General features: G+C 39.9%; 7 protein-coding genes across 22 annotated transcripts; 4 read left to right on the top strand and 3 right to left on the bottom strand.

Moving 5' to 3' along the window:
• Positions 1-32499: 32499 nt before the first annotated feature.
• CDO1 (cysteine dioxygenase type 1) lies at positions 32500-42581 on the bottom strand. Of its 2 annotated transcripts, none has more exons than XM_090131594.1 (5): positions 42346-42581; positions 40241-40318; positions 38155-38309; positions 35523-35692; positions 32500-33266 (listed from the first exon to the last, which is right to left on the bottom strand). In XM_090131594.1, exons 1-5 carry the CDS (start codon positions 42522-42524, stop codon positions 33237-33239), a joined length of 612 nt encoding a protein of 203 aa, XP_089987720.1. In that variant the 5' UTR covers positions 42525-42581; the 3' UTR covers positions 32500-33236. The 2 variants fall into 2 exon arrangements, with proteins under 2 accessions (XP_089987720.1, XP_031460653.1); XM_031604793.2 differs by having other exon boundaries at positions 38155-38312; positions 42346-42578.
• Positions 42582-48598: 6017 nt separating this feature from the next.
• Positions 48599-55250, bottom strand: ATG12 (autophagy related 12). 2 transcript variants are annotated; one of them, XM_031604797.2, is made up of 4 exons: positions 54977-55250; positions 54696-54832; positions 53934-53996; positions 48599-53586 (listed from the first exon to the last, which is right to left on the bottom strand). In XM_031604797.2, the coding sequence occupies exons 1-4, from the start codon at positions 55155-55157 to the stop codon at positions 53527-53529; spliced, it is 441 nt and encodes a 146-aa protein (XP_031460657.1). In that variant the 5' UTR covers positions 55158-55250; the 3' UTR covers positions 48599-53526. The 2 variants fall into 2 exon arrangements, with proteins under 2 accessions (XP_031460657.1, XP_031460658.1); XM_031604798.2 differs by lacking the exon at positions 53934-53996.
• Positions 55251-55279: 29 nt separating this feature from the next.
• On the top strand, positions 55280-85248 carry AP3S1 (adaptor related protein complex 3 subunit sigma 1). The gene is made up of 6 exons (XM_031604796.2): positions 55280-55412; positions 57742-57833; positions 59882-59993; positions 68966-69037; positions 76044-76151; positions 84641-85248. The coding sequence occupies exons 1-6, from the start codon at positions 55344-55346 to the stop codon at positions 84767-84769; spliced, it is 582 nt and encodes a 193-aa protein (XP_031460656.1). The 5' UTR covers positions 55280-55343; the 3' UTR covers positions 84770-85248.
• Positions 85249-113731: 28483 nt separating this feature from the next.
• Positions 113732-148840, top strand: LVRN (laeverin). The gene is made up of 20 exons (XM_031604799.2): positions 113732-114321; positions 118374-118516; positions 119347-119486; positions 120670-120796; positions 122152-122306; positions 124109-124222; positions 126301-126444; positions 126747-126812; positions 126944-127009; positions 128008-128177; positions 129621-129697; positions 132348-132487; positions 133842-133897; positions 135184-135337; positions 136114-136208; positions 136877-136984; positions 141263-141433; positions 143321-143461; positions 145490-145565; positions 146994-148840. Exons 1-20 carry the CDS (start codon positions 113732-113734, stop codon positions 147138-147140), a joined length of 2880 nt encoding a protein of 959 aa, XP_031460659.2. The 3' UTR covers positions 147141-148840.
• Positions 148841-151767: 2927 nt separating this feature from the next.
• Positions 151768-162095, top strand: ARL14EPL (ARF like GTPase 14 effector protein like). 5 transcript variants are annotated; one of them, XM_090131311.1, is made up of 6 exons: positions 151768-152739; positions 155871-155952; positions 156503-156654; positions 159300-159412; positions 160402-160541; positions 160867-162095. In XM_090131311.1, the coding sequence occupies exons 3-6, from the start codon at positions 156525-156527 to the stop codon at positions 161087-161089; spliced, it is 606 nt and encodes a 201-aa protein (XP_089987437.1). In that variant the 5' UTR covers positions 151768-152739; positions 155871-155952; positions 156503-156524; the 3' UTR covers positions 161090-162095. The 5 variants fall into 5 exon arrangements, with proteins under 5 accessions (XP_089987437.1, XP_089987435.1, XP_089987436.1 ...); XM_090131309.1 differs by lacking the exon at positions 151768-152739 and adding an exon at positions 152746-152996; XM_090131310.1 differs by lacking the exon at positions 151768-152739 and adding an exon at positions 152746-152996 and having other exon boundaries at positions 156492-156654.
• Positions 162096-163541: 1446 nt separating this feature from the next.
• Positions 163542-320449, top strand: COMMD10 (COMM domain containing 10). Of its 7 annotated transcripts, none has more exons than XR_016461811.1 (7): positions 163542-163621; positions 163764-163854; positions 165376-165486; positions 168309-168464; positions 179494-179604; positions 180222-180332; positions 262126-262144. XR_016461811.1 is itself a non-coding variant. In XM_031604801.2 (7 exons), the coding sequence occupies exons 1-7, from the start codon at positions 163590-163592 to the stop codon at positions 262860-262862; spliced, it is 600 nt and encodes a 199-aa protein (XP_031460661.1). In that variant the 5' UTR covers positions 163542-163589; the 3' UTR covers positions 262863-263373. The 7 variants fall into 7 exon arrangements, 6 of the variants coding, with proteins under 6 accessions (XP_031460661.1, XP_089987764.1, XP_089987767.1 ...); XM_031604801.2 differs by lacking the exon at positions 180222-180332 and adding an exon at positions 262824-263373 and having other exon boundaries at positions 262126-262185; XM_090131638.1 differs by lacking the exons at positions 180222-180332; positions 262126-262144 and adding an exon at positions 319921-320449.
• Positions 320450-321284: 835 nt separating this feature from the next.
• On the bottom strand, positions 321285-428739 carry SEMA6A (semaphorin 6A). Of its 4 annotated transcripts, none has more exons than XM_090131634.1 (20): positions 426832-428739; positions 381058-381195; positions 378828-378945; positions 373387-373447; positions 371502-371564; positions 370583-370684; positions 368382-368472; positions 365445-365564; positions 364367-364455; positions 363269-363486; positions 360115-360246; positions 357273-357428; positions 355653-355829; positions 354811-354951; positions 354637-354717; positions 352482-352540; positions 350993-351013; positions 350805-350855; positions 343779-343943; positions 321285-322845 (listed from the first exon to the last, which is right to left on the bottom strand). In XM_090131634.1, exons 2-20 carry the CDS (start codon positions 381155-381157, stop codon positions 321656-321658), a joined length of 3135 nt encoding a protein of 1044 aa, XP_089987760.1. In that variant the 5' UTR covers positions 381158-381195; positions 426832-428739; the 3' UTR covers positions 321285-321655. The 4 variants fall into 4 exon arrangements, with proteins under 4 accessions (XP_089987760.1, XP_089987761.1, XP_089987762.1 ...); XM_090131635.1 differs by having other exon boundaries at positions 428178-428739; XM_090131636.1 differs by lacking the exon at positions 350805-350855.
• Positions 428740-552979: the final 124240 nt, after the last annotated feature.

Below are 552979 nucleotides of genomic sequence, written 5' to 3'. Positions count from 1 at the left end.
AGCAGATTAAGTCAAGACAAAGATCAGTCATTAAATAGATCTGAGAAAAACACATGTAGAAATGGCACGTGCAGATTGAAGAAGAGATATAAAATGTGTTTCTTGAGGTGGAATAATAATGGGGAAAATAAGACTAATATGAAAAGCAAGCATCTTAGGTGGGATTGAAAATAGGAAGAAAGCTATTACTTCACAGCTGTTGTAAAATTGCAGTGCTGTTCTGCAGAACAAGATACATAAACATCAATGTATATTTTGGAATTTGAGGAGGAAACACATAATCTCTTTACACTTATAATTTGTCTATTTTTTTTACTGCAGTTGAAGTGAAGAGTGTGTAACAGTATATTGCAGTGAAATTCACAATTTTACAATATAATATGATTCACTGAAATATTCAACAAAAAATATCTGAATAGTGGAGAGTGGTTAGAAATGCTTGAAACTTGGATGACAGGTTACAGCACAGAGCAACTTTGGATTTCCTGTGATGAAATCACAGTTAACCAGAGAATAATTTATTAAATAATCTTATACGAACCCACTATTTATTTCACTTATTTACACAGAAAAGAAGTGAAGGATTAATTAATTAGCAATCAAGAGGTGTAAGAATACATTATGCTGCTTTGACTTGTACTACACAAAGTCTACACAAAGAAATATAGACATTGAAACCTAGTAACAGTCTTATCGACTTCTAAATACAAAGCATAATGTGATGGAAGTCTCAGAAAACATTCTTGTACAAAATGGACAATGAAGATTGTCTGCCCAGAATGGTATTTCAGTAAACGATTCTCTCTATGACAAATTGGCTACAACTAAAAGTCTCTAAAAAAGAGCCTTACTGCAGGAGCACAGAAATCTCTCAGTGCAGATTGCTCAAGACTTTGGATTGGAATACTCATCTCAGAACTGAGCTAATGCCTGCCTGCTTAACAAGAATTTGTTTCTAGCAGCCTCTGTTCCACAGTAGTAACATTCTGCCAGAGGAAGAAAGGAATCCAAAACACTTTCCTTTGTTCCTGTTCTAGCCTTAGTCATTTGTTTTGGACAAAATTCAGCTGTCACCCACATGGAAGACTAACCTATGAGGAAGTACAGAAACAGCTGGTGTTTGAGCTGTTATTGCAACCAGTGTACACTGCATTCCTAACCAAGTCCTGCTTTTCTGCTAGATGGAAACATTAAGGCAAATTCTGTTATGAAAACTAATGCATGAGGTTGAAAGAGGACATCCAGCAGGAGACCACAAGACACAATTTCTATAAGAAAGAACAAACCAGGATAATTCCATGCTTCAATGGGTTTGTTGCTGTTGTTGCATTGCCTTAGCATCTCTCCAGCACAAGAAAATAGTAACAGTGGTGGATGGTAAAACCTGTTCATTGTCTTCTTACTAGGGTTTCTATTCCAGAATCATAGTTTCTGTTTCAATGTCATTTTTTTGGTAATCACACAGAATCACAGAATCACAGAATTGTAGGGGTTGGAAGGGACCTCCAGAGATCCTCGAGTCCAACCCCCCTGCCAAAGCAGGCTCCCTACACCAGGTCACACAAGTAGGCATCCAGGTGGGTCTTGAATATCTCCAGGAGACTCCACAACCTCCCTGGGCAGCCTGTTCCAGTGCTCCGTCACCCTCACCGTAAAGAAGTTCTTGCACACATTTGTGTGGAACTTCCTATGCTCCAATTTTCGGCCATTTCCCCTTGTCTTGTCTCCACATACCGCTGAAAAGAGTCTGGCCTCGCCACTTTGCCCCCCCACACCTTAGATATTTATAGACCTGGATCAGGTCTCCTCTCAGTTTTCTCTTCTCAAGGCTAAACAGACCCAGATCACTCAGCCTTTTTTCATAGGGGAGATGCTCCAGGCCCTTCACCATCTTTGTGGCTCTCTGCTGGACTCTTTCCAAGAGGTCCCTGTCTTTTTTGTACTGGGGAGCCCAGAACTGGACGCAGTACTCCAGATGAGGCCTTACCAGGGCAGAGTAGAGGGGGAGGATCACCTCCCTCGACCTGCTGGCCACACTCTTTAATGCACCCCAGAATGCCATTGGCCTTTTTGGCCACAAGGGCACACTGCTGGCTCATGGGCAACCTGTTGTCCGCCAGGACACCCAGGTCCCTCTCTGCAGAGAGAAATCTGTCATTTCTCTGGTAATCATCATCTCACCTGTCCCTTGAAAAGGTGGTTGTTTTTTTGTTTTGTTTTGTTTGCTTATTATTTCCTTAGATAATCCATTTAAATATTATTTTTTTATTGTTTGTCTTTATAATGTATTCTGTATAATGGATACTGTAATGGGACCTATCACATGTAGAGTAGGTAGCTATCATTATGCTAATAGATAATGTAGACACTATACCATTACTGACTATCTATGTCAATCTGCAAAATTAAGTGTATATTCATAGTTGCCTTGAAAAGATCCTTCCTTCAGTGTCTTTTGTTGACAGCTAATACTTTGTGTTCCAGGAATTCATGAGCTGTTTTTTATTTTGTTGTTGTTTCTTTTAGGAGTCTGACAAACATGATTCTGCAATGATGCAGGCATTCTGAAGTAGGGAGAATTTTAAAGTGGCTATGAAAGGGGAGCAAGACTAAGAACACAAAGACACCTATGCTTCAACAGTGAGGGTTGCTTGCAGGGAGGAAAAGAAAGATTAAGTCACAGCTGGAGATGATGGAGAAATTATCAGAGATATGGTCTAGTCAGAAAAAGGCTGTAGAGGAAGCCATTTTGTGGGACAGGTATTATTTTGTGTTCTCAAGCATTTTGGCGCCAATATCTTCGGTTATTCTTTTTTCAGCTTCTTTTTATAACTTGTTGCTATTACTCATTTTCAGTATAAAAATAAGATACACTGAAAATTCACTGTAAGGTAAAAATGTGTAACAATTAGAGTTCTGGATAGAAATAAAGAAGGATTTCAACCACATGTTGTTTTTTGTTTTTAATTTCCTTAGTACATTACAAAGGTACAGACATTTTGACAAGGGCTTCCTCCACATAAAATAAAACAGCTGACATGAAGAAATGCTGCTGTGAAAATACAGGATTTTGAGGCAAATATAAGTGACTCCATTCTGGGTGTTTACTAAAGAATGAAGATCAGGAGGAGGAAATTTATGAGGCCTTCAACAGACAGCTGAAAATAGTTTCATGAGCACCTGCACTGGTTCTCATGGGGTACTTCAACCACTGATATCTGCTGGAAAAGTAGCACTGCCAGACATGCACAGCCCAGGATGCTCCTGCAGTGTATGGAAGATAATGCAGTTAGTGGAGGAGTCAATAAAGACAGATGTGCTGCTGGACCTTGTTTGTATAAACAAGGAAGGATTGGTTGTATAAACAAGGAAGGAATGTGAATGTGGGGGGCAGCCATGGCTGCAGTGACCATGAGATAGTGGAATTCAGGACCTTATGTGGAAGAAAACTGCAACAAGATGACAACCTTGGACTTCAGGAGAGCCAACTTTGACCTACTTGGAGGAATCTCATGGATTAGAGCACTAGAAGATAAGGAGGCACAAGTTAGCTGGTTAACATTCAAGCACCACTTCTTTTAAGCTCAAGATTGATGCATCTCTAAGAGTAAGAAGTCAGGTGAATGTGACAGGAAACCCACATGCATGAGCAAGGTGCTCATGGAGAAACTCAAATGGATGAAGAAAGTTTACAGAATGTGGAAGAAGAAGAATTTTGTCACTTCGGAGGAATATAGGAATGTTGTGAAAGCATGAAGGGATGTGACAAAGCTGAGGTTCAGTTGGAATTATATCTGGCAAGGGAGATCAAAGACAACAAGAACACTTATTTAAGTGTATCAATAGCAAAAGGAAGACTAGGGGATATATGGGCCTACTACTGAATCGTGTGGTTACTCTGTTAATGGAAGATACTGAAAAGACGGAGTTACTAAACACTTTCTTAGCTTCAGTCTTCACTGTTAAGACTCAGGAATCCCAGGCTCCAGAGGTAAGAGAGAGAGTCTGGAAAATAGAAGCCTTCCCTGTGGTTGAGGAGGATCTGTCCAGAGTTCGGCTAGGCAGACTTGATACACATAGTCCCCTAGACCTTGATGGGATGCATTCATGAGTAACAGGGCAACTGGCAGAAGTGATTTCTTTATCATCTCTGAAATGTCATGAAGAGCGGGAGTGGTGCCTGAAGAATGGAAGAAAGATTGTGTCAGTCCAGTCTTCAAAACAGGCAAGAAGTACCTAGGAAATGTTAGGCTGGTCAACATCCTCTCCAACTCTGGAAGACAATGGAACAGCTTATTCTGTATGTCGTCTCCAAGAAAGCAGAGGTGAAAAAGGGGTGAAAAAGGTTATCAGGAATAGTCAGCATAGATTCATGAAGGGGAAACCATGTCTGACCAATCTAGTAGCTTTCTGAGATGTCATGACTGGCTGGATAGATGAGGGGTAGAGTGGCCATGAACCCAGGCTTTTGTTAAGTATGATGGGAATGTGATAGTGAAGCTTAAACCTCTAGACTTACCCCATGAGACTATAATTTAAAACCTGCATTACTAAAGTTAGTGCAACAACACCCACTCTCTCGGTAATTTTTCTTATGAAAATTCTATCCATACACATTTTTGAAATTGAACCATAAGTTGCTATGATGGATCATAGTGTGCCGCCTGGAACGATTTAGATAATCAAGCACTGCTCCATCATGTTGATCTGCAGCAAGCACAGAGAATGGGACAGAGAATGGGACCTGGTCCAGCCTTACCTTGAAATTTCCAAAGACAAGGCTTTGACCACCTCTCTAGGCAATCTGTTCCAGTGCCTCACAACCCTTACTGTAAAAAAAAAAAAAAAAAAAAAAAGACTTTCTTATATCCAGTCTAAATCTCCTCCCTTTTAATTCAAAACCATTTTCCTTTGTCCAATCACAACAGACCATTAAAAGTGCCAGTCCTTTCTTGCTGTTCCCCTTTAGATACTGAATGTCTGCTACCTAGAACTTTCTCCAAGCTGAACAGCCCCAACTCTCTCAGCCTGTCTTCACTGGGAAGGTGTTCTACCCCATGGATCATTTTTTTTGGCACTCCTCTGGATGTACTCAAACAGGTCCACATCTCTCTCATGCTGAGGATTCCACATCTGGATGCAGTACTCCAGGTGAAGTCTCACCAGCACAGAGTAGAAGACAGAATCCCCTCCCTCGCCCTGCTGGCCACACTTCTTTCGATGCAGCCTAGGATACAGTTGGCATTCTGGGCTGTGAGGGCACATTGCTGGATCATGTCCAGTTTCCCATCCACCAGTACCACCAAGTCTTTTATGGTGCTGTGCTCCATCCTTACATCTCCTCATGTACCTCACCTGAGCCTGAGTGCTGATTGTTACAAAGAATCATATGGTCTAACCTTGTTATTTATTGTAAAATTATTAATAAATTATAAATTGCCACACAAAAAAAAAGCTGAGTAAAAATTATTTGTGACAAGGTTATCTGTTATTGTTGATCATTCTTAGCTTTCTTTGTGTGCCAAAGGACCTAAATGTATTAATTCCTTGTGAACATTTATTTAAAATATAAGCAGAACATTTAAAAAACAGGAGGAATAGGAGGAATCTAAACTGAAATCCATTCAGAGGAATCTAGTTATCTGTCTTCAACAATATTGTTCTATTTTACCAGTGTTGAATAGAGAGTAAGTGAAAATCCTTAATCTTGACTAATCTGTCCAAGAAAATAAAATAATAAAATGTAGGGAATATAAACATTTATTCTCTCTCTAATTCTTTCACTGCGAGATGAGTTCTTCCAAGTTCAGAAAGATCACTTACAGGAATGAGGAGATATCCAAAGTTTACTGTGGATTATTACATAATACCTCTAATACTGCTACCTGATCTTCTGTACACCTGCATCTACACGTCACAGAGCTGGGAACATCAAATTCTGTTCTCTGTTACTTCTATATCAGGACACAAATTTTGCAACTCAGTGTATTTCTCAGGGAGTAAAAAGGTGAACCAGCTAATTGTATCATTGCAGGCTAGAGCTATGCCAGCGAATAGGAGATCAGCCTGGGATAGTTGTTTCTCAAAAGCAAAGATATTCATTTTTAAGTCATACATGTAATTACTAATTTTCCACATTGATTGAATTGGAGACGTGTAATTACATAACAGAGCATGATGTGTGGTTGCAATTGCTAATTCATTTTTACCCATGTAAAGAAAATGTAAAATGATGCAGGTTTATGCTTGCTTTGCAAAGTGAAAACACTAATAAAAGTTTAGGAAATAGATGTAATCAGAAACCGTGATCTTGAGCAAGAGGTGATTATTTTGCTTTACGAAGAATCATAGAATAGCTCGGGCTGGAGGAGACCTCGAAGATCATCTAGTTCCGACCCCCCTGCCATCAGCAAGGTTGCCAACCACTAGATCAGGCTGCCTAGAAACTCATCAAGCCTGGCCTTGACTGCCTCAGGGATGGGACGTCCAGAATTTCTCTGGGCAGCCAGTTCCAGTGGCTGTTCCAGTGAAGAATTTCTTCCTAACATCTAACCTAAATCTCCCTTCTTTTAGTTTAAATCCATTTTCCATTGTTCTATCACTATCTGTCTGCACAAAAAGTTGGTCTCCCTCCTGCCTGTAAGCTCCTTTCCAGTACTTGAAGGTTGCAGTGCAGTATCCCTAGAGTCTTCTCTTCCCCAAGCTAAATAATCCCAGCTTACTCAACCTTCCTTTCTAGAAGAGGCTGTCCAATCCTGTGATTGTTGTTGTGCCCTCATGGGGACCTGCTCTTGTGCTGGGGGCCCCAGACCTGGTTGCAGTAATTCAGATTCAGCCTCACAAGGGCAGAGCAGTGGGGGACAATCCCCTCCCTCTCCCTGCTGGGCACCCATCTTCTGATGAAGTCCAGGATACCACTGGCCTTCTGGACTGCTTCTTCCAGGAGTAACACTGTTGTTCCTGAAGGTCTCTCAGTTTGTGCTGAACATTCTAACATGTATCCTTCTAATATTTAGAAAATATTCCCTCCCCTACCTTCTTACCTCTGGAAAAAAAAAAAAATAAATAAAAAGAAAGAAAGGACTCCTGTTTTTGGGGGGCTACAGGAATCGTTCGTACAGATAGAAATCGGGATGTCTATTTGTTTCAATGAAAAAAAAAAAAACAACCACATAAATTCAGTTGTTCCCTGACCCACTTAAGCAACTCAATTTCCCCTGTGACAAGCTGAAATTTAAATAAGTTATCTTTGAATATGTAATGCTAACATTTACATTCCTAGAATTCATCATGTATCATTTGGCTGTGTCATTCAGCTACTCTTCTGATATATCAAATGTAACACCTTTAAAGGCCAGTTGTTCATCTTTCTGATATGATGTTCTGTACTGTTGATAATAATTTGCAATAGTTGCTCCATGCCTAGCAAGAATGTATAAAATTTGTTCCCCTATTTTTTCAGGACCGTTTAGGCATATCAGTGGAGATGTTTGATATGGTAAAACACAGACTGCTGAAAGTGGAGTATGAAGGTTACCTAACATCATGTATCTTTGAAAGTTCATTAAAATGATCCTGATGAAGTAACAAGCTGTGGAATCCACACCATAAATAAAATCAGTGGCAAAATGCCCATTGACAATCTTAGGCTAGATTTGCTACCTAAATATAGAATAGTATAGAAGTTGAGATATGTTACTTGAGATAGGTCGAGATAGGTTGCTTCAGGGTTTCCCAACGGACAGTTCACCATTGCAGGAACAGATTGGAGCACAGCACTGGGACTCCAGATAGTTAAGAGATAACTCAAACTTTAATTTTAACTGCTTGTCAAAGAATCACCTGTACTGTAGCTGAACTTCTACTAGGCAATTGAAGCCTAATAGCTTTGTAATCAGGTTGCTTGCTTTCTGTTTAAGGAAATATGTAAGAAGTACGTATATAAAATTAAAGAGATTTTTCTTTTCTTGATATTTCTCCCTCTTAATCCTGCAGGTGGAGGAGAATCTTGGGTCCTCCTGGAGCAGTGGGATTGAGGCAAGATAGTCTGTCTGCAAATCAGTGTAACTTCTGCATTATTTCACTTCAGAAATTAAGGTCTTCTTTATTTTATGAGTCCTGAGCATTAAGAATAAAAATAGTAACTCCACAACTAGGAAAAGCAAAAATGGATTTAGGAACAGAAAACATAATCTTTGTAAGATATTTAAAATGTTGGTTACAGTTTTTGTTTTTTGTTTGTTTGTTTTTCTTCTATAAAAAGTTATCATGATTAAAATTTCAGGGGGGATTGACTTAATAGCATTGTGTCCTTACTTAGGAACTTGTCTTCCAAGTAAATGTTAAGTGATTTGTCAAGTTCAATATTGGTATCATGCATATTTCAGGATGGAATGAGTAACAAACAGCCTTCTATTCCCATTCAAAACCTCTCTAACAAGTAAGCTTTCGGACCCCTTCTGGATGTCATGCAGATGCAGTATCATCTGGCAGTCATTTCCTTCTAGCACTTGGTGCATACCTAACGTATGCAAATAAAAACAGTGTTCCAGATTGCTGGTGATCTGGTTAACAGTCATTTTCCCCAAGTAAAGTTATCCAGTCTATTTCCAGCCAGTGTGGTCCAGCATGCAAAGCATGCATTATGCTGATTAAGCATCAGTTTTATCAGCAGAGTGTGCATAATCAAGCATGTTTGACTCAAATAGGGAAGCACAGATTAGTTTACTCAGTTAAAAGCTTTGACCTGGCCATTACAGATGTTAGGTAAAGCTAAAGGAATCCACCAAGTCCTGGCTTATTTTAGTCTCTAAAGCAGCATGCTCAGGGTAGACAGAAATTTCTTCACTGGCAGTAATGGAGCATTTGGTTGCCAAAAGCAAGAGATGTGTTCTCCCTTCTGCTGACTTTGCTTTTTTGTATGACTGTCTCTTGCTAGTCTGAAACAAATATGCTTCTAAGTTCTCATTATATCACATGTAACTGCAAAATGTACAAGCACTGATGTCTGTCTTAAGACTAAGTTTTAAGACTAGCTGCAGGGTATAGGAATTTCAGTGAGACATACTCAGAGAAGGAATACAGCCCTTGCTCTAGAGTGGATGAAGCCAAAAGAAGTAATGAACTAAAAAAGTACATGTAGTTTTAAAATATTCTATCAGGATATATTTGCTATTCAAGAATAGGAAATAATTAAAATAGTGTTCTTTCCAAATAACTATAGCAAAGATATGAAATTTTTATGACTGTTAGCTTGAAATCAGTGCAGAGATTTAACTATAATCCTCAAAGTTACAGATCGATGTTTTTCACCTAGTCAGCTATTTGCAGGGATACAAAATGAGGAATTGAGTAGCTGAGACTAAACTAACTACGTACCATTGCAAAATCAAAGTGTGCAGCTGTACAAGCAAATTAGCTTTTTACATTTTGTTTGTAGCAGTTACCTCTTGTCATCTTACTGTTAAATTGTCTTACCTTTTTTTTTTTTTTTTTTTACCTTTAAAAACAGAAGGTTTATCCTTCCTTCCCAATTATTTTTAAAGCACTTGCCACATTCCCAACTGTTACAAGATATTTAAGCATACAGATTGGTTTACTCGGGTGTTTCAGCTAACAAAGGTCAAGAGAATTGGGTTATAAATATGTAAATCATTAATTGTAGTGTGTGTTCCTTTACTGTGGTGCTGAGAATTGCACAGGAGAGCAGAGATTAAATACTTCCCTACATTTCTCTCGATGTCTGAGTTAACTTTGCCTTGCAGTAAGAAGGCATCGGTTCAGCTGCATTAGTTTCCTCTCTCAGCCTGCTGGGTTTCCACTGTGAAATACTGTCACACAAAGCTTTCAGTGATCATGGAGTCATTGAATGGCTTAGGTTGGAAAAGACCTTAAAGAACATATAGGTCTAGCGATACCACCATGAACAGGGCTGCCGCTCACACCTGATCAGGCTGCCCTATCCAACTTGGCTTTAATTCTCCAGGGATGGAGTATCCACAGCTTCTCCGGGCAAACTGTTTGAGTGCCTCACCAGCCTCTGATCAAACAATTTATGTCCAGCTTCTAACCTAAATCTTCTCTCTCTTAGTTAAAAACCATTTCCCCTTATCCTATCACTATTAGATAGTGTAAAGAGTTGGTGTCCCTCCTGATTATAAGCTCTCCTCAAGTACTAAAGGCCACAGTGAGGCCCCCTGGAGCCATCTCTTCTCGAGTCTGAACAAGCCCATCTCCCTCAGCCTTTCCTGATAGGTTCTTTTGACCATCTCAATGGCTCTTCTCTGGACCCTTTACAGCAGCTCTGCATCTTTCTTGAGCTGGGAGCCCTAGGTCTGGACGCAGTACTCCAGATGCAGCCTCACAAGGGGAGAGCAGATGGAGATAGTCACCTCTCTTGCCCTGTTGGCCAGCCCTTTAGATACAAACAAGAATACAGTTGGCATTCTGGGCTGCAAGTGCACACTGCTGGTTCATGTCCACCATTTCAACGAACAGGACTGTCCATCCCTTCTTTTCAGGGCTGCTCTCAGTGAGTTCTTCTCCCTGTACATGTATCTGGGATTGCCAGAGCCCAAGTGCAACACCATGCATTTCACCTTGTTGAACCCCATTATCTTTTAATGGACCCACTTTTCAAGTCTGTCCAGGTCCCTCTGAATGGTATTTCTCCTTCTATTGTATCACATTGTGTGCACACTCACATTGGTATTATCTGCAAACTTGCTGAAGGTACACTTGATCCCACTGGTCCCAAGACTGACCCCTTGGGAATATCACTCATCACAGGCCTATGCCTGGATAGAGCCATTGACCACAACCTTTCAGCCCCCTGGCTGTGACCATCCAACCGTTTATCTACCAAATAGTCCAGCCTTCATATCCATTTCTCTTCAATTTAGAGATAAGAATGTGGTATGGAACCATGTCAAAGGCCATACACAAGTCCAGGTAATTGATGTCAGTTTCCTTTCCTTCATCCACAGATACCATCACTCCATCATAGAAGGCCTCCAGATTGGTGAAGCCAGTCTAGCTCACTCAGATCACCAGTCTTGCATGTGACTTAACGTGGCTTCTAGGTGGATCTGCCTGATGATGTTCCTGGGAACATACTCCCCATTCTTATGAATGGGAGCGATGTTTCCCATTGTCTAGTCACTGGAGACTTTGTCTGACATCTATGACTTTTCAAATATGATAGAGAGTGTCTTAGCATCAGCATCATTCCATTCCTCCAAGACCCTGGAATGCATGTCGTCTGGTCCTGTATGCTTGTATTCATTTAGTCTCAAAAGGTGCGCTTTAACTTGCTCTTCACTACAATGGAAATTTTGCTCCCTCAAGCCCTGCCTAAAGGGTTAGGGGCATGAGAGATGTGGGAAGCCTGACTGCCAGTGAAGATTGTGGCAAAGAACTTGTTGAATACCTTAGCCTTCTCCACATCTACTGAAGCCAGTTCTTGCTTCTGATTTCTTAGAGGTGCCTGTCTATTCTGATCAACATACATGCAGAACCTCTTCTGGTTATTTTACATATCTGTTGCTAAGTTCAGCTTCATTTGTGCCTTGGCTTTCCTCATCCCATCTCCATATGTCTGAATGACATCTCTGTATTTTTCCCAGCCTGCACATCCCTAGTTTCACTGCCTGTACAGTTCCTTCTTATTCCTCCATTTGACCAGTGGTCCTTATTGCCAGTTTCCAGCCCCTTCTTCTTAATTTCTTATGCCAGGGGATGGAGAGCTCTTGTGTTCCCAGAAAGGTGTCCTTAAAAGGCTTCCATGTCTCTAAGAACAGTTTCTCAGGGGATCTCATCCAATAATTTCTTAACCAGATGGAAGTTCACTCTCCTGAAGTTCAGGGTTCAGACTCTGCTCTTTGACAGGCCCATATTCTTCAAGATCAAGAATTTGACCAGGGCATAGTTGCTACAGCCCAGACTGCCTCCAGTCTTAAACTTGTTAATGATCTCCTCTGCACTGGTGAACACCAGGTCCAGCAACACTTCATGCCTGATTGCTCCATTCAGTACCTGTACCAAGACATTACCTTTAAAGGACTCCAGCAGCTTCCTGGATTGTTTGGAGCCTGTTCTGTTGCCTTCCCAGCAGACATCTGGATTGCTGAAGTGCCCTGTAAGGACACAAGTCCTGCCTATCCCTTCTGTGTAGGAGTTCTTGGTTGTCCCAGAAAGCAGAGCTTTGGTTGAAAGTGCTATAATATCAGGTACTGCCAGGTTGTCAGTCTGCCATTTTATCAGGTGCTTCAATACGCATATGTGATTGTACAAGGAAGGATATTGAAGCAGATTTGGGAGATGACAGCCTTGAGTGACTGATCCCACAGCATTTCTTAATATGGGAATAGTCCCACTGAGTTCAGCAGGAATGTTACTAAGCTTAAAGTTAAGACTGAGATTTCTTAGTTGCATATTGGTGTCAATCTGAGTATGCATGGGTAAAAGCCCATGTGACCAAATGTATTTGCAAATTATGGTCTACTACCTGATGTAGTGATGTGGAACCTCTGAGGTATAAGTCAGTTGTGAGGATGTGGGGTGGGTCCTATCTACTGCAGCTTGTTTGCTTTCAAATGGCAGTGGCTAGATCCTGAATGCATTCATATAGTGTTAACAAAGATCAGGCTTGGGATCTCACTGGCAGGGCAATATTGCACTCAGTGCCCCGTTTCTGAAGGAAAGTATGTGTGTGCTCTCGGGCTTTTGTTGCCCCATTACAGAGAATAGACCTTCATGAAAAGCTAGCACTGAAGAAGAAATTTTAGTATGCAAGATGCCTTCTTGCCAGCTGGTGAGATTGGTGCTCAAGAAAAATTCGGAAGAGCAAGCGATGAAAATCTAAAGGATACAAAAAAATGTGAAGTGTGTAGCCTTGGAATAGGATGTGTAGAAGGCAGTAGTTAGAGATGTAGTCATGTTTTGGCATCCAAACTGAACTAGCAACTTTGACACTGTGCCAGTTCAGCACTGGATCTGAAACTTTTGGCAGTGCGCCTCAACTTCACAGCATTTTTAAGACTGGAGACAGAAAGAAAGAGAGCAATAGAGACTTGAGAATTCAGAAGATTTTAGATGCCTTGTTTCTGTTTCTCTTTTCAACTTACAAGAAACTATTCATGCCTTTCTGAAACTGTGGAGATCCTTGTTCTCAAAGATCAGTTCAGGGAAACAATCCACATCTCCTATTTATTTAGAAGTATTATTTATGAGTATTAAATTATATTTCATCCTCAGATTACTGACAAAGAGATAAAGATATTAGCTGTGCTAGAAGTGAGCTATTACTTCAGCTTGGAACACCAAACTTTCTTGTTGAAAGGCAGGTAATGTTTTAGTACCTTCACAAAATATCAGAACTCCTCTGAGTATCTGGAAAAAAATGGTCACAGCTCCTAAGAGAATTAGAAAGACAAAATTAAAAATCTTTGGAGCTAGTATCAAGGATGCCCGATGCAAGGATGCAGATCATCAGGATGCCTGATGCTTCAACTACATTTTAGATTCAAAGATACTTTACAGTTTAGTGAAATAATTTTCCTTGTGCCTACAAGAGTGACTTAACAAAAGTCAGATGAAAATACTACACATATATATCAGATGTATGACATAAAATCGCAAGTTCCTTCACCAATCCAATAACCTTGTGTATAAAAACAAAATTATCTTAAATTATCTTTACAATTCTGATAATTGTGGATTTTTCTCAGATGCCTTTTGCCTGCACTGCATTTGGCACTAGTTTTCCTTTCACTCACAGCTGTGAAGGAAAACACCTTCCCTGCAGGAGGGCAGGATGTGCTTCCCAGTGTTTCTGCCGTGGGCTTTTTGTGCTGGAGAGACTGTTGGAGAGAGGGAGAGATGCAGGAAAAACAGCTGCCCAGGACCTTGTGAAGGGACCCTCTTTACAGCTCTGTTCTTTGTATTGTTCATACTACACTCTAATTTCAGTTCTTCTAGTAGCAGCTTTTATTGCCACTTACTGTCATATTCTGTTCCAATATCACTTTGAGAACCTAAAAAGAGCCATAACTGCTATGCTTTGGAGCAGTGATCCTGCAGGAAGATACTGTGGCATCTCTGACAGGTGTTGCTGAGAGCAGAGATGTGTCCTGCAGTCTGTCAATAACGCATACCTGTTTTTTCCCACACTGTCTTGGAGGAAGAGGCAGAGCAGGAAGAACATTCATTTGTCCATATTGGCAAACCCTATATATCCTATTTGGTACTCTTCATCCTTCTTCTTCTTTTTTTTTTTTTCCTCTATGTCCTGAACAGAATTAACAAATCGAGTTTTTCCTTTAAGCTCTGGTGAACTTTACTAAGATACTCAGAAACTGCATCATTGGTTTTAAATAGTCTTTCTCACTGATGGTTCTCCTTGGCACTGTAATGTCTCATCTTAACACAGGCACAAAAATTTTGCCACTGACGGTTCTAGATCATGTCACTGTCACAGTGTGACATATTAACTTTCCAACAGTCTAGAGGTTTTATTTGTTGTCAGAGATCTCTTTAAATATTGACCTCTTTAAACATTAAACATTATGGACAAACACCCCAGAGCTGATGATGCAGAGATTGCAAAATAAATTACTGTTTAAACTGTGGAATGTGCAACATGACAATTCAGAGCAGCTGTCAAGACCACGTCTGACTGTGCTTTGGAAAGTGGTATTACCAGCCATGATGCTGATGGTAGCAGAGGTTTCAGGCTTACTACAGGAAGCATTATCCTCAAATAAGTATACTTATGGATTGCTTTAGTAACGTCAGATTAATCTCTTATTGACTGTCCTCTGCTCTGTAGAGTTATTACTTCATTAATTGGTTATCTGAATACACAAAAAAATGTGCACTTCACTGCAAGACATACAATTGATGCCTTTCAAGGACAGACTAACAAAAAACATTATACATACGTTGCTAGAAAGTAATGCTTCCTATTTATTTTCAGGGAAATTAAAGCAGATACAGAAAGCACAATAACACTATCTGGTAGATCAAAATTCGCAGCTACAAAACTATGTTTTCAACATAGTCATTGCTGCTAGCTGCACATTTTTGCCAGTGATGAACAAGAGCCTGCATGCCATAGTCAAAATTCTGCATGGCCATCTGGCACATGGCTTGTCTTTCACTGTCACCACTGCTGAAACACACCACCCACCACCTCACGGTGCTCACAGCCACTGTTTGGTCCCCATAAACATTCAGCAAACACCAGTGAATGTCAGTGGGTGCCATTTTTTTCCACATTAGGAGTTCAGTTCCACACTTTTGCTCCGTATACACCTTTTCATCAGCCACCATTCTGTCAGACTGCCCCTCTGCTGCCATCTTTCACACAGCAACAAAACGTAATACAATGCTAATGGGAAGGCTTGACCTCTACTGCCATACAAATGTCTGCCTCTGATGTCATAGGCTTACAGAATAAAGTAGGGGCATTACTATCAGAGCAGCCCTTGTCTAGCTGAGATCGAGGGTGCAATTTTGAAGCGAAACTCCTGATCACTCCCACATACCATGTAGTGATCCACACTGCAGGGAGGTCTTGCAGCACACTATGTGGATTACTTGCAGGTACCAGCAGCCCAGAAGATGCACCTCTGGAATGCCCCTCATGAGTCCCAGCTTCATAGCGCTTCCAGTTCACAAATCAGACTAGTCTGAAGTAAAACTCATTTAAATGAATGAATTGTAGCATATCATGTCCTCAGCACCACCTGTTTTGCTCTATGCATCCACTAGCACTATGTTACACCACCTGCTGATTGTATTTACATAGCTCAAATGATCTTCTTAGCTTGTTTGTGCTAGATCTCCACACCTGGTATTCGTTATTTTCCATTTGGTTTTCAATTAGAGTATCCCTTTGAGTGGGTGTTGACTAATTCATAAAGAAGTAACCAATGTAAAAAAAAAGAAAAAGAAAAGAAAAGAAAAAAGAAAAAAGAAATGTTTTCTGCTTTAGAACGAAAATATCACTTCTCTCTTCTCTCTAATGTTTTTCCTTCTGTTACTGCAAAGCATGTGAGGGAAGCACCAAGGGCCAGGACTCCCAGCAACAGGCAGGATTAAGTTCAGATTGTTTAGGTCACTGTTACTTCACTAGCTTCAGTGGGCAAAATAGACACACATCACAGATAAAGATTTGGAAAAACAGTATTTTGCTACAGGCATTTCAAATTCAGAATGTAAGTGTTGATTTTGGTGACTGCAATAAGGATGCTGTGCCAGAACAAAACAAAACCATGGCCCACCCAGCTTTATTCTGCTTTACAGTGCAAGCCTTTGGTTATACCATTCTAGCAAGGACGAGATGGAACGATCCCTGCTGCAAAAGTGGCTGCTGCAAAAAACAACAATTCACTCCACCAAGCTCCACAGAACTCGAGCCCAAATCCTATGCTTCAGGCTTCTCTTCTCTGCATGTATTCCTCCATCTAACCACAAGTCTATATTCTCAGTGCTGGAAGTAATTAGAAATTACTTCTTCCTCAGAAGTTTACATTCATTTCCTTCTGTGTGAGTCTGCTTTAAATTAAGGGTATGGCTTATACTGCATGATTTTGAGGATGTTTTTCCCAGCCCGAATTCTAACCAGCAGTACTCCCCTCAGCAGATTGCAGGCTTGTTCTCCATCTGAAGATTCAAATATGTATCTATCTTATCTTCAGACATATAACTTCCAAATCCATTTCTAAATGAACACTGATATACTGAAAAAAGCCATGGCTGCCTGGAAGAATATCTTTCTGTTTGGGACAAAGATCTCTCCTGAGCATCTGAAGTTACTTAAATGCCTTCCCCAGACACCCTTTTCCAAATATTTTGATGTTCTGTTTGCAGAAATGTAATACTACAGAAACGTTAATAGGTGTCTTCTTTTACAGAAGAAAAAAGTCCTATGCTTGTCCAAGGATTACCTCCTGCGTTTTCAGTTCTGCTAAGTCTTGGAATTTAATTTATTTCTTCTTCCAGTGACAAAAGACTCATAGGCCTTCCTATCAAATGCACCTGAAAATAGGAAGCATGACTGCTGCAAAGACAATGTTGTTAAGTGAACATAAACTGGAATTTTACTAAGTCTGGTTGAATTTTAAAATTTAAGTTGAAGGTTACAGTCAACTAAACTGACCTTGAAGAACCTGGGGATAAAAGATGCAGGTTAATTTGGCTTTAAATCTTGCAGAATGCCGTAGCAATGGCATGACCTGTCTTAAGGGGAACTGTTGGTTTTACTTTAGAAAACTGCTGAAAATTGTTTTCCTGAAAGCATCACAATTCTGTTATAGACTTTTACCTTGCCAGAAGGGATTAACTGGCATGCAAAAAGATGCCAGATGGCTGAAAAGAAACTAACTTGTTGTATATGAACATAGAACAGTTTATCCTGTAAAAATACCAAGTTTCCCACAAACACAGGGCATAGGACAGAAAGTCTTAGGTTGAATTTTCATGAGAGAATTTATGCTCCCAGGCATCTCAGTGCAGCCTGACAACAGTGGTGTTACTCTTGAGTTCACAACAGTTGGTGAGTTGGAAGGCCAACTGTGTTTTGGGCTGCATTCCAAAGGGGGTGGTCAGCAGGGAGAGGGAGGTGATTGTCCCCCTCTGCTCAGCTCTTTTGAAGCCCCATCTGCAGTACTGCGTCCAGGCCTGGGGCCCCCCGTACAGGAAGGTCGTGGAGCTCTTGGAGCGGGTCCAGAGGAGAGCCACTAAGATGATCAGAGGGCTGGAGCACCTCACCTGTGAGGAAAGGTTGAGGGAACTGGGCTTGTTTAGCTTAGAGAAGAGAAGGCTGCGGGGAGACCTCATTGTAGCCTTCCAGTGTTTGAAGGGAGTGTATAAACAGGAAGGGGAATGAGGGTGGATAATGATAGGACAAGAGGGAATGGTTTTAAACGGAGACAGAGGAGGTTTAGGTTAGATATTAGGAATTTTTTTACCTAGAGGGTGACACACTGGAACAGGTTGCCCAAGGAGGTTGTGGATGCCCCATCCCTGGAGGCATTCAAGGTCAAGCTGGATGTGGCTCTGGGCAGCCTGGTGTGGTGGTTGTTGATCCTGCACATAGCAGGGGGTTGGAACTATTTGATCATTGTAGTCCTTTTCAACCCAGGCCATTCTGTGATTCTATGATTCTGTCCTGCTACTCTTTAGTTAATTACTGTCCATAAATACACATCATTGAGGCTATCCTATTCAAATGATTATAATCTTATACATATGAAAAGTATTTTCTTTGTTAGCTTGAAGCTCTTATTTTCTTATTGCCTCTAGTGCCTAAACCAAGAAGCCTGAAAAAAATCTTCTCTATTACTGCTACTTTCATTCTGTGTGGTAGCACTTCGCTACAGGAGTAAGAGTCTCATTAATTTTGGTGGAACTCCCAGTGGATTACAAGCAGAACTCCTCAGAAACTGGACAACAGCTCAGCAGTGTGTTTGTCTCTCTTCAAATCTAGGAATAGTTCCAAACATCCCAGTAGTTGAAGTTGGTGGCATTCATACATGACTTAACTGACCTGGGACATTATGCAGAGAACTTTATGCAAGGCTGTTTTTTCTGCTGCTTTCTGCTGGTGCTGCCAACAGCAAAGCTGAGCCCACGACAATAAATGCAATCAGCATTTAAAAAAGGAAATAGAACAAAATCCTTATTTTTCCGGGTAAGGAAATCACTAACTAGGGGCTTCATATGGCAGAATCTGCTATATATCAGATCTGAATCAGAATCTAAACTCTGGAAACTGCTCTGTGTCTTGCCGATGTCTCCAAAAGGGAAATGAATAGAATGGTGAAGGCAAAATACTTCAGGAATGTGAATAAAAATGCAACCAACCTATTCACACAGCTAGGAAACACCTCCTGAACACACACAGCCACTCTACTGGACTGCCTGGTGGTCAGAGCCCTGACCACAAGTTCTGCTCCAGCTGAAAAAGAACATTTAAAAGGGTCATACAGCCAGCTTTCTAGCCAGGAGATGTTGTTAAAACACTTCAGTTCTGTTTTTTACATACTGTCAAAAGATTTTTTGTTTTGCCCTGTGTGTTTTCAAAGGCAGAACAGAAATATTTACAAAGGCTCTACTCATGTCATTATTTGACCACTGACTGACACCTCTTCTGCATGCTGGTGAAAGCTCACTGAATTGCAGCTTTGACTTGAAGGAGCTGATAGTGAAACTGAACGCCTCCTCCTCAATTTCAAAAACCTGCTCCTTTCAGTGAATCAAAAAGGCCTTTTGTTGAAAGACTACTAAATTTTGGAAAGCCAGGCAAAAAATTTTAAATGTTCATTTTTGGTTTTTATCTCTGAGAACCAGACCAGATGTGACCTCTGAGCTCAGTGAAAGTACTCCTCCCATTCCCATGAGTGTGTCACCTTGTGAGAGCCTGTTAGTTTCCTTCGGGTATTTTGTTTCCTGCAAAATCAGTTGGATGGATGAAAGGCAAACTTTAAAATGCTGGATTACTTTGTATTTGAGTTATCCAAGGTGGGAGAAATCAAGGAGATATTGCTAAGTGATGAGAACAATTTGTTTTCTGTATATTATTACTACAATATTTCTGTATATTGTTACTACAAACTTTGCCTTTTCAAGGCCAGATTTGAAAACTGAAGAAATAGGCTTATACTTTTGGTTTCACATTATTTAATAGGAAATGATTTTGATGTTTTAAAGCTGTATTTACACTAAGTTGCCTACTAAAGGGATTTCAGCATGTTCCTATAAAACTTCTAGACAACTGACACTTTTAGCTTTTTCCAATATTTTGAGCTCTTACTTTTGAAAGTCCCACTTCAGAAAGCTTTTTACTGCAACACCAGTGCATTCGCCTTTGTCTGTCAGACACACGGGAGCAACCTGGAATTTACATGTGTTGATGTGCTTAGAAAGGTTTGCATTTCAGAGATGGGAACTCTGAATGCTTATAGAGTGCATGTGGTAGAATCAGTCCTGATATCCAGCATGAGACTATATTAGGAATAAAGGTTCTGTGTCAGATATGTTTGAGTTGTTTCTCTGCTGGGATTTATAGAATCCAATATTTCAGAATATTCTGTTGTTTCAGAAGCAATATTGAAATAACAGAATCAGTAGAAATACCAGTATGAGAATTTTTAAAAATAGGGAAAAGCTATAAGAGCGATTAGTAATCTATTAAAAAACACACATTTCTTAGTACTTTGAGAAAGTTTATTTGGGAGTTTGTTCTCTGGTTGATTGGTTCCTAAGTATGCAGACTCTGAAAGTGACCTCTGCTGATAAGGAAAGTGTCCTCTTCCACATTACTAGTGTCATCAGCCTTTCAGTATTTGAAATGTACATGGATCTCTTCACAATCTTAACCTCAAACTTTCCTTTGAAAGTGTTATTCAGTACTGTTCTGTCAGACTTTTATTATAACATTAACAACAACATTTCTCTAATTATTGATTTCACTCTTGAAAAGAATCAATGAACATTTGTGGACATAAGGTTTTGGGAGCAAGATGGTGGAAGAAGAGATGTTTGAGTAGAAGGAATAGATGTATATGGCAATTTTGCTTTCAACTTTAATCTTTTAAACTTAATGCAGAAAATCTTATAAACAAGAACTGTTAGAAATGCTTTCAGAGGAAAATTAGGAAAATAATCCTGCTGAAAAAAAAAAAAAACAAAACCAACTTCATTTGCAGCAATGAAGCCATCACTTTGGTTGGGCCTTTGTAATAGCACTACTATATGAACTACTAAAAAACCAAAAACCCGAAGACAAAAAACAGACAAAAAACACAAATAAATCCCAGAACGCTTCTCAAGAATTTAAAAAATAATTTCCCTCTCTGTAATTAGAATCCTCTTTTAAAATTAATTAAATTAATATTGACTCATGAGTCTTTATCTCAACTTTATATACACTTTAAGTCTGATATATACAAATGCAAATGATAAATATATATGTAATATCATATATATATATATAAACGCATGCATAAACATCCACTTTTGTAGCATTCCCATCATTCCTTCAAGTACAATGTTACTTATCCATCAGGTTTTTGAAATTCAGCCTACTCCAAAACTTGGCTCCCAGGCTGTTACAGGGAAGTACTATCCCAACATTAGAAGCATCAGAAAAATCACTGCAAGAAAAATGGCTGCAAGAGTCCTTAAAAGACATGGAAATAAGTATATAACAATGGCCTCAGAAATACGCGCCGGTTTTATCAGCCTCACTATTGGCCTTAGTTACTAGGATTAAAGTATCTGAGATGGACCTATTTTGTGATGGCTTCTCCTCTCTGTTAATTCTGGTCAGCTGAGCAAGGCTATCTCAGGGTTTTATCTACATCCTCATGTTCTCTTTTTTCATTAAAACTGATTTCTCCTCTTATAAACAAGAGGAGAATCTAACCAAATCTAATCCATTTCAACTTCTAGATCCACAAAACTTGTCATGCTTTTATCTCCAGACACAGTGAGCTCTTGGGGTGGGAAACTTCTTGCTGTGTTTTGTACAGAATCAGTTAGAATACTCCATCTCATCTTCAACTTTTTATGCACCCTGTCGCAAAGGCACTCAAGTAAGTGCTAAAAACATCTGGTCAGTTCTGTTGAGGCCTTTCAAACTTGTATTACTTTTGGGTGGGTTGTTTCTCCTTCTGCAAGATGGTCATTTAAAAAATGTTATCGCTAAATCGGTTTAGCTATTTGTACATTAACTTAATTAGTCACCATCTAAGGAGATAAAACATCATTTTTCACAAGGTTCTTGGCTGGGGGGAATTAACAGTAAGAATTTACGTAATGCTTTTCTTGTAAAACAGACAGACAGAGCCAACTGTATCATGCCTGTACTTTGCCACAAAGCGTATCTTTGTGTCAACAGGGAAATGTGACCTGTCCTCATCTTGCATGCAAAAGTAGTGGCAAGTTTGGAGAGCTGTAGTTGGCCAATTTGGAAGTTAGCTTTGTGAGTATAATTTGGGGTCAGAAGACTGTGACAAAAAGAGATCCCTCATTAGACAAGTAAAACTTATTTTTGTATATATATAGTTATAAAACTGAAATGGGCAATGTTTTTACATATGGTCTACATCTAGAGAATGAGAAGCAGAGACTTACCATATTCTGAACGAAGTCCAAATGCTGAGTCTTGTCTGCATATGCTCGGTTCTCTCTGAAATCAGCAGGAATTCTAACTGAATACATCCAAGGTCAGAATTCAACCCTGATTTGAGCTCAGATCGATATAACTACGTGATTTCACCAGCTGCACATGGCAATAAAGTAGAGTTTAAGCCATCAAATAATTGACTCACAACTTGTTAAAGTTATATTAGAGGGCTTTATTTTAAAAGCAGTCCCAGGAACTGAAAATTGGTGTAAACTGTGTGAAGGACTTCTTGTAAAGTAGGAGATGTTCAGCAGAATGTAGCTTAGCTGCTCTGAGCATTAGCTGTTATTCTAAAGCTGTTAAGAAATCTAGCATCAAAGCTAAAAGAGAAGCAACTAGCGAGTGGTTTTCAGCCCAGCAAGTCTGCTCAATTGCAGTACAATAAAAAAAAATAATAAAAAAAAAGCCTAGCATTTCTAGGTAGATCTAAGAGAAAAGTGCACAAGTTGTACTCTGCTCTCTCTTCCACTGAAAAGAGTGTTTTCTGCTGTGGGACTCCCACTGCCCTGCTGCCTACTGTAGGCATGCTCATAGTTGTTGTGCATAGATACAGTCTTTTACATTTGACTATCTATACACACAGATACAGTCATTTGCATATAGCAATTTGTCATAAACTATCACTCAATGTAATTAATTTTATTTTAAAAATCCTTCCAGAAAGCATCTTCCTTATCTATTTATTGCACTTACATTCTCAGAATGGGCAAAATTAGCCCCCCAAAATCCAAAATTTTCTTTTTCTTGGGCAGTTTAGCTGACGATATAGGTGTCAAGTTAGTATTCTGGGGAGGATAAAATAAAAACAGTCAAGGAAAGGCTAAAATGTTAAATAGATTTTAAGTGTTTGCATCATATGGAACACTATTTAAGTTTCTGTCTTGCCAAGTGAAAGTGGAGAATTTTATTAGAATGTGACATAATATGTGCTCTATTTTGAACTGTATTAAGATTTAAAGTATTTTACTACTGAGGGAGGAGCACTGAGAACTTAAGTAAGTGAGGCTTTGAGTCAGAGCCAAAAGTAATCAAACTGTTTTCCAGCTACTGCTGTGTGACTAGGCCACCAGGGCTTGTGGTTACATTTAATCTTGAGCAGTTCTGGCTTGTTCACACAGCATTCATTTCAGTGAGATTCTACTGACCAGTGACCAACAATAAAGACACTGTCTGAACTTCATCTGTATTGGAGTATGTAAAATATGACTACAGACAAAGCAACACGTCCCAGTGAATGGTAGGGATACTTAACAGATTAGGAAAAGAAGTGAACTAAGAAAATGGTGGAAAAATATTGTGTTTGTTGAAAAACATGATTTTCTCAGCTGAAAGCCAATCAGGAAAGAGGCTTGAAAAAAGTGGAAAACAGTAAACAAATTCCCTTGAGATGAACTAATATTGTACTCAGCAAAGGAAAGTGGTGAAAACAAGTAGTTTGGAACCAGAATATGGCATCACGATCTCCAGCCCCATGCACTAAGGCCCTAGCCCAGGCAGTTTTGGTCCAAGGCAACTCCTGGAAGAACAATCTGTTCCCTGTTTGATACAATATAATTCACAGGAATTAACTGTCTAAGCTCAGGGGGACCTAACAGGTGTGAAGAATATTACTGCCTCACTGACGCCCTTTCCAGCACCAAAAGAGAAAAACCTCACTGTCAGTATCATAAAGGTAGAGACACATCAACACCACTGAATCCAATTCTGCTCCCATGGGAGACTATGGCAAAAAATCAGATTTATTATAAAAGCATTTGTTTGAAGAGCTCTTCTGAATAGAACTATTACCTTACCACAATTTTCCTGTCAATTAGATTATATTTATTATTACCATCATTACCATTATTACCATTCTGCTGATATTACTGTTCTGTAACAGGGTCCAACTCTGTCAGGACCCTTTCTTTAGAACAGCAAATGGCCCTCTCAGCCAAGAATTTCTTCCAAGATACATGCTTGTTGTCTTCATGTGTAAAAGGTCAAGTGCCTCATCCATTTTTCCTAGTTCTATTAACTGGTTTAATAGTGCTTGCTGAAAGATGCCATATTTTGGTTAGCAAGAGTTTCTGGGATAGTGTTCTTACCAACTCCAGAACTGTAAAAACAAGTTACAAGACCCAACCTCATCGTGATTTTTATGAGGCGGTTATCTTCTCTGTGCCTCACGTTTGTCTGTGAGGAAGATATGAAGAGGAGATGCCAAAAGAGAAGTACGGAGAAGCTACAGACAATTCTGGAAGACACAGAGGACACAGAGAAGTAAGCTCCAGTGTCAAGATGCAGGTAGCTAATAAAGAATTTGTGCTTGGTTGCTGTGTCACAGACCTGCAACATCCCCAAAGCATTTAAGAGCCTAACGTGGACCTCAGATCAGTGAGTGTGCTGCATCAGTTCTCTAACAATGCCCCACTAATAAAAAAGAACATTTCCTGTTATAAACACCATCAGTTCAAATGAGATTGCTTTAGGAGATACGTGCTATCTACCTTAATTCATGATGTCCCAACCCTTGTATACAAGACTGCGTACTTTGGCCCTTAATAGGAACTTAATGTTCTTACTAAACAGAAATAAATCTTTACTCTTAATGCTTGACATAAGCTATTTGCAGCACAGTAATAAGGGTAGCAATAACATTGAGAAATCACCACTGTTTTTCACTGTTAAGTAATTGCCCTTTCACCAATCAATATTTCCAGATATTTTCAGGGGAAATATTTCCCTCAGAATCCTCAAAGGAATCTGTCATGGGGAGATCTTACAAGATCCTAGGAAGACTATGAGTTTAATGGAAAGGTGCTAAAAAAATTATTTGGGAGCTTATTTATGTGAGGGATTTTGATCTTAGGACTTTGCGGTCACTGCCAAAAGGACTGTTTGGTCCAAGATCATCAGTTTTTCTTCTATTCTGTATAATACTTCATGTACAGATATTTAGATCCTGATTATCTGAACCTGTAATCACATCTACAATCCCAGAGCATGAGGTAGTATGCAGATAAACCTAAATGCTGACTTAATGTGCTGCTACTCATCCATTAGAAAGAACAAGCTGAAGCAGCTTCAGGACATTATATATCTTAACAACATCATTACAGCATCTGCAAGAAATGTAGTTCCAAGTTGTCATCCAGCAGGTGGACCTGGTGCAACATCAGCATATTTGCTTGTTTCCCATCCTAAATCTGAAGGATGTAGCTGGTGGATGAACTCAAATGTGACTTGACTACCACCCTTTCCTTCCCACTTTAAACCAAGAACAGCTGAAAGGATGTGCAGCTGCTCATGAACTCTGGTGATTTACTACTCCACATGTAACATCAGTAGATACCAGTTTCAGTTTGTCTTTATAGGTAAAGCCACAGACTGCAGTATTCAAATGCATCTTCAGCTAGCCCTGTGACTGGTCTTTGGAAAACAGATAGGCAGGTAGATGGCTGTAGGTAGTGATGACTTTGTCCATTCTAGATCATTGGTAGCGAGTCATGATCTTAAGTGTTCCTCACTGAACTGTACAAGTGTTTCACTCACCTAATCTGACAGCTGATAGCCCACTATTTCATACCTCTGTACCACAGTACAGCCTGCTCAGAACAGAGGTCACAAACCCAAGCTTGAGGCACAGAAAATGTGCAGTCATTTGCAATCACTTCATTTTATTTGAAATGATAGTAAGAGGTATTCTTCAGATATCCAGAGAGAATCAACTGTTCTGAAGAAATGGCTTTTCACTGAAGTGAACATTTAGTGTTCACCTCAAATGTGAGGTGATCATTTAATATTGCAGTAACTCTTTGACTCACTAACTTACTTACAAGCTGCACAACCAGTTCAAAGATGGGAATTCCAAAGGCATTCTACATGTCAATATTTTGGTCTTTTTTTTGCTCAACTCCAACAAGATTTCAAAACCCTGCCTTTATTTTAGTATGATTCCATGGAAAGAACTTTCTGTTTGTTTTGAATCATTTTAAGCCCTGTGAAAAGAACTGCACAAGTGTTTGGGACTTTTTGATGATGAAAGATGCTTTTATTGAATATTGTGACTGTGACTCAGAGTCAAAGACTACTAAAAAATGGTGTGTTACCTCCTGTGGGAATGGGCTTTCCCCGTAAAATAGCATCTGATACTTCCAGACCCTTTTTCAACATTTGTGTTGTTACAATAGAAGTGCAAGGCAATTTAGTTATTCACAAAACCATTTCCTCTCCTTATATTTCAGCTCTCCATGGAAACTGATGATATGTCAGACAGCAGTAGCAATACAGACTAGTTAAGTGGGTGGAAAACTAGCTGCACTTTCACAGAGCTTTCTGCCGTCTATGACAGAAAGTTACCAGCTTGACTGCACTTCAATTTGTTTTCTATTAAAGGGCTTCATATTGCTCTCATAACACAGTTTGATACAGAAGGAATAAGGAGTTTTAGGGGCTCAAATGCTGCAAAAGTTCACGCTATTTGAGTACTGTATGCAGGATTCAACTCATGTGGCATATCTGAGTCTAATACATGATATGAGATCTGTCCATGGGTGGGCAGCAGTGGCAATAGCACATTGCATTTGAGAAGCAACAATAATTTACATTCCTATGCACTTCTTTTTCATTAAGAACTTTGAGTACTTTTCCTGCTTTTGGTATGAGAACATTTACAATTGCAGTATTGCATAGCTCTGCAAAATGCCCTAATGGACTTGCTAACAGTGTTACAAAGACTGGGGCGTCTTCAGATAACTTGAGCTGTTTTTTTAAGTGTGCTGTACCAACAGAGCAGGGACCAGAATCTGAATCATAAACTGTAACACAAGGGTTTTATTTTTCCAAGATATCAGAACCCCAAAGTAGATACTACAAATGAAAGTAATTCCTTCATGCGTTCATGCTGCAACGAAGCAACAAGATGAAGTGCGAAAGCAGAGAGGTGTTCTGTTTGCTTTAACTCATGCAATGAGACAGGGGGAGATTTTTCCTTTCACACTTTCCTTTTGTCTGGCTGACATAGTTTTGACTGCTCCTGGCCAACGTGAAGCACCAGGTGTTGAAGCCTTTCTGAAGCCATGAGTGAGTACCTCTTCCATTTGTCAGTAATCATGTTGTTACTGACCACAGTCTGGTCTTGGCCACAGTCTGAAGTCTCAGGTAATAAATTTAACCAAAATTAAGCACGCATTTCCAGTGAAGGTTTAAAATAAGAACCGTTATGTCAATGGATGCAGAACATTATGTCAGTCAATAACTGCATTTCTATTTCAGTGTACGCTGAGTAAATATCCAGCTGAAGAGGTGATGAAAGCTTCCTCCAGCCTCCATGTTTAAAGAGGGCTCTTCTGCACATTTCCCTTGAAGTGAGCTTTTTCAAACGTCATTTCCTTCTCTGTGCATATGCTCAGAGAAGATCCTTGTAACTGTAACTCCAGGCTCCCTCAGAGACTTTGTCACCACAGTGAAATTGTTGTGTGCCAAAGGTCCCATTGCCTCCCAGCAGGTTTAAAGCTTTCAGTGGGGTCAAGCCATGGCTGCTGTAAGTACATGTTGCCAGACCTCAGATTCACTTACAGAGCACTTCTCTAATCTCCAGAGCTGTTCCTGCTCCTCAGAGCTGCCTGTCCTCATGCTTACGGCAGCATCAGGGCCATCTTCCAGGCAGGTGATGGACAGCAGGTCTCTGCACTGGCTCACCACTGCTGTTTTGCAATTCTTTTAAGGCAAAGCTTCATACCTGCCTGCAGATAGGCGCAGGGGAAGAGACACTTTTCAGCATGTCTGTTTGATCAGAGTGCAAATGGTGAACATGTGATGTGTCTCAGGGGCAAGGAGGAGCATGAAAAATAAAGTGAATTATGAGCCAATGACCAGAATTTTTTATATTTGTGGTTTGGAAGAGGATATATCAAACTTGGAAAAAACTTCAAGTATAGTTACTTTTGACATTGTCTTTCTCAAGGGTCAAGAAGGAAGTGTACCTCAGTTGTCAAGAAATTAGTCTTTCATAGAAAATAAAGCACTAATTTATTTGTACCACAGTTTTGTAGGGAATTGGAAAGTGAAAGCAGAGGTGAGACAGGTCTGGAAGAGAAATTATTTTGTTACTTATTTAAGAAATAAAACAAACATTTTCTGTGTTTGCTTGTAAGAATAAGCAAATAGTTCAGAAGCATTGGCCTGTCCCCATTTTGGGGGTCATCCATTTGTGAAGAAATGCCTAAAAAAATGCTGCTAGGAGCAGCAGGAGTCAAGCATTTGAGATTGATAATTGAATAATGCTTCACACAAGCTATAGGGGTCAGAACTATACTTGAAGGCCCAATGCAACACTCCTTTACCAGTTAGAGGGGCTGGAGCTACTGCCAGTGCCTGAGTTAAGGATGGCAAAGTCTTTCATGGGATAAACTGGCAGGAGCACAATATATATGCAGGCTACTCCAAAAGTAATGCCTCCAATTTATTTTCAGGGAAACTACAACAGGTAGAAAGAGCACAGTAACTAATTGATAGAACAAATTCTCATCTACAAAACACGGGTTTTCAACACAGCCACCACCATTAGCTGTGCATTTTTGCCAGTGATGAACAGGAGCCTGTATGCTGCACTTGTATAAGTCTATACCAGAGGAGATGCCCACTGTCGTTATTGCCACAGCTGAAACACACCACTCACTACCTTGCTGTGCTCACAACCACTGTTGGTGTCCATAAATGTTCAGCAGGCAAGCACAAACTGCCATGTCAGACAACATTCTGTCAGACTGCCCCTCTGCTGCCATCTGTTCGACAGCAACAACATGTAATGGAATATTGGTGGGAAGGTTCAGCCTTTAATTCCATATCACCACCATCTGCCTTTGACATCATGAGCCAACACAATAAAATAGGAGGCATTCTTTTGGAGCAGCCCTCCAAATGAGGCATTGAGCTCCAAATGTTTCTGCTTCTCTCTGCAGAGTCACCATAGGTACATCACCTCTTTTAACCTTGGAAGGGTTATATCCTTGCAACACAGCTTTCTCTTGAGCATGACAGGAGTGTGGAAAATAACTATAAAGATTAGCTAGTGAATAGCACATCTTGTATCCTTGTGGTTTAGGAAAAAAAACTTTGTAATGGAAACAGAGCTATGTGTGAGGTGAATTTTGGTTCTGCTACGTCCTTCTATATGTTGTCAGAGGAAGAAGAAGAAAACCAAACTTCAAGATACTTAAATAAGTGCCATTCAGGTTTAAATAAATGAAACAAAACAAAAAACCAAAAAACTTATTTGCTTACTTTAGGATTTTGTAGTGAATTAAAGACAAAGTAACTGGAGGCCAATTATTCACATTAAGAAACATTAAGAAACAGTTTACTCAGCAAGGGACTCTCTCTTGGAAACAGCTCCTGTTAGAGGCTTCAGGGCTCCCACACTTAACATGAGGAGAGAAAAAGCTGCTCACCTGCTGACCACATGTCACCCTGCCTGGCTACAAAATGTCTTTGATATACCACTTCACCTTCAAAATTTCTAATAATGGCTCCCCAAAACAACAAAACCAACAGACTTTTGCAATTGGCTGAACTGGTGGGAATACTGCACTTCGCTATGCTCCTGGCATTGTCTGGCCTCCCCTCACCCTTCCTTTGAATCTCCTTCACTGGATTTGTAGTTAAGTCACCAAATCACTCTCAGACCGACCTCCTGCTGTTGTCAGCCTGATGGGGTCCGTGGTATTAATAGCTGAGAGCAGTATCTCCTACCACTTCACAGCAACCCCAGCAGATGTTGAACCAGCCCTGCTTAACAACACTTACTGGTTGAAAGCATATAAAACACTGAACATGTGTTCATGATCAAGTGAGAGCTATTTGTCATCCTATGGCATGTTGCTGCCTCATCAGATGGCCTTGCTCTGAGCCCAGGGACTTTCACATGCTGGGATTAATACATTGGCTGTTCAGCCATAATAATGTGTAAATACTAATTTGTTACTACTGGTTTCTGTGTTTTAAGTCAGCACAAGTTACACGAACACATTTGTGCAAGTGAAAACATGATTTTCCTCATTGTATCCTGTGATACGAGGGCTGCTCCAAAAGTAATGTCTTCTATTTTATCACATTGGCGCTTGACATCAGAGGGGGATGGTGGTGGTGCAGCAGCAGAGGTTGAATCCCTCCACCACCATTCCATTCCATTTTGTTGCCATGTGACAGCTGGCAGCAGAAGGGCATCTGACAGAATGGCATCTGTCATGGAAGTGCATGTGAAATAAATGTGTGTCATAGAATTCATTCAAGTGGTAAAGTTCGCACCCACTGACATTTGTAGACCTTTGCTGAACATTTATGGAAACCAAACAATGGATGTCAGCACAGTGAAGTCATGGGTGGAGTGCTTCAGCAGTGGTGACAGTGACAGTGATCACATCCATTGGTGCAGAACTTTATGAGTGAGGCATGTAGGCTCTTATTCAATGCTGGCAAAAATGTAGCTAATGGTGGTGACTATGTTGAAAACTAGTGTTTTGCAGCTGAGAATTTGCTCTATCAAATAGTGTTATTGTTCTCTCAATATCTGTTACAATTTTCACGGAAACAAATAGGAAACATTACTTTTTCAGTGACCTATGTATTTATTGATTTTGTATTGCTTTCCATAGGTGTTAGTTTGTGCTGTCTAGAGCACAAAATATATAGCTATTACTTAGCAATTAGCAAAGAAGTTGGCTGTGGTATGTCTTTGGCTCAGCATTTCTCTTGACATTTCTTGCCCTGGTGTTCATAATGCTGGATATGCTTCCCCCTTGTCTCTAATATGCCAGGCATACGTATCTTATTCTGAAACTGGAATTCCTGCATTATTCTATGTGATGTATCATGCCCTATGTACCATGGGTAAACAGTGTTTGAGCCAACTTGTGTAGAGGGTTTCTATCTATTTTGCTAATATTTCTTCTGTCTCACTTGCTAGGCATGTGTGTGACTAGCTGCAGTACCCTCTGAGTTTCCATATTGCTGATCTCATTGCAGTTAACTGCTTCTCTGATCACTGTTATGCTCCTTGTCTGTCTCTGAGCTTCGCACTTCATCTGACCTGATGGAACCTGTGCTCTGTGAACTGTTGGGTTCACCCTTTAATTTTAGCTAGTAAGCAAAAGCATGGACACAGCTGTGAGCTATCTGCTCTCAGTGACCCTGCACAAGCAGAGCACCTAGATGACATAGCCTCGGCTCATCTCTGATGCTCGCAAGACAAACCATGTCAAATCTTAGCTGGTCAACATTTGTCTTGACAAGACTTTTCAAGGACTGGTTCCTGTGAAAGACAAAAAAATACAAAACAAAACAAACAAAAAATAAAAATAATAATAAAAAGAAACAAACCATGCTACACCTCGGGGTATGACAGAACCCAGAAAAATCAAAGGATTATTTATGTCTGTGGTGTCAGTGCTCTTAACATTACTTCCAGTTTGGGGCCCACTGACACAGTCTCCAGTTCCACCTCTCACAGACAGTCCTCACTGCTACAGTTTCTCCTCTATTTTTGCCTTTAGGACTGCTTTGACTTTCATTTCTGTTCCTCTTTTACTTCCATATCCTTGTTCCCTCCCCTGTGCAAAGCACACAGAGCCTTCCCGCAGGCTCGAAGAGTAAATGCAACTCAAAGTGATAGAATCATAGAATCACAGAATCATAGAATCCTAGAATGGCCTGGGTTAAAAAGGACCACAATGATCATCTGGTTTCAAGCCCCCTGCTATGTGCAGGGTCGCCAACCACCAGGCCAGGCTGTCATAGCTTAATTTAAAAATTGTGACACTGCTTAAGCATTCTTTGAAAATCTGAAAAAGCCTCCCTGAAAACAGGGCCTCACCAAGTAAATAATATTTTCTGGGCTGGTCAAGATGTGTGATTGATCTAAAGAGATTACTGTTAAGACTTACACTGCTAACTGAGTAATGAGCCTTCATCAAATCAGACATTCCACACATTCGCTATCAATGTACTATCTGTGTTAAGTGATTAGCACAGCCTCAGTGAGGGCAGCTTCAGTGATGTTTGTACATTTAAGCAGTTAACTTTTTTTGAGACTGTGCTTTCCTTGTAATTAAATTTGAAAATAAAAACAAGCATCAGTGAACTCAGTGGCAAGTCTCCCACCAGCTTAATTGGCATCAGAATTCTCTGTGTGTTTGAAATAATTGCAGCTTTCTAAATCCTTATTTAAAGGATTATTGCTTGAGTAAGTCTTTTACGGTTATGACCAATGTGGACATTAATAAAGGGTGATGAAAATCTCAGTTACAAAGAGAAAAAGGCTGAAAACCATGAAATCTGTACACAAATCCAGTTTTATTTCAGTTACCTGAAAGGACTTCAGTAGCAGAACACAGAACACTTTGGAAACTGGACATCAGTTGTGTTAAGTATGATTAGTCTTATTAAAACCCCAAATCTCTGCCCAGTTTTGAAAATCATTGTGCATGAAGCATTTTGCTGCTCCTATTTAAAACAAGATCCAACAAATGAAATTGTAAAAAAAAAAAAAAAAAAAAAAAAAAGTAAAAAATGCACAAAACTATCAAATGGCTTAGATCATTAAAGCCTGAAAGAGCTAATAAAAAAAGAAAAAAAATCTGCTAATTGTATCTAGTGTACTACTCATAGGTACAAGTGACTGGAAGCTTACAAGTGTACATGGTTATTAATTACACTGAGAATTTACATACATCTAGGCCTATTACGTAGTGTCAGATGATGTTTAAAACCCTATTTCTGATACTCTCAGTGTGCTAACAGAAGCAGAATCAAAAGGAGGCTAGAATCAGAAAACAAACTACATAATTCTGACTTGGCAGTAGCCCAAGGAAAGGCATCTAACCTCTGAAGTAGTTGATGGCACTAGCTGGCTTAGTGTCCCATGATCACCATTCACTCAGGGAAAATGGGGGTTTGCTGGAAGCTGCCCTAGTGTATGTCTACACACAAAGTATACAAAGAGCCACATGAGTCTTCTGTCCCTGGTTCAACATTCAGCAGGTCTTGTGCAAACGCGTGCTGGTGCTCCTCAGTTGTTCTCCTGTGGCATTGCCATGGCCTGCAAGTGAAAAGGACAGGTTGCTGTTTTAAGGAAAGAGGCACTGACTGTCCTTGTTCATGGTGTGCTAGTTCTCAGTAATGCTCGCAAGGCATTCCACACGTTTTATAGAGGGTGCTGTGAACATGATCAAAGCAGTCTTGTCAGCCATCAGCTCTGAGTGTGACCACAAACAAGCCCTTGGCCAAAGAGGCAGCTGAAGGGAACAGACCCCTCAGGCCTGAGCTCACAGCGGTCTGATGAAAGTGGGAAGTCCAGCCTGAATGGCAGGCTGTAGTGAGAAACTGCCCTCCCCAGTAAGACCAGTGGCAACAAGAAGTGCTGGTGTGCTTTGGAACTGAAGGCACTCCCGGCTTTACCTCAGGGAACTTTCACATCAGAACTCTTACAGTTTGTACCCAGACTGTTGACTGTAACTTCCATGGGCAAGGCCATGGTAGCATAACAACATGCTATTTTAATTATTAGACCTACATAACTTATTTACCTGCAGAATTTACTGCAGAATTAATGAATTGAAACTCCAGTATAGTTAGAAAACTCTAGAGATTTACCTGAGTGTTTTACTTGCAGAAAATGGGAAGCACTGAATGTGCTTTGGTTAGGCAGATTTCACTAGGAAAAGACACATATGTGTGCTTCACATTACACTCTCTGTATTTTTAAATGATAGTTCTCTTCCTTTTGTGTGTCCTTTTGAGATACGGTAAGCAGAAGGAAGCCTGAGTTTCCACCGAGCTTTCCAGAAACCCTCACCCTGGCCAGAAGGCTTTGGTAGCATGAGGTAACTTCAGATGACTGGGTGGCCCAGCCCAGGCACTGCTTTTCCCCTTGCTTGAATTTCATTTACAGAAACTCATGGAAAAGACCCAGTGACTAAGATTTACCTCTGTCCAGCAAGCCAGATCCAATTCCCAACAAAGATATAGGCATTGTCAATTGGTTATAGATCAAGAGTACCAAACAGTCCAAGACTAGTTTTGCTTGTTATCTTACATTTTTCATGTTCAATAAACACTTAAAACAAAAAGGAAGCAAGCAAATACCAAACTCCCATATTAATTTTATTAAACATTTTTCCACATAATTTTCCCTAGAAATCTGAATTAAAATTTTGGGTTTACTTTCTCAAAGACCTTTCAAAACTGGGAGTATTAAAGTTTATGTTTTAGCCATTTGGTAAAGTAATCATATAATATGACAAGCTTCAAATAATTGACATTGTTCTCATTGATTACATAAAAATTCAACAAGATCTTACTTTGGGCTCACTCTATTAAACTACTGAATTTCTGGCTTCTATGAAGGGTGAAATTGTTCTGTAACTAAAAGAACACAGTCATTGAACTTTCTGTATGACTGACCAATAAGAATCTCTTTTTCTCTCCTTGTAAGAGGTTTGGTTTCCCATGCATGGAATAGTGCTAGAAGAAGCCCTAATAAGCTCTCCCAGATGTCCTAGCATGGTCTTCTGAAGCTGATGTTAACATTTCTGTTCTACCCAAATACAACCTCATGTAGTTGCTTAAAAATGCAGGCAACAGCCAATCAGCCAACTCTTTCTCAAATCATACTTTTTCCATTTCAAAGTTTCAATTTTGAAGAATTATATTCAATTTATTAAAAAATGCTTCAGTTCACTGTAAGTTATGAGGCTTAAAACATCTGACTTGAAAACTGATGCTTTTTGGCAGAACAGTTTATACAGGAAATGTTACACATGACTTAAACTGGCTAAAATGATCTGGCCACTTCGCTGTTTTCCATTGACTAGGTTGCATTTACCATCATTTGCTGCCTGAAGGCATGCAGCTAAGGGCCAAATTCTCATTTCTCAGCACAGAACCTATCTCCTTCTGACCAAAGGAAGGTAGGCTGTTTCAGCACTCACACAAATTGGCCAACTGTGTCCACAGGAAAGGGGAAATGAGGTTGTGGGCTGAACAGCCAAATCCAGTGTCATCACCCACATGTGGCAAGTCCTCAGACTTGGTTTTCCCATTTATAAAATACAAGGCTGTGTTACCATACTCTCTTACAAAGCAGAGAACTGCACACCAGGGAGGTGCTAACAGAAAAATTGAGTGGTTTTTGGAATCAGGCTTTATGCTGATGCCAGGCATGAGAATCCTGGGAGCTCCTGCTTGAGCTGGGCAGGTCCACTGCTCCCACATGTGGGGGCAAGAGTGCAGCCCTCAGCCCCAGCTCTGTGCTCAGAGCTGAGAGCTGCTGGGGAGCGTACTGCCTCCTACTTACACAGTGAGTCCTTTCTCCAAACTGGCTGTAGAAGGTCATCTTGACTTTGTGCTTGTGCCCCGTCCTCTGGTCAAAGGTGTTGCAGCTGTCAAAGGGCGGGCTGTACAAATGCAGGCTGACAGCAGTCTCTGTGTGGCTGATGTTCTCCACACGGTGCAGGCCAATTGAGTCTACACAAGTTGTGGCACGAAACAAGAAGTTGAGTTAACAGGCAGATTTACTGAGATCTCAAATGTCTGGGAAAAAAAAAAAGTTATCTAAACTTAAACTAGTGAGCAAGCCAGTTAGGCATTTGTGCACTTTTAAGGGCAACACATAACTGAGTGCAGGGAATCTGACTGCTGATCTCCATCACAGGTTCCTAAACACTTCAAATCACCTTACAGCCCTTTCACACCTCCTATAATGCTGGATTATCTGCTACTGGCTGAGGGCCAGTAGGAATTCAGAAAAGCCTGAGGACAGCCATACTTTCAGTTATTTTCAAGCAAGCATTTCTGAAGAGCTCAAGGTCATTTACTTTCCTCAGAGATGCTGTTGTAGATCCCCTAGAAGCAGGAAAGTTCTTGTTTCTTAAAAACATCAAGATGTTCTACAGGGAGGAAGTTTTTCTATTACTAATCCTTAGTCCAGTTAACAAGGACGTCAGTCATGTTAACAGTTAGCTACTTGTATCTGGGGCAGAGACATAGTTATCTTCTGTTGGAGGCATCTTTTTACTAATTAATCTTTCCAATGTGTTTCTCGGAGCACAACAGCCTTCTCATTTGTCTGATCTTTTGAATAAGGTGACAAATTACTAGTGACTGGCACACTTCCAACCTTAGCTGAATAGCAAGCACAATTGAACTTGTAATAAAACAAGGCACTGTCTGTTGTGTGGCTACTAACAAAGTAATGGTGCCTGCTGGAGCAATGGAGTAGAAATCAAGCAGTCATGAAAATGTAAGGTATGAAGAATCACATTCGCCCCCCAAGAGAACATTTCCACTCTACAATAAATTTGAGGGTTTGAGTTGTGTAGAAGAGACCTTGTATTCATGACCCTGCTGTAGAAACAATTCAGGCTGTTGTACCTGCACTAATTTGTTATATAACACCTACAGTGGTATTGCACAATGTTGGCATATTACTTTGTAAATCCTATGGACACTTTTAACTTTGGTACATTGCAAGTGTAAGCTCCAGGTGTCATTACCATAATTTATTTAGAGGATGTGCAGTCCTAATTCTGTGCTCATGTAATAGAAGATTTCAACTCAGCTGAGTGGATTTTAACCTCAAAGGAAAGTACAACAGTAGCCAAGAAGCATGCAATGAAAACATGAAGAACATTGAAGTATTTAAGGTAATCAACACACTGCCAGTGTTTTCCTTCTAGCTGTTTTTTATCTATCCGCTTTATTAGTCATTTATTTTTAAAGCAAACTGTCAGACAGGAAACACGTCAGAGATCCAAACTGGCCCAGAGAAGAAAATTTCAAATTTGTTTTAAACAATAGAGAAAGTTTGGATTAGTTGCACATGGAGTATAACTCTTTGCAAGGGAAATAATTGCATAGTGAGGAAGATCTACACAAGCATGAGAACCCCTTGGCAGCAGTGTGGGAGCAACCCTTTCATCAGCAGACATGTCAAGCTCCTGTCTACATTTCCTGCCCTGTGGATTTTGTGATTTCAGTTAACACAACATACCTTCAACAAAGAGCTGCAGAGTCCTGCTCTTGCTTCCTCCATGCTTAATACACAACTAAATATGAGACTCTGCTAAGGAGCTTGAGGGCTCAGCCCCACCAGGTGCATGCTCCAGTTTCTAAGCCATCACACAGAAGGCAGATGCCCCCCTTCTTCAGGGCTTTGCCACTGCTTAGCAGTACTCACTGCCCTTCAACATGATGTATTCATAGGATCAGACCATGATAACCAGCTGGTCGCTACCAAATGGCCTCCAGCACAGCACAACATGGTGATAACTATGGGTATGCACAGTGGCACAGCTTTAAGTATCTAGGCAACCATACTGCTGGAGACTTGGTTGTTTCTCAGTACTTGTGAGATGAGGCAGTTGTTTTGTAAACTGAAATGCTCAAGTCTGCCCAGTTGTGCTGACGCTGCACTTCAGCACTATGCTCTCCTGATGGTTTGGACAATAAACCTGGGGATCAGGGCCTTTGCTTCTGCCTGCTCCATGTACTCCATCAACAGCTTTTGTATTTTTTGTCCCAAGATTTCCACTGCTTACCAAAAGGATTACTTCTTTGGAAAAAAATAAAAAGATGAAGATGATTGAACTGTCAAAACTTTAGTTCCCTTATTTCTCATGAAAGCTCTAAGTTTATAATTTCAGATATCTGTTTGGGACATAGCTGATTGGAGTAGAGCAGCTATCTAGCACATCTAAGGATCAAGCAATTGTTGCAGTGACTTATGAAGGACTATTTTGTTGTTTTACTGAATGTAAATGTGCGGTTTGTGCAGAATCTAAAGATCCCTGTTCTTTGACAATCATGCAAGATGCTATAATCATCATACTATTAGGTGCAGGACACTATTTAGAGAGCACACAAACTCTTTTGTTAGAAATGGGACTCAAGGATAAATAGTTGTCAAACAAGCTAATAGAAGAGCTTACCATTAATATAGGCACATTGATTCTCTCTCAAAACTCTCTCTGATTTCTTAGTCATTTCACCATTCCCTTTTTTCTCAGGCCATTCAAACAGAGTCTCCTTTAGATTTCCCTGGAGAATCTTCATAAAGCAGTGTGAATCAGTGTGGTCATGGATGCTGCTACATATGTGAAAAGAATAACCAAACTCAGAAGGATATGCATATTTAAGTACTGAACAGATGGCACAACATATAGTATATCTGGATGTAGCCTTAGACTTATATGCAATTGCACATGGGTCCTGCACAGTGATCTTAGGAAAAAAGAAAAGAACAACAACGCAAGGATATCCAGAGGCACTAGGATATGCCTACTTAAAAACAACCTGTTAGAACCGCACTGGGATAATTTTACATGTAGCAGGATTTAGGGAAAAGTCAGATACTGGTCAACATGTGACCTCACCAGGGAAAAATACAAAGGAAGTCTAAGAAGGACGGAAAAAAACCTCTTCAGAACAGCAACTCCTGTGGGCCAAGAAACAGAACAATGCTTTCCACAGTGATCTCCAGGCAGAGGCCAGAATAAACTTGCAAATACATCTGATATTTGCAGATTCACCATGTTCCCTCCCAAAACATGGGATAAATTAGTGACTGCTACTTAATTTCTATGGATTCTTTACTGTTGGGGTGCACAGGCACTTACTGAATAAAGAAAACAGTGTACTTCTTACTCTGATAAGTACAATCAGCCATAGTAACCTGTGAATTTCACTGGTATGGCAAAAATGAACAAAAACAGCAGGATTTGGCACAGTCTGTGTGTTTGCTTGGTCTGTCTCCTTGCTCAGAACTATGCTTTATTTGCAACAATTGGAGATAAGTGGGCTGGATTTTATTTGTTTTTCATTTATTTATTTTTAATAGAGAACTAACTGTTAAGGCAGCCAGCAGACTGGGACAAAGGGAGAGGTCTCTGTTCACTGGGTTGATGGAGGAAAGGGGAATTTGGTCCCCTCTGAAGCATATTCCTATTAAGTTTCAAACAAAAACTTGGTATTTGTACATTACTGTTTTCAATATACAAACTTCTTAAAGCTTTTATTTCTTCAATAAACGAATTAGCTTCCCTACAAAGTGAGATGTCAAGAAGGCAGAGCTTACTTCAGGCATAGAGCACTTAACAAATGACACATTGTCACAGTCCTTCCACAAGCCATGAGAACAACTTGATCCTCCTCACATAGGAAGCAGAAATCTGCTTGTGGTCTCTGTCTAGCTCTAATAAATGTTTATTCAACTCAAACAGAGTTTGACATAAATCACAGCCTTTGTGAGAACAGCCCAGAAGGAGCAGTAGTGGTGGACTTGATTCTTACATTTCTCTGGGTATAACTTCAAGGCATCCAGTAGAGAATACCATAAAAGTTTGCTATGCATGCTTGATAAAAACAAACAAAAACCTCATCCTCACAGCTCCCTAGATTTTCTATTTATATAAAAGGCCAAGCAGCCAAAAGCTGCAAGTTTTGTTATTTTATGTTGTGTTTTGGCCAATGTTTTGTGAAGGACCCTCCATGGGACAGGTTCTCTCTTCAGGTTGTAGGACCACACAGCTCACAGGGAAGAGGTGGGATGAGCCCACGGATCAGAATTCTCACCCAGATGTACTTTTATTGTCATGTGGCAGAGACTAGATTGAAACAATACAGGAAAGCAAAGGCTGCTTAAACTGGACCAAGCCCTGCTTCTGCAGCAAAGTGAGGCAGATCTCTCAGAACCAGCAGGGTCCATCCAACCTGCCCTACCCACACAACCCACTGCAGTATGGGATTAAAAATGTCCTCAGATGGAAAGGGAGCTTAATTTGGCTAGAGTAAATACTCTAAAAATGTCCATGAGGTAGAGCCTCACAAAAACTAAATAAACAACCAAGTATTCAGGACTGCTATCCAAAGTGAATAATGATCAGTTCTGTACTGCTCAGTTTCCAGGTATTTTTTAACAGCTTGTATAAGGCTGATTATTTTCCTCTTCTCATTTAACAGTGAAAAATACAGTAGCTTTATATCTGTTTGCTAAAGCCATAATCTTTGAATACGAACCTGCCATGTCCTTCACCCCAGCACAAGATCATCAAGTTGAACTTTCCATTTCCATTGTCCACAAGATTTCTTGTGTATCTGCAATATAAAGTGTTTGCTTTTCTAACTGTACTGATATGCTCATGAAAGACAAAATTATATAAACATTGCTATACAAGCAAGCTGCAACATAAAAATCTTGTTATTGAAAGAAAAGTTTTACTTGGAAAAAGTGAAGTTGAACTTTAAAGCTGTTTTTGTGAAAGTACTTTTTCCTCAGAAGGTAAAAATTGGACATAGTTAATATTTAACAGTCATATTGCTTTTGAATTACATGGATAGATCAGGGTTTGGGAACTGTGAGTCTAAGACTAGAGTGGTAGACGGGATCAAATCAAAATAGTTATTGAATGAAATCACTCCAGCAGCTGGCTTATAATTAGAAACAGAAGACTGCTATGAAATAAGAAAAATACATGGTAACATCATTCTACAGCTATTTTTTGGATATTCTTGGCTCTTTCTCGTTACACAGCATTCATTTGTACTAGGCCAAAAAACAAAGAAAAGAAAAGAAGAAAAGAAAAGAAAAGAAAAGAAAAGAAAAGAAAAGAAAAGAAAAGAAAAGAAAAGAAAAGAAAAGAAAAGAAAAGAAAAGAAAAGAAAAGAAAAGAAAAGAAAAGAAAAGAAAAGAAAAGAAAAGAAAAGAAAAGAAAAGAAAAGAAAAGAAAAGAAAAGAAAAGAAAAGAAAAGAAAAGAAAAGAAAAGAAAAGAAAAGAAAAGAAAAGAAAAGAAAAGAAAAGAAAAGAAAAGAAAAGATGTCAGGTTTTCACTTAGAACTTTCAGGACAAGAGTATATACCTCATACCATAGTGTTCTTGTGCTTAGACCCATACCAACAGGTCTAATTTCTGCCAGCATTTTGCTAGCTTAAAGGTAGAAGACAAAATACTTGCTTTCAAAAGCTTTGCAATCAATGTGTATTCTAGAAAGTTATTTGCTCTTGAGGTTTGAGGGGGTTTTCTGAACAGCCACACACTGGTTTCCTTGCACCCCTGGCATGCCTTTCCCACTCACCACATGCTGCTGAGAAGTTCCCTACAGAAGTTCTCTCCTTTCTCTTTGCCCAGTAAATTGTGTGCCATACTGTGGCTCTAATGAATCAAGGCTCATGCCTCTAGCTGTTACAGTGCAAATCACCCACTGATTCTGTCTTAGCTTTAGTCATGATTATTAGCACATTGCCAAATACATCAAATTTATGCCCTTTAGAGATGCCTTGCTTTTATCTAAATGATGCAAGCACAGACACACAGAAACTACCTGATAACAACTGATTCTGTAATAGTTCTTCTTAATCCCACTTCATTGCAATGAAGATGGGAAGCAGATCACATTCAAAGCATAACACTTATGCCGATATGCTGCCTTTCAGCACTCACAATCTTTGTGTGCTTTAGATAGGCATAATTTCTCCTACTATGTCAGAGCACAAGCAATCAATGTTGGCAATGGAATGGACTCTTCAAGTGCTGTTATTTCAGTCAGCAGGTCAGGCTGCCAGGCATGCTGGCATTAGAAAGATTTCTAATCCTTACTTTTCTTAACTCTGTGATTTGTCCCAAACAGAGAAAACACGAGATGAAGAAAGGTTAAAAAAACCCAGACCGGTATGACGCTTCCACAACGGTCAAAAGGAAGAGCCCCTTCGCTCTGCAAGCTTCAAGGCAGATGCTCAAATAAAATCCATCTATTTTTAAATGTAAGAGAAGAGAGCCACCAGCGGCAGGATCAGCCCAGCTGTCGGCGCAGCGGACCGAAGCGCCCGCTAACCGCGCCGTCCCCCGGGGACGCAGCGCAGAGCTTGCCCCGCGGAGCTCCGGAGCAAAACCCCCCGCCCCCCGCTACATCCCCGCGCCCTCCAGGCCCACGGGGGCCCTGGCCGGGGCTGCCTCCATTGGCCGCCGCCGCCCCGCCCGCTCTCCGCCCCGGCTCGGCCCTCCGGGGGCACGACGAGGACCACCTAGCCCAGGTCGGGATGCCGACCCGAGCCCGGCGTGCCGCCCGGAAAGACTGTGGCGGGGGTCGGCAGGGCGAGGGTCGCGGCGGGACCCCCGCTCGCCTACCTGTACTGATCGAACTGGGCGTACTGCAGCCACTCGTCGGGGTTGCTCTCGTAGGACTCCATCAGCGCCTGCACCTCCTCCACGCTGACTTTGTCCTCAGCGAAAAGCCGGTGGAGGATGCGGACCAGCTCCTCCAGGCTCCCCGCCTTCCACATCTCCGTCTGCACCGGCTGCTCCATCGCCGGTCACCGTCCGCCGCGCTGCCGTGCCCGGCTCCGCCGCCCGCTTTTATGTGCCGGGAGGCACGGCGGGAGCTGCCACCGCCCCGGCGGGCGGAGGGGCCGGGCGGCGACGGGCGGGACCGCGGCCAGGCCTGCCCGGCCCTGCGGCGGCACAGACACCGGCGGGCGGGGCTCGGATCCCTGCCGCCGCGAGCCCCTCGGCCGGGGACGGCCGTGCAGCCGGAGCTGCCGCCGAGGGAGGAGGCGGTGATTTCAGGCCGTGAGGTTTGAAAGAACTTGAATCTGTGCGTTGCAACCAGGAGACTCTGCTAATGATAGCAACGGCCGCTGCGTGGCTAAACGAAAAGCATCCTTTCTTTTCAGCTGAAGAACAGGCGAAGAACGAGCACATCGCTTCCCTCGGTGGGATGTTCAGTGCTTGGTGATGTCCAGGTATTTAAATACAGGAAAAAACACTGTGCTTCCACTGTTAATTTCAGAGACTTCAGAACTTTTTGATTCGTTTGCCACAGCGTTGATGGCATCGTTAGAGATGCCTTTAGATGCAAAAGGAGGGGCACTTCGTACTTTCTTGTGTTACAGCTGAGGGGTCAAATTGGATTTACTTACTGCAGTTTCACTCTGCAGCTTACTTATAAAGCTGCAAACGTGAATTCTTTCAGAGTTTTTTTCTTTAACTTCATTACAAGATTAATATTTTTCTAGTATACTCCTCCTCTGTTCTCCTCCCTTTTGTTCATATTCACATCTATTCACAAATATTTTCATTTTGAATATTTCAACATGAGGTGTTAATCCTGAAAACCTCTGAAGAAGTTCATTAATTGACTACATGAAAATCATTAGGACCAATGGTTATGGATTTTTACTCACTGCACTGACAGAGATGGCACAAGGTTCTGAGCTCATATACAGCAGTCGATGCTGTGTATAACCTCAGTCACTGAGGCTATCTGCCAATGACAAACCAAATAGAGTGTTGCAATCCACACAGAAACTGGAGTTGTCCTCACGTTAGTTGCCTTTTTCTGAAAAAGTATATGGCATTATTCCCATTTCTTTTCATTTCTTAAAATCATCAGTTTATACTCCCATAGAAATTAATTAACACACATGTTCCTCAACTATTCACTGGAATAGTGCTCGTCCGTAGGAGGCTTTATTCCATCAAATGTAACGGATGTTGTAGCTTTAAATTTTAAAACAAAAAGCATATGTCCATTTTAAGACTGGCTACTTGAAGCTAGTTTGAAAAGGATATCCAAAGCTACTGAGGCCAACAGCATGGTTGTTTTTGTTTTGTTCCTCTGAAAGATGAGCCCTTTTCCTTTGCTTAACAGTGGCACTCAGTGGTATTTCTCACAGGACACACATAAACACGTTTGGTGCTGCTGAATCTGTGTGATTCTATGGCACCCACAGGATGCCAGCACCTCTATCTGAAAGGTATGCAGATATCAGAGTGGGCATGTACGCTTTGGGCTGGAGCAAGAGCAAGCAAGGGAAGAAGTACAAAGGTCTGAGGATTTTTTTTTTCTGTATTTCACATGTCGTCCTTGTGAAAAGCAAAAGGTTCACGCAAACAGTGAATCATTTTTGCACTTGTTATGACATGACTTCACTGAGAGGCACAGAGGAAAACAGTAAACTATTCCTGCTGATGGTTAGAACTCTGCCTTTGACAATGGGAGGTTAGGCTATAATCACAGAAACACTGCTTCATGGACAAATGCCTAACCACTCAGCTCTTACCAAGGACAGGTGTAGGCACTATGAGCAGTCATTGGATGTGATATCCTACACCAAATGAGACACCAGTTTATTATCCAAGTAGATATTGGCAGCCCACCTCTTCTGGCTGGGCAGCTCACAGGTTTTTGTTGTTGTTATTTTTTGTTTTCCCCCTGACTCATATAGAAATATCTTTGATTACTACTGATGGAATTTATGAATCCCAGCATCAGAAAATTTATACTATGTGTTGGATCTGAAGACATAGCTTGGGACTGAATAATTTATGATCCATTCCACATTTCAGATAAAATCTGAGGGCAAGGTGAAAGCGGGATCCAAGGTGCCTGAATCTTCAGACCACTGCAGCAAACAATGATACTGTGCTTATTCACTCTGTTCTGTTAGCCTGGAAAGATAACAGGACTTCAACCCAGTAAACAGAGTTCACATCTCCTCCATGTAATGAGACTACAACCATATGTTCGTTGCTATTAGGTCTCTGCTGACCTTAGTTTCTTTGCTTCTGCTGAGCGGTAAGAGAAAGTTAGGACCTATAGCTGTAGTGCATGCGCAAGGCATTGCAGGCTTTAGTGCTATGTGTCTCAGTGGCAGCAGCTCTCTAAGAAGGATTAAGAGAACAGAGTGTTTGGTCACAAGTCAGTAATAGAGACAAAAGGTTTATAATCTTCCCCAGCGATACTTGCCTCACTTGCCTCAATACATCGCATTTACAGACCCAAAGATTTACAGTATGGTTGCTACCTTTTTCCTTACCTTTGAGTGAATTTAAAGACTGTGCCCTGCATCTGAAACCTCAAGTGACTCAGCCTATGACACCGGTCCCTTTTATTCCACATGAACTCTTGGATAGATGCAATTTGTACAGAAGATACCTTTTGGATTAGAACCAAGAGGAAACGTAAGCAAATATTCATTGCAAATGTCATTCAAATTGGCATTTGGAAATATATAACAGTATACCATCTAAAACAGCAGTTCCAAACTCTGATCTGGAAGACAAAGCAAAATGATGAGATACATCCAGATGGGCTGGGCCATACTGGGGCTATGAAACAACACTACAGACATAACCTGGCGAGACTGATCCTGCAGTGTGCAGCAGGCTTGCTATGAGAATCTGCGGCTTGCAAAACGATTCACTAAAGGAGCTTGAGAATAAGTCATACCATACATCATGCAGTGAAGTGTAATCAGGCTACAAAACACAGTGATCAGTGAGTGAAATGAGTGCAGTATACACAAAGTCTTGCCAACACATGGGTCACTGCTAAGCAGTGTGTGTGTTGCTGGATGAGGGAAAATGCATGGGAGAGCAGCACAGCATAAGCCGTACAGGCTCCTAAAATAAGTAGTTTGATCCAATTTTAGTGTGTGTGGTTGGTGTGCTGCTTGAAATGTGTCTATGGTGGAAACAAAATATAAAAGACTGACACCCATACCCTCTCCGTGTGAGAACCAATTTAAAGTACACTCCTGTTTCTTTAGATTTCCAGTACTTAACTGAGAAAGCTAAATAAAGTCCTGCCTAGACTTCTCTGCACTGATGGTATTTATTGTGCAGTTTTGTTTGGATCCATTCTCTTTTGTGAGGTTTCCTGTTTCAGAGCTGGAGAGCTCTTAATGCATTTCAATTCCTGAGAGCTGCCAAGGTTCTGTTACCAAGCTGGGTTTGAGGGAAAGATATCTTTCTGCTCTAACTTCATATGGGGACTTTTGCAGCTGGAACAACTAACTGTAACCTCTTTGATTTTTTATTTTTATTTTTTTTTAAATGCTAAAGATTTCCATGCCATGATATTTTCACACTGTTGTCACATAGTCTGGTATATATACATAAATAATATGCAAACAAAACAGTTCCATGAGAAGATGTAGAGCAAGGACACAGACTCCTGCACTTTCCCCTAACTGTTATTATTTAACATTCATCGACTTTGCCTAGTAAGAAAAAGCATGATTAAATTGAGATAAGCAATTATTACTTCCCTCACCACTGTAATCTGCTCGCAAAAAAGAAGTTGCAGCATCTAGCTGTGAGTATGCATTTAGAGCAGGTATGCATGTGATAATTACAAGGAAGGAAAGCTGGAAAGCCATTTTTAAAAATATGTGAGGTTTTTTCTCAAGTTCAAAGAGGGACAATGTTTTTTTTTCCCATATTTATCCACATTTTTTTTTTTCCTCAATGTGGATACAGGGAAACCAATCTCACCTGTGTGAACTGTGGGACTGTGTATCCACCAGTAAATATGCCAACGACTGCCCTCTGGCAGAGGCCAGCCAGCAAAGAGCAGTTTACAGCCACCTTATTAACCTCTTAGCCCCCAGAACAGGCTGGCAACATGCTAACTACTTACCAGAAAAAGCAACTTGATAACCGACAAATTGCATGCATGCCAGAATCTGTGCCTGCAACTCTTCCACCAATTGACTGTACTGACAATGGAGCTTCAGTGCCTCAACAGTTTTCTGGCACCACTGACTCCAGTAACATAGATGTGGTGTGACTGGTTTAATGCTAAGCTTCTAACTTACTCATTTTGGTGCTTTTTTAGTCAATATTGTAATTCATTCAACTTTCCTTAATGATTATTTTAGGGTGAAAAAAAATCCCTAATGAATTCTTGTCTCTCTGGTTAGCAAGGCATCAAGTCAAAGGTTTATCACAACTAAAGATGAGTGAGGAGCTTCTGGCACCTCATGGGTTTATAGCTGTTAAAGCAAGTGCAGACCAGGAACAAAAATAATAACTGGATATTGTGATACTTAATCTTGGGAGCATATTAAGTACAGTACTAGCAAAGCTGAAGTGTGATCTCAGAAAATAAGAGCAATCACATTCAACTTGCTTTGTTACAGATTTTCATTCTCTTGATAATCCAATAAAAAACAAAGCCAAAAAACATTTTTAAATATACATGGCTCTTTATAAAAGGTATCATAAAGTAATAATCATCCTGCAAAACACAGAGTCTGGAATTGAATCTAGCAAAGGTGGTAAAGGATAATAAAAAAGGCTTTTTAAAGTATGTTAACAGTAAAAGGAAGACTAGGGAGAATGTAGGTCCCCTACTAAGTGACGGGGGTGTTCTGGTAACGGGGGATGCTGAGAAGGCGGATATACTGAACGCCTTCTTTGCTTCTGTCTTCAGTGAAAAAGCTCCCCCTCGGGAATCCCAGGCCCTGGAGGTTAGTGAGAAGGTCTGGGGAATGGAAGACTTCCCTTTAGTCAGGGAAGAGGTGGTCCGAGAGCGCCTAGGCAACACCAATGTTCATAAATCCATGGGACCCGATGGGGTGCATCCACGGGTGCTGAGGGAGCTGGCAGAGGTGATTGCTGAACCGCTCTCTGTCATCTTTGAGAGGTCTTGGAGAATGGGGGAGGTGCCTGAAGACTGGAGGATAGCCAATGTCACTCCGGTCTTCAGAAAGGGCAAGAAGGAAGATCCAGGTAATTACAGGCCAGTCAGCCTCACCTCTGTCCCTGGAAAGGTGATGGAACAGATTGTGCTGGATGCCATCTCCAGACAACTGGAAGAAAAGGAGGTTATCAGGAGTAGTCAGCATGGGTTCACCATGGGGAGGTCGTGCTTGACCAACCTGGTAGCCTTCTATGATGTTGTCACTGGCTGGGTGGATGGAGGGAGAGCAGTGGATGTAGTCTACCTTGATTTCAGCAAGGCATTTGACACTGTCTCCCATGACATCCTTATAACAAAGCTGAGGAAGAGCGGGATAGATGAGTGGACAGTGAGGTGGGTTGAGAACTGGCTGACTGGCAGAGCACAGAGGGTTGTCATTGGCGGTGCAGAGTCTGGTTGGAGACCTGTAACCAGCGGTGTTCCGCAGGGGTCGGTGCTGGGTCCGGTCTTGTTCAACATCTTCATCAATGACCTTGATGAGGGGATAGTGGCCACCCTCAGCAAGTTTGCTGATGATACGAAGTTGGGAGGATTGGCTGACACACCCAAAGGCTGTGCTGCCATTCAGCGAGACCTGGACAGGCTGGAGAGCTGGGCAGTAAGAAACCAGATGAGGTTTAACAAAAGCAAGTGTAGAGTCTTGCACCTAGGGAGGAATAATTGCATGCACCAGTATAGGTTGGGGGATGACCTGCTGCAGAGGAGCTCTGCAGAGAGGGACCTGGGTGTCCTGGTGGACGACAGGTTGGCCATGAGCCAGCAGTGTGCCCTTGTGGCCAAAAAGGCCAATGGCATTCTGGGGTGCATTAAAAAGAGCGTGGCCAGCAGGTCGAGGGAGGTGATCCTCCCCCTCTACTCTGCCCTGGTAAGGCCTCATCTGGAGTACTGTGTCCAGTTCTGGGCTCCCCAGTACAAAAAAGACAGGGACCTCTTGGAAAGAGTCCAGTGGAGAGCCACAAAGATGGTGAAGGGCCTGGAGCATCTCCCCTATGAGGAAAGGCTAAGTGATCTGGGTCTGTTTAGCCTTGAGAAGACTGAGAGGGGACCTGATCCAGGTCTATAAATATCTGAGGTGTGGGGGGCAAAGTGGCGAGGCCAGACTCTTTTCAGCAGTGTGCGGAGACAGGACAAGGGGAAATGGCCAGAAGCTGGAGCATAGGAAGTTCTGCACAAATGTGCGCAAGAACTTCTTTACGGTGAGGGTGACGGAGCACTGGAACAGGCTGCCCAGGGAGGTTGTGGAGTCTCCTTCTCTGGAGATATTCAAGACCCTCCTGGACGCCTACCTGTGCGACCTGGTGTAGGGAACCTGCTTTGGCAGGGGGGTTGGACTCGATGATCTCTGGAGGTCCCTTCCAACCCCTACAATTCTGTGATTCCGTGAGAGTTAATAGCATTTTTCCATTTCTGTGTCTCATCTACACATAGGAAGGTGTTGTAACATGACAATGCCTTGCATAATCTTTGTGCAGTATCACTAAAGAGTAATGGGGACCTCAAGATACTCAAGAATGGAATAGGATTAAAGCATATGTAACTAAAAGTGGAATTGGATCTGCAAAATAAGCATGAACTGCAACAGTGGACCAACAGAAGCTGCTTTAAAGTCGAGTGGAGGTTTGCAGAATTGATATGTGAATTTTCTTTCTTCGTTTTAGTGTTAATCAGTACATTCAAGATTATATTAGGGGGGGAAGGGGAAGAAGGGGAAGGTGGTAATTAACATGCGCATCTCTTTTGTAAACATCTTACCAGCAATTCTTCAGGAATTAAAAGGAGAGATGGCATTTACACAGTATGTTCACAGTATGTAATATAATCATATATATGATCATTTTACTGCTAAGACAGCACAGTTTCATATAGCTCCTTTATGTTTTTGAGATGCTTTTAAGATTAGTTCAAGCTTCAGATTATAACTTCATAATTAAGGTAAGTCTCTAAACCATTATCTGAATAATAAATCATACACAATGCCTTCCAGTTCAGAGGGTTTGAACTTGATAACTGTCACTTTGGAAACAGGATAACAATTTTGCACAGCACTGTTTGGCCTCAGAAGACCATGAAGTACAAAGTATTTCATGAATCCACTGTAACAATTTTCCTTTCCAATAAATACCTTTACTTCCCAAGCTTTAAAAATAATTTACTGATTTTTTTTTCTAATTTGCCCATTCAGTTCATTCAATTGCATAAAATCAAATGTAGTGACTACATTGCAAATAATGTAGTACATTGTAATAATGTAGATAAGCATCTTTGGGTGGAACACAATGCTCTTCTATGTAAATTGACACTTTGTTGGCTTTTTTTTTTTTTTCCCTCTTGAAAGCTTGTCCAAAATGTCAATCCTTACTTTGATCCTTTTTTTCCCCCTCCTACTGTAACAATTAATGTTACTTTGGCATAGCCAGCAGGGAGGTGATCATCCCTGTCAGCTCCAGACTTGCAAGACCCCATCTGGAGGACTGCATCCAGACCTGGGGCCCTCAGCACAGGAAGGATGTAGAGCTGCTGTAGGGAATCCAGAGGAGGTAAGACGATCAGAGGGCTGGAGCACCTCCCCTATGAAGAAAGGCTGAGGGAGTAGGAAAGGCTGAGGGAGCTGGTCTTGTTCAGCCAGAAGAAAAGGCCCTGGGGCCTTCCAGTTCTTAGAAGAAACCTATAAATCAGGAGAGAGATCAACTTTTTGCATGGTCTGATAATGACAGAACAAGGGGAAATGCTTTTAAAGTAAAAAAAGGTAAGATTTATGTAGGTTGAAAGTAATGAAAAGCTTAAACTAATGGCTGTTATTTTCACTGAAGGTACAACAGATAGAAAGAGCACAACAACACCATTTGATAGAGAAAATACTCAGCTACAAAACACCATTTTTCCATACAGTCACCATCATTTTTGCCAGTGATGAGTAGGAGCCTGCATGCTGCTCTTGTAAAAATCTGCATGGCCATCCAGCACATGGCTTGTTGCTCACATTGCTGTCACCACACATCCACTGCCTCACTGCACTCACATCCTCTCTTTGTCCATACGCATTCAGCAAGCATCAGTGAATGCCAGTGGGTACTATCTTTCCCACACGGAGGAAGTATACGCCACACCTTCACTTCAACTGCACTTCCATGTCAGACACCATTCTGTCAGGCTGCCCCTCTGCTGCCATCTGTTGCACAGCTACAAAGTGCACAGGAATATTGGTGGAAAGGCTCAACTAACCTCTGCTGCTATAACACAAACATCCTGCTTGTGACATTGTGGCTAACATAATGAAATGGGAGGCATTGCTTTCAAATGAGAGCTCATACGTAGGGAGATACAGCAGCAAGGCAGTTGGAAAAAAAAAAAACACTCTAAGTAGTACTGTAGTATTAGTTACTAGAAGATAGTGTACATATAGTTTGTGAGAATATTCATGCTTTTCTAATCAAATACATATCAGGAACAATTAGGTACCCTTAGGTCCAGCTGCAGATAGGGAGAGTCCTCTGTGATCTGCATTTTCATGGGTTTCTCCACACATCTTGAACAATCCTTGGTTTCTGATTCAGATATGTATCTGTGCATATACTGCTGAATACACTCCAAATCCACAGCAAAGGGTTGTTTTAGGCTAACATTATGCCTCATAACCTACTGCAAGTGAGCGATCAATAGAATTCTGCAAATAATTTACTATTTTAACTATTTCACTTGTTTAAAATATGGAGGTTCAATAAACTTGAGCACAGAAAATCTTTTTATGTGGGTTTTACCTTAATGGACTATTGTGACTCCAGGGGTAGGGATAGTATGCATAAATAAACTAGGGGATAAAATTTACCTATAGATTCAACATGAAGGATAGATAACCCTTTCTCATTAGCTGTAAAAATATGACAAACTATAGTCTGCCTTCACCTAAAGACCTAGTGGGGTTTTATTTTCTTTTTTTAAAAACAAACCTAAAAACAATGCAAACTCTTGCATCATCCCGAAGAGCACATTTGTACCACATCAACTGTTCCACTTGTTAAGATCAAATGAGGTGAAAGGCACCAACAGAACAAACAGACTATCAGCTTATCTTGGGCAAACACACTGCCACACAGGAGAATGAACTGTGAACGAACATTTACAGGGTGGGCGAAGTGGACATATTATGAAAAAGACAGGGAAAAAATCCAACAGAAAATATTATGCAAGAATCTTTGTCCTTGTGTACCCTCTAGTGGCTATACAAGGTTATTCTGTCTTTAGAGTAACCAGCAGGCTGTTTCTTCACCAGCAGGGAGGGAATTAGCATCTGCTGCTACATTAGTCCTGTTACATCAACAGAGATCCAGGAGATCAAGGTTCAGAACAGTGAAAGTTACAAATTATTTGAAGAGTAAGTTTGCAATCAATTGCTGAATGCAACAGATTGTTATCTAAGTTTTCTACCAAAAAAAAAAAAAAGTGGCAGTTCTCATAACAAGTACAACACATACAGGGACTCCAGTGTTTGGCTGCATAGAAATTGCAGCAGATCAGTAGATGAACTGAGCATCGGTTCTTCAGAAGTCGTAGAAAGATGGAAACAATTTGATACATTGATTCCAGTGTCACTTACAGGAGACTTAGAAATTGCACAAGACAGCAACAAATAACTCAGGCTATTCCAAGAGCATGCTTCAAACTGGAAGAGAATGTTGTGATTGAATGCTCAAGAAGTAGCTGATAGCAGGGACCAAGACTGTCATCTGGTGTAACACCATGCAAGCAGACAACTAACATTTACTTTAATACAGCTTAAACAAGCATAAGTGATAGTACTACAGACAAATTTAAAATGAACAAGCAGAAACAAAATAATACCCTCATCTCCACTGTCAAAAACAAACAACAAACACAAACCACCACACCACCCTAACCCTCCAATAAATAAAAGCTTAGCACTCTAGTCAAAGTACCAAGTCCACACAAGAATTAAAAAAAATCCTCATTACAATACATAGTACTAGGATATAAACCAAATTATGTTTTGCTGACTGAACATGCCACCAGGGAAGCAGAAAAACGAGAATACCAAAAGGGGCACAGACAGAGTAGATTAAGCACCTCCTATCATGCAAACCACTTTTGCTAGTGGTTAAACAGTGGCAGAAGTATGAGCCTAGCGATCACTCAACTGTTCAGCCTTCTACTTAGTAATATACAGCTTCCCAGGAGGAAGTATTTGTGGCATTTCAATATGCAGTGTCATTTAAATAAGGTACATATACACTGCCAATGTGAAGGCAGCACAGGTTGAATATCTGCATATCAATTTTCAGAAAAAAAAAATCAAAATGTCTTCTTGAAATTAAATTTGTGATAACACATGCTCAAGATGAAGACTTCAAAAAGTACAGAATACATATAATAGATGCACATGTCCAAAGTAAATGGAATCCCAGGAGGTGTGCAACTCACATTGCTTTAAATAAAAAGGAACTCTTTTGTTCCATACGGCATATACAGAGACAGTACTGCCCAGTTCTCAAGACAATTATGAAGAAGCTTACCTTCATTTGCAGAAACTGAGAGCTCAGCAGCAGAAGAGCTGGCTCTATTCTACAGATAGCACATGTGGTGGTTTGTTTTTTTTTTTTTCCCCCTGGACCCAAAATGAACATTAATGAAAAGCTATGCAATTGGACAGCCTCAGTTACACTTCCTTCATGCTATTCAACTGCATCACTTTTTCTAAGTGTACAGTCAAGCAGAAATCCTTAAATTCTTTTTTCTGTGTGTTGGCTTCCAGAAAGTCAGTCCATCCATTTTGAAGATCACACCTAAGCAACTCTATTGCTTGTGATTCATCCCCATGCCTGGGTTTTGCAATAATGTAGTACAAGCTTGCCATCACTTCCAAAACACTGCAAGAAAATGAAAACAAAAGCCATAAGATAATTCATGGACCAGCATAAGCACAAAGCAAAAAGAAACCATCTAGGTAAATGTGTCATGGAGTACAGCTATTCATAACAAAGCTCTCCACCGTAACTGGAGGCATGATGTACTGCATGAGAAGGACTGCTTTTCCAAGGATTGTATGAAGTAGTGTCTTTTTAAATCTAACACAGATATAAGAATGTCAACTCTGTTACACTAAATTTGTGATATTAGCAGCATCACTAGGAGCAATAACATATTTCAAGTGGCAGAAGTATATTAACAACTCTGTTCAGCATGTTTGGAAAAGATATTTTAAAACAAAAATCACCTCATAGAGGGTCCCAACTTCCTGGTCTGGAGATGGAGCAAAGGATTGGTTTACATATATAAACTGCAAGAAAGGAAAACAACTGAAGAAGTGTTCCTCCTAATTTCTAACCTAAGTCTCCCCTTTTTGATTAGAACAGTTCTCCCTTCCATCACTCCTGAGCTGTGTAACAAGCATAACATTAATTTTGTATTTCAAATATAAACTTAAATAGAAAAGCATAAAGATATTGGAAGTACACTGCTAATTATGAAGTCAGCATAACCCTATTCTTGAGTCTGTTGCAACCTTTCTCAGGACACTTGGGTTCCAAAGGGAGGAAAGAACGGCACTGTACAGCAGTGCAATGCTGCCCAAATGCAGACATTCCTGCACAAGCAATTCGGAAAAAGTAATCAGTAGCACTAAACTGCTTGCAAAAGAAACTCTGAAGAGAACAGACATCAAGATTCACAAACTCAATCCCAAAGACTTCAGTTTTTCTCAAGTGCTCTTTCTGTACACCACGCTTCTAAGCTACACTTGTGCACACAAACCTTTCCCTGGAACACACACACACAGCTGTGATCTGGCAGCACAAGGCTAGGAGCGGAGACAGTGCAGACACGCAAGATGGCACATGGCCCATCCAAGCATGCACCACTCCTGGGCGCTGCTCCTGCCCAGGAACACGCTGTGGGGGGCGCTGTGAGGGACTTTACTGCCGCCTCACACCAGGCCTGGTGCTACAAGCTCAGTCTCTCCAGGGCAAAGGCTCCGTACCAGCTGCTCAGATGCCATCAGCTTCAGGAATTTCTTGATGAAGTCACACAGGCCCTGGATAGTCCGGGTGCGCTCCACGGCCCACTTCTTGGTCTTCATAATGGGGGTGTCACCCACGGCCTTCAGCAGGACGTCAACTGGGAACAGAACGGCCGTTAATGGCGGCTACCCCGGGCCGTCAGGGGGCGCAGCCTCCCGATCTCGTCGCGTTGGCTCTCGCTCCCGCACGTCACCGTGCCGTCCCGCCCCCGCCCTCCATACCCGGCCCACGGCCCCATTACTTTTCTTCTTGGTGTCACCGGCGGGCTCCTCGCTGCCCGGCGAGCCAGCAGGGGAGGCGGCCGGCTCTCCAACGCCCAACGCCGCTCCGCTCTCTGGGGTTCTTTCCGGAGCCTCTTCCCCGGCTCCGCTTCGGCCCTCGCTCTGCGGCGAAGCCGGCGCCTGCTCCTCCGCTTCCGCCATGCCGCCTCCCTCCCATAGGCGGAAACGACGTGAAGCGCGGAGCGGCGCCGCTGCGTCCACGCGGCGTTTTGTCCCTCGCGGGACGCCGCCTTGCCCGTCACGTGATGGGGGCGGGGCGTGTCACGTGCCGCCGGGTCCGTTCAGTCGCTCAGGGCTGCGGCTCGCCGGAGCGCCGCCGGCCCCACCATGATCAAAGCCATCCTCATCTTCAACAACCACGGCAAGCCGCGGCTCTCCAAGTTCTACCAGCGCTACGTATGGGCGGGGCGGCACCGGGGGCAGGGAGAGGGGGTCGCGTCCGGAGGCGTTCGCTGTGTGGGGAGGGCCCGCTTCGCGGGCTGCGGGCGCACAGCCGCGCTGATCGCTCGAGGGCCGCTGCCCGCTGGAGGGGTTCTTTGAGGAACGGCGACTTTCAGGCCGTTCTGTTCCGGTTTTTTGCCCTTCGTTCTGCAAGTAGCCCTGTGGTGGTCCTGAGGGTGGAAGAAAGCCTCGCTCGGAGGCAGACTGCACTCCCACATCTGTAGGGATCCGCAGCCCCAGAACCTGCGGCTTCTGGCTTTTTACATGGGAGAAGTCGCGGTGAGGCAGCTCTGAGAACGCAACATATGGACTGGGTCTGAGAGAGAGGAAACTGCAGCCACAGGGAAGCAAAATATGCATAGCAATGCTTGACCGAATTCAGGGATCGGAGCTTTTAAAGTGACGCTTTAATCATTTTAAAATGATGATTTAATCATTTAAATAATTATTTAATCACAGCTTTTCTTAGTGAACAGGCTAAGCTGTGCTTGAATTGACCTTGGGTGTTAAAATCCAAGAAAACAGTGAATGCTCCCCGGAGTTGTGTACACAAATAGTTCTTTGTCAGCAGCACCCCGGTTTGTATCTGTGGCCAGTTAATTGCAATTTTGGCCATTACAAAACCCTTATTTACTCTTACTAGAAGGAATGGTTCTTGCTTTGCACGTCTCAGGGTTAAAATGATGGCTGTGGCTCTTCAATTTGTACTGCTAGGCTTGTAATTCAAGGCCTGTAACTGATACAGTTCATTACAATGGGTGACTGAATTTAATCCTCTCTCTTCAGAGAGTCAGTACTCCGAAATTCTGTTGTATGTCTATAAACCATTTTCATCTTTCTCAACTATTCTGGGTTACCAAGCTGCCATCTCTGATTTACCATTCCTAATTTTAATGTTCAGATGTTGATAAGCATTAACCTTGTATGTATATCTGTATTTCTGGGTAACCTTGCAGTACTTAAGGGACTTACTGAAGAAGTCTCACTCCCTACCCCAACCAGTCAGTGTAGATGTAATAGTTAAAGAGTATTAATGAAACACCCTGGCAAAGTATACAACTCTGTCGCTCATGAGAAGCAGGTCAATTCCATTCTTGTTTTCCATTGAAATGTAAATATCTTAAATATCTTTTTGTGTCTTTTAATACTGCTGTGCATTTGCAGATTCCTAAGTTGGAGAAGGAGGAGCAGGAGGAAGGGAGTACATGACAAGAGAATAACAGATTTCTTGTGTGAATTTCACTTTCTTTCAGCTTCTTTCATAATTGGAGTTAGAACAAATTCTCAATACATAAAGTAGTATTATATAACTATATAAACAGATGACTTTGTAGTTTTGAAAATGTAAATCAGAAGTGAAACGTAAGAAATGACGTCATTATTCTTCTCCAGAATTAGTTGCCTGTTGTTTGCAACCTTGTCTTGATTATCCCTTTGTGTGTAGTTGTACGTTTCATAATGTATACTTGTGTCCATGTCAAAGTTCAAAATAAGTTTCTGAACAACTTTCAGAATAAGGGCAGGAAACAGAAGTTAATTTCAACAGCTGTCTTGCTTTCTTAAGGAAAGAAGACCCATCCTCTCTTGCCAGGTAACATAGAAAGCATGGAAAAAGAAACTGAGATTACTACAGTGGAAGATAGCAGGCATTCTTCTGCAAAATGAATCTGCTTGTACAGATGTGCAGCAAAAACTAATGTGGAGGAATGATGGACAGTTGCAGTGGGGATTCAAGAAGGGTTTAGTGAATTCAGAAGTGATGATCAGTAAAAGGAAAGAGAGGTAGCAGCTTAAGAGAAGATATTGTTCACAAACCCATTCACAGTGTATTTCTGAAAGACTTATGTTAAGTGGGATTGTTTTTTTTAGCTCCCTGGTGCTTTTTGCCAAATAATGTGTGAAGGATTTTCAGAAGATGTCTGTATCAGTTCATCTTACAGTGGAGATAGGAAAACTCCTGAATACTTAAGAGTACATCCTTTTTATTGAATAAACTGGTTTGGTATCTGGAGAATTTTCTTAAAAACGGGCAGATTTTTTCACAATAATTTCTTTCACAATAATATATTCTTCTGCAACTTGTGTAAATGTCCTTTTTTGTTTTTTTTTTAGATGTTGAAATGACATAAAAACAGTGTACAGCTTGTTACTTGGCACATTTAAGGCATCAGGAGTGGATAGGTACAGGATACTCCTATGCTTTATGTTCTATTTATGTCCTGTGGGTTCTGTGATTGCTGGTTAATCCATTTTGCTTGATAGCAAAATGCATTTTCTTTTATAGAGTGAAGATACACAGCAACAAATTATCAGAGAAACCTTCCACTTAGTATCCAAACGTGATGAAAATGTCTGTAATTTTCTAGAAGGAGGCTTGTAAGTATCAGGTTTAAAACAAATGTTCTACACTTGCAAATATTTCTGTTGATAGTAGCATACTTGTTCTTACAGTTGCAATGTAAATGCCATGTGGCCTGAGATATTTGGCACACTAGTAATAGTATTAGATTGATACCGGTATATTTTTTACTACTTGGAATATACATATGTATTTATTTGTATATGTATATATGTGTATCAAAATTGTTTAGGAAATAAAGCATATTTTTTTCTAGTAGAACAGACACAGTGCTGTATCTAGTCTTACAAGTGGTTCAAACGCAAGATGTGGAAGAAAAACGCAGATGTTATCTAGCCAGTTTCCCTGTCATTCACCTAAAGATTTCTGATTTTGTTTGAAGATGCACTGACATTGGCCAAATCTATTTCAAAAATATTTCAAAGCTGATGCTTAGGCTTTTGCTCCTATAATCTGACTGCACAATCTCTAGTTGTAGGATTTCCCAGCCTGTCTGTTAGGACTCAGGCTTCCTGTATAAACTAGGAAGCAGATGTTTTTGAAATGTGTTATTGAAGCTTTAATCAGGAATTTTTATTACTGCATGTGGAGAAGGGTTTGAGGAAAGCCATACTTGTATCTGCTGTCTTGAGAAGACATGTACAGAGTATTCTTTCTTGGATCATGTTGTTTGTTTGTTTGTTTTAAAACGTGGTCTTACTTTAACTGAGGAGGAGGAATTCTTAAGTGGAAAAGTGGTGTTTTGAAATACTAGTCATCAAGACTGAATTGTTATATTGCCACTGCTAGGAGTGGCAGATAAAGCTCATGATTTCCAATATAAACATAGAGACTGTCTTAGTCTAAGTGTTCTAATGATGGAAAATTTCTAATTGCTGAAAGCTATTATGTTAATGCTGCTTTATGCAGAGTCACAGTTAAATACTTAGTTGTACTGTGTCAGCTGTGATTTCTTTGTCCTAGCCTGGATGATCCCTGATGATTTTAATAAAATGCTTTTCTTTCATTTGCTCAACTTTTCATGCTTTTGTTAGACTTTTAGATGATTCTAAGCTGGAACTGTGCTGACTTGAAAGCTGTAAGATGAAAAAACTGATTGGAGCCTTTTTAAAAAGCTGGGCAGTGCAAAGAAGCTAGGCAGAGGATTATTTTTTTTTAATGACAGGGATCACTTTGTAGTTTGCATTTTGGCCAAAGGCCTTGTTTTGCTTGGTGAAATTGAAAGAGCTTAGGTAGTTTTGACCTGGTATAAAATTAAGGGAGTATTATGAGATGTGTAGCCATGTAGGTCCAGGCTACAAAGTACTTCAATTTTATTTTAACATACTTTCTGTTGCTCAGAGTGAATGTTGATGAACTGAAGAATATCTGTTAATGATGTATGTATCTTCTTCAGGAAAGCTATAGCAGAAGAGTGGAAGGAAATAAGATGTTTTGACATCTTTTCTTCATGTTCAGTAACTTGATGATTAGTGAGTTGCAGAAGGAATAATATTTTTGTGGACTTTAACATTGCGTCACAGATTATTGACTGTAGTTCTGTCTTATTTTTCTCAATATCAGACATCGTATACTACATTGATGATTATGTGGTCCATAAATCCAGTTTAAGGGTTTTTCTGTAGTCCAAATGCCAGTCTGCATTACAGATTTCTTCTAATACTGCTGCTCTCTTGAGAAAGGCAGGGAATGATTCTTCAGCAGTGTTCTCTTAAGCTATAAAGCACATTTATGTCTGTACTGTGCCTGCTAGTGTGTAATGGAAGTTCATTTTTGGATGAACCTGCACAGTCAGTTTGAATTGATTATAATATGATGGTGTGTGTATCAAAGTAATTAATATCCATATGGATAACAATAATGATGTTTATGTGGAAAATGTAACTTGGGCTGTCTTGTTGCTTTGTTTTTTTTCATTGTAATTATATTATAGAGTGGGTGTTTGACTTTTGAAAACCTGTAGCCAGTCATTAACAGTAAGCACCCTTTTAACAGAAATAACTGGGGTCTTGCTCAGCATATCCCTAGAGGCTAACTAAGTTTTGTGGTTTTTTTTCCCATTTAGATTAATAGGTGGATCTGATAACAAACTAATTTACCGACACTATGCCACCTTGTATTTTGTGTTTTGTGTGGATTCTTCAGAAAGTGAGCTTGGCATTTTAGACCTGATACAAGTAAGTTTGTTTACTTTTTTTTCCTTTTTTTTTAAAGTAATTGGATTTCTAAGTACTTTGGAACTTCAGTGTTTAGCAATGTAATTTCAGTGTTTCTGTATATTTGTAATGAAGGAGACTTTCATATTATGAATATATTCAGTGCAGAATACATTTTTTGAACATCTGTGATTTTCTGGACTTTCTTTGAATAAGTGATTTCCCAGGTTTGTGATACAGTAAGGGAAAGCTACTGAGCAATCTTCTGTTACTTTGCAAGGCCTTGTTTTGTCTGCAAATCAAGATGATGCAGTTCAAACATTTGCCAAGGCAATTTTAGAGGATGAGAACTTTGATACATAATGCTGTTCATACATTTATGTGCACGTCTGTGTATTTTTTACAGATACATAACAAATTTAAAGCAGCCAGACCTGTTAGGGTGCAACTTTTCAAAAGAACCATGGTGGTTTAGGAGTTTTCATTCAGATACGCCTTAAGAATTATTGTAAATGCTGTTCCAGACATGCATTCTATTACTACATCAGTGATTTTTTTTAGAATTTGTTAATAAATATTTTCACTAATTATCGTTACTGTTATCTGTGGTGTGAACCACAGAATTGTTTCTCATCCTGAAGTAGCATATGTCATCATAAAATTGGGTGTTGGGTATGTGATTTGCTTTAATGTGATCTTTTATAACTTGATTTGGTGCTGATAAATTTATTCATGTATTTGAACTGTGTATACTTGTATTTACAGCTGCACCATATACATGTGTATAGGATATTATAACCTTTAAAAGCTGATATGTCAAGAAAATTGTTTTATTACTTGATTAAAATCTGCGATATCCTGAGATGTGGGCGTGTGTATGTATTGCTTATTTTACTGTGAGCCTTAGAGGCCCCGTGGTTCCCTGCAAACCTTTCTTGGAGCTGAGTATTTTTTTTCAGTCGTTTACAAGTGTTCAGAACACCTCTCTGGTGTGAAATGCTCTTCTGGACTGTAAATCCAAGAGGGCTTGTGGAGAGAAGAAAAGAAACTGTTTTTCTAGATTCTTATATCATCTTTACTCATAGAAAGATTCTGAATTACTTGAGTTACTGAGTGCCCATAGTGGCCTTATGCCCTTATAGCTGCTTGTCTGCTGATTGCATAGTGTGACTTCTAAAATATTTATGATCTGAAGAAAGAAGCACGTTAATGTTTTATGTGACTTAGGAACGTTTTTTCTGGTAAAAAGCTTGTTTATGAGTATCTTTTGTTGAATCGGATAATAAGGACAGGAAAGACTGTCTAAGTCAGTCAGTCTAACATGCTATGTTTTGCATGGCCATTATTCAGATTCAACTAGCATTTCATTTGTTATGGTATAATGAAATATATATAGTGCTTTCAATAATTTCCAGTTTAATACTGTAACCCAATTTTACTTTAAGGTGCTGAAGCAAGTTTCTTCAGCTTTGTACTAAATATATATATAGTGCTCTCAACCTCTCTGAATTAAGTAGTGCATAAACTTTAAACTGTGTTACTTCTTATGCCACAAATTCTTGGATGGATTTCCGTAACTTGATCTATATATCCACATTTTTTCCATTCAGATCCAGTGCTGAATTAATGCCAGTGTAACTACTTGAATAAAGCAAAAATAAATAGTACTTCTGTTTATAGCAGTACTTGATTTTTTTTAACACTATGATTTTCTTTTTAAATACGTCTCACCACAGTATCTGCAGCTGTTCAGTGTTCCTATTTCTCTAGATCATTATAATTCAGCCATCTGATTGTAGTAGAAAGTATACACAGATTAATTTAACATTTTTAATTTCCATTCTGGCTCACAATCTGTTTAATCCTCTTAGCAATAGCAATCAGAGTTAAATGGATCTTTATCTGGAAAAGCACCTTCAAAAAATTTATTTTTGCACTGCACATGCGGTGCAGACTGGCAGTATATATATACATACACCTGCATCTACTCAAATAAATTAGCACTATTTTTGTGTTCAGAAGTGCTGAAGCATTTTCATGTGTCTCTGTTTACTACAGCTCAGAGACAGTACAGATAACAGTAAGCCAGCTTAAACAACCTCAGCTACACTGGCCTTTCTTTAGACGTGCTCCAGTCCTGTAATCATCCTTGCGGCCCTTCTCTGGACCTGCTCCAACAGCTGTATGTCTTTCTTTTTCTTGGAGCCCCAGGCCAGGATACATTACTCCTGACTGGGCCTCACAAGGGCAGAGCAGAAGAGAACAGTCACCACCCTTACCCTGCCACCGCTGTGTTGGTGCAGCCCAGATCCAAGTGCAAGCACACACAGCTGGCTCATGTTCAGCTTTTCATCCAGTGGAACCCAAAAGTCCTTTGCAGGGCTGCTTTCAATAAATTCTTCTCCCAGTCTGTACACATGTTACCCTGACCCAACTGCAGCACTTTGCACTTGGTGTTCTTAAATCTCATTTTAGGTTCATGTGGGCCCAGTTTTCAAACTTTGCATGGCATCCCCTCATTCTATTGTATGAACTACACCACTCAGCTTGATGTCATCAGCAAACTTGAGAAAGGTGCACTCGATCCCACTGTCTATGTGATTGATAAAGGTATTAAAGAGCACTGGTTGGAAAATGGACACCTGGGGGACATCATTCATCATTGGCTTTCACCTATACAAAAAGCTTTTTACCACAACCGTCTGGCTGCAGCCATTTAAGCAATTCTTTATTCACTGAGTAGCCCAGCCTTCAAATCCATATCTCCAATTTAGAAATAAGGGTGTGGTGTGAGACTTTCACTTGTCCATAAATGCCATCACTCCATCATAGTAGCCACCAGATTGATCAGAAAGAGTCTCCCCATGGCGAAGCCAAGGCAGATCACTTCCTTGGATCACCTCCTCTTCTTACATGTGTCTTCACATAGATTCCAGGATCTGCTCCATGGTCTTTCTGGATGCAGAGGTGAGACTCACTGCCTGTGTTTCCTCAGATGTTTCTTCCTTAAAAATGGGATTAATCTTTCCTGTTTTCCAATCACGGCAGACTTTGCCTGCTCACCATTACTTTTCAAATATGATAGTGGCTTGGCAGTAATATCAGCTAGTGCTTTCAGGACCCTGTAATACGTTTCATAAGGTGCCCTGAAACTTGCTCTTTGCTTACATTTGGAAGGCTTTAGCTCCCCCGGCCCCTGTATAAAGGAGGAACATTAGAGACACAGGAAGCCTGAATGCCAGTGAAGACTAAGGCAGAGAACTTTCTGTGAACCTCGGCCTTCTCCATGTCTGTTGAAGCTAGTTCTTGCTTCTCATTTATAAGGGAATACATTCTCCCTGGCCTTTCTATTTTGGCCAATGTATCTAGAATCCCATCTTACTATTTTTTACATCCTTTGCTAAGGCCAATTCCATCTGTGCCTTGGTTTTCCTGAGCGCATCTTTACGCTGCCAGACAGACTCCCTATGTTTTTCCCAGGCCACACATCTCTGCTTCCATTGTCTGTATGTTCCCTTCTTTTCCCTCAGTTTGACCAGCAGGACCTTATTGAACCATTCCAGTTTCCTGCCTCTGCTTGATTTCTTATGCTGAAGGTGCAGAGCTCTTGTGGTCCCAGAAAAAGTGTCCTCAGAGTTTTGCTGGCTCTGATCCGCTTTGTCCATAAACCCAGCTTCCCAGCGGATCCCATCCAATTTCCATAAAGAGCCAGAAGTTTAGGGTACTAACTGCTTTTTTCCCAGACTGTGTTTCTCAAGATTGTGAACTCGACCAGGATATGGTTGCTGCAGCCCAGACTGCCTACCTGTTTAATGAGTATCTCTGCATCAGTGAGTACCAAGTGCTTCACCTCCTTTTGGTCTAATACCCATGTCAGGAAGTTATCCTCAAAGGACTCCAGGAGTCACTTGGAATGTTTAAAGTTTTATGTTGCTTTCTGAGCAAACATCTGGGTGGTTGAAATCCCCCATCAAGATGAGAACCTCTGAGCAGCTCAATACGTCATGTAGCTGAAGCAAGGAGGCCTCATTCATTGGCTCCTCTTGATCAGGCAGCCTGTAGTGGACCCGGCCATTCTGCCAACAGACATTCTGTTCAGTCTGATCTCTAATTTTAACCCCCAAGAACTTAACCTGATCACGGTTGTTTTTTAGAGGTAACTCTTTGCAGTTTGTTTATCCCTTAATAGAGGGCAACTCCTCAACCCTTCCTGCCTGTCTCTTCTCAAAAGCATGTAGCCCTTGGCTGTGGTGTTCCAGTTCTGTGATTTGTCCTACCATTTTTTTCTGTGATAGCAAGTAGATTGTAGTTTTCTAATTGTGTCTTGCTTTCTGTCTCCTGCTCTTTTTCCTTGATGTGCACATTGCTGTAGAGGCACTTCATGTGTGCTATTGGCTGCATTATTTTCAAATTCTCTGGGACAAAACTGAGGTTTTCCTGTGACAGTGTTCCCTCTCTCTTCCCTGTTACTCATAAGTACATCCCTTTCCCCCATCAAATACAGTTAAAGCTCTATTAATCAGTCCAGACAGATTGCTGCCCAGAACATTCTTGTCTCTCCTAGTCATCTGCATCCCATTCCACGTTGGCATTTCTGATCTTATGGAGAAGCATCAAAGATGATAGCACAGAACCTTGAGCATGCCACCATCTGTGCATCCAGTCACATGATCACGTACACACAATGTACTCCTGGTTCCTTCAGTATTCTCCAAATGACATTTTTGCAGATTGTACCCTGTTGTTACATTCCCAAGGCACCCAGTAAATAGCTAAATCAGTGTGGTCATAGTCTTCTGTCTCCTGATGGGAGATGCTTTTACGTTAGTAACTGAGAAACTTACTATGGTAACAAAAACCAACAAAAACTGGAAAGCATAACATCAACCAGCCAAACAATAAAATACAACTAGTACTCAGTTAGCACTGATAATCTGAGGGGTGGGTAGAAAGGAGGGAGTAGGAGCTAAGAATGAAAAGAACTTGTTGCTTGAAGGTTTTACAAAAAGAACATACTGATAATACAGCAGGTATATTAGTAGATAAAAAAAAAAAGCTAGATAAAAACTAGCTTTTGTTTCACTAACCAGCACTCTCTGTTGCAGGTATGGATAGCTGTAACTTACATTTATTAAAGGAAAGATGGCACATCAATGTATGTTTGGGAAAATAGAGTGTCTTCAGGTACTTGAGGTGACACGTGAATGATGACTTACTACAGGTCGTCCTCGAAAAAGAAAATGATGTACAGAGGGCTGGCTTTATTGTAGGACTATTATGTTCTAAACCAGTTGGAGTTTCAGGAAGATTTGACCAGAGTAATACACTCTCTGAGGAAATAGAATTCATGTTATGTTTGTTATAATATTTAGAAATAAGTGGGATTTCTTGATATGGGTTATCTTACTGATTTTTCTGCATTTTTACACTTACTGTTTTTTGTTGATATTTTATGATATCTAGCATGAAATGTATGTAATTAATTAGATATTATACTTTTTCTGCCAGCTTACTTATATTCCAAGCATTAATCTATATGCTATTCCACTTTCTTATTTGCCTGATTGAGAAATGAGGTTGACATAGTAAAAATGATCTTTGTTTTGATATATTAATAACCACAGGGGTGTCATTGATCTGTGGTTCTCCATGTAATAATTCTATGTATTATTTCAAAAATGAAACTCAAGAGGGAGCTAGATAGTCATTGTGAATCTACTGTTACACACTCAATGATCTGCTCTGCATTTGACATTAATTTCTGTTTCTTTTCCATTTATTTTCCAATAATGTGAAGAAGTGCATTTGAACTGTTTTTTTCTTTCTCTTTTGCTTATTTTGATCTACAAGCCTGCAGTATATGAGATATTTACCGAGCTACTTAATTTCTGGCAATGTTTGAAATTGTTTGCAGTTCATTTAATTCTCAACTAAAATTGTAATGAAAGTGAAGTGTAAAGAAACTGGCTCTTGTTTTATCTACATCAGTTATTTAAAGGTGTCTGAAAAGGGATTGAGAGATATTAGTGTAAAAAAAATCTGATTTCCCTTGTAGACCAAAGCTACTAAATACTAATAATTCCTAGTAGATTCACACCTTATCAGTGCTGGCATTATGCTGAATGAACTTTCCAGGGTTTCTTTGACAAGTCCTTAGCTGTGGAAACAATCTATGGGTCATACTCAGTGGAAGCTGATTTTCCTTTTATCAAAAATTATTTAGTGTGTTAATTGCATTGCAGACAGAGATTTGTGAGTTCCTTCACTGCACTGTCACTGTGCAGTGGGTGAATGTGTAGAAGCTATCATTGTAACTATGGATCAAGTGTTTCTCATGCCAAGTAAGCAAAATGAAACCTCAGTATTGCTGACATGTGGACATACATATTGCTGTTAAATACACATATCTGTGGGGCTTTAGAGAGTTTTTTCATGTGTAATATTGCTTTCCAAGGCAGTAGATGAAAGTCAGTCAGAATATATAAATTCACACTGAAACTTTGTGAAGTTTATGGGGAATATTCTTTTCAAAAGCACTCTAAAACTTCTGGCTCTTAAAATTAAATCCTTTTGGTAAAGATTATGCTTATACTATGTTTTCAGTCTTTTTCCTGCAGCTGATATCAAGCACTGTCCCTGTATCCACATTTTCCTAATGTGCAGGGAAAATAAGAGAACATCTCTGGTCATTTGTTTTGCCGCACTTAGTTGTGAACTGTATAGTTTGTTCTGCTTTATATATATATATATATATATATATATATATATATATTTGCTTGCCTCCCTTGTTTATAATTCATATGAGAGTTATCATCACAACCAATTAACACCTACTTGAAGAAAAAAAATGTGCTTTGTTTCCCTTCTGTAAAATTTAACATAAAACTATTCGCTTTGTTAGTTAACTGTTCTCAGTAATCCTTACTGTCTCAAGTCTGCCTGTGAAAATACTGTGTTGCTAGTTTAAGTTATTTACTGATTATTTGGTACTAAAGAATAATTTTTGTTTAAAATGTATGAAACATCATTTAGATTTTGTCTTCAGTGGTGGTAGTAATTAGCAATGGCAGAGTGTGCTACTCTTTTTAAGTGTAAGCAAGCTAAGAAACTAAAGGATTGGAAATGAAAAGTAACTTTCATTGTTTTGTAAGGCAGACAGCTGGAAATGACCGATGTCAAAAAGCACATTTCTCTGAATCTGTAGACATAAATTTGTATCTGCAAATGCAGACCTTTTATCCACATTTTGGCAGCAGAAATTCAGATTTCTCTAGGGCTAAATAATTAGAAATATGGTACCTCTCCAAGGTGAGATTAATAAATCATGTTGACAGGACAGAGAATCAAAACCAGGAGTTTAATGTCTTCTGTATTCTTTTTGGGTCTGAGCTTAGAATTGCAAAAAAAATTACATGCAGTGACAACTTAAGAAATAATATTAAATGCGTAGTGTGACAAAAAACCCCTTGAAATATATAAAACTACATTTACAATTTTGTGAAATTGGGAGTTTATTTACTAGTCACTGATGAATGATCTGTAAATTCTCAGAGGTGGTCTTTCCCATTTTGAAGACCCTAAACTCTCAAGCTCAAGCATGTGCTTCAAATGGAGTTCTTGCCACATCTCATTTAAATGAACAAGAGCTATCCTTTGCCTAGAGGAAACTGCTTATATCTCTGCAAGACCTGTCTCTGTCTCTGTCAGTACACACTGCAGTCACATAGTGAACGACCTGCAGGAGTTATGGGAGTGCAAGTGTAGTCAATTTTTCATTGTGTGGCCAGGTTGGAGGCTGTAATGATCTTACCTAGCTTGCCTACTAAGGATTCTATTAAGGAGATATCAGAGCAGAGTATCATATGGTCCGTATGAGGCAAAGATTGTGAGTGTACTTGAGCAGCTGCTTGGATTTTTCTGCCCTGCACATGTACATTCTCAATTCAGAGATGAGTTATTTGCCTGGGTAAAACCACTAAACCTTTCTGAGTTCAAGTGGTGGTATTCCTGAAAGGATCTTCAGGTATGATATCACAACAGCCAGCTCTTACTTTGTTCCCTCCTGAATTCAGCAAGTCTGAACAACACTAAAGCTGCTGTATTTTCTCTGAACCGTTCCCGGAAGTCGTAATGCTGACAAACTTATATAGTGCTGACATGCTGCATTAGATGTGTGCCTCTGTGTAGCAGGGTTAACTGTCTGCTTCACTGGGATATGCCTGCAATGTAGTAATTGGTAAACATAGTAATAGTTGCATTCCCAGGAAATCTCAAGGAAAATTTGGAATGATAGCTGAGAAAATTGTAGACTATGTTACTGTTGTAGTTTGACCTGGCAGGTGACTGACTACCGCACAGTCATTTACCATCCCCACCTTCTCAGAGGGATAGGGGAGAGAATTGGGGGGGGGGGGGAAATGAAAAGTAGAACTCATGGGTTCAGATAGAGCTATTTACAAAGACAGAGAAAAGGAAAAGAATAATAGTTATAATAATAATAGTTATGGCTATATATGTATTATTGTATATAACAAGTGGTGCCCGATGTAAGCCAGCTGTCCTAATTCTGTTCCTATGCAACTCCTTGGGACTTTTGCTGAGAAGATCCTTGTCTTAACAGGCAACTATAAACATCGGTACCTTATCAGTGTTGCTTTTCTCCTCAAACCAAAACATAGTATTGTACCAGACACTGAAGAAAATGTTTCCATCCCAGCTGAAACTAAGACATAAAGATGCAATTATTGTCAAATCTATGTCTTCTAGCAAAGTTACAACATACACTGACTTGTGCTTAGAATTTTTCTTCCAGTGTACAAGTAACATTCTGTTAACAGTGATAACCTCCTAATTTCTGTGGATGTTTTTAATGCCTTAAAGTCTATGCAGTGTTTATTTTGCATATTTGCTTTTGTAGAACCTCAAACATAATGGAACTATTGAGTTTCTGTTAGAGCTTGACCTCTGACCTTTTTTTTTTTTTTCCTCTTCAGGTATTTGTGGAAACACTAGACAAATGTTTCGAAAATGTCTGTGAGCTGGATTTAATTTTCCATGTAGACAAGGTACAGCGATGAGTTCCTGTGATATTTCTTGCCAAGTAACATGTTTGATTCAATTGATACTCAGTATTAAAATATGCAGTGATTCTGCTTTTATAGTGAAGTCTAGACATATTCTACAAAGAGGTTATTTTTAAAATTGAGAGCTGATGGAGCCTACTTTTCTAAGTTAAAATGTATTTAGAAGCTTTGTGTGGCATTATTACACATATAATGTTGGAGCTGTGAATATTGTTTTTACTTCTCGAAGTTGGACTTAGATGATTTGTTCTGGTTTGTTTTTGCTTAGATGTTATGTTACTCAGAACGGAAAGTGTCATAGGAGTTTTTCTGTTATGTCTGGCAGTTGCTTTTCAAATGCTGCGTTTATTTATCTTAAAATCTGTGGATCTTTTTCTGCTAAATCTCAAACAGACATTATGTCCTTTGTTAAGCATTTAAAAAAAACATTTTTTGAATATTCCCAGCTATTGGGAATGTACCTTATTTGTTAAGCTAGTTTTGAGAAAACTTACAGTAGTTTTTATTTAAAAGGACTTTGTCATTTCTTGATATAAGTAATACTTAAAATTTGAGAATTGAATAAATATTTATTCCTTCAGTTGCCTTTTGTGCCTACCGTTACTTTCCCTGACTCTGAATACCTTTTTGCTTCAGTGGGAAGACATGAAAGGAAAATAAGACAAATATCACTAAAAGTGGTCTAAAAATAGTAACAAGTATCTGAAATTACTCTTTGAAACTGACTAAATTTATTTCCAAATCATGAAATTATTTGTTGAAGAAGTAGTTATACCTTGACCAGAGACTGAAATGCAAATCACCTTTAGTAGGTGTTTGAGCTGGTAACCTGCCTGTGACAAGTTATTAGGATTTTCAGCCTGGCTGGAATGCTTTGATTGCTTCCAAAATGATAGATTTAAGTTCAAAAGAATTTTTAAAATGAATGATTTGTATATTAGCTTCCGAGCTTAAAGGACCTAAATCATACAATACAGTCATGGCAAGGAGTTTGATCTTTAGCTTTAGCTGCAAAATACAAGGGCTGCTCTGAAAGTGATGTCTCCTGTTTTATTCTGTTGGCCTATGACATCAGAGATGGATGTTGGTGGTATGGCAGCAGAAGGTGAGCCTTCACATCAGTATTCCATTAGATGTTGTTGCTGTGCGACAGATGACAGTAGAGGGGCAGTCTGACAGAGTAGTGACTGACATGGAAGTGTCACCATGTATGAAGTGAAGGTGTGGAACTGAATTACTTCATGTGGAAAAAATGGCACCCAACTGACACTGACTGGTGTTTGCTGAATGTTTATGAAGACCAAACAGTGGATGTGAGCATGGTGAGGTACTGTGCGGTGTGTTTTAACAGTGACAACTGTGGGATGAAAGACAAGCCACACTGCAGACAGCCATGCACATGAAATGAAGAGCATCTTGATCAGCTCATCCATGTAAATTAGCTGATTATGACCAGAGAACTGTGTATTGAGCTTCAGCTCAATTGGCTTCAATGCGTAGGAAACAATGTTGGCAGTGTTAGAATATTGCAGAATCAGTGGCACATAGGTTCCATGAGTGCTCACACAGGCCAGGTTGGATGGGGCTTGGAGGAGCCTGGTCTAGTGGGAGACCTGTCTATAACAGGACGGTTGGAGCTAATTGATCTTAAAAGTCCCTTCCAACTCAAACCAACCCAAACATTCTGTGATTCTGTGATTCTGAATGTGATGAACATGAAGGAGACAAACGCCTTTCTCTCACATTAGCAAATAGAATTTGCATGGAATAAGTTTAAAATTAAGAAAACTGTATTTTTTATGGTTTATAATTAAACTATGGAACTCCAGTGTCACATTTTTGTCAGGGTTACCTTAGTATTACAGTTACTATAGTACTGTGAATAGGTTCAAAGTTGGAGTTATTGGAGTTATTACTCAAAGAAAAATATGACAAGAGCTATGCAGTACAACAGCACTGCAACAAACAGCAATCGGTGTTTCAGAAATTTAGAAGCAGAATATATCAGGATAAATAGTTTTAAGATTTTTTTAAAAGTATCAACTGATGGATTTTTAGAGCTGGGTAATGAGCTGTATAGATTCTGTTTCGGATTAATATTGTTTTTTAAGCATCCTTGAGCAAAAGTAAAATTTTTTGCTTTCAATTTTTTTATTTTTTTTTTTAAACTGACATCTTGGAATAGTAAATATTACAGTGAACATATTTTGTAATGCTAAGCACTGGATATGTGATACTGAATCATCTGTTCAGCAGTAATTCATGGTACTTTACTCTGGTAAAGTACTTTCTGAGCACGTAATGATAAGAAAACAAAAGCTAAATTAAATAAGTTGTTTCTTTATGGCTGTGAAGAAGGAGGAAGATATTACCTTGATTTTTAGGTGCATGACAGAAATACAAGTCTTTATCTGTGTACTGGTCTGCTGTGGAAAAAAAATTATATCCCCGCTTTTTTGTCTGCCTGTGATGATAATAGTTTATTCAGACAAACATTACCAACTTGATTATGAGCTTTTTTGTGTATGTGAGAGAGAGAGAACCTATTGTCTTCATTATTCTTCTAATGGCAATATCTACCAAAGGCTGGATATTAATGCCAGTCATACAAGTATATTGCTGTTCCTGTGCTAAGCAAGTGTACTCAGTGATGTCTTGTATCTCTTTCAGACTAAGTAAGTGGTGATAGAAAAATGTAAATATTAGTGGAATTGTTTTCTAAAATTTCTGGAAATTTGTTTGGATGCTTGTATGACTGCCAGTTTTATGGAAAGTATTTACTGTGTTGAGAAATAGTGTTGGTATGTGCCTGATCTGTCCATTATGACTGATGCTGATGTGAAACTACGTTATTCAGAGATTCAAATAATTTATCTTTTTTAATTGGTTACCATTATATCTTGTGTTATCCTATGTTAAAAAAAGTATAGCTGATTTTTAAACAGTTTTCTGGAACATTATGCTGTAATATTATATGTAATATGTTATACAAACTCTTGATGATGAATGTGTAAGTATGACGAAATGATGAAAAAATTTCAGTGCTCTAGTATGATACACACAGAGCTGAAATGTATACTTACTGAGGCACCTTAAACAGCTACTACCTTAAGCTGATGTTACCTGAGCCTCTTACTGACATCTCTTGAGCATTACCTCTGCATCTTCTAGCAGGCTGTTAAAATAAAATCTGAGTTTCCAAAGTGTTTTTGAAGTGCTTTTCATACTGTAGAATTCAGTGCCTCTTAACTAATACTGAAGGTTACTTGTGGTACAATTAATATTGCTAACATCTGCCTTCCATTTAAATTGTCTGTAATTCCCTGCATCTAACTTTTTCCAGAAATTTGAATTTGTTCCTGGCTCTCCAGCATTTGTTTGTACTAATGAAACTGTTTCCACATCATGTAGTAGCATGCCTGTGCCATAAAATCATAGGATAATTCCAATATGGATGTCAGAACCAGGCTGCTGTCTGGACCTGCTGCCAGCAGGGTCAGCCCTGGCTAAGACCAGACCACTCAGACAAGAGGGAGCCTGTACAGCCCTGGGTAGCCTGTGTCCCCACACTCCTCCACTCCTGGGGAAAGGTTTCCCTGTGTTAGCCCCTTGCCCTCCTCTTGTGTCCCACTGAGAAGGGCTTAGCTCCAGCTACTCACAAGCCCTGCGAGGGCACTGGTGTGCTGGTGGGTGCTCCCAGCTCTGGTCCCCCAGCATCTTTGCACACTTTGACTATTCTAGCCTAACTATCTTGGTGGCTATGTGCTGAATTGGCTCCAGTTTATTGATGCCTCTCTTGCACTAGTTAGTCCCTGAACTGTACTAAGTGTATTAAATATAGTCTAATACATTTGTTTATTTACTGTGTCACTGCTTTAAAGGGAACAAATGATCTTTTTTATTAGTGGTGTCAACAGGGCTGTAATTGCTTACTCTTGTATTTTGTAAGTAGCCACCAAAACTGACATGATGGAATTACACTTATTCTTAAGTGCTCATTTTAATCTACTTATGGTAAACTAGATAACACTGCTTATTCTATTCAGTCATTTTGGAGTAGATTGGAGACAGAGTTCAGTCTGTTGTATCAGAGTTCCAATATGTTGCATCAGTATGTTAGAAAGAAATTGACTGATAGACTATTTTGGGGAGAGAGTGAAAGTATCACTTGTTTTTAAATACCATTTTAAGATGGAAATGAGCAGTCTGGAAAGACCAAGAGCTGCTCTTTTATGTCTTCCTGTTCTCTTCTGCTAGGCTTCCATGGCTTGTTCTGTGAAATTCTCTGCTGGCTAGAGGGAAGTAAGCAGGAACTTACTGTCACTCCTTTCCTTTTCTGTTAGAAATACATATGAATTATCTTCATTCTTTAGAAGAAGAGGCAAGTTCTAAAACTTACAAAAAAAGAATGTTAAGAGAAAATTAAGTTAAATTCCATTTCATCTTTAGGACATAAGGTGGAATTTATTCTCTCACATACTTACTAATGCAGTTTCAGTTATCTTCTAGACATTAAAATTTATTCTTCAACTATGAAAATGTTCTGCTTCTGCCCTCCTTGACTTCAAAGTAATTCACTTCTGAATTTTGCAGCTATTAGTTTGGGCTACTGTTACTGTCGAAGTTTCTTCCTTGACATCACCAGGTCTGCCAAAAAGAGCAAAATGCAAAGTACTCCTCTGTGGTTTGGATTTTGGGACTGTGGTTGGTCTTTTGAATCCAGGTGCATTTCAAAAAAGAAAATACGATTCAGGTCTGTTATCTATGATAGCAGGTGATGATGTTTGCACTGTTACTGTATGTATTTTTATTGAGTGAGAGAGAAGAACCACCTTTACATGTGGTTAATGCTGTGCTTAGATAAGACTAACCTGAGGGAAACACAAACTATTTATCACTCCTACTATTAAGTCTGTATAATGCCCATTCAGAAATGAGAAAATAAAGAAAAACCTGAATGCTATAATATGTGGAACATAATACTTGAAAAATACTTGGTTAGTAAATGACTGATAAAATGAAATATATGATATTCCATATTATGAAGATCTTTATGGCTCTGACCATTTGTTTTTGATGGTGCTTCATCCTCTAATAGCTAGCCTTTTTATATTCTGAGGGAAATCACACATAACTCAGTGAAGCAGTCAAGAAGGCTTGATCAGCCTTTGTTGAAACTTAGAAACGTTGCTGATTTGGAACGGAGTCTGATTGTGACTGAAGCTGAAAATCTGTTTACTTCTGAAACACTTGCACTATCACTTCCCCAAGAAACCATCACATCTATTATGTTAATTGCCTTAAAACTCTGGTTCTACAACATCTTTAGTTAGACTTTCAAGTGAGTACTCTGTCCCCCACCAAGAGCACAGATATGGTGCTGTTGGAATGGGGTCTGTGTTAATGGTTGTTGTTAACTTTTTGGCATTCTGTGTCAGAAAAACTGAGAATTGAAAGACCAGTTTTTTTCAAAGTTGATTATTTTGAATACATTGTAACTTACATCAGTAATTTATGAAATCATTCTTTGCAGGTTGCTAGGCAAACGCAAACTCACAAGGCTGTGTGCATGCATTGTGGCTGCTAACTCTTGTTTGTTAAGGGCTGCAAGCCTTTTCCTTATGTAATGAGTGAAAGTAAGTTTTTAGTAAAAGGAAGTAAATGTTGGTAACACCTTTCAATGCATTTGGATTGTCAGTGGAGTGTATTAATTTTAGATTACCATGTTTATATTATGATGCTAGAAAGCTTTACAATTAACCCCATCACAAGCCAGAAGAATTATTTTGCATCACATGTACAATGTTTTTATTTCATAAAGGTAATTATGTGTACCCTATATGTCTTCAGAATTATAGTGGGCTTGCAAAATTTTACATTATGTATTTGCTGAAGAGTTTTGGTAAAAACTATGTAGAAGCTTGCATTAAAAAAAAAAAAAGTCATAGGTAAAATGCAAATACAGACTCTGAATCAGAGGTTTGTGAATCAAAGCTCACATTCTAAAATCAGAGTTACAGGGAAGACTCACCAATTTCATTAACATCATTGTTTGCCTCACTCAGTCTTTCAGTTTCAGTCCTGACTGTCCATCCCAGTTCTAGATGCTGAAGTCTTCATGTTTGTAGTCAATGGAACAGGGATTGTTTAGTCTGGAGAAGAGGAGGCTCAAGGGAGACCTTATCACTCTCTCAAACTTCTTGACGGGAGGTTGTGGTAAGGTTGGGGTTCAGCTGTAACTACGGATAGGATGAGAGGGAATGACCTGAAGTTGTGCTAAGGAGGTTCGGGTTGGATGTTAGGAAAAATCTTTGAAAGGGCAGTCAGGCATTGGAATGGGCTGTCCAGGGAGGTAATGGAGTCACAGACCTTGAAGGTGTTTAAGAAACATTTAGATGTTGTACTGAGGGATATGGCTAAGTTGGAAATACTGGTGGTAGGTGGACAGTTGGACTGGATGCTCTTGGAGGTCTTTTCCAGCGTTGGTGATTCTATGATTCTATGTTTTATATGTTCAGATGTATTACCTCTGCTTCCAAGCCTAACCTTGGTAATCGTGAGTGAATGGCATTGGGTCTCTCATCCTTCACAGATATAACTCAAAATAATTTTTACATAACTGTTTCTGAAAAATTTGTTAATATTCTAGAGCTTGCTTCTTAGCTTTACTACTGACAAGAAGTAGAACTCTTGTTTTAATATCCTTAGGTAGAAAACATACTAAAAGAAAGATGAATGCCAAAGTTCATTTGGCTAGCATTAATAAGTGAAGTGATATAGCTGTTGAGATTTGTGATGAAAGAACTATGAGCAAAGAGCATATTGAGGTAGTGAACAGCATGTTATAAGCTTTCTGCCCAAATTGTTTCAAAGAATGTGCTAACATTAATTGACTGATAGAATATACATGCTCTTGGATTGATGAATTTAGACATCATCTAAGCTGTGTATAGGACATTTTAAAATTTTCTTATGGTCTTCTTTTTAGGTCCATAATATATTGGCTGAAATGGTTATGGGTGGGATGGTTCTGGAGACCAACATGAATGAAATTGTCACTCAGATTGATGCTCAGAATAAACTGGAAAAATCTGAGGTAAGAATGAAGCAGTGCTGTGTAGTGCTAAACTAAAAACATGATTGTAGTAAATGCATGCTATATAATACTGCTTATCCTTCAAGCTGCTTGCTTATAAATAGTGAAAATTCACAATCTGTCATTAAACTAGTATATCATACGCAATAATTGCTTAGACGAGTTGCTGTTTGGATTTTGCTATGTGTATCTAATAGCAGAACATGTCATTGCTATTGAGATACACCTGTAGTTCTGTGAGTTTCTCTTGAAGAAAGCATTTTATTTCCAGAGTATTTATTGTGTTGGAAATCACTAATCATTACAACAAATGAATTTATATGAAGAACTGAAGTGTGTAGATAACATATTCCTGTCTACTAGTATGCTTCTATCTGCTGAAATAAATGGCAGTATATTTAATGCACAAAAATACTGCAACATAAAATAATAAATTGGAGTGAAATGGACTTGATAGAAATTATAACCCAGTTGTAGGCACTTTAAATTAAATACGAATTCTGTCATGTTAGTAATATGAACATTTGGTTGTTAGTTGAGTGGACTCCAGTGAGAAGATGAAATTCGCTACATGCACCTACTAGTCTGAGTGAGGGACACGTGTGTAACTTGAGGGAATCTCTTTCCTCTTGACAAGTAGGAAAGATGCACACTTCTGGAGAAGAGTGACAAGATGTACTTGTAATTCCATGTTAAGCTTTGCAGCTTGTGAATCTGGATATTAAAATGCTTGCATTTAATACTGTTGAATTTGTGTTTAGGAGAGAAATCTAGAATGAGAAGGGATTTTAGAATTATTTTAGCTATGTGACTAAATGCTACTTTCTTTAAACATTATCAGGCTTGTCATATTAGCTAAAATATCAGCAGTGTATCTTAGCTATGTCTGTGAATGATTCTTATTGATCAGAGTAGCTCTACAAAAGAACATATAATCTGATTGTCAGAGCTTATTTTTCAAATTTGAAAGCAAACTTCTGCTTAAATTGGAGACACTTTCTAAATCTGAGGTCAGCTGAATGGATTGAAGACTCACAGGTGGCATAAATATGAACTAAATGACATTTGAGAGGAAGACACAGAGAAATTTCTAGTTTTGGATTGAGTACATCTTACGAACCAGAAGAGAAGTTAATTTGTCAGCTTTTTTTTTTTTTTGTGGTACAATGTATACTATTCTTCTAATTCTAGAATCTCACATTGCATCATGTTGAGTCTTCTGATACACTTAGTTGTCTGTTTTACTTCCAAACTATTTCCAAGAACAGAGCAACGCTTTGTAAAAAGCTGGAAGAAGCTGTGTACGATACGACATTGTGCCTGGCAACGTATGTTGAGAAAGATTGCATTAAGGTTTTGGAGATGTCCAATACATTTATTTGAAAATCTGCAAATTTAGAATGAGGTGTTGATTACATGGAAATCTTGTTAATTATTGCTATGTTTGAATAATTTCTGAATACATTTATTTTTATTTTTTTGATGGAAGACTAACATGGTATCCCAAAAGCTGAACTTACTAAGCAGCTGTGTTCTACTATGTGTTACTGCACATACAAGTTTCAACTAAAAGTGTTTAATTAAAGTGTTTTTTTCTTAATTATATTTATTCTGTTACCAAACTGACTGGAGAGTCTCACTAAGCCCTGAAACGCATCCACAATATTTTATCTTTTCCATTACCCACCAGTAAGTCATTCTTTCTTTTAAGGTACTTACAGAAGAAAATTAGGCCATAGAAGATAAAAAAAATGCACAAAACAAAACACAAAACCTAGAAGTCATAGCATGTGGAGGGCAAATAGCAACTTACTCTTCTATGTTCAGCAGTGAATTATAGAAGGCAAAGAAGCAGCAGTGATAAACAGAAACACTTGGTGACTAGAATAGAGTGGGACATTTATCAGTCCTGCTCATCAGAAATTCATTTTTTTTTTTAACTCAGTGACTGTTTCTTCTCAAATGTAACAGTTACTGTAATACGGTGATACTTCACATAACCTGATAAATAGTTCCACAGATCATTAATCTTTTGTTGCATGAATCTCATCAGAAATTACGTGGTTGCTATTTCTTTTCCTTTTGCCTTTTTGACCAAGATTGAATATCTTTCAGCATGTCTTTCCTGAACATGTCCTTCCAACATAGTATCAAATTCAGCTTGTGTAAATAAAAAGTGGTAATAACTCATTAATAATATTTTTAACTCTTGTCACAAAGAAATCAAAACTAGTGGATCCCTTTAGTTTTATTTCTTCAAAAAGAATAAAATATTTTTAAAAAGTCAGATTTTTTTTGTTTATTTCGGCCATAGTTCATAGGACTGCCACCTATGCCACAGCACTCTCACATTAGTCTATTCAGCTTCTTTGACCTCAGTTGTGGTTCTTGCATCTATAAAATAGCTGTGTTAAGGTTGAATTGCCTTTATGTTTGTAGCCCAAAGAGATGAATGCAATACAATTGTAAGTGAGCTCCATTTACAGAAATATTCTAAATTTCATAGCGTACCTACCCAACTTCCATAATATACAAAATCCAGCCATTTGATATTTGTTTAGTTTTATATTGGGTTTCAAAACGGACTGTCAATTGGAGTTTAGCAGAAGAATTAAATCATGTTTATTTAATTTACAAATATTTGTAAATATTATCAGCTCAAAGGATTTCTTGATCCTTTCAGCAGAGATTATTTGTTTAAATTACTGTGATGGCGTCCATAGCTTCGATTTCTGATTCAGCTCCTAACATAGCAGGGATGAGCTATGAAGGAAATTGGTTTTTTATTCTGAGAAATGTTGTCTTTACTACATTTCCTTACTTTAAAGTGGTAGTGTTTGTCTGTGAATGGATTTCTGGTCAAGTCTTCTAAAGCCAAGTGATCATTGTGATTAAGTGGGGGAATTTTTGGGAGAGGGATCTTTGGGATTTTATCCAGTGACTCTGAAATTACTGTAGGTAAATCTGTGCTACCTTTTCTCTATTTGGAGTGTTCAACTATGTGTGATTTAGACTTTTAAGTTGGACCTCATTTTTTTCCGAACATCCTGATCTTTTCTAGCTCTTTCATTCTTCTCTCTTACAGACCTTTATCTTTCAGTCTCCCAGACAGGACAGGTAGACAAAGGTATTGCTGACTTTGAGAAAAAATGTACTTTTAACAAAAAGGGAAAGCAAAATGATGTCAAAGGCAATAAATTATGTAGGCCAGACTCAAAAATCATGTGTAAAAATACCCATACTAGTCTATGTAGCCTACTTTTTGTGCTAGTTTCTTCTTGTAGTTCCCTCATCTTTTTATTGGCTCTAGTGTATTTTACTAGCTTTCCATTGACATCATATGTTTTATTTTATTTCTCTTGCTGCATTTTAGAATTTAACTTTTCTTTATATCATTGTTTAAGAAACAAGGAAACATGAACTTGCATGAATTTTTTAAAAAGCTGCAAAACTAATCTGAATAGAAATTGAATACAAGGATAGCAAAATACAGTGTGACGGTACTAGCATTAGGTCTAGCATTAGGTGGGATGATTGGTGGCCCTGCCTGTGGCAGGGGGGTTGGAGATTCATGATCCTTGAGGTCCCTTCCAACCCTGGCAATTCTGTGATTCTGTGGTACAATCAAAAAACCTTCCTGATAGGAAAAATCTAAACTAGGGAAGAAGAATTCTCCTCCAAGTAAAAGCAAACAACTGGCTTGCAAAGAGAAATTAAGTTTTAGAGTAAATTTCAGGTAAAAAAAACTTAAAAAGAAAACTAGCAAATCCAGTTTTATACATGTGAAATGAAATTATCAGTCTGATTTGTAAAGATGATGAAGAAATACCAAAATTCTTCTGTGAATCCTTAAGTGTGTCAAATGTAAAATGAAAAAGGTGGTTCCATGTGCAAAACTTCAGATGTTCATTTGCTGCCCTTATCATCTGAATGGCCAGATTTTGCTTTAAGGTATCTTGGTCCCCCTGGTCACTGAATATAACAGGGAAAGGAGGAGAAAAACGTTTGAAGTTCAGTTTTGGTCATTTGCTTGTTGAAAACATTTTGTTCAACTCAATGGTTTGAATGTCAGTCAACATTAGTGGCACTATTTCAAAATTCATTTCCATTCATTTTAAGTATCTATGTATTTGAACTTCAGCAAGTTTAAATATCTGGATCTTATGCAAACAGGGTTTATTTAATTTATAAATAACTTTGCTCTTGGCTTTTTATGTGGTCTTTCCAGGAAAAGCCATTAAAACTTAGTAAATATACTTCTGTAATTGCTTTTAGTAGCAGTAAGTTATAAAGCATTAGCCAAAACTATTTTTGGGTAGTATGAAACTTTTTACCTAAATTTGGAGTATGTTACAGCACACGAAAATAAAAGAAATTACCTTCTTCTGCCTAATATGTCAACACTTGAAACATATAATCCATGTTTCATTGTAGCAGTAGGAAGCGTGAATTCAGGTTTTATTTTATTTATTTATTTGTGTGTTCTGTGTTCTGCTCACACATGTTCTGTTTTTATTTTTGGGTCTGGCAATGAAAAATAATTAAAAAAAATAAATCATTCCCATCCATTATTCTTTGTGATTCAAGTGCTTAAAATTTCTAAGAGTACGTCCTTAAGTCTTCTTATCTGTTTGGCCTCATTTTGATATACCTTCAGACTTCATTTTGTTTTTTCTCTAATTATGTTCATTTATTTAACCTCACAAGCAGAGGACATAATCATTCCTTTATATTATGCATTGCATCCTTTCATTCTTTCATAACCTTGCTGCTTTGAAGTCATACTTGTTCCAGAAAGAAGCACTAGTATGAAACACCAGCAGCAGAGAGGTCCTTGTACCTCCAGCATACCTCAGAAAAGGATGGCTTATTTTGCAAAGCTTTAGCCTGCATTATTTTGTTTTCCAGTAGGTTGTATATTTCTAAATGTTTATTCTAGTGATAGCTAGCTCTGTTTGGGGTGAAGTCTGAATCGTTTTTTGTTTTTGTTTTTTTTTTCAATGTACATAAGAAATAAATCTGTGATATACAGTGCTTTTTCCAGATGATATGAATTTGATTTTTTTTTTTTTTAAGCAAAACAGTGATTCTGGGTTTACTTTCATATAGTGCTACTAGTGGGGCATTATAAGAAAAGGTGATGATAACGATAAAGAAAATTAATACCCATAATAATAAATAATGACCTAGGCAAACTAGCAACAGTTAATATTTCTCACTTGATATACTAAGACTGTTAGAACAAGATTTGTTACTAAATGTTTCTATTTCAGTCTTTAAAATAGCATTATTTTGCACTTATGGCATTGTTCTTTTGCTCTAAAAGATATAACCATGTTCACAAGCATTTTTTTTTTTTTTGCAGTAACTAAAATAATAATATACAGTATTTCAAGATTCAAGTACAACCTTTGATAAGAAAGGAATTTGAGAATACAGAGCAGCTATGGCAGAAATCTGGTGTATTGGTTATTTGTAATACCAGCTTTATGCAATTTGTACTGTATTTCTGAAATTTCATTAATGTATCTTCAGAAGTTTCATTTCACTTGCTCAAGTCATTTGCTTGCTGTGACAGACAATCCATCATTCACTGCATGATAAAAGCTTGCGTGTTTTGATTTTTTGTTTAAAGTGAAAGTTTTTCTTTGCATCTCACCAAGATACCTGCTGAATTATTTTGTAATAAAGGCAGTTGAAACATGTTCAATGCAATGTTACAAAGGTGGCTCTTTTAATTAGGTACCTCTGTAAAGCTGCTTAAAAACACACTGGTCTGAAAATCTCTCTTGTAGAGTCTTCGTGTAAAATATTTCACTTTCAGTAAAGGATAAATAAGTGAAAGGACTACATAAATGCAGATGTAATCACATTTGAGATAATGTATTAGTTATCCAGTTTTGAAGTTTGAGTACTTATCAGTAATTTTGTTAGATATTTTTTACAAATTTTTGCTCTCAGAAATACTGTATGTTATCCTTTATAGAGTTGACATGAATTTTGATAAACAGCATTCTGCTGTGCATATTTATACACACTGAACAACTTAATATAGACAATAACAGGAGAAAAGACTGCCGTGGTTTGAAAATCTCTACTGTAGCATATGGCAGTGAAAGTCAACCTTGCTTTCCAAAAAAAGATGTAATCTGAAATTTGTAATACTTTTGTTAGGGATCTTTGTTGATCCCCATCCACAATGATCCTAAAAAAATGTGACTGTTGAAAGTTGTGGCTGTCTGAGGGGGACGAAAGGCAATGGTCATATCAATTCTGGTATTCTGAATAATTCTCAATTGTGTCTCCATTGTATCCTATGCCGTTGGGGCGGGAGGCAGGGACTGTAAGTCTGTGTAAAGAGGATAGCTGCAGGTAGGTAAAAATAATGACCAGTTATACCAAAACTTTTATTTGTTCATTAAGAATAGTTAACTTTCATTAAGTAAGAGTAAAGACTTTCCATCCTAGTCACTTAGAAGACATCTCTTTCTCGAATTGCCAGCCATGCCTGTTTGTGTGGACCATGCCCATAACTTAATGATATTTTTCTGGTTCTCATTGTTTCAGTTACAAATTGTATAATTCATTGCTTTTGTTACTACTTTATTATTATTTTCATCTCCTCTATGGAAAACAGTTTACATTGCCCCATTTTTGTTTCTCCTTAAAGGTGTTTTCTAATGCTATATTTTTAAGACATTTCATATAAAAGGTAACAGATTTGGGGGACTTGCTTTTCCTAATACTACTGCTGTGAGGTCCATAGCTGCCCCTTCAAGAAGGAGTTGGAACTGAAAGCTTTGAAGTGCATGACCTGAACACTTGGTGATATAAATGGAAATTGAGGGAAAAGAGGCTTTAAAAATATTTCTTTGCACTTTTACAGATTTAGTTAGCTGTACAGCTGAGAACTGATCATTTGGATTATGTGAGGGACCAAGTGAGAGCAAACTATTTGGTTATGCTAAGAGATTTAAGGTTTCCTGAACTTTCTCCTTAACCTCCTCATCTTTTTTCCCAACATAGGCACATTTGATATGGGTTTGACAGAGTTTGTATGCAGCAGATGGCTTGTGGCTTTTTGGTCTCTGTTCCTGGTACTGAGAATCCCCCTGTGACTGACACCTAGGGATTTATAAGACTCTAGCTTTTCCACATGATATAAATGGCTTAGTTCAAGTCAGAAACTTTAAAATTGATTTTAGTTCGACCCTGGGTTTTATTTTTGAAGGAAGAAGGAGATAATGTACATATCTGCAGCAGAACTGTAGGTAGGATTTAAACTGGAAACCTAATGTTGATTTGACCTTACATTCACTTCTTTATTAAGAGAGTAATAAAAGGGAAGAAGTATTTATGTACAGTCTTCAGAGTTGTTATCTCAGGAGTGTATGAGGTGTCTATCACCTTTTGTGTAGCTGTGGAGGTGGGCACCAAGGAATCAGAACTTATTCTGCAGTTTCATTACACCCTTGTAATTACAATGAATTTCAATGAAGAACTTGAATCTGGAAAGGTTATACACTGAGCAGTAGTTACCTACAAATATTATTTAATAATTAAAGGTAGAGATAGAAAACTTCTCCAGAAGTTTTTCTCCTTTGAAGTGGTATATTTCTTCCTCAGAATTATTTTGTGTCCAAGTGCACTGATTTCCTCAGTCCTTGACACTCTTAAGTAAAATCAAACTTAAAGAAAGACCATCAGTTTCTATTTAGTCTGTCTTAACCAGTTCTGGCATGTAGCTTTGATTCTTGTAGACTGCTCCTTTTTTACAAGGCCTGCAAGATGCCACAGTGTACAACTGTAGTGGTTCTGAAGATCATTTTTACGGTTGTTGTCTTTTGTGAATACTTTTAAGCCTACTTGTAAAGACTAAAATAAAAAGTATAAAAAATAATAATTACTACTAATAAATAAAGTAAATTTATTAGTAATAATAAAAATAAAATATCACCTAAATGCAAAGATTTTATCCTTTTCATTTCAGGCCAAGCCACCTTGAATTACCTCATATTCATATGCTTGTAGATAAGTAATTTGGTTTAACTGACATTGGGTAACTTGTTACTTTGAGGTTACATGTACTGAACCTGTAACCAGCATTAGTCAACTGTGATGAGTGTGAACTCTCAGTATAGATGAGAAACAAAGATAGCACACTGGACTTTAAGTATCTCAAGATTGTATCTTCAATAACCTATGCATTACACACAGGTGGATAAGCCTCCTATTTCTCCCTGCATACATTTCCATCAAGTTGACAGTATATGTTTTACCATATAAGAAGAAACGTGTGAACTGTTTTCTCTTTCTGGATTAATATTTCCAAATAACCCATTTCATTCCAAACACAATTACCATGTGGTCTTTCTAATTGTGTAAAACCATGGAAATAATTGAGAACATTAGTTGTCTGTGCGTACTGCTATTGAATGTTCTTGTATCGAGCTTTTCCTGACTTATGTTTTTCCTCACTTTGTACACAGGCTGGTTTAGCAGGAGCTCCAGCCCGGGCTGTTTCAGCTGTAAAGAATATGAATCTGCCAGAGATCCCAAGAAATATTAATATTGGTGACATCAGTATAAAAGTGCCAAACCTGCCCACTTTTAAATAACATGGCTACTCCAGGTAAAACCAAGGGAAAATGTAATAGAGGTTTACCACATACTTGTTTACTAAATAAATGATATGTCTAACTTTTAGTATTTGAGTAAAACTAAAGGTACTGTCTAAACGTTATTTGAAAAATCAGTGTGTGGGATTGAACATTGCTTTTGTCTTGTTTGTGAAATTAAAGAAATGGGTAGTTCCTGTGTGATTTCTGAGTACATTCCTATGCCCTTGGCATATACTGTTTCGGCTGCTGCAGTATTTTGGAAAAGTATAACCTATAATGCTGAGTTTTTTGTATATTCACTGAGGACTATAAGTAGTGCATTCTATAACCACTTTTGTTGTTTGTCATGATTATTTAAGTGCAAATATTGCATGAAAACGTAAAACTCATTTAAATAAAATCATAGCAAACTGGACTTCTAAATATGTGTTTGTCTAAAATCTACTCTTTGCAATAAATCACTTCCTATTCACTGAGCCAGTTTACTATATATAAATGCTGTTGTAGCAAAGATTAATGCTGTATTTCAGTCTTTGAAGGAATTACAGTAGAGTATTGTATTGAGTACTTTGGCTCTTTACATTTCTCACAAAATCTGTTCTTTATTATTCTGAAGGAAATACTGCCTTTACTGAAGGTTTTCTGACTTCTGTTTACATATAAATGTTGAGAATATACCTAAACAATCTGCCAGACTTCACCTGATGGTCTGACTTTATTCTCAGAGAAAAGGGGACCCAAATGGATGCCTGCAGTTGCTTGTGTGTGTTGTGGGAAGTACAGAATAGGTTGAGATCATTGGGCAGCTCAGAACTGAAAATGTAAATGTATCAAGAAATGTAATAAAGAAAAGGACTCTAGAAGAATATTTAAAAAGATACTTTAAAAGGGCCTCTGTGCCTGATTAAATTCATGGTTCTGAACATCAAGAATTAAATATATGAGATATTTACTATTGTTATGACCTTGGAAAATCTAAGAACTATCACTTTGGTGTAAGTTGCTCAGCTCTTAAACTCTTCTGTGAATTAAAAAGGTAAATAAAGGTAGTGACTGATTTTTATAGTCATGCACTTAAGCTCTGCGTGATGTACAAAAATATTCAAATGAATAATAAAAATATCACTGGGATATTTAAGAGTTCCTGTAAAGTTTCTTCTCCAAAAATATGTATGCAATTATAAGCTTATATGAAAATACAGTAATATTGCATTAAGTACAAGACATTTCAGGACTGGTCTGATATGCCCTGTTACTTTAGAATTCTGGATATTATGTAAGTGAAACATTTCTTGTTGAATGTCAGGCATATCGTATAGGATAAATTTACAATAATATCACATTCTCAGCTGGATAATTTGTAACTGCTGTTGTGCCTTTTGAGAGCATTTGTGGGAGGGAAAGTGAGAAAGAGATTAATTTGGAGTATACTATCTGATGCCCTCGTGTTCATATGGAACATCCTGTTTCTGATTTGTGTCTGTTGCCTCTTATTCTGTTGCTGGACACCACTGAAAAGAGCATGGCCACATCCAGTTGACACCTACACTTATAAGTGTTGATAAGATCCCCTCTCAGACTTCTCTCCTCCAGACTGAACAGTCCCAGGTTACTAGCCTTTCCTCACAACAGAGAAACTCCAGGCCTCTCATCGTCTTTGTGGCCCTCTACTGGACTCTTTCTAGACTTTCCTAGTCTTTCATGAACTGAGGAGCCCAGAACTGGACACAGTACTTCAAATGTGGCCTCACCAGGGCAGAGTAGAGGGTGAGAATCACCTCACTTATCTGCTGGTTGTGTTCTTTTTAATGCACTCCTGGGTACCATTGGCCTTCCTGGCCACAAGGGTGCACTGCTGGCTCATGGTCATCCTGTTGCCCATCAGGATACCTAGATCCTTCTCCGCAGAGCACCTAATCTGTACTGATGTGTGAAGTTACTCCTATGTAGGATTTTACACTTGCTTTTGTTAAACCTCATCAGATTCCTTTCCACCCAGACCTCCAGCCTGTCCAAGTCTTGCTGAATGGTATCACAGCCTTCTGGCATGTCACTTCTCCCTGCTTTGTGTCATTAGCAAACTTGCTGAGGGTGCACTCTATTTCTGTTGGGGAACAATGCCAGCTGTAGGACTCCAGCTGAACTCTGTGTTTGTAGAATATCACAACATTCTAAGCTCTGACAGTCCATCAATTTTCAGTCCATCTCAGTGTCCACTCATCTATTCCACACTTCCTAAACTTGCCTACGAGGATGTAATGGGAGACATTGTCCAAAACCAGTGTCAAGCTGAAGTCAGTGTACACTACTGTCATTTCTTCTGTCATTTACCTAGCCAGCAGCAGTCTTCGTTCTGCTATTAATATTTCTTGTTGTTCTTGACCTCCCTCACCAGAGGTAGTTCTAAGTAGGCCTCAGCCTTTCTTGCTGCATGTATGTGTGCCCTGACAATGTTCCTGTATTCCTCTGAAGTGGACAGACCCTTCTTGCATATTCCATAAACTTTCTGCTTGCAGATGAGTTTTTTCATGAACTTCTTGCTCCTCCCATGTGGGTATCCTGTCACCTTTGCCTGATTTCTTACTTTTAGGTATAAACTGATCTTGAGCATGGAAGAAGGCTTGATATTTAACCAGCTCTCTTGGGTTCCCCATACCCTCCAATGTTCACATGGAATTTAAGAGGTCAAAATGACTTTTCTGAAACCCAGGGTTGCAGTCCTACTTATTGCCCTGTTTCTTCCATGCCAAGTTCATTTTCAGACTTACAAGTTCACATTCTTAAACAAGTAATTCTTTACAGTGAAGTCTTTTCAGGCTTTATTTTAATCAAGCATTTTTAAAAATCCTTACGGAAAATATCCCTGAGGAAAAAACATCTTTGAAGGTGATGGAGCACTGGAACAGGCTGCCCAGGGAGGTCATGGAGTCTCTTTGGAGATATTCAAGACCTGCCTGGACACTTTCCTCTGCAACCTACTCTAGGAAACATGTGTTAGTGTGGGATTGGACTAGGTAGTCTACAGAAGTCCCTTCTATGCCCCGTGATTCCATGCTCATACTTATTTACAGAATCACAGAGTTGTAGGGGTTGGAAGGTATCTGTGGAGATCATTGAGTCCAACTCACTGCTAAGGCATTCCCTACAGCAGGTTGCACAGGTAGGTGTCCAGACAGGTCTTGAATGTTTTCAAAGAAGGAAACTGCACAACCTCTCCATGCAGCCTGTTCCAGTGCTCTGTCATCCTCAAAGTAAAGAAGTTCTTCGTGTTCCATTGACCCTTGTATCTTTGTATTGTTGGTACTGTTTTTAAATAGTCCTCCCCGATATGTTGTGCACAGAGGTAGTTTCGAAGAGACTGTCACATATACAAATGAATACTTAAGCATTTTCCTGGCTTTCCCTTTCCTTAACTTACTGTTAAGGCCTTTGTAAAGCAGAGATACTACTTTCTTTCTTGCAAGAGGGATCCTTCTAGACAAATGGAAAAAGGTCAGAGAGGGTACAAGTGCCGTTAAGGGATTGAGTGTTCTCTGTATACTTGCAGTAATGCAACAAACTTTACCCATGAGGCAGGCACACTGAATATTGATGAAAACCGTTTGGCTATTTTTAAAGAGGAGCACCTTCCATTAGAATTAGCTCAGAAATCTGTTTGCAGTAGTGACATCACAGGCTGTACACGTTCTGTATCTGTGTACTTCCCTCTTCTCACTGAAAATCACAGTTCTGATTATATTTTGTTAAGAGGGAAGATTTTACAACATTAAAAGTGCATAACAAATTCCTCATCTGAGGTGGATGTTACTGCTCTGCTATATTTTGCTGGGTGGAGGAGATGTTCACTTCTTGCAAGGGTGAAATGGGTTCAAGCCAGGAACTTCGGCTGACCTTGCCCTCGTGTGAGCATATTTCTCTTTTTAATAACATATTCCAAAATATGCTAAAATTAATCTTCAGTTTTTCTTATGCTCATTCTGACAACTGAATTGGACCTTGTTCTAACAGTTACCTAATTAAAAAAGATCCATGATTTTAGCATATGCAGGGCATAGAATACTGAAGGAAAAATGTTGGAAATAGAACCATTGTCTGTTTATAGTTGTTAAAAAATGGTTTAATTTTTGAGTAAAAATACATTCCTTAACTTCTGTACAGGGCTTTTATAATTTTACTAAGAGTAAGGTGAGTACCCAAGTACTATCAAAACCAACAAATAGCAAATAATTTCATTTAAATACTATATTTTATTACTTATTTTTATAATTATCATAGCAAAATTGTAAATCCTTCCTGATGTCTTCATTTAATGAAATGATCTGTGCTGCACCTGAATACCTGAATATACATGAGTAATTTTCAGCACTTATTGTTTCTCCTGCCTGCTCATAGAGCTAAATTAAAGGTAGCATTCTTTTCCATGGGTGGACATACAAGGGCAGGCACAATGCTATCAGAACTTGGCTCCCAGTTTTCTTGTCTGCCTAAATTTTGGACTTGTTGAGGTATAGGAGTGTTTGACCACATGGCTCAGCTGGGGAGGAACTTGAGGTCCATGATCTGCTCCAATTGAGCGTGCCGGGGCTGAGCGTTGGTGTCATTTGGGTCCACCCACCCCTGGAAGCAGGGTGACAAGTATGCTATTGCCATGTCCCACTGCCTTGCCTGTCCAGTTTCTTGCCCAGAGACTCAGCAGCAAGCGCACAAGCAAGCTTCCAGTGTCTTTTTCTGGGCTGGCTCTGCTGCTTGGCTTGCCAGCAGGACTGGACAAAGGGTGGAAAGAGTTCCCCTCTGGGTTCTATCCAAGCAGGATATGAATATATCACCAGAGCTGGAACTAAAAGCAGACCTGTAATGATGAGTGTGAGCTGCCTAAATGGACTAGTATATGATGGCCGACAGCATGAGAGGTGGATGTTGGTGGTATGACAGTAGAAGTTCAAAATTTCCAAAAATATTCCATTCCATTTTGTTGCTCCTGACAGATGGCAGCAGAATAGGCAGTCTGACAGATTGGCAACTGACATAGAGGTGCAGATGAAACAAGCATGTGGAACTGAATTCCTCCATGCATAGAAACTGACATCCATTGACATTAATCAGCACTTGCTGAATGTTTATGGAGGCCAAACAGTGGATGTCAGCACAGTGGTGGGGTCGGGTGCTGCGTTTCAGCAATGATGACAGCAGTGGTGCATCACCTCCACTGGTGCAGATTGTTATGAGCATGCAGATTTTCAATTATCAGCTACGCAAAAAATGCGTAGCTGATGGTGGTGACTATGTTGAAAAAGGGTGTCTTATTTCCATGGGAATGGATAGGAGGCATTACTTTTGGAGTGACTTATGTACTAAGCCTCTTGACAAAGGGTAACATGAGTCAATATTATAGGATTGGTTGTCTGGTGAAGCCCCATGTAGTGTTGGAGTTCTCCTGAAAAATCTGAAATGCAGCTCTCTAGCATGAGATGCTATTTCTGAAATAATCTTCAGGACCAAGCCCATCAGGCAGGAATAGCCAGGGCATTTCCCAGGTTAGATTCACCCAAAAAATCAGTAGATGGTTAGTGCTCAACCTTTTATTCCTGGCACTGGTGCAACAAGTTCCAGAAGTGTACAAGTATTACCCCATTATGTGAGTCCCATTGTCCCTGAAAACTTCAGTTCTTAGGAATCTGTTATAGCACATATTAATAGCTTACTGCTACTGTATTATCTTTTTGCTTGTTAGGTTACAATTTATTGAAGTATTCATCTCTAAGAGAATAATGAGGTCACAGGATGCAGATTGATGGAAAAGGTGACAGGGTAGTAATTGAAAGCAACTGGTGGGGATAAATGTTTCAGGTGCACAGTAGTAACAGGTTTGTTTCTTAGCCTCCCCTTTTCCCTGGTCCACTCCTAGTGAGACAACCTGTTAAGTAATTAGCAAGCTAAAAGAGAAGGTTTATAGTACTTCCACACATAGAGCCAAGAGTCTGAGCTTCCCAATCTTTGTTAGAAAATTTCTCTGCTCTCCACCAAAAGTAGGAAAGTTAATCCAAAGTCAGTGTTTGCTTGATATCCAGATTTTTGAGCTTCTAGATATTAATCAGATAGAAATCTGATCAGAAAGAAATGAAAATAAAAAACATACAAGCAACCCAAGGTTCTTGGTTGAAAACAAAAGTAAAAACTTTTTTTTTTTTTCATACTTAAATGCATTTAGCAATTCAGCTGCTATGTTTTTTTATCAAAGTTTGACTATAGCTACATGTAGTGCCTAGACACGGGTCCCTGTGTACTGTGGTGGCTGTGATACTTGTTCTTAGAAAGACATGCTCAGACTGTTTCAAATTCCTTTCTTTGTTTTTCCTACAAGAGATTTTAGAAAAAAATAAATAAAAGTAGCAATTATCTGTCATTGAATAAAAGATAGAAAGAAGTTGATATCCAAGTTCAATTGCAGATGAGAAGTTTCTGAAATATTGAGACAATAATTAAATGTCAAATGGACCAAAAGAGTTAGAGAGATGTCTGCAAGTGTTAGGAGGATTGAGCTGTTGATGGGCAAGCTTGTGTCTAAAACACAAATAAAGCCAAATATGCAGTCAGCAAGATATGTTGGGAAGATTACACCACTTGAAGTGCCAACAAGCAATAATAGAGATGAGAATGTCTGTATCTGAGTTTTCAAAGTGAAGACACATCTCTCAGGCGGATTCTGTGGTTTTTTTTCCATTAGCTGGAGATGCTCCAATTAGACCCAAACATAGAGGAAGAGCTAAGGTAACTGCAGCCTAAAATAAGCAGCCTGTATATTCCTTACAGATCAGTCATTCAGTTGCCCTTCCTTTTCAGCTTGGAGCTAAACTGCATGCATCCCCACAGCACCAGCACAAGGGCTGAGGCTGTGCTACTGCAGAGCTGCCAACTGTAGGTGACAAAAGCAGAGCTGTCCCTGAACAGCAGTGTGAAGGCTGAATGCGGCATGTTCCAAGTCAGGGAGCAGAAGAGGAAAGAAAGACAGTCCATCACCGGGAGTTGTGCTTCCAGCAGTTTTCCACTTAGTCTTTTTACTACATTTAAACACTGTCCCAAAGGTTTAAGAGTTTCAGTAACGGCTAAACAGTAAGGCTTGTTCAGCGCACACAGTTTCAGCATGAAGCCAGTCCAAATGTATTACAATGAGATTCTATTTTTTCTCCAAGTTAATTATTACACCATATGTTTCCTTCACATTAACAAAGTGGCTCTCCCTTATCTTCTGTAGAGTTTCTGGATTCCAGTATAAAATTCCTTCAGTGTTTGAGGAGAGATCTTACTCTTTTCTGTAAAGATGAGAGTTTCAGGGAGGCAGTTCAAGTGAAGTTTCTAGGTGCTCTAATAGGCAGCAAGACTTCTCAGCTTTAGACTTTTAGGCAAGTCTATTAAACAGGGCCTTTGACATGGTCCCCCACCATTTCCTTATCTCTAAATTGGAGATATGGATTTTAAGAGTGGTCTATTCAGTGGATAAATTATTAGTTGGAAGGTTACAGCCAGAGTGTTGTGGCCAAAGGCTTTGTGTACAGGTGGAGGCCTGTGATGAACTGTGGACCCTCCTTGGGGTCCAGTACTCTTTAACGTCTTTGTCAGTGACATAGATGACGGGATTGAGTGCAACCTCAGCACGTTTGCTGATGACACCAAGCTGAGCGGTGTGGTTGATACAGCAGAAGAAAGGGATGCCATCCAGAGGGGTCTTGATAAACTTGAAAGGTGGGTCCTCATGAACCTAATGAGATTCAGCAAAGCTAAGTACAAGCTTTTGCACTTGTGTTGAGATATGTACACCATATGGGAGAAGAACTCCTTGAGATTAACTCTGCTAGGAAGGACTGAGGGGTTCTGCAGTCTTCCAGTACTTGAAGGGAGCTTATAAGCAGGAGGTGAAACAAATATTTATCTAATTGTGACAGGAAAAGGGGGAATAGTTTTAAACTAGCAGAGTGGGATTTAAGTTAGATGTTAGGGGGAAAAGGGAAAAATTTTGCTCAGAGCGTGATGAGGCACTGGAGCAGATTGGCCAGAGAAGCTGTGAATGTCCCAGCTCTGGAGATGTTCAGAGCCAGGTTGGATGGGATGCTGTGCTGAGCCCGATCTAGTGACTGTCAATTCTGCTCATATCAGGAGGGTTGGATCTAGATGATCTTTAATGTCCCTTCTAACCTAAGCCATTATATGGCTTATTCTATTATTCTATTCTCTTCTGTGTTTCTTACTCAGAGCTGAGTCTTCAAATCATCACGTGTTTGGCTTGCTCATGTAGCTTCTTCTTGCTTTGTAGCACCTCTCTGCTTTGCCATGGAGCAAAACAAGAATGTTCTGACCAAAGCATGAAGGACAGTTGCAACTAGAGTTAGGGCAGTATGGTTAGGTTGCAGTTGGACATGATGATCTTTATGTTCTTTTCCAACCTGAGCAATTCTATGATTCTGTGATTCTATGGCAGGCAAAAAATCAAGGTGCTGGTTGGTGGCTCATCTGCACAGGGTGAAGTTAACTGCAGGGCTGCAAGGAGCAAAAATTGGGAAGGGCTGAGACTGTGAAAGAGCTGTGTGACTGACTAAACATTATAGATCCTATCAAGCCACTGAGGACAACTGCAGGCGAAATTTTCAGACTGCATTGGATTATCTTCTCCAGGTGGACAGACTTTTCCACCATAGATGAAATTTTAATACAAAAAACATGTTTATTTTGTGTGGAGTAATTGCTCCAGAGTAAAATGATTTTTATTCATGCTAAAGAATTTGCATGACTTATACTAGTGCATTTGCCAAAATATTCAGGTCCAAATGAAGGTTGCAAAACTTTTTTGGTCTGGAACTGAATGCGCTGAAGCATTGTTGTTTTTATTAGTGTATTGCTTTAATACAACCTTTCAGTTAAATGGTGGTGCATGTTGTGCTTAAGGGATGTGCCTTTCTTATTATGGACTTGTTTAGACTAGCAGAGAGAAGAATGTGAATCAGGGAAGGGATTGGGGGTTGTTGCTGATGCCTGTGGCAGTAAATGGGATCTTCTTGGAGTCTGTTAACTCGTGAGAACTCTTAGGTGCTGTGCAGGAGTGAGGTCAGTAGTCACATGAAAGTACAATGCTTTTGTTCTACAGTTTCCCTCAACTTTTTTTTCTAGTGATGAAAAGGTATTTTGGTAAGCTGCACATAGCCCTGCTTCGTGACAGTTTTGCCAAGATGACTGTTACAGATGGTCGACCGTTACACAGCAAATGACGAATGATGACAACTTTGAGAATTAAACTTCACTTAGACTGGTGTTCTGTGGTTTGAATACAAAAGTCCAGAAAATACCAAATACCCACACACAGCTTCCAATTCCAGTGATTTCTGTTTTCTTTCCTGAACTTTCTTAATGAACAGGATCTAACAAGTTAAGGACTCCAAAAGTTACAGTTGTAGTTCAGTCGCTCTTTAGAATGCACTTCTAATCTGAAAACGTATGAAATCAAGAAGTGTTAATAGCCTGCAAAGGATTGGTTTGGAAAGCTGTAATCCCAAAGTTGGAGTTGTTATTTCAGTGCATTCACTTTTCAATTCCCCCTTTTTTTATGAGGATAGTCCTTTTAAAGCACTTGTGATGTTCAAGTGTCTGTGTAGGTGTGACTAAGAAACTTAATAACTCTGCTGACTTATCCGTATACTTCTTAAGCTTTACCACACACAGCATTGACACCATTGGCACAGCCAGCGAGGGGCTGCCATTCCCCCCGGTGGGCAGCTTGACTTCTTACATAGAGCTTACATGGCTGCAATATCATCGTCCCTGTATAAAGGATACAAGGGATTCTGACCGGAGCAGCCCTGAGTGGGATGGTCACAAATGCTGCTTAGAGATTGACCAAAGGGACAAGCGGACTGCTGTTTTTCTGGAGCTTTCAAGCAGTGTGGTACTCCTCCTCAGTGCTGGCTCTGGTAGACCATACTCCACTGTTTAGAAATAAAGAAGCTGACAGGCTTCAGGAACACAGAAGTATGATATTAGTTTTCAGCCTGCTGTGACTCACTGATATTAATTAGAAGCACATTGTGTTTATTTATACTCCTAAAACCACCTCCTCCTTTAGGAACAGTGAGGTACGCCCTGTGTTTTAGTGAATCACAGAGGCTAGCATTTTCACACTCATCGTTTGGTTATTTAAAAAAGGCATATTCCCCTACCACAAAGTAATTCCCAAATGCAGTCACTTTTAAATCGATGCAAAACATCCTGTTCATCTTGGGAGCTGAGGTATCAATTCAGCCTCAAACAAAATTCTTGAAAGAAAAACAAAAGAAAATCAACCAAGATGATAATCAGTTGCAACTACAGCTCCTAATGAGTGAATCAGAATTTACATGTATTTTGCTGAGATTGTTTACGGCATGCAACTTTTGCTTAAAACCAAGGAATCTCCCAAAGGAGCCCTTGTAGGGGTGCTGATGCCCTGCAGTCAACTGCTATCCTATGTCAGACTGAGGAGGGACTTCAGTTGTTTCTCAAGTCTCAGAAATGCTGTAGTGTACTGCTGTCATGAGCAATGTTGTCTTCTCTATGCGGTGTGTTGAAATAGCTGGCAAAATGTGAGTGTGATACATGAGGCCATGGGAATGGATGGTTCTGTGGGCTGCAGATGAACAGTCAAAATTTAGTTATTTGCTCCGGCTGATGTTTTGGTAGCTCTAACAAGAGTCAGCCAGAACGGGCCAGCTTACAGTCTCTGTATCCTTGTGATAATGACCTTCAGCTGTATAAGGGAGCTAGCAGCCAAATTCAATTCTCTTCCTATCAGAAGAGAGTCCTATATGGTTGATGCTACTGTTTGCTCTGAGTTTCTTGTTCTCTGCTTCTTTGCAGGAAGACTTGTAGGATCTTGGGTTTCTCCCTCTATGGAGCAGGAACAATTTTCAAAGTTAGTTTCCAGTTTTTATGGTTGAGATTGATTATATTTGAATGTCAGTATGTTCCCTACTTTATAATGATGTGATTTTGAAATGCAGTATATTACAGTGTTTTCTTTAGTGTAATATGACCACAGCACCATAAAAACATTTTGTTCCTCCAAATCCAAGCAAACAAAACATGTTCTGTATTTACTTGATGGTTTCAACCACAAGAAATTTGACCTTCGTTGAATTTGCATAGTTTTTCTACAGCTGAAATGTCCAACACATTAATCTATCCTGTATTGGAAGTACTGTAACATATTATTGTTTCAGTACATAGCATCTCAAACAAATCCAGACAAAGTATTTTTATTTTTTATATAATGTGACGTAAACATCTCATACTTTTGAAAGATGAATATTCTTAGTTTTAGGAGGCAGTTAATATCACACAGGTAGAAAGGTGCCTGTGTCTATGGATGCCATTATTTCTTTAGCTAAGAACTTATGTCTTTACATCATTCTTTTTATTCCTCTGACTTTATTTAGTATTTGTTGCTTGTAGGGAGAGGTTACAAGCGAGACTCTTTATTGACTTTACTGACCATGTACACATTTGTTTTTGTTTGCCTTTTGTGGCAAGAAATCTGGAGATGAAAGCACTGACTGTGGAGAATGTGGGTTCCAAAAAATAAGGCTTGTTTTTGAAAAATACAGACTTCCAGCATTGCAAACCATTTGGAGGTCTGTGTAGAATCAGCAGGAGCCATTAGTCAGTGTAGCTTTATGTTGTAAAGGAGAACAACAAACCTGAAAGCTTTGTAAAAATGCAAGTTTTATAAAAAATTTTGGAAGCAAGGTAAGGGATTTAGATCCATGATCAAATGTGTCAGTTTTGCTCCATACATTTCTGTACTCATCTGTATTTTTCTGGGATCTCTGTAGTTCTGAAAGTCTCTTACCTGTTACAGTTTGCATAAACTCCAGAGACTGCAGGGATTAGCAAAGACTGTGGCAAACAAAGCTGTCCACCTCTCCAAGGTTACCTAGAGAGCTTCCTGTTATAACAACAAGCTCAGCATCATTGTGAAACCACAAGCCATATCAAACCACAAATCGTAACGTTCCTAAGTGATTCAAAATATGACTGTGAGTGCAAAGACAAGAAGGTCATGTTTAAAAGGCCATGTTTAAAGGGCATTTGAACACCCAAGAACTGTTGCCATAAGCCTCAGTTCATAAGGTTGCTCTGTGCTTCTCATTCTGATGTCATATTTTCTGCTTTAGGCAGCAGCTTCTGACTCCAAACAGTGAAATTCTTAGAGAACCAGCCTCAGTCAAAGTTTTCCCTTCACCAAGGAAAAGTCCTTGCCTAGAAGAGAGGCAAGACCACTTGTTCACTCTGCTGCAGATAAATGTGCAGAGACTGGAGGCTTTGCCTTAACACAAAGACTTGCAGATCTCCTTCTGCCTACTTAGCAGGGTTGGCTTCAGGAACTTATGAATGTAAAACATACTGAAGAAGATTTAAATCAGGAAAAAAGAAGGGTTGGAGTATATTCCGCTGCCTGAATTTCAGTGCCCAGCTTTTACTCCAGTAGATTTTGAGAGCTAGGTATCTGAGTAAATCTGCTGAAATGTAATGTATGGGAAAATGATTGCTAGAGGTGCTGAGGAAATAAAGTTAAGCTTAAATGAAAGCCCAAGAGTTTATATCTTCCTGAGTATATTGTGTTGTGGCCAGGTATCACAGAATCACAGAACTGCAGCGAAGGGATCTATGGAGATCATTGAGTCCAACCTCCCTGCTAAAACAGATTCCCTACAATAGGTTGTACAGGTAGGTATCCAGCTAGTTCTTGAATATCTCCATAGGAGGGGACTTCATAACCTCTCTGGGCAGCCTGTTCCAGTGCTCTGTCACCTTTACCATGAAGAAGTTATCCGCATGTCAGTACAGAACTTCCTACGTTCAAGTTTCAGGCCATCGCTCCTTGTCCTACTGCTACACACCATCAAGAAAAGCCTGTCCTCATCCATTTCCCTTTCACCTCCCTTTAGATATTTATAAACTGCAAACAGTGTAACTTGATTACTCCCAAGAGATCTTCTGGTGTTGATCACACACTGGGAGAGTTTTGTTCATGTAACTGCAGCAATTACACTGAAGAGAGACTATTATACTGAATTGAGACTATATGCCTAAAAAACACAATTTTCTGCCCATTTTCCTTTTGGACCAGATATTTTCTTTTTGGCAAAGAGTCTGATCACCCATGTATATTGTGCCATTTGTGCAGCCTTCAGTAGTTATCTCTGCTCCATACTTCCTTCACTAATGTGTCCAGGGAGAGGTGGCTGGTTGCTCTGTCAGAGTCATGAAGTTGCCAGGTTGCTTCTCCTGCTGAGGGCCTGTGCTGCCTAGCAGTTTCAGAGTTTCTCCTGCCCTCCTCTTCCTTCAGCAGATTAATTCCTGGCAAGCTGTTAAAAGGTGCAAGGATAAGACAGGCATGCTTCAAGAAACTGTGGGAATGAAAAGAGGCTCAGGAAAGGAGATGCAGAGAGAGGTGATGTGTAGAAATCGTGAAAAGGTATTTCAAGCACCTTGAGCTGATTGTCAATTTCTGTATGGGATTTGAACCATGCCAGAAGACCCTGTATGATAGCTCTGCTTTTCCATGACCTCAGAACACTGAAAAGAGTCAGTGGTCTGTGAAATACAGCAAGCTATAGGACATGCTGTATGGCTTAGTTATTTTTTTGTGGGTTTTGGTTCTTTTGGTTACCAAATGACAATAACAGAATGCAAATCTTAACCTAAGCTTTCTCACCAAGACCTCTCTTCCCATGATTTCCTGTCTGGAAAATCTTTCTGCCTCCTATCAGAGTCTTATTCTCATCTATCGAATCCAAATGAATTAATTGTAGGCTCACTGAACCCTAAGGGACCTCTTCTCTTTCCTGGGTTTACAGCTAAATGAATCTGATGATTATCTCAACCATTTTGACAGAGCAATTTTAGGATTTTTTTTTTTTTTTTTTTTTTTTTTTTTTGAATCCTCACATCTCTCCTGTGGCCTGTGTTTTAAGCAAGAGTGAGCTTATGGATAGAGAGCCAACTGGTGAGCCATATTCCAGTGCTCCCATGGCAGTACATGCTGTGTAACTTTTATGATAATTTGAAATTACTGCTGGTTTAAAGTGTATCTGAGACCTAGGGTAATACTCTCAGTGCTAAAACTAGGAAAATACTGAAAAGAGTACGCCTGGGACCAAGTGTCTCCAAGTGCATGGTAAAGTCAGAGCTGTGGCTCAACTGATGCGCTTTCTGTAATCAGGTGTTGGCAAACTGTCCCTGGCCATGTAGCGTATGCTGCCTCCCAATCAAAAGCCAAAGTTGCTATGGCCTATACTTTGCACAGAAGTCCTCCCAGCAATTCCATAAATTGTTTATGGGTTTTTTGTTTTTTTTTTCAGGGGCAGATGGTTCACATCTTCCATTCTCTCTTAAATCTGTTTCAGGATAAAACTCCTTTATCTTCTAATGACTTGAAGTGAGAAATAAACACACATCCATGATACCAGTTCTATTCAGTAGAGAAGGACTCTGCAGAATGTTCTTTAATCTCATTGCCTTTGCACTGGAAATCTTATGACTATAAAACTTGTTAGCATAAAATATTCATTGCAGGCTCTACAACAGCAAATAACAATTTAAAAACTGATCATAACTTATATTGAGTTTCTATAGTGCTTCCCAGACTAAGACCCTAATTGAGCATGAAAACTTCTTCTAAGCCAGTAAAAAATGAGTGAGAATACCTAAAGCATAGGTATGGAGATGTGAAGTGACCTGTTGGGATGCTGCTGCAGAAAGGAGACAGAAGTGGCAGAAATATCAGACTTCTAGGCACTGCCCAGTACTTGACCATGGGACAATACTCCTCAGCTTACAGGTGGAGGGCAGTGTTATTTCTTGTCCTTTTCCGGACTCAGGAGAAATAGCAGCATTGATTGGTTCCTCTCATTTTTTCCTCCTAGAATGCATTCTTCATTTTATTGCTGTTATAACCAGAAAGTATTTTCAAGGATTTTGGGGCTCATATTATTTCCCACTATTTTCATAGATTGTGACACTGAATCAGTGCAGTAAGTGATGAACAGCTGCATGGGGGCAGGAATAAAAAATTGTGACTGAAGGAGGACAGGAAACTTTTAAACCAGTGCTGCCACTGGAGACATTGTAAAATAAAATTGCACTGACCACAGAGTCAAGATTTGCTAATGTACCAGAAATCATGTGATGACATTCTTGCCTGTGTGTATCACATCTCCAGAGAGCACAGGGTTGGCTGAAGCAACAAATCTGGTTCGTGAAAAGTTAAGGAGTTTGTATACATTTTTTAATTTCATCTTAGTTGAAGGATTTTTTTTTTTTATGACTTTTAAATTCTTCACCACTAATTTAGAACTTTGTAGGTATATTGCTATTTCTTATTTTTATAGAATATATTTTCATCAATTGATCTTAGATTTGTTCACAAGTACTTTTTTGGTTAGGATTATAATAGACATCTTAATAAGCATATTAAATGGTAATTGCTGCAGTTACTAAATTATACTCAGCTATTTTATTGTTCACTGTTACATAACTGATATTAAAATATATAACGCAAGACAATCATCTAAGATTAAAATAAGATTAAAATAAGATTAAAATAAAATAAACAAGAGTAATGAAATCAATGGTGAAATAGTAGAGTCTTTTGAAAGGCCATCTCCAAGGAATAGGTAGAGAATAAGGTTATTGGGAATAATTACATGGATTTACCAAGGGGAAATCATGCTTGACCAATCTAGTAGCCTTCTGTGATGTCATCACTGGCTGGGTGGAGAAAAGTTGATATTGTTTACTTCGACTTCAACAAAACTTTTGACACAGCTCCCATCCTTGTAATGAAGCTTAGAAGGTGTGGGATAGATGAGTGGATGGTTGGGAACTGGCTGACTGGCAGAGCTTGGAGTTGAGATCAGTGGCACAGAGTCCGATTGGAGCCCTGTACTACTGGAGTACTCCAAGAGTCAGTGCTGGGTCTGATCTTGTTCAGCATCTTTAATCGTGTGGATGAAGTCCACCCTCAGCAAGTTTGCTGATGACACAAATCTGGGAGGATTGGCTGACATCCCAAAGGCTGTGCTACCATTCAGTGAGAGCTGGACAGGCTGGAGATTTGCGTGGAAAGGAATCTGATGAAGTTCAACAAAAGCAAGTGTAGGGTCTTGCACCTGGGGAGGAATAACCACAAGCATCAGTACAGGTTAGGGGATAACCTGCTGGAGAGGACCTCTGTGGAAAAGACCTGGGGTTGCTGGTAGGCAACAGGTTGGCCATGAGCCAGCAGTGTACTCTTATGGCCAAGAAGGCCAGTGGTATCCTGGGGTGCGCAAATATATGGAAGAACTTCTTTACACTGAGCACTGGATCAGGTTGCCCAGAGAGGTTTTGGAGTCTCCTTTGGAAATATTCAGGACTCATCTGGACACCTTCTTGTGCAATGCACTGTAGGCAACCTGCTTAAGCAGGGGGGTAGGACTCCACAATCTCTGGAGGTTCCTTCTAAACCCTGTAATTCTGTGAGTCTGTGATGCAGTTATTCGGTAACTCTGTTTTGCTTCATTGATCTTTCTTTATTAACTCAAAGCATCATTTTCATGTTTTCTCCAAAACTAATGCTTCCTGTAAGCTGCCAAAGATCTCTTTATAACTATCCATGTCACTATCTGTCTAATTTATGTAGGTTGCTCTTACAACAATGCCTTCTATTTATTTCCATGCAAACCGCAGCATATATGAAAAGCACAAGAACACTATTCGATAGAGAGAACTCTCAGCTGCAAAACATTTTTTTTTCAACATAGTTACCACCTTTAGCTGTGCATTTTCACTGGCAACAAACAAGAGCTTGCATGCTACACTCATAAGAATCTGTACCAACAGAGGTGACTCGCTGTTTCATAGCTGCTATGATGACATCATTGCTAAGAAAATGTTGCCCAGGCAGTCTATCTTTTGTCAGCTCAAACATGGAAGTCAGAAGGCCAAATCTAGGCTATACAGTGGATATGATGGGCAGTCCAGCCCAGACTGCCAACATTCTCAGCAGTCTTCAAAGTGGTATGGGGCGTGGCATTATTGGTTCACAGGAGAAAGGTTTGAGCCTTCAGCTTAATCAGCATCACAGTGTAGTGTTCTGAGTTGATGGCTTGTGTGGGTTCCAGGAAATCCAGAAGGATCTCCATTTTCCTAACCCAAAAGACAATGCACATCACTACCCACTAAAGGCTGTATCTTGAGCTTTTGTTTCAGTGGGAAATTCACATATTGCCGCTCCATGGACTGCTGTTTTGACTCTGTCTCATAGTGGTGACACCATACCATCTCACCAGTAATGATGCAGTCCAGGAAACAGTCACCTTCGGCTGATAGGTCCTGGCAAACTTGCATTGTGTTCTTTCTGTTCCTGTGTCAACAATCTATCTGGCACAAACTTTGCATTATTCCAGTGTTACCATCATTGTTTCCAACGTATTGAAGCTGAGATGCAGCTCTATACACAGCCCCTTGGTCATAACCTGCTGATTTATGCTGGTGAGCTCATGGAGACATTCTTCATTTCATGATGTGACAGCTATGCATACCTGTCTGGAACATGGCTTGTCTTTCACATCGCTGTCACCACTGCTGAAATGTGCCACCCAGCACCTCTCTGTGTTCACATCTACTGTTTGATCTCCATAAACATTCAGAAAGCATCACTGCATATCAATTGAGTGCAAGTTTGCAATTCCACGTGGAGGAATTCAGTTCCACACTTTTGCTTCAGGTGCATTTCCATGTCAGACTGTATTTTGATAGAACGCCCTTCTGCTGCCATTTATTGCACAGAGCAATAGAAGAAAAGTAAGTTAAAAAAAAAAAAAAAGAAGAAAGAAGAAAAATCTGCAATGCAAGACACCAAATGCAACCCCCTTTGTCCTGTTGTGCTACCTAAAGTCTAAGCTGTGATGTTTTGTTACTTTTTTGCTTTGCTGGAACCAGCCAAACAGTACAGTTTATTTTCATTTCACGAGATGATCTCAACTAATTGAATGGTTAAGATCAGAATGTTGAAGCTATTGGAGAGGGTGGTCATCTCTGAGTGATGCGATAACTAGATGGTTAAGTATGCACATTTTTGATACTCCAGTCATTTTTGTTGTGGTAATCGATTTTATGCAAAAGAGAAAAGATAAGAGAGTTTTGGAAAAAAACACAAGAATTTTCTAGGTATTCTAGGAAGCATGTTTGCATGAAGTTTCCACTAGTTTATTTTTTTGTTTGTTTCTTTAACACCATTCTACTTGAGCAAGCGGATCAGACCAGATGATCTCTGAAGGTCTCTGCCAACCTCAACCATTCTCTGATTCCATGTTAAAATGTGCAATGTAAATAAGCAAGCAGATGCTCAAAATTCCCCCCTCTCTTTTCCTGTTGAAAATCTATTGTCTCAGTTCTATGATTGTTTGGACCCATTCCTGGAAATTTTTTTAAGTTAAAAATTCCAGTAATGCTGTCTTGCTGCTTGTCATCCTCATTCATTTGCAGCTGGAAACAAGTGTCTTGCTGACACAGTATAGATAAACAGCAATTTTAAATGCCTGTGACTTCAGCTGTACATGTTCACAGAAGATGATTTTAATGGTATGAGTTGGAAGTAACCTTACAGTCCATAATGCTGCCAGAGTCAACCCTGACAGTCACTACCTCAGCCTGCCCAGGGCCCCATCCAATCTGGCTTTGATCAAATGCTTTCAGGGTCAGGACATCCACAGCCCCTCTGGGCAACCTGTGCCAGCACCTCACCACAGTCTGAGTAAAGAACTTCTTCCTAATATCAAGTCTAAATCTATTTTCTTTTAGTTTAGAGCCATTACCCTTTTCTTAACACTATGTGCCCTTGTGAAAAGTCCCTCTCCTTTTTTGTAGACCCGTCAGGTTATGGAAGGCTGCAATGAGTTATCCCTGGAGCCTTCTCTTCTCCAGGCTTAACAAGCCCAGCTGCCTCAACCTTTCTTCATAAGAGAGGTGATTAAGCTGCTGATCTTTGCTGCTCTCCTCTGGAGCTGCTCCAACAGCTCCATGTCTTTCTTATGCTGCAGATGCCAGAGCTGAATGCAGCACTCCAAGTATGATCTCACAAGAGTGGCGTAGAGAATAAACTCCCTTGACCTGCTAGTTAGATTTCTTTTCATGCAGCCCAGGATATAACTGGGCTGCAAGTGTTCGTGTTGTTGTCTCATGTTCAGTTTTTTGCCCACTGGTACCCTCAAACCTTTAACCTCAGGGCTGCTCTCCACCACTCATGTATTCATGTTTGGGATTGCCCTGCAATCCAGGTGCAGAACCTTGTATTTGACCTTCTTGAATTGCATTTGGTTCGTTTGGGCTCACCTCCCAAGCTGTCTTTTTCCCATTGGATGGTTCCACTGTCCTTCAATATATTGACTTCACCACTAAGTGTGGTATTGATCCCAAACTTGCTGAGTCTGCACTCAATCCCACAGTACATGTCACTGAGAAAGATATTAAAGGATCCAGTCTCAATACTGACCTTTAAGAAACAGCACCACTGGTCTCCACCTTGATAATGAGCTGTTCCCAATGGTTTGAGTGCAGCAGCTTCATCTACCATTTCTCTTAGGACCCTTTGTTGTACCTCATTAAGTCCCACAGATTTCCACACTTACAAATTTCTTAGATGGTAGGCTTGAATGTGATCTTCTCCTACAGCAGACAGTACTTCTTTTTTCCATTCCATGCATTTAGGTGCTGTGAATTGGGCACTGGTAGTAGTAAGAGAGCCAGCATGGCAACGGAGATGGCAGTAACTATCAACACAGTTGTTGGGCAACAATAGCTTGGTCCAACTTCACAGGGATAGACACAATGTTGAAATGAAATCACCATTCCCCCATGGTGAAGTCTTCTTTTCTCACCTATTATGATCACAGTACTTTATTTTAGGGATGAGACAATGAATTTGGGGAAATTTGAGATAATCGTTGGGATGTAATCCAGTTTTTATTGTTTCTACTACATTCTACCCATGGCAAACAACCATTAAGATATTTGATTCGGTCCAAGATTGTCATTTTATGATGCAATAAAATATGTTGATGTAATTGAAGTATCTATTGTGTGAGTAAAGGGCAAGATGATTAAGTCGTAAAAGTAGCATGGTGACAGAAATGTAGCTCATTTACTTTTATTTTTCTTTTTTAAATGCAACAATTGTGTTAACTGATCCCTGAAATCATTCCCAGTTTGAGAAATAAAATTAATCCAAGTGAGCATATGCTCATACATAGTTGCTCTATTCAGAAATAAAATTCTGTATAGCTGCTTTTGGTCCAACAAGTTTGTTTGGGATATTTCCCCTGGTGTTTTGTTTTTAAAATTACATATTATATGAGCAAATTCTTTATCAGTAGTATTGATTCCATAATTGCAAATAAATTGCAAGTGCAAATAAAGGCAAGTAACAAATTGAGAATGGAGTAAAACAGTGTGACTTGGTGTGCATTCAAACACAGTTATCAAAGTACAACTTAATTAGAAAGGGGAATTAGAGTGAACTGACCAGAGAGGTTGCACCTGAAGATGTAAAAGAGGGGGTAGGATGGGGGCAAATGTTTCTTTGAAAGGTGCTCTGCGTTGCTTTTCCCATTTAACAATATATTTCTTGTCCAGAGAAGCAGTAGCCAGATACTGTATACCCAAATAATGCCACATTAATGGCACTGCTGTCAGTAGTCATTTCTTGAACATGTTGCACCCACTCTGTATCTTATTACAACGCTGGCCAGGGATTACAATGCAGAGACTGGCTGAAAGCTGGTGTGAGATCTCTGTTTTGCCCTCTGTGTTTCCCAAACCAAAATGGATAGATGATGTTGTGTCAAGAAAGGAAATACTTAACAGCCCAATAAACAAAAATATGGAAAGCAGAATAAGAACAAGGCCAAACAGACTTAGGTTTGGTAGAAGGCTTCACTTGGGGTTATTAATGTTTTGCAAAGGCAGCCATCCTGGGATCTGAAGAAACATCTGTAATAATAAGCCCACATCAAATGAGTATGATGCCAGTAAGCAAAACCAAGAAAAAGAAACTATCAGCTCATGATACTGCATGTTAAACATGATTTGTTAGTTCTACCTATGAGTTTAGTGAATCCCAAAAACATCCATATGGGTGACCATTAAGCTACTGCCATTTGAATACAAATGTCTGCCCTTACTTTGAAATATTATTTCTGGTTTATTTCTGGTTTTACCACTTTCCAGAAAATGTTGAGTGTGTCAGTTAAGTATGAGTAATGTTATTCAATGCTCTCTGAAAATATTCTGCCATAAATTGGCCAGTATTTATATCACTTTTCACCAGTCCTGGAATGACTTTCTTGCCTTCTGTGATTCATGCCAAAATCATTCTATGTTTCTATAATTTCATTTTTCTTGTTACTCATACATCTGCATTTTGAAATCTCTTGATTTATGGAAAGGCTCTACTGAGGCTCAAGGTATGTATGCTCAAGCTCTACAGAAATTCAGGGTGTTGCTGAGATGTAAAGACACACACTCTCTGTGCCAAGCTCAGTCTTTGTGTCACCCACTGCACTGAAATAGCCTTTGCTCTGAGATATCTGCTTATAACCTCTGAGGTGCCATCAGCAGAAGGAGAGTATGGAACAGTAGCCATCTTAAAGGGAAAGAGAACACTTTGTTATAGTACAGAAAACAAAGACATTGGAGTTCACATTTTATTTCCAGAGGCACTACTGTGAGCACCTGGTAAGGGGAAAAGTCATGCAATAAGGAACTGAGGGAATATTAAATGAGTAGATGGATTGGCGGGGTGCTTGAAAGGAGTAATCAAAACAGGAGGATTTGATGCTTCTGAAAAAGAAACACTACAAAGCATAGGCTGTTCTTCCCGGAAATCATTTGGAGTGTCCACAAAATGGGTGTGGGTTGGTAATAAAGGGTGATCTTGCTTGTGAAGAATTCAATAGCATCCCATGAGATCCTTAGAACGAAAGTTATTTGAAAATTCCTTTTTGTAAGTAAGCCTACCATAATCCTGTTATAGTTATGTTGGACATCTGCTTGGGCTTTGAGGATTACCTCTTCCTCAGGGCCAGCTTCAGGGTGTAGAACATGAATCCTGTGGGATGCATATTTTTAATTTGGGTCAAAGCTGTGGTTATGAGTGTAGGGTCACTTTATTCTCATAAAGAATGACCCCAGAGAAGAAAGTATGACCCACTCGTAATGTTAGGGTCAGGAACTCTAATTATGGGCAGATCTGTGATTCTATCCACTATTGTTCTTATGTAAGAGCCCTTTCTTCTGTTACAGAAGTTTCCCCTGAAGAGGCCTCCCTCTGTTCTCTTCTTTCTGCCATGTACTTATGTAGACATAGGTGTTGCAGTGAGGCTATTCAGGTAGAATGTGACTGTCTTCTTTCCCCAGACCAAAAAAATATGCAAGATCCATGTACTGATCCACTCAGAACCAGGTGTACCTGGCAAAAGGTCAAGAACATTGTGTGATGCTAACAATAAATGATAGAAAAATATGGAGATCTAGCAGTCTTCTCATATTTAGAGACTGGTGCAAAGTCGAGTCAGTATGAGCGGAGCAGTAAAGATAACATGGTGAACCAAAGATGTCCATCAGTATAAGAGTGAATCCCATCTGTGTCAAAATACACTAAGTAGTGAAGTTCATAAAAGATGCATCAGATGTTCCCTCCAAGTCAGTGAATGGTTTGCCCAATTTTCCATTAATACCTAACTGATACTTTAAACAACAGTAATGGAATGCTATTAAGACAAGCGATAAGAGAAGGATGGGTGCCTTATCTAGTAGGTGGCAATCCTGCCTTCCACCCCAAGACATTCTATGATTCCGTGATTATCCAGTTTGTCATTGAGCAACTTCTTTCTCCATGCTGAGCCCAAAGATGCAGATTTTAAGAAGTGTAGTAGCTGGCTGATGGTGTGTGGCTCAGTCATCACAGCAGATCACCCCAGTGGCTCATTGGGAGTGGGTGGGAACGTGCCGGGGCAGACCTTCTCCTGAAGAGCTGGCACAACAACACAGCACTCCACAAAGCCTGGAGCTTTGAATGCTTTCCAAAATCGTACTTGCTTTTTCCTTGAAAATGGTTTAGGTTTATCTGCCTGCTAGGATTCTCTCTATTTTCTGTCTCTGCTGGATTTGCTAGTTTTAGAGTAAAGAGCTCATTACTGTACTTCACTGATATCATGATTTCTGCTTTCAGAACAGACTGATAACAGATGCTGTATGCATCCAAACTTTCTTAGTACAAACTTGCCTTAATTTTTAAATTAACCTGTCACAGCCTATGGTCACTTCTCATCTTGTGACTTCTGTAGAAACATGAAGAATTTAAGATCATCCTTTCTGTGATTTGTCTTTCTGTCCCTCATGGAGATTTGAAAATTTGATGCTGTAGATTGTTTATTAAATACAGTTTCCCCATCTTGACTCTCTCTAGTAAGCAGCTGGACTCTGTTCAACCAGAAATCAGGTGAAATGAGAAGACACATGCATCGTTGGGCCAATAGTGTTGGTCTAACTCCATGAGCAAGAAGTAATTCACAGTATCTCAGTACATCAGTTCCTCAAATGTTAGCACACCATTCCTCCTAGAGAGATGATAAATCTCACCGTATCTAGCACTCAGGGGACACATACCACATTCCTGGTTCTTTTCAGTAAGCTGCCACAAAAATACCAGGCTTCTGATAGGGGGTAAAGCACTTAATAAAAAACATATTTGAAAATGCTGCCATTCATCCTATGAAAAAATATAAATATACTGATATTTAATGCCATTTAAAAAAAACTTGCAAGTGATTTATTGCAATGTCTGCTTGGTCTTGCCAGGCAGAAGCTCAGCAATGCTGGCACATCTAGAGAAAAGTTAATACATATTCAGGTTGTTTCTAGATGTACTGACAATCAGAGTATGTTAAACTTACAAAAAAAGCCACAAAACCTCCCATTAGGAAGAGAGCTTCACATGCTGCAAATAATTCATGTATTCATTCATGCTTTTCTTATGAATTTCTTTTTTTTCCTCTTGCTGAACAGTTGGTGAGAACATGAAGCACCTCTTTCCCATTTATCCTCCCTTTCAAGACTTGGTTTTGTTAGTCCTACTAATTGCACATAACAGTTTAGAAGCCAGATAATTGATAGAGTTATCAACTATAGAAAGAAATTACTTATAGAAATATAGCCTTCTTAATTCCATCTTGGAAAGCCTGCTGTAATTTTCATCTCCTGCTCATATTCTGGGCAGTGGTTTACACATCTTTTGTGTTTACTTCTTGCTTACTTTCCAGGTTGTTCTGTGGAGCAGCTTGTGTTCTCTGCATATGTTTCTCTGACCCTTCTCAGGGGATATGATTCTTACTGGTTTCATTCCTTCAGACAAGGCCACATGTTTCTTGCATGTTTGGGTATCCTGGTTGCTGGAAGGAAGCTTCTCCAACTCCGAGTGCAGCTCTTCCCACTGGACATGATCACTATGTTCACACTCTGTTTTATGGCTCATCACTATCTCATTTTACCCACACCATCTAGGTGTTACTTTATTGTCCTCCACAAGCAGAAGTTTCCAATGAAGTTGTCATAGAATCATTGAATAATTTGGGCTGGAAGGGACATTAAATATCACCCTGTTCTACTCTCCTTTATCATGGGCAGGGACACCACCCACCAGATCCGGCTGCTCAGCTCCCCAACATGCCCTTGAACACCTTAGTGTTCTATTCCATCATCAGCCTTTGAGTAAAGAATTCCTTCCTTATACCTATACCTACCCCTTCTTAATTTTTAAACTGTTACCTCTTGTCCTCTCACTACACTTTCTGGAGGAGCCCTTCCTCGTCTTTCCTGTAGGCTCCTTTTGTATATTGGAATGGCTGCAACGAGGTTGCTTCAGAGACTTCATTTTTCAAAGCTAAGTAACCCCAACTCCCTCAGTTCACAGAAGAGGTGCCCAAGCCATCTGATTATCTTTGTGGCCCAGTTTCTTGGTTTTGTTCCACTGTTTCTCAGGCAATCACAGAATCACAGAATCACAGAATTGCCAGGGTTGGAAGGGACCTCAAGGATCATGAATCTCCAACCCCCCTGCCACACGCAGGGCCACCAACCATTCCACCTAATGCTAGACCAGACTGCCCAGGGCCCCATCCAATCTGGCCTTGAACACCTCCAGGGACGGGGCATCCACAACCTCCCTGGGCAGCCTGTTCCAGTACCTCACCACTCTCTCCGTAAAGAATTTCCCCCTGACGTCCAACCTAAATCTCCCTTCCCTCAGCTTAAAACCATTTCCCCTTGTCCTGCTGTCACTCACCCTTTCAAAGAGTTGATTCCCCTCCTGTCTGTAGGCTCCCTTTAGGTACTGAAAGGCTGCAATGAGGTCACCCCGCAGCCTTCTTTTCTCCAGGCTGAACAAGCCCAGCTCCCTCAGCCTGTCCTCATAGGGGAGGTGCTCCAGTCCCCTGATCATCTTCATGGCCCTCCTCTGGACCCTCTCCAACAGCTCCCTGTCTTTCTTGTACTGGGGGCTCCAGACCTGGACGCAGTATTCCAGATGGGGCCTCACAAGAGCAGAGTAGAGGGGAACAATCACCTCTCTGTCCCTGCTGGCCACCCCTCTTCTGATGGAGCCCAGGATCCCAATTGCCTTCCGAGCCGCAAGGGCACACTGCTGGCTCATGTTAAGTTTTTCGTCTACCAAGACCCCCAGGTCCTTCTCCACAGGGCTGCTCTCAAGGACCTCTCCTTCCAGTCTGTAGGGATGCTTGGGATTCCTCCGGCCCAAGTGCTCTTTGCTCTCTAATATCCAAACCATTCCGTGACATAAATCTGAAGTCAGGGAGGCCCTGCCAAAAGATCAACAGCTGGTCCAAGGAAACAAGACCCAAATTTACATATGATTTTTTGCATCTTTTTTTTATTCTGTGAGACAGTCAAAGGATGTTCAGTGTTCTGACAATACTGAGGAATATCTCTTAATCAAAGCAGGAGTTAAAAAAATCTTCAATGGCAGTAACAGACTTTATTACTAAAAATGGCAGCCTTTCAAACATCCTTACCTACACAAAAGTTTTGAATATGGGCGTATGATCGTTATGGTGAAAATACTTTTCACAGCATGTAGTGACTATCTTGCAATGACACCTCACTTCAAACCATTAATTAATTTGACTTTCTGATATCAGAGTTTTTGGTGGTACTCCAGTGCTCGGTCAGATTTAATCCTTAGAAAATGGAAGACTGCTCCATGTTGCCTTTCTCTACCTGTTCAGTTAAGACAATCTTGAATTTATGCTCAGTTGTGGCTGTGCCGCCTTGTAACTTGAAATCTACCATGAAATTTGTAGAGTATATTAATTCTTTTTTCAGAATAGGGACAATTAAACAGAAATTTTGATGTTGTTTTCATTTTTTTCCCTCCATCTTTCAAGTCTAATTCTAATTTCTCGATAACTAGTAACACCCATGTCAACTTTGATATCAAAGACAGTCAGCAGGGGGTTGGAACTAGATGGTCCCTTCCAACCCAAACCAGTCTATGATTCTATGATTCCATGATCTTGTAGGAGGACATAAATTATTTATCCCAAGCCCATGGGAAAGCTGAGGACTTCTCCAACATGTCAGAAGTTATAGTCATACTTGGGTCATTGCACTTTGTCAATGAGTAAAACAGTAGAAGTCTACAGCTTCAGCATCTCCTAAGGAATAGGTTAGATTCTGCCAGGAATTACAGTATATCATCATTGTCAAATTACTGGATCAGCTGAAAAAGGAAAATAAGCAAAAATAAAATTACAATCAGCAAAACAAGCAGCCCAAGTTAAATAACAAGTGGAGATTACATGGACTAAAGTGTAGGTTCACATGGATCCATTATGCCTAGGAGAAGTTCTGTGTTCCTGAGTTCTGTGTTCCTAAGTTGGTTCCTAAGTTCAGAGGGGCAGAGCTGTCTGTGTTGTTTTATAGTGGTGATTTGTTTCTACCTCTAGGTGTGTACTGGAGGCTTCTACTGACTTAAACACAAGTGTCCTGTTTGGACAGCTATGACCCACAGTTTGGTTGCTTCACTGCATAATTTCTAAATTATTTGGGAAGAAGATGTTAAACAACACATCTCAGAATACGTACTGTGGGTCACAACTGCATTGCTTTTATTATGTGTTAATTTAGGATAGAGTAGGATTGAATTCTCCACCGCAAACAACAGAAAATAAAGTTCTATGGAAACATTAAAGCAAATCCTGCAACACTCAGAAGGGCCAACATCCTCTGTGGTTTGTGCTGCGTTATTGCTGAGTGGTTCTGCTTGTGTTTGCAGATATGGAATGAAACAACTCATGATTTTCATTTCACTTGCACCTTGTTTTATGGGGTAGGTGTGTGAGCACAGTTTTACTCATCATTGCTGAAGCTGTGTCTGGACTTTTTTTTGGCTTCCTGCAGTGCAGAAGAGATGGTGGAAAGGAAGAAGGACCCTTCCTAAGTACTCGAGAACATTTTCTGTGAAATCCTTTCAGTGATGTGCAGTGGGTGACATTTGAGTTAGTCCAGGACCATGCTGTGGCTATGGGCCCAGGATCCCCTGGTCTGCAGAACCATGGATAGGGTGGTTTGCTGGAGCTGGTTCTCAAGCCTTACATCAACAGCAAAATAATGGATGCTGCCAAAAGTGCTAGGAGTAAAGGGAGAAGCTGTTGATGAACCAAATGAAGAACAGAGAGATGTGAATCAAGTGAAAAAGGAGAAGTATGAGATGGACTGATTGGAAAGAACACAGTGGCCAGGAATGGAAAAAGAAAAGCAGGTCCAAGGGTGTGGATGTGGATGGCTGGGGTAAACAGATGGTAAATGAGAACGATATGGGGAGGGGAGCACAGGAACAGAAACAAGCACATATAGTTGTGTGAGAGGAAACAGAAGATAGGCCAGTGTCAGAAACCATCCTGCTGGGAAGCTAATCGGTAACAGCAGCGAGGGCATGGAGAGGAGTCCACAGCCAGCTGGCAGAGGGACCCCCAGTGCTTCAGTGATGAAAGGCAGAACATCAGTGTCAGATATTTCTGCTGGGACCAGGGACTTTTCTTGGAGGCTCAGAGTTGTTTCACAGGCCTGTAGGGCCAGCACAAAGAAGGCAATCTCTGCCTCCTGTTCATTACCATGCAAAAGGGCCCTCTTGATGGACAAGTGCATTAGCAGGGAGATTAACTTTTGGTTGGGTCTCTGAGGGGAATTCATTCCAGCTATCGCAGCTCCAAAAGTGGCAGCAGCACAGACCTTGAGACCCAACTCAACTGCCTCAGTTCTGTGGACAGATCTGTTTGGTATCAGTGGTGGTTGTCGTGCAAACTGCAAGCCCCCTTTTTTTTTCTCTTTCCTTCCATTTTCTCCTCTCCCTTCCTCTTGCCTCCCCCTTCTTTCCCTTTCCTTTTCCTTTTCCTTTTCCTTTTCCTTTTCCTTTTCCTTTTCCTTTTCCTTTTCCTTTTCCTTTTCCTTTTCCTTTTCCTTTTCCTTTTCCTTTTCCTTTTCCTTTTCCTTTTCCTTTTCCTTTTCCTTTTCCTTTTCCTTTTCCTTTTCCTTTTTCCTCTCCCTCTCCCTCTCCCTCTCCCTTTCCCTTTCCCTTTCCGTTTTCCTTTTCCCCCTATTTCTCCTTCTCCTTCTTCTCCTTTTTAAATTTTACTTTATTTTTCTTTATTTACTTTCGGTGCCGTCTCCCCACACCCGGGGGCTGCCGGGCATCCATCCCCATCCCCATCGCACCGCCCGCCCACCCCGCCTCAGGTGCGGCCCGGCCCCCGGTCCCGCACCCCGCCTCCGCGTCGCCGACCCGTCTAAGACCCGCGCTGCCGCAGGCGGGGTGCGGCGGCGATGGGTGCCCGCGGCGGTTCGGGGCTGTACGTGGGACGCGGCACCGCCGCTCTGCTGGCCGCGCTGTTGCTGTCGCTACTGGCAGCGCTGTTGGCTCTCGCCGCTCTGTACGGGCGCTGCCGGCACCCGCCGCCTCCCGCCCGCCCGGCGGCAACGCCCGGTCCCGACGCCGGCGTGCCCGGAGCCCCGACGGGGGTCTCACTGCGAAGGCTGCCGCGTCACCTGCTGCCGGTGCACTACGAGCTGGAGCTGTGGCCGAGGGTGCGGCCGGGACAGGAGGATCCCTTCGGCTTCAGCGGGCAGGTGAACATCACGGTGCGCTGCCGGCGGGACACACGGAGCGTGGTGCTGCACAGCGCCGGTCTGAAGTCCCACCGGGCGGCTATCCGCGGGCCGCTGATCCAAACGGGAGCCGCCGTGGAGGTGGAGGCGCTGCGGCTGGAGGAGGAGGGCGAGCTGGCCGTGCTGGAGCTGAGCGAGCCGCTGCTGGCCGGGCAGCGGTACGTGCTGCAGCTGAGCTTCCACGGCCGCCTGCGGGAGGACCGCGAGGGGCTATTTCTCACCCGCTACACCGACCTGGGCTGCAGCAGGTAGGGCGCTGCATCTGACCCGGCATCGTGCGCGGGTCCGTCCGCCGGGAGTGCGTGCGTTGCAAGCAAACGAAGAGTTTGTTTCAGACAACAGAAGCCTAAGATCGTAGTTTCGGGGGTCCCGGCTGCTGGGGGTTTGCAAAGAAGGTGCTCAGCGTAGGGGTAGGAAAGGTTCTTAACGAGGGAATCATTCTTAATGATGTTAAAGATGCGGAAAGTGCTTTGGAGGATGCAGCGTTACGGTTGAGGTGTTCTTGGCTCCCAGCCTGCTGATGAATTGACAACGGTAATTGAGCAGTTCGCAGAGCTGCGTCCCACGCACGTTGTGCTTGGGTACCTGCAGGATCCGTGCGTGTGTCACTGTGTGAGTACCAGCAGCACCAAACCCAAAATGAAGAGGAGAGTTCCTCTTGAAACAGAATCGTGTGATTTTCTATAACAGTTCCTACAGTGAGTTGGCTTTTTCTCTCATTCTCAGATGTGTCTGTGCAATTTTTGATTTAAGAGCCTTGATTGTGTTGCCTAATTGACACAATTAAAGTAATCTAAATAGAAATCAAACAGTCTTTTAGTTGTTTAATTCTGCATCAGCGTGCTTTATGATGCCATTTTAACTCAGATAAATTCCCTCTAGAAAATGCTGAATTAGACTACAGTATATTTCAATTCATTCTATATTTGGAGGAGGTGATTGTGAAGAATACATTCTGTAAGCTATAACAAGTTAATGATAGAAGAAGTTAGATTCCAATGGATTATATAGTTCAGGAATGATTTAAAAGTATTCAGTGTCTTTCAGCTCTAAGCTGCCATTACAATGCCCATGGCTGCTCTGCAAGGAAGTCATCACCTCCTGTAGGCAGCGCTATAACTTTCTGCAGGGACTTGCATCTGTCTCTGGCAAACCTTTCCTGTCCGGTTCCTGCACTGGCTTGAGCCTTCAATTTGTAACTGAAACCATCAGTTGCAGCAGACAATGTATAATTTATCTGCAGTCAAACAGATTCTTCTGTTTCTTTGCATGTGCTGGAAGTTTTAGTGGTTTTGTAATTTGTGCTTGTGGAGGCACTAGGGTCCTCTTCTTTCAGAGTTGAGGCACAAAGCTCCACCTCAGCTCTGCTGCCTTGCTGCTCAATCAGACACCCATGCTGCTCCTGCTGGGTGAGCAACCCTATCTGGTTGATGCCAGGCACAGTGCCTTGCCCCAGCTCCAGCTCAGAGCAGAAGTGTGCAGCCAAGGAGGTGTAGGGAGGCAGCTTGCAATGAGAACTCCCTGCTCTGTCCAGAAGTGCAAACCTCACCTCTGAGCAGGACAGAATAACCCAAACTCAAACTTCACAGACTTTCCAGTTGAGAGATTGCTCACAAACAGAGCAGTTCACACACACTGAAGACTGTGTGTTTTTACTGTTACAAATTGTTACTGATAATTTGTACCACCCATCTGCACAAAAGAGAGCTCTGAAGGATGGAAGAGCTGCCCATGCATATCACATTGTCCATGGTGAATGCAGCAGCAAAGGAAGTAAAAAAGGAGGATTAGTATGTTGCTAGCACTAAGTATGTGGAAGGCTTTTCTTCTGAAGCAGGCATCTTTACTCTGCATATAACCAGGAGATCCCATGGCAGGATGAGAGAAGGCAGAAATCTGTAGAAACCATCTGTGTCCTTCTTGAGCAGCACCAGCTCATACAGAAGCATCATTTGTGTGAGCATCATTCTGCATGCAGACCTTGCAGTGCTGTGAACAAGCTCTCGTAGACTGTTCCATGTTTAGTGAGATCACTGCAGAGCACAGTGTGTGTATGGTAGCAGGGGGCTCTGTGAGCAGAGCCCAGCACTGCCCTGTCTCAGGACAGATCAGGTTCAGCGGCTCCAAAACGGACCCACCACTGCCAGCACTGAGATGTGACCGATGCTTGGTGCTGGGAGAGCAGACTGAGGGAAGGGAAAACCACTGCACAACAGCAGCTGGAAGAGTGCATGAGGAATGTGAGAGGGAGAAGCCCTGCAGGAACCAAGGGCAGTGCAGGAGGGCAGGAGGTGCTGCAGGCATGGAGCAGTTCTGCAGGTCAGGACAGGCTCGTGCTGGAGCAGGCTGTCCTGTGCAGCCCATGGGCACAACACAGAGCAGTCTCCATGCACAGGGTCGGGGTGCCTGGCAGCCAGCTGTGGCCATCTCTGCAAAAAAAGAACCCTGCAACTTCTATACAAACACCTGATTCCATGTGGCTGATGTTAATAAGCATTCCAAAATGTGATCAAACACAGTATTTGTGCTGATTTTTAACCACTTGCTTATGAACCAAGTGGTGGAAAGGGGAACTGGAACAGCGCTGGCACAGTAAATTGTGCCTCACAGTGGGGTGCCTGAACTTCTTACCTATTATGAATCAGTGAGTAAGACTATCAAAGTGATGTGACAGAAATCAGATAAAGTATCAGGTTTGGTGTTTTCTTGGGTTCTGTGCTAGTCTGAGCACCATTTCCCTGAGAAGAGAACTACTGGGGATGACCAGTGCACAGATTAGGATGCTGCTTACTGTAGAACCCCCTTACTTTGAGCCTTTTAAGGTTTTGCTAAATGGTTTAGTTGCTACATATTTTTGAAGTGGAACAAATCAGATATAAAATACATCAACACACAAGAATATACGATCAGTATTACAAATGACTTCATTTTAGTGAGAAAACACCGTTAGGATATATCCATTTAATGCAAAGCATACCATTTTAAAGAGATAAACACTTTTACATGGTCATGCTCTTGATACCTGTTCAGTTCCTCCATATCAGCTCTGAGGGAGGCACAAGTGTAGATGCTGCTCACACTCTCAGAACTGGGTTGATGAGGCCTGCTAGGATGGCAGCAGCCATGTATCAAAATACATGGTCTCACAGAGCACAGATCAGATTTGTGTGTTGCTCCTTGCTGTGTGGATGCTGCTCAGGTGATCTCTGACTTGTTTGGGATGACTCTGTGCCTTTGTAAGTGTAAGCTTTTGTGTGTGTGAATCACTACAAGGTAGAAACACCAGCCCTGTGACAGCACTGGTATCACTGGAGCACGAGGTCTATGCCATTCCTTCATGCCCAGATGCTGGCACTGCTTGTCTTGGCTTTGAAGAGTTGGTGGTGTGAAGACTGTGGTTGCTTGCCTGTTCTTCCCAGGGTTAGCACGTGCATCACTGCTTGTTTGTTTATGTATGTAGAGATGTTTCCTAAGAAGTTTCTGTTGTTGCCCTTGGACTGACAAGTGTAGAGCTCTGAGAACTGTTACACTTTTTTTCCAATGGTTGGTGAAGATGCCTTGATAGGAGCAGTCCAGATCTATAGCTCTGTTTTGAAACATGGACCACTGGGCATGCTCGTTCCATCATCACTTTCACTGGACATCTTGATTACAGCCACTGTGTCACAAAGATCTGCCCCAAATGAGGCATAATTGCACAGTGTAAGGTAGAAAATTACCTCCCCATGTGTTTACCCGGGTTTGCCAGTGCAGTGGGACAGCACTGTTCTGCTGGCACTGGTGTTCTTCTCCATTCAGTGTGATGAAAGTGTACAAGTGCATGTAAGCACAGGTACTTACAGCCATTAAATGTACAATGTTTTTAGTTAAAATGTGCCACTGAAATAAGAGAAGATGCATTAGAGAGGTGAGCAGGTGTACAGAGAGGTTATAATTATCACAGTTGGGCCCTGTGTCACTTTTGAGCTGTGTGCAAAACTTCAATCAATGCTCTCTGAATAAGCTAGGCAAATGCTTCAAAAATATTTTAAATATTTAAAATATGATATCTGGAAAAGCTCAGCGAGGAAAAAAATAAACAACCATGACTTGACTGAAAAAGACTGTTTTTTTCCAAAGTGAGCTGTCTGCTGGGTGGAGAGTTTAAACTGGGACTTGAAATGATAACCAGGCATTTTGCAAACCTGCTTCATCTCTATAGTTAACTCTTTTGGTTTGCACCTGGCATATTTATGTGCCATGTCTTGGTTTTGATTAGCTGTGGCATGCTGGATTAATCTTATCTGTATTTTCCTTACAGTATGCTGGTTGCATCCCAACTGGAACCAGCGTATGCCAGGACAGTTTTTCCATGTTTTGATGAGCCTGACATGAAGGCCACATTTAATATCAGGATTGTCCATGACCCAAGCTACGTGGCTCTTTCCAATATGCCTGCTATTGGTAGGTAAAGAGTAAATGTCTTATGCTTGTTTGTTTGCTCCTTAATTTACCTTAAAAATTGTGTGATTTATATAAGCAGATGATAACTCTATCATCTGACACAATAACATTCTGTTGCCTTGAAAGACAGTGCGTTGAAAATGTGTAAAAAATCTATGCCTGTTAACTTAAATATTCAGAGACAGTTATTCATAATTGGTGTATTTGACGACAATAACCATCCTTGCCAGCTGTGATGTATTTTACTCTGGTTGGTGGAGGCCACAGAGGGTTTGATTCTTAGCATTTACTGTGGTGTCAGCCTGTCTTTCTTTATGACATCTGCTTAAAGCAAAACAGCGGCTCCAGTGGTTGTGGCATTAAAGGATTGCATTTCATTCTAGGTAGCTTTTAAGATGTATTTTCATCATATGTAAAGGTGTTTTACTTTGCAGGGAGACTACAGCCCTCTGTCTGTGTTAAAAACAAGGATAACATGACTATAACATGACTTTGGAGATGCTCCTCCTGTCCCACGGTTTGTCCACATTCTAAAACTGACACAGCATCTTGTGTTTCCAGGACTTCTATAAAGAAGATCAAGAATGGTTTTTGGGTGTTTCATGAAGGGTCATGGCTGATACGTGGTGGTGTAGCAAGGAGTTTGGCTGCTTGCCTTCTACCAGAAGGATATGATGTTAATGCAGAAATAAAGCATATCAAAACAGGTGTGAAAGCAACAAGCAAAAACAGTCTGCAGGAAATATCAATTCCTGGTTTGTCACAGAAGGTTAATGCCTTGAATATTTCTTCAATATTTTCTTCAGTATTTGCTCTAATATTTTTTCTAGATGTATCTGAAATGAAGGATGAAAATGGAAGCCTGTGGAGTGTTACCACTTTTAACACTTCATTGAAAATGTCAACTTACTTAACTGCTTTTGTGGTCTGTGATTTTGACTATGTCAACACAACAGAGCGAGGAAAGGAGGTAAATACAGGGTGCACAACACACCATAGAGTTTACTGCACAACTTGGCTCTGCCATGCATCATGTGCTTCAGAAGGTATCACAGACGTTCACTGTGCGTCCCACTCCAGAAGTGTTAGCTTATGTGGCAAAACTACTAACATTTGTCCTGCAGATAGTTCTGCAGAAAGCTCTCCTTTTCAACAATTAGCTTATTGTCCTGCCCCTATTATTACATAGAGGTACACAGGCACAATTCCACAAGAAGGTGTGTTTTGTCTGTTAAAACTTCAGAAGGTACTGTTCAAAATCAGGATCTTATCATTTCTTTTTTCTTAGTTGGAAAAAAATTTATCCTTTTCCACTGCTGTGAAAAACCAGTGAAGCTATGTCTTGTTCTTCAGGGCCCTTTGAGGACTGCTGTTATGACTTCAGTATGTGAAACTTGTATGCTCTAAGATTTCTGTATACTATTTGTACTACAGTGGGCACATTTTTTAAGCCTTCAAAAATGATAGTTTTGTGTTTGAAGCTTCTTCACCACTGGGTATATGGGTTTTTCTTTATCACTGGGTATTTCGACTTTGATTGCTTGTACCTTTCTCTTGGACTGATTGGTGCTGACAGGAGACAGATAAGCATTCAGATGAGTGCTTTTCAGAGGAAGAAGGCAGTTGCCTCTTCAGGGCTGTGTCAAAGCAGATGGCACAGAGAATGAATGCTGGTGCTGCTTAGAAGTGTAGAGGTGTTCTGCTCAGCGCTTCTCTCTTTTTAGCAGCAAAGGAAGGCCAGCTGTCATGTTTAGGATGTGAAAAAGATGAAGAAGTTTTCTATTTTCAGATGGGAAAAACTCCCTGAGTATGTTTCCCTTCCAGTAAACTTCACCATTTGGATTTCATGGCTGGGATACATTGACTTAAGCAATGTGGATCTGACTAGTTTTACAGCATCTCCTAATTAATAAAAGAATAATTCAACATCTGTAGTAGCATTCAAATCTTGGCCCTCCTGAAGTGCTGGAGCTTTAGATTCTAGGCCATGTTTTGATAGGCCCAGTAATGTGTGTTGGGATATTTTTCATATAAAGCTCATTGCATGATCTGTGTGTACAGGCAGCATTTTCAAACAATGATTCACAGATGAGAGGCAAGGAGAAAGAAAATATGAGGCTTGTGGGAAATAATGCTTCCTTGTTTTGTTGCAGATACGTATCTGGGCTCGGAAAGAGGCAGTTATGAACGGGTATGTTGACTATGCTTTAAATATCACAGGCCCAATATTTTCATTTCTTGAAGACTTATTTAACATCAGCTACCCTCTGCCAAAGACAGGTGAGATTATTTTCTTTAATGGGCCACAAATGGCTGCTGATGGTATAACATTTACAGAAACAATGGGTTCTCTTGCAGTAGAAAATCTGTCTAACTTTATTATCAACCACTGTAGTTAGAATAAAACTAAGAATTACTCTTTTTACTTCTTATGGAAAGTATCATAGGCAGTTGGTGCTCCTTTTAGATGTTGTTGTCTTAGTAATCATGCAAAGTAAGCAAGGATTGTAGGCAGTTATTTTTTCACTTGTGCATTCTTCTGTTTAGCAGCACTGTTGATAAGTCAATTCATTATTATGAAATATTACTGACATAGAAAAATAGTATTACAGGCTTCCTGACAAACAAAACTTTAGCTTCACAGAATGATGTAATACTGTTACAATCCCTGCATAATGTAACGCAATACCAGCTGCATTTCCCACTTTCTCTGAAGTCTTGCTTAAAATTAGGATTTTATCATCCAAGAATAGCTTCTTGTAAGTGCTAAAGATTTCTGCTATGAACACAAAATTAAAAATAAACACACTCAAATTTAGGGATGTTTATGAATTTGCTTTGGGCTGCTTTTAATACAATTATAAGAGACATCCCTCACCCCAAGTTGGCTTGGCTGTAAGCCTGCAGTGATATGCCTGGCTAAGATGCATCCTCCTCTGCTTGGGTTTAGCACCATGTGTATGTTATTTGCATAGTTCTTGGACTGTGTCTGGCCTGCTCCTGCTTCCAAAGTGGTCCCATACCTTTTGCAGAATTTGTTCTCTGCTACTGAGTTTAAGCAGAGATCCTTGATGCCCATCCAGGACACTCCTTTCCTCCAACTCCCACATTTGAGATGGAGAGCTGCTCACTGTGCATAACACAGGAGTGCAGAGGTAACAAAGCTGCAAGTAAGCTCTTTTTCCCCCCTCAGAATAATTATTTGGCTAAAGGCAAAGGTGAGTGTCATCTTTCACAGAAGGCAAGAAAAGATCATACAGAGGAAGATCTCTGAGAGCCAGAAATGATTATGCTCTCTCCTAGCATGGGTAGAGTACAGCCCTCATTTTTGTTCGGGACATTTATGTGCAGTATAGATTTGGGCTCTGTAGGAGCTTGTCGTATGGCTTCCTGAAATACTGGTAATCATAGATGAAAGTGATGACAAGAAGAGATTTCACTAAGCATTTTCAAGGGTGCTGCTGTAATCTAGCAAAAAAAAAACAAAACAAAAAAAAAAAAAAAAAGGAGGGGCGGGTGTAAATGTAATGCCTTTTAATTGCACATTGAATTCTAATCCAGCATAATACCATGTAAGCATTTTTACTTCCAAAAAATTTTAAACACATTTTTTTTTCCTGTTTGAATCAATTTAGATTTGGTTGCACTGCCTGATTTTGGAGCAGGCGCTATGGAAAACTGGGGACTAATGACTTTTGAAGAATCAGCATTGCTGTACCTCCCAAGTGATAAATTCACAGGCAGAAAGATGATTATTGCCTTAATTGTGTCACATGAGCTAGCACACCAGGCACGTGGTAAAAAATTCTGTACATCTGTTTGTCTGTAATGTTATTTCCTTCCAGTTGGTGATGATGCAGTCACTGATTTCTGAAGAGAAACAGTGAATAACTATATGGGATATGAGCACTAAAGAGTTGAAAGAGTATTCATATGATCATATGTTAATTGATAAATTAACACTGAGAGCAGATTTTATCTTATTCTATCATATGACAGACTGCATACCAGCTGCGTATGAGTTGATACAAAACTAAAAAATGGACTACTTCTGTTTTGTTGCTTTTTAATGCAATAACTGAATGCTACTCTAGAAAATACTGTAGGGGTATGGGGGATGGCAGTACTGTCTATATGCTGTGTAATTAGTACTGCAGTGGGAGAATTACTGGACTTTGTGTTCATAGTGGGAGTACACATACAGGTTGCAAAAGGGATGTTTTTCTCTAAGAAACCTTGTGATATCATGGAACAGATACAGTGTTAATACATTTTGTACTTTCATGCAGATTTACGCAGTTTTTGGTGTTTGGTTTGGAATTACAATGCAACTTCACTGTAACTTTTCAGACCTTCAGATAAGCATACTGTATTAATTGAAGGCCAGTAAATTACGAGGACTGCTTGAAAGTAATGCCTCCTATTTTACTGTGCTGGTCCTTGACATCAGAGGCACATGTTGGTGGAATGGCAGTAGAGGTTGAACCTTCTCAACCAGTATTTGTTGCTGTGTGACAGATGGCAACAGAGGGGCAGTCTGACAGAATGGCATTGACATGCAAGTGCCTATGGAGAAACTGTGTGCCATGGAATTCCTCTATGCAGTAAAGGTTGCACCCATTGACATTCATCAATGCTTATTGAATGTTTATGGAGACCAAACAGTGGATGTGAGCACAGTGAGGTGGTGGGCGGAGTGTTTCAGCCATGGTGACAACAAAAGTGGGTCAGCTCTGATGGTGCACAATTTTATAATTGCAGCATGAAGGCTCTTGTTTATTGCTGGTGAAAATTCATGGCTATTGGTGTTGCAAGTTAGTGAGTTGTAGCTGACAACATGCTCTGTCAAACAGTGTTATTGTGCTCTCTGTATCTGTTGTAGTTTCCATGCAGATAAATGGTAGGCATTACTTTTAGAGTGATCTACGTAAATGTCAGCAGCTAATAAAGCTTTATTTCTTAAAAAACCTGTAGTCCAAATTTTTAAGATTGAACAGATAAAGTACAGATTCTCAAATGATCAGTTTTCTGTTTTTTTTTTTTTTGTTAAAATTGCAGCTAAGTACATATATTTTGTGCAAGTTTTATTGCTCACAAGGATAGGGATTTGCTGATTTTGGAAAAGATCATTTCCCTGGTTCTGTTTATCATCTCCTTGACAATTTCCTTTTGCTAAGAACATAGAAAAACAAAATTTATTGTTTTATTTATCAGCGATTCTTTGGAAAAAATGTGATTTTTTTTTTTTTATTTATTTGATTTTTAAGAAATGTCCCATTTCTAATTGTAGCCTGATGTTATCTTTACTTTTTACTGGGAAGTATTTAAATAGAACAAGAGACTGGCATGATGCACTGATGTGCACATGGTATGAAATTGTAGATTAAGCATTTAAAAAATAACTGACTTCTGACTTTCACCAAGAGGCACCTTCTTTTCCACTAAATTCTCACTATTTGCAGGAATATCCATCATTTTATTCAGCTGACAAACACACATCAAAATGCTTCAGTGGGGATATGTCTGTTTAACCTACAAGAATGGAAATAGCATTGTAAGGCGACATTGAGACTTTTTTTCTATCTATTTAAGTGGTTTGGAAATCTGGTTACAATGACCTGGTGGAATGATCTGTGGCTTAAGGAGGGCCTGGCATCTTACCTTGAGCACCTGGGAGCTACTTTTGTTGAACCCAAGCTTTCACTGGTGAGTAGCAGTGGCTATGGGACTCAGTAAGATAAGGCACTGAAGTTCCAGTATTGGAGGAAGGAAAGGAAGATGCAGGAGATGTGATTTATTTTAATCGTGGTTTTAGCAACTTTATTCTCCTGGAAGTGACCAGCAGGTCTTCCTTTGAGGGTTCTCCTCTGCTGAGGGCTGTGATCATGCCACTCTTTTACAGCTGAGCAGCTGTGATTCTGCACTGAGAAGAACTGAACTGGACTGATTTTTTTGCCCCAGATCTTTCATTTAATAGACCCATCTGTTTCTTCCTGGATGGTTTCCCTTCTTATGTTTCCAGGCTCTTTGGACACGTATAATGGGCAGTGACTAAGCTAGGACATTTTACTCCATTGGCTCCATGGATGTTTGGTTGTGGATAAGGCAAAAGTGGTACACATAGTGCACTAAGTTGACAAGGATGAACGTTCCTTCCTACTGTGACCAAATGGGCAAATCCCACAGTGAAATGCAAAACTCCATCCATTGTTAATCTGTGCAGCTGGAGGATAAATGCTGCTGACAATAGCCATCAGCTGAGGTGCACTTGGAGGAACAATCAGAGATGTATTTGCATGAGGCCCTCAGATTCTGAAGGAGGAAGAAGCCCTTGGGCTGGTGAGGCCTGAGACTGCAGTTTTTGAAGATCTCCAAGAAGGAAACTCCACTGAGATTATCTGAGCAGCCTGTGCCAGCTCTCCATCACCCTCAAAGTAAAGAAGTACTGCCTGGTGTTCAGATGGAGCCTCCTGTGCTCCAGTTCTTTCCTGTTTCCTCTTGCCCTGGTGCTAAGCAGACAGTGCCCAGCTCTGTCCTCTCTGCATCCTCCCTTCAGGTAAATACATTATTGAGCCTGTTCATCTCCAGGCTGAAGAGGTTCTCTCAGCCTCTCCTCTTAAGAGAGGTTCTCCAGATCCTTTGTCATCTTCATGGCCCTTCAGCACTCTCTCCAGTAGCTCCATTTCTCTCTGGTACTGGGTAACCCAGATGTGGGCCCTGTGCTCCCTATGTGCGCCTCAACAGTGCTGATCAGAGGGAAAGGATTGTTTACCTGCTGGCAAGGCTTTGCCTGATACAGCCCAGGACACCACTGGCCTTCTTTTTAGCAAGGACATGTTGCTGGCTCATGTTCAATTCAATATCCGCCCAGGATCCTTTTCTGCAAACATGCTTTTCAGCTGCATGGCCCTTGGTATTTGCTAGGGCTGGAGGTGCACTCTGTTCCATCATCCAAACCATTAATGAAGATATTAAGCAGGACTGAACCCCCGAGGCACACCACTACGTGCTGTCTTTCCACTAGATCTTGGGCTGCTGATGACCCAGTTACAAAATTAATCTGGAACATTAAATGTGCTATCTGCTAACAAAGAAAAAAATGGTCAACAAATTCAATCCCATTAATTAAAAGCCTTTTGTCCTTCTTGACAAGTGGATGTGCCAAAAAAGTATCTTAAAAATGTATTGATTTTCTTCACCTACCCCATATGTCAAATGTCCAGTCATAGGACAGCTGGGAGAAATTAAATCAGCTTTTGATGAAAGGAGAGCTTCACTACTTTATGAAGAGGAGTGATTTTTCTCACCCATATTTCTTATGGGTGAGAGCCAAAATGCTGCACAGTTAAGCTTTGCTATAATCATTTAGTTTTTAGTTTATTGTTTAGTGGTGCAGCAGGAGAAATATAGAATTTAGGAGGAAAATGTGGAATGCTAATGATGTAGAAATGTATATGACATACATGTTTTCAGTTTTCAGTGTTTGTTCATTTGGTGTTTAATGTAATTGACTTTTTCCCTGGAGTTTACAGTGCAATTGTCTTTGTCAGGTCCAAGCCCACTGTCAGCTCAGATTAACAATTTTCACTGCCAGAAGTAGGTACTGCTGCATGTGGAAGATGTTAGGATTTGTTGTGAGGCCCTTTTACCTCAAGGGGGGTAGAAGGGAGGGGGAAAAGGATAATTCCTTATTAATTGACACACTATTCCTACTAGTGCTAGCTACTTAATACATCTTCTCTGCCTGAGGATTTTCAGTTCAGTTGGGTTTTTTCTTCTTGCAGCATGAAATCTTTTATGATCACATCGTACAACCTGTCTTAAGTCAAGAAAATGACGTAGAAGTTCGGTCACTCTCTGAAAGTGAAGACAAGGTCAATGGATCATTTTCATTAGTTTCTCTGTTTGACAGCATCACATACAACAAGGTGAAAACATATGGAATAATTCCTTTTCCATCTTATTCTGAACTAATATCATACATATCACATTTGAGAAAAACAGAGAATATCCTGCTGAACTGCAATGCTTCGTTGTTTTGTCATGCAAAATTTATTTCTGCTGCACACACAAATTTATTAGATGTTGCAAATTTCTCTATGGAAGAAACAGTGAATGTTTTTTACCTCATAGGAATAAACTGACTTTTCTGAAATATAATTTGAAGAAATACTGCATGAATAATTGCAACAATAACTCATGTTTTCTCATAGCTTTTTTTGTATTTCAGGGGGCTTCTATTACATGGATGCTTTCTGGTTTTCTGACTGAGAAGTTGTTTACCAGAGCTTTAAATGTAAGTTTGGAAAAATGACATCTTCATCTTGATTTATAAGCTTGAAAATGATGACTGTATGAATTTCTGTCTGCCTTGCTGATGTTTTTCACTGAACCTTTGTGAATTCTGATGTGTCTGTTTTCCTGCAGTCGTATCTGAAAGAATTTGCCTTTTCAAACGCCAACCAAGATGATCTCTGGATCCACATACAGTTGGTACTCAATTTATTTCTAGTGTTTAAATCGATGTCACTAAGTATTTGTAGAATGTTGTAGTGGAATTTGGCTATCACTTTAGCAGTCTTTCCTTCACATAAAATTTGCTTTGCCAGCTCTCTTGCCTTATGTCTTCACAAGTGTTTATTTGGTACTTAACTGCACTTGTGGTCAGTGCAGCCAAGTACAAGGAGCAGAGAAATGAGATGCCAGATTAGGGTACAGTGGATTTTTGGGTCCATGGATCACCTTTGTTTAAATGGAATTGCATAGCCTGTGTTTTTCTGGAGCTTAAGTTTTGCAAGATTGAAGTGTGTGATGCTCTGGACTTGGTGATCAGGAGTGTTGATGCATCATGATCCTGCATGGTCTATACTCAGGGCGGTAGATCAGCATTTCTCCCTCTGCTGGTCTTATCAGAAATCCGAATAAGAAAACAGGTTCTAATAAAAAAATTCTCATTTCCCTACCCATTTAAGGAAGTCTTCCACTGTGTTACAGAAAAAAAGTCTTAGGTTAAGAAGAAGAGTTTCACAACTTTAGGTATGCAAGACTGTCACATGTTCTAAGCCAACAAAGACTACTAATTCACACTGGCTGGGACTCCCGCTTGGTATCTAGTTTAGTGAGCCTTTGATCTTCAATTTGCTCATCACACTGTCATTTAAAATTGTGTTGTTTGCTGGCATGTGCATTTGAGTAAAACTAACAAATTAAGTCTGTCATAGCCATGTAGGCTTGTAAGTATATTCATGATAAAAAGAGAAATGTTGGCAGTCAGGTTATCTTATGTCCCAGTTCCTGTTTGCTGTCAGGATAATAATGTCAATAATGTTCTTTACACTTTTTTACATTGGTTTTGTGCATGACTCAATATCAGCAAACTACTAAGCAATTTCTTTCTCTAACACAATAGATTAATTCCTTGAGTCTTGCTGAAGCAGAATCAGTAAGTGACTGCTTGTTATAAATGTTTCTAATTTCCGTTTCTATTGAAGGTAGTAGATGCACAAGATGAAGTTCAGTTGCCAGCATCTGTAAAAAAAATAATGGATTCCTGGACTCGTCAAAATGGATTTCCAGTTTTAACATTCAATATAACAACCGGCACAATCAGTCAGGAAAAATTTCACAATAAAAAGCATGAAAACAGTACGGATTTTTACAAGTATGTTTAATTTGTATCCTTATCAGAACTTTATACCCATGTTTTGTTTTATTTTGTTTTTCTATTTGCAGGAAACTTCATAATGTTTTGACTGATTTCTTAATTTTTTGCTTTGTGGCATGAAGTAAATTGTGTTTCAGAAGTTTGCTGTGGTTTCTCTGAGGGTTGCTTTCCTTTGCAATAGTGACATTTCCAGCCACATAACAGCTTTGTAAGGACAGGCATGGGCTGTGAGTTTTTGCCTCGCATTTCTTCATTATTCATCTTTCGCTTGTTCAGACTGAGGATTGGGCTGAACCATGCAGCAACTTCTTTCCTGTCAACATTTTCAGTCACGTTGTCATGGCAAAGACAGTGGGGTTGCATAAACTCTTATCTAGATTACTCCTTTCTCAGAAGGCCTTGAGTACTTGCCATGAAACTGACTGACAGTGAGAATCACAGAGTGCCTGGATATTTCTACAACCATGCTTCATGTTTAGATGCCTAAAAACAGTGCTGGAAGGAGCTGTCTCTGGTCACCTGCTTGGGAGCCTCATGGCCAGAGTCTGAACTTTGGTAAAATTCAGCTATTATTGTAAGCATTGGGATGTATGGACAAAGCCTGCAGGGCGTGTTCTTACCCAGGGAGATATAAGAGAAAGGTAACACAAGGCAATTTTTCCTGTATGTGGTTCTGTTCTTGCAGACAATGAAAGGATGGGGATTTTGATAGAGTTTCCTTTGCTTCCAAGCACCAGGAAAGGTAGAAAACTGTAGATTAAATTAGTTTCTAGATAAAGCCAGATAACACAGATTAGGAGTTCCAAGTTAGAAATGTTGTTTCCATTACTCTAGTTACAGCAGTACTTAATGCCACATGAAGTTAAGCTCATCCATGACAAACATTTCAGAACTTTTCATTTTCTTGAACAACTTCAGGCTGTCAAAACTTTCATCTCATTTCTCTGGGAGATTTAGATTACCCGAGACATGAAATAAAAGCTGTTAGAATTATAGTTGTTTTGCTTGCCTGGAGCCATTTTTACCACATGCACTTCTATAAAGGAGCTTTATACTCTCCAGAAATCAGATAAAGTGAGGAAATTAAAAAATATGTGGGGAAAATTGAATTATCTCCCAGAGAAACAAAGCAAGATAAAGCTTTGTTTTAAAAAAACAGGGATGAAGTGGTACTCCAGCAGATCTAGCAAAACCTAGCACAGAACTGTCTAAATTTAGGTGCTTATTTAAATCCAAGCTAAAACTCCATTCTAAACAATGAACCTATGTGCTGATCCAGCGTAAGCACAATCATCTGAAGACATTTTCTGAATCAGAGAGGAGAAAGGGAAGATTGGAATTCTTGTAAGAAACAGATTTGCAATCTAGTTTAGTGTCAGCAGTGAAGGTTTCTGTAAGAGTAAGAATTAATGATATTGCCTTTTTTTTTCTTTCCTTAAGCAATACTTGGATTGTTCCTATTTCTTGGATGAGAAATGGATCATCACAGCCCTTAATGTGGCTTGATAACAGCAGCAGTAAGTAATGTTTTTAATTTTTTAAACGTGCTAAAACCAAGATGATAAAAAACCACCTAATACATCTATGAACAAAATATTATGTTAACTTTTCATTATATTAGAAAAAAAATCAGATTAATAATTATTTTTCTCTGTGTATGAATGCCTGTCATGAATAGATATTTCCTTTTGTACACAAATACAAACTCTAAGCTGCTCATTCTTCTCTATTACTTTTGCTTCAGTAGATCCCGTTGATGTTAGTGAAAGTTCATGAGTATTGGTAGGATCTCCGAGTTTGGCTGTGATACCTCAGAGTACGATCAAGCTCAACTGGTAGATGTAAGGACTGAAAAAGATTAGAACTAGTTATGTGAAATGACCCATATTTATTGAACGTGGATATCTGTAAAAACAGAAGAGAGTATTTTCTATGTAATTTAACTTGTTTATGCAAATCAAGTTCAAACTTGGTCTTACTAACAGACTAGAACTCTAAAAGGTTTTAAAGGCTTATAATGAAGAAGTGAGTTTATAGGTGTCTCCAATCAAATAAAAAATTCAGTTATTTCTCACAATTCTTTTTGATATTTCTTTCCAATAAGCAGCTGTATTTTTTTGATGAAAAAGAGGTAATCATTAGAATGAATTCATAATTTTTCTTTGGTAAGTCAGTCTTGAATTGCATCAGATCTTCAATCATTTAGAAGTAGATGCATAGAGTGATATGTTTGTTGAGTGCTTAAAAAACTACAATACATTGTCTGCATTTTTTAATATCTCTGCCCTTTGTTTGCAATTGTCAGGAGCTACTTGCCTTATCTTTCAGGCAATTTAAAAAACAATCAGTGGATGTTCCAGTGAGGTGAAAAATCAGAAAATTTGCAGGCAAGAAGTATGAAATAGTGCTTGCTTGGAAGGACTAGTGCTACATGGTAGGCTTCTATCATTGAAATAATAGCAATTCCATTTCCTCACACATCATGTGCATTAATTAAATAAATATCATGTTGCATCTGCCTGAAAGAACTAAAAAAAAAGTGGAAATTCAGTTGTTAAAACACATTCTACTTGTATTTGAGAACCATCCATGAAACTTCCCAGAGCCTAGACTAGTAGCTTGCTTTCAAGTGCAGATGAAAAATTTTGATTTCAGTTTTGACTTTTTGATGTAAAGATAAACCAAATGGTTTCTTACATGGGTAGGAGTGTTGAGGGTATTTTTCACTTCACTTACCATTTTGCCTCAAATTTTGGAATAGTTTCTGCAGTGGCATATAGGAATACATCACAAGGAAACATCTCAAAAGTGCTGTTACGTATGTATATTTTTGCTGAAAGGAGCTCCGTGGGAACTAATACTTCTTACTTTTGAGCAAGTGAAATTAGGCTGCAAGTCTCAAGCTGGGCTGCCAGTGATAGACAAGCATGTTCTTGCACATCTCTGCTAAGCAGTGCTAAAAGCCTGTCCTGTTGGTTTAGGACTTCTCTGGTAATCTCTAAATGCTTACCTTATGCTCATGTTATTGTGTTGGTCACTGGCAGGAAAAGACATGATCCCTAAGTGATGCATGTCTGTGTAGAAAAGATACAAAATGCCGGCAAAACTGTGCTACTGTGGTAGAACATATTTTTATTTGGCCTGGTGGTGGAGGCTAGGAATGAGCTGCATCTCTCAGAGCATGGTTTTGCTATTTTAGATGCATCTGAAAATGATAGTAATGATTAGCAGAACACTGAACTAGTATATGGAAAATACTACTAGTACCATATCCTAGCGACCCAGTCTTTTAAAATGTGTTAGCTAGTGTCTGACATTTGTTGTTTTTTCCTCCTGTTGAATTTGTGAAAATGACAAAATATGAATCCAGCTCGATCAAAACATATTGGAGTTTGAACCTTCTGTTCAGAGAATTGTCTGGACTACTCATCAATACTGATTCACTGTCTTAAGAGAGTTTGCTGTCTTCTTAAACCTAGGCCGATCGTGCTCAGTTAAAGCAGCATGTTAGTCCTGTTCAGGCAGCTTAGAGCCTTCAGGAGGCCCTTATTGGAGCTTAGACTCTCTGGTCCCCTGCAACGTCCTGTGGTCTTTCAGGGGCAAATAATCAAACAAGCACCTAATGTAGGCAGTAGTGAGATGAAATGGGAATGTGAGAAGGAGCCTCTAGTAAGTATTGTAACTCAAGAGGGCTATAGGACTTTCATTTATAGTATTTTTTTTTCAGTTATTTGCCTGTTGCATGAATTTAGCTGTTTTGCTTTCCTTACACTAATGCTGGTAGACGGTCTGTTCTCCTGCTGGGAGCTGAGTGCTGTGTTTTGGAGTAACATTGGAACTGGCAGGCATGCTGAGGTTGGATGCCTAGGCACACAGTGGTGTTGTTCCTCATCCAGGCTGGTGGTTTTTATATAGTCTTTCTGAGCACTCCCATCTGCCTGCTAGTCAAAAGGTTGGAGCTGCACATGTCTTCAGCCACCCCTTTGCCATCTTCAGGGTGCTCAGTTCCTCAGGGATCAGGTGCTTGTTGAAGTCCTTCTGCTACACAGAGCACCTGGATTCTGTGGGATTCTGGGTACACCTCAAACTTGCGTCTCAGGGGAGCATAAATGTAAGAGAATTTAGCATCATGCAGAAAATGAAATTCTTTCTCATGTCACTTTATAGAAGTGTTTCCTGAAATGCAAGTGTCGGAATCTGAATATGACTGGATCCTACTAAATGTAAATTTAAGTGGATACTATAGAGTGAACTACGATCAGTTAAACTTGAAAAGATTAGTACACTTGCTTGAAAATGATCCAAAGGTAAGATCATGTATATATATATTTTTTTCAAGCTTGTAAACAGACTTCTTTCCATGTATTTCTCCCTGCATTTTTTACCAGTAATCACATGATGAAAACCTGGAACAACAAGAACTTGTGTTTGTCATGTAAGAATAAATGATCCACTATTGCACAGCTGAAATCAATGGCAGTCTTCCAGAGTGGAATAGGAACAGGCCCAAATGGTTTCACAAAGGTATTAAGTTGAAAAATAACATACAAGAGATGGCATGCTGTCTTCCAAGTTATCTTAATAAGTCTTTTAAATTTCACTCAAAGAATTGTCAGTATGGGTGTGCGACCAAGATTTATCTGCTACTAGGTAACCATGGAGAGGAAAACTGGAAGAAAGTTTTTATTTCCACCAAAGCACAATATTTCTGTTAATGAAATGTTAACAAAAGCATCGATTTGAGGTGTCTGTGCATTTTGTGATTCTTCTGATGTTCCAGTCAGTTGTATAACGCAGAGAAGATTTCATGTCACTGTGTGGGCTGGCAGTAAAAGACACACGTAGCAGCCTACTCGAATGTCCTTCTGTGGTGTTGCATAGCATTTAATGTTTCCTGGCCCAAGCCTGAGAAGGGGTTCTGGTAATCACGTTGATTCATTGGATTTGACAACAAAGCTGTGCAAGTTTAAGCACAGTCTGAGACTCTCGAATACGTGTGATCAGATGACTTCTCTGGAAGGTCCAAACCCAAGGCCTATGAGAGCACATCGGGGTGACCAAACCTCTCGAAGGTCCATAAGCTTTATTTCTTCTGAGTTTTTCTTCACAGTAAATCTAAATCAGGATAGACTTATAGTGTGCCAGCTAGGGGCCAGCTTAATAGCTGGTGGGAAAGTTGGCTAGAGCAGTAGCTGAGCCATACCAGAATGGAAACAAGGAGGAGGGGAGAAGTGACCAGGACGAGCTGTACGCAGAGGCTCACCTGCAGTCCTTTCTTGATCATGTAATCTGTGATTCAGATACTCTGCTGTGGACTAATCTGAAACTTCAAAAGGAAAAAAACATACCAGAATGATATAACGAAGTAAATATTAGGAAATGTACAACTTCCTGATTCTAGTTTTAATTCTAATATGTAATAAGAGGGATCCTCAAGTTTCACACATAGGCGTATATTTTTATATGTAAGCACTCCTAAAAGCACATAAACAATCTCAGCTTAAAATACGAGATCAATTTTAGCATGTTTCGTAGAAGATTTTGGCTTGTAAAAGATGTTAGTGACTTTGCCTTACACTTTTTATTTCTTTGTCATACACCTTTTTATTACTCTTAATGATGTGTCTAGGTCTACTAACACCACATTGATGCCTTCTGCAGGCTATTCCTGCTGTCAGCAGGTTCCAGCTGCTAGATGACATTTTTGCATTGACATGGTATGTATGTTTTGCATATGTCATAGAAAATGATTAAACTACATGATCTAATTCAACATTCGTACTTCTGCTTCATTCACTCCTAACCATATGCACCTCTTATGAACAACAGATGTTCAACAAAATGATGGAGGACTACCAGTGTAGAGTGATTTCTTTTGAAATTACTTTTAGTTTGTACCTTCTCTTAGCAAATACTTTAAGTAGACGAACTGTCATGAGTGCTATGAAGACTAACCTAAATTTGTTGTAAGGGAAAATAACTTCTAAATGAAGGTAATGAATTTTCCTACATTTACTCTGGAGAGCCTCGGCTATGCTCTCCTGCATGACTCATAACACCTCTCTCATCACCCCCATGGATGGATCAGTTGGTCATTCACATCTTGGCAGAAGAAGACCACAAGATACTTTTGGTGTGGGTGCTGCAGTTCAGTAGAAAATCACTTCGTTAAAAATAACTTGGTGTTCTGTTAGTTTTCCTGTCAGTCTCCCCTCCTTTTGAAAGCAAGGCAGTTCTCAGAGGAGGTTCACATTTAAAAGCTGTGGGACTGTGCTGCTGGTGAGCTCAGCAGTGCTGTGGGGTGCTAAAGATGAAATAAATAGATGTGTGTCATAGTCATAACAGAGATGTCCAAAGCATCAGGCACCTGGGATTTGGGAGCTCAGGGAACAGGTGGCTGAAGCACACTCCAAAGCCTGCAGAGGTGGTTCCAAGAGCAGGAGGTCAAAATGCTAGCAGTGTTTCTATTCTGGAGTTTTCTGTTCTGGAGGAGTGAGGTGTGAATTGGCTTTTTCGGGGAAAGAATGCAATCCATGCTGGCTCCCTGCTGAGGCATGGAAGTGCCATGCTGAAGTTGCTAATCTCTAGGGTAGTGTGCATGTGGTTTAAACAGTTTCATTTTTATAGTAATGTTTATCCCATGAAAGAACGTGTATTAAAAATGTCTTCTTTGCCAATAAAAAGACAAGTGTATTATAAATGAAAACACTCTTTGAGTGAGGCTGACGCATGCTGGAAATTTGCTATTCCTTATGTTGCAGACACTGCCAGAATACATACTGCCATAATTACCCCATTACTAGGCACTATGGTTCAATGTATTCATTAAAAAATTCAGCTTTTAAATGACATGCCATAGTTTGACATTTATTTCAGTATTACAGTGCCTTTTTTTCCCACCCTGTATCTGTATGTTTTATCATCATAAATAAATGGATATTCATGGTAGATAGTTAATGTGAATAAGCATGTTCAAATATGAATGGTTTTTGTCTTCAAATAGGTCTGGATATATTGAGATTGAAGCTGCACTTGAACTAACAAAGTACCTTGCCAGAGAAAATGAACTCTTTGTATGGAATGTGGTATTGGTAAATCTAGTGCCTGACAATGTGGAAAGTACTCTGAAAAACTATGAAGTATACCCACTTTTGAAGGTATCAACTTCTTTTGTTAGTTGGGAAAGATACTAGTCCATTTAAATAACAGTGACTAAAAGGGATGCTTTCTAAATTCTCATGAAAGTACAAACATGATGGGTAATATCTTGTATAAATGCATTTGCATGATTTTGCCAACTTCTTTAAATAGGAGGTACTTGTTTATATGTGCTAGTGAATTATAAATATCATTGCTTTGTGAGCAGTTCTTACTGTAAAGCAGGAATTTGTTTGCATTCTTAGTATTAACCTTCATTTTAGTTCTTTCTATAAAACAAGTTCAGAAAAAGCTATATGATGAGAAAGAAGGAACTGTCTTGAGTAGTGTATGAGATTGTCTTATTCCATATTTAAGAGATTATATTTTCTTTTTTTTTTTTACTTCTATTTCACTCTACTTTTTTTTTTTTATAGTAGCAATCTCAAAGTAGTAATTCTCTTATATTCTCAGTACAAGTTTGTTCAAAATATGTGGGAAAAATATTTTTTCTTTTGGGAACTTGTTTTTTCTGTCTTTTCACTGAGAAGGAGCATTTATTTTCTTTTGTCAGCTTAGATGTGTTAACAATGTGACATAAGTAATTTCCCCATTAGAATAGCGTAAGTGCATTGAATTTCATGTTATTTATTTTATATGTTTCATTTTAATGTTCTTTATTGTCAAGAAAGTAATAGTAATGAATTGATAGGAATATGAGTAAGTAAAGAAAAACATAGTATAATAAAAGCATGCATTTAAATGAAAATAATTTTTCTTTCCCTTCTTTTAAAAGAAATACCTTTTAAAGAGAATGTTGCCAATATACCATTATTATGCAGGTTTTATTCGTAAAAATGTTGATGCTTTGGAAGGTGACTATTTTGCTCAGTAAGTATTCTGCTTTTCTCAAAGCTTTGATAACTGACACACTGTAGTAGTTTGTCTTCGCAAATTTAAATGCAAGATATAGGAAAATGGTCTACTTAATTTGGGTGTAACAGAATTGTTGTTCTCACTGATCTATAAATGTGTTACTTATTTGTGATGATATTGCAATGAAAATGCAGTATGTCAGGATTGTTTGGGATATTGTCAGCATATTTAGTGAGGGTAAGAGATGATCCTTTAATAATATGCGCTTGTTTTTTGGAGAATAGGTTTAACAAATTGCTGCTCATTAGGGAAAAACTTATAGCAATGGTTCAGATGAGCTGTATGCATCAATCACTAGAGCTTTAAAATAATTCATTTTGTAAAGCCACATCCTGTTAGAATGGTTGAGACGAGGTGCATCCAAAGCAACAGCACTATAAAAAATGCAGAAACCTAATAAAAATTACAGTATGTAGATAGCCTCGCTGACATCCAGGAATACTGATGTCAGGAGGCCATTTTTGGCAACTTAATTTTTCAACTTTTATTAAAACTCAAGTGCTTCTGTAGAGGTTCTCCCCAGTTAACAGCACAATGTGCAGAAACTGGGGTCAAGCACATTTTGAGTACTTCAAATGTGGAATACACATCTTTTACTCTTGCTATTTTGGCTTTCCTTCAAGAGTGTATTTGGAAAAATTTTTTGCAACAGCATGCTGGCTGGGTCTCCAAGACTGTTTAGATCTGTCATCTGAACTGTACACCAAGTGGATGGACAACCCTGAGTACAAGTAAGAACTATAATGTTCTCTGAGAGATGTGCATGTGCGGGGGATGTGGGTATTGAGGGGCTTTTACAGGGGCAGGTTCTCCCCAGGCCTACAGAATTTAAGCAAAGCAACAACAAAATCTCAAAAGAAAAATAATAAATGCAAAGTTCCATATCTCCTGCAAATTTCAGCTTTATGTTGATTTCAAAATTATTGCTGAAGGATGCATATTTTTTCCACGAAGACCAAGATCTGCTTAGCCACAGAGCAGATGAAACTCAGGTTGAGACTAATATACCATATTGTCCAACCCCTTTGCCATACCTCAGCCTTGGGGGCATCACATGTACTGACTCAAGTTCTAGGCTTCCCTAAATAGAACAGAGTGAAGCAGTGTTGGTATGGCACTGACATGAACCCCATGGTGAATGTCATTCACGTTCTGCATTTGCATGAACAGGAGCTGGGAAAGGCTGTCAGTTCTCATACAGATCCTGGAGCCTAGTGGCTAGGTTTCTGGTCTGTGAGAATGAAGTCGGGCTTTACTAGCATCAGATATTCTGTATTAACATATTGCATTGTTAAAGGAATCTTACAATGTATAGAAATCCTTATTCCTTTCCTCCCTCTCTCTTCTGATGTTTTTATTTTTTTTTTCTTTCTTTCTATGCTATAGCCATATAATATTGGCCTGGGTGAGTGAATATTTAAAGTTTATTTATTATTTTTCTTTATTATAGTTGCAAAGAGGCTAATATTTTGTCTTACTCCTATGTCTGCTGCAATGTGACTGGCTATGTGCTTGTGTTTATAATTTGGTAGTAGTGATTTAGTAATCATCTCATTTTAAAGAAGATTTAAAACGCTGTACTTTGGTGATAGAGCAAAAAATTTAATTAGACTAAACACTCCTGTTGTGTTTCAGAGAGGATTTTCCTACTATCCCACAATAAGGGAAGGAATGCTATGTGGAAATCAATGCAAAATACCTCCTTCATTAAGAGTATTTTAAATCTTTTTCCTCGTGGAATTCTGTGCACCTTATCTGAGTTCAGGAGCTGAAGAGTCTGTGAAATATTAGCTTATCTACTTTTAAGTTAAATTGAGAAGATTAATTTTGCTATCCTTCATGACACTGAGATAAGTTTGAAGATGCTTTACAGAACTTTACATGTTTATAAGCATAGAGAAAAAAACAACAGTAGTTTTATGAAGTGAAAGAAACAAACCACATTTTAATGAGAAAAAAAAAACACATGAAGGAGACAACTTATTAGGTTTCAAATAAAAGAAACAGTTCCTTTTCAGTTAAGGAGGAGCTTTTACATACAGTGGGTAGGAAAAGGACACAGCAGACTTCATAGAAGGATCCCTTTAGGTGGTCTTATGTTCTCCATTTTGAAATCAGAACTCCTAAAGGCATATGATAGTTGCTTCATCACAGGTGAGCACCAAGTGTGTTACCATACCCAGTAGGATTCTCCAAATATATGGAAGGCATATATTCCATATATGGAATTCTTCCTTTCAGATAAGGTGATCATCTTTCATCTGAGAATTTCCAGCCAGTTTCTGACTTCCCAGAACATCATTGGACTTGTTATGGTGTATAATTTTCACTTCTGTGAAAATTGTGTCTCAAGAGCCATGACTCCCATTCAGTCTCTCAGTTTAGCTTTTTTTTTTTTTTTTTTTTTTTTTTGCTTATAGGAGTGAAATGGAGCTGGCTAAGTGATTTTGGGTTACTGGCTCATCTTTCTCTTTTGAAAGAAAGAAATGAGTCTGGAGAGAGGGATAGTGTTCCTGTACATTTCAGTTACATCCTAAAGGTAACTATGAAATTCTGTTGCCATCAAAGTTTATGAAATGATTATGACACTTCTGCACTGACTCCAGGAAAGTGGTATAGCACCATTCTTTTCAGGAGGTTGTTTTTTTTTCGCATCTTCCTGAAGGTTCACATGACAGAATCCTGGTAGAATTCTCAAGCTACATGACTACTTCCAAGTAAAAAAACACTATGAAATTAATAAGCTCAGCACTTCAATTAGCATAACCCCAAGCTCCATGAACAGGACAACATAGACCACTTCAGGTCCACCATAGTTGTCACCAGCCAGTAGACCACTATCCCATAGTATGCTGCCTGTACAGCCTGCCTTCATTGCTCAACATCAGAGCCACAGCCAAAAGAAATGTAGACTTCTATACCCAGTAACCAATGTCTTCTTGAAACTATTAAGACTATATAAGAAAAGCCACATTTTAGGCAAGGCTGCTTTCATAACACATCTTGAAATGTTGAGTTATACTAACTGCATACCCTACACATCATACATGTGCCTTATGAGGCTTCTTCCTTCAAGATTACAAAATGATTCTCAAAAAAAAAAAAATTGCTTGCCTCTGTAACTCAAATAAGATTTCTCCTAGAAGATTTCCTTGCAGAAATATCCCTTACCTTAGCATAAATACTCAGTTTCAGCCAGCATCATTGTTGGTGGGAAACTCCCTATTCTTCAAAACATACCCAAATAAATAAATCCAAGTAATTTCTTTGTAATTTTATATTTGTAAGTTTTATATCCATACCAAACATTCCAATGCTTTCTATTATGCAGTGAAATCAGGATAGAATTCCACTTTTTACATGGGTAGATATTAATAGGATAAGGGGGAATGGTTTTGACCAAGAAGAAAGGAATTTCAGATTAAATGTTGGGGAAATATTCACTGAGAAGGCGGTGAGGCACTGGCACTGCTGCCTGGAGAAAGTGTAGGTGCCCTGTCCCTGGAATAGTTCAAGGCCAGGTTGGATGAGCCTCTGGGCAGCCTGATTTAGAGGGTAGCAATCCTGCCTATGGTACAGGGGTTGGAACTAAATGATCTGATGAGGTCTGTTCCAACCCAAGCCATCCTTGAGTCTATGAAATCTCCAATACCCACCAGGACAGTTAAAGTCCGTGCTGCTTACTTTTACAGTTCTTAAAAGTGATGTCTGCATCAGTCCTCAGAAGCAGTGAAATTGCTTCTGATAAATTCTTTGCAGTACCAGACAAAGCATCATTGGGAATGTCAGTAATCATAGATAGGAAAAAGTTAACTCACCCAATTGACAATAGAACCTCTAGCTACAAAACACTATCAGGAAACAGCCTTCTTCCAAGAGACATTCACCTGCCAGAGGCTAGCCCTTAAATGAGCCCATGGAGGGGTGGACCCAGTGAATTGCTTGCACCTGTGCTTCTTTTGCCAGCCACACCTTCACCAGTTCAAGCTGTGACATAAGAGTTCCCTTACCGTCTGTTATCCAAAACTCCTACTAGACTATTATAGTCCCTTCCCCTTTGGATGTTTTTGTCCTCTAGTCTTTCATCTGACTAGTATTTACTTCAGTATTGACCCCATTTCTGCTGGTATTGACCTCATTCTTTCTAGAATGGCCTAGTGAAACTAGGAATTTTTCTCAAATTATTTTTAAATTTGAAGAAAGACTTCTATGACCAGAAAGTTGGTTGCTTTTCTATCTTCTGGTGTAAGATAACTTTTACACCCTTACCATCTCAATCTTACTTAAGTAATTCTATGCAGATTAACAGCATGCAATGGAGAAGTTAAATGCTTGTTTTGTAGCATTGAGATCCATCCTGCTGCCATGGGGAATTTGTCCACCTTACCATTAATTTGAGCTATTTTCAGATAGCTTGCAATACAGAGTAGTAGATAAATTGCTAATACTAGAATTGCTAATGTTTTAATGTTAGTGGCATGTCATTGCCACAGGAGAAGCTTTCTGTTCAGCCTTTGCACATGAAGTGTTGTATTACATGGACAGTGATTGCATTTATTTTCTGTTATGAAAGACACTGCTGTGTTGAGGAAAGTAAGTAATAGAAGAGTGCTTGTTGCATGGAGAAATGTCACTTCAGCTTTTGTTTGTGTTGCCCAAGTCTTTCTTCTTAGAGATGTATCACTGAAGAAAATCTTGTCTGGGATGATGCTTATATGCAGTTACACCCTCTTTAATGGTGTGATTGCTGTACCGTGCTGCAATGTGCAAGAGTAGCGTTGATTGCCTATACACAAACTGGCTTGACCCAACTGTTTTTTAAAAAAGTGTTTTTTTGCCTTAAAGCTGCATGTTTTGTTAATGCTTAAACTGTAATCAAAATTAGCAGTTTTATTTAGGTTGCTATTTTGTAGAATGATGATAGAGTGGCATCCTTCAACTGAAAATAAACATTTTCTTGTTATCACTTTATAACAATACAGTACCTTCTAATTATATTTGCTTCACAGAATTCCATTTTTAATTAGAAGAACCGTCTGTTGCTATGGCGTTGCAGTGGGAAGTGATAAAGAATGGGATTTTGCATGGGAAATGTATAAACTTAATGACTCCACAACAGAAGATAAAGACATCCTCCTCTCTGCCATGAGCTGTGCCAAAGAATCGTGGTTACTTCACAGGTGCTCTTGATTGAAGCATGTCTCTGGGGTACTGCACCATACAAACCTGTCAGAAGTTTGCCTGCCACAGAACCACACATCTGATATACCAGTGGTAGAATCTTATGAATTTTCTTATGGAAAAAATATGATAAACAGTGCAAACATACATGATCCTTTTGCTGATATAACAACTTACATGTTGTTATTGACTGAGAAAAGGACTTCTTGAGCTGGTAACTAGCATGTCATGTCTAACACCACCAGTGGACCTGTCAATATAATTCCCCTTCTGAAGTGAAAGTATACCTTCAGGTGTTATAGCAGTCTGGTAACCAATCCCGTAATTGCATTTTGTATGAAACCTCGTTCCCTTTAGGTTTGTTTCCTGTCATTTTTTTCAACTTTGAATCTACTGGCTGCCCATACGCTCTGCATTGTAAGAAACAGTGCTATCATAATTCTCCCTGATATTTTTCCCCACTACTTATGATTTTATATTGTCTTCCCATATCTCCGATTGCCTTCCTAGGCTAAAATCTCATAGCCTATTTAGCCCTTTGTAGAAGTGAGATCACTCATTCCTAGGTGAAGGACAAAAATGAAAATAGACTTACTAGTAAGCTGTTTGTTCTTTGACAGACTGACAAGGAGAAATCATATTTAAATTTCCAGTTTGGAATATCATATTTATTATCTTTCACTGACATCCTCACAAGATCTTTTCATTTTGTCAGCAAAAAGATATTGAAGATGAGTTCTCTATTTTGTCATGCCCACATTACCCAAAGAATATCTCTGAGGACAGAAGTTTGCCAGTGATAGTCTAAAGAATGATGATCCAACCACTGGCATAAATACGATGAGTCTAATGCTCTGAAAGTAGCTGAGTTGTTTCTCCTGCCAGCCACCTTGTGATGGTTGAGTAGGAAGAACAGATAAGGCTGAAAACACAGCCAGTTGGATTGAGAAGACATGTCTGAGCAGAGCTATGCTGATTTTCTACCTGACCTGTGGTCCTTTGGTGATTTTGTTATTGACACAGGCTAGCACTGGTCCTTGTAAAGCTGTAAGTTATATCAAAAGAAGACAGCAGCTCAGGAAGTTTTGATGATCTCTTTCCTCTGTACGCAGTAGTTGTTGACAAAACAATCTCTTTTTCTAAACTTCAACCTGAAAATCTTTTAGGCTGAGGAATCTTAAACTGTGTTGTTCTCAGTATAGTTTGTCCATTTGGTTAAGCATATTCGTGGCATGCAAATGGAAGAAACCCAGCTCATCTGCTCTACCAACTGGCTGCTTGTAATACTCTGACAAATATCTTTTTCAACAGCGCCAATAGAAAGCAGGAGACTGTAAAGTTATACAACAAAAAGAAAGTTATTTATTTACTTTTTCAAGATATCCAGGCACCCACTCTCATTGATGTTAGTGTCAGGTAGTTAAATGTTTATGAAATCATGACTTAGCCTACTTGAGAGCACCTTAGATACCTTATTACTGAAACAGAATCCTTCTATGTAACTGCATTTCACACTTCTAGCTCATTCTCCAGGCTCTGTCTATTTGGAATTTTCTCCAGAGTCTTGGGAGCAGTTTCCCTTTCCATGAGGTTATCTGATTAGAGGGGTTGTCCCGAGTCCTTCTGTAAGATATACAAAAAAGCAAATATCTCCTGTTGTGCTACACACTGATTTTACTGAGAAGTGGAGAGCAAGTGGGCAAGAACAGGGAATTTCACCAACATAAGAACAAAATACAAGCAGAGTACACAGCTCTGAATGACCCCAATTTTGGTGTAACTGTCAACATTTCAGAATTTGGGTAGACAGAAATCTTCCTGAACTGATATGTAATTCCAGATTATGGCTGTTAAACAGAAAGTAATATTAACTTTTTTTCTAACAGATCCTTGCACTATTGGCTCAGTGATACACAGTTTTCTTCCAACTGTACAGCAAACATCCTTGAATATGTAGTGTCTAAAGATAATGGGCACCGTATAGCCTGGGAATTTGTTACAAAAAATTGGTCACTTTTAAGTGAAAGGTATGGTAACCAACCTGTTATGATTTCTTTTTATTTCTGTGTTTCTTTTGCTCCAGGTGCAAATTTTCCTTCCAGAGACAACATAGTTTGTAATGATTAATGTTGTTTCTTAAGTACACAGACCACAGTCATCATCATGTCAATTACAGAATGCTTTGAAATTAGTCTACTCATGACTATCCCTGTATTAAACTTTCTGGAAAGTCTGATCCTTACTTACCTACTTAAATGGGAAGCTTTCCCAAAAATCCCAGTTGTGAGATAATGAAAGATAAAAATCTGGCTCTTGCAGTACACTTTAAGATGTGCTTTGTGACAAGTGGTGTGGGAAATTAGTAATCATGATGTAAGAGAAGGCATTACTTATGTATCTCTATGACAGCTACTGTGCAATATATAGTTTCCCACTTTTTGCAGGCAGCATTTCACTCAAACAGAACAAACTTTTAGAATAGAAATAAACTTGTTCTTTTACTCATCTGGAAAAGAAGAAGAGTGCATGGCTGTGATTGTTGGCTGTCATAGCACAAGTGTTCTTTTGAAATTGAATGATAGAATGGCAGCAGTCCATAGACTACATTCAGTAGATTTTAGTGTAATTATATACACTTGCAATCAATATAATTAAGCTTGAGCAGAACATGAGCAATTTAAGTATAGCAAAAGGAAAAAGGAAAAGCCACTTGCCATGTAGGTGAAGTACAATAATATTAGCAATTACTTTGACCTGCACATAAGCAACAATTTCTTTATCTCAACATTGAGTGTCAGGACTAGCAAGTGACAACTACCACTAGCTGGTGTTGGGGCATTCTGTTTATGGGATTGAGACTCCATGACAATTGTGTGATTAAAAGGATGATAAAAGAGAAGTCTTTAACGTGAGAACCTAAGAAAAAATTTAGAGTAGTTGGGGTAGCCTATGATCTGTAATTATTATAGCCTTTCAATGTCCTTGAGGAGAACACTGTTTAGACTATCATGTATTCATTTACATATTCCTTTGTATAAGCTGGTCACGTGAACACATGCAAGTGCTCCTACTGAATCATGCTGTTCCTGTGGTCAACAGCATCTTGCTCTGTGCACTGGCCCTATAGGCAAATAGTTTCAGAAACAGTAAAAGCAGCTAATTGATGTTGGAAAACTGGAAGTCAGGAGGGTGACTGAGAGTTTTAAAAGTGAACAGACTTGAAGGAAAGTGCTGAAACAGAACAATTACCTCCATGCTGTGAGCATATCTTTGATCTTCACAGATGAAACTGACTTGAGTTTTTTCCATGTTTTTTATCCAGGTTGCCTGTAATATAGTGTGAAGTAGTATAGGCTTCCTGTGGGCAACTGGTGAATCTTTTTAGTTTTTGTTTGATGTTCAGCCAGACAGTTCCATAAGCAGGAGAAAAACACATTGCTTGGAAATCCCCTGAAAATAGAAAACCCATATAATCCAGAAATGGGTTCATCCAGTAGTGTTTCATAAGCACAGGTGTAAAATGCAAAAGTAAGGTCCTAACCTCTTTTCCAAAGGCAGCTCATACTCTCTTCGTAGAGATGGTGGATTGACACACACAGATTTTGAAGGGATTTGAGGACCACTAATACTATTAATTTCTATTTAAAGTCCTAATCCACCCAGCTTGGATGTTAGCTTTATACATTGTCCTCAGGACACTAACAGAAATGCCAAGATTTTAGAATTGATAGTTCTTATCATTTCTATATGGATTTGACTTTATGGGCTCATAAAAGTTATCTTTTTAAGTCAATTATTCATTATAGTTGAGAAAAAAAGAGCAGATTATATCAGGAATGAAAATGAGGGGCAATTGGTCTGTTTAATTCTGCTCAAATGTCTAAACTGAACTTTAATGGTACTCCCCCTTTTAATAGGCAGGGAGTATACAATTGAAAACTTCCACTTAATTGGTACTTCCAATGATTAATAAATAGTTGGAGTATTATTAAATGAGATGGAGTCTAGTATTTTTCTAACATGCTGATGGAAGGACCTTTATCTCAATTTTACAGGTATGGGAAGGAATTATTACATGCCATATTAAGAATCATGGGAAGATTTGTCAGTACAGATATACAGATCCAGGAGGTAAATGAGAAAAGAGAGTAGAGTTTCTAAATACAGCTTTAATTTTTTTTTTTTCCCTTAAAGAAATTCAGGTAATGTATTGCATAATATTATTAAACTTAAACTCAAAAAAAAATAATACCTCCTCATCTGAAAAATAAGTGTACTAATGGGCACCCACAGCTCTGCAGTCTATGCGTGTAGTTATTAAGCATGACATTAAAATGCTCCTTTGTGCAGGATGCATATTGTCCTGCTCTATGTGGTTGCAGCATAGGAGGTTGGTTGCCTGAACAGAAGGCCTACACATGTGGGGTGCTGAGCTCCTTTCTCTTTGGCTTCATATCAGCCCAGATAAGTCCATGGACAATAGATTCTATTTGGGCTCCTGCTCATCTGGAAAAACCGAGTGGATTGGTTTGGGGATTCCTGCTGAAGGGTGGAAGTCTGTGGCAGGTGGCTATAACCTCTCTTTGGTTTATTCACCACAGTAAGACTTCCAAATGTTAGTGCCTGTGACAAATGCATAACTATCACTGCTTGTTTCACTCCCTTTTCTTGTTTCTTCCAGTTCAAGTCTCCCCAGATTATTTCAAAAAATATTCTTTATCTTCTCTCTGAGCTGCTGCTCAGCTTTTGTGCTGTCTCTATATCACATAGATCTCTAGGTAGTATCTGCCCAATATCTGTCATTGTAGGAAAAAAATTATTCCCCTTTTAAGTCATTGATAGATGCATCAGCAAATAACAGAATGGATGGTTAATGAAGAAAACAATTCAGAGACCTAGCTTCTAAAATAAAATAAATCTCTCTCGGACATGCATAAAGTAGAAGCTTTTCATCTTTTATTCTTCAGGAAAAAAATTTTGCTTCCTGTGATGGCAAAAGCAGTAGTCCTGTGTCAGCCTTCCAGTTAGCTTTCAGATTGTAACAGAGTCCCAGTATTATCATTTCTGCTTCATTTTCCTCTTTAAAGTCTATCATCTGTAGAGATGACCTTCCTCATTATGCCCACAAGAAAGTTAATAAAAGGTTGTTGGACATCTGTCTCATTCCTCACATTGTACATTCCTCCACACTATCTATGTATGTTTCTTTGCTGTTCTTCAGTCCTCTCTTGTCTTCTGCTCTTTAGATTGATGGGAGAAACTTCTTGCTCTGTAACTGTAGAGAAGGCAGCACAAAAGGATTCTGCTACCCAACTAGTCCTAGACATTGTGTGGTATCACTAATACTAATGAAGCTGGCTATAATTTGAAGATTTTTACAGAGATGATGGTGAAAGGGCACATTCCTGGTGTGTAAGGAGCTTTCCTGTCCAGCACAAATCACTATGCTTGCTCCCATCCACTCTTTTTATATACTTCTCTATAAAACATCTATCGGATACACAGCTGTTTCCTCAACCTGAAATTGCATCGACTAACCTCATACATTTATTTATTCAGTTGCAGGTTTTCTATAATAATACACTCGAAGTGGATGAGAGAGAAACTGCTACTCTACTACTGCAGACTGCAAAAACTGAAAATGTGGAAAGGAAAAAACTTCTAACTAGAGTTGCTGATTGGCTAGGTAAAAATATAGCTGACTGACTAGGGAAAATAATTGCCAGTATATTTTAGAGTTTGATTCAGTAGCACACTGATATTTTAAGATGTAATTAAAGATAGAACAAATCTTTATGATGTCTGAGATTATCTTCCCAACTGGAAATTCAGCTGAATCAATTCAAAAAGAAAATTAAAATTCTGATTTCAGATCAGAAATAAGATATATGCAGGTTGTGCTGAAAGTAATTCCTCACATTTAGTACAATGGAAACTACAGGAAATACAAAGAGCACCTCAACACCATTTGATAGAGCAAATTCTCAGCTACAAAACATTATCTTTCAACCTAGTCACTACATTAGCTGTGCGTTCTTGCCAGTGACGAACAAAAGGAAGCATTCATAAAAATCTGTACTGGCAGAGGAGACCAACTGTTTCACAGCTGCTATTATGGTGTCATTGCTAGGAAAATGTTGCCCACACAGTCTGTCTTTCATCAGCCCAAATGGATGTGGGTGCAATAATACAGTCCAGCTAAGACTGGCAATGTTATCCAAGATCTTCAAACAGGCATGGGGCCTGGCATTATTGTATTGGAAGAGAAAAGTTGTCTTCTTCTCTGGCCTCCCTCTGTAAGTTCAAGCCTTCAGCTTAGGTGGCACTGCAGTATAGAGGTCAGAATTGATGGTTTGTATGGTTTCCAGGAAATCCAGAAGGATCACCCCTTTCCTATCCCACAAGACAATTCACATCACTTTACCTACTGAGGACTGCATCTTGAACTTTCTCTTAGATTGCAAATTCACATTTCCCCACTCCATGGACTGCTGTTTTGACTCCAGCTTGTAGCAGTCACAGTACATCTTGTCAATGGTAATGATGCGACTCAGAAAACTGTCACCTTTAGCTTTGTTTTGGGGTATTACAACATTACCACCATGATTTCCAAAGCATTGGAGCCAATATTAAGCCTTGTTCACAGTTTCCTGGTCATAATCTGCTCATTTGCATGGATGAGCTGGCTAAGACGCTCTTCATTTTTTGTGGTGTGACTGTTCTGCATGCCCATTTGGAACATGGCTTGTCTTTCACATCACTGTCAACACTGCTGGCATGTGCCATCCAGCACCTTATTGTGCTGACATACACTGTTTGATCTCTGTAAGGGTTCAACATCAATGAATGTCAGTGGGTGCAATTTTTTCCTCACAGAAGAATTCATTGACACACTCTTCATATACACTTCTGTGTCAGATGCCATTCTGTCAGACTGCCCCTCTGCTGCCATTAGTCACACAGGAGCAACATGGAATGAGATATTGAAGGGAAGGGTCAGCCTCTACTGCCATGCCACCAACATCCATCTCTGACAATGTGGGCCAACATAATAAAACAAGAGGCGTTATTTTCAGAGCAGTGCTCATATATTTTCATATTACATCTAGATTTACTTCCTACTGAATAAGGTGTTCATAGGGATATGTTGCTAGTGATACCATAATGTACAGATGCAGTCCTAAATTCTTTTTTATGTTTTTCCCTGAACCTCAGAAGAAAGGGTATGGTTCAAGTTTTTGGCAAAAGCCATGATAAAGTGGGAAAAATTTTATATTCTATTTTGCTTCTGATCTACACTGTGGCCTTGGGCAGGTCATTTAATCTGTCACTCCATTTCTGTTTGTAAAGTGGATGAGGGATAATAAATGCAGTGAAACATAAGCTCATGAATGAATTCAGATCTGTGGAACGAACTAAAGAAACATCAAATTTTAATTATAATAAAAAATGCTTTATTATTAAAACTTTATTTTTCCTTCTGTAAAGGTTTGTACTTAATATGTCTACATTTACATTTATGTTTTATTAGGAATGTGCTTTTGAAGATACCCTCCCAGCTGTCTCTATTACCATGCATTAATCCCTAGGACAGTCTAGGGGGATCTGTGAACTGGACTATTTTTAAAGGAATTAAACCAGGAGATGATGAGCTCTTGGTATTCTGCTAATGGACTCCATAATTTGGTGGTCATTTTGTCCATGCCACTAAGATGCAACTAGCTTAACTAAACTCAGAAACATCACCAAGCATTTCCGTTCTTACTGCAAAGATCTGCCAGCTAATATAGATCTCGCTTACACAGTGTTTCAGGGGGAATGGACAGACAAAATTTAGGCCTCCAGAGAATCAGAGTCAGCAAAATATATTTGCTTTTATATGGTGTCCTCAGTTCATGCAATTTATTTCTTTGTATGGTAATAATAATATGACAAAGCTATCTGTACTGGTGCTCTGGTTATCTTAGCAAACAGGGTTGTGTGGGAATTTAAGAGACCCAATATTTTCAATACCACACTGAGGAGAAAGGAATGAAAAACCAGCCTTACTGTCATAAAGACATTTCCTCTGTTTACAGGCTAACTACATGTAAGGTAAATACTGCCATATTAGCTGCAATGAATCTTCTGTTCTCCACTGGTGCAAAAAAACCCCCTGTAGTTATTGTGAGGATACCTGAGAATCCCAGGGAGAATTAACAAGTGGTACAGCCAGGTTTGTGCTGAAAACATTTCACTTCTTAAACAAGCTGAGTGCAATCTTGAGGGATTTCGTTAAGCTGATTCAGACAGCAGAGCTAGGCTACGATGAGCTAGAGAAGTTTTACCTCAGTGTTTCCCTGTAGTCAATCAACAGGTTTACATGATTAGTCAGTAAAGGGGCTAAACAAAAATGAGAAAGTTTTTACTGCAAGATTTACAGACTAAAGCTTCTGTAAAAAAAAAAAAAAAAAATTAGCCTGTAAAGCTTTTATGTTCAAAGCATTTCCTTTTAACCAGGAGTAAACTCATCCTTTCCAACCATTCTTCCATTGCCTTATTATTTTCTTCAGGTCTTTTTCTTCTTTCTACTGAACAAAAATACAAATTAAAAAAGCTGATGTGTAAAGAAAGATTAAACAATTTTAAATAATTATACACAAAGAGTGGTCAGTGACTGGACATCACTGACAGAGGTCAGTACTGGGACAAATGCTCCTCAGAATCTTCATCAATGACATTGACAATAGGATTCAGTGCACCTCAGTAAGTTTGCAGATGTCACCAGGCTATGTGGTGGAATTGACACGCCTGAGGGTTGTCATTGATAGGAAAAAAAAATGATGTTGGGAAAAACCTTATTTCTGGCTCAACTACTGCTCTCTGCTCTGAGAGAACGTAAGTCAAAAACTCAGCTTGTTCTGCCTTTACAGCATGCACACATGACCAACCAGGAGATCTGGGAAAGTTGATAATGATGGGGAAGAAACTGCATGGTGGAAGGAGTAAGGAGCCTGAGAGAGTAGCTGAGAGGAGAGGATGAAAAAAGATGAGAAGATCGTGGGTCCAAAGAGAAAATAGTATGATGAAGCTGCAGTAAGGTCCAAGGGAAATGAGGAAAATGGGGTAAAAATTGAAATGTTCAGTCTCTACCTTGTGTGCTATGGTTTCTTACCCTAAAGTAACTCAACTTGAGGTATTTCAAAGGACTAAGTTGTATTCTCTGTTGTTCATCTAGACCCTGGTCAATAATACCAACCGATCTGTCCCCAGTTGAGCATGGGTCACCCATATCTCCTCAGCAGTGTCCCTCATCTGGCTTCAGCTGCCCACAGGCTGCAGTTCCCTCACAGGCATCCTTCCTCCAGCATAAGTACCTCTTCCCAAGTGCACATCTCCAGCTTTGTTCCTGAAATCTTCTGTGTGTCTCCTCTGGTTCATTTTCTCTATTTTCTTCTACCCTTTGTGACTGCCACTGCTTCTTAAATAGGTTTCAGTAGTGGTGCCACATACACCTCTGACTGGCTGTAATTTTGTGTGATTAGCTGTTTTCACCCATTTCTGAGCCGTCTGTTTACATCTGTTAGGAGAGAGGGCAGTTCCTGGCCAGCCAGCCATCGCACTACCTAAATCCTGGTGGTTCTGACCAGTACAGTGTCAAAGTTTTCAGTGCAGCCATCACTGCCAGCTCCCGACTGCACACAGCATCCAGCTTTCCTTTTGTCAGGCCTTGTACTAAGAAATTCTGTATTGCTGCTTGGGCCCCTGATGCAAATATTCTCTCCCCACTTACTTCTTCATCACTATGAGTCAAGCTGCTCTGGGTAGGAAAAAGATCTAAACAGCCATTTAAGAGTGCAAGCCCTCTTCTCCTCTAAGCCACCCGGTGTTTCCGTCCCACTGCCAAGTTCAGGTTCATGCCTCTTCCTCCCTGGCACTGCAAGAAGTTCTTGGGGCAGATGAGAAGAAAGCAGCCAGCTGTGGAGCATGAGTGGTGGAAAAACAATCCCCACACTACCTGGCTACTTACTGCTCACAGACATGTCAGGAGGACTGGCCTGATCACACTGGGATTGTTCTAAGTCCCAGAAAGCATGGGTACAGTGTGAATAAAGGAGACAGGATCTAGTAAACAGTGATGTAGCCTCACCACAGTCCCATTATATAGGGTCTCATATTTGTCAAAAAGAGCTGCCACCTCCACATTCCTTGATGTGAAAGTGTATGGGCTTCTCTGGAGCAGGAAAAACAGGCTTTTATCCTTTGGTGCCATTTTCTGTTTTTTTTTTTGTGTGTTTTTTTTTTTTTTTTTTTTTTAACATGACGTTCTCTGGGTGAAAGACCTGAAAGGATACAGTGGGCTGAACTTGTACAGCTGCCATATGCCCACCTTGATACGGTATCACTACTTCTGCTCAATGGGACTGGGGAAGAAAACTGTGAAGAGGAAAGGGACCTGGGAGTGTTAGTTGATGCCCAGCTGAACATGAGTTGACAGTGTGCCCAGGTGGCCAAAAGGGCCGGCACCGTCCTGGCCTGCATTAGAAATAGTGTGGCCAGCAGGAGCAGGGAGGTGATCATCCCCCTGTACTCAGCACTGGTGAGGCCACACCTCGAATATTGTGTTCAGTTTTGGGACCCTCACTACAAAAAAGACATTGAGGCCCTAGAGCGTGTCCAGAGAAGGGCAACTAAACTGGTGAGGGGTCTGGAGCACAAGTCCTATGAGGGGCGGCTGAGGGAGCTGGGATTGTTTAGTTTGGAGAAGAGGAGACTCAGGGGAGACCTCATTGCACTCTACAACTTCCTGAAGGGAGGTTGTGGCGTAGAGGGGTTTGGCCTCTTCTCCCAGGCAACGAACAGGACCCGGGGAAGTGGCTGCAAGTTGTACCAGAAGAGGTTTAGGTTAGACTTAAGATAGAACTTCTTCTCTCAGAGAGTGGTCAGGCACTGGAATGGCCTGCCAAGGGAGGTGGTGGAGTCGCCATCTCTGGCAGTGTTCAAGAGGCGAGGAGCTGCGAGATATGGTTTAGTAGCTTGTGGTAGCAGTGGCAGTGTGAAGACAGTTGGACTAGGTGATCTTATAGGTCATTTCCAACCTTGTGATTCTATGATTCTATGAAGTGAAAAATCTCACAGGTTGTGACAAAGGTAGGGAGAAAACTGATAGTTACCGTCACGAGCAAAACAGGAAGATGAGTATAATTCACTGCCAACTAAAAACAGAGGAAAAGGCTGAGAATCTAAACTGAAGCAACCCCCTGCTCCCTCCCAGGCTGAACTCCTCCTCAGACAAGACGGAGTGATGGGGAAAAGAGGCTCAGAGGTCAGTCTGTGCAGGTTTCCTTTCACTGCACCTTCCTCACGCTCTTCCTGCTCTTGTGTAAGACCTCTCAGCACCCTGCAGCACTTCAAGTAATACCCACTGGCTTTTCTTCAGCACTGCTTCCCAGAGGTAGCACATGCCTGGCTGTGGTGGTTGGCCATGGCCTGCCATGAGGCTGTAGCTGTCAGTTGGAGCAGTTGGCAGCCATGACAGGTCTCCCATGGTGCATCAGACCAGCCTTTCACAACCTCTTCTTGGTAACATTTTAGCCAGTATAGTTGTCTCCTGGGCCTTCCTACACGTCTTTTCTGTCATATGTTCTACCCTCTCAATGACTGTTGCTAATTTTGACATCCAGAAATGAGAAAAAAGATAGAAAACCCTGACAAGGGGTGTGGGTGGTGCAGCTGGAGAGAAGAAACATCGTTTTTCAGTCATAACAATGAGCCTGTGGTGATCTTTCCTGCCTTTTTCCTCTAAACATGATCATCTGTGTTACATTTTAACAATGAAACCACTAAGCACCAAGGAAACTATTTATCAACGGATTAGGTCCTCACAAGCTCATTTTTAACACAGGGAAATGTGATTTCTTCTTCTCAGCTTTTGTGTTAGCTGCAAGATGCAGATGCACTAAGGTGCATGAGGAGTACTGCCCCAGGAAGTATCCAGCCTAATCTGCTGCTGTTCTTCCAAAAAAATGACCAGCAGCAATGTGTTTCCAATTGGATGCAACTCTTTTATTTATTTATTGGAATTTAGTGGTGGAGGAAATTTGTGCTAGGGAAAGCTCACTGAAATTATTAGTTCAATATGCCTGCAGAATAAAACGTGTGCAATAGCGTCAGTCTGAAATGCTTGAATAATGCTCCTGTATTTTGAGAGATGAAAGAGAAATCTGGAATTATGTCAGGCATGAAGTTTATATTGCAGCTCTCACTGAAGCACAGAAAGAAGTTGCACAGGTTGTTTTTTTTTTTTTGTTTTTGTTTTGTTTTGTTTTTTTTTTTAGATCTGTGACCAAGAGTGCTGGCAACATGATGATGCTTCATTTGTTGCTAAGCAGTGCTTGCTCACAGTCATAGACTTCTCTGTTTATCATGCTTCCACACCAGCAAGGAGGCTGGTAGAGCACCAGAGGCTGGGAAGGAACACAGTTGGCCCCAGATAACCAAAGAGATGTCCCCTACCATATGAGGCTGTGCTCAGCAATAAAAGCCTTGGGGCAAAGGAGGAAGTGGGTCCTGCTTTCCTGGAAGTACCTGGCCATTCGCCCTCTGTTGGGAAAAAAGTGAATAAATTGCTTGTTTTACTTTGCTTGCACACAAGGCTTTTGGTTTCCTAGTAACCTGTTTTTATCAACCCATGACATTTCTCACTTTTGCCTAACAGATTCTCTCCCCCATCCTACTGTGAACAGAGCGAGTGAGTGGCTGTGTGGTGCTGAGGTGCCAGCCACAGCTAAAACACAACACTAAGCTTTTAAGTAGATGCTTGTGTATGCTGTCACTGTTATAGCCCCGACCATCTTGCACAGGTCATGGGTCCCCAGTGAAGTGAGCTGAGCAAGTGACAGCATATATGGAAGATCTTGTAACACAGAAGATTAGTGTCATCCATTAGCTGCAGGGAAAGGTTATACAAAGAACAAATATGTTGCAAAGCAAACAACTGGATAATGGCCAGAAAGCTTATAAGCAGTTACATACATCTTGATGTTTCTAACTTCGTCTACTTTTCTTCTCTTTCTCTCCTAATGTTCCTTTCTTCCAATTTCTCCCTTTCTTTTTCTTTCTCCCTTTCTTTCTCTCCTTCTTCCTTTCTTTCTTTTTTTCCCCTTCTTTCTCTCTTGCTTTCATCATTGTGAGATTTTCCACCAGCATCAATCTTTTAAAATGTCACCAACAGTTTGAATTTATGTACATAACCTCTTGGCCTAACTCACTCAGTATAAACTATTCTGACTGGATTTCAGGCTGATAGTTAATAGTTAAAACAGGAATCATAATTAATTCATAAAGTTCAGCAAAAGTTCAGGAATTGGTACATAAGTATTAATAAATGCAAAGAGACCAAACTGAAGAAAATGAGATATTAAGCATCAGGTCATTTAATAATGTGGTTTTTTTTGGTTTTGTTTTTGGTTATAGGGTTATGAATACCTGTTTCCTGCATTATATAAGGTATAGAAGAATCTGAATACTGGAAAATGTGTAGGAGAATAAAACAAGTTATAGTTTTTTGTTTGTTTCATGCTGTTATAGGAATACCTTGGAGAGTTTATTTTTTCCCCCTGAGGGATTTCTATTTTATTTTTCATGATAAGGAAAACAGCATGTAAACAAATCAAATTTATGTGTAGCAGCCTTTAAATCACCTAGCTAAGATTTGTTGCTAGAATGTTACATCAAATTTTGGTTTTAACAGTATTTGGAGTGAAAAAAAATAAAACAGTAAATTAATAAATTCACTTGCCCTTAGACTGGTTAGTGAAATGATCAGAAAGTGGATGGATATAGCTAATGTAGTTGAAAAGACATTCTGAACTATTTGTCTAAGCAGAACAGGAGAGTTTATGAGACTTGACAGCTTTGTATGTTCTTTAGGGTTTGACTGTGTTATAGGGAAGAGTAATGGTAACCAGCAAAGCATGTACCACACTGAGAGTTGGCATCTGGAGGTAACAGGTGGAGCCTCAATTTTCTCCCCTGGTAAAACGAACAATACTAAAGGACAGCAAGCTGAACTGGGAGACTTTGATGTCACTGTAGCTATTAGGCAACATATTTATTTGCTGACTTTTGCCTGTTGGAGATGTTACAAAATTACATTTCACTTCTTCTTTGCTCTAGAAAAATCTTAATTTTTTGTAAAATGCTACAGTAACTACAATTTTTGTCATTTACTTATTCCCGACCTCCCTTTAAAAAAAAAAAAAAAGAAAAGCTTATGCTTTTACTCACATATGACAAGTGGAAGGTAATGCATGAGGACTCTTGTCCTGATTGACTTATAGGTTGTTAATTTCCACTTTTTTTTTGACAAGTACTATTTAAAAGATAGTTACCTGGCACGATCTTCAACCTGCTTCTCTGGGGAGTGTTATTTTGATTATTTGTCTTCTGTTTCAGTCACTGTGGGACTAACGTCATACTCTTACAATCAGAGGAATTATACAGCAAGAAACCCACACTGTGCCAGCCTCTTTCTCAGGTAAGTACAATATTAAATTCTTAGTAACTTCATTTATCTTTTGCTCTCTGCTCTGATCTGAACATATCCCTTTCAGAACTCTAGGTATTTGGAAGGTGATTCCAGCAGACCTATTCTGCCTATGCAGGACAATCAGATGATTGTCTCTTAGAATTCAGCTACAGGATTCCTCAGTTCAAGGGAGGCAGAAAGACTCTTTGATTGAAAGGGAAAACTCATGAGGATTTGATTTATTTTATTGGGAAAGAGTGAGATGTGCTGTCTGGACTCTGCTCACAGGACGGACCATTACTCTCTCACCACACTTATGAGTTTTTCAGGAAACTTGCTGAGCTGGAAGAGATGAAGCCTATTTCTTTATCTTGTCTGTGTTTTCTTGCTCAACTAAAGGCCATCTTCTGAACATAGATACTCAAATGGGGCTATAAGAGAAGGCAGGCACTATTTAATAAGTGGCATTTCCACATCTTGACAGATCAGCCCATAATTAATTCTAAGGAATATGAATCTATTCACCTTCTTAATTAAGCTGTCACCAGATTTTCTACAGAGGTTTCAAGATGCATGTGTGAATGTTCAACAACATCTGTGGAGAACTACATTATGAGAAAGATGTGACAACTGAAATGTCTCAGTCTAATCCAGGAGTGAACATATGCAGCTTGAAAACAATGTACAATCACTCTGGCAAACTCTGCAGGGGTACGTACAAGCTTTAGGCTGTTGAGATCAAGCAGCCTGGAGTATCTGAATGATGGTCAACACATTTCACTAGCTGAAATATTTGGACAGTGCGAGGATCATAAATAGGAATACTGAATTCTTGAAAGAGCAATACAGGAAAACATTTCTCTTATGAAAATCCTAAACAGACCCAGTTCCTTCCAAATCCCGACATCTTCTGAAACTGTTCCCTGAATAAAAAACATCTGTCACTTGGATAAGGCCAAGTCTCTTTTAATATAATGCAGACTCTGATTTTCCTCTTCCCCTAATTTGCTTTTAAAAGCTTTGCTTTTCACTGTGCAAAGGGTCTATGCTGCAATTGCTGTGTCTTAGCCATAAGCTTTAGTCACAGCAGTGCTTTGAGATATGGATGGTCACTTTCAGGAAGATTTAGCTATATTTAAAAGGTGTAGAGGAGCAGAGATTCTGTGGGAGGAAGAGTGCAACTGATGGCTGTCCTCTAAAGACATATTAATATGAAATATTAATGGTAATTACTAGCTTTTAATGCATTGCCCCTGGATTATCATTGCAGCTAGACACAGCAGACCAAAAGCTCACTTATATTAGATGGATAAACACTCTATCAGGTAAAATCATCCTTTCCTTTGGATAATTAAGTTGTGCAGACTTTAAAGTGGATGTCTCAGAGTTTCCCTCTTTTCCTTATCCCCTTCTGGACATGATCTGGAAGAAAAATCAGTCTACAAGTATATGGATCTTACATAGTTTCCTAGTCCCACTCTGCTTCATTTTTTAATATCTTTCCTGGAGGTTAAATTTTAAAACTTCCCATTTATAACATGTACAGTGACAGAAATATACTACATTTTCTATGCAGAATATTTTCACTGAGGAGATGCAAGAGTATTTGAAATATGTTGTTTGGAAAATGATGCTGGCTTTTTCTTTTTCTGTCAAGATTTTAAATATGCTTTTGATATTGGATGTTTGGCTCCAGATAACTGCTAGGACTGCTTCCAAAGAGGTTGAATATTTATGACACAAAAGGACACTGTGAATTCTGTGTGCTTACATTGGTATGTGCTGATGGCTATACTTCTCCTGACCCCTGCACACTGTAATTTAACAGGCAAAGATGACATTCATACATACTGATAAAGTGTTGGATGCATGACTGGAGAGGAGATGCAGGAAGCAAATCTGTACTGGGAGTCGAAGCTGAGTGCATTTGGAAAGCAGTATTAACCTCCTGTGAATATCTTTCTTGTTTTATATGTGGATCTCTAGCAAAAAATAACAGAGAAGCAGGCTCCCCCAGATAGCAAATGATGATCTCCCATTTATAGCTTTAGCTGTCTAATCCTAAAAAGATATCTGAGTCCCAGGGCTAAAACTTGTTCCAGAGCACCCTGTTGTGAGGTGTCATTCTTCACATCACTGGAGAGGAGAAAGGGAAACTCTAACTGGAACTAAGCGCTGGTGTTTTAGCTTTTTAAAAAAAATAAAACAAACTTCCCTCCTGCTACTACAGTGTCAGTTCTTTCTCATTGCTAACCTTGCTTTTGTTGCAGAGAGGAACTAAATGCCTAAACTCTTCTCTTGCTTTTCTCAGAGATGTACTGACCCTCCAGCGATGGAGGGATAAAGATCTTCTCTGAGGCAGGGTTTGGGCAACAATCTTTATGCGAAAGGTAACCAGGCAGAGATCACTGCAGTACTTTTCAGTGGGAGTGACTGGGTAACACCTAAGGAAGGCTTTCAAGAACACCAAAACAAAGCTGATGCTGTTTGGCATTAATGTTAAAGGCACTGAGCTGTTTACGTTGTATTACATTTTAAGTAAGAGTCTTCACAAACGGAGTAAAAAGAAGTAGTTGTTATCTATCCTGAACAGCTGCCACCACCATTTCTTTGTGAGAGAGAGGAGTTGGTTGGTGTTTGGAAAAAAGATCCACAGAACCCATAGACCTCATGAGTGCTTTGATAGCAGAGTGAGGCACTTTTTTTCTATTTCATCTAAAAGCTGCACATTGTATTTCTAAACAAAATCTCTCACAAAACTAAGGGCTGAGAATAAAGAGCAGGAAATTTTCTTCTAGTAATTTGGCTTTAGGCTGAAAACCACTGTTTTCCTGTGCTGTAACCTGCTGGCCGCCTCACCTTGGGAGCCTAGCAGGAGGAACTGCTGCTAGCACAACAGTGTCACCTGCTGGCAAGCGAAGTGACAACTCATGCGTGCTGTTGTCTTCACTGAATGCCAGACTGCTTATATGCTTCATTGTGAGAATAATGCTCTTCACGTTTACATTAAAGTGTCAACGCTGTGACGTGGTATCAGCAATAGAGTCAAAGATGATGAAATTTCTTTGAATTAACAGTTGTGTTACTCAAACATACGAGATTTTCTGAATTTTATTTAATGATTAAAAACAAAGTAGCTTGGGTGATTCAGCCTTTGTTTTTTGTATTAGGTGTATCATTGTAATGCAATTTTAAAATCAAGCCTGATACTGAGCCACAATTTGTTCTGCATTTGATATTGGTGAAGAACACACAAAATTCTGCTGTGGATATCACTTACTGCCCTCAAAAACTTCACTTACAGGCCAGTAATCTCACACTTTTGTGTGTGTCTAACATGCATGTATTTCATAAAGGCGACATGAATGAGCACATGGAAGAAAATGAAAAGAATAGCAGCACTGCCCAGAAAACATCTGCAGAAGAATCTGTCTGTCCTGCTGCAGACAAAACGACAGCAGAACAACTGGTATGACTTCTCCAGTACTGTTTTATTGCCAAGATCCTTACCATCTGCCTTCAATTTATTCAATAATTATAAAAGCTAAAAGCTGGAGTCAATAAGAAAATACCACTAATAACAACTGTAAAATAGTTGAGTTTGCAGTGCAGTAATTTAGAGGGCTAAGCACTTCCAAGCTCTAATGAAATAGAGAGGAAATGAAGTATTCTTAGAGAGAGGGCTATCTCCACAGGTTATTATATTTCCAACTTGAAATTGCATTATTTATGATCACAGACAGCAATGATGCTGAAGTATATTTTCTGCACCAAAAATTTACCCCAACTTCAAAGGAGAAATGTTTGAATAATGTAGGAGACAGCCCAATACATTTCTATGAGACTTCAACAGAAAATACACAGCAGTGATATCTCTCTATGTTTCTCAGAAGCTGTGTGTCTCTATTAAAGATGTTTAGTTTAGCTTCTTCAATTTTATTCATGCTTTTCTCTTAGACATCAGGTACCTACTGCTCCCTTCCTGCACTAGCTGATCCTCCAGATATTTCCCTTGCCCTCAGCCTGCTAAGACAAAGCATATCTATATGTACCTTAGGGAAAAGTGAAGATAAGGGCTAATCTAGTCAATATGTTTATAATTATACATATTTTTTAATATTATGGATAAACTGAAGAAAAAAGTACATGATTTCTGCCTCCCCAAGACGAATTTCAAACCATGCTACTGTATCAGAGTAAGAATCTATACGCAGAGTCCTATTAGGTTTCACATCCTATCAAGGCAATAGTCAATTAACAGCTACACAAACAAATAGTCCTAAAACCATGATCTTAGTTTTATGTATAGAGCTTTGTCTTGTCTTCCTACCTGTGTTAAGTTAGCAAAGATACTAATCTTAATGCCATCTGGAAGCCAGTGAGGGTGTTTGGTAGCTAATAAGTCCTTGCTCTAGTTACAAAAATTATAACCTTGCTCTTCTCTTTTTTTTTTTTTAGCAAAAAGTTAAGAAGGAATTAAAACACTTAGTTTTTCAAAATCCAGGACCTCAGGTAGCTAACTTCAATCCTGAAACTAGAGAGCAGAGAAAAAAAGCACGCATGTCACAGACGAAACAAGACTGTTTTAATAAACCCAAGTAAGATGTGTTCATTTATTACAAATTTTGCTTTTAAAAATGGTTTTAATGCAGTTTACTGAATATAAATGGAGTGAATAAGAGCATTAATATTTTTCAGAGATTTCTTATTACATATGAAAGGTGCACAGGGAAAATAAACTTTTTCTGTGTGACTTAGAATTTCCTATTTCAATTAGGATCTAACACTGTTATTTTGCCTGAGCTGCAAGGGTGTTGAAAAGGAAATATTTGTTCTTGGACAGGTGTTTTCCACATTTACTGGGTTTAGGCTTTAAAAATGTCAAAGCACTCTCCGAGAATCACTGTTTCTTTGCTCTTCTAGAACTCTGAATAAGTATGACAGGCACGGCCGGCTGCTTGGAAGTAACATTGATTTATGCGACTGTCTGGACAAGAACTGCCTGGGCTGCTTCTATCCTTGCCCCAAATGCAACTCAAATAAGTGTGGACCAGAATGTCGCTGCAATAGGAAATGGGTTTATGATACAATTGAGACTGAAGATGGGAATGTGATCAATGCTTTCCCTTTTCATACTGATCCCTGATTTTGTTCCAATAGGTTTGTAGCTGAGTAAAGTTACTCTTTCTTCATGTTTTATTATAGTGAAACTCCGCTTTTTTTATTATGAAATGTCTGTCAGAGTTGTTTGCACTTCTTTCTTGATGTCTACTCAGCACACTTTAACATTTCATGTTAAGTAAAATTGTACTGAGGCTCTCAACTCTGACTCAGGCACATTTTGCAGTGGAGGGGTGATGTCACTGCTGTATAATCAATGAAAATTACATAAAAGAATATTATATAATTTAATAATATTGAGATGCTATAATAATGAAATAAGCAAGAGAGTTAGGCACAGTGAGACAAAGAGAATAAATAGGAGGCTTACCCGTGTTGTAGGCTCGCTCAGGAAACTCCAGTGGAGCGGATCTTCCAAAGAGAGAGAGAGATCCTTCCCCACTGGTAGTCAGCTCTTAAATGGGTCTAGCAGAGGTGGAGCCAGGCTCCACCCCTTCCTGCAGCACAGGTGAATTGCTTTCACCTGTGCTCCCAGGGCTGACTCATTGCTCGCCTCAGGTGATTAATCAGAGGTTCAGGCCGTGACTCAGCAGTTCCCATACAACTGCACAGGAGGCTTCCTGAACTAGGGTAGACCAAAGAGCAAATCCCCTCCCTGCCTACCTCATCTGCCCAAGTGCCTGTAGAAGGGTTGATGTCATAGGTGACTCCCCTTTGTGGGGAACTGAGGGCCCAATTTGCCAGCCAAACCTCACCCATAAGTAAGTCCACTCCCTCCCTGGGGCCCAGTCTAGTGAAGATATCATCTGTTAGCCTCTTGCCTAAAAACTGATTAAATTTATCTTCCTGTTTATTTCTCTTGCCTAGTGTTTTTGCCTAAATTTTTTTGTGAAGGTAAAGATGTTTTTGCCTCTACTAACTTCATATATGGTTGGGGGTCCTTTTGATTTGAGATCCTTTTGATTCCAAAGACTCCACTGAGCATGTTCTGCTAGGTACAAACTTGAAAACTCAGATAATTAAAGATAGCTATGTGCAAAACCTTGTTGTTTGTCTTCATTTCACTCTACTAGATTTTAAGCTAATCAGTTAGATGCTGAAGACAAGCACTACTGAACAATTTGTCTATAGTTTTAGAGAAGAAGTTTTCACTGCTAAAAAAGGATTAAAAAAATAAAAAATAAATGATCCCCCTAAAATCAGCAGGCCTTGTATATATATAGCTCAAACTGGCCACAAAAAAGCCAAGCCACTAAATGCTAAGACTTTTAGGATATGACAGTGCATTAAAGTGAAAGAATACCTAAGGCTTTATCAAATGAATCAGATGGGAGTTTTGAAGGAGAAAGCAGACCCATGTCTATCTGAAATTAAATGACAAAATCACCACAACATACTGGGACACCTGTATGTTCAGGCTGTGCAGCTGACCACCTAAATGACTAGTCCCATGTGAGCCTGCTTCTGTACTAAGAAAATGGCAAAATGATGCTGATTTTTCTTTCATCCACTGTTTGCAAATCTCTCTTGTAAATCAAAACCAACATTTGTTTATAAAACTCTTTTTATTTAAGGACTCCATAAGTGTTAACCTACAATTATATACGTATACTAATATCTCTGAAATGGACACTAGCAATACAACAGATTTTTATCACTGTATAACAGGCAGAAAATGGAGATCATTTGTTTTTCCCTAAAGTAAGGTCCCAAATATTGCAATGAAGCATTACAAGATTCCTGTCCACATGAAGACCTGTCAGTATGTAAGGTACTACTCAATCCTATTGCATCAGTTAAAGCAAAATGACTCTTGCACCAGTACTGAACTTATTTCAGTACATGCCAGCATTTGTTGAGATAAGAATGCCACAATTTGCCAGCCTCTGAACTATGCAAGCACAGAACACAGTTAAAAACAAAAACCAAAAACCAAACTAGCTTTGAACTCTTTTCCAGATAATTTTCTCTGGCCTTTTACTATCTCGCATAAAGGCACAACAGAACTCTATATGCATCAAAAGGAGAACAGCATACAGGTTTGATTAACTTCAGTGGGAAAAGCAGAAGAGCTTGAGTGAAGAAATACAGACCGACAGTTCCTCAATAAATATTTGTCTGATAAATATTTGTACGAGCATCATTACAGTCCCTACAGCTTTACACTTCTTACTTCTTAATAGTAATGCTTATTGTAGCTTCTCCTTCAATACGTTACTCATAATCTTAAGACATTTTAAAAGAAATTACACATGCTTCAGTGGATTATTTTGTTCGGTCTCGCTTGGGAAACACACATTACAATCATCAGACCAAATGCTCTTAGATGCACAGGTGTAGGCTGTGCAGCCTCGATTTCTTCCCTTCGCGTGACCAGATGCAAGCATTTAAGCAGAAACATTAAAAAACAGCATGACAAAATACAACATAAAAATCATAGCCGCCCCTCGCAGGAGACTGCAAGCCGCCTTCCGGCACGCCCCGCCGCGCTGCTGACGTGGGGCAGGGCGGCAGTGGCGGCAGCCATGGCGGCGGCCGTGGTTCCGCAGACGGACAGGTAGGCGCATGGAAGCGGCTGTGGGGGCAGCGCCGCTCCCCGCCCGCCCCGGCCTGAGCGCCGCTACGGGGTGAGGGCAGCGCGGCGTGGCGAGCGCGGCGGGGCTTGCTGCAGCCTGATCTCTTCCTCTGCTTCCGCACAGCATTCGCAGGGCCGTGCTGCTGCTCAACGCTGTGGACTCGGGTCGTTTCCCGCGCCTGCTGTCCCGCCTGCTGCAGAGGTTGCATCTGAAGGTGGGCGGTGCGGCTCGGAACCAACGCGTTTGTCGCCTTTGCCGTTCATGTATATGCTTATTTGCCTTTTTTTTTTTTTTTTTTTTTTTCATTGTGCATTAAGCATAAAATCAGCAGTTTGGTTTCTCTGCGATGTCCCGAGACATCAAAGGGAATTTAAATATGGAACTGTAAGAGAAATGATTAAACACAAGTGCTTTTGTTGAGGATTTCTTTCAACTGTATTCTATTCTCATATCCCTTTGTTCTGTGTTTACTGAAATATGAAGTTTGTATTATGCTCACCTGCAGGCTGGCGCTAAAGCAGTGCAGGGTGGGAGCAGCACAGGTAGAAATAAAAGATTGCGGCTGCGACTCAGGGATTGTGAGGGTTCTTTCAGTACTTATTTCTGTTTCTGGTTTCTCCCTTCCAGAATTGCTGGCTTGGATGCTGCTGTTATTGCAGAGAGCTGTCTCAGTTGTTCTGAGTGGATGCTAGTTTGTTAAGAAAGCATCGCTAGCTTCTTTGGTGCTCAGTATCAGATTTATAGCTTTTAACATGAGCGAGGTTTGACAAGAGTAAGCTAAGTTAAAGAGACATCTCGTGGATCTTCCCATTGCCTTCTCAAAGTACCTGACCTGGGCAGGAAGGCCTTGGAGCTCTTCAGTTAATTTACTTTCCTAACAGAGCAGGTGCCTGGAGCTCTGCATCTGCTTCTAAAAGTTGATCATTCAAAACATTTCAGTTTTGAAACTGTTCCTGTGGACATTGTGATTGCTGACGTTTTGGTGTAATTGCCTTATCTTGTTTATTCTGTCAGCTCATTTGCGTTTTTTTGGTGGAGCTCTCCTGTTTTGGCCTATTAACTAGTCAAAATGTGGTATTCTGATGTTTGCAGTGTAGTATTTGCATTTTAAAGGATGTCTGTGTTTAAATTACTGTTTAATTTATTACAGTAATCATGACTGCTGTATTTAAAAGTACAGCACACTTATAGTAATTTTCAGTAACATGGTATAGTATGGACTGTATTTAAATCCAACTTCCAAAGCAGCATGCTTTGACTTAAGGCTTTATTTTCTCTGTCACGGAACAGTCGTTTTTCAAAAGAAGAATCTGAAGTGGAGAAAGCCTACAGAATTAACTACACAACAGCTTTTGCTTCCTGTTTTCTTTGGAGTCTGATTCAAGCAGTGCACTTCTTATTTATGGAAACTTGTTGCACGTGATGATCTGATGCAGTTAAAAGAGAAATGTTTTCTTAGTAGCTCTCAAGCATAAGGAGAAAGCTTTTTTTTTTTTTTTGTGGTGTATTTCAAGTGATCCTGATAGAAGCTGCAGTATCTCATAAGAAGTTAAACCTGAATTTCAGTGAGATAAATTAGATTTTTTTTTCTGGTGGAAAGCGCTTTACTTTATTTCCAGTTAAAAAAAAAAAACTAGAGAAATGTAATGTTTATAAAAGTGATGAGAGAGCTTTTGTTTTGGCAGATACATTCATGGTGGCTGAAGAGAATGTAGTAACCATTCTTGTGTTTCAGGCTGAAACCAGCTTCAGTGAAGAGGAAGAAGAAAAACTTCAAATAGCTTTTTCACTGGAAAAGCAAGATCTTCATCTAGTTCTTGAAGCCATATCATTTATTTTGGAACAGGTACATTGTTTTTTTCATTTTGAATTGATAAATGCTTTTCTTTTATCAGACTGTAGATTTAAAAATACAGATGTCAAGATAAAAAAAATATATTTTGTAGGAATGTGTCTGTAGTATATTACATGTATTTTGGGGGACATGATTTTCCACTTGTACACTTTACTGATTTGTATGGAACTCACTGCATTTATGGGGTGATTTTCCAGCTAAATACAGACACCTGTGTGACTGTGAGGAAGTGTTGCTAATTGTGAGGTATAGCCTTTCCTCTTACTTGCAGGTGAACAGGCATACCTGCTATAGCTCTCGTGTCTGAATGAGTAGGTGACTGCATGTTGTACAGCTGAGTGTCTTGTACAAGGAGGATGTTTTCTGCATCTGCTGTGGGTTGCCAGTCAACCACCACTGAGGTGGAAAACCATGGTAAACAAGGTAGCTCAGCAACTCTGACAGTTGCAGTGTTGCTGCTGTAATTTTGTGCAAGTGTGGTAAGTTTTTTGTGCATGGGGCTTGCACGCTGTATTAATCAGGTGTGCTGGGTGACTTGAGTCTTTCTTGCACCTGTCAATTTAATGTTAATTAACTTAGGATATTCCACAGTATCAAAGAGAAAGTGTAGTCCTGCCTGCACCTCCTATCCAGTAAACAGTTAAAAACTGTGGCAAGATCCAAACTGGAATTTTGAATTTTTGCCTCAGCACAACCTCTGTTTTAATTCACTTGGCTGCTTTATTTGTATGACAGTAACTGGAGATGAGTAGAAAAATTAGAAAAGCATGTCTTGGGACTTACTTTCTTAAAAAAAACAAAAAAACCAAAAAACAAACAAACAAACAAAAAAAAGCCCGAAACATATTAATTAGTCCAAAGAAGTTTTCTATATGGAATACATATTGTATAAAGGCTCTTCTGTGTTTCCACTGATAGCTACTCTTTTTAGAATTGCTGCTTGTTCTTTCAAAGCGTGGCCTTGATAATAGACTTTTGATCTACAGGCATGTTATAAGATTGCTGTATGTGGTGTAGTGTTTTTTTTTTTTTTTTTTTGTTTTAGGTATGGAAGAATGATGGAGTCCTGTTGTTGAGGTGGTTTTTTTTTTTTTTTTTTTTTTTTTTTTTTGAGTGGAGGGCACAATGTGATATAGAGTGTTTATCACAGAAATCAATGCTGTGGCCATAGTAGCAATCTCACCTTTTCTGGCAAAGTACTGTCCCTTCAGAATATTACTGTGATAATTTAGCTTTGCTAATAATTTGACAGTGTGAAGTGGGAGAAGTTGTCCTTTTTTTGTGGTCACAATTGACTTTAAAATGCTTGGGCGCTACCTACAGTGGAAGCATAGGGAGGTATACTAACTATATAAGGCCCAGTTTGGCCTGATTCATTGACTAAATGGGGTTGGGGGCCCATGTCCTGGGAGATGGGGAAGGGTGAAAAGGTAAAAGGTAGTGAGATGGGCCTAAAAACCAGTGGCAGTTAGCTAAGGGAGAAAACTAATTTACTAAATCTGATAGCGTAATGCAAGATAACACAATATAATATGATTGAAATTGAGGTTAAGAAGTCAAATAAAATGAGAGCGTGTTTTCAAAACAAAAGGCCTTACTCTAATGCTGTAGGCGAGATGGTTAGGGAGCACACACTGCAGTGACAAGCAAAAAGAAGGGTACAGTCTCATGACTGTGGAGCAGTTTTATCTTTCCCTCTGAATGGAAAACAGAAATGGAACAGTGAAAGTCTTCTGGGGGTTGGACTAGATGATCTCTGGAGGCCCCTTCCAGCCCCAATTCTGTGATTCTGTGAGATGTAGTTCTCTTCTCTGAAAGGTATCCTGGAGCTATTGACAATCCACAGAACTGGAATGTTAACTCCCAGTGCACTACATGATGTTATGATGTGAAACATCAGTCACAGAAATCATACAGCCATGATATTCTATCCCTTATTCCATATCACTGTGTCATGCTTAATATGTGCACAAACAATGACTTACGTGCACTGAACACACGCATATACATTGGAATTACTGATTGCACTCCGCAACATCAAATTCCCTTAAGATAAACATTGAAGATCCCCATTTTTCTCCATCACCTACTAAGTGAACCCAGGTCCCTGTGCAAAAACAGTTCTATGGAGAGGTCTGCCCTTTCCAGAAGTTGGAAGGACACAAACTGCTTTTCCCAACATGCCACAGGGTACCACAGGGACCTTACATTTACCTTATCTCCTTCTACAGTATGTAGGGAACTGGATTGGGCAGGTCCATGTCAATTGATTGATCCTCTGGTGTTGACTAACCAGGTGACTTTGGCCAAATGCTTTTCCCAGTGCTTAAATGTTCTGCCACTCATTGCTTTCAACATGGTTTTTAACAACCCATTGTACCATGTACCAGAAGTTGGTACGCGATAGGGGATATGGTAAATCTCAGTGCCATGTTCTTTGGCCCAAGTCTTTACAAGGGAATTTTTGAAATGAGTCCTGTTATCTCAGTTCCTTCTGGAGTGCCATGTCACCACAGGAGTTACTTCTGGAGACGTAATACGGTGTTGAGTTTGGTTTGCATATGTAACTTTTCATAGTTCGTCTGTCTTGAGTCATTTGTTTTATTGCATTTTGAGTTGTGATTGGGAAAGTTACACTCTTCCATTTCCTCTGTGAAATGGTTAGGATGTACACAATGCTTGCAGTCCCGCTGTAGAGCTGCTAGTAAAAAATCTTGTGTGCATGTGGAGGCCATCTGTAGTATTGTAGAATTGGTTTGGCACAATTTGTAGAACAAGACTTCAATGATAGCAGTTATTTTTCCTTTAAACAGGCTGTTTATCATAATTTGAAGCCTGCTTCACTGCAACAACAGCTGCAGAGCATTCACCTGGACCAAGACAAAGCTGAGGCATTTGCTAGTGCATGGGCAGCTGCAGGTCAAGAGACAATTGAAAAGTTCAGACAGAGGATTTTGACCCCTCAGAAGGTAATTCTTATTTTTTTAAGAGATTAAAGCTATATAGTTGTGTTTTAAAGCAAGGTGTCTAACATAAGAAATCTATGACAGCACAAGGTACTGAAAACAAAAAGGGTTCTTACTAAGTAGTGGGTCATGTCATCATTGTAATGAAGTTGTGTTGCCTCAAAGAGGTGTTTATGTGTTAGTTTAGCTGCTGTAACTGTTTGAACTGTGCAGTGTAATGTGCCCTAAATCTAATTTCTGATATGCTTTACACGATATGAACATGCTTGGTCGTGGGTGTCCATCTTCTTGGCTTGCCTGAGCCACATGGGATGAACAGGAATTGTCTTGGCCACACGTGAAATATGTGGATAATGTGTATATGACTACTAAAACTTATTTTTAGTATACTTGAATTAAAAAGCAAAAAGCAGAGAACAAGGAAACCATAAAACTTGTGGGATGTTAGGATTTGTGAAACTTGTGCATCAGTTCACTGGAAGTGGTTGCTGTTCCTAGTAGTTCTCAAAGAGGTCAACTGAGATTTTTGATGAAATATTTCTCTTCCTGTGCTGCATCATCAAAAGTAGTTTTTCACAAATGGAGTACTGACAAAAAAAAAAGTGGTGACATGAACAAAGTGTGACTGTTAGCTGAGAAAAATATCCATCACTCAAAACAGACCTTATGAAAGTGTAGTAAAAATATATGATCAAATTTTAAATTGAGATGAATGTTTGATGGCAACTCTGTACGTTCCATTTGCAGATTTGCAGGTAAAGTGGTTATGTTGTCTGAAGGGGAGTTGCAGATATACCAAAAAATTCTTGATTTTTTTGGGAATCTTGAAAGCTTTTCTCAAATTCCTGTATCAAAACAAAAGCAAGGCTGCATGCTTTATGCCAACACATCAAAATGCATGAAATTATAACTATAACTTGAGTTTGCCATAATTTCTTTTTGAATGCAGTTACTTTTTAAAATGTAGCACAGATAAGGTGATTTTCACCTTCAAGATACATTTAACTCATTTGAAGGAGAGGTCGAATCCACCAAAAATGCTAAATCTGTGAGCCATTTTTAATCTGTATGTTCTGGCACAGTTTTTCCCTTTGATTCCATAAAGGACTTGATCTTTGCTTCACGAATCATAAAGTCTTTCTAGCATTTCACTCTGACTTTAGCTCCCTTCCTTCAGAAAATCAAATGGTGTCTTCTTAATCAGCATCCATACTTCTAGGGATCTGGAGCTGGTGATGATTCAGTCTCTTAGACTTTATTCATGGTTTGATGATTTGCATGACATTATCTATTTTTAAAGCTTCTGCATGAAATTTTCCTGGATTTATGATGCTGTGATATTTTATCAAATGTGAGTTGTCAGTGGCAGTTGCATAATTTTCTACTAATCTTACAGGTCCATCTTTTTTTTTTTTTTTTTACAGACCATCACCAGGGTGTCATCAGTAGCTGTATCTGATATGTTGTTGAAGGTTAAAGAAAATTGTTTTAATTTATCTTTTACTGTTTCATATGCATCAGGATATTTAGTTGTCTTTAAATGGCACTGTAGAAGCCATTTCTTCAGTGACATTATACTAACTGACAGTACCTGTAATGAAAATGGCAGGTCGAGCTGTATTTGTAGCATCAGTATTTTCATTTATTGCCAAAGCCTTACTTTCCAAATTTCCTGCATTGTATTTTCCTGTTTCTTTGATTTGCCTGGCTCCAGTCTAGTGAGGCAAACTGATCTTAGAAAAATCCATTTTTTTTTTTTTTTTTCAATCAGGACAAATTATATCTGCCATGCTTTCCAAACACTGCTTAGTAAACTAGTGTTCATGAAATGATTTTGGTTCTTTTTTCCAAATAGATTTACTATCTCTTAAGTAGCTTTTATAATGGAGTCTGTTTGATTTTTAACATTTTTTAAAAAAAATACACAGCCAACAAGCAGCACATGCTCATGCCGTGAGTAATACACACAGGTTTTGATGTGGCTGAGTGCAAGTGGTGGGTGCAAGAGAAAGAATCACTGCTGCAATGGGCCCTCCCTGTGTCCTGGTTTCAGCCCAGGCAGTGTTGGTCACACAGTACTGTTTGTACTGAGTGATGGGTGCATGCCTGGGTCTGGGCCAGGCCTCTTGATGAAGAGTTGTGACCATAGTGGCATGAGGCTGGGTGTGAGCTGCATTGTGAATTGTGCCATGCCACACCAACGCTGTAGGTTGGACATGCCTGCACTGAGTGGACCTCCTGTAAAGGTAAAGTGTGCTCCTGAGCACTGGTAGTTGCCTGGCATGTCTTATTTCTCTGTAATTAGTGTGTTTCAGAGCATCTGACACTTTGGATTTTCTAATCTGGATAATTAATGAAAGCGTTCATGCTTCAAATGTGTCTGTTGCCAGTTAAAACTAGGGCATGTGCTGTTGAAGTCTGATCCACTGTATCTTTAGGCATAAATGTATATGTCTATGAGCAGGTATAAAAATCCTTTTGTTTATTTGTGATAAGCCTTCAGGGGAGTGTAAATAGGTTCCTGTCAGTGTCAGACATGATCAAATGATTCAACAGAACTGTTGAACATTGACTTAATTGTTCTTCATTTTTATCTTTTTTTATCTTACTAGGCTAAGATTTATTTATTTTTTAATCCTTTCTGTAACCCCAGTTGTTAGGGGTGAAATGTACATAGAAAATTTTTATAAGGAATATATGGTACACTGACAAAATAAGAGCATAGTACAAGCAACTTCTAGTCTTTTAGATGTAAAGGCACATTTTAAAAAGACAAAATCTGTCAGTTGCAGAGACTAAAGATATTTGTAATTAGGTTACAGCTGATGTTCTCCAAGGTATTTGAACTTGATCACATGGAAAACTGGGTAATTTTAGGCACATGGAGATTCAGAAACTGTGGATTCTTGATGTGCAAAGTTCTATTAATTCAGGAAACATAGCAAGTAAATGGCTTATAATGTAAGTTTGCAAAAAAAATTACCTGCACATATTTTTGACTTGTTTTTTTTTGAAATAATACTCGTCAGTGTCAAGCACATAAGTCCCAGAGTTTAAATTGTCTGAGGTGCAGTGTGACAAGCATGACTTTCTGTTGAGAGAGGTGAGTAATTTGAAAACCAAGTGAAATCATGGGAGATTATAAGGTGAACTTTTCAAAACACAACTTGTGTGGGCAGACTGGGAAGCAATTCTGAAGAAGCTCTGCCAAGCAAATGTCTCAACAGAATTCTCGGACATAATGTTCAGTGATCTGTTTTTTGCTGTTGAGTATTCTACTTATAAGAAACAAGTACAAAAATCTTTAATTTATTTGTAATTCTAACTGTGTTAGGACTTTGTACCTTTATCACATTCAGTGACCTTATTGGGATAAAAATGCTTTGTTTCTCTACCATCTTATATAAATTACATTTTGGTAGCAATATTGCAATTCATACGAAGTTGTAAACTGTCATTTGTAATTATATTTGCACAAAAGCAACTGAGAAATTGTCATTTCCTTTTTTAAATGTTTGTTATTTTAGAATGAAAGCATGTTTAAATATGGGCATCTGCCTCTACAAATGCTTCACAAAAAAGTTGAAGATTGTTTTATTTTGTTTTTTTTTTGCTATTCTGGATGGCAAAAGTTGCAGCTTGAGTGTGAATGTTGGACTTAAAGTATAGTTTGAGGTTTCAGCAGCTTGAATTTACTTCCTCATCTTGTTTTATAAAACACCTTTTAAAATTCTAATCCTTTGGACTTCAGTTTAGTGAAAAACTCTGAAGTTCATGAAAGCTTTTCCTTAGGCAAAGGATTAAATCTCAGTTATTTTTTCTACTAATAAGGCATGTATAGGAAAATATTTAAAAATTACATGAGAAAGTGGAAGAACTCACGATCTCACTACATGGAATTCATAAGATGACAAGTGTAGTAGATGGATGCATGATCCCCTCATTTATTTCAATCCATATTCTTTAAGTAATAGTGAACTAGCACATATTTGCTGCATTATCTTTAAGCAGTTGGGGAAGACATTGTATTAAGATATATTGTTTTAGTAGCTAACTTTCTCTAAATTGTCATAATTACCACTTGACTTTTTAAAAGAAGTTGATATACTGAAAAACACCTGGTATTGATAGGATTTAAATGAAATTTATAACTTGGATTTTAAAATTGATTTTAGAAATTATATTAGATATAATTCTCCTTAAAGAATCTAATTATACTTTACAATGTGTTTGTGGTTAAAACATTATTTTTAAGAGTTGATCCCATAAATGTGCCCCCCATATGTGTGGCTTGAGTGTACTTGAGAAACTTGCACAGGGGCATGTAAACGTTTGTCTCACAAAAGGAATATTTTACATGTAAAAATAAAGTGGTGGCTCTTTTGTCATAACAGCAATGTGATTGCAAGATAGATGAGATTTGAAGGGACCTCTGGAGATCCCCATTCCCCATGCTCAGGCATGGCTGCCTGGAAAGGATTGCCCAGGACTGTGTCCAGATTTTCAAAGGCTGAGAATATGCAAGGAGGGATGCAGTTAGGTTCACTACCTGTTTGGCGTGAATGGTGTCTTGCAAACAGTTTCCTTGCATTTGTGTGTATTTTGTTTCTCTTAAACCAGATTCCTTTCTTACTGGAAAGGTGCAATAGCATTCTGATTCTGCCCTCATGGAACAGTGTAGCTGGTAATGCACTGGCTGATAGCTTCATTAAAATTAGAGGTGAAATTGAGTTTGTTGTTAAAACAGAATAAATATTTCCTGGGTGAGGAATATTAACCTCTTCCATGACATATTGAAAACTGCTCCTAATTGTTAGAAAAAATGCTCTTTTTTGAGCTGAGGTCTTTGAACGTTTTTTTTTGGTGCAGTCTGCTTGGTTGATAGGAGCCTATTGTCCTGAGAGATGAATAAAAAATGTAGAGTTAAAGCTTTATCACCTAATATTATTTATTCTTTTACTTCATCCTTTCATTTTCTTTCACTAATCTATTTGTAGTCAGTCTTCAGCTGTCCAGTGTTATTAATTATGTATAGTCTACTGTTGAATTAATTAGTTCTATAAGTCTTTCCTAGTATGGTAGTCCCTTTACTGTATTATTTCTGCTGGGTGATACATTCCTTATCGGTTTGGAATGATGATGATATCAGGGTTTGGGTGTTTTTTTTTTTTTTTTTTTTTTTTTTTTTTTTTTTTGTTTGTTTGTTTAAAGGTATTCTTAATTTGACCTTTAGAATGATAGGAAAGCGATAAGTCTGATCTAGTTTTTAAGGTACCGTATCAGATCAGACATCAGGACACACTGTTTGGATTAAAATGTATTTATTCCTTTCTCCAAGGAAGAGCAAGCTTTTTGATAAAGTTCATTCTGAATTCTCATGGCAGTTTTTCATTGATTTCTTTACTGTTCTCTACTGTTACCCTTCCAAAAACAAAGTCAACCAAAATAAAAAAAAAAAAAACAACAACAACCTTACTATGTTCTGTATACGTTTTTTTTTTTTTTTGCTGCTGTGTAAATATATCTGTTCTAACAGGCAGGTAGAGCTATATTCCTCATAGGCTTCTTGTTTTGGAGAACTGTTTGCGGTATTTCTATAATATACCTAATAAAAATGAAAGAGTCCTGTGTTGCCAAGCAAGGGGAAGTTTTTTAAGGCATTGAGGTAGCCTTACTTAATATAATAATGTGTAAGAATGCAACTGGTGTAATTCCATACCTATAACTCTTCACAGAGCTGTCAGTTCTGTATGTTGATGTCTGTTTGAGCCCTTATGGGAAAAATTCCGAAATGAATTTTCTCTAAAAACTGGTCTTCTTAAGGGGTTTATTTGTAGCATGAGTATACTGAATTCCCTCTTCTAGATGCTGGCTAGTCTGTAGAAATTGCATTCTGAATGATGTGCATCTTAGGGCAGTTATGACAAAGAAAAGAATTGGGGCTGTGTGTATTTTGGGGAAAAAATTTCATTCTGATGTTGATAGAAGAGCAAAATAAACAGGAATACAATTTAAGCAGAAGTAAGGCATCTATAAGGTTCTGATTAATTTTTGCTCCTCTAATCCTTCTTACAATGACAAGCAGAGGTCACAAGGCAGTGTAGTCCCTATGGGTATTGTCACAATGAATTGTGAGACAACTTGCGTGATACAATGCCATCACAGATTGTGGCAAAGAGAATTCAAATGATGAAAGATGGAATAAAGACTCAGTTTTATGCCTTCTGAGATTTATTTTGAAAGATGCTACAGCACAGCTGAGTTTCTTTAATCTTCCGCTCATCTTACAGTGTTATTAGGTACTTTAATAATGTACAGTTTTTTAGCTGCTGCTAAAAATATTTTAATGAGGTTTTGCTATCTTTCTTACCCTCTTCTTTTCTCTACCAAGTAAGTGCAAATTATAAGGGATAGGAGATACCATTTTGAGAAGATTTAAAAACATCTGAAACAATTGTTCTATTTCTGTGCACAAAATAGCCATTTTAAGTTTAAATGAAATGCTATGCTGATCTCATTTAGCATCTTGTGTAATGCAGACTAATTTTTTCTTTTAGTATGTAAAAATTCTTGAAAAAGATGGTCTGGTTCTGATTTCAGGGCATGAAATGACAGGTAATTTCTGGTGTATCTTTGTGGCTAATAAAAATAGGCCTTATAACTGTTAAAATCTGCCTGACTTCATTTTACCGCCAGAAGTTTTTGCATCTATTCTTCTGCTAGGCAGAAGAGTCAGTCAACTATTTTTTTTTCCATTTGGATACTTCTGGTGTGTACTTTTACTGCTTCTCTGAAATTGGAGGGTGGGTTTTCCTCTTTAGATTGCTTATTTCTGAGCTATAAATCACCCACTTTCAAATAGTATTGGTTACGTATTCCTAACAATATAACAGTTGAAGCTTAGAGTTTGCAATTTTAAATTATCTGTATTTACTCTAGACTTTATTACAATAGACTTTAAATTAGAGTGTTCTAGCACTGATGTAGTGAAGTTGCTGTGCATAAACTGATGTAATGCTGTTATGGATGTACTACATTTGGTAGACATAGATGAGTAGAGTACACTCTGAAAAATACTAATATTACTTGTGTATTGATTTGACTTTGAATGGAAAAAGCTGTATAAAAACAAGCAAGAGCACCTTCTCCTTTAGGATACAAAAGGCGTAATCTCCTATTCAGTAATATCTAAGGTGTGAAATATTATATCATTTGGAACAGACTTCTCAAAATAAGGATTATAGTACTTGAAAATCAAACAGGTGGAGCTTTCTACCAGCGGAGCATGAAACTAATTTCTGCATTAATTCAACCTTCCTATTTTTTTTACAGTAGTTTGTGTTCCATAGAAGATTAGTATTTTCTGTGATACCTCTAAGGAATGAGTCACTAATAAGTTTTTATGGCATTCTATGATGTGTTTTAAAACAAAACAAAAAGCACCACATCCCTCACCAAAAACAAGTCAAACCATCAAAAACTCATGGAAATGAAGCCAATTGCACTGCTTTAGCCTGTCCTCAAATTAATCACCTTGTCTGGGGGGGGGGGGGGGGGGGGAAACAATACACGTAAACTACACTGAATGGGCTGAGTATTGACTCAGTGTAAGGAGACATGATGCTCAGATCTGTGCCAAGACTTGGTTTTTCAGAAAGAAAATCAAGGTTTATTTTCAGTTATGCTCAGGTTAGTAACGATATTACTAGAAGCTGATTGGCCTGTACTGGTTGGTGCATTATGAACTGGATGAATAAGGCGTAGCATCACACTACAGTTTTGTTAGTACACCTTTCTTCTCAGTCTCAACAGTGTGATCAGTTACTTTAAAGGTTGCTCTTACTGGCTCTTGATTCTTACTGCGGACAGCAAGAACAATTTGTTTTAAAATTCTCATCAATACAAATCACTCAAGTTTTTGAGAGGCCCTTGACAGCTTTAGGCTAATGAAAATTGTTTGCTATCTTGAAAGGCACATGTTGTTGAGAGTTTTGGTTGTTCTTTTTTAAAAAAAAATCAAACAAAAACTAAAAGCCAACAGACAATTAAGATCTTCCTTTCATATAGCAGTGGAGAGCAGTGTTCAATATGGATCCTTCAAATATCACAGCACCGAAATTACTGAACAGTCACGTAGTTGACTTTTAAACATTACCAGGAGTAATGCGAGGAACCTTTGGGCAGCAATGCCAAGAAGTGAAGTGTTTGTGCCACATCAGTGAGTTTTGATGGTAGAAGTGCTGGGTTTTTTTGTCATTTCCATAACTATTTGTTACGATATTGTGTGACCTTCTGAAAGCTTCACCCTCTAGAAGCAAGTAATTTATATAAAAATTCAAGTTTCCCGTTTCAAATTAGAAGTCTTTGTGGGTGTAGAGGAAGGCAGGAGAAGTTATTTCAGGATATCTCAAAAGCTTAAAATTGAAAAATATCCTCTTTTCTCCCTGAAATTCTCCCTAATTCAAACAGCTTTATGCACTCCATCCTTACAAATACTGGCTCCACTCCACAAGTTTAGAATGGCAGAAATTGGAAATACAGGGATGATCTTCAGATCATTGTGTTCTCTAATTCTACGACACTTCAAGTTCTCCCTTTTTTTTTTTTCTCATTACTTCCACTTACATTCCTTTCCCAAATTAAAGTCCTTAACAATGTTGTTCTTTCACAGTGAGGTTGTTTGTTAGTCTCCTTTCTTCAGTTCTCAGTTCTGAAGTTGTTGCCCTAGAGTGTGCCTATTTTGAATATTGCTTTCTCAATCTAAAGGCATTGATTCTGATAGACTATTTTTTGCAAAGTGGGTTGTTTTCTCCTTGATATCCTTAGTCTGAAATCTTTTGCCAGTGAACATCTATTTTATTTATCATTAAATAGTTGAAGATACTACCATAAAAGTATTTTCAGTTTAGACAGCCAATGTAGAAACTTGTTATATTTATCAGATCACTTGAATTTCTTCTTTGTTTCAATTTTCATTTGTAGAAATGTGTGTGGGCAGTCAGAAATAAAAGATGAAGAGTCAGATGCTCTTATATTCAGTAGCTGACAGCTAGCTGTTGTGGATCTGTCCTTGGCACAGGCATAGGTGGCCTTAGAGAAGCAGTATGTCAATAGGGAGTGCACTGCTTGTTGAGCTTTTTTTGTGGCTAATACTAACCACTGGAGGGGAGGGTGTTCCTAAATTCTTCTGTACTCATTAGTCTTGTCTGTTATGGTGTCTTCAGAAGCCCAGACAGAAAAGAAATACAAGTGGGAAGCATTGTTATATCTTTGTTGCTCTGAATCTTTTGCAATGGTGTTTATGGGGTGGATCTGAAAGATTTTCATTTGTGCTTACTCATGTTTTTATTTACTATCTACCTTTTTTTTTTTCCCCTTCCTTGTTTTCCAGCCTGCACCTGCTTTTTGTTTCCTGAACACAACCTTCTGATTAAATAATTGTCAAGAGATACCAAATGAGAGCTTACAGAGCGAAATGGTGCATTTTCAACAGTGTTTAATGTTGCAGCGACAAGATAGCTTGCATATTTCTAAATAGCTGCATAGAAATTATGAAAAGAAAAAGCTAAAAACATAATTTTAATTCCCTGCTAGTTCTGAAGAAATTGTTCACCCCTAGTACATACTTTTTGCATAATAAGTGTCAGTGTTATCTAAGATGCTGGGACTTTATAATCTCTCCCAGTATTTGTTTTATGTGGTTTTGTATTAGAAATGAAAATAAATTTAAATTCCTTTCATCTTTTGACAAAATTGCCCTTAAAATATGTACTTCGTGGCATCCAAATACTGTGCCTTGACATAAATATCATGTGGCAACATGTCCCTGCTCTCACAAGATTAATTGACATTTCAGAATGCTGAATGTCTAAGTAATCGTGACCACAGTCAAATACACATTGCATTTATATTTCAAGAAAGTATATAGGAAGGCCATTTTGAAATTTTAGGCAGCATATTATCTGTTAATCAGAACCTGTTCTTCTGCAACTGTTTTTAAAACAGAAATAAAAATGGCTATGGGAAACAAAGTGATGGTAAAGAAAAGCAGTAACAGAAAGGGAGTTATGGCTGCTAGCTGTGAACTCAGACCACTGTGCTGCCTTTCATTTTCTGTCCTGTCTTTCGTCTAGAGATTACTGTCACTGCAGAGAACAGGGCACGTACTGTATATTGGGCTGGAAAGGCTGTATATTGGGGTTTAACAAAAGTGGCTGTCTTAGTAACAATAAAAGTGAGCTGCAGTATTTACTAGCAGAAAGGGGAGAGTAGACTAAAAAACTTGTATGTCGATTAACTTGCCAGGTTGTAAGACTTTGTATTCTACTTTTGAAGATTCAAGAAGGCTAGGTAGATTATTTCTGGTAAGCTTGTAGTTCTGTTCATATGTGCTTTGTGTGCGCTATAACTCAATAATTTTTGAGTGTCACTTTTGTTTGAAGATGTATTTCATTTAAAAAGTGTTTTGGAATGTGTTTTTTGAGGGGCTTTCTATTCAAATGCTGATGTGCACTTACTCAGCTTCTTAGCTTTTTGGTAGAATCATGTTAAAAAGCAGCCCAGAATTATTTTTGCTGTAAACTTCCATATGTGGTAGCATATGCAATAGATCTGTTGGTTAAGAGATTACCATTTTTAGGTAGTTAACAAGTTACTGGAAATTTATTAATTTTCTGTAAAATAGAAGAAAATATGAAATTGAATCTTCTACTCAGATCAACTTTGCAAGGAAGAATGCATCTTAGTTTGGTTACTTCATTTTGTTTTATGGATTAGTTCCAGCACATCTAAGATATTTGAAGTTATTTTTATTTGTGAAGGCCACAGGTAGCTTTAACTGATAAGTTTCGCAAGAGGTAGAAGCAAACACTACTTGGAGTCCTGGAGAATTTGCAGGATGTGTATTCTATAAGAGTGCTTAATACTTACTTCTAGAGCGTGACTTTCACTGACAAACCATTGATGGATGCTATAAATTGACCTCCCTGTGCTTCTGTACTATATGATTCTAATCTACGTTTGTGTTTTATAGCTTGAAACAATTGGTTGGCAGCTTAATCTTCAAATGTCTGCATCCATGCAAGCAAAGCTGAAATCTCCTCAAGCTGTGCTGGAGCTGGGTGTGAGCAATGAAGATTCAAAGGTAGGACAAATGTTTTTGACAAAGTTGGAATGAACTGTGATGACGACTTTATGTTAGAAGTTTTGAGGAATCAGTTGGAACTCTTGTAATAATTAGTCTCTCTCCAGTGTTTTCATATTTATAGTTTCTGAAATAACCTCTTAAATGATTAAGCAAATGGAGTTGTGAAGTGCTGATGTAATAGCATATACATTAAGTAGATTGTGGAGCTTACAGCTGTGTTAGCAACTGTGGGCTGTGACATCATGGAAAAATGTTATGAAACATGGCTATATTGGATCTGTAAAATATATTACTAGATACCTAGATTCAACTTGTGATTGATACTCCTTGGAATTGCTGCTCAGCTTCTTGCTGCACTATACTGTGTCTAGTCACTTAAGATACCACTTGTCACTCCTAGCCTTTTTTTGCTAATAATGTTTTTATATGAATGATGACAGTGGTCCAAAGCCACAGAAAGCCAATGTTTGGAGATTGTAAAGTAAAGCCTTATATTCAAAATTTTTAGTAATTTGTGGTGTTTCAGTGTCAAAAACAATGAATGAAGCTTTATTTATAAAGCTATGTCATATATTACTTAGCACATAAACATTTATTTACCTTATCTTGCTAAGGTACATAAATTGGAGCCTTCTGTGGTGTCTCTGACTGTTAAGCAATGAAACAGTCAGTACAAAAGAGAAGAAGAATCAGAACTTCAGCTTTTGTGCTGCATTTAAATTGAGGTAATTTTACAAATGCAATGGAATTCCTGATGTGTGATAGGATACAAGAGAATACAGCTTGTATTTGTGCTTTTTGTCAGGACTTTCAATAGAGTTTACTGCAGTCTGTTTTTTTTTTTTTTTTTTGAAAAGTACATCCAGGAACCAAGCAATATTTTATGTTCAAGCTGCACCGAGGAGATAGATATTCAAGTCTGTGACTGTAATTATAACAACACGAGAAAGATGTGGTTTCCATTCCAAGATGTGACAGAGATAGTTCATTATTTTCTTTACAAACAGAATTTGGCAAGTGGATTTTTTTATTTGATTTATTTTGTGAGTTAGATACTTATGTCAGAGTTAATCTTCAGTAATTACAAGCCTAAAGTAGGCTTGTACCTGGCTTTTAGACAGACCAGTGCAATATGAAGAGCATCTTGCTGATAAAATATGTTTCAGACACTAAAATTTTGATGTATCTGTTTTGAGGGTAACTGTTGATTTTGTTTTGGGTGATTGATTACATTCTGATAGAAAGCAAGTTTAAAATTGGATAATATGTACTCATAAGCAGAAGAGCTGAAGATGATTGATTTTTGTGCAGTATTTGGTATCACTGTGATGCTTCTGTGTACTGAGTATTAAATTATCTGGAAATCTGTAGTATTAGGTACTTATTTTCATTTTTCTCCCTAGACTTACATATGTGTCTTTTGAACAAAAGATTTGCATGAGCTTAGTGTACAGGTTCATAATGATTGTCTTCATTTTGCACAAACCTTTTTTATAAAATTACTCATGGTTAGAATAATGTCATTTTTTTTCAAATGTAAAGGAAAATGCTGTTGTAGAAGTGCTTTTGTGGGGTTGGCTCAATAGGGGGCAGTAGTGCTCTTTGTCACAGATTGCCAGCTCTGAATATTTTCAGATAATATTCAGAATCAGTTCTGAAGATAGTAGTTGTAGAGGGCACTAAGGGTTTACTTTTCTAGTCTGTATATAACAGTAGAAGTTTGTCCTATCAACTTACATAATTAAAACCTGTTTAAAAAAATACTGAGCAAAGTAAAAGAAATTTGTCACTATTCCTACTAATTGAAAGTAATTTATACTAATGCTGATGTTTACTGCAAGTAACTACAATTAAAGACCGTTTAAACTATTTTTTGTCAGAACCTGACATTTAAAATATGTATTAAATTATTTTTCCAGTAGTGTTGATCAAAAAATGTGTAGATATACTGATATTTGAGCTTCATGTAATGAGTCAGAGGATCCAGTATTTGAGATGGGTATCTCATGTATATTTTGTCAGCTTCAGATGAAATACAGAAGAGTTACAGGTATTATAATTTTGGAATTCATAATAAAGTTGGGCTTTGTTTCTTTCAGGTGATTTAAGCTGCTAGTTACATTTGCATTGCCCAGTATATACTCTGCTTGTGATTAGTAGTAATTGCCATAGATCATGTGATCTTTTCTAAAGACCTTCTTGATTGTAAAAATTTGCTGTTTGTTTATATTTGGATGTTGAATTCCTTTTGCTTTGGATCTAATGTATGTTTTACGTATGTCATACAAAGCTTGCCATCGTAAGGGTGTTTAAGCACTGGAATGAGAGGCTGCATAGCTGGAGTTGTGGGATGATGACAGTCTGACCCAGGCATGCATCCAGCCCTGCTGCAGGGGAAGTTGGATCTGGGGAGCTGCCAAACCCTGCTTCCCAAACCAAGTTGTTCTGTGATTATAAACTGCTGCACAGCTTGGTGGTTGATGAAATCATAGAATGGCTTGGGTTGAAAAGTGTCACAGTGATCATCTAGTTTCAACCCCCCTTCTATGTGCAGGGTTGCTAACCACCAGACCAGGCTGCCCAGAAATTTGGTATGAGAAGGAAAAAAAAGCAAGCTGTGATTCAGAATGCAATTAGCAGTGCTTAACTACAACAATTCAAAATTTATGATGTTTAATAGTATTTCTAAATCTGACAAAATGGAATTTCTGTGAAGGAGACACATAAAACAAGCTAATATGATAGGGAAGTTGCTTTTATTTCCATTCTTATATTTAAGCAAATAAAGAGAACGTTTAGAAATAGCCACTTGCAACCTGATGTGTTCACTTTTGGATGTGTATGACTGTTCTCTTTGACTGTGTAATTAGGTTTCAAGTTTGTTGAGCTGAAGCACTAGCAGGATCATTTTTTGGCTGTAGGATGAGGTAGCCAGTAGAGGGCGTAGAAATTAGTTCTGATAATATGTACCAATTATGATGTAGATTTGCAAACAAAGACTGATCCAGAAAAATAAGTGCTGTGTATATTAGCCTCTCTATTTGTCCCAATGGTTTGTTTAATAATTATCTGTGTAGTCACACAGTTGTATGTTCTTTCCCACTGTTAATACAGCAATTCCCTTGGCCATCTAGGAAAGAGTTTTCTGACCAGTTGGAGCAATTTCTCATAGCCACAGAAGCCATATACAAAGATTGTGGTAGAGCTTGTAGAAAAGGTCTGTGGGTTCAGAAATGTCACATTATCTGTGCAGAATAACTTCCCAGAGAAATGCGATTAGTAAGAGTGTGTTCTGCTGTTCTTGTTCATTAGGAATATGAAGTAAGATACTTTATCATGTAAGATTCATTACTGTGTATTTTTACAAATTATATACAGTTGGCATTTATGCTTGCAAGTTGTTAGGATAAATTAACTATTGTTTCCTAGTGTTGTTTCTCAGGTCTTTTTTGTAAATTGGTTTCATTAAATACTCAAATTTAATCACAGTTTTTCCTATGGAAGGTATTGCTCTTTTCTTTTTTCCCTCTTCTTTATTTTTGTGTATTAACCACTAAGGACTTCCTGATAGCCTGTCTTCGAGGGAGTTATTTTTCCTTTGAGTGGGAATGCTATGAATAGATTCCTTCTGAGAGTTCATTACTGTTTATTGTATTTCTTCTTTATTCTGACATCTGAAGAATGTTGTGATGTTTTGTGCGCCAATGGAAGAAAGAAATTATAAAAGTGCTGCTTTATTAAATCTGCCAGTGCGATACTTCTGATACAAAGCATATGATATTAAAATATTTCTGTAATCATTTAAATTTATTTCATTTTAATTTCTCTTGAATCTCTGGATGCTTTAAAAGGAGAAAATGACTGTGGAAATCTTTGAAACTTTCTTTTTACTTTGCAACTGTTTATTGAAAATAAAAATGAGGTTTGCAGTTGAAACTGAAATTATAATAGATATTTGTTTGACAGAGGATATGGAAGTCTGGACATCTGGACATCTTAAATTTATTTTTTTTCCTGAAGTGAGAGGCCCCAGCTTTCTCTTTTTTTATCCCCTTGTGGTTTTAACAGACTTTCTGTGCAGTCAGGACTGTGAACAACTCTAGGCCTTAGACGTATTACTCTGTTCACTTCAGTAAGTATGCTGCTTATCTTTCTAAGCTTGTCATTGTGAGTGTTTTCCTCATCTTTAACAGCAAAGCAGAGTAGATGAGAAGCAAAGCTTTTCTTCAGTTGAGCTAGATCTATCCATAAGCTCAGGCAGTAGATTCAGTGCAGCCTGTATAGCATGCAGGCAGGACCTGCATTTTGATGGATGTTTAAGGAAGCATGATGGTGCTTCCACTTCCCCCTCAATTTAACCCTTTTTATTCTGAATGGTAGCACTGTTGGCAGTGGCACATTCCCACTCAAGAGGCAGGAGGAGCAGCACTGAGCATTTGTACATCCATGTGTTCCCAGCATTTCTCCTTCTCAGGCCTCTGCTTTCAGTATGAATGCATTTAGATACTTTTTCCAAAATAGAGAAGTAATTTGTCATGTCTTGGGGGAAAAAAAAAAGGGACGGGGGGTGCAATTAAAAGACTCAGTGGTGTTGGAGGCACTATGATGAATTGCAAACACTAAGTTGTAACTTGCTTCTTGTGTTCATCAGCCGTTTTCTGTTCTAATTAAGGTGTTATCGCTTTCTTTCTCAGCAAACAAGGAAGCTTGCATGTACATACTTGACTTGAATTTAGTGTTTGTGTAATGCAGATTTGCAAGTCTCTAGCAATTGCCAGAAAGATAAGTAGGATAGGTTTCTGTCTGAATGCAAAAATGTTTGAGGGTGAGATTCAAGGGTTTTTTCATTCCAGTTGAGAGGAGATAAGTGAAGGCCTAGATGGCTTCAGATAGCATGGTCCTGGTCACAGTCTTTTTGAACTTCCATATACAAGTGAGATTGCTCCTTTTGGCAAGGAAGATTATGAAACCAATTTTGTTCTGAGAACTAAAATCTAATGAGTTCTCCTGCTGATAAGAAAGCAGAAACTTCCCTAGGACAAGGTTTCAGAGCACTGGGAAACATCTTCATATTTCTAGGAGCTGTGGTGATAATGATTGTAAAATCTTGGGCATGTGGAACAGCTCAGAAAAATGAGCTTGAAATTTATAACTTGCTTCCAGGCTGTCACGTCACTACAGAAAGCTGCTGGAAGTGTCTTTGCTCAATCTTTTAAAACCTGAAATTCCAAACTTGTAATGCACAGCAATTCTTGCATTGGACCGTTTCTCATTTATCTATTATCCTTGATCAAATTCATTTAATTAGAAGAAAAACTGAAGACAGTCCTGAATTTTCAAGCTGCTGAAAGAGCTTTTGTTTTCTTACCAGCACAAAATGGAAGACTGAATAACCTATATCCTGTAAGCTGTGGGTAGCATGGCATTTTACCCAAGAGCCATCTATGAGGTGGTGTGACTCCTGGAATATGTGCTCATATCTGGCAATTGTAGTGCAGCATGTAGTTAACTATTGAGCTCCATTTGTGATCTTAAATGACTGAATTCACTAGCTTATAGTGAAGATCCGTTTATAGGCATTTCTACAACATCCTTATGTTTTGCCTGGCAGTAGACAAAATTTATGAATAAAAGACATAACACATGAATTTACAAACCCTGTAGTTGATGACAGCCTCTGCAAATGCTCCGTATCCACTAAAATACTTACAACTCTGTCTGTATGTTTTTGTTTAAGGTTTAAGAAAAACTTGGTCACTGTTGACAATGTCATGAAACAATGTCCATTTATAGTTAATACTGGTACTCTAATTCTTTTGTACAGGAGTATACTGAATTGTGCATAAATGTGTAGCTTTACCATTGTCAGTCCAATTGAGGAGCTGAAAAGTAGCATAAATATTGACCCACTGCGTTGTCAGACAGAGTTTAAATTTAAGGTGGAAAATAATCAAATTTTGCCTGTAGTTCTGCAGTGGTTTTGCAGCACCTTCAGTACTAATCCCTCATTGCCTCAGAATGCCCATAGGCTGTGTCTTCATTTTCTCAAATCTGCTAAAATGTGGCATCTGTCCTGTGCTTGGTTCTTCTGACACTAAGGTAGGAAGATAAGGTACTGTAAAAGTTGACCTTTCTCTAACAACAGGGCTCTCTTTTATGAAAATAACTGTTCTGCTTATGTCCTCTGCAACAGCGGCATTTACTGTTGCCTACTTCAAATGGAGGTGAGGCAGGGGAACAAAACATGTAATCTCCACGTCACCAGCTTTCTAACTCAGATATTTACAGAGAATACTTCTGTTTTTAGATGTAGTAGAATCAACGTTTTGCTGAAGTTTTAAAAGACAGTAATTTCAGGGGTCACAAAGCATTTAGATATTAGTAAATCAAATGAGCAAAATTTTGTGGCATTAAAATTGGATAGGAGTAGTTGTCTTTTATACTACTTAGCAATTACTCAAGCTGAGAAGAGGTGGAATAGGTTCTTTATAAAAGTTGGAGATTTTTTTTGAAGTATAATGTAGTGTTGGGAAGCTCTGCAGACCTCTAAATGTGGTGGTATCTTTTCTGGGTGAGACTGGAAATGCTGCTTGGTTCTCTGTATTCAGTTTCAGTTCTTCCATATTTAAAATGATGAACTTATTACTGTTCAGCAATTGCAACTTGGACAGACTTATATAAAGTACTGCTGTCTATTAATCCTTTATTTTTCCTTTGAGGGGTTCTAAAGAAGATAAGTTGTGAGAGACATGGGAGTATTTTTATTTAATTGAAAAAAAAAAAAGAATTGTCACATGTTTTCTCAGTGGACTTATGCTTCAAAATACTTCACGTTGTCTAGAGCCAGCAGTGTTTTATTTCCTTGTATCTGGTTCCCCTTTGAAGTGGATGCCTTCAGAGTTTGTTGGAAGAGATAGTATTGTCTTCTGCAATCACCATTATCTCTTGTGTTTTTTTTGTTTTTTTTTTTACTGCACAGGTACTTAGGGTACAGCCAATTTCTTTGCTTCATGTTACTGTCATGGTAGTTTGGGAGTAGTCCTTCCCAGGTGGAAATGGAGGAGGGAGTCTCATATTGACTTATCTTCTGGTAGGTCTACCATGTTTGCAGTACCCTAAGAAGTTAGAAGGCCTTTACTTAAAGAAAAGTAACATGTGAAATGGAAGTGTTAAAAGTAATTTGTGTATATGCAGATTGTTTTATTTGAAGTTGTGTACTGTAACTTGACTATACCTCCAACTTCTGTAGCTGCGACACAGAAGTGCATTTCTGGGGAGATGCTCCAACAAAAGGTAGGTTAGTGACTTTACTAAATTAGACATGAACTGCTGAAGAAAACTGACAAGAGTTTTATTTTCTTGTTTTCTGGAGTATTTCATCTGTTGCTTCTTTGATTAGTGCACCAAAAAAGCATACCTACATGAGCTTCTTTGTCTTCTTACAGCATCCCATGTATAACATCTTGACTTATGAGATTTTTTTTGTTATACTTCATAGTTGTGTCCTGAATTGTATGTATGTTTGTCAGTTCTGAGCATTAAACACGTGGATTAGATTGGAAACTGATGATTTTTTTTCTTGTGATAGAATTTTTCAGCCTATTATGCAGTGAAGGGTAATAATGTACAGGAAGGCACAACAGACATGAAGCAGTCACTCAGCCTGTGAATGTCTATCTTGGGTTGCTTGTGCAGCTTCTGAAAAGCCTAGCTGCAGTCTGACATTTTAACTAATGACATCTTAAACAAACATTTAAGTTTTGTAGTATTTCGGGCACTTGTTTTCTTGCTGAGTGTCATGCTAACTAGGGGTTAACTTCTGCTTTAGGAGAAAAAAGCCAGCAACCCTAATTCACATCAAATGGGTCATTTTAATCAGTCACCATTTTTTTTTTTAATTCCTTTTGACAATCAGTAACTTTCTTTATCTTCTGTAGTAGTTGTCCTAGTTGCTCTGTTTCTTTCATTTTGTAAAGCTTTTTCTTTTTCTTCAGCTTTTCTGAATATTAATTGATTTTCCTAGAAGGAACTGTGTGTCCTGACAAAATAACGTTTCAACATCAAATGCAGTTAAGGAAGTCCTCACACTGACACTGTGTGTGATGTCTGCTTTGTACAGACCAGAGTTGACACTTGAAATTATAGATCTCCACTGTGTATTTGCTGGCAGTCCACTGTAGGACTGACTATAATGACATGCCTTTGAAATCTTTCTGACTGTTCTTAGCTGCTATAGGATGTCTATTGTAACTGACGGAAGTTATCATTTATTTTATAACTTCATTTATTTATGTTACACAAACATCATCTTACTTTTACAGTGTCAAAAGCAGAAAAGTAAAGTTGAGCTGAAAGGATTAAAACTTGGTGAATAATTGTTTTAAATAAGTTGTAAAACCTAAGAATGCTTAGCAAAATTGATTTCACTTGCTCCTCAATTTTCTTACATGTAGTGGATTTTGATATTTTTTTCCAACTTGTTTTCTGTCTTCTCCATCAAACTCTAACTCCCCATCAGAGAATGAACACTGGAATGGCCGTACAGAGCTTCATTTTAATTAACAATTTTATATGCAGAAAAACAGCATCAGCTTGAGGGTCTGCAGTGTGTTGCTGGAGTGTGGACTATCAGGTGAGCTGTCTGCTGCATCTGGAACTTGTATGACCTGTGGAAGAGACAGTGGGGAATTCCTTGTCTTGGGGGCCAGTGAGTTCAGCTGGGAGCAGCTGTCTGCACTTTCAGTGCAGAACTGGTGTTGCTAAATTCACAGGCATGGGTTTTAATTGTGCAGTGCCTTGAGTGCTTTTGTCAGTATGAAACTAAATAATTGAGATTATGCTTGAAAATACGAGTACTTGGCCATATTTCCCTTTCAGAATTTTTCTTTCATCCTTTCCATCATAGTGCTAGCTACAGAAACCAAAAGTCTGCTGTTTGAAGGATTTCAACAAAGTGTCTATACATTATGATGAAGTGAGGACATTATTCATGAAACTTTAATTCAGGTTGGGAAATTATGAATTCTATTCAAGTGTTTTTACGATGCAGCTCCAAGGAGATAGCTGATTTATGCCAGAATGTTTTGCCAGGTTCGCACATAGACTTCTGCACATTGCAAAGCTGTGCAGATCCTGCATCTGGTTGCTTTTCCTATATCTTTGCTGTCCCTCTAATGTGTTTTTGGATAACACACATACAAGTATTTTCTTCTTAACTGTATTAACACCAGGACCAGAAAGGGCTATTTGGGAGTGGAAGGATGGCAAGGGCAGCTACCAGGCAAATCCACATCTTTTCTTTTTTGGGCTCAACTGCTTCCCCATTATTTTAGCTAATTTTTTGTCAGTGTGCAAACTTCTCAGATTGCCAGATTGGGTTTCCTAGAGAAGTAATGTGCATATTCTTGAAAGATTACGGAGTGAGCATCTCCTGTGTTGCTAACATCTGTCCTGCTTAAGGGAATAAACACACAGTATATGCTGTCAAACAGGATCAACACTGTGAATTTGACATTGCACAGGTGTCTGTAACAAGGCTGTGACTCCTTTTCCAGTCATGCTTTGGGTGGAAAAGGGTAGGTCACCACCATATACAAGGGCAGCAATTTTCACTCTTTTTTTTCTGTTGTTTGTAAATGAGAGGAGTCTGGTATCTGGAATGATGTGGCATCTAAATTTGGCTTTATATGAGTGTTTAGCTAATTTCAAAAGCTGCTATGACAAATGACCTTTTTTTCTAGATAATATACATGAAATATGACCGCTTTTACAGGAAAACCACAGCCCACAGTGTGTCCTACAGCTCCTGAGAAAATCTTTTTCACTGTGATTTTTATGAAATCACTGCTAATGAAATGACATATTTTGAGGAATGCACACTTGCTAGCAAAGCAGTAATAGAAAGAGGTTTCAAGGGGAAAAGGGAAATATTTTTTTTCCATAAGGAGACAGATATACTAAGAATACATTTTGAAGCCTTTTAGTAATGTAATTACAATACAAAAATATACAAAAAAAAAAATAATAAACATGCTTGTCTAGCTTGAAATTTATGCATGAGATGAAACTGCTGGTTTTTCCTGACCCCTAAAGCTATGTTTCTGAACTTGTAAATATGTAGTCAGAGTAACTAAGCTGTTCAGTCACCTCATGAGACAGAGTCATACTGGTTGGTCAAGTGGAAAAGAAAATTGTATTGTGATGCTTTCTAAATGAGCTTATGGAGTTCTCAGTAAAGGGCATGAATCTTTCAGCTCTCTACATAATGAAAACTTTTTGAGAATTGCTTTATAGAGTATATTGCTTTATATAGTGTTTCTAAATGCTTTCTTTCCTTAAGAGTGTCAGGATTAGTCACTGAGTTTTTCAGTAAGAACTGATAGAAGGTGTTTTGGATTACTACTTGTGCATAAATGCAGGAAGCGGGGTTTTAATGAAGGTTGAAGAAGGTGGATTATTTTTGTCCTCTTTCCTAGCATCAACAGAAAGAGTTGGGAAATGCTTATACTGGAGGATAAGTCATGAGATTCAGAATCTGACAGCAAAGCAAGTTTGCAGGGACCAGATCTGTAGGCAGCTCTGGTCTGTGAATCTATTTTTTATTAGGTTGGTACTTTATTAAGGGACATGGTTTAGTGGGAGAATATTGGTGGTGGTAGGTGGACAATCGGACAGGATGATCTTAGAGGTCTTTTCTGACCTTGGTAATTCTACAATGCATGGTTCAGCACTTATGGGTGCACTTGCTTCCTTCATGAGTTGCAGAAAGATATTGTTCACTGTGTTGGCATAGCAAAATCCCATGCTCAAGCTTTCTGGAGGATGCAGTATGATGCAGTATGTTAGGGGTCTCCCACTGGTGAGTTAGGTATGCTCTCATACCTAGCAGTCCTAGAGGTAGGTTTTCAGTGTAAAACTGAGTACAGAATACATTAGGTATGCAGAGAAGTTCAGCTGTGTGTTGTCTTCCTCTTCCCAATGAGTCCTAAATAAAGGAGTTTGAAAATCTGACTGCATGCCCTTCAAGATAAATACCTATCTTTGTCCAAAAACAAGGGCATAAACATTAAAATATTTAATGCAGACATATGAAATGATTGCTGTAAAGGAAAAGGGTCACTCGAAGATTTAGAGCGCTTAAGAGGAGAAGGCTGATTTGAAGTTGAAATTTAAAGGCTAAAAGAAATGTATCTGTAGATACAGAGAAATCTCTCTTACAGCAGGCAAAAAAAATCCTGAGCTGTTTTCCCTTATTTCTAGATCATTTTGCCTCTTTACTTTTACCCTTCCTCTTTTCTACCGTACCATCTTCACAGAAACAAACACTTAGGAAGTCTTTGATAAGAACACTATAGATTCCAGAAGCTCTAATATATATTTTCAAATACACGTTTCATATAACTGGTATCACTTTATTTTTTCATCGTCACTTATTCTTTTTGAATAATAATTGATTAATATATTGTTACAGTTATTTTCCTTTGTTTTTCAGACGTGCTGTACTTATCTTCTGTTGCTAAAGGTAGTGTAAAAATAGTGTAGTACGGTATTACTGCAAGGCAGATGTTTAGACAGTGTTTAGACAGCTTCATAGTTCCTGGATGGCAGTATATTCCTATCAGTTGTACTTTTGGAGGCTAACATTCAGCATGTTCTTGACTGAGCCTTTTAGCTTGCTGTTACTAGACACATTTCAGGTTTAGAATAGAAGACTGTTGGATGAAAACTAAGCTGGCTTGCAGATAGTGTGATAAATCTTCGAATCATAGAATGGTTCAGATCCCATCATGATGGGATCACCTACTTCCAGCCTCCTGCCATGGCAGGGTAGCCACCCACCACATCAAGCTGCATAGAGCTCCATCCAACCTGGCCTTGAACACCTCCAAGGATGGGGCATCCATAGCCTCTCTGGGCAGCCTGTTCCAGCACCTCACCACTCTCTCTGTAAAGAACTTCCCCCTGACATCCAACCTAAATCTTCCCTCCTTCAACTTGAAACCATTTCCCTTTGTCCTGCCATTATCTACCCGTGTGAAGAGTTGATTTTATGAAATCCTGTCCCAAAAGGGATGGGAGAGTTTGAATGCTGTAGAATCTGCATGCTGGTATTGCTTATGGAAGCAGTACACAGTACTGTATTGGTCTACCAACAGGTCTAATACAGGTGCAGAAATCTTTTGCCTTTGTATGTGTATGAACTATGTTTATACACTTGTATTTCCTCACAGCTTGAGAAAATTAAGTTATCTTTTGGCTTTTTGGAAATAAAAGTTTATAAAAGGTTTGTAATTATATGGTGTCCCTCTTTCTCTGTGATAGGCATCTAATTCTTATTCTTGCATTAAAATACTCTTTGTAAGTTTTCTTAAAGTATTTCTGACATCTTTACTGAATATCAAGTACTTGGTTTGGAATATGTCAAGGGGAAAGTCATTGCCTGGAGAAACGTTCTTTGTTCCACAAAATTCCTTTAATGACTTAAACTGTTTTAAAAATGACTGATTCGTTTTTGCTGATTGTTACTAACAGAAGTGCTGCACTTTTGCACAAATATTGGCTATGAACATTATTATTTAAGGTCAGGCCTTGCTGTCTTTAAACAATGAAGTAAGAAGGAAGTGGTGCTTTTAGAAACTGTGGAGAGGTAGAAACTGGCTGAAATGATGCACCCCAGAGGTGGAAAGTGGTTGGGTTTCTATGTACCCCCAAATCTGGTACAAGGAGCCAGCTGTGTAGTCTTCTGAAGGTGGGATATCAAATAATCGAGAAAGTGGTGGCTGATTCTCATCCCATCTGTCTTTATCCCTCCCTCCCCAGATCCATGCAGGAAGATGTATTCTGTACGGAAAACCATTAGCAGAGAGTATAAGCTAGAATATAGTAATGTATTAGCAGAAAGATGAGGTGAGATGGCCAGAAGGATTTTTGCAGCTTTTTTTTCATATTGTAACAAAATCCCTGTTTAGTTATTTAACTTACAAGTTGTGTGATGTGTAAACAATAATAAAATGTTTTTTTTGTTGTAAAATGTTTTGTTTTGTTATTCTGGCTGCTGTCTATGCAGACCCTAGAAATCAGTTTGGAAAGAAGCAGGAAAAACTTAACCAGAAAAGAGAGCATGAGAAGGGTGAAAACCGGCATTTGAAACAGGCTTTGCTGATAAAGGGCACAGCACAGCATGGGGTTGCATTTCTTTGGCTTTTCTTGTTATAATTCTTATCAGAATGTTTGAGATTACTTTATCCTGGAGATATAATACAGGCTCTAAACATTAACACTGCATAACTGTGATACTTACTTAGATGAAAAAAGTCCAAAACACGTCACTTGTCAGGTGTCTTTCGAAGCCAGCACAAAAGCATTAAACTGATTGTAGAGATAAGCAGATACGATAAAAACATTAAAAAGAAAACAAAAAACACCTCCAACTGCTCCAAAAAGAACCACTCTCAAACCCTTTTTTCTTGCAGCTGTTGAGAAATGTATTTAGTCTTCATTTAAATCCATAGAACCCCCAAACATTTCATTTTCATCTGATCTAGGTCTCCCTGCTTGAGCAAGGAGGATGGACCAGATGACCTTAACCACTTTGTCATTCTGCAGTAGGTGGAAGAAAGACTGCAAAATAAAATTCACTACTCCTTCGGTTGTGCCAGTATAATATTTATGAAGTGACAGAGCAAACCAGAATAGGAAAATGAAGTAAAACCATTATACATGAAGGTTTACTAGAAACTGTGGCTGCTTCAGTTTCGAGTAGAGGGAGCCCAATAAAAAATGCACTTACAGAAGAAAGTGGACTGCGGTATGCAGGTAGTTGCAAATGGGAATGCTGTGATCTACCAAGGAAAGTACAGCTTTAAACTCTGTCCTTAACTGTTGTTAAATTGTTGACTTATCCTTCATAGTCACTAGACTCATGCTTTCCAAAAAGAGTGTCCTGTCCCAGATCTTGCAGTCAATTTAAGGCTAGCATTTTGGTTCACAGCTGTAGATGAATGTACACCCTTATTTAAGAAGGGCTCATAGTTAACATATAGAGACCGGGAATATTGTTGGTAAGATCTAAAACATACGTTATTCATTGGAAGGAATGACAAATGTGGAATTTATTTAGGTTGATGAATTTGCTTTTCTTGTTAATAAAACCAGTGAGATGAAGGGAATTAAGTATTTCAAGAACTTGTAATTTAAAAACCAGGAAATTGCCAAACTTTTTTTAATCAGTCATGTTTGTACATGTTTGTCTGAAGTGAATTTGATTGGATTCTTCTGCTGTTATTAGTTGTGTCATTTATATGTTCAGTCTTTAAATAATATAATCTCTACCCCAAGCAGTTCAGAGTCAGGAAGAGTTTTTTGTATAAAGTGTGCTTGTAAAGCTGGTGAGCTTATCTCTTGGTTCTGTAGTTGTTTTTAAGGTCTTTTGTTGTTGTTGTCATGAACTGAAGAATACAGTACAAAGAGTTTGATTTGTAAGTGATGTACATAAAACTAAAATTTACCAGGTATAAAATTACTAGGGTAAGAAATTGAGAGGGAGAAAAATAGGATAGGGAGGAGAAATTGTAGATATTGTAGAAATATCAATATGGAACAAATTTAGAGTAGATACTATACATATTAGTAACAAATAAAATAAAATTGTTAAAATAGTTTTGATTAAAGGATCAAGAGTGACAGGGAATGCATGGAATTGACTGAGACAGGAAATGAAAGGCTGAGGAGCATAACCTGACTTAAGCTGCAGGAATTAGCTTACCACTTTGTTTTCTCAACTAATAATTTATGGGAATCAAGCTAAGGAAATCATAGCAAAAAAAGATGTTGCTTATGATGTATATATAGAAAGAGGATACGAGAAAGCTGCAAAAAGATAAAAAGTAATACAACCACAGCTGAAACACGGAGACTCTGGCGGGAGATGATGGTTATTGTTACCAAAAGGACTTCAGTAACTAACATTTTAAATTCGGTTTTCAAGTTGCAGGGAAGAAAATCAAACTGAAAATGGCAAGTTAAATTTGGAAGGAGCAGTTTTTGTGGTTCTGTGGTTGGAATGTTTAAAAAAGATGCAAGTTTTCACAGGGAGCTGCTTTTAAATAAAATCTTAGAAGTAGATATATTCTGGAAGCTGTTAGGGCTTGAATAAGGGTTGGAGATGATTGGGCCAGATGACCTGGATCTCATTTCAGCCCTTTCTAAAAAAGAATTCTGAGGTGGTTTGTTAAATTTTCCATTTTGATTAATGTGTTAAATTGTTCAACTGAACTTTCATTAGAAATGTTACTTACCTGGAGTTTTACAGAAGTGATGTAGGATTGCAGATCGGTCTTTCAGTGAAATTGATTTCCATTAAAATTATTCAGTCCCTACTGGAAAGTGGAAAAAATAATGAGTTGTTCATAGCCTGACAGACTTGGGCCCTGTGTCAAGCATTAATTAGTACTACTATAGTTATTGTAACCTGGCATAATCTTAATTACGTGAAACATGAACAGTAAGGAGCTATTTGATGAGAATGAAAGTAATAAAATAGAATACAACCAGTGAGTGAAATAAAGGATGAAAAACAACAGTAGTACTGTGTCTGGAGTCCAAATTTTGTGGTATTCCTTGTTTAATATTACATAAAAGATAGTACATGTGCAAATATTTGTGATTGCAGTTGCTCTGCATAGAACTTGTAGGGCAGAAAATATTTTGGGTCTTGGATTCACACCTCTTGTCATTTTTATGATTATTGTCTTGGTTTATTTTAAGAGTATTAATACAATTCATACTTCCATTTACAAGAAAGGGAGCAACGAGGGCCCTGGGAACTACAGACCCTTGAGTCTTACCTCTGTGCTTAAGAAGATCATGGAACAGATTCTCCTGGATGACATGCTTGATCACATGAGGAATGGGCGTCTGATCCGAGACAACCAGCATGGCTTCACCAGGGGAAGGTCATGCTTAACCAATCTGGTGGCTTCTATGATGGAGTGATGGCAGTGGTGGACAAGGGAAAGGCCTGGACTTGAGCAAGGCCTATGATGTGGTCCCCCCACCACATCCTTATCTCCAAATTGGAGTGGTGTGGATTTGATGGGTGGACCACTCGATGGATAAGAAAGGCCGCAGACAGAGGCTGGTCATCAATGGCTCTATGTCCAGGTGGAGGCTGGTAACGAGCGGCGTCCCCCAGGGGTCTGTCTTGGGACCGGTGCTCTTTAACATCTTTATCAATGACATCGATGATGGAATTGAGTGCACCCTCAGCAAGTTTGCTGACGACACCAAGCTGAGTGGTGCAGTTGACACAGTGAAAGGAAAGGATGCCATTCAGAGGGACCTTGACAGGTTAGAAAGCTAGGCCCAGGTGAACCTGTTGAGCTTCAACACGGCAAAGTACAAAGTTTTGCACTTGAACTGAGGAATCCCAGGCATCCGTACAGATTGGAAGGGGCGGTCCTTGAGATCAGCCCTGTGGAGAAGGACCGGGGGGTCTTAGCATGAGCCAGCAGTGTGCTCTTGCAGCTCGGAAAGCAAATGGTATCCTGGGCTCCAGCAAAAGAGGGGTGGCCAGCAAGGACAGGGAGGTGATTGTTCCCCTCTACTCTACTCTTGTAAGGCCCCACCTGCAGTATTATGTCCAGGTCTGGAGCCTCCAGTACAGGAAAGACAGGGAGCTGTTGGAGAAGGTTCAGAGGAGAGCCACAAAGATGATCAGGGGACTGGAGCACCTCCCCTGTGAAGACAGGCTAAAGGAACTGGGTTGGAGAAAAGAAGGCTGTGGGGTGACCTCATTGCAGCCTTCCAATACCTAAAGGAAGCCTACAAACACGGGGGGGAATCAACTCTTTGAAAGGGTAGGTAACAGCAGGACAAGGGGAAATGGTTTTAAGTTGAGGGAGGGGATATTGAGGTCGGACGTGAGGGGGAAATTCTTTACAGAGAGAGTGGTGAGGTGCTGGAACAGGCTGCCCAGAGAGGTTGTGGATGCCCCATCCCTGGAGGTGTTCAAGGCCAGGTTAGGTGGGGCCCTGGGGTAGCCTGGACTGGCATTACATGTGGAAATTGGTGGCCCTGCATGTGGCAGGTTGGGTTGGAGATTCATGATCCTTGAGGTCCCTTCCAACCCTGGCCATTCTGTGATTCTGTAATCCATTTTCTTTGTAAGCTGAGCGCTATTTCAAAGCAAATCTTTTTTCTTTGAATCTGTAATCTGTCTTCATATTCTACAGTGTAATATGTCATCAGTAGGACATGGAGATTGTACCTTAAAATCAGTTAGCAGGGCAAAAGTGATTAAAAGTGTAACGTTTTACATGCTGACATTAACTTCCTGTGTTGTTCTGCATTCAGAAAATAATTAGTATGATAGGTACGTGCATGAGTAGTTTTCCTAAGAAGGTCTGAAATTCATGATTTTTAAAAACTTGTCGCTTTGTGTCAGATGGTGACTGAGAACGAAGAGGCTGGGCTGCCTGCTAGGAGAGGTTTAACAGTGTACAAACTGCAGTCTTGTGTATATATGGTTGTTTTTGATACCAGCTGCAGTATGAAGACTTATAAAACCAGACTGCACAAGCCAACTATTAGACAGAATTCACATTTAGATTTCATAAGGTGGAAGGAACAAAAAGATTATAATATGTTGTGCTGATAAATGTAGTAAGTCTAAAAGGCTTGTAAAAAGCTTTTTTTTTAAATATAGCTTTGGTATTATTTTTAGGCTAAGTCTGGAAACAGGGTTTTGCTGGGATTTTTTTTTCTTATTTTAGTAGTGGTGTTTTCCCAGTGCATGTTGCTGCTTGGTTTCACATAAAAGCTGTGTCCTTGCTTGCAGTGTGCGCTACTGATAAAATATGTTGTGGTTATTGTAGAACATAGCATAGGAATAGTAGCACAGTTGATTTCTTTGCTTATTTCATATAAAAATTATGATTTATTTAAAAGAAAATATCATGCTCTGGAACATCTTACCAGTTGCTTCTAATATGTGCCCCTACCCTCTGAGATCTTATCTGTTTTTTTGATCCACTTCTTAAATTGGACTTCTGAAAGGTATTGGAAATACAAAATTAACCCTTTGTTTGCTGTAAGGAAGTCTTTGCAGCGAAGCAGGGATCTGGACATCCTTTTTGTCTCTAATGGTGCTCTCAAAGGCAGGACAGGTTTTCTAGGTGTAACAACCTATTCAGTAGCAGCCAATTGTGAGTTAGTGGTAGAATTATGTTTTTAATAGAATGCTTTTTTGAATAAAGCCTGCAATTCTCATATATTGTTTTTAGTATGAAATTTCTATTACTGAATTGGTTTACAACAAAAGAGAAGTATTTGAATTCTTTAACCTGAAACGGACTTGTGTGTGTGGAGGTGGAACATTAGCCAAAGATTGCGCAGCATTTTGATGGTGAATTTAGGAACACAGTCCAAGCACTGTCTACTGGGCTACAGGATTTCTTAATTCTGGACCTTCCCAGTACAAGAAAGACAGGGAGCTGTTGGAGAGGGTCCAGAGGAGGGCCACGAAGATGATCAGGGGACTGGAGCACCTCCCCTATGAGGACAGGCTGAAAGAGCTGGGCTTGTTCAGCCTGGAGAAAAGAAGGCTGCGGGGTGACCTCATTGCAGCCTTTCAGTACCTAAAGGGAGCCTACAAAGAGGAGGGGAATCAACTCTTTGAAAGGGTGAGTGACAGCAGGACAAGGGGAAATGGTTTTAAGCTGAGGGAAGGGAGATTTAGGTTGGACGTCAGGGGGAAGTTCTTTACAGAGAGAGTGGTGAGGTACTGGAACAGGCTGCCCAGGGAGGTTGTGGATGCCCCGTCCCTGGAGGTGTTCAAAGCCAGATTGGATGGGGCCCTGGGCAGCCTGGTCTAGCATTAGGTGGAATGGTTGGTGGCCCTGCATGTGGCAGGGGGTTGGAGATTCATGATCCTTGAGGTCCCTTCCAACCCTGGCAATTCTGTGATTCTGTGATTCTCAGCAGAGGGGAGCAAGGGTATTTATAATGTGATATATATATTGAAATCTGAATTATTGAATGCTATCATATCACTCTGGAACAGAAAAGAAGTATGTCTGAGACACTGTCAAGAGCTCAAAGGAAGAGACCCAGGCATTCTTTTATTCTCTTCTAGTTTTGTGCTGTAACCACTCTTCACATCTGGATTGTATTGTTGCAGTTTACTCCTTTGTGTTTTATTTGGCAAAACAAACATAGTACTCACAGCATACTGGTAGGTGTATGGGTTTTGACAATTATGGTAGTAATGGCATAGTTAGAAACAGTGTAAGAGAAACTTCAGATTTGCATCTCAGTGTGGCTGTATTATGTAAAAACAGGTTCTATAGAAAAGTGAAGGAAGAGGTTGATAAAGGATTGAGCTGTGCTAGTCCTGAAATTACCACAGTGCATTCCTTTCCCGGTTTTGTACTACCCATTTGTGGCTGCAGCAGCACAACAAACATACAGGCTTTGTTTGAGCTTTGTGTGGTATAGAGGTTCTGGTACCTTCTGACATAAATGAGCAAATGGGCATAATTTTTAGTCTAGAGTCAACCTAAAGTATAATCCTGTTTTTGTATTCCAGGCATAGTTCACTTCAGTTATTTATTTATGCTCTCATAGGGTTATCAAAGCAATAGAAAATATTTCGCAAGGAGAAGGATTCCCTACGTGATGGGAATCTTTGTGCATTATTGTTCATCTTACCGTTGATTTGTTTCCATGTTTGCTAAGGCCCTGTGGCCAGATCCTGTACTTAGCTATACTCTAGGTACTCTACTACCACTGTGATCAGTTTTCTCTGTTTCTGCTGCCAATTTCTTTCAACACGATCATCTGAAAATCGCTTACTTTTTGAAAGTAAAAAGCTTGTGTATTTTATCTATATATGTATTTTTTTAATGATCAAGAGATTAATTATTCCTTGTGTTCCATTGTCCCAGCACTGGCCTGATTTATTGCACCATGCCCATGACACCCATGGCTTTGGAAAAACCATAAAAATTTCACATGCCCTCTGCTCTTCACCCATGTCATTTTGAAGGACTTGCCTAATCAGGCAAGTGACAGGGAGCAGAAATATGCTTATGGATAATTAAAATTGTGTTGTTTTTTTTCCTTCTTGGAGTTACGTTTAGTTCAGAATAATTCATTTGCATTTTGGGAAGCTAGGTTTTGTAATTCAGATTACCTCAGTAACCTGAAGTCTGTGTTTGGAACATTGGTTTTAATAATTGACACTTATATTCATTCCCAGAATACATTTTGGCCCTTTTGCAGAAATGAAACAGGGAAATAAAGCTTCTTCAGTGCAGCAGTTATTATGAGCACAGTATGAAATCCACATGTGTTTGTGGAGGTGATGTAATAGCTGTCTGTAGGAATACTGTTTTACTACCAGGAGGTAGTATTAATTGGTACTTAGGGGGAGGTAAGCCCATGTGTTTCATGAAGTATTAGTGTTCAAGAAAAGAATACATGGTTAAGGGAAGTTTTGAATAATGTGCGGACTGTTAGGTTGAAATTAACCATTTTCTGAGTGAACAACTATTTTTTAATACACTTTCACTATCAAGGAGCCATACACCAGAAGGAAGTTGCAGCAACAGTGGTGTATTTGGTGGAGAAACCCAAATATATCTTTAATTTCCTGCAAAATCATATGTGTAGTGCATTGAGTGGAATAATTGCATGCGGTACTGCCTCAAAAAAGCAGTTTTCTCTTGTTTACCCCCTTATTGTGTCCTCCTCAGCTTCGGTTACATAACTTGTTAAAATCTCCTGAAGTGCATTGCTGGAGGACACATGCAGAGACTTTCTTTCCTTAATGAAATACTACAGCTGAACAACAAGAGCTGCACAAAAGATTTTAGTGTGACATTGTTTCAGATGTAATATTTTTCCTGGTGTTCAAGCATCTATCTTCGCACATCCTGTGTTTTTTTAAAGAGTGGTAATGTAAAAGGTTAAGGAACACTTTCACCTAGAGCTGTGTGTTTCTGATGAACTCCCATTTTCCCATAGCAATTTCAGTAACCACATGCTGTTTTACAGGAAGAGTGACTTGAGGATATTGCCTGATTTCTCTACCTCCCATGGTAAACCTTCTGTTTGTTTTGTGAATTTAGTAGTCAGAGGTGCATGATAAAACTTGCTGTCTCTCACTTAATGACACTTCACAGCCAGTAAGGCTGCCAGACTGCTGTACAACTTTCCTTTCTACCACAGTAAGCAATGTGGGGGATCATAAGTTATTTTCTTTCCTAATCCGTTATATTGACTGTAACACTTAAGTCTATAAATAGATAAGCACAATAAAATGAAAGGAGTAAATGGAAGATCTTCACAGCTCTAAATGGTCTAAAGAGAAGAAGCAGCTGTGGGAAAAGTGCAGGAAGAACCAAGTCAAGAAAATGGAGTTTTCAGATGAGTGAAGCATTAATTACAGAGTTGGGAGAACACGTTGAGCTGCATTTATCATAGTAAGTTTTATTGGAAATATATATAATTTTCTGGAGGATAAAATCACACCAGAGGAGCAAACTGAAACCAAGTGTTTCAGCTTTCTCTAGTGGCACCAGTTAACAAAGTTGGGACACTTAAAATAATTTGTGTTGTTCTGTGCAGGACAGTACTGAATCAGAAGTCCTTTAATAAGTGGCTGACCCAACTGCTTTAAGGGTAGGGGATGAATTTTGCTCACATACTGAAGTGACCTACAGTATCAGTTATTTTCTTCTGATTATGGAGTTTTTAATTTCCCTTGTGTGTTTTTAGTTTTCGAGTATAGAAATTCTCTTTGAAATACCCTCCTCCCTGAAGAATAGTCAGACATCGAGGACTATTTTAATACTTTTGTTGCCTTTTATTTCCAAAAACTTTTACAAAAAAAACCCCATCACTGTTATCAGAGAATCCACGAATGTGCCCTAATTTGAGGTTTGTGCACAGATGCTATATACCTCACCATGTGAGCAATATATGACTCAGTGTTAGAGGAGCAAAAGCAGATGTACTTTTGGAGGAGATAATTACAACAGATGTGTAAAGTGCTCATAGTGCTGCAGGCTTTAGTATTTTTAATGTGAAATTTTCAATTTGCTTTTTTCTCCCAGGGTTTCAGGTGAGAATCTCAGGTTTCATTTCTTTCAAAGAGGAGTGAGCTCTCCATCAACTGGGACGTAAGTCCCTCTTCCCGTTGTCCAAAAGGACAACCTTCAACCATGGTTACTAGATGGAAATAGAACCTGCATGCTTGTTTGCAGTGCTTCTTTTGAGGGCAGATAAACCCACATTGCTGTTCTTAAATTACTCGTAGGAATTCAGCAAGATTAATTCTCTGCTGGAAAAGAGTAAACCTTTTATTGAATGAAGAAAATGGTTGGTAAAAAAAAACATGGAATTTCAGTCATTCTGACTTCTAAAAATTGAGATTTCAGTTTTGGGATTCTAGCTGCATGTTATTGCTAATTTGCTTCAAATAAGAAAAAAGAGTATTAGAGTACATTCATAAAGTATATTAAAAAATAAATGAAGATTTGAGCATCGTGACATCTGGAAGTAGACTACTAAAACCTAGATGGATGGTATTCAGATGTTGTCAAGTCCAGTATGGTTTTATATAGCTATCTGTTTTACTTTCATTTCCAATCCAAAATGGTCATAAGTCTTTTAAATGTAAGCAATCAATGCATGAGTACCTATTCCACTGGGAAATATCTTCATTGTAATCTGTCAAAATATGTTGGAGATATTGGAAAAATAACTCCCTCTTAAACCATGACTGAAAAATAAAGTATTAGTAGTTTTAGATGGGTGAGAGTAAAGCTATGTCTTAGATGTGAGAGACTAAGATACTACAAGTTTGAGCTGCACATTGAAAATAAAAAGGGGATTGCTCTGAAAGCAGTGCCTCCTATTTTAATGTGTTGGCTGATGACATCAGAGGTGGATGTTGGTGGTATGGCAGCAGAGGCTGAACCTTCACATCAGTATTCTGTTCCATGTTGTTGCTGTGTGACAGATGGCAGCAAAGGGGCAGTCTGACAGAATGGTGTCTGACATGGAAGTGCAGATGAAGTAGTGGTGTGTCATGCAATTGCTCCTTGTGGAAAAAAATGACAGCCATTGACATTCATTGATGCTTGCTGAACATTTATGGAAACCAGCTAATGGATGTGTGAGCACAGCGTGGTGATAGGTGCTGCATTCCAGCATTGGTGACTGCCATGTGAAAGACAAGCCATGTGCTGGATGGCTGTGCAGATTTTTATGACTTGCACATGCAGGCTCTTGTTCATCCCTGGCAAAAGTGCACAGCTAATGGCGATGACTGTGTTGAAAAATAGTGTTTCATAGCTGAGAATTTGCTCTATCAAGTGGTGTTATTGTGCTCTTTTTGTAGTTTCCATGGAAATAAGTAGGAGGTATTACTTTTGGAGTGACCTACGTATACATAAAGAAAATTGCATTTAAAATCTGTTTATCTCAGTGCAGCTTCTTTGCAGTTTTGGGAGCAGTTTTGTTCTGAAGAGCTCATATTCACACTTGCACATTTGGGCAGCAGATAATGCTCTTCCATATTCTGAATGCCTGCTTCAGATGTTTCTTCCTTGTTTGAGCCACTGCTTTCTCTGTCCTACAGGTGGTAAAATGTTAGAAAATTAACTTTGTCATCCAGCACCACTAGAAACATGAAAGAGACAATAGTGCATTTAAAATGTTCCTGTTCAAAATATTTTCAGTACAATTAAAAATCAGTTTCTAATCAAAGCATAACAGAAAGTTAAACTGACTCCTGAAAAAAGCAGTGCATGAAGCAGAGCTGCCTTCAGTCAGGTTTATCAACACACCTAAGCTTCTTATCTCAGTGTGCACCTTTTGCAAATGCATACATTTGTTTCATACTTACTTCTTCCAATTACTTTAGCAATTTTCTAAATGCCCCTAAGCATTGGTTTCTGTATGAAAAAAATCACTCTTCTACAGTATGTGCAGCTGAAGTAGAGTTATAGGATCATTAGCTGTTTTCTATTTTAGCATGTTCTACAGTATTTCAACTTAATTAATTTCAGAACTCTGTTTAAAAGAACACAGCTATATTTTGTATCCATTGAAGTTTTCTCGTTGCTTTTAAGTTTTCACAATATGTAAGACAGAAAACTTTGTAAAGTTTTGCACCAAAAGTAATATAATAAAAACGTTTACATAAGCTCAATAATGAAAGAAGAGTGCAATTTTGCAGGTTGTTCCTTGTGTATTTTTTAAGATTGCATCTTTGACTTCCACGGTACTCTTGATAGCAGTGAATGAAATATTTCTCTCAAATAGCAAGAAAATACAGTGTTCAGCACAACACTGATTGTAACTTTGGTATTCTAATATTGTTATTCTGGATTTTATTCTCGGTTAGCTTCCTGTCAATTCTCTTTTTGTTGGTAGGAAATGTCACTGAATATAACTGTTCAGTATTTTTCTTTGTATCGTGCTCTTGTACTGAGCTACTTGTTAGCAACTAGCTGTCATCTCTGTCAGGAGTTGTGTAGGATTACTGGAGTCTGGATGCCGTTTGCAACACACCATTGCATTGTTCTGTTGTTCTGTACACCACTGTTCTTTGCATCTCCTGTATAATCTATCTATATAGATATATACATATATATCCTATATTGTTCAATTTTCCATTGTTCTGTTCACCATTGCACCACAGCATTGTTCCATGCTATCTTGGAAGCACTGTGTAAGTCTTTACGCCAGAGGGCTAGTCCTTGGCTGATGTACCATGCTGTCTAGCCCAGTGCCTCATACAGTGAGGTTACTTTTCTGGTGCAAGGTTCTTCTGTGCTGTCACTTTGTGTGCTTTTAGACTGTGCTCTTTGCTGCAGCATTCCTGCTTCTGGGATGAGTTTTCTTCCTACTCTTTTCCATCCCAAGAAAGAGGAGTAGTGCGAAGGAAGAGTAGCGTTAATAAATGTTTTGGTTCAAGCTAAAAACTGAGCTGTGACATTTGCAGTACTTGAGACTTGTGCTTAATCATGGATAGCCGTGTTTGTCGCACAGAGAACCGAGCATGTGTATGCTAAGGTTATTAAAAGGCAAGGTAGAATACTGAGAGAATGTGGCACCTTGCTGTATGTTCCTTCTCCTTGTTACACACTATTGTATTCTACTTCCACCATAGTCTTATCTGAGAGTAATTTCTTAAGCTGAGTACTGAAATAGTGTATATATGAGATGCTACAGGATCAGGGACTATGGAAAGGCAGGAACCTTGCAGTGGAAATGCATACTGCAGATAATTTATCACAGCTTTGTGATGGCCTGCTTCAAATCTGGATTCAGGGCATGACAAATGACTTAAGAAAATAGAACCTGTGATTGACAGTCTGTCAGATGGTGTTGGTTGTAGTGGTCATCTTAGGGTGTGGACATCTACTCTTAGGGAACTAGACTAAGACTGTACTTTACATCCCTGCTAAAGCTGTTGGGTATTAGTGACTTCAGACAATGTTAATGGTTACTGTGATCAGATAAAGCTGTCCTGTAATTGTGTTACTGAAGCCTCAAGTTATTGAGAAATTGAGGCAAATGGAGCATGCTATGGATGGTGGAGCTCAGTTCTGGCGCTCTGCAGATCCATGCTCTGATTTAACTGACTGTAAGTGCCAACTTTGATTTCCACAGCATAGGGCACCCGGATAATGTCAGTTTTTAAATTTCTGGTTGTTCTTCTGTAAATTCTAATTAAAGCAAAATGTATTTTCCTGTAGCAGTGCCTTTATGATTTGTGTCGTTTGCCACAAGTTCTTCATATTTTCTTAGAATTTAAGAGTTGGACAAAAGACTGTGACACTTTCAATGTCACTTTTGATTTAGAAGTTTGCTGTATTGTCTTATCTATTTTCCTAAATTTTCTTCTTTTTTAAAAGACTGTGCCATTAAAATAAAAACTCCTTTCCTCATCTGTTTCAAAGCTAATGAGAAAGCCCTACTGGGAAAATTATACATGGTCTCCACATCAACAAGAATATCTTTCCCAGGTCAGCAGCGGGAAAAATTGTGGTGAAAAAGAAAATTGATAGTTAGTTTTTAGAGATTATTTTTAAAGGTAATTTTGGGGTGTCAATTTTTTAGAGAAACATGCTTATTCAAATTGTCATTATTTCTTATTCGTTATCACAAAATCCTTAATAATGCTAATTAGTGAACTGAGTAAATGAAATAATCATATAATTTTTTAAATGAGTGATTTCTAGAAAAGCAGTCAAAACATCATTATGTGCTGAGGCTCTTGTGTCCTTCAAAAAAGGTTAAAATACATTTAAACAAAGAATGCTGTTCAGCCTCAGAAGACAAATTGCAGATTGAAAGAGAGAGGTCAATGCTCAGGACGCCTAATACACCAGCTCTATGTGAAGGGCTGTTTGCCCATAGAATTGAAAAAGAATCCAGCACGTATGCTGCTTGGTCTAATTATAACGTTACAGATGGCCATTACATAAGGAATGCCTCTAAATCAATATTCGCCACGCAGAGAGGCTTCTAAGTATACCTGATGCTGAAAGAGCAGCAGCTCTCTCTGTTTATCTCCAGGAGCATAGTGCTTGAAGAGAAATGCATATTCCCTTCGCAATCACTGCACACCGTTGTAGTCTCTCTTGCACTACTGGATATTTGCAGTTGATTTTCTCTATCTGATCACTGGTTTCCCTTCTACTTATTTTTGTTTTTACTTTATGCATGCATCAGGACTGGACTGTATATTAGAAGGATTTTATTGAAAATGAATTATGTGCTCTATTGTTAGAAGTGAGAGTACAGTGATGCAGAGACCACAGTGTGACTGATTTTTGTTGAAGGGCGGTGAACCTAGCTGGAAGAGGAGTAACATACAGAAGCATTAACTGCCCAAATGAAATTTGCCTCTTATGAAAGCTATCATGAGTTTCTGCTAACAGAAATAATGAGGAGCAGTATGTTAGCACGGTATCTCCAAGTATGTGCCTTAGAAAGCTGGAAGGAAAATTCCCCAACAGTGGTTGAAATTGGAACAGTTTAAGTTTAGGGATAACACAGGATTAGACATGGAATGTGTCTATACTGTTACAATACTGACTAGAAAGCAGCCCCCCACACCCCCTGACCTTTCTTGTATGGCATGGGTAGTAGCTATGGAAGATGCTTATGGTTTTATCAGTGGTCCATGCTGTTCATGTTTTAAGCTAAGACTGGACTTCAGTGTCTAATCTCTATCACAGTGCACACATAAAATAAAAAATCATATGCTAATTTGCCTTCTAAACCAGCATTCCAGGTTTGGCTTTCACCAGGGCTTGTCTGTGTGTTCCTACAGATGCTGTGTAAGAACTGCATGAGATCTGAATATGAGGTGCTTGGGCATGCCTATTACTATGATGCACATTCATAGTCTAAATGGAGTAATGTAAGTATCATGCCTGATACTGCCTGGTTATTACTGAGCAAGGCCATTGCTACAGTGTTGTGGATTTTTGGCTGTGGATCTTTCATAGCATATGGCTTTTCACAGTGTTGTACTCTTCCTTAAGAAATGTGCAACTTTTGGGCAGGACAGACAGTATTTGGGATTTCACTGTTGCTGTGTTTGGAAATAACAGCTGTTCTGCTAGATTAGTGTCTGTAGGTCCATTTGAATATTGCACATTTAGTATTTAGATTAGATTGGTAGGATTTAGCTATGAAATGGATAGCAGTAGAGCTACGCTACTGTTTGGTGATTAGTGGTGAAAAAACATAGCAAGTTGAAGGAAACTTGCTCTTTTTGGGAGTTACTTTCAAGCAACCCTTTTAATTCAAATAGGAGCCTTATTTTTAATATGCATTAACTTTTTAGACTGATATTGGTAAAATGCAGTTTTTGTGTTTGTGATTAATGCCACATTACGTTACAAAGTTATGTTTCCGTATGGTTGAAACAATTGTGTAGGTTGATCAGGATACTAGGACCTTGCTTATATTAAGTAGCATGGTTAGAGTGGTTTTCTAGTTGATTTAGTTAGCTCTAAACCACAGCATGGAACAGATGTTAGTTTATTATCAGCTTGCTGTGGAGATAACAGTGTGAGGATGGAGGAAATAAAGAACTGGCATACTGGTAAATTACGTAGCACAGTGTGAGCTATAAAGTTGCTGTTTGGTGTTGCTGTATTGCAATGTATTGCAGATGTTAAAAATATTCTAGCTCTTTTCTTAAGGCTGACAAAAACTGCTTTTACACATTTAAGTACACTGGTGGTTATGTCAGAACACATCAATGCTTTAGCTTTGGGGAGAGTCCCTGAGCTGAGAAGTACATCAGAGTGAAGAGGTTTTTATAGGAAAGTGCCTGCACATAGACTTCTGCTTCTGCATAAGAAAAGAGAAAATGTAAAAGGAATGGCAGTCGTAAAGGTGGTATCTCAGCTGGAATATTGATAAGGAAAAGTCTGTAGAAAGGGGGACTGCCAGGATCTTCTGTCCTGCAGCAACGGTGCCCATTTTCTATAGATAGGAATACTATGAAATACCATACAGAAATGTGTCTTGTTTCTGTCTGGTTTCTTAACCTGGTGAAAACGTTTCCAGGGTTTTGTTAATCTGATGATGTAGCTCCAGTTTCTAACTGTGCTTCTGAACATCCATTTTGTGTGTCTATAGCTTTAGCTTCTTCCTTCCTCTATCCTACATCCTTGATTTATTTATAGAGAGCACTCTCATTACCTCCCAGCCTACTTTTTACCAAGCTAATTTAGGCAGTCTCTGTTAGCATTCTCTTTGTACTAACTCCTCTTTGCTTCCCTGGTCGTTCTAGTAGCTTATCCCTGCATATGCTTCAATCTGAATTCTTTCTTTTTTTTTTTTTTTTTATTTGAAGAGAGATGACCAGTGAAGTTCACAGAATTCCAGTTTAGATTTTACCTGTTCCTTGTAAAATGGCTTTAATGTGTTTTTCGTTTCATTTCTGCTGAAAATGCCTCCCTTGATACAGCCACAGATTGCAGCATCCTTTTTCACACTGCATTTATCTGATTCTTTGTATTCATTGATTAATACATCCAAGTTATACTCCTCCTTTGTTATTTCCAGCTGATGGAAATTCTTGCTGTTTCTTGCTGTTTCCAGAGTGCCTGACCTTGACTTTGTGCGATCGCATTTTGTCGCTGCTATCACTTTAGTATTTCAAGGCAATTCAGTGCTTGCAACGTTCTTCTTCTGCCTTGATAGAGGTACCAGTTTTGCTTTTAACCAGCATCCAGTTTCATTACTGCGATCCAGTTTTATGTTCTGTTTTTGTTATGTGATTAGTTCTCGGAATGGTTTGTGAGTATGCCTTTTCTTAATCTCATTCCAGCCTGATAATTTCATTCCACACTGTAAGCTCACCTAGTAAGGCTCTCTCTGTATTTTGCAGTAGACTTGCTCCTTTCAGTCTTAATTACTAGTGTCCATGCAGTTTGGTATAGTAGGACTTACAGAAGTCCCTATTTTTAAGGTGTTCATTTCCATGATCTAAAACTTTAGCTTACCTCTACAGTATAAGTTAGCCTGGACTAACTAAATCCAGCCTATTTTTGGTATGTAGGATCTGTCCATTAGAACAACAAATGACTTGATGTGAATGCCTAATGAAGAAAATGAAGTTCTTCAGTGTCAAAGGAACTGTTCACAGCTGTTTCTCTGTGTTTCTCTTGAACTTGTCTGAATGTAAAATGTGTGTGCTCATAAGTGCAAGCTTACTGTCTAGGCCTGCTTTTAAAAAATGCATTGGGCATGTAATTGGGAACCCCAGTGATACTTCATTTATGGATTCTAAAAATAAACTAAGAACTACACTGAGTTCTGTTTGGTGCTTGCTGCATGCTGTGAGAAAAAGGTAAAGGATTTTGCAAAGTTTTTATGAGATGCTAAGTTTTCCTCTGTATGATGAAAAAGAATTTCAAAGAGAGTAGAAAAAATTCCAGTTCTGCTTTCCTAATAGGCCAGTCTTGGGATTACAGAGTATCTTAATGAGGTATACTGGAACCTGCTTTTCTTGCGCAGAAACATATCCTACAGAGCTGCTGGAAAAAGTCTACAGTGACGTGCAGTGACTTCCTTACCAAACATGATTGTTAGTCATAGATCCTGTCTGCGTCAATCTCGCTAGCCTTCATCTTGATAGTACCTGACTGCCTCCTTTATATTTAAAAATAGAAACGACAGCCTCTCCCTCAGTGTTTTTAGCTCAATTAGTTGGGAGCTGCGAGTGTGCAGCACTCTAGGGAGCAGCTAAATGCAGGGCTTGTGGCTCTGCTGTTGTGAGGGTCTATTGTTCTTTGCCCAGGAGCCAGTGCTGCTGTGTGAAGGCCTGGTTGCCGAGCCCTGCTGGCACAAAGCAGCATCCCGCCACGACCTGGTGCAGGCAGCCCCAGGGCAGGGACAGCATGCTGATAGCAGCCTGGAGCTCAGAATGCAGCATCCCCCAGAACAGTGCTCTGTCTAGGTGACAGGCTCAATTGTGTGCAAGCTAGGTTTCTGTAAATGTTTTTGTTAACATTTGCTTTTCACCATAATGATTTCAGTAAGTCGTGGTGCAGATCAGAAATACGTTATGGGGTATCTTTTTTCCCAGTTGCAGTTAAGGATGTGAGTGAAAGCGTGCTGATTACACATAGCTATAAATAATTTTCTTCTGTTTCTTAGTGTTCAGTGACACCGCTGAAAATGAGTGATGCTCTGCAGCAGAGAAGAATAAATACTTTATTTGCTTTGAAGAATATAGATGCATCTATGAAACGCTCATTGCAGTGATTACTTGACAGAAACTAATGGAATAGAAGTTGTGCCAAATAAAAAGACTCCAGTTTTGTTAGAACTGAATTTTATGCAGAGGGAAAAGATGTAGAAATTCTTAGGATCATGCAGATATCTTTTCCCTCTATAGGCTATATCGATCCTATCCAGAGTAAACAAAGAATGTGCTCTGTTCTTTCTCAGTATTCCTAATTCTTATTTTTTAGCGCTGGAAATAAAGCTTACTGTTACTCTCTGCTCAAACTTATTGCTTCTTCATTTGATGTAATTAATTTTTTAATGATATATTTTTATTGGAGAAGATTGCTGTGATTCAGCATAAGAATGCTAGTGACTTATAATCTAATAGAAGAAACAAACTGCTGATAAAGTTGCACATAACCCTCATTAATATTCTGAAATGAAAGGTAATGCAAGGTTATGTATTTTTTTAATAACAAAAGCTATTTTAAAAGTTATATTTTAATCTTGATACCATCAGGGGGTGCAAATGCAATTATGCAGAGCTTAAGGACTTTGGGGAACTTTGCTTTTAGGGGGAAGTGTTTAAAAACAACAATTCTGAGAGAGAAATTGAAAAAATGTACATAGTGTGTATACACACACATATATATGTATACATGTATGTATACAATCTATTTCTGTTCCCCATACTCCACCAATTATTCATTTTTCTTGTCACATCAGAAGGTCTTTAAGTAGCTGTGTAGTATGGCACTTCAGTATTGAGAATTCTTCTACTCAGGGCAGAGTGCAGTGCTTCAGTGCAGCATTAGCAATTACGAAATGCAATCCAAAGAGAGAGAAGATGAAAGAAATGAACTTGTAAATTTTCTCATGGGAGACATGGCCCAGAGCACAATGGGGAAGGCATTACAGTGATGCCAAATAAACTTCTGGGATATTCAAGCTCAATTTAACCTTCAATTGTAATGCTTCTTTTGTGAAAGCACTCCCAGGAGTAGCAGGGAGTGAGCCAGGCCAGCCATATCTTCAGATAAGTTTGTTTTAGCCACTGCAATTGAATGCCAATAGATGAATTTGGGAATCTGCTCAACTTGAAATTTAATTTAATAAAAAAAACAGAGAACTATAATATGGCTTAGGCTGAAAGTACTGGTTTTGATAAACTTGTTATGCCGCACCTTAATGACCTCCTCCAAGCAGAGGTCATTATGCCTTTGTGTATGTAGGTTTCAGATTGAGAAAGGCATTTGAGTAATAGGGTGATCCTGCATTGCAGAGATACTCCTGTGCTGAACAGAACTCAAGGTAAAAAGTGGAATTCTTATTAATGAGTTGTCACTGTATTTTGTAGGCACAGTCAGATATTTTTTGGGTGTTTCAAATGTGCTGGGAGTTGGTGCACAAGTATGTAAATGTGAGGTTGCTCTTTTTTCCTTCCCCCTTATGGGTGTGAAATTTGATATGTCTTGGCTTTGCCTTTTTTAAGACGGGGGTGACACTAGACTTAAGCACCCCAAGATCTCTTAAATTAATTTTAAAAGATCAATTTCCTCTTTGTTGTGATGTGCTTGAAGGTGATTATTTTTTATTGTTATTTATTTATGCTTGGACAAGGAAAGCTTAATTCACCTCGTTTGCCAGTTACCGTTATTTACAGTAAAAAACAGAGCTAACTCATTATCTCTTTTTAATACAGTAACATCTGGCAAATGTCATCTAGATTGTAAGATGAAACTCAGAAGAATCGCTAGAGGTTTTGGGTACTGTGATCTTGGCTGCACCTTTGAGGGACCATGTTGGCATCAGATGGATCCCCTCCTGACCAGAAGGGGAAAGAACATACAAAGCAGCAGGCTGTCTGGATTCAATATCAGAGCTTTAAACTAGATTTGATGGGGGAAGGAGGTGTACCACTGAGTGACAGAGAAAAGCCACTTCAGGAAGCGGTGGGGGAAAACCTCAGATTTTTCCCAGGGAATTTTGGGAGGGCTCCTCTTGGAAGTCATGAATAGGTTGAGAGCTTGTACATTTCTACAGGGATATTGCTCAGATGTCATCTGCCTGAGCTTGAGTATGGTCTTTGGCATGATATCACACCACATCTTCATCTCTGTATTTGAGAGACAGGGATGTGAAGACAGGACTGTACAGTGGATAATGAAGTATTTGGATGGTTGCAACCAGAATGTTGTGGTTCATGGTTCTATGTCCAGGTGGAGGCCTGTGACAAGTTGTATCCCCCAGTCAGTCTCGGGACTGGTACTTACCAGCATCTTTATCAATGACCTAGACAGTGAGATTCAGTGCACTCCCAGCAAGTTTGCAGATCGTACCAAACTGAGTGATGCTTTTGACAGAAAAGACAAAAACCTGTGTCATCATCAGAGGGGCCTTGACAGTCTCAAAAAGTGGGACCACAAGAACCAAGAAGGCCAAGTGCGAGGTGTTGCTCTTGGGTTGGGGCAATCCCAGGTATGTTTACAGACTAGGAGAAGAAATCCTTGAGAGCAGCTCTGCAGAAAGGGATTTGGGTTTCTGGTGGATGAAAGACAAGAGACAGCAGTGTGTGCTTGCAGCTCAGAAGGCTGACTGTATCCTTGTCTGCAACCAGAGAGGGGTGGCCAGCAGGGTGGGAGAGGTGATTGTCCTTTCTGCTTTGCCCTTGTGAGGCTCATCTGGTGTATGGCATCCACACTTGGGGTCTTCAGCACAAGAGGGATGTGGAGCTGTTGCATCAGGTCCTGAGGAGACCATGAAGATGATCAAAGGGCTGAAGGGACCTTTCATGAAGAAAGGTTGAGGGAGCTCAGCTTTTTTACTGCGGAGAAGAAAAGGTTCTGGGGAGATTGCATTGCAGCCTTACAGTACTTGAAGGGAGCTTGTAAGCATGAGGGAGACTCACGTTTTATGTAGGGAGATATGACAGGAGAAAGGGCAGTTGTTTTAAAGTAAATGAGGGGAAATTTAGGCTTGCTGTTTGGAAAAAATTCTTTACTCCGAGGGCGGTGAGGCGCTGGCACAGCTGCCCAGAGAAGCTGAAGATGCTTCATCCCTGGAGATGTTCAAGGCCAAGCTGGGTGAGGCCGTGGGCAGCCTTATCTAAGGGGGGGCTGGAACTCAAGCTGTACTGTGATTCTATGATGATTCTCTGTGGAAAATAAAAGAAGATATCTTGGAAGTTGTATTTAGAAAAAAAAAAAAGAGAGTAAAAGAGTTAAAAATGTGAGCGCGTAAAGGAAAGGCTGTGTCATTAGTAAGCTGGAAATGGATGTGACACTGCTACAAGACCTTTTATTTCTACTCAAACCCCATACTCTTAGGAAGAATTCGACTCAATAGGTAGCTTGCAAAATTTGGAAGCTTATTTTGGAGTTTTAATAAATGTGAAAACTATTTTTATTCCCCTGAGAGCTTGGGATTACAGAACACAAATAACTTCCTAGACTTACTGTTATTGGAAAGTTATACTGTTAAAACTCAGAAGAGGAGGCCAACTGTGTTTTTACATGAGTTAAATTACTGTTAGAAAGCATATGTAAGTGCTGTCACTCTTTATGTAGCTGGGGGAACTTACGTTTCTGTCTTGTGCTACACAGACTTAAGAACCTAACGTTTAAAATATTGACCATCATAACTGTATTAATAAAAATCCACCCAAAAAAGCGTGTAATTAAATTTCATTCCTTGTTTGACAGATCTGTTAATACATATCAGCCTTGGTCTTGCTTTCCAGTCGTCATGCTTAGCTGATAATTCATACATTGTTTCCTTAAGTATTTGACAAAGAGAAATGCATTTCAGTGTAATTGCTGAAATATCCTGGTAGAGGCTTGTTCCTTACAGGTAGGTTACTGTAGTTACATAGGTTTTAAATTCATCTAAGTTTTGTATACTATAAGTTCAATATGCAGATAGAAAGTACTTACACAAAAAGAGTTAATAAAAGTCAGTCTAGCAGCAGTGTATTAATTTTTTTTTATATGTATTATAGGTGTATTTTGTGTATGCATTCTGGGTTGACCATATGGTTCAAGTTTTCATTAGTTCTTAAGGTATTTAAACACTTGGCACTTGTAGACACTGTTAAACATTCCTATATAAACATCCTGCTTGTAAAGGCTGACAGAAGAAAAGACTGTCTTCCAGGTTGCTCGCTAAATTATTGAAATTCCTCTAGTTATACGTTTCTTACTGGTTCTGAAATGTGCTGTAACATTAGTGTCATGATTACTGTCTGCCATTCAATTGCTGCTACTATCAGTGATGTAATTTCATCTTTCTGCCACAGAATTAGATGCAACTGCTTATTTTAATTGACTTCATCGCTTGATGTTGCTGGAAAGAACTCCAAGTCTGATTACAGGGAAGTAACCACTTTTTAAGGTTTTATTTTAATTAATCAATTTCAAAGTTTGTATGTTACTTGAGGAAGAATTACACAGTGTCAACTTGCACCCTTAGCAAATTTGCAGATGATGCCGAACTGTGTGGTGTGGTTGATGTTCCTGAAGGACAGGCTGCTGTCCAGAGAGATAGCAACTGGCTTGACTGGTGGGCCCAGGTGAACCTCATGAGAACTCAAGAACCAAGGTCATGGCAGTCTCTGCTATCAGTGCAAGCTGGTGAATGTAATGGTGGAGAACACCACTGCCAAAAAGGACTTTGAGGTATTGGTGGATGGCAAGCTGGATATGAGCCAGGAGTGTACCCTCACAGCCCAGAAAGCCAACCGTACCATGGGCTGCATTAAAAACAGTGGCCAGGGGGTCAGGGAGGTGATTCTTTCCCTCTGCAGTGTGCTGGTGAGACCTCACCTGGAGCACTGCATCCAGATGTGGAGTCCTCAGTACAGGAGAGACACGGACCTGTTGGAGGATGTCCAGAGGAGGGCCACAGAAATGGTCCCAGGGATGGAACACATCTCCTATTGGATTGGCTGAGAGCTGGGGCTGTGCAGCATGGAGAAGAGAAGGCTCTGGGAAGGCTTTTCATTGTCTAAAGAGGAACTGCAAGAAGGAAGTGAACAGACTCTTTAATAGGATTCATTATGATTAGACAAAAGGAAAAGGTTTCAAACTAAAAGAGGGATGATTTAGATTGGACATAAGGAAGAAGTTCTCTACAGTAAAGGTGGTGGGGTACTGGAGCAGGTTGCCCAGAGAGCTCGTAAATGCCCTGTCCTTGGAGATGCTCAAGGCAAGGCTGGACCCGGCTCTGAACATCTGATCAAGCTGTAGATATCTCTTTTTATTGCAGGGGAATTGAACTGGGTGACCTTTAAAAGTTCCTTCCAACTCAGAAAAATTCTGTGGTTCTATAGAATTGTATTGATGTGGTATGATGTTTCATACCACAACTAGACGCTCTTGTTTTAGCCATGATTTGTGGAAGTTGGAAGAACTACTCTAGTGTTGTTGTTTCTTTACAGTTGTCTTTTAATAAAAGATTTCTTTAAAAATAATCAACTTAAGAATTTGTTTTAATCTTTCAAGACTTTAAAAACTGTGTTCAAGTTTTAAAAAATTTCACTTTGTAAATCATGAATAAGACATCTTTATGCATTGCCTACACGTGACACTGAGCGAAAAGAATTTTTTTTTCTGGGCATCATTTTATTTTATTTTAGATTGTAATTACAAAAATATTGGTGAATTTTCTTTTGGAGAACACCAAAAGCTTTTGTTGTTAATTCCAAGACTAAACGTGTTGCTTTAGAGTCAGAACGCCTTTAGAGTGTCTAGGTTCGAGGATAATAGACTGGTTATCAACAAAAGATATGACTGACCTCAAGGTGAAAGAGATTTGTCATTGTAAATGGATGGCTGCAAACAGGTTTGTCTTGTGTTTTCTGGTCTCATTTGTGACGTTTGCTGCAGCATTAAAGCATGCTGGCAAATGTTTCAGTTGGCTGATAGTGATATGTGCTTTCTTCCTGCCATCAGTTTTTTGGTTCATAAAAGCAGACATTTTGTTTTGCTGTATTAGATTTTTTTCTCTCTCTCTCCTCACCCACAAAAATAACAACAAAGGAAAAAAAAAGCCTCAACACCAAAACAAGAAAAAATAGCTCTTTCTAATGCACATTCATTAGTATGTAAACTCCTTTCTACTGTGACAGAATTACATTTGAAATACTTATTTTCCATGGTAATTTGATCCAAACCTTGTCCTTTACAGATTTTAGTAAGAGAAAGGCAAAAGTAAAACGCTACTTGCAGGATGCTTGTTTGGGAAACTGCTACAGGTAATGGCTAGGGATTGTTTCTCAAATGGTTGTTCAACTGTGAGAGAGAGAGCACTTCCAAGCGCTCTGTTCTAAGAAGGAAGATTCAGTTGTTGTTTCGTAAATATCTAATTATGGATTGTTGGGGGAGCAGATTGTAGAATTGATACACGTTTAATAAATTATCCTAAATTACTTATTCATATAGCATTTTAGATTTCCAGGCTACAAATTCAAGCACACAAATTAGAGACCAGGTCTGCTTATAAGTATCATAATCCCATACTCTCTGTATACAGACAAGGTGTTTTTTTGCAGTGTTTATCTATTATTTATAAAAGCTGTAGAGTGAGTGAGGTAAAAGCAGGAAGAGAAATAACAGCCTCATGGTACAACTGAGATGTTACTTGTGAATGCATGGGAAAAGTTAACTCATTTTTCAAAAAAATAACTAAGTAAATTAAAAAGAAAAGCCTGAGGCAGACGGCTGCATGAAGAATTCTAGCCCAATGCTGGTATTTTTGGCAGTACTGCCAAACTGTCCTGCAACTGAGTGAATAGAAATAAAATTGTGTGTGTATTCTTGAGAAAATTGGGTTTGCATGAGATGTTGCGGAGTATATGGAGACATAAGATAGCTGGAATGTATGGTGTATACTCTTACTGGAAATGCATTTATTTGTTTTGAAGATCAGTAGGTAGAAGGACATTTTTAACACATTATTAATGCCTTGGCAGTTTCTCTTAAGTTGTAAATAGAAACTTAAATCTTACACAGAAGCTGTTGCCTACATTTCTGGTCCTGTTGAGGTCAGTGTGTTGTCCATGCTAAAACTCATAAATGTCAATCTGACCATTTATGTCAGTTATATTTCAGTACATCTCTGGTAGAATTTTGTTTGTATGGATGACACTCAGAACTTTTGAAAGTGAAGCTACCACCTATGTATATGTATAAACATAATTTCCAAATTTTAAGTATAGATGTGTCCTTTTGGAATGTGTTCTATTTTTTTTTTCTTAATATGTTTTGTTTTGTACAGAAACTTCTCAGATTTCACCTATGAAGTATTATCAACAAGCCAACAATAAATTGTAGGCAATGAATGCCAGTATATATGTTGTTTTTTATTTTTACTGTGGTCATGATGGTATGTTTTTTCTTTTTGTTACTGGTAGTTCATTTAATCATGCAGTCTGAAATTATGGTATTTATGAAACTAGGTACTAATTTGAGGGCAAGGAAGAAATTTCTCTTATTTTTCAAGTCACAAAATAAATACGTAATAATTTTAAAATATTTAATAAGACTCATTAATAGATCACAGTTTATTTGCCAAACCTTTAGCTTGTTAAGCAGACTTTTGTTTGGTGCTGTTTGACAGCACTTCCGTATTTCATGTGGAACACATTGGGAGTGGCTGAACTTCTTGAACACTGAAAGCAGTCCATTTCCAGTGGATGGAAGGGAGAAACTGTATGGGAAAGTAGGACTGTGTGATCTCCTGTGGTGCTGTATTCCGTGCTTTGATAAAGAAGTGTAAGGATGTACTAAATGGGATAGCACTCAGCATTGCCAGATTTGCATTTTGCTCCTCATCACTGCAGAAATTCTTTTGGTGATAATTTCTCTAGGTACAGATGTAGGTGGATGTGGCTCTTTTGGGTGCAGTGTATAACAATTGGGCCTTGAGTATTGCAAACATTGTACAGATGGCAGGATAGAGATGATGGGCTGGATATAAAAATACGTGTGCTGGCTGTCCTTAGTGTGCTGGAGGCTGGCTGTGTTAACCTACTTTCTTGCAGTGTTCTCAGTAAAGTGAAGAAGGTGGCAAGTGTAAAGGGAGTCTTTGTTTTCACTACCTGTGTTTGTCCTTTTTAACTTTGAGTGTAAATGACAGATTGCAGAACAAATTCAGATTGATTCTGAGATGAATTGTGCTTGAGCCTTATCCAACAGATACTTCTTAACTGTTCTTCTGCATTTCCTGATGGCAGAGATTCTGTAATTTTCTGTCACAGTCTCTACTGGAGCAAATAATCTGTATAGCTGGAAAGATTTCCTTTCTTTCTAGGTACAAATATTGACTCTTAAATCTCCCTTACACCAAATTAGTCTCTTTGCTGTCTTTCAGCATATGAACTGACCATGAAATACCAGTCTCTTTTCTAACAGTTTCCTATGTATGTCAGAATATGAACTGTATGCCCTTGATCATCTCTTTTATTCTTTTTTTATTCATTTTTTCAATTTTTTAAATGCCATGTTCTCTTCACTTTTCTGTAACTTCATGCTGCTGCCTGAACTCTCTTTGTTTGTCTGCATTAAAAGTAAAGTAGATGAAACTGAACACACCATGCAATCTGATGCCTCACTTCTACAACAGGAAGAAAAAAGAACAGTACCTACTTGTGCAGTTAGTGCACTAAGGAGGGCAGCAGCGCCCTATTGTTGATGCAGCTTGTGATCTGCACTGAGTTCAGAATCCTTTTTCACAGATTCAGAGCTGTTGGACAGGATCATCATAACTGAGCATTAGGTTTCTTTCAGTGCTGCAGCAGAAGGCATGGTGGTATGATTCCCTTCGTGGTAGTGGTGGCTTTTATCTGTTTCTGTCCACGAAATCTTGAAACCATTTTTCATTCTGTAGCAAAGGAAAGAGGGGCATGGGGTGAAACTGATGACATTTTCGATGCTCAGTATGAGAATTCTGAGAGGTTGATCTTTTTGTTCTTTCTTTTCATGATTTTTTTTCACTCCTTTCCATGCTCCTCTCCCAACCTCCATATCTGTGACGCTGAATAAGAGGAGATTAATGTCCAGCGTAGAGAGTTCTGCAGACTGACTGCAGAGGTCGCTCTTCGGTAGAGAAAAAAGAATTTAAAACACAAGTTTCAGGAAAGAGAGCCATAATACAAATCTTTCCATTATAAATTCTAAGAGAAGTATAAAGAAATAGCTTAGAAAGAAGAGACAATTCTCAATTAATTGAGTGGGAGCAGAGATAAGTCTTTATTCTTAAACTTAGGGAGGAGAACCCAGTATTTTTGTTTTTTTAGGACATATGTTTCAGATCACATTTTCCAAATAGATGTATAAAAAGAAATAAGTGCTTTAATATGCAAATGTACCATGTCTGTATGAAACTGTCATTAAAAATAGCAAGTCATTAAAAATATCAAGATTTTTCGGAGCAACTGCTATTTTCTGTATCTTGTACAGATTTCATAAAATCATAAAATAATTTGGGTTAGAAGGGACCTTTAAAGGTCATCCAGCCCAGATTTCATCTACTATGAGTAAATGATTTTCAATGGCAGCAATCTTAGTAAAATAAAATGATAAAATGTTTGGGTGTTATATGGATACTGCATCACAGAGGGAAAAAAAATGGGGGAGGGTGGAAATTGTGAGTGTCAGTGTCTTGCTTGGATTATATTTCAGATGTCATTTAACTATAATGTCAGTGTGGCGATTTGTTAGCTCACCATAAGCAGTGTGCAGTTAGCTTTACTTGTGTGAATCCATGTACGTAGGTCACTCCAAAAGTAATGCCTCCTGTTTTCTTCCATTGAGACTATTACAGATACAGAGAGCACAACAACCTCTTGATAGAGCAGAGTCTCAGCTGCAAAACACTATTTTTCAACATGGATGCCAACATTAGCCATGCATTTTTGCCAGTGATATATAAAAACCTGCAGACCACACTCAAAAATCTGCTCAGCTATCTGGAACGTGGCTTGTCTTTCTCATCAGTGTCACCACTGCTGAAACACATCAACCACCACCTCACTGTGCTTACATCTGCTGTTTGGTCTCTATAAGCAATCAGCAAGCATCAATGAATGGGTGCCATTTTTTCCACTTGGAGGAATTCTGAGGAAAATTGACATCATCTACCTGGTCTTGTGCAAAGTATTTGACCCTGTCCTGCATCGCATCTTGGTCATCAAATTGAAAAAAAAAATGGGTTGGCTGGATGGTCGCACTTAGAGAGCTGTGGTCTGTGGCTCAATGTCCATGTGGAGTCTGGTGATGAGTGGTATTCCTTGAGGATAAATGTTGGAACTGGTGCTGTTTAACAGCTATGTAGGTGACATGGACAGAGGGATCATAGAATGACCTGGATTGAAAAGAACCTCAAAGAGCATCTAGTCTCAACCACCCTGCCGTGGACGGAGTTGCCAACCACCAGATCAGGCTGCCCAGAGCCACACCTAACCTTGCCTTGAATACCTCCAGGGATGAGCATCCACAGCCTCTCTGAGATTGAGTGTAGCTTCAGCAAGATTACAGCAAGCTGAGTGATGCAGTGTACACGCTAGAGGGAAGGGATGCCGTCCAGAGGGATGCGACTCCACAGGTGGGGCCATGACAATCTCATGAAGGTCAGAAAGGTGAAGTGCAAGGTCCTGCACCTGAGTTGGGGTAATCCCAAGCACAGATACGGGCTGTATGGAGAATGACTTGAGAGCAGCCCTGAGGAGAAGGATTTGGGAGTGTTGCTTGATGAAAGACCCAATATGAGCTGACAGTGTGTGCTTGCAGCCCAGAAGGCCAACCGTATCCTGGATTGCCATCAAGAGAGTCATGACAGCAGGTCGAGGGAGGTGATTCTGCTCCTCTACTCTGCTCTCTTGAGGCCCCACCTGGAGTACTGCATCCAGCTGTGGGGCCTCAGCACAAGAAGGACATGGAGCTGTTGGAGCAGGACCAGAGGAAGGCCATGAAGATGATCAGAGGGCTGGAAGAACACACCTGTGGGGACAGGCTGAGAGAGCTCTGGTTCTTCAGCCTGGAGAAGAGTAGGCTTCTGGAGGACCTTCCATGAACTCATGCTAGCTGGGCCTGATCCTGTGGCTGTCCTGCATGTGCTGTGTGGTTGCACTCAGGATGACTTCTTTTATTTCTTCCCCTGGCTCTGAGATCTGGCTGACAGGTCTTTAAGTTCCCCAGATCCAACTGTTTGTGTAGACTTGCATCACCTTAGCAAGTCTTTGATCTTCTGAGATCTCTCTGGTTGACTAGGGCTGCTGATAGGTGGTGGAAAGCACTTTGGCAATGATGTCTGCCAACCCACTCAGCACCCTCAGGTAGATCCCATCCAGCTTCATGAACTTGTGATGGTCAAGGTAGAGTAGCAGGTCTCTTGAGTATTTCTATCTGAATTGTGGAGAGTTTATTCTGCTCCCCACCCCAAAATTCAGGTAAGGATGCTGAGTACTCTGAGGATAACTCATCTTACTAATAGTGATAGATGTAAAGAAGGCATTGAGAACCTCAGCCTTTTCCTGTTCCTCAATGGTGACATTCCCTGCTGATCCAGTAAAGGATAGAGATTCTCCGTAGCCCCTTCTTGTTGTTAATATATTTGTAAAACATTGCCTTCTTTTTTTTTTTTTTTTGTATGAAAATGGTTTCTATTTCAATCAAGGCCTTTTATTGAACATCCAAGTAGCCTTATTTTTGGTTTCCTTTTAGGAAATCTTTGAGTTTCCTGTCCTTTAAGGCTTGTTATCTAGCCATAATCACTGAGACTGGCGTTCAGGGAAGGATAAAGAAACAAAAGCATTGTTCTTCTTACTAGTGTAGAATTGTGTTAAGAATCGGCATAATATTTATTACAAAAATAGACTTTGTTACAGGAAATTCCACCCTCTCCTCCCACCCAAGATTTTGCCCATATGCAAAACAGATTTAAAATAAATTAATTAAAATATAAAGCAAACAAACAAACTGGCATATGATTCTGGCATACTTTCAGTTTCAGAGGAGTTCTGAAATTGCAGATTGAAGGCAAAGAAAATCTCAGTTTATCCTGGTTTATAATTCATAATTTATCATTATAAAAAAACTTGCCAAGATTTGAATTTTCATGAATTCTGAATAGGTGCATTTTAGGTTTTTGAAGATTAATAAAAGGTTCTCTTCATTTTTCTTGTTTGTTCATTGAATGCTTTGAGAATGCTGTCCTGCAAGACCATATGGAAAGTACTTAAAAAAATAGTGAACAGACATGCTACTGTTCTGCATTTTTAAGCTGCAAAATGAAGTCTCATGAGTCTGTCTCCCTGAGAACACTGTCTTTTTTAAAAATCAGATCTTTGTCTTAGTCCCTTGCTTTCTTTGGTGGTAAAATACTGTTGAACATTCCATCAGGATACAGTTAAATGCTTTCTTTGCAAATTGGAGAATACCAAGGTACCATCTTTCCTTACCAAGGAATATTTAATATAGACAATGTATAATTTTATCTAGTTCAGCACAGAAGGCTAATTCTGAGGTAGACTTAAATCATATTTTTTGAACTATGTGATTCTTTTCTCCTTTATTATTATTATTTTTTTTTGTTTTCCATGATTCCTTTTATTCTACTTACTTGTCATCAAAATCATTTGATGCTGAGGAATCATTCTTGTTAATTCCTCACTTCCATCGTGAGTTCATCGTCTGATCTTAACCTGCTATTAACTTCATTATCACAATAGCTTCTGTTACTATTTCTGAAATAGTTATGAACGTACTGAATCAGTGACACACAGCTTCACACCTGATGTGGAGCTGTCTCATCCTGTGCAGTCATTGATTGCTGTGGGCAGTTAAGTCACCATGACCTTGCTGAGTACTTTGCCAATGCACGTATAACTGTATGTGGCTGCTGCCTGATGAGTTGGCTTCTGCTGGCAGAAGAGTTAGTGGGAACTTTGCTCTCATCTGCAGTAGCTGCTGTTGCAGTCCCTTCTAGCATTTCCCATGGTAGAATGCGATTTGAATGATCTACCTAAACCACAGAAGATAGAAAAGCTGCATGTGTTTCATGAGTTCACAAGTAATTGTGCTGTAGAGATTTCCCATCTTTTTCAAAAGCAAGTTCAAATAAGCTCTTTTTGGGAAATCATTGAACAATAAAAGTTCAGAACATACACGATGGTCTCAGTAATGTAGTGATTCAGATGATAACTCTAATTCTTGTTGTATAGAAATTGTTTCTCTTACCAGTTACTGTGTGCACAAGTGTGAGAAAAAGAATAATATCTTTGTTGCAATGCAGGGAGATGCACATGAATTTGAGAGAATGGAATGCCTAAGAGGTTCCATGAAGTTATTATGCAAATGTTGGCCTGGAAAGTTTGTATTTTTTCACAGAAACAGACAGCAAAGAGATTTCATATGGGTTTCTGTTATGACAGCTGTTATGCTTGTGGTTTCATTTTGTGAAGCTTTGCTATTTTGAACAATACCTTATTTTTTCAATTCCCAAAGTTTTACTCAATTGTGGATTTCTAAAGAGTTGTTCAGCTTTTTCTATGAACTGTGCTATTCCCAGATGAGAAGACTGGGCTGGTATATCAATACTATATATATTATTCATGCTGATTCAGATCTAAAATAGTTCAGATGTTGGAGTAACACTTTTTGTTGTTAATGAGTGTATGTTTGGGAACCTAGCTTGAAAGAGAATCATGTGGAAGCATTGATATATATATTTGGGGATGGCTCAGTAGCATCCTCTACTCCTTTACCATGTTCTGCTTTTAAAGAACAAGCCACACCAATGTCACTTTTCTTACACCTCCCTCCCCTAGTTATTCAATTCCTGTTATTTTTGTTAATGTAATTCTGATTTAGCAATCAGATTCAAGAGTTGCTAAATCATGTTCTGAAATTGAAAGTAAATTAGTTTCTATTCATCCTGTGGGTTAGCGGCATGGCTTTTAATTGTTTTCATAGCAGAGTAATAGCAGAGTTATAAACTGTAGAAACCAAGGCCATGGCACTTAAGTGTATTTACCACTGCAGCTTTCATAACTATATATTTGAATGTTTATGCTGATTATGTGGTGCACTTTGGCACTAGGAAATAGCATGTCTCCTAAAGCAAAAGAGAGTACATGCAGAATAAAACCAAAAGACATCTCCTAGCTGTGTGATGCAGTTATATCCATAATTACCAAACCATGCCTTTACTCTGGGTGGTTCACCTCTGCTGTTGCTGTTAGTTCTCCAGGATCTGTAGTACAAACCTGTAAACATTTGGTCTGTTTTTATAATCTACTGACATTTTTTTCTGTGCAGAAGTTTTCTCTCATCCTGAGTTTTTTTGTGATTCTTCCTCTGACATAAGATCAATCTTATTTCCTACTTGTCACTGTATTATAGTCCTTACATAAACCAAGCTGGTGTAGTTGATAATATAAATAGTCTTTCAATTCCCTGAAATTCCTAGAGTTTTTTTCCTGTTTTTGTAGTGACTTGAGTAGTATTTCTCACAAGTGGCTTGCATGCAGCAATTCTAATGAGATCTTAGCAGAAATCTAATGCTATGACTTGTGAGATGTTCAAGGAATTTAAGAACTGGACTTCTGCTCCTGTTTGGATGAGTCCTTTTATGTAAAGTAATAAAACTTGCATCAGTACTGTAGGAGTCAGTGTTAATCTTCTCATCACTAGCAGTTTGAACCTCTTATTTGTTTTCTTCTAAGGTTGAAAAAATGAGTAGAGATATTGAGGGTAATTTCATTCCTGCTTATTTCAAGTGCAGGATGTACTGCTCCCTGAAGATCCCTGGCTAAACAAAAAGCTGAAGATTAAGCTCACATAGTATATGATGGAATGCTGTTTGTATAAGGAAGAGAAGTTACAAATGCCCTAGGCTGATACAAATGCCCTAGGCACAGTACACTTGTGCATGCTGGCATACACAAATGTAATCCATTGATAATGACACTTCATTACTATCAATTGATTATTTTTTCAAGTTTTTGTTTTTCAACTTCACTAAGAAAATTAATTATTCACTCAATAGTATAAAAGGACTACAAATCTGTTTATCTCTGTTAGCTGGGATGCAAGTCCTCTAATTTTTTGATTGTTGCCCTGTATCTTAGAGAAGTATCAGGCTCCTTGCCATTCAAGTCCTGATCTCTTCAATAAGGTTTCATTGTTTTCTCACATGTACTCATGTGGGAGCACCAGTTCAACACTAGTCCAACACTAGTCCAATACACTTACTTAACAGTATACCTGTCATACTTTTCCTGTCTTCCATGGGACTAGTGACATATTTGATTGAAGTTATATTCCCTATTGGAAAATGGATTGGAAAATAAAAAATGCTGTGTTTGCCTCAGAATTTCATGGAAACTTGCATTCAGTCTTGACTGGCAAATCAATCCATTGATCACTTTGCTAGAATGTTGGAGATTTCTCTTCTTTTCTTCTTCTTCTTCTTTTTTTTTTTTTTTTTTTTTTTTGACGTTAAACGCATATTCTTCAAAGGAGCTTAAGGTCAGCCAAGTTGTTGCTATAAACAAATGACAATATTAAGCATACATAAGGGCTAATTTAGTAGCTGTTGTATTAGCATGACAGTGTTAAAAACTGTAACTAATATACAGTAGTATTGCTGCAACAGAAATAGCATCTGGTAAGTCCTTGTACCTTTCTGCACTTTCAAGGTGATAATTTCAAATTATGTTAGGCATTTGCTGTATTTCCAAAAATCTGTCTCAGAGCTGCATTTCAGTAGACAAATTGCATTTTCTTCGCGTGATGCTGCAGTGCATCACCAGCCCTACACTCAGGCTTTCCCTACAGAAACTTCCGAATGAAGTAACAAAACAAATGACTTCTTTTTCATTTCCTCTTATAAAACAAATCCTAATATGAAGTACACTTTAAATATATCACAGTCTAATTAAAGAAGTCAGGCTGTTTACTAAGATATGATTGAAGCCATTTCCTTGAAGGACAGACAGAAGATGTTATATTTGGTCTTAGGAAAATAGTGCATGAAGCTGGCAGTTGTACAGAAGTGAGGTTTGTGAACAGTGGTATTACAAGAACTTCTCTTACAAGATAAGCATTAAGACATGTTAGCATATGTTTTCCATGGGTATTGCAGTTCAAAGGGGATGTTCAAGCACTAATGTCCCCTAAATGATTTTATGATTTTATTTTTTTTATTCTTGGAATTCTTAATTTATTTGGTATTCTTTATTCTTAGCATTTTGTATGCTTAAAGGATGTTGATGATATTAAAAGGTGGGTTGTTAGTAAGTTTATCTTAATTTCATGAAGCCTTTATGTTAAAAAATACAGCTTTTCTTTAATAACTGTATTTTTCCTAATTTCTAGCAATCGGCTTTTAGTCTGCTCTTCAGCATGCTGTAGGTCCCTTAGTTGTCAAAGCAAAGCTATAACTTATTATATAGAGTTACAAGAAGCTGAAGCAGACTGAAGAGTGCATGAAGCACCGTTATTACTTGTTGCTGAAGAACATATCTCTTTGATTCTGAAGAGAAGGATGCAAGTGGTTGCAAATCCAAAGAAATTCTTCACTTGTGTTGAATGGATGGTATTGAATGACTGGTGTCAAGTGTCATCTACATTTCTTCAGGACACCAGCTGCCTTTCCAAGGATGTCTTGTGAGCAAGGCTGTGAGTGCTGTGATATATGAAATGAAAATGAATGAGAACCAAGAAGTCCAAGCTTATTTCTGTTCAGCCAGAGTCCTGTGGAATCCCCCTGTGATTCTCTGGAGCAGCTGGTGGGGTGCATGGCTGATGGCAGCAGGCTTTGGAAGCAATCTTGCTGCCTAGGAGAATGTCAAATTTTTATGTCCTTTTTTTACAGGATGAGCAATACTTTGTAAATGTAATGCTGTTCCTACTTCAGTAAGTCTCAGCGGTCTCTCGTGTAAGGAACTGTAATTCCTCAATCTTCCTTATGCACTCAGCAACTCCCAGACCTCCACTGACTATGCTGACGCAAGGGGATTTCATCTTAAAATTGTTGAGCCACATGGTCCTGTTTTGATGCAACTGATTGATAAAAAGTCGATCAAATTATATTGCATGCAGGTTTTTTAGTGGAGATGAATTTTAGATCGTGGTTGTCAGGCAGGAGTGAAATTAGTTGGTCTCCTGAGGGACGCAGGACAGGACTACAGAGATGACTACACATGAATAAAAGAAATGCATTCATTTCTACCTGAAGAAAATGGTATCATGCAAGTAAAGGAGAAGTACTCTGGGAGTGGAAAGTTTTCCCCAGATCCAATGACGGAGCAAGTGAATGAGGAAAATAATTATTGTTTCCTTAATTAATTTTATTTTCTTGAGAAATATTGCATTTTCATTGTTGTGACTTGTGTGACTTATTCAAAAGCAGTAACTTTGGTGAAAGGTATGATTCACCAAGATGTGTAATTTTTTTTCTACAGTTGTGCCCCTTGTGTTTACCAATGCCATTTAGTGATGGTAATTATAGAACATTGCTGGAAACTGTAAGTTATAGTTTGGATGAAAGTGCTGTAATTTTAGAGGAATTATTATTTCCTATAAATCTCATTTGAAAATTCAAGGATGCTGCATCCTGTTGGGCTTTTGGGTGTTTCTATTTTCAGTACTTTTGTGCTTCTTGAGTCATATTGATTTCCAAATGCTATAAATCTGTACAAAACAGGAAGAGTGTAATAGCCTTGTACAGTAGCTGAGCCATTTCTATTTCTAATGAGAATATTTATTAAAATTGAACAAGAACAGGCTTAATGTAGTAAGAAGCTGCAGTTTCTCTTTGCAAGCTAAACTAATGCTTGAACTGATTCCAATTGTTTCTGTACATTCTTAAGTCTACGATTCATTCACCTTGAAGGAAAAGTAGCAGAGAAACTTTCTTTTAATGTCCTCTCAAAGCCAGTGCTCTCTGTGCAAGTCAGCAGAGATGAAGTTTGGCAGTAGCAAATTGCTGAAGAAGAAATTGTTTTCCATGTTGTCTGTGTTATCTTTCATTATGATAACTAATATTCTGGAATGCCAGCTACTTGTAATTAAGCTACTTTTTTGTTACCCTTGTTATTCTAAAATACAGGTCTTGGATAGATTTGTGGTTGAGGAATATTGCTGACAGTTCAGATTCATGTGTTGTGTGAGTGAGGATGCATGCAATATTTTATGTTTTATTGTTGTTGTGTTTTGTTTTGTTTTGTTTTTAAGAAATATATCAGCAGTAGTTTCCTCTTCTAATATGTATGGTCCTTCCTTTTTCTTTGGCAAATGCCAAGGGGTCCCTGCCTTGTTTGCTTCTGGAGGTTTTAGGTTCTGAGACCTGATGTTTCCAAGTAGCTGTTTGTTTCCTAACAGTGATCAACAGTCTGCCAGATTTCCTGCACAGACATTAACTATTCTGGTGGAAATGGTCCAGTATGGTTTATTTTTGTGCCGTTACAAGGTTTTACTCACTTCTTCCCCTCAAACATGTCTTGTCTTCCTATGGAGGACAGCAACAAACGTCAGAACATTGGTGCCACTGCAGGCTGCAGCCAGCACTGTCCCTGCACATCCAGCTCCAGCACGCCAGAAAAGCTTTCAGAAAACCATGGCAGCCTGGTCTAGTATTAAATGTGGAGGTTGGTGGGCCTGCCTGTGGCGAGACGGTTGGAAATTCATGATCCTTGAGTTCTTTTCCAACCTGGGCCATTCTGTGATTCTGTGATTCTGCTGGCTGTGCAGCTCCCATGCTGGGAGGTAACTGGGCCCATGCTGAGGGTTCTGTGCTCTAGCTGTCAGCATCTTACAAATGGCCAGTGCTCTTGAGTGTTCTGAGTCACATGGCATTAGGTTTGCTGTACTGATGGAATTCTTGGTTTAAAGAAGAAAGAGATCAGCTAGAAGGTTACACATGTAAATGTAAAGGGTTTATTAATCGGGATGATGTAGAATGGTTTGAGCTTTGGCCAGGCTGTTATCAGGTACCTGAGTTATTTCTGTAGCTCCTCATGAACTTCAGTCGCTCGCATACAGGCACATCTCAGAATACATTCAGGCATAGGTAAATGTTGAGCAGTTTATCCAAAAACACATAATACGCTTACAACAGCGGAATATTAAATCTGAATCTCTCAAGGCACAAGTCCTGCCTGTGTCAGCCTCCACCTGTCACTGCTGGTCCCTCCTCAGGTACTGCCCTTGCAGTGCAGTTGTGTTCTCAGTGGGTTCCTTGCTGTCCTTGCCCTCTGCTCTGCTGTTCCCTCGCTATGCTGAGGGCTGCCCCTCTGGGAAGGCACCACAGAAGCGTGCATGGGGCAGTACCGAACAATGGGGAAATGGGAGAATGATGTAAGGGCACTGGAAGGAGAATGAAGTAATTAATGCATTCTGTATTCAGAAGTGTCTCCTCAAGGAGTCTGAATAAGTGGATAGAAGGATTAGGCTTGTGAATTAAGGGCCTGCCAGGAAATTTGTTGCTTTGAAGACCAAGGAAATAAATGAATAAAGGCTTCACTAACTTGGGGTTAAGATTATTCACTGATGCTCTGTACCTTTTGAGAATGTATCGAATAGCTAATTCAAAGCCCCTAGAAACCAGAAAGCACGTGATTTAGTGTGTCAAGCTTCCACTGTAGAATTTTTCCTCTGCATTTCTGGAAATGCCTCGCTGCATCTCCATAGCCTCTGCAGATGCCCCATCAGCACTGGGCACAGAGCTCCCAGCTCTGTGGAGCAAAGTCCTGACACGTCTTCCTCTTTCTGGCAAGCCTTGAGCCTTAAATACGTATGACAAGTAGGGGCTTTTCCCAGCACCGGGCTTGCTCTTCACAAATTACACCAGGCTTGCCTGGGGTTTCATTCTGAGATGCTCCTTTCACTTACTCCTTGCTATACTTTTCGAATTCATTGTCATATATGCCAGTAGGCTATTAGTAATTCCATGACACGAAGGCATTTTTGTTCATCTCTAGGGAACCTTTGTAGCTGAATCATTCCCACACAATCAGTTCAGTTCAGCCCTGAAAGGAGGCATTCTTGATTCCTTGGGATAAATATATACTCTTTTCAAATCACAAGATGCAGCTCTTCCAGGCTGCTCTCACTAATAACTCCACTAGTCACCACACTGAGAGTTAACAGAGTGAATGCAGCTTGAGAGTTTGCAAATACGTGCTGGAATGTAAATGTGTGAATACAGCATAAACAATAACACATTGTTCTAGTTCATTCACATCTCTATTCATGTATCTTATAGCAATTTTCAGGCCCCTGAGAACCATCATCTTGTCCAGCCTCCTCCCTATCACTCTTGTTTAGCTTCATCAGACTGTGGCTTTCTTCAGGAGTTCACCTCTAAGCTCCAAAGAACTCATAAGATGGACAACCTCTACTAATTGCAGAGATTCTCTTATTTGTGAGCCCTTGTTGCTGACCTTTTCTCAGGGACTGCTGACAGTTCTCTGATTTCATAACCCAAGGCTATGATATGGGGGTGACAAGTACGTTATTTTTCATTGCCTGGCTGTCAGAGACACAGTCTGTGTCAGAGACACCACTGACATACTTGAACCACATAGTCTAAGGTCTCGGACTTACGAGACTTGCAGTCTGTTTTTAGCCTCTTTACTTCTCATAGGTAAACCTGAAAGAAGACACTAGGATTCTCTGCATAAAGCTTTCAGTTCCTAGTGTAAAACTGCCGAAGTTCCCTTCCTTCATTCCTGTGTGTGTGGCTCAGCAAGTCCTAACAAGCTGCAATCCAGACTGAGGAGCATCCAGGAAGGAATTAGCAATGGAGGTGCCTTAAGGGGAAATCTTAAGGGCAGCCAATTCAGGAAGAATGCTTTCGCTGAACTTGACTTTTTACTACTTGGTGATGCCAAAGCATAGCAAGGGTTTGAATATTAACTTCTGGATTGCTTTTTTCTAGAGTGTTAGATATGCTCTTCCTCTCCTCGTTTTCTGTTCTTGATTGAGTTACATTTTGGGAGAGCTGTAGTCTCAAAAGCTTTAGCATTTTGTGTTACTTTATCCATGGTGTTTTGCTGGCTTGTTATGAGAACAGTGCTTGCCAATGCTCTCTATTAACTTCTGTGGTTTTACTTACAGTGGTGGAGCTTTTGGTGAATTTAAAAAACCTTTTTACAAAGCATGCTGAGATATATTTTTTTCTGTATTGGAGTGATAATTTTTGTTATGTTTCCTCCTTTTAAAAAGCTCTGTCTTCTCAGCTAATTAAATTATATAGGTTTTCGGTTTTCTTTCCTTTTTTTTTTTTTTTTTTTTGTTTGTTTGTTTAATAGAAATATTTTCATTTTCAGCTTTTTAACTTTGAGATATTTTGAAAATTAAAATTAAAATGAAAAAGCCAAAAGAAATATGTCATCCTATCTTGGATTACATGTTCGAAAATAGGTTCTTGAGCCTCAGATGGGGAATGTATCGGGAAAAGTTTAATTCATTTAAGCAGAACAACAAAGGAAGTTTGTTCAGCATTATACTTCATTCTGACACAATTCTATTCACATTTTAATTTAATTACCTCATGATCTATGTACACTTGAGTTAAGATCATATTAATTCCCATTTCTTTATTCAATTTGCTGCATTTAAAATAAGACATTTTAAGAGCATCTGACATTTTAAGTTGAGGGGTGCTACGTCATGCTCTTGATCTATTATCTGCTGATTGCTGGACTCTAGCACGGAGATTGCATTAATAGAACATACTTTATTTAAAATAGTGTCTGAATGTATTATTTTTAGTATTTTTATATGTTATTTATATTTATTATTATGTGTTTCGGAAGTTTAAATTTGAACATTCTTCTAAATCATTGCAATAATCTATACTGTCAGTCCAGGGTAAGTCATCAGAAATTGTTTCGGATTTATTCAGGGATCCTTAAAGAATAAAACACGCTGTATCTCCTGTTTGCACAGAAAGGTATCTTTGTATCTTTATTAAAAAAAAAAAATGTTTAGGAAGCACTTTTTCTCGGACTGTCTCACTAACTTCAATGTTATAATGGTCAGTTCTACATAGATTCACTTATCTGAATGCTTTTTTCAACAAAATGAGCCAAGGCATTTTAATTAATGGGCTGGAGGTTTTCAGTCCTCAAAGTTGTAAAGTGGAAGTGTTTTGCTATACTATTTTTAATTAGGAAAATTAAATTCTTCTTAATCTTAGAAAACATTTCTCGTGAGGGAGAATGCAAGACTGTTTTGTTCTGTTGACAAATGAAATAGTCTAGAAATTCATTAGAATTACTTTTGTCAAGCTAAGTACTTCGAACATGTCAGTATGCTTCCTCACCGTACTTGGAATTCAGTGCTTGAAGAGAGTTGTGGCAACAAAGGTCACCACAAGCTTCACCAGACAGTTTTTTGGTGGACGTCCCACTTCAGGAAGAGCGTGAGTTCTTTTGGAATTAGTTAGAATTTTATTTTTCTTCTTCAAAGGTTCTTCTCTCCAGTGGGTCAGGGATTGGAAACCTTCAAAAGCCAAACCAAAAAAAGATGTCTTAATGAAGGTGGAACAACCGCATAAAGAGTGTAGATATCTAGCAATTCAGAGCATGCTGTTTCAGTGTGACTTTGCACAATGCTTTACCACTTTATTTTTTCCCCCTTTTTTTTTTCCCACCAGCATACGGGGATGTTCTCTTCCATTTTATGCATTTAGAAGAAAAGGAATGGAAAATGGAGGAGACAGAGTTTTAATACAGCAAAGATATTCAGCACTTTATAGCCAGTTTGGGCTGTTGAGCTGCTTAATCCAATTTCATAAATATTCACAATTGAGTGCAAATTCTAGCCAAATTGCTTGTTTAAATGCATCATTACTGGACACCTCACCACCTTTAGTACAGTGTACTTCTGCTTCTTTTCAAGGCTTACTTAAGAAAACGTTATTTTTCCTGGTTACTGACTGTGCTCAGAATATAACTTACCTGCTCTTTTAAAGCTGGTTATATGTTGTTCACACTGCAACAGATTAATTTTTATGTAGCTTTTTCCTGCTTGTTTAGTCTGTTTTATATAATACTTAACTATGTTAAGTACTGTTTTATGAAGAGCTGTTTATTCATTGATTTTTAGATTTTACCCTACAAATTTACTAGTTACTGGCTATTTCAGACAATAGGGCTCAAGATTTCTGGATACACCATATCAGGTGAAGCCTTTTGGTTTTAACTATAGTGGAAGTGTTTTAATAGTAGTGGAAGTAAAAATAGTTTGGATTTTGTGTTTACAGCCAAATTTTAATTGGCACATTGGTCCCATTGGGAATACTGCTGCTGTGATTCAACCCACAGCATTGTAGAGTAGGACATCAAGTCCCAATAGGGGAACAAAAACAACAACAAAAGATTTTATAGCATCTTTCATATTCATGTTATATACTTACAGAACTCGCCAGCAGAGACAACAGCTACTTACTGTGCAGTTTCTTTTGCATCAAAATGCAGTTGTCTTGATTTTCCTGTTTGTCTTTATCAGGGAGGCTGAGGACTGTAACAACAACAAAGCCTTGCTCAGGTCTAATGCTAGGTATGGGAAAATTGCATACAGATTGGGATGTTGGTTTCTTGCCAACGTGCATATCAGACTCTGAGATAACCTGGATGACTTTGTACCTTGCCCTGTGTGACAGAGGAGCAGATGTTTGGGAAGCTGCCACCTGGCAGTGCTGGTAGCCCTGAGGGTCTGGCTGGCCACCAGGCTACCAGCTGGTACGTGAAGTTGTCTTCATGGCCAAGGATGGTGTTGGTTGGGAAGCACACAAAATGTTGGTGTCTCGATTCTGCAGCAGCTGTCTGGACAGATTGTTGGAAAACTTCTGCTGGGAAACCTCAGTAGTCTTTTGTGGTGTTCAAACCCAGGGAAGCAAGCAGAGAAGCTGCCAGAAAAGCAGACAGGTTTTTAGCTAAGCTTTTTTCAGAATTAGGTTTTTCTGCAGAAAATATCAAATTCAGCATTTTCTAACAGTGTTGCTGTACTGGATCAGTATTAGCCAGCTGTATTAAAAATTTAAAGCCTTTCAGCCTGAAAAAGAAAAAAAAAATAAGGAAGTCTTCTGGTGAAGTCTAGACTAGATCTTGAAGCTGAAACAATCATGATGTCCACAAGAAATTTAGGTTTTGGATTTTTGATCCATTAGAAGGAAATTGAAATAGTGTGAACAGACTTGAGACTGGTGCTCTTTAGCATCTTCATCAGTGACCTAAGCATTGTGTTTGAATGCACCTTTAGCAAGTCTGCTCATGACACCAAGGTGAGTGGTGCATTTGATACAGTAAAGGAAAGAGTGCTGTCCATTACTATTTCATGTTTAGAACTTAGTGTGAATTAATTATTTGTACTTTAATTACTAGAATACCAGAGAAAGGCAGTTGGTACTGCAACTGTGTATGCTGTAAATCTAGATGAGACCTACTTTCAATCTAAACAAGATCCCTGTGCATCCTTGGCTGATTCTTCACAATGATTACCTTGAGCACAACTGTTATCTTTGTGTAATGTGAATTAAATGGTGTATCCATAAGTACATCAACAGTCAACAAATAAAAAACAATCGGATTGCCACTCTCATGGGATTATCTCCCTCTTTCTCCTCCCATCTGTTTAAGGCTGATATTTCTGTTTGGAAATGTCAGATCCCAAAGTGGATGTTTTGAAAAGTGAATGCTGTAAAGTTAGAAAGCAGATTTATCATGAAAGAAGGAAAGATAACCTAGTAGGAGGAAGAGGTGGCAGGGAGCCAGAGAGCAGAGGCCCGCTTCCTGCCCTGCGTCATTCTTTTTGTCTATCTCCATGCATGTCCCTTAGCCTTTAGTGCTGAGAAAATGCTAGGCTCTAATACAATGTCATTCATTGTCCTATGAGTTGCAGTTGAGATGACTGTACAAACACTCACTCAGGTGATTAACAGTGCAGTAGATTTGCATTTAGAATGAATAATGGTATTGAAAATTCAAAAATCCAAAATACCATAGATAAAACTGAAAAACAAATTATTGTGTTGTAAAACATTCCCCAGCAACTGCAGGCAGTGCACAGTGGAGAATAAAATATTCTTACCATTTCAGGATGCAAAGAGACTTTTTTGGACTTCTAGATTGTTGTCACATGCTGGTACAGCTTTTACCTTTTGTATCAGATCTGCAGTGTACATTTTACACGTTCTGCTTTTTTGCTTTTGTTGATCTCAGAATAAATGCCCTCGTGCGTCGTATATAATCTACACATTGCTCTTAGTGGTTCCATATTGTGTTAGCTTGTTTTGGCCCGAGGAACACTGCTTCTATCAAAATATTTCTAAAAGCATACCTTACTATTAAAAATAATTTGGTAAGGCTTGAACCTAAGTTGTCTTTTCCATAAACTTAGCATGAATTTGCATTGTGCCTTCTATTTCATTTTTCCTAGTGCTCATCTTCCTTCATGTGTGAGTTTACTACTCCACGGTTCTTTGTGCAAATGTGTATCCAACAAGAAATCAGAAGCAGGCTTTGTCATATGGTTTGCTGTATAGCTCTTCTTTCTTCTAAACCAAAGAAGAAATTACAATGTCAGGTTGGTTTCTTTATTTTTTAAAAGTTTGCTTGTTGGAAATCAGAATGTGCTACAGAGAAGTTGTCATTTTGTGAAGTGATTTTTGAGGAACGGCAAACTTCTCTTACTATTTAAGCAAATTTTTTGTTAAAAAGAATCAAACTTGTTTTCAATCAAATGCAGATTGTTTAGTTATATACAGTCACTGAAGTGTGAAAGGATATTTCTTCTACAAAATCTCCTAAATTAGGCAGTACCATTTAAATATTCTTAAGATATCTGTTTCAGAATGAAGATACAAGAAGTAAACCAAAATTAGAATCTGTTGTTTATCTGAAACAAACATCAGAAGACTGCATTTAAAGAAAAGATTGAATAAAGAAAGCTTTTGTTCTTTTTGATAAACAAGCAGTATGCGGTAAGAGATGAGATATTACGGAAACAGCTATGAAGCCTGCAGATTTCTCGTTTGGACAAAAAATGACTGAGGATATTTTTGTTCTCTTGTGTGGAAATCAGTCCTATGATGGCAGCAGGATTAAATATTCTCCCTGTGCTCATTTAGCTGCAGATCTGCCCGTTTTGGGACTTCATTCAAGTACAGAAATAAAATCAAACTCCTCCTCAGATTTTTGAATGCTCGTTTTCTGTTGTGTCTAAAAGAATAAAAAAGTAAAGCATGGATCAACGAACCCATATTTCAAGTATTTTACAGAACAATATGGATTGTAGGGAATGAATCATCTGAAGATATTTCACTTCTTAAAAACTTAATGAAAGAGGTAATTCACGGAAGTAACCTGCCGTGTCTGATCATGGTGACAATTTAGAGTATTCCCTGAAGCTATTACATCACTGTGTCTAACATGGTTTAGGAAGTTTGATGGAAAATGAGGTCTAGAAGAGATCTACCGGTAGTCCAGGGGATATTGCACTCAGCATCTGGGCAGACAGTTTTTACTTTACAAACTATCAAACATAGGAATGCAAAATTAACAAGTAGAGTCACAATCTGATGTAGTATTCGCAGTAGTACAAAGCTGCTTTTAAGATTTTGTTGGCTTGATGAAGTTAAGGAGTGTATTGCTGTTAATGATAAACTGGATTTAGAGTTGAAAGCTTTCCGAAGTGTTGGAGCACATTGCCAACAACACTGCCAACAATAGGCAGAGACCAAGACACGTAGGATGTCATTTACTTCTTGAGCCTTGAAAGTCAGAATTAGGACTCATGGGCTTAACTGCCAATGTATAATAGACTTATGGCCTATTTTTAATATGTATTGTATTTAGCGTGCATTAAGAAACTAGGACTCTCTTATACTTCTGAAACTTGCTCTGTTTTAACATATCCAGTGATAACGTTCAAAAGTGGCTTCTGATTTTGGGTGCATCGTTATTCAGATAACGAAAATCTAGAACTAAGTGATTTCTTAGGCCACTGATTAATTTATTTTTGTTACATTGCTGAGTCATACAGTTCCTTCATAACTCCTGTGATCTTCATTATGAAATTGGTTGTGATTTTTGGTCCCATTACTTTGATTAGAAGCATCTTCCAGGCTTCATTGTCATAATATTTAGGACCTTTGTTTGAGCTGAATATTTGGCTAATTCATGTCCATTTGGTTTAGTTCCAGTGTACTTTTAGCTAAACTGCTGGTGTATTACTTGTGTGTGAAAGAATGTGGAGGGCTGATAAAAACCATCTGCAAGCACCTAAATCATTAATTGGGTTTGATTTCTCCCTGTTTTTGTGTCTGTTACTCTTCTGTACCCTTGTGTGTATACACAGAATGCAAGGTTTGGTGGGAGTGCAAGAGAGATGTGATGATGGAGTGTTCAGTGCTCCTTAGGATTTGTATTCCCTTTCATTTTCTAGATGCACTGCACAGCTTCATGCCTGGGGATATGGAAGAGTAAATATAGTATTTCTCAGCTCCGCAGGCATGAGATTTACAAAGATTTTGAGTGTTGGACTTTCTAAACACTTGAAGCAGTAGAATTCTGAACAGATACTCAACGCAGTGGTAAAATTACTTCACTTTTCAGAGAATACTACATTTTCCAACTCAGACGATGTCCATGTCATCAACAGAGATTGCTGTTTGTTCAGTTCCTTTTATTTGGATGAATCTCTGAATAAATGTATTATGCATGAGCTTTGCAGACGCACTGTGAAATCATGAAGTGTCCAAATGTTGAGCTGTTCTTTCTAGCACAAGTGCCAGTAAATGTGCAGAGCTGCCAAGTAGTAAACTACTACTGTACACAAGGACTAAAGCAATATGTGCAGTCAGCAGGTTTCTTTCTTTCTCACTGCAGAGAGAAATGAAACAAACACACAAAAAGAAACAACAAGAAAACACCCAAAGCTGCAAGTGAAGAAAAGTTTAAGAGCAAAGGTGGTCTCTGAAATCTGTGTTTCGGACTGTGACATAGACAGCTGAGATGTGACAAGATCTTCAGCTGGAACCCTGTTGAATGTTGTAAGTCTAACAAGCATGAGCCAGTGTAAATTTAGGGAACTGTTAGTGCTAACATAAACAAGCCACTGTTTCTGAAAATGCTGTAGAAATTGCTGGGGGAGGAAAAATCACTTTGAGCATCTTAAAGTGTTTCCCTGTATGTAGTGCATGTATAGCCTTTATTTCTCTTTTTTGTCTTTTTTCGCTCTTGCCATACACAGTATGCTCTCCTGCACCAGACACCAGACTTAAATATTGAATGTTAATTTATGACTCAAGATTAATAAAGGCTGTCATAAGAGCAAATTATGTTTTTATAGTGTTCTGTTATTCATATCTTTGTTTTCTCATACCAGGTGAATAATGACCTTGACTGTTATTTATTAACATAAAAAACGCATTAGACACGTGTCATATAAATTCCTTTATTTCAAGGGTTTGTTGTTACTTGGAGTGATGTCAGTTGGAGTGATGTTCATAAAACTGCAGACTGAAATGAGGGAATTACATTAAAGCCTATGAAAATGTCTTTTTTCCTAATTAGTTGGATATTTTCACATAACTTTAATACTGCACGTAATCTTGCTTATGATAAAGATAAAACCCTCAAAATAACAAAATTAATCTGTATTTAGACAGTTAACACATTTGGATGATTAAAAATTATTCTTTGTTGTGGCTCATTCAGTTCTGGGGTGGCTAGGTGACAGTGCTTCCTACCCTTTGTAATAATTACACAAAGCTAAGCAATGATTAAGATGTAACATCTGCATTTTACCAACAATTCGGCGTTCTTCATGCACTTTTTACTTTTAGATAAATATCTTCTGTTATTTATTCATCTCTGAATGATAATGAATAATACTGATTGATTAGTCAGCTGAACCACTTCGAGTTGTGCAGGTCTAACCAGTAGCGCGTACATAGAGCTGTTTGTTTAACATATTCTCTCACACAATTGACAACTAGTTCATTGGAGGTTATTATCGGATTTGACTGGATTGGAATTGCTTTTGATTACTCTAATATGATGTCATCTCAAGACATACAGACCTTTGAAGCGTATATAGACATGTTGAGGCGGAATCTTCCTCTGGGGCAGGCTTCTGGGAGGTTTCTATAGTAGAAAGTTTTATGAAATAAAAATTTAGATGAAATAAGAGATGAAACAGATGCGTTGAAGTGATAACCTTGCACAAGGTTTTGGCACAAGGAAGGGAGAATGTTTTACTGTATAGAAAAGGAGAAGGCATTTTGCAGAAAAGAGAAAAAATAAATTACATCATTTTGCCTCTGTGATTTTCAGTAGTTAATCCTGCTGCTATTTAAATGTATTATTTTTTACTATAAATATGGTTAGTGGTACATCTATTAACAGCTAGTGATTGATACATTGGTGTTCATTTTTTGGTAGAAAAATGAGTTTTTTTCATTATTTCTTACATTTGGAATGCGATGTGATAGTATGTACATAGTCTGAAGAAACTAGTTGAATCATACTTTCCCATTGTGTAGATATGTTTAATTCAGTCAGTGTTCTGAAATCTCAGTGGAGACAACAACTTTTTATTATAAAAGAGTTTTACAGATTTTGGAATGAAAATGCAAAAATGAATGTGTTGGAAAAGAATAATGAAGAAAATTATGGATGATTGCAGGATGGCTGGCAGGAGATCTCTTCCTTTCATACCAATCACTATAAATACTGCATATAAACATATAAATATGGCTCATTTTTTTTTTTTCAGAATCAAGATTTGATTCTTAACTGTATATTGTTGACAACTGAAAGGCAGAACTCATACTTTTAAAAAATTTGCTTCCATTCCATACTGTATTTGAAACTGTTGTTTAAGCATCTTCTTTCTGGAATAAAGTAAAAGAGTCTCAGATCATGGTGTGTACGCATAAAGAGAAAATGTATTTCTTCAGTGGTAAAGAGAAGCTGGACTAAGAGTGCAGAAAAACTGAAATAATGAACAAGATGATTTGGTAGTTCAAACAAATCCTTTATTACTACATGATAAAGCATATGTTTTTCCAATGTGGAGTGGATAAAAGGTGGTATAACCACAAAAGCTTAGTATGTTCCCTTCAATTAGACATAGTGTGACAATGACGATTAATGGATGGAGGGAAGACATAGGTAGGAATACAACTGTCGTTGGGTCACACTAACTTTTTAAAGGAGGCTGATCTGTGAGGATGTTATCTTTCCATCAGAACTGAAGTGTTGATACATTCATGGAAGATGTAATAGTCCTTTGGAAACAATTGCCAAACAATACGAATGTAAAAATTTTGTGTGAATTTAAGGAAAGATGGGGAAACTTGTGGAAAAAAGCCTGCTGATGGTTACTAAATAGATAAATGCACATGAGGCTCAAGAAACACAATCAGAGTATAGAACAGTGTTTGGTGGAAATTAGCATAAAGAAGAAACCTGGAAAATAAATTTTTCTGAAGAGTAATAATATCAGTATATAATGATCTGCAAGTTAATTTTACTTCTTTACTTTTATTCAAGTTAGAGGAACACCATCTACACTGGATATATTCTGCCACAGCCCTTCTTTTTGTATCTCCATAACACAAATCTGAGTGGATGTGGATGCGAAGTGGGAACATTATGGTCCAGAAAGCTAATAATATTTTAAAGAATGCTTTAAAATACATTCATTTCCACTTTCTTGTTCCATATCTTTGTTCCATACTTACTGGTGTTTCATCCATGGCATGAATTGCTTTGAATTAGTAAGGTTTTGTGGTAGACATAGGCTGGGCCAGTTGAATCTATTACTTTAATTCTAAACAAAAATTATCATGACAATTTAGTATTTCCAACAGGTTTATCTGTAATACAGACATGCATGGCAGATTCTTTCTGTAATGCATTTAGATAAAATAATAATTGATAATTTCTAAAAACCTGCAAAGTTTTCTAGAGCATTTAGTTACTTTCAAGTTTGATGATAAATTTTTAAGGGGAATTTCATTGTGTCTTTGCAGTCTCCTTGGGTTAGGAGTGGAGTCTAGGATTAAATATGCCTGTGTTTTCCAGAAGCTTTGATTTTGTGGTATGGCTTCCTTCTCCAAGGCCATATCTCTGAGTTCCTTGGAAACATTAGAGATTCCAGGGGGATGCTCTAGTTCTTTGAAGTCTTGCAAAGTCCTCTGTAACATAGGAAGTTGCATTTTGTGTCCCAAGTTTCCTCAATCACCTTTTTCCCATTTAATGTATTTTTCTTGCTTCTGTCACTTCTCTTTGGGTAAAAACAAATGCAACTAACTGTTTTTAAAATAACATCACTTATTTGCATTCTCATGCCTTCATAAAATATGTGCATCTCCGTTGTCATAAAAGTAATTTGGGACAAAAGGTTTGCATATTGAGAAGATGCATATTGTCAGTCATCTAGCTTTACAGACACGTGATCTCCTCATGTTAAGACTAGCGTTCTGATTCCATGCTAATAACCTAATTGTTATTAATATATGCTGCTTGTTTCTGACCTGTTTTGTTTAGAATGCACATTGGTTTTAGTGTGCATGACATTTAAGGGTTATGGATTAAAAAATTAATTTTTCTAAAATAAAAAATACCTCATACATTTTTAATAGGGGTTACGGAAGAGCTACTCTGTATTTTCCCTCTAGCAAGATGGTACAGTATTGAATTAAGTGTCAGTACTTCTGTGTCTGTGTAAGATTTAATATTCTAGGCAAAGATATTAATAGTCTTTTGAAATGGACAGCTAGGTTTCCTTAAAATTATTTGTAAATTAATTGGGCTTTTTGAAAAATGAATAATATTTTAAAATGAGATTTCAAAATTCTAATTCTTTGATATAAATATTTTTATATTGTATATTGTTTTTTCAGGGTATATAGGAATGGATGGAAGAAAACATTACTTTGTGATCTGTACATTTTCTTTTGGAATGAGAGTCTTGGTAGTGTAGAAATTCAAATCTTCTGTTAAGTAAAAAGTATCATAGCTGGGCTCAAAAATAAATAAAAATATCCCAGCAGACAAGCTGCCTCTCCTCTATTTGGACCAGTACTGTTTAAATGACACTGACAGTGAGGTTGGGTGCACCCCTGGAAGTTTGCAGGCAGTACCAAGCTGAATGGTGCAGCTCATTCGAGAGAAGGAAAGGATGCCATCCAAGACCAGAACTAGCTGGAGAAGTAGGCCCACGAGAACCTACTGAGATTCAACAAGACTAAGTGCAAGGTGTTGCATTTGGGTTGCAGCCTTCCCAGATTTGTGTACGTATGTATGTATGTATAGATGGATGGATGAATGGAGAGCAGCCTTGTAGAAAAGGGCAAAAACCTTAAATATGAGCTGGTGATGTCTTCTTACAGTCTGAAAGGCCAGCTGTCCTAGGCTGTGCCAAAAGAAACAAGAACAGCAGATTAAGGGAGGTAATTCTCACCTATCAGTTCTGTTCTTGTGACACCCTACCTAGAGTACTGCATCCCAGCTGGAGCCCCCACACATGAAGGATGCAGAACTGTTGGAGTGGGTCTGGAGGAGGGCCACAAATGTGACCAGGGGGCTTGAGTACCTCTCCTGTGAGGAAGGGTTGAGGGAGTTGGCTGTAGATGAGAAGATTCTTGGGAGACATTTCAGCCTTTCAGCACAGAGCTGACGGGAAAGATGGACATGGACTCTTCATCAGAGGGTGTAGTGACGTGACAGGGACAGTTTTTATGATTATAAAGAGAAGTTTAGATTACATGTTAGGAGGAAATTCTTTTCTCAGAGAGAAGTTAAACAGTGGAACAGATTGCCCAGACAAGCTGCAGGTGTGTGGATAGGTGGGAAATAGGTGAAAATTTGAGCAACCTGGTCTAGACAAAGGTGTCCCTACTTACAGTGGTGGGGCTGAAGGGCAGTTGGAACTAGATAGTACTTAATGGCTCTTCCAAGCCAAGCCATTCTATAATTCTAATTAAAAAGAGCATAATTTGTGGTTATGAAATTAGGTGCGAGGCAAATTATATCTCTTACACTCTCCTGGGCTTTTTCAGAAATGCCATTTTTAAAACTTCAGCTTTTGATATTGAGAATCAAGAGGGAAATTGTCAGGAGAATGCAAGGCATTTCGTCTTTCAGGGGAAGGAAGAACTGAACATGGGAACCACAGTTAGGTGAACATCAGACTTTATAGCCAGTCAAATGTCATGCCATGCTGTTGGTGGTGCACGAACCTGTGGACAACATTAGTACATAATAGGTAAATTTGCAAAGATTTGGGAAGTTTGAGTAGATGTATCTTTTGTATACTCTTTTTTTCATCTATTTTTGTAACTCTTTCACATTCTTTGCTGTGCCCACAGTCTTTGAGATCATGAACTCAACCAGGGCTACAGCTCAGACTGCCTCTCAGCTTAACTGCTTTGATAATCTCTGCATTTATAAGCATTAGGTCCAGTAATGTTTCACCTCTGGCTAGTCTGTCTGCACCAGGAGGTTATTCTTGATGGACACCACAAGTCTCCTGGGTTGCTTGTAGTTCCCTGTGTTGTTTTAACAGCAGGTGTCCAGGTAGTTGAAATCCCCCATCAAGGTGAGACCTTGCAAGCACAACACCTCTTGATGCATTCCATCTGAAGTTTGTAAAGATAGGTCCTAGAGAATCCTAGATCATGGAATCTAAAACCCTGAGCATGCCAGCATCCACACAGCCATTCATTGTACTGGTTCTTTCTCCTGCCCAGATCCCAGTCTCCAATCAGGAGGATCAAGGAGAGCACAACCTGCACTCTTAATCTCTTCAGCAAATTCCTAAGGGACATAATGGTTTTTTTTCTTATTCTTTAATTTTCTAGTTGCAGTCTCATGTGATCCAGCTTGAAAGACCAGCAGTGGATAGTAATCATTTGGCTTTATCATAGCTGTTATTCTCCTCCTTATACCATGGATGCTGGTCCGTGGCAGATAGCAAACTGCTTTGACTGACAAATTATTCATTTTTTTGTTGCTTTTTCTCCCCCTACATTCTGTGGGCTTTGGCTTACAGCTGCCAGTATAATACTTTAGAAACATTTGGACAGACCTTTATTGAAACTCAGGTATCACCAATGTGAGAATTACAGGGCTTATGGCCAGGCTGTCTTTTTGTCTTGCCTCCTAGATCATAGAGTGACAGCAGGGCTGATCAGCCCCTGCTGCACTCTCTTGATCCTGATGTCTTTCTTTTTCAAGGCCTATATTCACATTTGGATAGATTTGTGTTAAAAAATCGCTTTCCTTGTAATCCTCAAGTCACGGTTGATCCCCATGCATTTTATAGTCTGTAAGACCATGGCATAAATCACTGTGGTCAGTAAAGAATTGAGAGTGCTTATGGCAAAGCAATATTTTGTTCCAAAATTACTGCTGTATATTGTATTGTCAACTGCAGTCAGTCAACTGGAAGGAGTTTAAGAGCTGTTTGTAGTCAGCAACCAAGAAACACTCAAAAAAAAAATTCAGGATTCTGGGATTTTATGAAGCAATCAGTGTAAATTGTCTTTCATTAATTTCCTTAGGTGATATGAATGATCATAATCTTAATTGCAGTTTAAGCATAATTTTATTTTTCATTCTGTGAGTTTTGAATATGAACCTCTGTCAGTGTTTAATTTGTCTTGTTTTGTGCAAACATATTGCTTGTAAAATGCACTCGAATTATACAGGATGGTACAAATACTAAGGAGATGATGCCATACTGCCATTTAGTAGAAGCGTAGAAAATGCAGTACTTTCTAATAATGTTTATGATTGCCATTAGAATAATGGTCTGGGAGACTCCTTCTGATATTGTTTCAGAATGTTGAAGGATTTTTCAGGGAGCTTTTGGGTAAGAGCTTTCAGCATGGTGATTTATAGATTCATTTTGATGCTGACCTTCACCTCTCCTGCTTCTTGTTTTGTTGCAGTCTCTTTGTATCGCCAGATACTTGTTTGCAGATTGTATTTTTAATTCATCTATGAAGAATTCGTGCTCAGTCAGTATCTGAAAAAGAAATTAGATCTGATAGTATGGTTTTACTATTTAGATTATGCCATGGCATCCAGGCAAGATTTTACAGAAAAAAAAATATAATTTTGGCTAAGCACTTGCAATTCTTTCACATTATTTGGAACATATGTCACTAATACAGTAGCAATCTCTTTACATATATACTGGCTTTATTCTGAGAGAATGGACTATGCAACTACTGTGCAAAGTGAGCCTACCAACTGTGTTCTGCACAGTTTTTATCACTTGATGGGAATCTAGCACATTCTGTTTATGTGACTACTGCATTTTGATCCTGACTCCAAAAGCTAGGTGATGCTCTGAATGGTGCCTGGAGGCATAACTGACTAATAGCAGCAGTCTTCTTTTCTCCAGCAGCTCTTGACTCTTTCTCTATTCAGTCCTCTTTTGCCATTTATGAATGTTTTGTGCTCTTCGAAATACTTCTTGCACTGCTTAAAAATCGTTAATCAGAACTCCAGCTGCAGCACTTTTAAGTTTTTCATGGTAGGCAAGCAAGCTGTCAGTGAAGTGTTTGGATCTCTAGATTAGCAATTGATTCAACAGCCTTGTCACTTGTGAATTTCACTGTCCTTCTAGCAAGTCATACAGATAATCTTGTTGGCTGCTGCTTCTACTGGTCAACCACTTGCCTGTGCATCCAATTCCATGTCTTTTATCAGTGAAAAACAGTGGATTTCTAAAATATGGATTACCATCTTCCAGAGGTTTTAGATCTTTGGATCCAGTTCCAGCAAAAAATATTCAGAGAAACTCAGTTCTCGTGAATGGATTGAAATTTTATTCCTCACCAAGTCTTTAGCTAAGGTCACTCTTCACCCAAAGTCACTCTTTGCATGAGGTAAGCTCTATAAGGAGATAAGATCCATAATCTTTAAGGTAAAACTAAAATCACCTGTTGTAGTAAAATTTAGTGCTAATACTGTCACAGATAGAACTGAAGTTAGGTTCCCCATTCTTTGTCCTCTGTTTAAAAGTAAATAAGTCACAGTCTTCTGTTTCCTGTAACCTCCTTGGTGCTAGGGGTGTGCAGACCTGGGCCCCTCTTCTAGGTGAATATCTTGAGTGCCAGGCCCATGACATCAGAGGTGGATTTTTGTGGTATGGCAGTAGAGGCTGAACCTTCCCACCAGTATTCCATTCCGTTTTGTTGCCATGTGTCATATGGCAGCAGAAAGGCAGTCTGACACAGAGGCATCTGACATGGAAGTATGAGGATGAAGAAAAGGTGTGAAATTGAATACCTTCGTGCAGAAAAAAATGGCACCATTGACATTCGTCAACGCTTGTCAAATGTTTATGGGAACCAAACTGTGGGTGTGAGCACAATGAGGCAATGGGTGGTACATGACACCAACATGAAGGACAAGCCATCTTCTGGATGGCCATGCATATTTTTACAAGTGTGGCATGGAGGCTCTTACTCATCACTGGCAAAAATGCATAGCTAGTGGAAGTAATTATGTTGATAAATGGTGTTCTGTAGCTGAGAATTTACTCTATCAAACGATGTTCATTTGATGCTCACTGTATCTAGGGTAGTTTCCATGGAAATAGATGTGAGGCATTACTTTTGAAGTGTCTTACATACTTTGTTCATATGATGAGATGTTTTAAGATAAAAAGTCTCTTTTCTTGCATATAGAACCATTGAAGGGTAGATTTCAGAAGTTCAGAAGAAAAAATATCCCCAGGAAAAAAAAGGCATGTAAATTCATTCCAGATCAGGATCTTAAAGTTTCATTCATTCCTGCAACAAATGTAGCAGTTGTTGAATGGCTTGCACTGAAACATATAATGCTTTGTATTTTTACTCAAGTTCTTACTGATACAGAGATGCAACTTGTTCAGTTGTTGCCCCATCTTGAAGTATCAGGCTGTGTACTGGCACTTTATATTTTAAACCTCTGTAGATTTCTGCTTTTGCAAAACCATACCACCAAAACTGAAGTACAGCATTCATCAGCTTGAGAGCTGGATTACTAGCTGTTAATTTAACTGTTGGAACTGCGCTTTCCTTAAAGACCCAGTGATCCCACCCTGCCTTTGCCTGACAAATAGATTTCCAGCTGGTTTATCTGCTTATTTGTAAGATAAACAAACGAGCCCAAATAGAAGTGATTTCCTTGTGCAGTGATGGGTTAATCCTTTAAAAATAATGATTCCAAGCATATTAGACTATTTGTTCTCATTAAAGCAAGTGGAGAGCAAATTAGCTAATTCATTCCTCTGCATAGGGCTATAGAATTCTTCTGTGTTCAGCAGTCACTCTTCCCATTCTTGAAAACTCACGGTATCTCTCTGTGAGTATGTAGTTAGCTGTTAATTCTTTTATTCACGAGTAGGACAATAGAGTTCCTCTTAATTTGCTTTTTCTGAAGAATGCTGTCACATTAGATTTCAGCCAAAGTACCTGACCAGGTTAAGCAATATGTGACTGGTTTGTTAATCTCTATATAATTACTCAAAGGAGAAGGTAAGTTTTTCTCTTTTAGGATAAATTTTGCTTGTAGGCAAAAGGCATGCCATGTGATCCAATGTTTGTGTTAAGTCCCAATACCTGGAACTGGCAGAGCAGCAAAGAGAGGTGGTATGTTGGACCATATATGGAATGTTTCAAGGCTTTGCAGCCTCAGCTCAGTGCTGTGACTCAAGCAGACACTGTAGTTGTAAAGAGTCTATTCATACCTGTGATGCTGTAGCAAAGGGAGATGAAGGCGCACAACTAAAAGAGGTGTGAGTGCCCTATGTGAGATGCTTCATTTTGAAGTATTTGAGGATATAGATGGTATAATAAATTATGAAACAATCATCTCCCTCTTGCCCTCTCCTCCCCAGCAGGTAATGTGTCAGTTTTGACTGTAGTACTGCAGTTCATCTGAATTTGCAGCCCATGTGATAAAGTATAGTTGCTTTTAGGTGATGAGCTGTTGATACCTGACTGACACAGTAAAGGATCACTGACCTTGAAAATGACTTTTTAGTGTGTTGTACAAGTGAAGAGGAAGAATTTTAGCTTTTCAGTATCTGTTTTATCTCTTGATGTATGCCTAAAGTGAACTTGAGCTAGTTCAGTCTCCCTTACTTTCTCACTTTTTTTAGGAAAAAAAGGGCAAAAAAATAGACAGTTGCTGTAGAGAAAAGAGCTTATGAATCATGAAGAAGAAAGACAAAGCAATTCACTGTGCATACATACACATACCCTGAATAACTACAACATCACAGAGTAATGGAAGACTTATAGTGGGGTTGAGATTGAAGATTTTCCCTGACGTTGTTGGAGATTTTCTTCTATTGTATAAATAAAAGCCGGACTTGATGCTTGCCATTTAGCCAGTGGGGAAGAAGCTGTTCCCTTCACCATCGTATTCTTTTTTGTTCATTTAAGGTAAACTTCCTACTATATATAGAAATTGTCCTTATACATATAAAACTGCATATACCATTATTTCACAGTTGAAATTAATTTTCTTTTTTCTTGTCATTTCTGCATAGAATTCTTGTTCCTTTTTCCCCTTTCTAGGACCTTACTTACGCCCTATAAAAAAAGAAGTGCAGCTTTTTTAGACTTAAAATTGAAAGTCAGTATTAAAAATAAGCTATTTCAGTATTAATTGACATCAGTTTAATCTGATCAGGGTATTTTAGCACAAGCATTGCAGTTTTTTCTGTTAAATTAAGTCCTATGTAAAGAAGAATATGTTTATATTAAAAACCACCTCTTAACAAAAAGGAGGAGAAAACTTAAGTTAAATTTCATTCCATAGTAGCTTGTATTTCAAGGACAAATATTTTACACCATTTCCCTTGTTTTTATATTTTTCTTTTAAATTCAAAACCTGTTGTAGTCAGCAGATATAGTCTTAGCATTTTCCCCATTTTAAAGGGACAGAGAAGAAAAATATGAACACGTCATTTAAAATGTTTCTTAACTTCTTAGATTACAAGTGTAACTATTAAAGACTAGCCCATATATTCTACTTTTAAACCATACTGTTATCAGTGCAGACAGGTCTTTAACCAAGACGTAAGCTTTCATTGTTCTCGAGTGACATATTATCTTAAACATAACTTTAAACATCATTTTACAAAATCCTTCTTAAAGGCAAAACAAAATTTGCAAACTGACCTGTAACACATTTCTGTCTTAAAAACTTTAAAAATCTGAAAGACTTCACTGATTGTTTAAATATTAATCTCACTTCTGTGTTTGTGAGGAGGTTACACTATATAATATGGGTTTTTATTCCTTGCTTTATCTTTCCAGTTGTGTGTCATGCAGCATTGCCTACAAAGGGGCAGATGTAATTAGTTCAGACTTAAATAGGTTTGTTTTAAGAGAAAAATATGAAAAATATCTTGGTTTTGTATTCAGTGGACCTTTGTAGCAAGCCTGAGTTTTGTGCTCCAGCCATTTATAGAATAATCCAAATCTAGTGCAGTATTTCTCATACTGCTTGACACATTTTAAGGTAATCTGTATGAGCTGTAATTCAATAGCACAGAGACATGATGAAAATAAAAAAGAATTTAATACCCTCTTTCAAATTGCTTATGTTAGCCAAAACTTTTTTCTTCCTTTCCTGAGAGGGTAATCCCTCTGTATTTATATTAATATTCTGGCTTTGAAAGAAACATTGGGTTAGTGGTTTGATTTAATCTTCAGTGTATGTGGAAACACTTACAAAGTACTTGGACTATTTTCTATCCATAGTAGTCTGTCCAGCTTTCTTTGTAAGCAGTAAGTAAGAATTCACACCACACCACTGTATAAAGCTACTAATAATTTTTCAGAAAAGTGATGAAGTCATGAAATTTGATTGTGTGAAATCCAAACTGCAAATTTTTGCTGCCTTAAACCACATGTAAATCTTAGTGACAAACTGGAAAAGAGATTTTTTTGGTGGATTGTTTTATGATGATGTGTTTGTTTCCTTGTTGTCCAGTGGAACAGTTACTGCACCTTCCATTTTCGTCTGTTATGCTGCAGAGAAAAGAAAGCAAAACATCAATTATTTCTAAGCTGCCATTAATAAAAAGTGAGTCTTGATTTTATAGCCATAATCAGAGAAGACCAATCTGTCCTTATACGTAGGTTGTTCTGAAAATAATGCCTCCTATTTATTTCCATGTAATTTACATTGCAAAGAGCAGAATAAAAACTATTTGATGGATCAAATTCTCAGTTACAAAGCACTGCTTATCAACATAGTCACCACCATTAGCCATGCATTTTTGCCACTGATGAACAAGAGCCTGCATAGCCATCTAGAACATTGCTTGTCCTTCACATCGCTGTCACTTCTGAACATAACCACTGTCCTGTGCTCACATCCACCTTTTGGTCTCCATGAATGTCCAGCAAGCACTGATGAATGTCAGTAGGTGCCATTTTTTTCTGCATGGAGGAAAACCTTCACACCTTTGCTTCATCTCCATTTTCCATGTTGGACACCATTCTGTCAGGCTGCCCCCCTGCTGCCATCAATTTGTACATTAATTCTTTTTCCATGGCAACAAAAAGTAAAGAAATACTGGCAGAAAAGTTCAACTTCTACTGCCATACCACCAACATCTGCCTCTGATGTCATGGGCCAACATAAAACAGGAGGCAAAACTTTTGCAGCGGCCCTCATATTGTTTCATATTGTGTATCATATCATGTATAACATCATCTTCTGTGAAAAAGAGAAACTTTTGTATCTAAGTTATCTGTTAAAGGCTAAAGATCTCTTCCAGTTTCTAAGTTTCTTGTGGCCTAAGAAATGCTGGTGTTAGCTTGTGTCAGCTGCTGCAGGTGGCCATGTCTGTCTGTCCCCACTCTGATGTCAGCATGTAGCCCAGATTCAAGGCGCTGCTCAGCTGGTTGTGGTGAGGAAGAGATATTGATGAGGAGTAATCACAGAATCACAGAACCACAGAATCACTAAGGTTGGAAAAGACCTATAAGATCATCCAGTCCAACCATCCACCTATCACCAATGGTTCTCGCTAAACCATATCCCTCAACACAACATCCAAACATTCCTTGAACACCTCCAGGGAAGGGGACTCCACCACCTCCCTGGGCAGCCCATTCCAGCGCCTGACCACCCTTTCAGAGAAGTAGTATTTCCTAATATCCAGCCTGAATCTTCCCTGGCGCAGCTTGAAACCATTCCCTCTAGTCCTATCACCGGTTATACGGGAGAAGAAGCCGACCCCCAGCTCGCTACAACCTCCCTTCAGGTAGTTATAGAGAGCAATAAGGTCTCCCCTGAGCCTCCTCTTCTCCAGACTGAACAATCCCAGCTCCCTCAGCCGCTCCTCATAAGGCCTGTGCTCCAGACCCCTCACCAGCTTTGTTGCCCTTCTTTGAACACGCATATAATACAGTAATGTATTTACTTCTTAATTTTGACTACAACAGCAAAATGCTACATCACTTGAGATAGTTTCACAACAAAGGGCAGCTAGCTTCCACCACACTGCTCTTTCTGTTCCTTGTCATTGAAAAAGAGGGAGAAAATGCAATGGAAAGGGCTTCTCCAGCTTGCATCCAATGCTACACCATGGGGATCTGTTCTGCACAGTGCCCATGGGCTGCACAGGATCCATGCTCCAGCATGAGCCTGTGCTGGGCTGCAGGGCTGCTCCATGCCTGCAACACCTCATGCCCTCCTGCACTGCCCTTAGTTCCTGCAGAGATTCCCCCTCTCACATTCCTCACTGCACTCTCCCAGCTGCTGTTGTGCAGCGGTTTTCCCTTCCCTCAGTCTGCTCTCCCAGCACCAAGCATCAGTCACAGTGAGTCCCTTTTGGAGCCACTGGTCCTGGTCTGTCCTGAGACAGGGCAGTGCTGGGCTCTGCTCACAGAGGCTTCCCTTGCAGTTCCCCGCTCCTGTACCTTTTTCATAAACATAACTACACTACTCTATTTCTCAGAGTACGGTGAAAATACTAGTTGACTTCATAACACAAAAAATGCCTCACTTTTCAAGCGATGTGCCATTCTCTGAGAGGGCTGTTTGTGATCCTCTGGGGGATGAGACTGGTAGTTAGCATCCGCTGCCCTGCATGGTTTTTCTCCCCAGTCAGCAGCTGAGATTTCTGTGCTGCTCCCAACATAAATGACTGGGAGATCAGAGACCTGCTTGCTGACAGCACAGATGTGCTTTTAGCAGAACGGCAACAGCAGAAAGTGTTTTGTCTTTATCTCACTACCTAACAAAATCCATATTAGTGACAGTCTAAGTGACCCATCCCATACAAAAGAATTAATGTACAAATTGTCTAATCTTGATGTTTTGAAGGTATTTAAGCAGGTTTTTTGGGAAGGGTATTTTCACATCAGTTGCACTGATTTCACATGTAACTGTGTTTTCTTAGATCTTTCTTCTGATTGCCAGTTTCTTTTATCTGGCCTCTTTTCGTGTTCCTCAGTACAAACAATAGATACTTTTAGATTTTCTGGTGGTGAAGATACGCTTTTGTGGTAAAACAATGCAACGCTGCAGTATCTTGTTGAACCAGGTAGGCTTAGGAGCTGACACTACTGAAAGATAGCAGCTTCCTCCATTCATCTAAAGCCTTCTTAGATGATCCTCATCTGAACGATTATACCATAGAAAATCTCCCTCAGAGAGGTTGCTTTAGATGTGGATACAGACCACAGTAATCTAAGCTTCGTCTCACGGACACAGGCCCGTGGGGCAGGTCATTGAGCAGTCTGGATCACAGTGTGAGCTTTAACTAAGTCCAGATTTTTCATGCCCAACATTAGAAGCGTGTCTTATGAACATGAGAGTTTAGAATCTCGTTCTTAATCATGCCAGCTGTGAGCAAACAGTGCAGTCTGCAGTGCTGAGCTGCTCTTCTTAATGTAGAAGTTTTGGCTGTTGTGCATCTATACACCATCAAGCCTATCTCGATCTGCAGTTGATGCTCTAAGGCTGAGCTTCATTGTTCTCAAATACTTCTCCAGGTTGCAGCTGTTGTTTTTTGAGTCCCTAATCTAAGTCTTCAGATGGTAATGTTAGACTAGCGTTGCACTTAATATTTACACTGATTTCCTTACAGTGCCCATGAACATATGTTTATATGCCTTTATTTCTGTGGTAAGTTATACAGCAAAATAATAGAGCAAATAATTTCTTCTTAGGAATAGAAAGAGATAATGGTGAAAACAGTTCTGAATAAATAAGAGAGTTCTGATTGTTCCAAACTTGACACTGTCTAAGCAATATGCAGCATTGAGGGTGTGTCTTTCCAAAGGCTGTTTTTTCCATTAGTAGAAGAAAATAAGAGTTTTAAAGTACATCTTTTCTCGGACATTGTATTTGGCAAATATACCTTCATATGTTCCTCATGAATCCTGAAATTACAGTCATACATTTGTGCAAACAGATGCTTTATGCTGCTAGCAATTAATCCTGGGCGAAGACTAGTGTACACTATAGACGTACATATGATCTCCAAAAAAGGGAAAAATATCTGAGGGTATATATAAAATACAGAGCAGACAGAAGGAAGTCAAACTTTCCACAGATCTTCCATGAGCCATTTTTCATTCCTAGAACAGAAAGGGACGTACCAGGAAAAAGACCTGTTGTGATGAGATTGCACTGATATGCATAACACCTGTTTTCCCCAAAATATGTTTTTGTTTACTGTGATGTTTTTGTAGAAGAATTTTTTTCAGAGGAATTTCATATTATCTTTGCGTAGAAATGACAACTCTGCAAGCCTAAGTTTTTGCTCTGAAGAGATTTTCCACGAAGAAGCATTTTAAAAAAGCAGCCAACATAACTGGATGTTATTAATAGGAATGTGAATTTCTATACATTTCAGACAGAGCAGCATTTTGCTTGGATACAGCTGTTTGGAACAAGGAAGAAAGCTTCCTATCTCTCTGTACTTTAAGTCTGATATTTTTTCTGACTAACTGTGTTGAGGTGAAAACTGTAGTTATTTTTTCCCACAGGATTTTTACCTCAAGGACTGTGCAGCAGTGCAGCTAGTCATCAGGAGATGCTTGTGTGTGGTGGGAGGGAGAGTGGAAGTGCAAATGTGTGGCATTTCTTTTGCTGTTTAGATGTGTATGAAAGGTCTTCTGCAGGTCTCCACATTCCTGCAGTTTGTTACTGGTCTGTGCAATGCATTTATTTTAAGTGCTTTCCGTGAATGCATGCTTAGATACTGTTGTGTCTGCTGGAGTAAGGTTATCTGTGTATTTCTCCAAACATGTAACACTTGATGAGATCTCAAGAATCAGCACAGAACTTCATGTAGGGAGCTTAAAAAGACATCGAGAGGGGAGGGAAGGGCATCCTTAGGATGCTGCTGATTTTGACCTTCATAAACGCCATGAGGAATCTGATTTATTTGTGCTTATTTGAAAAAGAAATACTACTTTAAAGGGGAGAATGCTGTAAGTGCACAGACTGTATGTGTTCAAGAAAAGAGATGGTTAGTATGAAAGATGCTCTGTTTTGTAATAGTTACACACTGAGACTTGAAAATGCATGTAATTCAGTATGTTTTTCTTTTGCTACAATTGACATTGCAGATGGAAATAAGCTTGGAAGAAGAATAAAGTTTGAAGTTCACTTTTTTTATGATTGTGAAGGAGGTGCAATTTTGAAAATATGTTGGTATTTAACTTCCAGTGTTCTGCTATATTCCTTATCTAAATTACATCCATCTATTGTTGTAGGAGTGTTAAGTAGTTTTAATTGCTGTTTCTTTTGTGCAGAGAGTTAAGGAATAAGTGTGCTTTCAGGTCTGTTTTCACGCATCTGTTTTTCTTACCTTGCTACAATTCATCTTTCTGACTGAACAGCTTAATCTGGCTGATAAATTCTGTGAGATACAACTTACAACCCTCTTTCCATCTGTATGTGCCTAAGCAAATGCATCATTCTCCAGGGTACAAGAAAATTTAAAGGAATTCTGAACTAATGCAGTGCAGATGCTGATACGTCCACAGGGAAACCTGGACTACTAAGAATCAACAAGGATGCATATGCATATGAATTTGGCTGTAAAAAGCTTAGTTGAATTATCTGTCTTCTTCTGTTGCATCTGGGACATTAAGGATGTCTAATGAAAATAAATTCAACAGTGAAAAGCAAATATGAAAATATTAATCTGTTGAACATAGATTCTAAGTGGCCCAAGATAGTATTGAAGGTTGTATTAGATATGGAGATGGAGATATGTGTTGCTTCAGCTGCTACTATTAACAAGCTTGAATGTGCCGTAATTTTTTTTACATGTGCTCAGTGAGCATTATTGTTGTCAGTAGACATTTAGATGTACACCAGCCTGTCCCTCCATCTGTTTGCTTCAGAATACTTGGCATTTATTTTTCAATGTAGTAAAAGTAGTTATAGCTTTGCAGTTGAGAACTATGATAGCAATATCAGTTTTTCACATTCCAGTTAGCTTCCAAACCAGAAGTATGCTTTTTTTTTATAACTCCTAATGCCTTGCTGCATGTATTGCATGAGGTGGGATAATTAAGTGTGTAGGATATGGCTGGGCAATAAAAAGGATTGCAAAACACTGTCATTAGTAATAAGACCTTTTGGAGTATTATATTAAAATAGAAGTATTTCGAGCATTAGATTAAAAAGCAAGCAAATGAACAAAGCAATAAACCCACACTTTGATTTTAACCAGGAGTTTGCCTCTGTTTTGTGAGATATTCTAAGAAGGATTGTTTTTGCAAGATTTCCACTGAAACATTTTGTGTCAAGAAACTATTCGTGTTTAACATAAATTGTTAGCCAAGGCAATGTGAAATTGGAATGTTTGTTCAAAATCGTCATTTTGTCCTGGTGATCATGTTAAGCTAAAAAATTTACCTAATGATGTGGTGGTGGCTGTTCATTGTGGTTATTTTGTAGAATTATCTCTACATTCAGAATGACTGCTTTGGATAGGACAGTAGATAAATGTTGACAGGGAGCGGGAAGTTTTCATCTTCCTTTTCTTTCTGTCTCCACTGATGCCTCCCACCCTTTTCTCCTCCTACTCCGGACAAGGAAACTTGGTTTCAGACAGCTGTTTGAAAGACCAGTGAAAATGTTATGCTTTTTGAAATTATATCAGACAATAAATGAGAAGATCGATGAGAGGAGAAAACAGTGCTATCAGTTAAGCTTATTAGTTTCACGGGTAGTCTCAGGGGGCTGTAAATCGGTACATCCCTGGGATGAGATAAGAGGTAGAAAGAAATAATATTCCATCTAGATGTCAAAGGTCAACGTGGCACTAGAATTTAATTTTAACACTAAGAAGTAGTCAGTAGTGATATGTGGCCAAATATATCAAGTCATACATCAGAAAACGTTACTACCATATTCCCTGCAATGGGCTCAGAGTGAAGCAAAGATTTGTCACCATTGTAACCAAAATGATGTCCACCATTCACGCAGCAGTAGTCAATGCAGTGTTCTGTGAACATAACAGCAACTTTATTTAGCTGAAGCTGCAGATCAGCTAACTCTGTAGCTGTGCTACTTGAGCATATTGCTCCAGTGCTCTCTCTACACCACTGTTCTTGGTTATTGAATCAGACAAAAAGCTTTTCTCCACAATTAATATTCAGCATTTAAGTTCATAAAATAAGCATCTGTCCTCAAGTATGTTTCTGTGATGTTGTGAAGCTGACATCTTCAGCAGTAAAACTCAAAACTAGGAGATGAGATTTTTACTGCCACAAAGTTTGGGATATAATGTATTAGAATCACTGAGACTGATAGTAGGAATAAAGTCTGCTTCTTTCACAGTACGATAATAGCAAAAATAAAATGAGATGGCAGAAATGAGGGAAAAAAATAGAGTGAAACTGATGAGTAGAGGTGTAGGGGAATACAGAAATTTATCAGGAAAGAATAAAAGTGAATGATATATGTGATAGAAAAATAAATTAGACATCCAGGAAATTACAGTTTTCTTATGTATATTCTGGGAAACACATAATAGGTCATACACAGAATCTGAAAACCTGCATATTTAGATAAAAGAAGGCAGCTTAGCTCCACTTTTCATAAATAGGCTGAGACTCATCTGCACACAGAGACATTTAATTAAGTCAGTAAACTGAAAGTGATGTTTTCATCTTACATTTTAGTTATGGATGAAAAAAAAAAGATAGCATTTGGTAGTTTTGTATCTTTATCTGAGCAAAATTTCTTGAGGTAGATTAGGAATTTGCCTATGCTGAGTTCCTTAGTAATAACCTAGATATATAATCATTCTAAGCACATATTTCCGAAAAAGTACAGAACTGCATTGTAACCTAGTCCTGAAGCACAGGTGCAGATGAAATTAAACTTAGTAAGAAAGGTGAAAAACAACAAGCAGAACTTCTTTAGATACAGAAGGCAAAGTGCCAGGCAAAGAAGAGGGTACCCACCACACCAGTAAGTGAAAAGGGAGAGCTGGCCTGCTCAGATGTGGAAAAGGCTGAGGTACTTAATTAATTCTTTGCCTTGATCTTCACTGCCAGTCAGGCTTCCCACACTTCTCATGTCCCTGAAGTTTTAGATGGTGGAGCAAAATTCTTCATAGAGTAAGAGCAGAGCAAATCTGAGACCACTTCATAAGGCTGAATGTATACAAGTCTATTGGGCTGGATGGCAAGCATCTCAGGGTCCCAAAGGAGCTGGCTGAGATGGTTGCCAAGACGCTCTCCATCTTATTTGAAAAGTTGTGGCTGGAGAAAGTGAAACATCACTCCCATTTTCAAAAAAGGGAGAAAGGAAGACCTGGGGAACTACAGGCTGATGAGCCTCGTGTCTAAGCCTGGAAAGATCATGGAGTGGGTCCTCCTGGAAGAGGTGTTAAGGCAAATGCAAGATGAGGAGGTGATCTGAGACAGCCAGCACAGCTTCACCAAGGGCAGATCATGCCTGACCAATCTGGTGGTGTGCTGTGATGGAGTGACGGCATTGGTCAAAGGAAGGGCCACTGATAATGTATACGTGGACTTGTGCAAGGCCTTTGACATGGTCCTGCACCACATCCTTATGTCTAAATTGCCAGAGTAGTTGTCAGTGAATATATGTTCAAGTAGAGGCCAGTCACAAGTGGTATCTGCCAGGGATCTATCTTGGGAACAGTGCTCTTTTACATTTTTATCAGTGACATAGACAGTGGAACTGAGTGTATCTTCCACAACTTTACTGATGACACCTTTCTGAGTGATGCTTTTGACACAACAAAAGGAAGAGACACCATCCAGAGGGACCTGGACAGGCCCAGAATTTGGGCCCATGAGAACCTAATGAGGTTCAGCGAGGCCAAGATTTTGTGTTTGGGTCATGGCAGTCCCAGGTGTGTACAGACTGGGGAAGAACTCCTTGAAAGCAGCCTTGAGATAAGGACTTTTGGGGACAAAAAGCTGGACATGAGCCAGAAATGTGCTCTTGCAGCCCAGAAGGCCAAATTTGTTCTGGGTTGTATCAAAATGGGAGATGGCCAGGGAAAGGGAGGGGATTGCCCTTCTCTACTCTGCCCTTGTGAGGCCCCAGCTGGAGTACTCCATCCAGGCATGGGTCCCCCAGCACAGGAAGGATGCAGAGCAGTTGTAGCAGGTCCAGAGGAGGGTCATGAGGATGATCAGAGAGCTGGAGCTCCTCTCCTGTGGAGAAAGGTTTTGAGTGAGTTGAGGTTGTATAGCTTGGAGAACAGAAGGCTCCATGGAGACCTCATTGCAGCCTTCCCATACTTGAAGGGAGCATATAATCAGGAGGGGGACTGTCTTTCTACATGATCTGGTAGTGATAACACAAAGGGGAATGGCTTTAAACTAAAAGAAGGGAGATTTAAGTCAGATATTAGGAAAGAATTCGTTACTCAGAGAGTGTTGAGGTGCTGGAACAGGCTGTCCAGGGAAGTTGTGGAAGTCCCACCACTGGAGGCATTCAGGGCCAGGTTGGATGGGATCCAGTCTGATCTATTGGTCGTTTCAACCCCCATGGCAGGGGATTGAAACGAGATGATCTTTAAGATCTCCTCCAACCTAAGCCATTCTGTGTTTTAATTATATTTGTTTATGTTCTCAGAGAGCAAAGGAAATAAGTGATTAAAGTGATAAAATAAGAGATTTATTATAAAATAAATGATAAAATAAGTGGACATCTGAGCAAAAATAAGGGGCCACCAACCTGCTCAGACATAGGTTTTTCTTGTATCTGTGATATGCTGATTTTGTAGTCTGCGTAGAGGTTGTAGTCAAGTAACAATGATCTTTCGACACTTCCTCAAGGGATTAATGCTAGTAAGAAGTACATATTATGAATAGAACATTTTCAGCTGTTGCCACACTTCAGCTCTGTGCTTTGTGACATTGGTCTTTGTTGAAAATTTTACATACAGAAACAGATCTATTTGAGTGGAGAATTGGGTGCATATGCATAATATGTCTCATAAAATATTGCCATACCCTCTCTCCCACTGACCCACTCCAGACTCAGAAACAGACTCGCAAAAAAATACAGACTGCATGTTTTCATTTAGATCTCCTCAGACATTCGCCTGACACAGTTAAATGTGAGTTTTGTTTTATTCATCAGACTGTGACTGTTAAATAATAAGGGGAGAGATCATAGTCTGCTCGTATGTCTATTGATTGTTTTTGCAGTTTCAAAGTAACCTGAATTAAAATGATACACTTCTTTTGTTTGCCTACTATAGTGGGTAGCTAATACCAGTTCCGTATGCTTAGAAAAAAATATGAAAGACAAGCTTTTCAGTGTATTTTATTATGTATGAGAAGTTGATCTTGCTTGCTGATGTAAGGTAGAACCAGAAGATGTCAGTCTTGGTGGATACATGGATCTTGGGGAAACAAGATCTTCTGGGTCATGCTGTGCTTGGGTGAAGTGTCACACACACAGCCTGCCTGTGCAGGAGTCATTGTAGTGAAATTTAGCAGCAATCTGCCAGAAACCATGCAGGAGAAACTGTGGCTTTATGGATTGGAACTGATAAACTTTAAGATATAGATATTTCTTCTATCATGAACCTTCTCTTTTCAGTTTTACGTTCATTCAAATACCAAAATCTTTCAGGAACTTCAAATGCCTAAAACTTAGACTAATCTATTTGCTATTCATGTGTTTTCTCTTTTTTCTCTCCCCCCTTTCCTTTCTGAAGAAACCACTTGTTTGCTTTCTCTTTGCTTCTTAGCTGGTGGAATGAGTTTAAAAATGCTTTTACTTCCCTGTCACTGCATTATGCTGCTTGGAGGGAGAATCAGCTGGAATCATTGCAAAGGGAACTGCTGTTCTAGTAGTTTTATTTTGTATTCACCATACAATTCCCAGAATTGCATTGTTCTTTCCCAGAGGGCGAAGACTGGTCTCTCATGCAAATCACTGGTCCTTTTCTAGGCTTTTGTAGCCTTCCTTAAATTGTTGGAAAGGATCCTTCTTTCTGCAGAGTGAGGAGAAGGAATTGCACCAGACAGGCTGGCCCCAGTCATTTTATCCCTTTCCTGTGTCTTACAGTTTGTTTTTGGAACGGGCACCAGACAGTACCTATCCTGCGTTCCCAGGACTTCTGCTGCTTTTGTGAGCTTGAGGAGCCAAATTCATCAGCTTTATTTGACTTGAGACTTGCATCAGTGTTAGACTGCACAGAATCTGGCCCACAGCCTTGTCTGTATGCGAAAGTGTCTTCGCTAATTTAAGCAGGGTTGTTGAATAAGCATTTTTTTAATCATTTAAGTGGTACATTAGGTTGGTACAAGTTCAACTAAATTAGCAGGAGTACATTTTTGCAACTAATGATACATTGAGAGTAGACAGGTCCACAAATTCAGTTTTTCACAGATTAGTATTAATAGTAGTGCAACTGTGATCCTTAGAAATGCTTCCAAGCACTGTAAAGTCTAGCAACAACACAGACAATGTGCAGTAGTACTTACACATTTATTTTAAAAGAAGGAAAGTGACAAAGCAAACTAGCAGGAAATAGGTTAGAAACAGCCTGGTGGATTGGTACTATGATTGAAAGTAACAGGCATTAAACTACCTATTTCAAGCAAGCAAGTTAAGCAGGATAGAGGCTTTAATTTAACCCACTTCTGCAGACATCAGCACATGCATGCTTATTATTACTGCCATCTGTTTTATTCACAGTCGTTTCCATCAGCTGTGATATTTTGCTTTTTTTAGTGTTTCAGGCCTGCTTTGAAGCTATTGTGTTCTTAACTTTGGCTGAATCTGTGTGTAGCAATGTCAGCATACTGAAATTGTAACTGTTAGATTAATGAATGTAAGTTATTAACTCTGTGCCTAATGCACAGTATGTTAGTAGCTGTGCAAGTTCAATCAAATACACCACAGATTTTTCATGATGTTATTTACCAGATCTTAGATGGACTGCTGAGCAAGATGAATGTAATCCTTCATTTTTATCTGTGATGTACAAATTAGGTAACAAAATCATTTTAAACCGAAATTTTATTACTATTCTTTGCAGCAGGAGAACATATGTATTCATGGACTTGAATTCATCACTAAAATGGAATATGTGTCTTTGAGGGACGCTGTAGTGAGTGGAAGGAAAATTAACTGTTGCAAACATTACCTTTCATAGAGCTAAAAACCCACATTGGGGCTTAATGAATTTAAAAAAAAAAAAAGTTTATTCTTTCCTTTCTTTTCTTTTTCCTTCACAGAACCTGAAGAAATTGTTTGTGGAATTTAGTCATCAGGAGCTGTTTGAGTTCTATAACAAGGTCTGTAGATTTTACGATACTGTAGTTCCTTTGTAAACACCTTATGCTGCTCAGCAGGAAGTACTGCCTATATGAATTAAGTCTAATGAAACTGGAAGGAAAGTGGATCCAATTTTAATTAAAGCTGTTGGATTTGTTTGATCACAGAAAACATTTTCAAGAAGACTGCATTCAAATTTGAAGTAGGCAGGCTTTGGAGTTATTGTAATCATACCTGGTGGCTAAGTCTAGAGGAGCAGCTGATGATTAACAACGAAGAGTTCTCTGAAAGGAGCATCTTCGTCTTACGCTGAAATGCCAGGCTCTTAGTCTAGTCAAAATAAACTCTTATTATTTTTTTACCTTATTATTATGCGTTGGAAATTTGCAGCAAAACATCTGTGCATATAAAAAAGGCAGTATTTAGACAACTGTGTCTTTAAAATTTGAATATTTAAGCTGCAGCAATGCATTCTTATAGCTTTGTGTAATAAAAACAACCATTCACAAGTACAAGGTTTTTTGTTGCATTATGATTAGATTTACTATGCGTAGTTGAAGACATCGGAATGTTTTTTTTTTTTTTTCTGTTTCCATGTTTCTAAATAATATCTTATATGAATAGAGGTTCTTTTTTTCCTTTTTGTTCCTTTAAATAGCTGGAAACCATACAAGCACAGCTGGATTCCCTTACATGATGTTTTTGAAGACTTATTTCTCCACCACACTCCTGCCACCTCATTATTTTGAATTGAAGATAGATTGCCAAGCTGTGTTTACTGAAGGATTCAGTGGGTTGCTTCCTGTAAAATTATATGGCTTATCTCCTCTTAAAGCAGTAACATTAGCCAAGATAAATCATTGTTAAGAGCCTGAAGATTGTAATGGACATTCTCTTGTTTTCTGAGCAATTATAAAAAGTGGCTTATTTATAGAAAAAGAAAGAGAATGCTACCCTATCTCAGAGTTTTGCTGTTGCTCATTATTTGGTTGGTTGTTCTTTTTCTCTCTTAGGTGTGATTCTTGATAATGAATAAAATCTATTTTTTACACATAAATACAACATAAAGCTTTGGTAGTAATGGTAGTAAGAAACTATAGTAAGAAAGTACACAGCTGATGAAATTTCTGTCCTTTTAAATTGTTATTCTCATGATAAGTAATGCTTACTGCAAATTTGTCAAAATAAATTTTAGATTTACAAATGGATTGTGCTTGTCCTGCTTTAATTTTATTCTCTCTTTTATTTTTAATTTTAAATGAAAATTGCTAAATAATTGATGGTGTCACTGATCTCAGTTTACTTTTGACGCCAAGAATAAATATAGCCTCTTAGTACTGCATATATGACGATAAATAAGTAAGTGAAGTTTAAGTGGGGAGAGAACGCTTGGAATATATATTGAAGAACACTAAATAGTCTTACAAGAGTATTTCTGAGCAATTTGTTCATCCTTCCTAACATTGTTCACCGCTGATTTTACAGGTAACAGGAAGAAATAAAGTAAGTTGACTTAAAGGCCAAGTTAGTCATATTTTTACACATTAGTTTCAGATGAATGGAAGTTCACAAACAGGATGAGAAGATAAAAGTCATCTTAGTTCTTGTTTGTTGCCAGCCATTGACAGGCAGCTCCACCATCTCACCTTGGTGGTGAGGGTGCAGTGTGACTCTTCAGGCTCACAAAAGGTGAAAGGAAGAGAAAATCTTCAGTATTAGCATGTCTCTCCTTTTCCTTGAGGGATTCTCCATTGCTCTTGAAAGGCTGTTTGGAGCATTTTGTGTTGCTTTGTTAGAGATTGTGCTGCCTCTTTAAATACAGGATGAGTTTGGACTGCTTGCCTTAGCTGTGAGATATTAGAAAAGATTTAGAAGACTTAGATATTAGTAAGGACAGCCTGTGTATGAGTGAAAGGCACCAAAGAGAAAAAAGAGGTTTAACATGGTTCTCAATGGAAATACGCTATGAAACTGTACCATTCTCATCAGGTAATGGTGTTACTTATTGGAAAGAAGAAATGAGTCGTCACTGCACAGTGACCTGTACATTTTATAAGCTTGGCTGCCAAAATGCCTAACCTTCTGGAGATATAACACTCCCACTCACAGCAGCTCATCCTCAGTCTTGCTATTCAGCATCAACTTGCTCTGATCATCTCATGTGGCACCAGCTGCTATGTATGTGCAGGTGAGGATGTCTCCTGCACCTTCCTCAGAGCTTACCACCCTGCTGGCATTAACTCACAATTAGCACAGGTCAGAAAGTCCCTTTCCCCCCTCTTGATGTCTAAGTCTTGGCTTCTCTCTTGGTCCTGTGAGGCAGTCTGTTGTGTGCTGGAATGCTGCTTGTGAGTGCCTGTGTTCCCTGTGAACCAGGACTTAAATTCTGGAAGTGGGTGGCATCCTTCCCTGTAGCAGATGTTTGGATCTTGATGGCCTTTAATGTCCCTTCCAACCAAAGCCATTCTATGATTCTGTTGTCCTATGAAGTAATGTCTGAAGTAGTTTAAGGATGTCCCTGTGTGGATGCAGGACATTGTCTATGTGAGGTTAGGTAGTCACCCATAAATCTTAGAGAAGGAAGTGAAGGCAGGATCTGAAAGGAGTGTGAGAATCATTAGACAAACTAGCAGGCACATCTCTGTGAAAACAGTAGAAAAGAAGCTACAGACAGAGCTGGAAGAAAATGAGTATTTGGCACAAGAAGAAGGAAGGTTTGACAGAAAAATGGATATGCCCATGGGTGAATTTTGGGACTTAGAAAGGTACAAGGAAGGCAGGAAGAACACTGGGAAAGACAGAAAAAAATATATATTGATAGAAAATAATAGAGAAAAGGAAAACAGCAGGTTAGAGAAAACAACTTCAGCTAGTAGGGGAAGGAGAAAGTAGAGAAACAAAGTAAACCAGAGTTAACTCTGAAATCTGTGTCCAAATACTCAGTGTAACTGCATCTAGTATTCTGGACTAATCCATAAACGTTAGACTCCTTACACTTAGCCATAGCTAATTAAAAGCCTAGGCTGGAAGAAATTTTTAATCTAGAGTTAGTAGAAAATATTTTTAAAGAAACATCAAAGGGAAAAATAGAAAAAAAACAAAACGTAAGATTGTAATATTTGTAAAATGAATGTAGTTTTCATCCATTCTTGTAGGTGGATAAAGAGATTTATGATTTCTTAAGCAGTGGTTAGTTGTGCTTTTTTACAGAATTTTTTACCATCAGAAGCCATAACTAAAGCCATGGTAAACATAATGGTAAGAAGTATGGATCTTTCATGAATGAGCTCTCAAAAATAAATGCTTAGCTTGGGAAGACTTTTCTATGGATAATGTGAAGCTTTAAGGTTGTATGGTAATAGGTAGTGGTGGTACAACTAGTATCATCTTCAGGACTAAAACTGTCACTTATTTAAGTGCTTCTGAATTAAGGAGAGAAGATTGCCAACTGTGAAAAAGCCAAACGGGTTGTGTTAGTTGGACCTGTTTTGAAGTAGGGATTAAATCCAAAGCTGTACTTCAGAGGAGATGGAAAGAAAAAGAAGAGCTTTATCCTAATCAGAACTGAATATACGACGTTGAGGTTGTACCATCTGCCTCAATGTTCATGCAGGAAATTCTCAAATTTTTGTTTATTTTATTTTCCGTACTGAGAAAACAGCTTTGAAGAGTGTTTTGAGGGGGTGGCTTTGAGTTTTTGCTGAAGGAGAGAATAAGTTTTGTCTCAGACCTTGTTGAATTCAGTGTCATCACAAAGCACTGGTCTGTAGTGTCTCTTGGGTGTAATGGAGCATTTACATTATCAAGGTAGTGCTGAGAAGGGAAAGTTGTGCAGATTTATTGAGCTCTGAATTGGAAATCTGAATAGTTAAAAATTCCTAAATCTGCTTTGGTATATTCAGGTGCATTTTTAAAACATTTGGCCAATCTTTGCTCAGACATTATAACATTTCCCTGACTGTACTTTTCTCAAAGCTGTAATATCAACATGTGCTTTAACTGAACCATTGACAGAAGAAAGAAATATTTGTTTTTTGGTTTGGTTATAAATAACCATCAGTATTTCTTGGACATGAAGGCTGGGAATTCCAGGTCATAAATGCAAAACAGTGTGAGATCTGCATAGAAAATATCACCATACTGGGACAGAGCAACCATTTGTACATTGCTTAGCAGAAACAATACTAATAATGTACTAAGGGTTATAGGGTACAAATCTTTGCCCAGTTCTGCTTCAGGCATAAATTTATTTTTTTCTCAACAAAATAGGAACTGTCTGGAAACTTTTGCATTGTGATGGTTCAAATAAGTTCTTTAGGAAGACAGAGAAATACAACTTTACTATCTCAAATTTTGACTAAGCTCAAAACCTGCTTTGGTTCAGTAGAGCAGGCTTTTAAATTCCACTTTATTTCCTGGGTTTATTGACACATCAGCTTCGAGTTCTGGCTTGCAGCCTCTTTTCCCTTGCCTTACAGTGTGTGATTTTTAAAGGCTCTGAAGTCATGTTCTTTCAAAGCATAAGTAATTTACTAAACCATTACCATCTTAAGTTGGTCAAGGGAGAAGAAACGTCTGTTGTGATCAAAAGGTAGACTCTGTTACTCTGTCCTGGAGCACTTGTTCCATTTCATATTCACTAATTTCCAACTGCGGCAGTGACATTTCATTGTTTGTCTGTATTGACATATCATAATTTTTCAATTATGAATTCACTCGTATTTCAGTGAAGAAATGACAAATGCCTGTTGCCCACTAAATAAATATTACATCACTTGGTAACCATTCTGCAGCCCTTGTTTGACTAATGAAAATGAACAGCATTTGAAGGCATTGTGAAAAAATTCCTTTTCTATGGATCAGTCACGTTGATCTTCTGAGTAACAATGACTTCATTTAGGTGGATGAACTAAGGTGCTTCTGTCTGATATGCTCTTGATAGTGTCTCATAAACATAAACTGTTAAGGCGCCTTTAGCTGCAACTCTCGTATAAAGTGATTTCTCATTTCCATAGTATAATCAGTTCTCTTGGAATTTCATGTGGCCTTCCTACTGGTGTTGATGAGATGTTATATGCTATCTTTGAAGTGAATTAAAGCATTTAGATCTCTTTGTTCCTTCAGTGTTTTTTTTCTCATGCAGTTGGAGACTTTATCAGTCTGTTACAAGTCAGACGTGTCCATGTGTACTGAGCCATGCATTCAAGAAACTTTTGTCCTTGACACTGACAAGATTAGTTACATACCTTCTGTGACATTTTTCCTAGGTTTTGTATATTTATTGAAGTCTCAAGAAGCCAATATGGAACTCTAGTACACTGAATGTGTAATTGTCCTGAGTGGCTGTTCACAGAATGATCTCCCTTTTCTCTTCAAGTGGGTCATCTTTTCATTTACCTTCTTGTCATCACAGTTACCTAGACTGTCCCTGTACGGTGATACAAAACACTGACTGAAGGAAATCTGAAAGAATTAATATCTGTCTCTAAAATGGACTTCAGAGATTTACATTTCCAAGCAGCTGGCCTCTGTCAAATAGAACTACTGATGGGGTTGGATGTGCTGGAGCACCAGACCCTGCCATTTGAAATTCTTTCTGGAATTCAGAACAAATTGAAGGGAGGAGAAGCAGCACTCCGTGGTCATTGTGGTCATTGCTAACAAGACTTCTCTCATCTATCTAACTAACTATCTAACTATCTATCTAACTAACTATCTTCTAACATCAGAATGTTTATCATTGAGGGCTACTATGAAGAGCTTGGTTTGTAATTTCTCTTTCCTATCCACAAGTGCAGTAGTGTAGCAACTTAAAATTGCATTTCATCGGCAGAGCAGAGTGTGTGAGTAGTTGCAGTGTTAGAATGCCCTGTTTTTTCCATCATCCACTTTTTTGTTTTTCTCCTCCAAAGTACGCAGTGCAGATTTGGGGGAAGTTGGTGGAAGCAGTTTGACTTACAGCTGCACAATTAATATATCCAGTAAGCATTTTGAAGAGGGCTTGCTCTCTCGGATTTGTTTCTATTTCAGAAGTGTTTGAAGTGTCCTTCCAGGCAGCAGAGAATGAATCTCAGCAAAGTGGGGAAAGGACCATGCTAGCTGTTCCCCAGCATTCACTGCTGAGCACGGGAGTACAGCTTAGCAGGAAGTCTTAGTTTTGTCCTCAGACTGCCAGTATTGCCTTTTTCCTCAATAACAGTGAATGAGGAAAGGATTAGAGAAGCTGACTGTGCTGGGCCAGTCTAAGAATGTAGTCCAGAATGAAAGTTATTAGCTTAGCTCTTCAGCCCAGAAGGGATTCAAAATTCTTCATGACAGGCAGTGTGTTTACTCCTATCTCTGCATGAGGAATGAAATCTCTGTCATGTCCTCTTCTGCCTGAATAAAATCATCCCTGTTCCCCCACATGATCGTTGTAGCTTGCAACAAACTAAATAATCTTTAGAATCCAAGTTAGGACAGCAGGAGTGAAATTCATCAGATCAATGCAAAAAAAAGACCATAAGCATGAGCTTATCCCTATGGTGCTGTGTGCACTGCCTTTCTCTTACAGGATGAATGGCAGTCATCCAAGTTTCATAGAAAATCAGGATAATGTACAAAATAAGTAAGGAGTGAAAAAGGAAAACTAATCAGAGCATACAATTTTTTACGCAAAATAATTGAGTATATCTCTGAGGGTACTTGCAATGAAACATTTTCAGTTGGGCAGCATACACTGCATGCACTCTTCACTGCAACACGCAATAAGAACATAGTTTCCTTTTAATTTACTTCTACAACTGGACTGCAACTTCCCATACCCTTTTGGCTGTCACCCCTACATCTGCATGTCAGAAGTTTTCTTGGTAGCCAACTGATTTCTTTATCTCTGCAGTGAGCAACAGAAGTACTTTGAAGACCTGACCTTTATGTCAGGATGGAGAATACAATGTTCTGTGTGAACTTATGCTCAGCTGGGCAGTGGATCTCTTACCTTACATTGCCATGAACAGCTCCAAACTGAGAATGCAGAGCACCTTAGGTAAGTGTTTAAAAAGGCCAGATGAACACAGTTTTGGATTGCTAAATATCTTTCTCATCACTGAAATGCATAAGTTTTGGCCACTGTCATAGTTTCCTTTTTAAATGAAAATTTAGTTCAGGAACAGATTGTCCAAGGAGGTTGTGGATGCCCTATCCCTGGAGGCATTCAAGGCCAGGCTGGATGTGGCTCTGGGCATCCTGGTCTGGTAGTTGGCGACCCTGCACATAGCAAGGGATTGAAACCAGATGATCATTGTCATCCTTTTCAACTCAGCCATTCTATGATCCTATGATTCTGTGATTCATGGGCATCCAACCTTTTGGCTTGCCTGGGCTGCAGCAATTGAATAGAAGTTGTCTTGGGCCACACTTGCTCCAGAAGCAGTACCTCATACTTATTTCCATGGAAACAACAACAGATGCAAAGAGCACAGTAACACTGTTTGATAGAGCAATTTCTCACTATTTTTTCAGCATATTCACCACCACTGGCTGTGGGATACATAACCTTGCTTTTGTGAAACTAACATACCAGTGTGGTTCACTGGCAGTGTCTGCAATTCTTAGTGAGCTCTCAAGGTGTTCATTGGAGATCTTTGATGAAATTTTACTCTTCCTGTTCTTCATCCTTGACAATGATTGTTAAAAATGTGTGTATGGCCAAAAAGTGATGACATGAATAATGTGTGATCGTGAAGCAAATCATATTTCTCTCTTCTTAGACAGGGATTATGAAAGTCTGATATAGAGATGTGATCAGAATTTTGAGTTGAATATCTGATTGCAACTCTATAGATTGCATTTGCGAATTTGCTGGTCATGTATTTATATCAACTGGAAATGGACTTGCAGATGTAAATTGATGGGGTTTTTTGGCAGTCTTGAAATCCCAAGCTGCAGGGTGTGGCCAACAAGCACAAGGGATAGGATGCCATCCATAGGGACCTAGACAGGCTGAGCAGTGGACCCAGGAGAACCTCAAGAGGTTCAAAAGCCATGTGCAAGGTCTTGCACCTGGATTGAGGCAAACCCCGTTCCCAATACAAACTGAGAGGAATGAGCACAGCCCTGCAGAAAAAGACCTGGGGGTACTGGTGAATAGGAAGCCAGATGATTCTATGATGATTCTATGATGATTCTATGATGATTCTATGATTCTGTGACTCGCAGCCCAAAGCTGACCATATCCTGGGCTGTATCAAAAGAATAGTAGGGTGAGGAAGGGGATCCTGCCCCTCTGCTCTGTGCTGGTGAGATCTCACCTGGAGCACTGCATCCAGATGTGGAGTCCTCAGTACAGGAAAGACAGACCTGTTGGAGCATATCCAGAGGAGGGCCACAGAAGGGCCCAGGAACATCTCTCCTACGAGGACAGGCTGAGAACTGAGGCTGTGCAACATGGAGAATAGAAGGCTGCAGGAGACCTGAGAGTGGCCTGTCAATATGTAAAGGGGGCAATAGGAAAGATGGGGACAGACTCCATAGCAGAGTCTGCTGTGGTAGGACAAGGGGAAAGTTTCAAACTCAAAGGGCTGATTTAGATGGGGTATAAAAAAAAACTTCTACAATAAAGGTGGTGAGGCAATGGCAGAGGTTGCCCAAAGATGTGGTGGATGCCCCATCCCTGGAGACTTTTGAGGCCAGTCTGGATGGGACTCTGAGCATCTGACAGAGCAGTGGCTGTCACTGTTCATTGCAGGGGAGTTGGACTAGATGACCTTTAAAGGTCTCTTTCAACTGTAAGGATTCTATGATTCTATTTTCAAATTCCTTTACCAAAATGAAAAGCACAGCTGCATATCCTTTGCTGTTCGGAGCGCTGTGTTCAGCCAGTGTATCAAGATGCACACAGTGATGTGCCCTCACTTGAGTCAGCACTGCACAGCACTGCCCTCCCCGTGCCCTGCTTTCAGTCCACGCAGCGTTAATGGCGCTCTGACTGCGGTTACTGCTGAGCGATGGGTGCGTGCCCAGGTAAGAGCCTCTGCCTCTAAATCATGGGGAGGGGTTGGGTAACACGGTGAGCTGTGATGGGCTGCATGCAGCCTGCGGGCCATGGGTTGAACATGCCTGATTTAGTGTAAATGGTTAATATAAAAGAGAAGCCAAAGGTGGAGGTTTCTGTATGTTAGATGAATAAAATCTACCCTTGAGTAGCTTCCTAGAGGGCCTGGATATGAATGGGTACTGGTATCTGAGCAAAAAGGTCATATCCCTGTGGTATAATGATTTCAACATGTTGAGAGAAAGGAACTTTCCTATTAATCAATCTTTTTCCAGTGTACAAGGTCAGAAAGAATGAACTGGGAACCTCATTCTGTATTTCATAGCTGTTCCTAAATCAAACCGTGGCTGAAGTTATGACTGTGCTTGTTATTTCTCAGAGTGCTCCCTTCATCATAGCTATCTTCGGTCAAGTGAGTTCAGTGGTTTCAAATCAGTTAGTGCTTCAATTACATTGTTATTCTTCTGCATTAGCAAAAACAAACAAATAAATAAATAAAAATTAACAATTAATTCCTTCCTTGAAAAATTCAATACCTAAGAGCTTTGTCATTCTTCAGACAAAGTACTGATGTCTGTTATAGAATGAGATGTAAGAGATGAAGAGGTAGGTATCCAGATAGGTCTTGAGTATCTTCCATAGAAGGAGACTCCACAACCTGTCTGGACAACCTCCTTGATAGTTCTCCTGATGTACTGCTGACCAGGCAAAGATGGCAGAGATTTCTTAGCATAATCCTTTTTCCCTTGAAATGTCTATCTTTGAAAGCAGATCTTTTCCCCAGTTTATTCTATGGTCAAACAACTGTAACCATGCAATGGACCTGAGCATGAGAAAGAATAGGAAGATACAACTGTGATAAACCTAACACTTTTTCTTTAGTATCTAACATACTGAGTCTGTTTGGGGAAAAATCAATTTATTAGCAAAGATGACGAAAAAGATAAACAAACTTGAAATTGAATGTATCATTATATGCAGGAGGAAAATATGCTTTTATTTAACTTCAGAATACAGATTATCACTTTAATCTAAGGAAATAGATTGGAGACATTCGCTTTTGGGAAACCAACTGGGCCAAACTTCAGAGAGCTGATATGCCTTCAGTCCCAGTGACTGACAGGACTGTAGGTGTCCTCTGGGTCCCAGGGTCAAGCCTGGCCTTGAGTGCTTCCAGGGAGGGGGCATCCACAGCCACTCTGGGCCACCTGTTCCAGTGTCTCACCACCCTCACAGGAAAGAATTTCTTCCTTGTATCTAGTCTAAACCTACCCTCTTTCAATTTAAAACCATTTCCCCTTGTCCTGTCACTATGTACTCTTATAAAAAGTCCCTCCCTGGCTTTCCTGTAGGCCTGAGCTCTCTCAGCCTGTCACTGGAGGGAGGGTGCTCCAGCTGTCTGATCATTTTCATGGCCCTTCTCTGGACCTGCTCCGACAGCTCCATGTCCTTCTTGTGTTGGGCTCCAGAACTGGAGGCAGTACTCGAGGTGGGGCCTCAAGAGAGCAGAGCAGAGGGGCAGAATCACTTCCTTCAGCCTGCTGATCACACTTCTCTTGATGCAGCCCAGGATATGGTTGGCTTTCTGGACTGCAAGCACATACTGCTGGCTCATGTTGAATCTTTCATCAGTCAACATTTCCAAACCCTTCTCTTCAGGGCTGCTCTCAAGCCATTCTCCATCCAACCTGTATCTGTGCTTGGGATTGTCCTAACCCAATTGCAGGACCTTGCACTTGGCCTTGCTGAACTTCATGAAGTTAGCACGGGCCCCCCTCTGAGGCCTGTCTGCATCCTGTTGGATGGCATCCCTTACCCTGTGCGTGTCAACTGTACCACTCAGTTTGGTGTTGTCTGCAAACTTGCTGAGGGATCACTCAATCCCACTGTCCATGTTGCCTAAAAAGATGTTAAATAGCACTGGTCCCTACACCGACCCCTGGGGAACACCACTCACCACCGATCTCTACTTGGACTCTGAGCCACTGACTGCAACTCTCTGAGTGTGACCATCCAGCCAATTCCTTATCCATCCATCAGTTGTCCATCCATCAAATCCATTTTTCTTTTATGCTTTTTCCTATTTGTAACATGTACCCTGACCACTTTTCAAGATGACTGGGAAATGCCATTTTTCTGGCAAGGATCCTGAAAGGTGAGAACTAGCATCTGTGTTGGTGTACACTTTTGAAGGACTCAGGAAGGATCTTGCTGAGATTTTGCTGTACTAGCAAAAAATATAATCTTTCCATTAACTGCAAATGCAGTCTGTTTATTTGAGTACTAGTACACAGTAGTTTTCAGTCATTCAACAGAAAAGCAAATATGTACAAGCTTATTCTAGAGGAATTAATCTAGATTATTTTTAAAACCTATGAGGACTGACATGATCATCATATCCAAAGAAACAGGAACAGAACTCAACAGTTCAGTTGGAAAGGACCTGTAAAGATCACGAAGTCTGACTACCTTACCTCTTCAGACCTAACCGAAAGTTACAACATAATATAGATGGCATTGTCCAAATGAACACCGACAGGCATGAGGCATCAGCCACCTCCCCAGGAAGCCTATTCCAGTGTTTCATCACCCTCATGCTAAAGAAATATTACTGATGTCCAGCTTTGTGCTGTTTCTCCTTGTTCTGTTATTGGTTTCTTGGGAGGATAAACTGGTGCCTCCCTCTCCATTTCCCCAACTCAGGAAGTTGCACAGAGCAATGAGCTCGCCTCTTGGCCTTCTCTTCTCTGAACTGGACAACCCAAGAGTCCTCAGCCTCTCTTCACTCAGCACTCTTCTCAGCCCTGTTACCAGATTTTTTTGCACTCCTCTGGACACTTCCAAGAACTACATCCTTTATCAGATTGTGGAGACAAGAAGTGCACTCAGTATTCAAGGTGAGGCCACACCAATATACAGTGAGAGAATCACCTCCTTTTGCTGATTACAGTGATGCTGCATTTACTGCAGCCCTGTCTCACTCCAATTGTTGGAGGAGATGGCTTGATATATATACCTGGAGTGACATTAAGACAGAAGTGGGGTCAAATATTGTCCTACCAATTTATGGCAAATTCTAAGTAGTTAAGAAATGCAGGGAAGATGGGAAAATTAGCAACAGTAAAGAGAGGAATCCTAGTCACCACCATGGATCTATCAGCATCCCGTTCTTCCAGGGCTGCAGGTCGGTCAGCGATGTCTCACTGATCTGCATGGCTGCAGTTTGGTGGAGGAGGTACCAGTTCCATGTCTGAACTCTTTATGCTTTTCACATGCTTATGTGTTGTTTTGATTGTCAGCAGCAACAGCAAGTCATGCGATTGCTACGTGGCAGGCTGTGAGACATGTACTGACTCCATGGCAGTCATCCCCATCCAGATGCCCCCCACAGGTCAGCACGCCCTGCCCTGAGAACTTGGTAGACAATAGCCAAAAACCAGTTCTTTCTGATCGCACAACCAATAAAGATGTTGAACAGAACCTAGAACTGAAGTTAAAGCATGGTGCTTAAGAAGTTGCATATATTGAAACTAGAAGAAAATGGCCAGCACATAACACTGGGTGGCAAAAAAACAACCAAGAGTCTTGTCTGCAACTCCTATAAGATTTATGATTCATAATCCTAGTTTGAGCATTTCTGCAATACTGAAAAAGCAAACACAAAGTAATGAAAAACAATTATGAGTCATTCCTTTACCTCAGAGGTGATTAATGTGACACAGTCATGTTAAATTCTCTGAAGAGACATCAGCAGCACTTTTCACTGATGTGTTTTGTAGGCATAGATTTGATACAATTCCACAAGAGATTTTAATTTCCTGCTAACAGCTATAGTTCATGATCATAACTGAGATAAACATAAATTCTAGCTGCTGAGCTTGTAGGACTGGTACATTTTTTATCAGCAAATGATAAGGATACAGAACATCTTCAGTTTTATGATACGAATAATTCCATATTATGAAAAACGTGAAGAACTGAATTGAAATATTCTCATGGAATATGCTATGAAGGATCTGATAGCAAGATATTAAGCTAACAAGTTGCCTCTGCACATATTCCAGGCAGTCTCTGTATATTCAAATTTAGAACCTGAAAATGAGCTGCTTTTAATGAAACAAACAGTGGCACTCAGAAATCTGAATGGCATAATTGTCTGGAGTGAATTTGTGATACACTGTTTGTCTGATTGAGATGCTAAGTCTTTTGATATCTGGTATCCTGCAACATGATTCTATTTGGGTGTTCATGTACCTCATTTTCTTGTAGGTAATGCAAATCAACCTACTCACTGCCAGGATAGTTAAATGAGAAATACTAGTAAGTTTAAGGACAGTTGTTGAAGAATCCCTAAATTCTGATGCTTCTAACATCTAAACCTTCTAACACCTTACCTGAACAATATTCCATTTTGGCTGCATATTCCCTTCAAGGGAGCTTTAACCTTTTCAGGAAACTGTACCTTTTAATTTTGGTGTTTCCATGCTTGTTTGTTGCATCCATGTTTGTTTGCCTTAGGAGGCAATGAAAACCCTTGTTCTGCTGAAGAGTTTGCCATAGACATCTCTAGGTGAGTATCCTTTTGTATCCAGTGACTGATGGATTTCAGTATCTTTCCCTACATGTTGTGTCTGAGTTCTGCTCCTTGCAGGATGAGTACTTCTTCAAGTATTATGCAAAATGCTTTGCATGCGATTGCACATTGTGTAGTATATACTATTGAAGAGAAAGAGGTGCTTCATTCTTCAGGACCATGACAATCTCAGTAATGTAGGTGACAACAAAGGATGAGTTGAAAAATGTAGAGGTTCTTTGTAAAGCTGCCAAATAAAACTGTAAAGCATAAATAGCACACTTGAATAATACATTTCAACACCATGTTTTTAAGCAATACTGAACCTTGGTGTGGATAAGTGTATGTTTACCTACTTACTGGTGTAGCTGTGCATGGGACAAAGTTATATTTTGTGCCTCAGTAGTTTCACTTGATGCATATCATTTTGGTTGCCAATCTAAGAACTCAAGACTGTATTTCCACATCTCCAGCTTCTAGAGAGAAGCATGTCTTTGCTTCCACAAAGGGGTGCTTTGCTGTCATTTCCAGCTAGCTATCTAGTCCCTAGTACTTCAGTCGTAAAAACAGTCCAGACTTCTGATTCCATTTTTGTGTGTGGTAGGTTAATTCAGCTCTTTTATTGCCTTCCTGAGCATTAGCAAATCACTGGTTAATGTAACCTCATTAGGATATCAGCAGAGCCCAGAGATTATTCTCATTGTTCCTCCCTCCAAAAACTAAGAGTTGGTTTTATGGGTACAATGGATGGAAGTATTTTGCAAGAGCTACCTCAAACCTTGTCTTTACCTGTAATCACAATGTCAAAGACTGGTCATACCAATCTCATTTGTGATGCAATGAGCATAGTTACATTCCCCCTAAAGTCACATTGTACAGACTTGCTACTCAAAGCTTAAAACATATATTTTCCTCAGGACACTGAATATCATTCAGATAGAGCCTATCTCCCTCCATTTCAGCAGTATCAGAGCTAGGTGAACTCTTGGCTGAGGGCATCTAAAGACACGGATGTATCCTGGTACTTAGTTTTTCTTCAGAGAGATGCATCTGTATTGAATTAATTGCTGGCAATTTATGGTCAGATTATTCCTAAGAAAATATCAGAAAAGATCAGTGATGTCAGTGTTTACCTGACACTTAATGAACTGCTTTTTTGGACATAGTCATTTTGGCATTTGGAAATGGATCACTCATTTAATGACAAACTTTTGAGAGCACTTCAGTGGCTTGTTCCCCACTTGACCAGCACTGACTTTATCGTTTTTCCCTCTCAGCCTATTCCACTCTTTACAGTCTATCTTCCTTTTTTTTTTTTTTTCTCATCATCACCCTATGGATACCAGTTTCTGTATCCACTTTATAGGTACCTTTAACAGAAAGACTTCAAAGAAGGGATAATATGTGCCCCATTCTGTGAGGTGAGCTGTTTCTCCATCTGTGATACCTGCTAGGTCTTCATTCCCACAGAGAGCTGCTGACACTTCATTTCTCTCACTCGAGGCATATCATTTAGTACATTTTGTATGCCAGCCCTGATTTTATTGTGTTATGACCTTGTCTTGTTCTCACATTACTCATTTACATAGTTCTTATTTTCTATCAGAATTATTTTTCGGGAAAGCATATTGTGATAGGTTTCTGGGTATAAAAATTCTAGGCAGTCCTGCTCCATTTTCTCCCAGTTATCCACTTCTATATTGTAAATAATCACTAACATGCTAATCATGATGCAGTGATTTTTTTGAGGTCTTTGTTGAGGTTGTGGAGGTTGGCGGCACTGCATGTGGCAGGGGGTTGGAGCTTCATGATCCTTGAGGTCCTTTCCAACCCTGGCAACTCTGTGATTCTGTGATTTGTTAATCTCAGCTCTTGGACAGGCAGTTCCTGCCTTGTCTGGAGAGCTGTATGGGAGATGGGAAGCATGTGTTCTTTTGTTTGCAAAACTAATTCTCCAATCTGCTGTATTCAGCTATATAGTTGAAATTTTTGCAGCATTAGTTTTTGCACAACTTTTATCTGTAACCTTTAATCTGATTGCTAGGAAGGTTGTTCTTGTTTTTCAAGATTGCAGCTATCAGATGTTAGACCATCATCATTCCTGTAGAAGCTCCCTGTTACAATGAAGGCCATCTCTATTGGCCTTCATTGTAACAGAGAGCTTCTACAGGAATGCCTTTAAATATGGTGTCTACTAAAGATATCTCATGATTTAATTTCTCCCAGAGAGACATTTCCAAATTACTGAAGTTATAAACTACAGGAAGCTTCTCATAAAAGAGACACCAATGGCTGCTTGAACTAAGATTAAGCTGCACCAAATTTCAGTCCCAAAGATTTTTTGCTAAACTCCTTGCTAAAGTTTAAACCAAAATCTGATGGTGAAGTTGAATTCAATCATAGCATAGTTACTCAAAGCTCACAAATGTGCAGAAATTAGCCCTGTTACTGAAGTTTGAAGATAAGCAAGAAGACTCCATCTGGGGGAATGTCCAAGAGGGATAGCTTTTGTATATAAAGTAGGCTTGAAAGTGCTTTGGGGCAGATCTAAGCTTCTGTTGCTCAAGAACATATATTTTCTTCAGCTGCTCAATTAATAGTTTTTTACTTACATTCTAAGTAATAACACTTAACACTAATCTCTAGGATCTGTTGCTGATTTGGAGTTGGAAGTAGGATTAGAGATTGGAGGACAGAGAACTTTTGTTTGAGAGGATCTCACCATCACTGAGGTGCTATCAAATTATTAACTGTTGTGTGTATAAAGTGGAGGTAGATTAAAAAAATTCAGTGTTGCAGGAATCTGGCAATCTCCAAAATGTTGACAGAAAGCTAATGGAGCAGAGAATTAAACTGTTACAGGATTTTACTTACTCTTTTAAGATGAATTGTAAAGGCATTATGTCAGTTTAAATAGAGGTAATACTCACGTTGCCTCTTGGATCAAGAAACTCAAATGGTCAGCAGAAGAAAGAAGCAGATGAAAAATTATTTCCTACTTTGAATCAGTGGGCCTTAACACAGTAAAAATGTTTAAAGTTAGTATGTGACATACCGTTCCCTGACAGTAATAAAATCCATGAGCAAGGCAGTATTTGTTTTTTGATCCATAAAAGCCAGATTATGCAAACTACAGCTTCAGTGTCTGCCTCATTAGATAAAATGGAGCCCAAAGTGGAAGGGAAACAAAATGTTTGTTACTTCGGTGCGTTTTGTTTTTGTTTTTTTTTCGTGCACATATTCTTTCAAGGGAAAGTGAATGGGTTGGATTCTGAAGATTGGGCTTGATGTCCGGGAGAGTAGAAGGAAATAGTTCAGCTGGCAGGGACCCACAAATGTCACTGAGTTCAGCTGTCTGACCATTTCAGGGCTAACCAAAAGTTTAGGTATGTTTTTTAGGGTGTTATTCAAATTTTTCTTGACAGGAGAGGGGCATCAACCACCTCTCTAGGAAGCCTCCTCTCGTGCTTGACTGCTCTCATGGGAAAGAAACTGCTCCTAATCTCCAGTTACTGAGGGAGGGGTAACTCTGTTGACTTCCATTTCAATCATTCCTCTTCTTGAATACCTGCTAGTGGTATTTAAAAAAAACCAAAAAAACAACAACTGGGAATTTTGATTGTTACAATATAAATCCTAGGACTATGGCACTTAAATTCAGTTGTGGTTCACATTTGTTCAATGAGCTTAGAAGAATCTATTTTTCTAGCAGAGATTATGCATTTGTATCCAGTCTTATTAGGGGATCTTGGTTGATGTCACCTAAGATGTTTTAAGGAAAGGACACCAAAGGAAAGTTCCATGACAAATCAATGGAAATATGGTAACTCAGTCAGGTCAGTGCAATTATATCTAGAGATGGGGTGGGCCATGAAGATGTGGTTTGTGAACTACCGTAATAAAAGCCTTCTGTGAAACCATCTCCTGTGCTGTGCTGATGGAGGGTCTGTTCAGTCTTGGCAGGCTGGAATGTCTTTTCATTGAAACCAAAGTACTGTTTTGCCTGAAACAGTGATTTGTGATCACCATTTTTGGTAGCTAATGGTGACAAACAGTTCACCATTTAAATCTTTACAAAAATTACTTAACTTCTTCTCCTTCCTACCACTGGTTCCGATGTCTAAGAGACTTATCTCTTAAGAACCTGCCAGATCTTTTAAAAGAATTTTAAAATTATTTCAATTCTTTTTTTTTCTTAAAAAGCTCATTCATAGAGGGTTTAGGGTGGAACAGTTTTTACTGCACTTGATGTTATTTTTCTCCTCTGAGTCTATGTATGGGAATTTCTTAACTTCTGAGATAGTCCTGCATGTACAGCAAGAGAGCAAAGTAGTCCTGGTTCTGAAAAGGGCCTTGTGGGTGCTATTACCTTGTGAGCAATGCTAAATTAATACTGTTTGGCACTGAGATTGCTTTCTCACTTGTCAGATTTTCCAAAGGAAAGAGTCAGAAGTAGGGCTCTGACTACTAAATCTCATCTAGGTGCCATTCATCAGGACAATGCTGTACTAGGAGCTGCCAACAAGCTCATTCTTAAGGTGAGTTCTACATCCATTAATCTCTAGAGATAGCACTGTCACCATTCTTGTCCAGATCCTACACAAAACCAACGAAAAACTAAGGTGTATATTGGCCATCTGCAGAAGTATATCTACAGTTGTACTTCAAGAAAAAAGCTTGAGATTTCAGATTTACACTGGCTGTGCTTCTATTTCTGCCCCTTAGATGACCCATGTTATATAGTGACTGTATATCTGAAGCCTAAAAGTCCAGCAGTCGTCAAAGACCCCATCAGAAGTTTGTTTTCTGCCTCCTCTGATTTCCTCTACAGAAAGAAACTGAAATTGAAAGGTTCCCCTGCAAACAGGGAAACCTGTTTTAATTGCCTGACTTTTTAAAATAAATCATTATAAAGTAAGACATTGGATGTAAGGAAAAGTCTTTTACAGTGGGGGTGGTGATGCACTGGAACAGGTTGCCCTGTTCAGTGATGTGGTTGATGTTCCATCCCTGGAGATATTCAAGGCCAGGCTGGATAAGACCCTGGGCAGTCTGATCTAGCTGTGATGTCCCTGTGCATTGCAGGGGAGGTGGACTAGATGGTCCTCAAAGGTCCTTTCCAGCTCGAAGGAGTCTGAAATTGTATGATTATAGGATTCTAAGACTGCTATGTTCAGCAGATAGGATGTTTTGGAAATGAAGACTCCATGCTGTGATGTCTAGTTAGTCCCTGTAAATCTAACCAGCAATCTTAATACAGTGCTTGTTTGTCTTTAATGGGAGAAACAACAGCTCAGTTTATTCTCACTCATATCTCAGTGTTAGCTGTTAAAACCCCAGGCTGTTACAAGGACAGAAGATAAGCTAGGAATGCAGATGAAGAAGTGCATGAGTTCTTCTTAAATGCATTTTATCGTCAATCTATTAAAAAAAAAAAAAAACACAACCCTTCCCCCCGCCCTCCTCCCAACACAAAACAACAAAAACCAATTGATCAATCAAACAAACAAAGAAACCCACCACTTTTCCTGGAAAGATGCTGATATGCATTGTCATTAATATTGCATCTCTTAGCAGCGAATGGGAACACGGAGGAGGCTCATCTGTCATCTCCTTCACACATTGCAATGAAAAGATGATGTACAGTTGCCTTGGCCATCAAGAGGAAGAAATGTTTTTCATGCTGTGCAACTCATGGGCAGCTGACAAAGTTAAAAACATGGTTTCATGTCTGCTAGTCAGATTACAGACTCAATAATCACTTATTTGTTTTTGATCCAGAGCTTTGGGGGAACTTTCATGAGTAACTTTGCAGTGATGGTCTTCTGGATTTGTTACGCAGATTGGCAGCTTAAACAAGACATTACTCTTTCACTTTTGGTAATAGGCACATCAGGAGCAACAGTCTAGTGAAGGAATTAATATATCTGTGTATCGATATTTACTTTGTTGCTACATTTGCATGCTGTTCTGTGAGCATTGTTTTGACTCAGACTGAGCATTTTTCAGTACAATGTGAAGATCTGGAAGTTGACATATACTCAGATTCTTTGCTGGAATCAAATTACCCAGGTTATTTCAGAATATCAGAAATTAGACGCACTCATTTGTTTCTTTTCTGAACAGATGGTGGAGTAGAATTTGAATCAGTGAAGTGATAGTGGGAGAGAAGATACAGTGGGGAAAAAAAAAGGGAACTGAAGTGAAACTTTTCACACTTTCCAGCTTTTTGCTGATTCCCAGCTTTTGTTTTTATAGGAAGATCCGGCTTTCAGATTTGTCTCCATTACTTGGGTAACTATAAAATCAGATGGATAAAATCTGGAATACTTTGCATTTTTACTAGGTGCTTAATGGGTACTCATAAAGCTTTAGACTTTCACCTCTCTGACTTGAGTTCAGATCTATTTTAATGGGCTGATTGTTTCCTGTTCTATCTTCTCTGAAGTGACGGTACTAAAATAAGGATTAATTTTCCCACTCTTTAAAATGAGATAACTGCATGAATCTAGCACAGCGCCTGAAGAAGATTCATCAAAGTCACCATCACTGGCAAAAACCATGTCCTGGGTGAGAATTCAGTATATTTTCATATCATCCCTTTAAATGGTTTCTGTGGAGTTGTTTTTGATTTATGGCTCTGTGTTGTTCACTGTTGTGGGATCACAGACCTGCCTATCCCAGAAAAATTACCAGCACAAAGCAGTCCTGGACACAGGACTTTACTCCTGCTCACAGGAGAAAAGACAGAAGTGAACCCTATAGTCTCCTTTGCTGGGTTTAATTTCATTCTAACAGCAGCTCTTGTTCTTAATGCAGGGTGTCCCAAAAGGACAGAGGAACATGAGTTAGTGCACCTTGAGCTGTTTTGAGCCTGCAGTTCTCTCACTGACATCAATGAAAAGCCAGAAATGCATTGCTGCAGATTGGATGGATGAAAGACTTCCCCAGCCCCCAGGCCGTAAACCATTAAATGTTTATTTTTGTTGGCTTTTATTATTTCTGCTATATTGAATCGCTCCTCTTAATGTACCATGCACAGAGGATGTGGAAGGCTGAGCAGGGGCGCATGTTCCCAGGTTCAGGAGGTTATGAGCTCAGTCATGCTGCTTTTCTGTGGGCTCACTTCAAATATGTCACAGGTGGGTTCAGTAGGTTGGGTTGTGCCAGCCCTTAGCTGCTTGCTTAGTGTTTTATTCATTTTCTGTTTTCACATCTTACTGTGCTCTCTTTGCTGCTAAGTGCCAAACAACAATACCCAAATTCCCATTCAATATCACCTTATTCCTCCCAGGGTCTCATAGAAGCCAACTGGGTTGCTCATAGCATAAGCATTTGATACAAGGTTATCTGAATTTCTTACTCTGGGAGCTTTTCTCTTTCTCCACTTGTCTGTCTTTCCATCTGTGCTTTAAAACTGTGCTTCTGGGTCACATAAATGTGTGGGACCATTAATTAGACTTTGGCAAATTGCTGTGTGGGGTAAGCAGTCTAAACATGGCTACAAAGAAGACAATAAGCTCCCAGGGACAGATTCAGCAAACCACTTACAGCAAACGCCTGAGCAGAGAGATTTGAGTAGCCCAGCAGATTTCAGTGGTTTTATTGATGTGGTAAAATACCTGGCTGCACAGGAGTCTAGTCAGGGGACTGTCAGAGCTTTGCCTGGCTTTTGGCAGCCCCAGGGGCTGGCCTGCAGCTCCAACCTGGTGCAATTGCCAGCTGTTGTGAAGCAAGATTTCACATCAGAAAGTGCAGATCCAGGGGTTTTCAGAACCAGCTTAGAAAACAAAGAAATGCGGGACTGTAGTTTTTGCATGTCTCTCTTCTGATGGATGAGCAACACGGTGAGGGCTCTCTAGCTTTGTGACCTGTGATGTGCTGGCAGGTGCTGCCTCAGGGCTAGAGATCTGAGTCAGCTCTGCTTGCCCCTTGCTGCTCTTCCTGGCAATTTGCTGAGCTGGGACAGTGAAGCAAAGCTGAGCTGGGACAGTAAACTGCAGCAGTCTGTATGGCAGCAATTGGGAAATATGATTGTGGTCACTTTTATGTTGGTGACATCTGGTACACAAAAAGGCATAAAGAAGGAGGGAAAACATGCACAATGCAAAAAAAAAAAAAAAAAAAAAAAACCCCAAAAAAAACCATAAAAAAAAAGGTCTCAACTGAAGGTGCAAAGATGCATTACTTAGCTTAACCCACTGTATCACACATACATGGTCTGCCACCTTGCAGATCCCTTAGATAGCTTTCCAACTTATTTTTAAGAACTTCTAATAATACTTCACCAATTAGAAAGCTTTTTGCCCTTATAGTGAAGAAACTTTCATACCATTTTATCCAAACACTTCAGCATATCACGGTCACCTAAAATACACACAGTGCATCAAACTGTAGGTGTTTGTAGGATACTGTAAATGTCTCTGCAAATGTAATCTCCAGCAGATCTTTGTTGATTCTCTGATTTATTTAACAGGAACCCCTGCTGCCTTCTCTTGTCTCTGGTCCCCCCAATTCCACGCTCACCTTCAAAAGGTCACCCCTCAGCTTTCTGCTGAAAGAGCGGAGGACAAAATTGGAAGCATTTCACAAGAGGTGAAATTGCATCTTTACCTCCTGTGGGTTTCATTTTCACTTAAAAAGCCCAAAGACACTGAAATCACTGGGGATCTTCCCGTGAGCTCAAGCTCTCAGGGTAGGCCCTTCAGGAGTGGTCCTGGTTGGCCATTTGGAGGCCCATGGCACAACCCCTCCACTGAGCAAAGCTGCTGTCTTTAGGTTCCTGTCCTCCCCATCCTTCAGAGTGGTAAATCTTTTCCAGGGAAACCAATGTGAGATCCCTGGTTGATGGGCATTTCCTCAAAATGCCTCAATATCTAAGGCAGGGAGCCAGTCCCACTTGATATTTTTTAAATCAATATTTCATTAAGCAATGCTTTTATGCCATTTCAGTATTCATCTATAATAACTAATACAAGCCTTTTATCTGTGCGTATCAAAGCATTTTATGAAAGTCAAAAGCATAAAAACTCTGTATTAAAGACGAAGAAAAATGAGGCATGTTGAGGGATTATAAGCTTTGCCCAATTGCCCAGCCAATTAACGGATTAATTCTTAATCCAGTTCCATATCCACTGGGCAACGCTGCCAGATTTTATCTCCTAAATGTAAATTATTCTACATCTGAAAATATCTTATCAAGTTAATGACATAGTCATCTTGCAATTGAATTAATACTCTATTTTTAATTGACTTAAATAAATGTGTTTGATGAGGCTGTTGTTTGAAAACATGTATTTCACTTCAGCACAAGGTTTTCAGTTCACAATGTATGTAACACTCAGTTGTTTGGCAATGTTTTTAATTTCCTTTCTTTTAATGCCTCACTCCCCTCGTCTGAAAACACAACTAGGAGAGAAGTCTGTGTCACACAGAGGAATTATTTCTAAGTTGTTTTATCACTAATACTTCTTAGAAGAATACAAGTGGAAAACAGTGTGTATACAAACCTAATGTTGTCTAGCTTTTCTGTATTTTTATAAGAGGTTGGCAGCTTTATATTTCATAGCAGGAAAGCAACCAAAGCAGAGAGACTTCACCTACACAAACACATTTTGTGAGATAATTATTCAACTAACATTACAGGGCTGAAAAACACTGAGACTCTGCAGCATCTGAAGACTGAATTCATTACATCTTAAACAAGACAAGATTTTCCTTTGGGAATTTTATGTCTGTCTCTTTTTTTTTTTTTTTCTCCTGTATATGCATATATTTATATATATACATATATATAGTTTACCTGTTCAGAAATGAGGCAAGGAGAATAGATCAGCTCAGATCAGTTCTGCTGAAGTTCATACTTTTGACACTTCATTTTTTTTTCTTCTAAAGACAAAAAAAAAAAAAAAAAAAAAAAAGTCTCTTGCTATTCCAAACATAACCTACTTCTCTTTATGTAGGCAGGCACACGCTTCTCCCCTCAGCTGAGACACGAGACCCTATTCTTAGCTCCTCTTTCATTTACGTTGTGCCTGAAGGCAAGATGAGCAGGATATAACAGCTCTGTACTTATGACTGTTTTAATCTATGCAAAATTAGAGCTATCTGTTACATGATGGGCCATTTTGAGGATATGTGAAAGGATGTTAGAAACCTATTACAGAAAACCCTATCTAAGGATATATAACCATGGCAAGCTAGAAAGGAACATTAAAATTGTTTGGAAATATTTAAAAACAGACACACAAAAGGGTATTATAACCAGTCTGCTTGTTTGTTTGGTGGCAGCCACAAGTCAGGAGTGCTGTGCAACAGAAGGGTCAGTTCTCCAGATAATGCAGTTCGCACTGACTTGCACAAATCAACAAATGAGCCCTCGCATCATTCATCATGCAATTTCTCAAACGCTGCTTCAGTGCTACCTTTACCCAGCCTCAGTTCTGCACCTTTCCTCTCCCTCCAGTCTCTGCATGAGGATGAACAGAGAGCAGAACAAGTGCTCTCCTGGGGATATGACCTTCATTATACTAAAAAAAAAAAGAAAAGAAAGAAAGAAAATGAATTGAAAAACATCACAGAGAATCTGATTCTTTGTAAAGCAGTCCAGATCCTCGTTGAAAATTCGGTCCACACAGAGTTCTATTTCAAATGCCCTTGAGGAGCCCACAGTGTGCTGAGGAAAAGGAACACTTTTGTAACAGTCCTTTCCCCATCTCTAAAACTAGGTGTCAGCAATAGTGACCATTGCTTTGTTGTTCATTCTGCAACACTTGGAACAGTGGGTTGTTCTGTAGGAGCTCAGCTGGTTACTGGTAATTCTGGGCAAGTAAGTGACCTTGGAAGACGGTGGACCACCTCTTGGATGCTCTGACCTTAAGTGTGGGCTGGGGGACACATTACACTGCTGGCAACTCTGTGGAACAGCAGTTTTTGTAAGCGCAAAAAGCTGTGGGAGTTACTGGGTGCTTTCCCACTGCACAGGGTGCAGGAGCAGCCCTCCCTGAGGTCTGTGTGGGGCACAGCACCCCACAGAGCGGGGGGAGCATCTTCTCAGGTTGAGCATGGCTCATTTGACTATCTGCCTCCTTTTTCTTTGCTGTCAAGATTTGCAGTCAGGGTAGGGCAAAGAAGCAGCAAAAAGATGATTTACTTCTCTTTTGCTCTCCCACCTTTCCATCAGGACGTTGTGCGGAAGTTAGCTGGTGATGGACTGCAGCTGGCCCCACCAAGATCAGGGCAGCTGCAGGGCTTGACACAGGGCTGGGGGCGGGGACCAGCTTGGCTTAATCTGCTGTGCTGCTTCAGCCCTGATGCAAGCAGCAACTATATTCATTCCGAGTTTGGGAATTCAGAAGTAATTTCCCCTGGGTGATGAGTCTGGCAAAAAGCTGTGATGGCTTTCCTGACAGCTTTTAAGGCCTTCAGATGACGAGTATCTGAACTTTGAGTTCTGGGCATTTGAGGAGTTGGAGAGGGCCTGATCTTAGGCCTACATAAATCAGGGGGCTAATTAAGCAATCTGGTTTTCTGCAATTGTGCATACCTCCATGAGGATAAAGATTCTGGCTTCAATCAGCATTTCTGGCTGTCTCTGAGGGTGAAGAGAAAGCATGGATTTCATCACTGCAACAAGATTTTCTGTAATTAGAACTATTGGCATGCATTGCTGCTGGTGCTGGAGCAAAACTGCCAGCTAGTTGGATGTCTCTCCTTTGGGTACCAGTGGTAGATAGAGGTAACTTAATAACTGACCATATTCCTTTGCACAGAACAAAATTATTCTCTGGTTTCTACTTTTTTTTTTTTTTTCCTTTCTTTTTCTTTTCTTTTATTATACCATGCAAATGCCTTGCACTGTCAAACAGCAAACAAAATTGTACATTTACAACTTACAGCTCTGCAGCCAGGGCACACACTCAGCCCCGAGCCCCTGGAGGGACTGAATGGAAGATACGACAGTGCTGTGTAAAGACAATGATGTTGTGGTACTTCAGTTTCCCAGGAATTACTTTCTTATGCTGTGTGAAAGCCTTGAGGTGAAGAACACTGGATGCTATGGTGCCTGTTATCCCATAAACAGCTTTCTTCCTTCCATACAGATCTGATTCAAGCCTTTTGGATGGTGCTGGAGGAACCATGCTACTGGAAATTATTTGAGATATTTCCTGGCAGATAAGAAAAGTGAAAGCATCCCTGAGTGCAGTCAACATCTAGAGTATCTAATGTTCTGGAATTGATGTGCCTCACAACACTTTCTTAAGCCAGTGGTTCCAAAATTTGCTTTTGATGCTAAAAATATCTGTGCTGCAAGAATGCAATCTCCAGGAAGTAACTTTATAATAGATTAGGGTATAGCTCAGCTCTGAAAAATAACCACACATAAGAATGTATGAGGCCACAGTTACTGTGTTTCATAATTAGTTGGGATCTGTACATGAAGCTGTGATTTCTCATTGTATTTGCATTGTCGCCAGTAAAGAAAATGTTATGAAGGACTGGGATAGGAATGGGATGTTATGATGGAATGACGAGAGCAGTCTGCCATTTTGTTCTCTCTCCCAGTGATGCCATTTTTTTTGAGACTAACAAGTGAAAGGTAGTAAGAATCTATTTCAGTCACCTGAAGTCAGCAGATGTGACAATTCACTGAGTGAGCAGAGTGTGTGAGAAGGTGCTGCATTCACAGTCAATTTTCAGTGCAGAACTTTGTTGGAATTTCTCACTCCCAGGAAGATATGACTGTTTTGTGGAAAGGCAGATGTTTTCTCTCCCAGGAGTAGCGGCTGTCCAGACACAGGAAGGTGTCTGCTGAGGACCTAACTGCTAATCTCTGATGTTTCTGTTTCTAGGTAAGAACCATTCACCACTTGCTAACCCTCTCAGACTGTCAGTGCTGGGCAAACATTGTCTCTGGTACCAGTATTCCCTGATGCTTGGGCTCAAATGTGCAGTTGTTTGCCTGGAGGATCTCAGCTGTTTAAAGAGAGAATGTCTTTGACTGTCTTGGTGACACTGAAGCACCTGTCTTGGGGCTGAGGAGCTGCAATCAGCCTGGACCACAAGCTGAAACAAAGATGGGCTCATTTCCCTGGTTCAGACTGTACAGCCTCACAGGCACACACTGCCTCAATGGTGTGCCCTCCGGAGAGCACAGGTTGCTGTCAGAAGTATTGCTGTGACTTACACAGTGCACAGGGTGGATGTTTTATTGCCATCACGGAGATGGAACCTGGCAGCAGATTAGCTGTGGCACCTCCAGGCTCCTCTGTCTCACCAGCTTTGGCCACAGCACCTGGCTCCTTCTATGGGGGCCAGGCTGTGGTGCTCCCTGCCAGCTCGGGCCCTGATTCCCCCACTAAAATCTATCCTGAAACATCTGCCTTCATTTACAGGAGGGACAGCACATGTTATTTCCACGAGGCCATGGAATGCTCGAGTTAAAAAGAAATTATGGACTTGTGCCTTGTATAAATTTTCCAAATTAGGCTGCAAAGTAGGATTGGGCAGGGCCGGTAGTAATGGCAACTGGAAAAAAAAAAAAAAAAAAAAAAAAAAAAAAAGGTACTCTGTTTTCTTGTCAGCATAGCTCAAAGTGCTGCCTTTTAGAAAGGAATTATATTTATCCTGGGGATTTTACTGTCCCTTTAGGAAAAAATATTAAAACTGCTTAAAAAATATGTTTTGCATGTTAATGTGGCAGTGTGGCTTTCCTGAAAAGAGACAATAATCTCCACTGGTGAACAAGCAAAGTGATTTTAAAGCATGGAAAAAGAAGAAAAAAAGAAAAAAAAGGAAAAGAAAAAAAAAAAAAGAAGAAAAGCCCAGTTCCTGGAATTAGTTATTGAAATTGGTCTTGACTATTTATTTTATTAATCCTAATTAAATATTCATAACATTAGGTCACTTTCAGCTGTCATTTTGTCATTGGTAAAGATATTAAAGTTTAGTAAGTAATTTTTTTAATTAACTAGTCCATGCAATTACTTCTGTCAAAGCCTAATTGTAATTTTCCTGGCAGATTATCTTGAGATATGTCTATAGGACTACATATTGCATCTGCATTGACCACTACCCTACAAATTTGTTCTTATTATTCTTCATAGGTGCTGCTATACCTCAATAATGAGCCTAGGGGCAAAGCCTGGTGAACACGAGATAAACTTGTCATGTATGTACGGACAAGACTGGAGCTGAGAAGTGGCTCATTCAGCTTTTCTTTCTGTGCTCAAAGTACTGTAAAATATTCCTTTATCCTGAAGAATAACTGGTGCACTTCTAAAAGACAGTGCCAGCTGAACTTAATGTGTTGCGTCTCAATGAAGAGATAAAATGATGGATGCGTTTGAGAGGACAACTAGCAAAACCTTCAGCTTGAAAGAAAAGCAGAAGTCCACACTGAGTATGCTCCGTTGCTGATTCATTAACAAACATTAAAAAACATATGTTATTTACTGTTATTTTACGTTACTGAGAGCTCATTGGTACAGCAGCCCTATTCAAATTAACTGTGGAGTTCTCAGAACAAAAAGAAATACCTTTTGAAAGGAAGCTGAGGCCAACGTGCTGCTTACAACCACACAGCAGCTTGACACCACTTCAGCCGAAATTTCAAGCTGAATATCCACTCAGCAGGAGATATATTCATTTTAAATTAAACATGCCAGGAATCAGACTTCAAAGGGAACAAGATGAATTTGTTGTTTCCACACTGGAAATCCCTCTGTCTCCATCAGTGAATGTTGGCTCTGTGTTTTTCCTACTAAAATTAATTGCTATCCATGCTAAACTAGGGCAATTAGGGCCTGAAAGCTCCTGCGCAGTGGGACTTGGTGGGGGAATGAGGAGGGAGACAGGGGAAAAAATGGGTGACCAGCAGCAAACCAGCCTTTATCAGGCATGGGAAAGCAACATGGCCATGAGAGAGCTCAGAAAAAGGAGGTCTGGTCTGGGTCTTCTTCTTTTATTATTTATTTCTAGCTATCGTTGCAGAACACAGGAAATCACACTTTAAATTAAACCTTTGGTTGCCCTTTATGTGAACTTGAGATATGTGAGAAGGAAGTGTGAATTTATTAGTAAAAAATAAATTGATTTGTACTACAGAGTAAGCTTTCATAAATAAGGAGAGCTGTGTTTTGCTTGTCTTATGCAAATTGCATTATAGTATCAAGGTCAACATTGTTTGCAAACGTACAAGCAAATCTCATGCAGGAATTACTGGGTAAAGTGCAATTCCCAGGAGTATATGGAATTTCACAGTAGATCATAAGAGTCATCTCTTCTGGCCATGAAACACATACTTCCCTGCAAAGCCAGCAGTCCCAGGAGGCAGACAGGATCTCAGGGCTGTGCTGTGCCTCCTCTCCCTCCCCTCTCCCAAGTGCCTGAGAAGCACGACAGGTGAACCTTCCAGGGCTGCTTTATGTTCCCAGACATGGCTTGCCAGTTTATTACACTAGCCACGTCTGTGTGAGTAATGTTCCTTATGTGTTGTCATGCCCGATGCTGATGAATACATGTATAGATATACATACACATATATTTCAGCTCCAAAGAGCATCCCAATTAATTTGCCTCTTACAGTCTTTTGCCCCAGGACCAAGAGCCTGTTGTAATTGCTTTCCTTGCCCCTTGAACCAGAAGACAGAGAAGCCATGCTAGTTAGTAAATGAAACTCTGTCCCCTCCACACCTTTACAATTACATTTATTCCAAAGACATCAGCATTAATTTAGGGGAAACAAAATAGAACAAAACAAAACTACAAACAAAATCAAACTCTCAATATTCTGAAATTCCAATCACTTTCAGGGAAGGAGGAATGAGAACTTGGAAGCAGTTGCAAAAGAGGATTTTATGTTATTAGATGTTGTTCTCCTACCTTGGATATTTAATCAAATGCCCAGGCCTACTCTCACATAAGGTGAAAGATTAATCATCACACTTATTAATCATATTCCTCATCTCATTTGTGCTGGAGCTACCTTTTCTCTTTCAGTGAGGAAACTACTGTCTTTGTTTCCCAGTTCTCCTTTTCTGAGGGCTTACGCTGGGGTCGTAAGTGAGCACTGGGCACTCACAATTATTGCTTATTTTGTATGTGATGAGTTGATCACAGGGATGAGCTTTTCTGTTCAACCCACTGTTTTTAATAAATATTTTACTTCGCTGTACTGAAACACTAATTATGCATTTTCATGAGCAACTTCACATAAATCTTCTTAATAACTCTTAGAGGAACCAGGGCTGTAAAAACACTGTGCCTGGCAGGGCACACAGGTCATCTCGTGTTTTATTTCTCTTTCTCCTGTTGACTACTTTCATGGATTGAATGGAATGTTTAAGAATGAAAAAGGTGCTATTCTAGATTTTGTTCATCTCAGCCAGTGCAGAAGTTGGATGTGACTGGAATGTATATGATGTGCTCATGGGCTGATTACATTTAGTTTGGGTAGATCCTTATGATAAAAATTGCGCCCATTTGGGAAATATTCAAAAGAATTCACATTTGTGTTTGGATGTGTACCAAGATCACATTTGGTGTTTTCCATCTGAAATTTTCATAGTAAACTTAGCATCATGTATTTAAAGTTAAAATGTGTTTAAGGTCTATCTTGATATGTAAACATTAACAGGATTAGTGTTGCTGTGTCTTATGAGCCCAGAGTTCATAGAGCCGTACAGGAGTTGGTGGGGCCAGTCAGTGAACCCTGTGTGAGAAGATCCACTGGCAGAGAGCAAGGACATTGCCAAAGAGATGAGAGCAGGTTTGCCTTGATGCTCTTCACGGAGACACTATGGGCAGGGAGTGGGACCACGGAGCCACCTCTAACAGAGGCACTGCAAAAAGGCATGTTACAATAAATTGATAAAACCAAACATTAACAAATTCTTAGCACCAGATGGTGTTTATCCAGGAGTTTTGAAAAAAAAACAGCAAGCACCACAAATAAGAAATTTCTGCATTGCAAACTGTGTGTCATCTGGCACTACATTCAGCTCAGGTTTAAGAGGGATTGAGGTGGAAATGCTTTGAACAGCGCTCTTCATGGTCTGTGAAGACATGGCTGCAGGTTAGAGAAGGGACAAGAGTGCTGAGAGAAAGATCAGTCCTGATAGCCAGAAGAACTCTCTGAAGGATTTAGTGGTTGCATTTGTTTGTGCTACGCAGCTTTCAAGACAATGCACAAGAAGTGAGAAAGGCTACTGAAGAGCCACGTCTATTGTGACACAGAGATAACCCTGAGAGAGAGAGTTCATAGGAATCACAGATTAGTCTGGGTTGAAAAGGACCACAATGACCACAGTCTAGTTTCAACCCTCCTGCCATGTGCAAGGTCACCAACCAGCAGACCAGGCTGCCCAGAGCCACATCCAGGATTGGGAGGAAAGATCATCTTCTACCCCAGGAGGAGGTCCCAAGGCACCAGTTCTGGGCCTGGAGTTCATCATCTTCCTTGGTGGCCAGGAGAAGGTGATACAAGCAAACAGTGACAGTATTTACAGATGTGCTATTTGGGATAAGCAGAGCTGGCACTGGCTGTAAAAAGATGCTGAAATAACTCAGCATACCAAACTCTCTGTTGGGAGTGCCATGGGAAAAGTGACTTCATATACTTATGAACTCTTAGCTCAGGAAGAATGCAGAACAGCTTGAATCATTGCAGAGAGCTTGCAAAAAAACATCCCATAGCATTAGGGGTGTAAGCAGGTGATCACATTTGAAGCCAAGAGGAGTACTAAATGTGCAGGGGCAGGCCCAAGTGGGCAGTGTAGATGCAGGGGACTTCTGCCCACTTCCACATGCCCCTGTTATGCCAGCACTGCTGGCTCATGGGCTCAGCAGAGCTCCAGCCTCACTCTTCTGAAGGCAGTCCCAACTACTACAGATTTCAAGGGCCTGAGACTGGTCATTTCTACACCAAGGAGAATACAAGCAAGCTGGTGGCGGGCACTGGGATGCCTGCCATGGCTCATTTCTGTGGCTGAGGGAGCAGGAGATGTACCCAGACAGCTTCTAGATATTCGTTTTTTGTCTGCCTGTGCTTGTTTTACATGTTGGGACTTGAACCTGAATCAGTTGCCCTGCAGGGTGCTCTATCTGAGCTTCTTCCCTTCCCTAAGAATATTGCTACTCTTCTCCCTGAAGAAGAGAGACTTACACTGTCCTTGTATAATCTACATGAAAAATAAAACTGCACACCAAAACAAAACAAAAATCAGAAAAAGAGGAATATTAATAATAAGTGTAACTACTTTTCCCTATTATTATTATTTATATTATTTATTGCCTTATTATCCAAAACATTAAGAATGATGCTGTTAATAAGAGTGTGTTGGTTACAATAGCTTTTTGCTTTTATCCTGGTGACTTTCCCTTTTTATCATGAGAGCAAGCAGAGGATTTGCATCTATTTGACATTTGAAATGTTCTGCCTGTCGTTGATTTGCAGCTCTGTGCAACATGATCCAGGCTAAGCCCATTTCAGTTCCTAGGACAGGTGCAAGATTAAGCATCAAGCATCTCACTTCTAAAATTGCTTGTAACTGTTTTCTCTTCCACAAACATCTGCATAGTTAGCAAAAGCTAAATTGTCTCAAGAAGGAATTGCTATATCAGAGCCTAGTGCTACTTGTACCATGCTTTACGCAGTCAGGCACTTCCACTCATCTTTCTTTGCTGGAGGTAAAGCAGCAGACTGGGCTTTCTCTCCAGCCAAAGACAGTAAAATTGGACAGGACTGCATGGTGAATGGCTGCACCTTGGAGCTGGGGAGAAGCACAGGTTTCATGGTGCAGCACCACTGTAGAAAGTAGGTTTGGAAAAGCCAGCTGTGGATCCTGGCTAGAAATACAGAGTATGGCCTTAAGGTAGTGTTAGCTTGGCAGAAATATCATGTCTATATATGTGCCCTGCACCAGCTCCAGCACATGTGGGTGCACATTCCCTCCTGAGATGGGAGGCAACAATTCACCCACCCATTGGGGCTGGATGCTTACAGGGATGGAGCCCAGCTCACATCACAGGCAGTAGGGGCTCAGGGATGTGACTTTTGCACCCTGAGTGATTTGGAGTGAAGCACCTGATGCCTTCACCATTAATTGCCTTAATTAGTCCATTACCTTCCTCTAGGGATAATTTTGTCGAGAAAGAAAAGACGTCATTCCTTGAAACATCTGACTGATGGAACAGAAACTGTAGTGTCAGCTTTAAAAAAAAAAATTCTAAATTGAACTATCATATTGACAAATTAACACTTAATCCTATTGTTCTAATTCAATCATTTGCGTGTGCATTAGGATAAGAATGATTTGCATAATAGTCTTCAGTCTTCTGTTTATAAACAACATATTTTGATATTTGGTTGTGCTAAGTGGGATCAAATTGCAAACAAGCTGGCAAGCAGTCCCTCTGGAGTTGCACTGGCTCTGGCTCTGCTGAGCAGCCATTCTCTGTGGGCTACCTTGCCTGGTGTCAGTGTCCTTCCTTGGGAATCTGAAGAACAAAGCAGAATCCTGCTTGCCCCAGTCAGAGTGGTTAGACTGCACTTGCCTGTGTTATCACAGATTATGCCACCAGTTATTTTTTTCAGCAAGCCAGCCTTTGTGCACAGTGTTTGCCTTCCTCAGAGCACAGTAAGTCTGTCCATGGGTTGTAAACTTTTCATTAGACTGGCAGGACAGACAGTTGTGTTTGTAGGGATGCTAACCAAAGAGGTGGCTGCGCCACACGTGGGGGAGAGCAGGAGGTGTTCATTCTGATGACTGGAAGGCTTGGCAGGGCCAGGCATGCTGCAGGTCTCCCTGAAATTTGTGCCTGAGCTGTGGGTTGGACCAGTGTCTTCTGAGACTCTGTCCCTCCTTGCTCTGTTGCCAAAAGAACTCTTTCTTCACCAGCTCCATTAAGCAGAAGGATCTCACGCATCTGTCATTCCACCATCCTTGCACATCACTTCGGTGTTCTGCTGCAGTTGTCCTTCCACTTTGCCTGCTTTTTCAGTTCCCTCTGGTAGGCATTTTCATTTTGTTGCATAGCTATATTTTATATACAGCCTGGGACACTCTATGGAAATGTTGCATTCAGTTCCCGTGTCTAGTGGATAACATTTTCCAATTGATTAAGTAACCAGATTCATCCAAAGGTAGAGGTCCTGTGTCACATACTATGCATGACTTCAAGCACTTGTGATGCTGTAGCCCATTGTGGCAGATCAGTGACTTCATATCAACAGGAAAATTGCCTTTTCTCCTCTCTTTTCCTTATACTATTATTTTCTGATGTCCAGATGCTTTTCAGGAGGATGTTTTCAGGGATCTGTCATTCCTCTAGCACAGCCTTGTAGTTCTGAGAGTAGTGCTATGCAAATTACTGAAGTAAAAAGCAAATCTAGACAATAAAGACTACTTGCTTTCTAACTCATGGTAGACTTGTTCAGACTTTCCTTTTTCAGTTGCATTCTTTTTTTTTTCTTTCTCTCTTTCCCTCTTTTTCTCTCTTTTTTCTCTCTCTTCTCAAAAATCTCTTTAAGAGTTTTTGCTTCTGCTGAGCAGGACATGAGATCACACCATATGCAGACATCCACAGCATGTCATGCTCTCCAATGTATTTTAATATGTGTATTTTACTAAGATGCATTCTATGTGTTTAATTCAAATTAATACTCTTTGCAGAAAAAGCCCTTGTGGGTGTTTTAATTTTCTGGCAGCTATCAATAGCCTGAGGAGTACTTGTTGGAAGAATGCATTTCAGTGTTTTATCCTCTCTACTGCTAAATTGTATGCAAATTCTCTGATTCTAAGCAAACTCAATTTTCCATTTGGAGGTGATGATAGTACTTGTGCTGCATATGATTGCTTCTGTGAATTCCCCCATGCCAGTGCCACAGCAGGGCAGGAAGGCAGAGGGTCTCTTCTGAAGGCCTGAATTTGTTTGACACATGCTGTGTTCAGTATCTCTGCCTTGCTGCCTTGCTCAGGCAGGGCTCTGTTTCCTTCCCTTATTGCTACTGTCCCTCTCTCCATCTCCTGTGCATCTTCTGTATCACATGAGGCCCCACCTCCCACCTCCCAGCCCCCACCCCATCCCTCTGCTTCAAGCCGTGACAGCTCAGCAGCTCTCTTACCCATTGCCTTATATTTGAATAAAAGCCATAATGGTGTGCTCATACAGCAGCAGCAGATGCTTTTCTCCTTTGGGAACCATGATGTTTTGAGACCCCCATAACATACAGGCTTTTGGATACAGTACATAAGTCAGTGTGATCACACATAATTTCTCCTCTGCATAAATAATTATGCATAAATTCAAAGCAGTATCTCTTACTAATGTAAGGGGCTATTTTTTTTTGTTGTTGTTGCAGGCCCTTAGTTTTTTTTTTCAGAGGCTTAGTCAGTCCTATAAAGCTTCCAAAGCGCCCTTGGCAAGATAGCTTTACCAGGTGCCTGTCTCCTTGCTGGGCACAACCAGAAGCATAGTGCAAGCACTTGGTGGGACACTGGGCCTCACTGCTGATAACCACTGCTGGCAGCCAGCGAGCTGCGCTTTTCTGCTGCTTTGTTTGCTCTCCCAGATAACAGATCATTATAGGAGAAGGCAAGATCTGCTTCCGGAGTGGAGTCGGTGCCCTTGAAAACACATCTGTACACACTCAGCTTTTCTTCCCTTTGGTCTCCACTGGTGTTTGTTCCTATCTCTTTCTTTCCCTCCTCTCTTGTCTCAGCTAATCCATTTCACAGCTTCTTTGTACTTGGTGGGCTGCAGATGATTGCTATTGAAACCAGTTGATTTGTACCAATTATGAGATGCTTTCTGTGGTGCTCCAAGATTAATCTGCATTAATGTTGAGATCTACATCTCTGCTGACTGCTTAGGGAGGTGTGAAGAGTCTGTTTAGCTGTTATATAAAGAAATACATATTCAGGTGGTTAGCTTAATCGCATAATCCTGACAGACATCTCTGATACCACACGCCGCAGTTGTGTATGAACAGGCACATGCGGAGGGCAAGATGCTGTGTTGTGGGGAACATGCTGTCAGTGCAGTATCTCAGGGCAGGACCCCTTCCCCTGGGTGTGTTTTGCAGTGGAGATCCAAGCCCAGCAATGGGGATGATTTGCATTTGTGGGAGAAGCGCTGGCTAAAAATCTCTCTAAGAATTTTAGTCATGAAAACTGCCACCTTTGATTTTCAGAAAGCTGCTACTGCCTTACCATCTGCTCCTGGTGCCACTTCCCTCCCTAGAGGACACTCAACAAAATAATAATATGGTTTCCTGCATGAAGATGGAGATAATCAATAGTGATCCTTCCCATGGCTGCAGTGCAGTATGATTGGCATGGTATATAACAGCAGGGGACTGTAGGCTTGAAAGGGACAGGAGCATCACCCTAAGCTCCCTCGCTGCCCTGCTCACCCTGGGATAAATCCCAGCATACTGACAAACTCAGAACCTCTCCCCACTGTGCACACAATGTTGCTCTGCTGATGCAAAACAAGAGCAGGAGAGGCTGACCTACTCTGGAAAAACAAAGTGCTTGCTTATATTAAATACACTGGTGATGCATTTCGTCTTCCTTTCTATTTTTTTAATGACCTCTGTTGTATTGTCAAGGTCTGCAGTGATCCACTATCTGAGTGCCAGTCAGGCAAGCTAAATATATTGACCAATTTATTTTATATATCCAGGATGTTATCTGCCCACAAAGGATGCAGGCAATTTGTTTAATGCAAGTATGATCAACTTCTTTGGGCCAATTCTTTTATTTAGGTTTTTGCTTCACTCAAACCCTAAGTATTCCTCATCAACATTTCTGAGATTTCTAGAAAGTATAACATCAGCATTGAATAATTACAGTGAGAAGCCTAGTGCCTCTACGTATTTTATCTAAATTATTCAAGAATGCACTAGTGTGTTGTGCAGCATGAGTGAGCTCTGAGCCTGTACGTGCGTGAGCCTGCCAGCATGATGGAGTAATGGTGCACAGAGCTTCGGGAGGAGCTGCTCTTATTTCCCTTAAGCTGTCACTGTTGACGGTGAGAAGGCAGAAATATTTGTAATTTCTTTTTCACTCTGGTGGAGGTATAAAACAAGCCAACCCACCACCCTAGGATGCTTTTTCTGTGCTACCCTGTCACAACAGAGGAATGAAACTGAAATGCCTCACACAGTTGCATGAAGTAGTCTTTCTCTCCTGTCAGAAGGCAGTCAGATATAGCATCCAATTCCTGCTTCACACACAATATTAAGCTATTTTTGCATTTGGAATTAATTGTGATAAGTTGACAGAGCTCCAGAGATTTCTGAAAAATAAATCAAACATGTTGTCAGTTTGCTCTGAATTTTCCACACCTCTCCAGTGCATGTTGAAGCAAAGGCCTTTTAAGCATGTTGTAATCTGGTAGCAGACATTTCTCAAATTAGCATTTTCTGTAGCACTGTGTATGAATTAAAACTTCGTTAATATTTATAACTAAGATGGTTGCACCATACATTTGACTGTACACCGCTGTGTCCATTTGCATGGATTTATTATCAGCAAGTAAAATATAGATGGTTTGGAGGATTTTTCTAGCTAGTGGTATGTATTTTTGCATATGTGGACACTACTGGGAAAGAAGTCTTTTCATTTAAATTAGATAGATTGTAATTCACCAGGGCTTCGCTCTGTTTCCAGGGTTTAAATACATCTTAAAGTAATTCTTTCACCAAATCCTCCTCACAATATAAAACCAGATAATGAAATAACAGAAGTTTCAGAAAACCTTTGTTGAATTTAGCATAAGCACTTCTAGAATGTCTGTATATTTCTGCTGTGTGTAAGTGTCGCAATTTGTCCCCTTATTTTCCATAATCTCTCTTCCCCCTCCCACAGGCTATTGTTTTAAGGAATTTTACGCAATTGGATCTGTATGCTCAGCTCATGTACCACACACTGGGTAATAACATGAAAGCAGCCTGTGCTCGTGGAGGTAAACTGACTTTCTGTTGAGAGCAATATTTACAGAGATGTAAAAACTGCAGCCAGCACGGCCATGTGCATGAGAACAGACTGAGCTCTTTCTCTCAGCACTTCCTCCTCTACTTTCCAAGCTCCATCAAAGTTCCGTGATTCTCCTGCACAGTGGTGCCACAGAATCACTGCCACTCACTCATCCTCTCACCTCAGTGTGGCCCAAGGCGAGCTGCAGTGGGAGGGTCAGCTTGCACAAGCACGACTGAAAATAAGCATTCTGCTTCACATGTCCATTTCATAGGGATGCTGGTGTCCAGCTGCACCTGCTGGCATGCAGACTAGCTTCAAATTTGAGGTGAATGTGGAGGGAGACTCCCCCTGCTAAAAGGTAAAGGTGGTGGAGACAGAATGTGCCCATTTTTTTCCCTCCATGAACAGCTGGTTGACTGGCCAACGCCAGAAGGCAGTGCTTGGCCTTACAAAGCAGGGTTTGCCCTCCAAGGAGCTGGGCAATGTTTGTTTTGCTTGATAAGTGCAGGACTATCTCAGGAACATGCTTCAGGGGGAGGAGGGAAGGACATAGACATTTCAAAGGGAAGACTGAGCTCTTTTGCAAGAGATAAGCCACGGGCTCTGCCAAAGCCAAGTGCTATCAAACCAGCAGTGGAGAAAGGCCAGGAAAGGGGAGAAACAGAGATACCTTTCATGTTTTACTGGCTGTGTGTTAAGCACATTTTCTCTTCATTTTCAACACACATCTTCCAAAATACTTAATTGCTTTATGTGATTTGAATGTTGCAATTGAATGTTTCTGTGCTGATGCATCTTGGGTTAGAGATAGTTTGAGAGTAACTGGACAACAATATGTTGTCCACCAAAGGGCTGCCAAATCTCTACTAGAACACAGCTGGTAACCAGCTTCTGTGTATGTAGCTTTTTGTTGTTACCCAATCAAAAACAGTGAAGAAAGGCCTCCCTTAACCATGACAGCTTTCTGACACACTTCCAGCTACATGTTTTGTGCACATTCGTGCCCCATCATGGCATCATTTGCCCATGGAGCCTTTCCCCAGGACAGGAGCTGTGAGTTTCCTGAGCTGGCAGACCCAGAGCACCAAGTCTGGCAGACCTCTGGGCTTGTGTCATGCCTGTGTCTCTCCCACAGGCTGTGGGAAGCAAATAGCATGCTGTTGGCTACTCTCTTATTTGGCTCTCTCTGGGAATGTGCAGGCCCATGCGAGCTCAAGTGGCCTGGTGTGAACTGCGGGGTGGGTTTTGTTCTTGATGGGTAGAAGTGTTGGTTAGTGCAATCCTCACTCAAGGGACATGGCTCTGCATGCACTTTCTTGTGTGGGGTGAGTGGTGGCTGCAGGACTCCTGGCATGGTCACAGGTGTAGGCTAGGTCCAGCTGTGGGAGAAGCTGAAAGCTGGGCTAAAGCTGTACTCGGGACATGTAGGACTACTAGGGAGAATGGGGATCCAGGAGCAGCTGTTTGCAGAAACAGCATGGCCGAGGCCAGTTACTGGAAGGAGAGAACCAGGACCAGGTCATCCATGCATTTCCTATTTAGTTAAGTGCTGTGTTCCTGTTGGGAATATGTGATTAGCCTTGCTGTGGATTGAACCCAAGGACACAGGTGGCAGCAAACTGGCGTCTGTCAAGCAACCAGTTCAGGAGCTCCTAACACTGGGACTATTTCAGCAAGTTGCTAATTACCTGAATGCAAGAGTAGTAATCATGCTTATCAGTGTTGTTACAAGAAGGTTGCAAGCCTGGATTAGCATTCCACATAACACTGACAAATTAGAGTTATGGACTGAGAAAAGAAGGTGCAACTCATTAAGGAAGAATGTGAGGTGTAGCACATAAAGATTATACCAGCTGCACAAGCAAGGGCAGAGGAAAATTTGGCTCAATATGACTTTGAATAGAACAGCTGCATGCAGGCGTGGTACAAACTGCAACCCACCTGCCTACAGGATGTACACAGGACCATGAAACAGCAAGGCAGGTTTCTGCTTTGCTCAGCAAGCAGGTCCTTGAGCCAGGGCACACAGTTCTGGAGGCTGCACCTCAGAAACAGGGTTGCTGACATGATTATACTGTGTGGATAGTAGAGTAGACAAGAAAACTTGTAAACTTGTACAAACTATGCTCCTTCAGCCAGAGAAGAAAAGCCCAACTGGAGATAGGATAGCCTTGATATACAAAATGAGGCTTGCTGTGGAGGGACAGTGTGCTCTAAATGTTCTGGGAAAGGCACGAAGAACGCGATGCCACAGGGCTAAGCCTTGGGAGAAGCAGGTGGGGAAGAATGGTGTGTACCCTGCAGTCTGCAGTTCTCCATGACTCTGTGGGCAGAGGAGTGCTGTGCACACACTGGGCAAAAAGTAGAGAGTTATGAACTCCTTGTAAATAAGTAATTAGGGCACTTACTGTAATTGAATAGCATAATGAATAGTAGTAATATAAATGAACTGAAAAATATTCTAGTCGTTCAGAGAAATGCATAGGTATGCAAAAAACATTTAGTGGTGTGTGTTACCGTGTTTGTGAGTGAGTGTAGTTATCAGAGAGATAGAAGGAAATCTTAAGCTTTCCACTCTGGTGTTCTCTATGGCAGATTCAATTCCAGCAATGCACTTTACAGTATTTTGTTACAAGGACTATCAAAGGTAGATGAAATATATACTGTTCAGATGTAGCTACAGTGAATGTAAGCTGACAGAGCACTGTTGCAGCCAGCAGAAGTGTGCCAAGTCCCGCTGGCTGCATTACCTAATGCATGCACAGGTCAGATCCTGCTCCATCCCTGTATCTCTGTGAACTCAGCAGGTTTCACTGGCAGTAGGAAAACCCAGAATCCTGCCTATAACCCCCTCAGCACTGCTCCTCCTTCTTTCTCCCAGGCTGTGAGGTGGGACAGTGTTTTCCTGCTGCAGAGGCTGTTGTTGAGGTTACTCCATTAGAAGGACCATGAAGTGACCGGGCATCACAAAGGAGGAACCATTTAATTAATCTGTCATTGCTGGGTGTCAGAGAGTGAGCTATGACTTGGTTTCTGCATGGTGAGGTGTGAGGATATTATGGCTCATAGTATGTAATTAATATTTACAAGAGAGTTACATACATGGATCCCAAATTAACATGGGAAACAAATATTCGTGAAGTATAACCCCAAGGAAACCAGAGCATCTGGATAATTAGCCACTCCACCTTTTTCTTTAATTAAAAAATGCCCCATTAGCATTTTGTCTGCTGAAGGCCTAGTTCAGCTTTTCTTGAACTACATCACACCCTATTTATGTTTGGCTGTAATTAGATCAGTATAAGGAAGGATGCAGAAGTTGGTCCTGGAAGTGGCTGGGTGGAAAACCAGAAGATGGTCCTTTCACCTGCAGAGAGAACATAGCTGCATCCTGAGGCCAGGGACAACATTGCAGCCTGGGTCCAGCTGCTCCCCCCTCCCCCCCAGATGCTCACCAATCCAGATGTGCTATGGGACATTGCTCTTCACAAGGGTGAAGAATGACATGACTGAGTTGGCTTTCATCACATGTGGAGCTGTATTTCATGTGCTTGTCTTTAATATCACAGCCTAGAGTAACTTCCATGATAATGGTTTTATTTTGCATATAATCACCTGCCCAAACTACAATTAGAAATTTCCGTAATCTTTAAATAGTGCATCTGCAAAGCAGAACAATAATTAATATCTGAGGGAGTGAGATATTAATAGGTACAAGTGAAGAATAAAATACTTGTTTTTACATGACATTTGATAAGAGATGGGGAGTCAGTGGAGCATGTAAATGTATTCTTTACTGTTCTTAAAAGAATTTGTGCTCCCTAAGGATTTCACCACCTACTAGAACTGCTTCTGTTGGCTGCAGAGGATCAAAACCATCTGGCATCCTGTGGAAGGCTGTGTGCAGGTGTACTACAGTGCCTACATCCTGGGGTTGCACAGGACCAGCAGCATCTTAAGAGATTTCAGAGCAGAGCAGGGTTTAAAGGAGATACATTGAAGAAGACTTGCAATGTAGGGTAGAAAACCTCCTTCTGAGGAGTCTCTCCTTTCCCTAGGGTGCAGTTTCAGCACTGGCAGTGTTTCCCAGAAGAGCATCACTCTGCTCCCTTTGTTCTGGTCTGTAACAGCACAGTGGGCCATGTGTATGCAGCAGCTCAAGTTACAAAAATTAGGAAGGACTCAAGTTGCTGCTGGGTGTGTGTAAACACACACGCATGCATATGAGCCCTGAAACGTATACTGAATTGCAGAAGACTGAAGAACAAACATCTACAATTCTGAAATGAGCATTTCCTTCCTTCCTTCCTTCCTTCCTTCCTTCCTTCCTTCCTTCCTTCCTTCCTTCCTTCCTTCCTTCCTTCCTTCCTTCCTTCCTTCCTTCCTTCCTTCCTTCCTTCCTTCCTTCCTTCCTTCCTTCCTTCCTTCCTTCCTTCCTTCCTTCCTTCCTTCCTTCCTTCCTTCCTTCCTTCCTTCCTTCCTTCCTTCCTTCCTTCCTTCCTTCCTTCCTTCCTTCCTTCCTTCCTTCCTTCTTTTCAGAAACAGCCTGGTAATTGCTGTGTAACCCATAATTCTGACCTAACAGACATGACTCAGGTTCAGAGCTAGTTCAGAATAGCTGTGGGATGTAAGGCACCAAGAACTGTAGTCAGGCTGTTCCACAGAAGTTCTGAAAGCACTGATATTTTTCCTTTCTTCTGTTCAAATTTATGTGCACTTTGGCTGAAGTGTTTCAGGACTAATTGAAACACTGCTTGAAATTTCTGCTTTAAAGCTCTCCATCCTCTAGGTTTTCCATGCCGTGTTTTCTCTGAATAAATGAGGCTCATGCTTCTAAGTAAACGAGGTGTCTTTGAACTGCTCTTGTTGCCTGGTTTGCCTGTGTGCTGTTTCAGGCTAAAAGCTGTCTGTGTTTACGCATGGCTGCGCTGGAAATTTCGCCTGCAGCCAGCTCATACATTCTGCCCTCCAAGGGAATGCCCGGGGTATGGCTCCCTCCAAGCCAATTCCCTGGGGCAAGTGATGCTCCACTGCTGTGCCCCCTCCCCACCACTCTACGAGAGGCACAGCGTGCTTCCCAGCAGAAGGGCAGGACCCCAGGCTTGGCCTCACTGTGGGACTGGCTCTGGGCGTGATGCAGCCCCGGCAGAGAGACATGCCTCACCAAGCCACAGTGCTTTAACATGCACTTTCCCAGCTCGGCTTTGTATGGTTAAACAGAGATTGAACCCTATTATGTGACCTCTCGGGTCCTTGCCTGTCAATTGAGCTGCTTCCCACATGCTGCTTTCCCCATTTACAGCTAGCACCAGACCTTACCCTCTTAAAAAAGCATTTTGTGATTGTGACCTACTGCTATTTTAAGTGAAACTCTGCTGTTACCAGCTATTCAGTGACATTTGTGACCACAACCTGCATTTTCCCTCCTTTCTCTGAAGTAGCCTGAAACCCAAACCTGAGATTTAACTCCTTGCCTGTGTGCATACTGGGAAATTGTTGTGCTATGAAAGTAACACCTCATATTTTATCATATTGGCTCATGATGTTAGAATCACAGAATCAAAGAATCACAGAATGGCCAGGGTTGGAAGGGACCTCAAGGATCATGAAGCTCCAACCCCCCTGCCACAGGCAGGGCCACCAACCTCCCCATTTAATACTAGACCAGGCTGCCCAGGGCCCCATCCAATCTGGCCTTGAACACCTCCAGGGATGGACAGGGCACCCACAACCTCTCTGGGCAGACTGTTCCAGCGCCTCACCACTCTCTCTGTAGAGAACTGCCCCCTGAGAAGAGGATATTATTGGGGGATATTAGAGGCAGATGGTGGTGGTATAACAGTAGAGGTTGAATCTTCCGGCCAATATTCCATTTCACGTTGTTGCCATGAGACAGATGGCAGCAAAGGGGCAGTCTGACATGATGGCATCTGGCATGGAAGTGCAGCTGAAGCAAAGGTGTAGAACTGAATTCCTCTATGAAGAAAAAATGGCTCCCACTGACATTCATGGATACTTGCTGAGTGTTTATGGAGACCAACCAGTGGATGTGAGTGCAGCGAGGTGGTGAGTGCGTGCTGTTCATCACTGGTGAAAGTGCATAGCTAATGTCGTGTTGAAAATCAGTGAAAAATAGCTGAGAATGTGCTCTATCAAATAGTGTTGTGCTCTTTGCATGTGTTGTAGTTTCCACGGAAATAAATAGGAGGAGAGACCTATGTACAAGGCTTGGTTTGCCTTGCACTGGTGCACAGTACTCTTGTTGAGCACCAGATCTAGATTCAAGGCTTTCTGTGCAGACTGGCTAAGGGAAAAGAGGTATGGGGATATTGCCCTCCCATACGTGTCCCTGGGACATGCAGGCTATGGGCTTTCACTCCCAATATGCAAAGGATGGGGAAGAAGAAAACAGCTGGCCTCATTGCCTCTCCTTGGCTGCTCCTACACATGCCTGTACAGGGAATCGTGAGCTGCTGTGTGCTCTGCACTGCCAAAGTGCCCATGTTGACATTATGGGAGTTTTCATGTCGTACTGCAGTATGCATTTTAAATATTAATAATATAAAATTAACGATGTGTACACTTCTTATTACATGCAATGCAATCATTTACAAAACCTAAGCAAGCAAAGCTTTTATGGTGAGAAAATTGCAATTACATCAACGTTTGCAGTGAATCCTGCTCTTTTCAGTGACTGACAAATTAATATGAATATATTTTAGATATGTAAATACTTTTCCTCTGAAAGGTACAATGAGCAATCCCAGCATATAGATTCCTAGAGTCATGTTTATTACTCATTTTGCATATCTACAAGACATTAATGGTAAGAGAAGGCACCGCTGTTTTGAAAACACACTTTTTGTCTGTCCTGATAATTGGTTCATCTGTGCTGCACAGCAAACTCCAAAGGAAAGTCATTTATTATCAGCAAAACTCCTGATGAGGGGTTTTTAGTATCTGATCTTTCAGCCACGGCCACTGTATTTGTGCACAACATGAAATAAAGTCAGAGCACTGCAGCCTGCTGGTTTCAAATGGCATCTGCTCTCTCCTGAGCTCTCTTCATCCCCTGATGCCAGAATTGCGTGACAGCGTATTGGTGTGTCAGAAGGACGCAGCCATCCCACTCTGGTATTCCCTTGGCATTGCTGCCAGTGGAGGAAACCTATACCGCAAAAGCAGAGTAGACTGGTATTTGCATCACTGTGCAATTTATTGCCTTGTGATTGTGTAATGAAACCAAATCAAGACTTAACCTATGCATCACTCCTCCTAAAGATGCCTTCTTTATGCCTGTGCAAGTTTAGGGTAGGAGAGGTATACATAACATGGCTCCTTTGGGTCTGAACTGCCCAGCTGCACTCCTGGCCTCTCCAGTGAGTGCTCTCAGGGGTATGGGATTGTGCCTGGCCTGAGCGAGGAGCAGTGAGGCTGTGCAGGACTAGTGGAGCCTATCTGTGCTTGGGGAGATAACAGGAATGCTGTGACCATAGATGTGGATTGGAGCTTCAGCCCTTGCGTCTGTGGAAGCCTTTTGCCAGGGTGCCAGGATGAGGAAGCAGGCTTTCCTCTTGGCTCAGCCATTAGCAGTATGTAAAACCTGAGCGGAGACTCTTAATCTTTGTTCTGCATTTCACCTCCTGAGATTTCTGATCTGAAACAGCTTTGATGGCAGCTGTAGCTTCTCACCAGAGCCATGGCCACCCAGTTTTAAGCTGGATGCGAATACTAAGCAATCCTTGCCTGACCCCTTTCCAGCAGGCTTGGTATGGATGAGCTATCCCTGCATCCTCCCTGGGATATCTTTCTGGGATAGCAGGATCTTGAGTCCCCAGTAATGGTTGAAATGTGGCATTCAATGGGAACCATCATGATATGCTCACCAGCTGATCTGGGTGACCTTACAGTTTCTGCAGGTACTGATGTCAAAGACTTCGTACTCTCTTTGGAATATTAATTAAAAACCAAATAATGACAGACCAAGTCCTTGCCCTGTGAGAGAACTTGTCGGACTGGACCTCATTTGTGCTGGATTCAGCAGAGAGGCTCTTTATGGTTTGTTTTTCTTCACAGATAATGCAAAACTGTTTTGAAACCAAAACATCCATGATTAGGCATTGCTGGTGTTTGAAAGTCCTGTACAACAGTGTCTGTTGATAGGAACTTCAGCATAAATGAGAACACAGTCTCAAGGCAAAGCCTTTCTTCATTCTCTTATCACTCTTACAGATACACGAGAGTGTCAGTATAGGGAGTGCCTCTATCAGGGTTACTCACAGTCACAGCAGTCTGAGTTGTGGTTAGATGAAGATGGACTCACAGGGAGGAGCATTCACTACTGCTAGTGGTTGTTTTTTTTTTTTATAGTCAACCATTTTCTTTCAAGACAGCCCAGCTGAGGAGATGCTGAAGGCCTGAAGGCTGATATAAGCCCTGCTGGGGACACTGAAAGCCCACATGCTGCTTATGTCAGCAGGCAGAGCAGGTGGAGTATGGTACAATGGTAGGTGGAGGCAGCATGGAACATATAGGGATGGCCACAGGCAGTGCCAGAGGGTCAGGAGGAAAGGCACGGGCCTTCCTGGTGCGTCTCCCGCTCACAGCATAATTAGGATCGCATAAATGCCGTTGCTGTTAACAGCCACAGCAACGACTGTTGAATCAGAATTGTCCCCCTGCCACCCGCCTTTGAGGTGTTTGCACTTACATATCACTTCCCATTAAAACAGTCTGTGGGAGGCACTGGGGTGTCAGAACTGGGTGATGGAATTGAATTAGTTTGAATAACTGAATAAGTTTCAGATCGAGGAGTGACAGCTTGTTCATATACATTTTAAATGCCCAGCAGCAGCTGCATAATTTGCTTTACTCGGGTTTGGCTGTTTGCAGCGACAAGGCAGGCCTCAAATCTGCCAGCTTTGAACAGTGCTGCCCTCACCATCCCTTCCTTCTGGGGATGAGCTGAAAGAAACTAATGCAAATAATCAGCTTATGCATTTTTCTCTTTTCTCTTTCTTTCTTGGGTATGGGGTGATTTCAGATTGCCTGGGAAGTGCTGTCACCACCCCGTGCAGAAGATGGCATACATTCTGGGTCTGCTAATCTCACATAGCAATGAGAGGGGAGGGGTTATGGAAGAGCCTTCCTTGTGTCTTGCTCCGAAGTCTCTGCCAGCAGAAGAAATGAAGACCAAACAGGTTTTGAGGATAAGCTTAATAACCTATTGGTTGCTTGGCACTCATATAGTACCTTTAATCCATGGTCCTTAGAATGCTTCAGACACGTCAATAAATGATAAAAACACAATAACTTTGTGTTATGATAAAGATATTTTGCTCGTTCATAAGCATAAGGAAAATGCATTCCTGGAAAGAATGCACACCTGTCTGACTGGCATTTATTATTTGCAGAGCTTGTAAGACCTCCTACACGTAACGATGTTTACCTTCCTGCTTGGTAGCCTGCCAACAGAAAGGCTTCGTCTCTCCAATAACTGTCTCCATCCCTGTGATTGGACTCATCTGCAGATATTTTCTTCTATATGTTACCAGTAAGTGAGATACTGACTATAAAGTCTTCCTCCTGCAAATGCAAAATAGGTGATAGCTGGCCACGAATATCAGAGCCACTGTATCCTCATTCTGCCCAGAATTTTTGTTTTCTTTTAAATACAGCATTGTTACCCTTTACTATCTGCAGACTATATGGGCAAGTGTTTGAGGTTTTTAACTGAAGCCAAAATTTCCAATAGGTTTTTCAACTTACTGACAGGAATTCATGCATAAAGCAATGCAGAGGGAGGAAAGCTACCCAGAGCAACCGGGCTCATTCCTGGAGAGCCCTATAGATATGGCGTATGGCAGGTGGGTAACAACAGTTATCATGTGGTAATGTGGCTGTTGCCCTGCTGTGCAGGTAGATTCAGAAAAGGTCTGAAAAATCGGTATGACCTTCAGGACTATTCTGAGAATGTTTTGCTGTAATCCTATGCCCTAAATAAATGCACCTGAATCTGCCTTGTGAGTATTTCTACTCTGCATCAGAGTGATTGAAAATGCAGAAATTAAATGGAAAACTACACAGAAGGAAAATACCTTAATGCACAAAGGTCTTCAAGTAAGAATGGTAAATGAAGTACTTAAAACAGTGTTATTTGCCATTCCTTACCACATAGTGGCACCTGAAATGTTATACTGATGAACTATTCTAAGTAGATGGGTTAAGTGTGGTTTCTTGGACCTTCTTGGAAAATGCATGGTTTTTAATTGCAGAGACATTACTTGCATTAATGGACATGGCAGGAAGTGGGTGAATATGTGTTTATACCTAAGGCTGTCCAACATTTTCCACTGCAACAAGCTGCTTGTTTGCAGTATTACCAAGCACTGTTCATTGGACGCCCAAGGACCTTGGCCTGGTGGGACAGGGAGCTGTGGTCTGGGCAGCCACAGTGAGACATTTTCTCCTCGTCCCATCTAAAAACCCTTTGCACATTCCATTTTGAAGTTTCAAAGATGCTTTGCAGTAGTGTACTGGGGGATTAAAATGGTTAAAATGTTTTAAAATTAAAATCCTTTTGATTCTGGCTTAACCACACAATTCAGAAGATAGGTAAAGGAAAGAAGGAAACTTTTTAGCATTTGACAGAACAATTTTTATGTTCTCATATGCAGTCAGGCTAGCCTTGTACTTTACCATATAGCTTTGCATTCCTTTTTTGCTTTCTTGGTAGTTTGTCTCTCTTTCTTAATGTGTTATTCAAATCACTTTTTGTTTTTCTTACAGAAATCCTCTTTTATTTCTATTAAATATACAGTACTAGGAATACATGTAAATATACAAATACCTGATAGGAGGGAGCCAGGCTCTTCTCAGTATTCTGCTGTGACAGGACAAGAGGCAATGGGCATGCACAGAAACACAGAAAATTCTGCTTTGACACAAGATTTCATCCTGTATTCTACATGCAGGAAGTCTGCTGGAAGCAGTGACCCATGGAGAGGGTAGCGTCACCCATGCAAATACTCAGAACCCACTTGGGCATGGTCCTGGGCATCCTGCTGTGGGTGATGCTGCTGGAGTGGGCAGCTGGACTGCGTGGTCTTTGGAGGTGCCTATCAACCTCAGCTGTTCTGTCAACACATCTGGGTTCTGTAATGTGCGTAAAAATACAGTGAAAAGTAATGATGCCAAAACAAGTCCAAGGACCTCTGCTCCTCTCTGCAAGCCCATTCACTGCCGGGCAAGTCCATCTTCAGTTCAGGCTCAGTCAAGGTCACAGCAGGGACCAAAACCATACTGAGATGAGAGGAAGGAGGAAGATGAATTGGTCAAGATCCAAGCTGCTGGGACTGGAGACCTTCCGTGCCCCCTCAGCATCTTCCCCAGCAGTGAGGCAGCTCAATGGGCAGTTGAAGAGAGGCTGTCCCACCTGTGTCCAGCTGGCGGCTGAAATGGGCAACCTGCAAGATATTTCCTGTCCTCTGCCAGCCAAGAACTTCAAAACCCTCTGTAAAAAATAAGTAAATAGAATGGCTAGGGGAGGACTGTCATAGCTGCTTTTACAGCAGCAGTGCAGCTGATGGCTGATTAAAGAGGTGGCTCACCGAAGCCCAATTATAATCTAGCATCTAATTGCTCCTGGCTAGTGCTAGCCCCCCAGGCAGGAGGCAGCTGGCTGCCTGCAGTTCTCCAGCCTCTAAGGAGAAGGGGAAAAACTTTGCTGGCTCTGTGGGTTTTTCTCTTTGGCACAATTTGGAAACAAATCACTCATCATTTTTACTGTTGTAAATGTTATGTTATTTTTTTCCCTTTATGTGAGGCAACCCCTAATTAGCTGCATGAGTAAGACCATTCTGTCTCTTAAATGACTTAAATTCCAGCCTCATAAAGTTTTTTTTTTTGTGGAAAGAGAGACATTTTTAGCCCCATCTACTCCTACCCTCCTGCTCCCCTACAGCATCGCTTCCTTTGTGATCAGTGCTGCTGGAGACCTGCACACTTCACATCTCAGAAATAGGTGGTGCTGCCACCTGTATCCAAGCCCTGGAGGCAACGATGGTCCTTGAGGGGTACCCAAGAAGCCCTTGGCTCTCCTGACAGAGTGACATGGAGCTACGATAGGACCACAGGACTGCTTCGCATCAGATTCCTCCACTGCTAGAAAGCTTTGTTTTTGAAGGGCCTAGGAGAGGAGGAGGAAGGACCGGTGATGGTCAACTCTTTAGCAATGAACTTCGAGAAAAAATACTGCTGAGAACCACTTGCTGTACCAAGAACTGAATGTATGCAGTTAATTTGCAGTCCATTCTCAAGCTGAGCATTTTTGTTGCTCTTGCTGTATGGTTCTTTTTCTGTTGCTGATGGCTATGGGTGGAAATGCAGGGGTGAAGGGCTGAGACCTCTCCCTTGGGCACATGGTCTCCCTCTCTTGCTCTCAGACTTGGATCGGCTTTTCCTTTGTTCTGCTTCCACCCTGAGGGAAAGGACATCTCTTGTTCCTTTTGCTTGAGACCAGACTTACCCGCAAGCCTGCCCTACTTGGAAATTCTTCACAAAAGACCATTCTTTTCATTTGAAAACTCTTTTTTCCTCTGCCCTCTGATACTGCAGGTTCTGGGACTGCACCTTCCCTCAAAGCTGTTCATTAAACCAGGCACTGAGGAGAAAAGGGCAACTCCTGATGGACATCAGTAATGGGCAGTCTAGACTCCTGTGGCGGCCCTTGTCCCCATGATCTGCAGGTGGCTGGCAACAAGCTGGCTTCAGCCCTCATTTTACTTGCTCACAAAATGGGCCATCCAGCCAATTCTTCTGTACCACCACCACCACCATAGACTTCAGGGCGGGTACTACAACAAGAGCTAAACTCTCATTTTGCAGAGCTGGCCCAACAGGCAGATTCCCCACCCCCTGGGGTTACAAGTGAATGTCCCAAGTGCCAAATCCTGTCAGTGATGACTCTAGTGTTACGGGGTGCTAAAGGCTGTGAAGACATCATATGTGAGTGCTGCCTGGGTGATGCCCAGTGGCCTTTTACCTGTTTTGTAGGAATCGGAAATGGCCATGCCTTTATGGTGGGGTTTGTCCTTTCTCTGGTATCTCCTGCTTTAACTTCAACAGGATGAAGTCACAGAATCCAAAGACACGTATGTTATTGGTCTTAGGCCAATTATTAGTGTGCTTCCTGGCAATGTAGCTAGTAGTTTGATCTCCACATAGATTTATTTCGCTTACTTTTGTAGAAAAACTACAACAAATAATTTTGAATTGCATTTATTATTCAGAATGCCATGTCCATTTAAAATCAATCTGGACACTCTTAGGTCTTCTACCAGTCAGCCTAATGCACTTCACATTTCAAGTATTAGGGAAGGCATTTTAATCCTGCTAGAAGATCAGAGCCAGTGCATGCGCTGCATCCTGCCACAGGATACAGCAGATCCCATTCCTCCATCCTCAGTGCTTCCACCATACTGGTGAGGACGGTCAGTGAGTGTCACTGGGAAGCCAGTGCAGCCATGAAGGGCAAGTGGCACATCTTCAAGGGTAAGGGAAGTGAGTCCTGCAGCTCTGCTGGGCAGCTCCTGGTAGATTCCATCCTGGAATGGGGGCTTTTCTCTTGCAGGATCTGTGGCTGTCTGCCCTAGGTTGGTTTGGGGAAAGCTCAGCGTGGTTTCCATGTAGTGAGGAAGCCTTATTTAGGAGGAACCATGAGTAGAACAGCTGTTTGGGCCGAGTTTTATGGCCAGGAGTTCAGTGGATGAAACCATGCCTAAAAGGTCAGTGCTCTTTGAGATCAGTGCCCAGTTATACTGCTGACAGTAATGCATGCCAAGGTGCTCTGTTCTCTGCCCAGCCGCTCTGCCACGTCTAGTTCCCTAAAGCCCAAATTTCTGCAGTGGCAGCAAATGTTGACCCTTAATTTGCCAGCTGCTTAGGCTCTGCTGGCCTTATTAAGGCAAGCTGACATTTGAGGATGTAAGATTTTTCCCCTGTTTGCCAATAGCAAGACATGTGTCAGGAACCTTTTCCAGGACCTGGGCATGTAACTGTGTTTGCTCCATTTTACCACTGTTCCAAGCCCTGCTATCAGGACAAAGGAGGAGGGAAGGCAGCAGTGAGAACATCCTGGCCGCTCAGTGCTCCAGCTCAGCTTGTTCCTCAGAGACAACATCCAGCTAGCTGGGGACACTGAGGAGACCCAGGATAGCTGCTGTTGCTGACATTCTTCTGGGTCTTTGTAGCCTGGCCTTCCAGAAGCACACCCATCCAGGACCCTGATCAGCATTGCTGATTCCTTCCCTCTGTATTGTGTAGCACACAGATAAAAAAAAATGTTGGGGTAGGCACAGAGTCTGTCTGAAGACTGAAAATTGGCTTTGCGGATTCAGAATCGTTGCTTTTCTATTCCTTAGAGTCTTGGTTTGGATCAACATTTTTCTGTTTAGAGAAAACATTTGATTATCAGAGAGAAAAACGTCCTTGAAATTGTGGGTTGTTGTAGAATGGAGCTGTGCTATTCTTGTCGACACCATCAAAAGGTAAAGTTGGCCAGCAATACCAAACACCAGAAGAGAAGCACACACACGAACACACACATCTTTGAACTTCCACAAAGGGATGGAGTGTTACATTTTGCAGTGTTTCCTAGGAAACTAGTTTAGTGTAAAATGAACTTTTTGTCTCCCCTTTGCAAAATTGTTTGAACCACCGTATCTCACAAAAGGCTGCTTCGCTCACCATAGAAGCAGCATTACAAAAAGCTCAATCTGCTGTTTTCTGCACCAACAGAGGCAGTCCTTTTATCAGCAGCCTGAATACTTCAGCTTGTATTTGTTGAGAATTGATAAGATTATGTCATCATTTCTAAAACCAAAGAAATAAAATCTTGTTTTCTTTCATCATTTTTTTTTCCTTTTCTTCTCTCTCTGATTTTTTTTTCCTGCAACGCGGAGTGTCTTTCTCTACACAGCAAGGTGACGTTAAGAAAAGATCAGAGAGGGCCTTTACACTGCACGTTGGCAGAGGTGAATGCATGCCTCATTTTTTCCACCTTGACTGAAGAAGAGGTCAGACCAGTGTCCCCACAAGATGCCCTGCACCCTGGCCAGCGTGAGGCAGAGCTTGCAGAGAGCAAGCTGGGAGATTGCCCCTATCAGATCCCTTCCCCCAGAGTCAGCATACAGCCTCCTCCCTTACTTCTTGGAGGGTGTGCACTGGGGCATGCAGCTACTGGCTCCCTGTGCTCTATTGCACCTTGCTTCACCAGTGAGTTTGGTTCCCTCATGCAGTCCTTGTCATCTGTAGTTGTCATAATTTCCTGTCATAGCTGCTCTTCCTCCTCCCCTTGCAATACTGCAGGGTTCAGCTCTGTGGCTGATATGCTTTTACTCCAGCCTGCTAGATTTTTCTTCATCTTAATATATTATTTATGATGCTATTATTCCTTGCAGTGGACTGCCAGCCACATTCTGCCTACAGTTGCTGCCCTTCCAAAAGCATCACGGCCAGCAAAAGAAAACACTGATCTAATTGAATTAACAGTGGTGCTGTTAGCCTTAATAGAGTTTGTCATGAAACGCTAAACAGATGTGACAATGATCTTGGTTAGTCATATTTTTGTCCCTGCTCCCAGACATGGTAACTGTTAGCCAGATCAGTGGGGAGGATAATTCTCCTTTGCTGATCTGTAACTGTGCTTACCTGGACATGTGGTAACCGCTTTGGATCGATGACTGAAATAAGCCAAGGCCTTGAGCACCAGAAAGTTTTACATTCTGATAATAAACTTGGCTAATTAAAACAAGACGCAGATGGTACTGCCACCGAGCAATTTTCACCTCAGTTACTCTGACTCCAATTATAGCCTTTCCCTACCAGCTTACACTGTTTAAATGGCAAAGTCGGGGGACAGACGACTATTTACCTGTTTCTATTCATGCAAGGAAGTCTAACACATCATTTTCCTGCACAACACATGTGATGCTGTTTTCAGTGCTTATTCTGAAAACAAAAGCATCTCCATTCCTTAAAAAAAAAAGGAAAAAAAGTAATAAAAAGACCACTTAGAGACTCGTTAGCAGGCACATGCATTAACAGGAAGCATATGCATGTTACTCACACAATGTGTTCCTCTAACACTTGTTGGTTAGAGCAGGTGCCATACTTCTGGGAAATTAACTTTAATTGGATAAATAGTAGAAAACTGGCCTTCACTAAGCTCGTCCAACAGGCTGTCTTATCTTATTATTTTCTTTAGATATTCCGAAAAGTCTGATGCTGCTCCTTTGGGTGGCTTTTGCTTCTTCCCAGAGCAGACTGCATTCATAGGGTAGGGCTGGATGAACAGCTGCCAGGAACGGGTGAGCTTTGTTTGGTCCTACTGTAATGCAGGTGGGGGAGACACGACTGCTGCTTGGGCTCCTCTGCATTGCTCTAAATGAGATTTGCAAGCAAGCTGTGAAGCAGGAATCCACATTCAGCCCTGGGAGAGAGCACAAAGCAATCCTGCCCTGGCTGACTTTGTGACAAGATGAATGAAGTGGAGTCACACCCCAGATTAGATCTCTTGGCCAAACCGCTGTATTTTCTCCAGTGTTGGTGCATCACTGCTGTGGCACCACCTTGCATGTAAAATCATTTATTCTGCTGGTAATAAATGGCACTGAACTGCCCGTGCTTTTTGTGGGTTAGAAGCAGGGCTCTGCCTATTCCTTTTCACCAAAGGATCTTTCAGTTGCAGAATATTCTCTGCTATTGAAGCTACAAAGGAACAGGACTTGCAAAATTGTATTTGAAATTACACTCTGGAGCAGTCTAAAAAAGTGTGGGAGAGTGGGGAGGAGAAATAGGATTTCTTTACGTAGACCTGTTGCTTTTGAGTAATTCAGCCAGGCTACATTTTGTATAAAAATATTTTTTCAAATTAAAGCTGATTGTAAAGGAACTTCTGTGCATCCTCAATTAGATGCTAAACGAGATCAAGATGAGTACCATTACTGTGATGAACAGGGTGACATTAGCCTGTTTGAATTGCTCAAAGCACACCTGCTCCACCTGGCTATTTTCCTCTTTGACCAAGCCAACCACAGTGAATTTCTGTGGGGTAGTACAAGCATCTCCTTCAGGGGATGGATCTCAGCGTCCATTTAATGCAGAGGTTTTTCTCCCCTGCAAAAAGCCACAGCACTGGATCATCTGGAGTGTTGATGACACTTCTTCCCTGGAAGAGCTGTTGGTGCTCAGCAGAGGGATCCATCCTTGTCAGCATCCTGCTGCTTTGCAGGCCATGGCCCCATTAGGGTGGTGAGATCTGATGCCCTGTGTCCTTCCTTTATCCCTGTCCTGCACTTCTTCCTTCATGTCCATGCTTAGACATGACTTCTCTCTCACCAGATGCAGGTGGATGAGCCTTGCAAAAGAGACAGCCAGTGCCACTGCTGGAGGCTGACTTGGTCACTTCCATTAAGCCTGGCATGATCTATGGGAATAACTGAGACCATCTGGCAATGAAGCAGACAGTTGGCGAGCACCTTCAGCAGGACCAGGGAGTATTGAGCTCAGAAAAACAAAAAAAAAAAGGAACTGGGAACAACAAAGCATCCATCTACAGTTGCCTATAGAATAACATTAATAGTACTACAGAGGTATTGTCACTGAATAGTTTCCCTAGGTGCTGCTTGGGTGATGTGTTTCAGAACTAGCTGGACAAAGTAATATCAAAGGGGCCAGCTGTGGGCTGAAGAGAACCTGGAGAGCCTTCCTTTTCCAGTCTGGAGCACACAAGCCTCATGCACACCTGTGGAACGCTATGAGCCAGACGCAGTGTCCTTGGTCTCCAGACTAGGGTCCATTGCTGGGGGAACATCAACCCCACGTGCCTCTGCATGCTAGCATGCCTGGATACCTCTGCTGGAAGGAAAGCTAAACCTGAGGTGAAATTAGAGATGTCTGTGGGTGAAGCACTGAAAAATTTTGGTGAGGCTCAGTTCTCGCTCCTCTCTGCTGCCCTAAGGCCACCAGCTGGTACTGTCTTCAGTGACTGGTGAGTCTCAGGGGAGAATGGGAGATGGAACTTTCCAGGGCCTCCTGATTTCCACTGATGAGAGAGTGTGCCAAGGCTTTTTGAGATCTCTTTTTAAATTCATGGTCTCCTGCTCCACAAGAAATGCTAGTACTTCACCACTTTCTGCTGAGCCTGACTCATACCATCTGCAGTGTGAGATGGGTGAAGGCTTTTATGAGCAAGGTGTGCCCTGGCCATGCAGCAAAACCCATGTGCGACCTCAGAGTACAGGGGGTAAATTTTACAATCCAATTCCTTGTTTCTAGGTGATCACAGAAAGCTTGTGTCACAAAACAAAATCACCAAGGCCAGCCACTGACATAGCTGAGTGTTCAGCTGCTGTATGTAAGCACAAAATCAGCTCAGAGAATAGAGGTATGTTTTAATCACTGACAGGACTAGAGAGATAGTATGCACTTTGTTATTTATCTGTTTACTAACATCTTGCAGACTTAAAGTCTCAGGCAACATCCTCTAAATTAGGCCTACAAAGTGCAATAGATCTATGCCTGCTAGAAGAAAACACAGACTCTGGCGTTATTAATGTGCATAATCTGGAGATGAAGTCACATCTATAGGATGATCTATTTTGGTGAGCCACATGTGCTTAAATCCCTGCCTTGATCTGTTAAACCACCAAGTTTGCCATAAATATTTGATAATGAACAAGCTAATAAAATGTGGGATATCAATAGAGGGAGAGCAAATGTGTGATTCAATTTTTAATTACCATCACTTTACTCTAAAGTCAAGTTATTTTCTGTTAGAGACTAAAAACAACAGTTTTCTTTCTTGAACCTTTTAATAAAAATGATGGATCCTCACAGAAACAAAGGAACTAGGGCACAAGAAATAAGGTAGAACAGTCTGGTTTTATTACCATATGTAATCAAGAGCTTTTGTTTCCCCTTTTCTTCATCTTCTTTCCTTCCTTTCTCTTTTTTTTTTTTCTTTTTCTTTTCATTTTCTTTTTTTTTTTTTTTCCTTTTCATTTTCTTTTTTACAACGTACATTAAGGTGTGAATATGATGTTACGGGGATGTGGAAATGAAGGAAAACTGGTGACATCACAATACTCTACAACTTTACAGCAAATGAGAGTCTGAATCTGTTGCATCTACCAGTGTATAGCAAGGGTGGAAAGCAAAGGCACACATAGGCTTATGAACCCCCTCAAAAGAAAGGGTGGAGCGGGAGAATGAGAACAAAAGATCCATTTAATACAAAATGGGCATTTCAAGGTCAAATGAGTAGCGGATACAATGTATGTTACAAAGGCAGATCGCCACAAGAGCTGTTGCTGTGATTATTCATTTCTGTGTTTTGACAGAACACTCTGCCAAGTCATAGCAATGGACCCGTGCATTTGGTACTCGGGGGGTTTGGAGCCTGGTGAAAAGGCTGTGAGTCGGTTCTTTCCAAAAATGACCTTGCTACCTATGGTTTTCAAAGTTCTTCTTTTCTGTTTGCTTTTATTAAATCAACAACATTGCTCTGGATACAGATCTATCTAATCCAGTCTGCATAGTTCACTAAAGGTGAACAAAACTGTGTCATAAAAGAAACCATGATGAAATGAAATCACATGCAAGCACCCTTGTTACACACTTTGGTCTAAACCATTCAGACTTTATATATATACCATCTATAAGCTAACGGACTTGAAATCTGTCTTTTCAGTCATTCAGAAACAAAACCAAAATCCTGGAAAGCAAATGCGAGTATAAAATTTTAAAAAGCAAATTGAAACAGAAACAACCACCTTACTCAAACATACTGTTCAGTAGATATATATATATATATATATATATATATAAAAAGCTTAGAAGCGATCCCCATCGTTTGTCTACAGTATGTTGACACAGTTATCATAACAAATTAAAAACACATCTACTTTTTTTTTTTGTTTGTTTTGTTTTTTCATAAACTGAAAGAGTGGAAAAGGGACTTACTTACACGCCCGCGCGCGCACACACACACGCACACACCTGTGCGCGCGCACACTCCCACATAGCTACATGCACAGTCGCACCAAAGAAACAAAGGAAAAAAAAAAACAAACGTGTTTTTTTTTTTTTTTTTTTTTTTTTTCCCCAGGGGAGTACATGCAGCATCTTCGCAGAGAAGCAGGTCACTGCAGCAGAAGTCTGCCTGCCCGGCTTAGCTCCGTGTGCCCGGTGTGATGCAGGATATGCTGCCGGGCTGGTTGCAGGGCACAGCCCCTTTTGCCCCGGTGATGGATTCTGCAGATGGATGACACGCTGTCCCCAAGGATGAGGTGTTGGTGTTTCCTCTGCTGCCACGAGAGCGGTTGCTGGGCGGGGGGAGGCAGGAACTGCAAGGCAGTGCGGAGGGAGAGTGCTCTGGGGAGAGGGCTTGGCACGGCTGGAAAGTGGAACAGACCCAGAGGGGATGGCACTGGCCTGGTCTAGCAAGGGTTGCGGGGTGATGCTGATAGCCGCCGCATTCTTCTTCGAATGCCTTTGTTCCAGTTCTCGAGCGGGCGCAGAGGAGGGAGAACCAATAAATATTTGCATTACTCCAAGGGGAAAAAGAAAAAGGTTTTTTACATAGTACAGCTCACAATTATACACAACTGAGGGTGTAAGGCACAAATTTACATGTGGAAGAAAACAGGCTATTCACAGATATATTCCCACGAAAAACCCGTGTGATAAGACCATAATTTATGCATGGTAACAGCCGGCATATTAATTAGTTCACACTGTTTGAGGATTTCGTTTGCCGTCTCACATGCAAGGTGAAATGAGATGGCAATTCACAAGCTGGTGCCGTCACGGAAAGTATTAGCTACTGACAAAGCTATGTTGATAGCAATGGCGCACAAATGTGCAGTTTTTAAAGTTTCTCTTGCAGTTGCATTACAAGTTATGAACCTGTGGTATTTGTTTGTCGCTGTCTTAGGTCAGAGGCCAAGCCAGCTAATTAGCTGAGAGATTTAAATAGATATCCCCGTTTTTTTCAGCTAATCAGACAGTCCAGGCACAAAGTTCAGAATTCCAGCTCCAACTTAATTAACTCAGTGAATTTATTGGAAAAATAAAAGTTTTAATTACTCCAGTTAACGGGTTTCATGTTAAATAGGTATAACTTTCAAGGTACTTCTCTGAAGAACTGCTCACAGGATGATATGTGGAAGTCATTTCCTTAGGAAAAACAAAAGTTGAACAATAAATAAGAGGAGTTACTTGCGTTAACAGTCACGTTACTCATTAAAAGAGAAAGGTAGCAGAAATCTATGACATAGTTTGCCCAGCATGGCATTATAACTGCTGTAACCAAATGGCTGTAACACTGGTGGGCATTTCACAGTACCTGCACTTAGTAAACTTCTGCCATTGTTAAGTCACAGTTAGCTTTATCAATGGATTCTTTTTTCTTTCTTTTTTTTTTTCCTTTTCCTTTTTTTTTTTTTTTTTTTTTTCTATTTTTATTTTAATTATGTTTTTAATTACTGGTTTTGCTTTCCAGAGCACTCTTTCCCAGTTCAGGAATGCACTTTGCAGTTTGGGGGGGGGGTGAAATGTCACAGTCATCTTTCACCTGTGTGCTTTTGGCTCAATGTTTGTGATGGAGAGCTAGTCCTTTAAGCAAAGAACTGAAGGTCTGTGGGGGCGAGTCCTGCGATTGCAAACCTTCAACCATAGGTCATATGGCTCGGGTTAAAAAAATATTCCACTTTTCCCAGAGAGCAGAAACAACACGTCCTCACTTGCAACAACCATCTTCTTAGAGGAGCAGTTTCAGAACACTGGCTTTCAAGGGCAACTTCTGCTTAACTGCTGTTCTCCCCCCACCCACCCCACTGTGATTATGTACACGCATCATTGGGCTTCATGGATGTGGAGAGCGGAGCAAAGGAAGGTTTGGGAGGTACATCTGGCTTTAGCGAGGGCGTGCGTTTCAACCCTGACCTGGTCAGAGAATTGTACGTGGTGAGACTCGGCTGTCGTGATACAGTCATGGCCTGTGCCTGTGCAGCGTGGACTTGTATGGAGTCCACCCGCTGCGGAGCTGGCGGTGGGTTGTCACCCCTGCCAAAGCTCTGATTTCGAGAGAGGTGTGATGAGTTAGAGGAGTTGGTGTTGTTTCTTTTGAGGGTCGACACCTGGTGACTTCTTGTAAGTGAGTTTGTAGGGTAGTTTCTCTTGTAGTCCACGCTGTAAGCAGAAGAATGCATATCTAGCCGCTTGCTCAGGCCACTCTGAGACAGGGAGGTGCTCGGGGGTCCGAGTGAGGCTTCCCGCTGAGGTACCTTTGGCGGCATGCTGTCAAGATTTTCCACCAGGTTAACCCCATGGCTGGGGCTTTTGCTACTGAGATGGTCCTTGATAGTTTTGTACTCAAGAGTGGCATTCTGGTCCTCCACAGACATCTGAGCCCCATCACTTATTTTTGGCTGGTCAACATACTCATGTTGGTAGCCTTGTTGGGCAATAGGCAGAACCATAACACTAGGAATGTGGCTAGGAGAAGCCCTGAGTGGCAGGTCAGTTGGGATCACGGGTGAGGCCATTGGGGGGATATCTTTTGTGCAGGCATTGATGAGGTTCTGGTTTCTTTCCCACTCTCTGCTGCCACGGCTGGGCTTCCTTTTCTGCTGCAGGGTTGGGGTGGACTCTGGGGTTGGCAGGGCAGCCAGGTCCAGATGATGCTGGTCAGCCTTGATTAGCATCTTGGTAGTGCTACCTGGTGTAGCCAGCTTGCCATTGTGCATCAAAGGTGTGAGGATAGCTTCAGGCTTTGGTTCTTTGGACTGAGCATCTCCAAAGAGGCCACTGAGCTTGGTAACACTGCTCATGGAGCCGCGGCGGGAGTGGGTCAGTTCCTTCTCCTTTTTCTGCACAACAGCCACATCTCTGCGGCGATGGTCACAGATACAGTACACTACGATGCCCGAAAAGACGGCCCCCATTACAAAAGCTAGAATTACTGCAATGGCCAACAGGGTGACCGGCACCAGCTGATCATGACCCTTCAGGTAACTCTCACGAATCACTCCTGCAATAAACAGCATTACAGTGGTTAGACAAACCAAGAAGAGGGAAAAGTCACTTATCTTTAACTTTATTTGAAGGAGGTTTGTTCATGTTCTGTAAATGATTTTTCACCAGTTTGCCAAAATTTAGAGATATACTGTACCTGCCTGCTACTTCTTACATGAGCAGCTTTGGGATTTCAGTTCTGGAGCTGAATATGAAGTCCAGGAGGGGAGAGAGAATTCACTTATAGGGCATGTGGAGTCAGTTTGAAATCCGTGCCCTGGGCAAATACACACTCACCTTGAGAGGTCAGAGCTATTACTGCTCCTCCTCTGACATACTGCTTATTCCTCCCTTCCCTCCATTCAATCTCTGTTCTGCTAATACCATCTTATTTTTACTACTTATTTTTACTAAATTGTTCACATTGAAAATCCTGTGAAAGAAAGAGAGAGGAGAGAAGCTCTGCAAACATCAGAGAAGCGCATCCCACATTGTTTAAGGCTTCTTTCTTTGAGTGTCATTCTTTTATCTTTGTCATATGTTATAAAAGTCAGTGTCACATGCCTGAGCTTCAGGAGGATGCTTAAATAACTATGAAAGAAAGAGCACTGCGGGAATGTATTGAGCCTTCTAGAGGACTGTCCTTGCTATTTTCATTTTTAAAGCTCTCCCTTGTTCTGGAGACATGAATAGGCTTACCTCGGTACTGAAGCTTATACTTTTCTGCTCTGACTTTGAGGGTCTCTTTTTTATGACCCTGTGCTCTGGTCAGAGATTATGGTCAAATCTTACTTGGCCCTCCAAGCCCTTGCTGCCAGAGAAGGCATCTATGGCAGAGTGTTTCTCCTCAGTCTGATGACGCTAACACAGCATTAATCAATGCCCTGAATTTCTAAAGAAAGAAACTTTCTTTTTTTTTCTGACATAGTTGGGCACCAAGCCAGCAGCACTAACAAAAGACAAGCACAGCACCTCTAGTTTGCTTTCTAATTTCTGGTTTTGTTCTTTATGCTTAACAAGGTGCAGTCATTGCCTTACAAGGAACTGAAGGAACATCTCTCCCAACTCTTTATCCAGAGAGTGTCCAAACACCAGGGCATTAAAAGCTCCGCATGCTCTAAGGAAATGACAGCGTGTCCTATTACAGGAGAGACAGCAAGACAGCAAAATTACCTCCAAGGCACTCCCAAGTCCTTGCAAAGATACAAAATGTCCATGTGACAAATCACCTCCTCCTAGAGTAGCATCTTTTTACATACTTGGCAGACAAGATATCAGTGGCCCAGAATTAGGTTCAAATGCAAAATATTCCTCAGCAAGCTATGCTAAAAAAAAACACTGAAAGGCTGTCACCATCTCACAGAAACCTTTGATAAGCATTTTGGCTAAGTAGAGCCATTACTATAGTATGTATATTATATTATACCATTACTATAGTATGTATTTTCTGCCCCCATTTAGTTATTGAGTTTAGTTGGACATGAGATGTTTATTACAAGGTAGGGACTTTAATACAGCTTTTGAAATCCTAAATTCCTGTTTGTGACATCACAGGCAGTTGCCATGGAAGTTATTATGCTGTCACAGAGGATTGTGATTTCATAACAATAAAGAGCAGGAGCAGATGAATCACTCAAGAAGCTTAGATTCTGCAATCATACAAACGTCTTCATAGTCAAGGAGTAAGGGAAGTAAAACAGACCTCTGGAAACAATGTATAAGTAGAAATCATCTTCAGATCAAATGTTCCAGAGAACATTTTTAAAATTGTGTTTTTAAAGCACAGCTGCTTTTCCATAGTCAGATGTTTCTACTCTTTGTCATGAGTGCTAAGCAAAAGTTGGTAGAGCCTGACCCTGTGATTTAAATCCACACACAGAGCTCCTATATAAAACCCAGAGGCACAGTGCAGCGGTTAGAGTATTGTCAGTAGAAGCAGCATTTCACTGCTCTGAAGTCTTAACGTTTTTACAGTAACAAAGCTCAAAATACCTGATCAGCACCTACCTAAATAGAGAAGTACTGACAGCCATTAAGCCTGGCTGTGTCTGGAAGCAGAAACCATCCGTGTCCCTAGAAGACACACAAGACTTTTTCTAGCTTAAGGATTTCTGCCTCTTTACCTATCATTTGCAGAAGCAACATGGAGGCAGAAGATGGGAGCTGTGTATTCAAGCCTCTCTGGATGGTTCTGTAGAAGGACTTGAACTCATGTGATACATGCTATCAGAATGTTGCTCTGCTCCCTACAACAGAGGAAAAATGCCTAGCCACTGGGATGGAGGTTTCCTTCAAATGGAACTTATAAAAGTCAGGAAGGAGTTACAGCTGAGAAACCAGTTTGCTCTGTGGAAGCTGTCCTGCTCTCCTCAGAGCCCAGTGTAACCATGGGTGGATGGGTGCTCCATGCCTGGCACTTCCTGCAGCCCTCAGGCTGAGGGCTGTTCTATAGCTGACTACTGTAAATCACAATCCCTGCATACAAAAGCAGCACGGACTCTTGCCATCAGTTTTATATAAATGATGGATATGAAATCATTACAACGAATGCGTCAAAATTAGCACATAGCTCAGCATGAGTGACCATGCCCGTTCAAGAAAAGAGTAGCTGAAATGCTGCAGCTCATGCAGCAGGTGTTTTACAAGCAAAGATTTAGAAGGGCTTTTGATCAGTCTGATTCCTGCTACGTCCTCTAGTGCTCAAGCCCTCCCAGAGCTTATCCAAGTTTAGGCTGGATATCAGGAAACCCTTCTTTACAGAAAGGATTCTTAAGCACTGGAATAGGCTCTTCCCTGGACACAAACTTAGGTTAATGAGGTAATTTACTTTTTATGATAGAACACATCCAAGTTTTTTTTATGAAAGTATTCCTAACAACTTCAAATGAAATGATTAAGATGGGTAAGATCTGACCTGCATTAATGATTATGAAACTGAAACAATTATTAAAAAGTATGAGGAATGTTCAGCATCCTATTATCAATATCACAGGGGAGTGTAACCTAGTTAAATATGTTGACTATTGCTGTTGTTGTCAACCAACATCTCAAGCCCCTTCCACCAGTAGTAACTTCTCTCATAGTATGGGATGAATAGGCAGGAGTATGATCCCAATTACGCACCCAGACAGTGCTGGTTTGAAAGCAAACAGAAGAGTATTTTAGCAGTATGATTGTTTTTACACATCCTGCAGCTATAAGGAGCTACACAGTTTGCAAAGCACAGTTCAGCTTCACTCATTAGCACTCGTTATTGCAAGAATTAAACTGAGAAAATATAACTGAAAAAAATATGAAAGGCCTACAGTTTTGGGAGTCACGTAAAGTATTTCAACTACTAGTTTTGGGGAAATACCTGCAATTGAAAAATCTGATAGCTACGTATTATCTGACACCCTTCTAAGACACTATGTACTGGAAAACTGCCTGGGCTGGCTCTGTTAAATGCTGTGGAACCAGAATGTAAAAAATAAATCATTTTATTATTTTCATACGTATTTAGTAATAAAACCGTTATTCTATGTGAAATGCTATTACTTTTTACTTCTAAAATATTCTGCCTAGCATTTTCTTGTTTGCATTCTTCCAAACTGGGAAAATACATTGCTGATTTAATTTTACCCTGTTTGAACTGTTCATTCATACTGCCATACTATCAAAAAACTGCTTGTTTTTGGCAGTACAATGGAGGCAAATCACCACAGATAGCACCCAACTATTTTCTATTTACAGAGTTCCAACAGCTCTCTGTCTTTCTTGTAGTGGGGGCTCCAGACCTGGACACAGTACTCCAGAAAGATAAGTAGCATTAAGAAGATGCTAAGAAAAATGTTTCCAAAACTCCATAGAGTTTCAGTCTGAAATGACTTGTTGAATGTCTGTAGCTGAAAATAAGAGAGAAAAGACTAGAGTTGATAAAATAATATGGATCTACTGTACGGTAGATAATTGTAAGCATGAAGGAGATGAGGCTTTTTCTTTTCATTAACTAACAGAATATTAAAGGGTTAGGACTTCACCTAGACACCTGCTAAATAACAGTACAGGATGTGCACGGTGCTGAAAATGTCACTGCATCAAAATGCTGATGTAACTATTCTGTGCATGTTCTGGTTGTTCTAATTCTAACAGGAAAAAATATTCTGAAGGCAGAAATGTAATTAGGATGAAGTAATCACATTAGAATATAGTTCATCATCCTAAAGAATACATGACATGAGCATAAGGGAAGGGGAATAATGAATGCCAATATTGCAAATTTCAATAATGGAGGACAAATAATGAAATATATGGCTACTAAAGCATTTACTCCTTTCCTTGCTTCCTATTTCAGCAAAAACTGTGATTTGCTGAACTGTAGCAAATTCTGGTAATGCAGTGCTAATCCAAAACAGAGACAAGAGAGAAAAGGAGATCCTATCAAATGAGAGATCCAACAACTCAATTTTCAGAATGAGAATGACAGTATAACAAATGATTAAGCTAACAATTTCATAATCAAGTATAAAAAAGTGAATATAAATTTGTCAAGAATAAATAACATTAGCCTAGCCAAACTTTCTTCCTTGATGGGATAAATGGTTTTCTTTTTTATGGGGAAACTTTAAGTGTGATACATTCTGGCCCATTTTAGCAAAAGCAAATTTGAAAGTAAGCTAAAATCTGCAGAAAAGCTGTTGAAAAGTATTGGTGAAATGTTTACCTGGAAAGAGATATGAAGTAAGAAGTCCTCCAAAGGATTCTCTGTTTAGACAAAGGAAAATCTAAATAAACCTCGCTAAGCTGTGGTAAAGGGCTTTGAATGTACTGCATTATTTCTCATAACTGATGAGGAATAGAGATGGCAAACCCTCAAGAAGAGCTCCAATCTCATTTTCCTCCAGATCTGCATAATGGTCTATGCTTTATAGTGAACACAAACAGTAATTTTATAACCCTCACAACTTCTTGATGAATGAAAATAAGTAACTACTTCCTAATTTGAATAGCTTGACTCTGGTTTAGCGATACAACAGGCCAGATGCTGCCTTCTTTTATAACCAACTTAAAATCAGCAAGAATAACAGGAGCAGGGCAGAGAGCAATATCTGGTTCCACAACCACAGGTTCCTGTACATGAATAACCTCATTACCTGTCACTAAATATAATGCATTTCTATTTGAGTCCTACAGTTAACTGTGGTATGGATACAAAGACCCTCTGTTCCAGAAATGATTTATGACCTTAAGAGGTGTGCACTGGACAATGAGGTGACCACATGCCATGTGCATCAAGAATGCTCTGTGATCATCTCTGCAGGAGCTGTCATTGCCTAGTTTTCCAGCATTGCCACTGACAGATGGTAATGTAATAATCCAAAATGGTGGCACGCATGAAATTGAAACATGGAGGTGGGAAATGAAGAATGATGTTTTGGCAGGGAAATGGGAGAATAACTATCAGGGAATAAGGTAGCATTTAAGTCTAGACCAGACATTTACAGAAGTCTGGGAGTGGGTGTCTTTGTGACTTAAACTTCACCTCTCTGCCTAAATAGGAATCAGCCCACTTCCATCTCCAACACCTACAGAATCACTTGAGAGTTTCCACAGAGCAAGTCATTGTTCCACAAAGGCACAATGGTTTCTTTATTGTTGTTATTTAAGGAGAAAACCTTGCAGTTAATTTCTTTCTTCTGTGTAAGCTTTTCTGTGTGCTGTGTGACTCCCTCTGCTTAGACTTGCAGGAATGCTGGAATGGGCTCATAGTGGATGGAGGTTTTTATGGGCTTCTGAATGTCTTTTTTAAATGCCACTGAAAAGGTTTTCAGCATGTGTCTCCAGGTGTTAGAACTGTGTTTACAGACAGTCTCATGCTGCTAAAGGACTATTTCAGCCTGGAAAATCCCTGCAGGTATTAACAAGCCTTCTCCTTCCTATTTAACCAGAAACAGGATTAAAAAAAAAAACAACAGATGAAGTTAAACTGGACACCCAGAATTAAAATGAAGTTTGAAATAAATCAACCATACCATAAGGCCAATGATTTGATGTTAGCCACATTATTGGAAATACTTTGCTGGAAAAGGCAAGTAACTTCTTTTCTTTATCTACCTTCTGCTACAAGGCCTTGTTCTGCAGACTCAGTGCAGGTCTACCCAGTATTCATTTTTCCTACCTATCTTTTTCTGAACTGCCATTGTTAACCGATAGAAAAAGTATTAACTGAAATACTTATCATTAGAGCTGCTGGCAAATTTTTTATTTGTTTGTTTGTGTCCCTCATAGTAAATCTGTATTGTTGATTTGTAAAGGTCTGTAACTGTTAAATTTTGCATAACTGCTGAGAAGACTATCCATCTCCTCATGATTCCAGTATCTTCTTATGGCTCTCAAAGACAGCTACCTGAAGCTGGTTGAGATATTAAGCAAAAACAAAACAAAACAAAACAAATACAGAAGCAAGTGGCCCAATGATCACTGTAAGTATGAAGAGAAAGTATTCTTTAGAACTATGAAAAGATTAGTAGATAACACACAGGAAGCCTGAAAAGGATCTATGCAATCAAGTCAGCCATAATGCCCTCTGTCAGTATGCTTTGGCCCTTACGCAGACTTATTTCAGAAGCAGTCCCTCCAGGACAGGTTCATCTATTCATCTCTAAGAGTGGTTTTATTTCTTTGTTCAACTGCTTCAAATTACAGTACTTCTCTCACCTGATAAACGACTGTCAACATGAAAAAAAAAAAAACCACCAAAACAGCTGCAACTTAGTAAAAAGGGGGAGATAATACATGCCTCACTTCTCAATGGGAAGATGGAGAATTTTAATTCCTTCATTTTTAAAGATATATAAGCTACTAAAGAAAGGTTGAAGAAATAACCACATGCTTCAGTAGAGGCTAGGGGCTGACCTCCTGGAGAGAAGCTCTGTGGAGAGGAACTTGGGTGTCCTGGTAGACAACAGGCTGGTCATGAGCCAGCAATGTGCCCTTGTGGCCAAGAAAGCCAAGGCACAAGATCGAGGGAGGTGATCCTTCCCTTCTGCTCTGTCCTGGTGAGGCCACATCTGTTGTACTGTGACCAGTTCTGGGATTCTCAGTTCAAGACAGTTAGTTCAAGAAAGACTTCTAGAGAGGGTCCAAGATGAGAGGAACTGGAGCATCTTGCTTTTGAGGAAAGTCTATGGGACCTGGAACTGCTCAGCCTAGAGAAGAGAAGGATAGAAGGGAATCTCACCAATGCTTATAAATATCTAAAGGGTGGGAGTCAAGTGGATGAGGTCAAGCCCTTTTCAGTGGTGCCCTGTGACAGGACAAAGGGCATGGGGCACAAATTGGAACATAGGAAGTTCCATCTGAACATGAGAAAAAACATCTTTACTTTGAGAGTGGCAGTGCACTGGAACAGGCTGCCCAGCGGCTGTGGATTCTCCTTCTCTGGAAATAATGAACACTCTCTTGGACACTTTTCTCTACAACCTGCTCTAGTAAACCTGCTTCATTAGGTGAGTCATACTAAATGATTTCCAGAAGTCCCTTCCAACCCATACAATTCTGTGAAATTTCTCCTGCATGTCCATATGAGAAAACACAAGTCTTGAAATATTTTTAAAAGACTTTACAAGACTTTGTGTTCTTATGAGCCTGCAACACAATTCTTCTATGTATCACAGATACCAGACAAAACCTATACCTTGTCATATGTGTGAATTTTTAGCAATTAAAAGGGAGAAGTACTTCACTGAAAGCAATTAATATAGATGGAAATCATAGGCACTGAACCTGCAAATTCATGCCCAGACATCTTTCCTTCCCCACTGAAATGAAGGGGTGGGAGAACTGAAAATGATTGGAGCAGCAAGTTCCTAGAATTTATAAAATCGTGCTACCTTATAAGCAATAATTGTAAATAAACCAATTTATTAAGTTTTCATGCATGAGAGCAGGTTTGAGTTACAAACCTCCTGAATCTATGATGCAGTGATGAGAGCCATCACACTCTTGAAGGCAGCCCAATGTTATTTGTCCCACTCAGTATGAAGGGCAGCTCTTGCACTAGGAAGAGCTTGAGAACCTTAATCCCACTGGCAGGTAGCATGCAATGGCTGATCATTTTGAACTTTCCTGATTTCAGTCACCTTTCATCCTTTCCCAGTGAGCAAAGATAATTTTAGACGCTTCTTTGTGATGGAGAATAAGCAGATATAACATGTCCCTTAGAACAGTAAAAGAGGCATTTGCAGCAGATGAAACAAGATGTATAAAATCCAAATGTCAAGGAAAATTAATTCTTTTGTAGCTTGTCTCAGCAGAGGCAAGCTTTATACTGCTTTGCATCTTAAAAACATAAGTTTATTTTAAAGTCTGCTGTATTTCCTCTAATGACGTAAAAGAAGCTCAAGTGCACATTCTGAGACCTTTCTCCTATGCCTGGGATGAGCTTAAACATACCCAGCTGCTCTTTATTAGTTTACTTCAGGGATTTTTCACAGCTGGATTAAACCAGATTTACATATGTTTGGCTGATTATGCATGAATTCAAGGCTCCAGAGAAGTTGTAGCCTGCAAAGTGAATCTCTCTTCTTCACAGTTCCCATTTCACCGCATGCAGTTTCTTTGAGGGCAGAGAACAATCTTGTTTTCTTTTTTCTGGTCATTATGCATTTCTGGGCATTATACATTCTGGGCAGCCCAGTGCCTTCCTGGAAGAAGTTTTGTTATATGCCCAGTCAAGGAAAGAGAAGCTGTCACTGAGACATTCTGTGGTTTTGCTTTTCCTTTCTTACAGCCTGTTTTGAACTATGACCTTTCTGCACAACAGGGAGAAGTGAAGTTTGCTGAATGTCAACAAGAGCAGCTCTGATCAGCAGGCTGAAGCACGAAGCAGCCCCTTACTGGGGCTAAACTCCAAACACTATATATGACACAAAACCAAAAATCGTTTCTGCTTCAGCTCTGATCTTCTTTCAAGACACTAAAATGGAAATGCTAGTTTTAAGCTACTAGGGTAACTAAGCACATCACAGCTGAACTATTGAAGGAATCATCTATTAAACATCCAAGATTTAACTAAGATTATGCCCTATATATATATGTCCTATCTTCTGAGGTTCTTGATAAAAATTGTTCAAGTCATGCAACTAGGTCACCAAACTAGCAATGTCAGGAATTAAAACATGCTCCCAGTGGTCAGTTCAAGACAAGACTGCTTTTTCTAGAAATATTTACAGGGCTGAGGCTGTAGGCAGAAAATAGTTTATACGAGTCTGATGTGAGGCTTATCTTTTTCCTTTGAGTTTTAGTCCCCATAGCCTCATGTGACTTTGAATAAGTTAAGTGACTGCAAAATTGCAGTGAGTTAGAAACACTGGTTATAACAGTCAGCAAGACTGATTTTACCTCTTTTTCTGTACATCACAACTCTTCCAATATAAATATCAGATGTCTTATTTTCTCTCAATTACGTTACTTCAAATCTGCAGTACCTCCAGTAAAGCAAGCTTGGTTACTCCAGCTACATCCTAGGGTAGCAGGAAGCATTTCTTAGTGGACATCTTGTCCAGATACTCTCATCTCTTACTTAGTTTTGTATCTCCAGTCTTGGCTTCTTTCATGCATTCTTCCCTTTGTCTGTCAAATTTATAGCTCTCCGCATTTTTTTAACCCAATTTTTATACTATCTCTCCATCTCACAGACACTGAGTGTACATTTATACAACAATGCCATAACTTTACTGATGCTTCCCATCTGTGCATTGTTTTAATGCCTGCAATGACGACTGTGGCCAAATCTGCTGGATGAAGCAAACTCCATCTCAGAGTGTACAGTATGGCAAGTAGGTACTGACCTGGCTCCAAGAGCTGCCCTGGGGCCAGCAGCAATCTTGCCACAGAGGTGTGCCCAAACCTATTTCATCTCCAGCACACCCAGATGTCCTCTGACTGTTAGTAGAGGCAGGTAGATATGTTGCATATCTGCTTTATGGAACATCTCACAGGCAGCTGTGTTCCTGCACTACAAATACTCCCCTAGCATTCCGCTTGATTCTGGTACTGTTCCAAATTCCCTTTTTTTTCCTGAATTTACTTCAATGTTTGTTCATTTTCTGCTTGCACTCTTTTTCTAAGACAGTATTTCCCACTGCTGCAGGCAAACCAGGCACTTGCACAGCTAGTTAATCATCATGAAGGTAGGTGTTAGAACAAGGAGCTGACTGACTCTTCTCCTATCTGCAGAGCAGTTCTCTAGATTGTTTACTGATCTATAAACAAATTTCCATGTGAGAAGTTAGCGCTTCATTTTTTTTCCCCTGGCACTTGGGAGTGTAAAAAAAAAATTATCACAACCTTTGTGATGTATGTTTTCTTTCCTTTCTAAAAACAGTGTAGCTGAGCCCAAACCTTCAAGGGAAGCACAGCTGATGCCATCAAGCTGTCTTACCGTGAGTAAGCAGAGAGAAACTATACTGTCCATCCAGGTCTGGATGCTGGGTACGTACAAATGCCTGCTGATTTTGATATCAGTAGTTTAGGTAAACCACACACCAAACTGCACAAATACCCCTCGGGACCACTGGATGTGGGATCACTGGGTCTTACTGGATGAGTGCCTCAGGGCATTGCCTGCAGCTTGGTCATATTTAGACAAAAAACATACAAAGTGCAGCAGGACTGTAAGACTTCTTTAAGACACTGAATAGAGACTACTGTTTTGTAGAGATAAAGCTGAATGCTATCTGCAAAAAAGAGCAGAGCTCTTTATGTTCTATATTATGAGCTGAGATTGCACAATCTCTGGGCAGGCTCTGTGGTGAATGTGAGAGGTTCAGTGGGGAGAGCACGCAGCAGAAGGGACAGAGGGCAGTCCTGCTCTGTGTCCTCCCTCTACCACCATCTGACTGGGAGTCATTCAGCAGTGAACACACACGGGGAATTACTGAACTGCTTGATGGGAGCTGTATGCTAATGGCAGAAATAGAATTTCTCCACCGCAAACCACAGGCTCAAAGCAAATGCCAACAGCCCTTCCTGCACCAAATGACACGACCACTTCTGTTAGCTTCTGTAAAGAAAAACAAGTGGATCTCGGTCTTTACCCAGCTTTATGACGTGGTTACCCTGATCAGCTAGCCAGATTAATGACTCTACATGTATAAGAGGAGGGAGACAGGTGCTCTATTTTTTTCCACAGCTCTTTGTAAAATAAATTAATTACATTAACCAACATGAATGAATGTGTTTTAGACTGCAATTGCTTTTTCAGAATTGCAGCTATGCTTGATTTAGATAGGAACTCAGTAAAGTTTTATGGTTTTAGGAATAAAGAAACAATTGGAAAATACATACTTCTTGGAATACTTGATCTTGCTGAGGGCTTTGGTGTATGGCCTTTCAGGAGGTGTTTCTGTGCACTCTTAAACAGACCGCCTGAGCTGTTACTGGCTGTCTGAGCAATCTTCCAGCCTCTCCAAAATAACCCTCTAAGAACATTATAGTGAATAGCACTAGCTTTGTAGGGTTTTAAAAATGTCTGGCTTTTTTTGTTTTGTTTTTGTTTTTTAAAAAAAGCTCCTCTTTTATTTTTACTACAGTTGTGGGTAAGATGGGATGGAGTGCAAACAAGATGCAGTATTACTGTCAGCATGCAGCTGGTGTTACTTTCCAATTAAAATAATCCTTGCTGGGCATATGAAAGAACTGCCTAGTTTATGCCAGTCATGACAACGTTACCAAGTTGCACTTCCATCTGAGATTTTATTTCACAGAAAACAGCAGTCTTTGGTTGTTGTTGGAATAACTACAGTTTAATACTCAGGGCTGAGCATTTTGGTAGGCATGGGAAGCTGGGACTGATCTGGAGGCTATCCATTGGGATGCAGAGTTTCAGAGCAACTGCAGGTATTTTTCCTGGCCGACACAAAGCTGATGATAAATGTGCTGTTGGCCATTTCAAATGTTTGCTGTGTTGTTCAGCTGTGCCAAACATGGCCCCTAACGCTCCCCTAGCAATTACTCTAAGAACTGCTCTAAGCTCTTCTAATGTCAATGGAGCTGTTAAAATCTACTTCTGCACAGACTTTGACTTATTCTGATCTGCTGGGGCAGGGAGAGCTGTCAGACTATCTGCTAGATGGCTACACTGCTTATCAACTGCAGCACTGATATTCAGGGTACATGGAGTTATCTGCGTATTTAGCAGCCAAACTGTGACAAGTCTCTTCTGGGTATGAGCAAACTGAGATTTTTCAATAGCTTAGAACTTGGCTGGTGAAGCTATTTTTTTCTCACAGGGCTGTCAGAACACACATTTTTGATACAGTAGTAAATTGACTCTACCTGCTTCAAAACTTCTCAGTAAAATGCCCGTAAGACTCTTTCTTCCTTCATAACATATGAATAAGAGCACATTTTCCCTCTCTTTCTGAGATACCAGCACAGAAAATCTTGGAACATGAATGAAATCAAGCAAAAGTCACAGCAAAGTAACTGGAGACCAAAGATTATGTTGTCTCACTATTAGATAGCTCAGAGTAACACACGTCTGGACACCTGGCTGAACAACAGATATTCACAGAAAAGACAGCTTTCCAAATATGACGACATTTGTTATCTGTATTGAATGTTAAATAAAATTAACACAGCAAAGTCTAAATTATGCTCTCTCCAGGCTTTTTTAATTAACAGCATGCTATTAATCAGTAAGTACCAGCCTATTCTGATGGAAAAAAATATAAGCTAATAAGTTTGCTTTTTTTACACTCTTAAAGAACACTAAGTGAAAAAAGAAAAGAGCCAGTCAGGATCCTACAGACAGAAAGGAATACCAAGCCTGTTCACTGAGAGGTTATCTACATGAGAAGAAATTATGTGGTGCTTTGTTACAGAAGCATGTAATTAATAAACAGCTTATAGTCACAGATTATCTTGCAAGTGCTCTGAACCGGGACTGTCAGTGCTCAGGTTGTTCAAAAATTACTACAGGACATCTTACTATTAACTAATACAATTATTGAAGTTATGTACATCCTATGTAAGAAAAAATGAATTATTCAAATATCTTTAAGAGCATATTGACATTTTAATTATACACTGGCATTAATTTAACACCAAAAGGCATTTTAAGGCTCCTTTTGACTGCAAGATTTTTTTGCTGTTAAATCCCTTCACATTTCAAATCTCCTGCTTTAAGACTAAGTTCTTTCCTGCCCATTCAGCATGTTTGCATTGCCAGGCACCTCCCTGTACTCAACATACATGTCCCCAAAATGGAATGCAGTCCATCAATTATTACTTGCTGCTTCCAGACAGAGTAGAGGCCCTGTAGGGCATAGCCTGGAATGAATTCCCAGCCCTTGATAAATATGTCAGTGCTACAAGAGTCAAACAAAAGCATCAGGCAGTCTGTGTTCCTCCTCCAAGCTGTCCTCACCGGGTGGCTGTGGATGAACGCAGCTGGGAATGTTGTCTATCACACAATAGCTCCACTGCCCCGAACTCTGAGCAGCTGTCTTGACAAATTAGACATGGCCTCTTTTATTGAAAAAGTAGATCAAGGTTCTGGGGCAGCTTTTCTCTGTTTTAGCAAGACAGGCTTCCATTGTTCATTGCAGCCTGTAAATGGATAGCCTGACTTGAAATCTATGCAGGTGGACAATTGCAGGTCAAGGATACCTGCTGTTTCCTACAGCCACATTTGACATTTGATGAGCTCTATTTTAAACTTTGCCCTTCTTTTATTCGGAGGATTCAGTAGTATGGAGATGCATTTACAAAGAAAAGATCTGTTGATAGTTTTCATAATGGAGTTTCACATTTGCATTTCTCTCCTGTTATCAATAATGTCTTCTTGTCGTTGGCATTCTTTTTGCTACTAAAAAAATTATATATCTCTTGTCTCTCAGTTTAAATCCTGCTCTCTGTGTTTACACTTCTGCAAGTTAAATCTGAAACCCAAACTCTCAATGAAACATTGAAACATTTTGATTTCTGAAAATCACTTAGGCACAGTGATGAGGAGTCATCCTTTCCTTAGACACACGTGTGTGCTGGAATACATGATGTAAAATGCTTCTCTCCTTACACTTTCTGTCCTACAGAAAAGCTGTGACTCAATGAGCTGAAGCTTTTTTTTATGTAAGATTTGAAATGAAGACTAGCAATTGAGAAAGCACACTAAACCACTGCACTGCATTCTATTACAACCCCTGTTTTTAAATTAAATTGGCCTTAAGGATATGGCTCTGCTAATGGATTTAGTTATTGTCCTTTTTTTCCCTCATGCTTACTCTGCTCCCTGTTTCCTTGCTCTTGTTCTCCTTAAAACTTAAAAACTATGAAGGAAGCAGGTTTGAAAAAAGTTTGTTTCTATTCTCAGAAATGTTTCTTCCAGCATTATTTTTCAATGACTATATACACAGTTCCCATTTTATTAATTAATACCGTTTTTGCCTGTGTTTGAACTTGGGGATGCAATCTGAGATGATTAGCTGCCTCTGGCTCTGGAACTGACAGAGACATGCACGCACAATGGAATAGACGAAGGATCAGTGTCACTCTGATCCTTCTCTGGACAGGTCTGGTGCATTCCCTTAATCCAGACTTCACAGCCCTCTTGCCTATGTCACAGGGTACCTGTAACTCCAGCATGGTGAGGTTATCAACATTCTGGCATATTTACAAGTAATATTAGCCTGGTCTTGTGATACAGATATCTGGCCACTAAAAACTCTGCTGAGAAATCTGTTTTCATTTAACTGTTAATAGTAGTTATCTGGTAATGATCTGGTAAGGAGCAAAAGTGGCATCATACAGCAGAGGGGCCTGGCATGCTGTGATTAGTCTCTGAGACAAACAGACTCTGGACAAGTTGCTTATTATAGCCATTCTAGAAAAGTATGATTATTTTTTTTCTTTTAATACATATATTAGCATTTCACCTAGGCAGCTAGAATATGTGACAAACATGAATCGGGTGTCCTGCAGAAACAGGTATGTTTACAGTAAGCTGATGCTAATTCACCTAAAAAGATTTTAAAAATCAAACCTATATGGCTTTGTTTAGTATGTACTCATCCAATCTGCCACTTTTTAAATCCTAAGGGCAAAAGTAATTAGGTTTTAATCTAGATGTGAATGTGTAAAAATGAACTAAGTCCATGTAAGTCTTCTGTACATGCAATCCCTTTGCACAGCATGGCAGCTTCAAGTAAGCAAAGCCCTCACTTCAAATCTCAGCCAAACACTAATGAATCAGACAGGACAGATTTGCTACTCTCTTTCTTATAACATTCATTAGACTGCAGAGAGGAAACTTGACTGTACAGAAAGTGAAGAATCAGATCTGATTTTATCTTCATTGTTTCCTAAGAATTTGAAAGTGTTAGTGAATGGCAGAGTACTTGCAATCTGTTTTATGTTGTGGGGACAATGGTTTGAGACAGGCGAAAGAATAGCAGTATTTGTAAAGCTTCCTCCATATGCTTTGTGTAGACAGGGCTTCCTGAGCCTCATCTGGGCAGAGCTGACTACGGTGCAATTCCTTCTCGAATCAGTCCCTTTTTTAAAAGCAACCATTTCCTTCTGACCTTGGTGTAACTGCGACATGGACAAACCACAGAGACAGCATTTGCTTCACCTTGAAAATCCAAATCCTCCCCCTCAGACCTGCAAACACCAACTCAGAATGTACTCATGACAAATTCTGTGCTGCTTTAAACCGTCTTTTGAATTAATACAAACTGCTGGCAAGGTAACAATGAACTCTGCCTCCCTCCTCTGATAAGAGATGTTTTGAACCTTTTGGGTTCTTCTGCATGTCAGCACACAGTAACATTCTGTGTAAAAGAAAACCTCTGCAAATGAAGTTCCTGGTGCAAAACTCAGCCTTTCCACAATCAACACTGGCAGATTAATTTATGCCAAAAGAGTCCAAAGCTTTGCACTGCTATAGAATTTTCCCTCTCATTTCATGATGAAAGGATCTTGTTAAATCAGCACTTTACACTTATTGTTGTAACCGTACCTGAAATTTCATACAATTCTGTCTCCCTGGAGCAGAGTCCCAACATTTGCAGACTCTCCAGATAGCTCTGTCAGCACTTAGTAAATCTTTCAAGTAGTGATAACCTCAGTAAAAATTAGTAACGCTGCCACTTGTGTACCATACAAAACATCACCTGGAGGCAGTTTTTGGAAGGATCAGCCCCTGAGCTTCCCAATAATACATCCCTCTCCAAATTATTGACTAGTGCTAACGATACTGAATTCTGTACCACCTGAGGGCTGTAGTTATTAATTGTTTGATGTGAAATAATAGACACTAACAGATACCATATCTACAGGAGCATTCTGGACATCCAACCAGCAGCTATTAACAGTATAAGCTATGTGCATCACATCCTGCTTCTAATCAGTTTTTTACCATTGGCATGCTGGTACTGAAATTGATTTTGTTATGAAAAGGAGATACCATCTCATAATCTTCACTTAATGAGCACTGACACAAATAAGAATACAAACATTAAGGCTGCTAAAAATAATGCTATACTTCTATCGGTCAATGCATAGGCAAACCATGTCCACCTGAATGCTGCAAAAAAGAAACTGTATAAAGAAATCATAATCTAAAACCAAGTTATGAACACTGTCAATAAATGCAGGCTCTGTACACTTGGGGAATGAATGAGAAAACTGAGCAGTTGGCTATATTTGTGCTAGCAAATCTGGGACTGGAAAAGCATGAAACATTCCTAAAGGTAGGCAAAAGGGATAGGAGACAGCAGAGAAGGGCCAGCAGGGTGATGAGAAAATCACTTTGTTTTCTTCACACAGGCTTCTCCACCAGCGGTAGGTATGATGTACCTAGGTCCCCTATGGTTAGTAGAATGACTACAGACATAGCTACCGGGGCACTACTGGGTGTACAGGTAAAGCCTTGGAGCTCTTCGCAGGAGGAGCTTCATGACTGCCAAGGGTGGGAGGGAGGCTCAGTACAATGGCAGCAGAAGGGAAGGTTAGACTGCGAGGTTAGGAAAACTCTACCGACAAAGGTGAGAAACACACAATTAAATCAAGACCAAAGCAATTAAATCAAGGGTAAAACACAGCAAGAAAGGAAACAAAACATAAATATATTCTAGAACATAGGTTGTTTTGTTTTGTTGTGTTGGTTTTTTTTTGTGGTTTTTTTTTTTTTTTTTCTGTGGAGGAGATAGCGAAAAGGAAAGAGGGTACGGTCTGCCCAATCAGAGCTGTTTTTTTTTTTGTCTGTTTGCAATGAGAAAAGCAGATTTTTTAATGGCCAGAATGAAAATGCCAGTGGGATAGCAATGCATAATTCCCACTCTACGGGTTGCTCTACACATTTCCATCTTAGCAAGAAATGTGAGGTAACTCAGAAACAACAATCCCAGAGTATATTTAGCTACTAAGACTGTGGCACACGAATGTCACATTCCCATGAGTCAACCCTTTTAAAGAGCCCCCTTTTCACGCCCTCACAGATATTCCCCAAGATGCCTGCACTGAATTAAAAGTGAAGCATATGGATGGATGTGACATCATCAAAGCATCCGTGTTACAGACAGAAAAACAGCAAGTGTATTTTGTACTATTAGTACAATTGGTAACAATTATATGTACAGGAAAAGAAAGCAAATAGTGTCTGAAGGATTAGACAGAACCAATGAAGAACACCACAGAGCACTTTGCAAAACAAAGAGAAAATGTTAAAAACAATTTTTTTTTCTGTGAATGTGCAAAAATAAAACACAGAAAAAGTGAAAACAAAACCTTGATAAAAGAACAGCAAGCTTAACATTTTCTGATTTAATTTTGTGCAAGAACTCTTTCCTTTGCCCTTTTAAAACATCTAATTGATAGTAATTTTAGAGCCGTCCAGCTTTGGCTAGGCAAGGCAAGGAGTGACAACACACAAGTAGATGGTAATGGCAAACAACCATGCGGTCACCTCTGCCGCCATTGTTTCTTTTGCGTGTAGACTGCTTCCAGCTTTGTCAGTATTCATAATAAGGCACTAAAGAATGCATGATATTTAAATGACCCTGTCATGTACTAACAGAGCACTTTGGTAACCATCCCTGAGGAGGGAGCTACTGAATTTTAGCCATCTCACCAGTCTGTGAATTGAAGCAAATATTATTCAAATTCAACAGATGAACTTTTATTAATATTTTCAATGCATGCTCCTCTGAAAGCTGCTGCTGGCATACAAGATGCTTTTAAGAGACAGCTTTCCAGCTACTAAGCAGTGTTTTGCATAAGATTTGAAAAGTAAAAATCCACACATAACAAATAGTGGCATTAAAATGCATACATTTTTCTGTGTTCTTCTGGGTATATAAGGGACCATGCCTTCCACTATTGCTGGATTCTGACCTCGAACCCCTGACACCAGCAGAAGGGCTGGGTGCAAGGGTCCTTTCCTCCCTTCCTCACCAAGTCTGCCTAATGACATCTGAGAGGAGAAGAAAACCACCACTCACTTTCAAAGAGAGAACACTATTTTCTAAGAAATATCTTCTCACTTCAAGCAGTTGGAACAGTAGGTGTTACTGAGACTGGAGGAAAAAGTTAAAAAAAAAAGAACTTTATTTCTTTGGTTGTCAGCATTATCACCAATTTACTGCTCAGACAGAGTGGAGAAGGAGGTAAATCACATTGCCATCTCTGAAGAAAGTTTATCTACTTTCTCTTTTCTACATACCTGACACCCAGAAATAACTTTTTTCTGAACTGCAGCTGAAGAGCCAGAGCAGAGGAATAGGGTTCAGATTCAAAGAAATGAGGACAGTCTCTCAGACTGAACTTAAGTAAGAATCTGGAATCTGACCTTTGTTCTTCAACACCCACAGATGATCCTCCCTTATATTGCGGTTTTGATAAGCAAAGGCAGCTGGATTACTTTCGCAGAGGCTCTGCAGTCTCTGCAAGGTACAGAGGAGCCCTGTGCTTACCTTACAGGTAACCCTGATTGAGTTCAAAAATTCACAATTTTTTTTCTTTAGATTTGCAGCTAATCTCCCAGAATGTCTACAGGATCAAGATTAGGAAAAAAAAATCTGGGAACGGATTTTCTAAAACTGAGCTGAAAGAAAAAAGTTAATGGCAGTTTGTCTCTTTTTTGCAGGAAAAGTGAATTGCTGGAAGGTGGGACACAGGTTCATATCTTCTGCTTGAGGGAATTCAGATCTCTGTGTTCCATTTCCTGCCATCAAGCTTAAACACCATGACTACTAGATTAATGATCACCATGGCATCCCAGGAAAATTTACTGCATCTTCTGCCTAATTTCCAGTCTCCTTGGCTGAAAAACTGCTACAGGCTTTGTCTCTGCTGGGCCAGCCAGGTGATGCACAATGCTCCGTGGCCAGGAGCTGCAAAGGCTCTGTGAGGAGTTCCCTGAGAAATCCAGGACATCCCAGGACTGCTGGATCCGCTGTGTGTCTGGGGCTGTTGTGAACACCAGGCTCAGAGATCACAGTCCAGACCACTGCCAGCTGTTCCTGCAGCTCTGCTGAAAATTGAACTGTTTTTCAGTGTTAACGTGCTCATTACCCCCTGTTGAAAGTTTCTGCAGTGAACACAGAGAACTCGACTCAGTGGGTCAGACAGAGGGAAAGAATATGATTTAGTAACCTACTAGTTTGGGCTGACAATTCAAAGCAGTAGGCCTGGCATGCCAGTAGCCTCTCCAGGAACAGCTGATGCTTTCATCTAATGAGTTTTTCATGTAAAATGCATGAACAATAGAGACTGGAATCCACATTTCAATTAATATTTTAAGTGTTTTTTATAAAGTATTCATAGTAGAAAGGCCTGAAGCTCATGTATGCTCCTGCTCCTGGTGAGTGCCCTAACCACACAGCAAGTGAGTTTTGCTTATATCCATCCCCCTCCTGGTCCATTGAGTACTTAATTAGTGCATACAGAGTGAAACATCTTCAGCAAAGAAGAAATTGAAAGAAGAGATCTAAGAACACCCTGGAGAAGAATAATAAAGACTCAAATCTCTCTAGGTAGAGGAGATATTTGAACCTAGGCCCTCTATTTACAAAGGCACCATTTTAACCTCATTCAGATAGGAATGGGAAGCAGTGGGAAGAATTATGGAGGGCCATGACGGAATTACGAAGCACCACCATGCTCACTCAGAAGAAAAGCTTCTCCTTCACTAAGCAGGTTCAAGTGGCAATCTGAGGCAATTCTCTGCTTACTACTTTATTTACACAGCAAAGTGGGACTAGAGGCCAAACAGGGCTGCCCCTTGTCTCAGGCACAATGGTGCTTGGAACATGGAATTATGAATCTAAAGCAAAGCACCCTTTTTGGGCTTTCAAAACACAACAGAGAAATGCTCTCTACCAGCAATCACTGAAGTATCTTTTGAAAATGATAATCTCAAAGGTGTTTCATGCTCAGGTCCCACTGAAGACAGTGGGACTATGGGGGTCCAGTGGCTAGGACCTGTGTCAGCATAACTCCACCAGTTAAACTGTTATAGACCTCAGAGCTTCAGTACCTCTGATGGCCAGAGTGAGATGGAAATAATGTGAAATTAGCTGAGACTTGCTGTGCTTCCCCAGGAATATAGGAAAAAAGACAGTATGAAAATACACGCTTAGGAACAGTGGCAAGCTATGCATCTCCCTTTGACAGACAGTGAGGAAGATCAAGTTTAAAGAGAGCTAAGTCCCCATTGTTTCCCATGCACTGGCACAATACACACAGCAAAGGCACACATTTCTATTTGTTTTGTGTGGTTTCCTCAGGCAGTGAATTATCTAGGACTGAGTTTGAGATTGGCTATTTAGTTTCAGACTTTACGATAAGCTTTTAATTATAGCACAGGAGTTTTATTATATGTTGCTCAGAGCCAGCTGGAAGCACTTACACTTCAGTCCTCCCCCCCTCCCTCCTCACCACAGGAAGTCATTTCCAAGGCCTTACCCTTCTTGTCTTGATGATTATGGGATGAAACTGCCACATATGGATCTGTATTTTCGGATGAACCAAGCGGATCCTTCCAATCCAGCATGCGTCCCCTAGCATCATAACCCTGTCGAGCCCAAGAGTCGGAAGAGGTGGTGCTTGGAACTAGTGAACTGGAATGTCCTGTTACATTATAAATACAGGTAGGGAAGACAAGTCTCAATTAGTCACTTACCACACCACCTTATGCTCAGGAGCACAAACTTTGATCTTCCTCGTGTGTGAACCTCTTAGACTGAGCAAGGCTTCAAAGGCCTTGCAAAGAACTTCCCAAGGAAGCACAGAATTTGGACCTTCCCCAGTGGCTAGTCTGATAGTGTCAATGACTGTGCATATTCAGTTGGCTGCAGCTTAGTTCATGGTTGTGTTTTTGCCCAGCAGTGTTAAAGGTATGCAGAACATGAGGATGCTTTGTTTTAGTCAAACATCCTTTAGCTGGATTCTGCACATGAGCTTGAACAATGCCAAAGTGTCAGTCCTCACTGGCTGGTAGTGACTTAGGTTGAAAAGCAACTTCAAAGACAACTTAAGCATTAAAATGGAACAACTTCTAGCATGGCCCAAACTAGAAAAGCTACAATATAGATGTTCACTAAGGGAACAAGAGCTTCCCAGAAGCGGCACACTGATGCTAGGGCATCAGACTCAGGGTGGGGCTGGAAGATGTGCTGGGTTCATGCCCACTTGCACCATCGCCATTGGTACTATCTGAGCTGGTACTGTAAAACAGCACTGAGATAAAGACTGCTAGCACAAAGCTGCACATTATTTCTGCTCAAATTAACAATGAAGAAAAGGCCTTACTATGTCTATGTAAAACTGGCAAAGAACCCATAACTACTATGGTCTCCACATCTCACTTGGCTGGTAGACCTGTTAGGACAGAGGCGTGGCATTGTTTGCTTGCTGTAGGCGCCTGTGAATGCCTGCATGCTCATTCTGAAGAAAACTTAGGATGTGATCTGCTTTGCATTTGTCACATAGGCTGCTGGAGATCAGCACACACCTCTAGACCAGAAGAGAGGATTACAGTCCAGTGATGATGAGTTTTACAGCTGCTCTAGACATTGTTATGGCTGAAAATGGCTGAGGAATTCCTCACTGGTTGAATACACCCTAACACACAGCACACAAATAGGACATATGCTGCTGTAAGCACCAAACAGTGTTAACACTAGTTTGGCTGGGGCATAAACATATTTGAATCTTTGTAAACTTGATCCCAAGAAGTAGGTCAGCACCCAAAATGCAGTGTGCTTGAAGTTTATGGTCTCTGAATGCTGGCTCCAACCAGGATACTTCAGTGTCTTGTCTGCTCCTTGGCTCCTGGGAAAGAGGGCACTGAAACTCCATCCACACCACATTTTGACTTTAAAATCACTTGCTTCTGAGAGTTCCCTTTCACTATGTGCACCAAAATGTCTTATCTTTAGCAGGACTCAAACTGCTTCTGTCCTTGGTGTGGAATAATTCAATATTCCCTTACCTGCTTTCCTGAACGAGTAGAATCAGATCATTCAGACAAAAAGGCAGATAATGTCTTTTTAGATAACACTGGACAGACTAAGAGTAGTTCTCCATTCTCCTGCCTCCTTTTTAATAGCCTAGCAACCTAAACTAGATTTCAGTCCTCCCCATGGGGAGGAGGCCAGACATCAAACTACTGACTGTTCTAGCAAGGCCTCTTCCCCTCTCCTTCCCAAAATATTACACTTGTCAGAAAAAGCATTTCAGGTTCACTGGGGCAGAATTATACACAAGGAGCCCAAATTTGGAGCAGAATTTACAGAGCTAGAAGTGAGGAGATTGTGCTTCACTGTCATTTTTAAATCATCACTGGACACACATAAAGCTTCAGGATGTTGTACCTTGAAAAGGCTGCTTTAGATGGATTTTCCATTGGTGCTTTAGCAATGCTGGCTTATACTCTCAGAGGCATGTGCACAGAGAGCTAATGAATCTAAGGTTCTCCTCTAGCCATCAGAAGTCTAAATCTTGGCCACCAGCGTGTCCAAGTTTTGATGCAAGCATGCACTTCATTTTATCTAGACCTTTTAACAACTTTGTGAGGTTAAAATGTTGATGAAATCAGCAAAAAAAAAAATAATCTGTGGCTTCTGCTAGGATGCTGCTGTGATTTAAAAGAAGTCCTGGTGAATATTAATGATTTTGGAAGGCAAGAAAATACCTGCAGCTCCTCTGCACTTTTGAATTGCTACACACTTCAAACAGGACACGGACAGAACAAACTCCTGTAACTATTATGCTTTGTAGAGAAGGTTGGTCAGATTCAGTATTCTCACCATGGAATCTATCTTCAGATACCACAGCAAATCATAAACATGATTAATTGGGCATTGGACCTCAGTCTGAAAGCTTGTGTTGACAAGGGAATTGTACTACTTTTTATCTCTTGTGGTAGGAAGTGTGGTGTCTCTAGCTGTCTTTCTTTAACAGCAAATCAGAGGCTGTATTTTGTTGAAAACAGAGCTTTTAATGTTGCTTAAATAGGAAAGAGAACCCAAATATTATCCACTTTTAAAAAGTTCCTATAAGCCACAGCATAGCTGGAAACACTGATAACACAGCAAGATGGATGACAGACCGTGATCCAAACTTTCTGCTTGCATCACTGAAGGTCTGCAGGGCTGCCTGTTTCCAAGAAGACAGGTAGAGGCCCCATGGGCTGAAAACACGTGCCCTTTTGAAGCAAGGAAACGCTGGAGCGTGAAAGCTTTCACTTCTACACCATTTCACGCTTGTCAGTTCCTGTGTTCATTCCCAAGAAAGAAGAGGAACAATGGGACAGAGAACAGCCCATGAGATTTCCTTGTCTTCTTTTTCCTAATGACTAAGTCACATCTCCAAATTAATACCCCATTAAATGACCACAATAATGTGTACAATATTTGATCAACCTACAAATAATGCTGCACTCAACATAAGAAAGCAATTAATCAGAGCTGGATATAGAGGTAGAAGAAAATCTTGCCAAGTAGCAATCATATTTTATACCTGCCTTTGATATGCATTTTTATGCCTATTTTAGATGTGTTTGAGGGTCAATTTTAAGAAAAAGCCATAAGTATGTTTAAACAAAAACATTTCTTAATACAGCAATCTAGAGGAAATACATGCCCAAAGGACACATTTCCAAAAAGAAAAAAAAAAAAAATCCTCTAGCATATGCTGCAAATACATGGAGAATTTCATTAGTAATGAAAAGCTAAAGCTTTGTGAAGATACTAATGTGTGCCAGATGGTAGTTAGGTAGTGAAGGATTTCACACAAGCGGAGAAATCAGTCTCTTTGCTCTGTTACTAATGTGCAAGTATAGTACACGCTGAGAAACAATCCCCCATGTGAAATCAAGATCAACTTTCTTCCATTTGGTAGAAGCAGTGAAAGAGCAGATTAAGCTTAACAACTTTCCTTACTGGTGCAAGATCTGCATTCTGGAAGCATTTACTACTGGGCAGTGCTACCATGCCAGCTACCATAAGCAGTATCACTGAGTCTCGTAAGCAGCTGAACAGTCAGTCCCACTGGGTGAATTTCACCTTTGAACCGAGTGGCACCACAAATGTATTAGGTAGTTAAGTTTCTCTCATAAACAGAGAAAAGACTGAAGTGGCAGGCAATGTACTCCTAGCCCTTTCACATTCAGTCACTATTAAGCCTTTACAGTGTACTGTATAGTTTGCAATATTGAGTGGATCTTCTTTTTTCTTTTTCCCATTCCACCATTTTTACCACTCTGACTGTGTAAACTGGTTTTGCTACAGTTTTAAGAGTCGTTCCCTCTATGGCCAGCATCTCTATGGCTGGTACCTCTATGTTAGTATTAGCTAGAGTTTCATGTATCTAAAAACCACAATCCCGCCTTTGTTTTAAAACAATCCATCTGAAAATTGCAGAGACAGTCCTTTTCAAACTGCTTTGTTCAGAGAAAATATGCAAAACTAAAAATAGACACACTTCAAAAAAGAGCTGTTTTAGGTTGCTTCCATTGTTTGCAAAAACTCTTCATTTGGAGTGCTGTAAGTAATAGAACCAGCATAAAAGCTCCTAGGGTCTACAGGCATGGGTAATGATCCAACAGGGCTGTGCTTCTGTAACTACAGCTTGTTTGGAAGTGCACTTGTAAAACAGAAAGAGATTTTTTCAGCTTTAAAACAAAGACAGGGATTCAATACGTATTTGATGGTTGCTCTAATATGCACAAGTCATAAGGATCTCAGAGGTTAAGACGTCCGCACACTATCCTATTAACAGCTATAGCAACCTAATTAGACAATTAGTAGGAAAGGCTAAATCAATACTACAAAGAGAGAAAGGGATATGGCTAGGGGGTAAGATAAGGGCCCAATTCACTAAGAACTGAATGTTTCCAATGATAATTGAAGCTGCTTACAATTTCATGGAAGAATCTAGGCTAATCTCTTTGTTTAAACATGCGTCTTTTTCACTATTCTTCTCTGACCTTCTGCAGCAGATTTTAGCCTGCTATCTTCTTCTTGAGTGTCAAAAGAGATATAATTGAACAGCCACCTGAGCGGGCTTGCAGTTTGTTACTTGTTTACAACCAACCATGGGAGACTGCCCTAGAAAAAGGATCCCACCTGCCAAATTCAGGAGGAGGCTAATGTCAGGAATACAGCGATAAAGGGCTTGATTCTCCTTTCAGTTACACTGCTACAGAGAGGCAATAAGTCCACCAAAGCCTGATGATTTGTGGTGGTGTAAATCAGCTGAAAGAGGTAATCAAGCTGTAAGACTTTTTTTTTGCACCTGGAGCTTCAGATGCCTTTGGATATATTTAACCCAGCAAAAGCACTCTAAGCATTCACTTGATTGGCATCCTGGTATATCGCAGTTCTGAGGTTTAATCTGAAATACCATTTAGTTACATATTTAACAGTAAAAGGCACCATTTATAAAATTTTAGTTTCCTCATGACAAAAAAATATAACTCAGAGCAGATGTAATATTTAGCAAATGTGAGCATGTTTACCAAGACTGATTGACTGTCTAGTGCTGGAATTCTATACGCTCGTGATGTGGAATATCAATAGAAGTGACTAGCTCTTTTTGTATTTTGTCTTGATAGGTGAAAAGAAAGACTGACTGCAGAAATAGCAGTATTTCAGCTGAACCCATAGGAAGAAGTGCTGTCTTGCTTAGTGACCATGTATCAGGATCTACCTGTGAAGAGTCAATGAAAAAATCTGCAAAAGATGCCATGAATGGTAATCATTTTCAACTTACATTTGGCAGTGGGATCCTATTTTATGAGCTGGATTCATTCATGCAAGGACAGTAAACTGGACTTCTTTTGTAATCTATGTTGCCTAGGACTGCAGCTTTTTTTCACCTTGCCACTCATTTGAATCATTTTTCCCCCTGCTTTCTCAGTCAGACTAAAATATCAACTTTGGATTAAGTCTAGGATGGGATACGGGTTTGCAGCCTACAGGTATAACTGTGCAGCCTTCAAACACAGTAGCAAAAATGCTAAGACACTTCTGGCATATTAGCAATGGGCTCAAGGCCATTTTCTCTTTCTTTAGATTCAGCAGTATGGATTTTATTATTACTACTTATTCTTTAATTACTGCTCTGTGCCTTGGTTGTATAGCAATTTCAGCTGCAAGCTGTATGTACAGACGAAACAATCAGTCTTTCATGCATTATGAAGTCTCAGCTTGCCTTTGATTTTGTATATTTCCCTCATTGGTTTTCATTATCATACTTGTAAACAAGTCTCACTTGCGCATTTTCCATTTCCCGATTAAAAACAACATGGGAAATTTTATTTTTTTCTTTATTTTAAATGCTGAACAGTACTGGTGTATCTCCAATTATTTACATCCTGTTGCACTGCGTTATCATTGGTTCTGTTTGTACCTACATATTTTGCGTGCACGAGGTGAAGGGATCGATCTAATGTGCATCATCACAATTTCAAACTGGTCTACCTCTATTTACGTTCAGCTAAACATATAGTTATTTTGCCCCAGCTCTAATGAACATTTAGTCTTGAATAGCCTGGATGTAATTTCACAAGTAAGTTCTCATCCCACATGGAAATTCAACATTGACTTAGTTGTGAACAAGATCACACATCCTTGTGAGCACTTATCATTGTTCAGATTGCTGATAAGGAGAAGCTATTGCAAGACAAATCTAGGTTTGAATTTGAATTCATCATTTATTCTTCAGTAATTCCTCCAGAAGACACTTTGCACTCCCAGTGCCAATGTAATCCACTTCCAAACAAAGAACAAAGTGGTGCAAAGTACTGCATCTGCAGATTAACATCTGCCTGGAGGGAAACTGCTACCCTAAGCTGGCAGAAATGCTTCTTTTCAGCTTTGATCACCTAATTTGTTGGGTGAATTCTGTTTTTTACAGACCAGGTACCATGTGAGTATTGTGATACTGCAAGAACGGATAACATAAATGATTCACTGCAGAAGTGACCAAAACTTTTGTAACTGAGGGTGTAACCCACTCTCAACTGACATGGGTAATGATTAATTTTTCTTAAGAGAGGTCTTTCTATCACCCAGGGACAGTTCCGATCCTTTCCCAAAGCTGTCGTTGACTAGCTGCTGGAGCAGTCATGATACCAGCCTGAATACCTCATGAGTGGGATGTGAGCTATCTTGTTTTTTCCAGGGAACAGATAATATGCATCACTATATCCAAGTCTTTCTTTGTCTGTGTATTCAGATGAAGCAAGCTCTTAATCATGTCTGCTGGAGTGCCAATAAAATAAACCATCTTAAGCAGTTTTGAGAGAGGACAAGAAAAGAGGGAATGCAAATCAAGAGGCATAACTTATTTTCACTTGTGATTAGTGAATTAGGCCCTCAGAGGCAAGACAAAACACAAGAAAAGGTTAATGGCTCTTTGACTAGAGGAACTACTAGTTAACACAAGGTTCCAGAGAGACTTTTTAAAAAACACCCATAAACTGACCATACACTGTGTTGTAAGACATTTCATGATCAGGTGAAGCAGTTGAAATGTCTATGAACAAAATAAATTGGGAAAAAAGAAACATTAAATAAGACGAAAAATATGAAAATACTTAAAAGGTAAGTAAAAAGTCATTCCTCCAAAATGGATTTGCTGTCAATAAATAGTAAAACTACGAACTTTCTTACCATTCAGGGCTACGAAGGAATCTGAAAGACAAATAACAGGGAAAAAAATCATTATCTCTCTCATTTTTTTCCTTTTTAGTACTTTACTGCTAGCAGTCTTTTATGCTTCAGCTGATGTCTGTATGTATGTGATTACTACGCCAAGAACCTATGCAAAATGAGTATTCAGAAATACCTGAAAACAACAACACCTGACTTTAAGTGCATTCATGGCTGGACCCACACAAGTAACACCAAACAGGAAGGTCAGCTTTCTCCCTGGCATGCTTTTTTTTTTTTTTTTTTTTTTTTGAAGGTCAAGTCCCATTCCAGTGTAAGGCACAATAAATAATGCAGCCAGTATGATGAGTTGATGATGAAAAAACTCACATGATCCAAGACTTCACGAAGTAGTAAAACCAGCCAGATTAACATTCAGAGTTAAAGAGCTATTTAAGCAGGGTATTTGTTCTGTTGCTAGCTGCACAGAGATCTTTCTCCATGAGCACAACTTACTTGCCCTTTCTAAATCAATACTTCCCCTTTTATGTGCAGCTGATATCCAATGGACTCCACTCCTGTCTAACCTATTTGCCCAAGAAGAGCAGAAATAAGTTGATAGTTGAAAAGGACTAAGTTGTACCAGCTGGGAAATGACCTAGTTTTGGTGCTATACTGTTTCACAGAGAGGACAAGAGGGATTGTGTGTATACCTCCTTCAAAAAACTTAGAGACAGTGTAAGTGACCCTATCTCAGGGGACAGGCAGAGGGAGGTGTAGCTGAGAAAAAGGCATGTAGAGGTGGAAATCCTCATAGACCCACAAGCACAATTATCACAATTGTAACTGAGGCTTGAACAAGGACAGGTTCTTTGTTCAGTACTTGTAAGCATTTCAGTGCTAAACATAAATGTTGATGCTTCCAGCTCTTGCTGTCAGTATGTAAGGTTTATCATTAAAATTTCTTAGGCAGAAACAGTGGTGTTCGACTCTTAAAACTGCCACATTTTCTAGCCTGTGTGTAAAATTCACTAATATTCACAAACACAGCAACTCCCACTTACTGATTCAGAACAAAAGCTGAAGATATATTTCATTGTCTCCCTGATCTGCATAGGAGTGCAATTCAAGTCACAGTCTACACCAAGAAATCAAGCTCCTTCTTCTACATGAACAACCCAGCTACCATGACTGATAAAGACAATGAGCAACCAATTCATTATTTCATTGCTGTGATCAATATCCTCTAGAACGGAAGTCTTCTCATTATATAAAGTCCAGTGTTTGAATAAATCACACCAACTGGGCTATTTAAATACATCTAAACAACAGTTTCATTTCTGTCATCTTTAACTTCATCTGCATCTGCATCTTTAACTTCAGTTGCAATCCCTTTTGTGGCTTACACCGCTATAAGAGAAAGTCCAATGTCTAACAGGAAACGGTGATTTTATGGCATTCAGAAAGATGCTGTTACACATGGTAAAAAGAAGGCAAAAGCTTTGCTTACTTTGGCAGTCCCCCAGGCCATCTGTATTGCCATGCTCTATGTCCTGCTCAAACACCAGCCTAAATAATAGAAAGAAACATAACAGCATGAGTAACAACTGTCACAGGCACTGCCAGAAAAAAAATTATCTCATCTGCAACTGAAATAAAGACACACCATGAAACTGGACATTTCTTTGAAACTTTCCTAAGGTGTCAAAAAAACAAAAGAAAAACGGAAACATAGGCCTTCAAATTATTTGTCATCAAAAGTGATTCCTTGGCTTCTTCTTTGAAGAAAACCCACTGTGTATCTTTTTGTCAAGGGAGGCAAACATTCATATTTTTTTAAATTGTTAACTATAAAAAAAAAAAATGTCATTGTCAGGAGCAATTATGATCCTACCTTGACTTGTCCATACAGCACCAATATTTTGACATAAGAAGGGAGCTAACCTATGGGTTAGGTACTGTGCTGGGACAACAATCTGCATTTTCAAAATTATTTAAGTATTGCATTGCAAAAGGTCACAGGTCATAAGGTCCAAAGAACACAAAGTGAATTACAGTGAATCTAAGGGCCTCGACTGATAAATATGTACAGGCTTTCCAAGCTGGCATGCCCAACTTAGGCATTTAACGTGTATCAGACATTTTGTGAAGCTGCTTTTCCAAGTTCCAAATATGGTAAAAGAGGAGTGCAGGAACCTTGGAAAACCTCCAGTACAAGCTTTGTCTACATCAGTTAGGATCCTGCTGTTGAGGTATAATTATCCTTGCATACACACAATTCCCAGAACTGTGTTCTTAAAACTCCTGCTCAGTTGTCACCTACTCCAGGAAGGCACCTGTTATCTTGTTGGATAATTTAGAAGTTCATCAGAAATCTGAAAGTTGATTTGCACTTTCTTCCTAAGTGCTGTGCAATGGTAGAGAGTGACCTGCCTCGCTCACCTGTGGACTGCAACAGCACAAGTTACATTGCCTCTCTCTCACAGAATCACAGAGTTGCAGGGGCTGGAAGGGACCTCAAAACATCATTTAGTCCAACCCCATGCTAGAGCAGGATCCCTAGAACGACTTGCAAAAGTGTCCCAGTGGGTTTTTAAATATCTCCAGAGAAGGAGACTCCATAACCTCTCTGAGCAGCCTGTTCTAGTGCTCTGTCACCCTCAAAGAAGTTTTTTTCTCATGGTCAGATGAAACTTCTCATAAAGCAGAAAAAACACTTTTGACGATAAGGTGTGTATGTCCCCTAAAACTTGTCATGGCCAAGTGCAAAAGTCTCAAGTACTTCAAGAATGCTGAGAAACCCTTATGTGCACAGAAGTGCACTTTAATGTTATTCTACAAAACAACCAGTTCCCACTTCTGTGATAAAATGTATTCAGACAGATAAAACTATAATATCCACAATGGACAAAACAACTGGAATTTAAACAGCTAATTAAGATCATGGAATAAACAAAGGAAATGTAACTCATCCAGTACAGAAGCAGTTTAAGCTGGATTGGCTGTGAGGCTACGGTGGTTGTGTGATGTTTGTGCGACACTGGAGGTAAAGCTGTACCCTCAGAGTGTCAGGTGTAGCCCAGGAATATGATGTTTGAAACAAATCTGCTCTCTATAAGAAGACTTAGGTAATCGTATTTAAACAAAACTTCACAGAGTTTCTATTATTATGAAGTAATTAAATTCTACTGTTAAGCAAGGGGAAATCCAGCCCTTCTCTGAATCTACTTCAAGCTTTCTCTGTGCCCTGTGATTCCTCTTAGTAATGCACAGTAAATTAGAAAGACTGGATTTGTTTCCAGTGGACAAATTGCTACGGTAATCTAATTTGGATTCTATTGCCTCTTTAATCAGCTGTGATGGCTCCAGTGTGGGCTGGTCCAGACATAGCCATCCAGTTTCCCCTTTTCAACAACACGTGGGCTTTAGTACAACTCTTTCATTTTCTTCTTCCTCTTCTTTCAGCAGTTACCAATCAGCTGAGAGTTCACACCAAAAAAAAAAAAAAAAAATTGTGAGAAATTTCAGAGGATGCAAACTGGCCAGGAACAAACACTTCACACATTTTTCTTCCCTGAGAGCCCCACATTTCAAAAAGCTCAGTCCAAGTCCCCCTGGCGCCATTGCCACTGCCTCGTACTTTTCCAGCAGGAATCATTACTCACTTAGCACCAAGGACCAGCTGTGTGCACGCCCCACTCTCCTTCACCCAGCCGCAGTAGGGGTCTCTGGATGCTATGCAGGCCCTTGAGAAAAAAGCAGAGGAAGCATTCTGAAATGCTCTCATGCCTGACACAGAGACTTCTGACAAGAGATTAAGTGCTGGCCAAAGTACGTACTTTTTGCATTTGCCATGACGCTCACACCGCCCCAGGGGAACTTTGATGACACAGGTGGAGAAGGCAACGTAAAGGGCGCTGCTGGGTTTGTCAAGCTGCATAGCCACAATACGCTTGTCTTCCATGCCATCGTAACTGCACCTGATTTGGCAAAGTGAGAAAATGTCACAAAAGAGTTCTGCTGGGAAGCCATATGAAAAACTAACGGCTCCTCAATCTGAAAAGGAAACAAAGGAAGACCACCAGAAACAAAACCTGAACAAGACAAGGTGAAAGAATAAATGGTAGCCACTAAAAATACCAATAAACAAGACATACAATTAAGTATTAAAGTGCATGGTTCAATGGAAGGAGAGGTGAAGAGACACTGCAAAGCAGACATGCTTTCTAAGAGCCTTTCAGTTTTTATATTTATTCTTCTTCAGCACTCAAAGTAATTGAAATTTCTGCATGTTTATGGCCCACTTCAGTGTCCCTTCAAGCATATTTAAGGAAGGCTAAAATGCCAGAAATTTCCCTTGGAGATTATCTTGCTGGTTGATGAGTTATTTGGAGGGGAGTCACACTTTTTATAGGATTAGAAAAATAATCTTCCTCTGCAGAATTTCTTTTAATTATCTATCAACTGCTGCATAGAATGGGCTATTGTCTATACATACTGGGTGAATAATATTTTAATTCAGTGTAGAGGCTGATAACCATACATCCCTCCAAACAATTTAAAACTACTGAAAAAACTTGGCTTCTCTACCTACTTTCCTTTTCATGGGACAACTTAATCTCCGGGAAATCAGAAGTGTCAAAAGTTACCCATACACGAGTAAAAAGAATCAGATACACACTTTTCAGGATTGTAGATGTTCATCTCCTCCAGGAAAAGGCTGTCATTTAGGAAACCGCTGTTTCCTGTCCGTGCCAAGAACTTCAGGATGATTCCCTTCTCTGATCCCAAGAAAACCACAGTGTAGTTCTTATATGGCCCAGCAGCAGAGTCAACAGCAATTTTGGTGAGACGGTATCTGGAATAACAATACAGCATCTTGCATCATAGGGATTAGACTGCTGCTTATTTTATCACTTTTTCCACTTAAAATATCTGTGAGACAGCCTTTGGGGGATCATATAACATATTTAAGCACTTTTTCTAGCTGAATAACCCTGTAAGTCAACACAGACTGCACCAGTTTGGCTGCCCAAATGGTAGGGAATTTCCGTGTGCTTGTGTGCATGTCCAGATGTCAGTTAGCAAACATATCTGCAGAAGCAAACCTCAAGCAGAAGGCTGGAGAACCATTGAGAGGCTGAGGCAATTTAGGAATTATCCTTCCATACAAAAGTAAAGTACTAACTTGATGTCTTTTACAGGCAGGGAAAAAAAATCAGCATTGTGATTTTTATTTTAAATTTTTTAATTTCAAGCTCCACAGCATTAAGAAGAGGAATAATTATAATGGATCTGCATTCAATTTTTTGTCAGGAAAAGCTGTGTCAGTGCAATGCTGAGAAGCTAAATTTCATTTTCTTTGACTAAACCACTAACCGATTGTACTACCAAAATGGTATCTGACTGTGGGATCACAGAATTTATTGAGAGTGAGTGCCGATGATTTCATACCATTGGTTACTTGGTACTGGAGGTCAAAAAAAAGCACTGTGCAGAGCATGTTGCTCTCATCTTTGACCAAACATGCACAACTAAAACGTAACATGGCAATATTGCATGGCAATGCAGCTAGGTAATATTGCATCAGGACTTTGTGAACCCCACTTCTGTACTGAAGTACTGAAGTCTTGATACAAAATTCCATCCTTGTACAGAGGAAGAGAGGAAAACAGGGCAATTTTTTTCAAATTGCTCCATTTACAATTGAAGGGTAGATAAGTAGTTTAGTGATCACAGCATGACATGAGAGTGGGAACATATTTACAGGGGGAGAGTATGGAGTATTTGAGGCTTGCTGATTTATGAATCTTTGCTCAAATCTCCATTATTATTCTCTTGTAATAGAAAGGATACAGATTAGTTTTCACTGTACACTTCTCTAAACAGTAATACATACCAGCATATAACAGAACAGACATCTTCATATCCTGTGAACATATCCTGGCAGGCGTGTTTGTATCCTGTGTATGTATCCCTGGGCTATCTGTTGATCCTTGCCTGAAGGTTTCTACAGAGCTGTCTCAAACACTGACCCATAAGCCAAGAGACAGATCAACCTTTCCTGTACTGCATTTCCTCCACAATCCAGTTTCAGCACAGCGAGTTGGAAAGGATTAATTTTTTTTCTATCTTGGAAGCTGCTCAGGGAGTTCTATGGCATCTGCTCAGCACTACCATCTTTCCTACCTGGAGTCAAGCCCAACTTACCATGGAGGTCTACAGAATTTGAGAGTATTGTAAACAAGACCATTAGCACAACCTGACAGTCACGAGGAAGAGTCCATTCGATGGTACTTACCTAACCATTGTTCTCAGGAACCAGGGTCGATTGACAATGGAAGGTACAGCCTCATCCATCAGTGGGTGTGTTTTGATGAAGTTCAGAGTATCATCTGGGAACTCACTAGAGGTTGCGTATTTTTCTAATGATGTAGAGCCAGCACAACAACCTGGTCTAAATGAAACAAGAACGTAAAGTGAGAACACTTACTTGATACATGTGTAAATCTCCTTTCTGTAACAACTGTCATGACACCCTCAGTGAAATCTGGAATGCACTGCAAGAGTTTAAATGAAGGGCTGAGAAGTATGTTTGACTTGTTCAGACCCTCATGGAAACCCCAAACCCTGCTCTAACTGCCACTCAAAGGTTCTTCCATGATGCACCTAAAAGCACAAACACATTTCTTTAGCAGGAGTTTGAAACACATGGATTTTAGTCTGTTCACTCACATGAAGCCTAGCTACTGTATGTTTGTATTTGACTTGATGCTGTTCACTGGCACAGATATTCTCTGATCTGTATCTTGCCTACCTGACTATTCTTCGATAAAATAAAATTAGTCTTTAGCATACAGAAGGAAATTGCTTATATAAAATGGGTGGAAGGATGCTGCCTTCAATACTGTTTGGTAGAAAGAGGACTTGAAGAACAAAACCCACCAAACACCCATGTGAGCATTAGTTTTATCTTTTAAGTAGGTCTGGACAAGAGAACTTAAATCTTATAGCACGTGAAGGACTTCCACTGAGACACTGTTGAATCATTTTGGACAATTTAAATGCAAATCTACTTACTGCATTCCTACAGTCTGCCCTCCTCTTTGAGCTAACTTAACCTTCCTGCCTCAACAGGTAATGACTACACTGGAAGCCTCCTAATTCTCTGCCTATTATTAAGATTTTGTGGATTATTTTCTCCAGAATTTCATTTGATCTAATTTCCTGGACCATTATGATTCCTCAGCCTTTGAACTGCTGTGAGATGAAAAGACAAAAGATGGATCATCCATGTATAAACACTCTGCAGAGTTCAATCTTCATCTGATCTAAAATGGATAGAGCCATTGACATCAATGGAGTAACGCTACCTTGAACATATCTGCCACTCAGATTTAGATAAATGTTCAAACCTTAGGTAATAAAATGTTATGTGGGTAGGAAGGGACTAACTTCGTCAGTGCCTTTAGTCCTGCACTGTTCTTTGTGCTTGCCAGGTCCAAAATATTCTGATTGTTTTGTAACTACACATAGAATTTACAATAGAGGATAAATCAAGGCCATCACTAGGTCCTTGCAAAGGCACTGATTCAATAGGTGAAATTCTCTAGGGAGCAGCCTATGCTTTCTGGCACCACAGTGCCTAGGCTTTTTCCATATCTAATCTAGAGGCTTATTCTTCCTAAATCCTAATCACATGATTGGATTAACCCTATTTTAATCTCAAGAGTGGCTCAGTTGAGTAAACATAAAATTGAGTAAATCCTTCTCTTCATCTCAGCAAAAAAAGGAAGCGAGGCCCCTGAAATTTTCCAGCATGTCTCTGAGAAATGTTAGGATCAACAGGAGCATTAATGTTTCTGCACCATCTTAAGATGTCCAAACAGGAATGACCCTATTTCAAAGTCATCTTTTGCCTTTCTTCTGAATTTCAACATGAGTTACAAGTAATGATTATTTTATTTAGCAGACTGATGGCCGAGTATTGTATTAAACATTTCACTCATTCAGTTCACATTATCTCCTACTGACTTAGACGAAGCAGTACTTCCCATCTTCAGCTGTTAGTATGCCATTGGACTGTCTCACAGACTTACGTAACTTTCTCTTCTCCCTTTCCACTGACAAGAAGGAACATTATTCTTTGTTCTTGTCCTTCTTCCTTGCCAATATTCTATGCAGGACTACCATTTTCAGATAAATGACCTTAGAATTCTCAAGCCATCTTACTCTAACAAAGTAGATCATCAAGTCAGTGAGTTGTTGAAGCACTGCAAAAAGGAGTAGAAAACCAATGCAGGCAGGTGCCTTTCCAGGGTTCAGACTGAAAATAGACACCGAACTGATGAGATTTTTCAGGAAATTCCAGGTTCTTCTCCTGACTGACAGCCTCAGAATAAACACAGCACGAGGACACTATACTTGGCAAATCTCGAATATGATGGGGCAAATCTGTACTTATGTAGAAGCCTAGTTGCCACCACAAAGCTTTAGACTATTATTTTTAATTTATGAAAGATATCACAGATGATATAAAACATATATTAAAGTGGTAGCACTACTCTAAAATAAGTGAATTTCATCTATTTGTTTATATCATATTCCCAGAGTAAAATGCCACTGGTGAAAATGGATTAACAAAGGGCTGTCAATAATAACTAACAAAATAGATGCATGTAGGAAATATGAAGGGAGTATATAGATCTACGTGCAAACAGGAGAGAAATGAAATTGGAAAAACAACTCAGAAGGAATGAGATAAAACAAGTCTCCATTCTAATGGAATGCTGTTCCTCCTACTCCTGTCTTCCCAACCCAGATACATTTTCTGTGTCAAATAAATTGTATGTTAGCCCAGAATTAGTGCAGTCCTTTCTATGAGATATGCTCTTTACTGAACAGTATGCAACAGGTAACTTGTACCACTATTCAACTGGCTTTTATTCTGACCAAGTTCATCCAAATCTGGCTTGCTTTACATTACACAAATCTGGCTTTAGAGGGAAAGTTCTCACTTCTGCACAAATGCAATTTAACTAATATTTCACTTCCACAATATATATCTTCATTCATATCTGTACTCAGATTGTCAAAGACGCTGCACGCAGCAGCAAAACAATATTACTACACATAAGGCATACCTGGGTTTGGGCACTCTTTCATCAGGAACCGGTGTCCATGTGGAGTCTGGAGACTTTTGTTCTTTGAATCTCCCAGTGAATACACTGGCAATGTCAAGCATGTCATAGGCACAAACTGCAGAGCCAGGGATGCTGCAAAGTGATATTTCCCAGAAATTGTTACTCACTCTGCAGTTATGCATAAAATCTTGAGTGAAAAACATGCTGTATAGAAGTCTTCCTGTCACAGGCTACTCAATTCTGAACTCTGTAACCTCTGAGCATTGACAGGAAAAGCCAGCTCCATGGAAAAGACTGAAATGTACCAATCAGCAGACAGCTCCTGCCAGCATAATTTGTTTCAAAGCCTCTATAGAGAAAATTAATTGCAATAATCTTGAAAAGGGAACAGAATCTGGAAAACTCTGTGTATGACTGGTAATGCATGAGGAGTAGAAGCTACTCTCCTTTAGAGCTCATTATTTGGAAATTTAAGTTCTTGTAAGTCACAACATTTTCTCAGCATGAATTCTCACAGTCCCTGTCATGCCTCAAAAATACCTTGTAGACAGATCAGAAGTTGGAGCTGATCAAACGGGAAGTGTACTGCACTGTGCCATTTACATTTGCACATTATTACTCCATCCTCTTATAGCCTCATCTCCATCAGGTTTTCCCAGTGGAAAGAAGTTAACTGTGCTCAGCAATTTGCTTAACTCAATCACTCAGTGAGGTATAAAGAGCTTGCAGAAGCAAACACAATTGTATTTTTAGATGATAAAGTCGTACATTTGCAAGCAACTGCATGGTAACATTGTCTAAACATAATTACAACCTTACCTACTTACTTTCTGTAAAGCTTAGGATTTTCCCATGGTCACTCACTTGGAAGCATGAATTATTCATTTATCCATCTTTCACTTTTTACACATTAACTACTGTATTCATGTCTGATTTCTCTGCTTGATTTTATCAGATAAATAGCATGAACCGAACTGGCTGAACTCTTTCAATCCTGCTTTTAGCTAGTAGGCTATTACATACCAGAGAGAAAATGTAGGAACTGTAATACTGTTTCAGAGAATAAAGTTAAACTTATAAGGGTGCATAAATTGATAAGAAAGTAATTGTTTGAATATTAAGAGATTCTGAAATGCTTATTTACTGAATGAAACAACAGGTAGGAAGACAATAATAGTCCAACTTTGATCTCCACAGGTTGGGTGTTTATATGGAAGGAAACTTACTTCAAAGCTTTTCACTAACGTAATACTACACAGCGATAGTTATAAGGAGAGGCAGCCACTTGTATTTTGATGTAAGGGTCAGTCAGGGGTGTACTTTGCAGCAAACAAGACCACGTCCTAAGGCACAGCAACTCTTCAGATAGGTCTTGCATATTGCTAAATTAAGCACTAAATCAAAAACAATCCTAATATCTCCAGGCTTACTATTTAGATGTGCAGAGAACTGTCCTCAACATATGTTTCTGAAGTGATGGAGGAATCACTACTGAGAAGGCTGCAAAATCCTTTTCTATGGGGGATGGCAATTAGCAGGTCCATGGTGTCATAAAACAATATGGATGGAGGACTGTGGGTCACAGCCAAGCAAACTCTCATGCAATTAAAAGCCATCACCAGCTCCCACCCTGTCTGATAACAGATTGAACTGTGTCCATGTCAGAGGTAGGTCTGTTTTTGAGATTTCCCCAAGGTTACGTGTCTTCCTGTCATCTCTAATGCCTGGCAAAAAATGGTGCCTATAAACAGGATCTTGATTTTATAACCAAATACTTAGATTATAAAATGCAGGGTTTAAAGTAAATTATTTTTCATGACACACCACAGGAAACAGTAGCAGAGTAGAAAGACATCTCAATTTATAGGTAATCTCAGGATACAGTATATTTGCTGCCGCTGATTCTCCATTTGCTTGTTTTTATTAGGATATTTTGCATAAGAAGAGATTAACTTAATCTAAAATTTTATTCCATGGTGACAATTTTTCTCTTGAAGTTCCTATTATTTTGATGTCAAAAGAAGTGATTAAAAAATAGACAGCTGTGCTTACTCTCATTTGAATTCAGCTTTGTGCACGATCTTACTATGGCCAGGCTTTGACAAAAGGTGGCAAATGTGCAGTAAAACCAGATGAATTTCAGCAATAAAGTTCCCCTTTCAGCATTCAAGTATTACCCTGTGAATCAGCAATATATCTTTTAACTAGACTATGAATGCTTTTCTAACTTCTCATGAGATTCTGATAATTAAGATAGTTACTATTATAATAACTTCTGGAGAAACAAATATGATCTATAACAGCAATAAATTCTTAACATGTGAACTGAAGCATTTGGAAACTACATGTACAATGAAACAGGTGCTTGAGGAATTACTTCCCTTACTGGTCCCTCTTTGCTGTGTTACAGCTCTGCTTAAGCAAGACTGGGACTCCTGAGTGTCAATTCTGCAGCATGAAGACATGGTGATGTGGTGAGGAAGAGGAAGAGTTTTTGTTTAGCAGAGCTCCTCCTTTCCCTCCTGCTCTCAAAAAAAACCCATCATGGGTGCAGGTCCAAGGAGGTAAAAACTCATAAGACTGGCTGGCTAAGTGTGAGGAGTTCAAGTCATCCCTCTATGAAAACAAATGGCCAGAGAAGGAATTGACACACTCTGAAGCTCTATCCAGCCTCTCTGTTTCTCTTGTTCTGCTCTGGAGAACTTCCTCTGCCTGCAACAAGGCTGAGGTCCGTGGCTTTCCCAGGGGACAATATAAGAGCCAATAGAGATCCAGAGAAAAAGGATGCAAATGAGACAGACCCAGTCCTTTCTTCACAAGAAAGGAAAACTGTATTTTCTCTTTGTAATAACATTCTGTGAGTTATACTCTGCAAAACTTCTTGGCAGCTGGTCTGAATTATTCTCACGTAAAGAAAATGTCCAAGGAACATGTCCAGATAGTAAATGTTTGAAAGCTGTTCTAAATTATAAGATATAAAATGTAGTTTAAGCAATGCCAGAGTATCTTAAAATGAAACACAGACTATCAGTAAGTACATGGTACATAATAATTACACTGTATGAGCTATCACTTTTTGGATCTTTAAAGAGTAAGAAGAAACTGCAATGAAAAGTAAAACGTAAAGGAAACAAAAGATTATTGAGCCTATTACCTGTTATATGGAGTGGAGAAGGTTGCTAAAACAACATCCCGGCCATTGAAATGGATAACATCTGTAACTGCCTGCAGTATGTTGAAGTAGAAGTGTGAATCACCCGGAACTGAGCAGTTCAAACGAGCCTTGAGGAAGGAAGTCCACTGTTTTTCCAGCACTCTCTGAGATCCTCCCATATCATTTTTGCAAACCTGAGCCACCCTTGGGAAAACTACCTGGAAGGAGTATTGCAAGAATATTAGAGAAAATGAAATATTTAACTCAAAGACTATAGGAATTCTGCATTTGAAACATTTGAAACGACACAGCAAGGTGCTTAATTTAATCCCATGTTTCTATAATCTGTGACAATAAGAAACTGAGAAAAATTCAGCTTTGGAACAACATGTTATGGATGATAAGGCTGTGGCATTTAATATACAGCCATAAATCCTTCAAGAGATCTGTTCTCAACCCAAATAAAACTCATTTCCATACAGACTGCTTAGCTTTCTATTTCCCCAAACAATAGCACATTTTATATTCACAGTCTCTGCAACCCACACTGCCTGCTCTGACTCTTGTATTTTCAGCATTTAAAAGCTATGCAAATCTTGCTGGGCTTTTATTCCTCCCCTTCACCTTTGTGACCTTGGTCAGTTTCTCTGACTGCTTAGTCAGAAACCTATTGTGAAATTCACAAAAATGCAGTAAATGTTTAATTATTTTTTGAAGAATGGCAGACCACAGAATTTCTCCCCTTGATTACTCAAATTTAGATTTCCTAAAGACAAATACTGCCTTGCTTTAGAAATCATTTTAAAGCACACTGAATGTAGTATATTTGCCTTGTGCTTTTTATGATCGGGAAAAGCGATTCCAGCATAAGTCACCACTGTCAGAAACCACCCTGTTTCCTTTCAAGACAGTACAGTGTTTCACTCCTGCCCACCTTTTGGCTTGAGCCATAGGAAACTTCTCAAAATGATGACCCTGTCATCATGATTTATGGTTTTCATTTCAAGGTCATTCCTAATAGCACCAGTCCAAGAATAGCATATGTTTTTCTCCTCCTGAATGTCACTAAGTCATCTGAGGCAATGTTTTCACCCTTACCTTTCCCATGCTGTTGTACTCCACTGCTATTTCCCGGAAGAAGAAGTAAATATAATTGCCGTAGTCCACTGCTTGGACAAAGTATGGTTCTAGGAAAAAGACAAGACATTCCATGTGCAGCATATAGCATGCAAGCACTATGTGTGCAGAAAGAAGCATTCACATTAAGTGCTGAAAATTTAAACCCCATGTGAGGCAAGCCTGTCTAGTTTGCAGAACTGAGAGGAGCTCCTGCTTGGAATGCAGCACCACTGGGGGCCAGCCTGCAGAAAACTTCTGCAAGGCTGTGGAGTGTTTGCCACTGCACATCTGCACAGCATGGTGGGTAATGAAAGGCGAAGAGGCAATGTGTAGTGCATGCCTGGGGCTTCAAACACAGCTCTTTATGGCTGCAGGCTGTATTGGAGGGAATAACAAGCCATGTTAGTGTTTCTGCTCATACATGTCTGCAGCAACAAGCAAAGTGGGACTGCTAATGTCAACACCTGGCAAAACATTTCTGCATGCAGAAAAAGCCTTCAAACTATGGCTTAACTCACTGTTAAAATCACTCTAAATGTTAACTATTCATAACGCCTACGTGAAGCTAAACAGCACCATTCTTAACAATGAGGGCATTTAGAGCACACATTGCCTAATTCAATGGCAGCTGCACAGTACCTAGGGAATATAAAAGGAAGGCTTTGTGCAATATTCCTATAATTTTATTTTTCACTGACGAATCTTAATGTTGCAGGACAAGTTCTCCATCCTTCACGAAGCCCAGACTGGTAACTAATATGCTGCCAGGGAAGGGAGTGCTTCAGACACAGACTGAGCACACAAAGTACACTGAGCCCTGAAAATTCCAGCCTTTGCATCCAACAGCTGTAAATTGATGACTTCAGCTTGGAAAGCTCTTTGGGTTATATTCAAGTCTACTACATCTCATTTTACATCAAGTCTGGTAGCTTGGGGTGGGGAGGAGAGGAAAAGCAGATAAATAGATCAGTGTAAGAGATGCTATTTAGCTCCTCTTTCAGGAATCCAGGACTGTCATCAGAGATGCGGCTTCTCCTTGTTTTGTTTGTTTATCTACCTTTCAACCACTTTGAGTCATGTTTCACTGTCCGCAGAGTTGGGCTTTCTCCAAGGCTCCGGTATATGACTGCATCTATTGCTAGGAAGTCGGTCACTGTAGCAGAATACAGCTTTCCCTCTGGGGAGGAAGAAAAGAAGAAACAGGGTGGGGAGTGGCAGGAATACTGTAATTACTTTTGCTCACTAATCAAACGAGAATCTTCTTTAAGAAAACTGATGTGAAATAATCCAAATAGGTAAATGGGATTGAAAATAAATTTTTAAACAGAGGTATGCTGTGGGAGAAGAAACCTCATGAAGCAGTTCTTCACCAGCTTAGCTAAGTCATACTAATCTGCCCTACCCAATTTATCCACAAATGTCTCTAGCTCAATGCTCATAAATTCCATCTGTGCATGTGAGCAAAATAAATATGGAGAAGCCTCAACAGAAATTAGTTTTAACCAGGAGAGAAAAACAGACAGGTCTTGGGGACTGCCAGCTAACTGGCACTTATTCGAGTTTTTCACTCTGTGAGTACTTCTGGGCCAAAGATCACTAGTTAAAAATTCAGTAGTGTGCAGGGAACTAAGGCAAAGCAGAGATGCGATGAGATGAAGGAGGACTGCCTACCCATGTTTCTCTTCTAAAATGGTGGTTTAAGTCATTTCAGCATGATTTATCAATTTCTCTGTCTTAAAGAATGCTGGAGGACTAAGAAAGTACTACAGACCCTAAGGACAACCGAAAGGTGCAAAACTATATGAAGGTAAATGCATGAGCTTTATCTGCAGTTTAAATTGATACTGATGGTCAGCGCTGTTCACAGGTCATGATAACTTGGTACTGATTTCCCTTCCCTTTCCAAGGCAGACCTTGGAACCATGGCGGCTGGTAGGAGAACAAGAGTCCAGCAGCTTGAATCCTGTTGTGTCTACAAAATATCAGAACAGCATGCATCTAAGATAACAGGTTTCCTGGGGCCTTGACGGTGCTTACTGCATGTGCAGAGAGCCCCTTATGATAAGGAGCTATTCTCACTGCATCTACAGTTAATGTTTAATTTCAGCTTGGGATTTAAAAATTATTTGGTAGCAGGACTTTTCTCCTTGTTCTAACCCTGCAATTCCAGTCATCATTTAATAACAGCCTTTTTTTCTAAGCAGAACTTGAAAAAAAAAAAAAGGAAATAAAGACAGATACTAAAAACAGTTTAAAATAGTATAAAAGGCTGAATTGTTTAGCTGTGGATGTCTGAACTCATGTTAATACAGTCACACATTTATTTTTTTTCCCTGACAAGTTGCAGAAGACCATGTGACTAATTACAATTCACACATATCAGCTAAAATAGCTACAAGCTGCAAGAAGAGCCATATTCTTGTAAGCGTTCCCAGCAGACTCAGATGAGCTGGATTTGTGCCCTAAACTGCTCTGAAACTGCATTTCACTGCACTCTGAAGTTATCACAGAGAGCAGTATGTATGCTGCATCAAACTAATTTTATGAAGCTAGGAGACTTACAGGGTATATTCAATAATAATTTATTGTGACACTACCATTTTCAGACTGAATCATCCTAAGAGCTAGTGCATTTATTTCTATATTAAAAAAAACAACACTATTTTCAAATAATGTGAGGACTTCTACATCCACAGGATGGGACTCGTCTCACCCAGTTCAGCTGCATGTAGATAAATGTTTGCATTACATTGGTTATAAATGCCTTTTCTGGCCAGTGTAGTGAATAAAGCATGCCAGACAGCTGATTCAGACTACCCCAAGGAGCAATCTGAGACACTTGGGATGCATCTTGTTTAGAAGGTGTGCCTTTTTCTCTGTGGGTTACGAATCACCTGCTACAATCAAAGAATTTCTAGTTTTATGATCTTCTGACTGTAATTAAGAAATTATACAGTATCACCGACATCATGACCACCATGGTTTTAAAACAAAAGACCCAATGGTATACTGTAGAGGGAGCAAGTAATTTTTTTTACAACTAGCTGTAAAATCTCTCCTTTGTAAAGCAGACCATGCCAGCTCAAATGCAGTAGCAGCTAATGCAGCACTTATGCCATGGACATGATCTTTAGTGGCTGCAGTATGTTCGAACTCCTACACCTCAACATCTTGGGAGGAATTGCTAAAGTACTTCCAGGTAAATACCCAGGCCCTGCTTGCAGTACACCTACTGAAAAGGACTGACGTTATCACAGGTGGTTTCTGTATTATCTTTATCATCTAATTTTACAGCCAAATGTAAGAGAAAATCAGAATGGTTTGCACTAATAGAAGTTCAACAGAGAAACAATTTAACTAGGAGTATATGAAGAGAAATACCAAAATATCTTTTCACAATCAACAGCTCAAACTAACAGCACTAATAAGTACTCACTATTTTACCTCTCAGAAAAAGCAGAATCAGAGTATTCTTCTGTATACAACCTAATCATTTACCAACAGGTCCTTTGTTTACTACAAGTGGTAACAGAACAAGATGTCTTCTGGTTTAAAATAAAATCACCTTTCCTTTCCATCTAGGAAAGGAGCCATCAAACTCTTTTTTTCTATCATGAAGACTAAATTAACTTCAGAGTTGTTAAACAGCATATCCTGCCTCTTCCTCATCAAAGTTCACATAAGCCTTGCCCTTGCCTTTCACAGCAGCAGGATGCAGCCAGAAATGGTGCCTCACTCTAGTCTGGCATTGTATTATTATGACTCCAGGAAACACTGAAATACTGAACCAAGAAACTGAGGCTTCACGCAATGCTGTTTGCGGTAGTGAAGCCAGTCCCAGACAAAGGCAAGGCTTCCTGTGCGTGTGAGTTCCTTATGGCCCTTATTTTTAGTTATTATCCACTCCCTCTGCTACCTTGGCATTTGGACTCAATGGCAAGCCTGGGCTGCAGGAAGGAAAGCAAAAGAGATTATTTCAGTCATTCTTCTTTACCCGCGAACAACGCAACGTTGGCATGCTTTGCATCGTAGGGGCACCTGGCCATTCCACTGAACTCATCACCCAGGAACTCCAGTGTATCCACCTGAAAAACAAAAGGGAGCTCCTCAGATATGGGAGCAAGACTTCTTACCCAGGACCAGGCTAATGGTAGCTTCATTTCTGGGCAGGGAGCAAAGCCCTTTCTGCAACTGCCCTCCTGGCTATGAATGAAGAACATGACAAAAAACACAGTGTTAAATAAAATCAGGCTGAAAAATGTGCATCCAGTAAGTCAGGCACTCTTTCAGGCCTAATCACTCTCACTTTTTACACACATTTTACAAAAGTTCTTCAGTCAATATTTTATCTGCACACAAGCTTCCTGTTGAACTGCAGCAGGCTACGTGGTCTGTGGTTCTGGCATGGATTCAAAATATATTCTCAACAGTGATCCAACAGAAGCGCTTTTATACACAGCAAAAGACTGCAACCCATAGCAGTCAGAAGAAACAACACTAGGACAATTATGTGTGTGTGCATTTCTCCCCCCAAAGTCCGGAGATCCTTCTGGTCTAGTCACAAAAGCGGTGCCTCTTCATACTTAGTAGGATGCCCTCCAAGCATCAGTTGAGGCTGTGTTATGGAGAAATCCTCTTACCATCAGGCAAGAATTAATCTGTGCAGAAATTGTAAAATCTAAGGCTTAAGTGTAACTCCTGGGAGACAAATTCACCCCAAGCACTGGTAATTATACAAATACACAGATCAACTTTACAGTAAGTTCAAGAGGGTTTAGCAAGCTCTGTGGGAAAGGTACAGCTCTTACCTGCTTAAGATTTTTATACAGCAGTATTTTGGGAATAAGCATCTCCCTAGCATACTCAAGGAACATGATGAGCTCACGCTATGTGAACCACACACAATACAGATTCACAGAGCATGAAAAATAACCCATCTGGCAGCATCAGCTACTCCCACCAGCTTCTAGGTTGAATGTTACAGCACCTAAGTCCTCTGGTGGATGATCTGTCAGCATTCATTTTCTGTCATGTGCCTTTTCTGTTCAAATCCATTGTGAAGGGAATTAGTTGTGCTTCCTTGAGGACAGAAAACACTACAGATGATATGGAGGAGAAATGCAGTTCTGTGCAGCCTTCCCTATACTGAGCCTTGTACTGCAGGCTGGTCTACACTTTCACCTTGTGCGTGGAAGGATAGCCCTGTTTTCCGTTAGGCACAACTTTAGTGATCTCTCTCTGTAACCCAGTAATAGAAAAAAAGCCTGAGGAAGTGTCAAGGTGACTTCCTCTGACTGCCTGGGTACAATGCAGCTCAGTGACAGGTGAGGAAGCCCGAAGGGGCCATGTGTTGTGGGGAATGAAACACCTGCAGCAGGGGTCAGGAGAGCCATTTATGCCAACGAAATCTGCATTTGTGTTCAAAGGCGGCTTTCTAGCAAGGACAGCTTGAGCATGGGCCATGAAGCAGTAAAATGGTGCTGGACTACTGAATATCACCCTGAAGCCAGGAAACCTAGTTGCACACTAGGAGCAAGATACAAGGAGAGGAAGAATAAGACAGACAGAGGTTACAAGAACACCAGCTACCTGTACCAGATGCGTGATGCAAGCTCATACATGAATAAATCTGATTCTTCCTCTAGAGACTGAAATAAAAGACTATGCTGAACTTCTCTAATGCATTTCCTAGACTATAGACAATACACTGGCTAAACAAAGTAAATCAGCACTGCAGAAAAAGCAAGGAAGAGCAGCAGTCACAGTGAATACCACTACAGAAGCTGCTTTCCTCAGTGTTAATGTCTTTATACTATTTTTCACTTTGACAGCACTGAAGAGAATAAGAATTCTCTGCTGTGGTTTTGTCAGAAGAAGCACTAGTGAAGCTGAATATTCTTTTTTTCTGAAGGATAAGAAATAACCTGTGGGACATAGCAGAGCCTGAAAAAGCAGAGCCCAGATACCAAGGCCTAACTGAACTAATTTCACAGCTACTCCAAAGACATCCACTGATGAAGGTTGTATGACATAGGATTGCTGCAAGCCTAAAAAAAATGGGAAATATTTGAATAGATGGCTATGGAGTTGAAAGATGTACTGCTGAACAACACACTTCATGCTGTGCCAGCACTGTTACAATAAATCCAACAGAAGAAAAGGTCATAAATGAAATCTCACTAACAGATCGCATACCTTATAGTTCCTGCAAGAAGGGTTGAATGCATTTGTTCCACAGATAAACAGTGTATCTTCGTTTCTTTTTAGGAGAACCTTAATGAAATTATGGCATTCATCCTGAAGAAAAACAACAGAAAGTATTTAAGCTACTCTACTTGGGTGTCTGGTTTTATTTTCTCAGTGTGATCTTTCACTGTCAAGTCTAAAATGAAATTGGCTGGTAGTTACTGCAACATTCTAGGCTTTATTTCAACTGTGTTTTACTGACAATGAGTGAGATGCAATTTATTTCTATTCTGGTGGTTAAAAATGGTTACAAAGAACAGAGGATATAATTTCCATGTTGTAGTTCAGATTTTGCTGTTAGCTTAGAATTTTGTTTGAACACTGTTGCTTTCCTCAGGAGTGAAAAATCTGATCATCGCATCCGTGCTGCTGTAAGACAGTCTCAGTGTATTTGCCTAAAGCAGCTGTAACAAGCAGGGGATGTTCTACAAAGAATCAGAATCAACATCTAACTCTGACCTCATGCATGTTATTTGTGTTACACTAAGGGAAGACTAGTATGAGAAACAATCCTCTCCCTACACGCTGACATGTCATATAATCTTTCTGTAAGCCCCTACAGGAGATGGACCACAGCACTTAGCTTTTGAGGTGATGTTAACCTAAAACGCTATACTTGGCATGATGTTCAAAACCTCCAGTGCTCTAAGCTTTTCAGGATGTTGCTGTGCCTCCTGTCGTAATGCTTTATCACATTAAAAGTAAACTATTTTTTGCAAATTAAAGCTTTCAGTGGGCTGATGGAAAAAGCAATTACTGGCAAAGAAGTGAATGGCATGATCCATTCCACATCACAGACAGCAGCCTGAGATAGTAGTGAAGAAACTAAACTAAAGTGGCAGATGCAAAAGAAATGAAAATTGCCTACCTTATGTTTTCCCTTCATTCTGCATGTGTCTACATCAGTTTGTCTAGATTTCCATGTCAATTTCTGCAAGGATCAAGAAAGAAATCAATTAGAGCCCAGAGGTTGTTGCATTTGATTTCAGAAGTAGAAGTCCCCTGGGGGAGACTAGCTGTTGAACATATACTCATTAAAAGCATTCTGCACCCTTTCTTCATGATTAATTCGCTGTAACAATGAAAGATCAGTGATGTGAAGCATTCACTTAATTTTGTGTTGCTATCTATTCATTAGACCAGGAACCTATACCCCCTTTCCCTCCCCACCATTTTTTTTTTCTTTTAAATCCTAAGGCAACTGAATTTTGCAATAGGCTAAAACTTATAAGTACTTTTCCAAAAGCACTAGATGTTCTTTTCTTTTAATTTAATACTATTACACAAATCAAAATAAACATTTATGGACTGTATATCCTGATTGGAATCTTAAGTGGAGTATCTATTCCAGGACATTTTACATTAGCAAAGAAATTATAGTGAAGGCAATTCTCATCATTTCAAGTTAGCTAGCAGTCTGAGAGAGTGCTCTGTTTATCAAGATACTGCTGATTTCATCTACCAGCATTCTTTCTCTGGAACACTTTCAAGTAAATTCCAAAAATGCCAACCTCCTTTTTTTTTTTTTCTTTTCAATGAATTCAAGAAATGGTTTAATGTGGTAGGTTGATTAACTATAATAAATATTTATTTAAAATGTGGCTTAAGATAGTAGTAACACCTCAGACATTATTCTTCTTCTGACAATAGTTCCTACCCTGAGTCACCCTCCATTCACTGAGGGCCCTAAGATGAATAAATGAGCATGAATGTAATAACAGTATTGCTTTTATTTCCATAACAAGCCTGTGACCTCCCTATTTGAAAAGCAACAAGACATAAGCTAATCTTCAGCACCTTTCATTGGCGTATCGACAAATTCTCCTCTCCTACAGTGGAATCTATGCATTGGCCAAACTGATATGGTCTTCTGCTGGACCAAAGGCTATGTCTGTCACTTATTACACAAAGTGAGTGTAATGTGAAAGAGCTGAAGGGAGATTATTTCTATAAAATTTATGCTCATATGCAACGCGGTAATGCAGATAAAGCTCTTTTTCATTTAAATGCATCTTGCCATGGAGATAATGTGGATACATCTACAAAGTGCTGCTATGGTAAGATTTTATTTACAGATTTATGTACAAATTTCTGTGCAAATATGTTAATAGCGTTTGCTTTTTATGATGAAAGCTTCAGTATATTTAATTGGAATAGTATAACCATTATACATAGGTTGCTCCTGAAGTAATGCCTCCTATTTTTTCCATGGAAACAACAGATACAAACAGCACAATAAAACTGTTTGATAGATCAAATTCTCTGCTACAAAACACTTTTTATCAACATAGTCATCAGTAGTAAGTGATTCATATCAATTAGATGATGAAGACGCTCTTCATTTTGTGGTTTGACAGCTGCACATGGCTATCTAGAACACGACTTATCTTTCATGTTCCTGTTTGCCTTTGCTGAGACACACCATCCACCACCTTACTGTGCTGATATCCACTGTTTGGTCTCCATTAATGTTCAGCAAGTGTTGATGAATGCCAGCAGGTGCTATTTTTTCTGCGTGGAGGAATTCAATTCCACACCCTTGCTCTGTACACAATTCCATTCTGTTAGAGTACCCCTCTGCTGCCATTCGACGAATGGCAACAACATGGAATGGAATATTGGTGGGGAGGTCCATCCTTGACTGCTATACAACCAACAACTGTCTTTGACACTGTGGGCCAATATGATTAAAAAGAAGGAGTTACTTTTGGAGCATTACCTTCAGTTTCTGGAAGATGATAAAAACTACTTACTTTGCTAAAATAAATTTCTTCTGTATGTGATGTGTCCATATCAACAGTATAAATATGGTCCCTGTAAACAAAAGCAAATGAATGCAGAGTCAAAAGGTGTAGTAAAACCATTCATTTTCCATGAGGAGACATATCTATGACAAGATAATCCATAATTCTTTCAATAAAGGATCATAGATCTTACCAGGGAACATTACTGACAGCATTACCTGTTTCTCCCAGAAAAGCACTTCCATATATAAACTATATTTCCTTTCTTTAAGAAAAAAGAAAAAAAAAAAGGAAATTTTACAATACTTCAAAGCAAGATTATCTCCTGAAATGGATTATATGAACAATTAAAATTTTGGACGGAAGATGAGCCTTATATAATTTTATAATTTCTTCTCAATAGGACTTAGAGCTAATGCCAGAATGCAGATGTTTTTTCTGTATCTGAAATCAGTTGCAATCTGTGGTAGCCTTTGTCACCATTCCGGGCTAGCACTCACTGTGCAATATTTAGCCATTCTGGGTTAAAAAAGAGGGTAATTTTTTTTTTTTTTTCTTCCTAATTTCAGATGTAATAATTTGGCTGACAATATGCTAGCCAAAAGACTGACAACCACACAGCTCTTCCCAGGAATCCTCTCTTCACATACCAATAGCCAAACCAAACTGTAAAATACTCCTCTCAACAAAATCCACATTTCTTGCTTGCATTTGCTTTCCTGTTTTTCTCAGAGCTTGCTTCTCCTTATAATTAGCTGCCAATTTCTCTTAGGAAAGAGTAAATAGACTCAGTCACTCAGGTAGAGAGATATTTTTAAACATCCTCTCCTGCTACTGGGAACACGGACATTTCTGTATGGAGACTACGAAAAAGCACAACCCACAGCACCATACTAACGGCCACGTGAATTTGGGAATGAAGATAGAAGAATACTGAGCATCACTTTTTTTTTTTTTTTTTTTTTTTTTTTTTTTTTTTTTTGGTAAGCAGCACTGACTACTTTTAACAATGCAGGAAGCTATGCAGATAGTGAATGATCTGTGGCACATGAGAGGTTTACATAGGAGTCTGCAGAGAGCAGGATACAGAATGCTTCCATTTTGGAAATTTCTGCTGTTAAGCCTAGCTTCACTTCTTTGGGTTTTGTGTAAATAGTGCTATCTCTCAAGCAAATCAAACACAAAACACTGCCATAACAAGAATTAGCAACACTTCCCTCGCATGGAGAAAAAACGCAGCATAGTTGGAGGGAACCTGCTTTTAAAAACCTCCTGCCTGCTATGACACTTGAAGTTATTTGCTGCATAAGATGCCAAACTGAGGAGCTGTGGGTTTCCTGCTCCTCCAGACTCTGAAAAAACAGAACTGTCATTTTCTTTCAAGATGAGTTTAATGCCTCAGTTTATTATTGGCCTGATTTCACTGGCATAGCAGTGGTCAGGGCTGGACTAAAATTACCTATTAGTTTGGTATCATCTTCACAGATGATACCACACAGCTCCCTTTTAATGTACCTCTCTAATGCTGTTACTCCTACTACATAAAAGTGGGAACAAAGTCTCTTGAATTGCAAATTAGGTGCTGCTGGATTTCTAAAACATTCTTCCAGCACAGCTCTTGATTGTAATGATCAGTCTTAGTTTACATGGGGTATGATTTTTTCTTTTGAAACAGGACAATTAAAAATACGGTTGGGGTATTCAAAAAGAGGCTCGAGTTGTTTAGCTTCATGCTCCATAAAACATCTCCCAGGGGGCTTACTTTCTGGTTTAAGAAACAGCTGAAAGGAAAATCATATGCTAAGTTATGGGATCATCAAAAGGAGGGTCAGTATCAGGCAAATTACATATTACTTTCTCATGCTGCATTTGAAATAAAGCTGCCGACAATGCCAGCAGAGAAGCAAAGTGCTGTCAGATGGTGGGGAAGGTTCTCCAGCCACAGACAATACAGGATTGTCCGTGCTCTCTTTTTCCCATTGCTGCCCAAATCCTGCTATCTACTAGCTGTGATATGTGTACAGCTCGTTGCTAATTAAGTTATTCTAACACAAATTGACCTAATCCTAGAGCTTCCGTTTTTCCCACCTCCAGTCAGCAGAACTGAGTTTTGTTGCCATGGCATGGTCTTGCAGAGGAAGGGAATTTAAATAATGCCACCGGCTGTGCGTGACCCTTGGCCACTCAGAAAATGTGTAACAGCAAATGAGGAGGGAGCTGTCCCGATGCTCCACAAGCTCAGTAAACTCTTTCGTACACACACAAGGATGATAGATAAAGTGGACAAAAGCGGTCACCACACAAGACACTGGGAGGAGGTGGCATGGCAAAAAAAGCCTGTATTTGTGAATGTGTGAGAGATGGCAAGATGTTAGCCTTCCCATGAGAAAAAAGAAAACAGCTGCTCGTATACAGACTGTACCTCAGGCATCCTAGCTGCAAACCAACATGGTTTCAGGAACTTTGGTTGAGTCATGTTAATTTATCTCTGTCTGATAATACAAAATAACGCCTTTCCAAAGTGACATAGAATTATACTTCAGAGTAGTCAACACAGAAATTGCACACCCATATGACAAAAGTGACAAACAGACAGAAATTACTCTCTTTCTCAGTCAATCGGAAATAAAGTTTCACCTGAGTCTCTCTTCTCATCCTAGAGGAGGCTGCCTGTAAAGCAAAGCTATGTTTTCTAAAACAAGCACATAAACAAGAAAAAAAAAAAAAAAATGTCCACAACAACGGAAACACCAAAACAAAAACTGTCAACGTGTAATTGTTTGTTTTGACTGCTTTTCAGATAATGGTACAAATGTAAATTTAGCATGACTATATTTTGATGAGTGAAAAAATGGTATGAAAGCAACACCTGGTATGATATTTAAGGGATTTATGTTAGCTGCAATTATCTTGCTATCAAACTCTTTGAGAATCAACTTTGATTGTGTACATGCTTGCTTCAAAATTTATATGTATACAATCTCTAACTGTATTACTGCCTCTGAAAGTGATAAAATATTGCAATTGTAAAACCTCATTCATACTATCAAAAGATGACTCATTTTCTGAAGTTTATAACTTCAGATAAAAATTACCTTAGAATTTTAACTTATATCACACAAGTTTCTCAGCCCAGCAGAGATTTTATTCAGTAGCATGTGGAGGGGGAAAATAACATACCAAAGGGTGTCTGAGGACCAAAGGAAAAAAATGTAAGATTTTTTGTGCATGTGTAAGTACAAAAGAGACTACATCTTCATGATTTTTTTGGTAGGTGAGTAGGCTCAAGGAATATAGGAATATAAGAGCATTCTCATTATGGTAAAATGTATTATACAAATGCATAGCTACAGAATATGTAAGAGTGCATAAATGTACACCAATACATATTCTCCCCCATGTATTTTCATTTTTTATATAACCTGTGCAGTAGTTTCATATACCAAAATGCTTATGCGGGTTTTCTTGCTGTAAAGCTGGTTGCTTGGGCAGTACAAGTCTAATTGTGTCAATCTTTCATTCTGGGAACAAACTATGAGTACAGCAGGGCAAAATCCACTAAAGCAGATTTACCACCTTCTCCCTGCAAATGATTTCCTCATTTAAAGGAAAACAAACAAGGAAAGCAAAGGGAAATCAGCTTTGAAAAGGAGGAAATCCTGCCACCACCTTCGAAACATTTTCAGCCCATCCCCTGCCCTTGTGTGCTTGTTATCACACTGGAAGCGGCAGAAAAGCCATGCCCTGAGCTGGGGCCTCACAGTGGGGCCAGCGCCTCACTGCAAAGTGAACCTGAATCCCTCTTGGAGGAAAGGAACCATGGTCCTGTGTCCTACAGCCAGTTCTAGTATTTGACCTACACACTTTGCCAGGATTGAATGCAAGGAGAAAATGAGGGGCGGGTCCTGGTCCCCTCTGGGAGAAGGAAGCAGTTGATAGTCTGTCCGGGGACACCAGGAAAAAAAGCAGTATTGAAAACAGCAGAAAACAAACTGGCAGTAATCAGAAAAAAGGAAAAAAAAAAAGTGTTCTCGCTTAAAAATGTCAAACTCTGCAACACTTTGGTTTCAAATCCTTATCCCTTGCTGTTGCTTTGTGGAATAAATGATATGGTTGGGGAAACTAAGGAAGGAAGGAAGGAAGCGAGCAGGGCATGGTATTAAGCTAGAGCCCCAAACTTTGGGTGCACATGGATGAAATGTAAAGTGAAGTTTGTGAGAAGCCTGAGGAAGCTGTGCTTGGGTGAGCAGTTAAAAGTGCAGTTTTCAAGCAGCCAAAGAAACAACCATGTAAAAACAGCACCAGTGACTTAGCTGCTGTAAAGCAGGAATTACTCTCTATCACAGGCCACATCTGGTTGTACAGAAAATGGGAAGGATCTGATTGATATGAAAGACAGACAGCTCCTGGAGCCTTGGGCTCTGAGGACAGACTAGTGGTGAGGGGCTGCCTGTTCAGCAGCTGTTCCTTCACCTGCGGCCATCCCACCCACCACCTCTCCCATCTGCAGAAACAGCCTGGCCTTCTGTAGCTCGCAGAAGGCTGCATATTTCTGAGGAGCAGAAGGACCAGAAAAATGAAAGGAAATAAGCTTCTCCTGGAGGGGCAGCTTTCCCAAACAGAATCTGGGTCCAAGAGCACCTGAGCTGGGCTTCCGACCCTTGCTAATTTTGGCCCTTCCTGAATTCAACCTGTTTCCATCAGGTAGCTCCCACTTGGGGATTATCAGCCTCCTTTGCTAACAACAGGAGTGGAGAGGAAGTTTCTGTTGGGTCTGTGCCAGGCAGGCAGCTGTATAAATCGGTGTAGTGCCACCAAAGCTGGTAGTGCTACGCTGAGCTAAATGAGTGGCTTGACATGCAATTTTTATAAAGAGGTATTTGTATCTGCACTGAGTAGCAGTCCAAAAAAAATCCAAAACACCAAATTCAATTAACCTTTCTGTGTACATCAACAGAACAGCAGCAAAAATGTGTTTCTCCCCCACCCCCACCTTTTTGTTGTTGCTTTGTGGTACTGAAAATAAGCCTAAACTAAAACATTAAAGTTTAACAACTGTTATTCAAACATGCATTTGTGCACTAACAGAATCAGTCTCTAAAACGTATAACTAATTGTGTGTACGAGTGAAATTACAGAATGAAGATGGATTCTCTCCTCCATGGCGCCAAACAATCTTGCAAATTCTTTCTTCCAAGACTCAGATGGAGGTGGAGCAATGGGAAAGAAGTCCTGAAAGGGATGGCTCAGTTTCTAGAAGAACTGAGCCTCAGCTGACTGACTAACAAAGTGTCCAATACATCTTACTAAGAGCCTGCAAACCTCTGTCTGAGTGTGAGAAAATCCTAAAAATAACATGCCCAGCAGAGAAAAACTCAGAATATCCTTCCTCTTCTCCCTCCCACTCTGTGAGAAGCAAGTGAGGAGTGGTGATGCCGAGGACTACTGACCTAGCAGCAACGTAGAGGGTTCTGTTCATGACCGTGACCAGCTGGATGTCCAGCCGATGCCTCTGCGTGGTGTTCCGTCCCGGCTTGTGACCCACAAACACCGGATACTGTCTTGTATCTGTGGGAAGTGAAGAAGAACAAGATTCCAGAGAAAAAGCAAAAGTCAAAATAGAATCACATGCTAACATGGCAATGGCTGAAATCTGTGGTTTCTCTTCTCCCAGCATCACAGCCTAGGGCGGGAAGGTACTAGCACAGAGGGCTAAGGCTGCAAAGGAGAGAGTCATTTTTTAGAAGACAAGAACTGTGAATTTCTTCAGAATGTAAAGCTACTCTAGAGCTCTTGGCACATAGGTACATGGCACTTTCTCACAGTTTTTCTTTCACGGCTTGCAGACTCTAAATGCTGGCTCCTGGTTGCCAAAGTGTATCTAGCAGGACAAAGCTGTTTTACAGTGGCCCATCAATCATCACAGTGACTGGATTAGTAGTGGTTAAAACAAAAGACTTGGCTCTGAATGGTTTGAATTGTCAGCTCAGTGGGATTTCCTACAGGACTGGACTGATATTGTAGAGCAGCTGCGGGGATTTCTGAGAAACTGTGGGTAACCACTACTCAAACTTTTTTAAAATGAAAGTCACTGCATATTATTTTGGCAACCAGTCTGATATTGCAGTTCTTCTGGAAACTGAACAATAATACTGACTGGAAGCCTTCTATTGATCTCATGCTATTGTCAAGCAAGCTTCTTTCCCCTCTCTACCAGTCAGCACAAGAATTTAGTGAATATTTTTGACAAAGAGCCACTTTGCAGTTAGGTTGCAAATGAATGCATTATCATGATGTCTAGATGCGACAACTAGGGAGCTATACAAGTAAATGCAAAGACAAGAGGCGAATAAATCTCTGATGAACATAATCATAATACAGAAGTGCCACCTCTGTATATTCACAGAAGCACAGACTGGCTGAGGGACCCCTGAAGGTCATTTGGTCTAATTCCCTGTTCAAACAGAGTCACCAGAGCTGGTTGCCCAGGACCACATCCAGGCAGCTTTTGAACATGTGCAAAAAGGGAGAATCCAGATTGTCTGGGTAGCCTGTGTAATGCTTAGTCATTACACAGATCTGACTAGATCAAGCCATACATGAGCCTTTTCGCCATCAATATGTTTCCTGAGAAAACTGCAGCTATTTGAGGGAGCCTGATTCTTCAGAAACTCAGTTACTGCACTGATGTTTTTCAGCAATTGTCCTCTAAAAGTATTCTCTCTGTCAAGTTTGATTGAAGCACTGACTTTGGCAGCACAGCTTTGGCAAAGCTGTTGAGAACATCATGTGTGAGAAAGTCTGTAAATCAGATGCTGAGAACTCTTTGGGAAACAAATTAATAGAGTCCAGAAGCCTAATGCTTCTGACCAAGATGTGCAAAATGCCAACTTCTAACTTTCAGGTTCTTCTCTATTCAACTTTGGGACTTCAGAGTACTTTTCTCTGGAGTAATTGCAATTCAGTTGTGGCAAATGTGAAGAATCACTTATGTTAAATCTGACTTGCATGGTAAAATCCATAGAAAGCTCTCCACCTGTTTTGTCAGCAAATCTCAATACTGACTTGCAGCTGTCTGTGTGACCCTTGGTTTTGGAGACTTTGCCAACAATTGTTGGTTAGAAAGAAGGGGGTTTCTGTTACAAAAGATTCTTTGTCTTATTTAAAAAAAAAAAAAAAAAAAAAGAATCTACATTTCTAGCCAAAAAGGCCAAATGCTAAAGTGGAATACAGCAGAGTTCGAAGAACTAAGATTGGTTATTTGTACTAGCTCAACCAATTATATTTTTAAGCTCTTAAGTTATTTTTGTGTGCTACTAAGAGGAGCCACCGGTTATCCAGACCTACAGTTTCACAGGGCAGGTGAATAACTACTTGATAATGGAGGGGGAAAAATGTTTCCTTCACCTGCTTCTGGATAAAACAAATATGTGGTCTAATTTGCTATAAAAGGATCTGTTTGAGGAGGAAAAAGGTTACAGCTTTGGAGAATCAAACAGCCCACCATCCAGCTGTCATAAGTCAAGATAAGACGTTCTTGTTCTTATTATCTGAGAATGTAAATTGGTTGATCTGGGAGGGATGAGAAAAAACAACGTTATTTATTTACAGCATAACAAAATACTGTCAATTTGAAGTCTACTGATTACTTCTAAGCAAATGAAGGCCTCTTATACTTACAGTTGCCATGCGAAATACTGATCGGCTCAGAATCTTCTGGGAAACCAGCCCCAGCAAAGTGTAGCAGTGTGAAATATAGCAGCAAGGCTTCTGACCTCATAGTAGTTCAGCTGGGAGACTTTACTTCTTCACTTCACACTGTGGAAAATAAACAAAGGCTTTAAGGGATTCAATTTCAATCAATGCACAAAGAGATGCAAAAAGCATCAACAGAAAGAATCATATTTGGAAAAGACGTTCAAGATCATCAGGTCCAACTTCCAACTACGTTTCTCAAATACCTTTAGGGATTGGGATTCCACTCTCTCCCTCAGCAGCCTGTTCCAAAACTTGCCTACTATCTCTGTGAGAAACTCTTCCTAATGTCCAGTCTATACCTCCCCTGGTACAACTTAAGACTGTTTCCCCATGTGCTATCAATGGTCAACTGAGAAAATAGACCAAAACCCTCTTTGCTCCTTTTGAATAGATAGAGAGAGCAATAAGGACTCTCCTCAGCTTCCATTTCTCCAGACTGAACAGCCCCATTTCTCTTGATTATTACATATATGTCTTGCTTTCTCTTTTCTGTGTGTGATTGAGCAACTCGCTATCTTTCTTGCAGTGAGTGGCCCAAAACTGAAGACAATAATAGAGAGAGCTTTCCATCTCCTCAAGCCTCTTTCTGTAACTGAGGAGCAAAAGAAATTGTCCAAGCAGGCCATTTCCCCTCTAGCCCATACCCCAGCTCCATGCTGCAGTGGGTTCTTGGTTGAAGACAGGCTTTAGCATCTGTGTAAGCTGTTTATATGCAACAGAGAAACTTCATGCCCTGCACTGATCAACAGCCAACATGAGTTTTACAGCAAATACTGAGACTGTACACTCTTTCGTTTGTGTAATTAGATGATGACATACACAATAAATAACTAGAAAACACACTACATTATTCTGGTTAAGAAGAGATTGAGGGTTATGCTTCAGGACTGATTCATATCCTGTGGAGCAGTGAATCAAGTGAAGAAACATAGAAAGAGCTTGATGGAGCATGCAGAACATGTCAGTGGGCTTTGGCAGAAAAATATGTACCCATAAATTTAGATGCCATAAAACCAATACTCCAACATGTGATAAAATAGGGGAGAGGAGAACTGTCTAAAACCAGCATTTTTCCCTTGCGTTCCACCAATGCATTCACTCATTTACATTTCATGTACAAAAATATCCCTAAATCTTGAATGTGAAAGGAACCACAGGAGCCTTTAGAAACAGTGAAAGAAAACACTGCATAATACAGTAAATAGCTCATAATTCCCAGGCAAATTTCACACAGGCATTGATCTGTAGGGAAAATCGGGGTAAAAGTGGGGTTTTCTTTTCATCCTTCCAGAGTTTTAAACCTTTGATGCTATCTGCCAAAGATTCCTTTTGAATAAAGGAATTTTTACAGTAGTCTGTCAGTCACTCCACATTTACGGGCAGAAAGTCAAACTTCATAACCTACACAGCCTTTGAAACTTAATTTGGAAAACAATGTGCTAACTTGCTCTTCTAAAGCATCATTTAATATTAGATAACAATGTCTCCTTTCTACCAAAAAGCAAAGCAAAACAAAACACCAAAAAGGGCTTTACACGTCTTCAGTGTTACATTTTCATTTGTAATTTCACAGACATAGCTGATTTCTCATCTCATATCCAATTCAAAATGTCACAATAATTAATTTCCCTTATTATATATTTGCTTTTAAGTAAATTTTCTGCTCCTCTAACTACACTGGAATAGAAAATCTGTTGCAGTGCAATATAGTTCATAAGGACAAATGATTTATTGTATTCTGTGACTATTACTCAAACACAAATTGGAAACTTGGCTGATTCTCTCTGTCTATTAAAAAAATAACTGAGACTGAATTAAGCTGAGACTAAAGAAAAAAAATCTAATGTGAGGCAATGACTGACATGAGCGAAGTGTCAGAGTGATGGCAGAGAATTAAAACAGCAACAATAAATACAGCACAATAGAGAAATGTCTGTCTATTATACCTTATGTGAGAATGCATGGTGGGAGATAGCACATGCAAGCCCCAAGAGAAGCCTTTCTATCCAGCACTGGCTGGGTAGTAGCTGTGTGTGATTACTGACACAGTTACACCTGCCTGCAGATGCTTTCTTTGCCTTTTTGCTCCATTTGTCTCTTTAATCACCTTTTACATTTTGCCTTTACTGCTAGTACTCCAGTGCACAAAGTTTCTTTCCATTTCCATATCCAGTGAAACCTCATTTGGGCTCCTTGGGGATGCCCAAAGTACAAACTAGGAGAAGTAAATACAGTACTTTGAAATAGTTCCTTTCCAAAGGTTTGAATTAGAGCTAAGACCCACATTAGGTGGTTAATTTCTTTCTGTTCACACAATTCTTTGAAGTGTAATTTTGCCACCTTTGAAATTCTGCCACTGGAAAGTGACTAAACAAGGTATCCAGTATTAACACAAAAATAAATTTGAATTATTTTCTTGAAATTATTGCAGACCAGTGAAAACCTATATTCTGAAACGCACATGACCTTATGCTTATTTAACGGGAAGAAACTTATTAAGCAATTCAGTTCTTCTTCTTGAGCCTTATTCACTCACAGCATCAGCCTGCAGGATGGCAATCCAGAGCACCTTGCTCACAGTGAGCCTGACTCTGGAGGAGAACAGCTGCTTGCTGCTACTTCCTGTCAGCACATCCTCTGTTATCTATGTGTTCCTACCAGGAAGGCATTGAGGTGCTATATGCATACTGTTGCCACTTCAACCTACAGCCTGAAAAACTTTTCTTGTGGGTGATTTTAAATCATTACTCTCTTCTTCTCATTAAAATATGCTTACTATTTCACCTAAATATATACCAGAGACTGCTGACAGGCAAGTGAACAGCATCTAACAAACTTACGGTCATTTTATGTACAAGTTATTGGACCAAATCTTTTCTCTTTTACCTGAAAACTATTAGCTAACAAATGAGCTGTTATATGCCTCCTAACAGAGATTAGATCAGTAGGTTCTGAATATGGAATTCCCTCTCACTCTTAGGGGTACCTCCTGTGGAGGAAAAGAGAGGAGGAGAAAAAGAAGAGCAGTTCTCTGTTGCTGTAATATTAACATTCTTGTTGGAATTCACACAAACCAATGCCAAATGCCTGCTTCTATCTGCCTGCATTTGGAGTAGACTGCAAATCTGTATCAGTATCTATGTCAATTTAAATAACACTGAATAGAACACAAGCTACACCTAAGGTAAGTTTTTGCAAGAAAATTCAAGCGTAGTGTTATTTTTGCTGTTCTTACAATGGTGGAAAGATCTGCACAGTCAGAGTGGAATTTCAGAAAAGTGCTGATTAGAGAAGGTTACACTTATTTTTAGGATGAACATCCTTTTCAGCAAGTCCTCAACTCTGGTTGGGCTCTTGGGAGTGATGCAAATGTTCTCAAGTGCAACTGTGCGTAAGCACTAATAAAAAAGGCTTCTAAGCACAGAGGTGGAGGAAGCAAGAGTAGATATGTGGTGATGCTGGGCGAGTGCAGGTACCATCTCAAAATAAACATTTTGTATATGACCGTGGAGAAAACTTCAGTCAGTGTAAACCACTATAGTTCATTTTGACTTTCACTAAGCCATGGCTGCCCAACCTTTGGACTTGTCTGGACTACACCGGGTGAAGAGAAATTGTCTTGGGCTGCATATATGTAGACTGCTCCAAAAGTAATGCCTCCTATTCAGTTCTAAGGAAACTACAGTTACAGTCAACACAGTAACTATTTGGAGCACATTCTCAGATACCAAACACTATTTTTCATTATAGTCACCACCATTAGCTATGTGCTTTTTGCCACTGATGAACAAGTGGCTGCACAGCATACTCATCAAAATCTGCTCCAAAGTAGGTGACACACAATCACTGTTGTCACTGTTGAAAGATGCCACCCACCACTGTTGGTCTCTATAAAAACTCAGAAAGTGTCAATGAATGTCATTGGGGGGCCACTTTTTCTGTGTGAAGGAATTCAATTCCACACCTTTGCTTCATACACATTTTCATGCGAGAAGTCCATCTCACACAGCAAAAGAATTAAGGAATATTGGTGGGAAGGTTCAACCTCTACTGCCATATCACCAATATCCACCTCTGATTTTGCGGGTCAATATGATAAAATAGAAGGAATTGCTTTTGGAGCAGCCTTTGTAAAATGTATAAAACACTAAATGCATATAAGTGACAAAGTTTATTTTAACTGTTAATATTTTTATCAAAACATTAAGAAATGAGAGCAACAAAAACATAGAACTACTGGGACATTTGACCATGTTTTGATGTAACTATGACATCACTCTGTTCCAATGGCAGTGGTTCCAATTCTTGGTGTGTTCTCACAGTGTTCATCAGAGATTTTTGATGAAATTTTACTCTTCCTGTACTATTTTGTCCTTGATAGTAATTATTCAAAATGCACACTACTAAAAAGTGATGACATGAATAAAGTGTGATTGTGAAGTGAGGGATATCTTTCTCTGGTAAGGTCTTGTACAAGTCTAGAAGAGAGACAAGAACACATTTTTGAGCAGAATATCTTATTGCAGTTCTACACATTCCATTTGAAAATTTGCAGGTCATGTATTTAGTCAACTGAAAATGGAGTTACAAATATAAATTGACAATTTATTCAGCAATCTTGAAACCTATTCTCAAATTCCTGTATCAAAACCGAAAGCAAGGCTGCCTATTCTTTGTTCACAGGAATGTGTTCAGCCAGTGTATCTAAATGCATACAATTTTTTGCCATAACTTTAGCTAGCACTGCACTGCCTCCTTTCTGTGTTCTGGTTTCAGCCCAGTGCACAGTGCCAATTGCACACCACTATTTGATTGTTGTTGAGCAATGAGTGTGCATAGCGATGACAGCACAGGCCTGGGGGCTGCTGAAGCTGTTATGGTCTGTATATGCCCCGTGGTCTGTGGGTTGGACATGCCTTCACTAGGCCACCTAAACTGAGAAAGAATTGGCTCTCAGAAACCCCATTCTCCCTGTTCAAAATTTGCTTGTTGCTCCTGTAAGGGAAGCTAGTAGTGACAGGAAGAGTGAGTTGTGGCACTGTTCTTTCCTTAGCAGACCCCTGGAACACAGCCTAGGCAGTAGATGGTTTATGCCTAATGCATGACTTGTAGCATTTAAGCTGATGGCATAGACCAGATTTCTTTGAAAAAGCCAACTACTTTTTCCATTCCTAAGACCAATATAAATACAACTTCATGCAATGTACTTCTGTGCTCAGATTCTTCTTACTGAATTTGGTGACTTCAGATATCTATGTAATATGACTTTTTCTTGTTATTCTATGTTCCTTCCTTTTTGCCATAACATGATTAAGTATTAATAAACTATAAAAACTCTTAATACACATGGAAATCAAAATTTTGCCTTCTTAGCTATAATATTTTCCTGCTTGTATAGTGCAGCCCAAAAGGGAATCAGTCAGCTCTGAGTAGGATACCAGTACAGTGCAATTGCTTTACATTTACTTAAGCTTACTGAAAACTTCCTCAGAAATATGAATCTACACATGTATGTATAGATACATATACACATATATGTATAAATACAAATATATTATACAGTCTCCCAGTGTATATGCGTGACACAACAGTATAAATTTAGTAAAAATCATGCTGCTGATGTGGAGGAGTTTCTGAAGTTTCATGAAGGCAATGATCATTCAAATCGAAGAGAAAAATCTGATTTTTCACAGCTATACTCCTTGTCAGAAACCATGTCTATCTGAGCCAGTGAGAAGTCAACGCAATGAGCTCTGCTTTCTGCTACCTGAACTTCTCAGCATTTGGAAAACAACAGTCTGCATGAAAATGGATACAGAATAACTGCTTGGCTGAGGAAATGAACCTATGGCTACTGCAAGGCTACTCTTGTAAAAAGGCAATTGTATTTGCAGCTAGTAAACTCAAGCAAGGTTAGATCCATCATGCAAAAAGCCTTACAGGAAAGTGCCAACTCCCTGTTCTATTCTATAAAAGCATAAAGCCATATTTGATCTGAAGCACAAATTCAGCAGCAATAGCAATGACACATCTATAAATAACTATCAGAAGAGACACTCTTCCATGTTAGAAAAACTCCTATCTTTCTGCCTTGGCCTCACGCTATGTTCTGGTACTCTTGTAAAACCCCAAGCAAAATCAGAGTATGTAACCGTGTCAAAACTTTCCCATGACACACTAAGCCTGATTAGTAATGGACAGATCTTGTTATATTCATTTCTTACAGACTTTCTTTATATTGTGATGGGATGTGTTCACGCAGAACAGCTGCACTTCAATCCACAAATTATTAGACTTAATGTGAGAATTACCAGTTAAAATAGAATGGTTTTTGTTAGGCATGAACCAAGACCAGAAAACGTAATGGCCATGAAAAACCATGACAGTCTTAAAATCTTTTATTTCCACAAACATATGGTAATAACTTACCCTCATTCAACAGCCTGGAATCATAGTAAAAAGGGATAGTATTTAACCAAACAGCAAGGAAACAAAGAAATTGAAGATGAATTTGAACTACTGCATAAGAAAAAACATATGACCAGAAAAAAGTAGCAGCACCCATGGACTGATCCAGAAAATATTCAACAAATAGCCCATCTTATTACATTCATCATCTCTTACACATTCATCATCTCTTACACTAGGAAAAGCAAAATGACTGGAAAAAAAAAAAAAAAAGACGAGAGAAAATGAGTTGTGTAAGAGGTAAAAAGTAAATGAGATTTTCTGGCAATAAGAGCTTTAAAAGCATGCAAGTGAATCAGACACTGTCTCACTGTAAGAGACTTCGAGATCTACCCATTCATAATAAAAAGCACATACTGATCCACACACATGCACACACATGCTTTGCCATGCCGAAGCCAGGGTGCAGAAACCAGCCATCCAACCTGAATTCTATTCCCTACTACAGTACAGATCAGCCATCTGACATTGACAAGAAACCTTTGCCTCCTCTGGCTTACCAAGCCTTTGAAAATCTGAGTGGAGGATGCTCTTACTGCTATTTACTCTTTTACATTCACAGTTCCTAGAAAGTGAAAGACAAGAGTTCTTTGCAAGTTGGTGAAAGGAATTAGTAACAACACAACAACAACAACAACAGCAATACAGGAATACAACCTGCAGGCTGCAGCTTTCATACAAGGAGGGCACCAAGACAAGTGCTGTGGAGCTGTTCTGGAGTGCTTTTGTTGTCTGTGCCTATTTGGATGGTGGGCTGACCGCCCCACAAGCACCTCATGTGGCTGCACCTGGCAGCCGAAGGAATTGTGCAAGAAGCCCAGGCTTAATAGCACCATGGGATCAGGCAGATGTGAGTGAACAAAAGCTCAGCAAGTGCTTGGGGGAGCTCTGAAGACAGGAGAGACAAGTGGCTGACAGCAAGATACATCACAGAGTGCCAGACATGATAACTGAATTGGCACATGGCAATTGAGTTGGCTAACTCAATTTCTCTTGTTGTTGTCCTAACTAGTCATTGCTGCTCAGCCACCTGAATGCTGGTACAGATGGCCACAGAGACTTAATGCCAGCTCTGTGCCCATCACCACTACCAACATCTTTTTGTGACCAGCAGTGCCATTCATCTTTCCTCTCTTGTCCCACTCCTGTAATCTCTGGCTGTTCATTTTACGTGGCACTCTAAAAAAGCACTCTAGCACTCCAGATATCTGGCCCTTATACCAAGGAGGCTGGTGTGTGAACGTATTGGGCAATCACCACATGACAGCTCAGGGCCTTCCCTGACAGCACCCAAGGGAGGCTCCCACCCCTCCAAGATCTCTTTTGACCCTTGCTTATGTGTTGAAGCACATCTCCTCTAACTTTCTCTGCATATCGGAGAGTTTTCCCCAGCTGTAAGAGGAATGCATGTGTGCCCTCTGCTACACATGCTTTACTGCCATTTTAATTGGATTCAGCACTGCTTACTCATTGCCCAGCTGCTGTGGGCTGCATGCCAGATGTGACAATTAGGCCCAAGGGAAAGACACCAACGAGAGTGATTTTGCCTCATATAGCAATCAACAGCATTTACCTTTATTAAAAAGAATAATACAAAACTTTATTACCAGTTGGATGAAACAGACACAGGAGCCATGCAGAACCTCCCATTATAATCTGCCAAATTTATGCAAAGTAAAGTACTTTTTCAGTGAGTTTCAGGTATCTGCTTATTTTGTTCAGGTCTATGCAATCATGAGTTCTCATCAGCTTTCCTCTTCCTTTTTGCAGCATTACAAGGCCATATATCAAGCACTGTAATGTCAGCTATGATATGTAGCATCATTACCTCCTGCCTCAGTAAGTGATAAGCTGAAAAAATTTGGACAACCCTCAGGCAGAACTGATGAGCTTCGGCCTGCAGAATGGTAGTAGCAGGTGTCAAGTCAGTAGGCAAAACTCAGCATGCCTAATGCTATCAACCTGTCTTGTCAAGATCAACATTACTGTTTGATCCAGTGCAGTATGAAAAGAAAACACAGAGAACAAATGGAGGCCTAAATAGGAGAAATCTTCTGCTGACCTGGGCAAGACAACCCTGATGAATGCAGCGTTAATAGGATGCTGTTGTTCAGAGACAGAACAGTCAGATGGAAGATGAACATCTCCCAGATGGAATTAGAAGCATCTCAGGCCTATCGATTTTGGTTGTAACCTTCACTGTAAACAGTCCACAGGGGCCTCATCAGCCACCTGTTCAGTGATATTTGCATTGAAATATAGAGCCAAAGCAAATGAGAAAATAGCCACGGTTCCTTGCTGAAGCATCTGCTCTTTTCCATCCCTCTTTCTATGCATCACCAGGAATAGCAAAGGTACATGTTTTAGAGGAAAGGGTAACAACAGTGGCACAAGCTCTCTCAGGCAGCACCAGAAACAATGAACACACCATTTGTTATGATGTTGATGGTGGTGGTAGCAGTATTATATCATGCAATATTTCACTTTCTAATAATTGCTCAATTTTATACTGAAATCATGCTTGCCAAAACTGGGAGGAAAGCCATCTGTGCTTGGAAGATGACTGCCAAAAACATTTGCAATTTTATTTTGGGGTTATAAACCTACAGAATGGAACAAAGACAGTGCCTAAATAATCCTTCTCACTCACCACCCCCAACTATGTACAGCAACAGACCTAACCCTGAAACAGCTTAGCTTGTCTTTTCAAAGATGTCTTTATTATTTTTAAAAGCTTCACATTTAAGAGACAAAAAATTGCTCTATTGATTATTTGTGGGACTTCAGCAAACTTCTGTCAAGGTTTTGAATAGATTTAAGGGTTAAATATAGCAATCACTGCCTTTTGAAAGGAGAGAATGCCATCTCTAATATATAATCTGCTTTTTCATCTCAGCATGCTTAAGAGAAAGCAGATACACTACCAGCAACACCATTACTTTCCCCAACCCTCACTTTGCCTGGGAAATATCAATGCCCATCAGCTGATCTTCCATTTTCTCAGCTAATAGATGGAACAGAAATTATATAGCTATAGGTAACCCAAAGCTACAATGGGAGTAAAACATGGCCTCCTTTTGTTTTCCTTTCCTTTTAGGTAACAAAGACAAAACATGGAACCTGCTGTGTTTTCAGAGCAATACTGACAATTGTCAATGATTAAAACTTTGACACAGCCCCACAGACATTGTCCCAGCTGCCATGTGTCTGCTGTAAATGTAACATCAGTTCTCCTAAATCAGTCCCTCCAGCTCAGCCAGCTTTTCAGGACAGGTTTCCTCAGTTCCTCAGCATTTGCCTCCTTTCACTGCTGGTATGTACTTAAATGGATTCCAGCCCTTCTTCATCCTCTAACCAGAAAGAAGCCTCAAATTACAAATCCTCTTATGTCTGTGTAACAGATCAAATTGATATATAAGAGCAGAGCTTAACACTGAAGAGTAACTTAAGATCCCATAGAACATATTGCTGCGCTTAAAGCACTTAATTGCTGCTTATCATAACAACAAAACCCTCTGTATTGCTTTTGTTGGTTTTTTTTTTTGTTGATGTTTGTTTTTAAAGCAAGAAATGTGATGCTAACTCCTCAAGCACGATCTCCAGCTGTGTTCTTCAAGAAACTTATTTGGAATGAAAGTGATGGGCACCATTTTAAAATGACAAAACAGCAGAGAAATGCAGATCGTCACATGTAAGTCAGCTGTTAAATAATCAGACCACACTGCTTAGCTTTGTTGCAATTGGTCTAGCTTCAGCTGTAAGTACAGTTCTGAAGAAATTGACTCAATAACACGCCTTCATTTACCCTGAGTGAAATAGAAAATTCTGCCAGGCTGTTTTCCAACAGGCACCAGTCCACCTGGGTACGAAGCAGTTTGAAACAGGAACAAATTGTTCCCCTGCCCTCAAAACGTGAATGAATTCTACTGTAACACTACAAACGCTAAGAATGGACATTGACATCCATGGATTAATTGCTCCGGCAGCCAGTGCTACGCTACCCAACAGTGCTTTGCTCAAGAGGAGCCTCTGGTCAGCTCAACACTGCTCTGCATTGCAGCATTATAGTCATGGCAACAGCGCAGTCTAGGCCAGACCTCAGCATCCCCTGCCGTGAAGGCTACTCAGCACAAAGAAATACAAACACAGTGGCCAGCAAGCCGACTCTTACGGGGAAAGAGAAGAGTCAGGCTTTTCCCCTTGGAACTCAGGCAAATTCATCTCGCAAGTAATGTTTGTCCCTGACAGATAAGAGCTGTAGGCAAGCAAAGAGCTTGCAGTGTATATTTTTAACTTTAGCCCCCAACTTGTTTATGAAATTAGCTTTCTCAGGTTTCTCTGCACCTTTCAGTAAAACATGAAATTACTGCAAACATGAATAATGTCCATGAAATGAAGTGTTATCTCTGAGGAAAGATTTAAAAGAGCTGTTGGAAAAGCACATGTGCAAGGGAATGAAACTCACAAACAGCCTAGTGAAGGAAATACGCAAATTGGGTGGGAATATGTAATTCAACATGATGTGCAATGCCTCTCTCCCTTGGACATCCACACATCTATACACATCTTTGTATGCTTAGGCAGTCACCAGAATTTAAAAGACTTGTCCTTCATGTGAGAGGGTCCTTATTAAAATGTTAGAAAAATTTCACAGATCTCTGTCTTTTGTGATTATTTTCATTGTCCACTTTTCTTTTTTTTTTTTTTCCTGATATTTTTGGAAACCTTATAGAGATAAAGTAAATCTGACTTTGAGACAAAAAAATCTATCTAGTTTGCTTGTCCTCTGAGATGAGCATGATGCCTGCACTAATCCAGTTCCTGCCATTTGCTTGTTATTGCTGGCTGCAAGTGGAAGTCCCTGGGCTTTATTCTACCTAGATTCATGCCCAAACAATTCCCAAATTTTATATAATAAATAATCCTAATGGCTTTAAGGACGAGTTAGTACAAGAAAGAACCCTATCCTCAAGAATGTCTTATGAGTAAAGAGTTCTACTCAGTGGGGCAATATGACACATTCTTCGCTCATCTCTTCACTGCATTATATCAGGGTTATGAAAAAGAAAACAGAAGGTAAAGCAAGAAGCCAACAGATACGTTAAAGAATATCCTATTTTCAGGATACTGCTGAGACAAACTATATAGTCAGTTGACCTGGACATAAGGTTAATTACTGTAATTCAATTTATTTTAAGGGAAAACGCTATATGGAGATATCATCAATTAACCTCAGAACATAAAAATCACAATTCCTGTGATTAATAGAGCAGCGTGAGATCACTTTAATTACTGGGAGTCTGTTACTGAACGGAAATAGAGAATTATATGACGTGATTTCAAGGGCAAACTTAGAATTGAGGCTTGTGGGTCAAAAAAAGTAAAAAAAGATTACAGTTAGAGACAGATGAGCCCCTGCACACACACATACATTGCTCTCTTCTTCCAACACACATTTACTCACATATTGAAGAATATAGCATCCTTACATGTTCAGTCACACCTGCTTCTTGGCACATCATGAGGGAATTAGAAAAGAGAGTTCGCATTGACAAATGCGTGTACTGCATGTTACAAGAGCGATAGCTCTGTTATTATGTGCTTTGCTTCTCTGGAAAAGCTGTGGAGAAAGAGGTTCAGTGTAGCAAGAGAGAACAAGCCCACTGAGTATGACTGCCTGAATAGGGTGTGATGGATGAGCTTCCTCACAGATAGGAAAAGCCTCTAATCTGTTCCCTGGCTCACTGGTGGAGCATGGCAAAGCCATTCTCTACTTCTCCAGGAAATATTCTCTGTCTTTTCAAAACCACGTGCAGAGTTTTTTTCAAAGGACAATCCAGACTGTCACCTGCATGAGGCAGCAGTCTGTTTCCAGATCCTGTGCTAGGGCAGGCTCAGTGACACAACACCGAGACAAAGACATTTCTATACTGCTCATGATTCGTACAGCTATTTTAGGAATGATTGGATGCATTCAGATTCCAACAGCAAATAAAGAGATACATGTAAAGATAAGCCACTTTCACAGCACCAGCACTCAGCTGATAGTTGATGCTGGAAACATTATTATTGATACTCCAGCCAGTTTTGGAGAGCTGAAGAAGAAACTCATCATGTGCAACAAACAGAACGTAGGCATCATCCTCATGATAAAACCACAACCCTGTTCCCAGGACAGGTGTCTCATCCTGGGATTCACTGAAGAAAGTCCGTCTCTACCTACAATATCACTATTTGCTTGGGCAACTCAAGACCTATTCCCAAACTTCCTGCTCTTTTTTCCCTCACCCCCAAACTTCCCTCTTTAAAGATGGGGAACACAGGAACAGCAATGGTTCATTAGCTGAATGCACCGATGTGAATTTAGCAAGACTGCTTGATGAGGAGGCACACACAGTTATGCATTTTCTGCAAGTCTGCCAGGTGTTTTTGAACCCAGATGAATTCTTCATATTTTGCCTGACAGAACAAAAATTCCTGTGTAGTATGGGGAAGAAGACAGCATAGCTGGCAAGCTGCTGTTGTTATTTCTTACTCTGCAGTTCTGCTGCTTATGTGTTTTATATCAAATGCTGCAGTGAGAGTTTCCTCTAACTTTGAGTTGGCCTCAGTAACATGGACATTCCGCTGATCAGCTGCCAGGAGCTGATCTGCAGCCAAGAAACAAATTCCTGCCAGTAGAGAGAAGAGAAAAAAAGTACAGAAAGACATTAGACCAGAAAATCAAATTATTTTCTAATGAGACTGAAGACTGAACGCACACACTGTGCCTGTAGAGATCCAGTTTGCCATTGAGGTGTAGACTCCACTCTGTAAACCCTACATCAAGACTTGCCTACATCTGAGATTATGCTTCCTCATATCACAGAGCAGCAATTCTCCAGCTTGCAGCAGAAACACACAGTTAGCATTTACAATTAAAGGGCATTGACTTGTTTTTATTTATACCACTAGTAATGCTGACCTTGTTGTCTGCTGGATTGAGGGCAGCAATTGGAAGTGATTCCCACTGGATTTTAGAGAAAACTGTGGCTGCTGCTCAGCCCACACCATTCACATCAGCTCATGAGTGATGTTACTTTACCATTTATAAGCCTTCCACCTACAATGAACGGAATTTATTAACACTTGCAATCTTATGAAAGTACACAGCCTTACATAATGACTCATACTGCTAACATCATGGCTTTTGGGCTATGCCTTTACTCTGAAATGAGGAAATGGAAATACTACATCCAAGTTTCCTGTGGAATTTGAGGTTATCCTTATACTGTCAGAGGAGTAATTGCTTTCTTTGAGTAACCAAATAAGATGCTTTTGGTTCTATTGCACACTGTATCTCTTCTTATTAAAATTTACCTATGAGCAATTAAAAATAGAATTTCATGGGGATTACTCTGCTGTGGTAAATGTCAACACATCAGCTTCAAGTAAAGGACTAATTGCACATGCATGTGCCTATAGTTAAACCTGTGCTTGTGACAAACTCAATTTCACAGCATATATGGCTATTGACAGTTGTTGTCTGTTGACAATTTCTGGTATTCTGAACAACAAGACCACCTATGAAATGGTACGTGATGGCTCAGCAAAAAACTTTCCAATCCAAATACAGTACATACCACACATCTACAGAAGAGTTTGACACTGGAAAAAAAGAAAAAGATGAGTGTGAAATTCAAAAAATGACAACCTGGGCAGGAGTTTTCTGAAGCAGCTTTTTGGAAGATTTCTCAGTGAATTGGCATCCAAGCCATATGAAGGACCTCCTTCAGGCATTTGCCCTCTTATGATGGAAAAAAATTGGTTTTAAAGAAAGCATTTAACCTATAAAATCTTTACTGGCAGTTCAGAGATGTTCTATTATCTGACATTTTTGTCATCTCAGGGTTCTCAGCAACAGTTTTTCCTAAATAACTGTCACGGGAGCACAACAGAGGGAGAAATAGCTCACAACTTCCCCACATTCTCAAAAACTTCAAGGAAGCTCTGCATTTAGTATACTTACCAGTAAGCTTCTTACTCTTGGACTCAGATACACATCCAGATGTAGAACCAGTGGCACTCTCTAAATATGATGATTAATAATTCTGAACAGCAACAGTGAAAAATTTAATTTTGGCTATGTTCTTACCCATTTCAAAAGTAGATAAAAAAAAAAAAAAAACAGGTTGTCAATTACTAAACCACCTTCTTCAATACTGTGGCCCACCACAACTTCCCTCCTTTATTTGAAGTCAGAAATTACATTTGTTTGCTTTTTGCCTGACAGAACAAAATTGCTTTTGTCAGCAAATAACTGTACTTTTTTTTTTTTTTTTTTTTCCCTGCTTGTGTTTAAAGGATTCTTTGTCCCTCTTCAACATGAAGAAATAACCTGCACAGGATCTGCCTGGAGGATCATGCAGTTGTGAAGTTGTGAGAGGCAGCAGGAGTACATGGCTAACAAGACTAATTTTACAACTGAAAATGCTATATAAAATGTTTTCATAAAGAACAAAATTTATTTGTGAGAGTGAAAGCTCTGATGCCTTACTTTTATGGAGCTCTTCATGATCTCCTTCCTTCATCAAAGTTATTTCCAGGGACTTTCTCTTGTAAAAAAAACCTTGGCTTTCCTCACACAAGAACAGATTTGGCTTTTCCTACACAAGAACAGATTACTCCCCTTACTCACACACACCCTTACGTTCCCCAAAAAAACTGAGAACATTATTTCTGCTGCAAGCTCATGAGGACAGATGGTATCTTCCCTCCTTATTTTGGGAGAACTGTAAGAAGATCATTAATATAAATATTTTTTTAAAAAAAACAATTACCCAGCTCTTGATGACCAAAGCATGATTAAACTTGGAAAACAATTTTTAACATACATTTTGATAAAGCTGCCTTACAACGTTCTCTTTTCTGACTGTTGTTCAGCCCTGAAGCAAGGTGTTATAGGGAAGAATTGGGATAAAGAGATGCAGTTTGGTAAAGGAGAAGAAGAGGAAGCTGCTTCCTTCCAGCAAGCTCCCTGTTTTTCCATCATGGGAGACAGACCAACTGGCTTGCTCTTTCTCAATCACCCTGTTAGGCACACTGCTTTCCCTTGACCCAACAAACATAATCCCTCTGCCAGGAACCAAGCACATAGACCCTGCTGTGTACTCTCTGGGGCAGGACACAGTGATCCAGAAGAACTCTGCCTGACTAAAAATGCAAACAGTCATAAAAATCTTTTCATTACAACTTCCACTGCTCTCTCATCTCTTGCTGTGAATGCTTAGAAATGCACAAGGTCAAACATCTTAGAACAAAAACGCTAAGCCAACACATGCTCCATAGGCTTTTCCTGCCTAGACTTCTCACAAACAGGATTCATTGTGCTGCATGAACCAACAGATGCAACTTCTCTTAAAAATTTTCCTTTCCAGTATGCTGCTCTCAATTTATCTCTATGTAAACACAGACATAAAAGTATGTTCTGTTTTATGGCAGGCCTGAAACAAAGGTGCTCTAATTAGCAAACACAGATTTGACTTCAGAGATAACACAGTTCTGAATGCTAGAATAAGAAACCCCTCCTTTCAACTTTTCAGCAGCAAGCGGTCTTCCACCTTTCTTCCTTCACCCTTTCCTCTTTGATTCTGCAAATCTGTACAACTGATGGATTGATGATTCCACACAGAATCACAGAATTACAGAATGGCCTGGGTTGGAAGGGATCTTAAGGATCATGAAGCTCCAACCCCCCCCACCTCAGGCGGGGCCACCAACTTCCACATTTAATACTAGACCAGGCTGCCCAGGGCCCTATCCAACCTGACATTGAACACCTCCATGGATGGGGCATCCACAACCTCTTTGGGCAGTGTGTTTTGCCCCAGGAATGCTATATGCTGTGCATATGTGTGTGTGAGGGAAAAAAAAAAAAGGCCTTGCTTTGAAAATATTTACAATCCACAAAGACAAAGGACAGAGGTTTTTTTCCCCTCAGTTTTTACAAGGAAAAGGTTAGATGCAAATATAAGTCTTTTTTGACATCATTTTTTCTGTAAACATTCTAATTACCAGACTGTAAAAAAATATAAAAATACTGATGAGAGTTTCTTTAGCATAACATCTGCCATAATAATCGACTTCCAGTATCCTAAGCTGCTGCTCAGATCAACAGAGTTTTGGGCCTGAACAAATGCAGTGAGTTGCTGGCCTCCACTCTAACAAGAGTCCTTCAAAATTCAACCACCACTCACGTGCTTGCATGGATGAGTTCCTCAAGATAGATGAGCTACTGTTTGTAGTTTCTATTTTGGCAGGGACAAGGCTTTGGAACACTGTTTTCCTATTCAGAAAGCACAAACACAATTCCTTTCACTGGCAATATTCAACTCATAATCATATATTTGTCTAGCGCTTCCATCATTATCAACAGATCAGTCAGCTGCCATTTTTTTTTTAGCTGTAGCTACTGAAGTTATCTAAGTAGCAAAAGATTTGTTAAATCTCCTCTTTTTCCTACAAAGCAGACTGCAGAATCATCGGTGCTCAAAAAACCTGGGCAGGGCCTGAGATTGGGTTTGCACAATTCACCACTTTGGGTTCAATAACAAGAGAAATGATGCCCCACATTTTTTCAGTTGTCCTATTGAAGTTTTCCTTTGTTCTGCCTAAACAATCATGTTAAATTGCATTTCATTATTAGATTCCAACAGCTCAATACTCCAAACATCATAACAAATTCACACTTAAAAGAAAAACTGTCACAATGCTAGGACAAATTTAAGGTTGAACATGCAGTTATCTGGTGACAGAACTAAAAGAATATGGTTTCAATCAGCAGCCATTAATTTTTCAGTTTCAGTGAGACAATATTAAACAATACTTTGTTGTTTAAAGAAAACACCAGAGACAAAAAGAAAAGAAAAAATACAATCCTGTACATTAGAGCTTTCAGTTAAAGTCAGCCAGATCTTGTATGATATAAACAGCAGCAGCAGCTCCCTTGAGAATGCAATGTAACACACAAAACACTTCATTGATGTCTCCAAGGAACCAAAGGAGGATGAAGGTCTATTTTATCTAACAATTCTGATCTTCCAATTGCTTTCTCCATAATCAGCACTTAGCTTCTTCTTTAACCATAGCAGCAGCAAACAGCCCAGCTACTCACTGCTTTGACTTGCACTTAATACAGCTCTGTAATTTTCACATCTAAGTATTTTCCTAAATTCAAAATGATGCTAAAAATATACTTTATGGAGCATATTAATCTACGCTTTTGATATCCAAAGGCAGTGAAATCTTCTGAAAGACGTATCTCAGAGGCAAGGAATAAACAACACCTGATCTCAGTTTTACACTGCTTGCCATTTACCCTTCCCCCTCCCCTTATTTTGCTGACAGCAAGATGGACAATACATGAAAATTTGATTCTTGGTAAGCTGAGTCATGCAAATTAGCCTAATGAAATAGATGACTTTGTGTATGTACCCTTGATACCAATTAAGCTCAAGTATCCACTCAGGTAATGACTAAAGCAATACCATGAGAGATTGTGTAGAAGAGTCACAGCTATACTTGTCTTTCTGAACAGCTCTTTACTCAGCACTTAGGTCTATCTCAGATCCCCCTGGCCAGGAAAGCGAGCCAGCTTCCAAACAGCAGACAGAGGCAGTTAACTGCTTAAGTCATGACTGAAGCAACACAAAAATTTGCTGCTACTTTACACAGTTTGGACATAAATGTATAAAGGAGATAGGCCTTTGTGCTTCCAGTTTTGAAGGCAGCACACCAGTGCTCTGCAAGAGGCTGCTCTGACTCTGTAATTATAGCTATCTTAATAATGATCTGTTAGATGGCTACCTACTGCTCATGCCCAGACAATTTAATCACTATGCATTCAATTGTAGAGAACTAGCTATCCTCTCTGTCATGTGAAACACGGGACATGTTGTGTGAAGGCGGTGCAAATGAGCACCCCCTGAACTTGCTAGCTAGTATACTTTCATTATTTAAAGCCTCAACTATAAAACAGACTGGTGCTTACTACAAAAAGATGGCTCACCTCAGCCGTATTAGATTAACAGTCACATCGTACCAGTCCTATACGTACATTATTTATTGAGCACCAGCTGTGTGCTCAGCACTGTACATACACAGAGGGATGCACTCTCCACATCTGGGAAGCTTTTACATTCTGAAGTAGTGGAATTTGGCAGTCGTTCTGCATGCAGGCAACCTATTAACTTCACTTCGGGGCGCAGTTGCAGAACCTGGCAGTAAGGAATTCATATAAGCCAGTACAGTATCCAGAGGTAGGTGAAGTGAGAGATGGAGTGCTCCTGCATGGACTTGTGGGCTACCAGGCCTTGTGGAAACTACTGTGAAGATCAACACAGAAGAGCTATGAATATACCTGAGCATATGTGAAGATGCAGAAAGTAGATACAGTACTAGAAACTGCAGCACTCCTTTGTGCTGGTGACAGCTGCTTCTCTCCACATCTCACTGCTCGTGCTGCCTTAATTTGTCCTCATACTGTAATGTTTTCAAGGCAGTGCTGATCCAGCAATGTACATCAACAGAAGAACTGATGTGCAATGCTCTCCAGTGCCAAGGAGTTATTAAAACTCTTAGGTAAACACTAGAAGCCGGTCTAGTGTGGGATGGTGACATGAATCACCACCACAACACCTCCAAGACACATTTTATACTTGAGATGAAATCCTACCCTCAGATTCCTACAGTGAAGAACAGAAGTATCTGAAGGTATAGTTGTACTTGCACGCAGTGAACAGAAGAATATGGAAAAGAAATGGAGAAAAGCAAGGCTGAAGTGAAACAAAGTGTGTAGACCTGGGTACATGAAGAGAAAGGGCTGATTTAAAGCTAAGCTGCAGGTTCAAATAGCTGGAGAAGGCTATAGAGGGAGGGCTTACACATCACCTGAGTATGGAGGGAGAGAAATGACTGGTGGTGAGAATGGGAGACAGAGAGAAAAATATAAAAATGAGAAGGACATTTTTAAATGAACACAGCTGTAAAAAGATTGAGAGGCAGATGGATGGATGCAAATATGTATAAAGGAATTTCGAAGTGAAGGAAGGCAATTACAGGCAAAGGGAGAAGAAAGGGAAAGGATTCAGAGGAAATTAATGAGAAAAGAGGAGTAAGAGAAGGACATCAGCTGGATGGGCAGAAATTAAAGAAAATCATTAGTGCTACTGTTGTATGTTGTACTCATTTTCATTTGGAATCTTGGCTTTGAAATTGGATCTCATGGACATGAGTTGTTTTGTTCTCTTACTAACTCATCGACTTTTTAATCTTACAGAAATAATTAAAGGAGAAGGATGGTCACAGTGCATTCTTCTGCATGTTGACTGATGCCATCAATTAACTAGGCAAAACTCTGCAGTCCTGCAACTGGTTCACAGGCAGACTGCAGGTCCCAGCACCATTGCTGCATACACAGGTTCACAGCCTGGACCAAAAAGCACTTTCTCATTGTTTCTGTCAGCTTCTTTCTAGTCACATGTCAGTGCCACTCCTTTTTATCAGCTTCTAAACCAGAAATACATGAAAGCACATTGAACAGTTCCTTATATGTGCCTTTCCATATCAGCAATCACTGCAGTTGTATTTTGATAATACACAAAAGGAACAGCAGCTTTCAGATAATGACTGGGAAGGCAAAGTCATCCACCAAATAACAATATCACCCTTGTGAGACTTAAAAAAGCTGGAGACTTACTGAGCTGACTTAATTTTGCCTGTGATGTAAATTGTCCTCATGTTTTATAGATGAAGAATTTGGAATCTGGGCCTAGATCCTTGTGTGTATCCATGTGTGGCTTGTTTTTACAGTAATGGTGTCTGCTGCCTGCAACACATGGTCTTGTTATAAAAGCTCGGGAAAATGTCTTCCCAAAGACTACTATTATCCACCCTCAACCGAGGCGGCATAGGAGAGGACTGACAAACACCCCATGAGGAGGGGAACAGACTGCCTCCAAGTGGAATGGAAGGACAGAGATCGGGGAGAATCACGGAAAATGGGAAGGGAACCTGGGAGAAATCAGGGGGATAGGAATAGAAAGCTCAACACATCGTGTACCTAACTTGTCTCACAAGAGCAAGGAAGAGAAATCTAAAGATAATAGACTTCCATATTCATACAGCTGCAAAGACAAACATCCTTCCCATGAAACCATTATAAATCCCTAATCCTCAGGGTTGATTTAAAAAATTGTAACTCAGCTGTTGCAATTTGTATCAGACTGGAATTTGGCAGTCCCAGACATTAAATCAATTCCACATGAGAAGGGGACCAACAATACTCCATTTTATAGTCTGAAATTGCACTTTCAAGGGTTTTAGATGCTTTCTACACTACTCCACAGTGAAAGAAAGAGTAGGATAACTTTTAAAGCTAGCGATCATTTCAGTTCTCATTACAGCCAATGAAAAGATTCCCATCAGATTTAAAAGACTCAATCAAAAATACAGGCTTTAGAAACTGCTTTACAAATTGTTCTTTTAAAAAGCAATCAAATGAATAAAAATAGTTAAGATTTGGGTGTCTAACTCCAAAACATGTACAGTGGATATTAGACATTTGTATATTGCTTACCAACCTGGCATACTGTTACACACCACATTGCTGTAGCTTGCATACAGTCATTCATTGATTTCCACACATTTTTAAACACATTTTTTGTTTTTCTAATACTGCCTCAATTTAACATCTCCTTCACAGGGTTGATATTTCATACAGCAAAGATCAGGAGCTATGCACTGAAACTGTTACAAATACACAAACCCTGGGTCTGGATCCTGAAAAATGTAGGCAGACGTAACTGCCATTTAATTTAATAAACTCAGTGGGAGTGTAGCCAGCAAGTCAGACCTTAGGAAATTAATTTCTGCACTAGCTAGTCTGCTCGTTTATATTATAGGATGTGTAGAGCACTGCAAAACGCAACGTACCAAATTCAGCCTCGCACAACCCTACAGCAGGAATGCTCTGTTTATTTATATGGAAACGTTACTACTAAACAAGCACTGGAACCAGTGAAGGGTGGTGTGCTAGGAATTTGTGTCTTGATGCTGATGTCTTTAAAAGGGCAGAGCTCCCCATGTTCCCTTCTCCTCTCTGGAGGCACCAGAGAAGCCGCACTCCTCTACCCATCTTCCTGACCCCATGAAACTCACAGCACAGTCAACCCAAGCCCTCAAAAGTTGCTGTGGGAGAGCTGATAGCCACACGTGCACAGACAAAGTGATCACAGAAGCCTTTTTCCTCCGGATGCTAAAAATACAGCCATTTGCATTAATTGCACAGAAGAATTTCAGCCCTGAACTACAGCGGGAATTGTACCCCTTGCTGCTCAGAGCTAAATTTAGCCCTGGAGACTGAATGAGGCTCAGCTTCTCTCTGAATCGCCTCAGTTCTGCAGGCTTTAGACACTTTCTTCATGCTGTCCTCACACAGTTGTTTGCATTTAATGAGAAACAGTTGAGTTTCCTGTGAACTTGTGAGCAAAGAGCCCTCTCCATGAGCTCTGGGGTCCCTGCTTGTCTGCCTTTAAATAGATGGAGCTGACCAGATACTGGCTGCCACTTGGCGAAGAAAGGGCTGTTGTGCCAGAGCACAGCCCAGGAGCCCAGCAGCACAACACCCATTGCCACTGCAGCCCTGCTTGGTGTGGGGAGGTGGGCTGAGCACACAACAAGAGCTGGTTGTCAGTGTCAGGAAGACATCATCGTAGAAAAATCCTGCAAGAGATGCTAGCGGGTGGACAAACATTTGTTACTTTTTTACAGGGATTTTAAAATGGGAAAGGTGCAGGAGGAGAAAACACCACAACTCTCCACAGAGGGATCTGGCAAAATCCCAGACTTGGCAAGCTCCTCCTGAAAAGCTAAGTGTGCCAGTGCTTCCTTCAGGTACTACGACAGTGTCGACAGCAAGATGTTCTCAGCAGCTGAGTAACAGCTGCACAATACAAGCAGCAACTGAATGGTTGAACAGCTCTTTATAAAGGCATGGTGTGATAAAAACCTGGTGTTCTTTTGTGCTTCATAAAGCCTCTACTTTGCTGACTTGGAGTTCAAATCTCATGGGCTATTAGGAGAAGGAAGAAGGATGATGGATTAACATGCAGGGGAGAAAAGAACATGCTGGAAGCCAAGCCTGCACTAGGAGCTGTGTTACAGCCTCAATACCAAGCCAGAAGCAGTTTTCATGTCAACTGGAAGGTAAGTATTTTGGCACAGTGATCAAGCCTTTAGTAACAGTACATCTTAAGCCTGATCTACGTGATGAGACTGAAGCAGAGCACTGTCCCCTCACTAGGTGTGCTCCCCAGAAGGAGCAAACATGGGAGATGCAAAGCAGTCACCAAATGGCAGTCTTACAGCTTACTGTCTAGAGGTTGGAAAATGCTTGTTTTCTTCTTCAGGTCCCAATCTTTTTTCTCCATAGAACAAATAATAGTCATACAAATGAGAGGTGGGAAATCCCAACTAGGGCAATGAGTCAAACCTTGTGTGGGCAAAGGCAGGTTACTTCTGACTCGTTTCATTCATGGTGTAGTAACGGTAAGGTGGAAAAACAAAAGTTTCAGGAGACTATGGCACCATGGCAGAGCAGGGCTGGAGTGGCGAGCCAGAAGCCAATGGAAAGACCTGGTAATCAAGTTTATTCTTCTCAGGAGCTCTAATGTCATCTTCTTTGTGCTCAAGTTTTCTCCAGAAGGGGAATGTCAGCCACTATACTGAATTAAGATACTGCATGGATGCCACACTGGTAGATCCCAGTCCACAGTATGTTAGCTTGTGTTTGCCTTCATCTTCTCTTGAGAATATTGATGTTTGCTGAGAATCCCAAGACTGCATGAGGCTTTTATTAATTCACCTGCAAATCAGCATTGGTGTACAGTACCTGCTCACACAGAAGTTACAAGTGAGGCTTCATTGATTCTCATAATGCACTTCAAGATAATCAAATGAAGGACACTAGGCAAGCCTATGTTATTGTTATTGTTCCCTGGAAATTCCTCCTTTTCCTAGTTGGCACAATTCTCCCTCTTCCTGCTTAATTTTAATCTCTTTTAGCCCTTGAGATACAGTTTATTGCTCTGTCTCTAAACTTAGGCAAAACCTCTTCGCAAATAAGTCTCCACCAGCACAGTTGAGTCCGTGTTTGAGTTTTTACTGTAAATTATGGGAATTAAAACAAGTTATCCTGTAAGTAATATAAAAATCCAGTTCTCTCATCCCTGTTGCAAAAGCTTTTTATAGAGCTCTCTAAAAGAAGACTAAGTGTTTGAAGGTCAGCAATTGGTTTTGTGCCATATGTACGTAAAGCTGAATATCCCTATGAACACTTGCACAGATTAGCAGGGGGAGGGGCAGGTGCAGGATCTAGTGAGAGAAGGTTCAGAATTTGAGGAAAGCTTGAATTAAATGCTGGCCTTGCTAGAGCAAACTGTTAATTAGTAAGAATTAGCTTAGACTGAAAATTCCACATGTGTTGGAAGCAAAATCAAACAGTGCAGCCATTCCATCTATCACTCCTGTAAAAAGAATTTTGATAAGGAAAAGAACAACTGCAGAGATTTCATCTGAAAGCAGCGATGCTCTGAATGAATAGATGGGGTACTAAAAGCATAGTTAAAATAAATGCTAAAAAAGAGATTACTGTGGATGCAGCAAAGGGTTAATAATTATATATTGAGGTGATAGTCCATTTACATCGCTTTTGTCAGCAAATAAATACGATGTTGTCATTACAGGTTCAAACACAGCAGTTATAGCACACTGCTGGTATCTTACACATGACTGTATATCTGTGACATGAAAATCTCTAAATTCTGTAAGCCTTAAAGAAGATTGATTTATCCATGCAGGAATTCTCAAGTGTAACTTTATCATGCCCTTGTTAGCATGCTTTTTGTTTTGTGTAACCTCCATTACTAAATTAGCATTTTCTTATTTCACTGAGCTGCTTTTCTCTGCCAGATTTCATAAAACCTCTTTAACCTAAAGAACTGCAGCATCCAAAGATGCACAGCAGACCTGAGATTGGTGTGCTGCAAAACGCGATCCTGGCTGACATCTGCTCACCACCACGGAGTGACTGTTGGTGAAGCTTCAAGCTTCTAGTTTCTGACAAATATACACCCTGGGAGATGCAGTGAAGAATACCATGCTAGTAGTTTAGCAAAGATATGGTGTGAGCTCCTGCTGTTTAAATTTTGCTCTGCAGGACAATTCCATCCTCAGCTCCCAGTGAAACAAAGGATACTTACCCACCTGCTAGCAGCTCAATTCATACTGATCAACGGTGTTGGTTTCAGCAGTGCAATTCCCTATTTCCTCCACTGTGAGAACAAAACAAGATACAGCCTTCTTCTTACTGGAAGTCAATGGACAGCTAACCTCTAAGGTTCTCATTACAGAGCATATGTTTTTAGCCTCTGAAGTGTTTTGGAGGCCTTTTCTCCAGAAATAATAAATAATGAATACAATGTAGATATCTATAGCCCTTATGTTCCATTTTATTTGCTATTTTTCTCTTGGTCTAATGACTGGGGGAGCATAGTTTACAAACGACTAAAGTGCAAAAATCAAGTGGAAAGTATTTTTTTCTTTTCCAGAAGCACACTCATAGAAGTTATGATCCTTCTCAGATCGAGGAATGTTGATGGGCCAGCAGTATGCTATTGCAGCCTATAAGGCCAACAGTATCCTCAGCTGCATCAAAATAGGGGTGCCCAGCAGGGACTGAGAGGGGATTGCCCCCCTCTGCTCTGTTCTTGTGAGGCCCCATCTGCAGTACTGTGTCCAGGCCTGGGGCCCCCCAGTACAGGAAGGATGTGGAGCTCTTGGAGTGGGTCCAAAGGAGGGCCACTAAGATGATCAGAGGGCTGGAGCACCTCTCCTTTGAAGAAAGGCTGAGGAAGTTGGGCTTGCATGACTTGGAAAAGAGAAGCCTGTGGGATGGTACCATGGCCTGGTACTTGAAAGGAGCTTATAAGCAGGAATGGGAGCGACTTTAACATGCTCTGATAGTGACAGGACAATGGGGAATGGCTTTAAACTAAAAAAGGGTAGGTTTAGATGTTAAGAAGAAATTCTTTACTCAGAGGGCAGTGAGGCAAGAGGAGCTGTGGATGACCCATCCCTGTAGACACTCAAGGCAAGGTTGGATTGTGCCCTGGGCAGCCTGACCTGGTGAGGGCAGCCCTGCCCATGGCAAGTGGGCTTTGAATTGGATGACTGCTAAGGTCCCTTCCAACATAAGACATTCTATGTTATCTGAGAAATCACAGCATTGTGACTACAGACCTCTTTGAGCCTAAGAGGCCTTTTATTTTCTTGAAGTTTATAAAAAGTTGTGCAGATTAAACAAGAGGAAAGGCATACACCATCACCTTTTAGCAAAATGTTCTTTCAAAGGCAGTGAAGGTGATGACAGGTTTGACTAAGTGCCAGCTGCAACTGGCACAACTTTAAAGAATGCAAGAGAGCGTGCTCATTATTATTATTATTATTTCTTTCTGGCCAGACCTGAGCAACTGTATCTTGGATACACTCCCTGTTATAGTACTGAAACAGCCCTGTCACCAGGGATTCCAACCAGACTGCCTTGGAGAACCACTTGCCAACTGAATCCAGAGCATGAAAGGTGATCCAACTCTTCCAGTTTTTCTCATTCTGCATCTCATTTTCCCTTTTGAGAATTTATCTTCAGTCAAAGGATTAACTCCATATTCACTTTCCCCTTTGTTCGTCATTAAAATCAACAAAACAAACTGGGAGTTATTGAAGCATCGGAGTTAATATAAAAATGCTTAAACTACTACAGCTTTCCAGATGGAGAAGCAGTGTGTGCTGCTCTTAGACACACACCCCATCTCTGCACCAGTACTTTTTCTGAGTTCCAGGTTTCAAAAGAGGAGAGAAAGCAGCCATGATGTAGATCAGTAAGCAGAGGTGGGTCTGCATCAGGGGCAGCTCTGTCTGCTACCAGTTCAGATGGCTGTCAGCACAAACCCTGCTGACAGGGAGCAATGATGGAGACCCAAAATGTTTCATCCTCTGACAGTCAACACTGCTCGAAGTGGCTGAGCAAGATCCTGGGACAATGTAACAGTCAGGGAGAGTTTTGTCACTGACCTCACATGTGCAATTATTTCTCTGTTGATTTAAGAGTGATGCTAACTCTGATGCCAACAAGAAAGCACCCAATTTTAAAGGTAAAGAACAGGAAAGCATGCCCCCTTTTAAGATAAAGATGCTTTTGGTGGTATTTCTTCTAATTTTATACACAGGCCATCACTTAACATCCTGAAATAAAGAAAAGGTACATGTCCTGCGGCTAAGACCTGTAAGTAACTAGTTCCTTAGTGTGCTTCTTCTCAGACATAGATAACTAACACTTGATGTAGCTGCAAGGGCAGGAACCACCAAGAATGAAACTACCAAAATGGCTCTGCTCTGGTTTTGATATTAGCACATTCTGGCCACATGAGAAAATTTTCGAAGATACAGAAAAATGAGTTCAAGTCTCTTCCTTCAGTGCAAAAACTTTTTGGTTAGATTAGTGGTAGTTGCCTTTGTCTTGGAAAAAAATGAGAAACAGCTGGAATTGGGATTCCAGATCACATCCTGGACCTCTTCCATGTTTTTCTCCCATTTGCAAAAATAATACCTCATCTCTATGCCAGGCTCATTGTTTATGAAGAAAATATCTTTATTAACTCAAAGATTGACTGTGCAACACATCAAGGAGCCCGTAGATCAGACTCTGAGTGGAAGACAAAGGCATGCAGACAACATAACAAGAGGTAAAGAGACAGAAACTAAGTAAAAGAAGGAACAATACAAAGGACCAGGCACCACTGCAGTCAAGATGTAGAAAAGAAGACAGCTGCAATTACAGAGAAGGAAGAATAAAGTCTTTAAATGAGAATTCTTCAGAGGAAGAAGAGATTTTGTTGAAATGCAATAAAGATTAGAAGCTTGTCAACACTGGAATCCATGGGAAAGCGAAGATAATTGAAGAAAGATGTGAATGTGAAGTTTATTCTTCAAATATAGTAATCCTCCAAAACATGCAGAGTTAAGCTGAGGTAAGGCCACTTCAGAGTAAGATCATACATATAGGGTTCAATGGATTCTAATTAAACTGTGATTGTGAGTCCTGTCTATGTCCTGAAGAACAAGTAGATACAGAGAAATGAAGATACAAGAAGATGAAAGATACAGTGAGAAGTAGACACCTGAGAAATTGTGGTTTGGGAAAAATAAAATCCAGATCTTTGACATCGTCATCTGTACTTAGTTTCTCAGAATATTCACTGGTAGGAATAACATTTGGCACTGCTGGCAAATAGTAAAAAATTCCTGCTGAAGTTTCAGAAAGTGATCGCATCCTACAAAGTTCCTGTGAAGATGATGAGGTCTGCTGTGTCTAATCAGCTCAATATCCTTTGTGCTACTACAGGAAACAACGAAAGCAATGAAAGTATTTCAAGGAAGGGCACAGGATATTCCACCTTCCTTGTTCCTGTTATTTAGCAGTTTAGCTGAGGTGGTAAGATTGCAGGACATGCACTGGGCTGTTCCTTCACTTACAAACCTGCCTCCCACCCAATCCTGTCAGCAGCCACTTGCGAGTTCCGCTGTTTCCTCTCCAGCTACCATTTGACATCCACCTACACAAGCTGTTTGCTTTCCTTGATCCCTCCAGATCAAGGGAAATCTCAAAAGCTTCCCGAGATCTTTTTCAGCCCTATAATCACAAGAGGTCTCTGAACAAATAAAACAGAACTAATTTCTCTCAAATAACTGCTGTTGATGACACTGGTATGGGTAAAGCTAGTACAAACAGCAGCCTTATCTGGGGTAACTCTTCCCACTGCTTCCACTCAGCGAAGTTTGGAGCCTCTGTTTACCCTAATGTGTTATGCCTCTGGTCACATCAATGCAGAACCCAGTCCTTGGGAGTGCAGGCATGTAAAAAATGCTGAGGTCTACAGCAATTAGTTTTCAGATGAAGTCTAGCAGTTTTGCATTTTGAGCGCAATATAATAATAACAATAATAATAATAACAAAAATAAAAACTGTATTGTAAAATTAAAAGAAGTTGAAAAAAAAGGCACACAAAAAAAATACCTTACCCTTTCTTGTTTCACAATAGAGAATTATTCCCGCTTTTAAACTATAAGCACAGTTAGCATGTTCTCAACCAGTTCACAGCACATGTTTTTTTGGTTCAGACCCTTTCAGTACTCTTATCCAACTTTCAGTGGCATACCAGACACAACTATACAGCTGAGCTGCAAAAGGACATTCTCTGAAAAGGAATCTTCTGATCTGTGTGCACAGCCACTGGGCTGTGTCCTTAACTATTTCTTCCCAAAGCACCAGGTACGGGAAATAAAGAAAGGGAAGAAGCAGTGAGCAGCACATCTCTGTACCCTACTGATATCCAGGCAGAGCATAGCTAACCCTTGGCTGTAACATGGATCTCACATACCTCTTTCTAGAACATCCGAGGCTAGCCCCAACCAGAGGCTGCTCTGAATGACACAGACTCCCACAGGTTTCTGCCAGTACTGGGGATATTACAAGCTACTGAAGGCAACAGAAACTATCTTGTATAGAGTTTACAGTCAGCCTGTTGCTTTCTTTCCCCCTTCCTTTCAAATCATGAAAATTGCAATATTGTTACTTTGCTAAAGGAGAGAGCTCAAAGAGCTGCAAATTAGTTGTGTGAGAATATATTCAATAATAGCTACTAACTATTGTGATTTCTGCTAAGAAATTCATTCCAGCTAACTGACTTTATTTCAGAAGTGTCCGTACACAAGATTGGCAGGCTACCAGTGGTTTCTATGTAATGTGAAGAAGTCGGATTTTTAAAATGACAAGTAATTATCACATACTGTGTTCTATAAAGAAGAGAAATTCCACTTCGCACTGATTTAATATATCTACTTTATCCGAAGGCTATATACTGTTTTTGAAAGTGGGAGCAAAATGTTAATTATCGCTAACATCCACAAGCCTGTCCGATTAATTTGTGATCATCACCAGAATAATATTTCTGTTTGCAGTTTTTATACTCCTTTTCAGGCTGATCCAGAAGAAATCACATAAATGAGATAATTTCCTGCAGTATTCCATAGGAACACACTACTACTGACTATTCCTGGTAATGAAATATGTGAAAACTTTATATACGTTGATTGATAAGGTAAAAAATCAGTGAGTCTACACCAAACAAAGGAGTGTTTACAAACCCCAGCAGAGCTCTGTGCTAACCAAGATGTAGTGCTCTTGTACAAATCACTGGGAGCAAATTGATGAACTTCAGCATGCTGAGCCATGACAACTCCTCCTACCTGCACTCCAGAGCCTGCACGCACAGGGCTAAAGGTGCTGTCTTTTCAGTTTGCTCTACAAGAGCACCTAGTTGCTGTGGGCACAGAGCTGCTGCAAATCCATTTAACAGACAGTGAATGTACTGGCAGTGAATCTGCTGGACATATCCCTGTCTCTTTAGCAGATTCTTTTTAATAAGGCCACTGCTAGATGTAGTGGTGACTGTACAGCCTACTCGGATTGACCTTCCCTTCTCCTATTTTTTGTTCTTGGTCAGCCCTGATTTAGCAGCTTTGGTTCCTACTTTCAAACATAATTGGACTGACATTTAGACACAAGTTCTCAAGATTGTGCTGTCTTTTTCTTTTAAAAGAAAGAAAAGGGTTCACTGCAGATGATACTTCCCAGAGAGAGTCTGATTGCTGACGACAGCCTAAATTACTGCCCTTCAAATGCTCCACAAGTTGTAAAAAAGCTATTTCCCAACAGTTGAACTCTTCCCAAATTCCCTCTCACACTGCCCTAGCACTGCTGAATTTTTAAAGTTGTTCTCAGACCCCTCTCATAAGGACACATTCAAGGTAACACAGAGATGCTTTCTTTCTTCTTACATTTTGCTTTTAAATAAAGTACCAAATGCTTGTTTGCATTTTCCAACTTCTGCTTGAATAGCCACAGGACAGATTCTGCAGTGACCTTGCTTTCAAGCCCCTCAGCCTATGAATAAAACTGTTTAAAACATAACTTAGATCCAGTAGCTGATTTACAAGAAAACCCTCACAAAACAAGCCTGGCTCCAAAGTCATGCCATTAGTTCCATGCTCTGTTTGCTCACGGGGAATGTCTTCTTGTTTATTCTGAGATAGCTGACAATGAACGAACAGTAACACCAAAGCTTAAAAAGTCTTTATTTCTGTGCTCATCGCATCATCCTTTGTGTTGACAGCTGACAAAAACTGACATCTTTTTCAAGATAACTTCAGAATCACCAGAAGATCACTGCCAGCTCCTGGACAGGACAAATTTATGTCTTTACAGTAAAGTTTTCATATGTGCCAGTACTGGTAGCTCCTGCAATTTTTATCTCAAGGCTGATGATGCTTTCCTTGATGCTCTGGCTCCTGTAATTGTGTTATTAAGTGAACTTCCAGCAGTACAGGAACTCGGTGGTTCCTCTGAACACTTTACAGGTTTCCTAGTTTCAATATATGGCAAATCTGGACAGTGGAATTTGGCAACGTTGATCTCATAATACTAGTGACACCAAGAAAATAGCTTTCATGTCTAGATGTTAGGAAAGATCGTACTTGAGAGAGTCTTTATGGAACATCAAAAAGAGAATAAGAGCTCAGATTACTCCTTTATTATTTTAATATTCCTCCCAATCCAAAAACAGACAATCCCACAGCCTTTCTCCCCAGTTCCAGAGGTCTACAGGGATTCTGGATAAACAAGAGCTGCAAGATCTTGTTAAAGGGCAGGCTCATGCTGCCTATCCTTGCAAACAAAAGCAGAGATCAGTGCTCTGCCTTTCAGAAGCTTGCTGCACAGTTGCCATATTTCACCAAGAAGTCTTGAAAATTCAACAGTTCTGACAATGATGATACTTCCTCTAAACTTTCATATATACAGACAAAGCTAAACTGTATATTAGTCACTAACTATTTAGTCACTAAACTATTTAGTCACTAACCCCACGCCAAGTCTGTAACTGGAGAAAGCAGAATGAAAACAACCTATAAGTGCCACATGGTTAGCTCGACTTTTCCTTTGCTATTTTGTTGACTTGATCTTGTTAAAGAGCCAAAGTAGCAACAGTCATTTTTTTTTCATTCAAACTGCATAAAACATCCTCAAGAAACTCTTTTGCCCACCAGCAGATGAAGGCCCACCTCCCGAACTGTCCAGACCACCAAAGAATTGGCATGACCATGCTGGCCATTGAGAAGAGAAGTCCACCTACTGGGCTATCCACATCAACAACCATCCAGAGAAGAGTCATGAATAGAAGCATTGCTGAATGCTTGTGGCATTTCATGTTTAAACTAATTTCTGACTTTGTACGAATTTTTACATGCTTTCATGAATATCTACAATACTCTAGCAAGATAGCATCTGTCAACAGAGGTGGATAGAAAAGGGAAGAAAGGAAAAAACAGTAACTATCTAAAAATTCTAAGTCTCAACATGGCTCAGCCTAGATTTTGTAGGTGTATTAATGCTTTCCATTCTGATACCTCTGAGTCACATAACAAGGAGAGAAGCAGTCTGCTTCCATTCAGAGGCATTAAAGTCTTCTTCTCTGAGCACTGCAAAGTACAGATGCTTGATAAAAGAGGAATATGCACACAAAAATCACCTGGCCATCAGCCCTTAACTCTACCAGGTGACAGAATCTCTTTTAAACTTGTTCCCTACCTTAGGAAAAAAAAAAAAAAAGTTTTCCCCCGAAAATCCACTTTTTTTCAGTCTTAGCTTTGTATGTATTCTTAACAGCGACTCTTATCACAAAGGAATCACTCCACTGCAAACTGCTGGTCTGTTATGAAGGAAAGCATTTCCACCCCTCTCCTCTACTTCGCCACTCCTACCCTGCAACTGTTCCCTTGGACTCTCAGTTTCCAAAAGCCTCTTCCTTCATTAAAATATTTTGAGTGAAGCTTGAGCCCAAAAAATATGGTCAAGATAGCAATACCTCAAACACCTTTGCTGTTTTGCTGTGGAAAAAAGAAAGAAATCAATTTTTTGGAAATTATTCATAGCTTTTTTGCAGTTTTTCCCACAGGCTTTCAGAGCAGGCATTAACCTGACATACAAACTTTTCCAAGCATTATTAACACTTCAGAGACACCACAAATATTGATGCGGATAAATTCTGTATCATTTATTCTCCTCTAACACATCCTTCAGCAGGACAAGACAGCTTCCCATCCTTTAACCTGCTGAGAGAATATGCAGTGAGTTCTAGCAGATTTAACTTAAAGTGATAAAATGTAAGGATTTTCCTGCAGGTCAGGGAAACATCTTATCCTTAGTTTTCCATTTAGTCTTGCTTGATCAGAAAAATGTTCAATATTTTTGTATCTTAATCTATGATACAAAGGTATGAGGAGTTCAAAGCAGAGAATGATAGTAGTGACTTTAAGATGCTCTATTGTTTTTTAAGCCACAGCCAAATTCAGTGTCTGTGTTTCACATCCACTGATCTCAGTGGAAGTACTGCATATGCTCTCAGGAAATCACAGCTTCCAACACAAGTGTGCTACATTTTATGGAGTGTCCCATCTCTTTCTTAAAAAGTAATGTCTAGTTAGAATTAATCCCCTTGTCATTCAGTGGCTCCTCTGTTTCTTCTGAACACCACAGTTACAGACACCTCCTTTACTTATTCTCTGAATTTGCGAGCCCTTCTCACCTTGTGCTGGTCCCACTGAAAACCCAACGTCCCTTCCAGCACACACTCTACCTATTTCCCAGGCTATCCAGTGTCTATTGAGATGAGCTTGGGACAGATGCCAACAAAGTCTATGGTGCATAGTGGGAAAAACTGGTTGCTTTCAGTCTTCTTAAAGAAGGGAGACCTAGTCAAATGAGACCAAATAGCCGGGAGCCTTCTTTATGCACACATCCCCCTTTTTTCCCCCATACACAATGCCAGTTGCTTGACAACAGCTTTCTAACCAAGGCTTTGTCTGAAATGACTGCAGGCTTGCAGATTTACTACAGAAACACAGATTGAAGACAAGAAGAGGTGTGAATGTGGCTCAGAAGCAAGAATTTTTCTCTAAATCATACATCCATGCAGCAATTGTAGCACGTAGATGCTAATACAACACCTTTCCTAGCTGATCTTCCACCATGGGCAATCCAATTCTGCAATCGCTGCGCCCAGGAGACCGCATCAAGCAAAGCAGATTCAGTAGAGGCACGAGGATAAAGACAGAAGGCAAGTCAACAGCCCCCAAATTGGCATGAGCGTAGGCAACTTGACAGTCAGCTGCATCCTTCTGCTGATTTCTATGTACGCGTAGATCTTCAGAGATCAGCAGGAGTGGGAGCAGAGTTACTTCAAAACATGGAAAACTCCCTCTGTGGATGTTCTGCTTTGAAGTCAAACAAAACAAAGCAAAACAAAACAAAAAATCTAATTCCCTCCAAGTTCTAATTGTTATGACTTCAGTCCTTGGGATTGAGTCCATAATGACAGAAGTCACTGCAAGATGGCTAGAAATCCCTTCTGCATTGTGCATTCTACCTGCTCTGGATCCAAATATGCCTATTTTTTAAGAAGATGAAGGCTGAAAGATGCAGCATCTCAGCAATACACAAATGAAAGGGCTTGAAGCAAGCACTGAACTCACATTGGACTGACCTGAGGTAAATTCCAAATGTGCATCTTCTCTCAAGAAGTTAGAAAATTGATTGGAAAATTTTAATGACCTTTGGTAAGTTTGGTCCACATATTTCTATCTGATTCCTAAAAATAAAGAATTACATGAATTACTACTTCTTCTAAACACTGGCACAGCATGAAGTTGCTGCAGTTTGCTCTTCATCTTGCAAAGACTTTTTATATATTTCTAAGTTCTGGAGGCTCTTTAAACATGAGAGTATATAAAGACATTTTTAAACAGCATAAAATATACTTCACACGAGTAAGGGGAAGTGTGAGGACTACTGCCAGAAACTATTTAACAGCTTGGAGCAAATTCTATCCTCTTGTTTGAGCAGGAGAAAGAAAAAATACAGCTTGAAGGAGAGGAAATCTCTTTCCATCTTTCTTTCTCTAAAAAATACAGCTAATCTGTTTTAACACAATCTGTGCTTCCAGCCATCTTTCCCTGTGGCTGTTAAAAAGCCAAGCAGGAGGAGGACACGGTAGACCAGGTGAATGTTAAGCTGGGACAATGTTTTGCTAATATTCTCAGTCACGGTTTCTGCTCAACACAAATTGCATTAATTTACATTCAACTGGTTCACTTGTATAGTTTGATTCTCTTAGCTGTCCTGTAGATCTGACCAGAACTGTGCAACCACTGAAACTAAACATGAGTTTATGTTCTGTAAAAGCAGGGCTAAGACATGAAAAACATGAATGAACCTTGTTAGCAACTCTTTGTGTAGGCAGCGTGCCTTGCTTTAATCAAATGCATTATGGCCCTTACCCACTGATGTGAAATGACTCCTAGGGCTCTTCTGTACACCAGTTTGGATAACCCACTTTCAAACACCTCTGTGTCTGCATAAGAAAGCTGAAAGCTATACAGCTTCTTATGCTGTAAACAGCAAGACAGCATACACACAAAAAACACAGCGCCTTTGAAGAGTGTGCCTTGTGTCCATCATTTCCTGTTATTGCTCAATGTTTTCACTACGCCAGTCATCATCTGGATGCCTGAAGTGTCTGCACTGAGATTTTAAAACACAAGAGGGCAGGGTACATGCAAAGGAAAAAGCAGAGTGCAGTCTCCTATTAGTTTTCACAATGTAACAGCCCAGCTGAACAAGCTGCAAGAAAGCTTTAAAAGACAAGCATTGCCCTCTTTCAGCATAAAAGCATGTGACCAAGCCCAGATTCTGTTTTTCAGACTGTATGCTCTTAGTTAGCTTTGCCCCTGGACTTAGAAACAGTGTCAAAAGTTGAAAAGCCTTTTTCTCTTGAAAAATGGAGCAATTTCTAAGGCCGCTGTGCAACAGCAAGGACAGTTTTCAGTATTTCAAACATATAATCTAAGGAAAACACAGCTAAGTAAACGCCACATGCTGCAATCCTTCAGACCCATCCCTCTTTGTGTAAATGGATTTTTGTTCGATCTTACACAAGACTGTATTATTTTAAATGCAGACAGTTGTTACAGCAGGCTAACACAAGCAGTTGTCTGAGAAGTACAGCTGTGGAGCAGTAGGACAGCCTGATGACTGCAAGGCTTTCTGCTGCTGAAAAAATCTCCAGCAGCAGATTCTATAAAGTTACAATATAGGTGCCATTACATAGCAGAACAACACCTTATTAATATTTTGATATTAACATGAACACGAGTCCACTTCTCTCCTACCCAAGATTTTAAATTTCAGAAATTAACAGCAGCTGCTGAAGTCAGCAGGAGTTATGCCGCTATTAGGATGAATTAGAGCATAGCCTTTCTTGACAAGCTCCATATCTAGTGAAATAAATACAGAATGTCTGAAGCAAAACTGTACCCTCATTCTCCTGTGTAATGCAGACAGCTCAAAAGTTATGTCTTGCTAAGACATATTTTTGTGCCTTGGCCCAACCTCTCTACGCTTTCTTACACAAGTAATGCAATTGGTTCTGATGACACAGAGCTTACAGCAGGAATCTAAATATTCAGATTTTAGGAGCATGGCATAAAGGAGGAGATCAGGATTAGTCCTCCGAAAAAAAACCCAGAGATGTTTTTTCAGAACGTAGATTCCGAAAAGTTCTTCAAGTTCTTCCACTGTGACAACCATGGATACATTCATCTGTTTTAAATGAAGCTTGATTGCTGAACTTCTATGGGAGAAAAGGATCTAAAGAACTGATTTGCTATTGAAGGTAAAGGAATGCAAGCATTCTTACAGACCTCTTTACCTCTCACTCTGACATTAAACAGCCCACATCTTCCATCCTTCTGCACACCACCAGCACTTATTGTAGCAATGCGTTACCAGAAAGGCCAAGCTGAGCAGCTTTTCTCACATGGAGCACTGGAGGTGGGAATGAATGGTGATTTTGGCAGAGAAGATGTCACCTCCAGGATTTTGGCTACAGGAGAGAGCTTATGACATCAACACAGATATGCACAAATGAAAACAGTCAGTGAAACATCCAAAAAGTGAGCTGACAAAAAACCCAAGTACTCAGTACAAGAAATACAATATTCAGTACAAGAAAGACGTAGAGCTCTTGGAGCAGGTCCAGAGGAGGGCCACTAAGATGATCAGAGGGCTGGAGCACCTCTCCTGTAAGGAAAGGTTGAGGGAACTGGGCTTGTTTAGCTTGGAGAAGAGAAGGCTGCAGGGAGACCTCATTGCGGCCTTCCAGTACTTGAAGGGAGCATATAAACAAGAGGGGGAATGGCTGTTTACAGGGGTGGATAGTGATAGGACAAGGGGGAATGGATTTAAACTGAGACAGGGGAGGTTTAGGTTGGATATTAGGAGGAAGTTTTCAGTCAGAGAGTTGTGACACATTGGAACAGGTTGCCCAAGGAGGTTGTGGATGCCCCATCCCTGGAGGCATGCAAGGCCAGGCTGGATGTGGCTCTGGGCAGCCTGGTCTGGTGGTTGGTGACCCTGCACATAGCAGGGGGGTGAAACTAGATGAGCATTGCGGTCCTTTTCACCTCAGGCCATTCTGTGATACATTCTATGATTCTATGAAAAGAAAACAAAACTTGTGCATCAGAGAACTGACTCCATTAGACAATGCTTTTTAATTGTAGAGTTTTTATTTTTCCTCTGTAGATTCTTTAATACTGTTGTATAAAACACTCAGAAAAACATCCTGACAAATCAAAACTGCATTATTCTCACAGTCACCAGCCTTCTCCCTATACCTTCAGGCTATTAGCTCCAGGTTGGCTGTATACGCCTTTTGGACTACTCATACTTTTGAACAGGAACAGGATTTATTTTATTTATTTTTAATCTTGGGAAAGGAAGCGTTCTGGCAGTATCTTTAGGTCTTAGGCTTAGAACAGGATAAAGCAAAAAAGACGACACCACCCTACAATACACACGTCTCGTGACGGAATTAATCAGCCTATCTGAACATGCCGAACTTCCCTACAACAAAATTAAAAGGAAACACCTTGCAGATAAAAATGAAAAAAGTGTAGTGGTGCATGCTAAAATCTTTCCTCTTCCCACGACGGCTGTTTAAGGATTCAGTTCTTGACTTCTTTTTAAAGAAAGAGCTATTATACTCAAATTCAACAGTAATTTTACCAGGTGAGACAAAAAGCACCCCAAAGAAGCATTAGAAAAATGTCTGTCCTCTTCCTTTGTTAAAACTGAAACTACTTTCCTTCAAGTAGAAAATTTTATGCCTGAAGTGTTTCTATAAAGGAATACGTTACTGGTTGGACACAGTTCTTAAAATCATGTTATATAATCACCTCCCTATAACAGATGACAGTAAATTTTAAAGATCATTTTTTAACTTGGGCCATTTCTCACTGTTTGTTGAGATCATAAAAATCATAGAATGGCCTGGGTTGAAAAGGATCCCAATGATCATCTAGTTTCAACCCCCCTGCCAGCCTCCAGACCAGGCTGCCCAGATCAATAAGTTGCAACTGCAAAAGCTGAATGCTTGTAATTAACAAACACAAATTATTTAGAAGTAGAATGAGTTGAACTTTACTGGAAATTTGTAAACAGAGCATCAAATCCTGTTCTTACAAAAAAATTCAAAAGTTGATTTTGATACATTATGACCTTCTTTTATTAGAGAGCTATGATGAAAAGCCATTACTATAAAGACTATAACCCAAGGTCCAAGATAGCATTTAAACAGCCAGTGTTACTCTCTGTATAATAAAAAAGGCATTTTGAGTCAAACACCAGGCGGCATTTAGCCATGCTCCTGGAATTAAGTATTGCTAAAGACATATGATCGTGTGGGACTCAACCTGTGCGCTGCCTTCAGATGATGGGCACTGGGCAGCTCGGTGGCTGTGCTGGGGAGGACCTTCCCTCCATCTTGTCCCTGCACTACTATCCCACTCAAATCAAGCCTTAGCCTTCCAGAAATACTCAGGCACTGAAATGCGACTCAATACATGCAAGATTTCCAAAACAGACTCCAAGAAAAATTGCTAAAAAAGGACACAAATATAATACTTCTCCAATAATAATCATCTTATTTCTTTGATGGAATCAGTATACTAATGCTTGAAGATGTTAAACAACTAGGGCCAACCATAAATAAAACTGACAGGGCTAAGCTGGACTGTGAGTAGAGTAAGGGTTCGCTGCTGAGACATTCAGTAGAATTTCTTCCTTACTCTCTTACAGGCATAAGACTGAGCTTCTACACTGAGAACACAATTACTTACCATTCATATTTTAATATTTCAGGGGCAAAAAATAAGTAAGCAATATATTCAGCGGGCGGTGACACACTGGAACAGGTTGCCCAAGGAGGCTGTGGATGCCCCATCCCTGCAGGCATTCAGGGCCAGGCTGGGCGTGGCTCTGGGCAGCCTGGTCTGGTGGTTGGTGACCCTGCATATAGCAGGGGGTTGGAACTGGATGATCACTATGGTCCTTTTCAACCCAGGCTATTCTTTGATTCTATGAAAAATCTTTAAAGTTAATAAGCATACAATGATACATTACAGATCCATTTAAATTCATTTCCATACAGATTGATCCTATGCCTAATCTGAAACTAGCTGATGTGTAATAAACTCTGAGGAAAAAAGGACCAAAAAAAAAAAATTAAATTAAAAAACCCCAACAGCTGTATTTGTACCTCCAAAGCTTTTGACCTCAATGTTTCTCAGTACTCAGAATTTTCTAGGCAATCACAAGCTCCCTTCTAAATGCAACTATAAAATAATATGCCTAGGGCATATTATTTTGCCCTATCAGATGTCAGTCTGCTAGATACATATCCATTTCGGGTTTAACAGGAAAAAATGTGGGATTCATTTTGTGTAAAATATGCATACACAACACAGTATGCAAAAGCCAGACTGCAAAAAAGAAACTACGTGAGAGTTCAAAGCTGGAAATACAGATTTTCTGTACATACACAACCACACAAACTTTATCTTCATTAAAATTCATGCAGAAGTTTTGAACTTCAAAGTTGTTCAGTTGGTAGGAATCCTGAGGGTGGATTACAAATAATAGGCACATGTTCTCAATCTGCTTGTTGATCTCACTTGAAAAATTGACAAGACTAGATAGTAAAGTCCCAGAATGAAGCTTTAAAACTTGTCTTTGAAGGCAAACTAACCATTTGAAAGTTTTAAAAGTGACTAATTTTCAAGATTAGTTCAAATTATACTGTAATCTTTAAGTTAAACTGCACAGCTAATTTTAAGATCATACTTTGATGAGAAATTTTAAGGCTTTTCTTGTGAACAGAAAATATCTATCAAACTTATCTGTACAAGAACCAAATAGTTTCATTAAAACTAGCAGGAAATCACTTAATACTGGAGACATTATTATGTAAAATGGAATAGAAATGGATTTGAGATATCTACTCAAACATGTGCCTTGTGGAGGTGATGATTTTCTCTCTCTTTTTTTTTTTTTTTCTCAATGGGAAAAGAAAAAGGTCTCTGATTTCCTTGTGAACAATGTTTGCATTTTCATACTATCTGCAACCAACCACAACTGCTAACGATTAGCACAGGATGAAAGTCAGGCTCTTCCAGCTACTTTCTTGCTAGATTAATTCTTGCTGTTTACTACTTTACCACTTTTCTCATTTGTCAAAAAAGCCATTCCCAACTACTAACAGCTCTGCATTTCTGAAAAAACGCACGTTTCAGTGCTGAATTTGTAGACAGATACTGAAACGTAATTAAAAAAAATGCAGACAATGTCAAAACAGAGCTGAAAGAACACCAGCTCTGACAGAAGATTATTTCCCCTTTGCTACTTTGTAATTTAAGCTGTTCTCCAGCTAGCAAAAGTGCGCTCATTGTCATTTTATTGAATTTAAGGTAACAATGGAAACAATACACATTAACTCAGTCTCAAACATGATGTCATGTTTTATGAAGATAGGTTAAAAGAGAATGTAGAACAAATTACCTTGATTGCTTAGGAAACCCTAAATCCCTTAATTTACCCAACCATTTATCAACAGAACTAATCAAAAGCCTTTCTTGCTCTCACAGGGCATAAAGGTAGCCATTAAGTCTCTGAAGTGCACGATTTTACCAGCAAGACAAAACAGAAAGCAAATCTTGGGAGTAAGTATCAGCTGGATGTTCACATAACAAGGTCCAGGGAGACATATCCAGAAGTTTCCTCTTTTAATCCAACTCTGAATAATGCTGGATGCTGTTCTCTGTTCCTTCAGAGCTCTACCACTGCCAAAATAACTGCAAGGCTTGCAAGTCCAAGTATATCTCAAGCCTTTCCCAAGGCACCCCAACACTATCTGAGGCACTGAAACTATGGCAACCGAATAAGAAAGCAGCTTCCATGATTAATAGATGAAGATGCCAGCGACAGTGCCTAGCTAGGCCATATTTCAGGAATGCGAAAGGAATTAGCATAAAATCCATCACATTCTACCAATAAAAAGTAGATTCCAAAAGGTATCAACAAAACCACATTATTTTTTTCCTAAGAGAAAATATTCGACAGAACTACAAACTGTTCAAATTCTCATTAACATCTCAATGAAATGCTGCCCCAAGTGCAAGCAATGGATAAATGTCCACCAGCAACAGCGAAGGAACCAGAACAGCACATTTCCAGTCAGTCTGTCAAAGCTGTACATAAAAATGCTCAATGTATAGAACATACAGAACACCTGAGTGAAGGTGAGCAGATGGAGATCAAGTAGAAATAACGTTTGCTGCAGTTGGGAATGTATTTGGACGCAGTTTTTCTCATTCTGTTGAGGATTCACATAAGAGCATATTTTTTCCATTTGCTGAACCGGAACCCCCTAGTACATCTATTACGTTATCTACACATTTTCATTACTAGAAGGCCCCACGAGTTTGTCAGGGTCACGACAAAATTGATGAGAGGTTAAGAATACCTTTTTTAGAAGCAGATAATCAAACTCCCACTATTATCTCCAGAAAAAAAAAAATATCACAATTACACTCCCCATCTACTAGATGGTCTCAGATTGAGGCAAAATGATGTAATAAGAACATTCCTTATTTCCAATTGCATCAACATTAAGTTTCCACAAAAGGCTACAGAGAAGTAGAGTGTTTTTTTTCCCTTATCACTAAGGGTACAACCATGCAGCCATGAGATGGCTTTACCTGGGGAGACAAGGAGCAAAAGGCTTCCCATTGGGAAGACAGTGCACACACAGTGCTGGGCACCTGCCCTGGAGGTGCTTCCCTTCAGTATGCCACGAATGGTGTAAAACTGTGAAGTTCCTCATTAGCAGTTAACAGTGGTTAAAGAAAAAAAAAAAAAGCATGGGGTAGTCCACAACATACGAATTTCAAGGAATTTCAAATATCTGTTATAAATACTGTATAAAGAAATGACTATTATAACCATACTTTTAAAGAAAAGGTCATTGCGGAATGCAGCAAATTACCATATGTCTTCACTCCAGAGACTCTGCTAATAGCTGGTTTATCTTCATCTTACATCTCCATTTCAGCCAATTCAGAAACACTTTGGGGACTGGGAGGAAGAATCTTTCCAGATAGAAATGGCTCTGAATTTGCAGAGTATAACTCATCCTGTCTTCTTACTGGTAAATAACTACAGTTCCATACTGGCTAACAGTTAACTATCAGGAGTATTTTGGCAGTGAATTATGAGATAATTCATGGTGGGTTTTTTTTTACTGATTTTCTTCTTTATTTTTAGAAGCTATTTTGTAAAAGGTGACATCTGCTTTATTTCTTTTTTTAACTACAGTGGACCTAAACTTTAGATTCCCCTGGACATAAATTGTGCAGCTTCATTTACATTCTTCTGGCTCACAAAAGCTGAGAATATGATAAATTTATGACGTGTGGCATAGAACTCCAATCCCCTTTTTTATTTCCTGTGCTCCCACCATTAACTCGTAGCTTTAATGAGTCTGAAGTGACAAAAATAGCAAATGCAGCTATGTATGTCTTTTAATAAACCATTTCTAAGACTTTCTGAATAACTTGATGTTTTAGGATAGTCTATTTATTTCTTTTTTCCAGTTCCCATATCACTATGAATTTTGAATCTTTTCCTATCCAGTTGCTAAAATAAGAGTAGCAGGTGGACACCTTGAGAACTCCCCGAGGACATGCAGGACATGCAATATGTATAATTACAACACAGTAGGTGGCACTCTTCCCTTTAAATCCTAAAGCAGCGCCTGAGCCGTGCTGCCATACTTGTCATGTTGCAGGCAAGACCCAAACTCAAAGACTAATTTCCTGAGACCAGTTAAATAACCTTTAACGCTGTATAAACATCAACATTCAGCTATTTCCATGGCTTCATTCTCTCAGAAGACAGCACACAGAGGAAATAAAGACACTGGGCTGTTCAGTTTGCACTTTAACCAGGACGTGACTTCTGCCTTTGCAGACCCTGTCCAAGCAGTTCCTTGCTCAACAGATGGATGTGTCAGGTTCAAAATGGACACATTCATATGTAGAGGTTTTAAATCCAGGCTTGAGTTTTCTTCCAGCTGCTTATTTTTGCACTAAACCCTGATTCCGGTTGTTTTGCGTTGCAGGAACTGACACAGCTGCTGGCTGCCTCTTATTACCTATCACCCTACTCCTCACTCACCTCAGGGTGGTCTGATGCACACAATTAATGGTGCAGAAGAAAGCATTGCTTACTCCTCTCTCTTTTTTTTTTTTTTTCCTCCGTTTCCCTGCACAGGCAAGGCTTGCCACAGTCTGCTGTAGGCCTGTGTTGGATGCTGCTTGCTCCAGAAGATGTGGACCAAAATCTGCCTGAATGCTGAAGGTTGATCCACAGCAAAGGGAATCAGACCACAGTTTCAGGTCCTCACCAAGTATAGATTCCCACCAGAAAGCAGGGGGAAGCACACAGTGGAAGAGTGCCCTATTTGAACATATTTCAGCAACTGCCTTTAATTTCATTCAATTACTCCAAAAAAGCAGAGCAGAGTTGGGCAAGCAAGACTGGGAAGGACAAGGGCTAAAGATTTACTGCAGCATCTGTATCAAATAAAGATAGTGAACACTTCTAATCTAGTACAGTTCAACTTTACTCTAGCATATTCTCTGCCTAACAGAAAAGAATTTTATTTAGCAGAATTTACCCTGTTGTTTCTTTTCAGCACTCTGGTATAGTGCATGGGAATCAGGTACAAAGCATTTGACCGGGAAGTGCAACAATGCGTCCTTGCAAACAAGTTGGATGCAAGACATATATTAGCTCAGGCCAATTTAATCCAAAAACATTTTATGTCTCTTCTGCTGCAAACCATGTGAACTCTTTTCATGTGTATTTATGTATGGCTCTTCAAAACAAGATGACAAGTTTCCCCTTCCCTTCACAAAACACTCACAAGCAAGTTCACAATAGCCTACTTCCTTTTCAGTGCAAATAGTTCTATTCTGGATTTAACACAGGTCATTAATCTGATCTTTCTGCTTTTTTTTTTTCTCTCTTTTTTTTTTTCCCCACTAAAAAAAATGAGCAAGGACAACTCCTTCTCCAAAACCCGTTCTATCTCCTTCCTCACTCTGAACAGCAATAACTGCATGCCTTAATTTGCAAACATTACAAAGGGACTACGGTTGGTACTTCCGTCTTCAAGCAGCTGGAGATGTTAGATAATATATTTCTTGCAGACATTAGCATCCAACTATTTTTTTTGTTCAAGAATGACAAGTTTATCTTATAAGGTTGGTTTTGCCACTGGAAGTCAGAATAACAGTTTTGATGTAGGCTAATTCAGAATACACAGAACATCTGTGACCATATGATTCGTTTTCCTTTTAAGTACTCATCCATGCTTCAAGCACTTGATTCCCACTACAGGAAAAGCAAACACTGCAATTATACTTTATGGTATTAATTGCTATTTTAAAATTCATTTCGCATTCAGACAGAAGCTTCATGTGGGCATTCCGCTCCTGAGATAAACTTACTTGAAAGCCAGAGATTTTATTCAGTGAAGAGTGGAAGGGAACCAAGATCAACATTTTTATGCATAGGAAATTGTTGGGCTTTAAAGAGAGTTAGTGTATTTTCTCTTTGCATTATATCTTCGGATAAGCTGCCACATGAAAAACAGTTTCCTTTCAGACAGAATTATACCCTAGACATTGAAACGTTCAGGCAACTGCAGTTTTTTTTTCTTTTCAGTGGCAAACCTCTCAATCTTACTGACCCTATAGCATTTCCTTTCAAACACATATGAAGAAATTCCGTGAAGAAAAAGTTTGCTGTAGGAAACCCAATTTTCCTTACAACACACTAGATCAGTCTCATTAAAAACAAACAAACAAACAGAAAAGCCACAAAAGTTAACCAGAGTACTATCATTTTGCAGTCTGATAACAAATGGCAAAGGAAGCCCTGAATATTACAGCGGCTGCATAAATCCTACTGTCAGAAAGCTGCCATAGACTTGTCAAAATCTCTACAAGTTCTGCAATAGACCCTCATTCTGCTGGACTTCCTCACACTGATTTACCAGTAAAGCTGCTGACATGAGAACACTGAACTGCACAGCAAAGATAGTGTAGCAAGAGGCACGATTTCCCCACCGTCTTTGAGGTTAGCTTAATAATTAATACAGGTGCCAGATGATACTGAACAAAAGTTAGCTCAATCTATGGCAATTAGTAAACCACTACACATAGCCCTGTGGCAGAAAATAGTCGTGGAGATTCAGCTCCTCACTATTTACTACACCTATAGTCCATGTGTCCACCCCTTCGAAGAACATCTTGCGAATCCTGGAATTCGTGTGCTTTACCACGGACTACTTAAAGCCTTTGCTTTAGTCGAACAATTTCCCGTCCACAACAACCAAAGATGCGTGCTGCACAGACCCCGCTACACGAACGCAGGTTTACAAACTTACAAAGCAGCAATTTGCTCAGGAGAGGGGAAGGAGAACAAATTTCCCTCCGACCAAGCGGTCACGGTTAGCAAAGACACCATCGGCTGTCCGCGGAGCTCAGCCCGGTACTCACCCGGCTCGGGGCTGTCAGGACATAGTAGCGTCAGCGGACAGAAAGACATCGCCGCCGCGGCGGTCCGCGCTCGCAACGCTCCCCCGCCTGCAGCCACCCCAGGAAGCACCTCCCTCGGGCAGGAGGGGCGGAGGGACGGCCGAGTTCTTGCAGGTACTTTCTCCGGCTCGAAGGAAAGCCAAACTTTCCGGCCACCCTCCTCGGGAACGGCGGCAGGGCCCGGGGCAGCGCTGACCCCCTGCCTCGCCCCGGACGGGGGAGCGGCGCGTTCCTAGCACGCCTCGCCCGCAGCCTCTACACGGGCTGGGCTGGGGGAAGCTAAACCTTCTTCTCCTCTTCAACAGCGGTACGAAGCTGCCCGCTGCCGGCCGCTCGGAGCCGCCTGCCGGGGCTCCCTGGACTCACGCCGAGCCAGCTCCGAGAGAGGCTGCGGCAGCTCGTTCGTGCCGGCTTGCCCTGCTCTTCCCCCTTTGAAAAACTTTATCCGCTGTTTCTCGGCTCCCCGAGGAAAGAGAACGAAGGAGCAGCGGACAGAGCCCTCGCCCTGCCGAGAAGGGGGCGGGGAAGGGCCCTGCCTGGGACTCTCTCTTTTCACCCCGCCACGGCAGCCGGGCAGCCCGCAGCCCCTCTGCGGGTCGAAGGTCTGCACGGCAGGGAGGGCAGCCCGCGGCCTCAGCCCACCCTCGCGAACAAAGCCGCTGTAGCACCCGGGGAAACCGAAGTTTTCTCGGTTGCCGGCCTCTTCGTTCAGCCTTGAAAATTTAAAATAATAATAGTAATGCCAACAAACAAAAATCCCATCCCCGAAACACACCGCCAAGCTCACAAAACCAGAAGACACCACCACAATCCCGCACTGGTGAGCGGAAACCGTGGGTTACGCCTCTGTACGGAGCTCCCGCACTGTGCCTGTAACAAAGACTCCGGCAGCTCACATCCCAACGCGGTGACCGCAGGCAGCGCGGATCCGGCCCCTCACGAAACCCCCCGCAGCTGAGGGCAGGGAGCGGGGCTGGGAGCCGGAGAAGGCGGACGGGAACCCGAACACCGTGCATGCAAACGGTGCCGGTGGGCCGGGGAGCGCCGGCGCGTTCAGCAGCCTAGGGGTGGGGAAGAGGAAAAGAGGAAAAAAGGAAAAGAAAGACGAAACCACGAGATGCCTGGAAAGTGGCAACGGCGAGCGCAACGCGTGCACTTGCGGGCGGCTCCTCGCCTAATGCCATCGGCGCTGCCGAGGCAGCCGCAGCCGCCGCCCGCCTTCCCCGCCGCTCTCGACCGGCCGGGCGAGGCGGAAGCCTTCCTTCCACGCAACCCAAAACATCGGATACGGTCGGGGAGTACTGTACCTTTTCGGTGCATCTATCTGGGCAGCTAGAGGACAGAACTAGCTGATGGTGTGTCCCATTTAGTAATCCATTTAAGGGGATCTCTCTGGGAAACTGGAGCCACTCTCTCCTTTGCAATCCTTTGTCATTACTACATATGTGCTTCCCAGGGAATGAAATATTTAATATTTCTACTTTCTGAATTGCAAGTGCAATTTGTTCATTTCCAATGACGGGCGAAAAGAAGGAAGAGGAGTGAAAAAAATAAAAAAAGAAAAAAAAAGAAAAAGAAAAAAAGCGTTCGCAACTCCTCTCCAAACCCAAATTCCACTACGACTCCACTCCAGTAAGTCCCCTTCAGCCGTGCCTCGGGAGATAAATAATTTCGGGGTCTCGTCCTGCTCCCCTTCTACCAAAAGTGCTCCCGGTGCGAAAGCTGCTCCAGGAAAACTCCGAGCCTGGCGGCGCTCGCCGTGCCGCGGCAAGAAGGCGCAGTCGCTGCTCGCCCCCAGGCTGCCGGGCATTGGACTGGAAGCCGCTCGCCCGCCGCCGTTACCCTGCCTCCGCCCGGCTCCCACTCCCAGCCCCTGGGACGCGGCTCCGGAGGCGGAGACAAAGCCCGGACTGGATCGCACCGGGCTGCCGCGCCCCGCCCCGCCCCGCCCCGCCCCATGGGCACGTGCCCAGCCCTCCCGCCCCGCCGTGCCGCGGGCGGTGCCGCCGAAGGGGCGGCTGCGGTGCTGTGCCTCGCGGGAGTGATGTCCTCGCCGGCACCGTCGGTCGCAGCCGCCGCCGCTGCCGCCGCCTCCGATCGCTCGCTCGCTCGGCGTCCACGCCAACGCTGCCCGCCGCCAAGGGATGCCCGCCAGCGATTGGAGCATCTCGGTTTGGCGGCGTGGGCTCTGTTCCGGGCGGCCCGGCCGGGGTCTTTGCGGCTCCGCGGTGGGCTCCGGGAGCGGCGGCAGGGGCGGCTCGGAGCCGTCCGGTGCTGTCCGGCAGAAAACTCGGCAGCGCCCGGTGGCGGCGGGCGGTGACATATCCCCCTCGTCCCTGCGGGGACCGTGGCTGCAGCTGCCGCTGGCACCGATCTCGGCCGTCTTCATCTCTTCCTTTCCACCGTTCCTCCACCCAAATCCCGCCCCGGCGGCCTCTCGCTGCGTTAATCCCCGTCTCGGAGCCGATCCAGCGAGAGGCAGGAGCGAGCGTCGCTAATATGTTAATCCCCCACTCCGGCCCCGCGGCCGTGCACCCGCAGCCGCCTGTGGTCATCCCAGCGCTCCGGCCGGGTCGCACCCGGCTGCCTCGGTCGGGTGTGGATCCGACCCTCCGTCCCCTGTCGCTGACCTCTGCGGGCTCGGGGTGCGGGGACAGAGCCGTTCCTTGGCAGTGGAATTAACAACGTTTTGTAACCGTGTTCCTATAGGTTTCGCTGGAATAAGACTGCGAGGAGAGCCTCCGGTGCTTCCGCGTGGAGGTATCTGCTCCCCGCAGAACTCGCTTGCAAGTGCAATTGGTTGAACGTGATATCTATCTATCTATTTGTCTGTCTGTCTGTCTATCTATCTATCTATCTATCTATCTATCTATCTATCTATCTATTTTTCCTCCAACCAGATAAGTGAAATGATGGATAAAGCAAAGGGATTTACTGTCAGGCCACAAAGTGTGTCATTAAAATTAAAATAATTCTTTGTTTATGGCAGCTGTTTCCCTCGCTTTTTATTTTCAGATAATTAAAGGACTCTGAGAATTTGGTTTTGGTTCAGTATTTGATTTGGGATCTAAAATTATGCACATTCATTCAATTTCTAGTTGTTAGATTACAAGGGAAAACATCCATCTGTGTTGAGGAAAAGTTTCTTCTTTCAGACAGTTTATACTGAATGTATACTTAGGATGATTTTCTAACCAAAGGAACTAAGACGTCATGTATATTTTTTTCCTTGCCCTGAAAATCAGAAATAGAAGAGGGTTCTGCACTAAGAGAATAATTGCTGGGAACAGATAAATTTCCGTTAAGCAAACTTATGATAGATCTGAAAGCAATTAGAGAAATTGGACTAGTACAAATAATTTCTGGGTACCCAACCATGTGTCAGGAAGATAAACCAGACTGAATGGACCTTGGTTTGCCAAAAACCCTAACCCTTTATCTTCCCAAAGGAGGCTCTGGATCATCTGCATCTCTGCATCTCCCTGTGTCAGGAATTGAGAACAGTGATAATATGGTCTGGATTTGTGGGAAGTTTCCATGGTTATGTTATCCTCAATTGCTACATACATTTTGAGGTGCTCAAGACTTCCACTGACTTTGCTGTGGTTTGAATTGCAAGCAGATCTCAATTGAGCCCTAGTTGTGTGCTTCACGTATGTACTGCAGTATTTCTGCAGTAGTGAACAGCTTGTTTTACACTTGGATTTCCTCATTATTCAGAAAGGCTCTCCAACAGAGAACATTTTTTCCCTCTACTTATGGTTTTGAAAAATACATACTGGATTTTTAGTTTATGGAAGGAGAAATCATTGAAAAATCCCGTGTTCCATGCGTTGGTATGAGCTGTGGCACCAGTTGTGAGCAGTTTCTGTTGAGGTTCCTTTACAAAAGTTCTTTAGTTCTTTTCATTCATCTACTTTCTTTCCCTGTATTTAATTTCCAAGCCTGCACTGATTTATTTCATCATTTAAAACACACGCTGCAACCGTTTTCACTTATCCTTTATAACTTTAGTCAGCTTTCCTGTCATTTATTCCCCTACTGCTCCTTCTGCTCTTAACTTACTCAAATAACTCTGCAAAATCAGACAAGTGTTATGGCTTAAAGAAACAACCCTCTTTTCTTTTACCTGACTCCTCATCCCCTTTCTCTCTCTGTGCCCGGTCTGGTAAACTATTCTCCTCATGTTTTCTCCCACACCAAATTATATTGGGCTGTTTTTATAGAACAGTCTTAATTCTCCATGCTGTCAGATTTTCTGAAAATGCAACACAGCTTTATCTGATTTTGCCTAGACTACTCATAGTGGCCCGAGGAAGGGAATTATTACTCTTATTGATAGGAGCATATTTTTTCAGTGGCTGCTCTTTGGCAGCTGCATCGGTGGATTTTCCAGTCTCCATCTGGTAAGGGATTCTTGGTGAGGTCTCCGTGGAGCTGTGCATTATCTGAAAAATTTGCGCAAGCTGCAGAGTTCTTCCATCCACTTCAGCTCCTCTTTGGACAGGATCTCTACCGAAGTGTCAACTTGAAAATATTACCTCTGCTTTTGCTTCCTAATCATAGAATTATAGAATGGCTTGAGTTGGAAGGGACCTCAAGGATCATCAAGCTCCAATCTAATCACATACAATACAAAGTTCTGGGCTGCATCAAAAAAGGGGTGAGGAAGGTGATTGTCCAACTTTACTCAGCTCTTGTGAGGCCCCATCTACAGTACTGCATCCAGGCCTGGGGCCCCCAGTACAGGAAGGACATGGAGTTCTTGGAGCGGGTCCAGAGGAGCTAAAATGATCAGAGGGCTGGAGCACCTCACCTGTGAGGAAAGGTTGAGGGAACTGGGCTTGTTTAGCTTGGAGAAGAGAAGGCTGCAGGGAGACCTCATTGTGGCCTTCCAATACTTGAAGGGAGCATATAAACAAGAGGGGGAATGGCTGTTTACAGGGGTGGATAGTGATAGGACAAGGGGGAATGGATTTAAACTGAGACAGGGGAGGTTTAGGTTGGATATTAGGAGGAAGTTTTCAGTCAGAGAGTTGTGACACATTGGAACAGGTTGCCCAAGGAGGTTGTGGATGCCCCATCCCTGGAGGCATGCAAGGCCAGGCTGGATGTGGCTCTGGGCAGCCTGGTCTGGTGGTTGGTGACCCTGCACATAGCAGGGGGGTGAAACTAGATGAGCACTGTTGTCCTCTTCAACCCACATTCTATGAATATGTTGACTTGATGTTGGTGGGATGCCTGTACTGTTCTGGGGAAGGGCACTTGAGTCTCTTTGGCTGCAGGCAGCTATCTCATGTAGCTGGCTTGTGTGAAGTTTGATTCCAAGCAATGCGTGAGCCCCATGCTGAAAATGCACTCATTTTCTGCTCTACCGATTCTGTGGAAGTTCTGAGGAGCTGGTGTGTCACAGTGATGCAGTGATGCATTGCAGTTGTTGAACACATCCACATTCATTTTCTTCCCGAGTTCACATTCTCCACTTTCTGCATTAGTTGTTGTGATTAGATTAAACTTATTTCCTTCTAGCCCCTATTTCAGAGGTTTGAAGTACAGCAGAGTTTTGTGTTGACAAGAAACAACCCACAAGAGTGGTGAAGCAGAGGATTTTGACATAGTCTGAGTAACATGAGAGACCCCAAAAAAGGTAGGAGATGGCTCTGATGTCCAGGAGGCACTCAAAGCAAGTAATGCTAGGAAGAACTCCTTTTTCCCTCTCCCAGCAACGCAGGAAATGCCTTTACAGGAGGGGGGTTATATCTTACCAGAAATAAAAATAAAAATGCTAAGGGCAGATATATCTTAATATACAGAAGCGCTGACTTCTTTAGTCTCACAGCAACAATGAAGGCTCATCATCAACTGTAAATATGATTTTTGTAGAGGCAACATTATTGAAAGCCTGGCAACGTGATTTCTCCTACACAGAGAAAAGATGTTTGTTTTAATTTCTTCAGAGGAATTCCAAGCTCAGCTGTACTCTGAAAATGTGGTTGGAAGTGGGCAGTCTGCACATAGCTGTTCTTGGGCATGCAGTTAAAGAAAAACAGCATGGACCCATTCCTTGGTCTTTTAGCATAGGAGAACAATGGCTCTTTTTCCCAAGCAGCTCCTGCAGGGGCAGGGACATAATCCAGGATTATAATGTTTTCCAGACCACTGTTGACAAATAAAACAAGATTAGATTAAGACCAGGTAGGTCTTGAGTTTATTCTGTGAATATGATTCTTAAATGCTTGTGAATTCTTTCTGTATCCAAGCTCATTACAAAAATAACTGGTTTTGTATTGTAGGATAGGATGCATGGATTTACTTTTCTTAAACTGTTCATACATTTTCCCAATAAAGCATACATACCAGATGACCATCAGCTGACTGAGGAAATACTCGGTAGAGACACCTGAAGTATGTGAAATTCATAAAAGTAATCTGGAGTATTCACGAGAAATCTACTGAAAAGAGTCCTTCTGTGCCAGTTCTGTGAAGGGTGGTGCTTACAACTATGGAGAATTTTGGTAAGTGAACCAGGTTGTGGCTGCACTGGTCAGTGTCTGCTACATTGTGCCAGAAAAGTCAGCAGAAATTCATTTTTTACCTTAAGCAACTTTCACATTTTGCTGTGTCATCTAGTTCCCAGAAGAGACTGTTACATGACCATGAAATAAGAATAGAACATTATGGGTAGTGGCCTCTATGATGGAGCTATTCTTTACTAAAAACTGAAACAACTGAGCCTAGAAGATCAGTATGGGAAAGTGGTGAAGAATTTAACACTGTTAAAACTAACGGAAACTTACATAGATTTGTTATCAAATTACTTCTAACACATATAGGTCAGATCCTCCTGTGGTGTAAATTAACATAATCCTATTAATGTCAGTGCATCCGTATCCATTCCACCTGCTTGCAATCTGTTTTGTCAAATCTCACTGGGAAAGGATTGTAGGATAATTTTTAACTACCCTATAGTGCTTTGTAACAGGAATATAACTGATATGTTGAATTCTATGGGTGGGAAAATTATTTGCTATTGAACTTTGCCAGACTTTTCCATAATGGGAAGCTTACTTTCTTCATGAAATGGATGTGGGTGATCTGTGGATGATGTGGGAGTCCTGGTGAATGACTGGGGGACTTGATGGATGGAAAACTGGACATGAGCCAGCAGTGTGCTCTAGCAGCTCATAAGGTCAGCAGTACCCTGGGCTGCATCAACAGAGGGGTGGGAGGGGATTGTACCCTCTGCTCTGTCCTTCTGAGGCCCCATCTGGAGTACAGCTTCCAGGCCTGGGGCCCCCAGTCTAACAGTGCTATGACAGAGAGAAATGGCTTTAAAGTAAAAGAGGATAAATTTGAGTTAGATGTTAGGACAAAATTCTTTATTCAGAAGGTGGTGAGGCACTTGAATACATTGCCCAGAGAAGTTGAATGAGTGCCCCGTCCCTGGACGTGCTCCAGGTGAGGTTGGATGGTGCCCCAGACACCCTCATCTGTGGGTGGCAACCCTGCTCAGGGAATTAGAGGGGCTTTAAGGTCCCTTCCAACCCAAGCCATTCATTCTATGATTCTATTATCTCACATCAGTCCCTTCTAGATAGAATTTCTGAGAGGAAAGTTAATTAATCAGAAACTGTCAAGGGAGCATATTAAAAGACTTTCCATAGTACCTTTCCCACGAGTTTCATTATAGGAGAAAGTAGCATGATCCTCACTTTCTTCATGGTGGTTTAGTTCAAAGTTTGGTGCTCTCTTTATTTAATTCCCTTTTTCATAAATGCTTTCTAATACTCCAGCTTTTCCACCTTTGTACTTAGACATTGCATCCATTCTGAGTACAGCGAGGAACCAAACAGAGTAAACAACATTTCTCAGCTGTTTCTCTTCATTAAGATTAAGGTTGGACTCTAACTCTTGAGTTGTCTTCAGGGCAAGGAAAGAGGTGTAGAGGGACTCCCTGAAAACATGCAAAATGAGTACTGATTGGAAAGTTAAGCCAAATTCATACTGTTTTCCTGGGATAAATTGTCTGTTCTCATCAGGACTCCATAGAATCAGGCTTTCGTTCAAGAGCTTAAGGAAAATGGTGAGAAAAGAGATTTACTTCGGCTTTGCCTGTGGATAAGATAGTGAATGAATGTGGTGCAAATTGAACTACTGCCATGGCTTCCAGTGCAGCAATGAATGCTTCGGATCTAGGTGGAGGAACTAAGAAAAATGTAAAATTACTATAAGTGAAAAGACAGCACTGGAAAAAGTAAGCATTAAAATAAAAAATGTTTTAAATACACTTAAAGGATAAGACTGAAAGCAAATCCAATTTAAAATAATAAGAAGTGGTTAGTTTAATAAGTCAAAACCATTGCTTTCAGTGTCCTTTCAGCTGAACTGAGCCCTTAGGAGCACTCAGTAAGTGGAATTGCCAGGCAATACAATATTACCAAACAGAAACCTTTAATGGTTTCAGTAGCTGAAAGAAAGAGGCTTTATTCCAGCCTCCTCCCCAGCACACACACTTTAATTCATAACATTAAATCTTGTCCAGCTGACCTTTTTTTTTTTTTTTTTTTTTTTTTAACCCTCAGATTGATGGCAGTGGGAAGAAGAAAGGGTCTGCAACTGTGCAACTGATGGAGGAAGGAAGAGGACAAGGAGGAATATAGCAGCCAAGACAAAATGGAAGAGATGAAGAAAAGTTTCTGGCTGAGAAAATTGGTGAGTCAGGGTGTGCAGTAGGGGGGAGGGAGGGAAATCAGAGAGGAGTAGTGAAGGTAAGGAGAAAGGAAAAAAAAGGGAATGAAGAAGAAGGAAAATACAAGGTTAGTGAGATGCCTTAAAGGAATTAAGAAAAAATGGGGTTGGTTAAACATTGACGATGAGCAGCTGATAGAAAATGATCCTTTAGTCAGGCTTTAGGCTTTGTGAGATCAATGAACTAAACCAGCAATAAATGAGAAGTTGAATTACTTTGTGTTTACACTTCCTTTTAAATTAAAGTATATGAATATTATTAGATTCTAAAGGACAAATTAATAACAGGTACATTATGGCTTGCTAAGACACAGGAAAGTGTCTGAAGAATCTGCTGAAAGACAGATGAAGCATTTGGGAAGAAAAGAGCATGCTGAGTCTTTGCAACAGAAATTTTCATTGGTGTTGGTCACCTGTTCACACAGCCCAGCGTGCTATTTGGTCCTTATTTTTACTGGGAAAAGGGACACGGGGTAGTCAAGAAATAGAAGTCTCTAGGATGCAGGCTGGGGAATGGATTGGCCTGAAAAGGCAGTGGGGAGACCCAGAGCCATTTTCCTTTATCTGCTTCTCCATAATCCTTTTTATAAGACCAAAGGTGAGATGATGATAGTTCTAGCAATAGTTCACCTAACTGGCACAGAGAGGACACTCTTTCTCTTTTCCTTGTATTGCGTTATGCTACAGAAAGTAATAATAAGAGTGCTAGGGGCTTAAATTCAGTGGTCTGGATTTTTCCAGATAACAACTTGTACTCTGACAATGGTACTTATGTCTGGCAGGGCTTTCCTCCACAGAAAGTTGCTCTGCAGATGGTATGGGTAGCTGCAGAGTTAGATGCTTCCTGCTGTATGCAAAGCTGATAGCTCTTGGCCCATTTTAGGATGACAGTGACAACAACATTACTGCTATGTAATGGCAGTAACCCCTCCCTCCCTCTGGGCTGATTGCAGTCTGGAGTTTCCTTGTGATTATTAGAGCTAAAAAGCATTGCCTAATGAAGCCTGCACTACTACCAGGGAATGAAGGAAGGAGAGTGGAGACTTCCTGTGTTTGCTTGTTCTTGGCAATCATTAGCTGCTCAGCCTCTCCTGGGTGTGACAGTCCCAGGTAAATCACAGCCTAGAAATTCCAGCTCTGCTCAAGTAAGTTTCAGTCACTCCCCTATGCCTGATACTAATGCAGCAGAATGGAGAGGAAGTGAGTAAAAGCCATTTGGAAGATTTGTAGCTAATCCAAAATGAAGGGCAAGAGACCGTGCAGAAACTGCTTGGAGAAGCCTGCTTGACTCACCATGACAGGGATTTTCATTGCCAGGAAACACATATTTGATTTCTGAATCAAACCATCCTTCCTCTAAGCCTTAGCACCAAACATAGCGTATTGGGATGTACTTATCATTGCATGTTTGGCAGTTTAGTAGGAAAAGGATACTTCATAGTTGCAGAAGTGATAAGATCATATATATTGAAGAAGAAATGTGGACGAAAGTGTGACGTAAACCACAGCTATCTTAATTCATGCGCTATCAGTGATGAAACTCCCATTAGCTGAAAAATAATTCATGATTTAGTGCCAGGGGCATAATTTATTCTTGGTAACTAACTCTTTGTTCGGGATGTCCTGAAGACAGCATTATTCCTCATGCTTGGAAGAAACTTCCTCTGTGTTTTGCTTGGATTTTATGTTTGACCCTGTGTGGATTATGCATCTGTGTTCATAGAAAATCAGCAGAAGACATATGTATATTTTAGTATCTACTTATATCCTATTTCGAAGACATAAATAATACACACATAGTTGTTGGTTTGACAGTATTAAGCATTTGCCCAGACCTTTATTTTGCTGAAATCTGTAATTTGGATGTTCAGTTGGGTAAAAATCAAAGTTGATTTATAAATAAGCTGTATATGATGAGGTCTAAAGCACATGGGGTAAAGAACTCTACAGAAATGTTCAGGAGTTTTGTCACTTTTGTACTTTAATAGGACCAGTCTGTCACCCAGGATGCAGAATCCTTAGCACTAACCATGCCTCCTAACTGGTTCAGCTCTCAGCCTCATCAGTGTCAGTGGCAGAACTGCAGCTGACCTCACTCCATGTGGTGTCATGTACCATGGACTAGACAAGAAGACACGTACTACTTAACCTTTTCCCACTAATGAAATGAATATCCCATTCCTGCCTTTGGGGGGAAGTGTTCTCACAGTGGCTCTAGTCAGATTGTTTGTATGGTGTCAGACACTAATGGGTGGATTATTTATTTATTTATGGTGCTACTCAGAATTTAAAATATAGTTGCATTACGTCAAAAAGCATTTCTTGGCAGTTTGTGGTTATCCTTAAATTCTCCAGCAGAGTTATAGACCTCCATAAGTAGGGGGCTTATAATGAAAACTCTATAGTGACCTTAATGATAGTGGCAAATGATAACATTCAGGTTGCTAAAATGTCTAGTTAATTAATGTCTGTAGGATTAGAAAATGATGAGGGAACTTTTTAAGGTCTCTATCCTGTGATAGATTCATATCACTAATAACAATGAAAGATGCACAGTAATCTAAAGATACTGCCGTACTCTTCCAGAAATTGGTGCCATCTCTTATTAATTAAATTGAATCTAAATCTCCCAGTGCTTCTTCCACTCATTTCATACATGCTAATGAGGGTAGGCTTCTGAAGCTGGTGGTTGGAATCATTTATTTAGCAGTGGGAAAAATAACATTAGGATTCAGACCCCCTGCTGACTTTGCACACTGTTGTGCTAGATTTATATTGGTCTGCTCAGGTCTAATAATTAACTGAATACATTAAACAGAGTGCTTGTCGCTGCAAGGGTTACAAGGGACTTCTTGTTTTTCTTTCTGGTGTATTCTTTGGTGAGGAGATTAGGGGAGATGGGCCCATTATGTAAGTCTCTCTTCTCAGTATCTCATCCACCAGTTCAAAGTCCTCTTTTCCAAACAGAAACCATGCCAAAGCTCTTATCAATCATTAGAAGTCCCAGCAGTCACAAACTAACTGATTTTTATGTGAAGTGCAACAGTCCTTCCTTTTTTTTACATGAGAAAGTGAATCGCAGTGTTCTTAGCAGTTCAAACTCTACATTGCACAGTATGCATGATTAGCAAGGACAGAAAATACAGGGCATTTGGCAGCCAGAGAAACATCCCTGTAGAGATCCTCTTTGGAAAGAAATACAATAGAACAAGCAAGCTGGATATTCCAGTGCTGCATATGTGGCTGCAAAAACAAAACAAAACAAAAAACAAAACAAAACAAACAAACAAACAAATAAACAAAAAACCAAAAAAAAAAAAAACAACTGGGGGAGTCCTGCAGATCCACATTTAACTTTGAACTGTTAGGCTGAACTTCCAGATCTGGGATGAGAAAACAGCGTGTGCTGTTCTGCCAGACAAAAGCTAGTGTTACAAAGCTGAAACACCACAACCACTGCCACATTATAGCCGAATGCCCTGTGTCCCTCTAGGTTTGGTGGGAAAGTATTAGAAGCATTGCTGTATGGCAATGGGCAGTGAATGAGGACTATCTGCCACTGTCACATTTTCTCTGTCTGCCAGTTGTTGGATGATAGACAAAATACACCAGACTGATGCCTCCTATGGATGAGTTTACAGTGTGACACAGGAAACTCCATTAGTCTTAATAACCTGGCCTGTATAGCTGCACAGGTAATTAAGTAAAACTGGCCTTCTCCTTGAAAAACCCCACCTACGCTGTTAGGCTGCTCGCAGGCATTTGACACACTTGCAAACACAATGGCTGATAGAAGAGAGCACTTTTGAAGAACAGGTCTATGCTTGATGCTTATTTTTGTGCAAGTGGGTCTCCTGCCTAACTGTTCTCTACAAACAGGCTGAGCATTTCACTGTTTTTTAACAAGTTGAGTGGAGGGTTCCAGCACACATTTAATAATCTTCAAGTTATATGACTGGAAGATCAGAATTGAATTAGTTCAGTGGCAAATGAGGAAGTTAAAAAGAAATAGAGATTATGTATTGTATTCTTGTTTGTAGTGTGATTGGTGACATGCTGGTGAAGTTTTGTGAAAGATTTCACGATTTCTTTGAGTTGATTTTGTACACTGAAGAACACCAATAGTAGCTGATGTTAGAAAAGCAAGGCTACACATTACTTCAAAGATGATGAATGAAAGTAGAGATTCTCCTTTGTGTATCATGAAGGAGATCTCAGTAAATTTGCTTACCTTTATTCCATATTTCCAGATTGATACACTTCCTTCCACCCAACAGCTGTTGTTGGTGACCCATTTTGTGAATAAAGCTGCTCTTTCCTTTGGAGTTGTAATTTGTCTTGGAAGACTTACCTAGAAAGCTCTCTTTTTGAATTAGCCCTAGAAAGAGAGTGGAGCGTGGATCACCTCTATGCATGGAGATAAATCACAAAGAGTATTTATCTCAAGGACTCAATTTCATATTACAACTTTCTCCTTGAGAGACGATGCTTTCACACATATTTTCTTGTTTCTGGAGCTTACATTCCAACAACAGTGCTAAATATGATTTGTTTATGGCATATATTATGTCAAATGCTAGTGTATATAAATAGTGAATATCAAATAAATCAACATTTGGAAGAATTAAGTGAAATATGAAAACAATCAACACTGATAAGAGAAAGAGAGAGAGATTTCTATGTGAAGGCAGAACTTTTCTGTCTTATCTGCTTTTGATTTGTTTTGCTTCCTTTCTTTCACTTCTCACAGGTAATAAATGACTATTCAAAACCATGACCTCTTTGTTCAAACCCTGGTAGCTACAGGACAAAGTTTTTACAATGAATCAGTTATATGCCCACAAGAAAAAAAGTGAAAGAAACTCAAGATAACTCTGTTACTTAAAGTATGTGTATGGAATAGGGAAATAGAGTCTTTATGTCTTTTTGTTCACTAATCCTTTCTTTGCAGTCTTAAGAGTCAGTTGCCCTATGTGTTTGCTTAAAGGTATCAATGAGTACACCCCTAAAGTATGAGGAGAGAAGGCAGCTCTATGGGTGAATCAGAGACAGAAGTTGCTATGGTGAGTTTGTAAGAAGTTTTAGGAGCCTGAAGATCTTCTTTGGATGATATCCAACCTTGGGATGCAATTTTTTTTTTTTTTTTCTGGCTGCAGTTTGCAGGATTCAGAGTCTAAAATGATGGCTGCTACTTAATACATTAAGGTTGTACTGTAAGCTCCTTTCAAGTCAAATGTCTGACTCCTCTCATTTTGGGCCACATCTAAGATGGCACCATTGCCTGCTAAAAATTAAATGGCATTCTCTGTTAAAAGAATGCCTGGTGAAACTACATATTACTTACTTTACATTAATTAGTTACACTGCAAATCTACTTCTGTGCACTGTTTAACTTCCGCATCACAAAGAAAAATGCTGTGCAGAGATTCGCTCAACAAAATATTGTATGAAAATGATGCATAAAATACGTATGGCAGCCAGGTGGAGTTAGATCCAGAGAAAGATGTTTATACAGTATGCAATTAAGGTGCCATGACTTTGCTTGTGACTCCATATCTGAGGCTAATAAGATACTAGCCAGTGTGATGATGAATGATGCTGGTTACCTCTATATTGCTGCAGATGGGATTTAATTTACAGTGTTTCCTGCTCCAAGAAACCACGCACAAAGTCTAGATCTGAACATCTAAACTTATAAATGCTGGAATTTTGTGTTTCAGACCCAAACTGAGCAATAAAGCTGGACCCAGATCCAATGTGTGTTTTTATCAAAGAGTAACCCTATCCAAACAAACAGCTTAGAACCATTTCTGCAACTCAGATATATTCTAATCATTACCAAATCTGTTTATTTTGTGGATTTGAATCCCTTACATTCCTTGGCATGATTCTCGATTTCCAACTCTGTAATTTATCATTAGTATCTCAGATGGGATAAATGCTCACTTCTCTCTTCCTCCATTTTATGAACACACATAAAGTAAGTGACGTCTATGAGACGTGTTCTCATCTGTAGCTCTTATAAATTCTTTGTGCATTATATTGTGCTAATGTGTTCACAACAGGTGTTGTGAATTCACCTGTTTATTCAAGGAGCAGGCCACTGTTGCTTTGCTGATTTAGATCTCCTCCTCCTTTCTGAGCTTTTTTCTATTCTTACAGTATTCATACACATCCTGAAAAGATGAGATAGTCAGTTCCTCTCTAGGCCCTCAACTTATTTCTTCTTTTATTGGGGAAGAGAAAGAGCATGGCTGTGTCTGTGATCAATAGGCGTTGCAGGAGAAGATGTATTTAATTTCCATGACATATGTGATGTCCAGCAGCCCTGGGAGCTGGGATGCTGGAGCTGTATCTGGCACAGGTCATTTGGATATGACCAGAATGTCAGCAAGCTGGACTGACCTCCAGAAAAATATTTTTAACTGCAGCTAGTAGCAAAACATGGTCAAACTTTTGAAGGGTTTAGTAACACTACTGTAGGAAACATTTAAAGGGGCAGAACCATACTGTTATTAAATCAAACATTCCCACCTAGCTCCAGAGACATTCATGTCCCAGGTCTGCAGTGTTTGGTTATACTTCTGCTGTTTGATGTAGAACCTTAGATCTTCAATTAATATGCAATACAGCACTCACTGAGACAATGGCAGGATCTACTCAGCATTTTGGCAGCTTGTGAAACTAAAATAAACTCTAACCTTTGCCAAATACAAAGGATGATAAAAGCACAAGTTGCTCTTTCTAGCTGAATTAAAATAAACCATCAATGGCTTTGTAGTCCTCATCCTTTTTTACTACTTTACTGTGGTAACCTTCAGCTGGCATTGTATGGTGCCTATAAAATACTGAACCCAGAATTAATAAATAGAACTGCAGCAGCAGCCAGGCAAGCTAGACGTGCAAGCAAGTCTGCCCTTGACCCCTTTTCATCCATTAAATTCAAAGGGAAGCATATGTTTCAGCAGGATTTCTCTAGGTTTCTCCTGGAAATAGGGAAGGGAGACCAGTGCTGCAGCAGTCTACCTTATACTGCCTTTGAGTTCAGAGGGGCAAGGTCTCACTGAGGCTGTTGTCACAGAACAGTTCAAGGTAGCACCACAAGGTCTTTGCATGTGCATCTCTCAGGGCTGAGGAGCTTCAACAGCCAGGAACAATTACTGTTTGGAATCTCTTTTCCTGTAAAATGATTTGAAAATTCAATCTTCTGTGTAAAGAAGATAAAATATAAGGTTACTCTTTACAGAGGAGTTGGTGCACGATACAGGAAAAAAACAAAAGAAAGCATCAAGAAACCAAAAGGCCTAAAACATGATTTAGAGTTTTTGTTCTGTATTTTATGAAAGCCTTTGTGTGTGGTTTTGACAGGCTGTGACTGGGATCATCCATCTGTATCAATTGTAAAACAGGACAACATATTTATGATTGCTTTCCTCTCATTTTACTAGACATGAGGAAAAGAACAACTCCCATTGCGTGTTATTTTTAGTCACAAGGTCACAACAGTTCCACATTTCTCTTACTTATTGCAAAGTCCAGAATCTTTTCAGGGAAAATAGGTGTGAAAGACCCTTGTACACTTCTTTAAACAGTGTTTTATCTGAGTTAAACAATTTATGTGGCAGGGTTTTCTAGCCTGATACATCTATATCAAAATGTTGTTTGAGAGAGAATGGCATCAATAGGTCCCCTTGCAGATCAAAGAGGGTGATAATGCAGGCAAGCTGAGGAAGGCTGGCCCAAGAAAACTGGGGTGGGCAGTGGGTGACTATGCATCTGGAGGTTAACATGATTTGGATTTAAGCCTGGATAAACAGGTCCAGGAGACTGAGGAGGAAAGAGAGGAAGATTTCACAAGTCAAGAGTCAAGAGGCTTGTACTTGGTACAAGCTAGATTAATGCTCTCTCCTTTCCTTTGGAAAGCTTTCAGAATCAACGTGTTGGTGCTGTAGTTACAGGCAACCTTGTCCCCTGCTTTGGGATGTGGGTTCAGCTGTTGCGTTCACAACAGAAGGCCCTGAGCTTACAGGCCCCAGGAGAGCATAGCTGCCCCTGCATCTCCACTGCTCTCCTATGCCACTGCTGTCCTTCACACAGCTGATTCAAAGAGACAAGCACAAGGCTGACAAGACAGAAGCAGGGACATGTACCACCTTGGAACTGCAATAAGCTCTGGCATGTTGGTAGAGTGGGTGCTGTGAGAGATGTAGGCTGCAAGTGTCCACTAGGGGAAAGAAGGAGCTAATGTCAGGTGAGTCTACATAGCACTGAATTATAAGATGAAACAGGCATAGATAGCATCCATATCTCTTCCTCAGTTTGCTGAAGCCTATTTTGAAGATTGCTTTAAAAAAAATAATAATAATCTAAAATGATTTAGCAAGTATATAACTGGTTTCAGGACCACTATAGGAGGATTATTGCCTGAAAAGATGGGCCTGTAACAAGTTTCAAAAGAAAAAATATATCCAGACATAGTTCTATTACTATCTAATTCCTGTTAGGTGACCTCATCAGAAATCATGCTGCATGGAAGCTAGTGTAGGCATACAGCTTGTGCTGATTTATTTCCCTATGGTGATATGAAGTGAGGTGCAGGCATTTATGGAAAAATATTTTAAGATTATTTTTATGTAAACTGCACGTACTAACTATCTGTGTACCCCCCCTGTAATCTTAAAATGTACAGGCAAGAAGGAAAGTGACAGACCCATAATGAGAGGAGGCAATATGAGCTAAATCTGTGGCCATTTCATTCTGTTCACCTGTGCTCTGTTGATTTGTGGCTTTAATTTCCTACATTTTATTTCTCCAGTGATTTTAAATTAGCTCCTCTTCAACTTAAAAAGAGGCCAGATTGTCAAGCTCTCCAGTAAGTTTGCTGACCAGAAGAATCTCTTAAGAGGCTCACAGTAAATCCAGTGGAACAGTGCATTTTGTTTAAGTGCTTGTCGTTAAAGGTTGGAGTGCATAGTAGGCTTGAAAAGAATTTGGAAAACCAATTCAAGGAGATACATTATTTCTCACATGAGTGCACCAAGCAAGTGCATGAAGGGTTATAAGAAAAAAACTGCAGCCATGGGAAACAATCGATTCACATTCTCATCTTTTTTTTTAATTAATTTGACTTATTTTTCTTTGTCACTTACACACTGCTGGTAAGATATAGCTTGGGTTTCACTGCTTTGATAATTAGAACAAGGAATTCTTTTATGGCAGTGATTCTGCCTATATAGTATTGCTAAAACAGGAAAACAAATCTAGGAAGACTTGAGAAACAAGGAAAAAAAATCATGCAGAACAAACAAGATATTGCTGGTTGACTGACACAAATACATCCTACATCCACTGCATTTGCAAGGCCTGAAATTAGTCACTGAGCACCATTTTGTCAGCTTCACCTTAAAGAAACCTTTATGACAAAGCTGTGAACTCTCCAGTACAAAGCGTTGCTCACAGAACTACCACAGTCCTCCATCCACCATCACGCGCTCCCACTGACACTGAATGATATCTGGCACAGACCCTCCTGTTCAAGAGTCCACAGCTCCCTCACAGCACTTCACAGCATGTTCTTGCTGGGATGATTGGAGGAGCTCTGGCTGTTGCTCTGGTGATTCCAATGACAGGGTTGCTAGTGGGCCAGGCTCAGCACATCCTCACAGGCAAGAACTGGCTGTCTGACTATTTTTTTTTTTTCGCTTTCCCAGTGGTACTGTAAAACCTGCCTTCTCCTTGAGGTTTTTGGGGGTGATAGATGTGAGCAGCAAGAGCAGCCACAGTGGCAGTGAGGCGCAAAACCATTTCAAAACCGATGCCACAGCCTATGGTTCTCAAACCAATGCCTTCAAGCTGCTCTTTCTGCTTTCCCTACATGGCTCCTCATAGCTGACAGCTGCTAATAGCTGCTTTTCTGTCCTTCATTGCTGCTCTTTGAACAGCCATTATCTCCTCCTTTTCTTCCTCTTCTTGTTCTTATTCTCACTCCTATCTTCTTCATGCTCACTTTCTCTCTCCAGTGCTCCCCAGTACCTAGGGGACAGGTTGCATGGCTGTAGCAGCAGTGTATGGTACATCTCTGGCTTCTCAGTCTTCCGTTGTGGCACTTCCTACCCACCTTTTTCTGATGGGTTGTTACTGCTGCCTCCAGCATTAAACCTGGCAGTAACCATGGGGATTACATGAAAAGAATTCTAGTTGAGATGAAAGGCATTAAATATTGCCCTATTAGTACAGCATCTAGTTTGGCAAAGCTTTACACTTAATCAGAAATGCCAAAATAATTGATGGCTGTATATCTGTGTATTTATTTATTTAGTGGCAATTACAAAACTATAAGAATTGTTGCTTTGTTTCAAGGTACACACATTATTTGATGCTTCAGATTATGAGCCTTTTCTACCTGACTAAATCTTCAAGGTTTAAATACTGCAAAATGGTTGGATTTGTAAATTGAAAGAAACAAAATTAAGTTTAGCTCAACAGGGTCTCAGACCTTCTGCTTTATTAAAAAGCAACAGAGGAAAGTATGCCTGCTTCTACTTCAGTTTTTTAACCTGAATTATTGTTCATCAATTTTGTATGACATTTGTTTTGATCGATGAGTCAGTCAGTAAAACACAAATGACTCTGTAAAACAGACCCTCAGCCAAAAAAAAAAAAAAAAAAAAAAGTATGATTTTTTTTTTTTTGTTATCCTTTCTTGTTATCCAATGTAGATATATGACATAATGTCCAAGTATGAGGAGTCTAAAACAGTTTTCAAAAGCCAATTTGTTTGTGTGTTGTAGAGAGGTACAGTTATAGCAATAGTGATAATGACAAAGCTTGAAGTACTGGGAGATCTTATCAGAGCTTTTGTCGTAAAATAATCTTATTGAAAGAGTTACGCTATTATAGGAGACTAATAATGTTTGGAAAGTGTTTAAGGCAGGTATGAGAGACCTGGGAGCTTGTTGAATACGTGCAGATTTTCAAAAGTAGAGTCTCTGGATCCTATTTTATAGAAGATGGCAAACCTATTATAAACCTTTTGAAGCAGGAACGTATATATAGCTATAGAAAGGTAGTTTGGAAGATACTGAATGAGAGTCAAGAATAAACCTTGCACAAATAGCTCTAATAATGGAGAAGAATATATGTTGCATCTTAGCCCTTCATTTATGGATATTTTATCTTCTGAATATTAATTATAGAATCTCCTATTCTGTTCTTCAGAACAGTAAGAATAACTTTGTCAGGATATGCTTATTCTCAAGGGTAATTGCCTAGAAGAGAAAAACAGAAAGAAGATATGTGCAAAACAGAATGGATTACAAGGAAGAAAGGTACTTGTAGACCGTGTATTTCTACACTGTGCTTCAAAAAAATCTTGTAATAGAATCACCTAATGATTCAGGATCTAAAAAGCAGCCACTTGTGTATCTTATTTACAGATAATCGTTATCCAAGGGACCTGGATAAATATTAAGAGAACCAGTCTCAGTCAAATATGATGTTTAAAGGGAAATTTTTATGTTAAAAAGGCATGGCTTTTTTGTACATACAAATGTATGGGAATTCTGAAGACTGGAAAAACTTACCAGACAGTAACACATGAAACAATTCTTTCTTTTTCTTTTTCTTTTTCTTTTTCTTTTTCTTTTTCTTTTTCTTTTTCTTTTTCTTTTTCTTTTTCTTTTTCTTTTTCTTTTTCTTTTTCTTTTTCTTTTTCTTTTTCTTTTTCTTTTTCTCTTTCTCTTTCTTTTTCTTTCTTTTTCTCTTTCTCTTTCTCTTTCTTTTTCTTTTTCTCTTTCTCTTTCTCTTTCTTTTTCTTTTTCTTTTTCTTTTTCTTTTTCTTTTTCTTTTTCTTTTTCTTTTTCTTTTTCTTTTTCTTTTTCTTTTTCTTTTTCTTTTTCTTTTATCTTGGAGAGGTTTTGTGAGCTGTGAGTTTTAATCATCATCAGAATTTTAGTTTGCTGAGTAATGCCACTAATATATACTTTTCCCATCCCAATATCCTTATTCAGTTTTACTTACAACCTCATAAATCAGAAGGTTGCAGTGATGATTTTTTTTCCTCCTTAACCTGAGACTAAAAAATGGTTTGGCACTCAACTGTGAAAGGAAAAAATGAGAGGTAAACATAGGGACACGTATAGAAACAGGAGTTTCCCCTCCCCAAACTTACATGATACCATGAAACATTACAAACAGAGTGGGTTTAACAGGATAAACATCAGCAATTAGCCAAGGCACTCAGCGATTTTAGTCCTGACCCCTGCATTTCTATTAACCCTGCTAACAGTGTGAGTGATTCACAGTGTTTTTGTGTAGAGAGAAGGTACAACAGTGCAGTCCTGGCATAAAACCTGTCTTTCTCGGTAAAACAATGCGAAGTGGCTGTTGCTGTTCTATGCTTCCTGGCATGAGCTGGCCTAGCAGAAATACCAGGTCACAAAGATATGGCTGCACAAGCACTGCTTCTGTAAGGCTGTTCCCTGCAGTCCCATACAGAAGCCAGCTTCTCTGCTAGGTGCTCTCTTCATGAGTTTTGTCCCATAAGTTCCAGGCAAGACAACACAGAAAAAATCTTTGCATCAAAGACCTTCACAGAATGCAAAGGAAGGCTTACTCAAACATTCTGCCTATTTCTAGGCATGGACCCGCCACAAAACTCAGATTGCATTCTCTCAGTGCACACAGGATGCACAGTATAAGCCATGTGCTGCAGCAGATATTTTTAATAATGATTACTGTGGAAATTGGAGGGGAAAAAAACCCAATGTTTGGGACCATTTGGAACCAAAAGAAATGTAGATCTTGAAACATAGAATAGTATGAAGAAGATAGTCTTGTACTCACAAATCTGCAAGACCACAGCCATGGTATCAGCAAATTTAATAGGGCAGAAAGTCTAGAAAGCTAATTTTTCACTCAGGCACAAACTCTTGATAAAATGCAGCAGCACTGAAATTACATAACTAGACATGCATAATGCCCCAAACTATATAGGAATGTAAGATATTCATGTTGTTGTTTCTGAAGATGTTGAGCATGAGTTTAAATTCTGATACCGTTACCTTCAAAATGATCTACGGCATTTAAAATCATTCATTTCCTAAAAAAGACCAACATTTAGGGTTCCTAGATTTAAAAAGATTAGAAATCTCCTAATTTTTCCGTCAATTCCAGAAAACATTCTGTCTCTGCCTAACGCTACAGGTGGTCTATTATCTATTTGTAAGCCTCCCACAGTTCAGTCAGAAAGCCAAACAGAACCATGTGAGTAAGAAAATTACTTCAACAGTGTTCAAGAGGTAAGGTATTCTGCCAACATTTTCAGCAGGAGACATCAGCAAAAGGGCCATTTATCTTGCAAGAAACTTTGTACTTCATGCAAAGTATCTGAAAACATCAGTATCCTCAGGTGCATGAGTCAGCTAACCAGGTATTTTAAACTTCTATGTATTATTAACTTTTTTCAAAAACAAACAAACAAACAAACACAAAAACAACAACGACAACAAAATGTCCTTTCAAATACGAGGAATGGGAAGGTTTGTATGGTATAATATGAAGAACAAGGGCAAAGTGGTAGATAACGCTTTGAGCAAATAAATAGATGAGATACAACCACCCAAGACAATATATATTACCAATTGTCTGCAGAGTTAGACTGTGCCAAAGAAAATAATTGGTTTCTCTTTAATTTGCAGCATTAGTCTGGTGTGCTTATTGTTTAGGAGGCTACAGGCCCATAAATTTTCCTAAATCTGGCATTATGCAGTTCAATCCAGTGCACACAGAGGAAAATATAACCCCCAAACACTCAAATCAATAGGCAAAGAGATTTTACTAAGAGAAAGCAGAATAAGAGCACAAAAACATTTTTTTTTGGAAGTGTTTGTTTGAAGTTAGCAGACATGGCCTGTGCAATCTGATCTCTTGCTTGCAGCAGTGGTAGAGCTAGGAACAGGAAATGACTAGGTGCTCAATGGTTTTTTTGGCTGATTTGGGTTGTCTTCCTGCAGGATGCAGCTGTTCACCTCTTCTTTAGTGGAAGCAGATGGAAAATGCATGTAGCTGATCGGTACTACTGACAAAGGAGTCAAAGAAATGTTGTTACTTTTTGCCCCCACTCCTTTTTGATTCTTTTATTCTAGCTGCGACAAGCTGATCCATATGGGAAACATTAAATTATTTAGAATTTCAAACAGAAAATGTCTGAATGTTGATCAAAAATTCCTCTAAAATACAAAAAGAGTGCTGAACTGAAGACACATATTATCTATTTCTTCAAGTAGCAATAAAGCCCTTGTGTTATTCTTAAGGAACTGTGGGAGTTCTGACTGAAGCATTTATTATTTTTGTGGATACCATTTCTGGATAAAGGGAAAGAAAAATACCTAAATTAAGCTGTAGTGAGGTGCTGCTTTATAGTTGCAGAGGTTCTGGTAGCGAAGCTTTATATAAATATGCTTAATGAAATATTTGTAAAATGCTTTCTCAGTAGGACCCTAAGAGATTATTTTAATCTGCTGCATTGAAAATAAGACAGATCACTTGATTTCACTTTGGGAGAAGATGTGAATTTATGAAAAATTAAACTTCATAGCTACGCTGTCTCTGGGGCTTATTGATAATGCCTTTCTCAACTGAAAAGATGTAGGAAAACAGAACAGTTCTAGAAATAAAGGGACGTGATATGTCTACCTCTCCATAAAGAAAAATATGAATATATTTTGTTTTCTTACAATGCTTTGACTTTTGATTTCCTACAAACCAAAGCAGAAATTTGTGGAGAGCTTAAGTCACAATGAAGGCTGCTGACAACTGAATGAGGAAAGTAACAAATTTCAGCGTAAATGCAGTCTTAACTAAAAATGCTAAGAACTGATTGGTAAATGAGATTTTCTATCTTTAAAAAACATTTTGCACTCTAAAGCAAAATATCTCAATAAGATTAGATTTGCTTGGATCTCTATGGCTTTCTTTGTTCATTCAGAAGAAAGTTGAATGGAACTTAAATAAAATAAAAATTAAAATAAAACAAAGAAAAAAATGTGATAATTTTTCATGTATTTTCCCTTTTACTAAAGCCAAGAGAGAAAGGCACCTGGAACAATTATTGACAAAGCACCTGACATAATTATTAGCTTTAATTATATCCTTTATATTCCTTTTAATTACTTGGAATAACCATCAAAAACAGTGAAGTATTTTAGAAACAATAATTCATTTACAAACGAGGGTCTGAATTGTTACCCTGAGAAATTTGAAATTAGTTGACTTTCATGTTGCATTATTTCTTTTCTTTTTAACCTTGGAGAAATGGGACTGTAGTCACCTTCCCCTTTTCTCCGTCACTGTTTAAAATCTCTCTGCAAATCATCTGGGGAGAGAAAATATTAAGAGACAGGCCAAGGCAATAAATAGGAATGGTGTTTCTTCTAGAGTGCTTTTGGATTGGGAATGTTTCTCACAAATGATCATGTAGACTTGATATATTCCTGGAGATACATACCTTCTTTGTGATAAAAGGGCTATTTCAGAAGAGCAGAGAAATCGAAAAACAGGAGCAATAATTGATAGAAGGACAACTAGGCAGATTTAGGGAAATTATGTTTGATGAAAACCTTGCTGAAGGCAGGCCAGCAGTGAGCTTGAGTACAGTCAGGGAAGTTCTCCAGCACATTAGTGCAATAGTGATAATACTGGAAGTAGTAATGTCTTGGCACTAAGTTTGGTACAGGTTTACATTTTGGTTCAAAGCATAATCAAACTTGCCTAAATTTTTTTGGATGAGAGACAGGCTCTCATCCATTTCTGGACCAGAAACACCACTTAAGATTTTTATTGTCTGCAGTGTTTTTCTGTTTGCTTTGTTTGAAACTAGAAACAACAGGGCATTTAAGCAAAGGAAAAGAAAAGTTAACCAGAACAGGGAAATCTCAAAAAACAAACAAAAAAACCCAACCAACCAAACAAAAAACCCCTACACTTTTGTATAAGTAGAAAGTGAACTGAGCACAGCAAAACAAAGCACACTCCATCCTTCTCAATGAATGGCCTGCTAATGAAAGATAGGAATTAACAGCCAAGAAAGCTAGTTTCTAAATAAGAACCAGTTTCTAAAGGTGCATTCAGTTCCATTAAAATGTGAAAATCTTCAGGGAAGCCAGTGCATGGATACAAAATACCTATGCTACAAACACAGCGCTAGGACTGGTAGTCTTTCTAATATCACAACAATGCTTTGAGAGTGTAATTGAGGTCTAAGTGATGTTTTCACAGGCAGAACTCTGTGGTAATGAGTACTATTAAAAAACACGAGCAAATTATGTATGTATTTATTTATTTATTTATTTATTTATTTATTTATTTTACTTTTGAACTAAGAAAATTGCAAGAAGAAACTGCTTAGAAAAGTTTAGTGACTGTTGCAGAGAAGGCAAGTTGATACCAGCTAAGTCCTGCAGTGTTGTGACAGTGTAACTGAATGAACTTTTTGAATATAGGTCATTGTAATTAAATTACAAAATTTAAAGTTATTAATTAATTATTAATTAATTAAAGTTATTCATACCTTGCAAATATACCAGCAAGAATTTAGGCACCACAGTCTGCCTCACTGATCATGCATTTAAGCAAATTCTTTCTTACTGGTTGTATTTTACTTTAAATGGTCTTTTAAGATGATTTCTCACGTCTTTACAAGATCTTCTTACTTATCATAGAATTTTAGAATCATTTTGGTTGGAGAAGACCCTTAAAATTTTTAAGTCCAACTATTACTTAACACTACGAAGTCCACCACTAAACCATGTCCCTAAGCACTACATCCACAAGTCTCCTAAAATATCTCCAGGAATAAATGATTCCACTTCCTTGGGCAGACTGTTCCAAAACCTAATCAAACTTGTGATGAAATTTCCTGACATCTAACCAAAATCTCTCCTGAGAAAAGAAATAGACACCCTCCTTGTTACAGCTTCACTCCTGATACAGCTTCACTTTCCTGATACTCTTTCCCAAGCCTGTACTGCTACAACAGGTTGTTATGACTCAAATGCAGCATCTGTCATTTAACCTTGTTGACGTCATGTGCTTGGACTGAACTCATCAATCCAGCTATTCCAGATCCCTCTGTAGAGCTTTCCTACCCTCAGGCAGATCAGCATTCCTGCTCAACTTGGTGTCATCTGCAAATATACTGAGGGTGCACACAATCTCTTGATCAAGATCATTGACAAAAATGTTAAAGAAAACTGGCCCCAGTTCTTAGCCCTGGAGAACACCAATTTAACTCCATTAACTGATTTAAGTCCATTAACTAATTTAACTCCATTCAAAACAACCGTGAGAGCCTGGCAATTCAAGCAATTTTTGACATCCATGCCATGAGCAGCCAATCTCTCTTGGAGAAGGCTGTGAGAAACAATATCAAATGCCTTTCTGAAGTCCAAGTAAACAACATCCACAGCCTTTCAGTCATCCTTTAAGTGGGTCATGTTTCACAGAAGGAGATCAAGTTAGTCAGGCAGGACCTGCATTTCATAAACTCATACTGACTGCGTCTGATCACCTTGTTGTCCTATACACGTCATCTGATGGCACTCAGGATAGCTTGCACATGACCTTCTTTGGCACTAAGGTCAGATGCATAGGCTTGTAATTCCCTGGATCCTCCTTCCTCCCCTACTTGTAGATGGGTGTCCAGTCAATAAAACCTCCCTGGTTTGCCAAGACTGGTGGTAAATTATTGAAAGTGGCTTGACAAGAACTTTGACCAGATCCTTCAACACCTTCATGTGGATCCTGTCCAATTCCACATATTTGTGGGGCAAAGTAGTGTAGTAGTTTGCTGACAATTTCCTGTTGGATTATAAAGGGTTTTGTTCTGCTCCCTGACTGTCTTTGAACTCCATAGGCTGGCTGCTCTGAGAACCATTAATTTTACTAACAAAGACTGAGTTAAAAAAAAAAAAAAAAGCATTAGGTACATCAGTCTTTTTCTCATCTCTTGTCATAACCTTTCTTCCTGCATTCAATAAAGGATGGAGATTCTCCTTGGTCTTCCTTTTGTTGTTTATTCAATGATAAAAACATTTTTATTGCCTTTTGTTGCAGTAGCCAAGTTAAGTTATAGATGAGCTTTGGCCCTTCTAATTTTCTCCCCGAATAGCCTCAAAAGGTCTTTGTAATCCTACGGAGTTACCTATTACTTCTTCCAAAACTCATAAATATTTTCTTCTTTCTTACTTCCTGACTTCAGCCAGGCTGGTCTTCTTCCTGCTTACTTGTATTTTGGCCTGCTCCTGTGCCTTCCGTCCAAATTTCAATTTTGAAGAATGTCTATCTTTCCTGGACTCCTTTGCCACCCTAAGAACTTTTGTCAACCAACTTACTGAATGGGCCATACTCTACTTAGCTGTATTTTATATTAAATAGTCATCTAATGCTTATTTGATAAAATATCTGATGTCAGCGAAGCAGAAATTAGAGTCTTAGTATGACAGATGGACATTCTTGCTATTCCTACTTTACCTTAACATATTTAAGCATAAGTAGAAAACTGATGTTAAAGTCTACTCTCTCATATGGCAGGTATCAGGAGAGGAGGGGAGGACTTGAGTAGATAAATAATTTGTGATCTTCTCAGGCAGGGAAGGAAACCAAAATGGATCTTCTATGTGTAGGAACAGCTGTGGTGTGCTCTGTCCCTCACCATTTCAGGGCAAACACAATGGTTAAGCCTTCTGCAAGACTCTGTCTGGACTATGGGCCCTCACAATACATTGTGTTGAGCCACTAAGCAGACCACAAATCTGGGCTGCTGAACTCAGAAGGGCTTGGACATGGAAGAAACTGCTGCATGATACTGTCTGGATTTCCCAGTCTATTTGGGAAAGACAATTAGCTAAAGTTTGTGTCAGTGCAGTGCTCAAGTCCTGAGTACTTTCCAGATTTAGGCAACAGCTGAATGACATTTCTGATGACTGCAATTTGTATTTATGCAGCTAAAGCCTGTCTTAGATCCCTAAATGCTTTTCTAGATTTTGGCTTATGGTATGTGGAATAGAAATCATTTCTTACAATGTGGCTTTACACAGCAGAATCCTAATCCAGCCAGGATAGTAGGAGGTACTTAGGCAAATACAAAGAATTCCCTCAGTGCCTGCAGCCAGTAGTGCTGCTTGCAGGCTATTTTTTAATTTATTTTAAAGAAGAATAGTAATTTCATACTGTTATTAAATCTGAAGCAGAAGGAAGTCTACTGGGAACATTTAACAAGCGATGCTTCGGTGCATTACGTCTGTTTTCTGGGCAGTAATACCTTAACTGTTGGAGATCTTCTCTAGCCTAGCTATAAAAGAAGCCAAGCCTGTCATAAAATGTATTATGCTCATGCTCAAAGCAAGTTATTCTCAAACACATCGCTGGGATCATTTTCATCTGGTTTGCTGTTAGCACCGGGGGAAGATATACAATCATAGAATCACAGAATTGCTAATGTTGGAAAAGATCTTAAAGATCATCAAGTCCAACCACAACCTAACCATACTATCCTAACTCTGACAACCCTCCACTAAACCATGTCCCTGAGCACCATATCCAAACAGTTTTTGAACACATCCAGGGATGGTGACTCAACCACCACCCTGGGGAACCTATTCCAGTGCTTAACAACCCATTCTGTAAAGAAGTGTTTCCTGATATCCAACCTAAGCTTACTCTGGAACAACTTGAGGCCATTTCCCCATGTCCTGTCACCTGTCACAAGTGAGAAGAGACCAACTCCTCTCTGCTGTAAGCACCTTTCAGATATTGGAAGAGAGCAATAATGTCTCCCCTCAGCCTCCTTTTCCCCAGACTAAATAGCCCCTGTTCTCCTTCAGTCTCTCCTTGTAGGGCACATTCTCCAAGCCCTTTACAAGCCTTGCTGCCCGTCTTTGGACCTGCTCCAGCACCTCCATGTCCTTTCTGTACTGAGGTGCCCAGAACTGAACACAGTACTTGAGGTGAGGCCTCACCAATGCTGAGGACAGGGGCAGGATGACTTCCCCAGTCCTGTTCACCACACCATTCCTGATACAAGCCAGGATGCCATTGGCCTTCTTGGCCACCTGGGCATACTGCTGGCTCACATTCAGCCAACTGTCCATGAGTACGCCAACGTCCATTTCCATCAGGCAGCTTTCCAGACACTCCTCCACAAGTCTGTAGGTTTGCCTGGGGTTGTTGTGACCAAAATGCAGGACTTGACACTTGGTCCTATTGAACTCATACTGTTAACCTTGGCCAATCGATCCAGTTTATCCAGGTCCCTCTGTAGTGTTCTTCTCCCCTCAGGCAGATCAACACTCCCTCCCAGTTTGGTGTTGTCTGCAAACTTACTGAGGGTGTACTCAATCCTCTCATCATTAATAAAGATGTCAAATAGAAGCAACACCAGTAGCAAGCCCTGGGGGACACTGCTCGTGACTGGCTACCAATTAGATTTAACTCCATTGACAATTACTACATTATTACTACATGACCATATACTATAGAGTAGATTACTGTTGTAAAAAGGTCTTCCTGAAGAGGTTTAGAAATAGATGTGCATTATTAAAATATTAGTTAATGGTTTTCCCACACTGGAAGCTGTGTTTCATGTTGGTAATTTTGCTTTTATATTGCATGCATGCTTTTAAAATGTTATATGGACTAATGTGGACATTGAGGAATGCTCAGCCTCACAGGTCAGGTTGAACTGAAATGGAATTCTCAGCAGCTCTGCATGCTCACTACAACTGAGTACTCTGAGATTTGTGTGAATATTTCTTATCTCCCCAGATTCATTTGTGATGTTTGGAGAACACATCTCACAGTGACTATAGCTAACCTCCTAGAAAGCATGAGCACACTGTGACAAAGGGGAACTTCCAAATTGTTGACAGCTGAATAATTTCACACAGTAGCTAGCAATGAATAATCACTTCCTGAGATGATTCAGGAGCTACTTAAAGGTTATCTAAGGGGAATCTTCTAAGAGGGTAAGTTTGAAGAAGGTAGGTAAACAGGAAGTGCTATCACTCTGTTTCATAGCTCTTCACAGGTAAGGCATGCATGAGAGAAAAACAAGTAGTTGCTAATGATAATCTAAAAATCTACCTATAGCTGTGCTGGCGATTGCCCTTTAGCAATGATATGGTTAGTATAATTCCTTTAGTAAACATTTGTTATCTGTTGTGCGAAAGGTATTTCATTTGTTTTAAAGTACTGGAATTTTTTCTTTGGCATGTAATACGGGGGTAGATGAGGTTCAGATCATGTGAATGCAAATATCTCTTGCATGATTTTCTGTACTTGATGTCCAAAACAGGTTCTGTGTTCCTAAAATCCATGTGGTCATTTTCTTTGATATATTAAGATAGGAAGTCCTAGCAAGTCCCTTCCTAGTCTTATAACAAGGTCATATGCACCATTTGAAATGCTTATTATATATACAACCATGATTCCTCTGGGACAGGATGGAGCCTCCTGAAAACTTGTATGAAACTAGCACAAACTAGATGCCTGTCTTTGTGTCAGTTCTCACGTTTCTTACATGCAAACCAACCTCAGTCTAAACACCTCAGTGGAACATTCCTTTTAACATCAGAATATTGCCAGTTTCTGTGCCCCTTGCCCATCCCCAGAGTTAGACTAACTCATGAATACCTTTCTTGATTTTCTTATCTTAAAGCAGAAAAGATGGAATGCATAGAATTCACACTGCATTGTCTTTTTCATATACGTTCAGCTATATTTTTTCTATTTATTATTTTAATTTTCCAGATAATATGACAGGGTATTATACCAAAGAATACTACCTTATGTTAGTTTCCATTAGCCAGTTAATAGTTCATTTCATTTACATTCAGCTGAAGAACTTGTAAATGCTTGTCCTAATACAAGTATTTGGAGAGATGTTCTCATTTCAGACTTCATTCCAATTTGCAAGCTTATCTGTAAAGACAGAACTCAATGTTCCCTGAAGACTCATTGGTCTATGAGACCCCTCAGACCAGCGTGTCTCACTGAGAAATGAAGTACTACAGGCAGATACATGTCATTATATCATCTTAAGTTACTAACAGAAACCTGACATCTGGCATGTGAAGGGAAATTACAGACTTACTGTTTCCATTTTTAGAATTAAAGTCAGAAAGTGATCTGTCATCAGAAGCAACATGCCAGTATCTAGTCTGATTTGCTTTTAAAATGATTGACAGCTTTACTTCAAAAGAAAAAGCCTTTCAAACTTATTATCCTTTTCATTTTGAGAAAGCACAACTGCTTTCCCACCTCTGAACACACCCATATTTGACAGATGGTGGGAATCCACATTTTTGAAGAGGCATTTACAGCCCCTTACTAAGGCAAAGGTAAGTGCTAATTCCTTTTAAGGATTGCTCCTTATCTGAGTTGCCCAGGTGGCTTGCATTTGCCTATTGTATATGCCTTTATTTCCAGGCCATTAAGACCTCCTGGAGAGAGAGCACACAGGGTCTGCCCTGAGAACTGTTCATTTTTAGGGGTGTATTAGCATATGTTGATGATCCAGCTCATTCACAGTAGGCTGTTGCTTGTATGGCTACAAATTGCCAACTTCCCTTTGCAGGAAAAAATGTCAAAGTCAACCCTCTTCTGGATGCTATCATCATGTGCTCCCACTGATGCCAGTGAAACAAAGATTAAGTCTCTCAAGTTCAGGAGTTTGCAAGGTACTGTTACATCTATAGATCAAAAATAGATGCATTTTTATACCCGAAGTCAGTCTTCCAAAAAGATTTGGGTCCATGAATAAGGAGACAGATGACAACCACGCTTGAAAATGCTTTGTGTCTCTGTTTTCCTTAGATTGTAGGAGGCAGATTTCATTTGGCAGTGAAACTGAGCCCCTAAAATGCTGCTTGTTTGTTTCCAAGAAGAGGAGGAGACACCTTTGTGGAACTGCTATGCAGTAACAGAGCTGCTGTTTAATTTTGGGGTAATACATTCCCTATTATACTCATTGTTCTGCATTTACTCTATTGCCTGGTACTGTAATACACTGCTCTCAGTATGCTAATGGGATTTCATGGGGCTGCCATCACCAGCTTGATTTGTAACAGGAACCCAGGACAATAAAGGCTTTCAGAGGATTAATGTGAGAAATGGATGCCTCTGTAGAGGAGCATCAGTGCAAAATGAAAAACAACACTGTCTTCCATTGCTTGTTACTGCCATCTCATTTTCACCACTAAATAACTAGTGCATTTCTCTCCACAATGAACACCAACAAAAGGAAGACAGCCTTCATCAACAAAGGGCGTACTATAGGAGGGAACAGACAGGGCAGCATTCCTCTCAGGCATTTCATAAAATCACCTCCCACTGTTTGCCACCCCTGAGCTCCCTCAGATTTTACACCACTGAGCATCTCCTGACATCCTGCAGCTTTCTGGCAGAGAATTCAGATTGGGTTAACAAAAGCTCTGACATTTTAGGAATAGGTTTTGACGAGTATATGTATCTCAGTAAACTCTTTTGTCTACCAACATAGCTTGGCCTGATATAAACTGCACTTGATACAGCGTTCGCAAGTGTACTGTTGACTCAGAAACAGCCAGACAGCAGCAGAGTGTTGTGGTCTCAGGAAATGGCTTTGTGTTTTTCACTGGACACACATTATCATTGCACATTGTCCCAAAGTCACTGGCTGTTCTCTGAATTACAGAGTGCCTCTGCATTAATATGGGAATTCATAGAATTAAAAGAAGATAAGTATTTTACTAATCTCTTTCTTATTAGTCTTTCTCATCAATTATGTTGTTATTTCTGTGCAAAAACCACAGTGAGGATGGAGAAAAGGGGAGCAGTAATTAATATGCGGATATTTCCATGGCTGACAGCCAGATTAATCTTTCAAATGCCTTTGGCAGGCCAAATCTCAGGTGTGATCGAAAACATGAGAATAGAATCAGCAGGCACGCAGAGGCAGTGCAGAGAGTATAAGGACCACAGGAAGCCAGCAAATGGTTGTGTCACTGTGCAGAAACCAGCATTGTCCCAGATCAGTTTCTCAAGAGTTCAGGCTGCCCTGGAGGCCACAGCCCTGTGTTCTTCCTTGGACTCCTACCCTGCAGTGTGGTGCAGCTGTAGTGCAAAGGGACTGATCGGGAACACAGCTACTCCTTCTCATGTCCCTCTAGAGCTATCTACGTGCTTTGTTCACTCCAGGTTATCTGCTACTTTACAGATTCCAAAGTGCTATTTCTGAATTAAATTTTCTTCCATTTAGCCTGGGAATTGTTTAGCTCGTTTGTCATCTATGCCATTTATCTATTTCTGTCCAAGTGTTCTGGCCTTGGGAAACTCAAGGAGCTGTGAGTTAGCAGGAAGTGGCAGTCGTGTCTGATATGGATTCTTCTGGTTTCCATCTGTCCACTGGAGTCAGAATGTATTGATCCATGACATGGGGATCATGAGCTACCTCAAGTTTGCTAGAGGTTGGGCTTGACCGTGATAAATACAACATCATTTTTGAAAAGTACCTCTTTCTTAACAAATTAACATGCAAATAAGTGGACTGGGAACTGGGAGAACATTCCTGACACTTGTCACAGCAAAGCCTGCTGGAAGACTGCTGTAGGTAAATTTTTTATTTCTGGTAACAATGCAGTGTGTCAAGTTCTCACATTTCTAGTGCACCATGGACAGATGTGCATGGCAGGAATACCTGTAATATTCTGTAGGAGTTGTGCTGTGGAGTAATAACAAAAAGGTTACCTTGTGATCTATCTCTGCCTCTTTGACCTTAGTCTGCTGGAGAAATTCTGAATTTAATGTGACTCCGTTAAACTGGATTAAGTTCTACACTCCCTTAAAACATAATCAACTGACTTGCTTTACAGGTGTTTTGCTTTAAGTAAAGGATTATGCTCTAGAGATGACTTTTTCCAGAAGATTGATTCTGCCTCATTTTTTGCTCATCAACAGCCTGCAATCAAGATTCAAATCAAGGCATGAGCAAAGAATTCAAACCTGTAGCTGCTTTGCTGTTCTCCATAGTTCTGATATCTCTGTAGCTTTTTTCCCTTTATTGCATGAGTGTGCATGCATGCATGACGACTGAACAGCGCAAGCCAAGAAAGCTTTATTTTGATTTGGTGGTGTGAATAGAGAGGTGACAGGGTTTGCTGACAAACCCAAGATACTGAGGGTAATAATGATGGAGCTACCTGTGCAAAACTGTAGAATTGTATGAGACTTTATACTCAGGTGTTAAAGTGGCAGATGAAATTTAATGAGGTAAATATGAAATGATGCACACAAGACCTTGCTATTTCTCTCCTTGTGATTTCTTGTATAAATGATGCTCTGTGAGCTGACTCTAATGATTCAGGAATAAGATTCCCGAATTTATAACAGGTGTTTTTTTGACTTTGTCAGCTTAGTGGTCAAAAAAGGTTTTTTGAAAATTTTTAGGAAGGTAATAGTGAAAAAAAATCAGTGTCTTAGTAGCATCTTATCACTATATAAATTTTTGGTGGCTCCTGTATCCCCCAAGGTTGTTTTAGATCTAGAAAACATTTAGAGAAGGGCAAAACAGGACAATCAGAGGTGGTGGATCTCAAATACACAATAGATAATTCAGTGGTGGAAATTAACATTTCATACATTTCATACAGGTTCAAAATAAAACTGAGCAAGGTACTGCAAGATAAATACCTAAAGCCTTCTAAGCATATGAAAAACCACCTCTAACAGCCCAAATACCACAGTTCTAATTTAGTACTGTGGATATTCTATGGAATCTAAAATTTTCTCTTCAAATATGTTAAGATTTTTATAAGATTGAGTCAACAAGGATTTGTCAAATGCTTGTTCTGCTTGAGGAAAAAAACGTGCAAGATGAAGAAAGAATACCTATGCTGAAAGGAACACTTCACTTATTAAATATGTACACTTAAAATGAACTCAAAGCTGCATTAACTTCATTGTCTTAGGCTTGCACAGGTTGGCCGCTTTGGTTTTCTTCCTATTTGTTGCCAAGTGTTCTTTGATGTCTGGCCAGGAAGTACTAACAAATACAACTCCAATGATTGCTTGCTGCATAGTTTTTGTTGTTGTTGTTGTTTTTTAACTGTACATTCATGGAGAAGTTATTTTTTACCTACTACTACGAATTATTTTTGTAGCTTCTGTTATCCTTTCTATGTAGGTTGCTCTGAAAGTAATGCCTCCAATTTAATTCCATGGAAACTACAACAGATACAAAGAGCACAATAACACTGGTTGATAGAACACATTTTTAGCAACAAAATACTATTTTTCAACATAGTCATTACCACTAGTTTTGCATTTTCTCCAGCAGTGAACAAGACCATGCATGCTGTGCTCCTCCAAATCTGCACCTGCAAAGGTGACCCACTGCCGCCATCACCAATGTTGCATTTTCACCAAGGATAAACAAGAGCCTGCATACCTTGCCTGTGCAAATCTACACCAGCAGAGGTGACCACAGTCACAGTTGGTGCTGCTGAAATGCAGCACCTCACTGTGCTAACATCCACTGCTTGATCTCCACAAGCATTCTGCAAACATCGATGAATGTCAGTGGGTGCCATGTTTTTTATACCAAGGAATTCAGTGACTCACCTTTGCTTCCAAGTAGTCCTTGTAATTTGAAAAAAAAGAAAAATGAAAAAAGAAAGACGTCTACTAGTAGGTATTAGTCATCTTTTGTAAAATGAGGACTGCTGTGAAAGTAATGCCCACAATATCATATGTAGATATTAGAGGGATGGCAGCAGAGACTAAACCTTCCAGACAATATTCTGTTCCATGTTGTTGCTCTGTGACAAATGGCAGCAGAGGGGCAGTCTGACAGAATGACATCTGACATGGAAGTGAATATGAAGCAAAGGTGTGAAACTGAATTCCTTCATATGGAAAAAAATTGGCACCCACTGACATTCATTGACACTTGCTGAACATTTATGGAGATCAAACAGTGAATGTTAGATGGTGGGTGCCATGTTTCAGCAGTGATGACAGTAACAATGGATCACCTCCGCTGGTGCAGAAGCTCAAGAGCATGGCATGATGGCTCTTGTTTATCACCATCAAAAATGCACAGCTAGTGATGATGACTATATTGAAAAATAGTATTCTGTAGCTGAGAATGTGCTCTGTTAAATAGTGTTGTGCTCATTGTTCCTGTTGTAGGAATAGGTGTGTGTGTCTATTCCTCCAAAAGGATTCTTTATGCCAAATGCTTAAGATTACACTGTACCTTTAGAGTCTGTAGGCTATTCATATCTCTGGAGTTGGCTCTTTTTTGTTTAAGTTAGCTACAATTAACAGTTATCTCAACTAACACTGCTGGCACAACTAACATTGAAGAAGAGCTTTAAATTAAACTTTAAAGTAATGTTGTTGGGACAGGGGATCCACTGGACTCTTACTGTTTACGTGCCAGCAGCAGCAATAAATACCCAGAGTCAGATAAAAGATCAGAGGGCAGCAGGAGAGCACATTAGAAGCAGCATGAGGGGGACCCAGCCACTCCAGCCAGTAAAACTGTCTCATCAGAGACGTGGCTTAAATGCCTCCACAATCAAGAGGAGTTAAGAGATAAGTTAAGAGCTGTGCACACTTCTGCAGAACATCACAGAAAAACTGTGGGATGGCTCCCATGACTAGAGAGATGTAATGGAAGGACAGGCAAAGGAAATGAGGATGTCAGTGTCAATGACCAGGTGTGCACCATGAAATGGTGGAGTTCATGATCCTTAAGTTCAGTGCTGTAAGTGAGGGTAACATTTGGGCTGCCTGGGACCTCATATTCATCGTGTGCTGGGACAGCTTGGAGGAAAGTTGTTCTCAGTTTTATGAAACCTCAGAGTACCTTCTCTTCTTTGCCACTTAGATGGTGCAAGAATGATGCCCATCATAGCCATTACCTACACATCGTTCTCTGCAGCTCTTTTTACAGGGGAAATACTGGAGGCTATAAAGGGGCACAGTAAAGTCAGGGAATTGTAGCTAGAGGTAGCTCAAAAGCCATCCTCACTAGCTGAGGATAGCTCTGTATCCTGAGTAGCTGTGACTCTAGACAGTGTCCCACAATACAAGGAAGAGCAAATGCCAGGCTTCCTTGCTTGGGCTAAGCAGATATTTAGAAGCTATATCTAGTTAATAAAAAACTAGATATAACTTATGGTACACATAAAGTACACTGGAATTGGAGAAGCCTAAAATTCTGCAGACAATCAATTTTAAATATTAGTTTCTTCTAAATTGATGAGTTGTGATGTATATTAGCATATGATGTAAAGCCTAGTAACTTATTAACACCCTTCCCAGTATTTGTCAATTAAAGTAATGAAAGGCCTGAAGTGGTGAAACAATCAGATTCTGGTTTCTTCTGTAGCTGTTTTCATCTTTGTGAAACATCCAGCAAATAAACTGTTTCTAGGGTTTCTACCTCTTTCTGGATACTCTGCACTCAAATCATCCAATTAATGTGTGCAGCCCCACAATTAGCACAGAGCATTTGTGCACCCACTCCCAAGGGATGCTTTCCTAAAATGTGTATTGACAATGTCATGCCTTAATTCAGCTGTATTAAAAATAGTAAGTGCTTAAAACAAACAAACAAACAAACAAACAAACAAACAAACAAACAAAATGATACCAAAAGATGGTGGAAGAAGATTCTCTTCAGAGCTAATTGTGTTGGGCCACGCTCCGCCGTTTCTGGTACATTACTATCAAAAGTGGAAGATACAGTCATGCACTACAAATGAGGGATGGCAGTAGCTGTTCTTTTACACTGGACAGCAATTACCCATTTCCATCAGGAACCATTTCTGGACTGAAGATCAGCCCTCACCTCACCTCACTTTCCTCAGAAGACAAAAACAGTGTGCCCTACTCATTTCATCAATTCATTTTACCAAGCAGAGGATGTTATGACAGCTATTGGCAATACTTCCAAATCAAGTAAAAAGAAATAGGCTGAAATCTATTATCTGTTCCAGAAGACACGCTGAACCTCCATCAAAATTTCCTGACAGATAGAATTTTCTGCATATATGCAGCATATATGTGGTAGCTTTTCGTTCAGTCTATCCAATATATCTGTGAGATTCATGCTTTCTTTCTCCTCTGTAAGAAGTGAGTACATTACAGATGGATCCCAAGTTTCAAATCCGTCTCTTGCAAGAATTATAGCAAAACTTGTTTGCTGACTGTCCTGTCACTATCTTAAATTCCACTTTCCTGAAGTCACCTATTTGTCATGAATGACCAAATGAATATGTAATGTAGGAATCTTAACAATTCAATGTGACCCCTGGTCCAGCCCCTGAATTTTTAATACCCCATTTCGTGCTTGAACAAAAAACTTTAACCTCTCACATCCAAGACTCTCCCCACATTCTACAATTTGTATATTGTGCTCCCACCCCAAATATTTTCCTTTACAAAATCTGAGTGTAATAATTCTTCCCCTGCTGAATGATGCACATATCAGAGCCATAAGGATTTAAAGTATGTGTTCTGTTGTAATTTTGACAATGATGAAAGTAATGCATTATTTCACCTAAGGTTTCCACAAAGTATTTGCAGTGGTTTAGCTACAGAGAGGTGATCTGTTGGCATTTTGTCCTACAGCTAAGATTATAATTAGGTATAAAAGTACTCCACATTGGCATAACTTATTCCAATTCCCTTGCAAGACTAAATTCCATGGTTTTACATACTTTTACATTGCATCTGTCCTTGAGGGCAATGTTGCACTTTAATATGGTTAAATGTATTATTGTACCAATAACGTAGAGTTAAACATTAAAACTTTTGTGTGTGGACAGACCCTCAGGGCTCAGACAGACAGTGAAGTTACTGCAGCTCAACAAGTTGCAGCATATCAGCAGAGCCACGGTACCCAGTCATGCACAAGCATTTCATTAGTCACAGGTGTGAGGTAAAATATAAGACCTTAAACCCCCGATTTTAATCACTCTTTTTCTCTTATTTAACTGGTACTGAAACTATGACATACTTATAAACAAGAAAGAAATTGGACAGACTGAATCATAAACTTGATCAAGCATAAACTTGATCACTTTTCAGAAAGCTCAGAGACAGTATAGACATGGCACCCAGCTGATCCACTTGAAAAATGATGGAGGAAAGCAGCTAGTATCAAAATTGCTTTTAAAGTGAATTTACTGAGTTTTTCCTCCTGACTGTCACAGAATGCCTTGGGTCGAAGGTTCAACCCCTTTGCCACAAACTGCTGATAACATCCCTGGAGGCCTTAAACACCTCCAGGGATGGGGCACCCACAGCTTTTTTGTGCAGCCTGTGCTAGCACATCACCACCTTTTGAGTAAAGATTGAGTAAAGAATGAGTAAAGCTGAACAAACCCAGCTCTCTCTTTCTTCATAGGAGGGGTGCTCCAGCACTTAACATCTTCATGGCCCATGTCTGGACCCACCTCAACAGCTCCACATCTCTCTTGTGCTGGGGGCCCATGGTCAACTGTAAAGACCAGGTGTGGGATGCACAGTGGTTAGTGCATGAGAATGCTATAATGCTAGGCCATGCTTTCAGTAAGTGTCTTGTGTCCAGAGATCTCCTGCAGTGCCTAGCCTGACATATGACCCAGTTAGTTCCCAACTGTGTAAGTCATCAAAGAAATACTAAAATAAATTCAAACTGTGTAAATGACTCACAGCTATTCCTTCAAGATTAGTGTGACATGCTGAAACTCCTTATGCTGATTTAAGACTCTGCTGATAGCACTTTATACAGATCAGAGTCTAGGCAGCATAATCTGAAACCAAAAGGTAAAGCAATACAGACCTTATAGATAATGAATATATGATCAGATCATTGCCATCAGTCTGTGATGGTGGCTTTGGTTAAACTCTATCTGTGTCCTGGGAGTAACCTATCACACAGACATCTACATTCTGCAGACAGAAGGGATAATCTGTACACATGCAACACACTTAGGAAGACCCCACATATAGTGGTTCAAAGCAGGAAAATATAGCAGCAGTTGAAACATTAACTGTCTCTAATAGTTAGAATGGCCCTAGTGTCTTAGTAGTTTAGATAAATAAATCACTGTGATGGTGGTATCCTGCCCTTACACTGGTACTGGACCAATTCTTCTTCTGCAGAACATGGGTGTCCCTCTGGTTAGCACAAGTACTGTGTTAGCCACTTGCAAACTGAACCACAAATGTTCTCAGCAAAAAAAAAAAAAAAAAAAAAGACAGCCACAAAATAATTCCTATTCTGTCTCCCTCTGATTCATGTTCAATTTTCTGCTTAAAGTCTTCTTCTCTAGCTCTTACTCTCCCACCCTGTGATCAAGCTTGAAAGAAAAATTGCAGATTATTACTATCACTTGCAGTGAAGCCAAAATTGTGGACTGCAGGTTTTGAGGTTTTATTTTACTCTTTTTTTTTTTTTTTTTTTTCTACTCAACAAGGCTGTTCTACATATTCTAGCAGAATCCTTTAGTAAGGCAGATTAAGAGCTGCTGACAGCCTCAAACTGATATGAAGTAAAAAGTAATGGCACATCTTTAACATGCTGGGCTCACTGCTATTGTGCATTCTCAGCATTTGGTGCAGAAATTTCTAGCCTGAGTTTTCAATCGAGCTTATTCTTAAATGCTTTAACTTTTCGTCAATGCTCTTTTTTATATTTATACATTCAGACATTCTTAGGTACTAAAGCATTATAATACATATTCACGTGATAACTCCAAACATGGTGATGGCTTGTTTAGAATTTGAGAAATGCAGTTTTAAGACTAAATGATCAGTATTATTCAGAAAATTACTTGAAGATGTTATTTGAGGCTGGCACTGCAGAGTTGTTACTCTTACACAGATATAAGTCTGCTTAATATTGTAAGTCAGTGCTTTGATTTTTTTTTAAAGGTCAATTTCTTGCAACATAAGTGAGCTGGAGCAAAGACCGTAGGGTGAATGTGGTAGGAAGAAAAAATGATAGAGATATCTACTGATGCTGTGTACAAGCCTGCACAGTTGGAGCCAGCTATTAAAATCATTTTGAGGCTACCAGGCATGTATTTTGTGACAGAGAACAAAGCAAGTTCATATGAAGTTAGGCCCCTCTAATGACCATGTGAAATATCTTGACAATTAGTTTGTGTCAGCATTGATGTGAAAGCTGAAACGTGTCACTATCAAAAGAAGACTCCAAAGTTTGCATAAGAACAAAATGTGATCATTCTCATATTAATCACAGATCAATCACAGAATGGCCAGGGTTGGAAGGGACCTCAAGGATCATGAATCTCCAACCCCCCTGCCACATTCAGGGCCACCAACCTTCCCATTTAATACTAGACCAGGCTGCCCAGGGCCCCATCCAATCTGGCTTTGAACACTTCCAGGGACAGGGCATCCACAACCTCTCTGGGCAGCCTGTTCCAGCACCTCACCACTCTCTCCGTAAAAATTTCCCCCTGACATCCAACCTAAATCTCCCCTCCCTCAACTTAAAACCATTCCCCCTCATCCTGCAGTTACCTATCCTTTCAAAGAGTTGATTCCCCTCCTGTTTGAAGGCTCCCTTTAGGTATTGAAATGCTGCAATGAGGTCACCCCACAGCCTTTTCTCCAGGCTGAACAAGCCCAGGTCCCTCAGCCTGTCTTCATAGGGGAGGTGCTCCAGTCCCCTGATCATTTTTGTGGCCCTCCTCTGGACCCTCTCCAACAGCTCCCTGTCAAATTATCAAGCTACAATACAGTGACTAGTTCTAAACAACTAGTCTAAACAACTTCAAGCAAGATTGTCATGGATATGGGAATAGGAATGAATTAATATTCAAAATTATACTGGGGCATGTGGGGGTTATTTTAAAACAAAAATAATTTCTATCTATTAAGACACTGTAGGCATGGGAAACATTCCAGGCTAATGACGATCATTACTAGGGAAAATGCAGTTGTTGATTTAGAGTGAAATCATTTATGTGTAGTATATATTTATTCAGTCTTAATCAATATCATAGTGATCCAAATCATAATTAAATATTAAGCTGAGAGCTTGAGGTCACAGACAGCTCTGTTGTGTTCTACTTCTAGAACTCAAGGCACAAAAGGACAAATCATGGCAGATAAAGTCTGGATGGCCTCCCTTCTCTCCTCACCTTCCTGCATCCCAGTGTTCTCCTTGAGGACTCTTCCCACAGAAGAACAGCCTGACAGGTGCTCCCCACAGCACGCTTGCTGTGATCCCTCCAGCAGCAAGCAGCAGGCAAGCCACGTGGTAGAACTGAACCAGGCATCCCCACACCAGCATGGATGTCCCTTTCTTCTGGGGATATGAGGGAAGGAGGAGCTCATCCAAAACGTGGGAGGAGAAGTCAACAATGGTACGTGAAAGAGGAGAAGCCAGAAACAATTTCCCTGATTTTAAACGCAAGGGAAGCCTTTCCTGCTAGTCGGGTCTTTTGGCGATAATAGAAAGCACAAGCCTGAGGCTGGGAGGAGGAGGAAATCATCCCCTTATGGAATTGCACAGGACAAGAATAAAGGCTTGAATCTGAAACCATGGATTCTTTTGCCTCTTCTCCTACCTCCCACAGAGAAATGGGTAAAGTGCAATGAGCAGTGTGTGTATCAGCTATTGCCACCAGAGAGCTGCCAGATGTCTGCTTTGCAATTGGAAAACAAGTTAAAAAAGAAAACAAAATGGAGGGGAAAAAAAACCAACAGAAAGGCAGCCCAGAGACAGAGGGGTTGGTGGAATTTGATAGTTAGCATCAGATCCCAAGGAAATTAGCTAATGCGTGTGTTGAAACTAGAAATCCTCCATTTGTTGCAATTACTCAAAATCTTGGCTTGCAATTGAGAATGCATTTTGGAGCCTGGCATAATTAAATGGGGAGTGGGAGCCAAAAGGGAAATTGCAAACTCCAGAAAAGGAGAGTTAAGAGACTAAAGTCATACCTCATTTACATATTTTGCTATCATTTCAGTAAATTTAGCTAAATTATATCAGACCAGATTGAACCTGACATTAAGCAGCAGTAGCCCTACTGGCTTAAAAATTTAATCCAGAGATGTGCTGAGATCAGAATTTGGTCCAATGTTTGATTATATGTAAATTTCCTAGCATGACAAAACTGGAATTTGCTGAAAAACTCGTGAATTAGCCTCCCTGTCACTGCATGGAGCAGCTCAACAAGCACAGTTTGGCTTCATCCCCTCTTTTCTCTCTGCATCGCAGCCATCCCAACAGCCCCAGGAATTAAAGAACAACCTTATTTCAGATCTGCATTGTGCTGACTTTTAATTTTCTCTTGCTGACTCTTAAACTAGTGCAGGCACTTGGAATGTGCTGTGGTGCATCTGCATCCAATCCTAATGCTTTGGCTGGGAGAGAGGAGGAGGAGGAGGCTGGGCTCTGCTGTCCACCAGCCAAGTGATCTCCAGGGCTGACAGAAGGCTTCAGTCTGCTCTGGGTTTTCCTTGAAGCAAAGCAGGTTTGGCGTGTATCTGACACCAGTTTTGTTTTCACTTTGATGCCATACAAAACTTGTATTGCTACATAAATCTAATGCTAGAACTAGTTGGAGAGTAGATGCTTTACCAGTTCTTATCCATGAGATTTCGGGATTTATCTTAAACTCTTAAGCATAAAGAAAAATGCATATGAACTCCCACAAACCAGAAGCCTAGCATTTCACTAGCTATATTTGAAAGTCACACTGTAGGATGAATTTTCAGGGTTCCTACAAAGAGCAGCATTCTTTGAATTCTTGTGCTGAAAGGTTAAGAAAAAAAAATCCTTTCTTTTTTGCCATAGAAAAGACTCAATCTCTACACACTAATGTTTATAGCAGCTGAGAGTTGAAGTTTACTACAAGCATTTTTTCATTGCTGTTTTCAGTGGTACGGTCTGATTTCTTTCTGGCTTAGCAGCTTTTCATATTTGTTTACAGAACTGGGAAGGGAAGTAACTTTCTAAATATTATAAATGGTTAACTCATTGCATAATGTATATTTTCCAGGCTCACTGCCTGTTCTTGAGTACTGAAGAGACATTACAACTGACAGAGTTGTCTCTTCTTCCAGAAACAAAGTGAATTAGTAGAAGTTAGATAAAAATGTCCCATTCTGTGCAAAGGAGGGGAAGGGACACACAACTTTGTCTTACCAAGCACCCAGTACAAGCAGAAAGAATAAGATACATTTCTGTATCATACAATGAAAGCTCTCCAGTCCCACACAGAATTTATTGTTTGTGTTACTATTAGTTAAATGGGCTGCTATTTTTTTTCTTTTCCTTGTCTGTATCCACTGGATTGTTATTTTTGCTCAGCTGGTGTTTCAGTGCATTTGGTGATTAAATCTCCAGTAAAGACTTTTGCAAAGCCAGCATTCTCCCCACTCGATCTTTATAGCACTGTACACTTGGACTGTTTTTGTGCTAATGGGAGGGATGCTTTTGTCCTATTATGGTGCACATTAAAGAATAAGTATATGATCTCAAGGCAAGGGGACTATAAGATTTTTATCAATTTTTCCAAGCCCAAAGGCCTAACCCCACAGCATTTAGCATTTAGAAATTGTTATCAAAGCAGTTGCAACATGAAAAATCTGAGATAAAAAGATTTTGGACTGTGATCCAGCATGCAGCAACGCTGAAATACACGTTAGGAGAGCCTCTGTCCCACTGCACAAAAAACATTGTCAGTCCTTCTCTCTCAGAGGTAGAGGAGAAGGAATCTATTTCTGCTATTTCAAAGGCCCCTTCTTTAGTGCAAGACACTCCAGCTAATTGCAGGCATGCTGAGGGAGTAGGTGGGCAAAAGAAAAGAAAAACAGAAATATGACAAAGCACCACCTGCATTATTGTTGTGGTTTAACTGAACAGGTGCTAAGCATCACACAGTCAATTGCTTACTATCCCCCTTCCCAGTGGGATGGGGGGAGAACTGGAAAAAGAAAATAGAAATCAGGGGTTGAGATAAAACTATTTACTAAGACAGAGAAAAGAAAAAATGATAATATTGTAATTATATATAAATATATAAATGTATGTATGAATTTATGTAACAAGTGAAGCACAGGAAACTGCTCACCACCCCCTTGACCGACGCTCAGCTTGCTCCTGAGCAGTGGAACAGTGCAAGGTGCACTCCTACCCCCTTCACATCTTCGTCTGCATGCTGTCATATTGTATGGAATATCTGTTTGAGCAGTGTAAGTCAGTTGTCCCAACTCTGTACCCTCCCAGCTCCTTGGACCCTTAGCTGTGAACAGCCTTGGCTCTGTACAACACTGCTCAGCAACAACTGTAAACATCAGTGTGTTGTCAACATTGTTTTTCTGCTAGAACCAAAGCATAACATCATATCAGACACTCTAACAAAACAATTCCATCTCAGGTGAAACTATGACAATCATTCGTAAAAATATATGCAGAGTGCAAAACTGCCTTGTATTTTCTTGCATACTAGAGGACTTCAAAAGTCCCTCTGCTCTGAGAGCCTGTCCCAGTTATGGAGCTATCCTCCTTCCCCAGAGTTTCTCCCTTTGCTCAGTCACCAATGCTACATGGTGCTGGTTAGCACATGAAGCTCTGGGGAGCAACTCCCTATACTATTCCATTAGGAGAAAGCAAAAGGGCTATAGCAACATTCACAGAATTGCAGAAAGCTTCTCTACAATTCAGTGATAACACAACGTAAAAACACATAAGAAAATGATACTATTTTGCTTTAATCTGTAAAACTGCTGAAGTACTAACTAGGATGTAACAGAATCAACTGTAGGTCATTAACCTACCTTAACTACTGCATGTTTTGTGGTTCCTTTATCTGATGATTTTAATCCCACTGCTGTTCAGAAGACATGATGCCCAATGCCCACACTGCTTTCTGCACCATTCTTGCTCCTCAGGAGGGTTGTATGGATGGACTCCTCACTATCAGGTTTTCAGCAGAAATAGCAACTGAAGCATATAGATCTCTTTTTGTTGAAAATAAATGAAAACAAAAACATGAAGAAAATACGTGGGACCAGATTTTATGGACATAGATTGTCATAAGCCTTTTACAAGTTCTATACAAATTGTGAGATCCACAGTAGTTTAGACAAATAAAGAAAACCTCTTGGCGTGGCTTAAAACTGCCTGCTCGTACCCCTCACCTTTGAGATTTTTGGCTGGCTGAGTTTGCTGCAACTTGCTTAGCCTTTGTTCTTGGGTTTCTTTTTCATATATAACACAGCCAGAGGTTTTGGGCACTGAGACAATCCACACTTGGGATAAAAAACTTCAGACTACGTTGCTGAATGTGTAAAGTAACAACAGTAACAAAAGATTTCAGCCTTTGCAGTCTGACAAGAGTGGATATTTGACTTAACACTGGAAAATGTCACAAGCAGAAATGTAAGGAACAGGGCCGTTCAGGTCCATCCATGCTCCACAGACACTCATCTATGCCTGCCACATTCCACCTTGGTGGAATGTGGATGAACAGGATGGTCGGAAACAGTGGGGATGTTTGTCCACTCAGAACAGAAGCAGTTGCATTAACTCAGCAACTAAGAAAAAGCAGACATGTTGGAAAGAGGCATCCTTCCATATTAGCAGTTTTTACTTTCAGCCCCAGATCTGCATTGAAGGCATCTGAGCTTGGCTCCAATGAAATAGGCTGCCCCGAGGCTGATCATGACCCTGGGCAAACCATGCAAGTGTGGCAGAGGTGACAGGCCCTGGGAGATATCTCTGGACACTGACTGCTACTCTGACAATGGACTAGACACCTGTGTGATAAATGCTCACCACCTCTGAACATGCTTTTCTCCCCTACCAGGGCCACCAGAGGAGGTGGTCTTCACAGTGGAGGGACTATACTGTTAGAGCTGCGTGAAGCCAAGCAGCAGCTCACTCTTTACAAAGAGGGTCCATGGCATCTCCAGCTGAACCCTTCAAAAGTTCACAGCTCAAGTGAAGGCAAAGTCCATCCGTCCAGTCTGATAGAATGCTTTGCTGAGTTCCTTTAGAGGAATATGAGATCCCTTACATCTGAGCAAACTGAAGATCTGCCCAGGTATGTGATTTTCTTCTCATCCGTGTGCTGGCAAAACTTAATTAGCTGAATAGTGTTGATTGTCTATGGGCCAAGAGAAATGCAGACTGCAGGCTAAAGCCCAGCCATTTATTTTGAATTTGAGACTTATCTGGAAAGCAAAAGTCACAGAAGTGATCATGGCTGCTCCTTGAACTGGTAGCCATAATTGCTTCTGCTCTTTCCCCATTTGCCTCCTGGACAACAGGCTCAGTGCCAGAAGGTCAGGCAGAGGATGCTGGAAAGTGTGGTGTTCCAATAGCAAAACTTCACACACTTTGTTATGTCCCACCACCTCTTCTGTGTTGTACACTTTTTGCCACAAAGGACAATGTATGGTGGCTGTAGTGACATCCTAGTGCTCTTATGCTGGTGAGTATATTTGTGCTGAACAGTGACTCCTTAGAGTTGGAATAACTGGGATCATTTTCAAGTTTGACATAAAACTGTGATTACAACTACTTGTGGTAATTAAAAACCTCTTGTTATACACTTGTGCCATGTTTATACTATGCTGATGGGATCACTGTGACTTTTGTACTGAATTATAGCTGGTCCCACAGACAACATGCTTTTTCCATGGAAGGTCTGGTTTAAACCCAGTTCACTCCAGTGGTTTTGGATCAGCCTGAAAGAAACTTCCAATCTCTATAGGCAAGAAGTGAAGAACACCATATTGCATTAATTTTCCACAAATTGCTTAATAAGGAATTGGTCTACAGTAGTAGGACAAAAGCCTTTCCTTTTGTGGAAAAAGCTACAGGACCACCAATGAACTCTATTTTACCACTCATCAAAAAATCTAGCACTGCTGTGCCAACCATAGTAGTACAGCTGCCCTAGGCAAATAAGCACATCCATGTTTACAATTGGCCAGCCTTCTCTCACACGCTTGTGTATTGCTTTGGCAATTCTAAGTATCAGCATATCACATCCACTGTTCCCATAAGAGGAGGAAAAGTCACAGCTCAGTTTACATCTGTATGTCATATCCCTATGGATACCTCCAAAAGGCCATTGAAGGAGCTAATGAGAAAACAAATATCAACCATTTATAATAGAAGAAAGCCACAGCTTTCTAAGAAGAAAAGCAGCAAGCACCATACATCCTTTGGAATTACAAATATACCATCAGGAAATGATACCAAAAGACTGAACAAATGGTAATGTTATTGTTAGTGAGTTAGATCCACAGCAATTTTCATTGTTGAGGAAGATGACCATGGACATTTTTACTATGTGAGTATTTGGTCTCTCAGTTGTTAACAGTGCCAAGCTGGAGCAGGTACTGCCACTGTTGTGGAAAAGAACCAGTCTGAAGAGCTTGAAAGTGAAGCTATCTATGCCCCGTAAGGGTAAGGCTGTATGCAGCTGTTCTGATGTAAACGGGATACTGAATGAGTACACACTGGTCCTCTTATATCCATGATGTTGTGGAACTGGGATACAAGCAGACTAGAAAGGTCATGAGAAGAAAAATACAGCGAATATCTGCCTGCAGGTTTTATTAGCCTGACTTCCTAAGGAAATAAGACTTGCATAACAGCACTACTGTCCTGCCCTCAAATAACTTTTGATACTGTTGGCTTACTTCATCTGAATCTAACAGAAGTATCAGCCTCAGATATATTATTTTCCTCCAGGTTTCATGAAAACTGGCAACTAGACAGGGAAAAGACAGCTAAATTAGTCTTCCCAACGAGGGGAGGGTTCCGGTGTGAATTAAACAATTACCTGCTCTGTTTTGCCTGCCAGCTGGCCAGCCAACATGGCCAAACAACCTCAAGCCCATCGGGGAGTAATGAATCAGGCTTATTTTCACTTGATGTAGAAGAGGAGGGAATTTTCACTTGGTGGAAAGGAGTGAAGAGATATGAACATGGTGCCTGAGGGGAGGTGTGGAAGAAGCAGCAATAATTAAGGAGGAAATAAGTCTGAGGATACATGGAGGAGGAGGAGGAAGCATGGGCTGAAAGGACTCTAGGAACATTGTGAGCTGGTAAACCAAGATTATGGAGGAGGGAGAGGGCCACAGTGGAAGGACTGGGAGCTATTGCAGTGCAGGCAAGTAGGAGCACAGTCCTCTGGAGACCAGGGCCTAATTAGTGCTGCAGCTCACAGGGTGGCTTGTATATACAAAACTTGTCACAAATACATTTCTAGCCTACTTTCAGAAATGATAAGCACCCTGAGCTTCTATGGATTTTAGCAGGCAATGTGGGTGCTCACCATCACTAACTCTCAGGTCTTGTCTGTATAATTTCAGTTGAATCCACAGCAGTCATACCTGGCTGCTCTGGAGTAGGAGAATTATTAGATCATTATGGTTTCTTACATCCATCAGAGTAAAAGCAGATCTGCAGGGGCTATTAATTTACATATGCTAATAAAATAAAGAAAAAGAAATGCACCACATAAGCTGTCATCCTAATTATTGGAGATCCAAAGACTGTGTGGTACTGGTGGATACTCAATTCTTATTTTTCTAATTGTTTTAAAAGCACACATATATAGATTGAATCAATTAAAAATAAATGCTTGTGCAAAATCAATGCTAAGTCATCCGCAGCAAGATTTTGCATCCACAGCTGTATTGAAAGCACTGTGGAATCATAAGGGGCCATTCACACCTAACTCAAGTTTTATGTTGGTGTAACCTCACTGACAGAAGCATAAACTAAATAAATGAAGAAGTAAACAAAGCCAACAGAGCAAATGAGCCTAGCAAGAGACCTGCAGAAAAGAACTTATCCTCTTCTCATTGCTAAAAGTCATTGTCCCCAGAGACAGCTGATCGAGCCTCCATATCAAGATTTCCATTGTTAATTATTTGCAGCTTCTTTCAGAGACATTCAATCCCGTGACTAACCCCACAGCTCTCAAATGAAGATGTGCTGGGAAGAAATCTCTCAGGGCTTAGAGACCTTTGTTAGAAATTTACCATCAAAGAAGTCTGGACTTTCCCTGTAGTCCTTTCCCCACTCTTTCAGGCTTTGCCTCCTGTGGTTACAGCTAAATGGTTCCTGCCAGAGTGGACTTTTCCCAGGGGGTTGTGTTCTTCTGATGCACAAAACTGGCTGTCACCAAATGACATACACACATTACCATGTATTTCACAGCTATCTTAAAAGCTCTGCACTTGAATCTGCCTTTGCCTTACATGCTGAATGCTGGGTGGTACAGTTCATTTTATCTTTAAGGAGCAATATTTCATCTTTTAGGGAATCCTGTTGGGGCTAGATTTTTCAAAATGCTTTGAGGAATGAAAACTGAGTTGTGAACTGCTCCCTGAGCACCTCTAATTATTTTAATTGTCCCTGCAATTAAAAGCAGAAGAGTAATTCTTCTGATTTATTCTTCTATTTAATTTGCAGGTAAAAATTTGTTCTACGGCTGAATTTTGGAAATGAGCTACGGCTTGGATTAGATCTGCCTAGATTACTTTATATGTGGGTTTTACTCTCACAATCAAAAAGCTTCCATCTCTGGAAATTTAAGGCAAGCTGTTATGTTTGCTCTTTGGTTGAAAGCATTTTTGTTTCCAGTAAGTCTCCCAGTGATACAGCTCAGCACACAGAACACGAAGCCAGCTAAGCATGGAAATGCATGGGAGCTTTTGTCAAAATATTCACCACCACACATCACTGCTTCAAAGTTTCCCCTACCAAGAGCTGTTTCTAAGATGTGTGTTCTCAGATTCCCAATTCAGGACGGCAATTACGTTTTTTTTTTTTTTAACCTACTTTACAGGTAACATAAACATGCACTGTTTTTTCATCTATTCAGGCAGTTGAATTGGTGTGCCCTTTTCATCAGCCTGCCAGTCTGGCAACTTTTTTCCTATATAAACGTAAACATATTGAAACAACATCAGTGATACTGGATTTTTTTCTTGCAAGTTTTTTATGCATCTCTGAGAGTTTGAGAAGACTAAGTCATATGGGAAATTTAAAGGAGATAAGTATTAATGCATACATTTTAATGATAAATAAACACTAAAACGTGAGGTGACATCCCTAGATAGCATAATAGTTGTCTGAAAACTATGGGAAGATAACCAGTGATTCAGTTTATACTGTCTTGTACAACCTATGATATCACGCTGCCTACCCACAAATTACTGGAAGAAGTGCTGCTGAATATAGCTATGTTTTCATCATTTTCACCTTGGCAGAGCTCATGCCAATCAGATCTCTATTAACTTTCCAAACATGAGATTGTGATCTTAATTTACACCTCCTTTTAATTTCTGAAAGTCGTATACATTCTTAAGCCATCTCTGCTTTAGCACAAGCAAGTTCAGAATAATGTGTGGAGACTGCAGCTGCACTGGTCTCCTCTAGACCATTAGGAAGCTGGTCAAGAAGCAGTGAGGTGCTTTTGGTGTGGGTGCCCACACAGACTCCTTACTACAGAAGCTGGAGAAGCCTAGGTCTAAGATATCTTGTAGTAGCTTCAATTTTCAATTTAATTCTTAACTGGAAAGATGGCCATAGATATATAAATGCAGCTGCTTTCTATGCTTCATTTGCCCACCAGCCATGAAAACAGCAATACACTCTTCAGTGCACTTTGAGGAAGATGCAAACACATTCTGACTGGATTTGCACTAGTCTGAAATGTGGATTTAAACACGAGGGCCAGATGCTCATTTCTCAACAGAAATACTTTGACTTACAGCAGCCAAAGATCTGGTCCTGAAGGCAGGCATGGGTGCACATGCAGACCCATCACTGTGAATTTCTAATTATATTTGTAATTCTTAATTACTAATCTTATTCTTTGATTGTGATTTGAAGACCTCGCAGTTGCTGGTTATCCAAGTCACCCACTCAGCCCAGAAAGTAGCATCATGTACTGGCACATATCTGTTTCTAAACACTTGCAGTGGACACTTGCTGAATGGGTGGTAGATTAAAAGATGGTTAATCAACAACTACCTTTGCCCTCTTTCTAGAAAATTATTTCTTCCAGATGACACATGTAAAGGAAATAAGCAATACTAGAGAACTAAATAATTAAAGTTTTAAATTATTCATCGTTGGGGGTTGGACTCGACGATCCCTAGAGGTCCCTTCCAACTCTTATAATTCTGTGATTCTGTGATCATTAATTACTAAATGCATGCTTTTGGAAGATTTCAAAAACATTTCTACTATGTCAAATGTGGATCAAAAATGGTTTGAGAACTACATTTTCAAAATTGCTTTAAACTTCTATGGAGCCTGAAGATAAGGGGCTGATAAACTGGATCTGAAAGGGGGTGGGGGAGAATAGTGAGCCTTCTCATGATAAGGTGTGGGTTGGGATAACTATACTAGTGAGACAGTGTGCTAGCAGGGGCCCTCAGCCTGCTGCCCTGAGAGGTGCTGTCAACACTGCAGCACATACAAAACCCTGTGATGATGAAGAAGTGACTTCTGGGGCAATAGGAGAAGGCAATGGGGAAGCCCAAGGGGAATACCTGAAAGGAATGAAGGAGTTATTCTCTAAGAAAGTGACAAGACCATCCACCCAGCTGAAGTGCCTCTACATAAACCAGTGCACACAGCTTGGGAAACAAACATCATGATAAGATGGAAGCTACTGTGTTACAAGACCACAATATAGTTGTTATCACTAAAACCTGGTGGTATAATTCCCATGTCTGATATGTGGTTGTCAATGGCTACAAGCTGTTCAGAAGGGACAGGTGAGGAAGGAAGGGGTAGGGGCATTGCCATTTACATCAGGAAACGAATAGAATGTGAAGAGCTGTCCCTAAAGAACAATCATGAGCAAATTGAAAACCTATAAGTGACAGTTAAAGACTAAAGCAGCAAAGGGAGCCTTGTGATTGCTGTCTACCTACAGCCACCCAGTCAAGTGGAGCCTGCTGATGAGGCCTTCTTCCTCCAGATACAGAAGGCATCATGATCACAAGTGCGTCTCCTGCTGGAGGACTCCAACCATCCAGACATCTGCTGGAAAAGTAGCACAGCGAGCTGTAGGTAAACAGGAGGCTCCTAGAATTCAATGAAGAGAGTGTCCCGAGTCAAATAATAGATGGTCCCACCAAGAGAAATGCAATATTGCATGTGCTGCTCACCAATGCAAATGAACTGATTGGTGACATCAGGATTGGAGGCTGCCTGGGCTGTAGTGACATGCTATGGATGAGTTCATGCTCTGGATAGATATGAGTCCAGGAGTAAAATCAGGATGCTAAATTTCAGAAAATCTAACTTCCATCTCTTTGGAAAGTTAGTCAAAAAAACACCCTGTGAAACTGCAGAACAAAGCTGGCAGGTCTTTAAGGAAGCATTCCTTATTGTGCAGAGCCCTCCATCCCCAGATGCAACAAGTGAGGAAAGGAAAGTCAGAGACTGGAGTGGCTGAACTGGAACCTACTGGTCAAACTGAAGAGCAAGAAGAAAATGCACAGGCAGTGGAAAGAGGGACAGGTACTGTGGGAAGAGCATAATGATGCGTCTAGGCTGTATAAGGATGAAATGAGGAAAGCCAAGACCCTTGAATTAAACTTGGCAACAGGTGCCAAGAAGAACAAAAAAGGCTTCTACAGGTATCTCAACCAGAAAAGGAAAGTTCAAGACAGCGTAATCCGCTAGTGAGTGACATGGGCAGGTTGGTAGCAACACACAAACAGAAGGCTGAGATACTCAACAACATTTTTGCCTCAATCTTCTCAGGTAACTGCTTGTTATAGAGCCCTCCTGCTATGAGCGAAGATCAGGTTAGTGACGACCTGAACATCTACAAGTCTATAGGTTCCAATGAGATGAATCCCAGAATCATGAGGGAATTGGCTGATGTAGTTGCCAAGTCACTCTTGATGATATTTGAAAAGCCATGGCAGTCAGGTGAAGACCCTGCTGATTGGAAAAGGTAACATCACACACCCATTTTTAAGAAGGGTGAAAAGAATGAACCCTGGAACTACCAAGCTGTCAATCTCAACTCTGTGCAGGGAAAAATCATGGATCAGATCCTTCTGGAAGCAACACTAAGGCACATGGAAGGCAGAGAGGTGTTCAATGTGTCTCCAATGACCCAGCTCTTTGTGCTTTGATGCAAGAGAGGCAGCATGGTGCACAGTGAGCACAGTGAGTTCAGTAAGTTGCTTTGTGAGGAGATCATGGCACCACTACTCAGATACTGGGATAGATGAAGAAGTTCATCTTCATCTGTGTAAAAAAGACTAACCTGCCCATTGGAGATGTTATTTATTTTTTCCCTACCTCATTACTTAAGATGCTATCAGAGATGCCTCATTTTCATAGAATCATAGAATTCTTAAGGATGGAAAAGGTCACAAAGGGTATGTCTCAGTAACAGCATCCATGAATTTGGATTCTGTCTTTTCTTTCCAATTAGAGTATTCACCTGTGGTACCATATTCAGCGTTTCCTCTCAGTGGCATATCTTCATTTGTGACGTAAGGTTGTGTCAGTCACCTACAAAAACAAAGAAGACAGTCAGTGAGTCTTCACATAATCTCCCAGCATCATTCAGGTCTTCACTAGGAGGACTCTCTGCAAATGAGAAGAGTTCTGGATTTTTGAACCTATGCTGAGACTGTTAAATACATAAATTGTATTCTAGGCCAATGGTTCTCTGGTCTCCCTTCTCATGTCCAAAATGTTTTAATGGGAGCAAAGATTTTGGCTCATAACAAGTACTTATTAAATGACATGCCAGTGCAAAAATGGAAAAGTTTTTTTTTTTTTTTTTTTTTTTTTTTTTTTTAATATATGAAAGGAAAATAAACTTGGGTTTTTTTGTTCTACAAGCATACATCAATTTTAGTTGACCCTTAAAATATCTCAGGTCAGAGTTTCCATAACTGATGTTAATAGGCAAGATGGCATTATAGTCTTAGGGGAGGTGCTATGGCATAATGGGAAACATTTTTTTAACGTGTATATAAATGTCAACTTTATTTTCTTACAGCCTGTTTAGTCTTCTGAAAATGTTGCACAAAGCCTTCAATAAATATCCAAAATTACTTTTTAAAGTAAGTCTGCATTCTCCTGATTCTGTATAAAATCTTCTGAAGCTGAGTTTAAACAAATACAGTTTCATAATCAAATACAAGTAGATGTGCTACATACATATATGTATGTGGTGGGAGGTCATGAGGACTGCACATCAATCATTAATCATTTAGCTTCTTCACCTGGAAACACTAATGCCTGATTACATCCTTCCTTTTCAAAATCCTGATGAGCTTATCAGATCTTTAGCTCACTATCAGTTTGGACCATCAGTGTAAGGAACAAAACACATGTTCAGGCTGATCAGGTTCTTCTAACTCTTTGGAAATCTTCTAGCAGTATTAAAGAGCAGGTATGGGAACACAGGTGAAGATGGGACTGTTCCTGTGGCTCGCAACCCTGACTTAGGCAATGGGAAATGTATTCTGGTGGAAAGAACAGGTGCTGTCTCTTTGATATCAAGGGAAAAGAGAAACAAGGTGACCAGAAGAGTTGAACTGATCTGGGGACAGTCAGGAACTGAGCCAGATCACAGATGCAGTGGTAGGTGTAGTATTTTACTCACCCACATATGGCACATTATGCTGGTTACAAATGTACTTATGAGTCTGCATCAGTGATTTGCACTTGCTCTGGGCAAAAGAGACAAACCACATGACTTCAGTGTAAAACATTCATTTTGCAGACCTTGCCAGCTACATTCTTGGGCTTGTAAGTAAGATTTTTTTGCTTTATTTGATTTTTTGTTGTTGTTGTTTAACTTACCTGACTAGTATCTTTTTTTTTTTTTTTTTTTTTTTTTTTTCCTAATGATGATGATGATAATTGTTTTCCAAATCCAAACACAGTGTGTTTTATCTGTCATATGTTTCTCATTATTTATTGGGCTTATTAAAGAGAACATTGTGGTAATTAATGTTGGAGTAAGAACTGAGATCTGGAAACCTGAGCACACCTATCAGCAAATACCTTCAAGCACTTTTTCAGCTGCACCATTGCCAGCTTTCCACTGAGCAGTTATATGTGGCTGTCTGATTACAACAAACCTCTCTTCAGGACAAAGAAGAGAGAGTAGTTTCTAAAAATTTCCTATGGTTTCTCTCAGAATTAAGCAAAAATGTCTTCCTGGCAATGGAAAGGTGGTTCTCATATCACTCCAATGTTGACCATGTTTTCACCCCTCCTCTTTAGCATAGCAGCATACATTCATGATCATTAGCACACAGGTGTGTTCCCAGTACTCCAATGACAAGGGACTTGTATTTATTTCCTTCCAAGATTTTTATTTTCTAATTTAATGTGCTAAGACCAGCCATTTCTGGAGCACAAAGGACTCCTATGGCTGTTTCCTGAGAAACCACTTGGATGGAAATGGGGCAACATTTTCTGCTGTCTTTCTGCCAACTTTCCAGCTTCAAATAATTGGCTTTTAGGATTTCCCATTAAAAAGCTGAAGGAGCAGAAAAAATAGAGATTAACACAACAATTAACGACAGAAAATAATCTTCCTTCACTAAGAGCTATGGAACTTCCTGATTTTACTTTGCAACTTGGCCCCAGTAGTTGGAGGTGGGAATTAACCCTTGCGTTCCTTAACTGTTGTTACAATTTGTTATTCATGTTGCTGTTATGCCTGGAGGCTCCAGTCAGTGACTTTTGTACCAAAGACTGCATATGTGTGAGCTATAAAAGCAGCTCCTGACCTCAAGAAGTTAACAGGTGCAAAAAGTTCAATAATTCGCTTCTTTTTCCATTTATGTTGAGATCTGTTCCTTACATCTGTGCTGTATCTAATAGTTAAACAGTAATTAATGATTAAATAAGGGAAAACCACTGAGTTTCTGCTGTGTGTTTTAACTCTGCACAGAAGCAGTTGCTTCATATTTGCAGTCTCCTGCAGCCACACTATTGCAGCCAAGATACTGTGCCATGCAGCCATGTGTGAGTCAGTGAGGAAAGAGTTTCATGCACTCCCATAGCATGGCTATCTGACAGACAAAAGAAGAGTATGAATTAAATCAGGCCCTGGGCCGTCTTATATTGAGGTTTGTTTTTCCTTAGAGAGTTTTTTTTGCTGTTTTTAAAAAAGATATTCATGTTGTAAGAACAGCAAAATCTGGTCTTTATTGTCATTTCATTTGTGAGAAGAGCAAATGCTTTAAAAATGTTTTTGGTATCGCATATGACAGCTTATCATGAATACCACTGCTATCCTATCACGGAATACATAGTCGCTTAGTTCCGACAGAAGAATATCAGAGCTGGACAGATTTCGATCTACAATACGTGGCAGAGATACAGAGCAATTCTTCAGCTTACCTGATTTATTGTAGCACAACTAAACTAAAAGTAGGTCTTAGTATTTAATCTGCAGATTAATATTTTATTCTTATTTAGAATTATTGCCAAACTGGGCCACGATATTAATAGAAAGAAACAAATGCGGCATAAAAGTAGGTTGTTTTCCAAATCTCCTTCCCATAAATCAGTTACAGTCTGACTGCAAATTATTGAAGCAACATGTGAAATAGTAGTGCCTTCAGATACCTTATATTAAGTCTATGGTACAAATGTATGTTAAAAGATTTGGGTCAGAAATGTAACCAGAGCTTATAGAGGTTCCTGAAGAAAAATGTTGGTGCCTGCATATATCTCTATGAACCTGCTACCATTGCAGTATTCACATTCTGTAATATGCTGAATGATGCCTTAGGGTACGGGAAACATGACGTGTACACACTTTGGTTTCCCTGTTTCACTAAATACTACTTTTCTCCCATATCATTTCCAAAGGTGGGTAGTGTCTGCTTATACAATGTCTGGGAATAGAATAAGCTTATAATTACAAGATTGCAGTAAGAGAAAACTCATTGGTGGAGAGTCAACAAACAAAACTTTCAGAAGTACCAGCTGTCAGCCTCTCTCCTGTGTAGTTAGCATGATAAATTTGTGTATGGTCTTTGTGCTTCCTACTTCGTCACTGTCTTATCCATGAATCACTCATGTGATGAGCTGCCATTCCATACACTGCTCTCTTTGCTGTGGGGCTGGCCCCAAGTCGTGCCTGGTATTCACAGTGCCCTGCTTTGTTCTTAAGACTTCTTACTTCTCCATGGGTTTTTCTTGGGTGCTCATCAGAACTTGCAGCCTGAACCAAAGAGGAGCAGATCTTGTGTTTTGGTCTCAAAACATTCTGTGTTTTCACCTAGGTATTTGGCTAGGATCCTGTATGATGGGGTAGACACATCAAGAGGTAATTTACACAGTCAAATGTTGAGAAATACAGCATCACACCCATAAGCTAAGAGATCCCTAAATTTAACTAGTGGGGAAAAAGCCCCAAAATCTTGCTTTTCTTTTGGGCTTAAATGCCTAATTCAATATGTGACTCCCTACACTCTGAGACTTCTGGTGCCTATGATACCTAGTTCTTGCCTGGGGGAAAGGAACAAGCTTCAATTCTTACTTTCAGATTATGACCAATTGCCAGTGAAAGAAAGGGATGATGTTCCTTTATTAAGAGCACAAGGAGTAGGAGGGCAACATGCATGCACGCTTTCTTCCCTGCTCATTTAACGTGTCAACCCAGAAAGCTTCCAAATTTTGTCTGATCTCAAGGAGACTGTGCTCAACTCAGTGTGTTGGAAATTAATTAAAAATGTCTGAGCATGGTGTCACAGAAAACAAAATTTCATGAAGGAATACAGCATACTGCTAATAAACATTGGTAGCCTTTCTGCTTGTATCTCCAATAGCTTTATTTCTTCTCTTCTCCACTACAGGGCCTTAATCTTTCTAGTCTTACTCAAAAACAAGTAGTAATTTTCTTCTTCATGTGCTAATGATGCCAAAATGGTGACAGTAGGAAAGACAAAGTAAAGGTCCTTTGCAGAAAAAATTTACTGAAAACAACAGATTATTTGGGGGAGTTAATTATTATTTTTATTATTTTGTCAATTTTTTTTCCTTTGAAAGGGCTTGTAAGAATGAGATCAAATCACTGGTGAGTCACTAGGGAACAAAGATGCTTTGGAGAGATGCTCTGAACATGCAATTATGTGCAAATATACACACTTCCCTGCAGATAATTAATCTGAGGATCAAAGGCTGAGATGACACATTTTCTTCAAGTTCTTATTCAGCTCTTTTCAACTACTGATTCCACTATACCAGGTGTGTTCAACCTGCAGCCTACTGTCTGCATGCAGCCCACCCCCTCCCCATGATTTAAAGGCAGTGGCTTTTCCAAATAGAGCAGCCCTGGGCACGCACCCATCGCTCAGCAGTAACCGCAGTCAGAGCGCCATTAACGCTGCGTGGACTGAAAGCAGGGCACGGGGAGGGCAGTGCTGTGCAGTGCTGACTCAAGTGAGGGCACATCACTGTGTGCATCTTGATACACTGGCTGAACACAGTGCTCCAAACAGCGAAGGTATGCAGCTGTGCTTTCTGTTTTGGAAAAGGAATTTGAAAATTAAATCATAGAACCATAAAATCCATATAGTTGGGAGAGAACTTTAAAGGTCATCTAATCCAACTCCCCTGCAATGACAGCCACAGCTCAATCATGTGCTCAGAGCCCCATCCAGCCTGGCCTCAAAAGTCTCCACGGATGGGGCATCCACTACCACATCTCTGTGCAACCTGCACCAATGCCTCACCACCATCACTATAAAAGACTATTTCCTTATATCCAACCTAAATCTCTCCTCTTTGAAACCATTTCCACTCATCCTGCTCTCATCCATCACCACAGATCCTGCTAAAGTATCTGTTCCATTCTTTCTTGTAACCCCCCTCTTGATACTGACAGGCTGCTCTCGGGTGTCACCAGAACCTTCTCCATGCTGCACAACCCCAGCTCTCTCAGCCTGCCCTCATAGCGAGGATCATTTTTGTGGCCCTCTTTTGGATGCACTCCAGCAGCTCCATGTCTCTCCTGTACAGAGGACTCCACATCTGGACGCAGTGCTCCAGGTGAGCTCTCACCAGCACAGAGCAGAGGGGCAGGATCACCTCCCTCACCCTGCTGGCCACACTTCTTATGATTGGCTTTCTGGGCTGCGAGGGCACGTTTCTGGCACATGTGTGGCTTCCCATCCACTAGTACTCTCAGATCCTTTTTGAAAGAGCTCTGCTCTGTCCTTTCCTTCCCCAGCTTATATTCATAGTGGAGGTTGCCTTGATCCAGATGTAAGACCTTGCACTTGGCTTTGTTGAATCTTTTGAAGTTCTCCTGGGCCCACTGCTCAGCCTGTCCAGTTTCCTCTGGGTGGCATTCTGTCCCTCAAGCATGTCAACTGCACCCACATTTTGTGGTTTCAGGACTGAAAAAAACAAAAACAAAAACAAAAACAATTTATATTTGTGAGACCATTTTCAGTTTTTATAAATACATGACCTGTTTATATAAATACATGACCTACAAATTTTCAAATAGAATCATAGAATGGTAGAATGGTTTGAGCTGCAAGTGACCTTTAAAATCGCCTAATTCTGATCTCCCTAATGTAGGCAAGGACACCTCCTTCTATTTCAGGTTGCTCAAAGCCCCAGCCAGCCTGGCTCTGAATGTTTCAAGGGGCAGGGAATGCACAACCTAGCTGGGAATAAGTTGAGTTACAAACAGATATTCAACTCAAAAATCTGACTATGACTCTTTACTTGAGTTTCATAATCCCCATCTAAGCAGAGCAGTTGCAGTGCACACATTTTGTACAGTTACTGCCACATTTTTTACAAGAACGGGACTAAACTTCATCAAAAATCTTGGGTGAGCACCTTGAGAGCTCAGTAAGAGCAGCCACTGTCTGGTGTGTTAGTTTCACAATAACAAGTTCACATACCCCACTACCTTTAAGTTTTTCTTTTTTTCTCATTTTTTCTTTTGGATAGTTTAAGAAATATACTTAAAAATAAAATGTTTTGTTACTTATATACTAATGATAGTGCATATTTTGCAAGGTTTGATCTGAAAGTAATGCCTCCTGTTTTATTATGATGGCTTAAAACCTCAGAGGAGGATGTTGGTGGTATGGCAGTAGAGGCTGAACTTTCCCACCAATATTCCATTCTATGCTGTTGCCGTGTGACAGATAGCAGCAGAGGAGCAGTCTGATAGAATAGAGTCTGACATGGAAGTGCATATGAAGTAAAGGCGTGTCATGCAGAAAAAAACGGCACCCATGGACATTCACCACTGCTTGCTGAATGTTTATGGAGACCAAACAGTGGATGTGAGCACAGTGTGGTGGTGGGTGCTGTGTTTCAGCAGTGGTGGCAGTGGTTCACCTTCACTAGTGCAGATTTTGTGGAGTGTAGCAGCATGCAGTCTCTTGTTCATCACTGGTGAAAATGCATAGCTAATGGTAATGACTATGTTGAAAACTAGTTTTGTAGCTGAGAATGTGCTCTATCAAATAGTATTACTACTTTTTCTTTTCCATTTCTTTTTTTTTCATTAGTTGTAGTTTCCAACTAATGGAAACTACATGTGTATGTATGGAGTGACCTACATTTGTAAACCAAGGCAATTTCTATTTGCTCAGTATGGCCTATGCAAGCAAAAAAGTTGGACACCCATGCAGCATACTTTGCAGTACAAAATTGTAGTACATCTCCTAAGGAACCAAATAGCCCAACAGTAACTCTGACTCTAAACGTCAGGCTACAAAAGGGAAATGAAGTTGCTCCTGGAGGTATAGTGCTATATGCCGAGCAACCTTGCAGATGTGTTTAAAAACCTTTGGAAAAAAAGATAAAGACAAAGACGACCAGTGGCAGTAGCTGATGATTTTCTGAGGTAGAACTTCAAGAATTAATTTCCTCATTTAGTCCTCACTCCCTTCCTCCACTCCTTTTGTTACTGATGTATGTGTTACCATGCCACATTTCTAAGCATGACATGAGATGGCATCATGAAAAATGAAAACAATTTTAAGATGAAAATCAAACGGGAGTCGCAACAAAGATACAATGGGTAAGACCAGCTGTTACAAGGTTAAAAGTCTATTTAAAAATCTCATTATCAGTTGTCCTTTCTGTCCTGCTCCCCTTCACTGTATGATCTGTTTGCAGCATGGAAGCTTCCAAAGCTGTTTTTCAGATGCTTTGTAGCAGATGTGATAATTACAAGACATATCATCATAGAATTTTGGCATTTATCTGTCTTCCTTAATTTCAATTTTACTACCTTTTCTTTAAAGACAGCATGTATTGAGGCCATAAAGTGACAATTTCTATATCTTATGGGGTGACCAGTGTCGTGAATGTCAAATTTTCAATCACATGGGCAGAAGTGAAAAATTCAGCACAATTCTAACTGGAGAATGTAAAGGCTCCCAAGTTTTTTCTCCCTATCTTCTAATCTTTGTAATTCCATGACTAGCAGTAAATTGGAGCTTGTGGAAGATTTTCACATCCAAAATTAGATCAGATTAATAAGAATAAGGTTCAAAAATGATCCAGTGTTTTTTCTCTTCGCATTTCCTGGGTGATTTTAGGAGCTTCCTCTCCCCAGAGAATCACGATTAATTCTTGCTGTCAAGAAACAAGAATGCTATAACACTTGCTAATCAGCAGGGGAAAAAAGGTGAGAAATAGTCTCTCATCTGCACCGACGGAAGGATTTTGGTATCTAAGGAACTAAATATTAATAAACCAGAAGTGAAATAGGCAATTAGACTAGGCACTCTGTGGACAAAGCAGCAGATGTGACGATTCTTTTTAGCTAAAAAGAAGAACAATGAGTGAAGGCAATGTGCATCCCTCCCTCTGAGACTGTGAACACTCACATGAACACGCACACAGATAGAAACACACACTTCTTCCTAAGGAAGCAAGCTCACTTTTTTCTGCATGGCAGAAAAAGAGAATACAACCTGCAAAGCAAAGGCAGAAGTGGAGAGATGGGCATATTTTACTGTGCTTGATATTGTCTAGACATGAAAGACAACTCTGTAGAAGGATTTGCAATGCCCACCAACATGCGAAAGGCTGCTTTCAACTAAGCATTTCTGATAGCATTCAGTAGCTAACAAGCATGGAGAAGCATAGGCCACCTGGGATCACAATATAATTAAATGCAATCCTGGTTTTCTTTCCTTTGTTATGGAGAAAAAAAAAAAAGAAGAAAAAAACCCCATAAACAATGAGCCCTGACCTCAAAAAAGCAAACAAATTTGCAGCATGTCATGCAATTCTTTACTGCAGGTCAAGTCTTTATACGAAAACATGAGAAACTTTACAGCATTTTCACATCTCTGTGCAAGATGCCATGGGACAATTAAGTACCCAGTGATGAAAATTAAGTATGTGGAGAGGAGGAGAAGAGGAAAACTTTGGCCATGAGTCAGCACTGTGTCCTTGTGGCCAAGAACACCAGTGGTATCTTGGGCTGCATTAAAAAACCTCTGTGGCCAGAAGGTCAACAGAGGTGATCCTCCCTTTCTACATTGCCCTGGTGAGGACACGTTTAGACACTGTGTCCAGTTTTGGGTTCATCAGTTCAAACAAGTAAAGAGATCTCCCTGAAGGAATCCAGTGGAGGGCCATAGGGATGATAAAGGGCCAGGAGCATCTCCCACATGAGGAAAGGCTGAGTACTTGGATCTGTTCAGCCTGGGGAAAAGAAGACTGAATAGGGATCTGATAATGTTTATAAATATCTAAAGGGAGGTGGGAGGCAAATGGATGAGGCCAGTCTCTTCTCAGTGGTGTGTAGCAATAGGACAAGGAGTGGTGGCCTAAATCTTGAATGCAGAAAGTTGTGTACTAACATGGGGAAGATTTTCTTAATGGTTAAGTGTGACAGAACACTGGAACAGGCTGCCCAGAGAAGCTGTAGAGTGTCCTCCTATGAAAATATTCAAGACCCAGCTGGATTTCTACCTGTGCAACCTCTTGTAGGTACCTGCTTTAACCAAGGGGTTGAACTCAATGACCCTTTGAGGTCCCTTCCAACCCCTGCAATTCTGTCATTTTGTGATTCTGTGAAATGTTTAAACCAATATCTTCTGTGGCTCTTCTCCAGTTATTTTGTACCAAAGCTGCTTCAGGGATGTAAAACTTTCAGGTGTTAAAAAAGCATCTTATATTTTTTGAGCCAGGGGAGATGTTCTTGCTGTTCAGTAAATGGGGATGGCACAGAGCAAACCAGGTTTCTCTGCATTTATGGACACTGTGAAGGCTTCTGGGCATCATTGTCTGCAACACTGGATAAGAGATTTTAATGAGATAAGTCAATTAAAAGCCAAGATCTGATTTATTTTTTTAAACTGCAATGTTGCTGAGGTGGGAAACAAACTTCAACATGTAAAGGCAAGAGCATCAGCTTTTTGATTACTCTTCCTATTAATGCAAATTTTTGAAGATTTATTCTTGCATAGAAGTTTTAATTCTAGAAGAAAGGAGTTTTATGCAAGTAGTTCTGCATATATAACTACAGTTCATTCACGTTGATTCCACTACATTTTCTTTATTAATGTAGAGATTTCAGGCCTATGAGATCATGGAAAGACTCAGTTAAAAAAAAACCAATAACCAACAACCTAATAAAAATTCAGTAATTACAATTCTCAGCACTTATATAACAATCCCTCTTTTCATCCCAAAAACGCCATACAAGCACTGCCAGGGAGGTGAGAGTGAGTTTTATTTTCTCTGTTTTACCAATTGAGAAGTAGAAGCAGTACACTAAGATTTCAGTGTTTTTTCTCCAGTATAAAACATAGCTACTGAAACTCTTTTATCTTGCTCTTCTCTGTTGTTCCTACTGATGCAGGTCCAGGATCAGAATCTCTGCTACCAGAGTTTTCAAAATGACAAGACTGCATTCTTATATCATATTCACATTTTTGCTACAATTTTTGCTGACTTCAAATCATATGTAAAATATCCCCCTCCCACGTGGGAATAAATACATATGTAAATAAATAAAAGAACTTCCTACAGCCTTCAGATTTCCATCTCTCACAACAAATTTATTGTTTTTCCTTTTTTTTTTTTTTAATATATATAATAACAATAATATATATAATAACAATATGAAATTCACCTTCATTTCAGCATCCACTTTAGCCTAGAAAACTTCTCTAACTACTGGTGATGTTAGTTTGCAAATTATGGAGCCTGAGGGCCTACTCACAGTTTGTATGCCACCCCGTGCACAAGTGCATACCAAAAAGACAGTTCTTATTAGGAGGAACTGCGCTGTACAATTCAGCTAGAACTTACTGGGCATACCCTTGTTACTTGAGTTTAGAAGCAGTTTAATTTAACGTAGCTTGAGGTTCATGATGTTTCTCTCTGGAACTCACAGCAGGCACACATGAGAAAACATGCCCTTTACTTCTTTGCATTTTAAAGAAGCATACAATCAAAACTTAAATGAAAAAAAAAAACCTTTTCATCTGCTCAGTCTGTGTTTCCACATTTTCTCTCCCTTTAACATTTCACCCTGAAACTACAGTATTGGATTCTGAAAGCATTCCTTAGATTGTGCTAGTGTGACACCTATTTGACAATGTAAAACTGTATTTTGCTGTGAATATTTGCCTTGCCTCAAAATCTACAGTACTTGCTGGAAAGATTTCCAGTGTCTTGGGGGGTCTCTGTTGCAAACCTTCTTGAGCAAAACCTGGAGTATTTTGCTGAATGAGCTGAAAATATTGTGATTGCCATCAAGTTGTTCTAAAGCTCACTAATTCTACGTTGTTCAGGCTGTACTTTATTTTATGTGATACCAACATAAATTTTATTTGTTTCCATTTGAAATAAATTAATTAGGGATAAATTCATTATATACCAAGATGTGCAATATAGTGGGAAAAAAAGAGATGATTTCTGCTGTATAAGCAACAAAGGGACGTCAGCACCACTTCACCCTAGATCTTGCCTTTTCTCCCCATTTGTTTCATGTAATCTGTGGTAAAGTACATCACGAAATGACATGAGTATGAGGTAATACTCCATAAATTACAGGCATGCTATAGCAAGTTAGGCACAGAAAAGTTGCAGTGTTTTGTATTGTAACAGACAATACATTTTAATATTGTTTATTTCAGTTGTTGGTGTGGGTATTTGCCTCTGCCTCAGTATGTGGTTCCTGAGCCAGTCATACCCTGTGACAGCCTCAGACAAGGGCAGCCTTCTTGGCAAGGAGTGATCTCCCCATGACCAGCTGCAAGCTGCCCTGCTCACTGTGCCTCATGCAGCAGCCGATAGAGCTGCAGAGATCCTCACAGCCATGCAGCTGTCAGAGACATTGTCCATGCCCTGGAGAGTGGGGTAAGGATTGAGACATATTTTAGGAAATCTGATATTGCATCTCCACAATAGTGCTCCATGTAAGTGCTGCACTGGCCACAAGGAGGGTAATGTATTTTGTTAGGCTTTGAAAACATCCATGCGGGGTGTTTTGCTGACCCTTCTGCTTTTCTAATTAAAGAAAATCACTAAGATTTCTATTTCCTTTGCTGCTCTCAATAAGTCATTTGGCCACTTTAACAAAGTCAGCTAAGAGGATTATTTCATTTTCTATTGTTTCTCTGCCTGCAGCACAGAACAACACTTCTCACAATCAAGATGTCAGGGAGTGACAGTAAGTATGCCGTGTCTAACAGCATTAATGCCTCTGTATTTGACATAAGTAAATAGCTCTAGGAGAAAGACTTTTTTTTTCTGTATTCTATACCAGCCTTTCCAAAAGAGAAATCTATGGATCATTCACTTTATGGTGTCTGAAACACTCAGCAGTTAATGAGAATCCATAGAGGTAAAAAGAGCAATGCAAAAAACTGCAACCAACCAAAACTAGTAGCCATTAGCTGTTGAAGTCCTGATTTAGATGCAACCTTTTCCTTCTTCCTCTCTTTCTGACTTTAGTCTCTGAGCTATGTGAAGACTTCTAATCACAGAAATAGTTTTACTTCTGTTTAGGAGAAAAATATTTTTGTTTTTAAATTAGCTGAAAATTCAGTTTTGTGTTTATATAGTTGTGTAGGGAGCTCTCTCATCATGTGTGAAGACTTCCTTTCATATGCTACAATTCTGCTGGCAGTAGAAGTATGCTAAAATGTCTCCCAAAAGGTTCAAAAAGGGAAGAAGTTAGTGTGGAAAACAAGTCTGGCATCATAGTGTTGAACTTCAATGAAAATACGATATGGCAGTGTAATATCACATGTGGATGCAACTACTCTTTAATTAGACAGGAGCTGTCATATCTGCAAGTCTTGTGAAATTAATTGTCAATCTGCTTGGGATTTGTCTAATTCTGTGTAAATTCCCTGCAATTGGTAGTTTGCAAGAGGTGGGTATTATGTCTGATATGGGCCACAATCAACTTTATAACCCCTTAGGTACAATTCTTCCAACATACTGTGCTACAACAGCTGGGAGTAACTTACTGTGAGTCATCATATGGAGATCCACATGAAAACTATTCATGGGTAACTCAACAATAGCCCTTCAGATTAAACAGAATACATTCTTCTTTTCAATTACATAAATGACTAAACAATAAAAAAACAGATAAGACCAACAGGCACCACTTTTAGACTAGTGTAACCACACATGCAAGTAACTGCACTGTGAACAGCATGACCTCATGACATCACAACAGATACATTCTTGTTAACCAGAAGAAAAAATATCTTATTGTCTGCAGTGAATTTTGAGACAGATCTTAACATCATTATATCTCTTGGAGCTCAGCTCTCACAGTCAGGCCAGCATTCTCAGAAAAGCTAGACATCAAAATGAAAGCTGATATTTTCAACAGCACTTAGACCTTCACACTACTCCTCTAGGGTATCTGTGGCATTTTTTTAACTTGAAGAGAAAACCATGTGTAAATGTGGAGCTACTTTGAAAATCCTGGCCATGGTGTAAAGTTTTCAGAAGTGCCTAAGGCAACATTTCAGAAGTGAAAATGTTAACATGGATGTGCAAACAGGTTGCTATGAGTAATCAGATCAAGTCTTCCCAGCATAATAAAGTGTCTGCACACACACTGCTAGCTCTTCCCTTGTAGCATGAGCCCACCTGAAATGGCCCTCAGAGGTCCCTTCCAACTCTAAGGATTCTCTGATTCTCTGATTCTATGTTATATACTGAAATATTGACTGAGAATTCAGGATCTCTTAAGCATAAAAACTGTATATAAAACGTGACATCTTCAAACATACAAACATCCAGTTTTTATGTCAAGTAGAAATGTAGATGCTTTTGAAGATAGAAATCACAGAATTCTAGAGTCCTCAGAGTTGAAAGGGACCTCTAAAGGTCTTCTAGTTCAACTCCCCTGTAATGAACAGGAACATCCACAGCTCAATCAGATGCTCAGATCCCCATCCAGCCTGGCCTCAAAAGTCTCCAGGGATGGGGCATCCACTACCACATCTCTGGGCAACCTGTGCCTGTGCTTTACCATCATCACTATCTCTCCTGTACCGAGGACTCCACATCTGGATGCAGTGCTCCGGGTGAGGCATTACCACTACAGAGCAGAGGGTCAGGATCACCTCCCTCAACCTGCTGGCAACATTTCTTTTGATGCAGCCCATGATACTGTTAGCTTTCTGGGTTGCAAGGGCACATTTCTGGCACATGTCCAGCTTGCCATGCACAAGTACCCCCCAGTTACTTTTTGACAGGGCTGTGCTCAATCCTTTAATCCCACAGCTTGTACTGGTAGTGGGAAGTTGCCTTGATCCAGGAGGGAGACCTTGCACTTGGCTTTGTTCAATCTCATGATATTCTCCTGGGTCCACTGCTCAGCATGTCTAGGCCCCTATGGATGGCATCTCATCCCTTAAATGTTTTAATTGCATGCCAGAGCTTGATGTCATCAGCAAACTTGCTGAGGGTACTGTCAATGCCATTAATGAAGGGTATAGGTCCCAGCACTGATCCCTGAGGAAACCACTTGTCACTGATCTCCATCCAGACACTGAGCCATTAACCACCACTCTCTGGAATCAATCGTGAAGCCACTGTCCATTTAACTGTCCACTCTTCAAATCTACATCTTCCCAATTAGGAGAGAAGAGCATTGTTGGGTGCCATGGCAAAGACCTTACTGAAATCCATATAGATTACATCATTGGCTCTTCCCTTGTCCATTGATGCAGTTACTCCATCACAGAAGGCAACTAGGTTGGTCAGACAGCATTTGCCTTACGTGGAGCCATGCTGGTCCTCCCGTATCACCTCCCTGTCTTCCATGTGCCTTCGCACAGCTTTGAGGAAGATGTGCTCCATGATCTTTCCCTGTACAGAGGTGAGATTGACAGGTTGGTAGTTCCCGGGGCCATCCTTTTTGCTTTTCTTAGAAATTGGTGAGATACTGTCTTTTTTTTCTGATCACCAGGGACTTCATCTGACTGCTGTAACTTCTGAAATATATTGAGAGTGACTTGGTGACTGCATCAACCAGTTCCTGTTGAACTCTGGGATGCATCTCACTGGGACCCTTAGACTTGTGGATGTTCAGGTTCCTCAGATGAAATAATTCCACCTGTTTTAAGGACAATAAAGTCTTTCCCTTTCACCTTCCTTACTATGATCAGTTTGATTCAAATCTTCTTTAAAAATAAGAATAAAACTGCCATTATCATTTTATTTAATCTCTACAAATCCAAAATGTTTTCTTGCTCCATTCTTTTTATCTCTTCTCCATAATTATTTATATCAAGAGGTCTGCTTCACACATTCACTAGGCATGTAGACATATATCAAGTTCTCATACTTTTTAAGGTACATGTTTTAATATAAAACCTTATTATGTATAAGGCTTGAGCCTGAAGCTCCTAAAAGCTACCATACTTCACACAATCCTGTTGTTTCTTTTTTTTAAAAAAATATTCCCCTAAGATTGTCCCTTAGTATAAAGCTGCTGAACATCCTTTGATTTTAGATGCTGAATAGCTCTTTATGAAAGAAAATTACTTGCTAATAATTTGGTTACAAGTCTATAGCAAACAACTGATTAAATACAAGTATGAATAATGTGAAATGAATGTGAGGATAGGCTTGAAAAATGATACTAGACTTTACTGCCAGTTTAGTCTGTGTGTGGTCTTTCTGCTCTATTTCTTTCCTCCTGCTGGTGAGAGGCTCTGACAATTCTTCTACTGGTAAACATCTGCATAAACCAGCATGTCATCATAATATATAAGCTATAGTTCCTTTCCTATATAGCTACACAGTGAACTCTGTATGGAAATTTCATTTTGTCATCCTGCACCAAGTCTGCTGCACAATTCCAGGGATGTTTTGGTAAGTTTTGGTCCTATGCTAGATCTGATGATACAGTGGCACTGTACAAAGCATTTTCCTTGTAGTTAATTATCTGTGGTTGGTCAGAAGATACAAGTTTGAAAAGCAATGCAGTAATGAAATGGCTAATCCAGATGGAATTTTAAAAAACCCTCTTAGAAAAACCATCTTCATATTTCTTCCAATAACTTGTTCAGTGTTTCATATTTTCATGTCTATTGTTTCTTTTTTATTTTTTCTATAACCTGAAACAAAGGTTTGATTATATACGTATATTCTTTTTCACCAGCCATATAAGTCTCCAAACAAAAGAAATTATCAGTTTATGTTCTACTGGCTATACTCTTATTTTCATGTAAATGTAGCTCCAACTGCCTAAATACATTAATTAAGCTGAAAGCAAACTCTGAAGCTAAAAGCTAGCTAATGAATGTCAACTTCATTCACTGCACTGGAATATTGGAAAAGAACTTACAGACATCACAGACTGTCAAACAAGTGACAAAATAAACCTTGGAATCTAGATACATAATCTTTTTCATTAGCAAGAGAGCTATTGTTAATGGATGGTATTCTCTTAATTTACACCTTCAGGAAAATATTCTTTTCAAAGCATTTCCCAGTGTCAAATGAGTATCTTTTCTTTCTCACCTTGCATAATTATCTCAGGCAGTGTTTTCTGCAAGCTTTCAGCTTGACATGTCTGTCAGAGATGGAAGTTATAACTTAACTTTTCTGGTTTTGCTTCCAAGTCTCATTCTGCAGAACTTTGAAAAAAAGAAAATGTGAAATGTTTCCTTGCAGAAGATTGGTCAGCCAGAGCTTTACCAGATGGCAACACCTGGATGGTTAAAGGGGGGAAATGGTGTTGGGGCTAGCACAGTAAATTGATTACAATAAAAACTGAATAATGAGGAAATCTCTCTTAGCTTTATAGTACCTACAGCAATAAATAAGTAAATAAATAGCAGAAGACAGATTGCAGCATAGCTGAAGAAAGAAAAATCCCATTTAACTGATCTACCGTGGTCATTCAGTGTTGCTCCCAAGCCAAACATTTTTCTCATTGTGACAGAGAATTAAAAAATATCACAGAATGACAGAATTGCAGTGATTAAAAGGGACTTCAAGAGATCATTGAGTCCATCCCTCAACAAAGTAGGTTCCCTACAATAGGTCGCACAGGTAGGCATCCAGATGGGTCTTGAATATCTGCATAGAAGGAGACTCTGCAATCCCTCTAGAAAGCCTGTTCCAGTGCTCTGTCACACTTAACCATAAAGAAGATCTTCTGAATGTTATCATGGAACTTTCTATGCTCAATTTTTAGGCTACCAATCCTTCTCCTATTGCTACACACCACTGAGAAGAGCCTGGCCTCATTCATTTACCTCCCAGCTCCCTTTAGATATTTATAAACATTTATCAGATCCCCATCCAGTCTTCTTTCCTGCAGGCTGAACAGACCCAGTCTTTCCTTATGTGGGAGATGCTCCAGGACCTTTATCATTTTTGTGGCCCTCTGCCAGAATCCCTCTAGGAGATCCCTGTCTTTTCTGAGCTGGAGAGTCCAGAACTGGACACAGTGTCTAAATATGGCCTCACCAGGGCAGAGAAGAGGGGAAGGATCCCCTCCCTCGACCTGCTGGCCCCACTCTTTTTAATTCAGCCCAGGATACCATTGACTTCTCAGCCACAAGAATACATTGTTGGCACATGGCCAATCTACTGTTCACCAGGACCACCCGGTCCTTTCTCCACAGGAAGTTTCCTTTTTCCAGGAAGTCATTCCCTAACCTGTACTGATGCATGCAGTTATTCCTCCCCAGGTGGAAGACTCTACTTGCTCTTGTTAGATTTCATCATGTTCTTCCCTGCCCAACTCTTCAGTCTGTCCAGGTCTTGTTGAACAGTAGGAAAGCCTTCTGGTGTGTCAGTCTGTCTTCCCAGCACTGCATCATCAGCAAACTTGCTAAGTGTGGATTCTATCCCTTCATCCAAGTTGTTGGAGAAAATACTGAATAAGACCAGATCTCTGGGAAACACTGCTAATTACAAGCCTCCAATCAGACTGTGCTGCTGATGACAACCCTCTGAGCTCTGCCAGCCAGCCAGTTCTCAACCCACCTCACTATCCACTCATCAATCCCACACTTTCTAAGTTTCATAGCAAGGATCTTGTGGGAGACAGCGTCAAATGCCATGCTGAAGTCAAGGTACAAAATATCCACAGCTCTCTACCCAGCCAAGTATTGACATCATAGAAGGCTTCCGGGTTGGTCAAACATGATTTCCCCATGGTAAATCCAGGTTGACTACTCCTGAAAACCTTCTTTTCTTCCAACTTCTGGGAGAAGGTATCCAGAACAAGTTGTTCCATCACCTTTCCAGATACAGAGGTGAAGCTGACTGGCCTGTAGTTTCCCAGATTCTCTTGCTTGCCCTTTTTGAAGACTGCAGTGACATTAGCTATCTTCCAGTCTTCAGGAACATCTCCCACTTGCCAAGACTTTTCAAAGATGATAGAGAGTGGTTCAGCAATCATGCCAGCCAGTTCTCCCAGCATATGTGAGTGTATCTCATCAGAGTCCAAGGATTTCTTTGCATTGATTTTGGCTAGACACCCTCTGACCAGATCCTCCTTGACCAATGGGAAGTTTTCTTTTCCCCAGACTCTCTCTCTTACTTCCAGAATTTGGGATTCTTGAGCGTTAGCTTTAGCATTAAAGAATGAAGCAAAGAAGACATTCAGAATCTCCTCCATCTCCATGTCTGCTGTTACCAAGACACCTACGTCATTTAGTAGAAGACACATTTTCCCTAGTTGTCCTTTTACTGTTGACATACTTAAAAAACTCTTTCCTGTTATCCTTTACCTCCTTTGCAAGGTTTAATTCCAAGAGAGCCTTAGCCTTCCTTGTTGCATGTTCCGCTGACAACATTCCTATATTCTTCCTAGGTGGACAGGCCCTTTTTCCACATTTCATGGGCCTTCTTCTTTCGTTTCTTCTTTCTTCTTCTTTCTTCTTCTTTCCGTTCACCCATGAATTCCTTGCTTATCCATGCAGGCCTCTTGTCATTTTCCCCGATTTCTTACTCCTAGCGATGCACTGATCTTGAGCTCAGAAGAAGTGATGTTTAAGTGCCAACCAGCTTTTATGGACCCTCTTACCTTCTATTACTCTAGCCCATGGAATACTTCTAAATGGTCTGTGAAGAGGCTAAAGTCAGCTCTCCCAAAGCCAGGGTAGGTTCTTCCACACAGGATCTTGAACTCATTCCATTGAATGTTTACACACTGGTTACATGATTTGTAACTATTTGCATTAATACCTTTCTTTCTTTCAGGTGGCATGCAAAAACAGATTCATAGAAATTAACAAAAGATAGATTTTTTTGCAGTATTTCAGGGATGATAAGTTATTATTTAAGAATTTAGAAGTGGCATGAAACGGAATTAAACTGTAATACTGATTTGTGTTAGTAGGCTTTTGTGCTCTAAAAAAACATTTGGTATGTGTAGTGGATGTACAGATATCTTATAGTCTAAGAAATCAGTGAATTTTGTGTTGCAACTAAGTAGAGTGGTAAAGAAGAAATTACCTGTGTACTCATAAAGGTCAACAGCAGCAGATGGATCAGTCGTAGCCTAGAAGGTAAGAGTTCTTCTGTCCTTAGCTTGCCGTTGATTTCACAGGCAAGCCACAAAAGATCATGATTTCAAACACAGAAGCTTTCCAGTCTGCATTTTTTAAATCCAGCCTTTGCAACTCTTTAATTTTTGGAAACTAGATACATACAAAGATGATGACAATTATGGGTTGTCAGCAACTTTGATAATTGAACTATTTGTTTACGTACTATAAATCTGATTAGAGAAGTCTAAATATAGGCATTCAGGTCCAGAAAGTCTGGACTTAGTTTTCCTCAGTAGAGTGGTTTTGAAATACTTAAAAAGAAATTAAAAGGAGAAAACAGGAGGATCTAGCAGAAAAAAAGAAGAAAACACAAAAGCAAGACATTAATTGGAAATAAATGTAACACTAATGCTTCAGAGAGCACTATCTTTACAGCAGGAAAAGGAATAGGATCCAGAGATTACAGGTAAATGCACTCTATAAGTAAGATTCATCAGGTAATGATGATGCACATACTTGGAAGAATCATTGCACTAATCAAATTCAGAATTCTCTGACCTGGTGGTTTGGCATTAGACACATTCCAGACATCTCTCAGTGGTGATCACATGTCTGTGTTTGTATATGTAAATACTGGATTTGCATATGCATATTGCCACTTACAATATATAATTACATGCAAAACCACAGTTCATACCTGCAAATGTATTTTAAAGGGGCTCTTGAGCATATAATTCTTAGTGTGAAAATTTACTAGTGATAACTGTGCAGAGGTTGAATACTCAGGTTCAGTGGCTGTTAATGTCTGCCTGGCGTGAAACCGGGACAAGGGGAGGTTACAGTGCAATGCTATAACTCAAATTATGGCAATCAATTTTGTGCATTTTGATATATATTGCCTAAACACAGTCGCATGAACAGCAAAAGCTGTGTAGCTGTGCTTTCCATTCTGATAAAGGAATTTAAGAATAGGTTTCAAGACTGCTGAAAAACAAACAAACAAAAAAATTGTATCTTTGGGATATTGTTTTCAGTTGACACATATAAAGTACCTGCAAATTTTCAAATGAAATGTATAGAGTTGCAATCAGATATTCAACTCAAAGAAAAAATTGATTGTGTCTTCCACCAGAGTTTTATAAGCCCTTTCTTACCAAAGTAATATATTTATCATGCCCTACTCATGTCATCACTTTTTGGCAGTGTATACATTTATGAACAATTATTTTCAAGGATGAAGCAAGGAAAGAATAAAAATTCACCAAAAAATCTCTGATGAACACCTTGAGAACTCTCTGAGAATCATGTCCACTGCCATCAAACCAGACTGGTGTGTTAGTTTCACATAAACAAGGTCACATATTCCACTAGGTTTATGTTTTTATTCATCTCTCTCTCTCTTTTATAATGTTCCAAGAAATACACTTAAAATTAAAATGTTTTTTACTTATATATGTTTTTTGTTTGTTTGTTTGTTTGTTTGTTTTTCATCAGTTGTAGTTTTCGTGGAAATAACTAGGAAGCATTACTTTCAGTGCAACCATATGAGGCCCAAGACAATTTATCCTCATTCACTGTGGCCCAGCAAGCCAAAAGGTTGGACAACTAAGTCCTAGTGCATGGACTTAGGAGACTGTGAATCCTCCAAAAAAAGTCCCTATCAAATCAAAGGGTTCGTTTTAGTAACTACGTTTACCTTGAGATAGTAAGTGGTACATACTGTGTCCTACACTATAAGTTAGTGCAGTGTGTTGCAAAGACATGCTGTTCCCGTAAGTGCTTTCTGATGGATGATGATGTATCTTCCCATATCTGTGGTCATGTTACACAGTAAATTGTGTGTATACTCTGCTTATCTCTCACCAAAAAGAGCTCAGGTACCAAGGAACAAACCTATAGCTCTTTCCAAAAGGTCTGGTGACAGACTCACAATCTTGGCCAACAGCTCTTTACTCAGTAAGTGCAATTTCTAATGCCTGCACATGGTAGAGGTGTAATTGTAGTGCACACAGCAAGTATTCAGTTTCCCAGTGCGCTTGCACTCCATGCATTTGCATACCTAGGCCTGACTTTCTGCTATCTGCTATGCAGGAAGCTAGTGGCAAGAAAAGCAAGAACAGAGACAGAAACTGCTTTGTACATCAGTGTGGAAAGCACTGAAGTCCGTAATATCAAACTTCTTGTTCTTAGTCATTCTACCACACTACTGTATGTACGTATATATTAATAATAATTCGTACAATATGTAGCTATAAGAAGAGTGCAGATGGTAATACCTGTGCTGGTACTAATAGATTTAACATGTCAGAATAAACAGCCTGACTATAAAATTAAGTGGAAATAAATTTTTACCAGTGAATTTCTGAAGTTGATTTCTGGAAAATCTCTTTGTTTGGACAATTACCAGCACCACCAAATTATTTCTTTCATGAGAACAAGAACGTCTGGTTAAAATTGAAACTTGTCTGTTTCACAGTTTTTTCAGGAGCCCAAATTCTGCTGGGGAAGAATGAATGTTACCAAACCGGTCTCTGAGCAAGCCGCATGCACCTTCACGATGTCTAAAAAATCAGGAATCCTTAGTAAACTAATATCACATGCTTGCTATTCAGCCCAACTGGGTAAAAAGGACGTTTAGAAGACACAAAAAATAATTTAAAAAAGCAACAGTTGTCATTAGGTTAATTTATTACGAAGACTGTGATAAAATAGCATCTCAAATGGGAGTTCGTACATGCTATGCATAGTTCCCCTCCCTGCCAAACAGAGGTCAGTAGTACTTTGTAGATGACTTGGGGTATATTAACAGAAGACAAATAATTGGGGTATGAAGTAACAGATAGTGTTGCCAGTTAGTACAACAATTTGCCTAGAGATGTAGAGGAATGAAGGGAAGACACCTTACTTGAGAAAGGAGCTGTTGACTTGGTGGTAAATGACTGGATGCTGTAACACTGTTAATGTACTAGAGAGAGTGGTGTCAGAAAAATCTGTCTGTGTAATCATTTAGCTTGTTGTCACTTTGAATTAGATTGATCTCTCAATTTCACTTTCAGTTGTTATGCAAATTAGAAGAGAGGTTCTTCAACTATTCAAGAACTGAAGCTAGCCCCCTTTGTGGAGCTCTAATTGCAAATCTTGAATTTTGCTTCTAAGTTAATTGGAAACTTATCTTGGAAGATCAGATAAAAGATCTATAACCCAACAGAAAAAGCCAGAAACATATTCTGCTATGCAAAAAGTATTACTCAAGCATTCCTGTCTTCTTTGCAATTCAGTGTAACTGATAATAGGGTGGGAACAAGTGAAAAACAGCCACAAGAGCTGTTTTTACACAAGAGCTGTCACAAGCCACATTCCCATAACTGGAATACCACCATTGAGGGCTATCGGCTCTTTAGAAGAGATAGGCTAGGTAGGAAGGGTGGGGGAGTAGCCCTTTATGTCAAAGAGTGGATAGACTGTGAGGAGCTTCCTCTGAGAAACAGTCATGATCAGGTTGAGAGCCTGTGGGTTAGAATTAGGAATGGGTCTAACAAAGGCCAGCTAGTGATAGGAGTATACTATAGGCCACCTGATCAAGGGGAGACTGTTGACGAGGCTTTCTTGCTTCAGATGCGGGAGGCTTCGTGCTCACGGGCTCTTGTCCTGATGGGAGACTTCAACCATCCGGATATCTCCTGGATAGATCACACGGCGAGTTGCAAGAGGTCCAGGAGGCTCTTGGAATGTGTTGATGATAACTTTCTGGTCCAGATGTTGGACAGACCGACCAGAGGTGAAGCGCTGCTGGACCTGCTGCTCACCAATGTGGAGGATATAATTAATGGTGTTAAGGTCGGAGGCAGCCTGGGTTGCAGTGACCACGCTCTGGTTGAGTTTGTGATCTCGAGAACTGTGGGCCTGGTGAAGAGTGGCATCAGGACCCTGAACTTTGGGAGAGCAAACTTTAAGCTGTTCAATGGACTGTTGGCCGAGATCCCCTGGGATGCTCTCTTTAAAAACAAAAATGCTGAAGAGAGCTGGTTACTCTTCAAGGATGCCTTCCTAAGAACGCAAGAACTCTCTGTCCCACTGAACAAGAAAGTGGGCAGAGGAGGGAGGATGCCGGCGTGGCTCAGTAAGGACCTGCTGAGAGAGCTGAGGGCGAAGAAAGGTGTGTACAAACTCTGGAAACAAGGGCATGCCACCTGGGAAGAATACAGGGATGTTGTCCGGACTTGCAGATGTGGGATCAGGAAAGCCAAGGCGCAGGTAGAACTGAACTTGGTGAGGGACGTGAAAAACAACAGGAAGACTTTCTATAGGTACATTGGCCAGAAGAGACAGGCCAAAGCGAGTGTACCTCCTTTGGTAAACGTAAAAGGAGAACTGGTTTCAACGGACGAAGAGAAGGCCGAGGTACTGAATGAGTTCTTTGCCTCGGTCTTCACTGGCGGCCAGGACTCCAGTACTCCTTCCGTCCCTGAGCCCTGCATCCCTACACCTCTGGGTGGGGACTGGGGTGGTAAATCCCCCCCTGCTGTGAGGACAGAGCAGGTCCGAGACCGCCTCATGAGACTGAATGTGTACAAGTTTATGGGGCCGGATGGCGTGCATCCCAGGGTTCTGAAGGAGCTGGCTGAGGTGGTTGCCGAGCTGCTCTCCATCATATTTGAGAAGTCGTGGCTGTCTGGTGTGGTCTCGGATGACTGGAGGAAGGGTCACATCACTCCCATTTACAAGAAAGGGAGCAAGGAGGACCCCGGGAACTACAGGCCGGTGAGTCTCACCTCTGTGCCTGGGAAGATCATGGAACAGATCATCCTGGATGACATGCTTGATCACATGAGGAAAGGGCGTGTGATCCGTGACAGCCAGCATGGCTTCACCAGAGGAAGGTCATGCTTGACCAATCTGGTGGCCTTTTATGATGGAGTGACGGCATCGGTGGACAAGGGAAAGGCGACCGATGTCATTTACCTGGACTTGAGCAAGGCCTTTGACACGGTCCCCCACCACATCCTTCTCTCCAAACTGGAGGGATGTGGATTTGATGGGTGGACCACTCGATGGATAAGAAACTGGTTGAAAGGCCGCAGACAGAGGCTGGTCATCAATGGCTCTATGTCCAGGTGGAGGCTGGTAACAAGCGGCGTCCCCCAGGGGTCTGTCTTGGGACCGGTGCTCTTTAACATCTTTATCAATGACATCGATGACAGAATCGAGTGCACCCTCAGCAAGTTTGCTGACGACACCGAGCTGAGTGGTGTGGTTGACACGGTTGAAGGACGGGATGCCATTCAGAGGGACCTCGAGAGGCTAGAAAGGTGGGCCCGGGTGAACCTGATGAGGTTCAATAAGGCAAAGTGCAGAGTTTTGCACTTGGGCCGGAGGAATCCCAAGCATCCCTACAGACTGGAAGGAGAGGTCCTTGAGAGCAGCCCTATGGAGAAGGACCTGGGGGTCTTGGTAGACGAAAAACTTAACATGAGCCAGCAGTGTGCCCTTGCGGCTCGGAAGGCAAATGGGATCCTGGGCTCCATCAGAAGAGGGGTGGCCAGCAGGGACAGAGAGGTGATTGTTCCCCTCTACTCTGCTCTTGTGAGGCCCCATCTGGAATACTGTGTCCAGGTCTGGAGCCCCCAGTACAAGAAAGACAGGGAGCTGTTGGAGAGGGTTCAGAGGAGGGCCACAAAGATGATCAGGGGACTGGAGCACCTCCCCTATGAGGACAGGCTGAGGGAGCTGGGCTTGTTCAGCCTGGAGAAAAGAAGGCTGCGGGGTGACCTCATTGCAGCCTTTCAGTACCTAAAGGGAGCCTACAAAGAGGAGGGGAATCAACTCTTTGAAAGGGTGAGTGACAGCAGGACAAGGGGAAATGGTTTTAAGCTGAGGGAAGGGAGATATAGGTTGGATGTCAGGGGGAAATTCTTTACGGAGAGAGTGGTGAGGTACTGGAACAGGCTGCCCAGGGAGGTTGTGGATGCCCCGTCCCTGGATGTGTTCAAAGCCAGATTGGATGGGGCCCTGGGCAGTCTGGTCTAGCATTAGGTGGAATGGTGGTGGCCCTGCATGTGGCAGGAGGGTTGGAGATTCATGATCCTTGAGGTCCCTTCCAACCCTTGCAATTCTGTGATTCTGTGATTCTGTGAAGAAACATCCACTGAGCTTGGGATGCTGATATACTTACCTGCCCTTTTCTCTCTTCCCTGTGTGCTGAGGTTTGCTCCCTGGGTTTTCAGGATCAGTTCCAGAGCATACATTAACAGGATCCTTGTCCTTCTATTTTGTCTGAGATTTATAAGTTGAAGCTCTCATAGATACTAAAAGAAGGCTATGGTGGGGATAAAAGGAATAAATGTAAGCTCATTGTAAGTGAAAAGAAACAAAAATGACAGGAAACACCCAAGATTAAACTAGGATGAGAGTCAAGGTTTGTCGAAGACTTTCAATGATGGATTCACTGCAGTTTTCTCACTCAGACCTGTGACAGATATATGCATATCATCTGTTCTTCACCTGTAATTTGCTCAGAATTTGTTTCTAGTCCAAAAAAGCTACTTAGTACCTTGATACCTTTAGTATCAAATCAAATCAAAATGCTTTAATCAGGTCTAAGAAGTAAAAGGATACTTCATAGAATGGACTTTGTGATAGTTCAACGCTGACACTCTGCAGTGCAATTTGCCATCAAATTTCATTTTCAAGCCATTGTGAAGTCCCAGAAGATATGTGACTTAAGTGTTTTTTTTATAGTACATCATAGCAATCTCATTTTTTTGGGTGCTGTGGATTTCTGAAGCCTTGAGCCAATAAGCTCCATGTGATTACTCCCTACTCCCTAGGATGCTTGCAGGCTTTGCAAAATCTGGTGTCTGGCAAGCTCAAGGAAGGAGAGCTGTCTTTGCAGCTTGTCTTTCATTTAGCAGCAGTCATTACACCAAAGCTTGTATGTGCATACAAGTGTGACTGATTTGTAATAAGAACAAAGAAAAATAAACAAAAATATGGGAATATGGGGGACCTCAATGACTGACTCAAATCCATATTTATCCTTTTTAATAAATGCCTTAAGCATGAAAAGAAAAATAGAGATCAATAAATTTAGCACTGCAGTCACCATTGTAATGGAATTTATTTTTGCATGTCTTTCTTTAACATTCACCACAGGTCTTTTAATATCAGGAGGACTTTCACTAATTCAAATAAGCATTTGACATTCACATTCTTCCTTCATCTTTGAAAATCTCATTGCTAAGTTTGCAAGTCCCTGTCTGGTAGCTGTGGGGACACACAGGTACCCAGAAGACATACACTATTTAAAAGTTCTGAAGTTCTAAAAATGGACTAATCAATTAGCAATAGCATAAAGATTAACTGGAAATAATTTCATGTTGTGCAGCCTACTTGTTACTTTTTCCATGCATAAATTTTTCATTTTCTCAGTAGGACAGAAAACAAGCCTCTAAAGCAACACACTCTCAACAAAAATCTATATTATTCTACCCAGCTTTGGAAGAAAGCAGAAAAAGTCTTATTTTCAAGAGAAATACTGAGGTTCGTAGTTGTTTGAGTTATGGAAAGTCTTTAACATAGTCTTGAATGTGTTGAATGTGTTGAAGTTTTCCCCCATACATTTTCCCCATAATATTTCACCATTTCATTTTTTAATGCTTTTGGTATTCTGTGTTTCATTTTAGCAAGTGAAGAGACAAAGGGATAAATAACAAGGTAGAATTGACACAAACGTTCAAGCAAGATGATTAAAGAACAGAGCAAAATAATTGGGTGGTAAAACTGCATTTAAGACTAATACAACAAGTCCGTTGTCAACACACCGCAATTATCATCAGGATCATTGCTCTTTAGCTAGATTCTGAAACAGAATTGCTTGGATAATATTTCTGAGTCTTGAACAAGAGAAGATTTTGAATAAGTTTTCTCATCACTGATTCCTAATGTGATTTTTCCACTCATCTGAGGATGCACTCATTCTCTCAAGAGGTAATGTCATGGGAACAAAGTCATGGTGCCTACTGTTTCAGTTGTTCAGCTAAAAGCATGAAAGATGAATTAAAAGGCAAGCTGGGGACTGCAACCTCCTGGTTCTTTTGTCTTGACCTCCAGAGCTTCTTCTGCTCTGAAAGGATCCAGGATTCCAGTCTGATGCTTCACATTCTCCAAAACTTTTCATATTTGAAAAGCAAAACTGAACCTGCATGAGGAGGGAGTGAATCCATCTGCCATTTGTCAGAACAAAAGGGAAGAAGAAAGGGCTTGGGGAAGTAGTCCATATGAAGTACAAAGACTCAGGCCATTGAATGGCAGGAGCAAGCTGAGCTCAGATTAACAGCAACCTTCCAGAAAATGAAGCAGAAAGAACACACAGAGCCTACATTACTTTTCTCCCCCCAGCCTCTTTGCAGATTTGAGTTACCTGTTTCTCTCTCTTGCTCCCATGCAGCCTCCACAGTGAGACAATGCTCCATCTAAGAATGGTGTCTGACTGCAGTACAGTTTCCAGCAGTGCAGTGCATGTTACAGCTCTGCAACATGTGTGCAATTTGATTGTGCAGACTTTGAAAAGGGAACTATTTCAGGTTCAGGTAGCAGGCTCCAAGTGCAAGCTGTTTTTATAGAGATGTCAAACGCACAAACAAACTGAACCTGAACTTTAATCTACAGAGTAGCAGCCTTCAGCCAGTGACCTTTCATACTGAAAAGTTTTTAGTCCCTTGAGTGCAAGGGATTCTGTTTTTGTGTTTGTTGTGCAAGAATTTGAAGCAAAATGACTGTCCTGTTGGCCTGCACTGAGGCATAGAAGAACAGCAGGAGGTTTAAAAGCAATGGCAAGCAGCAAGCTGTTCCCAAAGCCAAGCTCTCCTGCAAGAGCATTCAGAGAAGTGGCAGTTCAAGAGCTAAAAAAGGATAGTTAGAAAAAGATGAAGATATTCCACAGAAATATTTGTGTACATTGCTACTGCTCTCTGTAGATTTTCATCACCTGCTATTGTTATTCATTTGGTTGCAAAGTATAGGAAATGCAGTTGCTGCATTATATGTACCAGTTTCTTGAAAATCTGGCTCATGGGAGTGCACAGCAAGGAAGAAACAAGGCAGCTCAGACAGGCATTCAAGCATGATTTGCCTTTTTTCCACACAAGTTTTCTGTTCCGTGCCATGCTGTGCTGTGTTACGAATATGGTTATCATCAGCAGACTGCTAGTAGAGAGAAATGTAATGAGGATCAGTGCTAAGAGGGCAGCTGTGCTGCTGTCTGCTCTACAAATTCATGCCCACTGGTGAGCTCCAGTGTCTCAAAACTAAAAGGCAGACAACTGTAACAAGCCCAAGCCCCTGATGACCTGAAACTGTTGCATGACATCCACTCTCCTGCATCTCAACCTAACTGGACAGTCATCAGTAATATGATAACAGTGTTTTGTTTTTAGAAACATCTGTTTTGTTTTGTTTTGTTTTGTTTTGTTTTGTTTTCCCTCCCTGCCCAGCTAGGTGTATTGATACAAGAGACAGCAATTGCAAGAACCCCCTATGCAATTCTACACTTGATCTGATTGCAAAAAAATGCTCTGATCTAGTCCTGTGCTATCTGAACCACACAAATCTGAACCACCTTGAATCAACCAGGTAGCAGGGACTTCCTAACAGCAGCAATGACAGCTTTCAGCAGCCTGGGAATCCTTCAGTCCATCAGGGTAGCTTCACCTGTTCAGAAGGAACAGCTATGTAATGTAGCATTAGTCAAGCAGAGATTTCATCCTCCCTCTGTGCTTTAGATTAGATTTCTTTTTAATTTGAAAAATATCCTACCCATCTGCTGTTTTCAGCTGGACATCATTACACCTTGAGATAGCAAAGATGTCTCTAGTCAAGGAACCCAGGGACATTCCTCCCATCTCACTCCTATGGTTTCAAAGAGAAAACTACAATTATGCCCATCATCACCCAATAACCCCTGACAATGGACAGGCCTTCAAACACAGAAGAACTTGACAATGCCCACTAGATAGTGCGGATGGTAAGGCTGCATGCTGAAAACATCCAAGAGGAGCAAGGTCTTTATTGTCTCTGATAGTGAAAAAATACATTCCTTTCTGGCTCACTATCAGAGTTGCTTGGGGCGAGGAGGCACTTGTCCCTGTTGTGCTCTTCTGCTCTATCTAGTTCTCACTTGTAACCTTTGCGAATCATCGTTACCAGTCTCACTGAGGCCAGTAGCTTAGCAGGATTCAAAAAGTAATTAAACATTATGTAGATAATTAGACCATTCACAGCTTCTTAGATAGGTTAAATTTGTAATTAGGGACAGCTCTTGATGCTTTAAGCATTATTAAAACCAGCTTCCAGCCTCTGTCCATCTGATGGTGTGTGTTTATGCAGGCAAACCAGGCAGGATGTTTGAAAGCTGAGGCCCTAGTTTGAAAACTAGCCCTTAATGGCTGTGCTGCTGTGCTTCACTCAGGCACTCCCAGCCTGGTTTTTATGATTCTGTTCACAGCTTCTGGCTCCAAGATTTTTTATCGATAGTCCAGATGCTGCCTTGCAGCTGAAAGAGAAAAGTAATGAATATTTTAGACAGACAATAGGCGAGGTTCTGATCTTGGGCTTGCCAATGGAAACTGAAGCAATTCAACAGCCTTAAAAGTTCACAATTATTTGAAGCCAGTTAACAGGGCTGGCTGGTTACATGGGATAAGGCCTGGGAGGACCCTGATCTGCTGCAGGAGTGCAGAGTCTCCCTCCCACAGCTGTCAGCAAAACATTTTATCTGTAGGTCCACACTCCTTTGCCATCCTAATGGGCACATTCAGGCTGCATGAGTATTTTTTCATGGGAAAACAGCATTCAGTTTGTGCACTTAGAGGGTGTTGTTTGCTGCATTTACTGTGGAGGTGAACAGTTCACCAGAGCTTGCATGCTCACCTTTCCACATAGTATTACACAGATTACTAAGAACAATTCTTACTTTTTAATTGCATATGCACAACTCAGGCATTAGATGTCCTTTTGTAAGTCTGAGACTGAGTAGGGTGGTGACATTTTTTAAATTAATGGTGGGAAAGGTCAGAAAATGTGATCCTTTTTTCACAGACAGGATTCAGACTGACTAAAACAGAAAAATGAAACTGTCTTCTTTTTCTCCTCCCTCATCTGTGTGTGCTATAAGCCGAAGGAAATGCTGAGTCTTATCAAAGTCCATGACTTTTGGTACTACTTCAAGGAAGAGAAATATGGAGATTTCTGTGGAAAACAAACAGGGCTTTTGGTCACACCTGTGTGAAACCAGCTGTAACTCCAGAGAGGTCAATAGCAGGACACCATCTTTCCACTGCCAAAATAACACCAGAAAGTGAGTTATGAGAACTTACTTGAGAGAAAAGTGATTTAAATAGAAGATTCTTTGATGTCATCTTTCTTTTCCTCTCCACAATTTATTTGTGTGCCTGTGGATTTCAAATGCCCTGATGGAAGAAGAGGCTGAATGACAGCTTGTGTGCAGACCCTCTGCAGAGACACATCCAGCCTGGCCAGTGAAATCTATCTGTGTGGCACCTGTTAGTTAGACACAGCAGGACTGTCCATCATCCTTTGCAGTAGCTCTTCATTTCCATAGCACACTGTGGTGCAGACAGAGGAGAAATTGCTCTTTAACTATGAGACAGTGAATGAGAAATTTTTGTCCCTGTTTAGGCTGTCAGACCACCATCCGGGATGCTATACATCAGCTGGAGAGGGGGAAGGGAATGCAGTTTGTTTCACTGGCAGCTGCCAAAACGTACCCCTCACAACAAGCTCTCAAGCATTTATCTTTGCTTTATTCCTTCTAAAATCCAGGGAAAATATTGTTACAGAGTAGGCAGATGTTTAAAGAGAAATACGCAGCATTTCATGTCATTCAAAAAGGGAAAAGCATCACCACATGACATAAAAAGAGGCCGTGGTAAAACAAAGAATATACAGTATTTATCCATTTGTGATCTGATGCCCTGATCTCAAACAGAGAGACAGCAGCTTCAACTGAGGAACTGCAGCAAAATCTCCTTGGTAATACTTGGATTGGCTGCTCTAACTTGAGGAGCAGAAGTAAAAAAGAGAATATCAAATACATCAAAATAGAAGAAAACACACCATTGTCCCTTTGTCTCAGAGAACTTTAACTTAACATCACAATAATCCTAAGGAAATCTGGAAGTGAGACTACAGATGTTTTTATCTGGTTTTCTAGACAGGGAAAGATGCCAGAATTCCTCTTGGAGATCTCCACCTACATAGCTGTCCGAACAACCCCAAAATTTTGCCCATCCCATTGAGCAATTCTCTCTTGCATCTTACAATGAGCTTCTCTGCCCTCCATGGCTCACCCCACTGTACTGTCTCATGCTTATCCCTGATCATAATGGACTATGCTGGCAGCTGCTGGGATGGGCAGGAACTCATGCCACTACTGTTTTGTCTTCAAAAATGGACAACCGGCTATTTTTATTCTTTGTAATCTGTTGAAAGAAAGATGAAGAGCCGATGGCTGCTCGATCTGTTTTCTGAGGCTATTCAGTCCTTGTCTGAATATTAATGAAACTGACTGCTTGCCCTAGCCACAAATAAAGCCATTAAGCCAGTATCCCTTACCACTGCATTTTCTGAAATCCAACAGAGTACTGTGTTATAGGTCTAGACCCTTACTTAAGGTCTTACCATGTCTATACAGCCTGAATAAAGGGACAGAGATAGGATGGGAAGTAAAGACATTATCTAGAATAGAATGGTAATCTATCCCGAATTCAAGACAAAGCACCTGTATTTTGAGACACCTTCTTCTTGTTGTCTGTCTTCTATTCACTCTCATGACATCTTTGTTAGGTGTATTATTAATAAGGGAAATAAAAATAAACTTATCAGGGAAATAAAACAGTCCCATTTGTCAAGGGAACTGAAGCCCAGAACAATTTGTGAAGTGAAACTAAACAATGTATGTGCCATTCTACAGCTTTTTCTTTTTACCTGAAGCAATTGCCGGAAGGTGGCCTGCAATAGAAATCCTAAAAGCTGTGACTGACATCACTGAGAAAGAAAACTTTGATGCAGTATTTCTACCTCTACCTCTTAGCTAACACATACCTTGTGAGCAAAGACTCCATTTGTTCAGTTATTTGAAGGATTTCACCTGTGTTACTGGAGACATTAACTGCATAGAAATTAGTGTTTTTCTATCAGAAAATCAAATGGACAGACTAAATGGCCAAAATGAAATGCATTGCAGAAAGTGATCTTGCTACTGTTAAATAGTGATTGTTAATTGAAATGTAGCAATTCTATAAATAACATAGATGGAGGGTAGTGAAAAGCAAGAAAATGCAAAAAGCTCTTGCAGAAAAATTAAGTGTTACACTCTTCTAAGCTATTTATTCTGTGACTGCTAAATATGATGATGTGAAGCTTTCAAGTATGAAAAGAATTGTGCAGCAAGAGCTAAAATGCTATAAATATCCAGTCTGTGTGATTCTGATAGGAACTATCAAATTTTAACCAAAATCTTTTGAAAAGCTACTCAAATTTGCAATTATCCTTACATGTTCAAAGTATTGCTTGGGGGCTTCCTCCACAAAGGTGTATGACTTGCATGATGTTTTCCAAACATTAATGTTTGTATCTGCTGATTTTGATGTTCTTTCTTATTTTCTCTGAGACATAAAAATAGACTATAGCTGATGAGTTTCATTAAATGTCTGTATGCCATTTATATTTATTTGTGCATTTTATGGCACATTGAAGCTATACCAGCTTTTGTTCTTGTGGCTTGTATTGTCACTAACATCCCCTGATCACAGTCCAAACTCATTTAGTGCTGTTGGGCATGTTTGCTTGAGGAATCCAAACAACTAAATGAGTGATACTCTCATGAAGTCTCTTGAATTCTGTAGATTAGAAATCCTGGCACAAACACAGGAGAGATGTCCATTCTCAAAGGTTTTGTCCAAAGTTCTTTTAGAGTTCATTCCAGCTTGGATTTTCAGCTAAGACACTGAGACAATAAACTGGCTTATAATACTGAAAAAAAAAAAGTTAAAAAAAAAAAAAAAAGTGGAAAAACTACTCTGAGAAGTTCAAATGCTTTTAGATCTATAAATTCTTTTCAGTGGAACTTACTGCTATGATTATAGACTCGTATACGTAAAGTACAGCAATGACAGGGTCGTTCTCTCAAGGTACTCCAATCTGAAATCCACAAAGTAACAATTAGAGTGTTTGCACAGGATCTCACAGAGGGCAGTCAGACAGGTGTCAGGCATTTGTACTGTAGCTGGAGAACTGGGACCAGTCTAAACCAACACCAAACCAACAGAGCATGGAACAAAAGAACAAAAAATCCTTTTTCCTCTCTGTCTCCCCCATACATATGTAAGGAGAAGCTAGGAGCAACAGAACACAGATGAAAACTAAAACAAGATTATAGTCACTTAGTCACTGAAGGGATGTTAGTGTCACAGAACAAAAACCAAAGCTGGTAAAATGGGACTTCTACAAGCATTGCAACAAACAGGTGGCAATATAGAAGCTGTATTTGAATGAGGAGAAAGCAACAATGACAGAATATTTAGTCAAATTGGCAGGTAACATTTGTGTACATGCCCTGGATAATAGGGCATGTGAATGAGGAGTCACAGCATACTTAATGAGGACTTTTTTACTTTTTTTTAAGTAGCTGTCCTTCAAAAATTGCCCACATTTTTAATAGGATATTCGCACTAGGAAAAGTTCTGTCTGGTGAAAATGATTTACCTTATTTGTGCTCACTATCCATATGTTTACCAGGAACACAAAGGGACATCTTTTGCTTTACAGTATCTTTCCAGCGAGGAGATTAATGCCTAATTGTATGTGATTGATTTTATCTTCCCAGGCTACACAAGGCATTTTGAGGACAGGCATGGCAGGCTGATCTCTATCAGCCTATTCTGTGACTCTGGGCACTCCCATAATGATACAGCCAGCTGTAGCTCAGTTACAGCTCAATTAGATCTCACCATTAATCTAAGCTTGGAAAACAGGTTATCAGCTGTATCAACTTTAAATTGTGAGATAAAATATAAAATAATTCTACTGTGCACTGTCATATTGTCATATAAACTAATTAGCAGCCATACACAGATACATACACACACGTAGACAGATAGCAAACACAGGAAAATTCACAGTATGTTATTTATGGATGTGCAAAATTGTTTCTTTGACCTAAGTGTACTTCACTTCTTCATCAGACGTCACCTAGTGCCTTCCTTTCTCTTAGTTATCAAACCAGCTGTTTGTAAGATGCAGTTCTCTGCCCTTTTTGCCACATTTTTTGCCTCAGTTTTGCTGTTTTTCAGAGTTGAATCATACCCGTACTTGTAACCTTTGCAGCTACCATAATTCTGATCCAGAGAACAAGCATTTGACATCTTTGTAGCACTTAATATCACCTCTGCTTTCAACGGAAATGATGTGCTCTTGGGATGAGGAGCTGCTTTGCTTTGCTGTGGTAACAGAGCTGCTTTGCTTTGCTTTGTTCACAGATGCATCACGGAATTTTCTAGCTTGTGTGAAAGTGATTCTCTGGACATTCAATACACCAGTATATTCATTTAGCTAAAAAAAATGGCAATGCCCTCTGCTAGGAAATTGATTAAATAAGGATTATATATTCCCATGGTGAACCTGTATACAAATAAGAATATTTACACATATGTAAGCATATCTATTTTTCCAAAGTACTAATGTTAATAAGTAATTTTGAAAAACTGAAAAAATAATTCAAGCTCATAACCCCACTAATGTCAGCTGTCACGAAAAGTTACTATTAAACTAAATAAAGATGTGAAGAAGTTAGTTTTCCTGTCTTATGCCAAAGATTTGGTGCAGAAGTCCCATTTGAACTTAACATTTTTTACATGACCACAATATGATCTGGTTGATTTACATCACCTGAGGATCTAGCCCTCTGCCTTTGCTAATAGTAAGTAAATAATTTGCACCAAGCTAATTAATTTTAGCTCCATTCTCTTTTCCCACCATGTTTGTGACAAGTCAGATGACAGCTTGCTACTTGCTGTGATTTATTCTGCACTCAAAGATATTAATCCTGTGAATAAGTCTTGGGCTGGCCCCAGCATGCTGCATGGCAAGTATTTGCTTTTCAGAAGCAGACTGGAGTGGCTGGCCATTTAAATCACATGGTGAGTGTAAATTACAAGCCTTCAGGAGACAGCTCACGCATGCTTTGTACAGACTTGTTTGGGCTGGATAGCCATCTTTCTGTGGTGCTCCTCCATGCTGAGCAGAGCACAGCCTTAAGCTGTTGAATTTTCTGCATCCTTCCTGGGTCTGCCCCTGAGGAGTCAGGGGATTTGCTTTGAATCACAGAATCACAGAATGGCCAGGGTTGGAAGGGACCTCAAGGATCATGAGTTGCCAGCCCCCCTGCAACAGGCAGGGCCACCAACCTCCACATTTAATACTAGACCAGGCTGCCCAGGACCCCATCCAATTTGTCCTTGAACACCCCCAGGGATGGGGCATCCACAACCTCTCTGGGCAGCCTGTTCCAGCACCTCACCACTCTCATAGTAAAGAACTTCCCTCTGACATCCAATCTAAATTTTCCCTCCCTCAACTTCCACGCATTTTCCCTTGTCCTGCTTTTATCTGACCTTTCAAAGAGTTGATTCCCCTCCTATTTGTATTGTATTTCAAAGGGTTGTTCCCCTCCTCAATACCTCTTTGGAGGTAATGTATCTCTGTGATCTCCCTGTGGACACCCAGCCACTCAGCGCTTGCAGTGAGGAGGGAGAAGTACCACATTCAGTGGGCAGGAGTGGGCTGAAGCAGTCTGGGGCATAGCAGAGGATTTCTTGATCAAGAAACTGGATTTGTCTTGGAAGAGGAGACAGAAATTACAGGTCTGTATGACAGCAGAGTGCTGAAATCAGAGTGGCTGATGCTGGACAAGGGCACACCTGGGACAAAAGGGGGCTGAACAGAGTGAGGGACCAGCTGGTCCAGGGCTGTGGCCAGGCAGGAGAACAGGCAGTAACCTGGAGGGGGAGATCAGTTTACTTTAATCTCTTCCAAAAGCAACTGGGATGGTGCTAATGCAAACTTGCTACCCTTTATTAAAGCGAGAATGAAGGAGTGGTACTGAAGAGACCTGGTGTGCACCTCTGGGAAGGCAGGTTCTTCATTGTTCCTGCTATAGAAAGAACAGAAATGAAAGGAAAAACACTCAAGAAAGCTGTTTGTCAGACTTGTACTCTGTGCAGGTGTAAATGACCATATAGCAGCTTGTAACTGAGGAACTACTCAGAAAGGTCAGTGATAGATTGGAAGAACATGTCATTTTCCATTCAAATGAATTATATCATTCTGTTTTTCAGTGAAAAAGTGTTTGGCATGTTATTTTTTGTTTGTTTGCTTTGTGTTTCTCTTAACCTATATTCTGTCCAAGCAGTGTTTGGATTTGGCTTCTTGTTTCAGCCAGAAATCGGGGGAAAAAAAAAAAAAGCTGAAATGAGATGAGGTTTTCTGTCTCTGTATGCACATCCTGGGACACAAAAGCTTTACGCACAGGATGCTCTGCCTCAGGAGGGCAGGTCACGCACCCTAGGCTTGGCAGCATCTGCTGCAGGGGACATTTTAAGGAAAAGGAAATCATAGTCCTAACTTTGCATCAGGAAGGAATCTCCCATCCTGAGGAAGAAAGATTAGCGTAACTGTATGTGCAATTGCTCAGGAACAACTTCCCAAATTACAATGCATGAAAATTTCCCAATTCAGCACAATATGGCAGTGAGAGGACACAACTGCATGCAGATTAAAGCTCACATTCACTATTGTTATTAAGTAGTCTAATTTTAGAAAGAAGAAAATAAAAGATTTTTACATGAACCAAAAGCATAGCAATGTTAAAATAGATAAAGTAGAAATTTGAATAATAAAGGTCATATCTGTGTATGTCTCAGGAATAACAATACACTATAATGACAATAAGTGATTAACCATGCAAGAGTTCTTTGCTGACAGAGCTGGCAACTAAGTACATTTTCTTAATATCTTCTTTGGATAAACACATGTGCAAACAAATGCATAATTGCAAACCATATATACTCAACCACATTTTACAATGAAATTTGAGGATACTTTGATTCTGGAAATAGTGGTGACCCTAGTAGAAAACAATTAGAGAACCAACATATCTGAATCTGAATGTACCTAGTAAGATGGAAAATGCTAAGAAAAAAACTGACCCAGAAAAAGTTAAAAGCATGAAAATAGATGCAGTAGCTAACTAGAAGCAAGTTCCACAGGTAAGGAAATCCCTGCTCAACAAAAAAGGAATATTGCCCAGTGACAGAGGACACAACTGTTCTTTATATTTTAGTCCAGAAATATATTGAGTCGTATCATCTGGAGAACAATAATTAGCCTATTCTTCCCCATGGCCAAATCTTTCTCTATCAAAAGAGATCATTTATTTAGGTTAACTAGAAATATACTAAAAAAAAGAGAGATTAAGACAAACTGTATACTGAATAAAACGTCTGCAGCAAGACATCCTTCTATTTATGTAACTCTGATGATGGAATCATCCCTTCCTGGAGATGCAAACTTTCAGAGAAGAGCCGAACTTAGGAGTGGTCAGGCACAGCAGGTCATTCAAAGGGTGACAGCACTGGCCACAGAAGCAAGTAAATAGACCATTTTTCTAACAGCTTACTTGGTTTCCAGCATAGTTGTTACACTGCAGAGGTCTAGCATAGCCCTCCTTAGATTTTCATCGCTTGTCTATAAAACGTAAGCAACGATCATAATGAGTCTGTCTTCCCACATTTTTTCTGCATTGCCTATTCAGGTAATAATCATTGCCAGGCAGTCTCTTACACACATTTCCAGAGTATATGGCACAAAGGGTCCCTGATCTTGGCCAGAGACACCTTAGCATAAATAAAAATATTAGATTTGTAAAGATGCTCTTTCAGGTTTATTCAGATAAGCAGTATGAAAACAAGTCCCAAAGGTAATTAAGGTATCTTAGATTCAGCTAGGATGGAATTGTTTTAAATTTCAGAGTGTCTGGTATGATACTATGTTTTGGTTTTAGGGGAAAAACAATATTGATTACACATCAGTGTTAGCTGCCTGCTAAGCATAATCAACCAGTGCCGGTGTCAGTTGCCCCTTTAAGAAAGATGAAAAAATGTCTACCTAAGTCAGAACATATAGAAAAGAGATAAGCTTATGAGTTAGGAGAAGAAGAAGAAGAAAACTGAGCAGGGCCATCACAAAAATGGGAGGATGAGGAAGAGACAGAAACCACCCAACTTTGAATGAACTGCGAGTTTTGCAAAAGTATTGCAGCCGTTGGCCAGGTGAACACCATGCCACCTGGCTGCACTGCTCTTGGGTTGGTAGAGCCAGTAGCTTGGACTTCATGGGCAATGAAGCCAAGCAGCTGGGATATCTTTCTAGGGAAAGTGGAACTGAAAAAGCAGTTACAGAAGGGACATAGTCTTTTACCCTCTGGTGGCAACTCTTGTGAGCCATAAAGGAAATAAATCCCTTCAAGGAAGACCTAGTATTTAACCCAGGCAAATGGACCATCATGGAGAAATGTATCCAGTATGTGAGGGAGCTAGATGTGGCAGAGATAATGTATGGAATTAAACTGGATGATAATACCAACTTCCAAGATCCAAATGACATGATATGTGTACGTGACCTATACAGCAGAGAGTTGTATGAAATGCACTATCATTGTATGCCAGAACCCTGGCAGGAATAAACTGGAAAGTGGATGAAAAACCAGCAGTGGATGAAGTGTCTAGCCTACTTTGAAAATATGAAGACAGTCTCTCATTCTCCATTCAGGCCCGTGTCTCAGCTGTGGAGAAACTGGTAATAGCTCAAATGAAAAGAAACTCGTTCAGTGGCTCCTCCATCTGTACAAACTGGTATTTCATCCATTAGAAGTTCATGTTCCTCTGCTCAAGAGGAAAGATGTAGAGTGTTCACGCTGCGTACTATCCTACAGTCTTATCTGCAAGATCATGGAGAGTATGTGAGGATATGGGATGGAAAACTCATCTCGGCCCTACAGGCTGGGATACATGAGTTGCAAGGGAAAACAATCACAAACGAGGATACTTTCAGGAAAATGGCAGCTCCAGTTTCCAGCAGGCAATTCTGCAGACAGAGAAGATGGTCCAATCTTATCTTTGAGTTTGACAATGAGCCTACTAGTTCTCATATATGAGAGATGAGTAATGAAACAATATCCAGAATTAAAGGGGTGCTGCCTCTAGCCATGTGGAGGAAAGGGAGAATTGGGTTTGTTGGACTGAGTGGATTCAATGGCCTGACACATCAGGACCACAGAAATATGATGCTGTGGGGGACACCAGTGCACAGTGTACTCTAATACCTTCAAGTTATATAGGGGTGAAACTCATTTGTATTTCAAGACTGGTGGGGAATCCCAAGAGATTACTGTATTGGAGGCTGAAGTGAACCTAACAGGAAATGAGTGACAAAAGCACCCCACTGTGATTGGCTGATTGGCCGAGAGGCTCTGTGCATCCTCAGTATATGTTATCTCAGGAGAGAGTATTCCAAGGACCTCAAAGGGTATCAGTGGGCTTTTGGAATAGGAGCCTTGGAGATAGAAAATATTAAGCAGCTGTCTGCCTTGCCTGACCTCTCAGAGGATCCTTCTGTTCTGGGGTTAATAAGAGCAGAATAACAAATGCCAATCACTACTACAAATTGAACAGGAGATAGTTCATCCAGTAGCTCATGGCAGGACAAATTGTAAAAAACATGCTGGGCAAGACAGTTTGGTTTTTCCTACTTGAGACAAAGGCAGAGATGTGGGTGCACGTGGTGGGTAATGCAGAAGGATGGGGTTGTCCATTGCATCCCTCAAGGTGATTTGATGCTATTGTATAATATTAAATTACTACATAATACTGCATGTCATTGTTATGGCTGTTATATGTCTTGTTAACAGTAGTGCAATAAGAAATACCCAGGTTACAGAATCACAGAATCACAGAATTGCCAGGGTTGGAAGGGACCTCAAGGATCATGAATCTCCAACTCCCCTGCCACACGCAGGGCCACCAACCATTCCACCTAATGCTAGACCAGACTGCCCAGGGCCCCATCCAATCTGGCCTTGAACACCTCCAGGGACGGGGCATCCACAACCTCCCTGGGCAGCCTGTTCCAGTACCTCACCACTCTCTCTGTAAAGAATTTCCCCCTGACGTCCAACCTAAATCTCCCTTCCCTCAGCTTAAAACCATTTCCCCTTGTCCTGCTGTCACTCACCCTTTCAAAGAGTTGATTCCCCTCCTCTTTGTAGGCTCCCTTTAGGTACTGAAAGGCTGCAATGAGGTCACCCCGCAGCCTTCTTTTCTCCAGGCTGAACAAGCCCAGCTCCCTCAGCCTGTCCTCATAGGGGAGGTGCTCCAGTCCCCTGATCATCTTCGTGGCCCTCCTCTGGACCCTCTCCAACAGCTCCCTGTCTTTCTTGTACTGGGGGCTCCAGACCTGGACACAGTATTCCAGATGGGGCCTCACAAGAGCAGAGTAGAGGGGAACAATCACCTCTCTGTCCCTGCTGGCCACCCCTCTTCTGATGGAGCCCAGGATCCCATTTGCCTTCCGAGCCGCAAGGGCACACTGCTGGCTCATGTTAAGTTTTTCGTCTACCAAGACCCCCAGGTCCTTCTCCACAGGGCTGCTCTCAAGGACCTCTCCTTCCAGTCTGTAGGGATGCTTGGGATTCCTCCGGCCCAAGTGCAAAACTCTGCACTTTGCCGTGTTGAACCTCATCAGGTTCACCCGGGCCCACCTTTCTAGCCTCTCGAGGTCCCTCTGAATGGCATCCCGTCCTTCAACCGTGTCAACCACACCACTCAGCTCGGTGTCGTCAGCAAACTTGCTGAGGGTGCACTCGATTCTGTCATCGATGTCATTGATAAAGATGTTAAAGAGCACCGGTCCCAAGACAGACCCCTGGGGGACGCCGCTTGTTACCAGCCTCCACCTGGACATAGAGCCATTGATGACCAGCCTCTGTCTGCGGCCTTTCAACCAGTTTCTTATCCATCGAGTGGTCCACCCATCAAATCCACATCCCCCCATTTTGGAGGTTAAAGAAGGAAAAACTCCAATGGAGCCAGAACTAGCTTCTGCATGCAGTAACCCAACACTGCAAATAACCCCTCCTGCAATGAAGGACTGTTATGACAGATTAACTATGGAAGGTTATGAACTATGGAAATGATATGTGTGTGCATATATATAAAAAAAGCAGGATAGGTGACGGTAATTGGTTAGGATGTGTAGAAACTGTGGGACCTGGTCATGATGTAAATAATATGGAATAAGGAGTGGATGCTGTTTTACTTGCAGCTGGAACAGAATTTTTTTTCTTCAGAGTGTCTCATATGATGCTATGTTTTGGTTCTAGGAGAAAAACTATACTGATAACACATTGATGTTTACAGTTACTGATAAGCAGCACTGTACACAGCCAAGGCCATTCACAGAGAAGAGCCCAGGGAGCTGGGAGGGAACAGTTAGGACAGCTGACTTAAATTGACCAAAGGAATATTCCATGCCATATGACATCAAGAGGACAGAGTTCTGAAGAGAGTAGGAATTCATCTAATTCTCTTCTGCTGCTAAGGGTCTAGCTGGGCACTGATCTAAGACTGGTGTGTGATTGCTTGTGCATCACCTGTTACATACATTTATATAAATATATACCTAGCCATAATTATTATCATTTTCCCTTTCTCTATCTTAGTAAATAGTTTTGTCTCAACCCACAAGTTCAACCTTTTTTTTGAATTTTCTCCCACATTGCACTGGGAAATATGGAGTGAGTGAATGACTGCATGGTGCTCTGCTACCAGCCTGGTAAAACCACAGCACAAGGTCAGGAATCATTTCTTCTTCTACTGGGTAAATGATGTTTTTCTTTCCCCAATGTAGGTTCAAAATGTTTCATATAGTTTCCCTTTCATTGTAAAAATTGTCTTTTCTTTCTGCATAATTAGAAAAAGTTAAGACAAGTACTTTTAAGATGGAAGGTATACATCTAATCCTTGTAACAAAGCCAGTGGCTATTAAGGTTGACTGATTAAAGAAGCCATAGCTGTCAATGATAAATTGTTTCAGGTCCAAGATAAGGCAAAGGCACTTCCAAAGAAATCTTTCATGTCATAGAAGAGGAAGCAAATTTGGGAGCGGAAATTAAGGATTGTTATTGGATGCTCTTTACAACCAGTGGTACAGGAAGTTCATTAACTGTTTTACATCTGTTCTTAGTTAAACCAGCTGGATCTGATGAGAAATAGATACACAGGACTTTGACTCAAAATATTAAAAAAGGAAGTATTGTTACTACTGAGAATGATGTCATAGAATGATACTACCTTCAGTGACTTCATGACATCAAAAAGAGAAAAACAAAAACAGCTGCCAAACGCTATACATATATTTCATGACAAATCATTGCAAATATGCTATTACGTTATATTTGAAGAAAAATATCTTTCACATTTAAAAAAATCAGAAATTGGATTTAAGCTAGCCTGTAATTTTGAATGGGAAGTGAGAATAATTCAAGGACGTGATGATGGCACTGTGGGTTTTAAGAAATTTAAAAAAAATCCTGTAATTAAAAGTAAAAATTCTGAATCTGTCCTGGACTGGTTAACAAATGCTTTGGAGAGGTAAATGAGGAGGGGTAAAAAAAAATCATAGCTTGGAGACTATTTCTTACAACATCAAGCATCAATAATTTTCTCAGGAGAAACAGGTTAGAAATAGAAGCTTTTTTATTAGTAACTACATAAGCAGTGTTTCTCCTTTGTCTTGTAATTTGGCATGATCTCCCCTAAATGATCAAACAGACCAGAATCATAGAATCATTGAATCACAGAATTACTCAGGTTGGAAAAGGCCCTAAACATCAAGTCAAACCACAACCTAACCATACTGCCCTAACTCTAACAACCCTCCACTAAACCATGTCCTGAGCACCACATCCAAATGGTTTCTAAACACATCCAGGGATGGTGACTCAACCACCTCCCTGGGGAGCCTATTCCAGTGCTTAACAACCCTTCTGTAAAGAAGTGTTTCCTGATATCCAACCTAAGCTTACCCTGGCACAATGTAAGGCCATTTCCCCTCGTCCTGTCACCAGTGAGAAGAGACCAAACCCGCTCTGCTGTAAGCACCTTTCAAGTACTTGAAGAGAGCAATAAGGTCCCCCCTCAGCCTCCTTTTCCCAGACTGAACAGCCCCAGTTCCTTCAGTCACTCTTTAAAGGGCACATTCTCCAAGTCCTTGGTTCAGAAGGGATCTTTGGAGATACAACTGCCTATCCAAAGCATGGTCAACCTTGATAAGATTGCTAAGTGTATTGTGAGGATGAATACTATAAATCTCTGGGGCATTTGTGCCAGTATTTCTGTAGAAAAATATATCCAACCAACCAAACTCGTGCCTACATATCAATTTAACCATATTTGCATATGGTGTCTTGAACAAAACACAAAATTAATGAAGGTATATTTTCAAGCAGTAAAAAAAACTACTAGTAGAAAATATTTTTTTTTGCTTAGTTTATAGTCAGTGCATCTGTGTTAATAAGCACTTTGACTGGCTTTATAGCTATACAGTTTTTGCTGTAAATGAAAACAGTTATGCATGCAGTCAGCTACTGATCAGTGCTGATTTTCTAACCCTGCTATACCAACCTCGGTATGTCCACATCCTTTTTTAACAACTGTCTTTTATCTTCTTTGTTGCGACTGAGGCTGGTGTTTGGTAGCATTCTCATGAGGAAAAAAAGTGTAACGCTCATTTTATCATCTCCTTCAAGCTGCTCACTGTAAGTGACAGTGGGTTAGAAGACCTAGTTAAGGCTTTCACTGGTAAAAATGAAATACCTTCTCAAATATTTTGGTGTTATTTCCCTTGCAAGCTGCCTAGAGAAATGCAGCCACAATAAGTCCCATATTAAACTAATAAATGCTAAGCATTTTCTGTAAAATTTATCTGGTTTATGAATACGTCATTGAATTTTTAACTTCATTAAAGACTTTGGTAAAGGGAAGTTATTCAGTAAATCAGAATAGCAACAAGATCTGAATGGGAACATTTTGGCTCAGAAATGTTTTTGGTTTTAATGAGGTTGGTGCTTGACTTTTTGGGTTTTTTTTTACGGTAGCTAAGGTTGCACTTTATTAATCAAAATCAAAATTCAGTTTTATTTGGATGATGTACAAGCTGTAGAATTTAAAACGACACAATGCTGCTTCATCAGAACACTTGTAATAGAATACATTACTGATCTTCATCAATACGTACGTAAGCTAATGTAAAGTATCTGCAAGAATTAATTTGCTAGGTTGCTGTCATTTTTGAACTGACTGCCTGTTTGAGAAAATGATCTTCTCTAGCTGGCTAATGACTGTTACCAAGTAGTCTAGCACACTCTGGTAAGACGTTGCTCAGACAGCACCATCATTTCTGTGGCAATTAGAAATGGACCAGAGCAGTAACAGGAATCCTAATGTGATCAATCTCTATGACAAATATTTTCTATTTTTACAGTTTTTTTTTTTAGTTCTAGAGAAGAGTGACGGATGTCCTGTACATTCAGCTTGTTTCAAACTGTTGCCCAGACAGAAAGAAATCCAAAAAAATCCATCTCTATTAAGTTCCACAAGCTCCTCAAATACAATCATATGAGAGACTGATAGCATTCACATCTTGTGATGAACAGTGGGCTGTATTTTCAAAGTAGCAGGAAAAAGCAATAATCTTCTGATTAAAAATCTTTTCCTCCCTTCCTCCCTTCTTCCCTTCCTTTCTTTCTTCCCTCTCTTTTCTCCCTATCTGCTCTCTGTCCTCTCCCTTCTAAACACTGTTTCACTCTCCAACAGTTTCACCAAATAAGCAAGGCCAATGTAACCCTGCTGCCTTTTGGTTTGCCTGGCATCCTCCCTCTCTCCATTGGCAGTTCTGAACCCATCAGCCAATTTCTATCAAAAAGAAAGGCATTTCAGATACCCAGATGTTACAAGTTTCAAGAAAATCAGTGTCTGGATTTTTCGTGATCTTTTTCACTCCTCTGTCCTTCTCATTTTCCAGCATCCTCAATTAGTAAAAGAGCCAGTCAACATGTTTAATAGCACAGGCCAGGAAATACAGATACCTGCAAATTAAGTGTGGGTCTCTCTGTTGATTTGCCAACAAAACAGGCAGGAGAGCTCTTACTGAATGTAATGTGATTTATACCAGGAAATGTCACAGTAGGACCACTGCAGCAAAGAGCAGCTCCAGTGATTCAGAAAAACAAAGACTGAATGAGGAAATTTTCACATTGTACTGCTTCATTTCCTTCAAGAATTGGCTGAGCTGTAATGTGTATTCAGGTAACAGGTTCTTGCTATCGCTTGGGAGTTTGAGGCACTACTACAGGATCTGCTGTAATAACAGAAGTGACCTGTGTCAGTGGAGTTTTAAGGCCTTGAGATGAATCCTATTTTCTATGCCTCTCTGAGTATACCTACATACAGGCTACTCAAAAATTGCAGCTGGGGCAAAGATTTCCATTGCTAGGCTGCTAGCAACTGCTGTCCCATACATGCAATAACCACAAGACAATGAGAAGCCGTGATTGAGTCATGGAAGAAGTAGTGTTGCCACTAGTAAATAGTTGAAGGATATGGTGGTGATGATATAATTTTTCTTCTGTCTTCTTACCCATGAAGAATAAGCTAACTAATCACTTAATTCACCATAATGCTTCCTTACGGGTTTTCACATATCAAAATTCTTAATCTGCCCTCATGCACTCTCCCTCACCATTCTTTTTTTCCATCCTCAATGGAGTTTGTTCTGATTTTTAAGGAAGAAGCCAGGTAGTCTCCAAACATCCTCCTACCCTTGCTCTAGTGTAGACCATGAGACAATCTTCTTTCTGCCTGTGAAGTGAACAATATTGCCTTATTACTACAGAGATAAAGGAGAGAAACTAAGCTAAGTAAAACTCTGATTTCCTCAGTTTGGAGGAAATCAGAGTCTGGTGAACCTGCACATGACAACAGGAAATAAAGTTCTATGTGATCAACATGTTTTTTTGTTGTAAATCTAATGAATCTCCTACATATCAGCTGTTCAAGAAAGAAAGTAAATCTCATTATTTCAGCTGAATTTTCTACTGTGAACCAAGAAAACCATACTTATGATGAATATCAACTTTGTACAAATGCCGCAGTAATTAATATGTTGCATAGTTTTACTTGAAGTTTGATGAAAAGTGCTAAAAATATGCAGGTTTCTCTGAAAGTAATACCTCCTATTTATCCATAGAAACTGCAATGGATACAAAGAGCACAGTAACACGGTTTGGTAGAGCATATTCTCAGCTACAAACTGCTATTTTTCAACATAGTCATTACAATTAGCTATGCTTTTTTTTTTTTTTTTTTTTTTTTTTTTTTTTTTTTTTCCCCCCCAGCAATGAACAGGCATGCTGTGCTTGTAAAAATCTGCCCCAGCAGGAGTGATTTACTGTTGCTGTCGCCACTGCTGAAATGCATTACCCATCACTTCACTCCGCTCACATCCATTGTTTGGTCTCCATTAACATTCAGCAAGCATCAGTGGATGTCACTGGGTGTCATTTTTTTCCTCGTTGAGGAATTCAATTCCATGCCTTTACCTTATATGTACTTCCATGTCAGATGCCATTTTAACAGAGTTCCCCTCTTTTGCCCCATCTGTCATATGGCAACAACTGTAATGGAATATTGGTAGGATGGTTGAGCCTCTACTGCCATACCACCACCACCTGCCTTAGACGTTGTGAGCCAACAAAATAAAATAGGAGGCATTACTTTCAGGGCAGCCCAAATATTTCTATATTTTGTGTAGCCCAAAGCACTTTGGAGAATGACTTCCCTTATTTCTTTGTATCTAGACATTTTTTTTGTGCACTTTTGACAGCTCAGTTCTTCATAAATCCCAAAAAAATAATATATAACAATTATATAACAATTTTTCAGCTGGTGATGGTTTTGGTATTTCATTTCACTAATAATTGCACCAAAGTGATGAGCAAACAGGGTCTTATAGCTCTCAAAATTTCCACCTGGAGGAGCTGACAGTTGGCTGATTAGTTATCCACACAAAGAATTAGGCCTTATTTATGCAATATATACCAGTGTAGCCCTCTTTTTGTTTTATCATTTCATGAGAACTGTATAAAAAGTAGGATGGACACACTGTAACGAGACAAAGAAATATAGTCCACAAGAATAGGAAAGCTCCAACATTTCAAAGACAGGTGGAAATTCTAATCCTACACTATTCAATATCTCTAAAAATATCCTTCACTCATTACAACAGTGGAGCTTCCTTTCTCTCAGATTAAAGAAAAGGTTTTATGTTGCCCTGGAAAAAAGAACTATAGTGATGCCTTCCTAATCAGAGATAAATATCAGGTACGTCTGATCTGCTACATTGTCAGCTAGGTAATGACTCATTTTCTGCATTGTTCTCAGTATGTGAAAGACAGCAGTAGAGAAAACCTTATCCACAGGCTGCCGTTACTCTGAGACATTTCCTTCAATCAGTGGCAAGCATTATGAAACACAGTGCATTCACAAATTAAAAGCAGAAACACAGTCAGCAATTACAACTGCTGTTGATACACCTAACTGATTGCTTGTAGCATTTCATGGAATCATAGAATCTTTTGAATTGGAAGGGACCTTTAAAGGTCATATAGTCCAACCCCCTTGCAATGAACAGGGATCCTGATCTACAGCTAGATCAGGATGCTCAGAGCCTGGTCCAGACTGACCTCATATATCTTCAAGGATAGGACATCCACCAGCTCTCTGGGCAACCTGTGCCAGTGCCTCAATATCCTTACTGAAAGAAAGTCTTCTATCCAACCTAAATCTCCTCTCTTTTAGTTTAAACCATGTGTTTCAAACTGGTAATAGACACCCACCAAGGACTGCCAGGAAGAAATTCACCATGCATTTCTGGAACCTCCTGGATTGCCTACAGCTTGCCATGCTTATTCTGCAGCTGATTTCAGGATGGTTGAAGTCTCCCAGTAGGATCAGTCCCTGCAATCATAATGTGTCCTGTAGCTGGAGGAAGAAGGCTTCATCAACAGAATCCAGTTGATGAGGAGACCTGTGCAGTAGACACAAACCACAAGGCTCCCTTTTTTGCTTTGGACTTTGTCACCTATAAGCTTTCAGCTTGCTCATGCTCATTCCCCACATTCAACTCTTCACACTTAATTCCTTATTTCACAGAATCACAGAATCATAGAAACACAGAATCACAGAATGGCTAGGGTTGGAAGGGACTTCAAGGATCATGAATCTCCAAGCCCCCTGCTGCATGCAGGACCACCAACCTCCCCATTTAATACTAGATATTTGATGTAGTGGGCAATGCCTCCTTCCTTCCTTCTTTGCTTGACCCTTCTGAACAGCTTGTAGCCATCAATAGCCACATTCCAGTCATGGGAATCATCCCATCAGGTTTCAGTGATGGCAACTGCATTTTGTTTTTCTAGTAGCATGGTAGCTTTCAACAATTCCTGTTTTTTTCTCAAGCTGCATGTTTTGGTGTAGAGGCACTTCAGCTGGGCAGCCGTTCTTGACAGTTTCTTGGAGGATAGCTCCTTAATTCCTTTGAAGTGTTTTCATTTAGCCTGCCCATTACCTTCAACATCATGAGATGCAGCAGGCTGGGGGCCGTGCTAGCATCTTGTCTCTCTAACATCACTATGCCATCCCACACCTTATCATGGGCAGGCTCACTACCACCCCTTCTCCTTCAAACCTAGTTTAAAGCTCTGTCAATGAGGCCAGACAGCTCCTGAGGGAGAATTCTTTTCCTGCCATAGCCCAGGTAGGCGCCATCTGCAGCCATTAGGCCAAGTGTAGAGTAAACTGCCCTATGGGAGAAGAAGCCAGAATTGCTGTGGTGGCATTGGCCTTTCAGTCATGGATTTATCAGGTGGTTTTTCCTGCTCATCTCAGTATCCCTCCCTGCCACTGAAGGGATAGAAAATACCAGCTGTACTCCTGCACTGTCCATTAACTGCCCCAGTCCCCAGAAGTCTCTTTTGATAGTCCTCAAGTTTCTCTCAGAGGCTGACCCAAACTAGGGAGTCTCTTAACAGTGTTCCTTAGGTGGGCCCCAGAGAGCTAGCATATTTCTCTATGGCTAGGGCCTGGCTGACGTGGGGCACTTTGTTCCTCTCAGAAGAGAAAGGAATGATGATTATCCTTCTTTCCTTTTTGGTGGAGGTAGTCTTGAGGTATGGAGCTGACCTCCTTGCCATAAAAAACCTCCTCGGTAGTCTCCCATCACATCCTCATTTTCCTATCCCTTGAGTTCCAAAGACTCAAACCTATCATGTAAAGGCATCTGAGAAGGTGAGATAGGTAGGGAGGAAGTTTTCCTGTGATGCTGAGCACAGACCTGTTTCCATTCCTCCCTATCTCTTAGATCCTCTCTCTCTGCCTGACTGTGACAAGGCTGGGAGTCCATCATTGTTTGGAGTGTATCACCCTGGTGCCTCTCTTGTAAGTATGGCAGGGAGTTACTGCACCAGTCTATCTCCTGCTCATGCTCCTTGATGGTCCTTAATCTCTTCACCTCCTCCTTGAGCTCTCTCACCATGCTGAGCAGATCACTCACCTGCTCACACCTTTCACAGGTGGCTTCTTTACCATCCTGTGGGGGAAGCAGCAGGCTTAGGTACTCCCTGCAATGAGAGACCTCTACAGCTGCATTTCTAGGCAGGTTCTCAGTCTGGGTAGCCACATTCTTTTTGGCAAGAGCTGCCTAGTGAAGGCTGTGGCTAGATTTATTGTCTGCAAGGGTGACAATTGGTGAACCAGCCTCCCAAGTAGGGAGGGACAGTCTGTCTTCACTGTTCACTCTGCCTTTGTGAACTGCCACACTTTACCAGCCTGCCACGCTCTGCTTCCTGTGTTAGTGATGTTCCTGAGAGCTGCACTTCCAAGGGGCCACTGCTATAATTGCAGGGTGTGACACCTCTGCTCCTGGTCTTGCTCCTGCTGTGTCAGAGCAACTGCCACGTGGATGGCGATGGCACCCACTAGCTCACTGCTGACAGAAGTTTGGTTGCTATGCTGAGGCAATTCCTCACTTCAGTGTGGGACGTGACCACATCAGAACTGTCCTCCTGCAGTCAGCTATAGAATTAATTGGTCACAGGCCAAGGCTACGTGGCCTTGATTGGTGTGATAATACAGGAGAGATGTGTAACTAGCAGCTCTACAAGTCAGTTTACTGCCTGAAAATAATAATTTTTCTTTTCCTTTTATGTACTAGAACAACATGCAACTTTTGCCAGCATAGGTGGGATAGATGTTTTCACCATCCTTTTGTTAAGCCATGCATCACCTACTCTCAATGACTTTCAGTCATATCCTGATACTAACTCACATATATCACAACTCATATTCATTCAACTCAGAAATAACACAGGCCATATCTTCCTTATCTGGGAACACGGATACCTAGGGACCTGCTACCTCTGCTGACTTTAACACTTGGAAAAATCAAGAAAGAGATTTAGTAGGCTGCTGCTATCAGACAAGTTACTTATGGAGCAGTTCTACCCATAAAATAGAAACCTAAAAGTGCTTAAAGGCAGAATTTCAGCACCTGGACGGGAGATGAGATTTAGGACTGGAATTCAAGAGTATAAGATGAAAACAACTCTCTCCGTTGCATAAGAATGAAGTAGTGGATGTGACTTGTAGGAATTCTGAAAAATGTGTCATTCTCATAAAGATCCTACCTATCCTACGTGTGTTTCTTCTGAAAGACACGAGTTAAATGTTCAAGAACTGTCTGGTATTTGCCAGTAAATGCTGAGACTTTAAATTACAATTTCACTTACATCAAATCATTGGTATTCAATGTTTTGGTTTGCCTGGGCCTCACTGGGAGAAGAGGAATTATCTTGGGCAGCATATAAAGTGTATGATATAGTTAATGTATACAAGAAAAAGTCCTTATTTAATTTTTTATTTTTAAAAATATTTTTATTAAAACATAATAAGAGAGAAAAACAAAATCATAAAACTAGAGGGATATTTGACCTTGTTTTTGTGAGACTGATGCATCAGTCAGGCTTGGGTCAAATGGTAGCAATTCTTAGTGAGTTCTCACACTGTCTGTCAGATTTTGGATGAAATTTTACTCTTCCCGTGCTTCATCCCTGACAATATTTGTCACAAATGTATATGCTGGCAAAATGCAACGATGTGATTTGTGAAGTGGGGGGATAATTTTCTCTGTTAAGACAGGACTTATAAAAGTGATGATGAAATTTTTCAGTTGAATATCTGATTGCAACTGTATACATTTCATTTGAAAATTTGCAAGTAGCGCATTCATGTTGACTGAAAATAAAATCTCAAATGCACAAAAAAAAATAATGATTTTTTCAGCAATCTTGAAAGTGACTCTCAAATTCCTGAATGGAATTCAGAATGGAAAATGCAGCTGTGTATTTTATGCTGTTCACATGACTGTGTTTAGGCAATGTATCAACATGCATGAAATTATTTGCCGTCACTTGAGTTAGCGCTGCATTGCACCCTCCTTGTGTCCTGGTTTCAGCCCAGGCAGAGCCAATCACACAGTGGTGTTTGGTTTTTGCTGTCTGATGGGTATGTGCCCAGGGCTGGGATGGTATTCTCAGCTGAAAAGGGCTGCCATCACAATGGTGTAGGACAGAGGGCAGCCACACAATAGGCCATGCCAGGCACATGCAGCCCATGGGCTGTGGGTTGGATACGTGTGCATTAGATGGTCTGGTTCCACTCTTCACCTAGTACAGCATCTGGCAAACCATGTCCCCGTCTGATGGCCCTCCTAGACCTACTTGATCATTTCACCCTTTGCATCTGAAATAGGGGTGGATGTCCTGTCATTTCCCAAATTACAATATCTGATTTCAGTGTTTTACTTCATTTCAACTCCTAGAGCTGAGAACTACTTATCACTTGGATTTTAGTAACCTGGTATGTCATTCTGCAGTCACACTGCATTATGTCCCCTGGTAGTAATGCATATTCTGTAAAAGATTATTTTGTGCCATGGTGTGATCTATTTCAGAGATTCACAGCTAACTAAGCATACTGCTCAATCCAGCTCAGCAAATTATGAAGAGTTTAAAATTAACTGCAAGATCTTGTCTATGCTGCTAAAAACTCTGTTTTATCCTGCAGAACAAGCCATTTAGAAAAGAAATGCTCATTTCTTAGCCACTGTGTATCTGATCTTTTATATACCACCAGCTGAAATATGTTTGGTTGGCAAGGAAATGCATGATGATTATTTATGCGGAAAGATCCATTTGTTTTCATTTATTGCAGCAAACAATTATTCAGATAACCAATAGTGGAAGCAAGAAAATTTCCATCCCCATAGCTTTTGTTTCTACCTGAGAAGGCAATTTTGATAATGCATGATGTGTCTACAGAAGTAATGTCCCCATCCCTGCCTTTAAATGAAGACTTGCAATTAAATAACTTAAGGGGAAAGTATTAGAAAAGGAAAAAAAGAAGCAGTCAATGAAGTTGTGCATTAATTTACTTTGTAAACACCCACAGTGGTCAGGATTTATCTTGATTGTTCTTCCTAGCATCTTCGTTACTTCCGGATTGAGCTCTGAAAATGTCCTTTGAGATGACTTTTGTAAACCAAAAGAGTAGGTCTGCATAATCTTTAATTCCCCCTTCCTCCTGACAGGCCAGATTTAGCTGCTTATCATCGTGGAAGCTGTGCATGCTGTTTGGTAAGACAATCTGGTCAGACAGTGAACTAGGTTGCTGGGCATGGTTTACAAAAGCCAAATCCCATTTTATGCAGTCCAAGCTTGCATTTGTTCCATGAGAACAATTTGCTTCGTGGACAACTAGTACAGGAAGAACGTCATTTGAGCTTGAACTGTACTGGGAAATGAAATTTCACGCAGTTCTGCTGTCTTTCTGTGCAAAGCTGTAGGGCTGATTGAGTCTTCTAAAATAAAATAGAATTTTCACACAGAGGGTGGTGATGCAGTGGAACAGGTTGCCCAAGGAGGCTGTGGATGCCCCATCCCTGGAGGCATTCAAGGCCAGGTTGGATGTAGCTCTGGGCAGCCTGGTCTGGTGGTTGGTGAACTTGCCTATAGAAGGGGGTTGGAACTAGATGATCATTGTGATTCTTTCCAACTCAGGCCATTCTGTGATTCTATGAAAATACCAGCCTACATCCAAAAAGAGATGTGAAAGACTGTGTTTCAGAGAAGAAAAAGAAAACTTTTTGTTTTTGAAATTTAGTATTTTCTTAATACTTGATGAAATAATCACACAAAAATGAATTAAATACCATGTCATATTAGACTAAATATCATAGCATAACATCAATGTTATTATGCCAGGTACTCAAATTCAGTTTAAGAATTATTTTTGCAGTACACATCCTATTAACTGTTTCCTTGGGAAAATACAAATATGTGTAATAAATGTTTGTTAAAGCTCTGAAAAATATGCATCTAAACCATCTTCCTTCTAACCCTGTTTGTATATATTGTTAAGAACAGAAGAGGCTAGGTATGGGCAGAAAGCTCATTAGTAATGAGATATGATCAAAACCAAGACTTATTGGAAATGATGCAAAACTTCAGGAAGCTATCTTTAGTGTGTGCAAGTTAAGGTCTGCTGTTGTAATGAACTGACAGGATTGTACTAAGCAGCAGAAAGGCAGAGGCAGAACTTTGGATAGTTCATTCTTACCCTCATTATAATGTGTCCTGAGGCCTGGAGCAAGATTTTTTTTCCTCTCCTGACCATAATGAGCTTTGTAGATTTGTATGGTAGTGAAAGTGTTTGAAATTGATTTGACTGCTGGTGTTATAAAAGTTATAGATCAAAGAATTCAACATCCACCCAAATCGGGGTTAAAAAGTCTTTTCAAAATGGCATAGAGTAAGAAATATATCCCCCATCCGGCCCATTGATCCCATCATTTTTATTCTAGCAAAATGTAAATCATTCACAAAACTGCCAGATGGTCTGGATGAATTTTAGAATAATTATTTTGAGAAACATTCTGAGTCCTGAGTTCTGAGTTTTAATTTCAGTCTCATGCCACAGTGTTTTTATGTTTTTATGTTCCTTCACAGCCATAGGTACCCTCCCATGCTAATTTGTAAAACGAATTTTACTGAATACTACCTAATCTTATTGCCATAGTTACAACCGAGAAATTAAAGATTGATACACTGAGCTGAAAATAGCTGACTTGATACAAGGAAGGGGACTAATTCTTATGCAAATCTCTGTACTCAAATACAATCTCTTATTTGAAGAACAATGTGAAGTTTGATCTCTGCAAGCTCTGCCTTCTACCGTCTTTTCATTCTAGCCATAATCTGCAAAAAAGGCTGAATGGAATGCATAAAAATTATGGGAGAAATGCAGCATGAATATTTGGTATACAAATAAGTTGCCAATAGGAAAAAGAAAATAAGTTGAAATAGCAAAAGTTACTATTTCGCTAAAGTCCATACAGTTATGAACAACTGATCTGCTGCCTGGAACAGCAGTCAGACAGTACCCTCCCCTGTTCCTCCCCCCCCCCCCCCCGCGGGATGCTTTAAAAGAGTAGCAGGAAGGGTCTGATTGAAGCCAGGGATTTCAGCATTTAAGCTGTAGCTGGTTTTTATACCAACTCTTTGTGTTTGTAGATTGAACAGGCTTTTTATATTATGAAGAGGATGCAAAAGTTTTATCACATACTGATCCAATTACCCTTAAATCAAGTAATTGGAGTTCCAAGGGCTATGTGGCTAAAATGCCTTCTGTGTAAGGACTTTCTGAGGAGATTCTCTGTGGTGACCCCAGGGTACTGTCCTTTACCTATGTGACATGTGGGAAATAGCTGGGGAGCAGCTCATATGACATTGACCACAGATGCCTCTCCTCACAGTACTGAAAGATGCAAGCACTGTATGTGACCCCTGCATCCTTCCCCTGTGCTAGCAAAAGCAAACATGTCATGAGACAAATATAAAATGAACTTAATAGAAAGGAAAATGTAGAGAGAAATATTGTAACTTTGAAAGAGGAGAAGTCCTAAAGATGTTCTAAAGTTTGTACAGAAAACCAAGTAACAACAAACAATGGAAGGCAACCAGAGTTTTTTGGGAGAAAAGGAGGAGAGTACAATAAACGTGTAAGATGTAATAATAATAATAATGATAGTAATTATAATAGGCAGTTGGAAGAAGGAAAACAGACTTAAAATTTTCCCTACAAAGTAAGAATTTAACAGCTATTGAAGTTTTCTTGTATACAATACCATGCACTCTTTCTGGCTGAAATACATATCTTTCTGTTTGATGGAATAATCTGGCATATTAATGAAGTGTTATGAGTCTTGGTATCGTAGTACTTTACTGATCAACAGTCAGGATAGGAAATTTTACATTGAAAACTGAGACCTTTGGTGGAATACAGACATTGCCTCACAAAATCAAGTCCCATATTGTAAAATTAATTTGATTTTCCACAATGCTCCATGGCCTTTGCATAGTCTTTTGTTCCACTAATTTCAGTTTATTTTTGGTGAGACCACCACCAATCCTCTCCATGCCTCATGAGGTCAGCAGCTGAATAAGAAGAAATATTTAAGCTGCTCATTGTAATCCAGCTTGATGACACCTAAAACAGCAGGGTCTGCAGAATTTAAGATTCGACTTAAACCAGATCTCTGAACATAAAAAATTCAAAACAGGACCACCTCTCCCATGCAGAAATGTCTGGGAAACCTTTTGCTACTGCTTTTTGCAACACGAAATAGTAGACCACCCACAGTCCGGAGGGTATGAGCAGCAATTATGACTGCAGAGACAAGCAGCGCTTGAGTAGTTGCACCACACATGTTCCCACTGCAGAAACACAGAGTACAACCAAATGTTGACCTCTTCTGCTCAGATCTAATCCCTTAAGAGTGATTTAAATTGAATATTTTCCTGGTTTTTTTTTTTTTTTTTTTTTTTTTTTTTTGAACACTCATAAATGCACAGGTAGTGAAACACATTCTTGCTCACACAGAAAATCATCAAAGAGTTCTGAGCATGTATTGCGAATGAAAAGAGCAAATTTCTCTAAAATAAACTTTTCTGGAGCACAATGCTCTGTATTTCTTATGTTGGCTGCTGTTACCTGGCACTGCTCAAACCAAGACAGAGAATACCCATACTATTAGAAAATACAAGAAATTTCTGGCTAAGACATTCTCAGTATGAGCAAAAGGTAAATTCTGCTGCTCTGGGGGAAGGAAAAAGTGCATTTCCTGTCTGTTTCTCTGAGCAGCCATGAGATGTCAGGATAAAGAATTTTATCCAAGGGTTGATAGCAGAGAACAGTAAATAGTAAATAAAAGATGTTTAGAAACGTTGGAGTATTCGATCCATGCATTGGAAATCGAATAATAGCACTTTAATTTAATGAGAAATTAACTAAAATCTCAAGTTTATGGATATTTACTTTACCTGCAGCTAAAACAAGCTAAAACATGACAGTGAAAATGCATCTGGAGAGAGGCATCGTCTGTGTTTCTTTAGAGTTTTATTGTTCAAAACTAAAATTGCAAAAATAGTCTTTTAAGTAGTCAAGGTGGACTTGAGATAAACTAATCATACAGAAGGACTGACTAGCATAGCACAATTTGGGGAAAAAAGCTACAGCAGCCAGAGAGAGAAAGGGAGCAGAAATGTATACACCACTGTGCATTTGTGGAGGCTGCAGATTAGGTCACCAGTATTTAATAACATGCTGCATTAGTGATTTTTATTACACTGTAGTTATTCCAATCGGCACTAAAAGTGTGTGTTGGAAAAAGAGAGAAGAGTCATGCTGATCTTGTGTAGGGAAGGTTATAAAAAATTATTTCAATTTTGTATCCGAGGTCATGCAGTTGGTTTAAGTTCCTCCTATATCTTTCTTCTCCCTCTTTCTATTTATCCAGTGTTAAAAGAAATATAAAACAACTGAGAAGAATTTCCATTTCAGCAGATTTTCTTTTCTAAGTATTGAATGAGTACAATTAAAAAGCTGTGTATAGTTATTAGTAGGTATAATTACTCACTTGCCTAGCTTCTTAAAGCCATTATTTTCTGACTGCAGTAAATGGGACTGCTCATATACTTGGAAGATAAGCAGTTTGGAAAATCTGTGGAGATTCATGTTAAATATCGATGCCTATAAATGACCTGTTCTGAGGAAGCTGTTGCATTTGTGTGGCCTGTTTGCCAAGTTAACTGTCAGCATATTGCCATTTGGAGGCTTCTTTTCATGTCTCCAGAAAGCACTGAAGCATTCTAAATGAGGTAGTCAAAGTAGTCTTAGTAAAGCTTGTCAGATTCCTAAGGTCTTTGACTGAGAAAGCAGCACATTGATATATATGGTCATCAGCCCTACGTTTGTAACCTGCATAGCTAGCATACCTGTCTACCAAATAGCAGTTACTCTTTGGTTGTTTGGAAATGGCATGCATGGTTTCTTAACAGGGAGCTACCAGTTGCAGGATATGCTAACTTGGCTTGGGAGATGACTCTGGAGGTCCAATCCCTTGTCAAAGAAGGACTGTCTTCAAAGTTAGATTGGATTACTCTGTTGTTTCCATTATATGTCTGAACCTCCTGTAGGATAAAGAAGTTCTAACAATTAATACTTTGCTTACCTATTTGTTTGAAAATTCTTTAGAATACAGTATAATAGTATCGTATTCTTGTATGTTTTATATTGTTTATACAGTTGTGTTTACTCAAGGGAAAATAAGTTTGTTTGCTTTCAGTTCTTTGTGATTTCCTATGTAAAATAGCTGGATATTTGTCATTTTGCAATATTCAGTTTGAGTGGACATGCTGGGTAGACTGAAGAGTGGGTGATTTTTTTCAGTAGAGGTATTCATGCCCCTTTTGTGTAGCACTTTTAAGCATAATGACAGTGGAAGCAGTTTAAAGCACTTTGCACACAGGAACTCATGATAACATGTATTGTCCTGGCTTCAGCTGGAACAGAGTTGATTTTCTTCACTGTGTCTGGTATAATGCTATGTTTTGACTTTAGGAGAAAAACAGTGTTCGTTACATGCGGTTGTGTTGTTGCTGAGCAGCGCTGCACAGAGCCAAAGATGTTTTAGTTTTTCAGCTCCTCACATTGTGCTGCCAGCAAAAGGGTGGGGGAGCACAAGGAGGTGGGAGGGGTCAGAACCAGGACAGCTGACATAAACTGGCCAAAGGGATATTCCATACCATATGAAAACATGTGAAAAAAACTCTAAAACTGCAGGCAGTTGGTGGGGGATAGGAGATAACTGCTCCTTGGAGATTGGCTGGGCATCAGTCAGCAGGTGTATACACAATTATCACTACTCTATTTCTCTGTTCCTTTTCTGTCTCAGAAAATTGTTCTATCTCAAACTATAAGTTCTATATTTTCTTTCCAGTTCTCTCTCCTATCTCCCTGGGAAGTGGGGAAGTGAGTGAAAGACTGTGTGGTACTGAGCTGCTTGCAGAGTTAAATCACAGTACATAAGAGTGTAAAAAAATATATAAAAATGAAATCATGTGAAAAAGCAGTAAGATGATTCCAGTAGTAGGTATGTCACCACAATCATAATTGGTCAAGAAGTTTTGAGTTCTCTTCAAGCAGCTGACTACTAATCTGCCATGTTGTTGCCTTAGCTGTTACACTGGCAAGAGGGCTGTCATTTTCTGTAAAGAGATCTTACATCCAGTCGTTGTTCTTATTCAGGGAAGCACTAGAGAAACTGACATTCAGGCACTAAAAATGTTCTTCTATTTGGCTTTTTATATAATCAAGTGTCAACTTACTTTCAGCTAAGAAATTGTCACACGCTCTAAATATGTCAAAGGTATTTTCTCTTACTTAACAAACGCAGAATTTTTTTGGTGAAGACCTCAGTTTTGAAATACGTATGTTATTTCCTTGTCTTCTGAACCCGTGGCTATTAGATGAGAAGAAAATACCAGAGGTCAGCCATCTGGCAAACTTGACAGTCAACTCAAAAAATGATGACAGAAAGATGAGTTTCAACAGTAAACAGTCTGCTTCCAGAAATATTCAGGAAATACTTACCAAGAGCTTTTTAAGACAGTTGTGGGTGCATAAGTGTTTATTGTTGCTAGGGTTTCCTTAAAAAATGCAAGAGTTCTTATAGCATTCAGTAGAGTAGAAAAAAGCGAAGACTCAAGGGAAATTTTCTATGATTGTAGGATACCTCACCTGGGGATGTGTGCCTGGATGTCTACCTCTTGTGTATTCTTCAAAGTTCTCATGGGCTGTCATGGATGTACATTTTTAGTGACTTTGAGTGGTTTCCTCAGTTTCAGCTGAATAGTGTTAATTTTCTTCCTAGGTGTATGGAGCTCTGTTTTGAATTTGGGATGAAAATAATGTTGATCGCACCCCAGTGTTTTCGTCGTTGCTGAGCAGTGCTTATACTAAGTCGAGAATGTTTCATCTTCTCATACTGCCCTAACAGAGAGGAGGTTGGAGATGCTCAAAAAGTTGTGGGGAACAGAGCCAGGACAGCTGGTTCAAAGGGATTCCCATAAGGAATCTTGCTCAGTAATACAACTGAGGAAGTTGGCCAGAGGAGATAGACACCGCTCAGGTACTGGCTGATGGTGAGCAATAGCATTGTTCATCTCTCATTTTATACAATCTTTTATCATTATTATTATAATTCCTTTCCTTTTCTGTTCAATTAAACCATCTTTATCTCAACCCATGAGTGTTATCCGTTATCCTTTTCCCAGTCCTCTCTCTAATCCCATTGGGGGTGGGGGAGGGCGTGAACAGTGATGGTGATTAGCTGCCCGCCGGCTTAAACCACAAATAAAGTTCAGAGAGCTGATTTTCATGTTTTGGAAGATGTTATTCCTTTTTTTTTTTTTTTTTTTTTTTTAATAGTATTTCTTCTGCTAAAAAAGCCTTGTGTAATACAGGGTATCTGAAAGAAGTTCCTGTGCAAAGTTCTTATGTTCCAGTGGCAGCTATTTTCAAGGAGGCAGAGACAAGCTGATCCTCACACACGGACTTTTCTAAAGAGATTATGTAATTGGCTTTCGGTTAGATTTTATATTTTTGTGCCTATCACATTTTGTTGCCCCATAATAATCTGAACATTTGATGCTCGCTATTTTTAAGGTGTTGATTAGTTGTCACTAGTCAAAGTACTTTTTTCCATCTTCTCTCAAGAACTTCCTAATAGTTTTCTTACTGTGAGTACTAGCTTTATGCATCTATTTCATATTCCACTCCTTACTGACATAATTATATCATAAGACTGTTTGAATGTGCCTGGATGGTAAATGCTAAAGAACCTTGAGCAAGGTTGATGCAGTTGTTATTGTTTATTTATTTTTAATAAGAATGAATATTTATTGCATAACGTGGCATAATCTACATCCTGCCAAACATATCATGTTCCAGACATTAAAGTACATAATGGCAATACTGTGATATTATAGTACTCTACTGAAAACAACATCACTAAGTACTTTCAAGTCTCTGATATGTTAATTGGCAATTTGGAGAACAGATGAACAGCTGTGTTGAGGACTAACTCAAATGTTTTCTGATATCCAAGATGGGATAAATTTGTTTTTGACTTGTATGGATCTTGGAGGAGACTTTTAATAAATGCTAATAGAACCTGTTAAGTCTGTTAAGATTTGCTTTTCTTTCCTTTTATGATCAAAAGGAGATTTCCTCTGCCTGCAATATAAATCCAGGATTACGTGTAGAATTAGGCAGCCTAGACAGTGCAGAGCTGCCACAAGCTTAAGGACTTCAATAAATGAATATAGTGTTGCCAAAAACATACATCTGCCCAAACTGAGAAAGCATGCAAAAATAAAAATACAACCACATCAGTGAAATAACTGTGACTGTTGGAAATCGAACCATTAGAATTTAATCAGTTAGAATCTAGCTGCGTCGAGACAGCATTTCACAGGGTGGCAGAAAGTGAGAAGTAATTTTATAAAGCTGCTTTATTTCCAGTAACATTTCTGCTCTGCTGTTGTATTACCTACTTTGTGTAAATACATGTTTACTCTAGAGGCTCTACAGTCAAAGAGGAAGGTCACACGATGCACACAGCACTTTTTATCCTATTAGTTCTGCCTATGGAGTTGCAACAGACTAAAACGAATCAAAGATATACAAGCGTGAGTATTTGAAGGGTGTTCAGTGAACTCAGGAGAGAGCAGGTGTTGGTTGCGGAGATATGGCAGGCACATTAGAAACCTTTTGTTTGTGCAATTAACTTGACATCTCCTGGTAGCATGAAATATGGATTGTTTTTCAGGATTTCATACGGGTTTACTTTAAAGCGAAGAATTATTTGAATGGTAGAATCACTCACTGGACTTCAAAGTGGTTATAAAATTTTGAAAAGAATATTATCTTTGGCCCTTGAGGCTTTAGTCAGCCTCTATTAGCAGAGATCAAAGGAAATTTTACTCTGCTTTGGCCCAAAATTTTGGCAGCATCCAACTTTGACCATCAAGAAAAGGGGACATACACTGTCAGATAGATCTGATTTGATAAGATAAATGCTGTTCTTTTGTGAATCTGTATTGGCCAGAAAACTACATGCATGGGGAAAAAAAGAAAGATATTTCCTTCTCTGTGGGATATGTAAATGAATGTTGCAAAAGAAAAGGATTTCTGAAAAATTCATCTTCATTTTGAAAGGAATTTGACTCAGCCACACTGATAGCCTGGCATATTTAACATGTGTAATTAAAAAAAATATATTTGTGAGTGATCTAAGTGTATTCACTGAAAAAATATATATATATATCACCTCTGTATTATCACAGATGAAAAATCCAATGAAGCAAGCCTGCTCACATCTGTGCGAAGTGCTGACACAGCAAAGCATGCACTTTGACCTACTAGAACAAATAAGAATGCTGCAGTTCGTTTCTGACCAGCTAAAAATGATCAAGACCACTTGTCATCAACCATGGCATCAAGATTCCCTGACTGTACAAAATGTTTAGTGAATTCTAACTCACATATGATGAAGGGAAATGATGTGTTCTGAACTGCCTGAGCACAGGATAGAGATACTTTATATGCAGCACTTTTAACCTAATTCCAGACAAAACAATGAGGAGGCTGAGGTGGTATTCACTGAAGTGAACAGTGAAAATGCATAGGTTTACTGAGGGAATTAAATTCATAGGTATGGCTGTTTTATGGACATAAAGGTCTTTTTATAGGAGGTAGGTATAGAAGAGATAGGTATACCTAGAAGTTAGGTATGGAAGAGATTTTGGTTTGAAAAACAAACTTTTCAGCTGGTTATACCATAAAAAAAAAAAAAAAAAAAAAAAAAAAAAAAAAATTAAATCTTCAGATTTTCATGTATGCATTTCCTGCGTCAGAAAAAAGCAATAGTTTTGACAGTGACTTGTTCCTGTAGCTTCCTAGGATAACATAAGAATATGAGGGTATAAACCCTAATAACTCTGCACATGTTTTGAATAGTGCTGGAGCACGTGATGCAGTTGTAGAACTGCAGTATTCAGAAGATGATGTCACTAGCAGTCCATCACTAAGAAGAAGCCTAGATTTTCTACAGTAGTAGGGCAGTCATCAAAATGATCAGCTGCTGTTCTGATGACACAGTGATGAGGAAATAAATTAGTTCCCACATGGAAGCTTGTTGTCCTACCAAGTAATTCAGCCAAAGGAAGAAAAAACCAAAACACTGCTTTGAAGTATGCCTACAAATTGCTTCTCTGATCAGTGTAGTTGCAAACAGTCTTACAACAGTACTGAGATAGTCCTGGTAAGAATTATTTGAAGAAGAGGAAGGAAAAATTGGTTCTCGGAGGGTTTGCCACTTTAGGCAGAAACAGGTTTAAGTATTGTAACAACTTTGAGAAATCCTCTTCACTGTTCTGAATTTCAGAGTCTGTGTTATTACTCTTAGGCATTATCTACAATATCTTAGTAGACAATGATTAGGAAATTGAGCCCTTGCAGTTTCTCAAGCATGGGTATTTTGTGCTGTTTTTCTTAATCCCTGTCTTCTTTTCACTGCACTTTTTACAACAAAGAATTTGGTGCTCCATGATGTGAAGAATGACTCCTTTGTCTTTTTCCCCTCTCTGTTCTTAGCCTGAGCAGTTCAAATGTGCTTTCATATATTGATGAGCTCACGGTCTTGATGCCTTAAATAAGGAGAAAAACAGTACTGTGCTGATGAACATGATTACATTGAAAAATCAAGGGAGACAATTTAATTTAAAGGTTCTATCATTACAGATTCATTGGAAATGCCACTGCCGGTAATGAATTTGTTTAGTATTCATGGGATGCTACATACATTTCCATAGATTATACTCATGTGAGATATAGTCTCACTTAACCACTGGCTATTCCTATGGAGTGAAATAGAGTAAACAATTTTATCAAACGTGAATTCCATATATTGCCAAGCATTCAGGGTACAATTGTCATGCTTGACTGGCTAGATATTTAGCTTCTCTCTGCTACAGAAGAGACTGGCCTCCTGCATAAACATTTATAATTTATCTCAGGGTTACAGCTAACCAGGAGGGTTCTGGATACTGAGTCTTTTCCCCCTGATGCTTTCTTAATTTTTTAAATGTATTAAAAATATGGGGAATCCTGCACAAATATTTGGGGTGCCCCAATAAGCATCATTAAGATGTATTCTCTTATCTTGCCTCCTACTGGTACCAGGAATCTGTACTCTAAGTTGGAGAGATATGGATCTGAAGTGTAACTACTTAGTTGATAAGTTGTTAGCTGCATGGTTACAGCTAGAGGGTTTTGGTTAACAGGTCTACATCCAGGTAGAGGCCAGTGATGACTGGTATCCCCCAGGGTTCCTTCTTAGAACTAATGCTTTTCAACATCTTTATCAATGACATAGAGAATGTGATTTAGTGTACTCTCATCATGTTTGCAGACACTAAGCTGGGTGCTGAAGAGTCCTGGATAAGGACCAAAAGTGGGCACACAGGTACATAGTGAGATTTAACTAGGCTGACCGTAAGGTGTTGCACTAAGATTGCAACAGTCCCAGCCATGTATTCAGACTTGGAGAAGAGTTTGACAGCAGCTCTGTGGGAAGGACCTGGTAATCCTGATGAATGAAAAGCTGGACACAAGCCAGCAGTGTGTGCTTGCAGCCCAGAAGGCCAACAGTATGCTGGGCTGCATTAACGACTGGACGATCAGCAGGGCAACCCCTTCTGCTCTGTCCTTGTGAGGCCCCATCTGGAGTACTGGGACAAGAGCGAGGGTCCCCAGCACAATAAAAATGTGGAACTGTTGAAGCAGATCTAGAGGAGGGCCACAAAGATGCTCAGAGGGCTGGAGCACCTCTCTTATGAAGAAAGGTTAAGGGAGTTGGGCTTGTTCAGTCTGGAGAAGAGAAGACGCTGGAGAGACCTCATTGCTCTTCCAGTACTTGAAGAGAGCTTGTAAACAGGAGGGAGAATGAATTTTTACAAATTCTGATAGTGAAGGGAGAAGAGGGAATGAAATAAAACTGAAAGAGAGGAGATCAAGATTATATATCAGGAGGAGATTATTTACTAATAGTGTGGCAAGACAATGGCATATGTTGCCTAGAAAAATTGAGGATACCCTGTCCCCGGTAGTGCTGAAGGCCAGATTGGAAGGGGAATCTGGGCAACCTGATCTACTGGGTAACAACCCTATCCACTGCAGGGGGTTGGAACTCAGTAATCTTTAAGGTTCCTTCCAGTCCAAGCCATTTATAATTCTGTATGAGAGAAAATTCTGAGCCTGCGGTGGTATCTTAAAGACTGTGATTCTCTGCAATATAATGGTGATTGTGCTGTATGTCGAAAATGTACTTATTTGTCTATACACTTAAATCCATGAAGCATCTGTCTCTATGCTCTTCATACATTCATTCTCTGTCTGGCTCCCAGTTTGCACAAAGTGAGCTGTTAAACCATTCACACAATGCTGCTCCAGGTGACCCTGATGTGACAATCACATTCACTGGTTAAACACTTGTCAATACTATACAACAGTTGCTTGAGATCAGTAGTCATCAGCATACACTGAACTTTAACATGTATGGGCCTAATTGCTATGATTGATTTCAGCTAAATATTTTTGTGAATGCCATCTAGGCGAGATGATACTTGATGGAATATCTGGTATCTGCTGACTAGAGGGCATGGCTCCGTAGCCCAAAAGAGCATTGCTCTGGCCATCCACAGAGCTTTCAGTTTTGTTCCCAGATTGATTTTATTTGGTAAGAACATTTTTTTTTGTTTTGTTTTGTGTGTTTGGGAGGGACATCATAGATAGCAGTTAAATGGGTGCTCTCTATTTATGAATATTAAATATGTACGTAGCATTCTTTTATTAGTATAAATTTACCATGAAGTGCTAGTTGACTGCAGTAATATTTGCAAGGAAACTCACAGCTAGAGAACGGAACAGCTAAGGGAAGTAATGCAGATTCCCAGACATATATGCTGAAGATGGACATAGCATTGGGATTGATTATGACAAGACATTGAAACAGACACGTGCCAACAGACAGTTGGCTAGAAACATAATCATTATATGTTTGACAGAAAAATTAGGAAAGTGAAAGAGCACACCAACAACACAGAAAGAACAAAACCAAAAATCTCTACAAGTACTACTCACAGACAAAAAATGCTTTGGTCTTACAGAGCTCACATAAACAAGCTAGGATACACATGGATGAATACTCTTTTATGTGCCCTAAGCATTCTCTGTCATCCCAGCGATAATTCAGATGTGAAGTTCAATATAAAACTCTTAAATCCTTGATGTGTTTGCACAGACCCAATCATACCTATATCCAAAAGTAGTTTTATTAGTACCATCTTTCTGCATATTTTTATGGGATAAGAATGAATGAAGTACATAATTCATTTTCAGATCAGATTTTCTGATAAAATAACAATGTAGATGAAGCTAGCGTTTTATTACATTTTCTTTACATTTTCTTCACACATAGAATTATGGAGTGAGGAATCAGTGGTGGCTTTTTTTTTTTTTTTTTTTTTTTTTGGTGCTGACATTTACTGCTGACTTTTAATTAACATCTCTCCATAATTTTTAGTACTGTTCTTTTGCTGACTAATATTTCTATTCCACAATGGCTGAAAGTATAGCCAGTAAGAAAAGTGTCCCTGCAATACTGATCCATTATATTTACAGCAACTCTGTGAGGAGACTTTTCAGAGCAGTCAAACAATAAATTCATTAGAATTTCAAATGGGGCATCAGGAACCAAACCTTGATCCCACTGAAATCAGTAGCTAATTTATTGGATGGTGCCAGTGTTTGGCCCTAAAGACTAATCAAATATTTCTGGTTCAAACAAAATTACAGACTTACAGCAAATCTAACGTTCATTAAATTTTCTGTGCACTTAGATCTTTGTATGAATTGGGGAATAGGATTTGTTTGATCTGAATACTACCTATATTTGATTTTTAAAATTATTTTTAACGCATTTTCTCCAGGTTTCTATTGTAATCAGGGGACAAAAGTGCAGCTAGTAAACTCCCATATATATACATATATGTACTTCCATGGTGACCAGGTATCCAGGTGCTTCTTATTTCAGAGATCGCTGGTTCAACTTGCTTGAGTTCTGTTTTAATTAAACTTTCTATTTACTTCTGTACAAGCTGTGAGATAAAAAAAAGTTGATCAACCTTAGATAATAGTGATTTAATCTAAAGTTAGGAGGAGTCCTTTTCTTTGTGCCTAGTATGGAACAGAAAAAGACCAAATACAGTAGAAACAGAGTTGTCTCTAGCTCCATGCAAAACCACCTAACTATTAAACAAAAATGGGAAAACTTTTTGATTCACAAGCTTTGTATTTATTGAAATAATACCTTCACAGGCTCAGGAAAGATTGCTGCATTTCATCAGAGCTCTGTGTACCTTACAGTCTTGAAAAGTGCTAGGTCTCTGTTAGCTCAGAGCAGACTAACAGTGCTCTTTGTTCCTGTAGTTAACATGTTCCAGGAGCTGTAATACTTTTCTTGATCATGAGGGGTATTTTTCATGAGTATGCCAAACACAGTCAGAACTTCAGATATGCATAACTTGTATGTGACTTGCCAAGGATAGACAAAATTCATATCAACTTTTCAAGCAATTAACTTGCCCTTACTGGATGAAATGGTATGCAGGAGTATGAGTAGTGCAGCTTAATGTATTTCCTACCTCTGTGTTCTTTCAGGAGTATGGGTGGGCAGTGGAAGTTAATTATATGAGGCAACCAACAAAAGCTTTAGGCTTTCACAAATTCATTTTGAGAGACCAAGAGAACAGACTTAGTATTACAAATCACAGAGAAATAGATTTCTTCACAGAACAGAGTCCTGTATATCAACAAAGACCAGGAATTGCAGGGCACATGCAAACCTCCTTGCAGCGTATTCTCCAGTGGACAGATGTTCTCTGTGGTCTGAGACATGCTCTCAGTGGAGAAAGCAGCATGTCAAAAAAGATTAAGATGCAATATATTTGCTCCTGCACAGGAAAGTCATGTGTCTCTGAGCAAAGAGGAGTTGAAGCAAATCAATACCATCCACTTCACTGAGAGAATGAGGATGAATGCAGAGTACAATTAAACTAAGTTAACATTTAGTCTGCTAAGTGTAACCACTTCCCTAATTAAAAGAAAACAATCTGACTCAGAACTTACCAAATGAAATAAACATTCAAATGATCAGTTGACCAGTTTGGTCTTCTAACGAGCTCTCTTTAAAACCATGGCTGGTTAAATGGTAAAATCAAATATGCAAAGTTAAAAAATACTAAAACTAAGCCATTGACTGATTTAAAGCCTGTGGAATGCAAATGCAATTTTGAGGAGGCTCGGATGGTGTTTGCCTGGCCAGTTCCACACATTTTGAAGGTCAAAACTGTTGTGTTTACTTATTAAGGGAATTTTATGAGACTCAGAGTTAATTAAACTAGTATGCCTCTGAGTACGTTTGATTATGATTACTTCTGTTCTAGTCTCCAAGGGTCACTCCAAAAGTAATGCTTCCTGTTTATTTCCATGGAAGCCACAGCAGATACAGAGTATAATAACACTACATGATAGAGCATATTCTCATATACAAAACACTAGATTTCAATATAGTGATCACCGCTGGGAATACATTTTTGCCAGTGATAAACAAGAACTTGCATGCTTTGCTTGTAAAAAGTTGCACCAGCAGAGGTGACCCACAGTTGTAGCTGCCTCTGCTGAAATGAACCACCCATCACAACACTGTGCTCACATCCCCTGTTTGGTCTCCATAAACATTCAGTAAGTGTCAATGAATGTCAGTTGGTGCCATTTTTTTCTGCACAGAGAAATTCAGTTCCATACCTTTGCTCCATCCATGCTTCCATGTCAGACGCCATTCTGTCAGACTGTCCCTCTGCTGCCATCTGTCACATGACAACAAAATGCAACAGAATACTGGTGGAAACATTTAGCCTCTACTGCCATAATGCTGACATCCACCTCTGATGTTGTGAGCCAACATAAAAATAGGAAGTATTACTTCTGGAGCAGTCCTTATATAGTCTAAGTCTGCCCATCTGCCAGTTGCTTGCATTTTAATTTTTGGAAGTATTGGTATTCTAAAATACATCTAATTTGAGAACCATCCAAGCTGTATAGTGTATATATATATCTTACGAACTTTAATGTAATGTCTTATTTTAGTGATGCATGTATCTTGCAACTATGCAAAATCCCTTTTTACATGCTATTTCCCCTTTCACATATTGTAAAATTTGGTCCGGTAGCTAATCATTAAAACTTGTGGTACTGTAAAAGGGATCAATATCATAGAATGGCCTGGGTTGGAAAGGACCACAGTGCTCATCTAGTTCCAACCCCCTGCTATGTGCAGGGTCGCCAACCACCAGACCAGCCTGCCAAGAGCCACATCCAGCCTGGCCTTGAATGCCTCCAGAGATGGGACATCCACAACCTCCTTGGGCAACCTGTTCTAGTGTGTCACCACCCTCTAAGAGAAAAACATCCCCCTAATATCCAACCTAAATTTCACCTGTCTCAGTTTAAAGCCATTCCCTCTTGTCCTATCACTATCCAGCTTCATAAACAGCTGTTCCCCCTCCTGTTTATATGCTCCCTTCAAATGCTGGAAGGCCACAACGGGGTCTCCCAAGAGCTTTCTCTTCTACCTTTGTGTCTTTCTCTATTACTACTCAGATGAAAATTTCCAGAGGGAAGCTGAAATTTGCTTTCTATAACCTACCTGCTTAAAATACAGTTCAGGAGGCATTTTAGTGGCATGGAATAATTTGAATTTATCATTCATGGCCCATAGCCACATGCACTGAAGTAAGTTGTACCAAGGTGTAACTGTGCACTGTCAATACCTCCCTTCTAAGTTTGTTTCACAGCTATTATGGTTTAAATGAATTGTATCTATTCATTTTAAGAAACAATAGCTATATAGCTTGCTTCAAAATCAGGAAATAGGCTGAAAACTGTGCTCCTGAAGAAGAGTTATGAGGACTAGCATTTGCTCAGTAGCTCTTAGATATGCAATTCAGATTATCTGATCATTGTAGGACCATACATCCTTGCCCAATCTACTTTTTATCAAGCAAAGGTAGGTCAAGAGAATGGTGATAGATTAGAGGAAATGGGTATTGCCCTCAAACCTTGGAGTGATTTACAGGAAGGATTCTGTTTTTCTAACTGCATACAACATAATAACTTACATCTTATATAAATCTTATGATTTTCACTAATTACCTCTTTTTTTTTAATCATAAAATTGCACTCAATTTCACTTTGTTTGATTTAAGTCAGGACAAGAACGTCGTACCAACTTGAATTTTTGTTTGTTTTTTGAGTGATTTTGGTCAATAGAGATTACATCCTGAAATTTTACAATTCTTCATTATTTTTTTTTTTTCAGAATTGCTTTGGGAATAGTGCTGTTTTAAACTGTTCCGAATAGAAGAGATCCCTGCTGCTCCAGAGGACTCCTCCGGGCGCTCCCATCCCAGCACAGTTCCAGGCAGTGGTGACCAGAAGTGCATTTCAAAATGTAGCAACACATTCTGTCCCAGATGCTGGAATCTGTTCTTGTTACTTTTGAGGTTTTGATGCTTTCTCTGGGTGAAAAGTTGCACCCTCACCACTTTCCCCGGTGAGACACTCATATTCACAATGTGCCAAATGTGCATCAGGTGAAACTCACACATACTTCCCAGGTCTAGAGGCTGTTCATTATAGCCTGATCATTATTCTGGCTTTAATGACATCTGTAGTCCTAAAATATTGGTCTGGATTAAGTGATGGTGCAAGCCATGAGAGAAAAAGCTGCCAGCATTGGCCCTGTTAATCACAGTAAATTAGCACTGCATGCTATCAAAAACAGGTGACTTCGAAGGGACAGGTTTTGTTTTGTTTTGTTTTGTTTTTTCCCCCTATGTGTGGGCTTCCATGCTAATCCAAAACATGTGAAGTAATATTTTATTTTAGTAGTTTTGGCTTCAGGCCACTGGACCTAAAGCCAAGGATTTATTGTTTGTTTCTTTGTTCAAACAAAAGTCTTCTACCTCTTCTTCCAGCGTGTAAATCCAAAACAGTGACAGATAACCATGCTGGACTGTGAGTATACATGTGCACATATAGGATGGCACGAAGAAAAATTCAGTCTACTAGGCAGCAAGTATCATCATCAGTGTTTTCTCTCTGCTTATTGACATACACAGTGAATTTATCTAAACATGACTTTGAACATCTCTAAAAAACCATCTTGTTCTTGCTCTAAGAAAATTAGGGTTTCCTCCTTCTCTGGGGTGAGTAATACCCAGTTATGAATGAGGTGCTCAGATACATGTGCTAAAAAAAAGAAAATTAAAATAATTTTCCTGATGTTCCAATCTGATCCAGGCTGTCTGGGTTTCACACAGGTTACACAGCATTTGCCAGGTTACTGGGTTAAAAAGTAATTCATCAATGTCTGTTGCTCATGAGGTCGTAGCAGATGCAGGATCCTTACTGCCTGGGATGGCTGTGCTTCCACATCT

This window comes from Phasianus colchicus, chromosome Z, assembly GCF_987193195.1.
Source record: "Phasianus colchicus chromosome Z, bPhaCol1.hap1.1, whole genome shotgun sequence".
In the NCBI taxonomy this organism is placed as follows: domain Eukaryota; kingdom Metazoa; phylum Chordata; class Aves; order Galliformes; family Phasianidae; genus Phasianus; species Phasianus colchicus.
The sequence above is the reverse complement of the archived record's forward strand: the minus strand, read 5'-3'. Positions and strand labels throughout refer to the sequence as shown.

Coding starts and splice junctions, on each gene's coding strand:
- CDO1 (XM_031604793.2), bottom strand. CDS start 42,524: ATGGAGCAGCCGGTGCAGACGGAGATGTGGAAGGCGGGGAGCCTGGAG. Junction 38,313..40,240: donor TGGGGTGAAGGACATGGCAG/GTTCGTATTCAA, acceptor TCACATATGTAG/CAGCATCCATGACCACACTG. Junction 33,267..35,522: donor TTGGAGAAAGGACTCACTGT/GTAAGTAGGAGG, acceptor TTTCACTTGCAG/GCCATGGCAATGCCACAGGA.
- LVRN (XM_031604799.2), top strand. CDS start 113,732: ATGGGTGCCCGCGGCGGTTCGGGGCTGTACGTGGGACGCGGCACCGCC. Junction 126,445..126,746: donor ACAGCATCACATACAACAAG/GTGAAAACATAT, acceptor TTTGTATTTCAG/GGGGCTTCTATTACATGGAT. Junction 127,010..128,007: donor TCTGGATCCACATACAGTTG/GTACTCAATTTA, acceptor TTTCTATTGAAG/GTAGTAGATGCACAAGATGA.
- ATG12 (XM_031604797.2), bottom strand. CDS start 55,157: ATGGCGGAAGCGGAGGAGCAGGCGCCGGCTTCGCCGCAGAGCGAGGGC. Junction 54,833..54,976: donor CGGTGACACCAAGAAGAAAA/GTAATGGGGCCG, acceptor TTCTGTTCCCAG/TTGACGTCCTGCTGAAGGCC. Junction 53,997..54,695: donor TGATGGCATCTGAGCAGCTG/GTACGGAGCCTT, acceptor CCTTTCTTGCAG/TTTATATATGTAAACCAATC.
- SEMA6A (XM_090131634.1), bottom strand. CDS start 381,157: ATGAGGTCAGAAGCCTTGCTGCTATATTTCACACTGCTACACTTTGCT. Junction 370,685..371,501: donor GAATGAAGGGAAAACATAAG/GTAGGCAATTTT, acceptor GTTTTTCTTCAG/GATGAATGCCATAATTTCAT. Junction 365,565..368,381: donor CAACGTTGCGTTGTTCGCGG/GTAAAGAAGAAT, acceptor CTTCCTCCCCAG/AGGGAAAGCTGTATTCTGCT.
- ARL14EPL (XM_090131311.1), top strand. CDS start 156,525: ATGTTCAACAACATCTGTGGAGAACTACATTATGAGAAAGATGTGACA. Junction 156,655..159,299: donor CTCTGGCAAACTCTGCAGGG/GTACGTACAAGC, acceptor TATTTCATAAAG/GCGACATGAATGAGCACATG. Junction 160,542..160,866: donor GACTGTTTTAATAAACCCAA/GTAAGATGTGTT, acceptor TTGCTCTTCTAG/AACTCTGAATAAGTATGACA.
- COMMD10 (XM_090131638.1), top strand. CDS start 163,590: ATGGCGGCGGCCGTGGTTCCGCAGACGGACAG. Junction 165,487..168,308: donor TATCATTTATTTTGGAACAG/GTACATTGTTTT, acceptor TCCTTTAAACAG/GCTGTTTATCATAATTTGAA. Junction 179,605..319,920: donor TGAGCAATGAAGATTCAAAG/GTAGGACAAATG, acceptor TTTTTTCCCCAG/GGGAGTACATGCAGCATCTT.
- AP3S1 (XM_031604796.2), top strand. CDS start 55,344: ATGATCAAAGCCATCCTCATCTTCAACAACCACGGCAAGCCGCGGCTC. Junction 55,413..57,741: donor CCAAGTTCTACCAGCGCTAC/GTATGGGCGGGG, acceptor TTTCTTTTATAG/AGTGAAGATACACAGCAACA. Junction 57,834..59,881: donor AATTTTCTAGAAGGAGGCTT/GTAAGTATCAGG, acceptor TTTCCCATTTAG/ATTAATAGGTGGATCTGATA.